We start from the raw sequence: 545,734 nt of genomic DNA on the forward strand, positions 1-545,734 counted from the left end.
CTGTAATTAGGAGAACAAAACTGCACACAATACTCCAAATTTGGCCTCAACAACACCTTACCTCAGCATAACATTCCAACTCTTATATTCAATACTTTGATTTATAAAGGCCAATGTACCAAAAGCTCTCTTTACTACCCTATCTACCTGTGATGCCACTTTTAGGGAATTTTGTATCTGTATCCCAGATTCCTCTGTTCTACTATACTCATCAGTGCCATAGAACCATAGAACACTACAGCACAGTACAGGCCCTTCAGCCCTCCATGTTGTGCTGACCCATATAATCCTTAAAAAAAAGTACTAAACCCACACTACCCCATAACCCTCCATTTTTCTTTCATCCATGTGCCTGTCCAAGAGGCTCTTAAATACCCCTAATGTTTTAGCCTCCACCACCATCCCTGGCAAGTCATTCCAGGCACTCACGACCCTCTGTGTAAAAAACTTACCCCGATGTCTCCCCTAAACTTCCTTCCCTTAATTTTGTACATATGCCCTCTGGTGTTTGCTATTGAAGCCCTGGGAAACAGGTACTGACTATCCACCCTATCTATGCCTCTCATAATCTTGTAGACCTCTATCAAGTCCCCTCTCATTCTTCTATGCCCTACCATTTACCTTGTATGTTCTACCTTGGTTTTTCCTTCCATAGTGCAATACCTCACACTTGTCTGTATTAAACTCTATCTGCCATTTTTCAGCCCATTTTTCCGGCTGGTCCAGATCCCTCTGCAAGCTTTGAAAACCTTCCTCACTGTCCACTACACCTTAAATCTTTGTATCATCAGCAAATTTGCTGATCCAATTTACCATATTATCATCCAGATCATTGATATAGATGACAAATAACAATGGACCCAGCACTGATCCCTGTGGCACACCACTAGTCACAGGCCTCCACTCAGAGAAGCAATCCTCCACTACCACTCTCTGACTTCTCCCATTGAGCCAATGTCTAATCCAATTTACTACCTCACCATGTATACCTAGCGACTGAATCTTCCTAACTAACCTCCCATGCAGGACCTTGTCAAAGACCTTATACAACATCCACTGCCTTCCCTTCATCCGCTTTCCTGGTAACTTCCTCGAAAAACTCTAATAGATTGGTTAAACATGACCTACCACACACAAAGCCATGTTGACTCTCCCTAATAAGTCCCTGTCTATCTAAATACTTGTAGATCCTATGTCTTAGCCTCTTTCCAATAATTTACCTACTACAGACGTCAAACTTACTGGCCTATAAATTCCCAGATTACTTTTAGAGCCTTTTTTAAACAACGGAACAACATGAGCTATCCTTCAATCCTCCGGCACCTCACCCGTAGATACTGACATTTTAAATATATCTGCTAGGGCCCCTGCAATTTCAACACTAGTCTCCTTCAAGGTCCGAGGGAATACCCTGTCAGGTCCTGGGGATTTATCTACTCTGATTTGCCTCAAGATAGCAAGCACCTCCTCCTCTTCAATCTGTATAGGTTCCATGACCTCACTACTTGTTTGCCTTATTTCCATTGACTCCATGCCAGTTTCCTTAGTAAATACAGATGCAAAAAACCCATTTAAGAACTCCCCCATTTCTTTTGGGGGAGTAAATTTATTTTGGGGGGTAAATTTCTTTTTACCGAAACAATTCAGCCCTTCGGTGGCAACAAAAGAATGGGGAGCCAGGATGAGGCACATTATTTAAACGACCTTGGAAATGAAGAAGATAGCATCACTGCACATTGAGTTGCCTGTTCACATGTCATCAGACTGGAGAGGTCATATCAAAGGAGCAAAATGAAGCAAAACATTTCCATAAGAATGCATCTTCACTTATAGCATGGGGTTTAGTGGGTAAGGGAAACTTGTGTGGCAGAAAATCATGATATGCATAATATCATTACAGATTTAACCTTTCCAATCTCTTCCATGTCAGCTGTTGTGATGATATTGCTTTCATTTACTGTAGATATCCACTTGCACAGGGGTTTCTTTTAGGTGCCCTGTGTCATTTTTATCTGTAGATTTTTCATGTCCTATTGACTCCTTCATCATGAGCAGCCCCTGAGGAATAAAGATTACTATTGAAGCCTTTGTGGATCCACAGGCTATGCTACAGGTACAAGAGACATCTGGCAAGTGAGTAATTGGGATAGTGGCATGTTTCTCTTGTAGTTTAAACCGGACCTTGCTGTGCTGTCGATGAATGCACCCACGGAGCTCAATGCAGTCCTGAATACTCCTAAATTTTGAGTTGTCATGGGCTAGGGATTTTGACAAGTTGTTGAAGATGTTCCACATTTTTCAACAGGCTTTAAAAATATCTAAGTATTTCTTCCCATGAAAGTGCTTGGATGGTATTGACACGTGGTCAATGCCATCCAATGAGATGTAATATTGAGGTGGCTACTTTAACATGTATAACATATGTTTTGGTCTTGTATCAAGATAGATAATTTTTGGAAAGATGTCTTTAAAACTTTATCAAAAGTCTTGAATTTGGACTTACAACCGAATTTATTTACAGCAATTTTTGGGATCACTCCACAGGAAAGCAGGATATATTCCTGTTTCCGCTCAACAGATGATAGCTTTTACAACTTCATTGGCTAGGAGAGCCATTTTGCTTAAATGGAAAGACTTTAATCCACCTACTGTTTTTTATTGGCTTACCTCCATTATGTCCTGTCTAAGTTTAGAGAAAATAAGAAGTTGGACATTTGATACATCCTTTAAATTTGAAGAAACATGGCGACCTTTTATTCAATATTTTCATATGGTTTGATATATTGCTCTTCCAGTTACTTTCTCGAAATGCTGGATTTGATCAGAGAGTTTCTCTTTTTTCATGCTTTTACTCTCAGTAGGAGCTGCCCAGTTCCTTTTTTTTCTCTTTTTCTTTTTTTTTCCTTTTGTTTAGTGGTGTTTTTTATGTATATAAAATTATAAAAGTTTCTTTATCTTCTTTCTTCTTTTCAGGGAATGATAAGAGGAGAATCGATTATCTTATTTTTTATTATATATTATTAGATTAATACTATGTATGATCTTGATAATGTTTATTTTACCTTTTAGATGAATTGTTATCGATATAGATATTTGAGATAATTCTCCTCCTGTTTATATTTAATTAATAAAAAGATTGATAAAGAAAGAAAGACATATGGTCTCCATCAAGCTCCCAGCTCAGATTAAGTTTATTTATTTCATCTGGTTTTGGATACAGAGAGGAGTTGGGTTAGGTTATGATTTAGTGACAAGGATGTGGGAGAAGTTAGATGTAAGGCCAGAGTCTAATCCCCCACTCCACATTTGAGGGCCAATGACATAGATGCGGGGCATCTGTGGTCAGATGTTGGGTGATCCCCTTGTCAATGAATTGTCAGTGGGTTCCAGAGCTGGAGTTCCATGTGGGCAGGAGGAATGAGGTCTGATGACACCCAGGGGTCGCTGATCAGTGAGACTGAAGTTGGAGGTCTAGTGTTCAGTAATCGGCAGGTCCTGGGGTCGATGCTGAAGTTCGAGACCTGACGGTCAAATCTGAAGTCTGTAAGTTGAGGAACATTGACCAGTACCCAAGTCTGTGAATCTCTGTGAGCCAGTGAGGAAGTTGCAGATTAAGCTCAAGTTGAATGAAGTTCAAGACATTGAACCATATATAAATACAGCCAAACAAAACAGAAGGTCCAATGACTGCAAGATCAAGTCTGCTGGAGGCTGGAGGCTGAAGACAGCCTGTCCTGGAGTTGGACAACTGTGTATGTGTGTGCGTGAGAGGGAGGAAGGAATGGGGCCTGGTCTGCTGTTGTTCATTTGTTGCTTGTTCTCTTCTGTTTTGTCGTGTTCCGTGTTGTCCGGCTGAGCATTGCAGGTACGCTACGTTGGCGCCAGAATGTATGGTGACATTTGAAGACTGCTCCCTACACACCCCTGGGTATTGTTGGTTGTTAACACAAGTTATGCATTTCACTGTGTGTTTCTACATACACGTGATAAATATGAGGCACCCTATTCAAGGTTGAAAATTCCAGATCTAAAATTCAAAGTTCAAGGTAAATTGATTATCCAAGTATGTATATGTCACCATACACAATCCTGAGATTATTTTTTAATGAATTCATTGAGAATAACTACATACTCAATAAATCCATTTTAAAAAGTATCTCAGGTTTGTATATGGTGTGTTGACATATATATTAATAAATTTGCTTAGAACTTTGAATTTTGAAGTTCTAACCTTGAATAGGGTGTCTGATTCAGCTATATGACATTGTTCATGCAAATAAAGTGGCCTACCTGTTGGATCTAAATTAGGCCTCTATGTTGGGGCTGTTAACTTAGAAAATGATGCTGTCATTGGTGTGCTTATCCTGCTAACTAATTTGGATGATTTGTAGAAAGAAAGTTAGAGATAACTTTCCGTTGCTTTGAGGTACCTCCTGTAAGTTAACCAGGTGCACAGAAGCATAAGAATCACTGTTCTCTCGTAGATCATTACCTTTTTTCCACCTTTAAGATCTAGATCTTTCCTTTAGACCTCCAAACACTGTGCTAATCAATAAAAGAAATAGCGAGTTCATCAGCACTGTGTACCCATTGTTAAAAAGTGGCTCCCATGGAATGGGACGTGGTCCATGTCTCCCAGAATCTTCCAAAACCTTTTTTTGTCAAGATGCATTGTTGTATAATTTGACGTAAAGAACTTTTGTTTAAAAATTTTTTTTAAGTGCTATAAACTTTTGATTGGTAGATTTTAAGTGCAAGGCTTGTCCTCTAGTATGCTTTAGAAATTGCTTAATTGATAATTTGGAGCTGCAAATGTGTGAACATGCAAGATTGCCTGTGTACTGCAAGTCAATGACTGGAGTTGGCATAAACCTGCTTCTCAAGTGAAGGTGACATAGATTAAACACTTTTCCCTTTGTCCTGCAGAGTAGATCCACTTCAGGGGAAAACTTATTGGGCAAAGCGGTGAGGAAGACTGAGAACTGTGCTGGGGGAATAACAGAGTTTTCCTTGATACCTGTCTGTAATGAAAAAAGATCTTCTTTGGTCCAGCTGATTGGTCCAGCAGGGGAGATTTGATAGAGGTCTACAGAATTATGAGGGGTATGGATAGGGCAAATGCAAGCATTTACCTGAAGTTGGGTGGGACTACAACTAGAGGTCAAGGGTTAAAGGTAAAAGGTGAAAAGTTTAAGGGGAACATGAGAGGAAACTTGTTCACTGAGAGGTCATGAGATGGTGGAACGAGTTGCTGGTACAAGTAGCGCATATGAGCTCAATTTCAATCTTTAAGAGAAATTTGGATAGGTACATGGGTTCTATAAAGGAAAATCTTACCTGACAAAATGTTAGAGTTTTTCAAAGAAGTAACGGGCAGGGTGAACAAAGGAGATGCAGCGGATGTTATTTACTTGGATTTTCAGAAAGCATTTGATAAGGTGGCTCACAGGAGGCTGTTTAACGAGATAAAGTCCTATGGCACTACAGGAAAGATACTGGCATGGATAGAGGAATGGCTGACAGGCAGTAGGCAGTGAGTGGGAATAAAGGGGGCCTTTTCTGTTTGGCTGCCAGTGACTAGTGGTGTTCTTCAGGGGTCAGTATCGGGACTGCAACTTTTCACATTGTTTGCCAGTGATTTAGATAATTGAGATGATGGCTTTGTGACAAAGTTTGCAGAGGATATGACAAAAGTGGGAGGTAATGCTGAGGAAACAAGGTGATTGTAGCAGGACTTAGCAAATTGGAAGAATGGACAAAAAAGAGGCAGATGGAATACAGTGTTGGGAAATGTATGGTAATGCATTTTGGTAAAAGGAACAATAGTGCAGACTGTTATCTAAATGGGGAGAAAATTCAAACATAAGAGGTGCAGAGGGATGTAGGAGTCCTCGTGCAAGGCTCCCAGGTTGAGTCTCTGGTAAAGAAGGCAAATGCAATGTTGGCATTTATTTCAAAGGGAATAGAATTTAAAAACACACAGGTAATGCTGAGGCTTTTAAGACACTAGTCAGGCCACACTTGTAGTTTTATCAACCGTTTTTCACCCCATATCTCAGAAAGGCTGTGTTGCCATTGGAGAGAGTCCAGAGAAGGTTCACGAGGATGATTCTGGGAATGAAGGGGTTAACAAATAAGGAGTGTTTGGCAGCTTTGGGCTTGTACTCACTGAAATTTACAAGAATGCAGGGGAGGGATCTCATTGAAACCTACTGAATGTTGAAAGGACTAGATAAAGTGGATGTGAAAAAGATGTTTCCTATGGTTGGGGTATCCAGAATTAGAGGGCGCTGCCTTAGAATTGGGGGGGGGGGGCCTTTTAGAACAGAGGTAAGAAGGAATTCTTTTAGCCAGAGAGTGGTGAAGCTGTGGAATGCTCAGCCACCGACTGAGGTGGAGGCCAAGTCCATGGGTAAAGTAGAAGTTGATCATTTCCTGATTGATCAGGGCATCAAAGGATATGGGGAGAAGGCAGATGTATAGGGTTGAGTGGGATCTGGGATTAGCCAAGATGAATTGGCAGAGCAGACTCGATGGGCTGAATGGCCTGATTCTGCTCTATGTCTTATGGTACATGACTGGTAGGGGTATGGAGTTCTATGGTTCTAGTGCACATTGACAGGAGTAGGCAGTCTAAATGGTTAGACACAGAGTAGATGGGATGAATGGCCTGTTTCTGTGCTGTACTTTTCTATGACTATATGACTCTATAGTTAAGATTACAGCAAATTTCTGTATTCAGTCAATTTTAAGAATGATGTCCCATAGTGTCTAACAATTGACATTGTTCAAGGCTTCTGAATGGTGAAAGAACACTTTACATGGTGGTCAAATGCTCCTTCTGGAATTTCACGCAGCATAATAATGTTATCATGCTGCATAAACAATGTTCGATGTGGGCAGGTTCCTGATTGCTTCCTGAACTTGTCCCCTTGTGCCAAGCTTGTACCTGCAACTGTTGTGACTTGCCAGTTCTAACTGACAAACTCTAATTGGATTTTGATTTTAAGTTAGAAAGGCCATTTGTTCTAAATGAGCTAGATTGGGCGACATAGCAACCTTACAATGCTATCAAAGTTTCTCACCTGTCCCCATCCCTGGCTCCCAAGAATTTTCTGCCAATGTACTTTTTGCACTGATTGGCCTAAAACAAATCATTCATCCCTGAATCCCCACACCCCGAAACTCTATTGCATTCCTTGAGGCATCTCCAGTTCTGTATATACTTTCAAAGTCATATTATGGTGTATTAAGGTACTTTGCTTCAGTATATTATCAATGAATGCATGCAACTTGCAAAGACTGCAGAAAGTTTACAGGTACAAGGCATGCTTTAATTTACTAATATGATCACTGATCTTCGGGGGCAGAGTAGAGATACGTCTCTACCAAGGAAGGTGTAAGATGCTGCTTCCCTGTAGGTCACCCTTGGGCAAGGTGTAGCACCTGCTTACCCCCCCCCCCCCACTGATCAGGGTCACATGGGAGCAGGTGGTGCATCATTGTATGAGTAGCTGGTATATAAGAACATAAGAAATCCTGGTTATGCAACCACTGACGCCAGGCAGACAATCTCTTAAGAATATTAATAACGGCTGGAGTCACCCATGTTGAAATGACACTGGCCAGAAGAAAACAATGACAAACCACTTCTGGAATATCTTCCAGGAACAATCATGGTCAAAGATCGTGATCGCCCACATCATATGACACAGCGCAAGATGAAGATGATGATGATGACAATGGTGATCTGCCTCTTTTGCACTTGGCAAAGATCCAGAAATCCCTGGAGATGTTCGATTAAAGTTACTGCATAAATTCTCAACACCTCTGTTAAAATAGAACACTAACTGTCCTACTCAGTGGCATTAAATTAACTAAAGATGTATAAGACTTCAAAACCCATTTCTCTTTTTTGCACCTTATATGTTGGATTATCATTCCCTCCTTAAGATGTCCCTGGCACAAAAGACAGTGCTCTGAGTCAGTGCTGAATACTTCCTGGACCTTCCTATGCTCATTGATCTTTACAAAGTATCTAGTATGTTGTTGATCAACCATTTTTCACAAGTTCTTTTTGCATCTATTTCCTTTTAAATCAGTTTCCTTGTAAGGTGGCTACTAGATTGTTTTCTTACACAGGTCCCCATCTCATCTGAGCTCACTTTCTATAGACCAGGACTCCCTTGCTCAACCATCCTTGGTGTCTGCTTTGTCCGTTAACTCTTGAGTTATGTTAAAGAATAAATTCACACACAAGGTTCAGGAAATGTGAACAGGTATAATGATTTATTGTAAAGGTTCTACAAAGCAATATTGCAATCCACTGAGTGCTTAACAGGTTGACTCAATTACTTATTATATGCTTTATTACCCAGAATACAATTAGAAATAATAGTAATGTCTAATGTGAGGAGATACAAATACGACTAAACTTCGTGAAATTACGATTGAACACAAAACTCATGCAAGTTCTTGCAAGACATTTAAAGATTTGTAAACTAGTGAAAATTTCAATTTATAATCTTGCATGGAATGGGCTGCCAGCAACGCTGGTGGAGGCAGATACGATAGGGTCTTTTAAGAGGCTTTTGGATAGGTACATGGAGCTTAGTAAAATAAAGAGCTATAGGTAAGCCTAGTAATTTCTAAGGTAGGGACGTGTTTGGCACAACTTTGTGGGCCAAAGGGCCTGTATTGTGCTGTAGGTTTCCTATGTTTCTATAATCCACCTAAGAGCATTATGATGATTTAATTTCTTTTCCTGGCAATCATGTTAATAACAGCAATAGTCAACACCATCACACCTGCAATTGCACCAACCAGGACTCCCAGGAGAGTGCCGTGAACCTGTGCTCTTTCACAGCGATCACCAAAGTGCTGATGAGTTTGGGTTGAGGCACACCTGAAATGAAACAACATTGCAGAGTATTACATAATAAAATCGCACAAACAACAGCCTTTCCATCCAACAGTCTAATGCTGGTGCTTACAGTATGTTCCATACAGATCCCCCCATCTAACAGCATCCAAATTCACTAACACATCTATTTTACAGCCTTCATGTACGTACCTAGGTTTCCCAGTGAGTAATAGCTCTCTGCCATACCAATAGTGCAAACTATGTAGAGCCATAACAAGCAGGTGTGAGAATGTGTTATCAGATAATGGCCAGGATAAGTTGTCAGGAGCAGTTCACCCAGTTGCCCTGCTCTATATGAGCAACCTCTGAAGTTACAATTAATTATTTTTGGTCATACTAATTTCATGTTCTGCTTTTTGTTTGAACTTGATGATGAAATTGGAAAGTGATATAGGACAGCAGGGAGAATGGTAGTTTGGGCTGTGAGGGCTATCCAAACAAAATGGATTGCTTAGTCCTCCCATTTTACTCTTTTCCACAGATGCTACCTGACCTGCTGTATTCTTCCAGCATGTTGTGTGTGTTGTTTGGATTTCCAACCTCTGCAGGCTTTATCATGTTTGAATCTTGCGCATCTTCTATCAAACACAAATATAGGGAAAATTCTATTCTTGCTCTGAGTTGCACCTCTCCCTAAAGATTATACTGAGTTAAAGATTGTTGCATGGGACTAATGGGCCAGATAGGCAATATCTATCAATAAAGTTGAACTAATGCTAGCATGGTGAATACAACATGGGCTTGATGACCATCAATATTCTCTTGCCCAGCAGTGTCATGAACTTGTATAACTTTTTGTTACAATGTTTATAATCATGTCATTATTACAGGTATAATTACAATATTTAAAAAGATATTTGGACAGCTCCATGGAAACAAAATGATAAGCGGGAAAAGACAAATGCAGGCAAATTGCATTAGCTTTGATGGGCAACTTGGATAGCATAGACAAATTGAGCTGTATGGACTATTTTCATACCGAATAACTCTATCAACTTAGTAGGACATGTGTCCTATTGTCATGTGGTGTAGCAAATTCAAATATTATTGAGGTTGGCTTTCAACAAAAGTAATTTGCATTTCAGAAAAGGGTAGATCAGTTCTTACTAACAAATGGACATCTGTGGTTCTGGAATCAGAGAAATCAGATTTCACAGTGCAAACCGAGACGAAAGGTAATCGAAATTTCCTCAGTAAACCCTGCAAAATGACTATTTTGCTCCTTCAAAGTACCGACACATAAGTTGCAGAAGCTTCACCTACCTGCAACTTGCTTTCCCATTCACAATAACACATATTCCACCATTCAGGCAATAGCCAGGACTGCACTCCTGGTGACTTTGTAGCTGACGCTCTGCTGCATATCCAGACTGTTCTGCTGCTCGCCGATCCCTTGATGGAGAACTCTTGGGATGAATCGGCACCTCTGTATAAATCAGTGGAGTCAGATCTTTCAAAAAAAAAAGAATAGTTAAGTTCAGTGATTAATTTTTGCATTTTGATAATTGTTTCTTTCCTGTTTTCTTCTATAATCTCTGCGTTAATTCCCTTGGTCTTCTCTCCAGAGCCTCTCTCCAGTGTCTTCTTCAAGCATCAAATTAGACAAAACTCTGGATATGGAAAGTATGGCATGCACCACATCCAACCACTTCTGTGCCATTATCCATTAAGTTGTTCATGAGTGTGAGAATTGAGTCTAATCCATCCCTCTCCATCCTAGGACAAGTGCAAAAACCACTTGAGGGTGCATGTGCCCCCAGTCCATAGTTTAAGGACTATGCTACATTACATATGGCAATTGTTGCTGCTAATGTCACCCCAGTGGCCCTGATTTAGGAACCACATGGTTGCAATTTTAGCACCCAATGAAATTCTCAGTGTAGTACAAAATATCCTGGAAGTGATTGTTACCATTTAAAATGAAGGGCAACAATATGTGTTAGGTGTGAGGGGAACAGCATGGCCATATAGGATCAGGATGTTCCTTAAAGTGGCAATGCTCCAAAACAGCACATTGCATTGAGCAATATTGAGCAGAGAGTTGCTTTCAGGATCACATTGAGAGTCTGATACTCCCATCAAAGAAACCATTTGCTTTACAAAATTTAGCCAAGTTTCTCATTCATATGTCCCTGCCACGAGCTCTCCTTATAACTGACTGTTAATCACCTTGTTGACCAATCATATTTATTACATGCACAAGTAACTAATTTCTCTGCGAAAATCCCTAAACAACTTCAAATCACATGAAGTTAACAATGAAGCACAGAACTCCGCTTTCTAAACCCGACTTTGAGTCTGCAATGGGAAAGTAACAACAACACCAAGAGAAAACAGGAGAAGAAACTTTACCATTGAACTCAATAAAAATAATGAGGTCATCATTTTTTAAGAAACTTTTGCGGTGGAGCTGCTTGTGTGATATGAATCCTGCCCATCCCGCGGAGGAACTCCGGTAACAGTTACATGCATGATCATATTTTCCAGTTAATGTGGGCTTGTCCCAAAAGAAGATGTTCTTTTTGCCTGTAATTAAATTCACACAGTAAGTCATTTCAATGCTACCCTAAACATTAAAGCAGACTGCAGAATCATATTTGTAGGAAACATGAAGCATATCTAGCAACTTAATAGCGTAATAACCTCAAATTTAACAATTCCAGTTGAGTTTATTGTCAGGTGCAGAAGGACAGTGAGGTACAGAAACAATGAAAAACTCCTTGCAACATCATCATAAGTACAAAGGTTTAAACAAATACAGAATAAAAATTCCACATATATAGCAAATCTAATTATACCATGTTTGCTAAAGCAAGACCATAATATCAAAAAGCAAAGGTGCAATAGAAGTCCATGGCAATGCAAGAAGTAATCTACAGCATTCCATTGCTGAGATAGGGTAAGGATTGTGCAAGTATATTCAAGAGCCTGATGGTTGTAGGAAAGTAGTTGTTCCTGAACCTCTGGTGTCGGACTTCAGGCTTCTTATCATCTACTTTGGTTCGATTGATGTTGACCATGAGGTTGTTATAGTGGTTCCGCTAAACTAGATGCTCTATCTCACTCCTGTATATTCACTCATCACCACAAGTGATCCAGCCAACAGTAGTTGCGCCAATGGCAAATTTTTTAGATGATATTGGATCTGTACTTAGAGACAAAGTTATAGACATAAAGAAAATGGTGCAGGGGGCTAAAAATGTCGCCTTGAGCTGTATCTGTCTTGATGATCAACAAAGAGGAGATACTGTTAGCATACTGATTGGGATCTGCTGATGAGGAAGTCAAGGATCCAGTTGAAAAGGATCTACAGAAGCCCAGATCTAGGAGCTTGGTGATAAGTTTGGAGAGGATGAAGGTGTTGAACACCAAACTGTAGTCAAGCAACAGCATACTAACATGTGCATGACTGTTGTCCAGATGATCTAGCGCTAAGTGATGACCTAATGAAATAGCATCTACTGTTGACCTGTTGTGGCAATAGGCAAACTGAAGGGAATTCAGGTCATTTCTGAGTTTAGAGTCAATTTGCGCCAGAAACAAACTCTTCAATGGATTTCCCCTGGGTTTGGCATTATTAAAAAGTCTTATATAAACTTCCAAATGAAAAATATGCTGAACTATTAGGTTCTTCAATAGTGGTTGTTTGTGATCTACAGGTTCAAGAATATTATTGCATTGATAGCAGTACATTTTAGTCTTCTGTCCGTAAACTGTTATAGAGAAATAGTAAGTGAAATTAATCTTAGAAAAAGAATATTTTAATTCAATTTGTTATTTTATCTTTTATGACATCCATATTTACTTAGTCCAGATATGGGATCCAGTCACAATAGTTCTCCATATCACTTAGCCTACTAGAGTGCTCTCAACTGCAAAAGATTATGTTTTCATTGTAAACACTAAATTAGAAAAAAAAATTAAAATGGTTAAATACATCTAAAATATTCAAGTAGTTTGTAATATTATAAGGAAATTTTAAAACTAAAGGAATTTATCTTTGAATGTCCTTCCACTCCTTTGCCCTGGGATCTCCAATGAAATCAAAGCAATGTCAAATCCAGCAGTGAGTCAGCAACATTGCAGTCCACTGCAGACTCCCCGTAGAGTTCAGGAGCAGAATGAAGGAAATCATGTCAAGTCAAGTCACTTTTATTGTCATTTCGACCATAACTGCTGGTACAGTACATAGTAAAAATGAGACAATGTTTTTTCAGGACCATGGTGTTACATGACACAGTACAAAAACTAGACTGAACTATGTAAAAAAAACAACAGAAAAAAAATACACTAGACCACAGACCTACACACGACTGCATAAAGTCACGAAAACAGTGCAGGCATTACAATAAATAATAAACAGGACAATAGGGCAAGGTGTCAGTCCAGGCTATGGGTATTGAGGAGTCTGATAGCTTGGGGGAAGAAACTGTTACATAGTCTGGTTGTAAGAGCCCAAAGGCTTCAGAGCCTTTTCCCAGATGGCAGGAGGGAGAAGAGATTGTATGAGGGGTGCATGGGGTCCTTCATAATGCTGTTTCCTTTGCGGATGCAGCATATAGTGTAAATGTCTGTGATGGCGGGAAGAGAGACCCCGATTATCTTCTTAGCTGATCTCACTATCCGTTGCAGGGTCTTTCGATCCGAGATGGTGTAATTTCTGAACCAGGCAGTGATGCAGCTGCTCAGGATGCTCTCAATACAACCCCTGTAGAATGAGATGAGGATGGGAGGTGAGAGATGGACTTCCCTCAGCCTTCGCAGAAAGTAGAGATGCTGCTGGGCTGTCTTTGCTATGGAGCTGGTGTTGAGGGACCAGGTGAGATTCTCCACCAGGTGAACACCAAGAAATTTGGTGCTCTTAACGATCTCTACTGAGGAGCCGTCGATGTTCAGCGGGGAGTGGTCGCTCCATGCCCTCCTGAAGTCAACAACCATCTTATTTGGGTGTCTGATTAAAGCCAAGATATACTGAATTTTCAATGATGTACCACCTGCAGTTCTATTCCTTGCACTTCTCTTCAAACCCACCTATTGGTTCACTTCCTGATCACTGAGAACAAATTCCCTAAATACCCTAATAATCTCCACCCCAACAATCGGTATTTCTAGGCATGTCTTGATCTCCACTCTCTGCAATGATATTCTGACTAGCAGGTCCCTCTAATCCCCATCCTTTATTCACTTGCCCCAATATATTAAATGTGCCAAACCACCTGTATAATCTTTAACAATATCTCCTCAAACTCAACTTTGATTCTCTGATGGCGCTGTCCCAAAATCCACACCTTATCCAGCCGCCTGTCCAATGGGCCTCTGTAACTCCAGGCCACCCCTAATTAGGAAGGCTGCACGAGACTTTGCTATATAGTGAAATAATGAAGGCACGTGGCAAAGTTTAGTCTGTGGCTTTAGAGACAGAAGGAAGAGTGAAAGTTCAAAGTAAATTTATTGCAAGTACACATATGCTGTATGTCACCATATACCACCTTGAGGTTCATTGAAAGAAGGAATGCGTGAAGTTAGAATGGTAAATAATATTTAGAAGGGACTTCAATTCCCAGGTTTCAAGAGGAAAACAGTACTGAAAACAAACATTAGTAGTGATTGTGAAGTTATTTGATTGTTAATAAATACTCACCTACTTCATTAAGGCCCATCTGGGAAAGTGAAACCAATTCTTACCCTGGCCTGCATTGTAGGTGACTTCAGTCCCATAGCAATGTGTTTGATTCAGTATGTAAGTACAGATGGGCAATAGATGGCACCCTCACAGAGTTTGTAAACAAATAAATAACAAGGAGAGACCACTAAGTGGTTAATAGTTTGGGAAATAGGTTAAGGAAAATGGAGATAAGACCCATAGAAACTATGAACATGCTGTGTGTATGGCACTGAGAGATTTAAAACTAGAGAATGAAGAAAAATTCAGATTCTCTGTGAAACAAGCACAAAAGATAACTTTGTTTCATATTTCCCGGTGTCTGATTATTTTCTCTCATGGGGCACAACTCTCATGTTTATTCACCTGTGTCCATTCTGCGTACGGTTTATACTAAATGAAAACAAGGGGAAGCAGTCTGACCAAAGTTCAAGCTCTTTCTTATAGAATCCATTTCAAACAGATGCCAAAATTGTAACAGAGAATGTGCATTTATTTTCTCACCTCGTTTAGCAAATCTTCCATCCGTAGTGAAGCTTCGAGTAGACGACATTCTAAGTTTCACATCAGGATGCTGGTCCATTATTGTAATGACAGCTTGTCTGTTCCCAGCCGGCCATTCAAGCCTATCATCATTTTCACCACTGCACAGGTGGAAAAAGATCCCTGTATAATTTTTCAAAAAAGAATGAGGTCTTAAGGTTAAGCCATATCTGTATCCTTCTGGGTTAAAGAAGCATGGACTGAATATTTCCTTGATATAATTGTTCTGAAGCATTTCGGTGAAGTTCCTCAGGTGCCAGACACCACGAGGACATTTGGTCTCTGTAAGGGTGACATCATCCAGGAAAATACCACCTGAAGAATCACTGGAGTTACCAATTACTCCTTGGAAAACATAACGAAACTTGGCTGTCGCATTGAAGGTCACATGGGCAATTTTCCATGAATGGTTGCCATCCGCTGTAGAGAAAGAAATAAATGATAAAAACATGAAATATTTGTCAAAGTTTTAACAATCAGGATGATTTACCACACAAGGCATGGAATTTAATGTTGTTGATGAAATCTCCAGGTGTACCGGGAGTAAAGCACGTTCAGATGAAGTGAAGTGAAACAAAATGTACCAATCTGAAATGAATAGTTTCATGACTCTTAAACAACTAAACATAAAAGTATTATTTTCAACCAGCACATCAACATATGCTCAGAGTATTATTTTGTTGTAATTATTTATTGAAAATAGTGACAAATTTGGTTTCTAGGCTACTTGGATAGTTTCTGTTATTAGATTTTAATGTTTCACCCACTCTCCAGATCAAAGGTGTCGCTATGGAATAGGTAATTGTTATGGATGCTAATTTTGCAGAATGTTCTCTTATCCAATGATACTCAAGTTCCTCACACTGATCACTATAGCTGCTGTTTCCTGTTCACACCCTGAAATGGAAATTTACATCAGTTTTACTGGCAATTTCCACTCTATCCTAATTTACACACTGTTCAAATCAGGTTCTTCCTTTCCCTACATTAGCTTCCCCTTCTCTATTTCAGGGATAGATAGGTATTCAACATTTATGAAAAACCAACAATCCCATAACTTTCTTGGCCACACACCCACTCTCACCAGTTCCTGAAAGGAGAATAGTAGTTTCCAATTTCCTCTATCTTTGTCATATCTACTCCAATAATGTTACTTTCCACACCCGTGCTTCTGATTTCCTTCATCAGTGATTATCCTAAATGAGCAGATCTTCAGCTACATCCATCCCATTCACAGCTCTTCTCCATTTGATACTCTCCTGAATCCATACTTTTTGCAAAACACACAAAATTCTCAGTGAACTCAGCAAGAGCGGCAACATGCCTGAATAGGAATGAAAGGTCAGCATTTTGGGCTAAGACTGTTCATCAGGACTCAAGATCAGGTCTTGTGAAGGGTCTCAGCCTGAAAACTTGTCTGTGCATTTCCCTCCATTTGGTTCGAGTTGCTCAAGATTTCTGGCAACTAGAGAACTCGTTTCCCTGTTTAATCATTGTCTTCACTTTCTATATCATCAACTCCACAATTAACACTAGCACTGCCACCTATAGTGTGGCACCACCTCTAAACATATGAACCCCTTAATACCCCAAAATGCTTCTTCAGGACCTGATGAGTCCTGAGGAGTGGTGTCGGCCTGAAAAAGCAACCGCTTACTCTTTACCATAGATGCTGCCTGACCTGCTGAGTTCATCCAGCATTTTGTGTAATATGTTTAATATATCCAGTTTGGTGATGATACATAGCTAGCTAGCAATGTGAGCCATCAGGAGGATGTAATGAAGCTGTAAAGGGATTCAGGAAAGTTGACAGATTGGATCAGACATGTCAGATGGAACACATTGTGGAAATATATGAGATCAAGTGGTTTGGTAGGGAAAACAGAAAGCTAGAGTGATTTTTTTAAATGGTAAGAGATCGAAAGTTGTTGATCTTAAGGGGGATCTGGGCATCCTTATGCACAAAACATTGAAAATTAGCATACAGGTACAGCAAGCAACTAGAATGGCAAACAATGCATTGAGTTTTATTGCAGGTAGACTAGAGTACAAGCAAGGACTAGAGAGCATTAGCTCTGATTATATGCATCACTGATGAAGCTACATTTAAAATATTGTGAACAGGTCTGTGGCTAAAGTGAGTGCAAGCTTGGCATTTGAAGAGGGATTAAGAAGACTGGACCAAGAATTGAGAGGGACAACATTAAGAAGTAGGGTACTTGACTGGGTAGATGTGGGATAGATATTTCCCCTGGCTGGGATATCTAGACCAAAGGTCATAATTTTTAAATAAATGCTTTGCCAGACTGGTTAGAAATGAGAAGGATATTCTTCACCTAGGGGTACTGAATATTTGGCTCAAGCCCTGAGCATATTCAAGACAGAGATGAATAGATTCTTTGGTATCAATATTAGACTTTTGGACAAATATTATGGATAGGAGAGATTTGAGTTCAAAGTAAATTTTCCCTAGAACCTTGAGGGAAGTTAGTGTAGAAATAGCAAGGGCTCTGACAGAAATATTTCAAATGTCATTAGAAACGGGGATGGTGCCGGAGGATTGGCATCTTACTTATGTGGTTCCATTGTTTAAAAAGGGTTCTAAGAGTAAACCTAGCAATTATAGGCCTGTCAGTTTGATGTCAGTGGTGGGTAAATTAATGGAAAGAATTCTTAGAGATGGTATGTATAATTATCTGGATAGACAGGGTCTGATTAGGTCAACATGGATTTGTGCATGGAAAGTCATGTTTGACAAATCTTATTGAATTTTTTGAAGAGGTTACGAGGAAAGTTGATGAGGGTAAAGCAGTGGATGTTGTCTATATGGACTTCAGTAAGGCCTTTGTCAAGGTTCCACATGGAAGGTTAGTTAGGAAGGTTCAATCGTTAGGTATTAATATTGAAGTAGTAAAATGGATTCAACAGTGGCTGGATGGGAGATGCCAGAGAGTAGTGGTGGATAACTGGTTGTCAGGTTGGAGGCCGGTGACTAGTGGTGTGCCTCAGGGATCTGTACTGGGTCCAATGTTGTTTGTCATATACATTAATGATCTGGATGATGGGGTGGTAAATTGGATTAGTAAGTATGCAGATGATACTAAGGTAGGTGGCATTGTGGATAATGAAGTAGGTTTTCAAAGCTTGCAGAGAGATTTAGGCCAGTTAGAAGAATGGGCTGAACTATGGCAGATGGAGTTTAATGCTGATAAGTGTGAGGTGCTACATTTTGGTAGGACTAATCCAAATAGGACATACATGGTAAATGGTAGGGCTTTGAAGAATGCAGTAGAACGGAGTGATCTAGGAATAATGGTGCATAGTTCCCCGAAGGTGGAATCTCATGTGGATAGGGTGGTGAAGAAAGCTTTTGGTATGTTGGCCTTTATAAATCAGAGCATCGAGTACAGGAGTTGGGATATAATGTTAAAATTGTACAAGGCATTGGTAAGGCCGAATTTGGAGTATTGTGTACAGTTCTGGTCACCGAATTATAGGAAAGATGTCAACAAAATAGAGAGAGTATAGAGAAGATTTACTAGAATGTTACCTGGGTTTCAGCACCTAAGTTACAGGGAAAGATTGAACAAGTTAGGTCTTTATTCTTTGGAGCGTAGAAGGTTGAGGGGGGACTTGATAGAGGTATTTAAAATTATGAGGGGGATAGATAGAGTTGATGTGGATAGGCTTTTTCCATTGAGAGTAAGGGATATTCAAACAAGAGGACATGAGTTGAGAGTTGGGGGCAAAAGTTAAAGGGTAACACGAGGGAGAATTTCTTTACGCAGAGAGTGGTAGCTGTGTGGAACGAGCTTCCAGTAGAAGTGGTAGAGGCAGGTTCGGTATTGTCATTTAAAGTAAAATTGGATAGATATATGGACAGGAAAGGAATGGAAGGTTATGGGCTGAGTGCAGGTTCGTGGGACTAGGTGAGAGTATGCATTCGGCATGGACTAGAAGGGCCAAGATGTCCTGCTTCCGTGCTGTAAGTGTTATATGGTTATATGGTTAAATTGATTATCAAAGTAACACACTCAAAGTGCTGGAGGAACTCAACAGGCCAGGCAGCATCTGTAGAAAGAAGTACAGTCGACATTTCACGCCAAGACCCTTCAGGAATAAATTACTCTTATCTTTACTCCTACAATCTACTCCTCATCTTCTTTTCTCCATCCCTGCTGAAGGGTCTTAGCCCAAAACGTCGACTGTACTTTTTTCTATAGCTGCTACCTGGCCTGCTGAGATTTTCTAGCATTTTGTGTGTGTTGCTCGGATTTCCAGCATCTGCAGTTTTTCCTTTGTTTATTATCAAAGAACTTATTTGTCACTATATACAATCGTGAAATACATCTTCTTGCAGGCATACTCAATAAGTCCAATAAGCATAATCAATGAAAGAGTGCACCAGCAGGTGGTATGTAGCCCGCAGAACGTCCTCATAGTTCACCTGTGCCATCATACAGATTAGAGAGAAATGGACAAAACATAGACAAATGTGACTGTCAATGCTGTATTACTCTATGAATGTATTAAATAAATCAAGGGATATGAGGTTGGTGCTGGGGAATTGTGGTGAAGTAATAGTTTATCAATCTAAAAAGATCATACCTTGAAATGTATGAATTTTGACTAGTCTTTGGACAATTCCAGTTCCATCATCTATTTTCATCCATATAACGAGCTTATCCATTGGACTGCCTGTCATCTTATAGAAAAACTGAAGACACTGCTCATTCCTTCTGGGATACAGAATCCTGGACTCCAGAAAAGCACTTTGACCAGTGGTGCCATTCTCAGTATCAAAGTACATGAAGTATCCAGCATCTAGAATTTCAAAAATTTGTTAGAAACTGAAGAAAGTGGAATTATTTTTGTACGTAGTGAAAAAAAACCTCAGATTCATTCATTGTTTTAAAACAATGCAACAAATTAAGATGTGGAAATTATGGGTGACAAGAGAAAGAATAATTTTAGTTTCACACATCTATGTCAAATGATAGACTTCAGGATGAAGCATGCTTCAAATCAAACTCTTAATCTGAAATTAAAGAAGTAACTGAAGATATGATAACCAGTAATTTCTAATTGGATCGAACAAAACAGGATCTTTGATTAAGTTGATGTTTACATAACTGAGTGAAATATAGTGGTAGATGTCTGTCAGCCATTGCTCAGCAATTTAGGGGCTGCTGATTATACAGTATTCCTGAAATAAGTTTCTGATGTGCCAGTTATATTTTGTTCCAGTCCTGGTTTGTCCATTGATATGTCATTGATAATAAGTTTTTGTTTCTTTCTTCCTCCAACAATGCAATCAATCCCCTTTGGCATCATCCTGTGTACTCCTTTCATTTTTTTCAATAGGTCATTCATGCTATCACATGTCAGAAGTTACTTGTGTAGCTTTTCACATTTGCCAAGTTTCTTTATTAACATAGAAACATAGAAAACCTACAGCACAATACATACCCTTCAGCCCACAATGCTGTGTTGAACATGCACTTACTTTAAAAATTACCTAGGTTTACCCATCGCCCTCTAATTTGCTAAGCTCCATGTACCTATCCAAGAGTCTCTTAAAAGACCCGATCATTTCCACCTCCACCACTGTTGCTGGCAGCCCATTCCACGCACTCACCACTCTCTGCGTAAAAATCTTACCCCTGACATCTCCTCTGTACCTGTTTCCAAGCACCTTAAAACTGTGCCCTTTTGTGTTAGCCATTTCAGCCCTGGGAAAAAGCCTCTGACTATCCACATGATCAATGCCTCACATCATCTTATACATCTCTATCAGATCACCTCCCATCCTCCATTGCTCCAAGGAGAAAAGGCCAAGTTTGCTCAACCTATTCTCATAAGGCTTACTCCCCAATCCAGGCAACGTCCTTGTATATCTCCTCTGTACCCTTTCTATAGTTTCCACATCCTTCTTGTAGTGAGGTGACCAGAACTGAGCACAGTACTCCAAGTGGGGCCTGACCAGGGTCCTTTATTGCTGCAACATTACCTCTTGGTTCTTAAACTCAATCCCATGATTGATGAAGGCCAATGCACCATATGCCTTCTTAACCACAGAATTAACCTGCACAGCAGCTTTGAGTGTCCTATGAACCCCAAGATCCCTCTGATCCTCCATACTGCCAAGGGTCTTACCATTAATACTATACTCTGCCATCATATTTGACCTACCAAAATGAAACACCTCACAATCATCTGGGTTGAACACTATCTGCCACTTCTCAGCCCAGTTTTGCATCCTATCATTGTCCTGCTGTAACCTCTGACAGCCCTCCACACTATCCATAACACCTCCAGCCTTTGTGTCAAGCTTATTGGAATCTACAGCAACAGGTACCAGTCATATTCTTCCTATTTTCCATTCAGGTTCCTGGATTAAACAGCTTGTTATATGAAGAACATGTGATGCTCTGGGCCTGTAGTCACTGGAATTTTGAAGACTGAGGCATAACCTCATTGAAACCTATCAAATGGTGAAAGGTCTTGATAGAGTGGATGTGGGAAGAATGTTTCCTGTGGTGGACGAGTCTAAGACCAGAGGACACAGCCTCAAAATAGAGGAACATCCATTTAGAATGGAGATGAGGAGGAATTTCTTTAGCCAGAGAGTGGTAAATCTGTGGAATTCATTGCCACAGGCAGCTGTGGAGTCCAAGTCTTCATATATATTTCAGGCAGAGGTTAATAGATTTGTGATTGGTCAGGACATGAAGGGATATGGGGGGGTGGGGGGGGAGGCAGGAGTTTGGGGCTGAGGGGGAAAATGGATCAGCCAAGATGAAATGGTGGAGCAGACTCATTCGGCCAGATGGCCAAATTCTGCTCCTATATCTTATGGTCTTGTGGTCTTATTACCGCTTCACATCATTTATTACAAGGTCAAAAACTTTTCTCATCAGCAGGAAAGCCATCCATAGTGAATAGAATTCTAAGTCACAGTGCTGTAGAGTTGTCTGTTCTTTGATTTCAATTCTTATTGGACATACTTAGATAAAAATAGTTAAAAACACAGCGTCTCAGAACTGGTATATTATGAAACAATTCTTCACACTTTCGCAAACCCTTTAGTCATATTTGGGCAAATCAATATACTCGATTTTCTCTGCAATTCATATCTGAAGCCCAGATGTCATTTGATACCAGGCAAGCGAAATTAATGTTACCCTATTATCTTAGTGTATGGGCACTTGATAACATTATGGCTTCACCTAGAATCAAATTCATATTTAATAAGATCCAAACTGTATCATTAAGAATGTTGTTACATGCTAAGTATAAAATGTTAACTAATATGCAACAGCATTTCTTAAATAAAACTCAGTCAAAGATAAGAGCTTTAGGGAATTAAAACATTTGATAGCATATGTCAAGAGATATCAAGGCTTCCAGCAGGAAATCGAGAACTAAGGGGAAAATTGTTAAATGACAGCTTTCTGATATTTGGCTGTAATATCAGAAAGTTTTGCATCACACTAAAGGTATTGTAAATCTGAAACTCTTTTTCAAACTGCTTTTGAGGAGTAGGCCAAGCTGAAATGTCACAACTGAGATTTCTTTAGTCAAGTTTATTTGAAGTTATGCAAACAAGGCAGGTAAACGTTATTAAGATCCAAGTCAGTCATTATCTTCCCCGATGACAGAACTGGCTCAAGGATCGGAATGGTGGATTAGGTGATCGTGGGAAATCGAAAGGACTTGATGGTTCACACTCACCGCTGCATTTTCCACTTGTAGTATGATCCTCATTTCCAGGACTGCTCTTCACATGAACCCAATCAGCAACTTCTCGTTCTCCCTGGATCATGCCACAGATATTATTGACCTCAAAAGCGCATTGGTCCAACAATGTGAGAGTGGAATCTGAGATAAAGGTTTATGTGAAAATCAAAATTAATCAATATCCCTGAAGAGGACCATAGTCATCAAGAAATGAATTGAAAACTGAACTTACTGCAATTGTACATTCGATTTAACCTTAGCAGATCAAGAGCACTGAAGTCTAATCGCTGTCCAATAATGTCATTAAACGCTGGTATCTTTGTAGTGATGGTTGGCACTCTAGCATTTTTGTTGAAGGAGAATGGTGGATAATGCATCACAGATTCATAATCATATGGAGTATTCAGGTCAGTAATGCGGTCATCACCAAGCACTTCAAAATTATTCTTCTTATCTGAATAGAAGTACAACATTGACATTCAGCAGCAGTTAAGGGTAATTTATTTTCAAAATTAGATTTTATGTCAAATTCATTTAATTAGATTTACAGATTTTATACCAACAATCAAGCAATCCAATTATTCTCTTGCAACTTACAAGTATTGAAGGGTCATTTGAAAGGAATTACAAATACCTGATGTATAATTTGATACTGAAGGATGCCATTTGGCCCATTGGTTCCCAGTATAGTAATCCAAATAGTCCCTGCATTTCCCTGCATACTTACTCCCCATACACATGCTCATCAATTGCCCTTTGATTCTTCTTACCTTCACCCTACATTCAGAAGTCATTGGCATGAGCTAGTTACTTTACCAGCAAGTTTTTACTATGTAGGAGGAAGCCCATGTGTTCATGGAGAAATCATGCAAACTCCATACAGACAGCATCAATCCCAGATTCCTTCAAATTTGTGTCAGTATGTTCAACTAAACCAATATACCTATGGAATTGTTAACTAGAAACCTTACCAGGAAGAATTTCATTCCACCGAATGTTAACATAGTCATCACGGTCTGTTCTTGATTGCTCGTGGTAAAATCCTAGGGCATGCAGAATTTCATGCTCAACAATATTTTTTTTGTCACATCTTTGACCAATGGACAAATCTTGGCCTTTTTGGCTATTACCAATATAAGACCAGCACCTGTTCAATGAAGACAGTATTTCGACAATTACATACAAAGAAGAAAAAATATGGTTGTTTAGAAACCAGTAGATATGCTTGAAATATGGTTATTTTAGCAATGTACAGGACATATTTCCATATTTCCATTGAATAGCCGAGGAAGAGTCATGTTGATGCTAAATTGTGACTCCTTTGTGTTTGTCTGTGAAAACTACCTTTGATGTCCCCCCTTTTCCCTTTCAGGGTGGATGGGGTTCTGTTAAAGACTCTGACCTGAAGCTACACTCAGCTCTCGGTTCTTTGCTGTGGCGGGAACTACTGCCAGGAGCTCACAACCGGCCGCTTTTCGAAATCTCAAGGGCACAGCCTAGAAAACGAGCGTGCCTGCAAGGTTTCAAAGTTTGGCAGCCCTGAGGATGGGCTGATTCTAAGCCAGTGCCACAGGCTGAAGCATGGCGGGAAAGAATGGAGCATCAGGAACAGTGGATCAGCTGTCGGAAGCTGTGTACTCAGCGAGTGGAGGGTGCTGATGTTTATTTTTGCAGAGGTGGGTAGGGGTGGGGGAGGATCATTGCCTCGCTACTGCTTGTGCGTGGGAGGGGGAGTGGGGGGAGGCTTTGGGGTTCTAACTTTTTAACTGACACTCATTCTTTGGGGCTCCCTTCTGTCTTTGTGGATGTCTGCAAAGAAAAAGAATTTCAGGATGTATATTTTATTCATCTCTGGTATTAAATGGAATTATTGAACTATAATGCTGATATTAAAATGGGATCAGAGCTTTGGTGTTGTTGTTGTTGTGATGTCAAGTTCATGATTAAATAGTGTGCATGTCAAGTTCATGATTAAAATAAGCTGCAGAAATATGCAAGGATTCTTTCCAGGTGCCATCAGAACAACCAGAAATTCAGCTATACTTCAAATATTTAATTTGACTGTCAACGTATACCGCACAATATTAACAAGACAAGCCTCCAACCATCTCCAAAGGTAGCTTGAAATGGAGTGCAGGGATCTTCTTCCTGATCTTGGTGTGGACAAATCAAGTTATGAACCACATTATTCCTTACATTATGGAAAAAAATGAGTAGGATAGGGAGAATAAAGGGAAGGGCTGGGATATGGTGTAGGCCAGGACAGACCAAGTGAGATTAGTAAGTGGTGGTGTGTCAGATCTGTCCTATTTCTCTTTCAGTCCCTCTTCTCTTTTTTTGTCAACTTAAACATAACTTCTTTCTAAAATTTCCCAGAGGTTTTCCAAGGATTAACTTAGTTTTTGTCTCCACATTTAGAGTAGATTTTATATTGCTGTCTCTTTTGAACAATATCAACAATATTTCTTCTTTGTACATCATGCTCAATGCAGCAAGGCCAATCAATATATGGAAAGGGATAGAAAGAAAGATAACTCACATATCTACTATCAATTAACCATAGAGAATTAAATACAGATATTAGGTTTAAATAGTTATGAAAAGAATTTCAGAGTGATCAGATGAGGACTCTTTCAATGAGAGATAGAGATGAATATGCAGAAGATAAATCTGGGAAAATTAAGAATGCAAACGTGGGAAGTTAAGTTAAAAGAAAAGGTGGAGCAAGGGAAAATCAAAATAGTACAGATGCTAGAAATCTAAAGTATTGGTCAACATTTACAGATGAGCCTGCTATATTGTTTAATACTTGCAGAGAGAAAGGAGATAAATAATAGTTGGCTCCGTTCTTTCACAGTCACAACAGCACACAGTTTGTACTATTTTATGAAACTCAGAATCTTTGGTGCAGTCTATATACAAAATATCATTATCAAACTGTGTAGTTTTATACATTACCCTTCTAATTTTTTAAAAGATAGGAAAGATTTCTCTCCTTCGTATGGTTTAAAATCAATGCACGACTTTAAGCGAAACTGCTCAAACGCATGCAAGATGACACCCTTGGCATTTAAATCTGAAAATCAAAATTGAAGCAATTTGTTTCAAATATTTTTACACAATAAACCAATACTAACAAAATATAACAGATGAAAGAGATTGACCATCAATCTTTTCACTTGTAATGGTCAGAAGCTACTTAAAATGTGATTTAAAATGATACCCAAATACCTCTACTTCATGCTTATGAGATGATGAGAATGAATGTTGCTAGATTCTCCTGGCAGTTTGCAAAAGCTCCTGGAAATTCTCAGTATAAGTGCCACTATGTCTTTCAACTCCTGAGCATATGCTCACTGACATGTTTCTGTTGTGCTCTGTGAATGGGCTCTGCATGGAGCCCAGCCACTGAGTGGAAACTTTCTCAGAGTTCCTAGGAATCAAGTTCCAGGAAACAATTAATTTGAGTTTGTTTTGTGCTTCTGTTAGAGAAAAAGGTAACGATGTCTTAATTTGATTTTTAAAAATTATTATTTATGTTTATTTTATGCTTTCAAATATTTAAAATGGTTTGAAGAATCAACTTTGTTTTCTATTAAAACATCATTCAGAATTCTGGCAATATTGACCCCTCCTCTGTAAAACACTACAGAGAAATTTCAGATGTGCATATTATGCATTTGTCTTTTACCATCCCATGATTTAATTTTGGGAAAGTATATGATCGTCATATGAGCAAAATGATCATCATCTGGGCTACAATATGTGCACTAGTAATTACCTATCATTCTGGGTCAAAAATTATCCTGCTTTGATTTATTTTACAATGAGCAACAACAGTGAATAAATACAATATATTAATCAACACAATAGTGAAAAAGTGCACTCTTCATTTAGCAATATTTCACTTTTGAATTCTGATTGCTTATCTTCAATAAGTCACTAAAGTTGTCAATGTAAACATTTCAAATTGCCCTGTTTTGACAAGTTTGTCCACTCTTCTGCAAAATGCTATCAAGAAATTTGAAATGTGCGCGTTATACATTCGTATAATATTAGATGCTTAAATCAGGACATTAATAATGAGTCTGAAAGCCTCCATATTATTAATAATTTATAAATAAAACTTTACCAAGACTATCTGTTAGAATATATGGAATTGGCAATTTCCATCTCCTTTTTGGGTCTTTAAGAGCATTCCGTCGTCGCTGAAACAAAGTAGGAAATCAATCGTCCATGAATGATGAAAGCATGGTACAACAAATGAATCTATTATGAATCAACATAATGTGTATCATACATACAGCCACTGCAATGTCTCCCTGAACCAAAAAGCTCTGGGATTCTATAAGAAAGGTAAATGGAAAAACATATTATAAGAAATTCTACATGTTGATCAAAGATGCTATGAAAATTTTCAATAATCCAGAGAAATTTAGGATATACTAGTAAATTTAAGAGACTTAAATTTCAAGATAGTAGAGAATGCATTCTTTGACCTAAGTCTTATAAATTACCTGTATTTATTTGTGGGATATCCTCTTCTAAATTCCCAAAATCCACTTCATAATCTAATTAATGAAGAATTAGAAATGAATGCATTAAACATTAAGAAAGACATCGTGTGAAAGGCTTTTAAAACATGTAACAAAGGAAAGCAACACTTACAATCCTCAGAAGGAACCTTTCTGATCTGGAAAAAGAAATATTTGATTTTAAACGGTAAAAGTATAATCGAAATAATTTAAAAATGAACGTAATGTATCTTACCAGCAAAGTTTCACAATATGCCAACAAAACTACTAAAGAAAAGGAATACAATGCAGATGAGTGCATTTTTATTCTACTCAGCAAGTGCGTTAGCTGTCGATATATGGACACACTAACATTCAGGTTTCACCATCTTGACATTTATAGCATGTTTGGGACATAAATCTACATCACGGGGAATACGAGTGCAATAGTCCAACATCCTTTCTTCTAATAACATCTTCATGGTACAAGAATGTTACTGTATTCCTAGCCTTGTGCTTTTTTTGGTAAGTTATTAAGACAATTCAGAAGGATAGTGAATAATTCACTTAAATCTAATTACTATCTCTCCAAAGAAAATTTGCTGATGTACAAGGGGTGATTGATAACCTTGTGGCCTAGGGTAGAAGGAGATGAGTTATTAACTTCAAACTTTCTGCATAATCACTCAAAGAGTTGACCTGCATATGCATGTAATGAGAGCTGTATAACTCATCTCCTTCTACCTTAGGCCACAGACTTATCAATCACCCATCTGTGGACACTTTCTGGAGGTCCAAGATCTGGATGCTCCACGACCGCTGGACTAAGTGTGTAAATGTAGGATGGATTATGTTGAAAAATAAATGTGCTAGGTTTTCTAAAATTGACTCCTTCTACCTTAGGCCACAAACTTATCAATCACCCCTCATGGGTTTAAATATTGTTCATGAAGTAATACAAATAAGATCCATATCTGCTACATGAAGAAAACATAAAATTCAGAGTTGGGGCACGGAGTTGTTATTTCCATTAACTTTAAAGTAAGTACAGAGATAGGAACAAATTTCTTCACCCAGAAGGTATTGATTCTTTAGCATTCTCTACTCCTAAGTGTATGTGGGCTGACAAGATGCAAGACGGGTGATCAGGGGCTTGGGTCAAGTGTGCAGTTAGCTCTGGGTGAATAAGAGCATGAATAAATTTGTCACGGAAGCCAGGAGACAGGAACGCAGTGAATCAGGTGTAAGGGCAGAGTCAGTAGCCTGGAACATGAACAGTCTCGTGGGCAGAGGCAGGGGTCAGGTGCCTTGCTAGAACTTGGGTTCAGATGTTTAACCAGAGTGAGATGGGAATGTAATCAGATGTACTGAGAACCAGGCTAAGGAATGTAGAGAGATGTGTAGCCAAACCCAATTACCTGGAACAACTTGTCACCATTAACGTCTTCACTAATCAAAATTATCAACTAAATACAGTTTCAAATGCACAGTACTGCTCTCAGTAGTCACTTTTTTAGGTACCTCCTCTCCCTAATAAAGTTGCCACTGACCATATATTCATGGTCTTCTGCTGCTGAAGCCCATCCAGTTCTTCTGCAAGTACACCACGGGTCAAATTTGGCTAAGTATGGAGCAGGCTTTCATTTATATTTAAGAAAAGACAAATTCTATACCAAGATCACATTTGTATGAATATTCAAACACGAGGAAATCTGCAGATGCTGGAAATTCAAGCAACACACACAAAATGCTGGTGGAACGCAGCAGGCCAGGCAGCATCGATAGGGAGAAGCGCTGTTGACGGTTCGGGCCAAGACCCTTCGTCAGGACTAACTGAAAGGAAAGATAGTAAGAGATTTGAAAGTAGGAGGGGGAAGGGGAAATCCAAAATGATAGGAGAAGACAGGAGGGGGAGTGGTGAAGCTAAGAGCCGAAAAGGTGATTGGCAAAAGGGATACAGAGCTGGAGAAGGGGGAGTATCATGGGACGGGAGGCCTAGGGAGAAAGAAAGGGGGAGGGGAGCACCAGAGCGAGATGGAGAACAGGCAAAGAGTGATTATGTAAGATGGAAATGTTGTAAATTAAGTCTTTTTTAAATCAATAGTCTTTTATTTAATCAGCTGAAGAATTCAAATATTTCTCCCTTATCCTTCTAACTAAATATTCTGTCAATTGTTTTACTTTGCATTGTTTGCTAATTTTTGTCCTTAGTAATCAAATCTGAACATATTCAATGCAGCACAGAAGTAAAATGTCAGTATAAATAATGTAGATTACTTTTTTTCGAGAACACTGAGTCTCCATTGAGGTCACAGTTCAGATTTAGTTGTTTTGTTAGTTTTTAGGGATGATTTTGGGGGCTGAGTGGGAAGTTAGGGGTCAGATTAGGATTTACAAGGATCTGGGAGGAATTGAAGTTCAGGCCAGAGGTTTATCTCTGCGACACAGACGATGGACAACTACGGTTGGATGTCAGGCCAGCAGACCAGAGTAGACAAGGGTTGGTGACCCCTCACCCCACCCCAACCTGCAGAGTTAGAGAATTGTCGGAGGGATCAGGAGATAGTGAGATGTAGGAGGGATCAGGAGTCAATGAGTTGTCGGAGGGATTCGAGCTAGTGAGTTGTTGGAGGGATCTGGAGTTAGTGAGTTGTCAGAGGGATTCAAGTTAGTGAGTTGTTGGAGGGATCCGGAGTTAGTGAGTCATCAGAGGAATTCAAGTTAGTGAGTTGTTGGAGGGATCCGGAGTTAGTGAGTCGTTGGAGGGATCTGGAGTTAGTGAGTCGTTGGAGGGATCTGGAGTTAGTGAGTTGTTAAAATATTGCTTAAAATATTTAAAAATGTGCCATCTTTAACTTTATGCCTTTTGGAAATCAGTTCATCTTTTACTCGCTTAACTATTCAAAGTAACAGAAATTTTGACCAGGGGTGCCCAAACTTTTGCATGCCACTGTATACTGAGTGAATTGAGAAGTATTTTAAAGCACAAGAAATAGCCAATAAGAAACAAATATCAGTTTTGCTGAGTGCGTTGGGTTTAAAGTGTTATGATACCAGCCCCCTCCTTTGTGAGAATTGCAAGAGCCCTAGTGAAAGGGGGGTCAATGACCCGAGAGAGAGCAAGAGAGAGAGAGAGACATGCCGAATGGACACAGGAAATGGAAAGACAGCGACGTGCTGGATACCGCATTCCACTGGGACAAAAGCTGGTGACTGTGGCATTGTTCTCAGGAGACACCTGGGAACTGCAGACGTGCCAACTCGCAGGGACATTGTAAAGCCCTCGGGCAAAGTGGGCTGGTTGAGAGAGAGATTGCATCACCTGCAACCTGATTGACACCTGAGATCCCGTGAGGCAGTATAAAGAAGGGTCTGAAAGAGGACGACCCTCAGACGCACCAAGGAGACACCGAGAAGCACGATACCGCTTCCCGTGGGAACTGGAAGCCATTTTGAAGGAAGCCACGTGCGTTAAATTCCGAATGCGGAGTTTGTGGCTAGAACCAACGGAAAACCGCTTTTATTTAACACCAGGGAAGCCAAATCCTCTGAGGCTGAGGATTTGATTCATAAAGACAACGGCAAGTGTTCTCTTTTCCTAACAATCTCTCTCTCTCCAACACGTGAAACCAAAAGGGAAAAGCCTGTAGACTTCAGAGTGACTCTTTATATTTCCAATTGGACTCAGTATTATACCCTAGACAACGAAAGAGCTTATTTCTGAGTGATTATTAATGTACCTGCGTTTTAGATTGAGTATTGACGCATGTTATCTGAATGTTTGTATTAACCTTAATTTTTGTGCCCCTTTATTAATAAAACTTTTGAAAATAGTACCATTGGACTTCAACTGACATATCTATCTTTGCTGGTAAGTGAAACCAGTTACTGGTTTCATAACAAGTGGGGGCTCATCCGGGATTTGACACCAAAAAGGGGGAGGTCAGTCAATCGGGATTGTAAGTCAAAAAAAAATAATTTGGATCTGGTACGCAGGTAGCCAGACAGAAAAACCAGCAAAGATGGACGTGTGTGAATTTATGAAAAACGCGACTGTGGCGGCGCTAGAGGTGAGCACCAAATCAGACTTGTTAAATTTGGCGAAGGGGTTAGAGGTGGAAAACGAGCAGGATCAAGCTGAGAGGCAAAGACAGCATGAAATTCGGATCAGAGAGTTAGCAGCAGCCGAGAGAGCGGCAGCGGGGAGAGAAAGAGAGAGGGAGGAGCTAAGGAGAGAGCGGTTTAATGTTAGTCGGGAGCTGAGAGTAGTACCTCCATTCAAAGAGACGGATGTTGATAGTTATTTCTTGTTTTTTGAAACGGTGGCAGCTATGATGCCGACCCGCAGACTGGCGAGTGCGGTGGCCCCGCCCCTAGAGTCCCAAAGCTATCGCGTATGCGCGGTCACACGCAGCCTGTCCAGAAAAGCAGTGAGCAGTTTAAATCAGGCCAGCAGTAATCTGGCCAAGATGTTTTTACCGACCCTGTACCATGAGGGTTCCGAGGGTGGTAAAACAGAAAGCAGTAAAGTAAAAGGGGGTAAGGGAGAGGAAATAGCCCTGCCCTTAGTGAAGAGAAAGGTCCTAGAGGTAGGAACTAAAGTTGAGAAACGGATAAAGTTGTTAAAATGTCCAGAGTTGGACATGGTTAATCTGTCTGGTTTGGCAGAATTGTTTGAAGAAGTTCAGAGTTCTAAAGGTGTTCTCAATGGTCCCGAGAGTGAAATGAGGGCAGTCTTAGAGAGGAAGGGTATCCTTGCTGTGGAGAAGTCAGCTGAAATGGCCGAGGAGGTTGTTTCAGCTCGCAGGGTTGCGCCTTCCCCAACGGGGGGCTGCCTAGAGAGTAACTGGAAGGATCGGGGGACGTTAGAATTTGAAAAAGGTACGGGTGTTGAAAGCCTGGAAGAGGCCAATGTCCCGTTTGAGTGTGTCCAAGATGGGGGCGCACGTGGTGCTGAACCTGGTAACAGAGCTCAGGGGAAGTCTGAGGTGTTTGATTCAGGGGAACGGGGCGGCCGTCTTTGTGGATCAGATAGGGTTGGTTCAGTAGGAAAAGGGTTAACCTTGGTAACCGTGGGAAGTGTGAGTTCCACGGTGTTTGTATTCGAGAGTGGGGCCAAGGTTAATGCCGAATTTAAGGGGGGAATGAGGATTGTTATTGAAGGAAACGGAAAGTCTGTAGTTCCCAAGTCGAAGGAAGAAATTTTAAACCTGGCAGATCGCTCACAGAGTGAGTCGGGAAATAGCGGGGCCCCCCACTCTATTGTTACGCCAGGGTGGGGTGTGAAGAGGTTGCATTCGAAATGCTACCTGAAAGAGGAGTTGGAATTAAAAACAAATAGCCTGAAGGGTCTTGACAGTTTGGGGCATGGTGTTGAAAAATAGCCCCGATGAACGAGGCGGGCGGGAGTTCACCACGCCAAATTACTCAAAGTCCCAACGGGGGGACTCGCCAGAAAAGAGGTGACGGTTAATGGGGATGTCATTTTTTTTAAACAGCAAAGCAGGTTTTACGGGTTGCGCCAAAGCCTGTGAATAATAAAGACAGACCTTTGGAGACCTGCCAGCAAAGTAAACCGACCGAAACGATTAGTATTCGCATAAACCTTTGTAGATGCACCTAAGCTAAGATCACACCTCCGCAGTTTTGTTGCTGAAAACAATAAATAAATAGGTGGTTATTGAATTGAAGTCTGATGTTACAAGACTTTAGTACGGTACGCAATGTTAAGATATTAACTAAAGGGACACTGTAATTGTTAACTGTTTAGATGCTGACTTGAATGTATAACTGTATTACTCTGTAGTGAAAAGAAAAGCTTCTGTATTGTGTTAGATTCAAAATTTCTGTAAGACTCTGTACCACTCTGTGTTTTTAACCGCTGGTAAAAAACCTTTAAGAGGGGAGGTGTTATGATACCAGCCCCCTCCTTTGTGAGAATTGCAAGAGCCCTAGTGAAAGGGGGGTCAATGACCCGAGAGAGAGAGAGAGACATGCCGAATGGACACAGGAAATGGAAAGACAGCGACGTGCTGGATACCGCATTCCACTGGGACAAAAGCTGGCGACTGTGGCATTGTTCTCAGGAGACACCTGGGAACTGCAGACGTGCCAACTCGCAGGGACATTGTAAAGCCCTCGGGCAAAGTGGACTGGTTGAGAGAGAGATTGCATCACCTGCAACCTGATTGACACCTGAGATCCCGTGAGGCAGTATAAAGAAGGGTCTGAAAGAGGACGACCCTCAGACGCACCAAGGAGACACCGAGAAGCACGATACCGCTTCCCGTGGGAACGGGAAGCCATCTTGAAGGAAGCCACGTGCGTTAAATTCCGAATGCGGAGTTTGTGGCTAGAACCAACGGAAAACCGCTTTTATTTAACACCAGGGAAGCCAAATCCTCTGAGGCTGAGGATTTGATTCATAAAGACAACGGCAAGTGTTCTCTTTTCCTAACAATCTCTCTCTCTCCAACACGTGAAACCAAAAGGGAAAAGCCTGCAGACTTCAGAGTGACTCTTTATATTTCCAATTGGACTCAGTATTATACCCTAGACAACGAAAGAGCTTATTTCTGAGTGATTATTAATGTACCTGCGTTTTAGATTGAGTATTGACGCATGTTATCTGAATGTTTGTATTAACCTTAATTTTTGTGCCCCTTTATTAATAAAACTTTTGAAAATAGTACCATTGGACTTCAACTGACATATCTATCTTTGCTGGTAAGTGAAACCAGTTACTGGTTTCATAACAAAAGGCATACAGTTTACTTCGAAATTTAGTTACTCCATGCAAGCCAATCGAAATAAGCTCTACTGATATTGTGAAAATAATATAGGAACATTTAGAACCCAAACCATTGTTAATTGCAGAACTCTTCATACTCTATAAGTGGAATCAAAAGGAAGCCTTTCAGTATATGTTGCTGAATTGAAATGATTGTCTAAGCATTGTCAATTCAATGAAAGGCTTATATAAAAGAGAGATCATACAATTTGTGGAATCTTACAAAAAAGCATTCAAAAACGGCTCAAAACCAAAGCACAATTTACATTTAAAAGAGCTGCTGCTATATCAATGGAAACAGCAGACAGAGATGCAATTGAGTTGCAGTCCGGAATGAAAGTCAGCATGAACAAAATTGCAACATCTAAAAAGAAAGTGGCCTGGACAAAGAAGTATTGTTGCCATTGTGGCAGAGACTCACATACATCTGACCAATGCAGATTTGAAGGTGAAACTTGCAGAAGATGCAACAAGCAGGACACATACCAAGGGCGTGTTGGGCAGACAAAAATAAATGGACTGCACACGGTTGAGGAAAAGCTGGAAAGTCAAGTGGCAGCCTTGAGAAGAACACGAATTTGTCTGCTGTTGCTGAAAAATCTGATAATGATGAGAGTGACACAGGACTGAATAGCCTTAAGATTTACAATGTGAAAACTAACATTAGCCAGTGATATGATGGACAGCAGAAGTGAACGGCGAATTAATTAAAATGGAATCGGACACTGACTCAACTTTTTCCTCATTTCACAAGATGAATTTGAACCACATTTCAAAGGTATTGAACTGAAGCCTGCAGATATCCAGCTAAAAATTTATACTGGAGAAATGATAGCACCTGTAGGAATGATATTCGTAACAGTGAAATACAATAACCAACCAGCCACGTTGGGCTTGTATGTGGTAAACATAGAGGAGAGCCAGCATTGTGAGAGTGAGACTGGCTGATCCAACAATTTGACTGGAGATCCATCCACCATTTCAGAATCAGAATCAGGCATGTGTCTGAATTTGTTAACTTAGCAGTAGCAGCAGCAGTACAATGCAATGCATGATAATATAGAAAGAAAATAAATAAATAAATACATTACATTATCTATTTACTGTAATTAATTTACTTATTACTATATATATTACTATATATGCACATGCGTGTGTGCGTGTGTGTATGTATGTATTTAAGTAGTTAAATTCAAAATAACGCAAAAACATAGATAATAAAAGTGAGGAGGTGTTCACAGGTTCAATATTATGTAGGAATCGAATGGCAGAGGGGAAGGAGCTGTCTGTGAATCGCTGAGTGTGTGTCTTCAAGCTTCTGTATCTCCTTGCTGATGGTAAAAATGAGGAGGGCTTGTCCTCGGTGATGGGGATCCTTAACAACGGATGCAGCTTTTATTAGACACGGTTCCTTGAAGATGTCTTGGACAATATGGAGGATAGTACACAAGAGAGAGCTGACTAATTTTACAGCTTTCTGTAGCTTCTTTTGATCACGAGCAGTAGAGTCCCCACCCCCACCAGGCGGTGGTGCAACCTGTCATAATGCTCTCCAACAACACACACAAAATGCTGGTGGAACACAGCAGGCTAGACAGCATCTATAGGGAGAAGCGATGTCAACGTTTCGGGCCGAGACCCATCATCAGGACTAACCGAAAGGAAAGATAGTAAGAGATTTGAAAGTAGTGGAGGGAGGGGGAAATGCAAAATGATAGGAGAAGACCGGGGGGGGGGGGGGGGGGGGGGGGATGAAGCTAAGAGCTGGAAAGGTGATTGGTGAAAGTGATACAGAGCTGGAGAAGGGAAAGGATCATGGGACGGGAGGCCTCAGGAGAAAGAAAGGAGTGGGGGGGAGCACCAGAGGGAGATGGAGAACAGGCAAACAACTAAATATGTCGGGGATGGGGTAAGAAGGGGAGGAGGGGCATTAACGGAAGTTAGAGAAGTCAATGTTCATGCCATCAGGTTGGAGGCTACCCAGCCGGTATATAAGGTGTTGTTCCTCCAACCTGAGTTTGGATTCATTTTGACAATAGAGAAGGCCATGGATAGACATATCAGAATGGGAATGGGATGTGGAATTAAAATGTGTGGCCACTGGGAGATCCTGCTTTTCTGGTGGACCGAGCGTAGGTGTTCCGCGAAACGGTCTCCCAGTCTGCGTCGGGTCTCACCAATATATAAAAGGCCACACCGGGAGTACCGGACGCAGTATACCACACCAGCCGACTCACAGGTGAAGTGTCGCCTCACCTGGAATGACTGTCTGGGGCCCTGAATGGTGGTGAGGGAGGAAGTGTAAGGGCAGGTGTAGCACTTGTTCCGCTTACAAGGTTAAGTGCCAGGAGGGAGATCGGTGGGAAGGGATGGGGTGGGACGAGTGGACAAGGGAGTCGCGTAGACAAGCGATCCCTGCGAAAAGCAGAAAGGTGGGGGGAGGGAAAAATGTGTTTGGTAGTGGGATCCCGTTGGAGGTGGCGGAAGTTACAGAGAATTATACATTGAACCTGGAGGCTGGTGGGGTGGTAGGTAAGGACAAGGAGAACTCTATCCCGAGTGGGGTGGCAGGTGGATGGGGTGAGGGCAGATGTGCGGGAAATGGGAGAGATGCGTTTGAGAGCAGAGTTGATGGTGGACGAAGGGAAGCCCTTTTGTTTAAAAAAGGAAGACATCTCCTTCGTCCTGGAAAGAAAAGCCTCATCCTGAGAGCAGATGCAGCGGAGACGGAGGAATTTTGAGAAGGGGATAGCCTTTTTGCAAGAGACAGGGTGGGAAGAGGAATAGTCCAGGTAGCTGTGAGAGTCTGTAGGCTTATAGTAGATATCAGTAGATAGGCCATCTCCAGAGATGGAGACAGAAAGATCAAGAAAGGGGAGGGAGGTGTTGGAAATGGACCAGGTAAATTTGAGGGCAGGGTGAAAGTTGGAGGCAAAGTTAATGAAGTCAACGAGCTCAGCATGTGTGCAGGAGGCTGTGCCAATGCAGTTGTCGATATAGCAAAGGAAAAGAGGGGGATGGATACCGGTATAGCCTTGGAACATGGGCTGTTCCACAAAGCCAACAAAAAGGCAGGCATAACTGGGACCCATACGGGTGCCCATGACTACACCCTTGGTTTGGAGGAAGTGGGAGGAGCCAAAGGAGAAATTATTGAGAGTAAGAACTAATTCCGCTAGAGGAGAGTGGTGATAGAGGGGAATTCGTTAGGTCTGGAATCCAAAAAAAAGCAAAGAGCTTCGAGACCATCACGGTGGGGGATGGAGGTATATAGGGACTGGACGTCCATGGTGAAAATAAGATGGTGGTGGCCAGGAAACTTAAAATCATTGAAAAAATTCAAAGCATGAGAAGTGTCACGAACCTAGGTGAGAAGAGATTGAACAAGGGGGGATAAGACAGTGTCAAGACTGAGTTCAGTGGGGCAGGAGCAAGTTGAGACAATAGGTCTACCTGGACAGGCAGGTTTGTGGGTCTTGGGTAGGAGGTAGAAACGGGAAGTGCAGGGTGTGGGAACTATGAGGTTGGTGGCAGTGGATGGGACATCCCCAGAGATAATAAGGTTGGTGATGGTATAGGAGACAATGGCCTGGTGCTCCTTAGTGGGGTCATGATCAAGGGGTAAATAAGAGGAGGTATCAGAGAGTTGTCACTGTGCCTCGGCCAGGTAGATGTCAGAACGCCAGACAACAACATCTCCCCCCTTATCCGCAGGTTTTATAGTGAGATTGGGATTGGTGCAGAGGGAATGGAGAGCAGAGCATTCAGAAGGAGTGAGGTTGGAATTGGAACAGTGTGTGGTGAAGTCAAGACGGTTGATGTCCCGTCAGCAATTAGCGATAAAGAGATCCAGAGCAGGGTGTCCATGAATAGGAGGAGGGTTGAAGACGGGAGAAGGGGTCATCAGTGGGGGTAGGAGAGTCCTTGTCAAAGAAGTAAGCTCGGAGACGGAGCCGGCGGAAGAAGATTCTTACTCTCAATAATTTCTCCTTTGGCTCCTCCCACTTCCTCCAAACCAAGGGTGTAGCCATGGGCACCCGCATGGGTCCCAGTTATGCCTGCCTTTTTATTGGCTTTGTGGAACAGTCCATGTTCCAAGGCTATACCAGTATCCATCCCCCTCTTTTCCTTCGCTACATCAACGACTGCATTGGCGCTGCCTCTTGCACGAGTGCTGAGCTTGTCGACTTCATTTACTTTGCCTCCAACTTTCACCCTACCCTCAAATTTACCTGGTCCATTTCCGACACCTCCCTCCCCTTTCTTGATCTTTCTGTCTCCATCTCTGGAGATGGCCTATCTACTGATATCTACTATAAGCCTACAGACTCTCACAGCTACCTGGACTATTCTTCTTCCCACCCTGTCTCTTGCAAAAAGGCTATCCCCTTCTCGCAGTTCCTCCGTCTCCGCCGCATCTGCTCTCAGGATGAGGCTTTTCATTCCAGGATGAAGGAGATGTCTTCCTTTTTTAAACAAAAGAGCTTCCCTTCGTCCACCATCAACTCTGCTCTCAAACGCATCTCTCCCATTTCCCGCACATCTGCCTTCACCCCATCCACCCACCACCCCACTCGGGATAGGATTCCCCTTGTCCTTACCTACCACCCCACCAGCCTCCAGGTCCAACGTATAATTCTCCGTAACTTCCGCCACCTCCAACGGGATCCCACTACCAAACACATTTTTCCCTCCCCACCCTTTCTGCTTTTCGCAGGGATCGCTCCCTACGCGACTCCCTTGTCCACTCGTCGTCCCCCCCATCCCTTCCCACCGATCTCCCTCCTGGAAGAACTTATCCTTGTAAACGGAACAAGTGCTACACCTGCCCTTACACTTCCTCCCTCACCACCGTTCAGGGCCCCAGACAGTCATTCCAGGTGAGGCGACACTTCACCTGTGAGTCGGCTGGTGTGGTATACTGCGTCCGGTACTCCCGGTGTGGCCTTTTATATATTGGTGAGACCCGACGCAGACTGGGAGACCGTTTCGCGGAACACCTACGCTCGGTCCACCAGAAAAGCAGGATCTCCCAGTGGCCACACATTTTAATTCCACATCCCATTCCCATTCTGATATGTCTATCCATGGCCTTCTCTATTGTCAAAATGAATCCAAACTCAGGTTGGAAGAACAACACCTTATATACCGGCTGGGTAGCCTCCAACCTGATGGCATGAACATTGACTTCTCTAACTTCCGTTAATGCCCCTCCTCCCCTTCTTACCCCATCCCCAACATATTTAGTTGTTGGCCTGTTCTCCATCTCCCTCTGGTGCTCCCCACCCCCACTCCTTTCTTTCTCCTGAGGCCTCCTGTCCCATGATCCTTTCCCTTCTCCAGCTCTGTATCACTTTCGCCAATCACCTTTCCAGCTCTTAGCTTCATCCCACTCCCTCCGGTCTTCTCCTATCATTTTGCATTTCCCCCTCCCCCCCCCCCCCCCCCCACTACTTTCAAATCTCTTACTACCTTTCCTTTCGGTTAGTCCTGACGAAGAGTCTCGGCCCGAAACGTCAACAGCGCTTCTCCCTATAGACGCTGCCTAGCCTGCTGTGTTCTACCAGCATTTTGTGTGTGTTGTTGTTTGAATTTCCAGCATCTGCAGATTTCCTTGAGAATGCTCTTCAGAGTGTTTTGGGTGACAAGCCTAATCCGTTCAAACTCCAAATGAAATATAGCCACTGTCTTGCCTTCATCGATGTGTTGCATGCTACATTTCCTGTAATGGTTCAACTGAAAGCGAACTAAGAAAGGAACTGAAAGATGTCCAAACCATCTCCATGCTGTACATCATGAATATTTGCCCAACAGAAGGCAAACAGGTGTTGGTGCCAAACTCTGGGCCTCTGATTGGAAAGCATATTGGAAGAAATCCTTCACAGTGGTTGGCTTTAGGCCTGATTTGGACAATTTAAAATGTGCTATGCTGTGGATGTCTATATAATAGTTGTATTATATAGTATACCATATACAGTATATTATATATATAAGCTTTTTCTCTTTTTGCACTACTTATTTAACATTGTTAATATTTTTTATTTCTTATTGTAATTTACCATTTCAATTACAATGTATTGCAATGTACTGCTACTGCTGCAAAGACACATGTCACTGATATTAAACCTGAATCTGATTCCCTGGGAGTTGAAATGCATTCTATATTGAGTAATAGCTAAGCAGGGAGGAATGTTGTGTATTTAATATTTCAGTCGTATTGTTTGATTAAGCATGCTTTGCTGATTACATAATGCACTGCAGGTTATATGTGTAATGCCCTGGTTCATATTTTTACTGTTATGCTGTATGTATTTCACTTAGCTGTTCTGTCAGAGCCATCTGTTCTGTTTTCAGCCTGTGCGGGTTACTGCTGAAGATGCCATCCAATTAGGGTGGTTGAATTATAGGGAGGTTTCTCCGGTGAGGGAATAAGGTTGGCCTTGGTCTGGTGTTCGGCGGGAGATGAAGAGAGGAGACGCTGGGGAGAACCGGTGGGAGGATCCGACCCCGTGGAGATGGATTGCAAGCGTCGTTCGGAAGGTAGTGTGAGCTTCCACGCTGACCGAGGGCCCAGCCCGTGAGTGACAGGGAAGCTCTAGATGAGTTATGGCACATTTGACTGTTTAATTAGAATAAGCCCTTTCCCTTTTGTTATTCTTTACTAACCCTTTGGCTAAGATTCATAAATATAATTCCTTTAATCATATGCAGTGTTCTGTCTGTTATTTCGTGGCACTAATTTGTAACAGGGTGGCACATTACGCAGCATCCACACAAACCGGGACGAGCCGTCTCACTCTCACAAGTTTGGCGGGTCTGGAGAATGTCTTCCCTAGACTTACGCAGCCAAGGAAACCAGGGCATTTCATATGTAAAAGAATGTAAATGCCATATGTCATTATGCCACCATGTCATACACATGCACTTCCCTTAAAGTAAAAACAAAGTTAGAGAGGCAATCCCGTCTTTTCCTTTCAATTAGTTTAATGTTTTGGAGTTACAGACAAAACATTAAGGAAAATGGCGGGGCCTTGATAGAATGGATGTGGAGAGGATGTTTCCTGTGGTGCAAGAATCTAAGATCAGAAGGCACAGCCTCAGAATAGAGGGGCATCCTTTTAGAATGGAGGTAAGGAGGAATTTCTTTAACCAGAGGGTGGTGAATCTGTGGAATTCTTTGCCACAGGTAGGCGTGAAAGCCAAGTCTTTTTGTATATTTAAGGAAGAGGTTGATAGATGTTTGTTTCGAGAAGGCATGAAGTGATACAGAAAGGCAGGAGATTGGAGCTGAGCTGGGGAGAAAAGGATCAGCCATGATGGAATGGTGGAGCAGACTTAATGAGCCAAATGGCCTGATTCTAGTCCTACATCTTATGGTCTTATAATTGACTTTTCAGTTTGAGAAGCAAAACATTGGATAGTTTGCACCTAGACTGGAATGAGTCTTCTCCCTTGTGTGGACATTTCCTCATCCTTTTGAGGAGGTTTGAAACTAATTTGGCAGAGGAATGACACTCACGGTGTTTGTACAATGGTGTGGCAGATGGGAAGGTACAGTCCAATACAGAATAAAAGGTAACTCAGTCCTGACTGCAGGGTGTAATTTGGAGAAATGTGTGGTTAAAAGGATCCAGCATAGGAACTAATAAGGATAGTTATACATAATGAATAGTAGGACGTCAGGGAGTTTTGAGGAACAGAGGTACAGTAAGTGCACCTGTCCAAAGTTCCCTGAAGTTGGCAACACAGGTAAATAGGTGGTTAATTCTTGCTTTTATTAGCTGAGGAATTGACTATAAAAAAAAGGAAGTTAGGGTACAACTTTCTATAACAGCAACGAGAGCACAGTTAGAAACTGTGTATTGCACATTACAGGAAGGATTTCATGCCTTTTCACCACACTAGTCTGCGGAGCGGGAGTTCCCAGAGTGAGTTGGAGACAGCACCGTGTGGACTGTACGCACCAGTTTTAAAAAGCAAGTGGAGCCTGCAGAGTGGGAGATCACAGAGTAAGTTGGAGTCAGCTCCTTGTGGACTCCACATGCCAGTTTTAAAAAATGAGCAGGGCTTGATGGGACTATCTGTCGTGTGGGAGATTGCTTGGGTTAATAGTAACTAGGGTTAGTTAGCAAGGGTCAATAAAGAGGAGTGGGTTTAAACGGAGCAGCCATTATTGGAGTGGCCATTCTGTAAGTGGACAGTGTTAGAGTGGTCAGGCTTTGGCTTAATAGGGTTGGGCAAGAAGAAGCACAGGCCCGAACTTCAGCTTGAGAAATTAGAGGTATAACAAGTGTAAGCATGATGATAGTTCAGGCAGTGGAATGCTCCTCCTGTAAGATGGGGGATTTCAGGGTATCTAATGGTCTCCCTGATGACTACCTACCTCCGCAGGAAGTGTACACAACTTCAGGTCCTAAAGGAAAAAGGTCAAGGAACTAGAGCTGTAGCTGGATGAACTCAGGACCATTTGGGGGCTAAAAACTTCACAGGTGTGTCTTTCACTGAGGTGGTCACACAGGGCTCCCTGATGGTCATTCCCCTCAGCAGCAAGTATGCCCCTCTGGATACTGCTGGGGGAGGGGGGAGATGACCTATCAGAGTACAACAGCCACAGCCAGGACAGTGGCACTGTGGCCAGCTCTGAGGCTCAGCCGGGAAGGGTAATTAGAGGGTATTGATAGGAGATTTGATAGTTAGGGAAATGGACAGCAGGTTCTGTGGCCATGAAAGAGAAGCCAGGATGCTGCATTGACTCCAATGCCCTAGGGTCCAGGATGTCTCAGAGTGGCTGGAGAAGATTCTCAAGAGGAGGGTGAGCAGCCAGAGGTCATGGTTCACATTGACACCAATGACATAGATAGAAAGGGGGGAAGGTCCTGTGCAATGAGTAAAGGGAGTTAGCATCAAGGCTTAAGGAAAGAACTTCCAGTGCAGTTATCTCTGGATTACTCCCAGTGCTTCATGTTAGTCAGTGTAGGAGTAGGATGACAGTGGAGATAAATGAGTGGCCGACAAACTGGTGCAGGATGCAGGGTTTCAGATTTATGGATCATTGGGATCTCTTCTGGGGAAGGTATGACCTGTATAAAAAGGACAGGTTACATCTGAACACGCAGTAGATACATATCGAGGCAGGGTCGCTAAAACTTTTGTTGTTGTTCCTTTCAGCACCTTGCGGCGCATTGAATTGAATTGAATTGACTTTATTACTTATATCCTTTATATACATGAGGAGTAAAAATCTTTATGTTACATCTCTGTCTAAATGTGCAATGTGCAATTTATAGTAATTTGTAATAAATAGTATGTACATCAGGGTAGTCAATATAACATAGAAATACAGTTGCATCAGCGTGAATTAATCAGTCTGATGGCCTGGTGGAAGAAGCTGTCCTGGAGCCTGTTGGTCCTGGCTTTTATGCTGCGGTACCATTTCCTAGATGGTAGCAGCTGGAACAGTTTGTGGTTGGGATGACTTGGGTCCCCAGTGATCCTTCGGGCCCTTTTTACACACGTGCCTTTGTAAATGTCCTGAATAGTGGGAAGCTCACATCTACAGTTGCACTGGGCTGTCTGAATCACTCTTTGCAGAGTCCTGCAACTGAGGAAAGTACAGTTCCCACACCAGCCAGTGATGCAGCCAGTCAGGATGCTCTCGGTTGTGCCCCTGTAGAAAGTTCTTAGGATTTAGGGACCCATACCAAACTTCTTCAACCGGCTGAGGAGAAAGAGGCGCTGTTGTGCTTTTTTCACCACACAGCCAGTATGTACAGACCATGTGAGATCCTTGGTGATGTTTATGCCAAGGAACTTAAAGCTGTTCACCCTCTCAACCCCAGATCCACTGATGTCAACAGGGGTTAGCCCGTCACCATTCCTCCTGTAGTCCACAACCAGCTCCTTTGTTTTTGCGACATTGAGGGAGAGGTTGTTTCCTTGACACCATTGTTTCAGGGTGATGACTTCTTCCCTGTAGGCTGCCTCATTTGAGATTAGGCCAATTGGTGTAGTGTCCTCGGCAAATTTAATTAGCAGATTGGAGCAGCATTCCTCGCTTTTCTTTAGCATTTTTGTCTGATTTTTATAAGACCATGTCCCCTGGCTCGATGCTCAACCCAGCACGGATGGAAAGCATGCAAGGAGACAGCCGAATTCTTACCTGGGACCACTCGCCTCGAAGTCCAGTGAGGATGCGTCTACACTGCTGGCTAGAGCTTTTAAGAAGAGCTTAAACTAAGTTGACAGGGGATGGGAACCAGACTGACAGGACTAAGGATGGAGCAGTTGGTATACAAGTTGATGCAGTGTGTTGTGAGACTGTGAGGAAGGACAGGCAGATTTTTGGGCAAAATTGCAGTCAGTGGGATGAGGTGAAGTGTAACATGGGGGCAAAATCGAAAAGGGGGATAAATACAGGACTCGAGGTGTGATATTTGAATGCATGTTGTACACAGAATAAGGTTGATGACCATATAGCACATTAGAGTTTGGCAGGTATGATGTTGTTAACATCACTGAGATATGGCTGAAAGAAGATCATAGTTGGGTGCTTAACATCCAAAGATATTGCAATGAAAGGACAAGCAGGTAAGCAGAAGGGATAGGGTAGCTTTGTTTGTAGAAAATGAAATCAAATCCTTAGAAAGAGGTGACATAGGATCGGAAGATGTAGAATCCTTGTGGTAGAGTTTAAAAATTGCAAGGTTAAAAAGACTTTGACAGGAGTTATATTCAGGTCTTTGTCCAGCAGCCAGGTTCTTGATTGGACACAAAATCAAAGGTTACTGAGAGAAGGCCAGGGAGTGGGGCTGAGGAGGAGAATGAAGGATCAGCCATGATTGCAAGGTGCAGCAGATTTAACAGGCCAAATGGCCTAATTCTGCTTCTATTTCTTATGATCTTATGGTCTTACGGAAAGTAATGGCATGTAAACCCTTCCACAGCTGTCGTGCATCCTCTTGTGACTGTGAGCTAGGTCACCGGAGAGATACTAAAGCCAGTGATATAGAAGTTTTTATTCATCACGACAAATAGGATTCTTCTAGAGACCCTCTCGGTATAGTGCCACATGCTCGAAGTACATCACATTTTTATACCCTTAGATCAAAGGTAATTCAATACAATTTCAATAGTTACAACATTATTCACTTCAATATATTTGATTGACAATGCTTCATATATACAGTGACAAACACCTCTGAATGTTCAAACACCTTTGCTGGGACAAAGTAATTGACACAAATAGTCCAAAACTGGGGACAAGGATCCCAGGCACCCTAAGGTAAAGAATCAGATTCAGAATCAGGTTTATTATCACCGGTATGGGACGTGAAATTTGCTAACTTAGTAGCAGCATTCAATGGAATGCATAATATAGAAGAACAAAATAAAATAAAATAATAATAATAATAATAATAAATAAATAAGTAAATCTTATTCAGTATATTTTATACAGTATACGTAAATTGAATAGATTAAAAATCATGCAAAAAACAGAAATACTATATATTTTTTAAAAAGGGAAGTAGTGTCCAAAGTTTCAATGTCCATTTAGGAATCGGGTGGAAGAGGAGAAGAAGCTGTTCCTGAATCACTGAGTGTGTGCCTTCAGGCTTCTGTACCTCCTACCTGATGGTAACAGTGAGAAAAGGGCATGCCCTGGGTGCTGGATGTCCTTAATAATGGACACTGGCTTTCTGAGACACTGCTCCTTGAAGCTGTCCTGGGCTAGTACCCAAGATGGAGCTGATAAATTTACAACCCTCTGCAGCTTCTTTCAGTCCTGTGCCCTCCCCCCCCCATACCAGACAGTGATACAGCCTGTCAGAATGCTCTCCGTGGTACATCTATAGAAGTTTTTGAGTGTACTTGTTGACATACCAATTCTCTTCAAACTCCTAATAAAGTATAGCTGCTGTCTTGCCTTCTTTATAACTGAATTAATATGTTTGACTACGTTAGATCCTCAGAGATCTTGACACTCAGGAAACTGCTCACGCTCTCTCTACTTCTGATCCCTCTATGAGGATTGGTATGTGCTTCTTTGTCTTACCCTTCTTAAAGTCCACAATCAGCTCTTTCGTCTTACTGATGTTGAGTGCCAGGTTGTTGCTGCGGCACCACTCCACTAGTTGGCATATCTCACTCCTGTACGCCCTCTCGTCACCATCTGAGATTCTACCAACAATGCTTGTATCGTCAGCAAATTTATAGATGGTATTTGAGCTATTCCTAGCCACACAGTCATGAGTGTATAGAGAGCAGAGCAGTGGGCTAAGCACTGAGGTTGATTATCAGCAAGGAGGAGATGTTATCACCAATCCGCACAGATTGTGGTCTTCTGGTTCGGAAGTCAAGGATCCAATTGTAGAGGGAGGTACGGAGGTAGTGTAGTAAAGAAGCTTGGGCTGACTCTCTGAGTGCACAAATCTCCCAACTACTGATAGGTCAGCTCTTTAATGTGCTAAGTGACAATATCAGCCTGATCCTCAAGTTTCCTTGAACTTGTTTACAATGCTGCAAATATCTTAGCCTGTTGTCTGGTTTGATGCAGGCCAATTGACAAAACCCCATTGTCTTACATTGCATCTCTTGAGCACCCATCCCCCTACTGTGCTCCACAGACAGTATTGTTCATTTGCAAAAAGCATGCTTTTAACTTGCTTGCAATTTAAAATTTACATTAAGAACTGAAGACTGGTTCTTGTTTGAATTATTATCTGCCATATTCACATATTTCCAAAACAGTCCCTAATACCGCTGACTGGGTCAGTGACTTCACACTAACTTCAGCCTTCAAGCTCTCGTGATGGCTCTCTGTAGGCCATAGCTCGACTTCCTGTAAAGCTCTGGGTTGCCATGCTTGTATGCCACGGATCTAGCCCTCAGCAGACTGCTACTCTCCTGTCTTCACTTACTTTCCATAAGGCCTCAACCAAGTACTGACTCCTTCATTATTCTTTTTGCACTTAATGATCTTTCTATATATCTGTCATATTGCTAATCTGCCATTTTATACAAGTTCCTTTCCCGTCTATTTTTTTAAAATCCAATTTTCTGTTTTGTGGCTTCGAGATTGACTTCTTGCACAATCCCTCAGCTCAGCTAAACTGTTTTTCTATAGTCCAGGACTCGCCTAGTTAACCATCCTTGGTGTCTGGTTTGTCTGTTAACTTTGCAGTGGGGGCAGGTTGCTGAATAAAAACACACAAAGTACAGGAACTGCAGACAGGCATAATGATTTATTATAAAGCATCTACAAACAACACTGCAAACCACAGTGTGATTAATAAATTAACACAATTACCTTTTATGATCAATACTACAGTTAGAGAATACAGTAGTGTTTAATGTGATTAGATGCAAAATACATTCAAACTTCATGGAATTACCATAAAAAGCAAAGCTTATTGTTTTCCAGCAAGTTCTTGCTAAACTTTAAAACATTTGTAAATAAGTGGAAAAGATCAAGGCCTTATAATGCTTTGTTAGGTTTTAAATTTGTTTTCTGGCAATAATGTTAATAACAGCAATAGTCAACACCAGCACACCTGCAATTGCACCAACGAAGACTCCCAGGAGAGTGCCGTGAACCTGTGTTTTCTCACAGCGATCACCAAAGTGCTGACGTATTTGAGTTGAGGCACACCTGAAATGAAACAACATCGCAGAGTATTACATAACAAAATCGCACAAACAACAGCCTTTCCATCCAAAAGTTTAATGCTGGTGCTTACAGTATGTTCCATACAGATCCCCCCATCTAACAGCATCCAAATTCACTAACACATCTATTTTACAGCCTTCATGTACGTACCTAGGTTTCCCAGTGAGTAATAGCTCTCTGCCATACCAATAGTGCAAACTACGTAGAGCCATAACAAGCAGGTGTGAGAATGTGTCATCAGATAATGGCCAGGATAAGTTGTCAGGAACAGTTCACCCAGTTGCCCTGCTCTATATGAGCAACCTCTGAAGTTACAATTATTTTTTTTGATCATACTAATTTTCATGTTTTGCATCTTATTTGAACTTGATGATGAAATTGGAAAGGGATATAGGGCAACAGGGCAGAGTGGTTATTTGGGAAGGGGAACTATGGAACCAAAATGGATCTTGTCCGTATTCTATCAAACACAAATTAAATGGAAAATTCTTAATTATCTATCCTTATGTTATTAACCAGTTTCCAAAATGTGCAGGGTAATGGTGGGACAGGAAAAAGACATATTTGAATGTTTTGATATTGCCAATAAAGCTGTGAGCTTTCAGCAACCTAATGTGGTATTCATTTATGGCTGTGAGTGATACTTCTCCCTGAAGATTATTCTGTGTTGGAAATGGATGCAATGGACTAATGAGTCAGTTAGCCATTATCTATCAATGAAGTTAAATTAACACTATCGTGATGAATGTAAGGCAGGTGTGATAACTGCCTGTATTCTCTTCTTCAACAGTTTCATACATTTGTATGCTTTTATGTAGATTATAACATTTATGATAAACCTGGCATCATTACAATCTTAAAATCATGTAATTATATCAACAATTAAGCTTAGCATATTTATGACTCCTATGAGAGTATCATGAATTTCCAACATCCAGTTACCTATACTCATCCATCAATCTTCCCACCTTAAACACACACATAAGAATTTTCTTCCTGAATGCATTTCCAGTCTGATTGGCTAAGGAATGTGAGTAATGCTACATTTTCTTTTTCTCTCAAGATATACAAGCAGTAAAGGAGCAATATACTAGTAGTGACTATGGAGCAAGTTAAAGGCCTGCTTTTGGAACAGTTGGGTCACTGACTCTACTAAATGTGTAGTTTTATTTTTCACCGACTTTCCCATAAGAATATGCCTGGACTCCATTCATCATCCATGCATAATCATAACTAGAAGAATATCAGTTTTCATTGTCACATTGTAAGGAGTATGTGACTAAGTTAGAGAGAGTGTCGAAAAGATTCAGAGCAATGTTGCCTGTACTGGAGGTTTTGAGTTATAAGAAAAGATTAGTTCAGCCAGGACTGTTTTTCCTGGAGACAGGATGGTTGAGGGGAGGGGGCATAATTACAGTGTTCAAAAGGACATTTGGATGATGGAATTGATGGTTTTGTAGCTAAATTTCTGAATGAAACAAAGATTGGTGGAGGGAGAGGAAATGTTGAGGAAGCAGGGAATCTGCAGATGGCCTTGGGCAGATTAGAAAAATTAGCAAAGAAATGGCAGATGGAACACCGTGTAGGGAACTGTGTAAGGTCATCACAGGAGAATGAAATTGAGAGGGATAATAAATCAGCCATGGTCAAATGGTGCAGCAGAAATGATGGACTGAATGGCCTAATTCTGCTCCTATGTGTTATGGTCTTATTGTCTTATAGCTGTCTTTTTCCCAATATTCATGCCAGAGTTCCATAATTCAAACCCACTTCTCCCACACCAATCTTTGAGCCTGGCTTTTAACTCTGTGCCAATTTGCATGTGGCTCAGTAACACTCCTGAGATTACTACCTTTTTGGGTCTGTGTTTTAATTTAGTTCCTAGCTGCTCAAATTTCCTCAGCAGAACCTCTTTCCTTGTTCTTCCTAAGTCAATGGTACCCACATGGATCACAACATCCAGATCTTCCTCCCCCCATCCACCCCACCCAACTCCAAATCGCTCTGCTGAGTTGTTCCAAACCCAGACACCAGGCGGACAGCCCTCAGTTCTCTCAATCCTTACAGCAGAAAACTGTGTCCATTCCCCTAACTATACTATCTCCAACTGCAACTACATTTCTCTTCTCTCCCTCCACCCTGTTGAATGGATCCCTAAACCATGGTGCTATGGTTTTCTTGCTTGTCCTTCCTACAGCCCCCACTCTCATCCTCACAGGGAGTAACAATCTCAGAAATGTTGGGCAAGCTCAAAGACTGAAGCTCCTCAGGCACAACCTCTTAGATACCCCTACCTGCCTCACTCACAGTCACACCCTCTTGTCGCCGTCCACAGACCGAATTTGGTCCCAATATTCCCAGTGCTAACGGGTGTACTATTCCTGAAGCACAGTATCCAGGAAACTCTCCCCCTCTCTGGTGCAGCGCAGTGTTTGAAGCTCAGATTCCAGGTCGTCAGCTTTAAGCCTGACTTCGTCAAGCAGCCAACACTTGCTGCTAATATGGTCACCAGGAAACACAACGGGTTCTGCCAGCCCCCACATCATGCAGACACAACATACCATCTGATCCTGCATCCCTATTTTATTTAATTAATTTGGTATCCGGTGCAGTATATTCAAATGTTATTGAGAGAGGCTTTCAACAAGAAATAATTTGTGGTTCAGTAAAGAGCAGATCAGTTCTAAGCAATAATTGTATCCTCAGTGTCAAATACCAAACTGCATACTGAGACAAAAATAGAAACTGAGTTGCCTCAATAAACACTGCAAATTAACCGATGCACTACACTCCAGTGAGATGATAAGTACCCAAACATAAGTTGCAGAATCTTCACCTACCTGCAGCTTGCTTTCCCATTCACAATAACACATATTCCACCATTCAGGCAATAGCCAGGACTGCACGCCTCTCTGAGACCGTGTGGCTGACGTTCTGCTGAGAATCCAGTCTCTTCCACTGCTCGCCGATGCCTTAAGGGAGAGCTTGTAGGATGAATCGGCACTTCTGTATAAATCAGTGGAGTCAGATCTTTCAAAAAACAAGATTAGTTAAGTTCAATGGTTGATTTATTCATTTTGATAATTATTCCCATTTCCTGTTTCCTTCACTGCTCTCTGAGTTAATCTCTTTGGCTTTCTCCCAATCATTCATAGCCTCTCTCCAGTGTCTTCTTCAAACATCAAATTACACCACACTCTGGATATGGGAAGTATGGCATGGATCACTTCCAAGCATTACTCTGCCATTAAACAATACGCAAATCCATCAGGAGACTGAGGATTATGAACTGTGCCTAATCCATCCCTCCCCATCCTAGGACAAGTTCAACAAGCACATAGAGGTGCACATGCTCTCTGTTCCATGACTTGCAGGGCTACATTGCATATGGCAATTTTTGCTGCCTAAGTCACCCCAGTGCCTCTGATGCAGAAACCATACAGTTGCAAGTGTGGCAAACAACACTGGCACCCAGTCAAACGCTCGATGCTGTACAAAGGCCTGGAAATGGTTGTTACTGCTTCATTTTGGAAAAAAAAAATTAATTACTTTATTTTATGCTGAAAATAGCAGTATTATGACATGAGAGTCAACAATCAGGAATGCATGATGAAAACTTCATAGGATTACTTTTTAACTGTAACTAATTTCAGTGTCAGGATTTACAAGATCATATTTTCCTGTATTTTACTGACTATGGCATTGCTCGCCAATAGCAACAAACAAGTTTGTGTATTGTGCCATTACAATATCTTGACAACATTTATGAATTCCCTTCTGAGTGTGCATCTTTATCATTACTTGCTTATACTGGTCTCTTCAAAGACTTTTTTCATTAGCTTATGCCTGTATGCCTCTGTTTTGCTGTTGCTTTCCATGCAACATTTTGGTAATTGTGTTGAACTACGGTCTTCAGATGCAACAAACTCCTCTTTTGGAGGCACTCAGCAAATGGAGCAGCTTCTGTGGGAGGAAAGGAATTGTGAAGGTTTTTGGGTCGAAATCCTGCGTAAGGATATGCCCATTTAATGTTATTAATTAGTACTGGATTAATACTTTTTACAGAATATGCTTCTCACAAGTGATAACATTTGCTTCACAGATTACAAACAATGGTCTACACATTTATCAACGTTAGCTTTAGAGCATTTATATGTTGACTCCCTGATACTGTCTCGAAAAGCTCCTAAAATCTGTGAAGTTCATTAGGAGTTGAAAAATGATGTTGTTGAGCTGTTGTACGCAATGCAACACTGCCCAGGAAGAGTACACATCACTGGTCCAACTTCTCACTCCTGCCAGCACTTAGATTTGCAGTAAGAACTCATCAGCTAGACCTCACTGGCAGACTTAGTCTTCCAGATTAGAAGACCATTGCTCACCTCACCATGACTGCACCATTGACTCCTGAGGGTGGGGCCCTGCTCTAGAATTACTGACAGAGATCTTTAGAGGATCGTGAATCCCATTGCCTGCAGCAGAAATGACTTCTCTTCAGGGAAGTCTCAGAGCCCTGAGCACCCAACACTGCATTCTGGCAAATGGTTTTCAATCTACAATGTTAATCCTGCTTCTCTCTCCACCGACATGATGAGTGTTTCAAGCATGTTCTGTTCCACTTATAGATTTCAGTAAGAGCTGTTTTCTTTATTATTTATGATAACATCAATACTTCTTTGAAGAAGTACAACATTCCTGTTGAGTCCTGAGCCATGACAAAGAGGAGAGGGTGCATTCAGGATTGTAATCAGAGCGTTAAAGTCTTGTATGAGGAGTACTCAAAAATCCTGGTGTAAGAAGAGGAAGAACCACATATTACTACAAACCGAACCACTCCTCATCAGCCTCCTGCTATCTCACATGTCTGTAGTTCCCTATTATCTCATTAGCCACCTCAGAGGTAGTAGAAGTCCTAAAGGGACTGAATATGAAGAAGCAAAGATTTCCCTAAGGGCTGCTGAGATATCTCTTATCATCATGTCATCAGTGAAGAGGATTGGTGACACGAGAGAGACTGCCGATTCTGGAAATTTGGAGCAACACCTGCAAAATGCTGGAGAAACCTAACAGGATTAGCAGCATCTATACAGGGAAATAGGGTTGACATTCACCATCCCCCCCCCCCACACCCTTTTATTCTGGCGTCTTTCTTTTCAGTCCTGATGAAGAGTCTCAGCCTGAAATGTTGACTGATCATTTCCTTTTGTAGATGATGCCTGACGCACTGAATCCTTCGAATATTTTGTGTGTATTGCTGCAAGAAGATTGTGAGTCAAGATAAAATGGGTGATCTTTGGTTGGCATGAATTGTTTAAAAGCAGAGTCCAAGATCATTGTATGCAGCAAACTGATTATAATTACAATTTGGTAAGATTGGAACTATAAAGAATCTTCAGCTTCAAAAAAAGTTAATTCTTCATTGAGTGAACAGCAGTTTCCATTTCAAACAGAAAGTTTCTCTGAACATAAATATTGACAATTACTTTACTGCTGATATCACTTGTGCAAGTTTTGTGACTGATAAAGATTGTGGCATAATAAAAAATATTGCATAAAAACAGGCAAACGTTTTAACAACTGGAGTTAAGGCATCTTATCTTTCAAGGCTACATTAATGAAATTTGTAACTTTGAGAGATTGTTTCTTTAAGGAAACATGCTGCCAGTTTTCTAAGCTCTTGTTCCTATTTGACCCTGCTTTTCTTTTCAATATCTCTACTCCTCAGTCATAGTTGACAGACAGACAGACAGACAGACAGACAGACAGACATACTTTATTGATCCTGAGGGAAACTGGATTTCGTTACAGTCGCACCAACCAAGAACAGTGTAGAAGTATAGCAATATAAAACCATGATTAAATAATAATAGGTAAATGGGTTCACACCTTGCACAGATTGCTGTTCTTCATTTTGAACTTTCATAGCTGAAGATTGCCTGAGTCTTATGAGTCAATTTAGGTCAAAAGCTAACCAAAGGATTGGATTTGCAACACACTAACAATGTTAGTTATTTAGTAATAACTTAGTAAAATATCCACCTATTAATATTTATTAGGCAACATCTTTGAATAAATTACTTCACAGAGAATTTAGGCAGACTCCACGACCAAAGCACAGAGAGCTGCCCACCATTTGTTTCTCTGGAATGCTCTGCATTTCTTTATAATTCAGTCTAATGAAAGTGGCTGGATTTCAAAAAATACTGTAAATCATTTAGAAACTTTCTAATGTAGTGAAAGTGACAACATCTACAGGTACTTGGATACTTGACAATACAACCTCTTTTGTACATTGACTATTCTCATCTGATGAAAAAATAACACTTGCATATCCTTACCCATTTAGAGGTATCAGAATTTACCATAATGTCATTGGTGCCCATTAGAAAACTGGCCATTTTATTGGCATCCAATATTACTGTTATTTATCCAGGAAACCTTGAAAACAATTCTCCAATCTGCAAATACTGTCTGATGGCCAAGGCAATAGATGGGAGAATTGAAGGTCAATGTCAAGTGCTTGTAATTTTGCACTGATTCATTTTAATAGAATAGTTCTTCAATCCATACTTCCATCTGACAATACCATTTGCTTTATAAAATTTACCCAAGTTTCTCATTCATGTGTTCCTGGCATGAGCTCATCTTATTGACCAATAACATTTATTGGTTTCAAATGTACCAAATTTCCCTGCAAGAATATCTAAACAACTTTAAATCAAATGAGTGATTTCTCACTGTTAATAATGAAGCACAGACCCAAGCTTTGACATCAGGAAGGAAATTTAACAACCAAACTAAGAGAAAATAAGTGAGGAAACTTTACCATTGAACTCAATAAAAATAATGAGGTCATCATTTTTTAAGAAACTTCGGCGGTGGAGCTGCTTGTGTGATATGAATCCTGCCCATCCCCAGTAGGGACTCCGGTAACAATCGCACGCATGATCGTAGTATCCAGTTAATGTAGGCTTGTCCCAAAAGAATGTATCATTTCTGTCTGTAATTAAATTCACACAACATTATATGTTGTAAATCAGTTTCATGCTACCTTAAGCATTATAGCAAAGTGTAGAATCCTATGTGCATGAAATTAGAAGCAAATGTAGCAACTGGCTGTGTCACTGTCTGGTATGAGAGGGAGGTGGGGCACTTCACAGGATCAAAGTAAGCTGCAGAGAGTTGTAAGGATAGTCATCGCCCTCAAGAGCACTAGCCTTCCCAGCATCCAGGGCACCTTCAAGGAGTGATGCCTCAAAAGGCGGCATCCATCATTAAGGACCCTCATCACTCAGAACATGCCCTCTTCTCTTTGCCTCCATCAGGGAAGAGGTACAGGAGCCTGCAGACATACACTGAATGATTCACCCCTCTTCTCCTCTGCCATCAGATTTCTGAATGGACATTGAACCCATGAACACTACCTCACTAATTTTCTGCACTACTTATTTAACTATATACATATTTACTGTAATTCACAGTTTTTATTACTATGTATTGCAATGTACTGCTGTCGCGTAACAACAAGTTTCATGACATATGACAGGACTGTCAAACCTGATTCTGATTTAGTGGTGTTTGATTCAGTGTGTAAGTACAGATGGGCAATAGATGATGCCCTCGCGGAGTCTGTAAACAAATAAATAACAAGGAGAGACCACTAAATGGTTAATAGTTTGGGAAATAGGTTAAGGAAGATGGAGATAAGACCCATAGAAACTATGAACATAGTGTATGTATGGCATTGAGGTTTAAAACTGGAGAATGGGGGAAGATTCAGATTCTCTGTGAAACGAGCACAGAAGTTATTTTGTTTCATATTTCCCGGTGTTGTCTGATTATTTTCACTCATGGAGCACCAAATTTATCTTTTGTTTATTCACCTAGTGTCCATTATGCATACATTTTATACTAACTGAAATCAAGGAGAAACAGTTTGACCAAAGATCAAGCCCTTTCTTACAGAATCCATTTCAAACAGATGCTTAAGTTGTAACAGAGAATGTGCATTTATTTATTCACCTTGCATAACTAAACTTCCATTTGTAGTGAAGCTTCGAGTAGACGACATTCTAAGTTTTACATCAGGATGCTGGTCCATTACTGAAATGATAGCTTGTCTGTTCCCAGCCGGCCATTCAAGCATATCATCATTTTCACCACTGCACAGGTGGAAAAAGATCCCTGTATAATTTTCATAACGAGAATGAAGTTTTAAACTTAAACCATATCTATATCCTTCCGGGCTATAGAAACATGGGCTCAATATGTCCATGCTATAATTGTTTTGAAGCATTTCAGTGAAGTTCCTCAGGTGCCAGACACCACGAGGACACTTGGTCTCCGTAAGCGTGATGTCATCCAGGAAAATACCACCTGAAGAATCACTGGAGTTACCAATTACTCCTTGGAAAACGTAACGGAACTTGGCTGTCGCAGGGATGGTCACATGGGCAATGTTCCATGAATGGTTGCCATCCGCTGTAGAGAAAGAAATAAATGATAAAAACATGAAATATTTGTCAAAGTTTTAACAATCAGAATTATTTATCATACAATAGAGCTGAAGGCAAGGAATTTAACGTTGTTGAAACTTCAAAGGAGTAAAACGTGCTCAGATAAAATGAAGTGAAAGTTAATGTACCACTCTGAAAATAAATAGCTTCATGACTCCTAAACAACAAAACTTAAAAATATTATTTCCAACCAGCTCTTAAGCATATGCTTAGAGTATTATTTTAATTGGGATTATTTATTGAGTAAGAAACTTAATTTCTACTCTACTTGGATGGCTTCTGTTATTACATTGTAAAATTTCTCTTGCCTTCCAGATCAAAGGAGCCTCGGAAACTCGTATGAATTCTATTTTTTGCAGAAAATTCTCTTAACCAGTGGTATTATGTTCCTCCCTAATCTCCCTCCCAACACATTGATCATCGCTGCCATTTCCTGATCAGATTCCAAAATGAAAAACTACACCAGGTTAGCCAGCAATTTCTACTCTGCCCTCAATTTCACGGAGCACAGATCAGGTTCCTCCTTTCCCTTCTTCAGTTTCCCCTTCTCCATTTCAGAGATAGACTGGTATTCAACATTCAGGAAAAGCCAACAATCCCATAGTTGCCTTGACTACACTTCCTTTCACCCCAGTTTACTTAAAGGACGATATTCATTTCCTATTCTCTCCATTTTTGTCCTATCAGCTCCAGTTCTGCTACTTTCCACACCTGTGCTTCTGATTTGGCTTCACTTTTCCTTCATTAATGATAATTCTTAATGAACAGATCTTTAGCTGCATTCAATATATTCACTGTACCTCTGCATTTGATACATTCTCCTAATTCTGCGAGAGTTTTTTCTTTGTCCGCACTTTATATACAATCAGCTTCCATGTCAACCTTGTCCCTGCCACCTATAGTGTGGTACCACTTTCACATTTATCAATGTTGCCCTATAATAAAGTTGCTTATTTTTAAAGTTGCTTTAATTGAATTTAATTTTTCCTGAGTTTTCCTGAATTCAAGTGATTATCTTTTCATAATTTCCTACTATCTCCTTACTTTTCCATTTTTTTCCCAGTTTATCTCCTTTAGTTACTCCATCAATTCCTTAGATTTCTTGTCTTAATAATATCCCATAGTCATGTAGTCAGACAGCTTACCCACCAAGTGACAGAAACAAATTTTGGATTCACTGTAAAATTATATGTCTTTTTTTCCCCTTTCCGTATTTAACTTTCCGTAGTTTACAATAGTTTTATATGGTAACTCAGTATAAGTGATATCATCAAGGAAATTAGCACATGAAAAATCAATGGAGTTTCCTGTTACATCATTGAATTTGACTGTGATATGAAAATTATTTTGTGGAGGCTACAAAGGACATTGTATTTCCATTCCCCTTCCCTTTTCTTCTCTTCTAAATACATTCAACTGAATTTTGTCAGCTGATACCTGCAGTCCAAATTAGAACCACTGGCATTCAGCCTTGTTACCATTAAATCAGATTTAAGTGGATAGGGTGGGAGTCTGGGGCTTTCTCGGTGGTATAAGGGGCTGAATCTATCAGCAAACTCTGGGATTCTCCAGTGTTACACTAGGTTTCAAAGGCTACCGAGTTAGTGAACAGCATACATTCACTGTACATGGACATGATAGATATGTCCTATATATGTGAAAGGCTTAGTTTGTGGTGTATAACTCTTTAAATCTAAGACTCCATGACTAGGAATCATCACTCCAGTCCACTGAGAGGTCAGATTTAGCACAGGAAGTTAAATTCCATTTGTTTCAATAGGGATTCTAGCCTTGGGTTTAGCTATGCATTACCTTAACGTTTTAATTATTTCTAAATGTTTTTAAGAAATTCAATATATTTTTCGATTTAAGTAGTTGCTAAAGGTCTCCAAATGTCATGTAAAAGCTCTTAAGTTCAATAATACTTTTCACAAAAGGTTAATTCTTTTAGTAATTAGAATACTTTTAATATCTGTAACTTTTGGTTTTCTAAGTTGTTCTTATTTATTCCTTTAATTTGTGCTTTGGACTCCTAGCCAGAGAATTTGTCAGGCTAATAGTTTCTTGTAGTTCCATTTCAAGCTGTTATCAGTGTAACACATGATTTACAGACCTAGTCACCCTTTTCACCTTCTCCCTGGGGTTTGCCTGGTTCTGTTGCAATCCAGTTTAGCTTCTTCCTGTCCCTGGCTGGATGCAAATATCCTATGAAATTGGTGTTTCTATACCATTTCTTTACTCACGTACTGCCTTTCATGATCTTTTCTTTCCAATGTCAATTCCCACAGATTTGTGTAATAACCTCAAGATTGTACAATCAAAATAAATCCATTTCTTCAATTTAATATGAAGCCCTTGATTTTCTTTCACTTGAACCTCTTCCCCCAATTTTCCTATCCTAGTTTTACCAAAATTTTGAACAACAATTGAATGCCTCTTTCCAATTCCAGATTCCTTTTCTCTAATTTCTGGATACCCTTCTCCTGAATCTGAATGGACATTCAGACCAACCTTCCTCACATCCTTTCCCTTTCAGGGTTTTCAATTCTGACAACTGATAATTGCATCTAAACATATAATAAAGAAATATCCAATAAATAGTAACTTGTTGCTTGGCATTTCCTTCCCATTGGACAGTTCCATCCACAACAGTACCGTGGTTGGCATTCTGCCTCTCATTGATAGTCTTTTTCCTTATTCTCAAAGTTATTGTATCCACTGGGCAAGACAAAACATTGACTACTTATTCATTTTACAATCTGTCTTATATTCCATTTCACCAACTGAGCTATGACTAAGCTATGAAAAAAATAATGAGATCAATCAAAATTAATGTGAAGCCCTCACTGACTGAGACGGGAATAAGGGAATCAAAGAGAAATTAGATAAATACTTTGTATCTATCTTAACAGAAGAAGAGGAAATCTCTCTGAAATTTGTAGCACTGCTGGTCCAGATTAAATGAGAAGCTCAGGGTCATTATTAGCAAATTAGTCATCAGTAAAAATTATTATTGTTGATCTTTGGGGGGGCTCAATGGCTACAGGCTCCCAAGGCATAAAAATCTGCAACTTTGGGTTTAGAAACTGGTGGCTATGGAGGTACAGGCTATCATTTTCAAAAATTCTATAAATTTGGGAATAGTTTCCACAGATAAGAAGATAGCAAATGTAAATTGCTTCCTAGTAGTTACGAAGTGAAAGAGAAAACAAGGAACAATATGTAATTAATCTAATATCAGAAAGCAAAAATAATGCTGGAAAAGCTGGACAAGATAAGGATAAAATAAATATAATCCAAGGTAATGGTCTGTTCAAGGACTTAATGGCAGCAGGGAAGAAAGCTGCTTAGTGTACACAAGGTACTTAGAAAATAGATGTGGCTGGAATCAAGATAAACTTATGACAGCTAAAAAAACATTTGATTAATCTGTTAGAGCTATTTGAGATGGGAGTTAGCAAAATAAGTAAGAACAAGCTAGCTAATGCAGTGCATTTGGCTTTCTAAATCGGCTGCCACATTAAGAGATAATTAAACAAAATGAAAGTGAATGCACATGGGAACAATAGCTTGCACGGACTGAGGATTACTTAATCAACAGTAAACAGATTACTTTCTAGCTTGAAATGCTGTGGAGAGTGGTTGACCACAGGGAATGCTGCTGTGCCTCCAGATGTTCATGATGTATACCAATGAAACAGACGAAGGCAATAAGTGTAATATATCCAGTTTGGTGATGATACAAAGCTAGGTGGCAGTGTGGGCTGTCGGGGGATGTAATGAAGCTGTAGAGGGATATAGAAAAGGTGACAGATTGGATTAGACATGTCAGATGGAAAATATTATGGAAATGTATGAGATCAATTAGTTTGATAGGGAAAACAGAAAGCTAGAGTGTCTTTTTTTTAAGTGGTGAGAGATTGAAAATTGGTGGTGTTAAGGGGGATCTGGGCATTCTTACCCTTAGACATTGAAAATAAACGTACAGGTACAGGTACAGTACAACTAGGAAGGCAGACAGTGCATTGCCTTTAATTGCAAGTGGAGTAGAGTACAAGAATGGAAAGGTTTTGCTCCGATTACATTGACCCTGGTGAGACTACATCTGAAATATTATGTACAGATCTGTGACAAAGCAAGAGGAATATAAGTTAACCAGATATGGCATTTAATGAGAGATTAAGAAGTGGTGTAGTGGCATCAGCGCCGGACTTCAGGGCGAGAGGTCCTGAGTTCGAATCCAGCCGGCTCCCTTGCATGCTTTCCATCCGTGCTGGGTTGAGCGCTGTGCTAGCAACTTGTCCTTGTAAAAAAAGAAATGCTAAAGAAACACCGTATAATGAGCAATCACCAAATGAGCAGTGCAAAAAGCTTGTTATGACGGCACCCCGACGACCCCATCAGGAGGAGTTAAGGGCTCCTCCCCTTTTAAGAAGACTAGACCAATAATTGATAGTGACGACATTAAGAAGCATAGAACTTGACTAGGTAGATGTTGGAAAGATATTTCCCCTGGCTGGAATATCTAGAACCAAAGGTAATAATTTTAAAATAACTATTTGGCCAGACAGGCCAGAAAGGAGGAGAAATTTCTTCACCTGGATGTAGTAAATTTCAGCTCAATCCCTGAGTCTATTCAAGTCAGAGATTAATAGACGGTTAGATATTAAACATTCAGACACTAAGGTAACTACATAGATGGGGGGTCTTTAGAGGGTTACGGGCCAAATGCAGGCAAATAGGACTAGATTGGAAAGCACCATGGGCAGCCCATTTCCTTTTTGTATTTCTCTAGGTCTCTAAATGTGAGGTTGGTGTCGGGTAATAGTGATGAAGTAAAAAATTGCATTCTCATTAACCTCAAAAGTTCATACCTTGTAATGTATGAATTTTAACTACTTTTCGAACATTTCCAGTTCCGTCATCCATTTTCATCCATATAACGAGCTTATCCATTGGACTGCCTGTCATCTTATAGAAAAACTGAAGACACTGCTCATTCCTTCTGGGATACAGAATCCTGGACTCCAGAATAGCACTTTGACCAGTCTTGCCATTCTTAGTATCAAAGTACATGTAGTATCCAGCATCTAAATTGAGAATAATTTGTTAGAAACTGGAGAATGTGGAATTATTTTGAATGTAGTAAAAAAAACACTCAATTTGATGAATCTGCAGCAATTTGACGAATTAGGATGTACAAAGTGCAAATAACGGAAAAAGTATAATTTTTAGTTTGACACATCTAAGTCAAATCAAGTTTGAGGTTGAAGCATGTTTCAGATTAAGTAATTAAATAAACAATTGAAGATTATACTGATTAGTTGTTTCTCACTGGATAGAACTGGATAAAACAGGAGCTCTGCTTAAGTTAATAATATTTATATAACTCAGCTTAAAAATGTGGCAAATGCCTATTAGCAATCGGTTGACCATTTAGGGACTGCTAATGTTAGATCAATACTGAAATAAGTGTTTGTATACCAGTTATATCTTAGTTCCACTCCTGGCTTGTCCATTGATATGTCACTGCAAGCAAGTCTTTCTCTCTCTCTCTCTTTTACTCTTTTTTCTCTTTCTTTCTTTCTCCAGCAATGCAATCAATCCCCTTTAGAGTTACCCTGTTAATTCTTTACTTCTTTTTTTCAAACTAGGCCAACAGGGATAGATGACCTTCTTCCTATATTTTATTCAGCCTCTGAATAATCCTGTGGAGTTCTCTGCTCAACTTCTCACTGCTACGGGCAGAAGTTGCCACTTGTTTCAAAAAGGCAACAATTATACCAGTGTCTAAGAAGAATAATGTGGGCTGCCTTAATGACTATCGCCCAGTAGCACTCACATTGACAGTGATGAAATGCTTTGAGAGGTTGGTCATGACTAGACTGAACTCCTGCCTTAGCAAGGACCTGGACCCATTGCAAATTGTCTATCGCCACAATAGGTCAACAGCAGATGCAATCTCAGTAGCTCTCCACACAGCTTTAGACCACCTGGACAACACAAACACCTACGTCAGGATGCTGCTCATTGACTATAGCTCAGCATTTAATACCATCATTCCCACAATCCTGATTGAGAAGTTGTGGAACCTGGCCCTCTGTACCTTCCTCTACAATTGGATCCTCAACTTTCTAATCAAAAGACCACAGTCTGTGTGGATTGGTGATAATATCTCCTCTTGCTGGCGATCAACACTGGTGCACCTCAGGTGTGTGTTCTTAGCCCACTGCTTTACTCTCTATGTACTTGTGACTGTGTGGCTAGGCACAGGTCAAATACCATCTATAAATTTGCTGACGATACAACCATTGTTGGTAGAATCTCAGATGGTGAAGAGAGGGCGTACAGGAATGAGATATGCCAACTAGTGGAATGGTACCTCAGCAACAACCTGGCACTCAATGTCAGTATGATGAAAGAGCTGATTGTGGACTTCAGGAAGGGTAAGACGAAGGAACACATACCAATCCTCATAGACAGATCAGAGGGGGAGAGAGTGAGCAGCTTCAAATTCCTGGGTGTCAGGATCTCTGACATATTGATGCAGTTATAAAGAAAGCAAGAGAGCGACTGTACTTCATTAGGAGTTTGAAGAGATTTGGCACATCAACAAGTACACTCAAAAGCTTCTATAGATGTACCGTGGACAGCATTCTGACAGGCTGCATCACTGTCTGGTATGGGGGGGAGGGGCTATTGCACAGGACCGAAAGAAGCTGCAGAGGGTTGTAAATCTAGTCAGCTCCATCTTGGGTACTCGTCTACAAAATACCCAGGACATCTTTAGGGAACGGTGTCTCAGAAAGGCAGCGTCCATTATTAAGGACCTTCAGCACCCAGGGCATGCCCTTTTCTCACTGTTACCATCAGGTAGGAGATATAGAAGCCTGAAGGCACACACTCAGCGATTCAGGAACAGCTTCTTCCCCTCTGCCATCCGATTCCTAAATGGACATTGAACCTTTGGACACTACCTCACTTTTTTTTAATATACAGTATTTCTTTTTTTTTTGCATATTTCTTAATCTATTCAATATAAGTATATTGTAATTGATTTATTTATTTTTTATTATTATTTATTTTATTTATCATTTTTTCCTCTTCTATATTATGTATGGCATTGAACCACTGCTGCTAAGTTAACAAATTTCACATCATGTGATGGTGATAATAAACCCAATTCTGATTCTGCTGCATTGTAGAGCTTTCCCTGGACCTCAACATTATTGCATTGCTTTTTCCAGCCATTTGATCTGTGGATGGCCACTGGTGCTGGTAATCCAAACACTAGTAACCTCAATCTGTCCATCTGGCCCTCACTATGCTGCTCTTGGCTTGACCTGGGCTGTTTATGCTCAAACTTCATGCAGCTCTGGGATTTATTCTTCACGTCCTGCCTTCGCACCTCGCCAAATGCTGCATACTCAGTTAAAAGAATACCTCAGACCCTTCAATAAAATTAGAACAAACAGGCTAACTCAGCAGCAGATTCAAGTTTAGCCAATGTCACAAATATTTTTTGATTGTCTCCAAGTAAGAAAGGGTCCAAAGAGGACACATGAATTAAGTGTAATGAAAGGACAGCTATGCAATACATTACAACTTCACTATTTTTCTTTCAAAATAATAAAAAGATCACTTCAGCGTGAAATCAATCAACGGAAAATTCAATTCTAAGTCAGAAAATGACAAGCTTCAGACCCAGGATACAGGGTCAGCTCACTGGCTATTTGGGAGTAAGGCCAGCCACTCAAGGTCAGAAATGACCTGTTTCTCTAATCTGCTGGAGGTGATCTCCGGTTGGAATAAACTATGTGCTCCAAATGTCCTGCAGCTTGTGAACACAGTAATATGTCATCATAATATTTACCCCAGAATTTTCAGTACACTTCCCAATAGTGCTGAGTCTATAGGCTCAAAGATGTGCTCAGCAAAATAGATAAAAGATTTTTTTTCCAATTTATGTTCCATTGAAAAATAAGTCACCAATTAAACAGAGTTAACCCAATACCCTTAGCTCATCATTAAAAATAAAACAGCATCCAGGAAGTCTTTATATTGTTAATAAAGAATATCAATGACTCAGTCTTCCCCATGTGAGGTTCAGAGATCTGATGCTTGGGAGGATGAACCAAGTAAAATGCTGACTCGTGAGGACAATGTTCAAGGATCTTTTAAAAGATTAACATAATTCAACAAAGTTAATGAGTAAACTGTTTTTGTTTTACTTTAATGCTATAAATGATTGAAAATACAACCACATTTCAGAACTTTCATAGTTTTTATTTTAACACAGAACAATTCTTCAGTCTTTTGCTAACCTTTTTATTTATAATTGACAAAATACTTAATTATCAGTATTCTGGGTTTTCTCTATCTTCTATTCATATCTGAAGTCTAGATGTCATTTGTAATCATGCAAGATAATTTGATAAAACCTTATCATTTTGGTGTTGGGGCACAATGATATGATGGCTTCACCTTGAATCAAATCCATATTTTACAAAATTCAGTATTTATCTTGATGATTGCTGCTATGTGTTCAGTATCAAATAATTAAAGTTATAACTCATATGCAACCACAGTTCTCAAAGTAAAACTCAATCATAGATAAGACGTCCAGGCAATTAAAGTATTTTTTATTGGACAGGTAAAGAGATATTAAGGTTTCCATCAAGAAATCCAGAACTAAGAAATGCAAGCTTGCCTATTTGGTCATAATATCAGAAAGCTCTTCATCACACTAAAGGTATTGTAAATCTGAAACTCTTTCTCAAACTGCTTTTGAGGAGTAGGCCAATCTGAAATGATACAACTGAGATTTCTTCAGTCAAGTTTATTTGTGGTTATGCAAACAAGGCAGGTAAACATTATTAAGATCCAGGTCAGTCATTATCTTCCCCGATGACAGAACTGGCTCAAGGATCGGAATGGTGGATTAGGTGATCGTGGGAAATCAAAAGGACTTGATGGTTCACACTCACCTCTGCATTTTCCACTTGTAGTATGATCCTCATTTCCAGGACTGCTCTTCACATGAACCCAATCAGCAACTTCCCGTTCTCCCTGGATCATGCCACAGATATTATTGACCTCAAAAGCGCATTGGTCCAACAATGTGAGAGTGGAAGCTATAAAAATGTTTAAGTAAAAATCAATTTAATAAATCAATACAGAACCTCCAGAAGAGGCCACTGTCATAAATAGAAAAACAGAAACTGAACTTACTGCAATTATACATTCGATTTAACCTTAGCAGATCAAGAGCACTGAAGTCTAATCGCTGTCCAATAATGTCATTAAATGCTGGTATCTTTGCAGTGATGGTTGGCCTACTATCGTTTTTGTTGAAGGAGAATGGTTCATAATGCATCACAGATTCATAATCATATGGAGTATTCTGGTCAGTAACGTAGTCATCACCATACACAACAAAATTATGCTCTTTACCTGAATAAAAGAACAACATTTGACATTCAGCTGCAGTGAAGGACAATTTATTTCAAAATTAGATTAAAAGTCAAATTTATTTCAACATCTTAGTCATTATACCAGCAACTAGGCAATCCAATTCTTCCCTTACAATTTTCAGGTATTAAAGGATCATTTGAAAAGAACTTATCTTATGTGTAAATTGATACTGAAGGATGCCATTTGGCCCATTGGCTCCAGGTATAGTTATCTCAATCGTCCCATCAACTCTCTATTTCCCTGCATACTTACTCCCCATACACATGCTTATCAAATTGCCTTTTGATTCTTCTTACTTTAACCCTACATTCAGAAGTCATTGGCACGTGCTAATTACTTTATCAGCAAGTTTTTACTATGTGGGAGGAAGCCCATGTGTTCATGGAGAAATCATGCAAACTCCACACGGACAGCATCCTAGAACAGCATCAATCCCAGATTCCTTCAAATTTGTGTCAATCTGCTCATCTGGAGCAATATATCTATGAGATAGTTAATTTGAATTCTTACCAGGAATAATTTCATTCCACCAAATATTAACATAGTCATCACGGTCTGTTCTTGATTGCTCGTGGTAAAATCCTAGTGCATGCAGAATTTCATGCTCAACAATAGCTTTTGTGTCACACCCTTCACCAATGGACAATTCTTGGCCATTGTGATTGTCACCAACATAAGACCAGCACCTGTTCAATGAAGACAATATTTTGACAATTACATACAAAGAAAAAAATATAGCTAAGAATCTAAAAATACGAAATGCTGGCAGAACTCAGCAGGCCAGACCGCATCTATGGGAGGAGGTAGTGATGACATTTCGGGCCGAAACCCTTCATCAGGAGTGATCCGATGAAGGGTTTCGGCCTGAAACGTCGTCACTACTTCCTCCCATAGATGCCGTCTGGCCTGCTGAGTTCTGCCAGCATTTTGTGTTTTTATTTATTTCCAGCATCTGCAGATTCACTCGTGTTAGCTAAGAATCTAGTAGCTATTTTTGAAATATGGTCACTGTAGCAATGTACAAAACACATTTCCATATAATTCTAATATTAAAATAGGATCAGATTTTTCTTGTTGTTGTTATGTCATTCATAAATAGTATGCACACCAAATTCATGATTAAAATAACTTGCAGAAATATGCAAGGATTCTTTCCAGGTACCATCAGAACAGCCACAAACTCAGCTATTGCTCGCATACTTAATCTGACTGACAATGTATACTTTACAATGCTAAGAAGAAGAACCTCCAAACATCTTCAAAGGTAGCTTGCCATGTGGAGTACAGAGATCTTCTTCTAGATCCTGATGTAGGGAAATCAAGTTATGAACCACACTATACCTTATGTTATGGAAAAAATGAGGATAAGGAGAATTAAGGGAAGGTCTGAGACTTGCTGTAGGCCAGGAGAGGCTGAGTGATATTAATAGTGGTGGTATGTCAGATCTTTCTATTTCTCACTCAGTGCCTATCTCGTCTCCATAACTTGATACTTATTTTCGTTCAAATATTTCCCAGAGGTTTTCCAAAGATTAAATCAGCCTTTACCTAAATCTTTAGATAAAATGTTTAAAAGTAAGTTGCTGTTTCTTTTGAGCAATTTCAACAGAATTCCTTTGTTATATGCCAACTTTAACATAGAAAGCTCATCAAAGCATAGAGAGCATAGAGAAGAAATGTAACTCATGTATCTTCTAACAACTAATCATTTAAAAAAGTTAGAGAAGGTGACACAAAGAGTTAGATACATAGACTAGATTTAGATGGTTGAGAAGAGAATTTCAGTGTGATCAGCACTATACTAGCTGAAGGGTCTGTTCCTGAGAGATAAACATGTAGTAATTTAGATTTAGGATAATTAAGAATGCAAACTTATGAAGATAACAGGATGATGTTGCAGATAAATGCCTGGCTGAGGAACTGGTGCCTTTGGCAGAGGTTCATATTTCTGGATCATTGGGATTTCTTCTGGGGAAGGAACAACCTGTACAAAAGGGACGGGTTACACCTGAACCCAAGGGGGACCAATATCCATGCGGTCAGGTTTGCTCGAGCTATTCAGGATGGTTTAAACTAATTTGGCAGGAGAATGGCAACCAGAGTGATAGAGCTGAGACTGGGGTAGTTAGCTTACAAATAAATGCAGTGTGTCATGAGACTGCTAGAAAGGACTGGCTGATTTTAAGGCAAAATTGTGGTCAATGGGATGAGTTGAATGCAAATGGGGGCAAATCGAAAAAGGTGATGAATACAGGATTGAAGGTGTTATATTTTAATACACACAGAATTCAGAATAAGGCAGATAAAATTGTAGCACAGTTACAAATTGTCAGGTATGATGCTGTGGGTATCATTGAATCATGGGTGAAAGAAGATTATAGCTGGGAGCTTAATGTCCAAGGATACACATTGTATCAAAAGGCCCACTTCTTCATCCAGGTCATTTATAAAAAATCACAAAGAGTAAGGGTCCCAGAACAGATCCCTGAGGCACGCCACTGGTGACTGACCTCCATGCAGAATATGACCCATCTGCAACCCTCTTTGCCTTCTGTGGGCAAGCCAGTTCTGGATCCACAAAGCAATGTCCCCTTGGATCCCATGCCTCCTTATTTTCTCAATAAGCCTTCCATGGGGTACCTTATCAAATGCCTTGCTGAAATCCATATACACTACATCTACTGCTCTTCCTTCATCAATGTGTTTAGCCACATCCTCAAAAAGTTTGATCAGGCTCGTAAGGCACGACCTGCTCTTGACAAAGCCATGCTGACTACTCCTAATCAAATTATACCTCTCCAAATGTTCTATTCCCCTTGAAAGAAGGTCGTGTCTTCTTTACTCAACCTGTAAATTAACCTTCTGGGAGTCTTGCACAAGTCCCTAAATCCCTCTGCACCTCTGATGTTTGAATTTTCTCCCCATTTTAGATAACAGAAGGCACTATTATTCATTTTACCAAAATGCATTTATCATACATTTCCCAATTGTATGGTATTCCATCTGCCACTTTTTTGCTTATTGTTCCAATTTGTCTAAGTCTTGCTGCAATCGCATTGCTTCCTCAGCACTACCTACCCCTCCACCTATCTTTGTATCATCTTGTGGTGAACTACATATACCTGTCTGGACACGCCCCCCCGCTGACTGCTCCTGTGGCTCCTCCCACAGACCCCGGTATAAAGGCGATTGGAGGCACAGCCCCTTCCTCATTCTCCAGGATGTAGTGTGGTGGTCAATTGCTGTTTGTTCTTTCTTCCAGCCAGTAAAAGCCTATATCTCGCCTCACGTCTCCGAGAGTTATTGATGGTGCATCACATCTACAAACTTTGCCACAAAGCCATCAATTCCATTATTTAAATCATTTACAAACAATGTGAAAAGTAGCAGTTCTAATACTAACCCCTGAGGAACATCACTAGTCACTGGCAGCCAACCAGAAAAGGCCCCCATTATTCCCACTCACTGCTTCCTGACTGTCAACCATTCCTCTACCCATGCTAGTATCTTTCCTGAAATGCCATAGGATTTTATCTTGTTAAGCAGCCTCGTGTGTGGGACCTTATCAAATACCTTCTGAAAATCCAAGTAAATGACATCCACTGCCTCTTTCTTGTCCACCCTGCTTGTTAATTCCTTGAAGAATTCTAACAGAGTTGTCAGGCAAGATTTCCCTTCACAGAAACCATACTGACTTTGACTTATTTTTTCATTAGTCTCCGAAAACTCATCCATAATAATGAACACATTCCCAAACACTGAGGTTAGGCTAACTGGCCTATAATTTCCTTTCTTTTGCCTTCCTCCCTTCTTAAAGAGCAGAGTGACATTTGCAATTTTCCAGTCCTCTGGGCCCAAGCCGGAATCAAGTGATTCTTGAAAGATTATGACTAATGCATCTATTATCTCTTCAGCAATCTCTCTCAGGACTCTGAGATGTAGTCCATCTGGTCCAGGTAACTATTCCACCTTAAGACCTTTGAGTTTGCCTAGTACTTTTTTCTTTGTAATAGCAATGGCACTCCCTCCAGCTCCCTGACACTCATGAACCTCTGGCACACTGCTAGTGTCTTCCACAGTGAAGACAGATGCAAGGTACCCATGAAGAACATCTGCCTTTTCTTTGTCCCCCATTAGTACCTCACCAGCCTCATTTTACAGTGGTCCAACTCGCCACTCACTTTTGCTACCTTATATGCTCATTCCTTGGCTTTTACACAGCCCTTACTTACCCTCGTCAGCCACAGTTGCCTACCCCTGCCATTTGAGAATTTCTTCTGTGGGCCATATCTATCCTGCACCTTGTGAACTGTTCCAAAAAACTTCAGCCATCTCTGCTCTGTGCCATCCCTGCCAGTATCCTCCAATCCACCTGGGCAAGCTTCTCTCTCATGTCTCTGTAATTCCCTTTATTTCACTGTGATACTAAGTCAAAGCAAACATAAAAGATTAGTGGGAAGTTAAAGGATTGGGAAGCTTTTAAAAACCAGTAGATGACAACTAAAAAGTCCATAAAGAAGAAAAAGAGAGAATACGAAGGTAAGCTAGCCGATAATATTAAAGAGGATACCAATTGTTCCTTCAAATATATAAAGTGTAAAAGAAAGGTGAGAGTGGATATCATACTGTTGGAAAATGATGCTAGACATGTAGTAACAGGGGGTGTGGAAGTGGTGGATGAACTGAGTAAGTATTTTGCATCAGCCTTTACTGTGGAAGATATTAGCAGTATGATGCAAGTTTGAGAGTGTCGGGGGAAGAAGGAAGTGAAGTTGCCATTACTAGGGACAAGGTGCTTGGGAAACTGAAAGGTCTGAGGGGGAATAAGTCACCTGTACTAGATGGACTACACACCAGGGTTCTGAAAGAGGTGGCTGAAGAGATTGTGGAAGCATTCATAATGATCTTTAAGTATCAGTAGAGTCCGCCATGGTTCTGGAGACTGAAAATGTCACTCCACTCTTCAAGAAGGGAGAATGACAGCAGAAAGGAATTTTCTTGGCCAGTTAGTCTGATCTCTGTGGTTCAGAAGATATTGGAGTTGTGTGTTAAGGATGTAGTTTCAGACTAGTGGTGTTCCACAGGGGTCTGTGTTGTACCTCTTCTGTTTATGTCATATGTCAATGATTTGGGTGATGGAATTGATGGTTTTGTGGCCAAATTTTCAGATGTTACAAAGACAGATGGAGGGGCAGGTAGTGTTGAGGAAACAGCGAGGCTACAGAAAGATTTGGACAAGGGGCGAAGAAGTGGAAGAAGGAATACAGTTGTGAGAAGTGAATGGTTATGCGCTTTGGTGGAAGAAGCAATAGTATAGACTATTTTCTAAATGGAGAGAAAATTCAGAACTCTGAGGTGCAAACAGACTTAGGATTCACAAAAGTTTAATTTGCAGGTTGAGTCAGTGGTGAGAATGCAAATGCAATGTTAGCAGTAATTTTGAGAGCACTAGAATATAAAAGCAAGGATGTAATGCTGAGGCTTTATAAGGAAGTGACAATGCCTCACTTGGAGTATTGTGAGCAGTTTTGGCCTCCTTGTTTAAGAAAGGATATGTCGACATTGGAGAGGATTAAAAGGAGATGCATGAAAATGATTTCAGGATTTAAAGGCTTGTTATATGAGAAGGGTTTGATGGTTCTGGGCCTGTACTTACTGGAATTTGGAAGAATGAGGGACAAAATTATTGAAGCCTATCGAATGTTGAAAGGCCTCAATTGAGTGGATTTAGTGAGGATACTTCCTATGGTGGGGCAGTCTAAGACCAAAGGACACGGTTTCACAATAGAGGGATGTCCACTTAGAATGGAGATAAGGAGGAATTTCTTCAGCCAGTGAGTGGTGATTCTATGGAATTCGTTACCACAGGTGGTTGTGGAGGCCAAGTCACTGGGTGTATCTTAGAGAGAGGTTGATAGAATCCTGATTGGTCAGGGCATATAGGGATATGGGGAGAAGGCAGAAGATTGGGGCTGAGAGGAAAATAGATCAGCCATGATGAGATGGTGGAGCAGACTTGATGGGCCTAAGGACTCAATTCTGTTCCTGTAGCTTCTGGTCTTATGGTCTAAGTTAAGGTAAAAGACAATGGGGATCAAGGAAATATCAAAATGCTGGAGATGCTAGAAATATTAAATTTACACTCTGGATCTGTCATATTTCCAACATTACTAATGGGAGAAATAATGTTTGCGTCTCTGTTTTCACAAACACCAAGTACTTCGCACAACATTCCCATCTGCAGATTAATAGTGCACAAAATAAATTTGTCTTTGTATATAAAGTACATCTGTTTTTTAAATTTACTTTCATAAAGTAGTACAATTGTTTGATGTTATACGTACCCATCTAACTTTTTGAAAGATAGGAAAGTTGTCTCTCCTTCATATGGTTTAAAATCAACACATGACTTTAAACGATACTGCTCAAATGCATGTAAGATGACACCCTTGGCATTTAGCTCTGAAAATCAAAACTGAAACAATTCATTTGAAATAATTTCACACAATAAAACAACACTAATTACATTTCCCAAATGAAGAACTATGAATCTCTCAGTCTGTAGAGGTTAAAAGCAATGCAAAATGTACCTGAAAATGCATAATGCCCAACACTACTATGGTATGCTTATGAGATCTTGAGCAAAATTTTGCTGGATTTTCCTAACAGTTGCATACTGGAGGAATTTCTCAGTAAGAGGCCGCAGTGTCTTTTGATTCCTGAGCATATGCTGAAATAAACTCAGCGACATTTTTCCACTTCTAACATATACCTGGTTGTGCTCTGTGACTGGGCTCTGCAGACAGCCCAGCAACTGAAAAGAAGCTTACTGAGACTCACCCTCACTCATTGGAACATTCCCTCTTCTCATTGCTAATTATCAATTAAAATTGGACATCGCAGGTATGATGCTGTGGGCATCACTGAGTCATGGCTGAAAGAAGATCATAGTTGGGAGCTTAACATCCAAGAATACACTTTATATCAAAAGGACAGGTAGGTAGGCAGAGGGAGTGGGGTAGCTCTGTAGGTAAAAAATATAATCAAATCCTTAGAAAGAGGTGACGTAGGATCTGAAAGTGTTGAATCCTTGTGAGTAGTTAAGAAACTGCAGGTGTAAAAAAGCCTGATTTACAGGCCTCCAAGTAGTAGCCAGGATGTGGCATACAAATTACATGGAAGATACAAAAGGTATGTAAAGGGGCAATATTATGATAGTAATGAGGGATTTTCAATATGCTGGTAGATTAGTAAAATCAAGTTGGTGCTGGATTCCAAGAGATGGAATTTATAGAATGCCTATGAAATAGCATTTTAGAACAACTTGTGGTTCAGCCCACTAGTGCGAAAGGCAATTCTTGATTGGGTGTTGTGTAATAAACCAAATTTGATTTGGGAGCTTAACGTAAAATAACTATTTGGAAGCAGTGATCATAATATGTTAGAATTCACCCCACAATTTGAGAGGGAAAGATATGGTCAGCTTTATCAGCACAACAATGGACTAAAGGGAATTACAGAGGCGTGAGAGAGAAGCTGAACAAAGTTGATTGGAAGGAGACACTAGCGGGGATGACAGCAGAACAACAGTGGCTGAAGTTTCCGGAAACAATTCAGAAGATGCAGGATAGATACATCCCAAAGATGAAGAAGCATTTTAACAGGAGGATGAGGCAATCATGTCTGACAAGGAAAGTCAAAGACAGCACCAAAGCAAAAGAGGGGGCATAGAATTTAGCAAAAATTAGTGGGAAGTTAGAGGATTGGGAAGCTTTTAAAAACCAAAAAAGCCATAAGGAGAGAAAAGATGAAATACGAAGGGAAGCTAGTTAATAATATAAAACAGGATACCAAAAGCTTTTTCAAATAAGAGTAACAAAGAGAGAAGAGTGGATATTGGACTGCTGCAAAATGATGCTGCAGAGGTAGTAATGGATGATAAAGAAATGGCAGAAGAACTGAGGAACAGTAAGGGCAAAAGGACCCAAATGGGTGTTGTCTACAGGCCACCAAACAGTGGCATGGGTATTGGGTGCAAGTTGAATAGGGAGTTAATAATGTCGCAGTAGTTATGGGGGATTTCAACATGCAGGTGAACTGGGAGAATCAGGTTGGTGCTGGACCCCAGGATAGGGAGTTTGTAGAGTGCCTACGGGATGCATTCTTGGAACAGCTTGTACGAGAGCCGACCAGGGACAAGACTATTCTGGATTTAGTGTTATGTAATGAACAGGATTTGATAAGCGATCTTGCAGTAAAGGAGCCATTAGGAGGTAATGATCATAATATGATAAGTTTTTATCTGCAATTTGAGAAGGATAAGGGCAGCTCGGAGGTGTCAGTGTTGCAGTTGAACAGGGGAAACTATGGAGCCATGAGGGAGGAGCTGGCCAAAGTTGACTGGACAGATAGCCTAGCAGAAAAGACAGTGGAACAGCAATGGCAGGTATTCTTGAGAATAATGCACAAGGTGCAAAATCAGTTCATCCCCCAGAGAAGGAAGGATTCAAAGGGGGGAAAGGGGCCACAGTGGTTGACAAAGGAAGTCAGAGATTGCATAGCATTAAAAAAAAGGAAGTATGACAGAGCTAAGGTGAGTGGGAGGACAGATGATTGGGAAGTTTTTAAGGAACAACAGAACTTAACTAAAAAGACAACACGGGGAGAAAAAAATGAGGTACGAACGCAAGCTAGCCAGGAATATAAAGGAAGATAGCAAAAGCTTTTTTAGGTATGTGAAGAGAAAGAAGATAGTTAAGAACAATGTTGGGCCCTTGAAGAATGAATTGGGTGAAATTGTTATGGGAAACAGAGAAATGGCAGAAGAACTTAATGAGTACTTTAGATCTGTTTTCACTAAGGAAGACACAAGCAATCTCCCAGATGTATGGATGGGCCAAGGACATAGGGTAACAGAGGAAATGAAACAGATTGACATTAGGAAGGAAACGGTGATAAGAAGACTGATGGGACTGAAGGCTGACAAATCCCCAGGTCCAGATGGTCTGCATCCTAGGGTACTAAAGGAGGTGGCCCTGGAAATTGCGGATGCATTGGTAATCATTTTCCAATGTTCCTTAGATTCAGGATCAGTTCCTGAGGATTGGAGAATGGCTAATGTTGTCCCACTTTTTAAGAAAGAGGGAGGGAGAAAACAGAGAACAATCGACCTGTCAGCCTGACATCGGTGGTGGGAAAGATGCTAGAGTCCATTATTAAGGATGAAATAGTGGCATATCTACATAGCAGTGATAGGATTGGGCCGAGCCAGCATGGATTTACAAAGGGTAAATCATGCTTGACTAATCTGTTGGAGTTTTTTGAGGATGTAACCAGGAAGTTAGATGGGGGAGATCCAGTGGATGTAGTGTACCTCGATTTTCAGAAGGCATTTGATAAGGTCCCACATAGGAGATTGGTGGGTAAAATCAAAGCACAGGGCATCGGGGGGGAAGACATTGACATGGATAGAAAACTGGTTGGCAGATAGAAAGCAAAGGGTAGCGGTGAATGGGTGTTTCTCGGAATGGCAGGTGGTGACTAGTGGGGTGCCACAGGGCTCGGTATTGGGACCACAGCTGTTTACAACTTACGTCAATGATTTGGATGAAGGCATTGAAAATGGGTGGCAGTGTGACATGTGATGAGGATGTTAGGAGAATTCAGGGTGACTTGGATAGGCTGGGTGAGTGGGCAGATACTTGGCAGATGACGTTTAATGTGAATAAGTGTGAGGTTATCCACGTTGGGAGTAAGAACAGGAAGGTAGATTATTATCTGAATGGTGTAGAGTTAGGTAAGGGAGAAATACAAAGAGATCTAGGAGTCCTTGTTCATCAGTCACTGAAGGTGAATGAGCAAGTGCAGCAGGCAGTGAAGAAGGCTAATGGAATGTTGGCCTTTATTACAAAGGGAATTGAGTACAAGAGCAAGGAAATCCTCTTGCATTTGTACAGAGCCCTGGTGAGACCACACCTGGAGTATTGTGTACAGTTTTGGTCTCCAGGGTTAAAAAAGGACATCCTGGCTGTAGAGGAAGTGCAGCGTAGATTCACAAGGTTAATTCCTGGGATGTCTGGACTGTCTTACGCAGAGAGGTTAGAGAGACTGGGCTTGTACATGCTGGAATTAAGGAGATTGAGAGGGGATCTGATTGAAACATATAAGATTATTAAGGGATTGGACAAGATAGAGGCAGGAAATATGTTCCAGATGCTGGGAGAGTCCAGTACCAGAGGGCATGGTTTGAGAATAAGGGGTAGGTCATTTAGGACAGAGTTAAGGAAAAACTTCTTCTCCCAGAGAGTTGTGGGGGTCTGGAATGCACTGCCTCGGAAGGTAGTGGAGGCCAATTCTCTGGATGCTTTCAAGAAGGAGCTAGATAGGTATCTTATGGATAGGATTATTGATTACCTGACTGGCAGACCACAGTACGTGCGCTTGCAACACTGTGTGTCAGACAGAGTGGTCAGCAGCACTGGGGCTCCACAGGGAACTGTCCTGTCTCCCTTTCTCTTCACCATCTACACCTTGGACTTCAACTACTGCACAGAGTCTTGCCATCTTCAGAAATTTTCTGATGACTCTGCCATAGTTGGATGCATCAGCAAGGGAGATGAGGCAGAGTACAGGGCTATGGTGGGAAACTTTGTCACATGGTGTGAGCAGAATCATCTGCAGCTTAATGTGAAAAAGACTAAAGAGCTGGTGGTGAACCTGAGGAGGGCTAAGGCACCGGTGACCCCTGTTTCCATCCAAGGGGTCAGTGTGGACATGGTGGAGGATTACAAATACCTGGGGATACAAATTGACAATAAACTGGACTGGTCAAAGAACACTGAGGCTGTCTACAAGAAGGGTCAGAGCCGTCTCTACTTCCTGAGGAGCCTGAGGTCCTTTAACATCAGCCGGATGACGCTGAGGATGTTCTACAAGTCTGTGGTGGCCAGTGCTATCATGTTTGCTGTTGTGTGCTGGGGCAGCAGGCTGAGGGTAGCAGACACCAACAGAATCAGCAAACTCATTCCAAAGGCCAGTGATGTTGTGGGGGTGGAACTGGACTCTCTGACGGTGGTGTCTGAAAAGAGGATGCTGTCCAAGTTGCATGCCATCTTGGACAATGACTCCCATCCACTCCATAATGTACTGGTTAGACACAGGAGTACATTCAGCCAGAGACTCATTCCACCGAGATATAACACTGAGCGTCACAGGAAGTCATTCCTGCCTGTGGCCATCAAACTTTACAACTCCTCCCTCAGAGTGTCAGACACCCTGAGCCAATAGGCTGGTCCTGGACTTATTTCCACTTGGCATGATTAACTTTTTATTATTTAATTATTTATGGTTTTATATTGCTATATTTCTACACTTCGTTGGCACGGCTGTAACGAAACCCAATTTCCCTCGGTATCAATAAAGTATGTCTTTCTGTCTGTCTGTCAGTCTTCACTATGGAAGACACTAGGAGAATGCAAGAAATTTGAGAATGTCAGGGCGCACAAGTAAATATTGTTGTTTTTAATAAGGAGAAGGTACTTGGGAACCTGAAAGGTCTGAAGGAAGGTAAATCACCTAGACCATTTGGACTAAAACCCAGGCTTCTGAAAGAGATAGCTGAAGAGATAGTGGAGGCACTAGTAATGATTTTTCAAGAATTACTAGATTCTGGAATGTTTTAGCAGGACTGAAACATTGCAAATGTCACTCCATTCTTTATGAAGGCAGAAGAAAGGAAATTATAGGCCAGTTAGTCTGACTTCAGTAGTTGGGAAGATTTTGGAGTTCATTATTAAGGATGAGGTTTCGGGGTAATAGGAGGAAGATGATAAAATATGCTGAAGTCAGCGTGGTTTCTTTAAGGGGAAATCTTGCTTGACAAGTATTTTAGAATTCTTTGAGGAAATAACAGGCAGGATGGACAAAGGCAAATAACAGGCAGGATGGACAAAGGCAAATAACAGGCAGGTGCTTACTCATCCACTGACTCTCAGATTTGACTAATTTTCAGAAGGGCTTTGACAAGGTGCTGAATATGAAGCTACTTAACAGGATAAGAGCCGATGGTATTACTGGAAAGATAATTGGATAGGTGATTGGCTGACGGGCAGGAGGCAAAGAGTAGGAGTAAAGGAAGCCTTAGAGGTGCAAAAGGACTTGGGAGTCCTCGAGCAGCATTCCCTAAACGTTGAGTCGGTGGTAAGGAGGGCAAATGCAATGTTAGCATTCATTTTGAGAGGACTAGGATATAACAGCAAGGATGTAATGGTGAGACTTTGTAAGGCATTTGCTAGGCTGCACTTTGTGAACAGTATTGCGAACAGTTTAGGGCACTTTTTCAAAGGAAAGATGTGCTAACATCGGAGAGGTTCATGAGGAGGTTCACAAGAATAATTCTGGGAATGAAAGGGTTAATATATAAAGAGCATTTGATGGCTCTGGGCCTATACTCACTGGAGTTAGAAGAATGAGGGGGGATTTCATCAAAACATATCAAATATTGAATGGTCAAGATAGAGAAGATGTAGGGAGGAAGTTTCTTATAGTGAGTGAGTCTAGGAGCAGACAGCACAGGCTCAGACGAAGAGGCGTCCCATTTAGAACAGAGATGATGAGGAATTTCTTTAGCCAGAGGGTAGTAAATCTGCGGAATTCATTGCTGTGGAGGCCAAGTCACTGAGTATATTTAAAGTGGAGGTTGATAGGTTCTTGATTGATCAGGGCATCAAAAGTTATGGGGAAAAGGTAGGAGAATGGGGTTCAGAAGGATAAGGAAGCAGCTATGATGGAATGTTGGAGGTGACAGATGGGCCAAATGGTGTTATTCTGCTCCACTCATGGTCTATCAGGGAGGAGATACAGGAACTTGAGACCCACACTAATACTGTTAGGAACAGCTTCTTCCTCTCCACCATCAGATTTCTGAAAGGTCCTTGAACTCATGAACGTTACCTAGCTATTCCTCTTCTCCACTATTAATTTATATTTTTATTGTAATTTCTAGTACTTCTGGTTCCTTAAGGCTGTTACAGCCAGGGGTGGTAATGGGGACAAGCTCCCACTACCTATTAAATGCTCCCAATGGCAAGCACTTCAAACAGACCCTGACAACCATGTCCAACTCCTGGCCTTCACGTGTCGCTTAGCTACTAAGCCCAGTGGAAACATTTCTACAGACAGGAGAAGGGGCAAAGGCAGGTTACTGGTGCCTTAAAATCAGTTGCTTCAGGCAGATGGGGCTCATCAGCCTCGGTCGGCAGCTCACCCAGAAGAAGGAAGACTCTGATCTCAAACCTCCACAGCCTTGCGGCTAAACCCATTCATGGGGAAGGCTTCAGGAGTAAACCCCGGGTAAAAAATCTGGAGCTGAGGTCCCTAAGGCAGTCCTACATTGAATTCAATGCTGACTGGCAACTCCTGCGACGCTGCTGGTATCAGACCATATCGGTCTCTGTCATGCCTTCAGATGTGTGGAGAGGGGGAGCTTGCTCTCCGTATCGTACCACCCAGGCTTGTGCATCTAGACAGCTAGGACGCAATATCGATGGTCAACCCTGACCAACGGAGGCCTTCCTCTAGTACCTCTTTACATTTTATGGGATTGAGGTTAGGAACCGAGAGGTAATGTTACAGCTATATAGGACCCTGGTCAGACCCCATTTGGAGTACTGTGCTCAGTTCTGATAGCCTCGCTATAGGAAGAATGTGGAAACTATAGGAAGGGTGCAGAGGAGATTTACAAGGATGTTGCCTGGATTGGGGAGTATGCCTCATAAGAATAGATTGAGTGAACTCGGCCTTTTTTCCTTGGAGCGATGGAAGATGAGAGGTGACCTGATAGAGGTGTATAAGACGTCGAGAGGCATTGATCGTGTAGATAGTCAGAGGTTTTTTCCCAGGTCTGGAATGGGTAGAATGAGAGAGCACAGTTTTAAGGTGCTTGGAAGTAGGTACAGAGGAAATGTCAGGGGTAAGTTTTTTTACACTGAGATTGGTGAGTGCGTGGAATGGGCTACCGGCAATGGTGGTGGAGGCGGATACTATAGGGTCTTTTAAGAGACTCCTGGACAGGTATACGGAGCTCAGAAAAATAGAGGGCTATGGGTGTAACCCTAGGTAATTTCTAAGGAAAGGACATGTTTGGCACAGCTTAGTGGACTGAAGGGCCTGTATTGTGCTGAAGGCTTTCTATGTTTCTATGTACAGGCATCAGTTAGTCTCGAGAGGCCATGGATTTATGCCTTGGGAAGTTTCCAGGGTGCAGGCCTGGGCAGGGTTGTATGGGAGACCAGCAGTTGCCCATGCTGCAAGTTTCACCTCTCCACGCCACCGACGTTGTCCAAGGGAAGGACAAGGGCTGATACAGCTTTCCATCGGTGTCATCGCAGAGCAATGTGTGGTTAAATGCCTTGCTCAAGGACACAATGCACTGACTTAGCTGAGGCTCGAACTAGTGTCCTTCAGATCACTAGGCCAACGCCTTAACCACTTGAGTGGGAAGGTGGACAGGTGGTGGGGGGGAATGAGATAAGAAGCTAAGAGGGGAAAGGTAATAGAGGTAAAGACTGAAGAAGAAGAAATTTAAAGGAGAGTTCCGTGGACCATGGAAGAAAGGGAAGAAGGGGGGGAATCAGAGGGAAGTGATGGGCAGGTGTGGAGAAGTGAAGAGGTGAGAGGGTAAATAGACTGGGGAATGGAAAAAGAGAGAAGGAGGGAGGGGGGAGAATTCAATGCTGGTGCCATCCAGTTGAAGCTTCCCAAGCAGAATATGAGGTTTTGCTCCTCAAACTTGACTTTGGTCTCATCATGACAGTAGAGGAGGCCTTGAACAGCCATGTCAGAACGGGAACGCGAGGTCAAATTAAAATGGGAATCCACTGGGAGATCAAGTTTATTCGTCTCCTTAGGTACCACCTGATTTGCTGAAGTCAGCAAAATGACCAGCATTTTGTGTGTATTGCTCAAGATATCCAGCTTCTGCAGAATATCTTGTGTTTATGATTCTGATTCTGTTAGGGAAAAGCATAAGGATAAGGTACACTGCCCTCTTGTGAATTATTTATGTTTGTTCTAGCGTTTTCAATTATTTTAAAATGTTCTGAGTTTGATCTGATTTTCTTTTGAGACTACATGCAGGATTCTGGCTGAAATTTGAATGTAGAATAAATGGTGGAAATGCTTAGCAGGCCAGGTAGCATCCACACAGTGATACATTGTTCTGAACTGAAACTTTGATGTTGTTTCATTCTTGCTGAGACTTTCTGGATTTTTGATTTTTCAATATGAAGTCATATGCTTTAGATTTCTTGGAATATTTCTAGAATAACTTTTATAGTTTATGTTATATAATTAGCAAATGTTTTCAACACTGGATTTCAAACCAATGGATTATCTGTCCTTTTAGTAAAGAATACCAGCTCTAAAAAATGAAAAGACATGTGCATGATGGAAATCTGATCAGACAAAAAGAAAATCAGCACTTGATGAACTTGGGCTTTGAAAGTAAAGTGTGTGCCTCCTCCTGTTTTGTGGTAGGTGTAAAAAAAATAACTTTCCTGAAAATAGCATGGAGAATTTTCAAATGAGCATATTAAGCTTGGTTGGTTGTAATCCTATAATTCAAAGTAACTAAATGCAGTTAATAAACCCAAATGATTGCCCACTAGTCTAAGGCATGTCCTCTAGTAGTTCCCTTTCACTCTAGGTCAAAAAATTATTCCACTATAAATGCTTATAGTAAACAACATTGAATATATAAATGTTAAATGACCATAAAGTTAAAAGATGCACTGTTCATCTGGTCATTGAACAATATTTGACTTTTGATTTCAAATAGCTTATCCAATATAAGTCATTAAAGTCATCAATGAAAACATTTCAAAGTGTCATGTTTCAAATCATATGCATTATCAAGATAATGATGACACAATAATATGCTTGAATCAAGACATTAACCATAGAGTTTAAATACCTTCAGATTATTCAATAATTTTATAAACAAAATGTTACCAAGGCTATCCGTCAGAATATACGGAATAGGGAATGTCCATCTCATTGTTGTATCTGTAATGGCATTCCGTTTTTGCTGAAATGGATTGAGGAAATCAATAGTCCATGAAAGATGAAAGCATAGAACTAGAAATGAATCTATTTTGAAAGAACTTAATGTTTGTCATACTTACATCCACTGCAATGTCTCCTTGAAACAAAAACCTCTGGGATTCTATCAGAAACATAACATGAAAAACATATTATAAGATAGTCTGCATGCTGAACGACGATGACTCATGAAGAAACAAAGCATACAATTTACAATTATCCAGAGTAATTCAGCAAGATATATTCAGTAAATTTAAAACACTTAACTTGAAAAATGCTCGAAAATGTACTATTTCTTAAAACTTACTTGCATTTATTTGTGGGATGTCCTCTCTCAAATTCTCAGCATCTGCTTCATATTCTGATTAATGGGTTAGAAATGAATACATTAAATTTTAACAAAACAACATGTTCTTGAATAAGTTGTAATGAAATAGGATAAAGTATCATAATACTTACCATTTTTAGAAGGACCCTCTTTGATCTGGAAGAAGAAAGAGATGTTTAAGTGGTGAAAGAACAATAAAAACTATTTGACTATGAAAATAGTGTATTCTTACCAGCAAAGTGTCACAATTTGCAAACAAAACTACTAAACAAAAGGTTAAGAATCCAGTAGTGTTCATTTTGCAGACAGCAAATGTGTTAGTTGTCTAGCGGTTGAGTTATATTTGGACACATTAAAATGCAGTTTTCAATATCATGAACTTCGTATAGTTAATTGAACTTTATGACACTTTGATTCATAAATCACAGTGCCAGCAATATGAGAGCAAACAGCTTCATGGTTCAAGAATGTTATTGTGTTCTCAGCCTTTGGTTAGTAAATTATTAAAACAATTCAGAAGAATAGTGAATAATTCACTCTGAAAAGTAGTTACTATCTCTCCAAAGAAAACTTGCTGACATTCAGTTTATGGCCTATTGACTGTAAGATTTGAATATTGATCATGAAGTAATTCAGATGTGACTAAAAAGTATTTATTTCCATATCTGCTACATGATGAAAACATACAAAATTTTGAGTGTGTGTGTGTGTGTGTGTGTGTGTGTGTGTGTGTGTGTGTGTGTGTGTGAGAGAGAGAGAGAGAGAGATGGAGATGGACTGGGGTGCAACATACAAAATTCTGACAGGGTTTCCCTGCTTGAGTTTGGGGGGAGTGAGAGACTTGGGATACTGAATAAGACATTTAGAACTGTGATAAGGGGAAGTTGCTTCAGAGTGTGGTGAACCTGGGGCATCCTGCTGCATTGGCCAAATCATTGGATTTACTTGCGATAGTTCTCTAGACACAAAAGGTATCAGTAGTTAGAGGGAGAGTACATGAATATGGTATTTTGATAGAAGATCAACATGATTATCTTGAATAGTGATGCAGGCCTGAAGGATGGTGGCTTGCTCCTGCTTCTATTTTAATGTTTCTATGAGTGTTGACAGAAGGAGATTCAATGGGTGTAAGGACTGATGGTGAAGGCCGGTGGTGGAGTGGCATCAGCACTGGACTTGAAGGCAGATGGTCCTGAGTTCAAATCTGGCCGAGTCCCAACCTGGGTAGCAGCAGTATCTACGTAGGAGGCTACTTCCATAACTTGCCACAAAAACACCATGGACAACTACACTATCCATATGGTGACCAAGAGTCAACTACACTCAACAATAAAGATCAAAGGAGAGTAAGTGGCCAGTGAGGAATTAGTGGTTGAGGCACACACCATTTTGTCTTACATGTGAGTTGACGGGCATTTGTGTACACACTCCTGAATGCCCATGTAGCAGCATCTGGTCACTACAGATCTCCTTTCCACTGAACAAAGACTGAAGTTCAAACTTTCAGTAGCATGTGTGCAATTGTCATTGCTTATTACACCGCGGCAACTTGTACTCCTCAGTATGAAGATTGCGACCTAGAACACAAGTGCTTTCATGGTCAAATCTGTTCAGATTCACGAGAATGGACTGAACATTACTCTGCTTTCAAGCCCATGATCTTAAGCTATGATACAGACATTGCCATCCACTGATTGGTAGGAGAGTGTCTACTCATTGAGCACGACAACCTTTTGAAAAGGCACACTGGAAGACAAATGCTATCAGCAAGGGGTGGATTCCACCAGCAAAAATGATCCAGCAACTCTGTCTGCGGAATAAACAATCTTCATGCGACTCGAATACACAATCAAGCTTTAATAGCACTGGGACAAATGACTTCAACTCTCCATTCCAAAACACACAATATCATTGACATATTTGTCTTCAGGAGTAAAAAAAAACCCTTTTCAGTAAATACAGCTGAAGTCCCTGTTTTTCGGTTTATCAAGATGATGTCAAATATTCCATTGTTTCCCACCTTAAAGATCTTGCAGTATTTACATTTTGATTTCAGGTTGCTTTTTTGTTGGTCATGTTTTAAACAATTTTTTTAAATCTATGTCCTCTTATAGTATATAGAATATATTTTCACAATATAAAGATATTGAAATATTTTCCCCACCATAGAAACGTCAATAATTTATCAAGAAACTGTAACAGCCCATTGAGTCCTTGTCTGCTCCTTGGAGAACCAGACATTTTCTAGTCCCCTGTTCTTTGTGCTTTGCCCAGAAAATCTTACCTCTACTAGTTCCCTTTTAACACCCTTGATTGACTCTGTTTTTATGGGCAGTGGATTCCAGTTTTGTCACTTACTTTGAATATGATCCTCTGGTCTCCGAAGCATGGACAGACAGACAGACTTTATTGATCCTGAGGGAAATTGGGTTTTGTTACTGTCGCACCAACCAAGAATAGTGTAGAAATATGGCAATATAAACCCATAAATAATTAAATAATAATAAGTAAACTATGCCAAGTAGAAATAAGTCCAGGACCAGCCTATTGGCTCAGGGTGTCTGACACTCCAAGGGAGGAGTTGTAAAGTTTGATGGCCACAGGCAGGAATGACTTCCTATGACGCTCAGTGTCACATCTCGGTGGAATGAGTCTCTAGCTGAATGTACTCCTGTGCCTAACCAGTACATTATGGAGTGGATGGGAGTCATTGTCCAAGATGGCATGCAACTTGGACAGCATCCTCTTTTCAGACACTACCGTCAGGGAGTCCAGCTCCACCCCCACAACATCACTGGCCTTACGAATGAGTTTGTTGATTCTGTTGGTGTCTGCTACCCTCAGCCTGCTGCCCCAGCACACAACAGCAAACATGATAGCACTGGCCACCACAGACTCGTAAAACATCCTCAGCATTGTCCGGCAGATGTTAAAGGACCTTAGTCTCCTCAGGAAATAGAGACGGCTCTGTCCCTTCTTGTAGACAGCCTCAGTGTTCTTTGACCAGTCCAGTTTATTGTCAATTCATATCCCCAGGTATTTGTAATCCTCCACCATGTCCACACTGACCCCTTGGATGGAAACAGGGGGTCACCAGTGCCTTAGCCCTCCTCAGGTCCACCACCAGCTCCTTAGTCTTTTTCACATTAAGCTGCAGATGATTCTGCTCACACCATGTGACAAAGTTTCCCACCGTAGCCCTGTACTCAGCCTCATCTCCCTTGCTGATGCAACCAACTATGGCAGAGTCATCAGAAAACTTCTGAAGATGGCAAGACTCTGTGCAGTAGTTGAAGTCCAAGGTGTAGGTGGTAAAGAGAAAGGGAGACAGGACAGTCCCCTGTGGAGCCCCAGTGCTGCTGACCACTCTGTCTGACACACAGTGTTGCAAGCGCACATACTGTGGTCTGCCAGTCAAGTAATCAATAACCCATGGCACCAGGGAAGCATCCACCTGCATCACTGTCAGCTTCTCACCCAGCAGAGCAGGGCAGATGGTATTGAACGCATTAGAGAAGTCAAAAAACATGACCCTCACAGTGCTCGCCAGCTTGTCCAGGTGAGCGTAGACACAGTTCAGCGGGTAGATGTTGGCATCCTCAACTCCTAGTCGGGGCTGGTAGGCGAACTGGAGGGGGGCTAAGTGTGGCCTAACCATAGGCCAGAGCTGCTCTAGAACAAGTCCCTCCAGGGTCTTCATGATGTGGGAGGTCAATGCCACCGGTCTGTAGTCATTAGAGCCACTGGGGCTCCTATGGGAACCATTTCCCTGCATGTACTCTAATTAAACTCCTCAGTACACTTTGAACTTTCTCTCAACTTACACTGCTGCAAGTAGAACATTGCCCACCTCTCCAATTCAACCTTAAAGTCAAAACCTCTCATTCTTGAAACAATTCTAGGGAATTGCTCCTGCAACTTGTTTAGAAGCTCCAAGGATGTTTGAATGCATAAACATGTTATATGCAAACCTCGTTTATTTTATTGTTGCAGGATATTAAAAAATCCAATATAGTGTTGCTCAAAATAGATCTCAAAATAATCACATATATTCATATTTTAATAAACAATCACCTTTAGTTTTGGATTTCCCAACCCTTGGAAAAAGCTCTTTGCTTTATCAACACAGCTTGTAATTTGATGTACCTCTATAAAAACACCCCTCATTTTCACGTGCTCCAATGATAAAATCCAACTCTGCTTAACCTTTCTCCATAACTCAGTCCTTCACGTTGTGGTAACATCCTCCAAATGGTCAATAATATCTCGTACAACTGCAATGTAACATCAACGTATCACAAGAAATGTCTTTGATCTGAAAAGAGTTTGTTTTACTGGTGAAAGAATCATAAAATTCACCTGAAAATCAAAGTAGTACATCACTAATGTGTTACAATTTGTGAACAAAAAACTAAGTCAAAGGAAAACAATTCAGAAGTTTTCATTTTATTGTAGACAGAAAGTCCATTAGCAACCTAGCTTTTGAATTAAATGGATGCATTAAAATTTAGTTTTCAGCATTTTGGCCTTTGTATAGTTAATTTATGTTTATGGCATGTTTTGGACAAAGAATCTGCAGTACTAATGATTTGAGAGCTATAGCCCAACAGCCTTTCCTCTAATAGCTTTATGGTTCAATAATGTTACTTTAACCCTAGCCTTTTCTTTTGGTGAGTTATTCAGACAATTCAGAAGGGTAGTAAATAATTCACTCAAAGATATAATAACTATCTTTCCAAACAAAACCTGCTAACATAAGATCTAAATATTGCTCATAAAGTAATTCAGATATGATAAAAATACATTCTATTCCAAATCAGCGAATTGATGAACACATCCATTCAGATGTTACGAATGAGGAGCAACTCTGATGGGCAGAAGGGTGCAAAGTCACCCCCCCCCCTTTTGAGAATCGCAAAATCGCTACTATTTCAGGTCTGATACCAAGGAAATGAGAGAGAGACAACGCAGAGATACACAAAAGTGGAATGTCTCCTCCTAACAAAAGCGGAACGGAACCACTGATTACTGTTATTGTCTCTTGGAGAAGGATTGTGTATTGAGTACTGTTCTATTCTTTGAAACCCCTCAGGGGGCAACCAGAGTGGTCTGGTTGATGGGTTGCATCATCCCAACCTGATTGACACCTGAGACCCTGTGAGTGGGGATAAAAGTAAGGTCTGGGGAACACCCCTCAGATGCACCAGGAGAGATGCTACGAGACTGTTGGGGGCTTGTGTTTGTGTCCACCCTTGCCTGGGTGACGAGTCCGCCACGGAAGAACGGTCTAGCTAAAGGACGGAGGGGTCATACGTGAATGGCCACAACAACAACGCGTCGACGGATCAAGATCATAAAGGAAAGTCGGCAAGTCAATAGCTGTTACTCTCTCTCTCTCTCTCTCCAACAATTGCAACACAGCGACCAACAAATTACCGCAGCCTGCATGAACTGAACTGAACTTTATATTTCCATCGGACAATTCATTATCCCCTAGACAACGATAGAACTTATTTCTTATTGATTATTATTATACCCGCACTTTTAGGTTTAGTATTGATGACGTATATTATCTGTATATTTGCATTGATATTATTTTTGTGTATTTTTACTAATAAATACTGTTAAAAATATTATCACCAGACTCCAACGGATACTCCTATCTTTGCTGGTAAGATACCCAGTTACGGGGTTCGTAACACAGAGTAACCATATAACAATTACAGCATGGAAACAGGCCATCTTGGCCCTTCTAGTCTGTGCCGAATGCTTACTCTCACCTAGTCCCACTGGCCTGCACTCAGCCCATAACCCTCCATTCCTTTCCTGTCCATATACATATCCAAATTTACTTTAAATGACAATAGCGAACCTGCCTCTACTACTTCTACTGGAAGCTCGTTCCACACAGCTACCACTCTCTGATTAAAGAAATTCCCCCTCGTGTTACCCTTAACCTTTTGCCCCCTAACTCTCAACTCATGTCCTCTTGTTTAAATCTCCCCTACTCTCAGTGGAAAAAGCCTATGCACGTCAACTCTATCTATCCCCCTCATAATTTTAAATACCTCTATCAAGTCCCCCCTCAACCTTCTACGCTCCAAAGAATAAAGACCTAACTTGTTCAACCTTTCCCTGTAACTTAGATGCTGAAACCCAGGTAACATTCTAGTAAATCTTCCCTGTACTCTCTTTATTTTGTTGACATTTTTCCTATAATTCGGCGACCAGAACTGTACACAATACTCCAAATTTGTACAATTTTAACATTATATCCCAACTCCTATACTCAATGCTCTTATTTATAAAGGCCAACATACCAAAAGCTTTCTTCACCACTCTATCCACGTGAGATTCCACCTTCAGGGAACTATGCACCATTATTCCTAGATCACTCTGTTCTACTGCATTCTTCAATGCCCTACCATTTACCATGCATGTCCTATTTGGATTATTCCTACTAAAATGTAGCACCTCACACTTATCAGCATTAAACTCCATCTGCCATAGTTCAGCCCATTCTTCTAACTGGTCTAAATCTCTCTGCAAGCTTTGAAAACCTACTTCATTATCCACAATGCTACCTACCTTAGTATCATCTGCATACTTACTAATCCAATTTACTACCCCATCATCCAGATCATAGAGTTCCTAACCAGTAGAGTTCCTGTTTCTCCTGGCTTTTGTACACAGCGCCAAGCATCACAGATTCAGAGTAAGGGCACAGACAGGGACAGTACTAAATCTTCAGCACTCTCCCCTTCTAAGGGCTGTGAAGGCTCAATGGATGAGTATGTTCACGATAGGTTATCAGGAGCTTGGACTATGTGTGTAGTAGGCCCTGGGGTTTAGGTGCATGGTAAAGGTGTCAGAGTAGGCAAGAGTCGGGATCAAAGTGCAAGGCCAGAGTGATGGATCTAGAATATGCATGGTGTTATGGTCAGGGTCAGAGGTTGGAGTGTGGGTCAGACAAACAAGGCTGGAACAAGGAGTTAGAGGTGTAGCCAGGCGCACAGATAAAGCTAGCTACTAGGCGTATTGGCAAAATCAGAATCTGGAGGCTGTAAGCATGGGCTCCTGTGACCATGTTTGTGTATATGGGTGATGGCCACCAAGGTATGAGCATGATTGGCAAAGAAACTGTAAATAAGGATAACTCAAATGCTTGGAGTGTGGTATTGGAATTACTAACACCCTGTTTCTTTCTTTTTAAGTCTTTTTATTAATTTTCAAACATAGGCATAATAACAACAGTAATACAGAGACTGGGAATACATAGTTAATAAACAGTATATACAAGCATAAGCTATAGATAACACAAATGTATTAAGCCTCCCAAACTCTTGATGTAGTTAACATGATGAAAAAAATATGCAAAAAAAATCAAATTAGAAATTTAAAAAAACTAAACTAAGCAAACCTAAACAAAGCTGGGCTATTATATTGCAACAGATATAATCAATAGTGTCAATAACTCTGCTCCTCTATCCAAATATTTAAGGATAATAAAAATGATTCAGAAAAGGTCAAGTTACATCATATAAAAGTAATCAATAAATGGTCTCCAAATTTGTTCGAATTTAACTGAAGAGTCAAAAATGACACTTCCGATTTTTTCTAAATTTAAACAAACACCCTGTTTCATGGAGGAACATTAATATCAAAGCATAGCCACTTGTTAGATTATAGCATTGACTATGTCAGTGACTATAAAGATGTACACACTATGAATGCCGTGACAAGCAGTGATTATCAATGGAGTAATCATCATCTAATCTAATCTACTCCATCAACCTGGCTCTAAAATACTTGCGTCAAATATTGTTGCAAGAAAGTTTATAACAGCTATCAACAAAGGCAGCTGTTCTCGACAGGAGGCTACAGAAAGCCTGTCAATTCCCAGCCAACTGGAGTCACAGATCATCCACAGATTATGGACTGCTCTGAAGGCCTCCATAACTGGCATCAATTAAGACATTTTATGCTATGTTATCATGAACTAGAAATGGTCTGATGAGAATAAACAGAAGTTCAAGGACATACTTAACCAAAAACACAAGAAATATTTCTGCACTGAAAGCTTTACCATTCCTCAGGAAAACGAAACAGTTCCATAGGCGCCTGCAGGCAGGCAACCCGCAGAAAACTGCCAGCCGAAACAATGGATCATCAGTGAAAGAGTCCTGGAAGATGAATCATTCTCTGGCATTCATACATGCACTGGCTCTTCAATGCTATTAGAATGAAAGTCAGCTTTATAATTACTGACATACATCCTGTAATTTGGTATTTTTGTGTACAGTGCAAGACATAAAATTACAAAGAGTTGCAATAAATGAAATAAATAGTGCAAAAGAGTAATAGTTAGGTAGAGTTCATGAATTCATTTTCTGTTCAGAAATTTAATGGCAGTGGGAGAAAAGCTGCTCCTAAAATGTTGTGTGTGCTAAGGGTTGTGTTCCTGTACCTCCTCCCTGATGGTAGTAACAGCAAGAGGGCATGTCCTGGAATGTGAAGATATGTAATAATGGATGATGCCTTCTTGATGCACTTACTGCCTTTTGAAGATGCCCCCAAGGGTGGAGAGGCTTGTGCCGATGAACTCTTTGCAACCTCATTACATTGGAGCCTCCATACCAAATGCTGATGCAAACAGTCAGAAAGTTCTCCAGAAGCCAGACAAGTAGAGATTTGTTCAGAGAGTGATGCATCACAGCCAATTATGCTATTAGGTTTTGCCTTATGGGGAATGATGGCAAGCAAACTCTGCCACAGCTATCATGCATCTAACTTCACATGGAATTGCCTTTTCACTCTTACAATGGCCTTCCTTGGGCTCAAATATCCATGGCTCCACTCCATCAATAGGCAAAGATAAAGGTCAACTTAACCAGGGACTTAGACACAGTCAACGCATGCTGGAAGAAACAATGCCTCTTTGATGTGAACATTCTTGACTTCATCCCACAACAATGAATTAAGTCCACCTTGCTGCCAGGCAAAAAGCCAGATCCCAACTAAAATGCAAAGTCTCTACTGTATTTCTTTTGAAGTTCTAAAACACAGTAGAGTTTCAGTCAGAAATCAGTCTGATTGTCCACATCTGAGATGAGTAATTGCCATATTCTAGCCATGGCAACCTTTTAAAAAAAGAGAGAAAAGAAGCAAATAGTAGGGTACAAGGGAGAAAGAATGGGAGGCAGGCTAAGATAAGGCATGATCAGAGCAAGGCGCAACATATGTACAAAATTCTGACAGGGTGTGACAGGCTGAATGGAGGGAAGGTTTTTTTTCTGACTGGGGTGGGGGTGGTTAAGGCACAATCGTAAGATATAGGGATATAGGATAAGATATTTAAATCTGCAATGTTTTTTTCAGATTGTGTTGAGGCTGTGAAATTCTCCACAGAAATCTGCATCAGCCAAGTCACTGAATACATCTGAGATAAATTTCTAGACACAAAAAACATAAATATAGGGAGAGATGGTATCACAGAAGATCAAACTGATCATATTGAATGGTGATTAAGGCCCATTTTGGCAAGGTGGGGCCAAGTATTCCATTGTTTGCCACTCTTAAAGTCCTTGTAGTGTTAGTACAAAGTTCAAAGTAAATTTATTATTAAAGTACATATGTCACCATAAACAACCTTGAGATTCATTGTCTTGCGGGTATTCCATAATGGAATAATAGCCATAATAGAATCAATAAAAGACTGGGCTAACTTGGACATTCAACCAGTGTGCAAAATACTACAGACTGTGCAAAATACAAAAGAAATAATAATAATAAATAAATAGGCAATAAATATCAAAAACGTGAGATAAAGAGTCCTTCAAAGTAAGTCCATAGGTTATGGGAACATTTCAATGATGGGGAAAGTGAAGTTGGTTCAAGAGCCTGATGGTTGAGGAGTGGTGAAAAAAGCTTTTGGTATGCTGGCCTTTATAAATCAGAGCATTGAGTATAGGAACAACACACACAAAATGCTGGTGGAACACAGCAGGCCAGGCAGCATCTATAAGGAGAAGCACTTCGTCCTGACGAAAGGTCTCGGCCCAAAACGTCAACGGTGCTTCTCCTTATAGATGCTGCCTGGCCTGCTGTGTTCCACCAGCATTTTGTGTGTGTGTGTTGGTTGAATTTCCAGCATCTGCAGATTTCCTCGTGTTTGCTGAGTATAGGAGTTGGGATGTAATGTTAAAATTGTACAAGGCATTGGTAAGGCCAAAAATTTGGAGTATTGTGTAGTTCTGGTCACCGAATTATAAGAAAGATGTCAACAAAATAGAGAGAGTACAGAGAAGATTTACTAGAATGTTACCTGGGTTTCAGCACCTAAGTTACAGGGAAAGGTTGAACAAGTTAGGTCTTTATTCTTTGGAGCATAGGTCGAGGGGGGACTTAATAGATGTATTTAAAATTATGAGGGGGATAGATAGAGTTGACGTGGATAGGCTTTTTCCACTGAGAGTAGGGGAGATTCAAACAAGAGGACATGAGTTGAGAGTTAGGGGGCAAAAGTTTAAGGGTAACACGAGGGGGTATTTCTTTACTCAGAGACTGGTAGCTGTCCAGTTGAAGTGGTAGAGGAAGATTCGGTATTGTCATTTAAAGTAAAATTGGATAGGTATATGGACAGGAAAGGAATGGAGGGTTATGGGCTGAGTGCGGGCCAGTGAAACTAGGTGAGAGTAAGCGTTCGTCACGGACTAGAAGGGCCGAGATGGCCTGTTTCCATGCTATAATTGTTATATGGTTATAACTGTTCCTGAAACTGGTAGAATGAATCCTGGGCCCCTGTACCTTCTGCCTGATGACAGCAGTGAGAAGAGAACATGTCTAAAGTGGTGGGCATCCCTGATGATGGATGTTGCTTTCCTGCAACAATGCTCTATGTATATGTGTTCAATGGGGAGGTTCTTTACCCATAATGGACTTGGCCATATCCACTATATATTTGTAGGGCATTGGTGATTCCAGAACAGGCTGTGATATACTCTCCACTGCACATTTGTAGAAGTCTGTCAAGTTTTGGATATCATACCAAATCTTAGCAAACTCCTAAGGAAGTAGAGGCATTGCCATAAGTTCTTCATAATTGCACTTACATGCTGGTTCAAGACAGGTTCCCCCAGATAATAACGCCGAGGAATTTAAATTGCTGACCCTCATATGAGCACTGGCTCATGGACCTTTGGTTTCCTCCTTCTGAAGTCAATAATCAGCTCCTTGGTCTTGCTGACACTGAATAAGAGGTTGTTGTTGTGGCGCCACTCAGCCAGATTTTCAATTTCCCTCCTATATGCTGATTTATCACTGCCTTCGATTCGCCCTGTGACTGTGGTGTCATCAGCTAACTTAAATATGGCATTGGCGCTGTGCTTAGCCACACAGACATTAGCGTAAAGCAGGTAGTAGAGCAGGGGTCTAAGCACACAGCCTTATGATGCATCAGTGCTGATGGAGATCATGGAGATGATGTTGCCAATCCGAACTGACTGGGGTCTGCAAGTAAGGAAATCAAGGATCTAAAACAAGAGAAAATCTGTAGATGCTGGAAATACAAGCAACACACACAAAATGCTGGATGAACTTAGCTGGCCTGGCAGCATATATGGAAAGAAGTACAGTCGACGTTTTAGGCCGAGACCCTTTGGCAGGACTTTGCCTAAAACATTGACTGTACTTTGTTCCAAAAATGCTGCCTGGCCTGCCAAGTAACTCCAGCATTTTGTGTGTGTTGCTGCAAAATCAAGTATCTAAATGCACAAGGAGGTACTAAGGCCAAGGTCTTGAAGCTTATTAATTAGTTTACATTTCTTTCCAGCATTTAAGGTATTTAGTTTTTGTTAGTCATGTTTCAAACAGATTTTCCTTCATATTCTCTTATAAATTACTTAACCGTGGAAACTTCAACAATTCTATCAAGAATTTGTATCAACACATCAAATGTTTATCAGCTCTGTATAAAACCAACTAGACAATTCCTCGTCTGCTGCCCTTAGTGGGTTGCCCAGCAAATCTTAACTCTACTGCTACCAGTCCTCTTTTAACACCCTGGATTGGCTACTTTTATTGGCAGTGGATTCCAGCTTTGCAGTGAAATTGAGCTTTTGGTCTTTGAAGCTGAAACCTTCCATTCCTGCAACAATCCCAAGCCATTGCCTTGCAGTTCACTTAGGATATTGATTAGTTAGGACATCAAAGCATATGGGGTGAAAGCAGGGCAGTGGGAATGACTGGAAGAATTGGATCAGCCCATGATTGAATGGCGGAGCAGACATGATGGGCCGAATGGTCTACATCTGCTCCTCTATCTTACGGTCTTCTGTTAAAATTTTCAGGATTGCTTTCATATATCAACATGCTACATGAAAACCTTATTTATTTTATCACTACAAGATAACTAAAAATATACTTTTGTCCAAAATAGACCTGGAAATAACAGATATTCATATTTTGTTGAACAATGCAGCAAAGAATTTGAATTTATTGTTAAAATGCATATAAGAAAAACAGAATGCCTGAATCAAAAATCAGAATCACAATTTAAAACTAGCGTCCTTAAATAACCACGTATTTTGTCTTTAATCGTTTAAAAAAATGTTCAATATGTCACCTTTAAAACTATTAACAAGTACTACATAATCCATAACTTCACAAATACATTTTAGTAATTTAATTGAATGTAAAAATCAAAGTCCCACCATCAGAACACAATAAAAAGCAATATTCAATTACACCAACAACAACAAAGGCAACACGAGTGAATCTGCAGATGCTGGAAATAAATAAAAACACAAAATGCTGGCAGAACTCAGCAGGCCAGACAGCATCTATGGGTGGAGTCTGGCCTGCTGAGTTCTGCCAGCATTTTGTGTTTTTATTCAATTACACCACCAGATTAAAATACAAATTGCAGCAGAAAGAGTTTGAAATTTTTGTTGCTAAATATCAAATATAAAGTACAGTATACTTGAGTGTTAATTTTTCAGTTATTAGACTGGGTGAAGAAGTAATAAGATATGAACTGACAATACATTTTGCCAAGTGTATTACAGTTAAAATTATTTATTGCAGTTATAAACAAAGATTAAAGTTTATGTTATGATTGAACACTTCTCTCAAGAGGAGCAAAATGTCACTGTAATATTCAAAGAAACATATTTGATAGTCCTCACCACCAAGTTGTCAGTCTTAATTGCACAAAATACTGTGTATCTACTTGGTAGACGTGGTTCTGTAACTAAAGGAAACATTCATTTTACAGCAACAAGACTGTGGCAGTTCACAGGCTGTAAAAACATATAGATTGAGATTAATTCAAATCCAAGAAAATATCAGCTTTGAAGTCCGCTTTTCCATCAAGGCCTATGAGAGATTTTTTAAAGATATAGTTATGCCTACATGTAGCTGAAAAAAAGATTAACTTGTTAAGGGTAGTAACAAAAGAGAAAATTTATACCCCTTTGGCAATATTTGTGCCTGAAAGTCACCATTGAGATCTTTGCTATTCAAAATTACCAACCAATCTAATACCGTTTCACATGAATAGTACTGGACAACGGTACAACTGGAGTCCATCTATCACTTCTATCTGCAATGGTTACTTCAGAACAATGTGTTTCTGTTGCACTGACCTCCTCCACTTCCAATGTAAAGCAGATTAGGAGTTAGTGCATTGAAAAGCTCAGTCCTCCAGCTCGGTCCTCTCCATGAAGCAAATTTATCAAGGGTCCAGTATGGTTAAGTATAAAGCAAACTTATATTTATAAATAAGAAAGCGGATTGTGGAAGAAAATTATGTAGCAGGCTTCCATATCCAGAAATCACAAATGAGGGACCAATGTTTGCAACAATATGCTATATTCAAAAATGCATTGAAGATACCATTCTTTTGCTATTTAATAAAGTTTCCTAGAAAATTCCAGGCTGATGTCAACCTGCAACAGTAGATGTGCAGTCTTGGCACACCCTATATCAAGTGTGTGTTTCTGCAGGAATATAAAATCACTGATCAGTCTGTGCCTTTGGACATTGGTCTTGAGTCAATCTAAATCAAGTTTTCAGTTTAAGCAATTTCAAGTAATAAGGCTGCATGACTTTTCTGACTTAAAGATAATTTTATTTTACAGGTTGGGTACCCCCTTATCCAAAATGCTTGGGGCTGGAAGTGTCTCAGCTTTTGGAATACTTAAGATAGCTTGTGATTGCCATCATTTCTGACTCTGAATTTACGTGCTACCAGTAAGCAGTCTTTGTTTTACACTTGTTCATCACACATACAGTACTTAACAGTAAATATTTTTACATACCATTAATACAATGAAAATGTAATGCGTGCAGGGTAACAAAAACAGCACAGCAACATAGGGAAAATACCTGAATCAGCTGTTGAACGACGACAAACAATGGCAGGCTTTCAATCTCTATCTACGATGCCGTATCTTGATTAAAAGGTCACAATACACTATGTTTATATTCTACTTTTTTTAGGTTTTATGTAAAGTATAAAACCAATCAGCATTGTCCGGTGTTAGATTTTCATCAATGACTATCTTTGAAAACTCATCCATGAATTTCCCTGTTGCCTCGCGATCAGCAAACACTTACTTTATCATTTAAGTTTTTTAAATCATTAAAAATATAATGCCACGCTTCCTCTTAAATTTCAGTTTGTCATGATGGATCTTTGCTTGCTTCATGATCAGCATACCATTAAATTTCATATGTTCACTTCATTCTTTCAATACATGATCCAAGATCATTTTTTGCTTTATGCAGTGCTTTTCCATTTTTCATCAACTTCTGTTTATTATAAATGTGAGTCACCTCTTAAACTATCTGTGATGCGCAGAAAACTGCATTATCGCCTAGGAACCTTCCTCACGCCTTGTGGAATTCTTCATTTGAAACATCATATCAGTGTTTAGAAATACTTTGGATTTCAGAGGTTTTTGGATTTTGGAATTTCCGATAAGAGGTATTCAACTTGTACTTCTTCTTTGCAAACTTTGTTTATTTTTGGTAATTTTCCTTTTTTAGGCACCTTATTGACCTGTGTTGTGTAAGGATTTTTTTTACTTTGCTGAAGCTTACATGTAATGATACTCTTACTGACAGTTTCCCTTTTTTCAGCTGTTTTGCTTTCCTTCTGACTTTCCCACTCTTCATCTGTGTCATCTAATAAAATACCTTTCAGCTCAGCAGCCCTTCTGTAATTGGAACTCTCTTGCTCTGCTCTGAAAGAAAAGGGAAATTTTAATTAATGTATATTTTTAAATGAATAATTAGTTCTAGTAATTTGGGGACTTTAAAATGAATAATAGAATATCATTATTACCAATAAGATGTGGTACTTAGAGGGCTTGTGGGATGCAATTCCTATTAAGCTCGGGCATACCTTGCATTTGATCTTGCAAGATATTCAAAAACACACGTATCACAGTTCCAAATGTACCACAGCCTTGGTGCTGCAATAATTCAGTAAGCTGTAATGGACTGTGACTTACAATCTAGCACCAACCAAGGGAAGTTATGGCCCTGCCCATGGACTGCCAGACTGCCCGAGTAGCTTTCTCACAGCTTGTACTGTCAGGCCTTTCCACCATTCCAGAACATCTTTGACTAGTTGTAAATTATTTTAAAAATTCAATTTTCTAAAAAACACGAATGCATTCAATTACGCATAAAACACGTAAATTAATTAAAGTTAAAAGAAAGAAACACCTCAATTTTAATGAGGTGACATCGTTCAAATGAATGAACCCAAGAGACAATGAATCCTTCCCCTCAGGTTGGCGCACTGCAGATGCCTTCTGACCTGCGCATTCTGTCCTTATGTACTACAGTGCACAGACACAGAAAGCCGTTAAGTGCAGATGTGTGCATTCCCGGACAGATGTGCCATCTAGCTGTTAATGCCCCACAGTGGATTTAACACTTATTTCCTTGGTAGTACAACCTAATTACTGTATTCATTCAATTTCTTACACTTTTTAAAAATGTTTCCCATCTGCCATTCAATGGCTAATCAAATCATTTTACGATTGGCTGAAGAAGATGTTAAGTTCTATCATCACAAACACTGCAAAACTTATTTATAATACCTTGGGCAACTACTCACACTTCGAGAAATTTAACGCAGTCTCCCTGACCGTATATCTCTGCCATTCTTCTGGGGGTGTCCCCATACAGGTCTGCTTTGTCAACAGGAGCATGTAGTGAATGCAGCATTTTAAGGACAGACAGCTTTCCAGATTCTGCAGCAAAATGTGCTGGAGTCCATCCAGTGGTTGTTCTCAAGCAGGGACGTGACCCACTTGTTATCAGGAGCTTAACCATGTCTGCTTTCCCTGTCAAAAATTCCAAATTAGTATTTTACATAAAGCATAGAAATCTTCATATTATGTTCAAAACTGAAGAACATCTGAATTTAATTCAAGTAGGATAGGCAATCTGTACTATCATTACAGATACCTGATCAGAAGCAAAATCAGAATATAACTAAGAGTCCAACATTTTTATTTCAAAACAAGCTTGGTTATAAAGTATTTGGCTTTTGATTAGTAAATGGAAAAAAGATCGAAAAGCCTTACTTTGGTGCATGCCTAGAAAAGATTTGGAATGAAAATAATTTAGAATAATATTTCAAATACACATGAGGGCATAACTTTAAAGTGACTGGAGAAAAATACAGATGGGATATCAGAAGTAAGTTTTTCACGCAGAGTGGGGGGTGCATGGAACGTACTGCTGGGGTGATGATAGAGGCAGATATATTAGGGACATTTAAGAGACTCTTGGATAGGCACATGGATGAAAGAAAAATAGAGGATTATGTGGGAGAGAAGCATGAAATTGATTTTGGAGTAAGTTAAAAGATTGGCACATAGTGGTCAAAGGGTGTATACCATAAGGTACTGTTCTAATGAAGTATTCATTGCAATTATATATGTACAAATTTCATACATGAGAAAACATGGTAGCATTATGGTTGGTGTGTTACTTTACAGCACCAGCAACTGCGGTCCAATTCTCAGTCACGGCCTGTAACGAGCATCTACATTCTCCCTGTAACCAGATGCTCTGCTTTCTTCCCATATTTCACAGATATATAGGTGAGTTAGTAAGGGTCAGTAAGTTGTGGCATAGTACGTTGGTGCCAGAAGAACGACCACACTTATGGGCTGCCCCCAACACATCCTCGGACTGCATTGATCGCTGATGCAAACAACGCATTTCCCTGTACGTTTCGATGTACACATTACAAATATAAAGCTAATCTTTATCTTTATAAAACTAATCTGTCATCTCATTATCTCACACTGGCTAAAAACTAATGAGCAAAGTAGATTTAAACCTGGTTAAGAAACATCTGAAGGTATGAAGATCCTCAAATCTCTGCCACACAGTACTGGAATAAAAAAAAATTGCATGGCAAGAGAGCACCCTAGTGGTTTACAAAGCAATTACACTGTGTGGATTTCCGCAAAGCCACGTGATAAATTGCTAATTTTACTTGAAAGGCCACTTAAGTATTTTTGTAAGGCCTGCATGACCATGCACGAATCCCACCTCAAGCCCTGAAGTAATCCAAACAGCTAGACTGACATTTTATTTCTGAGTCATATTGAATATGTTTAGATTTGGTTACTAAGGAACAAGGAAAACATCCAAAATTATCAGATAATACCAAAAAAAGCACAGTTGAGAGTGTGTTAAATTAGAAGGAAAAGGGCAGAAAATATGAATTTTTCAAGCAATTAAATATTATATTATGCTGATAAAAATGCATGTTATTATACTTGCATGATATATTGCTGGAAAATAAACAGATGCATAAATTAAACTTGAAAAATATTAGGAACCATTGATGTCAAAGTCTAACACATACCTGGAATGGGGCATCTGGAAAGATTAAACAAACTAAAAAAATGTTAATATGTGATTAGGGGAGGGAGGGAGGGAGGAGAGAGGGGGAGAGGGGGGGAGAGAGGTGGGAGAGGGGAGAGAGGGGAGGGGGAGAGAGGGGGGTAAGCGGAGGGTAGAGGGAAGGGGTAGGGGAGAGGAGAGAGGGAAAGGGAAGGGGAGAGCGAGAGAGAGAAAGAGGGATGAGGGAGAGGAGAGAGGGGAAGAGATGGGGAGGGGGGGAGGGTGAAGGGGAGGCAGAGAGGGGGGAGTGGGGAGAGAGGGAAAAGGAGGAGAGGACGGGGAGAAGAGTCAGGGTGTGGGGGAGGGAGGAGAGTGAGAGGAGGTATTACAACTAAGGAAAAACCAGAGGTTGGAACAGAGTGTTTATCATGTCCTGTGCAGTCGAATAGGTCCGCTTGACTCATAGTCACCTGGAAACAACGCACACATTTACACACACAGGTTTAGCAGGTCAAACATTAATTAATAGATGGACAAGCCGGTGAAATCGATTAATCATGTGATGTCACATGACAGACCAATAAAGAGTCACGCGGTGATTAAGACATCTCTCCACGCTAAAGTTTTTAGGTGAAACCACCTTGATAATATTTCACCGATTTTCTGCTCTGATCTGACAATCCAGAAACCCCAGAATCGAGTGCTGGTCCGGATTCACTGCTTTCAACTGGGGATTCTGCTTCAACAAGTTGTGGTGCTAACCCGTCTTATTCACCAGCTAGTTCCGGAATGAGAGGTTCACTTGGCTGTCTCCTGATGTGGTCTAGATGTTGGCAGCAAACACTACCATCTTCAAGTGCTGAAGTAACTCGATGACCCTCTTTCACTACAACTTTTCCTTTTGTCCATCTTCGGGCTCTCAGGGTTCAGGTGGACATAAACTAGATCTTCCACCTCAATGTTTCCATGTTCTGTATTTGAATCGTACCGTACTTTCATTGTCTTTTGTCTGTCTCTTACTTGGTCTTCCAGCAATGGGCGCAATAAATTCTATTGGGAACGCAACCTACGGCCCATCAATAGCTCAAATGGAGAGAAACACATGCTAGTAACTTCCCTGTAATTCCATGGGCTCTTAGCTTGCTAAACAGACTCATGTGCGGCACCCTGTCAAAGGCCTTCTGAAAATCCAAGTACAGCACATCTGCATCTCCTTTGTCTACCCTGCTCATAACTTCCTCAAAAAATTGCAGTATGTTAGTCAGGTAAGATTTTCTTTTCAGGAAACCATGCTGGCTTTGGCCTATCTTGTCATGTGCCTCCAGGTATTCCGTAATCTTATCCCTAACAATCGATTCCAACAACTTCCCAACCACTGATGTCAGGCTAACAGGTCTATAGTTTCCATTCTGCTGCCTCCCACCCTTCTTAAATAGCGGAATAATATTTGCAATTTTCCAGTCATCCGGTACAATGCCAGAATCTATCGATTCTTGAAATATCATTGTTAATGCCTCTGCAGTCTCTCTAACTACTTCCTTCGGAACCCGAGGGTGCGTTCCATCAGGTCCAGGTGATTTATCCACCCTCAGACCATTAAGCTTCCTGAGCACCTTCTCAGTCGTAATGTTCACTGCACATACTTCACTTCCCTGACACTTTTGAATGTCTAGTATACTGCAGATGTCTTCCACTGTGAAGACAGATGCAAAGTATGAATTCAGTTCCTCTGCCATCTATGCATCTCTCATTACAATATCTCCAGCATTGTTTTCTACTGGTCCTATATTTACCTTTTACCCTTTATATACTTTAAAAAGTTTTTAGTATCTTCTTTGATATTAGTCACCAGCTCCCTCTCATAATTCATCTTTTCCTTCTGAATGACTTTCTTAAGTTTCCTTCTGCAAGTTTTTAAAAGCTTTCTGATCCTCTGTGTTCCCACTAGCTTTGGCTTCCTTGTATGCCCTCTTTTTTGCCTTTACTTTGGCTCTGACTTCAATTGTCAGCCACAGTAGTGTCCTTCTTCCGTTTGAAAATTTCTTCTTACTTGTAATATAAGAATGACATATGTAACAGGATTGGCCTGTTCTTGTTCAGGTACTGAATAACCCCACAAACTCACTCAGTTTCTTCTTGTACCTGAGAAGTGATGATCAGAAATGTCTTGAACCAGTCCATCAGTAGTACCAGTTTGCTTAGGAGTTCTGACTTGCAAGGATATTCACGTAACAGAAGACTAATTAAGGCATCTACAGTGTAATTGTTTCTCTCAGAAACATTAGATATTGTATACCTATGCGCAGAGAGGTATACCAGTGTTTCTTTGGTGGTGCCATCTTCAGCATGGTCTTGATCTCACCAAGCAATCCCACCAATGACCTGTGGTCCATATGAATCTCAAAACACTGGCCGTACAGGTAATGGTGAAAACACACGACCCCAAAAACAATTGCCAATGCTTCCGTGTCCAACTGTACGTAGTTTAATTTGGCTGAGTTAAGGGTGCATGACGCAAGAGCGACAAGCTTTTCATCGCCGTGCATATTCTCCTAGATTAGCATGGCACCAATACCATACGGGGATTCATCACAGTACAAAACTATTGGCACTCTGGGTCTGACGTGCATTAACGCTTGGGATTGAGTCAGCACTTGTTCAGCTCTCTGAAGAGCTGATTCCACTCCCTCCACCACCTCACAGCTTTCTTCAATAAACCATTAAACAGAGCAAAAAGCATGTCTGTAAAAGGCAAAATCTGGCATAATGATTGAACATGCCCAAAGAAGAGCAAAGCTCATGGATATTCCATGGTGCTGGGACTTCAGGAACGGAGCAAAACTTTTCTTTGAGTGGATGTACACCTTTGGAACCCAAACAAAAACCCATGGTCTGCCAGAAGGATGCATTTCTCGTACTTTAGTCATGGACCAAGTTGCATTAGTCAGGAGAAGGTTTTATCAACGTTATTCAGGAGATCTTTTAAGGTCGAGGCGGTAATCAGAATATTATCAAATTAAGCTATTGTGTTGGGCACATTTTTAATGCAGGATTTGATGGTAAGTTGGAACATTGCTGGAGGTGAATTTATGCTGTATACCAGGAGCCTCGTATACTGGGACAAGCCTTTGCAGGTTGCAATAATAGTGAGAGGCTCCAAGGCTGCTCTTCCAGCTCGAGCTGTTGAAATGCACGTGCAAGGTCAAATTTAGTGAAGAACTTTCAGCCTCTTAGTGTTGTGTTCCATCTTTGGAATCAAGTTTGTCTTGGTGGGTAGGCATGAATTCACTGTGACCTTGTAATCTCCACATATTTTTATGCTTCCATCACTCTTGACCACTGGCACACTAGAGGTTGCCCGGTGTGAAAATCTTGCCGTGTCAATTATCCCATTTTCTTATAATTGCATAAGCTCCACCTCAATGTTGGGGAGAAGCATGTACGGCAGGGAACGGGCCTTGAAGAACTTTGGTTTGGTTGTGTCAATTCTGGAAAATGTACTTTGGTATCCTTGAACTTACCTTCATCAGAATTGCTGAAAAAAAGTTTATACTGCTTGAGTAAGCTGTTGACTGACATGTCGGTTTTCATCTGACACACAACTAAGTAAGTAAGTAATCACACGCAAGTAAGGTCACTAAAGCTTCCTCAGTCACTGGCTGTTGGTGATTGACTTTCATGCTCAAGAAGAACCCTGTCACAACCAAGCGTCTGTAACTGATCCCCCGTGTAAGTCTGCAGTCTGTAATATGGTGATATAAGTGTCTTCAAAGAGTCTTTTCACCACAAAGAGTAATAGCACACTCAGTGTCAAGGTGTGTAAGGACGGTGCTCCACACACTGTCCTTACACTCCTGGAGAAGAGGGATGCTTAGGTGAGAATGCTGTTCTTGGACTACAGTTCGGCACTCAACACCATAATTCCCTCCGGGTTTGACAAGAAGCTCCGAGACCTTGGCCTTCACCCTGCCTTGCGCAACTGGATCCTGGATTTCCTGTCAGATCACCAGCAGGTGGCAAGAGTGAGCTCCCTCACCTCTGCCCTCTGACCCTCAACATAGGAGGCCCCCCCCCAGGGCTGTGTCCTAAGCCCCCTCCTTTTCTCTCTGTACACTCATGACTGTGTCGCCACCCACAGCTCCAATCTGCTAATTAAATTTGCTGACGACACTACACTGATTGGCCTAATCTCAAATAATAATGAGGCAGCCTACAGAGAAGTCCTCACTCTGACACAGTGGTGTCAAGAAAACAACCTCTCCCCCAGTGTCGCAAAAACAAAGGAGCTGGTTGTAGACTACAGGAGGAATGGAGACAGACTAACCTCTATTGACATCAGTGGGTCTGGAGTTCAGAGGGTGAACAGCTTTAAGTTCCTCGGCATACACATCACTGAGGATCTCACGTGGTCTGTATATACTGGCCGTATGGTAAAAAAGGCACCATAGCACCTCTTTCACCTCAGACGGTTGAAGAAGTTTGATATGGGTCCCCAAATCCTATGAACTTTCTACAGGGGCACAAATGAGAGCATCCTGACTAGCTGCATCACTGCCCGGTATGGGAACTGTACTCCCCTCAATCGCAGGGCTCTGCAGAAAGTGGCGCGGACAGCCTAACGTATCTGTAGGTGTGAACTTCCCACTATTCAGGACATTTACAGAGACAGGTGCATAAAAGAGGCCTGAATAATCACTGGGGACCCGAGTCACCCCCACCACAAATTGTTCCAGCTGCAACCATCCAGGAAATGGTCCCGCAGCTTTAAAGCCAGGACCAACAGGCTCTGGGACAGCTTCTTCACGCTGATACAATTGTATTTCTTGGCTATATTGACTGTCCTGTTGTACATACTATTTATTAGAAACTACTAGGAATTGCACATTGCACATTCAGACGGAGATGTAACGTAAAGATTTTTACTCCTCATGTACGTGAAGGATGTAAGAAATAAAATCAATTCAATTCAATTCAAAGGGAATGGATGTTGTTAATCTTTAAAGCCATCAACATAGGGGAACTGGCCCTAGACCATCTGAGTGTTTTACAAATCCATCCAGCTCCGTAACCACGTACTGTGCTGCTGTGAAACGTTCTGGTTTGAATAGAGGCCAAGATCGGCAAACTCTTGCCAAGTACGGCAGATGGAGTCTCATTGTCGACAGTCGATAGGCTTCTGGTGAAATTCATCGCAATGGTACATCGGAATCCTAGAGTGTTCCTTTATGCTTACCTCGGGACACCTTGTTAAGGTCAGTATAATCTGTAGGTGGTGGGACGTCACTTCTCCTTGAACTTTGCACTGACACAGCAGAAGTACATTCTTATCTGCTGCTTCCATGCCATTTGCAATTTCAATGGCTGACTTGAGTGTTCTGCCAGTAGGTGACATTGAATGCGAACATCACGCACCCAGAACGGCCAAGCGATCGCGTATCATATCTCCTCGAACAGTACCAAAATCACAGAATTCAGCAACAAACATTGCCACTAATTCATTTCCTAACTGGATACGAATGTAGAATCTAAAGCATTGCACTGTAACTAATCGTTTAAGATTATAATGAGACCCAATTAATCTCACAAGTTTCCCATAAGATTTCAAAGTAGGAAAATCGGGACTCAACAAACTTCGGACGATGTCATAGATGTCATACACAGAGCACGATACTGGCTTTGTTTTGGGATCACTGATGTCGTTTGCCATGAAAAAAACAATTCAAACATTTGACATAAACATTCCATAAAACAATAAGACATAGGAGCAGAATTAGGCCATTTGGCCCATCGAGTCTATCAAGAATCCTTCTATCTCTGCTTTAAATACACCCAATGATCTGGCCTCCACAGCTGCATGTGGCAACAAATTCCACAAATTCACCAACCACTGGCTAAAGACATTTCTCAACATCTCTGTTTTGAAAGGGCACCCCTCTATCCTGAGCCTGTGCCCTCTTGTCCTAGACTCTCCCACCATTGGAAACATCCTTTCCACATCTACTCTGTCCAGGCCTTTCAACATTCAAAAGGTTTCAATGAAAAATCCCCTTCATCGTTCTGAATTCCAGCAAGTACAGACCCAGAGCTATCAAACATTCCTCGTATGATAACCCTTTCATTCCTGGAATCATCCTTGTGAACCTCCTCTGGACCCTCTCCAATGCCAGCACATCTTTTCTAAGATGAGGGGTCCAAAACTGTTGACAATACTCAAGGTGAGGCCTCACCAGTGCTTTATAAAGACTCAGCATCACATCCTTGCTCCTGTATTCCAGGAGTACTGTGGATCACAGTATTTCTCAAATTTCCAATTGTACTCATTGTTCAAATGTGAGCATGCATTCCAAAAAAAGTGAGTGCCACAGACTTAATCCTCATCACCACCGTTACAATTCAGAAAAAAACCTGGCGGTTGGAACAGAACGCTTATCGTGTCCAAATAGGGCTGCTTGACTCATAGCCACCCGGAAACAACGAACACATTTACACACACAGGTTTAGCAGGTCAAACATTAATTAATAGATGGCCAAGCCGGTGAAATCGATCAATCATGTGATGTCACATGACAGACCGATAAACAGCCACATGGTGGACATGACAGGAATTTGAAAAAATGAGGAGAGGGGTTGGGAGGATGCAGAGAGGGGTTGGGAGGTGGGAGAGGAGTGAAGGAGGGCAAAGAAGAGGGGGGTAGCGGGGAGAGGGAGAGGGGTGTGGGAGGGAGGGATGGGAAGGGGAGGGGGGGAAGGAGGGAAGGGAGAGAGGGAGGAGAGATAGATATTCCAAAGTTGCGGATGTGACAGAACGAGCTGGGAAGTGGGAGTGATGCTGGTTACTGGCGTGGAGGGCGTCTATTGTTTTGGAAAAAAAGAGAAGGATTGCAAATGACTCTCTGGGTCGGGGATTGTAAGCGACTCTCTGGGTTGGGGATTGGAAGTGACTCTCTGGGTTGGGGATTGTAATGTATTGTGTGAGTATTCGTAGGTCAGAGTGCGTATGAAGTCAGGACGGGAGTTAAGAAAAATGGAAGTCTGTTGAATAAACATGGTTGTTCAATCTACAGCAGTGTCCAAGTCACATCAATACTACATGGCGTCAGAAGAAATTGTGGAGAAAAAAAGAAAAGAAGACACGTAAAAGATGTCACAGTTACAGCCACCGTCAAGTTTAAGCCCACAAGGTAATCTTGCTGAGAACTGGAAAATACGGATCCAGAAGTTTGAGCTGTTTCGCACCGCTAGCAGCGTAGCTGAAAAGACGGAGAAAGTGCAATGTGCTACGTTTCTGCATGAGGCAGGGGCAGAGGCAATAAAGGTTTGAAACACGTTTGTCTTCCAAGATGATGAGCAAGATAAAATTGAAGTGTCGAAGAAAAAGTTTCAAGATTACTGCGAACCGAGAAAAAACCTACCGTACATCCGACACATATTTTTTACAAGGGCTCAAGAACCGACAGAGACCATAGATGCCTATGTAACAGATTTGAAGAACAAGGCAAAAGACTGTGAGTTCGGACAACTGCATGATTCTTTAGTACGTGACAGGATTGTATGCGGCATACAAGATGATCAAGTGCGAGGCAGGCTATTGAGAGAGGCAGAGCTTACATTAGAAAAGGCAATTGATGTTTGCTGTGCCAGCGAGATCACGTCAAGTCAGCTTAAAGTGCTTAATGAAGAGATTGAAGTGCACAAAATAAAAACTGTGAAAACTGACAAGAGTAGGACAAAGCCAGCTCCACAGGATGATCAAAAGGAAGTTAACTGCAACAGATGTGGTTATAAACATGGATACAGAAAATGTCCAGCCTTTGGTCAGACATGCAAGTTATGCTAGAAAAGAAATCACTTTGCAAAGATGTGCAAATCACAGGAGCATGCAAGGAAAATGCATGCTGTGGAACAGAATGAGGGCAACAGTGATATGTTCATTGGCACAGTTGAAGTGGAACAGGAGGTATGCATCAAGAATATTGACAATGCAGAGATGGAGGATGAAGTTGATTGGACTCAAGATCTGATAATAAACAGGAGGAATGTGACATTTAAGCTTGACACTGGGGCAAAGTGCAATGTAATGTCAGCAGAAACATTCAACTCTCTGGACTTCAGAGGAAGTCTGAGAGAATCCACCTGGAAGCTTGTTGCATATTCCGGCCACAAGACAGCGCCATTGGGGAAAAAAAACACTCACCTGTGTGTACAAAGAACAAAAAACACAAGATAGAGTTTGAGATAGTACAGCAACATGTTCCTGCAATACTGGGCAAAGCAACATGCACAAAGCTAGGCCTGGTGAAGTGAATCTATGGTGTTGAGAAAGAAAATGACATTCTCAAAGACTTTGTTGACTTGTTTTCTGGATTAGGATGTTTACCAGGGAAACACCATATCCAGATTGATCCAACTATTGCACCAGTCGTGCATGCCCCGAGAAAGATTCCAGTAGCTCTCAGGGATCGAGTAGTGGAGGAGCTACACAGAATGGAACAGATGGGAGTCATAACGAGACAAATAGAACCGAGCAACTGGGTGAATAGTATGGTGACAGTGTTCACAGAAAAAAAGATGAGGATTTGCATGGATCCACAAGATCTAAACCGAGCCATCAAAAGAGAGCACTATCCGCTGCTCACGGTTGAAGAGGTTGTCTCCCGCATGCCTAATGCGAAACACTTTTCAATATTAGATGCAAATCAAGGTTTCTGGCAGATCAAGCTGGATGAGGAAAGTTCCAAATTATGCACTTTCAATATGCCCATAGGGAGATATTGTTTCCTGCATCTACCCTTTGGGATTTCTTCTGCATCAGAGGTATTCCAGAGGTCAGTGGCACAAATGATTGAAGGCCTGGACAGGGTGGTCAACATCATTGATGATTTGCTGATATGGGGTGACACAATTGTGGAACATGATCAGAGATTGAGGAAGCTTCTGGAGAGCACACGTGAGTACAACCTAAAACTGAACAAAAGTAAATGTAGGATCAGAACTACAGAGATCAAATACATAGGTCACGTTCTCAGTGCTGATGGGCTAAAACCAGATAATGAAAAGGTCAGGGCTGTGGTACAGCTACCACCACCCAAAGATAAGCAAGGACTTTTGAGGTTCATGGGCATGATACAGTATCTTGCCAAGTTCATTCCCAACTTATCAGAGGTCAGCGCTCCACTTCGAAAGCTTATAGAACCAACACTGAATGGCACTGGGAAGACGAACAAAAGAAAAGTTTTGACACACTGAAGCAGTTGGTTACCAATACACCAGCACTCAAGTTCTATGATGTCAATAAACAGGTGACAATGTCTGTGGATGCCAGTTCGGAGGGAATAGGAGCTGTTATACTGCAGGATGGGAGGCTTGTGACGTATGGATCATGAGCACTTACGGATGCTCAAATCGAGAAGAAATTACTCGCCATAGTTTATGGGTGTGAGAAGTTCCACCAATATGTATAGGGCAAAGAAATCCAGGTTGAGAGTGATCACAAACCACTTGAGAGCATCTTCAAAAAGCCGCTCCACCAAGCTCCTATGAGGCTGTAAAGGATGCTTATCAGGCTACAGAGGTACACTCTCACAGTCACCTATAAGCCAGGAAAAGAACTGCACATCGCTGATGCTTTGAGCTTTTACCTCAAAGAGCAAAAGGAAGAGTTGCTAGGAACAGAGCTGGAGGTCAACTGGGTTACACCTCAGCTACCCATCTCTGAGGAGAAGTTGAACATGTTCAGGAAAGCAACTACAGATGATCCTGAAGTGCAAATGCTGAGAGACATTACAATGAATGGATGGCCAACAGAAAGAAAAGATGTTCCAAAGGAAATGGAGAAATACTGGACATTTAAAGAGGAAATCAGCTATGCGTCAGGACTAATGTTCAAAGTGGCAAAACTCATCGTACCAAACCGAATGAGGCAGGAAATGCTCAACGGAATTCATGAGTCACACCTGGGGATAGCGAAATGTAAAGAAAGAGTAAGGGACATTCTCTATTTGCCAGGCAACTGAGATAGAGGACATTGTGTCTCAGTGTGCTGTCTGTAATGAAAACAAAACCAGCAATCCAAGAGAGCAAACAGAGGAAATCTGCAGATGCTGGAAATTCAAACAACAACACACACAAAATGCTGGTGGAACACAGCAGGCCAGGCAACATCTATAGGGAGAAGCACTGTCGACGTTTCGGGCCGAGACCCTTCGTCAGGACTAGAATCCAGGAGAGCCTCTGCTTCCCCACCCACTACCAGGAAGATCATGGGAGGAGATTGGCACAGATCTCTTTCACTACAATGGTGCAGAATATCTGCTTTATGTGGACTACTATTCAAAATATCCGGAGATCACCAAGTGAAATGTCCAGTCAAGGTGTCATTACCACAATGAAGTCGACATTCACAAAACATGGTATTCCAGATATTGTCGTTAGTGACAATGGTCCACAATATGCCAGTGGTGAGTTTAGAGGGTTTTCAGAAAGCTGGGAATTTCGACATGTTACTTCCAGTCCAGGGCACGCTCAGTCTAATGGACAAGCATAAAGAACTGTACAAACTGTCAAGAACATGCTCAAGAAGGCACAAAGCAGCAACGGTGACCCGTATATTGCTCTGCTTGAATACCGCAACACACCAATTGAAGGTGTGGGGTTCTCTCCTGCACAGCTGTTGATGGGACGTTGTCTGAAGTCAAAACCGCCAACATCCACAACTCTACTGACTCCCGAAAGTAAGGCTCAAGTACATGACAAGCAAAAGTACAAGCAAATAAAGCAAAAGAGCTACTATGACAGACATACAAGACAGTTACCAGATCTGCATACAGGTGAAAATGTCAGAATACAGAGAGGAGACACTTGGCAACCAGCTGTGGTTGTGAACAGACATCAGCAACCAAGATCCTTCATAGTTTGCACGCTGGATGGAAGAGTCTACAGGAGGAACAGGAAGCATCTGCTGAAGACAGGCAAGAGGGAGTTTCCACGTACAGATGCACAGAACATTTCCACAGATACAGACATGGCAACAAACGACACCAAGAGTGAGGGGCACGACGAAACCCCACGGCGCAATGAAGGTGAAGGTTCGGCGCGGGCCGACCGAGGTAGGAATGCAGACCGCAAAGACACAGAGGTCACTCGAGAGACTGACACTGATGAAGGGCGAGCACAGTCACAGTTGTGCTACACACAGTCTGGGAGACAAGTCAAACTTCCAGCAAGATACAGAGTCTCACACAGTTTGAGGCAAAGTCACACATGTTATAAGTTCCAAGGTGTGAAATAAAAGGTTTATTAGTCTATGTTAGTAAAAGAAAATACACTGCTGTTAATATTGTAAGATACAATGTAGAATACAGTATAAGAAGTTAAGATGATTTTTTTAGTTTATGTCATGTCTGTTGCAATGTAAGAAAGGCATACCTAGAAGCATTGTTTTGGTAATTCACAGTGTTGTAAAAAAAATCTTGAGAAGGGGGATGTAATGTATTATGTGAGTATTCGTAGGTCAGAGTGTGTACGACGTCAGGACGGGGAGGGGGGAGGGTTAAGAAAAATGGAAGTCTGTTTAATAAACGTGGTTGTTCAATCTACAGCTGTGTCCGAGTGACATCAATACTACAGGGATTGCAAGCGACTCTCTGGGTCGAGGATTGGAAGCGAGTCTCTGGGTCGAGGATTGGAAGCGAGTCTCTGGGTCAGGGATTGGAAGCGACTCTCTGGGTCGGGGATTGCAAGCGACTCTCTGGGTCGGGGATTGGAAGCGACTCTCTGGGTCGCGGATTGCAAGCGACTCTCTGGGTCAGGGATTGGAAGTGACTCTCAGGGTCGGGGATTGGAAGCGACCCTCTGGGTCGGGGATTGCAAGTGACTCTCTGGGTCGGGGATTGGAAGCGAGTCTCTGGGTCGGGGATTGCAAGCGACTCTCTAGGTCGGGGATTGGAAGTGACTCTCTGGGTCGGGGATTGCAAGTGACTCTCTGGGTTGGGGATTGGAAGCGACCGTCTGGGTCGGGGATTGGAAGTGACTCTCTGGGTTGGGGATTGGAAGTGACTATCAGGGTTGGGGATTGGAAGCGACCGTCTGGGTCGGGGATTGCAAGCGACTGTCTGGGTCGGGGATTGCAAGTGACTCTCTGGGTCGCGGATTGGAAGTGACTCTCCGGGTCGGGGATTGGAAGCGACTGTCCAGGTCGCGGATTGCAAGTGACTCTCTGGGTCGCGGATTGGAAGTGACTCTCTGGGTCGGGGATTGGAAGCGACTGTCTGGGTCGGGGATTGCAAGTGACTCTCTGGGTCGCGGATTGCAAGTGACTCTCTGGGTCAGGGATTGGAAGCGACTGTCTGGGTCGGGGATTGCAAGCGACTGTCTGGGTCGGGGATTGGAAGCGACCGTCTGGGTCGGGGATTGGAAGTGACTCTCTGGGTCGGGGATGGGAAGCGACCGTCTGGGTCGGGGATTGGAAGTGACTCTCTGGGTCGGGGATTGCAAGTGACTCTCTGGGTCGCGGATTGGAAGCGACTATCTAGGTCGGGGATTGCAAGCGACTCTCTGGGTCGCGGATTGGAAGTGACTCTCTGGGTCGGGGATGGGAAGTGACTCTCTGGGTCGGGGATTGCAAGCGACTCTCTGGGTCGCGGATTGCAAGTGACTCTCTGGGTCGGGGATTGGAAGCGATCCTCTGGGTCGCGGATTGCAAGTGACTCTCTGGGTCGGGGATTGGAAGCAACTCTCTGGGTCGGGGATTGCAAGCGACTGTCTGGGTCGGGGATTGGAAGCGACTGTCTGGGTCGCGGATTGCAAGCGACTGTCTGGGTCGGGGATGGGAAGTGACTCTCTGGGTCGCAGATTGGAAGTGACTCTCTGGGTCGCGGATTGCAAGTGACTGTCTGGGTCGGGGATTGCAAGTGACTCTCTGGGTCGGGGACTGGAAGTGACTCTCTGGGTCACGGATTGGAAGTGACTCTCTGGGTTGGGGATTGGAAGCGACCGTCTGGGTCGGGGATTGCAAGCGACTGTCTGGGTCGGGGATTGCAAGTGACTCTCTGGGTCGCGGATTGGAAGTGACTCTCTGGGTCGGGGATTGGAAGCGACGGTCTAGGTCGGGGATTGCAAGTGACTCTCTGGGTCGGGGATTGGAAGCGACTGTCTGGGTCGGGGATTGCAAGTGACTCTCTGGGTCGCGGATTGCAAGTGACTCTCTGGGTCAGGGATTGGAAGCGACTGTCTGGGTCGGGGATTGCAAGCGACTGTCTGGGTCGCGGATTGGAAGCGACTGTCTGGGTCGGGGATTTCAAGTGACTCTCTGGGTCGCGGATTGCAAGTGACTCTCTGGGTCAGGGATTGGAAGTGACTCTCTGGGTCGCGGATTGCAAGCGACTCTCTGGGTCGGGGATTGGAAGCGACCCTCTGGGTCGGGGATTGGAAGCGAGTCTCTGGGTCGGGGATTGCAAGCGACTCTCTGGGTCGGGGATTGGAAGTGACACTCTGGGTCGGGGATTGCAAGCGACTCTCTGGGTCGGGGATTGGAAGTGACTCTCTGGGTCGGGGATTGGAAGTGACTCTCTGGGTCGGGGATTGGAAGCGACCGTCTGGGTCGGGGATTGCAAGCGACTGTCTGGGTCGGGGATTGCAAGTGACACTCTGGGTCGCGGATTGGAAGTGACTCTCTGGGTCGGGGATTGGAAGCGACTGTCCAGGTCGGGGATTGCAAGTGACTCTCTGGGTCGCGGATTGGAAGTGACTCTCTGGGTCGGGGATTGGAAGCGACTGTCTGGGTCGGGGATTGCAAGTGACTCTCTGGGTCGCGGATTGCAAGTGACTCTCTGGGTCAGGGATTGGAAGCGAGTCTCTGGGTCGAGGATTGGAAGCGAGTCTCTGGGTCAGGGATTGGAAGCGACTCTCTGGGTCGGGGATTGCAAGCGACTCTCTGGGTCGGGGATTGGAAGCGACTCTCTGGGTCGCGGATTGCAAGCGACTCTCTGGGTCGGGGATTGGAAGCGACCCTCTGGGTCGGGGATTGCATGTGACTCTCTGGGTCGGGGATTGGAAGCGAGTCTCTGGGTCGGGGATTGCAAGCGACTCTCTAGGTCGGGGATTGGAAGTGACTCTCTGGGTCGGGGATTGCAAGTGACTCTCTGGGTTGGGGATTGGAAGCGACCGTCTGGGTCGGGGATTGGAAGTGACTCTCTGGGTTGGGGATTGGAAGTGACTCTCTGGGTTGGGGATTGGAAGCGACCGTCTGTGTCGGGGATTGCAAGCGACTGTCTGGGTCGGGGATTGGAAGCGAGTCTCTGGGTCGGGGATTGCAAGCGACTCTCTGGGTCGGGGATTGGAAGTGACTCTCTGGGTCGGGGATTGGAAGTGACTCTCTGGGTTGGGGATTGGAAGCGACCGTCTGGGTCGGGGATTGCAAGCGACTGTCTGGGTCGGGGATTGCAAGTGACTCTCTGGGTCGCGGATTGGAAGTGACTCTCTGGGTCGGGGATTGGAAGCGACTGTCCAGGTCGCGGATTGCAAGTGACTCTCTGGGTCGCGGATTGGAAGTGACTCTCTGGGTCACGGATTGGAAGCGACTGTCTGGGTCGGGGATTGCAAGCGACTGTCTGGGTCGGGGATTGGAAGCGACCGTCTGGGTCGGGGATTGGAAGTGACTCTCTGGGTCGGGGATGGGAAGCGACCGTCTGCGTCGGGGATTGGAAGTGACTCTCTGGGTCGGGGATTGCAAGTGACTCTCTGGGTCGCGGATTGGAAGCGACTATCTAGGTCGGGGATTGCAAGCGACTCTCTGGGTCGCGGATTGGAAGTGACTCTCTGGGTCGGGGATGGGAAGTGACTGTCTGGGTCGGGGATTGCAAGCGACTGTCTGGGTCGCGGATTGGAAGCGACTGTCTGGGTCGGGGATTGCAAGTGACTCTCTGGGTCCGGGATTGGAAGTGACTCTCTGGGTCGCGGATTGGAAGTGACTCTCCGGGTCGGGGATTGGAAGCGACTGTCCAGGTCGGGGATTGCAAGTGACTCTCTGGGTCGCGGATTGGAACTGACTCTCTGGGTCGGGGATTGGAAACGACTGTCTGGGTCGGGGTTTGCAAGTGACTCTCTGGGTCGCGGATTGCAAGTGACTCTCTGGGTCAGGGATTGGAAGCGACTGTCTAGGTCGGGGATTGCAAGTGACTCTCTGGGTCGGGGATTGGAAGCGACTGTCTGGGTCGGGGATTGCAAGTGACTCTCTGGGTCGCGGATTGCAAGTGATTCTCTGGGTCAGGGATTGGAAGCGACTGTCTGGGTCGGGGATTGCAAGCGACTGTCTGGGTCGCGGATTGGAAGCGATTGTCTGGGTCGGGGATTGCAAGTGACTCTCTGGGTCCGGGATTGGAAGTGACTCTCTGGGTCGCGGATTGCAAGCGACTCTCTGGGTCGGGGATTGGAAGTGACTCTCTGGGTCGGGGATTGGAAGCGACCCTCTGGGTCGGGGATTGCAAGTGACTCTCTGGGTCGGGGATTGGAAGCGAGTCTCTGGGTCGGGGATTGCAAGCGACTCTCTGGGTCGGGGATTGGAAGCGACCGTCTGGGTCGGGGATTGCAAGCGACTGTCTGGGTCGGGGATTGCAAGTGACTCTCTGGGTCGCGGATTGGAAGTGACTCTCTGGGTCGGGGATTGGAAGCGACTGTCCAGGTCGCGGATTGCAAGTGACTCTCTGGGTCGCGGATTGGAAGTGACTCTCTGGGTCACGGATTGGAAGCGACTGTCTGGGTCGGGGATTGCAAGCGACTGTCTGGGTCGGGGATTGGAAGCGACCGTCTGGGTCGGGGATTGGAAGTGACTCTCTGGGTCGGGGATGGGAAGCGACCGTCTGCGTCGGGGATTGGAAGTGACTCTCTGGGTCGGGGATTGCAAGTGACTCTCTGGGTCGCGGATTGGAAGCGACTATCTAGGTCGGGGATTGCAAGCGACTCTCTGGGTCGCGGATTGGAAGTGACTCTCTGGGTCGGGGATGGGAAGTGACTGTCTGGGTCGGGGATTGCAAGCGACTGTCTGGGTCGCGGATTGGAAGCGACTGTCTGGGTCGGGGATTGCAAGTGACTCTCTGGGTCCGGGATTGGAAGTGACTCTCTGGGTCGCGGATTGGAAGTGACTCTCCGGGTCGGGGATTGGAAGCGACTGTCCAGGTCGGGGATTGCAAGTGACTCTCTGGGTCGCGGATTGGAACTGACTCTCTGGGTCGGGGATTGGAAACGACTGTCTGGGTCGGGGTTTGCAAGTGACTCTCTGGGTCGCGGATTGCAAGTGACTCTCTGGGTCAGGGATTGGAAGCGACTGTCTAGGTCGGGGATTGCAAGTGACTCTCTGGGTCGGGGATTGGAAGCGACTGTCTGGGTCGGGGATTGCAAGTGACTCTCTGGGTCGCGGATTGCAAGTGATTCTCTGGGTCAGGGATTGGAAGCGACTGTCTGGGTCGGGGATTGCAAGCGACTGTCTGGGTCGCGGATTGGAAGCGATTGTCTGGGTCGGGGATTGCAAGTGACTCTCTGGGTCCGGGATTGGAAGTGACTCTCTGGGTCGCGGATTGCAAGCGACTCTCTGGGTCGGGGATTGGAAGTGACTCTCTGGGTCGGGGATTGGAAGCGACCCTCTGGGTCGGGGATTGCAAGTGACTCTCTGGGTCGGGGATTGGAAGCGAGTCTCTGGGTCGGGGATTGCAAGCGACTCTCTGGGTCGGGGATTGGAAGTGACTCTCTGGGTCGGGGATTGCAAGCGACTCTCTGGGTCGGGGATTGGAAGTGACTCTCTGGGTTGGGGATTGGAAGCGACCGTCTGGGTCGGGGATTGCAAGCGACTGTCTGGGTCGGGGATTGCAAGTGACTCTCTGGGTCGCGGATTGCAAGTGACTCTCTGGGTCAGGGATTGGAAGCGACTGTCTGGGTCGGGGATTGCAAGCGACTGTCTGGGTCGCGGATTGGAAGTGACTCTCTGGGTCGCGGATTGGAAGCGACTGTCTGGGTCGGGGATTGGAAGCGACTGTCTGGGTCGCGGATTGGAAGTGACTCTCTGGGTCGCGGATTGGAAGCGACTCTCTGGGTCGGGGATTGGAAGCGACCCTCTGGGTCGGGGATTGGAAGTGACTCTCTGGGTCGGGGATTGGAAGCGACTGTCCAGGTCGGGGATTCCAAGTGACTGTCTGGGTCGCGGATTGGAAGTGACTCTCTGGGTCGGGGATTGGAAGCGACTGTCTGGGTCGGGGATTGCAAGTGACTCTCTGGGTCGAGGATTGCAAGTGACTCTCTGGGTCGGGGATGGGAAGCGACTCTCTGGGTCGGGGATTGGAAGCGACTGTCTGGGTCGGGGATTGCAAGTGACTCTCTGGGTCGAGGATTGCAAGTGACTCTCTGGGTCGGGGATGGGAAGCGACTCTCTGGGTCGGGGATTGGAAGCGACTGTCTGGGTCGGGGATTGCAAGCGACTCTCTGGGTCAGGGATTGCAAGTGACTCTCTGGGTCGCGGATTGCAAGTGACTCTCTGGGTCGGGGATGGGAAGCAACTCTCTGGGTCGGGGATTGGAAGCGACTGTCTGGGTCGGGGATTGGAAGTGACTCTCTGGGTCGGGGATTGGAAGCGACTCTCTGGGTCGGGGATTGCAGGCGAGTGTCTGGGTCGGGGATTGCAAGCGACTCTCTGGGTCAGGGATTGCAAGTGACTCTCTGGGTCGCGGATTGCAAGTGACTCTCTGGGTCGGGGATGGGAAGCGACTCTCTGGGTCGGGGATTAGAAGCGACTGTCTGGGTCGGGGATTGGAAGTGACTCTCTGGGTCGGGGATTGGAAGCGACTCTCTGGGTCGGGGATTGCAGGCGAGTGTCTGGGTCGGGGATTGCAAGCGACTCTCTGGGTCGGGGATTGCAAGTGACTGTCTGGGTCGGGGATGGGAAGTGACTCTCTGGGTCGGGGATTGCAAGCGACTCTCTGGGTCGGGGATTGCAAGCGACTGTCTAGGTCGGGGATTGCAAGTGACTCTCTGGGTCGGGGATTGGAAGCGACTGTCTGGGTCGGGGATTGCAAGTGACTCTCTGGGTCGCGGATTACAAGTGATTCTCTGGGTCAGGGATTGGAAGCGACTGTCTGGGTCGGGGATTGCAAGCGACTGTCTGGGTCGCCGATTGGAAGCGATTGTCTGGGTCGGGGATTGCAAGTGACTCTCTGGGTCCGGGATTGGAAGTGACTCTCTGGGTCGGGGATTGCAAGCGACTCTCTGGGTCGGGGATTGGAAGTGACTCTCTGGGTCAGGGATTGGAAGCGACCCTCTGGGTCGGGGATTGCAAGTGACTCTCTGGGTCGGGGATTGGAAGCGAGTCTCTGGGTCGGGGATTGCAAGCGACTCTCTGGGTCGGGGATTGGAAGCGAGTCTCTGGGTCGGGGATTGCAAGCGACTCTCTGGGTCGGGGATTGGAAGTGACTCTCTGGGTCGGGGATTGCAAGCGACTCTCTGGGTCGGGGATTGGAAGTGACTCTCTGGGTCGCGGATTGGAAGCGACCCTCTGGGTCGGGGATTGCAAGTGACTCTCTGGGTCGGGGATTGGAAGCGAGTCTCTGGGTCGGGGATTGCAAGCGACTCTCTGGGTCGGGAATTGGAAGCGAGTCTCTGGGTCGGGGATTGCAAGCGACTCTCTGGGTCGGGGATTGGAAGTGACTCTCTGGGTCGGGGATTGCAAGCGACTCTCTGGGTCGGGGATTGGAAGTGACTCTCTGGGTCGCGGATTGGAAGTGACTCTCTGGGTTGGGGATTGGAAGCGACCGACTGGGTCGGGGATTGCAAGCGACTGTCTGGGTCGGGGATTGCAAGTGACTCTCTGGGTCGCGGATTGGAAATGACTCTCTGGGTCGGGGATTGGAAGCGACTGTCCAGGTCGGGGATTGCAAGTGACTCTCTGGGTCGCGGATTGGAAGTGACTCTCTGGGTCGGGGATTGGAAGCGACTGTCTGGGTCGGGGATTGCAAGTGACTCTCTGGGTCGCGGATTGCAAGTGACTCTCTGGGTCGGGGATTGCAAGCGACTGTCTGGGTCGGGGATTGCAAGTGACTCTCTGGGTCGCGGATTGGAAGTGACTCTCTGGGTCGGGGATTGGAAGCGACTGTCCAGGTCGGGGATTGCAAGCGACTGTCCAGGTCGGGGATTGCAAGTGACTCTCTGGGTCGCGGATTGGAAGTGACTCTCTGGGTCGGGGATTGGAAGCGACTGTCTGGGTCGCGGATTGCAAGCGACTCTCTGGGTCGGGGATTGGAAGTGACTCTCTGGGTCGGGGATTGGAAGCGACCCTCTGGGTCGGGGATTGCAAGTGACTCTCTGGGTCGGGGATTGGAAGCGACTCTCTGGGTCGGGGATTGGAAGTGACTCTCTGGGTCGGGGATTGCAAGCGACTCTCTGGGTCGGGGATTGGAAGTGACTCTCTGGGTCGCGGATTGGAAGTGACTCTCTGGGTCGGGGATTGGAAGCGACCGTCTGGGTCGGGGATTGCAAGCGACTGTCTGGGTCGGGGATTGCAAGTGACTCTATGGGTCGCGGATTGGAAGTGACTCTCTGGGTCAGGGATTGGAAACAACTGTCCAGGTCGGGGATTGCAAGTGACTCTCTGGGTCGCGGAATGGAAGTGACTCTCTGGGTCGGGGATTGGAAGCGACTGTCTGGGTCGGGGATTGCAAGTGACTCTCTGGGTCACGGATTGCAAGTGACTCTCTGGGTCGGGGATTGGAAGCGACTGTCTAGGTCGGGGATTGCAAGTGACTCTCTGGGTCGTGGATTGCAAGTGACTCTCTGGGTCAGGGATTGGAAGCGACTGTCTGGGTCGGGGATTGCAAGCGACTGTCTGGGTCGAGGATTGGAAGTGACCCTCTGGGTCGGGGATTGCAAGTGACTCTCTGGGTCGGGGATTGGAAGCGAGTCTCTGGGTCGGGGATTGCAAGCGACTCTCTGGGTCAGGGATTGGAAGTGACTCTCTGGGTCGGGGATTGCAAGTGACTCTCTGGGTCCGGGATTGGAAGAGACTCTCTGGGTCGCGGATTGCAAGCGACTCTCTAGGTCGGGGATTGGAAGTGACTCTCTGGGTCGGGGATTGCAAGCGACTCTCTGGGTCGGGGATTGGAAGTGACTCTCTGGGTTGGGGATTGGAAGCGACCGTCTGGGTCGGGGATTGCAAGTGACTCTCTGGGTCGGGGATTGGAAGCGAGTCTCTGGGTCGGGGATTGCAAGCGACTCTCTGGGTCGGGGATTGGAAGCGAGTCTCTGGGTCGGGGATTGCAAGCGACTCTCTGGGTCGGGGATTGGAAGCGAGTCTCTGGGTCGGGGATTGCAAGCGACTCTCTAGGTCGGGGATTGGAAGTGACTCTCTGGGTCGGGGATTGCAAGCGACTCTCTGGGTCGGGGATTGGAAGTGACTCTCTGGGTCGGGGATTGGAAGCGACCGTCTGGGTCGGGGATTGCAAGCGACTGTCTGGGTCGGGGATTGGAAGCGACTCTCTGGGTCGGGGATGGGAAGTGACTCTCTGGGTCGGGGATTGCAAGCGACTGTCCAGGTCGGGGATTGCAAGTGACTCTCTGGGTCGCGGATTGGAAGTGAGTCTCTGGGTCGGGGATTGCAAGTGACTCTCTGGGTCAGGGATTGGAAGCGACTGTCTGGGTCGGGGATTGCAAGCGACTGTCTGGGTCGGGGATTGGAAGCGACCGTCTGGGTCGGGGATTGGAAGTGACTCTCTGGGTCGGGGATGGGAAGCGACCGTCTGGGTCGGGGAGTGGAAGTGACTCTCTGGGTCGGGGATTGCAAGTGACTCTCTGGGTCGCGGATTGGAAGCGACTATCTAGGTCGGGGATTGCAAGCGACTCTCTGGGTCGCGGATTGGAAGTGACTCTCTGGGTCGGGGATGGGAAGTGACTCTCTGGGTCGGGGATTGCAAGCGACTCTCTGGGTCGCGGATTGCAAGTGACTCTCTGGGTCGGGGATTGGAAGCGACTCTCTGGGTCGCGGATTGCAAGTGACTCTCTGGGTCGGGGATTGGAAGCAACTCTCTGGGTCGGGGATTGCAAGCGACTGTCTGGGTCGGGGATTGGAAGCGACTGTCTGGGTCGCGGATTGCAAGCGACTGTCTGGGTCGGGGATGGGAAGTGACTCTCTGGGTCGCGGATTGCAAGTGACTGTCTGGGTCGGGGATTGGAAGCGACTGTCCAGGTCGCGGATTGCAAGTGACTCTCTGGGTCGCGGATTGGAAGTGACTCTCTGGGTCACGGATTGGAAGCGACTGTCTGGGTCGGGGATTGCAAGCGACTGTCTGGGTCGGGGATTGGAAGCGACCGTCTGGGTCGGGGATTGGAAGTGACTCTCTGGGTCGGGGATGGGAAGCGACCGTCTGCGTCGGGGATTGGAAGTGACTCTCTGGGTCGGGGATTGCAAGTGACTCTCTGGGTCGCGGATTGGAAGCGACTATCTAGGTCGGGGATTGCAAGCGACTCTCTGGGTCGCGGATTGGAAGTGACTCTCTGGGTCGGGGATGGGAAGTGACTGTCTGGGTCGGGGATTGCAAGCGACTGTCTGGGTCGCGGATTGGAAGCGACTGTCTGGGTCGGGGATTGCAAGTGACTCTCTGGGTCCGGGATTGGAAGTGACTCTCTGGGTCGCGGATTGGAAGTGACTCTCCGGGTCGGGGATTGGAAGCGACTGTCCAGGTCGGGGATTGCAAGTGACTCTCTGGGTCGCGGATTGGAACTGACTCTCTGGGTCGGGGATTGGAAACGACTGTCTGGGTCGGGGATTGCAAGTGACTCTCTGGGTCGCGGATTGCAAGTGACTCTCTGGGTCAGGGATTGGAAGCGACTGTCTAGGTCGGGGATTGCAAGTGACTCTCTGGGTCGGGGATTGGAAGCGACTGTCTGGGTCGGGGATTGCAAGTGACTCTCTGGGTCGCGGATTGCAAGTGATTCTCTGGGTCAGGGATTGGAAGCGACTGTCTGGGTCGGGGATTGCAAGCGACTGTCTGGGTCGCGGATTGGAAGCGATTGTCTGGGTCGGGGATTGCAAGTGACTCTCTGGGTCCGGGATTGGAAGTGACTCTCTGGGTCGCGGATTGCAAGCGACTCTCTGGGTCGGGGATTGGAAGTGACTCTCTGGGTCGGGGATTGGAAGCGACCCTCTGGGTCGGGGATTGCAAGTGACTCTCTGGGTCGGGGATTGGAAGCGAGTCTCTGGGTCGGGGATTGCAAGCGACTCTCTGGGTCGGGGATTGGAAGTGACTCTCTGGGTCGGGGATTGCAAGCGACTCTCTGGGTCGGGGATTGGAAGTGACTCTCTGGGTTGGGGATTGGAAGCGACCGTCTGGGTCGGGGATTGCAAGCGACTGTCTGGGTCAGGGATTGCAAGTGACTCTCTGGGTCGCGGATTGCAAGTGACTCTCTGGGTCAGGGATTGGAAGCGACTGTCTGGGTTGGGGATTGCAAGCGACTGTCTGGGTCGCGGATTGGAAGTGACTCTCTGGGTCGCGGATTGGAAGCGACTGTCTGGGTCGGGGATTGGAAGCGACTGTCTGGGTCGCGGATTGGAAGTAACTCTCTGGGTCGCGGATTGGAAGCGACTCTCTGGGTCGGGGATTGGAAGCGACCCTCTGGGTCGGGGATTGCAAGTGACTCTCTGGGTCGGGGATTGGAAGCGAGTCTCTGGGTCGGGGATTGCAAGCGACTCTCTGGGTCGGGGATTGGAAGTGACTCTCTGGGTCGGGGATTGCAAGCGACTCTCTGGGTCGGGGATTGGAAGTGACTCTCTGGGTCGGGGATTGGAAGCGACTGTCCAGGTCGGGGATTCCAAGTGACTGTCTGGGTCGCGGATTGGAAGTGACTCTCTGGGTCGGGGATTGGAAGCGACTGTCTGGGTCGGGGATTGCAAGTGACTCTCTGGGTCGAGGATTGCAAGTGACTCTCTGGGTCGGGGATGGGAAGCGACTCTCTGGGTCGGGGATTGGAAGCGACTGTCTGGGTCGGGGATTGCAAGTGACTCTCTGGGTCGAGGATTGCAAGTGACTCTCTGGGTCGGGGATGGGAAGCGACTCTCTGGGTCGGGGATTGGAAGCGACTGTCTGGGTCGGGGATTGCAAGCGACTCTCTGGGTCAGGGATTGCAAGTGACTCTCTGGGTCGCGGATTGCAAGTGACTCTCTGGGTCGGGGATGGGAAGCAACTCTCTGGGTCGGGGATTGGAAGCGACTGTCTGGGTCGGGGATTGGAAGTGACTCTCTGGGTCGGGGATTGGAAGCGACTCTCTGGGTCGGGGATTGCAGGCGAGTGTCTGGGTCGGGGATTGCAAGCGACTCTCTGGGTCAGGGATTGCAAGTGACTCTCTGGGTCGCGGATTGCAAGTGACTCTCTGGGTCGGGGATGGGAAGCGACTCTCTGGGTCGGGGATTAGAAGCGACTGTCTGGGTCGGGGATTGGAAGTGACTCTCTGGGTCGGGGATTGGAAGCGACTCTCTGGGTCGGGGATTGCAGGCGAGTGTCTGGGTCGGGGATTGCAAGCGACTCTCTGGGTCGGGGATTGCAAGTGACTGTCTGGGTCGGGGATGGGAAGTGACTCTCTGGGTCGGGGATTGCAAGCGACTCTCTGGGTCGGGGATTGCAAGCGACTGTCTAGGTCGGGGATTGCAAGTGACTCTCTGGGTCGGGGATTGGAAGCGACTGTCTGGGTCGGGGATTGCAAGTGACTCTCTGGGTCGCGGATTACAAGTGATTCTCTGGGTCAGGGATTGGAAGCGACTGTCTGGGTCGGGGATTGCAAGCGACTGTCTGGGTCGCCGATTGGAAGCGATTGTCTGGGTCGGGGATTGCAAGTGACTCTCTGGGTCCGGGATTGGAAGTGACTCTCTGGGTCGGGGATTGCAAGCGACTCTCTGGGTCGGGGATTGGAAGTGACTCTCTGGGTCAGGGATTGGAAGCGACCCTCTGGGTCGGGGATTGCAAGTGACTCTCTGGGTCGGGGATTGGAAGCGAGTCTCTGGGTCGGGGATTGCAAGCGACTCTCTGGGTCGGGGATTGGAAGCGAGTCTCTGGGTCGGGGATTGCAAGCGACTCTCTGGGTCGGGGATTGGAAGTGACTCTCTGGGTCGGGGATTGCAAGCGACTCTCTGGGTCGGGGATTGGAAGTGACTCTCTGGGTCGCGGATTGGAAGCGACCCTCTGGGTCGGGGATTGCAAGTGACTCTCTGGGTCGGGGATTGGAAGCGAGTCTCTGGGTCGGGGATTGCAAGCGACTCTCTGGGTCGGGGATTGGAAGCGAGTCTCTGGGTCGGGGATTGCAAGCGACTCTCTGGGTCGGGGATTGGAAGTGACTCTCTGGGTCGGGGATTGCAAGCGACTCTCTGGGTCGGGGATTGGAAGTGACTCTCTGGGTCGCGGATTGGAAGTGACTCTCTGGGTTGGGGATTGGAAGCGACCGACTGGGTCGGGGATTGCAAGCGACTGTCTGGGTCGGGGATTGCAAGTGACTCTCTGGGTCGCGGATTGGAAATGACTCTCTGGGTCGGGGATTGGAAGCGACTGTCCAGGTCGGGGATTGCAAGTGACTCTCTGGGTCGCGGATTGGAAGTGACTCTCTGGGTCGGGGATTGGAAGCGACTGTCTGGGTCGGGGATTGCAAGTGACTCTCTGGGTCGCGGATTGCAAGTGACTCTCTGGGTCGGGGATTGCAAGCGACTGTCTGGGTCGGGGATTGCAAGTGACTCTCTGGGTCGCGGATTGGAAGTGACTCTCTGGGTCGGGGATTGGAAGCGACTGTCCAGGTCGGGGATTGCAAGCGACTGTCCAGGTCGGGGATTGCAAGTGACTCTCTGGGTCGCGGATTGGAAGTGACTCTCTGGGTCGGGGATTGGAAGCGACTGTCTGGGTCGCGGATTGCAAGCGACTCTCTGGGTCGGGGATTGGAAGTGACTCTCTGGGTCGGGGATTGGAAGCGACCCTCTGGGTCGGGGATTGCAAGTGACTCTCTGGGTCGGGGATTGGAAGCGACTCTCTGGGTCGGGGATTGGAAGTGACTCTCTGGGTCGGGGATTGCAAGCGACTCTCTGGGTCGGGGATTGGAAGTGACTCTCTGGGTAGGGGATTGCAAGCGACTCTCTGGGTCGGGGATTGGAAGTGACTCTCTGGGTCGGGGATTGGAAGCGACTGTCCAGGTCGGGGATTCCAAGTGACTGTCTGGGTCGCGGATTGGAAGTGACTCTCTGGGTCGGGGATTGGAAGCGACTGTCTGGGTCGGGGATTGCAAGTGACTCTCTGGGTCGAGGATTGCAAGTGACTCTCTGGGTCGGGGATGGGAAGCGACTCTCTGGGTCGGGGATTGGAAGCGACTGTCTGGGTCGGGGATTGCAAGTGACTCTCTGGGTCGAGGATTGCAAGTGACTCTCTGGGTCGGGGATGGGAAGCGACTCTCTGGGTCGGGGATTGGAAGCGACTGTCTGGGTCGGGGATTGCAAGCGACTCTCTGGGTCAGGGATTGCAAGTGACTCTCTGGGTCGCGGATTGCAAGTGACTCTCTGGGTCGGGGATGGGAAGCAACTCTCTGGGTCGGGGATTGGAAGCGACTGTCTGGGTCGGGGATTGGAAGTGACTCTCTGGGTCGGGGATTGGAAGCGACTCTCTGGGTCGGGGATTGCAGGCGAGTGTCTGGGTCGGGGATTGCAAGCGACTCTCTGGGTCAGGGATTGCAAGTGACTCTCTGGGTCGCGGATTGCAAGTGACTCTCTGGGTCGGGGATGGGAAGCGACTCTCTGGGTCGGGGATTAGAAGCGACTGTCTGGGTCGGGGATTGGAAGTGACTCTCTGGGTCGGGGATTGGAAGCGACTCTCTGGGTCGGGGATTGCAGGCGAGTGTCTGGGTCGGGGATTGCAAGCGACTCTCTGGGTCGGGGATTGCAAGTGACTGTCTGGGTCGGGGATGGGAAGTGACTCTCTGGGTCGGGGATTGCAAGCGACTCTCTGGGTCGGGGATTGCAAGCGACTGTCTAGGTCGGGGATTGCAAGTGACTCTCTGGGTCGGGGATTGGAAGCGACTGTCTGGGTCGGGGATTGCAAGTGACTCTCTGGGTCGCGGATTACAAGTGATTCTCTGGGTCAGGGATTGGAAGCGACTGTCTGGGTCGGGGATTGCAAGCGACTGTCTGGGTCGCCGATTGGAAGCGATTGTCTGGGTCGGGGATTGCAAGTGACTCTCTGGGTCCGGGATTGGAAGTGACTCTCTGGGTCGGGGATTGCAAGCGACTCTCTGGGTCGGGGATTGGAAGTGACTCTCTGGGTCAGGGATTGGAAGCGACCCTCTGGGTCGGGGATTGCAAGTGACTCTCTGGGTCGGGGATTGGAAGCGAGTCTCTGGGTCGGGGATTGCAAGCGACTCTCTGGGTCGGGGATTGGAAGCGAGTCTCTGGGTCGGGGATTGCAAGCGACTCTCTGGGTCGGGGATTGGAAGTGACTCTCTGGGTCGGGGATTGCAAGCGACTCTCTGGGTCGGGGATTGGAAGTGACTCTCTGGGTCGCGGATTGGAAGCGACCCTCTGGGTCGGGGATTGCAAGTGACTCTCTGGGTCGGGGATTGGAAGCGAGTCTCTGGGTCGGGGATTGCAAGCGACTCTCTGGGTCGGGGATTGGAAGCGAGTCTCTGGGTCGGGGATTGCAAGCGACTCTCTGGGTCGGGGATTGGAAGTGACTCTCTGGGTCGGGGATTGCAAGCGACTCTCTGGGTCGGGGATTGGAAGTGACTCTCTGGGTCGCGGATTGGAAGTGACTCTCTGGGTTGGGGATTGGAAGCGACCGACTGGGTCGGGGATTGCAAGCGACTGTCTGGGTCGGGGATTGCAAGTGACTCTCTGGGTCGCGGATTGGAAATGACTCTCTGGGTCGGGGATTGGAAGCGACTGTCCAGGTCGGGGATTGCAAGTGACTCTCTGGGTCGCGGATTGGAAGTGACTCTCTGGGTCGGGGATTGGAAGCGACTGTCTGGGTCGGGGATTGCAAGTGACTCTCTGGGTCGCGGATTGCAAGTGACTCTCTGGGTCGGGGATTGCAAGCGACTGTCTGGGTCGGGGATTGCAAGTGACTCTCTGGGTCGCGGATTGGAAGTGACTCTCTGGGTCGGGGATTGGAAGCGACTGTCCAGGTCGGGGATTGCAAGCGACTGTCCAGGTCGGGGATTGCAAGTGACTCTCTGGGTCGCGGATTGGAAGTGACTCTCTGGGTCGGGGATTGGAAGCGACTGTCTGTGTCGCGGATTGCAAGCGACTCTCTGGGTCGGGGATTGGAAGTGACTCTCTGGGTCGGGGATTGGAAGCGACCCTCTGGGTCGGGGATTGCAAGTGACTCTCTGGGTCGGGGATTGGAAGCGACTCTCTGGGTCGGGGATTGGAAGTGACTCTCTGGGTCGGGGATTGCAAGCGACTCTCTGGGTCGGGGATTGGAAGTGACTCTCTGGGTCGCGGATTGGAAGTGACTCTCTGGGTCGGGGATTGGAAGCGACCGTCTGGGTCGGGGATTGCAAGCGACTGTCTGGGTCGGGGATTGCAAGTGACTCTATGGGTCGCGGATTGGAAGTGACTCTCTGGGTCAGGGATTGGAAACAACTGTCCAGGTCGGGGATTGCAAGTGACTCTCTGGGTCGCGGATTGGAAGTGACTCTCTGGGTCGGGGATTGGAAGCGACTGTCTGGGTCGGGGATTGCAAGTGACTCTCTGGGTCACGGATTGCAAGTGACTCTCTGGGTCGGGGATTGGAAGCGACTGTCTAGGTCGGGGATTGCAAGTGACTCTCTGGGTCGTGGATTGCAAGTGACTCTCTGGGTCAGGGATTGGAAGCGACTGTCTGGGTCGGGGATTGCAAGCGACTGTCTGTGTCGAGGATTGGAAGTGACCCTCTGGGTCGGGGATTGCAAGTGACTCTCTGGGTCGGGGATTGGAAGCGAGTCTCTGGGTCGGGGATTGCAAGCGACTCTCTGGGTCAGGGATTGGAAGTGACTCTCTGGGTCGGGGATTGCAAGTGACTCTCTGGGTCCGGGATTGGAAGAGACTCTCTGGGTCGCGGATTGCAAGCGACTCTCTAGGTCGGGGATTGGAAGTGACTCTCTGGGTCGGGGATTGCAAGCGACTCTCTGGGTCGGGGATTGGAAGTGACTCTCTGGGTTGGGGATTGGAAGCGACCGTCTGGGTCGGGGATTGCAAGTGACTCTCTGGGTCGGGGATTGGAAGCGACTCTCTGGGTCGGGGATTGCAAGCGACTCTCTGGGTCGGGGATTGGAAGCGAGTCTCTGGGTCGGGGATTGCAAGCGACTCTCTGGGTCGGGGATTGGAAGCGAGTCTCTGGGTCGGGGATTGCAAGCGACTCTCTAGGTCGGGGATTGGAAGTGACTCTCTGGGTCGGGGATTGCAAGCGACTCTCTGGGTCGGGGATTGGAAGTGACTCTCTGGGTTGGGGATTGGAAGCGACCGTCTGGGTCGGGGATTGCAAGCGACTGTCTGGGTCGGGGATTGGAAGCGACTCTCTGGGTCGGGGATGGGAAGTGACTCTCTGGGTCGGGGATTGCAAGCGACTGTCCAGGTCGGGGATTGCAAGTGACTCTCTGGGTCGCGGATTGGAAGTGAGTCTCTGGGTCGGGGATTGCAAGTGACTCTCTGGGTCAGGGATTGGAAGCGACTGTCTGGGTCGGGGATTGCAAGCGACTGTCTGGGTCGGGGATTGGAAGCGACCGTCTGGGTCGGGGATTGGAAGTGACTCTCTGGGTCGGGGATGGGAAGCGACCGTCTGGGTCGGGGAGTGGAAGTGACTCTCTGGGTCGGGGATTGCAAGTGACTCTCTGGGTCGCGGATTGGAAGCGACTATCTAGGTCGGGGATTGCAAGCGACTCTCTGGGTCGCGGATTGGAAGTGACTCTCTGGGTCGGGGATGGGAAGTGACTCTCTGGGTCGGGGATTGCAAGCGACTCTCTGGGTCGCGGATTGCAAGTGACTCTCTGGGTCGGGGATTGGAAGAGACTCTCTGGGTCGCGGATTGCAAGTGACTCTCTGGGTCGGGGATTGGAAGCAACTCTCTGGGTCGGGGATTGCAAGCGACTGTCTGGGTCGGGGATTGGAAGCGACTGTCTGGGTCGCGGATTGCAAGCGACTGTCTGGGTCGGGGATGGGAAGTGACTCTCTGGGTCGCGGATTGCAAGTGACTGTCTGGGTCGGGGATTGCAAGTGACTCTCTGGGTCCGGGATTGGAAGTGACTCTCTGGGTCGCGGATTGCAAGCGACTTTCTGGGTCGGGGATTGGAAGTGACTCTCTGGGTCGGGGATTGGAAGCGACCCTCTGGGTCGGGGATTGCAAGTGACTCTCTGGGTCGGGGATTGGAAGCGAGTCTCTGGGTCGGGGATTGCAAGCGACTCTCTGGGTCGGGGATTGGAAGCGAGTCTCTGGGTCGGGGATTGCAAGCGACTCTCTGGGTCGGGGATTGGAAGTGACTCTCTGGGTCGGGGATTGCAAGCGACTCTCTGGGTCGGGGATTGGAAGTGACTCTCTGGGTCGCGGATTGGAAGTGACTCTCTGGGTTGGGGATTGGAAGCGACCATCTGGGTCGGGGATTGCAAGCGACTGTCTGGGTCGGGGATTGCAAGTGATTCTCTGGGTCGCGGATTGGAAGTGACTCTCTGGGTCGGGGATTGGAAGCGACTGTCCAGGTCGGGGATTGCAAGTGACTCTCTGGGTCGCGGATTGGAAGTGACTCTCTGGGTCGGGGATTGGAAGCGACTGTCTGGGTCGGGGATTGCAAGTGACTCTCTGGGTCGCGGATTGCAAGTGACTCTCTGGGTCGGGGATTGCAAGCGACTGTCTGGGTCGGGGATTGCAAGTGACTCTCTGGGTCGCGGATTGGAAGTGACTCTCTGGGTCGGGGATTGGAAGCGACTGTCCAGGTCGGGGATTGCAAGCGACTGTCCAGGTCGGGGATTGCAAGTGACTCTCTGGGTCGCGGATTGGAAGTGACTCTCTGGGTCGGGGATTGGAAGCGACTGTCTGGGTCGCGGATTGCAAGCGACTCTCTGGGTCGGGGATTGGAAGTGACTCTCTGGGTCGGGGATTGGAAGCGACCCTCTGGGTCGGGGATTGCAAGTGACTCTCTGGGTCGGGGATTGGAAGCGACTCTCTGGGTCGGGGATTGGAAGTGACTCTCTGGGTCGGGGATTGCAAGCGACTCTCTGGGTCGGGGATTGGAAGTGACTCTCTGGGTCGCGGATTGGAAGTGACTCTCTGGGTCGGGGATTGGAAGCGACCGTCTGGGTCGGGGATTGCAAGCGACTGTCTGGGTCGGGGATTGCAAGTGACTCTCTGGGTCGCGGATTGGAAGCGACTCTCTGGGTCAGGGATTGGAAGCGACTGTCCAGGTCGGGGATTGCAAGTGACTCTCTGGGTCGCGGATTGGAAGTGACACTCTGGGTCGGGGATTGGAAGCGACTGTCTGGGTCGGGGATTGCAAGTGACTCTCTGGGTCGCGGATTGCAAGTGACTTTCTGGGTCGGGGATTGGAAGCGACTGTCTAGGTCGGGGATTGCAAGTGACTCTCTGGGTCGTGGATTGCAAGTGACTCTCTGGGTCAGGGATTGGAAGCGACTGTCTGGGTCGGGGATTGCAAGCGACTGTCTGGGTCGAGGATTGGAAGTGACCCTCTGGGTCGGGGATTGCAAGTGACTCTCTGGGTCGGGGATTGGAAGCGAGTCTCTGGGTCGGGGATTGCAAGCGACTCTCTGGGTCAGGGATTGGAAGTGACTCTCTGGGTCGGGGATTGCAAGTGACTCTCTGGGTCCGGGATTGGAAGTGACTCTCTGGGTCGCGGATTGCAAGCGACTCTCTGGGTCGGGGATTGGAAGTGACTCTCTGGGTCGGGGATTGCAAGCGACCCTCTGGGTCGGGGATTGCAAGTGACTCTCTGGGTCGGGGATTGGAAGCGAGTCTCTGGGTCGGGGATTGCAAGCGACTCTCTGGGTCGGGGATTGGAAGCGAGTCTCTGGGTCGGGGATTGCAAGCGACTCTCTGGGTCGGGGATTGGAAGTGACTCTCTGGGTCGGGGATTGCAAGCGACTCTCTGGGTCGGGGATTGGAAGTGACTCTCTGGGTCGCGGATTGGAAGTGACTCTCTGGGTTGGGGATTGGAAGCGACCGTCTGGGTCGGGGATTGCAAGCGACTGTCTGGGTCGGGGATTGCAAGTGACTCTCTGGGTCGGGGATTGCAAGTGACTCTCTGGGTCGGGGATTGGAAGCGACTGTCTGGGTCGCGGATTGCAAGCGACTCTCTGGGTCGGGGATTGGAAGTGACTCTCTGGGTCGGGGATTGGAAGCGACCCTCTGGGTCGGGGATTGCAAGTGACTCTCTGGGTCGGGGATTGGAAGCGACTCTCTGGGTCGGGGATTGGAAGCGACTGTCTGGGTCGGGGATTGGAAGCGACCGTCTGGGTCGGGGATTGCAAGTGACTCTCTGGGTCGCGGATTGGAAGTGACTCTCTGGGTCGGGGATTGGAAGCGACTGTCTGGGTCGGGGATTGCAAGTGACTCTCTGGGTCGGGGATTGCAAGTGACTCTCTGGGTCGGGGATTGGAAGCGACTGTCTAGGTCGGGGATTGCAAGTGACTCTCTGGGTCGTGGATTGCAAGTGACTCTCTGAGTCAGGGATTGGAAGCGACTGTCTGGGTCGGGGATTGCAAGCGACTGTCTGGGTCGAGGATTGGAAGTGACCCTCTGGGTCGGGGATTGCAAGTGACTCTCTGGGTCGGGGATTGGAAGCGAGTCTCTGGGTCGGGGATTGCAAGCGACTCTCTGGGTCGGGGATTGGAAGTGACTCTCTGGGTCGGGGATTGCAAGTGACTCTCTGGGTCCGGGATTGGAAGTGACTCTCTGGGTCGCGGATTGCAAGCGACTCTCTAGGTCGGGGATTGGAAGTGACTCTCTGGGTCGGGGATTGCAAGCCACTCTCTGGGTCGGGGATTGGAAGTGACTCTCTGGGTCGGGGATTGCAAGCGACTCTCTGGGTCGGGGATTGGAAGTGACTCTCTGGGTCGCGGATTGGAAGTGACTCTCTGGGTTGGGGATTGGAAGCGACCGTCTGGGTCGGGGATTGCAAGCGACTGTCTGGGTCGGGGATTGCAAGTGACTCTCTGGGTCGCGGATTGGAAGTGACTCTCTGGGTCGGGGATTGGAAGCGACTGTCCAGGTCGGGGATTGCAAGTGACTCTCTGGGTCGCGGATTGGAAGTGACTCTCTGGGTCGGGGATTGGAAGCGACTGTCTGGGTCGGGGATTGCAAGTGACTCTCTGGGTCGCGGATTGCAAGTGACTCTCTGGGTCGGGGATTGCAAGCGACTGTCTGGGTCGGGGATTGCAAGTGACTCTCTGGGTCGCGGATTGGAAGTGACTCTCTGGGTCGGGGATTGGAAGCGACTGTCCAGGTCGGGGATTGCAAGCGACTGTCCAGGTCGGGGATTGCAAGTGACTCTCTGGGTCGCGGATTGGAAGTGACTCTCTGGGTCGGGGATTGGAAGCGACTGTCTGGGTCGCGGATTGCAAGCGACTCTCTGGGTCGGGGATTGGAAGTGACTCTCTGGGTCGGGGATTGGAAGCGACCCTCTGGGTCGGGGATTGCAAGTGACTGTCTGGGTCGGGGATTGCAAGTGACTCTCTGGGTCGCGGATTGGAAGTGACTCTCTGGGTCGGGGATTGGAAGCGACTGTCCAGGTCGGGGATTGCAAGCGACTGTCCAGGTCGGGGATTGCAAGTGACTCTCTGGGTCGCGGATTGGAAGCGACTGTCTGGGTCGGGGATTGGAAGCGACTGTCTGGGTCGCGGATTGCAAGCGACTCTCTGGGTCGGGGATTGGAAGTGACTCTCTGGGTCTGGGATTGGAAGCGACCCTCTGGGTCGGGGATTGCAAGTGACTCTCTGGGTCGGGGATTGGAAGCGAGTCTCTGGGTCGGGGATTGCAAGCGACTCTCTGGGTCGGGGATTGGAAGTGACTCTCTGGGTCGGGGATTGCAAGCGACTCTCTGGGTCGGGGATTGGAAGTGACTCTCTGGGTCGCGGATTGGAAGTGACTCTCTGGGTCGGGGATTGGAAGCGACCGTCTGGGTCGGGGATTGCAAGCGACTGTCTGGGTCGGGGATTGTAAGTGACTCTCTGGGTCGCGGATTGGAAGCGACTGTCCAGGTCGGGGATTGGAAGCGACTGTCCAGGTCGGGGATTGCAAGTGACTCTCTGGGTCGCGGATTGCAAGCGACTCTCTGGGTCGGGGATTGGAAGTGACTCTCTGGGTCTGGGATTGGAAGCGACCCTCTGGGTCGGGGATTGCAAGTGACTCTCTGGGTCGGGGATTGGAAGCGAGTCTCTGGGTCGGGGATTGCAAGCGACTCTCTGGGTCGGGGATTGGAAGTGACTCTCTGGGTCGGGGATTGCAAGCGACTCTCTGGGTCGGGGATTGGAAGTGACTCTCTGGGTCGCGGATTGGAAGTGACTCTCTGGGTCGCGGATTGGAAGCGACCGTCTGGGTCGGGGATTGCAAGCGACTGTCTGGGTCGGGGATTGCAAGTGACTCTCTGGGTCGCGGATTGGAAGTGACTCTCTGGGTCGGGGATTGGAAGCGACTGTCTGGGTCGGGGATTGCAAGTGACTCTCTGGGTCGCGGATTGCAAGTGACTCTCTGGGTCGGGGATTGCAAGCGACTGTCTGGGTCGGGGATTGCAAGTGACTCTCTGGGTCGCGGATTGGAAGTGACTCTCTGGGTCGGGGATTGGAAGCGACTGTCCAGGTCGGGGATTGCAAGCGACTGTCCAGGTCGGGGATTGCAAGTGACTCTCTGGGTCGCGGATTGGAAGCGACTGTCTGGGTCGGGGATTGGAAGCGACTGTCTGGGTCGCGGATTGCAAGCGACTCTCTGGGTCGGGGATTGCAAGTGACTCTCTGGGTCGGGGATTGCAAGCGACTGTCTGGGTCGGGGATTGCAAGTGACTCTCTGGGTCGCGGATTGGAAGTGACTCTCTGGGTCGGGGATTGGAAGCGACTGTCCAGGTCGGGGATTGCAAGCGACTGTCCAGGTCGGGGATTGCAAGTGACTCTCTGGGTCGCGGATTGGAAGCGACTGTCTGGGTCGGGGATTGGAAGCGACTGTCTGGGTCGCGGATTGCAAGCGACTCTCTGGGTCGGGGATTGGAAGTGACTCTCTGGGTCTGGGATTGGAAGCGACCCTCTGGGTCGGGGATTGCAAGTGACTCTCTGGGTCGGGGATTGGAAGCGAGTCTCTGGGTCGGGGATTGCAAGCGACTCTCTGGGTCGGGGATTGGAAGTGACTCTCTGGGTCGGGGATTGCAAGCGACTCTCTGGGTCGGGGATTGGAAGTGACTCTCTGGGTCGCGGATTGGAAGTGACTCTCTGGGTCGCGGATTGGAAGCGACCGTCTGGGTCGGGGATTGCAAGCGACTGTCTGGGTCGGGGATTGCAAGTGACTCTCTGGGTCGCGGATTGGAAGTGACTCTCTGGGTCGGGGATTGGAAGCGACTGTCTGGGTCGGGGATTGCAAGTGACTCTCTGGGTCGCGGATTGCAAGTGACTCTCTGGGTCGGGGATTGCAAGCGACTGTCTGGGTCGGGGATTGCAAGTGACTCTCTGGGTCGCGGATTGCAAGTGACTCTCTGGGTCGGGGATTGGAAGCGACTGTCTAGGTCGGGGATTGCAAGTGACTCTCTGGGTCGCGGATTGCAAGTGACTCTCTGGGTCGGGGATTGGAAGCGACTGTCTAGGTCGGGGATTGCAAGTGACTCTCTGGGTCGCGGATTGCAAGTGACTCTCTGGGTCAGGGATTGGAAGCGACTGTCTGGGTCGGGGATTGCAAGCGACTGTCTGGGTCGCGGATTGGAAGTGACTCTCTGGGTCGGGGATTGGAAGTGACTCTCTGGGTCGCGGATTGCAAGCGACTCTCTGGGTCGGGGATTGGAAGCGACCCTCTTGGTCGGGGATTGCAAGTGACTCTCTGGGTCGGGGATTGGAAGCGAGTCTCTGGGTCGGGGATTGCAAGCGACTCTCTGGGTCAGGGATTGGAAGTGACTCTCTGGGTCGGGGATTGGAAGTGACTCTCTGGGTCGCGGATTGGAAGTGACTCTCTGGGTCGGGGATTGGAAGGGACCGTCTGGGTCGGGGATTGCAAGCGACTGTCTGGGTCGCGGATTGCAAGTGACTCTCTGGGTCGGGGATTGGAAGCGACTGTCCGGGTCGGGGATTGCAAGTGACTGTCTGGGTCGCGGATTGGAAGTGACTCTCTGGGTCGCGGATTGGAAGCGACTGTCTGGGTCGGGGATTGCAAGTGACTCTCTGGGTCGGGGATTGCAAGTGACTCTCTGGGTCGCGGATTGCAAGTGACTCTCTGGGTCGGGGATGGGAAGCGACTCTCTGGGTCGGGGATTCGAAACGACTGTCTGGGTCGGGTATTGCAAGTGACTCTCTGGGTCGGGGATTGGAAGCGACTCTCTGGGTCGGGGATTGCAGGCGAGTGTCTGGGTCGGGGATTGCAAGTGACTCTCTGGGTCGCGGATTGGAAGCGACTCTCTGGGTCGGGTATTGCAAGTGACTGTCTGGGTCGGGGATTGCAAGTGACTCTCTGAGTCGGGGATGGGAAGTGACTGTCTGGGTCGCGGATTGGAAGTGACTGTCTGGGTCGGGGATGGGAAGTGACTCTCTGGGTCGGGGATTGCAAGCGACTCTCTGGGTCGGGGATTGGAAGTGACTCTCTGGGTTGGGGATTGGAAGCGAGTCTCTGGGTCGGGGATTGCAAGCGACTCTCTGGGTTGGGGATTGGAAGCGACCGTCTGGGTCGGGGATTGCAAGCGACTGTCTGGGTCGGGGATTGGAAGCGACTCTCTGGGTCGGGGATGGGAAGTGACTCTCTGGGTCGGGGATTGCAAGCGACTGTCCAGGTCGGGGATTGCAAGTGACTCTCTGGGTCGCGGATTGCAAGTGAGTCTCTGGGTCGGGGATTGCAAGTGACTCTCTGGGTCAGGGATTGGAAGCGACTGTCTGGGTCGGGGATTGCAAGCGACTGTCTGGGTCGGGGATTGGAAGCGACCGTCTGGGTCGGGGATTGGAAGTGACTCTCTGGGTCGGGGATGGGAAGCGACCGTCTGGGTCGGGGAGTGGAAGTGACTCTCTGGGTCGGGGATTGCAAGTGACTCTCTGGGTCGCGGATTGGAAGCGACTATCTAGGTCGGGGATTGCAAGCGACTCTCTGGGTCGCGGATTGGAAGTGACTCTCTGGATCGGGGATGGGAAGTGACTCTCTGGGTCGGGGATTGCAAGCGACTCTCTGGGTCGCGGATTGCAAGTGACTCTCTGGGTCGGGGATTGGAAGCGACTCTCTGGGTCGCGGATTGCAAGTGACTCTCTGGGTCGGGGATTGGAAGCAACTCTCTGGGTCGGGGATTGCAAGCGACTGTCTGGGTCGGGGATGGGAAGTGACTCTCTGGGTCGCGGATTGCAAGTGACTGTCTGGGTCGGGGATTGCAAGTGACTCTCTGGGTCCGGGATTGGAAGTGACTCTCTGGGTCGCGGATTGCAAGCGACTCTCTGTGTCGGGGATTGGAAGTGACTCTCTGGGTTGGGGATTGGAAGCGACCCTCTGGGTCGGGGATTGCAAGTGACTCTCTGGGTCGGGGATTGGAAGCGAGTCTCTGGGTCGGGGATTGCAAGCGACTCTCTGGGTCGGGGATTGGAAGCGAGTCTCTGGGTCGGGGATTGCAAGCGACTCTCTGGGTCGGGGATTGGAAGTGACTCTCTGGGTCGGGGATTGCAAGCGACTCTCTGGGTCGGGGATTGCAAGTGACTCTCTGGGTCGCGGATTGGAAGTGACTCTCTGGGTCGCGGATTGGAAGCGACCGTCTGGGTCGGGGATTGCAAGCGACTGTCTGGGTCGGGGATTGCAAGTGACTCTCTGGGTCGCGGATTGGAAGTGACTCTCTGGGTCGGGGATTGGAAGCGACTGTCTGGGTCGGGGATTGCAAGTGACTCTCTGGGTCGCGGATTGCAAGTGACTCTCTGGGTCGGGGATTGCAAGCGACTGTCTGGGTCGGGGATTGCAAGTGACTCTCTGGGTCGCGGATTGGAAGTGACTCTCTGGGTCGGGGATTGGAAGCGACTGTCCAGGTCGGGGATTGCAAGCGACTGTCCAGGTCGGGGATTGCAAGTGACTCTCTGGGTCGCGGATTGGAAGCGACTGTCTGGGTCGCGGATTGCAAGCGACTCTCTGGGTCGGGGATTGCAAGTGACTCTCTGGGTCGGGGATTGCAAGCGACTGTCTGGGTCGGGGATTGCAAGTGACTCTCTGGGTCGCGGATTGGAAGTGACTCTCTGGGTCGGGGATTGGAAGCGACTGTCCAGGTCGGGGATTGCAAGCGACTGTCCAGGTCGGGGATTGCAAGTGACTCTCTGGGTCGCGGATTGGAAGCGACTGTCTGGGTCGGGGATTGGAAGCGACTGTCTGGGTCGCGGATTGCAAGCGACTCTCTGGGTCGGGGATTGGAAGTGACTCTCTGGGTCTGGGATTGGAAGCGACCCTCTGGGTCGGGGATTGCAAGTGACTCTCTGGGTCGGGGATTGGAAGCGAGTCTCTGGGTCGGGGATTGCAAGCGACTCTCTGGGTCGGGGATTGGAAGTGACTCTCTGGGTCGGGGATTGCAAGCGACTCTCTGGGTCGGGGATTGGAAGTGACTCTCTGGGTCGCGGATTGGAAGTGACTCTCTGGGTCGGGGATTGGAAGCGACCGTCTGGGTCGGGGATTGCAAGCGACTGTCTGGGTCGGGGATTGTAAGTGACTCTCTGGGTCGCGGATTGGAAGCGACTGTCCAGGTCGGGGATTGGAAGCGACTGTCCAGGTCGGGGATTGCAAGTGACTCTCTGGGTCGCGGATTGGAAGTGACTCTCTGGGTCGGGGATTGGAAGCGACTGTCTGGGTCGGGGATTGCAAGTGACTCTCTGGGTCGCGGATTGCAAGTGACTCTCTGGGTCGGGGATTGGAAGCGACTGTCTAGGTCGGGGATTGCAAGTGACTCTCTGGGTCGCGGATTGCAAGTGACTCTCTGGGTCAGGGATTGGAAGCGACTGTCTGGGTCGGGGATTGCAAGCGACTGTCTGGGTCGCGGATTGGAAGTGACTCTCTGGGTCGGGGATTGGAAGTGACTCTCTGGGTCGCGGATTGCAAGCGACTCTCTGGGTCGGGGATTGGAAGCGACCCTCTTGGTCGGGGATTGCAAGTGACTCTCTGGGTCGGGGATTGGAAGCGAGTCTCTGGGTCGGGGATTGCAAGCGACTCTCTGGGTCAGGGATTGGAAGTGACTCTCTGGGTCGGGGATTGGAAGTGACTCTCTGGGTCGCGGATTGGAAGTGACTCTCTGGGTCGGGGATTGGAAGGGACCGTCTGGGTCAGGGATTGCAAGCGACTGTCTGGGTCGCGGATTGCAAGTGACTCTCTGGGTCGGGGATTGGAAGCGACTGTCCGGGTCGGGGATTGCAAGTGACTGTCTGGGTCGCGGATTGGAAGTGACTCTCTGGGTCGCGGATTGGAAGCGACTGTCTGGGTCGGGGATTGCAAGTGACTCTCTGGGTCGGGGATTGCAAGTGACTCTCTGGGTCGCGGATTGCAAGTGACTCTCTGGGTCGGGGATGGGAAGCGACTCTCTGGGTCGGGGATTCGAAACGACTGTCTGGGTCGGGTATTGCAAGTGACTCTCTGGGTCGGGGATTGGAAGCGACTCTCTGGGTCGGGGATTGCAGGCGAGTGTCTGGGTCGGGGATTGCAAGTGACTCTCTGGGTCGCGGATTGGAAGCGACTCTCTGGGTCGGGTATTGCAAGTGACTGTCTGGGTCGGGGATTGCAAGTGACTCTCTGAGTCGGGGATGGGAAGTGACTGTCTGGGTCGCGGATTGGAAGTGACTGTCTGGGTCGGGGATGGGAAGTGACTGTCTGGGTCGGGGATTGGAAGCGACTCTCTGGGTCGGGGATGGGAAGTGACTCTCTGGGTCGCGGATTGGAAGTGACTCTCTGGGTCGCGGATTGGAAGTGACTCTCTGGGTCGGGGATGGGAAGCGACCGTCTGGGTCGGGGATTGGAAGCGACTGTCTGGGTCGGGGATTGGAAGTGACTCTCTGGGTCGGGGATTGGAAGCGACTGTCCCGGTCGGGGATTGCAAGTGACTCTCTGGGTCGCGGATTGGAAGTGACTCTCTGGGTCGCGGATTGGAAGTGACTCTCTGGGTCGGGGATTGGAAGCGACTGTCTGGGTCGGGGATTGCAAGTGACTCTCTGGGTCGCGGATTGCAAGTGACTCTCTGGGTCAGGGATTGGAAGCGACTGTCTAGGTCGGGGATTGCAAGTGACTCTCTGGGTCGGGGATTGGAAGCGACTGTCTGGGTCGGGGATTCGAAGCGACTGTCTGGGTCGGGGATTGCAAGCGACTGTCTGGGTCGCGGATTGGAAGCGATTGTCTGGGTCGCGGATTGCAAGTGACTCTCTGGGTCCGTGATTGGAAGTGACTCTCTGGGTCGGGGATTGCAAGCGACTCTCTGGGTCGGGGATTGGAAGTGACTCTCTGGGTCGGGGATTGGAAGCGACCCTCTGGGTCGGGGATTGCAAGTGACTCTCTGGGTCGGGGATTGGAAGCGAGTCTCTGGGTCGGGGATTGGAAGCGAGTCTCTGGGTCGGGGATTGCAAGCGACTCTCTGGGTCGGGGATTGGAAGTGACTCTCTGGGTCGGGGATTGCAAGCGACTCTCTGGGTCGGGGATTGGAAGTGACTCTCTGGGTCGCGGATTGGAAGTGACTCTCTGGGTTGGGGATTGGAAGCGACCGTCTGGGTCTGGGATTGCAAGCGACTGTCTGGGTCGGGGATTGCAAGTGACTCTCTGGGTCGCGGATTGGAAGTGACTCTCTGGGTCGTGGATTGGAAGCGACTGTCCAGGTCGGGGATTGCAAGTGACTCTCTGGGTCGCGGATTGGAAGTGACTCTCTGGGTCGGGGATTGGAAGCGACTGTCTGGGTCGGGGATTGCAAGTGACTCTCTGGGTCGGGGATTGGAAGTGACTCTCTGGGTCGGGGATTGCAAGCGACTCTCTGGGTCGGGGATTGGAAGTGACTCTCTGGGTCGCGGATTGGAAGTGACTCTCTGGGTCGGGGATTGGAAGCGACCGTCTGGGTCGGGGATTGCAAGCGACTGTCTGGGTCGGGGATTGCAAGTGACTCTCTGGGTCGCGGATTGGAAGCGACTGTCCAGGTCGGGGATTGGAAGCGACTGTCCAGGTTGGGGATTGCAAGTGACTCTCTGGGTCGCGGATTGGAAGTGACTCTCTGGGTCGGGGATTGGAATCGACTGTCTGGGTCGGAGATTGCAAGCGACTCTCTGGGTCGGGGATTGGAAGTGACTCTCTGGGTCGCGGATTGGAAGTGACTCTCTGGGTCGGGGATTGGAAGCGACCGTCTGGGTCGGGGATTGCAAGCGACTGTCTGGGTCGGGGATTGTAAGTGACTCTCTGGGTCGCGGATTGGAAGCGACTGTCCAGGTCGGGGATTGGAAGCGACTGTCCAGGTCGGGGATTGCAAGTGACTCTCTGGGTCGCGGATTGGAAGTGACTCTCTGGGTCGGGGATTGGAAGCGACTGTCTGGGTCGGGGATTGCAAGTGACTCTCTGGGTCGCGGATTGCAAGTGACTCTCTGGGTCGGGGATTGGAAGCGACTGTCTAGGTCGGGGATTGCAAGTGACTCTCTGGGTCGCGGATTGCAAGTGACTCTCTGGGTCAGGGATTGGAAGCGACTGTCTGGGTCGGGGATTGCAAGCGACTGTCTGGGTCGCGGATTGGAAGTGACTCTCTGGGTCGGGGATTGGAAGTGACTCTCTGGGTCGCGGATTGCAAGCGACTCTCTGGGTCGGGGATTGGAAGCGACCCTCTTGGTCGGGGATTGCAAGTGACTCTCTGGGTCGGGGATTGGAAGCGAGTCTCTGGGTCGGGGATTGCAAGCGACTCTCTGGGTCAGGGATTGGAAGTGACTCTCTGGGTCGGGGATTGGAAGTGACTCTCTGGGTCGCGGATTGGAAGTGACTCTCTGGGTCGGGGATTGGAAGGGACCGTCTGGGTCGGGGATTGCAAGCGACTGTCTGGGTCGCGGATTGCAAGTGACTCTCTGGGTCGGGGATTGGAAGCGACTGTCCGGGTCGGGGATTGCAAGTGACTGTCTGGGTCGCGGATTGGAAGTGACTCTCTGGGTCGCGGATTGGAAGCGACTGTCTGGGTCGGGGATTGCAAGTGACTCTCTGGGTCGGGGATTGCAAGTGACTCTCTGGGTCGCGGATTGCAAGTGACTCTCTGGGTCGGGGATGGGAAGCGACTCTCTGGGTCGGGGATTCGAAACGACTGTCTGGGTCGGGTATTGCAAGTGACTCTCTGGGTCGGGGATTGGAAGCGACTCTCTGGGTCGGGGATTGCAGGCGAGTGTCTGGGTCGGGGATTGCAAGTGACTCTCTGGGTCGCGGATTGGAAGCGACTCTCTGGGTCGGGTATTGCAAGTGACTGTCTGGGTCGGGGATTGCAAGTGACTCTCTGAGTCGGGGATGGGAAGTGACTGTCTGGGTCGCGGATTGGAAGTGACTGTCTGGGTCGGGGATGGGAAGTGACTGTCTGGGTCGGGGATTGGAAGCGACTCTCTGGGTCGGGGATGGGAAGTGACTCTCTGGGTCGCGGATTGGAAGTGACTCTCTGGGTCGCGGATTGGAAGTGACTCTCTGGGTCGGGGATTGGAAGCGAGTCTCTGGGTCGGGGATTGCAAGCGACTCTCTGGGTCGGGGATTGGAAGTGACTCTCTGGGTCGGGGATTGCAAGCGACTCTCTGGGTCGGGGATTGGAAGTGACTCTCTGGGTCGCGGATTGGAAGTGACTCTCTGGGTCGGGGATTGGAAGCGACCGTCTGGGTCGGGGATTGCAAGCGACTGTCTGGGTCGGGGATTGTAAGTGACTCTCTGGGTCGCGGATTGGAAGCGACTGTCCAGGTCGGGGATTGGAAGCGACTGTCCAGGTCGGGGATTGCAAGTGACTCTCTGGGTCGCGGATTGGAAGTGACTCTCTGGGTCGGGGATTGGAAGCGACTGTCTGGGTCGGGGATTGCAAGTGACTCTCTGGGTCGCGGATTGCAAGTGACTCTCTGGGTCGGGGATTGGAAGCGACTGTCTAGGTCGGGGATTGCAAGTGACTCTCTGGGTCGCGGATTGCAAGTGACTCTCTGGGTCAGGGATTGGAAGCGACTGTCTGGGTCGGGGATTGCAAGCGACTGTCTGGGTCGCGGATTGGAAGTGACTCTCTGGGTCGGGGATTGGAAGTGACTCTCTGGGTCGCGGATTGCAAGCGACTCTCTGGGTCGGGGATTGGAAGCGACCCTCTTGGTCGGGGATTGCAAGTGACTCTCTGGGTCGGGGATTGGAAGCGAGTCTCTGGGTCGGGGATTGCAAGCGACTCTCTGGGTCAGGGATTGGAAGTGACTCTCTGGGTCGGGGATTGGAAGTGACTCTCTGGGTCGCGGATTGGAAGTGACTCTCTGGGTCGGGGATTGGAAGGGACCGTCTGGGTCAGGGATTGCAAGCGACTGTCTGGGTCGCGGATTGCAAGTGACTCTCTGGGTCGGGGATTGGAAGCGACTGTCCGGGTCGGGGATTGCAAGTGACTGTCTGGGTCGCGGATTGGAAGTGACTCTCTGGGTCGCGGATTGGAAGCGACTGTCTGGGTCGGGGATTGCAAGTGACTCTCTGGGTCGGGGATTGCAAGTGACTCTCTGGGTCGCGGATTGCAAGTGACTCTCTGGGTCGGGGATGGGAAGCGACTCTCTGGGTCGGGGATTCGAAACGACTGTCTGGGTCGGGTATTGCAAGTGACTCTCTGGGTCGGGGATTGGAAGCGACTCTCTGGGTCGGGGATTGCAGGCGAGTGTCTGGGTCGGGGATTGCAAGTGACTCTCTGGGTCGCGGATTGGAAGCGACTCTCTGGGTCGGGTATTGCAAGTGACTGTCTGGGTCGGGGATTGCAAGTGACTCTCTGAGTCGGGGATGGGAAGTGACTGTCTGGGTCGCGGATTGGAAGTGACTGTCTGGGTCGGGGATGGGAAGTGACTGTCTGGGTCGGGGATTGGAAGCGACTCTCTGGGTCGGGGATGGGAAGTGACTCTCTGGGTCGCGGATTGGAAGTGACTCTCTGGGTCGCGGATTGGAAGTGACTCTCTGGGTCGGGGATGGGAAGCGACCGTCTGGGTCGGGGATTGGAAGCGACTGTCTGGGTCGGGGATTGGAAGTGACTCTCTGGGTCGGGGATTGGAAGCGACTGTCCCGGTCGGGGATTGCAAGTGACTCTCTGGGTCGCGGATTGGAAGTGACTCTCTGGGTCGCGGATTGGAAGTGACTCTCTGGGTCGGGGATTGGAAGCGACTGTCTGGGTCGGGGATTGCAAGTGACTCTCTGGGTCGCGGATTGCAAGTGACTCTCTGGGTCAGGGATTGGAAGCGACTGTCTAGGTCGGGGATTGCAAGTGACTCTCTGGGTCGGGGATTGGAAGCGACTGTCTGGGTCGGGGATTCGAAGCGACTGTCTGGGTCGGGGATTGCAAGCGACTGTCTGGGTCGCGGATTGGAAGCGATTGTCTGGGTCGCGGATTGCAAGTGACTCTCTGGGTCCGTGATTGGAAGTGACTCTCTGGGTCGGGGATTGCAAGCGACTCTCTGGGTCGGGGATTGGAAGTGACTCTCTGGGTCGGGGATTGGAAGCGACCCTCTGGGTCGGGGATTGCAAGTGACTCTCTGGGTCGGGGATTGGAAGCGAGTCTCTGGGTCGGGGATTGGAAGCGAGTCTCTGGGTCGGGGATTGCAAGCGACTCTCTGGGTCGGGGATTGGAAGTGACTCTCTGGGTCGGGGATTGCAAGCGACTCTCTGGGTCGGGGATTGGAAGTGACTCTCTGGGTCGCGGATTGGAAGTGACTCTCTGGGTTGGGGATTGGAAGCGACCGTCTGGGTCTGGGATTGCAAGCGACTGTCTGGGTCGGGGATTGCAAGTGACTCTCTGGGTCGCGGATTGGAAGTGACTCTCTGGGTCGGGGATTGGAAGCGACTGTCCAGGTCGGGGATTGCAAGTGACTCTCTGGGTCGCGGATTGGAAGTGACTCTCTGGGTCGGGGATTGGAAGCGACTGTCTGGGTCGGGGATTGCAAGTGACTCTCTGGGTCGGGGATTGGAAGTGACTCTCTGGGTCGGGGATTGCAAGCGACTCTCTGGGTCGGGGATTGGAAGTGACTCTCTGGGTCGCGGATTGGAAGTGACTCTCTGGGTCGGGGATTGGAAGCGACCGTCTGGGTCGGGGATTGCAAGCGACTGTCTGGGTCGGGGATTGCAAGTGACTCTCTGGGTCGCGGATTGGAAGCGACTGTCCAGGTCGGGGATTGGAAGCGACTGTCCAGGTTGGGGATTGCAAGTGACTCTCTGGGTCGCGGATTGGAAGTGACTCTCTGGGTCGGGGATTGGAATCGACTGTCTGGGTCGGAGATTGCAAGCGACTCTCTGGGTCGGGGATTGGAAGTGACTCTCTGGGTCGCGGATTGGAAGTGACTCTCTGGGTCGGGGATTGGAAGCGACCGTCTGGGTCGGGGATTGCAAGCGACTGTCTGGGTCGGGGATTGTAAGTGACTCTCTGGGTCGCGGATTGGAAGCGACTGTCCAGGTCGGGGATTGGAAGCGACTGTCCAGGTCGGGGATTGCAAGTGACTCTCTGGGTCGCGGATTGGAAGTGACTCTCTGGGTCGGGGATTGGAAGCGACTGTCTGGGTCGGGGATTGCAAGTGACTCTCTGGGTCGCGGATTGCAAGTGACTCTCTGGGTCGGGGATTGGAAGCGACTGTCTAGGTCGGGGATTGCAAGTGACTCTCTGGGTCGCGGATTGCAAGTGACTCTCTGGGTCAGGGATTGGAAGCGACTGTCTGGGTCGGGGATTGCAAGCGACTGTCTGGGTCGCGGATTGGAAGTGACTCTCTGGGTCGGGGATTGGAAGTGACTCTCTGGGTCGCGGATTGCAAGCGACTCTCTGGGTCGGGGATTGGAAGCGACCCTCTTGGTCGGGGATTGCAAGTGACTCTCTGGGTCGGGGATTGGAAGCGAGTCTCTGGGTCGGGGATTGCAAGCGACTCTCTGGGTCAGGGATTGGAAGTGACTCTCTGGGTCGGGGATTGGAAGTGACTCTCTGGGTCGCGGATTGGAAGTGACTCTCTGGGTCGGGGATTGGAAGGGACCGTCTGGGTCGGGGATTGCAAGCGACTGTCTGGGTCGCGGATTGCAAGTGACTCTCTGGGTCGGGGATTGGAAGCGACTGTCCGGGTCGGGGATTGCAAGTGACTGTCTGGGTCGCGGATTGGAAGTGACTCTCTGGGTCGCGGATTGGAAGCGACTGTCTGGGTCGGGGATTGCAAGTGACTCTCTGGGTCGGGGATTGCAAGTGACTCTCTGGGTCGCGGATTGCAAGTGACTCTCTGGGTCGGGGATGGGAAGCGACTCTCTGGGTCGGGGATTCGAAACGACTGTCTGGGTCGGGTATTGCAAGTGACTCTCTGGGTCGGGGATTGGAAGCGACTCTCTGGGTCGGGGATTGCAGGCGAGTGTCTGGGTCGGGGATTGCAAGTGACTCTCTGGGTCGCGGATTGGAAGCGACTCTCTGGGTCGGGTATTGCAAGTGACTGTCTGGGTCGGGGATTGCAAGTGACTCTCTGAGTCGGGGATGGGAAGTGACTGTCTGGGTCGCGGATTGGAAGTGACTGTCTGGGTCGGGGATGGGAAGTGACTGTCTGGGTCGGGGATTGGAAGCGACTCTCTGGGTCGGGGATGGGAAGTGACTCTCTGGGTCGCGGATTGGAAGTGACTCTCTGGGTCGCGGATTGGAAGTGACTCTCTGGGTCGGGGATGGGAAGCGACCGTCTGGGTCGGGGATTGGAAGCGACTGTCTGGGTCGGGGATTGGAAGTGACTCTCTGGGTCGGGGATTGGAAGCGACTGTCCCGGTCGGGGATTGCAAGTGACTCTCTGGGTCGCGGATTGGAAGTGACTCTCTGGGTCGCGGATTGGAAGTGACTCTCTGGGTCGGGGATTGGAAGCGACTGTCTGGGTCGGGGATTGCAAGTGACTCTCTGGGTCGCGGATTGCAAGTGACTCTCTGGGTCAGGGATTGGAAGCGACTGTCTAGGTCGGGGATTGCAAGTGACTCTCTGGGTCGGGGATTGGAAGCGACTGTCTGGGTCGGGGATTCGAAGCGACTGTCTGGGTCGGGGATTGCAAGCGACTGTCTGGGTCGCGGATTGGAAGCGATTGTCTGGGTCGCGGATTGCAAGTGACTCTCTGGGTCCGTGATTGGAAGTGACTCTCTGGGTCGGGGATTGCAAGCGACTCTCTGGGTCGGGGATTGGAAGTGACTCTCTGGGTCGGGGATTGGAAGCGACCCTCTGGGTCGGGGATTGCAAGTGACTCTCTGGGTCGGGGATTGGAAGCGAGTCTCTGGGTCGGGGATTGGAAGCGAGTCTCTGGGTCGGGGATTGCAAGCGACTCTCTGGGTCGGGGATTGGAAGTGACTCTCTGGGTCGGGGATTGCAAGCGACTCTCTGGGTCGGGGATTGGAAGTGACTCTCTGGGTCGCGGATTGGAAGTGACTCTCTGGGTTGGGGATTGGAAGCGACCGTCTGGGTCTGGGATTGCAAGCGACTGTCTGGGTCGGGGATTGCAAGTGACTCTCTGGGTCGCGGATTGGAAGTGACTCTCTGGGTCGGGGATTGGAAGCGACTGTCCAGGTCGGGGATTGCAAGTGACTCTCTGGGTCGCGGATTGGAAGTGACTCTCTGGGTCGGGGATTGGAAGCGACTGTCTGGGTCGGGGATTGCAAGTGACTCTCTGGGTCGGGGATTGGAAGTGACTCTCTGGGTCGGGGATTGCAAGCGACTCTCTGGGTCGGGGATTGGAAGTGACTCTCTGGGTCGCGGATTGGAAGTGACTCTCTGGGTCGGGGATTGGAAGCGACCGTCTGGGTCGGGGATTGCAAGCGACTGTCTGGGTCGGGGATTGCAAGTGACTCTCTGGGTCGCGGATTGGAAGCGACTGTCCAGGTCGGGGATTGGAAGCGACTGTCCAGGTTGGGGATTGCAAGTGACTCTCTGGGTCGCGGATTGGAAGTGACTCTCTGGGTCGGGGATTGGAATCGACTGTCTGGGTCGGAGATTGCAAGTGACTCTCTGGGTCGAGGATTGGAAGTGACTCTCTGGGTCGGGGATTGGAAGTGACTCTCTGGGTCGCGGATTGCAAGCGACTCTCTGGGTCGGGGATTGGAAGCGACCCTCTGGGTCGGGGATTGCAAGTGACTCTCTGGGTCGGGGATTGGAAGCGAGTCTCTGGGTCGGGGATTGCAAGCGACTCTCTGGGTCAGGGATTGGAAGTGACTCTCTGGGTCGGGGATTGCAAGCGACTCTCTGGGTCGGGGATTGGAAGCGACCGTCTGGGTCGGGGATTGCAAGCGACTGTCTGGGTCGCGGATTGCAAGTGACTCTCTGGGTCGGGGATTGGAAGCGACTGTCCGGGTCGGGGATTGCAAGTGACTCTCTGGGTCGGGGATTGCAAGTGACTCTCTGGGTCGCGGATTGCAACTGACTCTCTGGGTCGGGGATGGGAAGCGACTCTCTGGGTCGGGGATTGGAAACGACTGTCTGGGTCGGGGATTGGAAGTGACTCTCTGGGTCGGGGATTGGAAGCGACTGTCCAGGTCGGGGATTGCAAGTGACTCTATGGGTCGGGGATTGGAAGCGACCGTCTGGGTCGGGGATTGCAAGCGACTGTCTGGGTCGGGGATTGCAAGTGACTCTCTGGGTCGCGGATTGGAAGTGACTCTCTGGGTCGGGGATTGGAAGCGACTGTCCAGGTCGGGGATTGCAAGTGACTCTCTGGGTCGCGGATTGCAAGTGACTCTCTGGGTCGGGGATGGGAAGCGACTCTCTGGGTCGGGGATTGGAAACGACTGTCTGGGTCGGGGATTGGAAGTGACTCTCTGGGTCGGGGATTGGAAGCGACTCTCTGGGTCGGGGATTGCAGGCGAGTGTCTGGGTCGGGGATTGCAAGTGACTCTCTGGGTCGCGGATTGGAAGCGACTCTCTGGGTCGGGTATTGGAAGCGACTGTCCCGGTCGGGGATTGCAAGTGACTCTCTGGGTCGCGGATTGGAAGTGACTCTCTGGGTCGCGGATTGGAAGTGACTCTCTGGGTCGGGGATTGGAAGCGACTGTCTGGGTCGGGGATTGCAAGTGACTCTCTGGGTCGCGGATTGCAAGTGACTCTCTGGGTCAGGGATTGGAAGCGACTGTCTAGGTCGGGGATTGCAAGTGACTCTCTGGGTCGGGGATTGGAAGCGACTGTCTGGGTCGGGGATTCGAAGCGACTGTCTGGGTCGGGGATTGCAAGCGACTGTCTGGGTCGCGGATTGGAAGCGATTGTCTGGGTCGCGGATTGCAAGTGACTCTCTGGGTCCGTGATTGGAAGTGACTCTCTGGGTCGGGGATTGCAAGCGACTCTCTGGGTCGGGGATTGGAAGTGACTCTCTGGGTCGGGGATTGGAAGCGACCCTCTGGGTCGGGGATTGCAAGTGACTCTCTGGGTCGGGGATTGGAAGCGAGTCTCTGGGTCGGGGATTGGAAGCGAGTCTCTGGGTCGGGGATTGCAAGCGACTCTCTGGGTCGGGGATTGGAAGTGACTCTCTGGGTCGGGGATTGCAAGCGACTCTCTGGGTCGGGGATTGGAAGTGACTCTCTGGGTCGCGGATTGGAAGTGACTCTCTGGGTTGGGGATTGGAAGCGACCGTCTGGGTCTGGGATTGCAAGCGACTGTCTGGGTCGGGGATTGCAAGTGACTCTCTGGGTCGCGGATTGGAAGTGACTCTCTGGGTCGGGGATTGGAAGCGACTGTCCAGGTCGGGGATTGCAAGTGACTCTCTGGGTCGCGGATTGGAAGTGACTCTCTGGGTCGGGGATTGGAAGCGACTGTCTGGGTCGGGGATTGCAAGTGACTCTCTGGGTCGGGGATTGGAAGTGACTCTCTGGGTCGGGGATTGCAAGCGACTCTCTGGGTCGGGGATTGGAAGTGACTCTCTGGGTCGCGGATTGGAAGTGACTCTCTGGGTCGGGGATTGGAAGCGACCGTCTGGGTCGGGGATTGCAAGCGACTGTCTGGGTCGGGGATTGCAAGTGACTCTCTGGGTCGCGGATTGGAAGCGACTGTCCAGGTCGGGGATTGGAAGCGACTGTCCAGGTTGGGGATTGCAAGTGACTCTCTGGGTCGCGGATTGGAAGTGACTCTCTGGGTCGGGGATTGGAATCGACTGTCTGGGTCGGAGATTGCAAGTGACTCTCTGGGTCGAGGATTGGAAGTGACTCTCTGGGTCGGGGATTGGAAGTGACTCTCTGGGTCGCGGATTGCAAGCGACTCTCTGGGTCGGGGATTGGAAGCGACCCTCTGGGTCGGGGATTGCAAGTGACTCTCTGGGTCGGGGATTGGAAGCGAGTCTCTGGGTCGGGGATTGCAAGCGACTCTCTGGGTCAGGGATTGGAAGTGACTCTCTGGGTCGGGGATTGCAAGCGACTCTCTGGGTCGGGGATTGGAAGCGACCGTCTGGGTCGGGGATTGCAAGCGACTGTCTGGGTCGCGGATTGCAAGTGACTCTCTGGGTCGGGGATTGGAAGCGACTGTCCGGGTCGGGGATTGCAAGTGACTCTCTGGGTCGGGGATTGCAAGTGACTCTCTGGGTCGCGGATTGCAACTGACTCTCTGGGTCGGGGATGGGAAGCGACTCTCTGGGTCGGGGATTGGAAACGACTGTCTGGGTCGGGGATTGGAAGTGACTCTCTGGGTCGGGGATTGGAAGCGACTGTCCAGGTCGGGGATTGCAAGTGACTCTATGGGTCGGGGATTGGAAGCGACCGTCTGGGTCGGGGATTGCAAGCGACTGTCTGGGTCGGGGATTGCAAGTGACTCTCTGGGTCGCGGATTGGAAGTGACTCTCTGGGTCGGGGATTGGAAGCGACTGTCCAGGTCGGGGATTGCAAGTGACTCTCTGGGTCGCGGATTGCAAGTGACTCTCTGGGTCGGGGATGGGAAGCGACTCTCTGGGTCGGGGATTGGAAACGACTGTCTGGGTCGGGGATTGGAAGTGACTCTCTGGGTCGGGGATTGGAAGCGACTCTCTGGGTCGGGGATTGCAGGCGAGTGTCTGGGTCGGGGATTGCAAGTGACTCTCTGGGTCGCGGATTGGAAGCGACTCTCTGGGTCGGGTATTGCAAGTGACTGTCTGGGTCGGGGATTGCAAGTGACTGTCTGGGTCGGGGATTGGAAGCGACTCTCTGGGTCGGGGATTGCAGGCGAGTGTCTGGGTCGGGGATTGCAAGTGACTCTCTGGGTCGCGGATTGGAAGCGACTCTCTGGGTCGGGTATTGCAAGTGACTGTCTGGGTCGGGGATTGCAAGTGACTCTCTGGGTCGGGGATTGGAAGTGACCGTCTGGGTCGCGGATGGGAAGCGACCGTCTGGGTCGGGGATTGGAAGCGACTGTCTGAGTCGGGGATTGCAAGTGACTGTCTGAGTCGGGGATTGCAAGCGACTCTCTGAGTCGGGGATTGCAAGTGACTGTCTGGGTCGGGGATGGGAAGTGACTGTCTGGGTCGGGGATTGGAAGCGACTCTCTGGGTCGGGGATGGGAAGCGACTCTCTGGGTCGCGGATTGGAAGTGACTCTCTGGGTCGCGGATTGCAAGTGACTGTCTGGGTCGGGGATTGGAAGTGACTCTCTGGGTCGGGGATTGGAAGCGACTGTCCAGGTCGGGGATTGCAAGTGACTCTCTGGGTCGGGGATTGCAAGTGACTCTCTGGGTCGCGGATTGCAAGTGACTCTCTGGGTCAGGGATTGGAAGTGACTCTCTGGGTCGGGGATTGGAAGCGACTGTCTGGGTCGGGGATTGGAAGCGACTGTCTGGGTCGGGGATTGCAAGTGACTCTCTGGGTCGCGGATTGCAAGTGACTCTCTGGGTCAGGGATTGGAAGCGACTGTCTAGGTCGGGGATTGCAAGTGACTCTCTGGGTCGGGGATTGGAAGCGACTGTCTGGGTCGGGGATTGGAAGCGACTGTCTGGGTCGGGGATTGCAAGCGACTGTCTGGGTCGCGGATTGCAAGCGATTGTCTGGGTCGCGGATTGCAAGTGACTCTCTGGGTCCGGGATTGCAAGTGACTCTCTGGGTCGGGGATTGCAAGCGACTCTCTGGGTCGGGGATTGGAAGTGACTCTCTGGGTCGGGGATTGGAAGCGACCCTCTGGGTCGGGGATTGCAAGTGACTCTCTGGGTCGGGGATTGGAAGCCAGTCTCTGGGTCGGGGATTGCAAGCGACTCTCTGGGTCGGGGATTGCAAGCGAGTCTCTGGGTCGGGGATTGCAAACGACTCTCTGGGTCGGGGATTGGAAGTGACTCTCTGGGTCGGGGATTGCAAGCGACTCTCTGGGTCGGGGATTGGAAGTGACTCTCTGGGTCGCGGATTGGAAGTGACTCTCTGGGTTGGGGATTGGAAGCGACCGTCTGGGTCGGGGATTGGAAGCGACTGTCTGGGTCGGGGATTGCAAGTGACTCTCTGGGTCGCGGATTGGAAGTGACTCTCTGGGTCGGGGATTGGAAGCGACTGTCCAGGTCGGGGATTGCAAGTGACTCTCTGGGTCGCGGATTGGAAGTGACTCTCTGGGTCGGGGATTGGAAGCGACTGTCTGGGTCGGGGATTGCAAGTGACTCACTGGGTCGCGGATTGCAAGTGACTCTCTGGGTCGGGGATTGCAAGCGACTGTCTGGGTCGGGGATTGCAAGCGAGTCTCTGGGTCGGGGATTGCAAGCGACTCTCTGGGTCGGGGATTGGAAGTGACTCTCTGGGTCGGGGATTGCAAGTGACTCTCTGGGTCGCGGATTGGAAGTGACTCTCTGGGTCGGGGATTGCAAGTGACTCTCTGAGTCGGGGATGGGAAGTGACTGTCTGGGTCGCGGATTGGAAGTGACTGTCTGGGTCGGGGATGGGAAGTGACTGTCTGGGTCGGGGATTGGAAGCGACTCTCTGGGTCGGGGATGGGAAGTGACTCTCTGGGTCGCGGATTGGAAGTGACTCTCTGGGTCGCGGATTGGAAGTGACTCTCTGGGTCGGGGATGGGAAGCGACCGTCTGGGTCGGGGATTGGAAGCGACTGTCTGGGTCGGGGATTGGAAGTGACTCTCTGGGTCGGGGATTGGAAGCGACTGTCCCGGTCGGGGATTGCAAGTGACTCTCTGGGTCGCGGATTGGAAGTGACTCTCTGGGTCGCGGATTGGAAGTGACTCTCTGGGTCGGGGATTGGAAGCGACTGTCTGGGTCGGGGATTGCAAGTGACTCTCTGGGTCGCGGATTGCAAGTGACTCTCTGGGTCAGGGATTGGAAGCGACTGTCTAGGTCGGGGATTGCAAGTGACTCTCTGGGTCGGGGATTGGAAGCGACTGTCTGGGTCGGGGATTCGAAGCGACTGTCTGGGTCGCGGATTGGAAGCGATTGTCTGGGTCGCGGATTGCAAGTGACTCTCTGGGTCCGGGATTGGAAGTGACTCTCTGGGTCGGGGATTGCAAGCGACTCTCTGGGTCGGGGATTGGAAGTGACTCTCTGGGTCGGGGATTGGAAGCGACCCTCTGGGTCGGGGATTGCAAGTGACTCTCTGGGTCGGGGATTGGAAGCCAGTCTCTGGGTCGGGGATTGCAAGCGACTCTCTGGGTCGGGGATTGCAAGCGAGTCTCTGGGTCGGGGATTGCAAGCGACTCTCTGGGTCGGGGATTGGAAGTGACTCTCTGGGTCGGGGATTGCAAGCGACTCTCTGGGTCGGGGATTGGAAGTGACTCTCTGGGTCGCGGATTGGAAGTGACTCTCTGGGTTGGGGATTGGAAGCGACCGTCTGGGTCGGGGATTGGAAGCGACTGTCTGGGTCGGGGATTGCAAGTGACTCTCTGGGTCGCGGATTGGAAGTGACTCTCTGGGTCGGGGATTGGAAGCGACTGTCCAGGTCGGGGATTGCAAGTGACTCTCTGGGTCGCGGATTGGAAGTGACTCTCTGGGTCGGGGATTGGAAGCGACTGTCTGGGTCGGGGATTGCAAGTGACTCACTGGGTCGCGGATTGCAAGTGACTCTCTGGGTCGGGGATTGCAAGCGACTGTCTGGGTCGGGGATTGCAAGCGAGTCTCTGGGTCGGGGATTGCAAGCGACTCTCTGGGTCGGGGATTGGAAGTGACTCTCTGGGTCGGGGATTGCAAGTGACTCTCTGGGTCGCGGATTGGAAGTGACTCTCTGGGTCGGGGATTGCAAGCGACTCTCTGGGTCGGGGATTGGAAGTGACTCTCTGGGTCGCGGATTGGAAGTGACACTCTGGGTCGGGGATTGGAAGCGACCGTCTGGGTCGGGGATTGCAAGCGACTGTCTGGGTCGGGGATTGCAAGTGACTCTCTGGGTCGCGGATTGGAAGTGACTCTCTGGGTCGGGGATTGGAAGCGACTGTCTGGGTCGGGGATTGCAAGTGACTCTCTGGGTCGCGGATTGCAAGTGACTCTCTGGGTCAGGGATTGGAAGCGACTGTCTGGGTCGGGGATTGCAAGCGACTGTCTGGGTCGAGGATTGGAAGTGACTCTCTGGGTCGGGGATTGGAAGTGACTCTCTGGGTCGGGGATTGCAAGCGACTCTCTGGGTCGGGGATTGGAAGCGACCCTCTGGGTCGGGGATTGCAAGTGACTCTCTGGGTCGGGGATTGGAAGCGAGTCTCTGGGTCGGGGATTGCAAGCGACTCTCTGGGTCAGGGATTGGAAGTGACTCTCTGGGTTGGGGATTGCAAGCGACTCTCTGGGTCGGGGATTGGAAGCGACCGTCTGGGTCGGGGATTGCAAGCGACTGTCTGGGTCGCGGATTGCAAGTGACTCTCTGGGTCGGGGATTGGAAGCGACTGTCCGGGTCGGGGATTGCAAGTGACTGTCTGGGTCGCGGATTGGAAGTGACTCTCTAGGTCGCGGATTGGAAGCGACTGTCTGGGTCGGGGATTGGAAGCGACTGTCCAGGTCGGGGATTGCAAGTGACTCTCTGGGTCGCGGATTGCAAGTGACTCTCTGGGTCGGGGATGGGAAGCGACTCTCTGGGTCGGGGATTGGAAACGACTGTCTGGGTCGGGGATTGGAAGTGACTCTCTGGGTCGGGGATTGGAAGCGACTCTCTGGGTCGGGGATTGCAGGCGAGTGTCTGGGTCGGGGATTGCAAGTGACTCTCTGGGTCGCGGATTGGAAGCGACTCTCTGGGTCGGGTATTGCAAGTGACTGTCTGGGTCGGGGATTGCAAGTGACTGTCTGGGTCGGGGATTGGAAGCGACTCTCTGGGTCGGGGATTGCAGGCGAGTGTCTGGGTCGGGGATTGCAAGTGACTCTCTGGGTCGCGGATTGGAAGCGACTCTCTGGGTCGGGGATTGCAAGTGACTGTCTGGGTCGGGGATTGCAAGTGACTCTCTGGGTCGGGGATTGGAAGTGACCGTCTGGGTCGGGGATGGGAAGCGACCGTCTGGGTCGGGGATTGGAAGCGACTGTCTGAGTCGGGGATTGCAAGTGACTGTCTGAGTCGGGGATTGCAAGCGACTCTCTGAGTCGGGGATTGCAAGTGACTGTCTGGGTCGGGGATGGGAAGTGACTGTCTGGGTCGGGGATTGGAAGCGACTCTCTGGGTCGGGGATGGGAAGTGACTCTCTGGGTCGCGGATTGGAAGTGACTCTCTGGGTCGCGGATTGCAAGTGACTGTCTGGGTCGGGGATTGGAAGTGACTCTCTGGGTCGGGGATTGGAAGCGACTGTCCAGGTCGGGGATTGCAAGTGACTCTCTGGGTCGGGGATTGCAAGTGACTCTCTGGGTCGCGGATTGCAAGTGACTCTCTGGGTCAGGGATTGGAAGTGACTCTCTGGGTCGGGGATTGGAAGCGACTGTCTGGGTCGGGGATTGGAAGCGACTGTCTGGGTCGGGGATTGCAAGTGACTCTCTGGGTCGCGGATTGCAAGTGACTCTCTGGGTCAGGGATTGGAAGCGACTGTCTAGGTCGGGGATTGCAAGTGACTCTCTGGGTCGGGGATTGGAAGCGACTGTCTGGGTCGGGGATTGGAAGCGACTGTCTGGGTCGGGGATTGCAAGCGACTGTCTGGGTCGCGGATTGGAAGCGATTGTCTGGGTCGCGGATTGCAAGTGACTCTCTGGGTCCGGGATTGGAAGTGACTCTCTGGGTCGGGGATTGCAAGCGACTCTCTGGGTCGGGGATTGGAAGTGACTCTCTGGGTCGGGGATTGGAAGCGACCCTCTGGGTCGGGGATTGCAAGTGACTCTCTGGGTCGGGGATTGGAAGCCAGTCTCTGGGTCGGGGATTGCAAGCGACTCTCTGGGTCGGGGATTGCAAGCGAGTCTCTGGGTCGGGGATTGCAAGCGACTCTCTGGGTCGGGGATTGGAAGTGACTCTCTGGGTCGGGGATTGCAAGCGACTCTCTGGGTCGGGGATTGGAAGTGACTCTCTGGGTCGCGGATTGGAAGTGACTCTCTGGGTTGGGGATTGGAAGCGACCGTCTGGGTCGGGGATTGGAAGCGACTGTCTGGGTCGGGGATTGCAAGTGACTCTCTGGGTCGCGGATTGGAAGTGACTCTCTGGGTCGGGGATTGGAAGCGACTGTCCAGGTCGGGGATTGCAAGTGACTCTCTGGGTCGCGGATTGGAAGTGACTCTCTGGGTCGGGGATTGGAAGCGACTGTCTGGGTCGGGGATTGCAAGTGACTCTCTGGGTCGCGGATTGCAAGTGACTCTCTGGGTCGGGGATTGCAAGCGACTGTCTGGGTCGGGGATTGCAAGCGAGTCTCTGGGTCGGGGATTGCAAGCGACTCTCTGGGTCGGGGATTGGAAGTGACTCTCTGGGTCGGGGATTGCAAGTGACTCTCTGGGTCGCGGATTGGAAGTGACTCTCTGGGTCGGGGATTGCAAGCGACTCTCTGGGTCGGGGATTGGAAGTGACTCTCTGGGTCGCGGATTGGAAGTGACACTCTGGGTCGGGGATTGGAAGCGACCGTCTGGGTCGGGGATTGCAAGCGACTGTCTGGGTCGGGGATTGCAAGTGACTCTCTGGGTCGCGGATTGGAAGTGACTCTCTGGGTCGGGGATTGGAAGCGACTGTCTGGGTCGGGGATTGCAAGTGACTCTCTGGGTCGCGGATTGCAAGTGACTCTCTGGGTCAGGGATTGGAAGCGACTGTCTGGGTCGGGGATTGCAAGCGACTGTCTGGGTCGAGGATTGGAAGTGACTCTCTGGGTCGGGGATTGGAAGTGACTCTCTGGGTCGCGGATTGCAAGCGACTCTCTGGGTTGGGGATTGGAAGCGACCCTCTGGGTCGGGGATTGCAAGTGACTCTCTGGGTCGGGGATTGGAAGCGAGTCTCTGGGTCGGGGATTGCAAGCGACTCTCTGGGTCAGGGATTGGAAGTGACTCTCTGGGTCGGGGATTGCAAGCGACTCTCTGGGTCGGGGATTGGAAGTGACTCTCTCGGTTGCGGATTGGAAGTGACTCTCTGGGTTGGGGATTGGAAGCGACCGTCTGGGTCGGGGATTGCAAGTGACTCTCTGGGTCGCGGATTGCAAGTGACTCTCTGGGTCAGGGATTGGAAGCGACTGTCTGGGTCGGGGATTGCAAGCGACTGTCTGGGTCGAGGATTGGAAGTGACTCTCTGGGTCGGGGATTGGAAGTGACTCTCTGGGTCGGGGATTGGAAGCGACTGTCCAGGTCGGGGATTGCAAGTGACTCTCTGGGTCGCGGATTGGAAGTGACTCTCTGGGTCGGGGATTGCAAGTGACTCTCTGGGTCGCGGATTGGAAGTGACTCTCTGGGTCGGGGATTGCAAGCGACTGTCTGGGTCGGGGATTGCAGGCGAGTGTCTGGGTTGGCCCTGACTCCTGGTGGGAGTGGAGATGGCTACAGGACCTGGATCGCAGGGAGAGGGGCGAAGGTTCGCGCTGCAGACACCCCGCCACCCGACCTTTAGCTGCCGCCCAGTGTAGCGGGGTCCGATCGCCCCAGTCCGGATCCTTCATGCTCGGGTCGCACGACCCTTTTTGCAGGATCTGCTCCACCAGATCAGTGTCGCCCGCCGCCGCCGCCTCGTGCAGCTCCGACATCCCCGGCGTCACCCAGGCAACCCGGCCAACAGTTCGGGTCGCGCGCACGCACAGGACGCGCCGGGGAGCGCGCGAACCGGTCGGGGCGGTGATACAACCGCTGGGGAATGAGTTGCTGTAAATTCTGAGAGTCATCCTCTACAGCAGTGGAGAAATAAATGGGTGACCACCAGATAGAGGAAAGGAAACGGGGAATGCTTCCGTTCGCAAACCATTTTTCTTGTTGAAACATTGTGGGGCGATATGTTTGGGCAGCCAAGACACTGCAAGTGATTCAGCAGAACAAATGGGACGGAGTGAGGGCATTGCCTTGAAAAAGTATTCAGTCCCCACAACTATTTTCACATTTCACATCTTACTGCCACACACACACACACACACACACACACGCCCATACAAGCGGTGATTGATAAGTTCGTGGCCTTTGGCCCATTTTCTCAGACAGTGCTTACTTGAAATTTCCAATTATCTGAAACAAATACCACCAAGTTATTACTTCAAACTTTCTGCATAATCACTCAAAAGAGTTGAACTGCACGTGCATGCAATGAAAGCTCCAATCACCCCTGCTAAAATGCTGGAGTGAACTCAGCATGTCAGGCAGCATCTATGGAAATGAAAGTCTCGACGTTTCAGGCTGGAAAAAATAGATGAAAAGTCAGCAGTAAGGTGGGGAGACGGGAGGAAGAAGTGTAAGGTAGTCGGTGAGAGGTGAAGTAAAGAGCTGGGAAGTCAATCGGTGAAAGAGATAAAGGGCTGGAGAAGGGGGGATCTGATAGGAGAAGGTAGAACACTAATATCTCTTTCTAGCCAGCAGTGTCCTCCCAGATCCTGAAGGGATAACTGACATCCAATGTTCCCTCCATTTGTAATAACCAGTGTATGCAAAAATCTTGTGCAACTTTTTGCAACTTCTTGTGTGCACTGAATATGTCTTCAATAAAAACAGTATAAATAAGCCCATTCTGAAATCTGCAGATAAATCATAGCAAACTCCACACTGTCAACACCGTCTGCATCAGAAACCAAAAAAGGAAATGTGATTGTGTACAGTCATGAAATATATTGAACATGCCAGTAAGATAGAGTGCACAGTTTAAATTCCTTTGTGTGCTAGTAGCAAAAGATGTGTGCACGCACACACCTTAGAAGGATCATTGTTGACATCCCTTTCTGGCTACCAGAGTAATCCTAAAGTTCAAAGTACATTTTCTATCAAAGTATGTATACAGAATACAACCTTGAGTTTCATTTTCTTGCCGGCAGCCTCAAAACAAAGAAAAACCCCCAACGTGTGAGAAAAGAACAAACAGTGCAAACAATAAAAACAAATAACACACAGAACATTTACCATATAGTCACCAAAAGTGAGTCCACAGCCACGGGACCAGTTCAGCGCTGAGGCCATCAGCAATGGTTGCTGGCAATGACCGCAGAGTCAGTTCAGCGCTGAAGCGAGTAAACCTCGTGGAGTAGTGGGCTGAGCACCGGTTCATCCTTCGTCATCAGCCTTGATGACTTGATCAAATTGCAGAAGTAGTTAAAAAAAACATGAAAAATGCATTGCAGAGTCCCTGAAAATGAGTCCACAGCTGCGGCTCAGCAGTGTGAGTACAGTACTTGAAACACCACAGCAGAGAAGTGCTGGGAAATGGCATTAGTGCAAGTCGATACTAGGCAGTCAGCATGGACACAGTGGAACAAAGGTCCTGTTCCCATACTGTATGTCTATAACTTTGAGGTTAACTAAAAACTAAAATATTGCAGAGGCTGGGAATCTGAATTAAAAAAGGAAAATGTTTGAAAAGTCAGTAGACAAAGCAGCATCTGTAGAGGGAGAAGCAGATTTAATATTACAAATCAGTGAAATGCTACCTGAACAGCTGATTTCCAAATTTCCAACTTTCTACTTTTTTAATTAGATTTCCAGAAACTGTTGTGGTTACAATTTCAGCATCATTCTCTGCCTAACTGTGCTTTCTCTATTTACACTTCTCCAGACAGTTGGATATGACTAAAAAGCATTCATTTCACTCTCACTAATGGCATGAAATGCAACAGTGTCACCAAGACAACCTTGATCTTCAAATGTACATAGATAATTTATAATTATGTTAAGGGGAAGAAGAAGACAACTAGGGAAAGATTAGGGCCCATTGGAGACTGAAATGGCAATCTGTTTTTGAAGCTGGAGAGTGCATGAGGTTTTAAATGTACATTCCTCATCTATTTTCCAATTGTTCTTTCCATCAGTCCACTTGAGCTCAGTAGTTGGGAAGATGTTGGAGTAGATGATTGTGGAGGCACATGATAAAATAGGCCGTAGTCTGCATGATATTCTCAAGAGAAAATATTCCCTAACAAATCTGTTGGAATCCTTTGAAGAAATAACAAGCTGGATAGATAAAGGAGAATTGGTTAATATTGTGTACTTGGATTTTCAAAAGGCTTTTGACGAGGTGTCACCATTGCTTAACAAGCTATGAGGCCATGGCATTACAGGGAAGATTCTAGCATGGATCAAACAGTGGCAGGAGACAAAAGAGTGGGAATAAAGGGAGCCTTTTCTGACTGGCCACTGGTGACGAGTGGCGTTCCACAGTGTCTATGTAGGGACCGATTCTTTTTATGTTAAATGTCAATGATTTGGTTCTGGTAGACAATCACAAAAAGAGAAAATTTGCAGATGCCAGAAATCCAAGCCAAACGCACAAAATGCAGGAGGAACTCAGTAGGCCAGGCAGCATCTATAGAAAAGAGTACGGTTGATGTTTCAGGCCGAGACCCTTCATACCCAACATACAGTAAATTGTGAGAACCCTTTCTTGAGCATCTCCACTCCATCTGCCAAAAACATAATTTTCCTGATGGCCAATCATTTTAATTCCTATCCCCATTTCCTCTCTGATTTGGCGGTCCATGGCCTCCTATTCTGACACAATGATGTGGTGCTCCTCCACTTGCAGGATGGAGAAACAACACCTCAATTTCTATCTGGAGTAGTCTCCAAGCTGATGGCATGAAAATTGATTTCTTCTTCAATCTTTTTTTTTTCTTTTTTCTCTTCTTTTCCCTTTCCCCTTCGCTCTTATTCTATTCCCCACTCTGGCCTCTTACCCTCCTATCACCTCTCCTCAGTACCCCTTCTTACACCCTTTTATCTTTCCCACCCACACGGCTTCACCTATTGCCTTCTAGCTTGTCCTCCTTCCCCACCCCTCCACTTCTTCTCCCTTCCTTTCCAGTCCTGATGAAGAGTCTCGGCCCAAAACCATTTATTCATTTCCTTAGATGCTGCTTGACTTACTGAGTTCCTCCAACATTTTGTGCATGTTGCTCTAGATTTACAGTATCTGTAGAATCTCTTGTGTTTATGATTTGCTGATAAATGTGACTGATAAGTTCCCAGATATATTCTTTACATAAAATTGGACAGCGTCTGTGAAAAGAGAAATTGTTAGCCTTTCAGATCAATGACTTCTCATTTGAAATAGAAAATCACAAGTACAGGTGCATTTAAATTTCAGACTAGTCTATAGTTTTTTTCTGCTTCCCTCCCTTCTTGAACAGTGGAGTGACATTTGCAATTTTCCAGTCTTCCAGAACCATTCCAGAATCTAGTGATTCTTGAAAGATCATTATTAATGCCTCCACAATCTCTTCAGCCACCTCTGTCAGAACTCGGGTGTACAGGTGACTTATCTACCTTCAGACCTTTCAGTTTCCCAATAACTTGCTCTCTAGTTGTGGTAACTTCACACGCTTCATGAATCCTCTACCACGGGAAAAGTCTGCACATTCGCTCTATCTTAATGAGGGGTGATCTTAAAGAGGTATATAAAATTATGCACCTTATAATTTTATAAAGATCAGCCTTCATTGTAAGTTTCAATGAAAAATGTCCAAACCTGCTTAACCTCTCTCTGTAACTCAGCCCCTTGGGTCCCAGCAGCTCTAGTAAATCTCATCTGCACTTTTTCCAGTTTAATAGCATGTTCCTAAAGCAGAGTTATCAAAACTGGACATAATATTCTCTCTAGTAATAGACATTTCAACCCTGGGAAAAAAATAATACTGCCCATGCCCTATAAACTAGGCAACATCTCATCTGCACCCTCTCCAGTCTTCACACCCCTCATATAGAAGGGCGATCAGAATTGAACGCAATCCTACAAATGCAGCCTGAGTAGAGATTTACATAACTTCCTGAATCTTGAACTCAATGACCTGGCTGTTAAAGGCATGCATACCCATATGGCTTTCAACCCGTGGAGCTATTAACCTGCATCCCAAGCTCCTTCGGTGCATAAACATCAAGCCTCAATGCACACTCCCTGTACGTTCGATCTCGCAAAATGCCACACCTAACATTCTGCCAGATTATATCCAATCTGTCATCTCTCTGCCCATATCTGTAACAGATCTATGTTTCACAATCACGAGGAAATCTGCAGATGCTGGAAATTCAAACAACAACACACACAAAATGCTGGTAGAACACAGCAGGCCAGGCAGCATCTATAGGGAGAAGCGATGTCGACGTTTCGGGCCGAGACCCTTCGTCAGGACTAACCGAAAGGAAAGATAGTAAGAGATTTGAAAGTAGAGGGGGGAGGGGGAAATGTGAAATGATAGGAGTAGACCGGAGGGGGTGGGATGAAGCTAAGAGCTGGAAAGGTGATTGGCGAAAGTGATAGAGCTGGAGAAGGGAAAGGATTATGGGACGGGAGGCCTCAGGAGAAAGAAAGGAGGGGGGGGAAGCACCAGAGGGAGATGGAGAACAGGCAAACAACTAAATATGTCAGGGATGGGGTAAGAAGGGAAGGAGGGGCATTAACGGAAGTTAGAGAAGTCACTGTTCATGCCATCAGGTTGGAGGCTACCCAGCCGGTATATAAGGTGTTCCTCCAACCTGAGTTTGGATTCATTTTGACAAGTGGGAGGAGCCAAAGGAGAAATTATTTAGAGTAAGAACTAATTCTGCTAGACGGATTTCTCCTTTGGCTCCTCCCACTTCCTCCAATCCAAGGGTGTAGCCATGGGCACCCGTATGGGTCCCAGTTATGCCTGCCTTTTTGTTGGCTTTGTGGAACAGTCCATGTTCCAAGGCTATACCGGTATCCATCCCCCTCTTTTCCTTCGCTACATCGACGACTGCATTGGCGCTGCCTCTTGCACACGTGCTGAGCTCGTTGACTTCATTAACTTTGCCTCCAACTTTCACCCTGCCCTCAAATTTACCTGGTCCATTTCCGACACCTCCCTCCCCTTTCTTGATCTTTCTGTCTCCACCTCTGGAGACGGCCTATCTACTGATATCTACTGTAAACCTACAGACTGTCACAGCTACTTGGACTATTCCTCTTCCCACCCTGTCTCTTGCAAAAAGGCTATCCCCTTCTCACAATTCCTCCGTCTCCGCCGCATCTGCTCTCAGGATGAGGCTTTTCTTTCCAGGACGAAGGAGATGTCTTCCTTTTTTAAGCAAAGGGGCTTCCCTTCGTCCACCATCAACTCTGCTCTCAAATGCATCTCTCCCATTTCCCGCACATCTGCCCTCACCCCATCCGCCTGCCACCCCACTCGGGATAGGGTTCCCCTTGTCCTTACCTACCACCCCACCAGCCTCCAGGTCCAACATATAATTCTCCGTAACTTCCGCCACCTCCAACGGGATCCCACTACCAAACACATTTTTCCCTCCCCCCACCCCCTTCTGCTTTTCGCAGGGATCGCTCCCTACGCGACTCCCTTGTCCACTCGTCCCCCCCATCCCTTCCCACCGATCTCCCTCCTGGCACTTATCCTTGTAAACGGAACAAGTGCTACACCTGCCCTTACATTTCCTCCCTCACCACCGTTCAGGGCCCCAGACAGTCCTTCCAGGTGAGGCGACACTTCACCTGTGAATCGGCTGGCGTGGTATACTGTGTCCGGTGCTCCCGGTGTGGCCTTTTATATATTGGCGAGACCCGACGCAGACTGGGAGACCGTTTCGCTGAACACCTACGCTCGGTCCACCAGAGAAAGCAGGATCTCCCAGTGGCCACACATTTTAATTCCACATCCCATTCCCATTCCCATTCTGATATGTCTATCCATGGCCTCCTCTATTGTTAAAATGAATCCAAACTCAGGTTGGAGGAAAACACCTTATATACCAGCTGTGTAGCCTCCAACCTGATGGCATGAACATTGACTTCTCTAACTTCTGTTAATGCCCCTCCTCCCCTTCTTACCCCATCCCTGACATATTTAGTTGTTTGCCTGTTCTCCATCTCCCTCTGGTGCCCCCTCCCCCTTTCTTTCTCCCTAGGCCTCCCGTCCCATGATCCTTTCCCTTCTCCAGCTCTGTATCACTTTCGCCAATCACCTTTCCAGCTCTTAGCTTCATCCCCCCCTCCGGTCTTCTCCTATCATTTCACATTTCCCCCTCCCCCCCACTACTTTCAAATCTCTTACTACCTTTCCTTTCAGTTAGTCCTGATGAAGGGTCTCGGCCCGAAACGTTGACATCGCTTCTCCCTATAGATGCTGCCTAGCCTGCTGTGTTCTACCAGCATTTTGTGTGTGTTGTAGTTTCACAATGTCGTCTACACTATCTACAACACTACCCGTCTTTGAATCATTTTGGCCGATAAGTGAAGACTGCAACTCAGCGAAAGCATTACTAACAGTTGCCCCTCCCCCAGTACATTTAGAAAGCTCCGGATTGGCATCAGATTATATCAGCAAATTGCAATCACCCAATGTATTGCAATGGATGGAGGAACCCAGTGTGGATTTTTGAGATTGGGGTTAGCAGAGTCTCCCTTACCAGCATCCACTTTAACCAAAATGTATCTTTTAAACATCAGAATCAGGTTTAATATCACCGGCATATGTCGTGAAATTTGATAACTTTACGGCAGCAGTACAATGCAATACATAATATAGAAAAAATAAGTAAATAAATTACAGTAAATATACGTATACTAAATGGTTAAATTAAAATAGTGCAAAATCAGAAATAGTATGTGTTTTTAAGTGAGGCAGTGTTCGTGGGTTCAATGTCCATTAGGAATCGTATGGCGGAGGGGAAGAAGGGGTTCCTGAATCGCTGAGTGCGTGCCTTCAAGCTATTGTACGTCCCTCCTGATGGTAACAGTGAGAAGAGGGCATGTCCTGGGTGATGGGCGCCGCTTTAATGAGGCACCGCTCCTTGAAGATGTCTTGGACACGGCGGAGGCTCGTATCCAAGATGCAGCTGACTAAAATTACACCCTTCTGTAGCTTCTTTCGGTCTTGTGCAGTAGCCTCCTCCATACCGGAGAGTGATGCAGCCTGTCAGAATGCTCTCCACGGCAAAAACTGAGGCAAAAAACATTCCACTTAACGGCGCAAACACCCACACGCACATCACTGCGCAGGCTTCTTTGTTTCCAAACCTAGAACTAACAAAGGAACTAGCCCTTTAACAATCACAGTGCTTACAGTGAACATTATCCAATACACAGCTGGCCTGTAAAACCGAAGATCCTATTGTAAATAAGTAGAGGCTACGTGCGCATGTGGAAGATACCACTATAATCCCACGGGGCGGGGAGTAGCTTTTTTAATTGGCGTTGAAGGACACACGTCAAATGTTAGTTACTTATAGGGCATCAAGGAATTTACAAAATTCTCAGCTTGAGCCTAACAGTTGTTTGATGTGTTCTACCTCAGAATAGTCAATGTTACGGCCAGTTCCATACTGTAAACGCTTAGTTCTGATTTGTCACCCGATTCCCTAGCTGAATTTACTAGCTTAACATTTACTGATTTCCACACTTTCCTGATTAATTACCCCACTGTCAGGCCAGTACCCTTCAACAATCATGGGTTTGTGGACTCGGGTAATGACAGTCTTTTTATTTACCAAATTTAATGAGTTAGTTCTTTAACTGTTATGCCCCCTTGATTTTTTTAGATCGTGGACCAAAGGGCAACCCGCGGCCTCGGAGTTCACGAGTGCATTACAGAAGGTAGACGACAGCGAAAGGTCTCGGCCCGAAAAGTCAACTGTACTTTTTTCCCATAGATACTGCCTGGCCTGCGGAGCTCCTCCAGCATTTTGTGTGTGTTGTTTGGATTTCCAGCGTCTGCGGATTTTCTGTTTGCACTTCCTCGACGTTGTTATTGAACGCAAGCACCGAACTCCGTCCCCGAGTGGGGAAGTATTTTTGTGTTTTCCTTCCGTAGTCATTGGGGAGAGCGGCCAAAAAGGGAGAGCCCGAACTGGCGGCAAAGTACTAGGTGTGCCGCTAATTGAGATCTGATTGCATTGGTTAACTGACACTTGACGAAGAACCGAACTAAGATAGAAGGGAGAGGGCTTCTGTGGAGCGTTCCCGGCTCGTTCATTAGGACGCTGTCACCTCAGCTCCGGATCCAGCTACTAAGCGTGAAGCGGTAAGAAGTGTTGAATTTATTAAAGCGTGTACTACTGCCAGGGCGGACGAACGCAATAATACAGTAGAAATGAAAGCAAGACAAAAAGACGGTTTTCACACAGTGACAACTAAGTGGGCCTGAACGAAGGGATTGGGGAAGTGGTGATAAAGGCAACAAACGGGCTCGTGCAAAGTCCCAGTCTGGAAAAGGGGGAAGAGCAGTGTGTGGTGTTGCAAACAATGAGATATACACTTTCAGGAAAAGTGTCATTGCTTACTATGTGATTCCAAGACTTAATCGGTGTGGACATTCAGGCTAGCACCGATTTGGTGCCGGCGAGGCTCCCTGGGAAGGACAGTGCTTGAGATGTCTCAATTCAGAGGGCAATGTATCAACTTAATTTTTAGACGCTTCAATTAACAACAGATTTGAGAAGATCGCGAAACCGATGAGCGAGACGAAGGCGATTAGGAATTTATCAAAACGAGTTGGCTGAAATCTGTGCAGTCATATCAGATTATAATTAAGAAGGTATGTGTGAAGAATGTGTATGCGTGACAAGTACTTTGTGAAAGTTGTCAAAATAGGGGAGCTGAAGATGCAGATAACACGATGCAGGTACAGCAGGCAGTGAAGAAAGCTAATGGCATGCTGGCCTTCATAACAAGGGGAGTTGAGTATAGGAGTAAAGAGGTCCTTCTGCAGTTGTACAGGGCCCTGGTGAGACCCCAGCTGGAGTATTGTGTTTAGTTTTGGTCTCCAAATTTGAGGAAGGACATTCTTGCTATTGAGGGAGTGCAGCGCAGGTTCACGAGGCTGATAACCGGGATGGCGGGACTGTCATATGTTGAAAGATTGGAGCGGCTGGGCTTGTATACACTGGAATTTAGAAGGATGAGAGAGGATCTGATTGAAACATATAAAATTATTAAGGGATTGGACACACTAGAGGCAGGAAACATGTTCCTGATGTTGGGGAAGTCCAGAACCAGAGGCCTCAGTTTAAGAATAAGGGGTAGGCCATTTAGAACGGTTGAGGAAAAGCTTTTTCACCCAGAGAGTTGTGAATCTATGCAATGTTCTGCCTCAGAAGGCAGTGGAGACCAATTCTCTGGATGCTTTCAAGAAAGAGTTAGATGGAGCTCTTAAAGATAGCGGAGTCAAGGGATATGGGGAGAAGGCAGGAACGGGGTGCTGATTGTGGTTGATCAGCCATGATCATACTGAATGGCGGTACTGACTCGGAAGGGCCGAATGGCCTACTCCTGCACCTATTGTCTATTGTCTACTGTCTATTGAAATAACAGAAGTTTAGTTATTTGGGCAATTAGAAGTCCGAGCAAAGCTTTTGCGGTAGTTCTGATGAAAGGTTATCATCCTGAAGTGTCAACTCTCTTTAAAAAAAACACTGCTGCTGCCTGATCTGCTGCATCTTTTTGCCATTTCCAGTTTTCACTTCAATAGACGTTTGAACAAAACCTGCTGTGTGGTAGTGAGCAACATTCTCGGTATTGCATCTTGTTTGGGTGACGAGCCCAGGGTGTATGTAGGGAGGGGCTATTGAAGAGTAGAGAAAACCTTTTAAAACTCCCGATCTAGGATTTTAGGAAGCTAGATACAAGTTTGTGAACAATGAAGGAAAGACTAATTTAAACAACCACTTAAAAACAGGATAGGTGGAGGAGATTTAAACTGAAAGCTATAAATAGATAAACATACTGAATGCAAACCAGAGTAGGAAAGTCTTTGGGGTTATTTGAAAAGCAGTTGAATACCGTGAGAGGAATACTATAACTGCTACTCATATGCCCAGTATAGTTCTTTGTTGGAGACACAAGAGACTGCCTTTTATGCTCATATTGACCGTCAAAACATGGAGGAACTATCATGAACTACTACAACCCACCAATGACCCTATGATTTCAGTCTCTGAGGCCAACGTGCCAACTTGAATCCGTTCCAATTTTCCTACCGGAGCAACAGGTCCACAGCAGATACCATCTCATCGGCTCTTCACTCAACCCTGGAGCATCTGGACAGCAAAGATGCTGTCATCATCATCATCATCAGGATGCTCTTTATCGACTACAGCTCAGCATTCAATATCATCATTTCCTCAAAGCTAATCAATAAGCTTCACAACCTTGGCCGCAATACCTCCTCATGCAATTGGGTCCTCAATTTCCTCACTTGCAGATCCCAATCAATTCAGATTGGCAACATCTCCACAGTCTCCATCAGCACAGGTGCCTTACAAGACTGTGTGCCTAGCCCCCTTCTCTACTCACTTTACACTTACGACTGTGTTGCTAAGCATTGCTCCAGTGCCACATTCAAGTTTGTTGACAACACCACTGTGGTAGGTCGAATCAAAGGTGGTGATGAATCAGCTTATAGGAGGGAGATTGAAAATCTGGCTGAGTGGTGCCTCAACACCACCCCTTGTCAGTAAAACCAAGGAGCTGATTATTAACTTCAGGAGGAAGAAACCTGTGGTCCGTGATCCTGTCTTCGTTGAAGGATCAGAGGTGGAGAGGGTCAGCAGCTTTAAATTCCTCGGTGTTATCATTTCAGAGGATCTGTCCTGGGCCCAGTATGTGTGGAATTATGAAGAAAACACTGCAGTGCCTCTAATTCCTTTGGAGCTTGTGAAAATTCGGCATGACGTCTAAAACTTAGACAAACTTCTATAGATGTAGGAGGAGGAGCTTAGGAAAACAATGGAGCCTAACAGCAATTCCTTTGCTTGAATCCTCAGAAACAACTCTATTTCCATCTTTAATATCTCTATTTTTCCCTTTCAGGGTTCTTTTGAAGACCCTGACCTGGAGTTCCATGCTAACTTTGGTTCTTTGTGGGAGTGGGACACGCTCTCGGGGTCTCACGACTTGCCGCTGTTCGATATACCAAGGTCATGGCCTGGAAAACCAGCGCGCCTTCATGGCTCTGGAGGCGGGCGGACTGGAGGTTGATGCCGCTGCAGGGAACTAGTGTGTCGTGGGAGACAGAAGATGGAAAGCAGCAAGCTGGCTGCTGGCTTTGTGCCCAGAGACCCCAGTTCTTAGGGCACAGAACTCGGAAGAAACAGTGCAACAGATTTTTAACATCATAAATCAGCAAGTTATTTGTTATGTCTTCCCTCTCCCTGTGAAACGGCAACACCTCTTTTTCCCTTATTTGAGAGAGAGAGAGCCTGTGCTGTGTCAAATTACTGGGTGAGCGAGTAGTCTTTGTTGTTCAGCAAAATTTTTACCTTTATTAATGCTTTGCTGCACCAATAGTGCTTGTGTGGGGGGGGGAGTCATTGCTTTGCTGTTGCTTTTGCGTGGGAGGGGTGAGCTTTTAACATTTAACTGTCATTCATTCTTCGGGGCACTCCTCTGTTTTCGTGGATGTTTGTGAAGAAGAAGCATTTCAGGATGTATATTCTATACGTTTCTCTGACATAAAATGTACCTTTGAAATCTTTGGGATGTGTGGTGGATAGTATATTGACTGACTGCTTCACAGCCTGGTATAGAAACACCAATGCCCTTGAATGGAAAATCCTATAAAAGTAGTGGATATGGCCTAGTCCATCACAGGTAAAGTCCTCCCCACCATTGAGCACTCCTACATGAACCATTTTATCACTAGAAAGCAGCATCCATCATCAGGAACCCCTACCACGCAGGTCATGCTCTCTTCTCACTGCTATAATCAGGAAGAAGGTACAGAAACCTCATGACTCACCAGCAGGTTCAGGAACAGTTCTTGCCCCTCAAACATGATGCTCTTGAACTACTGAACTTCATTTGCCCCATCATTGAAAAGTTCCCACAACCTATGGACTGACTTTCAAGGACTCTTCACTTCATATTTATTGTTTATTTCTTTTCTTTTGTATTTGCACAGTTCATTGTTTTTCTGCACACTGTTTGAATGCCCAAGTTGGCACGGCCTTTCATTGATTCTGTTATAGGGACTATTAGGGACCAATTGAGTATACCTGCAAGGAAATGAATCTCAGGGTTTTATATGATATACTGTATATGTAATTTGATAATAAACTTGCTTTGATCTTTGGAACATATTGGAATCTCAACCTATAATAAGTTGCTGGAAGAATTCATTGGGTCAAGCAGCACCTATGGAGGCAAAGGGATGATATAATTGGAAGTTGTCAAACTGGTAGAGAACATGAGGGGTGCAATAGATGTAGGTGAGAAGGGATTGGACAAGAGATGGGTTGGGTATCGAAGTATGAAGAGGTGAGCCTGATGGAACTAGAGCAGGCAAAAACAACAGGTCTACTAGAGCAGTCCTGTTTGTAGAAAATGTGTTAGAGATGAAAGTGGGCAGCGTAGTTTGGGATACTATGATAGCAAGGCTAGATATCCTGATGTACTGAGATTTTTAATTGTCTGAGAGATGGTGGCCTGGTGTTTGTTGATGGGGTCATGGTCTAAGGGGGAGGTATGAGGAAATATCAACTGTCTCCTGGCCTCTGCAAGGTACTGTAGTAGTCTGCGCCAGACAACACCCACCACCTTCTGCGGATTGGTGCAAAGTGAATATTGAAAGGGGCTAAAGTTGGAATGGGTAATTGGATTGGGAAAGTTCATGCCATGTTGGCAATTAGAAATGGAAAAAGGTCAAAAGAGGGTAAGAGGCCAGAAGGAGGTGTACAAATGGAGGGCAAGTGCTGGAAATGTGTCACCAGTGGGGAGATGGATTCCCTGCTGAAGAAGTTGCCTCAGTGGTGAAGAATATAGAAGAAGAGCTCTGTCATGTTGGTTCTGGAATTTTTTGAGGTGTGTGCACGATGGTACAAAAGTGAGGCTGTGCTGAGAACTGACAGCATGGTGTTAGAGGGAGTTTGTGGTGGGGGTGGTACGTGTGGTGCTGGGGTGAGGGGCAAGGCCAAAGGACCATCACTTTACCTTAATGGATGATGCTTGTCTTGTTCTTCCAGCAGCTTAATTTTTCTTACATTTCCTTATTTGTGTCCCATCTTTTAATCTTTAAGACCATAATACATAGGAGCTGAATTAGGCCATTTGGCCCATCAAGTCAGCTCTGCCATTCCATCATGGGTGATTTATCATTCCTCTCAATCCCATTCTCTTGACTTTTCCTTGTAACCTTTGACATCCTGACTAATCAAGAACCTATCAACCTCTGCTTTAAATATATTCAATGACTTGGTCTCCACACCCACCTGTATTAATGAATTCCACAGATTCACTACCCTCTGGCTAAAGAAATTCCTCCTCATCTCTGTTCTAAATGAACATCTCTCTATTCTTAAGCTGTGCCCTTTGGTCCTTGATTCTTATTATTGGAAACCATCCTACCTCTATCCCGACTTTTAGATATAATCAAGGTGACTATACCCTTACAGCTGGTTTGCTCATTCTGTGGTGGACTGCTATGTAAGATTATAGAGTTATAAAATAGTACCACACAGTAAAAGGCCCTTTGGCCCATCTAGTCCATGCTGACTATAAATAGTCCCATTGGCCTGCATCTGGACCATAGCCCTCCATAACTTAATGTTTTCACTTAAGAATGCAAAAAAAACTAATTTTATTAGGTGAAAGTGGAAAGTATCCTGCTCAATTTTCAGTGTGAATGGCATAATCTGTCAGAAGAATCATTGAATGATACAATTGTTTTAGCTTGTAACTTGGGTGTTTATTTGATCTGTGATTAACACTAACTAAAGCAAAGTTATTTTGATCTTGGGACCATTATGGTTGTGTGTAATCTGAACAAGCTCTCACCATAGTGATAGCTTCAAGGTTTTTTTAATTATTAGAACATAGAACATAGAAATCTACAACACCTTACAGGCCCATCAGCCCACAATGTTGTGCTGACCATGTAACCTACTCTAGAAACTCCCTAGAATTTCCCTAGTGCATAGCCCCCTATTTTTTTAAGCTCCATATACCTATCTAAGAGGCTCTAAAAAGACCCAATTGTACCCACTTCCACCACCCCTCTCTGTGTAAAAAAAAACTTACCCCTGACATCCCCTTGGTACCTATTTCCAAGCACCTTAAAACTATGATGCCTCTAGTTAGCCATTTCAGCCCTGGGAAAAAGCCTCTGGCTATCCTCACGATCAATACACCTTATACACATCTTATACACCTCAATCAGGTCACCTCTCATCCTCTGTCGCTCCAAGGAGAAAAGGCAAGATCACTCAACCTGTTCTCATAAGGTACTCTCTCCAATCCAGGCAACATCCTTGTAAATCTCCTCTGAGCACTCTCTCTATAGTATCCACATCCTTCCTGTAGTGAGGTGACCAGAACTGACACAGTACCCCAAGTGGAGTCTGACCAAGGTCTTATATAGCTGTAACATTCCCTCATGGCTCTTGAACTCAATCCTACGACCGATGAATATCAACACATCATACGTCTTCTTAACAACATAGTCAACCTGTGCAGCAGCTTTGAGTGTCCAATAGGCATGTACCCCAAGATCTCTCATATCCTCTGCACTGCCAAGAATCTTACCGTCAATATTATATTCTGTCTTCAAGTTTGACCTACCAGAATGAACTACTTCACACTTATCTGGGTTAAAGTCCATTTGCCACTTCTCAGCCCAGTTCTGCATCCTATCGATGTCCCACTGTAACCTCTGACAACCCTCCACACTATCCACAACACCCCCAACCTCCAGCCTTTGTGTCATCAACAGTAATTTACACAATACTGAATAAATTTGCAGGTCTTTTAAATACTTAAATTGTTACTGTATATACCCACAGGCCATTTTATTGGTAATTCTACTTCTAACTACCATTGAAACCAGACAGACATTTCTTACTCCTCTTTGAATAATGGCGTGGTATCTTTTAATCTATTTAAAATGTGTTCTGAGAGTTCAAGCTCTCAGTATGATAAATTAGTCAGGGTAGTTGGAGAGAGAGGAAAAACAAATAATGGAGATGTTGTGAGATTCTGCTGATGCTGGAAATCTTGAGCAACACATACAAATGATGGAGGAATTCAGCAAGTCAGGTAGCATCTATGGAGGGAACTAAGCAGTCAGTGTTTCAGGCTGAGACCCTTAAGGACTGGAAAAGAAGGGGCCAGGTGCCAGAATAAGAGGGGGAGGGGAGGAAGTTCAAGCTGGCAGATGACAGGTGAAGAGGGAAGTGGATGGGTGAGGGAGGAGTGAATACGGAGAGAGAAGCATATTAAGGGTATGCTTCTGAGTAATGAGTAGCATATTAAGGGTGTCTGTGGACATAGAACAATGCAGATATATCCTTTGTCCTATCTATTTCATCCCCAGTCTCTACAACTAAGATGTTCTTTTCACATCTCAAGTTCTGTTGAACTGGACAATCAACTGCATATTTTTCTCCATAGGTGCTGCCTGACCTGGTGAGCATTTCCAGAATTTTGCTTTTATACCAGCAATTGCTGTTTGAGGAAGAATTTTCCAAGCATTTTCTGCATATAGAAGCCTTCCCTAATTTCACTCCTGAAAAATCAGGTTCTCATTTTTTTAAACTACCCTCATTAATCTTTGACTCCAACTTGATCTTCTAATGTTTTCTAATTTTTTCAGCATTTTCAGTATTTTGTTTCTTGTTGTCGTAGAAATCGTTCTTTCTATCTGCCTTATTTCTCACTTTTGCAAACTTAAATTGACTTTGATGTTACAAATTGCAGCAAATACTTTTCTGGTTTATTATATTCTTGTTATTCTTGGAATTCGGATATCATTTTGGTAAGTCTGCAATGTACCATCTTCCAAGACCAGCCTAGCTTTCCTCAAATGTTGTACCTAGCATTGTTTCTTTTTTTGTTTTGCAATAACATTAAAATAATCTATTCTTTCTATCTTGTCATTTAGAACATACACAACTTAATCCGTTTTTCAAGTCAGAAGTACAGAGGCTTAAATTTGTCAACCTGTGAGTTTCTCTCTCTCTTAAAAATGTGGCCTCTTTTTAAAGAAAGTAGTGAACTACTGATTTGTTAACCTAACATTGGTGGACTAGAAAACAATGGAGTATGTAATAAAAGATGTGATATCAAGATACTTGGAAAATGATTGGAAAAAAGATACTCTGAATCATATTTAACTATTGGGGTCTTGAAGGAGTAATTGGTAGAAAAATGAGGGGGAATCCTATGTGTATTTGGAATGTTGGAAAGCTTATTGTAAGGTTCTGTATGTGGTTGAATTGGGAGACCTGATTAACAGACAGTAATCAAAGAGTAGGAATTAACAGTTCCTTTTTAAATAGACAGCCTATCATTAGTGGGTACTGTAGAAATCAGTGATTGAGTTCCAGCTATTCGCAATCTTGGTTAATATATTGGCTTTGGTGACTAAATTGACTTTGGCTTCCAAATTTTCTGATGGCACAAAATTAACTGAATGCAAAGAGCTTCAAGCAAAATGACGGGGCAGCAACATTGAAGAGGGAGTATTAAATTAGATAAAAATGTGAGATTATGCCCAGGAGGAAAATCAGAAGTACTGAACATTTTTTAAATTGATAATTTTGATAGTCAAATTGACATGGGTGTCTTTGTAAGCAAATATTGGCACAACAGGCAATTATGAAGGCAAATTAAACATCACTCGCATACTTAAATCATGGAATAAAGACTAAAGCTCTTACTACAATTGTGTAAGATCTTTATAGAACCACGAGAGGATTATTGTATGCAATTTTGGTGTTTTTAACATAAAAAAGGATTATTTACATCTTGGGTTGGCGGTCTGTCACCTGCAGTAAGTTTTAAGTAGACCATGCTTCTACTTGCCAGAGCTTAGAACATGACCTCTTAGAAGCATTGAAATAATTTATAGGGCTCCTGATGCTAGATATTGGGAGGAGGTTTTTCATCGTTGACAGATATCGAGAACCAGCGTTTACAATATCCAAGTAAATGATACGCTATTCCAGACTGAAATGAGAAATTTCACTGTGTGGTAATTTTTTTTCATATTCTCTACCCCCAGAAGCTTATAAAAATGAGCTTGTTGTTTGCATGGGAGATTTCTGGATAATAAAAGAATCAAGGCGTGAAAGAATAATGTAGGAAAATGGAGCTGAGGTTGAAGATCAGCCCTTGTCTGATTGGCTGGCAGAGCAAACTCAAGGGATTGAATGGCCTGTTCCTTCTCCTATTATCAGTCCTTTGTGCTAATAACTGGAATTTGCTCTCTAAATGAGTGGGTTTTGTCCCATTAACTGCTTCTGTTAAGCAGTTAATGGGACAAAACCATTTTCTGCTTCCATTTCAGATTCCCAGCATCTTCTGCATAATTTTCAGCTGTTCCTTTATTTTGATAATTAGATCAATTTCAACAATGAGCTGTGCTATTATCAACCCACACTGCATTTTTCCTTTCCCTCCTGTGGGAATGTCACTCTTATATTTTAGTGACCTGGTGGCTTCTGAGATCCTTGTGGCCCTCTAGAGCAGTTGAGTGAACAGCATCTTGTTTATAGGCAGTGCAACCAGAGATCCCCTCTCATGAAGTACCCTGGTAGGCCTTTGACAAGTTTTGCCATCAGAAGGTCTTGGCCAGTATTTCTAAATGCCCCTGACCAGAATTATTTTTTAAAAACGGCTGATATCTACCTAACAAAAAACATCAAAATTAAACATTGTTTGTGATTTCAAATTCACTTTTTTTTAAAAACAATCTTTTTTTTAGTGTTCAATAGCCTTATTCAAATGACAAGGTTAGTGCTTGTTTATTGGCTGTTAGTGGCCCTTCACGTAACAGGTTTATCCATCTCCTCATTTGTAGGGTTAGGAATTCTCTCTGGACTTAGTGCTGGCCTCCCATACAGTCTATAATTTTCTGCTCTAGTGTGTAGGTGAATGACTTGTCTCCTGACACTAGAGCCTTTTCAGCATGACAAAGCATGCCTGAGGAACGTGATGGAGTGCAATCCATTATCTCGATGAGAACAACTCGAGAACCTCAACACTTTTGAAGATCCTACATATTCATTCCCTCTACTACCAGTGCACCATCTACAAAATACCACCAGGAAGAAAAACGGCTTCAGGCATATGGGATCACCAACTGCAGATCACCCCCTAGGTTGCATACTATCAGCACCTGGAAATTTATTGCTGGTCCTTCATTGTCATTGGATCTACAGTAAATTCTGGAACTGCTTTCTCAAGGCCACTATGAAAGTCCCTTCAACAGGTGGACTGCAGCAGTTCAAGGAAGTGACTTAATGCCACCTTCCCAAGGTCAGCAAATGCTGGTCTTGCCAGTAATGTTCAGACTGAAAAATGAAAAGAATTCAGAGCAGTTTTCTATGCAGCTGCTACTAATCATTAGAGCAGTATGATCTATTGATAAACTTAATCAGAAAAATTGGCTGCCTTTTAGCGATGAAGTTAATGAATTTCGGCTATGTAAATGTTGTCAAGGTATTCAGTCAGAAGAACTGTGGTTTTAGAGGGGATCTGAGAGGGAAAATTTTCATGCAGACGATGGTTGAAGAATGGAATGCAATTAGCAGCATAACTAGTGAATCTAATTCAAAAATATTTTTCTTACAGATTTTATAGTTAAGCAGAATATGGGTCATGGTGGCAGCCATTGCCTTGAGATCCCTGCTGGAAAAGGACCACATCTTGTTGGATGTATAGATATTATGGCTGATCACACAATTCAGGTGAGGAGCTACATTACATGTAAAATCCAAATAGATAGATAGATAGATAGATAGATAGATACTTTATTCATCCCCATGGGGAAATTCAACATTTTTTCCAATGTCCCATACACTTGTTTTAGCAAAACTAATTACATAAATTACTCAGTAAAAATATGATATGCATCTAAATCACTCTCTCAAAAAGCATTAATAATAGCTTTTAAAAAGTTCTTAAGTAGTTTACTTAGATGCATTAAATACAATCAACCCCGGCACTTTAACATATCTTACTCCTGGCGGTTGAATTGTAAAGCCTAATGGCATTGGGGAGTATTGACCTCTTCATCCTGTCTGAGGAGCATTGCATCGATAGCAACCTGTAAGCACAAAGCTGTCTCAAAACACAAACCAAAAAAACACTTTTGTCAGTTGCTGAAAAGAATATTATCATGTGTAGGAAATGAATAGTAAGGACATATTTAATGTTATTAAACTTGGAGTCATAGAAAAGAACAGCACAGAAACAGCCCCTTCAGCCCATCTAGTCTATGCCGAAACATTTAAATTGCCATCTATCTGTACTGGGGCCATAGCCCTCTATACCCCTACCATCCATGTACCTATCCATATTTCTCTTAAATATTGAAATCAAGTTTGTATGCACCACTTGCACTGGCAGCTCATTCCACACTCTCACAACCTTCTGAGTGAAGAAGTTTCCCCTCATGTTCCCCTTAAACTTTTCTACCGTCACCCTTAACCCATGGCCTCTGGTTGTAGTCCCACTCAACCACAATGGAAAAAAATATGCTTGTATTTACCCTATCTATACCCTTCATAATATGTATACCTCTATCACATCTCCCCACAATCTTCAACATTCCAAGGAATAAGGTCCTTCATTCATTTAATTTTGTCTTCAATGTTTGATGTAATGAATTCTCAAAAAGCTTCAATTCTAACCGAATGTAATCAATAAAGAAATACCTAATTCACAAGATCACAAGACAAAGGAGCAGAAGCAGGCCATTCGGCCCATCGAGTCTGCTCCGCCACTCCACCATGAGCTGAACTATTCTCCCGTCTAGTTCCAATTTCAGGCTTTTTTTCCCATATCCCTTGATACCCTGACTAATTAGATACCTGTCAATCACCTCCTTAAAAACCCTCAATGATTGGGCCTCCACAGCTGTATGTGGCAACGTATTCCATAAATCCATGACCCTCTGTCTAAAAAAATTTCTCCTCATCTCTGTTTTAAATGGGTACCCTCTAATTTTTTTCTTTGGTCATTTATTTTTTTATTGAAGTTCATCATCAAACAAACATTTCCATAAGATGTATTTCAGACATTGTACATATATATCATATAATCATATATATCACAAATCTCCACAAAGTATTGATCTGAGGTATACACTTATAGAAAAGAGTGGAAAGAAAAAACAAGCAAAAGGAAAGAACTATGTACAAGTAGGGAGTGATCTTTTTTTTTACAACATATTCATTGATTTGTGAGAATAAAATCAGGCCTATGAGGCATTATGTAGTTAAACCATTTTCCCCAGTATGAATCAAATTGTTCCAGCCTATGATCAACAGACGCTGTTATCTTCTCCATTTTGTAAATGTCCATTGTAATTTCCATCCATGTATTTAAAGTTGGGCTCTCCTGTGATAACCATTTGCTAGAAAGAGTCTTTTTACCAGCCACCAACAATATATTCATTAAATATTTATCTCTTTTCAACCATTCTTGAGGTATATATCCAAAATATATGGTCTTACTCTCTAAGGGTATTTCACATTTAAAGATGTCTTGTAGGGCATTGTGTATCCCCCTCCAATAGTTTTTGATAACAGAGCAGTCCCAAAAAATATGATAATGATTTGCAATTTGATTTCCACAATTTCTCCAGCAAACAGGGAGGTTACTATCATATTGGGATTTCTGAGAGGGTGTAATAAAATATCAAGTTTTTCCATCCAAACTCCCTCCATTTCTGTGAACTGGTACACTTCCATTGATATCTCCATATTGTTGTCCATTCTTCCTCAGATATAATTATCCCTCCTTCCTTCTCCCATTTTGTTTTCATGTATGAAGTCGAATGTGTTTTAAGATTTGACAACCCCTTATACATGCTTGAAATGATTCTACTACCATTATCTGAATTATATGCTTTTCTAAAGAGCTCTATCAAGCATGTATTTGCCTTGGTTACATTTTTAAACTTCTTGTTAACATATTGTCGCATCTGTAAATACCAATAAAAATCGTGTTTTTCTAACAAGTGTTTCTCTTTAAGCATTTCAAAACTGAACAGTGTTCCTTCTTTCATTATGTTGCAAAGAACTGTTATTCCTTTAGCTGTCTAGTTCCTTCTTTCATTATGTTGCAAAGAACTGTTATTCCTTTAGCTGTACAGTACCCTCTAATTAGGGTATCCTCTAATTCTAAGACTGTGACCTCTTTTCCTGTACTCACCCACCAAGGGAAACAGCCTTTCCACATCTACTCTGTCCAACCCTTTCAACATTCAAAATGTTTCTTTGAGATCCCCTCTCATTCTTCTATACTCTAATGAATACAATCCAAGAGCCGACAAAAGCTCCTCATATGTTAGTCATAACTAAAGTTAAGAGCTCAGCATAATGGGGCATTGAGGGTTTTAGTTAATGTACAATAACTTAATTTTCAGAAGGCTTTTGACTAAGTGCTACATGAGAAATTATTATGAAAAATAAAAGATGTTGGTGTGGGAATTAACTAATTAGTGTAACTAGGAGATTACCCGGAGAACAAATACCTTGATGGGTATAAATGGTTTCTTCCCAGTTGATGAAGGGTATTAAGTAGAATGCCATGACAATCAGTGCTAAATCTTCAACTTCCAGATAATAAGTTATGAAGAGAACATAAGCTTCAAAGTGATGTAGATTGGTTGAGTGGACAAAGATCTGGTAAATGAAAGATCCATCAACCTAGTATTCTGACACAACAAGTAGTTGGTAAACTTAACACAATATTATTATTTATTGCTAGAAAAATGATATTGTAAAACTCTATAGAGCAAAGAAAGTTAATAAGAGAGTTAAAATGTTAGCTTCTTCAGTCTAATCCTGCTGTTGAAATGTGTTTATCCCTGGAATTTTCTCAGAGTTCATGTCTGCTCTCAAGTGTCATTACGAGAATTTGATGTAGTACTTCATATGGGATCTAACCTACTGCTGTATTCTACTCTCGTATCCTTGCAATAACCAAAGAATTTCTCCACCTGCCCCCGCCACCCCCACTTTGTGTTAAAAGAATCGTACAGCCGTACAGCACAGAAACAAACTCATTGGTTCACTGTATCCGTACCACCCACCTATCAAGTGCCCACTTATTGGAATTTCATCTTGCATTTTGCATCCCTTTCAATTCAGTCCCCCCAATTCCCCACCTACCCAGTGAGACAAGACACAATTTGATATAACAAATTATGTGGCAAATTAATCTACCAATCATCAAGTCATTTGCATGTGAAAGGAAACCAGAATGTACTTGGTGGTGAGAGAAAGGAGGGGAATGGGCAAACTATCACAGACAGGATCAGTATCAGACAGGTCACTGGATCTGTGAAGCAACAGTATTTCCTGTTGTTCAGGTCTTTGACAATTGTTTGAATCTTTTCCAAAATCAAAAGTAATGAAGTGTGCGGATTAGTCCAGGTTAATGATGTAGATAGTCAATCCAACTGAGCTGTTATGTAATAAAGATCGAAAAGGGTAGCCCATAAATGTTTTTTGCTGGGACATTATTGTGATACCATTTGTATATCCGTAATGTCAATTATAAATCGATAATTCATACAACATTAAATTGTCCTCATTACAAATCAATCAATGGTAGTCTTAAAACTTAAGACAGCATTGCTAATGCATTGAAAATGAAAGGATGAGAGATCTCTGGGCAGTTTGGTAGAGGAGGTTATAACCTACACTAAGCTAATAATAATTCTTTGAATATTATGTTACAGAGTAATAGAATTGCACAACAAGTAAACAGGCCCTTTGATCTACCACACCTATGCCAACCAGCATACTTAATAGTATGCTGTATTACTTAATAGTAATCCCACGTGCCTGCATTAATTCTACATACTTCTTACCCTGCCCATTCAAGAACTTGTTAAGATGCCTCCTTTATGGGTGTAATACAATGTCCTTAAGTTGTATTTATTTTCCCTTTTTTCCTATTGTGTTACTGTATTGTCAAACTATTTTTTCCCCAAATAGGGATGCTTATTACGCCTGTACTATCCTTGTAATAAGGGTGAGAAGAATCAACAGCCACTGTGGATTCCCAGGGATGAATATTACAACGGACTTGCTGATTTTCTTAAATACAACAGAAAAGCTGTGGAATATATTTTAAAGTATATGTATGGTAAGAAATATTCTCCTTGCATTCTATTTATATCTATGGTTCTTGAACATTAGTTGTTGGATATAAAGTTTTCAAGATGACTGGCACTTCACACGGATTGCCTTTTACTAAGGGTCTAAATCTGAGCTACATATGGTGAGAGTTCCTAAAATGTCAACTGTTTACTCTTTTCCTTTGATGCTGAGTGGCCTGCTGAGTTTCTCCAGCATTTTATGTAGTGTTGTTTGGTGAGAGTAATCTGGATTGGTTGAAATCCCCTCTTGACTTTTTTTTTACACACCACATTCTTTGGTAAACATTTACAGCATTTTAAATTCAAGTTTATTGTCATTCAATCATGCACACATATACAACTAAATGAAACATTGTTCCTCTGTTGCCAATGTGCAAAACCAAGTACCGTAGATTCCGGACTACAGAGCGCACCTGATTAAAAGCCGCTGGCTCTAATTTTAGAAATAAAATCAATTTTTTACTTGTACAGGCCGCACCGGATTTTAGGCCGCACCTGATTTTCGGCCGCAGGTGTCCCACGTTGTAATATGAGATATTTACACAGAAAGATATTACACGTGAGGATTTTTTAACTTTTAATTAAATCCATATGGTAACAAACAAATATATATTGCAAATGCTTTTTTTCGAACCGTGCCTGTAATACGGCTACTTTTAAATATACATACGTATCGGTAACACAAATTACGTTGCATATACTTTTTTACTGAACAGCACGAACAACATTCCAATATCTCCTAGCAACTGGTAAAAATATATATACTGCAGCCTACCAGGAAAAGTTATTGATCGCCTTTAACTTAAAAGCAGCGTTTTCGCTCGGGTCTGATGTGCTCGGGTCTAATGAGCTCGCGTAACGCGATCGGGTCTAATCGGGTCTGATGAGCTCGCGTAACGCGATCGGGTCTAATCGGGTCTAATGTGCTCGGGTCTGATGAGCTCGCGTAACGCGATCGGGTCTAATCGGGTCTAATGTGCTCGGGTCTGATGTGCTCGGGTCTGATGAGCTCGCGTAACGCGATCGGGTCTAATCGGGTCTAATGTGCTCGGGTCTGATGTGCTCGGGTCTGATGAGCTCGCGTAACGCGATCGGGTCTAATCGGGTCTAATGTGCTCGGGTCTGATGAGCTCGGGTCTGATGAGCTCGCGTAATGCCCCCACCTTCCCGTTTATCGCAAACCGGTATCCCACAAGACGCGGCGAAACCGGGTGTGACATCATAGCATCCCGGGATGTAGTACAGAAAACAAATATAGTTAAAACACTTCTAACTTTAACTAACAAATGAATTACTAAGCGAAAATATTATAAACTAAGTAACTGCCATAAAGGCAGCACAATGCTTTTCTTCGAGTGTTTTCCATGTTGATGAGGGTGAGTACAAATGACTGATTTACAATAATTTAATTGTGAAAGTGCGCTTGATTTATCGTACAATTTCATTGGACCTCTGTGAACTACTCATCAATTTTATTGGTCTACTGTTACGAGGCAAAATGTTTACGAGGCGGCATGAAAAAAAACCATGTATTAGCCGCTCTGGATTAAAGGCCGCAGAGTTCAAAGCTGTTCAAAATGTGGGAAAAAAGTAGCGGCTTATAATCTGGAATCTACGGTACATATGGTATATTCACACACTGCACATGTAGCTACAATCCAACATGTACAGTCACAAAATACAGTTAGCACAAGACTCTGAGAGGCATGGCCTGAAGATGACAGGTTGACATAAAGTGCGTGTTTATACAAGACGGTTTAATATTTCTGACACTATCATTATAAAACAAGCAGTCATATCAATAAATAAAACAAATAGTCATATTAATAGCAATAAAAGATTAAATGTGACCATTACAGGTTGAGAATGTGTCTGTGAGTTGGAGAGAGGGCAGGGTATTCAGGCAGTGTGTACATGTTAGTTTGGATTATTTAATTTCTTATCAAATAGTTCAAAGTAAGTTTATCAAAATGCATATATGTCACTATATACAACCCTAAGATTCATTGATATTTATTAGTTTTGTAAGCAGCCCGCTACGTGCCAGTGTTTCACCAGTACCATTCTGGCCAAAGCAAGGCAATGTTACTTAGAAAAAATGCTAAGTATTCTTACTTAGATGCCAGAATACTAATAGATTGGACACGTGTGTGCTATTCCACTAAGGCTCGATGATATTTACATTGTTAAGTTCGAAGCTTTCATTTGCTGCAGTTGGGTGAAAATTCTCCTACATCTGGTTGTGAAATAGTGTGAGCTTGCTACATAGTGACAACCACCTGACTCCTTCAGTATTGTAATGACAGGATAATTAAGCCAAAGTGCATTGGGTGCTTAGGTTTGCATGAATGTATGGATTTCATGGTGTTTCCATGAAACAAGGGAAGCATTGTTTCCCTTCTCGTCACCAGACTATAGGAAGAGGGCAGAGGAGATTTGCCAAGGTGTTGCTGAGATTGAAGCACTCCAATGGAAAGGAGAGGATGGATAGGCTGGGCTTGTTTTCCCTAGTTACCTACAGAATGATGAAAGATAAAGGCTACTAATAAAAATCTTTATAGAGGGGATCTGAGAGGGCAATTTTTCATGCAGAGGGTGGTTGGATTCTGGAATGCATAGCTTGAGATGTGGTGGAAGCAAATACTCTCTCAACATTTATGACAAGGTTGTTATTCACTTAATGGAGGGCCAAACAAAAAAGATTTAGAGAATAGACGGATCATTGAGCTAAACGAAAATATGTTGGTTCCTCCAGAAATTCCATCATAGAAACATAGAAAACTTATAGCACAATACAGGCCCTTCGGCCCACATGTCCCTACCTTAGAAATTACTAGACTTTCTAAGCTCCATGTACCTATCTAAAAGTTTCTTAAAAGACCCTATCATATCCACCTCCACCACTGTTACCGGCAGCCCATTCCACACACTCACCACTCTCTGAGTAAAAAACTTACCCCTGACATCTCCTCTGTACCTACTCCCCAGCACCTTAAACCTGTGTCCTCTTGTGGCAACCATTTCAGCCCTGGGAAAAAGCCTCTGACTATCCACACAATCAACGCCTCTCAACACCTTATACACCTCTACCAGGTCACCTCTCATCCTCCGTTGCTCCAAGTAGAAAAGGCCAAGTTCACTCAACCTATTCTCATAAGGCATGCTCCCCAATCCAGGCAACATCCTTGTAAATCTCCACTGCACCCTTTCTATGGCTTCCACATCCTTCCTGTAGTGAGGTGACCAGAACTGAGCACAGTACTCCAAGAGGGGTCAAACCAGGGTCCTATTTAGCTGCAACATTACCTCTCAACTCCTAAATTCAATTCCACGATTGATGAAGGCCAATACACCATACACCCTCTTAATCACAGATTCAACCTGCGCAGCTGCTTTGAGTGTCCTATGATCTACACCCCAAGATCCCTCTGATCCTCCACACTGCCAAGTCTTACCATTAATACTATATTCTGCCATCATATTTGACCTATCAAAATGAACCACTTCACACTTATCTGGGTTGAACTCCATCTGCCACTTCTCAGCCCAGTTTTGCATCTAATCAATGTCCTGTTGTAACCTCTGACAGCCCTCCACACTATCCACACCTCCAACCTTTGTGTCATCAGCAAACTTACTAACCCATCCCTCCACTTCCTCATCCAGGTCATTTATAAAAATCACGAAGAGTAGGGGTCCCAGAACAGATCCCTGAGGCACTCCACTGGTGACCGACCTCCATGCAGAATATGACCCGTTTACAACTACTCTTTGCCTTCTGTGGGCAAGCCAGTTCTAGATCCACAAAGTAATGTCCCCTTGGATCCCATGCCTACTCTCTAGTCACCTTCCTGTTTCTCACATACATTTAGAACTCCTTGATGTTTTCCTTAATCCAACTCACCAACACCTTTACATGCCCCCTTCTAGCTTTCTTACGTCCTTTCTTCAGTTCCCTCTTGGCTATTTCGTAACTTACTAAAACTTTGTCTCATCCTTGCTTCCTAAGCCTTAAGTGTTTTTTCTCTTTCTCTTAATGGGATGTTCCACATCTTTTGCCAACTGTGGTTCCTTCACCCTACCACCTTTTCCCTGCCTCAATGGGACAAACCTATCCAGAACCCCTTTAAGTACTCTCTAAACAACCTCCACGTTTTCATTGTGTATTTCCCTGAGTACATCTGTTCCCAATTTGTGCTCCCAAGTTGCTGCCTAATAGCATCATAATTCCCCTTTCTCTCCACCCCCCCCCCCCCCCACCAATTAAATACATTCCCATATCATCTGCTCCTATCTCTGTCTAAGGCTATAATAAAGATCAGGGAGTTAACGTCACTATCTCCAAAACACTCACCCACTGAGAGATCTGATATCTGACCTGGTTCACTGCTTAACAAATTCCACCCTATCTAAACCATTTGCTCTGAGCTGGTAATCAATATTAGGGAAGATGTCGGTTCCAAAACCTCCTGATCTGTTCCTTGGTGCTTCCGTTACAATGGGAAAGTCTATAGAAAACTCTGGGTGCCATGGTAGAGTAGTGGTTAACGTGACACTATTACAGCTCAGGGTGCCGGATTCCATTCCAGCATTATCTGTAAGGGCTCTGCACGTGGGTTTTCTCCGGCACTCCAGTTTCCTCCCACAGTCCGAAGACGTACCTGGTAGGCTAATTGGTCATTGTCATATAGGTTAGGATTAAATTGGAGTTGTTGAGGTGATGTTGCTTGTAGGGCCTATTCTGCACTGTATCTCTAAATAAATAAACTCTCAACAGAGGATGGCTCCCTTTCTGTTTCTGACTTGCACTCACCAACTCGATAGTCAACCCCTCCCTCCCTGTCCCTTTTTGAAACATTTAAACCCCAGAACATCCAGCAGCCATTCCTGTCATGTCTCTGTGATGGTTCACAGTTCCATGTATTGACCCATCAGATTATTTCAATCCATTCTTATTTAAAGTTGAAATTATTTGAAAAATCAACTAAATTACGTTTTGCTGTACATCAAGCCACTGATACTTGCTTTCTAACAATTATTTTAATCGGCTTATGTAGAAAAGGAGAATATACATCTTTCATAATACTGAGTTAAAGCACCGAGTTCTAATTCCAGTCTTATTCTTAGTAATTGAAATTTTTCAAAAATTGTTTTCACTTGTATTCAAGCAAATGAAGTGACTTATTTCTTACACTATGTTCTTATGTTATGACTTGGCAGCACATTTCAGCTCTACCTTTATCTTATTTTGGTCGGCTGGTGGCGTAGTGACATTAGCGCCAGACTCCGGAACAGAGGTTCCCGGGTTCGAATCTATTCGGGCCATTCCCGAGTACTCTTTCCATCCATGCCGGGTTGAGTGTTGAGCTTGCAACTCGACCTCGTAAAATAAAGAAAAGGTACTGCGAAAACGTCTGTGTGAGGAGTGGCGCGCCACACAGTCTTTCGTTCCGCTCCTTGTAAGGCATGAAAATGCCCGACGCTGGCCTCTCAGGCCTGAGTCAACATCATCATCATCATCATTTATCTTAGCAATCCATTTGAAGTATTTTGATTTCTTGCCAGGGTCATACAGAGTTCCTGCTGAGTGGGACGCCCCATTTAAATCAGATGGAAAATATCCCCTAGTCATCTTCTCCCATGGCCTCGGAGCTTTCAGGTAAAACGATGCAGATTTTAAGATAATTAATAATCACTGTTGCTTCTTTGCAGAGTTTCAACCATTCAGTGCCAGGGAAGCAATAATTCTGAGAGTAATTACATCTTCATTTACAATTACATATACCAACGATATAGGTAAAAAAATGGGATGAGGTCCTACAAGGTGAATTTAGGGAGTTAGGAGATAAACTAAAAAATAAGACCACAAAGGTAATAATCTCTGGATTACTACCAGTGCCACGTGCTAGTCAGAGTGGAAATAGGAGGATATTTCAGATGAATACGTGGCTTGAAAAATGGTGCAAGGGGGAGGGATTCAAATTTCTGGGGCATTGGAACCAGTTCTGGGGGAGGTGGGACCGGTATAAACAGGACGGTCTGCACCTGGGCTGGACTGGAACCGATGTCCTAGGGGGAGCGTTTGCTACTGCTGTTCAGGAGGCTTTAAACTAATGTGGCAGGGGGATGGGAACAAGTGCAGAGAGACAGAGGGGTGTAAAATGAGGGTAGAAGCAAAAAGTAGTAAGGTGAAAAGTAAAAGTGGCAGGCAGGCAAATCCAGGGCAAAAAGCAAAAAGAGCCACTTTTCAACATAATTGTATAAGGGCTAAGAGTGTAAAAACAAGCCTGAAGGCTTTGTGTGTCAATGCGAGGAGCATTCGTAACAAGGTGGATGAATTGAATGTGCAGATAGTTATTAATGAATATGATATAGTTGGGATCACAGAGACATGGCTCCAGGGTGACCAAGGATGGGAGCTGAACATTCAGGGATATTCAATATTCAGGAGGGATAGACAGGAAAGAAAAGGAGGTGGAGTAGCATTGCTGGTTAGAGGGGAGATTAACGCAATAGAAAGGAAGGACATTAGCCTGGAGGATGTGGAATTGATATGGGTAGAGCTGCATAACACTAAGGGGCAGAAAATGCTAGTGGGAGTTGTGTACAGGCCACCTAACAGTAGTAGTGAGGTTGGGGATGGCATTAAACAGGAAATTAGAAATGCGTGCAATAAAGGAATAGTAGTAGGAATAGTAGGACGGGTTACACTTGAATCCTGGGGGGACCAATATCCTAGCGGGGAGGTTTGCTAGGGCTACAGGGCAGACTTTAAACTAGTAAGATGGGGGGGGCGGAAATCAATTTGAGGAAACTATGGGAGAGGAGGTTAGTTCACCAGTAGAGCAAGTAAGTAGACAGTGTGTGAAGGAGGAAAGGCAGGTGATGGAGAAGGGATGCGCTCAGCCCAAAGTTGTAGGGGAGAAGAAAGAAAAGGATAATAAATTTGAATGCATTGCTAGGGATGAAAAGAGAGGAGGAGGTGGAGAGTATCTTAAATGTATCCATTTTAATGCTAGGAGCATTGTAAGAAAGGTGGATGAGCTTAAAGTGTGGATTGATACCTGGAATTATGATTTTGTAGCTATTAGTGAAACATGGTTGCAGGAAGGGTGTGATTGGCAACTAAATATTCCTGGATTTTGTTGCTTCAGGTGTGATAGAGTAGGAAGGACCAGAGGAGGAGGTGTTGCATTGCTTGTCCGAGAAAATCTTATGGCGGTGATTTGGAAGGATAGATTACAGAGCTCCTCTAGGGAGGCTATTTGGGTGGAATTGAGGAATGGGAAAGGTGTAGTAACACTGATAGGAGTGTATTATAGGCCACCTAATGGGGAGCGTGAGTTGGAAGAGCAAATGTGTAAGGAGATAGCAGATATTTGTAGTAAACACAAGGTGGTGATTGTGGGAGATTTTAATTTTCCACACATAGATTGGGAAGCTCATTCTGTAAAAGGGCTGGATGGTTTAGAGTTTGTGAAATGTGTGCAGGATAGCTTTTTGCAACAATACATAGAAGTACCGACTAGAGATGGGGCAGTGTTGGATCTCCTGTTAGGGAATGCGATAGGTCAGCTGACAGATGTATGTGTTGGGGAGCACTTCGGGTCCAGTGATCACAATAGCATTAGCTTCAATATAATTATGGAGAAGGACAGGACTGGACCTAGAGTTGAGATTTTTGATTGGAGAAAGGCTAACTTTGAGGAGATGCGCAGGGATTTAGAGAGAGTGGATTGGGTCAAGTTGTTTTATGGGAAGGATGTAATAGAGAAATGGAGGTCATTTAAGGGTGAAATTATGAGGGTACAGAATCTTTATGTTCCTGTTCGGTTGAAAGGAAAGGTTAAAGGTTTGAAAGCGCCATGGTTTTCAAGGGATATTAGAAACTTGGTTCGAAAAAAGAGGGATGTCTACAATAGATATAGGCAGCATGGAGTAAAGGAATTGCTCGAGGAATATAAAGAATGTAAAAGGAAACTTAAGAAAGAGATTAGAAAAGCTAAAAGAAGTTACGAGTTTGGTTTGGCAAATAAGGTGGAAGTAAATCCGAAAGGCTTCTACAGTTATATTAAAAGCAAGAGGATAGTGAGGGATAAAATTGGTCCCTTAGAGAATCAGGGTGGTCAGCTATGTGTGGAGCCGAGGGAGATGGGAGAGATTTTGAACGATTTCTTCTCTTCGGTATTCACTAAGGAGAAGGATATTGAATGGTGTAAGTTGTGGGAAACAAGTAAGGAAGTTATGGAACCTATGACAATTAAAGAGGTGGAAGTACTGGCGCTTTTAAGAAATTTAAAAGTGGATAAATCTTCGGGTCCTGACCAGATATTCCCCAGGACCTTGAGGGAAGTTTGTGTAGAGATAGCAGGAGCTCTGACGGAGATCTTTCAGATATCATTAGAAACGGGGATTGTGCCGGAGGATTGGCGTATTGCTCATGTGGTTCCATTGTTTAAAAAGGGTTCTAGAAGTAAGCCTGGCAATTATAGACCTGTCAGTTTGACATCAGTGGTGGGTAAATTAATGGAAAGTATTCTTAGAGATAGTATTTATAATTATCTGGATAGACAGGATCTGATTAGGAGTAGCCAGCATGGATTTGTGCGTGGAAGGTCATGTTTGACAAACCTTATTGAATTTTTTGTAGTAGTTACGAGGAATGTTGACGAGGGTAAGGTAGTGGATGTAGTCTATATGGACTTCAGCAAGGCCTTTGACAAAGTTCCACATGGAAGGTTAGTTAAGAAGGTTCAGTCGTTAGGTATTAATGCTGGAGTAATAAAATGGATTCAACAGTGGCTAGATGGGAGATGCCAGAGAGTAGTGGTGGATAATTGTTTATCGGGATGGAGGCCGGTGACTAGCGGGGTGCCTCAGGGATCTGTTTTGGGCCCAATGTTGTTTGTAATATACATAAATGATCTGGATGATGGGGTGGTAAATTGGATTAGTAAGTATGCTGATGATACTAAGGTAGGAGGTGTTGTAGATAATGAGGTGGGTTTTCAAAGCTTGCAGGGAGATTTATGCCGGTTAGAAGAATGGGCTGAACGTTGGCAGATGGAGTTTAATGCTGAGAAGTGTGAGGTTCTACATTTTGGCAGGAATAATCCAAATAGAACATACAGGGTAAATGGTAGGGCATTGAGGAATGCAGTGGAACAGAGAGATCTAGGAATAACAGTGCATAGTTCCCTGAAGGTGGAGTCTCATGTAGATAGGGTGGTGAAGAAGGCTTTTGGAACGCTGGCCTTTATAAATCAGAGCATTGAGTACAGAAGTTGGGATGTAATGTTAAAATTGTACAAGGCATTGGTAAGGCCAAATTTGGAATATTGTGTACAGTTCTGGTCACCGAATTATAGGAAAGATATCAATAAATTAGAGAGAGTGCAGAGACGATTTACTAGGATGTTACCTGGGTTTCAGCACTTAAGTTACAGAGAAAGGTTGAACAAGTTAGGTCTCTATTCATTGGAGCGTAGAAGGTTGAGGGGGGATTTGATCGAGGTATTTAAAATGTTGAGAGGGATAGATAAAGTTGACGTGAATAGGCTGTTTCCATTGAGAGTAGGGGAGATTCAAACGAGGACATGATTTGAGAGTTAGGGGGCAAAAGTTTAAGGGAAACATGAGGGGGTATTTCTTTACTCAGAGAGTGATAGCTGTGTGGAATGAGCTTCCTGTAGAAGTAGTAGAGGCCAGTTCAGTTGTGTCATTTAAGGTAAAATTGGATAGGTATATGGACAGGAAAGGAGTGGAGGTTTATGGGCTGAGTGCGGGTAGGTGGGACTAGGTGAGATTAAGAGTTCGGCACGGACTAGGAGGGCCGGAATGGCCTGTTTCCGTGCTGTGATTGTTATATGGTTATATGTTATATGATTATATATAGTTATAATGGGTGACTTCAATCTGCATATAGATTGGGGTAAACCAAATTGGTAAGGGTGCTGAGGAAGAGGATTTCTTGGAATGTATGCAGGATGGTTTTCTGAACCAACATGTCGAGGAACCAACTAGAGAGCAGGCCATTCTAGATTGGGTATTGAGCAATGAGGAAGGGTTAGTTAGCAATCTTGTCGTGCGAGGCCCCTTGGGTAAGAGTGACCATAATATGGTGGAATTCTTCATTAAGATGGAGAGTGACATAGTTAATTCAGAAACAAAGGTTCTGAACTTAAAGAAGGGTAACTTTGAAGGTATGAGACGTGAATTAGCTAAGATAGACTGGCAGATGATACTTAAAGGGTTGACGGTGGATATGCAATGGCAAGCATTTAAAGATCGCATGGATGAACTACAACAATTGTTCATCCCAGTTTGGCAAAAGAATAAACCAGGGAAGGTAGTGCACCCGTGGCTGACAAGGGAAATTAGGGATAGTATCAAGTCCAAAGAAGAAACATATAAATTAGCAAAAAAAAGTGGCACACCTGAGGACCGGGAGAAATTCAGAGGCCAGTAGAGGAGGACAAAGGGCTTAATTAGGAAAGGGAAAAAAGATTATGAGAGAAAGCTGGCAGGGAACATAAAAACAGACTGTAAAAGCTTTTATAGATACGTGAAAAGAAAAAGATTGGTCAAGACAAATGTAGGTCCTTTACAGTCAGAAACAGGTGAATTGATCATAGGGAACAAAGACATGGCAGACCAATTGAATAACTACTTTGGTTCTGTCTTCACTAAGGAGGACATAAATAATCTTCCGGAAATAGTAAGGGACCGAGGGTCTAGTGAGATGGAGGAACTGAGGGAAATACATGTTAGTAGGGAAGTGGTGTTAGGTAAATTGAAGGGATTAAAGGCAGATAAATCCTCAGGGCCAGATGGTCTGCATCCCAGAGTGCTTAAGGAAGTAGCCCAAGAAATAGTGGATGCATTAGTGATAATTTTTCAAAACTCCTTAGATTCTGGATTAGTGCCTGAGGATTGGAGGGTGGCTAATGTAACCCCACTTTTTAAAAAAGGAGGGAGAGAGAAACCGGGGAATTATAGACCAGTTAGTCTGACATTGGTGGTGGGGAAAATGCTAGAGTCGGTTATCAAAGATGTGATAACAGCACATTTGGAAAGAGGTGAAATCATCGGACAAAGTCAGCATGGATTTGTGAAAGGAAAATCATGTCTGACGAATCTTAGAGAATTTTTTGCAGATGTGACTACTAGAGTGGATAGGGGAGAGCCAGTGGATGTGTATATTTAGATTTTCAAAAGGCTTTTGACAAGGTCCCACACAGGAGATTAGTGTGCAAACTTAAAGCACACGGTATTGTGGGTATGGTATTGATGTGGATAGAGAATTGGCTGGCAGACAGGAAGCAAAGAGTGGGAGTAAACAGGACCTTTTCAGAATGGCAGGCAGTGACTAGTGGGGTACTGCAAGGCTCAGTGCTGGGACCCCAGTTGTTTACAATATATATTAATGATTTAGACGAGGGAATTAAATGCAGCATCTCCAAGTTTGCAGATGACATGAAGCTGGGCGGCGGTGTTAGCTGTGAGGAGGATGCTAAGAGGATGCAGGGTGACTTGAATAGGTTAGTGAGTGGGCAGATTCATGGCAGATGCAATTTAATGTGGATAAATGTGAGGTTATCCACTTTGGTTGCAAGAACAGGAAAACAGATTATTATCTGAACGGTGGCCGATTAGGAAAAGGGGAGATGCAACGAGACCTGGGTGTCATTGTACACCAGTCATTGAAGGTGGGCATGCAGGTACAGCAGGCGGTGAAAAAGGCAAATGGTATGTTGGCATTCATAGCAAAAGGATTTGAGTACAGGAGCAGGGAGGTTCTATTGCAGTAGTATAAGGCCTTGGTGAGACCGCACCTAGAATATTGTGTGCAGTTTTGGTCCCCTAATCTGAGGAAAGACATTCTTGCCATAGAGATACAGAGAAGGTTCACCAGATTGATTCCTGGGATGGCAGGACTTTCATATGAAGAAAGACTGGATCGACTAGGCTTATACTCACTGGAATTTAGAAGATTGAGGGGGGGATCTTATTGAAACGTATAAAATTCTAAAGGGATTGGACAGGCTAGATGCAGGAAGATTGTTTCCAATGTTGCCAAGTCCAGAATGAGGGGTCACAGTTTAAGGATAAAGGGGAAGCCTTTTAGGACCGAAATGAGGGAAAACTTCTTCACACAGAGAGTGGTGAATCTGTGGAATTCTCTGCCACAGTAAACAGTTGAGGCCGGTTCATTGGCTATATTTAAGAGGAAGTAAGATATGGCCCTTGTGGCTAAAGGGATCAGGGGTATGGAGAGAAAGCAGGTACAGGGTTCTGAGTTGGATGATCAGCCATGATCATACTGAATGGCGGTGCAGGCTCGAAGGGCCAAATGGCCTACTCCTGCACCTATTTTCTATGTTTCTATGTTTCTAATTCACATAATGATCTGTAGCTAATACCCTGACACAGATATAATCACAGTTTTAAAACGTTAAATTGTGATTCACTTTCATCAATATCCTTAAAATCCTCTTTTATTTGCACTGAAGCTATTTTTGACTTTTATTTTCAATATTCATCATCGTGAGCTGTAATCTTGTTAGCTTTGCTATTGCATGTGTTCATGTACACTTTCCACTTAACTGTAGCTAAAGTTAAGCCTTTCCACTTAACTGTAGCTAAAAGAAAATTATTCTCCTGCTCAGAAGACACAAGACTGCAGATGCTAGAATCCGGAGCAACAAACAACCTTGAGTCAACATCAGTGAAAGGAAATGATCAACTTTTGCGTCAAATCTCTGCATCAGGATTGAGAGTGGGTGTGGGGTGGGAGGTGAGATGGCCAACATAGAATGGAGAGGCAAGATCAAATTCCAATAGACATGAGACTGCCTTCGGACTCCCTCTCTTTACCTGGCTTTATTTTGTTTTTCCCTTTCTTGTTTGCCACCATCTATCATTCACCTACACAGTCTTACAGCAACTTCCCCAACAACCCCCCCCCCCCAACCCTGTCAATACCAGCCTGTTATTTTTCACCCCTTCTCAATCCTCCAGTTGCCTGAGAATCTTTTCTTGCCACCTCCCTTCTCTATGCTGGCCACTTTGCCTCTCTGATCTCAGTCCTGTTGCAGGGATTCGACCTGAAACACGAACAACTTATTTCCTCCCACCAATGCTGCTCGACCCACTGAGTTCCTCCAGAAGTTTGTTGCTCTGCTGCTTAGGAATGTTGTTATCAGTAAACTCCATTTACTGTATATTCCATGCTTTGCTCTGAGCAGCATCAATTTAAATTTACTTGTGTCTCTGTATAATTCATATTTGCCTGATTTCTTGGGGGGGGGGGCGGGGAAGGGGAAACAAAGGGGAAAAATTGTCCTTCCTAATTCATACAATTTCAGGACTACATCCATGAAGCAATCTATTTTAAATGTTTTTTCTGCCATGATGGTGAAGGCAATACAATTTTGGCTTTCACTAGCTATCTTATTCTTACAGCAAGCACCTGCAGAATCATAGGGTAGACCGATTTCCTTCTCAGTGTTGCTATTCTAGGAACCATGGGGGAGGGGAGAGGATGATTCTAACTGTACTTCTCAGCAAAGCTTGTTGCTAGTCCACTGTAAATGCCACATAAATTCTTAACACGAGGGAACAATGAAAGCCTTTGGGTTAAGATCAATTAATGCAACGTCAATTCTGTTCAGCACTTGCATGTTGCAAAAGTGTTGCTCGTATAGATTAGTGTCACACTTCCATGTTGCAGTATCCCAATGACCACCTTAATGTTCTGGAGTTTTTGAGAACTTTGCTAGCTGAGCATTAAGTTTCAAGATCAGTGCATAAAATGTTGTTTACTAGTTAACAAATCTTGTCCTGTTTTTGACTTTCCTTTCAACCCGTCCGGAATCTGTGAATGCTAAATTTCAATCCACTGAATTCAACTTTTTCCCATCGTTGCATCGAAGTTTGGCCATTGTTATTCCCAATTTCATTTTATCCTTGTGTCAAAATTCTGATTTGCTTATAAATATTACTGATAATCAGGATATTGTCCAAGATGCTACTAGAATTCTAAATCAGCCAAGCTAGGCCCTGCTATACAATCAGCCCTCCTCATCCGCGGGTTCTGCATGCACGGATTCAACCAACCGCGGACTGGAAAAACCCGGAAGTTCTCTCTCCAGCACTCGTTGTTTGAACATGTACAGACTATTTTTTCTTGTCATTATTCCTTAAACAATACAGTATAACAACTATTTTACATAGCATTTACATTGTATTAGGTATTATTTTATTAGTTTTTCAAAACATTTTACAAAATTAAAAACCCCAAATCCCAATGAGGAGCATTAATACAGTGCAAGATTAAGCATACAATAACAATATGCTACAAAGGAAGAGAATTTAACAAAAAAACACCTAAATTAAGGACAAGTGAGCTTAGTGTCCTCCCCAAGCCCCACAACACAAGAAAAAAACAACAACTCCAGACCAACCACCACACAGTATAAAGAGTATAAGTCTGGACAGTCAAACTCCCAGTCTGTGAATACACTTAGTAACAGAGGATAATAATGCCTACTACCAGAAAAAAAAAGGGAGCTGAAAGCAAGGGACCGAAAAGAAGAAAAAAAAAGAAAAAAAAACCCTAGTCAAGAGGAAGGTTATGAAAGTACTCAATAAAAGGTCCCCAGACCTTATGGAACTTTAGATCTGAATTAAGAACTGAATAATGAATTTTTTCGAGGTCCAAGCAGGCCATAATGTCGTTAAGCCATTGCGCATGAGTGAGCAGGGCAACATCTCTCCATCTAAGGAGGATCAAGCGTCTCGCCAGGAGAGAGGCAAAGGATAGTATTCGGCATTTGGTCGGACCCAGACATAAATCTGTCTCGCCCCAAAAACCGAACAGAGCAATTAAGGGGTTAGGTTCTAGGTGCTGATTCAGAATACCCGATAATGTAGTGAAGACATCTTTCCAGAATTTCTCCAAGCTAGGACAGAACCAGTACATATGGATGAGAGAGGTCACGCCCCTCTTGCATTTATCACAGAGCGGACTAATGCCAGGGTAGAATCGAGATAGTTTAGATTTAGACATATGGGCTCTATGAACAATCTTAAACTGTAAGAGGCAATGGCGAGCACAAAGGGAGGTTGAGTTAACCGATTTGAGAACTGAGTCCCAGCTCTCCTCAGATAAGGAGATATTTAAATCCTGCTCCCAGGCTATTTTAATTTTATCCACAGGGGTGTATTAGGTATTATAAGCAATCTAGAGATGATTTAAAAGTACAGGCAGTCCCCGGGTTATGAAAAAGTACCGTTCCTGAGTCCGTCTTTAAGTCGGATTTCAAGTCGGTACAGGTACATCCGGTATTATTAACCGTCAGTTAGTCAAATGCTTGTCTAAGTATATAGTATATATTTTACCTTTCTATGCATATAAAACACTTAAGAAATGTATGTACTTCAATAATTAAACCACTGCGTTGCTTAGAAATAATCGTAGCTTTCATCGGGGCAGTGCCTTTCACATGCTCCAGGAAAATTGTTCCGATCGTTGACTGACTGTAGCCTAACGCTTTTCCAATGACCAATGGCGTTTCACCTCTTTCCGATTGCTTTATTACTTTCACTTTATTTTCAATCGTGATCGTGATTACTTTCGTGAACAGAAACACTGCGGATTCAGAGCTGTGCCGGGTCCTAATGTCAACCACACTGAGACTGGTTAAATAAGGGACTTGAGCATCCGCATTTTTTGGTATCCGCAGGGGGTCCCAGAACCAATTCCCCCGTGGATAAGGAGGGCCGACTATACATGTTTAGATCAGCAGCCAACCTCAGATCTAAACTGATACTAGCAAGTAAACTTTTCTGTGGTGTATTTAAGGGGGTAAAATTACAAATGATCCACAAGAATTTAATGAAGTACCTTGTATTAAAATTAGTTGCCACCTCATTGCACTGAATTTAATTTCTTTTCCTAAGCATTTTCTTTCGTGATACAATGTTTCATGGATGTTCAGTGATTTCTCATTTACTTTAGAAATAAGTGGGATAGGTAGTAAAGCAACATTTTGTTTATTATCAGGAACCCTCCTTCCCCCATGCCACCTCAATTCAGAAAGAGAAACAGGTTTAATATCACTAGCATATGTCATGATATTTTTGTTATGCGGCAGCAATACATTGCAAAACAATAGAAACTGTGAATACTGTCACACACACGCATAAGTAAGCAGAGCAGGAAAAAAAGAAGTGAGATAGTGGTCATAGGTTCAATGTTTATACAGAGGGGAAGAAGCTGTTCCTGAATTGAGTGCGTCATTTCTGAGGAAAGTGGGAATGATAACATAAACTCTTAGATTAGAACACCCAAGTTGGCATGATTAAGTGTTATTAAAGAAACATTCTTTTCTTAGGAATATATTACCGTAGTTTATCTGGATATTCTGACGGCTGACAAGCTAAATTTAAATACTGTTGACAGTGTTACATAGCCTGCATTTCACTTCTTGTACCTGAGCACCAAACAACACACCCTTCTGTGGAAAGAATGGTTCCCATGGCAGTTATCATTTTATTCAGTACTTGGGCAATTTAAGCCTGGCTGTAATGAATCTTTTTGTTTATTCTAAATTCCTACTCTTAAGATCTCCTCAAACTTGTTCCCCCAGAGCCAGGATATGTTGTAATTCTTGCCATGCTAAGCCACCAGTTAGAAATACAATTATGGAACAGTTGTATCACTGGTCTAGAGATTCTTGTTAATGGCTGAACTAGGGAAATTCATGTTATTTATTGTAGGTGAAAAGAGGTTTTCATGCAGTAAAAACAAATTTTATCTCTGGCAGTTTGCTTTTTCTGCAGAACCACACTATTCTTGCCAGGAGGGTGGAGCGGGAATGAAGTATTTTTAAACTGCAGCTGTATTATGAATTTCACAAGCCTTACAGAAAAAGGCTCTCATGAAAGAATGCGAGAACAAAATGAGTAAATATTCTCAGTTAGCAAAAATTATGCAGTTTTGATGAATGATAGCCATAGAAAATAGGATTAGAGTTCAGTCCTTTAAACCTACTCCATCTTTCAACACACATTTTGGTATATCATTTCCCTTCTCATTTTTCTCACTTCCCTTGATCCCACTAGTAATAAGGAATAAACCTTTATAAACAGGTCAATGACGTGGCCTCCTCCCTCCTGTAGTATAAATTTTTACAGGTTTTTCAGCTCTGGGTGAAGAAATTTTCTCCTGATTTAAATCCAAATGGTATACCCTCCTACTTGTAAAGAGCATTGAAACTGGCCCTCCAATCTACTAAATCCATGCTAAACCTTAACCACCCACTTTCACTAATCCTACATTAATCCCATTTTTTGATTTGCTCTGTGTGCTCAACTATTCCCCCCCCCCCCCTTTACTGCCCCCAGATTCTACCACTTACCCTTTTGGATGGAGGAGGATACCAGAGCACTGGGACAAAATCCATGCAGTCACAGGGAAAGCTTGCAAACCGCACACAAAGTGTGCATTATGTCAGACTGAACCCAGGTATCTGGCACTGAGGCTGCAGCTCTACTAGCTGTGCCCCTTTGTGCTCTGTAAACTGCAGATGTGACCCTTGCTTCTGGCCACTCCACCCATCGAGAAGATCTTCCCTGTATCTAAAGTGCTCAATCCTATTCGAATTTTAAAGTATTTAATGAAATCACATTCTTCTATACAATAGTGAATTTAGTCCTAACTGACGCAGTCCTGCCATTCCTGTTACACTCCCTGCTATAGCAAAGTCAATCTTCCTTAGACAAAATTCCAGGTCAGGTCTCACCAAGGCCCAGGCAACTTCAGTAACACATCCTTGTTCCTGTACTCAACTTCTGGCATTGAAGATTAATGTACCATTTGTCTTCCGAGAAAGTCACTGGTTTATAAGGATGCCCAGGCTTCTTGCACCTTCCATTGTTCCCAATCCCCAGTCAGATAATATCCTGACTTGGGATTCAAAAAAATGTAGAATCTGGAAATCATATATTAAAACAGAAAATGTTAGAAATACTCACCGGTTCAGCAGCATCTTTTGGAAGAGAAATAGGAGTTTTAGGTCAAAAATTGCTTCGGAAGACCTGTTTGGGTCAGTTATAGACCATAAGATATAACCGGAGTCATTTGGCCCATTTAGTCTGCTCTGCCATTCAAACATGGTTGATGTCTTTTTTAACACGACCCCCTTTACCATTCAGGGATCAGTCAGTCCCTAACTTAAATACATCGATTGACTAGGATTCTACTGCCTTCTGCTATGATTTTCATAGATACACTATACACTGGCTGAAGAAATTCCTCATTTGTTTTAAAGGAATGTGTCTTTATTCTGAGGCTGTGTCTCAGTTCTGATTATGTGTCTTCAGACTAAAATGTTAACTTCTGTTTCTCTTTCCACTGATGAGTAGGTTGCTTGGTCAGCACAACATTGTGGGCTGAAGGGTCAGTATTGTGCTGTAGATTTCCGTGTTCTATAATGCTGCAAGATCTGTTGTTTCAGTATTTTCCGTTTTTATCATCATCATTCTTTCTGTTTTTAGAACCAAAAGAGAGTGGCCTCGCGTCTCAATCATTCACCACGTACTGCATCCTTATCTTTTAGCGCAATAGAGTCACAGAACACTACCTCACAGAAAGGGGCCCTTCAGCCCATCTAGTCCATGCCAAATTATTAATCTGCTTAGCTCCATCAACCTGCACCTGGACCACAGCCCTCCATTTCCCCTCCCATCCATGTACCTTTCTAAATTTCTCTTAAACGTTGAAATCAACCCCACATCCACCACTTCTGCTAACAGCTCGTTCCACGTTCTCCCTGTCACTGAGTGAAGATGTTCCTCCTCATGTTCCCCTTAAACATTTCACCTTTCACCCCGAAACCATGACCACTGGTTATAGTCTCCCCAATCTCAGTGGAAAAAGCCTGCTTGCATTTATCCTATCTATACCCTAGTAATTTTGTTTAGCTCTATCCAACCATATTATTTTAAAAGCACAAGTCTTTTGTCTCTGCTAAGGTATCGCTAATGGGGTTTTATTCTGAGGATAGAAAACATGAGTAGAAGCTTATTTTCCAATGATCCCATGTTGCCAAATATCTGTCTATACTCTGAAAATCCCTGATAAGCCAGTGCGTATTGCATGGAGAATTATCCAATGGCCAGTCTAATTTTTCCTGTCCCAGCCAACTTGTCCAGCATTCCACCAGGGGGTAATATATGTAGCTTGAAAGTAAGAAGTGTTAATTTAGGGAAGAATTAGTAGTATGAAGCAAGCATTTAGAAACATGGAAAAGCTACAGCCCAATAAGGCCCTTCAGCCCACAATGCTGTGCCGAACATGTACTTACTTTAGAAATTACCTAGGGTTACCCATAGCCCTCTATTTTTCTAAGCTCCATGTACCTATCTAGGAGTTTCTTAAAAGACCCTATTGTATCCACCTCCACCACCACCGGCAGCCTATTCCACGCACTCACCACTCTGCGATTTTAAAAAAACTTACCTCTGCTATCTCCTCTGCACCTAATTCCAACCATCTTAAAACTATGCCCTCTCATGTTAGCCATTTAAGCACTGGGGAAAAGCCTCTGACAATCCACACGATCAATACCTCTCATCATCTTGTACATCTCTATCAGGTCACTCTCATCCTCCATCGCTCCAAGGAGAAATGGCTGAGTTCACTCAACCTATTCTCATATAGCATTCTCCTCAATCCAGGCAACATCCTTGTAAATCTCCTCTGCACCCTTTCTATAGTTTCCACATTATTACTGTTGTGAGGTGACCAGAACTGAGCACAGTACTCCAAGTGGGGTCTGACCAGGGTCCTTTATTGCTGCAACATTACCTCTCGGTTCTTAAACTCAATCCCATGATTGATGAAGGCCAATACACCATATGCCTTCTTAACCACAGAATCAACCTGCGTAGCAGCTTTGAGTGTCCTGTGGACTGGGACCCTGAGATCCCTCTCATCCTCCACACAGCCAAGAGTCTTGCCATTAATACTATTTTCTGCCATCATATTTGACCTACCAGAATGAACCACTTCACACTTATCTGGGTTGAACTCCATCTGCCACTTCTCAGCCCAGTTTTGCATCTTATCAATGTTCCGCTGTAACCTCTGACAGCCCTCCACACTATCCACAACACCCCCGACCTTTGTGTCATCAGGAAATTTACTAACCCATCCCTCCACTATCTCAGGTCATATAAAAAAATCACAAAGAGAAGGGGTCCCAGAACAGATCCCTGAGGCACACCACTGGTCACTGACCTCCATACTGACCCATCTACAACCACTCTTTGCCTTCTGTGGGCAAGCCAGTTCTGGATCCACGAAGAAAGGTCCCCTTGTATCCCATGCCTCCTTACTTTCTCAATAAGCCTTGCACAGGGTACCTTATCAAATGCCTTGCTGAAATCCATATACGTTTGTACACTACATCTACTGCTCTACCTTCATCAATGTGTTTAGTCACATCCTCAAAAAATTCAATCAGGATCATAAGGCACCACCTGCCCTTGACAAAGCCTTGCTTGACTATTCCTAATCATATTATACCTCTCCAAATGTTCATAAATCCTGCCTCTCAGGATCTTTTCACTAACTTACCAACCACTGAAATAAGGCTCACTGGTCTGTAATTTCCTAGGCTATCTCTACTCACTTTCTTGAATAAGGGGAAAACATCTGCAACCCTCCAATCCTCCAGAGCCTCCCCCATTCCCATTGATGATGCAAAGATCATAGCCAGAGGCTCAGCACTCTCCTCCCTCACCTCCCACAGTAGCCTGGGGTACATCTCATCCAGTCCCGGAGACGTATCCAAGTTGATGCTTTCTTAATGTCTATATGCTCAAGCTTTTCAATATTCTGTAAGTCATGCTACAATTGCCAAGATCCTTTTCTGTAGTAAATACTGAAGCAAAGTATACTTTAAATACCTCAGCTATCTTCTCCGGTTCCATACACACTTTTCCACTGTCACACTGTCCTATTCTCTCTCTTGCTCTTCACATACTTGTAGAATGCCTTGGGGATTTCTTTAATCCTATTCACCAAGGCCTTCTCATGGCTCCTTCTGGTGCTCCTAATTGCATTCTTAAGCTCCTTCCTGCTAGCCTTATAATCTTCTAAATTTCTATCATTATCTAGTTTTTTTGAACTTTTCATAAGCTTTTCTTTTCTCCTTGACTAGATTTTCAACAGCCTTTGCACACCACAGTTCCTCTACCCTACCATCCTTTCCCTGTCTCATTGGAACATACCTATGCAGAACACTACACAAATATCCCCTGAATATTTGCCACATTTCTGCCACATATTTCCCTGAGAACGTCTGTTCCCAGTTTATGATTCCAAGTTCCTGCCTGATAGCTTCATATTTCCCCTTACTCCAATTAAACATTTCCCTAACTTGTCTGTTCCCATCCTTCTCCAATGCTATGGTAAAGAAGATAGAATTGTGATAACTATCTCCAAAATGATCTCCCACTGAGAGACCTGACACCTGACCAGGTTCATTTCCCAATACTGGATCAAGTACAGCCTCTTCTCTTGTAGGCTTATCTACGTATCGTGTCAGGAAATCTTCCTGAACACATGTAACGAACTCCACCCCATCTAAACCCCTTGCTCTAGGGAGATGCCAATCAATATTCGGAAAATTAAAATCTTCTACCACGCCAACCCTGTTATTACTACACCTTTCCAGAACCTGTCTCCCTCTCTGCTCCTCGATGTCTCTGTTACTATTGGGTGGTTGATTTCTTGATTGAATAGCTAAGGTGTAGAGTAGATGAACTGGTATGTTGAAGGAATGGCATACCAGTTACCAGTCTAGGGACATAATGAGGAGAGTGGGCAGAAGATGAACAGCCCTCTCCTCTTTCCCATTTCCTCCACCCTGCTAAAATAATAACTGAGCATAAATGTATTTGTGTTTGTTTAAGAAAGCCTTCCAAAAAGGTCAAATTTAGATTAGAATCATAGTCTACAGTGAAGAAACAGGCCCTTCGGTCAACTGGTCCATTCTGACCATGTTGCCCCTCCAAACTAGTCCTATTTGCCTGCATTAGGTCCACACATGTATACATTTCTTTTAAAAGTTCTTACTGTATCTGCAGATGTTTCTGTAAGAGCAACCACTTCCTCTGGATCTTATTCACATAATCTATCATGTTCTGTCTCTTTGGTAAAAAAAAAATTCCCTCTCAAGTTCCCACTATATCTTCCCCCACTGTGCTACCTAGTTCTTGATTCCCCCATCCTGGGAAAAAGGTTGAGTGCATTCACCCGAACTGCTACTCATGATTTTGTATACCTACAGAAGATCACCTTTCAGTCTCCTATACTCCAAGGGAAAAGGAGCTAGCCTGGGTAATAATACTTGTAAATCTTCCTTACACTTTTTCTAATTTAATGATATCTTCCTTATAGCATAGTGATCAAAACTGAATATAAAAATCCATATAAGCCTTATAATTCATCTTCAAATTATGGCGGTGCGACGCAGCTTGCAGCGGCCACTCTGGAGATGATTATCTGTTATTTGTTAAGTGGGGTGCCGTGCGCAATCATAATTGATTGAAAATGGATGTGAGAGCACGGAGGAACATCAGGAAATCTCCAGGAAGACCTTCTTCGTTGCTGCTGCTGCTGTGAGGTCCGGGACTCTGCTGGGAAGAACAGACCCCCAGTCCTCGGGGTCGCGTTGCCGATGGCAGTTGACGGGGGCATCTTAATACGCTTGGCAGAGGATGGTGCTCAGAGAAGCTGTGCCGGAGGGGATGGTCGTCGGCTCGGAGGTTCGACGGACTCGGAGTCCGCTGCGGTTAGGTCGCTGTCGATGTGTGCTGCATCTGCGAGGCTGGGTTCGATGGAGCTTTCATTGTGTGCTACGTCTGCGAGGCTGAGTCGGGCGGCGCCGTGGAAGTCCATAGCGGGGTATTCCCTTCTGCCGCCGGCGAGGGATGGCGAGTCTGTCGAGACACTGGGGCTTGTGGAAACTGTGTGGTGATTTCTTTTGAACTTATAGTCCTTTAACATCTTTGGACTATTTTTACTGTGCCCATAGTCTGTTTTTTTTTATCAATTACACTATTGTTTGCACTGTTTTAACTATATGTTGTAACTATGTGGTTTTGTGCAGGTCTTGTAGCTTTAGTTTTTGGTCTTGTTTGTCTGGTGGATTTGGAGCTCCTTTCCGGGGAACGCGCTAAGACGGTAGCGTGATATTAATACGCAGCAGCCTCTCCGGACTCTGGATTGGGGATTGCCAAATGTTACGTGGATTTTCTGGTGTAGTCTGTTTTGTCATATGCTTTTGTGATATCATTCTGGAGGAACGTTGTCTCAATTTTTAACTGCATTGCATTTGTGGTTTCTAAAGGACAAAAAACTGAATCTGAATCTGAATAAACATCTTGTACAACTGAATAAATAATTCAAACTTGTACACATTGCCCTGAATGATGAAAACCAAAAGCCTTTCCACCCCACTGTCAACCTGTGACTCCACTTTCAGGGAACCATGTACCTGAACTCCAAGGTCCCTCTGTTCAACAACATTTCCCAAGGCCCTACCATTCACTCTGAAAATGTTACCTTGATTATTTTTTATTTTGCCTACTTGCAATGCGCTAAATCTCTTCTTTGGTCTGGATACACTATTAGTGGGTTGTATTCTGCTATTGAAGTCAATAGAATGAATCTTAGAGACAAAGTGCAATGTGTTGCACCAACTGAGGGTGACTTTCCAGTTGTGCCAGCGTTGGTGGTCAAAAATTATATCAGCGCTACACATCTTGAAGAATACCTGCTAATCTACTAATTGACCTCAATTATCCATGGAGTTTCCTGTGCTGGGTAGAGATTGCTGGGTTAAAATATCGTAGATCAAGGCACTTTTAATCTGAATGTATTCTCTCTATAGGACTCTTTATTCAGCCATCTGCATTGAAATAGCTTCTCGGGGATTTGTAGTAGCTGCTGTGGAACACAGGTAAGGAATTCATTTGCTAAAATCTAATAAAATGAATGTGAACAATCTTGCAATCAGATTTTTCAAAAGAAGCGTAGCATAACATAGAATAGTTTTGCTTGGTAAATCTTGCACTAATAAAGTTTGATGGCTGTAGTAATTAATGGTCCTTCTTACTTGCCAGCGTGTTTGAAGATTTTGACAAAATTTCATGGTAAGAAATGAATCAAAGAACTGGGAAATAAATTTAAGGAATATTATTTGAATATGATTCTGCTTTACAGTATCCAGCTTCTATTCCTTATCAGTTGCAAGATTTCAGTTTCTGTTTTACTGAGTTGATGAGTAAACTCAGTTTACGGAGTTTCCCCCGCTATTTGAAGGTAGAGCGTTCCTGTGAAACGGTTTGTAAGCCGGAATGTCGTAAAGTGAAGAAGCAATTACCATTTATTTATATGGGAAAAATTTGTGAGCATTCACAGACCCAAAAAATAACCTACTGAATCATGCCAAATAACACATAAAACCTAAAATAACAGGAACATATAGTAAAAGCAGGAATGATCTGATAAATACACAGCCTATATAATGTAGGAATACTTTTCTACAATTTTTGCAGCACTGACCACCGCAGTGAAACGCGCTCTCAGCAGCACTCGCGGCAAAAACACACAGCGCAAGCGCTCCCGGCAGAAACACTCTTTCCAGTAACCTTTAAGCTATGAAACTACCAAATAACACATAAAAATACACAGCCTATATAAAGTAGAAATAATGTACGCTCAGTGTAGTTTCACTTACCGGAATTGGGAAGACAGTGAGGACACTGATGGTGATGTGTTAGGCTGAGTCGTCGGAGGTTGGGGTGGTGGGGCACTGGGGTGTCATCCCATCGTCATCTGTTTCCATCAGGGCAGGCAGGTCAGTTTCTTCTATGTCTGCCTGCCTCAATGTGGAAGGTCGAGTTTCGTCGTCTGCTGTGGAAGGCTTGAAATACGATAGTATACTTGACTGCTTAGCCTCGCGCATTTTTCTACCATACAGTTCTTTGTAAGCACTCAAACCATCCTGCAAATATGCCCTAAACCTACTGTGGTGAACTAGATATACCTGTCTGACTGCTCCTGTGGCTCCTCCCAAGACCCTGCTGACTACCCCTGTGGCTCCTCCCACAGACCCCTGTATAAAGGCGACTGTGGCCTGCTGCTCTCCCTCATTTTCCCCAGGATGTAGTGTTGTTCTTCAGTCAATAAAAGCCGATATCTCACTTCCTAAGTCTCGGCGTGAGTTATTGATGGTGCATCAATTTTATTGACTGAAAGTTACAACATGGAAACCGCTTTACGCCCAGAACGCCTAGACTTGGACCCCCGAGACCCTGGAGCAGCTCTTGCCTTTGAACACTGGCTGGTGTGCTTCCAATCGTACTTAGAGGAGGTTCGTGCCACCGACTCGGCTGTTCGGCACAAACTTCTCTTCTCGAGGGTCGCCCCAAAAGTTTATTCGTTCATCAGGGACATATCCACCTACGAGGAGGCACTTGCCGCCCTCCGAAGACAGTACCTGCGGCCAGTAAATCCAGTTTATGCACGGCACCGCTTGGCAACACGAAAACAGCGGCCTACGGAGTCGACTGCTGAATTCCTCCGCGAGTTACAGACCCTAGCGCGGGTTTGTGACTGCAAAGCGCTCACAGCGGAACAGCATAAGGAACTCTTGGTCCGAGACGCTTTTGTGACTGGGGTTCGGTCAGTGTGTATCCGCCAGCGGCTGCTGGAAAAAGCTGATCTTACCTTACGCTCCGCGATAGAGACGGCCGATTCGATAGAGGCTGCGCAGTTGTACGCCGAAGAAGTCCAGCCGAGCGATTCCCCGGTTCCGAGCGAATTCGCCAACGCCGCTGCCAGTCGCGGTATCTCAAACCCCACGAATTCGCCAGGTATGAAACTCTGTTACTTTTGTGGGCTTCGGAAACATGCCCGGGAAAGCTGCCCGGCGCGCGAAGCGACGTGTTCCAGCTGCGGGAAGAAGGGCCATTTCGCCAAGGTCTGTAAATCTAAACCGCGCCCGGGGTCGAGCAGCGCTGCGTCTGAGACCTGGGGGCCGCCATTTTGCATGACCGGATGTGGACAACCATCTTTGCCGGCGTCACCAGGCCCCGCCCCCGCCTTGCCATCTTGCATGCCCGGATGTGAGCGGCCAACTTTGCCGGCGTCACCAGGCCCCGCCCCCGACACGCCCCGTTCAACGCTGGCTTCCGTGACCCTCGACCAAAGTGCTCCGCACCAGCTCGCAAGGTCGATGATGGACATCCTGGTGGAGGGGCACAGGACTAGCTGCCTGTTTGACACGGGCAGCACTGAGAGTTTTATTGACCCGGCCACAGTGAAACGCTGCGGACTCGTTACACGGCCGGTCCGTCAGAAGATCACCTTGGCTTCAGGGTCGCATTCCACAGACATCCGGGTGGGTTGTGTAGCGACATTGGTGGTGCAGGGCACAGAGTATCGGAACTTTGCGTTCCTGGTCATGCCTCGGCTGTGCGCACCTGTGCTATTGGGGCTCGACTTCCAGAGCCATCTCGAAAGTGTGACTATGGCATATGACGGGCCCCACCCACCACTCACTGTCAGGAATCCTCAGTTTGGTGGGACTTCGCCATATACTCCGTTACCACACGCACATACACCCCGAACCCCACATCCCGCCCAGCACCATGTCGATAGCTGTGCTGCTGACACTATTTGCAACCTCTCCACCCTCAAGATCCCTCCCCCATCGCTGTTCACCAACCTGACCCCTGACTGTAAACCTGTGGCAACTAAAAGTCGGAGGTACAGTGCAGGGGACAGGGCCTTTATTCATTCAGAGGTGCAGCGGCTGCTCAGGGAGGGGATCATTGAGCCAAGCACAAGCCCATGGCGGTCCCAGGTGGTCGTTGTTCGGACTGGGCAGAAAAGTAGGATGGTTGTGGACTACAGCCAGACCATCAATAGATTCACGCAGCTTGACGCGTACCCCCTACCCCGCATCGCGGATATGGTCAACCAGATAGCTCAGTACAAGGTGTACTCGACAATTGATCTGAAATCCGCTTATCACCAGCTCCCCATCCGCCCAGAGGACCGCCCCTACACCGCCTTCGAGGCGGGTGGCAGGCTCTATCACTTTCTGCGCGTCCCGTTTGGTGTCACAAATGGGGTCTCGGTCTTCCAGAGGGAGATGGACCGGATGGTGGACCAGTACAAACTGACGGCCACATTTCCCTATCTAGATAACATCACCATCTGTGGTCGCGACTGGTCGGACCATGACGCCAACCTCCAACGTTTTTTCCAGGTGGCCGATGCTTTGAACCTGACTTATAACAAGGACAAGTGTGTGTTCAGAACCACACGACTCGCTATCCTTGGGTATGTCGTGGAGAACGGGGTCATTGGCCCTGACCCCGACCGTATGCGCCCCCTGTTAGAACTCCCTCTTCCCACTACTCTCAAGGCCCTCCGGCGGTGCCTGGGTTTTTTTTTCCTATTACGCCCAATGGGTTCCCCATTACGCAGACAAGGCCCGCCCCCTGGTCAAGTCTACCACCTTTCCCCTCTCTGCCGAGGCCCGCGCGGCCTTCAGCTGCATTAAAGGGGACATTGCCAAAGCAACGATGCATGCGGTAGACGAGACCATTCCCTTCCAAGTAGAGAGTGACGCCTCTGACGTCGCGCTGGCTGCTACCCTCAATCAGGAAGGCAGGCCAGTGGCGTTTTTTTCTCGTACCCTTCAAGGCTCTGAACTTCGGCACTCCACGGTGGAGAAAGAAGCCCAAGCCATAGTGGAAGCTATTCGGCACTGGAGGCACTATCTCGCTGGCAGAAGGTTCACCTTGCTGACCGACCAGCGCTCGGTTGCGTTCATGTTCAGCAGCCAACAGCGGGGCAAAATCAAAAATGATAAAATTTTGCGATGGAGAATAGAACTCTCCACCTATACTTACGATATCCTGTACCGGCCTGGCAGGCTCAATGAACCGTCTGATGCCCTATCCCGGGGACCGTGTGCTAGTGCCCAGCTCGACCAGCTGTATGCCCTTCATGCCCAACTTTGCCACCCGGGGGTCACCCGGTTTTATCACTTCATTAAAGCCCGGAACCTGCCGTACTCCCTGGAGGACATCAGGACGATGACCAGGGACTGCCAGATCTGCGCTGAGTGCAAACCGCACTTCTACCGTCCTGACACTGCGCAGCTTGTCAAGGCCACCCGCCCTTTTGAGCGACTGAGTATTGACTTTAAGGGCCCCCTTCCCTCCACCGACCGCAATGTCTACTTTCTCAGTATTATTGACGAGTACTCGCGATTCCCCTTTGCCGTTCCCTGCCCCGACACTACTACCACGTCGGTCATAAAAGCCCTGCGCCAGCTCTTCACACTGTTCGGATATCCCTGCTATGTCCACAGTGATAGAGGGTCCTCCTTTATGAGTGACGAGTTGCGCCGGTTCCTGCTTGCTAGGGGCATAGCTACCAGTCGCACCACGAGTTATAATCCCCGGGGGAATGGCCAGGTGGAGAGGGAGAATGCCACAGTGTGGAAGGCCATACTTTTAGCCCTTAAGTCACAAGGGTTGCCGGTCTCCCGATGGCAGGAGGTCCTCCCTGAGGCACTCCACTCTATCCGCTCCCTGTTGTGTACGTCCACTAATGCCACCCCTCACGAACGCTTATTCTCTTTTCCCAGGAAGTCTGTCACTGGGACCACCCTGCCAGTTTGGCTGACGTCCCCGGGGCCAGTGCTGCTGCGTAAACATGCGAGGAGTAATAAGTACTCACCACTGGTCGAGAAGGTTCACCTCCTGCATGCTAATCCCCAGTATGCCTACGTGGTCTTGCCTGATGGGCGGGAGGACACGGTCTCTGTCCGCGACCTGGCGCCCGCCGGAGCAGCAGACCACTACCCCGAGCACTCCACGGTAACTATGCACCCTGTACCCGAGGTGACTCCGCACGCACCGTGCCCCACACAGACTCCATATGCGTCTGTTCCAGGGCCCTCGCTCACACGCGAGGGATCCCTGACACCTCCTGTTGGGACAGAATTAACCCACTCTCCGCCTTCGGAGCACACACCACCTCCGGCACCTGTGCCGTCATCACCTCCGGCTCCTGTGCAATTGCAGCCGGAGCTACGTAGATCGCAGCGAACGATTCGACCACCTGATCGACTTAACCTGTAAATATGCTTGGGAATTTTTTTTAAACAAAGGGGGGGTGAATGTGGTGAACTAGATATACCTGTCTGACTGCTCCTGTGGCTCCTCCCAAGACCCTGCTGACTACCCCTGTGGCTCCTCCCACAGACCCCTGTATAAAGGCGACTGTGGCCTGCTGCTCTCCCTCATTTTCCCCAGGATGTAGTGTTGTTCTTCAGTCAATAAAAGCCGATATCTCACTTCCTAAGTCTCGGCGTGAGTTATTGATGGTGCATCACCTACGTACCCTTTCGAAATTAAAGTCATACTTTTCTGCAATCATTGCAGCATTGTCAATCACAGTGAAAATCTCATGCAATTGCTTCCCGTTCAGTTCCTGGACGACTTCACATTCGGGCCGTTCGCTACTGCGTTCGGTTTCAATTGTTATCCTTTCCTCTTCATCAGCTCTTCATCTGTCAGTTCTTGGTCATGGGATGCCAAAACCTCTTCAACATCATCTTTGTCAACTTCCACAAACCCTTAGCCAAACTCACTATATCCTTTCTTCGTTCACCACGATCAAAACACTTTATTATGTCTAGTTTTATGCTAAGTGTAACACCCTTACGTGCTCTTTTAGGCTTTTTTGATACCTTAGAACTCATCTTGCTAACGGATGCACAAAATAAATTGACATAAAGCACAGATGCTCACAGGCACATGTTTAAGCAATGCCAGCTAGAACGCAGTTCCAGGGGAGGAACTTGGCTGCTCGGCGCGTGCTGCCTTTTTTCGTAACAAAGAAAACACTTTCTGTTTGCAAAAACAGGTAACTAATGTAGGTCTTTTGTAACAGTGAGTTGACGTAAAGCAAACGTTCGAAAAACAGGGGACACCTGTACTGAGTTGCTGTGTACTCAAGTTCCCGATGTGATCTCAGTTTTGACTTGTGGAGCAGAATAGGTTCTTGGATAGGAAAGAAACACAAGTCTGCACTGCTCTTGAGGTGTAAGTAAGGATCATCCTCACTCTCAGACATCTTGCCTCAGAACGCTCGTCTCTGCTGTGGAATCTTGAAGAATAAATAAGTGAGAACATGTGCTAATTTAGTCTATTTGTAAGTTTTGAATGCCTGTAATAAGGTGCCTCAGAAGAGATTGTTAAACAGAATTAGAGCAAGTGAGGATATGGCTGAGACATTGGCATAGTTTGAAGACTGGTTAATGGACAAGAGTTAAGTCAAGTCACTTTTTATTGTCATTTCGATCATAACTGCTGGTACAGTACAGAGTAAAAATGAGACAATGTTTTTCAAGACTATGGTGCTACATGAAACAGTACAAAAACTAGACTGAAATATGTAAAAAAACAACACAGAAAAAAACTACACTAGACTACAGACCTACCCAGGACTGCATAAAGTGCACAAAACAGTGCAGGCATTGCAATAAATAATACACAAGACAATAGGGCAGTGTGGTGTCAGTCCAGGCTCTGGGTATTGAGGAGTCTGATGGCTTGGGGGAAGAAACTGTTACGTCGTCTGGTCGTGAGAGCCCGAATGCTTCGGTGCTTTTTTCCAGACGGCAGGAGGGAGAAGAGATTGTGTGAGGGGTGCGTAGGGTCCTTCATAATGCTGTTTGCTTTGCGAATGCAGCGTGTAGTGTAAATGTCCGTAATGGCATGAAGAGAGACCCCGATGATCTTCTCAGCTGACCTCACTGTCCGCTGCAGGGTCTTGCGATCTGAGATGGTGCAATTTCCGAACCAGGCAGTGATGCAGCTGCTCAGGATGCTCTCAATACAGCCCCTGTAGAATGTGATGAAGATGTGGGGTAGGAAATGGACTTTCCTCAGCCTTCGCAGAAAGTAGAGACGCTGCTGGGCTTTCTTTGCAATGGAGCTGGTGTTGAGGGACCAGGTGAGATTCTCCGCCAGGTGAACACCAAGAAATTTGGTGCTCTTAACGATCTCTACCAAGGAGCCATCAATGTTCAGCGAGTGGTTGCTCCGTGCCCTCCTGAAGTCAACAACCATCTCTTTTGTTCACATTCAGAGACAAGTTGTTGGCTCTGCACCAGTCTGTTAGCCGCTGCACCTCCTCTCTGTAAGCTGACTCGTCGTTCTTGCCGATGAGACCCACCACGGTCGTGTCATCCGTGAACTTGATGATGTGGTTCGAGCTGTGTGTTGCTGCTGGGTGTTGTGGGTCAGCAGAGTGAGCAGCAATGGACTGAGTTCACAGCCCTGGGGGGCCCCCGTGCTCAGTGTGATAGTGTTAGAGATGCTGCTCCCGATCCGGACTGACTGAGATCTCCCAGTCAGGAAGTCTAGGATCCAGTTGCAGAGGGAGGTGTTCAGGCCCAGTAGGTTCAGCTTTCCAATCAGTTTCCAAACAGTAGGAATATACTGCCCACTTCAGGTTGATAGCTATGACTAAGGGATATTACCGGGATTGTTAGAGAAGACACTCTAACACTCCAAATCTGGCAATAAAACCATTGTCCTTTTCTCAATTTTTCCTGACCAGGAAGCTTGGCCTCTGCATGTTGAAGACCTCTACAGAAGATTTCAAAAGTTGCATTAGTTTCAGAGAATGGATTTGTCACAAATTCACCCAAGCTGTCTCTTTTGAGCTGGGAAGGCTGGAAGCAATTGATGTTGAATTTGTGAACTTCAGTATTTTTATTTTCCCATGCATTCCTCTGGGTTAAAATTGACTCCTTAGTAAAATTTCTACCATGATCCACTGAAAAGGTTTGATAGCCTGCAATTGCTCCTGGATCTTTAGTAAGAGTGGATGCTGGAAGGGCAGAGAGTGAGTAGCAAAAGCTGCTATTGCAAACTTGCTATGGCTGCATGGAGATTACACAGCTTGTTGTGAGAATGAATCCTAGAGGAATCTGAATGTCAGGTAGCTAATAAAGATGACCCTGTTTAATTGAGGGGCAATGTCATCTCACCATTACTTGGAGATTGGAGCAATGGACAGCATCCAGTGGTATCCAGAAGGTAAGGATGCAGGCAAAGTAGGAGAAATCAGTTAAAAAAATACATGAAACCTGTGATCCAAGAGGATAGACTCGTCAACATGTCAAAATTAGTGGGCAGTTCAAGATGTAATAAAGACAGTGAACCATAGTTTCACTATTACATTTGTACTAATGGCCACAAATTTGGGTAGTTCTCCAGAATAATTTTTTTTTATCTAATCAATCAGAAAATGCAAAACAACATTGTTGTCATGCATGTAATAAGATTTTGTCTGCTGTAAGAAAAAAAGAGGACCAAAAAATTGTATTCCAAAGTCCTCAAACAGTGCTTAAAATAGTTTTCTTATAGATACAGTTTTCTTTCTAGAATAATAGATAGCAAGTGCATCAAGACAATAAAATCCCAGCATCATCAATTTGAGGCAATGCTGGTGCAGCACACAATAATTAAAACTGTGTGTATACTAACTGGAATATAAAGCACTTTGCAGTTGGGTATTTGTTTAATGCATGCCTTTAAACATTTTCTGAACCTTTGTGCAGAAAACATAACTGTTCTACTCTTGTCCTTTTGTGCAGGCCTTTTGTACAGGGAACTCCCATGTTACAACTGTTTGGGTAAGGGAAATTCACACTGAGAGAATTCACAAATCTCAAATTTTTGAGTAGTGATGTGTGATAAAATGCACTCTCATAGAATTTGTGGGAGAGCAGTAAGGCTGGTTTGGATAAACTTCTATTAGATGGAAATAAGGACTTCAGTCAGGGACATAGTCAGAGTGGAGGGGATCTTCAAAGTATCCCTTCCGGTGGGTGCTGACCAGGTGGCTATCACTGAAAAGTTCACCTCTTCGCAATAGGATGAGTCATTGGGTATTTGAGCCATGGATGGCCTTGACAACAACAAATAATATGCTGATTTTGTGTTGTCATTGAGTTGCTAAACTTCCTCTACCCATGTTACTTAGTTACTGGTTTTCTATTGGGCGTCCTTAAGCTTGTAGCAATGACAGAGCATCCATATAATTAAACTTAAGCCAGAAGGTATTACAGTGGAGTAGAGGGAGTTACAGAGGCATGAGAGAGGAGTTGGCCAGAATTGATTGGAAAAGAACAGTAGCAGGAATTACAACAGAGCAGCAATGGCTGGAATTTCTGGAAGCAATTCGGAAGGCACAGGATATATACATTCCAAAGAGGAAGAAGTACTCTAAAGGCAAGATGACACGACCATAGCTAACAAAAGAAGTCAAGGCCAACAGAAAAGCCAAAGAGAGGGCATATAATAGAGCAAAAATTACTGTGAAGTTAGAAGATTGGGAAGCTTTTAAAAACCAACAGAAGGCAACTAAAAAAAATCATTAAGAAGGTAAAGATAGAATACGAAAGTAAGCTAGCCAATAATATTAACAAGGATAATAAAAGTTTCTTTGGATACATAAAGTGTAATAGAGAGGTGAGAGTGGATATCAGACCACTGGAAAACAATGCTGGAGAAGTAGTAATGAGGGACAAGGAAATGGCAGATGAATAAGTATTTTGCATCAGGCTTCACCGTGAAGTCACTAGCAGTATGGTGGAAGTTCCAGGTGTCAGGGGTCATGAAGTGTGTGAAATTACCATAACTAGAGAGAATGTTCTTGGGAAACTGAAAAGTCTGAAGGTAGATAAGTCACCTGGTCCAGATGGTGCACAGCCCAGGGTTCTGAAAGTGGTGGTTGAAGAGATCGTGGAGGTATTAGTAATGATCTTTCAAGAATCACTAGATTCTGGAATGATTCTTGAAAACTGGAAAATTGCAAATGTCAAGAAAGTTTATGACAAGCCAAGTACATGGCATTGATATTGGTACTACCATCACCTTATGTCTGTGTTGCAACTTCAAATTAGACTTGCCAATGACACAGAAATAACTAAAGTCCATATATCTCTGCAATTTGGACACTTTCCTTTATTTATTTTAGATTTTCATCACTGTATTTTGGAATCAAGAAAGGGAGAGAGACAGAAGAAACTATGGGCTAGTTAGTCTAAGCTCAGTGGTTGGGCAGATATTGGAGTTGATTATTAAGGAGGGTACTTGGAGTCACATGATAGAATAGGCCATAGTTAGCATTGTTCCCTCAAGGGAAAATTGTGCCTGACAAATCTGTTAAAATTCTTTGAAGAAATAACAAGCAGGATAGACAAAGGAGAGTCGGTTAATGTTGTATGTTTGGATTTTCAGAAGGCCTTTGACAAGGCGCCACACATGATGCAGCATAACAAGTTACAAGGTTTACAGAAAGATCGTAGCATGGATAAAGCAGTGGCTGATAGTCAGGAGGCAAAGAGTGGGAATAAAGGGAGCCTTTTCTGACTGGCTGCCGGTGACTAGTGGTGTTCCACAGGGGTTTGTGTTGGGACCGATTCTTTTTATGTTATGTGTCTATTATTTGGATGGTGGAATTGATGGCTTTGTTGCAAAGTTTGCAATTGGTACGAAGATAGGTGGAGAAGCAGGTAGTTTTAAGGAATTAGAGAGGCTACAGGAGGACAGACAGATTAGGAGAATGTACAAAGAAGTGGCAAATGGAACGCAGAGTTGGGAAGTGTATGGTCATGCACTTTGGTAAAAGAAATGAAAGGGTTAACTATTTTCAAAATGGATACAAATCATTAAAAAAACTGAGGTGCAAAGGGACTTGGGAGTCCCTGTGTAGTATTCCCTAAAGGTTAATTTGCAGGTTGAGTCTGTGGTGAGGAAGGCAAATGTGATGTTAGCATTCATTTCAAGAAGACTAGAATATCAAAGCAAGGCTGTAATGTTGAGACTTTATAAAGCACTGCTGAGGCCTTACTTGGAGTATTGTGAGCAGTTTTGGGTCCCTTATCTAAGAAAGGATGTGCTGAAACTGGAGAGGGTTCAAAGGAGGTTCACGATAATGATTCCAGGATTGAATGGCTTGACATATGAAGAGTGTTTGATGGCTCTGGCCCTGTATTCACTGGAATTCAGAATAAGGGGTGTTTCCTATGCTGGGAGCATCTAAGACAAGAGTACACAGCCTCAGAATAGAGGGGCATCCTTTTTGAAAAGAGATGAGGAATTTCTTCAGCCAGAGAGTGGTGAATCTGTGGAATTCTTTGCCACAGGCAGCTATGGAGATCAAGTCTTTATGCATATTTAAATTGAGAGATTCTTGATTGGACAGAGCATGAAGGCATACAGGGAGAAAACAGGAAAATTGGATCAGCCGTATTGAAATAGCAGAACCAACCTGATGGGCCAAATGTCCAAATTCGGCTTCTATATCTCACGGTCTTGTTATTTAAGGTTTATCTATGTAGACAAAGACAGAGGTTCCCAACCATTTCTATGCCATGGACTAATACCATTAAGCAAAAGACCTGCGGATTCCAGGTTGGGAACCCTTGGGCTAAGTCAAAAAATAAGAAAGAATTAATCACGCTATTGTCCTCCTACTATTATTGCTATCACCTAGTTACCCCTCTCACCAACTTTTCTATGAAAACCTTTTAATGCTTTATTTTCATGTTTCAATGTTTAGGACAAACCAAGTACATGGCATTAATATTTTGTGGTACTACCATCACCTTATGTCTGTGTTGCAACTTCTAATTAGACTTGACAATGACACAGAAATAACTAAAATCCACATATCTCTGCAACTTGGATTTTCATCTCACTGTTTTGGAATGTGAGTGCATATTGTTCCAGCAGCACTAATACGAATTGCAGGAAACTCTGGACACTGCATTCAAAGATCAATCTTAACGTCTTTAAAAAAAAGTGCAGTAATTTAAAGTCAAATTAAGCACAGAGAACAAAATAGTGAAGAAAAGGAAGTATATAAAAAGAACCAACAGAAGAACAAAATTTGTATCCAATTGAATGTTGAGATTGTTGTATTTGACTGTAAGTAATCAATAATGAAGAAATGTAATGTGCTTAATGTACAATACTTTAAATTATATCCTGAAAAAAAAATCTAGAACATAGAATAATACAGCACAGGATCAGGCCCTTTGAAGCATGATGTCTGTGCTGATCATGATACCATTTTAAACTAATCCCATCTGCCTGAATATAATCTATACACCTTCATTCCTTGCCTGTTTACGTGTGTTTCAAATGGCTCTTAAACATTGCTATCATTTTTGCCTCCACCCCCTCCCCTGAAGCTCATTCAAGGTACCTCCCACTCTCGGCATGTAAAAACTCACAGCCACCTTAAAATTTTTTCCTTATCTTAAATCTGTGCCCTTTAGTATTTAACACTTACTTGCTGGGAATATGGTTCTTACTCTCTATGCCTCTCTCAGGTTGGCTTCCAGCCCCTAACATCCAGAAAAAAAATGTTCTAAGTTTGTACATCCTCTCATAGCTAATGCTCTCTAATCCAGGCAACCTCCCGGTAACCATATCTGCATCTTTTGAAGATCACATCCTTCCTCTAGTGCAGCAACCAGAATTACATGCAGTACTCCAAATGTGGCCTAACAGCCTCAATAAGGTTTTCCCATCGTTTACACTCAATGTCCTGATCAATAAAAGCATATTGTATGTTTCCATGAGCAACCTGTGTTGCCATTTTCAGGGAACTATGGACATGCATCCCAACATTGCTCTATACATTGATACTCCAGTGATTCCTGACAATTACGATATACTTGCCGCCTGTATTTACCTTCCCAAACTTCGACACTTCACACGTGTCCAGATTAAAAGTCACCTGCTAAATCTCTGCCCACATTTGCAGTTGATCTATAATCTGCTTTATCCTTTGACAACTTTCCTCACTATCCAAAACTCTGCCAATAATAATGTCTGCAAGCTTAATAATTAGCCTACTTAGAATTTCATAAAACACGTCCCATCTCTAATATCTGTAGAATACCACTGGTTACAGGTCTCCAGTCAGAATAACACCCATGACTGTCTTCTGTGCCCAAGTATTTTTTAATTAAATCTACCAAGTCTCTGTAGATTCCATCAACACACACGAAATGCTGGAGGAACTCAGCAGGTTAGGCTGAGGAAGAAGTGTTCTAAAGGCAAGATGACATAATCATGGCTAACAAGAGAAGTCAAAGCCAGCATAAAAGCTAAAGAGGAGACATATAATAGAGCAAAAATTAGAGGGCAGTTAGAAGATTGAAAAGCTTTTAAAAATCTACAGAAGGCAACTAAAAAAGTCATTAAGAAGGTAAAAATGGAATACGAAAGTAAGCTAGCCAACACTATTAACAAGGATACCAAGTTTCCTCAGATACATAAAGTGAAATAGAGAGGTGAGAGTGGATATCGGACCACTGGAAAACAATGCTGGAGAAGTAGTAATGAGGGACAAGGAAATGGCAGATGAATAAGTATTTTGCATCAGGGTTCACTGTGAAGTCACTAGCAGTATGGTGGAAGTTCCAGGTGTCAGGGGTCATGAAGTGTGTGAAATTACCATAACTAGAGAGAATGTTCTTGGGGAACTGAAAAGTCTGAGGTAGATAAGTCACCTGGTCCAGATGGTGTACAGCCCAGGGTTCTGAAAGTGGTGGTTGAAGAGATCGTGGAGGCATTAGTAATTATCTTTCAAGAATGGAAATGAACAAACAGTCAGTATTTTGGGCTGAGACCCTTTATAAGGACTGGAAAGAAAGGGGGAAGATGCCAGACTAAGAAGGTGGAAAAAGGTTACAAGCTTGAAGGTGATAGGTGAAGCCAGGTGGGTAGGGGAGGGAACATGAAGTAAAAAACAAGGAGGTGATAGGTTGAAAAGATAAAAGATTAGATAAGAGACCAGAGTGGCCCATAGGGGAAAGGGAAAGAGGAGGGGCACTGGGGGAGTGATAAGTAGGTGAGGTGAAGAGTTAAGGGGCCAGATTGGGGAACTGAAGTAGACAAAAGCAGGAAGGGGAAAAATTACTAAAAGTTGGAGAAATCAATGTTTATGACATCAGATTGAAGGCTACCTAGACTGAGTATGAGGTGTTGCTCTTCCAGTTTGAGAGTGGCCATATTGTGACAGAAGGGGAAGCCATGGACTGACATGTCAGAACAGGAATAGGGATAGGAATTAAAATGATTGGGCACTGAGAAATTGTGTTTCTTTACAATCGGACAACAATGTCCACTGTTTATATGTTTCCATAGACGCTGCCTAACTTACTGAGTACCTCCAGCATTTTGTGTGTTGCTCTGGATTTGCAGCATCTGCAGAATCTCTTGTGCTTATAATCTGCAAATCCCATTCCCCTTTACCTTCTGAATCAGTCAAAAGTCAGTGCAGAAAACAATTCAATAGCTTTATTAAAAAATCTATTAAAATAGCTTCACATTTCAAAAATATATTCATCAAACTTACAATTATAGATGATTGGCACAAAATTTATTAAAAGCACATTAAAGTTCAAATATTCTTGACAAATTTGCCACACTATTCTCAATGCACTGGAGTATCAAGGTAGAGTTTGTATATCAGGCCAATCAATCACATCATTCATGAAATACTTACAATAACAATGGAATACTTCTTTCAGTTACCACAGTGAAAATATTTGTTTATTTGCCTTGAAATTTACTTCCCTCGATGTACAATATAGTTCATACATAACCTTGTCCAGCTTTGCAAAAGATGTTTGTTTATGTGATGAATGGAAAACTCAAGGAAACAGGCCTCAACTCAGGGGAACTGACCATTTATTTGTGTCTTTTGTTCGGTTCCACTAAAGTTGTTACAGAAGATAAGCCCTGCACAAATTTCAGGCAAATCTGAGCTCCTTTAAACTAATCCAATTTGAAATTGTTTTAGTTAATTATCTGCTTTGAATGGTAATATTATTTGCTGCAACAATACTTTTTTTTGTCTGGATCGCAGAGAGTGGATTGAATGTGCTAAAACATTGACTTCTCTAAGTTCAAAGTACATTATTATCAAAATATGTACACAATATACAAAACAATGAAATCTAATTGAACCTATTTTGAAGAAGTCTGTCAAACACCCAAAGTACAGGAAAAAAGACCATGCAAACAATAAAAATAAGCAAATGACATTCAGAACTGAAGTTCACAGAAGTGGGTCTACAGCCAGGAAGCCAGTCATGGGAATCCAGGAGCTGACCAGCCTCAGGTCGGTGCAGAAATGAGTAAACCTCTCAGAGCAGCGGCCCATCCCTCACCTCTAGCCTTGACACCCTTGCCTTTACAATCTAGTCTGGTGCTTATATCAGCCAAACAGTGGGTCAAACCTTGGTCCTGCTGCGTCGATAATGCTCTCAGGCTCAGGACCTGCCGCCTTGATTCAGCCTACATTCGGCCTTTCCAATTCAACCCAATGCTTAAATTGGTCACGTCGTGGCTTGTTCCTTGCTCTTGAGCCAGATATCCTGCCGCCACAATTCTGCCCTTACCAGATCTTTCCAATTTAGCCCAGTGCTTAAATTGGTCACGTCATGGCTTGTTCCTCACTCTTGGGTCTGGGCTCCAGCACCTCAACTCTGCTGCTTTGAATCATCTCCAAGACTACTCCAGCAGCCAAACATTGCTAGTTCTCCACTCTCTGGCCCATGCCTTACTGCCTTGATTTGGCCTGTACACACCATGCCACAACCATACTACGCCATCAGAACTTTGGTTCACACCACAGATAGCTCTAAAACTCAACTCCGAAAGGGAAGTTACAGACTATTGATTTGCAGTGATTGTTTTTGAGAGAAAGTGTGATTAATAAAGTAGTTAATAGTTGTTTTTGCTGCCAGCAAGTCGTCACTGTGCTTCACCGGTGCCATTTTAAACCATAATTTACCACATTAAGAAGTCCATTCATTTCTTCCAACATAATTTAAAGTTTATTTAGATGACTATTTAAATTAAAAGATAAACTTGGAATAGAAATATCAAGACAGCATAGTCCTTATTTTACTATATAAGCTGACACGGCCTAAATGTCACAGCCTGTAGCACCCTCTGCTGATTGAAACAAAAGGTTCAAAATATAACCTTTCGACAATTCAGAAGAGCAAGTTCAATTCCTGACTTCCACATCCATTTCATTTCATTTATACATTTCAGTAGAGAATTTGGGAGCGAATTGGAAATCAATTTGCCAGTATTCTAGTGCCAGTGTTCTTCACGCCAAGTTCAAGGGCAGAGCTCAGTCACAATCAGCTAATTGGATGAATATACTTGGTATATGTCCGCCTTATTTTATATCAGCCGAGACTGATAATCAAACTAAGGGGCTGTAGCCCCATTTATTTGAAACTGAATGGAAAAAGTAAATAGTTTAATTATTTTAATAATAATTAATAAGAATTTTAATAATAATCTTAACTTATTTAAATTAGTCAATTGTACTTTAAAAATTTAAACATTATTTAAATCAGGTAGATGGGGGCTTCGCGGTTAGTGTAACGCTTCATACGGTTGACACGGATTCGTCAGTTATACTGTGGTGATTCTGATAAGCCAATGGAAGAGAGTTTTCTTGGCATGTATACACTGTACATGTGCCTCTGACAACAATAAACTTAACAGAGTTGGCTGAGCCAATACAAGTTTAACTTTTCCTGACCTCAAGTCACTGGTAATTTCGGTGGTTAAGTATTCAATATCTTTTTGTTAATGGCTTGCAGTGATTTAGAGTTGCTGTCCTCGCAGTGGTGTTAACTCCCCATCAGAGGAAATGTTCTTTAATAAAAGGTGAACAAGTATCAAATATAATGGACCAGATCTTGTTGTTGAGGCCTCACCACTTGGAAACTTCACACTCTTTCCCTCATTTACCCAGAAAAGAACCAATCAGGTTGATTAGGTCCTAGTGAGGATGGGGTAGAATTTTGTTTTCTGTCAAAACTGTCATGGAGTTTTAAGTTTCTCAGACATTTTAAAACTGCTATAAATGAAGTGAATATTTTTCACATTAAGAAAAAAATAAAGGCACTGACATTATAAAAGAAAATTAAGCTAAAGCTAATTAAAGCAGAAGTCACCACCTCATTATATCACAATTTGCAGGCCTAAAATTGCCTTTAATTTCATTGGAGCCTCAGATCCTGTGCTGTGTGTAACTGGCACAGGATCTACAATGTAGTTTCTCAACATAATGTAGGGTAGTCCAGCCCCAGATGAATTTTCTCCTCATGGAGTCCAGCAGCAGAATGTGGTGACAGATGCAGATGGATCAGAATGAACGTAAGAGTAGAATGGCTTCAGTTCAGGTGGCTGTCCACAGAAGCTTCCCTTAACAGCAAGATTTGATTTGGCTTGTATTCATCCGATCTTCGTAAAAGCTTGCAACAGAATGCAAACTGATTTGTTCTGTGTATATTTGATGCACTTAAATTGATACTAAGAAGTTTAAACTTGTGCTGTATCCAATATTAGTAAATTAGTATCTACAGCAAAAAGTATTACAAATGGGATGTTATGTTGAAGTTGTGTAAGATGTGGTGAGGCCTAATTTGGAGTATTGTGTGCAGTTTTGGTCACCTACTTACAGGAAAAGATGCAAACAAGGTTGAAAGAAAATTTACAAGGACGCTGTTAGGCGTGGAAGACCGGAGTTACAAGGAAAGATTGAATAGTTAGGACTGTATTCTTTAGAATGTAGAAGATTGAGAGGAGATTTGATAGAGGTATACAAAATTATGAGGGGTATAGATAGAGTAAATGTAAACAAGCTTTTCCCACTGTTGGAAAAGCCAGAGGTCATGGGTTAAGAGTGAAAGGTGAACAGTTTAAGGGAAAGTTCTCCACTCAGAGGGTTGTGAGAGTGTGGAATGAGCTGCCAACACAAGTGGTACATTCGAGCTCAATTTCAAGTTTTAAGAGAAGCATGGGTAGTAGGAAAATGGAGGGCTATGGTCCTGATGCAGGTCGATGGAAGTAGGCAGTCTAAATGGTTCCAGCATGGAATAGATGGGCCGAAGGGCCTGGTTGCGTGCTGTAAATCTTGATGACTCATATAATTAAGAATATATTTGGTGTTGTTTGTATATCAGTATTTAAAAAAAACAAGGATTCCAGTAAGATTGTGCACATCTGGCCACGTTGTGACTGAGTGCATTACTTTCTTTAGGCAAAGAGCAGTTTGATTAAATAGTATTTCTGCTTTCACTGGAACTATGAAGATGAAAGATCACCCAGAATATGAAAACATAAATTTTGTTTTTTTTTGTGAAATTGCTGAAAGAACTATGATCAGTGTTCATTTTCAGGGATGGATCAGCATCAGCGACTTTCTACTACGAAGAGAAAACAAAAACAGGAAGTGAAGTAGAACAGGACGCCTCCTGCACAAGCTCAGCACCTACTCTGGATCATTTGGAGGAGAAGTGGTGTTACTATCAGCCGCACAAACCAGGAGAACAAGAATTCCCATTTCGAAATGTCCAGGTAAAGAAATATGAAATATGCTTGGAATCAAATGGAGTTTTTTGTTGTTGAGAAGAGATTAAAGAGTTCTAAGGCAAACAATTTAAAACTTCAATAAACAGGTTGACACCTTGTAGGGCGTTTAGTACTGCAGCATGAAATATGGCTTGTGGATTCAGGCTGCTTTGTCAGTATTTCCGTAATCACTTCAGGAAATACTAACAGAATTATTATTTTAATATGTAGAGTAATCAGCAGATTCACTGTATCATTAAGTGAAAGCAAATTCATGGCTTTCAGCAGCAGAGTATTAATAAAATATGAACGCTAATTATTCATGCATGTTTTTAGTTGGAATGTTCAACAGAAATCCAGAAAGGGCTGAAAAAGAATAGATACGTTTTGACATTTTTCTCCCTAAATTTCTTTGAAGAATAAGAAATTTAAAAAATTGATCAGGAAAACTTGACATAATCGTTCTTTTCAAAACTCAGATGATATTTTGTGGTCTTAAAGTCCATTACTTTAACCTTCACTTGGAGAAGAAATGTGTTAAACATAAAACTTTAAATCTTTAAAAGTGTCCCACCTGTAATTTACCATTTCCACACAAGTTTCAATGGTTAAGGAAAGATTAGCTTTATTTGTCAAGTGTGCGTCAAAACAGTGAAATGTTGCCTTGGTGTCAAAGGTCAACACAGTCTAACGACTTAAACATAAAACTTTAAATCTTTAAAAGTGTCCCACCTGTAATTTGCCATTTCCACACAAGTTTCAATGGTTAAGGAAAGATTAGCTTTATTTGTCAAGTGTGCGTCGAAACAGTGAAATGTTGCCTTGGTGTCAAAGGTCAACACAGTCTGACGACTATGCTGGGGGCAGCCCCCAGGTGGCCCCACACTTCTGACACCAACATAGCGTGCCCACAACTTACTAACCCTAACCCAAACATCTTTGCAATGTGGGAGGAACCCACACGGTCATGGAGAGAACATACAAACTCCTTACAGACAATGGTGGGAATTGAACCCCAAATGGTGATTGTTGGCATTGCAAAGCATTGTGCTACCTACTACACTACTCTGCCATCTCTTGTCTTTTGAATGATGCAGCAGCAACCTAAATAAACTAAATGGTGCAGATGATTTGAAGGGTAGTCATTGTGTGTGTGCGTGCTGAGGAGGAATAGCTGTGTGTAGAAAAATCCTGTGAGCTTTGAAGGCTCAACTTGTTTTACTTAAATATAATAATGAGGAACCAAAGAGAGGAGCTCGGAAGCTGGAGGCAAATCTCATTTGCTAATTGGCAACAGTCCTCATAGGTAGATAATGCAGCTTACCTGCTGGAGAACCCACAAGATGTCACCTACTTTAGTATAGATTATATACCAGAATTGGTGCAGTAAGTTGCAAATTCTCATTTTACAACCCATAAATACAGGTCCTGTAATATTTGACACATTTTCTGGCTATAACATCGAGACTCATCCTAACATTTGTCTTGCTGTGCTCAGTGGGAATTGGAGAAATCTTCTGCAACATAATCACTTCTGTATGAGTTTCGATTTTGTTTTGTACAAAGGACATCTGATGATGTTTGAAGATATGTTATGACCATTATCCCTTGCCATATTTTCTCTCCCTTAAACTGAGATAGGAAATTTGCAAACCCCACCAATCTGATAAATGAGGAGAAAAATAAGATTGTTCTCACTGGTGTGGAAGAAGCTGAGAGGAGACCTTTGAAAGGTTTATAAAATTATGACAAACATGGGTAGAGTACATAGTTTTTAGCCAAGATTAGGAAAACTAGAGACCATAGATTTTAGGTGACAGAGGAAACACTTAAAGGAGATCCAAAGGGCAAGTTTTTCAGACTTATTTGGAATAATACTTCACACCTAGATGGTGTTATATAATTACAGCATTTAAAAAAAAACATTTGGACAGATGTGGGTATAGGAAAGGAATAGAGAGATATGGACCAAATGCAGAAAAACAGGATTAGCATAGAAGGGCATCTCAGTCAGCATGGACGTCCGATCTGTTTCAGTAGATTCAAATTTCAAAACAGTAAAATTTATTATCAGAGTACATACATCTCACCACATACAACCTGAGATTCTTTTTTCCAGCAGGCATGCTTAGCAAATCTACAGAACACCAACTGTAAACAGGATCAATGAACAACAAACTCCAAATGCAAATATAACTAAATAGCAATAAATAGCAAGTATGAAATAACATGAAATCAGGATTGTGGTAATGATGATGTTGAATGCTGAGCAAAAGTTGATGAACAGCATCCTGACATAACTGACATAGGACAATCAAGAGGCAGGCGGCCAGTGCTCACCTTACGGCATTCGCCTCATTGCTTTGATCAGTGGAAGCTTTAACTGGCGCCTCATCCCACGGTTTCCTCGCCACATGGCTCACACTCGCTGCCTTTGCTCCCAAAATCCTCCTGGAGACTGCAAAGTGCTGGATCACCCAATATCTTTAAACTGCAAATCACAGTCTCCAACAGTTCCAGACTCACATTCAAGGCAAAAAACAGACACAAGTGACACAAAAGAAGTGAAATAAATAGGTTAATGGTCTGATCCAAAAGCATTGACCATAGGAGCATTGTACACAGGTGCCATCCTGGCCAGAAGGGGATTGTACATCCCCAACTTCTATGAAATTCAACAGTGGCATATTGCACTTAGCACTCACAAATTTACGAGGTGCTTTGGAATATTGTTTTCTGCGACCTGAAATTCATCTGCTACAGTTATAGTGATCTAATTATACCCACCATTTTAAGGTGCTGTGCAAGAAGTATAGATGTTGAGGATTAATTTACTTCCCTCTCTAACTCTCTAATGTTATTGACTATTGTGTGTTTTGTCAAAAACTGACATTTGTTCGGTATCATCAGGTCACTAATGAAAAATAGGATAACTTCTCAAGTCAAAACATATAGCTCTGCCCTTCATTAAGTTTAACCACTTTAACTCGATAGTTCCATTCAGTAAATGATAGCTTGAATTAGGTTAATCATTGACTATTTCATCATCTTGGGTTTTCCTGCTTCACTTGATAACTTTGTTTAATGGTCTACAACAATTTAAAAACAGCTTTTCTCTTTATTTGTTTGTGATTTTCAGGTACAGCAGCGAGCAGAAGAATGTACCAGGGCCTTAAATCTGCTTACTGACATAAATAAGGGAAAATCTGTCCAAAATGTATTTCCACTAGACTTTGATTTCACTAAAATGAAGGTATGGCCAGTTCATAGTATTGATAAATATAACAAATATGTGTTGGAGTTCCACCAAAGCACTTCAAGAATTTGAAGTCAGTTTTTTTTAAAAATTCAAATCACTGTGATGTAAAGTCTCATCTTGGATCATGTCTACACTTTAGAGAAAGGAACTCATTGACCTTACCCAATCTGGTCTGTATGTAGTTCCATCCCTTCCAATGTCACTGTACGTTAAAGTAGCAGAACTGCTCCGTTGCAGAAAGAAGACATTTATTTCTACAGTGTTCAAATAGGCCCACAAACTCATTATATTGACATTATATATCAGCACACAAACGGAACACTCAGCCCTGTAGGGCAGTTGATACTGCACAGATCCTATTACCTCGAAATTCCAGAGCACCCATTCTCATTGCACAAAATCCATCAGACAAACTCTGCAAGTTAAATAATAAATTCCACTTGTCAACTTGCCAATGACTGGAAAATTCTGAAAACATGCAGACTTAAAACTACTTTGCCTGTGTACTTTGAGCTGAAGCTTTTGAAATTTACTATTTAAATTCGTAACATTTCTAAAGAACACTTCAGTGCAACTTTCCCTATCCCAGAAAGCCGTGAGTTCTAAAGAAGAATATCAAAATAAAATATTGATGCCAGAAGGCTAACAACAGAAAATACTTTCAATACTCAGTCGTGGAGGGAGAAACAGTTAATATTTCATTAGATGAAGGGTTACTAAACCTGAATCATTGATTCTGTTTCTCTTTCCACAGATGCAGCCTGATCTCTGAATGTTTCTAGCATTTTCTATTTTTATTTCATAATTCTGAAAATGGTTCATCAATCCCAGAGACTGGCTGAGCTGATGAATATTTCCAGCATTTTTTTTAGTTAAACCACAAGAGCGTAGTATTTGCTCCTTTTGCCATAAGAGATAGCAGCAGAATTTGTCCCATTAAGTCAGCTCTGCCATCTTCTGTCATTTTGCACTTAGCAGTATTTTTACAATATTTATTGTTCATACAAAATAATACTTAAAATACCACACATTCAGACTAATAAAGAAATTACAAGTTGCAGAAAATAATAAACATCAGTTGGTCTTCTACATGTTTGCAAGATGTAATGTGGGAATTAAACTTTAATGATTTGCATGGAAGTACAACGTTGTTGTTGAGCTTGCTAATAACATGAAGATATGTGTTAGGTTATGAAGATAACAAAAAGACAATGGGATATTGATTAGCTGAGTGAGCAAGGGTCTGGCAAATGGAGTATTATGTGAGAAAATTACTATAGTATAGACTCTATAGTCAGGGGGTCAAACAGGCGATTCTGTGGACACAGGAAAGAAACTCGGATGGTAGTTTGCCTCCCAGGTGCTAGGATCTGGAATGTTTCGGATTGCATCCAAGATATCCTGCAGTGTGAGGGAGAACAGTCAGAGGTCATGGTATATATTGGTACCAATGACATAGGTAGGAAAAGGGAAGAGGTCTTGAAAAAAGTCTACAGGAAGTTGAGAAGGAACTCTCAAGGAAGTTGAGAAGCAGGACTGCAAAGGCAGTACTCTTGGGACTACTGCCTGTGCCACGCGACAGTGAGAATAGGAATAGAATGAGGTGGAGGATAACCGCTTGGCTGAGGGATTGGAGCAGGGGGCAGGGATTCAGATTTCTGAATCATTCGGACCTCTTTTGGGACAGGTGTGACCTGTACAAAAAAGACAGCTTTCACTTGAACCCCAAGGGGACCAATATCCTGGCGGGGAGGTTTGCTAAGGCTACAAGGGAGAGTTTAAACTAGAATTATTGGGGAGTGGGAACCAAACTGAAGAGACTGGGGAAGAGACAGTTGGCTCACAAATAGAGAAAGCTTTGGAGACAGTCTGTGAGGGATATAGGCAGGTGATAGAGAAGGGATGCGCTCAGATGGATGGTTTGAGATGTGTCTATTTTTACACGAGTATTGTGAGCAAAACGGATGAGCTTAGAGCGTGGATCAGTACTTGGAGCTATGATGTGGTGGCCATTACAGACACTTGGATGGCTCAGGGACAGGAATGGTTACTTCAAGTGCCGGGTTTTAGATGTTTCAGGAAGGACAGGGAGGGTGGCAAAAGAGGTGGGGGTGTGGCACTGTTGATCAGAGGTAGTGTCACGGCTGAAGAAAAAGAAGGACACCATGGAGGGATTGTCTATGGTCCCTGTGGGTGGAGGTTAGGAACAGGAAGGGGTCAATAACTTCACTGGGTGTTTTTTATAGGCCGCCCAATAGTAACAGGGATATCGAAGATCAGATAGGGAAACAGATCCTCAAAAGGTGTAATAATAACAGAGTTGTCGTGATGGGAGATTTTAATTTCCCAAATATCGATTGGCATCTCCCTAGAGCAAGGGGTTTAGATGGGGTGGAGTTTGTTAGGTGTGTTCAGGAAGGTTTCTTGACATAGCCTACAAGAGGAGAGGCTGTGCTTGATTTGGTATTGGGAAATAAACCTGGTCAGATGTCAGATCTCTAAATGGGAGAGCATTTTGGAGGTAGTGATCACAATTCGATCTCCTTTACAATAGCATTGGAGAGAAATAGGAACAGACAAGTTAGAAAAGCGTTTAGTTGGAGTAAGGGGAATTATGAGGCTATCAGGCAGGAAATTGGAAGCTTAAATTGGAAAGAGATGTTCTCAGGGAAAAGTACAGAAGAAATGTGGCAAATGTTCAGGGGATATTTGTGTGGAGTTCTGCAAAGGTACGTTACAATGAGACAGGGAAGTTATGGTAGGGTACAGGAACCGTGGTGTACAGATGGTGTAATAAATCCAGTCAAGAAGAAAAGAAAAGCTTACAAAAGGTTCAGAGGGCTAGGTAATGTTAGAGATCTAGAAGATAATAAGGGTAACAGGAAGGAGCTTAAAAAGGAAATTAGGAGAGCCAGAAGGAGCCATGAGAAGGCCTTAGCGGGCAAGATTAAGGAAAACCCCAAGGCATTCTACAAGTACGTGAAGAGCAAGAAGATAAGACATGAAAGAACAGGACCTATCAAGTGTGACAGTGGGAAAGTGTGTTTGGAACCAGAGGAAGTAGCAGAGGCACTTAATGAATTCTTTACTTCAGTATTCACTATTGAAGAGGATCTTGGTGATTGTAGTGCTGACTTGTAGCAGACTGAAAAGCATGAGCATGTAGATATTAAGAAAGAGGATGTGCTGGAGCTTTTGGAAAACATCGTTGGATATGTCACCGGGACCAGATGAAATGTACCCCAGGCTACTGTGGGAGGCGAGGGAGGAGATTGCTGAGACACTGGCGATGATCTTTGCATCATCAATGGGGAAGGGAGAGGCTCCAGAGGGTTGGAGGATTGCATTTGATGTTCCTTTATTCAAGAAAGGGAGTAGAAATAGCCTAGGAAATTATAGACCAGTGATTCATACTTCAGTGGTTGGTAAGTTGATGGAGAAGATCCTGAGAGGCAGGATTTATGAACATTTGGAGAGGTATAATATGATTAGGAATAGTCAGCATAGCTTTGTCAAAGTCGTGCCTTACAAGCCTGATTGAATTTTTTGAGGATGTGACTAAACACATTGATGAAGGAAGAGCAGTAGGTGTAGTGTATATGGATTTCAGCAAGGCATTTGATAAGGTACCTCATGGAAGGCTTATTGAGAAAGTAAGGAGGCATGGGATCCAAGGGGACATTGCTTTGTGGATCCAGAACTGGCTTGCCAACAGAAGGCAAAGAGTGTTTATAGATGGGTCATATTTTGCATGGAGGTCAGTGACCAGTGGGGTGCCTCAGGGATCTGTTCTGGGACCCTCACTCTTCATGATTTTTATAAGTGACCTGGATGAGGAAGTGGACGGATGGGTTAGTAAGTTTGCTGATGACACAAAGGTTGGAGGTGTTGTGGATAGTGTGGAGGGCTGTCAGAGGTTACAATGGGACATTGATAGGATGCAAAACTGGGCTGAGAAGTGGCAGATGGAGTTCAACCCAGATAAGTGTGAAGTGGTTCATTTTGGTAGGTCAAATATGATGGCAGAATATAGTATTAATGGCAAGACTCTTGGTTGTGTGGAGGATGAGAGGGATCTTGGGGTCTGATTCCATAGGACACTCAAAGCAGCTGCGCAGGTTGACTTTGTGGTTAAGAAGGCATACGGTGCATTGGCCTTCATCAATCATGGGATTGAGTTTAGGAGCCGAGAGGTAATGTTGCATCTATATAGGACCCTGGTTGGGCCCCACTTGGAGTACCGTGCTCAGTTCTGGTTGCCTCACTACAGGAAGGATGTGGAAGCCATAGAAAGGGTGCAGAGGAGATTTACAAGGATGTTGCCTGGATTGGGGAGCTTGCCTTATGAGAATCGGTTGAGTGAACTCGGCATTTTCTACTTGGAGCGACGGAGTATGAGAGGTGACTTGATAGAGGTGTATAAGATGATGAGAGGCTTTGATCGTGTGGATAGTCTGAGACTTTTTCCCAGGGCTGAAATGGCTAACATGAGAGGATGCAGGTTTAAGGTGCTGGGGTGGAGGTACTGAGGAGATGTCAGGGGTAAATATTTTACTCAGAGAGTGGTGAGTGCATGGAATGGGCTGCCGGCAATGGTGGTGGAGGCGGATATGATGGGGTCTTTTAAGAGACTTTTGGATAGGTACATGGAGCTTAGAAAAATAGAGAGCTATGGGTAAGCCTAGTAATTTCTAAAGTAGGGACATGCTCGACACAACTTTCTGGGCCGAAGGATTCGATTACATAGAGCACTTGTGAGACCACATCTTTGGATAACTTGCATTTCCAGCATCTCCTGTGTTTATGATGTGTTATTTTAATATTTTTAAGGCAGAGTTGGGTAGCAAGATGACAGGTTACCATTAGTAGGCAGAAATGCAATTAGGGTTGGTAAGATCAGCCTTGAAGGTTTGAGAGCAGGTTTATTTTCACCATTCAAAATTGATTGTATGATTTCAGTACACTTGTTCTCTGTACCACATCTACCCAGATATATTTTCCTGGACAGACAAATTTATTTTCTTTCACGCCTCATTGTTCAACAGTCTAATTGCAGAGTGTTGCTGAATATTTGCTTTTTTCCATACAGTTGGGAATTTATTTTGAATCAACTTACTGATTCCTGCCGTCACTCCCCTCTTGGCTGCTGCTAGTCCTTTTGCACTAGAATATCTCATGATTATTCCCTTGCCCAATAACATTGTTCTACTCTCTCCACTTCCCCCTGTGATCTTCAAACAAACTCCACTGTCACATTTTTAGATTTGGTAAATAGGAGAAACATTAAGAACCAGCAGTATGCTAAAAAAAATATTGAATTATACTTTTAGTTAAAAATACACACTTTATTATCTCAGGTTCATATGAAATGACCTTTCAATTCATATTCATGTGGACTAGTAGTAATTTTGAAATATCTGTCAAGAGCTAGTAAAATATGATCTAAGAAAGAGCAAGATAAAGTCTAAGCATGGTACTTTTTGTTCAAACACATTGTTGGGTTGGGAAAAAGATCTCTGAGCTGCAGAGATTAGTAAGGTTCTACAGTTGCCCTCTTCTAGGCTTCTAAGATACCAGAACGATAGATTAATTCAACATTTAAAACAATGTGAACCAGTAATAGGAGTTGGCTCATGTCCTGTAAAAAAAAAGTTCTTTTTTACCCTCACCTATGAAACAGCTGAGAAATTAAACTAAATTGCGTGTTTTTACCATAGATTATAAATATACAGATTCAAAATAAGGTCAATTCAAAAAAATATTGGTTATTTCAAAGTAAAATGTAATAATTATTCTGCTTTAACATTGTCCTACTTTTTTTGTAGGATTGCCTTGATCTGTGTAAGGTAGCTATTATGGGCCATTCATTTGGTGGTGCTACAGTTGTTGAATCACTTAGCAAGGAGCTTCGGTTTGGGTAAGTCTCATTGAATTGGAGACAGTATACAGTGAAAATTATTTGTAGAAGTGTGCAAAAAACTGAGCACAGATTAATTTATGCTATGGCTATGCTTTATAAAATTTATAGAAACTAAAATGCCCAATGCTTAACCTATAATTTTCTTATTCATTTTATAGAACTTTTTTGTTTAGTAAATGAGAATGCATCAGTAACCTGATGTAAATGAGAATGCTCTAATTATGCCTATGATTGATGTATTCATTTAAAAGCAAAACTTCCCTCATTTCATTTTAACATGCTAAGATTACATGTCACCACTTACAACCATGTGATTCTTTTTCTAAGTACGTCCACAGAAAAAGAACCTCAGGGTTGTGCTTAGTGATGTGTGGGTAGTCTGATAATCAATTTTACTTTGAACTTTAATAATACATATTGTCACAGAAAATGGTAGAGGAACTCAGCAGGTCAGGCAGCATCTATGGAGAGGAATAAATAAGTCAACATTTAAAGGCAAGACCATTCTCAGGATCTACAACTTCTAGCTAGAAGAAGTATATTCAGCACTTTTAAACAATGTATATGATAGTGAAATCATCATATCTTGAGTATCTTTTAAAAAAACAACAGGTTCTACTTCTTGTATATGTAGATTTCCTCAAAACACATGTTATAGATGTTAGAAGGCTGGAATGAAGGAAAAATCACCAAGCAGTTCAAGTACTATCTTTAGTGAGAAAGAAATAGGATTAATATTTTCAGGCAATAACTATTGTTATCTCCCCGAAAGTCCCAATGATTTAAGATGGTGTAAATGTGCCTGAGAAATAAATGATAACTTTCAGAAAATAAATGTGTGTAATGTTTAAATGATTTTTATCTTTACTCAGTTGTTAGCTTTAGTCTTCAGGATGTTCACATCTTGTGTAACTCCTGTCTCCTAAAATCATCTTCATCAACCTATGAGACCAAGTTCACCAAGCATCAATCAGTTATTGTGATGAGATCATTGGACCCAGACGAAGGAAGCAAAATGAATAGAAATTTGCAAAGCAAAGAATATGGAGGGGAAAAAGAATTATAGTTATTGACAATTATGTCAATTAACCTTGACCAACCACTGGCTATTACTATTAAGGTGCTTGACGAAAGCCATTTTAAAGGAAAAGGGCAGACTAATTATTTCCATTGCAAACACGAGGAAATCTGCAGATGCTGGAAATTCAAGCAACACACACAAAATGCTGGTGGAATGCAGCAGGCCAGGTAGCATCTATAAGGAGAAGCGCTGTCGACGGTTCGGGCCGAGACCCTTCATTAGGTCTCTGCCTGAAACGTCGACAGTGCTTCTCCCTATAGATGCTGCCTGGCCTGCTGCGTTCCACCAGCATTTTGTGTGTGTTAATTATTTCCATTGCTGTCTCTGGCAGACCCTTCCACACTTAACACTGCAAGTCTCGTGGTGGACATGATACTTCTCTAACACACCATGCGGCCCACCACTCTATTACTTTAGTTGCAATTCCTCTAACGAGGAACTGAAAATAGTCCCTGCTTTGTCACCACAGATGTCTGATAATAGTGTTCCATTTGAATAATAATGTATTACAGAATGTATATATCTTAAATTCATTGCAGTCTCTGGCACGCCTGTCCTGTTGCTTTAAGCTGCAAGTCTAGTGCTGGGCTTGATAATTCTCCAACACACCACGCGGACAACCAGTTTATTACTTTAGGTGCTGTTCCTCTAACAAGGAACTGAAAATAGTTTCTGTTTTGTCACTGCAGGTCTCCAATGTTGCTGTTCCATATGAATAATAATACAGAATGCTCACATCTTAATTCCTCTAGTTTACAAATTGAGTCAATTAGCATTCACTTAGATTCACTTATCAATCTTCTCATTTTTGAAAAATGATAGTGATCAAGAGCTGTTAAATTGCCCCAGACTCCAGTGGTTAGTGCAATGCCAACAACCCAGGTTCAGTTCTGCGGCTGTCTGTGTGTACATCCTTCCCGACTGTGTGAGTTTCCCCTGAGTGCTCTGGTTTCCTCCAACATTCCAAAAGATGTACGGATTAGTAGTTTAATTGATCTCGTGCAGGCTCGTTGGGTCAGAAGTGCTTGTTACTGTGCTGTAGGTTCTGAGGTGGCTACTAAACTCCATGCAGGGTCCACAATTCTGCCTCAGTTGGGGTAGGTCAGTATTGGATGGGGAGATGGGTAAATTGTATGCAATGTCATGCACTCCTTCCACTATATGCTCTTGCCATCCATGTGTTTCCGTTGTAGAGAGTGATGATGTGTCCTTCCTGGAAGTTTCCTCACCATTTGAGTGGTGAAAAACTAAGAATTGAAGGAGTTGTTTATTGTCATTCAACCGTATATAAGAATACTGCCAACTGAAACAGCATTCCTCCAGCCCAAGGTGCACAACACAGTGCATATAACTCACGCACGATGCATAAAGAAATATTACCACAAATACATTTACAAATAATAAGGTGCATTTACAACATAAATTAAAAAGTAAACAGTAAAACGCGACTGGCACTTCATAAGTGATGGGACCTGGGTGATGGCAGGAAGTTTAGTAAACCTGGGGAAGTAACTGTTTCCCATCCTATCCATCCTTGCCCTGATGCTGTAGTACCACCTGCCTGATGGTGGGGGGGTCAAAGAGATTGTTGTACGGATGGGAAGGATCATTGTCAATGTTAAGGGTCCTGTGTACATAGCACACCCAATAAATATCTCAGATTAGGTAGAAGAGAGATTCTGATGATTCTCTAGCAGAGCTCGTAATCCTTTGCAGGGTCTCGTGGTCAAATGCCTTGCAATTTCTGTAACAAGCGGTGATGGAGCTGGTCAGGACACAGTGGTGCTCCTATAAAAATTGGTTAGAATGGTGGGGGGTGCCTCACTTGCCTCAGTCTCCTCAGGAAGTGGAGATGCTGCTGTGCTTTCTTGACTGCAGGTGGTGTTGAGGGACCAGGTGAGATCCTCCATTATTTGCACTCCTAGAAACTTGGTGTTCCTAACTCTCTCAACAGTGGAGTCGTTTATGTGCAGTGAGAAGTGGTCAGCCTGCACCTTCCTAAAGTTCACAATCATCTCTTTAGTCTTGTCCACGTTGAGACTCAAGTTATTGCACTCCCTCATTCTACCAAACCGCTCCACCTCCTTTCTGTATGCCATCTCATCATCATTGATGAGCCAGCCACTCTTGTGTCATCAGCAAACTTGATTAATTTGGTTTGAAATGGATCTAGCAGTTTAGTCGTGCATCAGCACCGTGAACAGCAGCAGACTGAGCACACGGCCCTAGGGTCACCGGTGCTCAGTGTGATGGAGCTAGAGTTGTTGCTGTCATCGCAGACTGACTGTGGTCTTTCTGCCAAAAAGTCCAAGATCCAATTACAAAGAAAGGTGCTGACATCCAACAAGGACAGTTCACCCACCAGCTCCTGAGAAATTATTGTAGTAAATGCCATGTTGAAGTTGATAAACAGCATCTTAGCATATGAGGCATTATTTTCCAGGTGGTACTGGACAGGATGGGAAGCATTCTCTCTGACTCTAGGAAATATCTTGCAGTGGAATGCTTGCATTGGCAGTCTGCAGTCTGGTAGGTGAATAATAGAGTCTGGTCATTACAGCTTGGTATCATACTGGAGGTAGTCATTTGGGAGAGGGTTCTGATTATAGACAAATACATGTTAGTGAACTGGAAACGTTTGCAAATAGAGGCTTGTTATTATTTATTTTAAGTGCTTTGAGGCACGTACCATGGGTAGTGATCACTGATGCTTGGCAGACTGAGCTTAGTCTGCCAAGTTTGAGATCCTAGTCTTTGAACATTCTTTTCCTTGGTCTGTGATGGTGGACAGGAGGCACTGCTGAATTTCATCATTGATATTTGCCTTCACTGAGAAGTAGTTGCTAATATGGAATCTTCACTATGAAGAGTCTTGCGCTGCAGAAGCAGGTTGAGAGAGGACTTTTCTCTCCATATGTTTAATGCATTCTCTCAAGTGCTTTATTAAAGGTATCAGCAATGACATTTAACACTGTCTTGGAGTGTGTACACATACCAGCATTGTCTGCATGGTGGAACTCCATGACATATTAATGGCATATAAATTTACATCAGTAGACAGAAATTTATTTGGATTATAAAATAAGCAAAGAGACCAACAAGAATAATTCCACAGAAAATGGGAAGTGAGTAAACCAAGGGAAACATGTAGTTTAATTAAAGATAGCAAAGGTTGAGGGTGAAGGGTAAGGAGTTTCATTATACATTAATACATGTTTCTATGTTCTAACATAAAAGCAGACCATTCAGAACATCACATTACTCTTGACTTTTTGTTAAGAAATCCAGCCAGTTTCATTCCCCTGAACTAGTTCCATAGCTCTACAAATTATTTTCTCTTGAGTATGTTATACTTTACCCTTTGACTGTTTTCACCAACATTGAAGTAATTGAGTTCCAGCTCATAACTACTGTCAATTTTAAAACAAATATCCAGTATCTTTCTTTATTCATCACTATAAATCTCTGTCCCTGGCCCTTGATCATCTACTAATGGAACAGTTTGTCTAGTCAGTCAAAATATACCTACTAAGATCTTGTATATCTCTCAAATTTTCTCCTGCACCACTTGCTCCCAAAACAGCTTCTCCAGATTAACCTTGTAGCAGGCATCTCCTATTCTTAAAACTAATATATCTTTTCTGCATCATCTCCAGATGCACCACAAGGTTGTGTGCTTTGCCCCCTGCTCTACTCAATTTATACTTGTATCTCTGAGGCTAGGGACAGCTCCAGTGCCATCTTTAAGTTTACTGACAACACTGTCGTAGGCCAAATCAAAGGTGGTGGCCAATCAGCATATAGGAGGGAGATTGAAAATCTGGCTGAATGTTGTTGCAACAATAACCTCTCACTCAGTGGTAGCAAAACCAAAAAGCTGATTATTGAATATAGGAGGTGGAAACCATAAGTCCATGAGCCAGTCCTCATCTAGGGATCAGAGGTGGAGAGGGTCAGCAACTTTAAATTCCTCGGTGTTATCATTTCAGAGGATCTGTCCTGAGTCCAGCACATAAGTGCCATTACAAAGAAAACATGGCAGCACCTCTACTATCTTAAAAATTTGTGAAGATTCAGTATGTCATCTAAAACTTTAACATCTGTGGTGAAGAATATACTGACTACTTGCATCATGGCCAGGAATGAAACACCAGTGCCCTTGAACAGAGAAGCCTACAAAAAGCTGTGGACACAGCCCTGTCCATCACAGGAAAAATCCTTCCCCAGCATTGAGCACATCTACAAAGACAGCTATTGCAGAAAGCAGCATCCATCATCAAGGACCACACACCCCCACCCCCACCCTAGGCCATGCTCTCTTTTCACTATTGACATCAGGAGAGGTGCTGGAGTCTCAGGAACCACACCCCCTAGGCTTAGGAACAGTTATTATCTCTCAACCATCAGGAACTAGAAGGGATAATTTCACTCACCCAATACTAAACTGTTTCCACAACCTCTGGACTCACTTAAAGGACTCTTCATCTCATGTTCTTGATAATTTTGGCTTATTTATTTATTATTATTATTATTATTATTATTATTTTGTTTATTTTCTTATTGTATTTGCAGATTGTTTCCTTTTGCACCTTGGTTGTTTGTCCATCTTGTATGAGTTTTTTCTTGACTATACTGGGTTTTATTGCGTTTACTTTGAATGCATGCCAGAGAATGAATCTCAGGGTAATATGTGCTGACATGTATGTACTTTGTTAATAAATCTACTTTGAACTTTGACATCCTTCCTAAAGCAAAAACTGGAAGAAATACTCCAGTTGTGACCCAATAGCTTTCATTAGATTCAACATAAGCTGCTTTATTTTTGTGCTCTTTACTTCTAGCCTATTTTAATTATGACTAGTTTATCAACCAATATAAGTAGAAGTTAATGATTTCTTTTACATGAAGTAGTCAGAATCTAATAAGAGAAAGTTATCATATACAATGAAAGTGCAGTAAGAGAATTACTAAGTGATGAGTTTTAACCAAGGAATGGCCTATCTCTTCCATCTGAGTTGCTCCATAAAATATTTTAATTTCTTTCAGTTGGTTAGAAGAGATACCTTGATTGATCAGTTGATCAAAAGAGGTATCTAGTGACAAATAGCAATTTAATATTAAACTGTTTTATAAACGACTGTTTTGATGTACATCAAAGAGTATTTATTAATTAAATTGCATTGCACTTTTCTTCTATACACAGTTGTGGAGTGGCATTAGACACTTGGATGTTCCCTCTAGAAGATGAGATTCATGAAAAGGTACAGAAGCCAATATTGTTCATCAACTCTGAAAAATTCCAGTGGCTTGCAAATATTCTGAAAATTAAACAACTTGATTCGAACACCGTACAGCGAAAGATGATAACTATCATGTGAGTAACTGTAAGTATAGGTAAATTAAGCCAATCAGTAAACTATATTAACTATGAGTTGATTATATCTGCTAAATAGTTTCTAATTATTTATAGAATGCATGGATGGTTGAAAATAATTGTCAAAAGCAGTCAAATATTTGAACTAAATAATCTTTACTGGTTTACACAAACAAGCATTGTCATCTATAATTTCAAATTGAGAAGGTCCTAGTTGGAGGAAGTTTGGTAGAACATATTCTTTTTAAATATCTGCTTTTTCTGAAGAACACATTAATCCAACACCACATATAAAACTAATCCTAATCAAATAAAAAGTTTCCCAATTCCTTGATATCCAGGGCCATGTACTTAGCATTCCCTTCACAAATTTTCAGTTTTGTATGCAGAAGTGTAAGTTTCAATCTGGTTTCAAAATAACAGCGATCTAAGTCAAACTCCAGAATTTTAAGCCAGAATTAAGCTCAAGCCCAAAAGCCCAGATTTTGTGATCAGAAATGAAGTGGACACGTGCTATTCATTAGGCTTACAAGCATCTGTAGAATGCTGCTGGAATCTTCAGCAGCATCTTAGTCACGGGAATCGGTAGTGTTCTTCACAGATCCTGCTCAGTGAACATTACCAGTAGTAGTGGAATTCCTCAATTAATCAGATTGGAAGGTCTACAGTGCTGGTAGGGAGGGAATGTTTCCAGATGAGGATGGTGAGTGACTTGGAGGGGGTTTTCAAAGTGGTGGTGTTCCCAGGTATCTGCTGTTCTTGTCCTTCTCGATTAGAGTAGTTGTGGGTCTGGAAGGTGCTGCCTTAGGAACTTTGGTGTGTTGTTGCAGTGCATCTTGTAGATAGTACACACTGCTGCAACTGTTTGATGGTGGGGGGGATTGGATGCTTGTGGAAAGGGTACCAATCAAGTGGATGCCTTGTACTGGATGGTGACAAGCTTCTTCAGTTGCTGATGAAGCTGCTCTCATCCAGGTGAGTGCTGAGTATTCCATTACACTCCTGATCTGAGCCTTGTTGATGGTGAACAAGCTTTAGGGAGTCAGGAGGTGAGTTACACCCTGCAGGATTCCTAGTCTTTGACCTGCTTTGGTAGCCACAGTGTTTATATGGCTAGATCACTTCAGTTTCCTGTCAACGGTAACCCCCAGGATGTTGATAGTAGGAGATTCAGTGATGGTGATGCCACTAAATGTCAAGGGACAATGGTTAGAGCCTCTCTTGTTGGAGATGGTCATTGCCTGGCTTGAATTTTACTTGTCACTTGTCAACTCAAGTCTGGTTATTATCTCGGTCCTGCTGCATTTGGGTATGAACTGCTTCACTATCTGAGGAGTCATGAATAGTGCAGAACATTATGCAATCGTCTGTGAACATCCCCACTTTTGACTTTATGATGGAAGGAAGGTCATTGAAGTAGCAGCTGAAGATGGTTGGTCCTAGGAGACTTCCCTGAGGAACTCCTGCAGTGATGGCCTGAGGATGAAATGATTGACGTCCAACCACCACAACTACCTTCCTTTGAGTCAGGTATGATTCCAACCAGTAGAGGGTTTTCCCCCTAATTCCCATTGACTCCATTTTATTCAGGGCACCTTGATGCCATGCTCAGTCAAATGCTGCCTTGATGTCAAAGGCTATCATTCTCACCTCACACCTCATTAACAGAGGAATAGGTAAACCAAAGAGCAACTTTGTGATTAAATGTGCACAGTCACCAGTTTATAAAATCAGAATCAGGTTTAGTATCATTCTCTTTTCGAAATTTGTTGTTTCGTGTCAACAGTACAGTGCAATGACAAAATTACTATAAATTTCTAAATACATGTTAAAGGGAATACTGTATTGAGATTGTGTCATGGGCTCATCCAGAAATGTGATAGCTAAAAGGAAAACGATGTTTCTATAGCATTGATCTCATTTCAAGATGACAGCGCAACGCAGCTTGCAGCGGGCACTCCGGAGCTGATATGTTATTTGTTAAGCGGGGTGCCATGCACAATCCTAATCTAATGAAAAATAGACGTGGGAGCAAGGAGGAACATCTGGAAATCTCCAGGAAGGCCCTCTTCGTTGCTGCTGCTGCGGCTGTGAGGTCCGGGTCTCTGCTGAGAAGAACAGGAGCCCGGTCCTCGGGATCGCGTTGCCGATGGCTGTTGGCGGGGGCATCTTAATACGCTCGGCAGAGAATGGTGCTCGAAGAAGCTGTGCCGGAGGGGATGGTCGGAGGCTCGGAGGTTCGACGGACTCGGAGTCCACTGCGGTCAGGTCGCCTTCAATGTGTGATGTGTCTGCGAGGCTGGTTTTGACAGAGCTTCCATTGTGTGCTGCACCTGCGAGGCTGAGTCGGGCAGCACCGTGGAAGTCCATAGCGGGGTATTCCCTTCCGTCACCGGCATGGGATGACAAGTCTATCGGGACCCTGAGGACTTGTAGAAACTGTGTGGTGGTTTCTTTTGAACTTATAGTCTTTTAACATCTTTGGTCTATTTTTACCGTGCCCATGGTCTGTTTTTTTATCAAATTATGGTATTGTTTGCACTGTTGTAACTATATGGTTTTGTGCAGGTCTTGTAGCTTTAGTTTTTGGTCTTGTTTTGTCTGGTGGATTTGGAGGTCCTTTCCAGGGAACGCGCTAAGATGGTAGCGCGATATTAATACACAGCAGCCTCTCCGGACTCTGGATTGGGGATTGCCAAACGTTATGTGGATTTTCTGGTGTAGTCTATTTTGTCATGTGCTTTTGTGATATCATTCTGGAGGAACGTTGTCTCATTTTTTAACTGCATTGCATTTGTGGTTTTTAAATGACAATAATCTGAATCTGAATTGAGTGTAGGCCTTCAGACTCCTATATCCTCTCACCAGCGGTGGTAATGAGAAGAGGGTATGCCGCAGAGAGAAGGTTGTTTTTCTTTTAACAGCTCGGGGAAAAGAGGCTAGACTGCGCATGTGCAAACGTAGCATGCCAAGGTTTAAAAGGGAGAGAAAAACTTTCGACAGTCTCTTCAATTGCAGCAAGAGGCTGAGAGTGGAAGACTGAAGGCATTGCAGAGAGGTCGTTTTTCTTTAACAGCTTGGGGTAAAGAGGCTAGACTGCGCAGGCGCATGACGCAGCGCGCCAAGGTTTAAAAGAAAGACCGCCATATACAGCGGCCATCGTTGGAGTGGACTGAGTCAGAGTGGGATGGCCTTGGCTCAATCAGGCTTCGGCGAGAAACAGGCAGAGGTGAGGGTAGGTTCCAGTAAGTTTCTGATTTTCTTCTTTTTTTTTGTTCAGACTAGAGAATATGCCAGGCAGGATGTTGGAATGCTCCTCTTGCAGGATGTGGGAAGTCAGGGAGACCCCCGGTCTCCCTGACAACGATACCTGCAAGAAGTGCATCCAGCTGCAGCTCCTAACAGAACTGGAGCAGGAGCTGGATGACCTCCGGATCATTCGGGAGACTGAACAGTTTATAGATAGTAGCTTCCAGGAGGTAGTTACACCTAAGAAACAGGGCACAGGTAACTGGGTTACCATCAGGAGAGGGAAGGGGAAAGGGTAGGTAGTGCAGGGTTCCCCTGTGACCATTCCTCTCCAAATCAGATATACCGATTTGGATACTGTTGGTGGGGGGGATGGCTTACCTGGGACAAGCTGCGGCAGCCGGATCTCTGGCACTGAGTCTGGTTCTGCAGTGCAGAAGAGAGGGAGGAAGAAGAGGAGAGCGGTAGTGATAGGGGACTCCATAGTCAGGGGTACAGACAGGAGATTCTGTGGTCATGACAGAGAATCCCGGATGGTTTGTTGTCTCCCAGGTACCAGGGTCAGGGATGTCTCTGATCGCATGCACAGCATTCTGAGAAGGGAGGGTGATCAGCCAGATGTCGTGGTACACATCGGTACCAATGACGTAGGAAGAAAGAGTCAGGAGGTCCTGAGGAGTGAGTACAGAGAGCTTGGTAGGAAGTTGAAAAACAGGACCTCAAGGGTAGTAATCTCCGGATTGCTGCCTGTGCCACGTGCCAGTGAGGGTAAGAGTAGGATGCTCTGGAGGATGAACACATGGCTGAGAAACTGGTGTAGGGGGCAGGATTTCAGATTTCTGGATCATTGGGACCTCTTCTGGGGCAGGTGGGACCTGTACAAGAGAGATGGGTTACACCTGAACTACAAGGGGACCAATATACTTGCAGGGAGGTTTGCTAGTGTTATTGGGGAGGGTTTAAACTAGATTTGCAGGGGGATGGGAACCAGAGTGCCAGAGTAGATAGTGGAATGGGGGTAAAAATAAATGATGTTAGTAGTTCATGCAAAGTCACAAATAGTTAGTGTGTGGTGGTAATAATCTTCTGAGGTGTGTATATTTCAATGCGAGGAGTATTGTGGGAAAGGCAGACGAGCTGAGGGCCTGGATTGACACATGGAATTATGACATCATAGCCATTACTGAAACTTAGCTACAGGAGGGGCAGGACTGGCAGCTCAATTTTCCAGGGTTCCGATGTTTCAGACGTGATAGAGGCAGAGGGATGAAGGGTGGAGGGGGGAGGCTTTGCTAGTCAGGGAAAATATTACAACAGTGCTTCGACAGGACAGATTAGAGGGCTTGTCTACTGAGGCCATATGGGTGGAGCTGAGAAACAGGAAAGGTATGACTGTGGCGACCCACTTCCTAGCGCACTCGAACCGGCTCACTAATAGCCAGCGCGCCGGCATAAAGGCCAGTCCCAAAAGGGCGCCAAGTCTGCTTCACCAGCAAGGGGAAAAGCCCGCGCGTGGGACGGGACTGTGAATACGTGCCCCCTACAGCATCCGCGTGCGGGACGGGACTGTGAATACGTGCCCCCTGCAGCATCCGCGCCCGGGGAGGGCAGGATCAGGAAGGCTTTAAAGCGAGGCTGCGAAGTTCGAATAAAATCTTTTTGTAACTGCAGTTCATTGACTCCGTGTCGTTATTTCAGCGCTGCGTGTAGCACACCGCTACAATTGGTGACCCCGACGGCCCAAACGATATTTGGGCCGAAGTTGAACAACGCTGCATCTGTTCATGCAGTTTCATTGAAACTGCCAAGCTTCTGGATGCTGCGACCTCACCTATGGTTCCAGCAAGCAGAAGCCCAATTCCACGTTCGGCAGATAACCTCGGAGGACACACGTTACTACTACGTGGTGAGCTCCCTCGACCAGGAAACAGCGGCCCAGGTTGAGGAGTTCATACAATCTCCCCTAGCGGACGGCAAATACACAGAATTCAAAGCCCTGCTCATAAGGACTTTCGGACTCTCACGGCGTGAGCGAGCTGCCCGCTTACTGCACCTGGATGGTTTGGGGGACAGACCGCCCTCGTCTTTGATGAATGAGATGTTGTCTCTGGCCGGAGGACACAAGCCCTGCCTCATGTTTGAGCAGGCATTCCTGGAGCAGCTGCCCGAGGACATACGCCTGCTGCTGTCCGACATGGATTTCAGCGACCCCCAGAAGGTGGCAGCCCGGGCGGACTTGCTGTGGAAAGCCAAGAAGGAGAGTGGGGCATCCGTCGCACAAATCATCAGGCCACGCTCCCAGCAGCAAACCAGACCAGGCCCGGCCACAGAGCCCACTAGCCCCAGAAGGAGGGGTGAGGAGACCAACGAACAATGGTGCTTCTACCACCAGCGGTGGTGTGCAGAAGCCCGCCGCTGTCGCCCGCCCTGCAAGTTCCCGGGAAACGCCAGGGCCAGCCGCCGCTGATGGCTACGGCGGCTAGCCATCGGGATAGCCTCCTGTATGTTTGGGACAAGTGGTCGGGATGCTGTTTTTTGGTCGACACCGGTGCCGAGATCAGTGTCTTACCTCCGATGAGTTACGACACCTGCAACAGGGCACCGGGTCCCACCCTGAGGGCCGCGAACGGCAGCACAGTAAGGACCTATGGCACCCGTACGGTGCAGCTACAGTTCGGCTCCAACCGGTTCACGTGGGACTTCACACTGGCCGCCGTAGCCCAACCGCTCCTGGGCGCGGATTTTTTGCGGTCTCACAGCCTACTGGTCGACCTGCCGAGGCAGAGGCTGGTCCACGCCAAGACCTTTCAGACGTTCTCCCTGGGCGAGGCCCAGTTGCCAGCCCCACACCTCAACTCCATCACGCTGTCCGACAACGACTTCACCAGAGTCCTGGTGGATTTCCTATCAGTTCTGGCACCGCAGTTCACGGCAGCCATGCCCAGACATGGCGTACAGCACCATATCCCGACACAGGGAGCACCCCTCCACGCCCGTGCTCGAAGGCTTCCCCCGGACAAGCTCCCACTGGCGAAGGAGGAGTTCAAGAGGATGGAGGAATTGGGGATCATACGGCGGTCCGACAGCCCATGGACCTCCCCCCTGCACATGGTGCCCAAAGCAACAGGGGGCTGGAGACCATGCAGCGACTACCGCAGGCTGAACGAGGCTACAACACCGGACCGCTACCCTGTGCCACACATTCAGGACTTTGCAGCAAACCTGCACGGCGCAAGGATCTTCTCCAAGGTAGACCTCGTCCGGGGATACCATCAAATCCCGATGCAACCGGACGACGTCCCCAAAACGGCACTCATCACCCCTTTCGGCCTTTTCGAGTTCCTCCGCATGCCGTTCGGCCTGAAGAATGCCACACAGACGTTTCAGCGGTTAATGGACGCGTTGGGACGCGACCTGGACTTTGCTTTCATCTATTTGGACGACATCCTCATAGCCAGCAGCAGTCGTCAGGAGCATCTGTCCCACCTCCGTCAACTCTACGCCCAACTGAGTGAATACGGCCTGACAATCAACCCAGCCAAATGCCAGTTCGGGCTCGACATCATCGACTTCCTGGGCCACAGGATCACTACCGACGGGGCAACCCCTCTGCCTGCTAAGGTAGACGCAGTCCGCCATTTCCCCTGACCCAACACAATCAAAGGCCTTCAGGAATTTGTGGGTATGGTAAATTTCTACCACCGCTTCCTCCCTTCAGCTGCCCGAATCATGTTCGCCCAGATGTCGGGTCCGGGCAAGGACATTACCTGGGACGAGGAGTCCACCGCCGCTTTCATTAAAACAAAAGAAGTCTTGGCAAACGCCGCAATGCTAGTGCACCCCAGAACGGACGTCCCTACCACCCTCACAGTGGACGCATCTAACAGGGCAGTCAGTGGGGTGCTGGAGCAACTCATCGCGGGTCGCTGGCAACCCCTGGCGTTTTTCAGCAAACACCTGCGACCACCCGAGCTCAAATACAGTGCTTTCGACTGGGAACTGTTGGTGCTATACCTGGCAATCCGGCATTTCAGGTACTTCTTAGAAGGTAGGCCCTTCACCGCGTTCACGGACCACAAACCGCTTACCTTTGCATTCACGAAGGTGTCCGATCCCTGGTCGTCCCACCAGCAACGCCATCTGTCCTACATCTCCGAATACACAACTGATGTCCAGCATGTCTCGGGTAAGGACAATGTCGTGGCGGACGCGCTCTCTCGCCCTAACGTTCATGCCCTTTCCCAAGGGGTAGACTTTGAGGCACTGGCGGAGGCGCAGCAGGCAGACGAGGATATCCCAAGTTACAGAACCGCAGCCTGGTGGAGCGTTTCCACTGTCACCTAAAGTCGGCTCTCATGGCCTGCCTGCGAGGACCTAACTGGGTGGATGAGCTTCCCTGGGTCCTGCTCAGCATCCGCACGGCACCCAAAGACGATCTGCACACCTCGTCGGCCGAGTTGGTGTACGGCGCACCCCTGGTCGTCCCTGAGGAGTTCATACCAGCTCCAAGGGGGCAAGAGGAAGAACCCGCAGCAGTCCTGGGCAGACTACGCGAGAGGCTTGGCAACCTGGCCCCCATACCCACTTCACAGCATGGGCAGAACCTGACCTGCATACCCAAAGACCAGCAGAACTGTAAGTTTGTGTTTGTACGAAGGGGCGGGCATCGGGCACCGCTACAGCGGCCCTACGAGGGGCTGTTTACAGTGCTCAGGAACAATGGGTCCACATTCGTGCTGGACGTTGGGGGGGAGAGAGGAGGTTTTCACGGTGGACCGACTCAAACCGGCCCATGTGGACGTGGCACAACTGGTCGAGTTTCCGGCACCGCGGCACAGAGGCAGACCTCCCAAACAGGGTCCGGCCCAGACTGTGGACATTGGGGGGTGTATCGCCGGTTCTGGGGGGGGGGTTATGTGGCGACCCACTTCCTAGCGCACTCGAACCGGCTCACTAATAGCCAGCGTGCTGGCATAAAGGCCAGTCCCAAAAGTGCGCCAAGTCTGCTTCACCAGCAAGGGGAAAAGCCCGCGCGCGGGACGGGACTGTGAATACGTGCCCCCTGCAGCATCCGCGTCTGGGGAGGGCGGGATCAGGAAGGCTTTAAAGCGAGGCCGCGAAGTTCGAATAAAATCTTTTTGTAATTGCAGTTCATTGACTCCGTGTTGTCATTTCAGCGCTGCGTGTAGCACACCACTACATGACCACATTAATAGGGTTGTATTATAGACCACCCAATAGTCAGCAAGAATTGGAGGAGCAAATCTGCAGAGAGACAACAGACAACTGCAGGAGACAGAAAGTTGTGATTGTAGGGGATTTTAATTTTCCACATATTGATTGGGACTCCCATACTGTTAAAGGTCTAGATGGGTTAGAGTTTGTAAAATGTGTTTAGGAAAGGTTTCTAAATCAATATATAGATGTACCAACTCGGGAGGATGCAATATTAGATCTCCTATTAGGAAATGAGTTAGGGCAGGTGACGGAAGTGTGTGTAGGGGAACACTTTGGTTCCAGTGATCATAACGTTGTTAGTTTCAACTTGATCATGGATAAAGATAGATCTGGTCCTCGGGTTGAAGTTCTAAACTGGAAAAAGGCCAAATTTGAAGAAATGAGAAAGGATCTAAAAAGCGTAGATTGGGACAGGTTGTTCTCTGGCAAGGATGTGATTGGTAAGTGGGAGGCCTTCAAAGGAGAAATTTTGAGAGTGCAGAGTTTGTATGTTCCTGTCAGAATTAAAGGCAAAATTAAAAAGAATAAGGAACCATGGTTCTCAAGGGATATTGGAACTCTGATGAAGAAGAAGAGAGATGTATAACATGTATAGGCAACAGGGAGGAAATAAGATGCTTGAGGAGTATAAAAAGAGTAAGAAAATACTTAAGAAAGAAATCAGGAGGGCTAAAAGAAGACATGAAGTTGCTTTGGCAGTCAGGGTGAAGGATAATCCTAAAAGCTTCTACAAGTATGTTAAGAGCAAAAGGATAGTAAGGGATAAAATTGGTCCTCTTGAAGATCAGAGTGGTCGGCTATGTATGGAACCAAAAGAAATGGGAGAGATATTAAATGGGTTTTTTGCATCTGTATTTACTAAAGAAACTGGAATGGAGTTTATGGAAACAAGGCAAACAAGTAGGGAGGTCATGGAACTTATACAGATTAAAAAGGAGGAGGTGCTTGCTGTCTTGAGGCAAATCAGAGTAGATAAATCCCCAGGACCTGACAGGGTATTCCCTCGGACCTTGAAGGAGACTAGTGTTAAAATTGCAGGGGCCCTGGCAGAAATATTTAAAATGTCAATATCCACGGGTCAGGTGCTGGAGGATTGGAGGATAGCTCATGTAGTTCCGTTGTTTAAAAAAGGCTCAAAAAGTAAGCCGGGAAATTATAGGCCGGTAAGTTTGACATCGGTAGTAGGTAAATTATTGGAAGGAATACTAAGAGATAGGATCTACAAGTATTTGGATAGACAGGGACTTATTAGAAAAAGTCAGCATGGCTTTGTGCATGGCAGGTCATGTTTAACCAATCTATTAGAGTTTTTCGAGGAAGTTACCAGGAAAGCGGATGAAGGGAAGGCAGTGGATGTTGTATACATGGACTTCAGTAAGGCCTTTGACAAGGTCCCGCATGGGAGGTTAGTTAGGAAGATTCAGTCACTAGGTATACATGGAGAGGTAGAGGTAGTAAATTCCATTGGTTCAATGGAAGAAGCCAGAGAGTGGTAGTGGAGGACTGTGACTAGTGGTGTGCCACAGGGATCAGTGCTGGGTCCGTTGTTATTTGTCATCTATATCAATGATCTGAATGATAATGTGGCAAATTGGATCAGCAAATTTGCTGATGATACAAAGATTGGAGGTGTAGTGGACAGTGAGGAAGGTTTTCAAAGCTTGCAGAGGGATTTGGACCAGTTGGAGGAATGGGCTGAAAAATGGCAGATGGAGTTTAATGCGGACAAGTGTGAGGTATTGCACTTCGGATGGTCAAACCAAGGTAGAACATACAAGGTAAATGGTAGGACACTGAGGAGTGCAGTAGAAGAGGGATCTGGGAGTACAGATACATAATTCCCTAAAAGTGGTGTCACAAGTAGATAGGGTCATAGAGAGCTTTTGGTACATTGGCCTTTATAAATCAAAGTATTGAGTATAAGAGTTGGAATGTAATGGTGAGGTTGTATAAGACATTGGTGAGATCAAATTTGGAGTATTGTGTGCAGTTTTGGTCTCCTAATTACAGGAAGGATATTATTAAGGTTGAAAGAGTGCAGAGAAGGTTTACAAGGATGTTGCCAGGACTTGAGAAACTGAGTTACAGAGAAAGGTTGAATAGGTTAGGACTTTATTCCCTGGAGCGTAGGAGAATGAGGGGTGATCTGATAGAGGTGTATAAAATTATGATGGGTATAGATAAGAGTGAATGCAAGCAGACTTTTTCCATGGAGGCTAGGGGAGAAAAATAAAGGTCATGGGTTAAGGGTGAAGGGGAAAAGTTTAAGGGAACATTGGGGGGGCTTCTTCATGCAGAGAGTGGTGGGCGTGTGGAATGAGCTGCCAGATGAAGTGGTGAATGCAGGCTCACTTTTGACATTTAAGAAAAATTTGGGACAGGTATATGGAAAGGTGCAGGTCAGTGGGACTAGACAGAAAATGGTTCGGCACAGCCAAGAAGGGCCAAAAGGCCTGTTTCTGTGCTGTAATGTTCTATGTCCCAGATGATGACATTCCTTAAGGAGAAGGCACCCCTCATTAAGACACTACCTCTTGAAGATGTTCGTGATGATAGGGAGGATTGTGCCCATGATACCACGGTGGCCTCAAGAATGCGTACTTAGCCCACTGCTCTATGATTGTGGTTAGACACAGGTCAATCACCGTCTGTAAATTTGCTGACAACAGAACTTATGACAAAATTTAAGATGGGGATGAGGAGGCATCCAGGATTGAGATAGATCGGCTGGTTGAATGGTGTCTTAACAACAACCTCAACGTTAGTAAAACCAAGGAACTGTGGACTTCAGGCAGGGGATGTCGAGGGATCAGAAGTGGAAAGGGTGAGCAGTTTCAAGTTCCTGGGTGTCAACATCTCAGGATCTCTCCTGAGCCTAACATATTGATGTAATTACAAAGAAGGAATGACAGCCACTATATTTAAATTGGAATTTGAGGAGAATTGGTATATCACCAAAGACACTCAAATTTCTACAATTTAACTGTAGAGAGCATTCCAACTGCTTGCATCACCATCTGGTACAGAGATTTTAAGGGGTAACCAAATGCTTAGTCTGAGGTAAATTTTGAGTTTAACTGGGGAGAGAATTTCAGGAGATGGGACCAAGGCGGATGAAGGTGCTGCCAATGAGACAAAAAAAAGTGTTCAGAGGAGTAAATTTTAAATGAGGTGGAGCAAGATGAACAATGATAGTGACAAATGAATTTTAACTCTGGCACTGAGAATTTAGGCCAGTGAAAATAACAGTAAAAATTAGGACTTCGCTTCTTTGCAGAAGCAAAAAAAAAGCTGGTTATAGCAAGTTTCTGTAAAGTCAAGACATCCTGATTTCTATGGAATTTTGTTTTATTCTGTGGATGGGTGAAACTTGATTTTGCTCAGAAGTGAACAAGTGCCCATAAAACCCAATTAATTTTGTTCTATATTACGATATAAATTACCCCACAACTGAGAGGCAGGTGGCCTACATTTGCTGGACTTTTACCTATTTTAAAATTAGATAAAGTATCAGATTTGAAAATTACCCATGTTCTTGTGCCACATCCATTTTCAAGCCTCTACAGTTGCCACCCTTGCTCCTTTAGTAATCTAAGATGGTAATTCAGTAATCTTTATGGACTGGGTGACGTACTTGCATTGAGTACTGCCAGTCTTTTAAGAATGTTCTTACACTCCTACATTTGTACTCACAATTACATTTCTTTCAAGATCAGTTGTTTGTTTCTTTATGCATGTTATTTACCTTACACCATCAGTCCTGTGGTGTAACCTCAGACTTTTCCCTTTTGTTCTTTCCTCTCCTCCCTTTGCATTTTACAACTTGAACATTCTAATCTCTGGAAAAAAATGCTTCACTTTCCAATGATCCTGTTTAATCTGCTGAAGTTTCAGCTATTATTTTTCTTTGTGTGGCATTTTGCATAAACAACTCAAAACTTACTTTTTGTTTCCTCCTTATTGTCAACCTTAATCTGTTAGTTATTCCCAATCTATATTTTTTAAAAATTCAATGGAGCAATAACTTTGAAAGCCCATTTGGTTTGTACACAACTTTATAATCTTGTTAATTTTTCACCTTCCACTTTTTGAAAATTTAATATTCAATATCCCAGATCACATTTTTGCATAAGCAGATACTCTATCACCTGGGCTACATTGGAATTGGTATATTGTTACATGTACCAAGATGAAGTAAAAATCTTGTATTGCATTCTGTCACAGGGTCATAGAGCACTGCATAACATAAACAGACCCTTCAGCCCATCCCAGCCTGGTCACTTAACCACTTTCAGTTCCTGGGCCCTGGTTGCCTCATTTTGTTCTGTCCCTACATTCTTCTATCCTTTAATCGATAATGCTTCACTTGTTTTTAGACATCAGCTCTAACCAGTTCCTCTCCTCCACCACCCTCCTCCTCTGGTGGAGCTAGTCCTCACTCCCAATAATTTCACTTTTGGCTCCTTTCTTTGAAACCAATGAGAAGCCATGGCACCCACAGGGACTCCAGTTACAAATCCAGTATTACTTCCCAACTTTCTGCACTACACTGACAACTGCATTGGTACTACTTCCTGCACCCATGCTGAGTTTGTTATCAACTTTGCCTTCAAATTTACATGGTCTGCATCTCTCTTCCCTTTCTCAATCTCCAGCCATGGAGACACTGTCCACTGGTATCTTTTATAAATCTACTGACTTTCACAGCTTGAGTAGACCTCTTCCCTCCCTGACACTTGTAAGAATGCTATTCCCTTTTTTTCAATTCCTACATCTCTACTGCATCTATTTTTAGGATGAGGGTTTCCATTCCAAAACATCTTAAATGTCCTTCAAAGAACGGATTTGCCTTCCTCTGTCATCAATTCTACCGCCACCTTCATCTCCTCCATTTTCTGGACATCCACCCTCAATTTGTATTTCCATCGTCACAAGTATAAAGATCCCCTTGTCCTTATCATCCCACGAGCCTCCACATCCAGCATATCATTCTCTGTAACTTCCATCATCTTCAATAGGAGCCCACCACATCTTTCCCTCTTGGGTTGGAAGAGCAACAACTCATATTCCAACTTGATGGCATGAATGTTAAATGAATTTTCTTCTCCTCCCCCCCCCCCCTCCTATTTTGCTATGCTGGCTTCATTACCCTTTTTTTCTTCACATACTTTCATCTTCCTCTTGTTCCACCTCTTTCTCTTTCTTCCATGCTCTACTCTCCTATCAATTTCCTTCTTCAGTCCTTTACCACCTATCATCTACCAGCTTGTACTCCTTCCCCTCATCCCACTTTATTCTGGCTTCTTCCCTCTTCCTTTCCTGGCTGTGGCCTCTACATGGTTGGACGAGGACAGGGTATCTCACTCCTGACAACAAAGTTCTCCAACATCAACATCGCTCGTAGACACAAATATATCCACCAGCATCTTTCCTGAAGTAAATGGTCAGCTCTTCCAAGGTAGTTCAAGGTTAAATAATGTCAATTACTTTTTAAAGTCAATCTGATATAGGGAATAAATAGGATCATATATACAGTGCATTCCAGTTAATTGTGGGACACATGGGACCAGTACTTTTTAGCTCAATTAAGTAGCTGCCTCAATTTCATGGAAATAGTTTTAAGTATAAAAAACTGAGTAATAAATTACACACTGAAATGAAATACAAAACAAATTAGACCACCACCAATATAGTAGTAAAAAAACTATTACTTCTCAAGTTAGAGGAATTCATTAAGTGTATGCCATGTTCTTTTGACTGTAAATGGACAAAATTGGTATTTTGTCCCTGCAGACCCACCACCTTATTTACCTTGTATAGGCATAGATAATAATAGTAGTGTTGACAACTTTCTGAACAAATCATTAGGGGTCAAATAAAGTTACAATAATTCCTTTTGTTTACTATTTTATGAACACAAATTCTGCTTTAGCATTGATAGGTAGCATCATTTAGTTTCCTTTTGCATTTGATATGGTCACAAAATTTTTTTAGAAATTAGTGACTGCATTCACTATGGCTTGTCAGAATGCTGGTATTTATTAAGCCATCTTAAGCAGAAAACCAATCCTCATTTCTTTAAAGCTATTTCAGAAAAAAAACTGTTCCACAGTATGAGTTTCTTCATGCATCCTAAAATTCAAAATCAGCTTTTTATAGAAACCTTTAATAATTTTCTTTCAGTATATTTTGAATTATTTGAGAAGGTTGCTTGCTTGCTGTAGAAAAATGGTAAAGGCCATCCTGAAGATGTAATGTTCACCAGTGGTTCTCATTCAGCTGCAACTATATCAAGTCACTTGCACAATAATACTTAACTTACAGTGAACAGTATTAAGCACTACAGAGGATTACAAATTATTAGCTTTGAGTTTAAATGCATTTGAGAACTACAAATTTACAAGCTTTGCTATTTTCCGTTTCCTACATAGAACACACAAGTAATGCATTATAAGACCTTAATTCGCTTCATTTTCTTTATTTTTCATAGGGGAACAGTTCATCAAAGCTTTCCCGATTTTACATTTCTGACTGGCCACTTCCTTGGAAAGATATTTGGACTGAAAGGAACTATAGATCCCCATATAGCAATCGATATAAGCAATAAGGCTGCTTTAGCATTCATGCAAAGACACTTGAGTAAGTAAATAAGACATTTAATATTGAAATATATAACTAAGGAATCATTTTAGTTTTATTCTAGGTGTTAGCTAGCTAGCTATTTTATAGATAATGGGGAAACAAAATAATAGGATTACTGCAATCAAAAAACTGCAGGGAAAACATTTTTAGTGGTTTGCATATGTGGTCATTGTTGATCGTGCTTGAATGAAATTTATCTTTTAAATACAGGTATCCCCCACTTTACAAATGTTCACTTTATGCTACTTTGCTGTTACTAAAGACCTGTATTAGTAACCTGTTCTTGCATTACAAAGAGGATTTTTGCTTTTACGAAAATTTTTCCCATACAAATTAATGGTTCTTCGCTTTACGCCATTTCGGCTTACAAAGGTTTCATAGGAATGCTCTACCTTTGTGGGGGGGGGGGGGGGGGGGGAAGACACCTGTACCTTCAATTTTTCCTGATTGAAATAACACACATGCAAATCAGTGGCATTAAATTTAATACCATAGTATGCAAAGGAAACATTATCTGGGATCATAACAAGAGCATCTGTGTAAAGGGAATTTCCCAGTTTAAACGATGAAGTCCATTTCATAATTATTTCCCTTTGTAACAAAGATTCAAAATTCTATCTTGAATAATTGATTCTAAATTAATCTGAACACCAGATTTTATTTTCCAGGTCTTCAGCAAGATTTTGATCAATGGAATTCTCTTATTGATGGGAAAGGAGAACATATTATACCTGGCACGAACATTCCTCTGGATCAACTAAATTTGAAATCCAAACAATGACACTGCCATTTTGAAGTGCACAACAGTAATTGTAGATCTACCTAATATTCACAGTTGTGCAATGCATTTGCCAGTTTTAACATATTCAAATGTCATCAGCCATACAAAACATTACCTCCATAATTTTGTTTCATTTTGATGTTTGTAGATCCATGTTTCAGATTATGTGATAATATTCAAATCATCCAATTACTCTTATATTAGGACAGTGGGATACAAGTGAGAGTTACCTAAATACTTGTATTTTGAGTGAACATTTTTATATCCTGAGTTTCCACAGCTTGTCAGATGGTGGAATATTGCACTCAGTATTTGATAATGCACTCAGTTATTTATAATATAATACACATCTTCTATCTGTTAGTAGCACCACAGTTCTGAAGTTTAATTTCATCCTTAACAGGACTTTACCAATCTTTTAAGTGTGTAATTTAGGTTTCTGGAGAGTGAATTTATTTTTACTCTACATTGTTTTCTAAACTTCAGATTTAATTCAATGCATCTCATTACCTTCTAATAGAAATTCTAATTAGATTTGGGTCACTCCTTGCATATCAACAAAACTTTGTTCAGCTGGTTGGTTAAAAAATTAAACTTTCCTTTTCACTAAATGTGTCCAAGGCAACCTCCTCAGATTCCTTGGTTCATTTGGAACAGACTGCAGTGACACGAATAATACTGACAGTCTAGAGTCAAAATATTTACCTTTTGCACAGGACCCACATATAACATGAACATTCCATGTTTATGGGGAGTTGAAATACAAAGCAAAGCACAATTTTATATTCTTGAAGATGCCTTATTATATTAAAAAATAAAAGGACTGGGATTTTCACTTCCACTAACTGAGTCAGTTACACATTTTCAAATTAAATAGAATGCAAATCATTCAGTTCCAATGAAATTGGCCAGTTTACTTTTAATTACTGTGCAGGCTAAGATGAATTAAATCCCCCTCTGAGATTTACCAGAACTTTACAAAGTTTACTGGTTAAAGTAAACTCGCCTTTTCTCTTAGAATTAGTTTGCAACTTTATCCACTCAACTCTACCCAGTACATGAAATATTGGCAGTTTTCAAGTCATGTCAGTAGAGAATTTGCCGTAAAAGCCCAAGTTTCCTACATGTGAACAGGGATTTGCGTTATAGCATCTCTCCAACTGGCAGTAACTGTAATGACAAAGTCAATCAGATCAGTGGCTTTGTTCTACAGTCAGAATTGAGCACTAGTTACATCACCCTTACTCCTTAAATCAAGTGAAAAATTAACAAAAATTCTACACCAGCATATTAAACTGCAATGAGAGCTTATGCATTTGAAATTGGGGAAATATTTTTCATCACATTCTTGTACAGGGAAGTCAGATTCTGAGGATATAGTAAGTTTCTTGAGGGTTCTTCAACTGATGTCTGAAAAGTTCATGTTAGTTTCATTTCAGAATCAGGTTATACCAGCATATGTTGTGAAATTTCTTTTGTGGCAGCAGTACATACTAAAACTATAAATTACAATAATAGATAAAAACAGTGCAAAGAAAGGAAAGACTTTGAGGGTTCATGGGTTCATTGTCCAATCAAAAATCTGATGGCAGGAGGAAAAAGCTGTTCCTGAAATGTTGAGTGTCTTCCCAGGTTCCTGTACCTTCTCTTTGATAGTAGCAATGAGAAGAGGGGATGTCCTGCATGACTGGGATCCTTAATGACAGATGCCACCTTTTTGAGGCAGCACCTTTCGAAGGAGTCCTGGATGCTGGTGAAGCTAGTGGCCACGGAGCTGGTACCATGCAGTGGCACCACCATTGGAGCCAGTAATACAACCAGTTAGAAGGTACATTTGTAGAAATCTATGAGTGCCTTTGCTAGCATACCAACTCTCTTTGAACTAACTGAAATATAGCCACTGTTGTTCCTTCTTTGTAATTTTATATGTTGAGCCTAGGATAGATCCTCAGACATTGAAACCCAGGAACTTGAAACTGCTTGGGTTCATTACCCACTACTGACCATAAGGAGTTTGTCTGTTCACCCAGTGACACATGGGTTCCCTCCCACAATTCAAAGACATCATTGTAAATGGTCCCGTCATTAGGATAAGATTAAATCGGTGGAATTGCCGGGCAGTGCTACTCCAAGGGCCTGTTCTGTGCTGTATCTCAATAATAACACTTCTTGCTTACCTGAATGATTGCCACTGCACCAAGACTGCCTGCTTGACTAGCATACACTTACCATCCTACACATTCATTCCCTCCATCTCCACAGAGCCAGGAAATCAGCAATGGACAACATTGTCAATGACACCCAAATCCCCAAAAATGGAATAAATTTAAAAACACCATTCTGCAGTTAATCTGATTGCAAGATGAAAACAAAAGTTGCCATACTTCTGCTTTAAATAATCATAAAGGAGACCCAAAACAAATTGAAACAATAGCACCAAAAGTTAATTTGAGTAAATGTCTTACCTGCTCCAACTATAGCTGTAACACAACTACTACTCAGCCTTGTATATCCAAAGTGGCCTTGCACGAGAACTATCCAGTTAGCCCCACTCCATTTTCCCCAAAGACTGAACATTCTCCTGGTGAATAATGTGCTTTTTGGAATACTACAAATCAGTTTGCTTCTACCACCACCCTAGAAGTGCATTCTGAATCTTAATCAGTGCTATGTGATCCTGTAACACATTTAGTTCTATGTGAATATCCTGTATTCTACCTCTTTACCACTCCAAAAGGGAGGTTTCATTATATACAGAAAACAAATTACAAAGTGATATACAAGTAACATGCTTGAAATAAAAGATTTGGAACATTGCTCAAAGCCAAAGACATACGAAAATCATTTGTAGAAATATCAGGAGTTCTGACATGAATGAAGGGAAAAGTTAGGAAGTATAAAAGGGGTTGAAATTTCAACTACTACCGTGAAATTAAGGGTGTATTTGTCAAATAAGGAATAATCAAACAGTTTTGTTTGCAAGGAAATTGATCATTTTAGTTCCAGAATAAAAATACCTGAAACAACTTCTTTGGTACAACACTGCAGTTTAACTTTCATTAGTCCTCAAGCATTGATAAATAAGCTTTATTTGTCACTTTAATTGAACACATTTTTAAAAACATGCAGTGTACAGGTATTTTGATGCTGAGTGTTGCAAACATCCTTTTAGATTTTAGTCTGAAGTTGACTTGCATTATAATCCATCATTTAGAATTTCTAAAAAGGATTTTTTCCAGAAACTCTGGGTAATTACTTTTCTTGGCTGTAGTATACATACAGAAACAATTTAAAGGCATTGACATTCTTGAATACTGATCAGGTTTTGGCAAGATATTCTGTATTCAATATCTGCTTTATAAATTATTTTTAATAACTAAGTTTCTGTTCATCACTATAGATGAAATGTGCTATTTTTCCAACAGACTGGTACCAGCAGTAACCAAAAAATTGCACACAACAGGCTATATACCCATCACTAAGTCTCTTGCTCTTTCCCTTACTCACAACTGAAGCATTTTCATGAGAAGTAAAAAAAACTGCTGCATCAACTGAACTGAATGCATGTTTGAATCCCAAACTTAAACATTCCATAGGATGAAATAGATTAATCTCTTTTCTAGTTTTCTGATCAACTGTCAAAAAGTACCAGAGCAGTATTTTGTTTCATTAGACTACAGCATCCTTTAAATTTACTTTTTATAAGTAGAGCCATACCAGGGAGTAAATGAAAAATACTACTTATTTACCAGTATTGTAGCTGTAGTATTTTAACAAAAACTTCAGAAGCAGGAATCACTATTTATGTTTGCATCTTCCTTCAAGACTGATAACCATTAAAGGAGTAAATCCACAGATTTGCCTTCTACTGTGATGCAGACATTAGCTTCTAAATTTGTGTCAGGCGAATTCTCAAACTTATTTTCTGATGCTAAGTGTGTAGCAAAAGGAATCTATCCAAGTCTGGGTTTTTAATCTTCAAAGTGCTCAAGCAATGCAACATCCGATTTAGTAGAAGAAAACACAACATCTGTAACTTCAGTACTGGTGCCATGGATCAATTGTTCCTCATCCAGTTCAATGACAGTGCTAGAAGGCACAGTTTGACCATCACTTTTCTCACAATTAACTTCAGAGACAACCATTTCTTTCTCAGAGACAGAAGTACTGTAATTAGAGGAGCTTGACTTAGTGTCCTGATGTTCATTCTCATATTGATGCAAATGGTGAGAAAATTCGGATTCAGGCCGAAGCATCAATGAAGATGATTCTAAGTTCAAAAAACAAGGCATTAGCAGTAGAACAGAACCTTCTTTCAACAAAATTAATAATCAGCAAATCAGGCAGTATTTGTGGAGTGGATGGTTAATGTCCATCAGAACTGGAAAAGACAAACCAAATTATTGCAAGCTAGAGAAGTTGGAGGGACACGGATAAGACAATCTCTGAAAATTTGAGGCCAGGGATGCTGTGGAGCGGTTACAGAGGTCTGCTGGTCGACAGGGGAGTTACAAAACAGAAAAAAGCAAACACTATGAAATGTAAGCAGAGAGGGGGAGAAAAGCAAGGAATAGAAAAGTTACAAAATTGCAAAATGCACTAACAAGGGACAGAGGAAAGCTGAGATAATACCATACTAAAATGCCCCATTCTAAAACAGACAATAGAAAATTAACTGATGTTGTGCAATTATTACTGAGCCCATTATACTGCAATACAACCATATGGAAGATGGTGTTGCCCCTTAAAACTATAATTCAGCCTTATTGTAAACAAATCCGGAGGCCACAATGAGAGTGAAATGGAAAGTTTAAGTGACAGACAACAGGAAGCTCCAAATCACTCCTACACACCATACAACATACACTGCAAGCTTTTAAAGAGCAGAAACCCATGCAGTGCTCCAGAGTGGAAGTGCAAGTGAATCACTGCTTTGGTAAAGACTCTGGGTCCCTTATGGCAGGAAGTAATAAAGGGAACAAGAGTTCATAATGGAAAGCACCAAAAGGTGAGTGATGCTGTATTTGGTAAGACAAATCAGTGTTGGACTTTCAGTGAATGGTAGGGCCTTGGGGACTGTTCTCTGTTAATTACTACAAAGGCAGAACCATAGCACAATAAAACAAGGAAACAAGACCTTCAGTCCAACTCATTCAGTACTACAGTGTGCTAAAATGATTATGTTGTTACTGGGCCTATAAGGTTGAGGTTATTCAGAAACTCTAAATAAGTGCGAGATGCTGAGGGATGACCTTAGGTTCATAAAATTATGAGGGGCCTAGATAGGGCAATTATCCAAAGCATCTTTCCTTGGGTTGGGGAGCTCAAAACTTTTGCAATAGGTTCAAAGGGAAAGGTGAAAAACTTAAGAGAATCCAAGAGTAAAGTTCTTTTAGAGAAGGGGTTCCCAACCCTTTTTTATGCCATAGACCCCTACCATTAACTGAGGGGCCTGTGGACCTCAGGCTGGGAAACCCTGTAGAGGGTGATGATTATATCAATCAAACTACCAGAGGAAGTGGTAGATCCAGATACAACTACATTTTAAAAACAATTACATGGATAGAAAAGGTTCAGGGACTATCTCAGTTAGGCTACTTGTCAGCTTTATTGCGCTATGATTCTATCTTGTTTTAGTAAGTTTTTAGTAATAATTAACCAAGAATTATAATCAATTTGAAATGCAGCTCAAAGTGAATGTTCGAAGTATCAAATGCTTCAACGTCATTAAATCAAGGTCATGATTCAATAGTACAATTCTAGAAACACATCCAACAAAGCTTCAATTTCTCCAAAATACTTAGCTAAGACTTGCAATTCATTACATCATACATATCCAGTCAATTTCATACCAGTCCTTCCAGAACATTGTAGCTTTTGCTTTGCAGCTACTCAACCAGACCAATAAGACCAATCTTATCTAGCTGTGACTACCAATCAGTCAGTTTCAAAAAGAAGCTAGCATTCAACCATACTTTTTAATCCTAAATTTACATGAGGCAAAACTAAACTTCCAACAAGCTGGCAATAAGTGCTTACTCCTTCACTGGTTTCCATTTGAAATTCAGCAGCATATCTGGATATGTCCGAATTCCCTACATTTTGTTGTTGCAATTCAACAATAGCCAAATCTAGTATATGATAGAAGTTCCTGGAGGAGAAAATCGCAATTTTGTGTTTTATAAATCTATGATGCTAATTAAAACTTTGAAAAAATGTATTTTTAAATTCACTTTTATCCTTAAAGTGTTAGAAAGGACAGCAGAGCAGTTCAACCAATGAAGTTCATGCATCACACCTGCAACTCACATAATCTTAACCTCCAGTGCTATTTATGTGAAGTCTTTCACTTGATGATGTGTAAAATGAGTCAGTGTGACCACTATGAAATAATAGGCCACTGGAGGGATGGGGGGCAGGTGGAGAAACAAGAGTGTGGCATAGAATCAATGGGCAAATATGCCCTTCTACCTCAAGGAAATATAAATAAAACCTCAACTACCGAGAGGCAAAGCTCCACCACAACTTTCGTTTACTTCGGAAATACTTTACAGGTACTCCACTTACGTCCCAGTCAATACCAAAGTCTTATTTCAAGACTGCAATGGACACTACCCAGGTGCAAGCCAAGCTGCTTGGACCTTTTACACTTGAAGGCAAATTTAGATACACAAATCCAATACAGTTCCATTAATTTGGCAGATGTAACCAACAACATAGGTTCAGAAGGAAGCTGAGAAGCAGGACCTCAAAGGTAGTAATCTCAGGATTACTACCTACAGCTATAGGGGAAACTTTAAACTAGAATTGCTGGGGGGTGGGAACCGAACTGAAGAGACTGAGGAAGAGGCAGTAGGCTCACAATTAGAGAAAGCCTGTAGACAGTGCGAGAGGGAGGATAGGCAGGTAATAGAGAAGGGATGCGCTCAGACCGATTTTAATGCAAGGAGTATTATAAACAGAGGGTGAGCTAAGAGTGTGGATCAGTACTTGGAGCTCTGATGTTGTGGCCGTTACAGAGACTTGGATAGCTCAGGGGCAGGAATGGTTACTTAGAGTGCCAAGCTATAGATGTTTCAGAAAGAACAGGGAGGGAGGCAGAAGTGGGAGCATGCCACTGATGATCAGAGATGGTGTCACAGCTGCAGAAAAGGAGGAAGTCATGGAGGGATTGTCTACAGAGTCTCTGTGGGTGGAAGTTAGGAACAGGAAGGGGTCAATAACTCTACTGGGTGTTTTTTTTAAAATAAAATGGACCACCCAATAGTAACAGGAACATTGAGCAGATAGGGAGACAGATTCTGGAAGGGTGTAATAATAACAGGGTTGTCTTGATGGGAGATTTTAACTTCCCAAATATTGATTGGCATCTCCCGAGAGCAAGGGGTTTTAGATGGCGTGGAGCTTGTTAGGTGTGTCCAGTAAAGTTTCTTGACACAATATGTAGATAAGCCTATAAGAAGAGAGGCTGTACTTGATCTGGTATTGGGAGATAACCTGGTCAGGTGTCAGATCTCTCAGTGGGAGAGCATTTTGGAAATAATTATCACAATTCTATCTCCCTTACCATAGCACTGGAGAGAGATAGAAAAAGACAAGTTAGGGAAGTGTTTAAATGGAGTAAGGGGAAATATAAGGCTATCAGGCAGGAACTTGGAAGCATAAATTGGGAAGAGATGTTCTCAGGGAAATGTAAGGCAGAAATGTGGCAAATGTTCAGGGGATATTTGCATGGGGTTCTGCATAGGTATGTTCCAATGAGACAGGAAAAGGATGGTAGGGTACAGGAACCTTGGCGTACAAAGGCTATTGTAAATCTAGTCAAGAAGAAAAGCTAACAAAAGGTTCAAAAAACTAGGTAATAATAGAGATCTAGAAGATTATAAGGCTAGCAGGAAGGAGCTTAAGAAAGAAATTAGAAGAGCCAGAAGGAGCCATGAGAAGGCCTTGGTGGACAAGATTAAGGAAAACCCTAAGGCATTGTACAAGTATGTGAAGAGCAAGAGGACAAGAGAGAATAGGAACAATCAAGTGTGACAGTGGAAAAGTGTGTATGGAACCAGAGGAGATAGCTGAGGTACTTAATGAATACTTTGTTTCAGTACTCACTACAGAAAAGAATCTTGGCAATTGTAGTGTACTAAAAAGCTTGAACACATAGATATTAAGAAAGAGGATGTGCTGGAGCTTTTGGAAAGCTTCAAGTTGGATAAGTCACCAGGTCCGGATGAGATATTCCCCAGGCTACTGTGGGAGCCTCTAGCAATAATTTTTGCATCATCAATGGGGACAGATAGGTTCTAGAGTAGTGGTCGCCAACCCGTCGATCTTTGAGACTTTCCCAGTAGATCCCGAAAAAAATAAAAAAATAAAAACACAAATACTGTTGAGAGATTGTTTCTGGGTTGCTCAGTTTTAGTTCCGTTCTTTCTGCCCAGTGCGCATGTGTCTAGCTCCCCCACCCTACACAGTGTACTTCAGTGGTCCCCAACCACCAGGCCAGGAGGAAACAACATGAGTCAGCTGCACCCTTCCTCACTCCCTGTCATGGCCACTGTTGAACTTGAACCCACGCGAGGTCATCAGTCGCCTAAACGCAGTGATACCCTCATGCCGGGGATCACTGGTTGGCCTCGGGAAGCTGGTTGCTACTGGCCTGGAGCGCTGCCTCTAAACCTGTTCAGCACACTGAATGTTTGTGGGGAACCCAGTGCTAAAAGATTCGCAGACGACCTAATTCAGGCTCACCGTTTCATAAGCATCAGAGCAGTTACCTCGCTGCAATCTATTGAAACAAACTTCTGTTGGCCGATAGATCCTATGGGGGGGGGGGGGGCCCCGCTCCGTTACAGTCCTCGCTCGCTCTCTTCGGATTGTGACCGCCACCCCCCACCCCCGGTATGGGGACCACCTGCCCTGACCTTGTCCTTTCACCCGACCCATGACCAACCGCACCTGGCCAAGGCGTCTGGCAGGCGGGAGGCTGTCCGAGGCAATGAAGCCCTCAAAACGGCTTCAGTACCTCGAGTCCAAGCACCCCACACTTAAAGACAAAAGTGTTGAGTTTTGTGAGCAACACGGGACAGAAGCTAAATGCCAAGTGCCACGAAATTGCGGAATAGACTGGACATAAGGAACCTGCTTCGAGTATCGCTGTATTCCTGTCATGTTTAACACCCCCCCATCCCATTGGCCAGTCTGCAAGAATATTGTCAATATTAAACCAGTCCGCAGTGCGTAAAAGGGTGGGGACCCTGGTGTTCATACATTATTTCTATTTCCGGGTTGCAGGGTTTTACTTCCGGTCTTTTCTGCCCTAGTGCGCATGCGTGTAACTAATTGCTCTGGGGTCGATCTTGCCTTGAACTAAGGCCGAGATAGGGGATCTTGGGCTTAAAAAGGTTGGTGACCACTATTCTAGAGGATTGGAGGGCTGCAGATGTTGTTCCCTTATTCAAGAAAGGGAGCAGAGATAGCCCAGGACATTACAGACCAGTGAGTCTTACTTCAGTGGTTGTTAAGTTAAAGGAAAAGATCCTGAGAAGCAGGATTTATGATCATTCGGACAAGCATAATATCATTAGGAATAGTCAGCACAGCTTTGTCAAAGGCAGGTCGTGCCTTGGGAGCCTGATTGAATTTTTTGAGGATGTGACTAAACATATTGATGAGCAGTAGATTTAGTGTATATGGATTTCAGCAAGACATTTGATAAGATACCCCATCATGCAAGGCTTATTAAGAAAGTAAGGAGGCATGGGATCCAAGGGGACATTGCTTTGTGGATCTAGAATTAGCTTGCTTTGTGGATCCAAAAGGCAAAGAGTGGGTGTAGATGGTCATATTCTGCATGGAGGGCAGTGACCAGTGGTGTGCCTCAGGGATCTATTCTGCAACCCTTACTCTTTGTGATTTTTATAAATGACTGGATGAGGAAGTACAGGGATGGGTTAGTAAATTTGCTGACGACACGAAGGTCGGAGTGTTGTGGCTAGTGTGGAGGTTTGTCAGAGGTTACAGCAGGACATCAATAGGATGCAAAACTGGGCTGAGAAGTGGCAGATGGAGTTCAACCCAGATAAGTGTGAGGTGATTCATTTTGCTGGGATAAATACGAGTAAGAATATAGTATTAATGGCAAGACACTTGGCAGTGTGGAGGATCAGAGGGATCTTGGGGTCTGAGTCCATTGAACACTCAAAGCTACTACGCAGGTTGACTCTATGGTTAAGGCAGCAGTGCATTAGCCTTTATCAATCGTGGGATTGAGTTTAGAAGCCAAGAGTTAATGTTGCAGCTATACAGGACCCTGGTCAGACCCCACTTGGGAGTACTGTACTCAGTTCTGGTCACCTCACTACAGGAAGGACATGGAAACAATAGAAAGGGTGCAGAGGAGATTCACGAGGATGTAGCCTGCATTGGGAAGCATACCTTATGAGAATAGGTTGAGTGGACTTGGTCTTTTCTCCTTGGAGCAACAGAGGATGAGGTGACCAGATAGAGGTGTACAAGATCATGAGAGGCATTCATTGTGTGGATAGTCAGAGGCTCCCCCCCACCCCCTCCAGGGCTGAAGTGGCTAACACGAGAGGGCACATTTTTAAGGTGCCTGGAAGTAAGTACAGAAGAGATGTCAGGGTTAAGTCTTTTAAAAAAAAGAGTTGTGAGTGCGTGGAATGGGCTGTCGGCAGTGGTGGTGGAAGCAGATATGATAGGGTCTTTTAAGAATCTCCTGGACAGGTACACAGAGCTTAGAGAAATAGAGGGCTATGGATAACCCTAGGTAATTTATATAGTAAGGACATATTACGCACAGCTTTGTGGGTCAAAGGGCCTGTATTGTGCTGTAGGTTTTCTATGTTTTTACAACAAAAAGATATGGGAGAATACAGCTTGGTGGGTTTTTAAACCAAATTAATGCCAAAGCCAATGCCAACACAAATGGAATTGAAATATCCTTGTCTCTACCAGAAATACTGAAACAACGTTGAAACAGCTTTTTTTAAATCAGCATTTTTGTAGATAACTGAATTATTAATCTTCTAACACAAGATCAACACTGGTTATGGATACAGCCAAGATCAATTTCTTTGAGAAAATGTGAAGAATGAAATTAACCATACAGACCTTTCCTGAACAGAAGTACTGCCAAATTCAGGCAGAATGGATACAATTATCGCACCAAGTCATTTCCCAATTTCAACAGCTATCTCAAATATCACATCAGAATAAGATCAAGTTTCCTACCTTCTCTGCCAAAGGTCTCTTTTGCGATATTTGGAAAAAATTTATAAGATTAAGATATAATGAAAGCTGGAATGGAAAAATGCTTAAAAATTCCTTAATATTTAAAAACAATTTTCAAATAAGATCACGACTTATAATTTACCAAAATATACATACAGTACAATCACAAGTTACATTTCATTACAATACATACAAGAAATGTTTCATACCTTGTACTGTGTTGCTGTCACCTGTTGCAGATAATGGATCATCTAACAGAATACTTTTGTTCTCATTTTTTTCAAAATCTTTGTGTTTTCCTGCAAAAAAAAAGCACCATGTGAACAAGTACCCATGTACTCTACAACATGAATAGATCCTTGAGAATGTTTAAATAAATTCTACCAACTTTACAATAAATTCTGCACGCCCAAAATACAACTGTGGTGTAAACACAAGCTTAAAAATCAACTGCAGTGCAAAATATCTGCAATGTTGTCGTCAACAGAACAAACTGCCCAGATCCATTACTGTTATAAGTCTAAAATCCTAACAATGATCTCTTAACAATTAATCTGATTCAGTAAATATAAAGCAATTTATTCATGCTTTTACCAGATCTGACTTGTACTTTATTTTAAACTGTCATATCTTAAACTTCCAGTTTTCCACAGGATGTCATGAAGTTATATACCTTCATTCATCACTTCAAGACTTTCACCAGATAGAATTTTGCTTTCTTCTTCCAAGCAGATATTCATCCTAATGTCTGTTAAAATGAAAAATAATTGAACTATTTCTTACATCCTTCACATACAAGTAAAAATCTTCACATTACATCTCCATCTAAATGTGCAATCATAGTATTTACAATAAACACTTAATGTAACATAGAATACCCTCAATTCAGCATGGGTTAATCAGAATGATGGCCTGGTGGAAGAAGCTGTCCCAGAGCCTTTTGGTCCTGGCTTTTATGCTGCAGTACCATTTCCAAGATAGTAGCAGCTGCAATAGATCGTGGTTGGGGTGACGTGGGTCCCCAATGATCCTTCAGGCCCTTTTTACATACCTGTCTTTGTGAATGTCCTGAATCATGGGAAGTTCACAACTACAGATGTGTTGGGCTGTCCACACCACTCTCCGCAGAATCCTGTGATTAAGGGAGGTACAGTTCCCACACCAGGCAGTGATGCAGCCCGTCAGGTATTTTCAATTCAGTAATCCATTTGTGTAAAGTCATACCAAGTTTGACAACTTGAACCTCACTAGCATGGGTTCAGATCTTCAAACTCCACACACTTCAGGTTGATAATTCAATACAGACAACTAGAAATTTCAAGGAAACCAAGTTACAGAAACAAAAAAAAACTGGATAAGGTAAAGATGATGAAGCATTGATCATGTAGATAGTCAGAGGCTTTTTCCCAGGGTGGAAATGGCTATCACAAAAGGGCACAGTTTTAAGGTGCTTGGAGGCAGGTAACACAGGAGATGTCAGTGTTAATTTTTTTTTTTTTTTTTTAAAAAACAGTGTGGTGAGTGCATGGAATGGGCTGCCGGCGATGGCGGTGGAGGCAGATACAATAGAGTCTTTTAAGAGACTTATGGATAGGTACATGGAGCTTAGAAAAATAAAGGGCTACGGGTAACTCAAGGTAGTTTCTGAAGTACAGGTAGTCCCCGAGTTACGAATTTCTGAAGTACAGGTAGTCCCCGAGTTACAAACATCCTACTTACGGACGACTCGTACTTACAAACCAAGGAAGGAGAACATCATCCGCCATTTTAAGTCTGATCGCAACACCATCCGCCATTTTAACTCATTGCCGTTGACACAGTGTTGAGTGTGTAACTTTGTATTTGGCTTAAATTTTTCTTATCAAGATTCACCCTGAACCCCCCCCCCCCCCCCCCCCGTTCCAGTCAGCTGGTGGCGCAGTGAGATCAGAGAACAGAGAACAGGCTCGAGAACAGAGGTTCCTGAGTTCGATCCAGCGACAAACCACTCCCGTGCCGGGTTGATGTTGATCCAGTGACTCCCGTACCATCCGTGCTAGGTTGATGTTGAGCTCGCAACTCGACCTCGTAAAAAACACTGCCACCTCCAGTTTAAGTTCTCATGCGGAATATTGTGGAAGATCAAATACCCAAATCCAGCACAGCCCCCACTTGTCCCATTTAACCTGTCTCACTGTGGTGGACTTTAGTGCGGTGGTCCTTAGGACCCAGCAGACCTCGGGAGCCGGTGAAGGTCGGGACCCGACGCCTGCAGTGTTTCTGTTCCGTTGACAGGAAGCGATCACGATTGAAAATAAAGTGGAAATAATTAAGCGTCTGGAAAGAGGTGAAACATCACCGGTCATTGGAAAAGTGTTAGGCTACAGTCGGTCAACGATCAGAACAATTTTAAAGGATAAAGTGAGAATAATGGAGCATGTGAAAGGCCCTGCCCCGATGAAAGCTACAATTATTACTAAGCAACACAGTAGCTTAATTATTGGAATACATACAAAGTACATTTCTTAAGTGTTTTATATTTATAGAAAGGTAAACTATACTATATACTAAGGCAAACGTTTGACTAACGCTAAATAATACCGGATGTACTTGTTCCGACTTACGTACAAATCTGACTTAAAGACGGACTCAGGAACTCGTTCGTAACCCAGGGACTGCCTGTGCATGTTCAGCACAGCATTGTAGGCCAAAGGGCCTGGCCTGTGCTGTAGTTTTTCTATGTTTCGATGAAAACAGAAGACGGTGCTATTTAAAGACAACAGGGCTTATATGGCAATGAGATAAAAAGCAAAAACTAAGTGTTTTGACATCTGTTAACATCAGATCAAATGATTGACACAAATCAAATATTAATTCAATTGAACAAAAACTGCATGTTTAACTTTAAAGGTAATTGTTACCATTATCACAATCAACACAGCAATTGATAGTGACTTGTACAATTGGGGAGATTTCTACTATGGTAGAACCCAAAATACCATGGCCTCAATGTTTTTCAAAATAGTGGGTGGGATTAAGAAAAGAAATTGAGAAATGTCAGGATTTCTTGATTACATAGAACTTTGAAAATCAGTCTCCCAAGAATTCCTAAATAGATGACTTAACTGATTAGGAAACCAACAATCCTGAACTCTGACTGACCTAATTCCTGATAATATGTCTTTGGCCTAATTTTAAAATGTTAGTATTAGCAATATCACCTACCTTTTCGTGAAAGCTCTGTGTACTGAATATAAAATTCTAAACTATAATCAACATTCGTAGAACAGTGCAGTACAGTCCCTTCAAATCACAATTTTATGTCAACTTTTTATCTACGCCATGATCTATCTAATCCTTCCCTCCCACACATGTCCATCTAAGATTCCCTTCAATGTCCCAATGTGTCTGTTTATAACATCACCTCGGCATATTCCACGCACTAAAATAGTTACACAGTGATATTCCCCCCCACCAACCCTATACATTCCTCCAATTAGGCCCACCCTCATAATAGCCATCTCTACCCAGAGAAGTCTCAGACTGACCACTATACCTTTTATCATCTTGTACACCTTTATTAAACCACCTCTCATTCACCTTCATTTGAACAGAAAATCATAGCTCACTCAACTTTGCTCAAATCACACGCTCTGATGAGGGCAGCATCCTGGTTAATCACCACTGTACTCTTTCTAAAATTTTCAGATCCTTCATGCAATGAGTTGACCAGAATTGAACAATACACCAAGTGAGGTCTAACCAGAGCTAACAGAGCTCTACATCCAGAACTGGCTTGCCCACAGAAGGCAAAGAGTGGTTGTAGACATGTCATATTCTTCATGGAGGTCGGTCACCAGTGGGGTGCCCCAGGGATCTGTTCTGGGACCCTTACTCTTCGTGATTTTCATAAATGACCTGGATGAGGAAGTGCAGGGATAGGTTAGTAAATTTGCTGATGACAAAGGCTGGAGATGTTGTGGATAGTGTGGAGGGCAGTAAGAGGTTACAGCAGGATAGTGATAGGATATGAAACTGGGCCAAGTGGCGGCAGATGGAGTTCAACCCAGATAAGTGTGAGGTGGTTCATTCTGGTAGGTCAAATATGATGGCAGAATAGTAATGGTAAGAATCTTGGCAGTGTGGAGGATCAGAAGGATCTTGGAGTCCAAGTTAGTAGGACACTCAAAGCTACTGTGTAGGTTAACTTTGTGGTTAAGGTAGCATACAGAGCATTGGCCTTTATCGATCATGGGATTGAGTTTAGGAGCTGAGAGGTAATGTTGCAGCTATATAGGACGCTGGTCAGATCCCACTTGGAGTACTGTCCTCAGTTCTGGTCACCTCACTACAGGAAGGATGTAGAAGCCATAGAAAGGGTGCAGATGAGATTTACTAGGATGTTACCTGGATTGGGAAGCATGTCGTATGAGAATAGGTTGAGTGAACTCTGCCTTTTTTCATTGGAGCGACAGGGGATGAGAGGTGTATAAGGTAAGAAGCATTGATCGTGTGTATAGTCAAAGAGGCTTTTTTCCAGGGCTGAAATGGCTAACACGAGACAACACATTTTTAAAGGTGCTTGGAAGTAGGTACAGAGATGTCAGGGGTAAGTTGTTGTTATAGGCAGGGTAGTGAGTGCGTGGAATGGGCTACCAGCGATGATGCTGGAGGCGGATACAATAGGGTCTTTTAAGAGACTCCTGGATAGGTACATGGAGCTAGAAAAATAGAGGGCTATGGGTAACCCTAGGTAATTTCTATAGTAAGGACATGTTCGGCACAGCTTTGTGGGCTGAAGGGCCTGTATTGTGCTGTAGGTTTTCAATGTTTCTAGAGCTGCAACATCATCTCGTGGTCAAACTCAATTCCCTGACTAATGAAGGCTAACACACCATACAACTTCTTAATCAACCTACCAACTTGTGCGACAGCTTTGAGGGATCTATTAAATGTGAGCCCCAAGACTCCTTTGTTCCTACAATTAAAAATCCTGCCCTTAACCCTGTATTGTCTTCAAGTTTGGCCTTCCAAAATGTATCACTTCATTTTTCTAGATTGAACTCCAATAGCTACTTCTCAGCCCAGCTCTGCATCCTAGATTTTATTACCAAGACAATCAGGATTGCCTCACAGATAAGTTTTAGAGATCATCTAATTACAGAATTCAATTTTCCACCAGCTTTCAGTCACATCTTCCAATTCCCTTTCAGCATTTCAAAAGGCACTTTTATTTGTAACTCAATCAACACATACAAAATGCTGGTAGAACACAGCAGGCTAGGCAGCATCTATAGGGAGAAGTGCTGTCGTCGTTTCGGGCTGAGACCCTTCGTCAGGACTAACCGAAAGAAAAGATAGTAAGAGATTTGAAAGTAGAGGGGGGAGGGGGAAATGCAAAATGATAGGAGAAGACCGGAGGGGGTGGGATGAAGCTAAGAGCTGGAAAGGTGATTGGCGAAAGTGATACAGAGCTGGAGAAGGGAAAGGATCATGGGACGGGAGGCCTCAGGAGAAACAGAAAGGGGGGGGGGGGAGCACCAGAGGGAGATGGAGAACAGGCAAACAACTAAATATGTCAGGGATGGGGTAAGAAGGGGAGGAGGGGCATTAACGGAAGTTAGAGAAGTCAATGTTCATGCCATCAGGTTGGAGGCTACACAGCTGGTATATAAGGTGTTGTTCCTCCAACCTGAGTTTGGATTCATTTTGACAATAGAGGCGGCCATGGATAGACATATCAGAATGAGAATGGGACGTGGAATTAAAATGTGTGGCCACTGGGAGATCCTGCTTTTTCTGGCGGACCGAGCGTAGGTGTTCCGCGAAACGGTCTCCCAGTCTGCGTCGGGTCTCACCAATATATAAAAGGCCACACCGGGAGCAGTATACCACACCAGCCAACTCACAGGTGAAGTGTCGCCTCACCTGGAAGGACTGTCTGGGGCCCTGAATGGTGGTGAGGAAGGAAGTGTAAGGTCAGGTGTAGCACTTGTTCCGTTTACAAGGATAAGTGCCAGGAGGGAGATCAGTGGGAAGGGATGGGGGGGACGAGCGGACAAGGGAGTCGCGTAGGGAGCGATCCCTGTGAAAAGCAGAAGGGGGTGGGGGGAGGGAAAAATGTGTTTGGTAGTGGGATCCCGTTGGAGGTGGCGGAAGTTACGAAGAATTATACGTTGGACCTGGAGGCTGGTGGGGTGGTAGGTAAGGACAAGGGGAATCCTATCCCGAGTGGGGTGGCGGGTGGTTGGGGTGAGGGCAGATGTGCTGGAAATGGGAGAGATACATTTGAGAGCAGAGTTGATGGTGGACGAAGGGAAGCCCCTTTGTTTAAAAAAGGAAGACATCTCCTTCGTCCTGGAAAGAAAAGCCTCATCCTGAGAGCAGATGCGGCAGAGACGGAGGAATTGTGAGAAGGTGATAGCCTTTTTGCAAGAGACAGGGTGGGAAGAGGAATAGTCCAGGTAGCTGTGAGGGTCTGTAGGCTTATAGTAGATATCAGTAGATAGGCCGTCTCCAGAGATGGAGACAGAAAGATCAAGAAAGGGGAGGGAGGTGTCAGAAATAGACCAGGTAAATTGACCAGGGTGAAAGTTGGAGGCAAAGTTAATGAAGTCAACGAGCTCAGCACTCGTGCAAGAGGCAGCTCCAATGCAGTCGTCGATGTAGCGAAGGAAAAGAGGGGGATGGATACCGGTATAGCCTTGGAACATGGACAAAAAGGCAGGTATAACTGGGACCCAAACGGGTGCCCATGGCTACACCCTTGGTTTGGAGGAAGTGGGAGGAGCCAAAGGAGAAATTATTGAGAGTAAGAACTAATTCCGCTAGACGGAGGAGAGTGGTGGTAGAGGGGATTTGATTAGGTCTGGAATCCAAAAAAAACCGAAGAGCTTCGAGACCATCTCGGTGGAAGATGGAGGTATATAGGGACTGGACGTCCATGGTGAAAATAAGACGGAGGGGGCCAGGAAACTTAAAATCATTGAAAAAATTCAAAGCATGAGAAGTGTCACGAACATAGGTGAGAAGAGATTGAACAAGGGGGGATAAGACAGTGTCAAGGTATGCAGAAATGAGTTCAGTGGGGCAGGAGCAAGCTGAGACAATAGGTCTACCTGGACAGGCAGGTTTGTGGATCTTGGGTAGGAGGTAGAAACGGGAAGTGCGGGGTGTGGGAACTATGAGGTTTGTGGCAGTGGATGGGAGATCCCCAGAGCTAATAAGGTTGGTGATGGTATAGGAGACAATGGCCTGATGCTCCTTAGTGGGATCATGATCAAGGGGTAAATAAGAGGAGGTATCAGAGAGTTGTTGCTGTGCCTCGGCCAGGTAGAGGTCAGTACGCCAGACAACAACAGCTCCCCCCTTATCAGCAGGTTTTATAGTGAGGTTGGGATTGGTGCGGAGGGAGCAGAGAGCAGAGCGTTCGGAAGGAGTGAGGTTGGAATTGGAACAGGGTGTGGTGAATTCAAGACGATTGATGTCCTGTCGGCAATTAGCAATAAAGAGATCCAGAGCAGATAGAAGACCAGAGCGGGGTGTCCATGAAGAGGAGGGTTGGAGATGGGAGAAGGGGTCATCGGTGGGTGTAGGAGAGTCCTTGTCAAAGAAGTAAGCTCGGAGACTGAGCCAGTGGAAGAATAGTTCAGCGTCATGGCGTACGCAGAACTCACTGAGGTGTGGGCGAAGGGGGACAAAGGTGAGGCCCTTAATGAGGACAGAGCGCTCTGCCTCAGAGAGTTGAAGGTCAGAGGGAATGGTAAAGACCCAGCATGGATGAGAGATGTGAACATTGACTTCTCTAACTTCCGTTAATGCCCCTCCTCCCCTTCTTACCCCATCTCTGACATATTTAGTTGTTTGCCTGTTCTCCATCTCCCTCTGGTGCTTCCCCCCCTTTCTTTCTCCTGAGGCCTCCCGTCCCATGATCCTTTCCCTTCTCCAGCTCTGTATCACTTTAGCTAATCACCTTTCCAGCTCTTAGCTTCATCCCACCCCCTCCGGTCTTCTCCTATCATTTCACATTTCCCCCTCCCCCCACTACTTTCAAATCTCTTACTATCTTTCCTTTCAGTTATTCCTGACAAAGGGTCTCGGCCCGAAACATCGACAGCGCTTCTCCCTATAGATGCTGCTTAGCCTGCTGTGTTCTACCAGCATTTTGTGTGTGTTGTTTGAATTTCCAGCATTTGCAGATTTCCTTGTGTTTATCTGTAACTCCCTTGTCCATGAGCCACAACTACTGTCCTTATGGCACTTACACCATGCAACTGAAAATGTAACACCAATCTTTATACCTCCTCCCTTCCTCCTCAAACTGTTCTTCCAGACGATGCAGCAGTTAGTTAACCTACAGCTCTTCCAACCCAACACACTGCATTTTTGTTTAAATAATAGTCCCAGAAAGGGCAAGAAACTTCTTGAAGGATCCCACCGACCTCACTCATGGGTCATCAGGGAGAAAGCTAAGTAGCATACACACCAGGATTAAACTCAAAAAGTTACTTTCCCAAAGGAGTAAGGCTGATCAACACTTCTACCCATTAACTCCACCACTACTTTATACATCATTAGTCACCTTATGTACAGCCTAGGCCCTTTGGCCTATCTAGTCCACCCCAAACCATTTAACCTACCAGAATGGGAAGATTTAGCCAAAACTGATTTGAAGAAAAAACAGCACATACACACATATGCACACACCTGCCCGCACAAGGCTTCACTGTCATGGTAGTCTTTCTTGGGGTAAACACCAGTTTAAAGTGGGCGCTTTTTTTTGTGAAAGTGAAGATCCTCTTCGGAATTCTTTCGGTTAGCGAAAACAGGTACTAATGTAGGTCTTCCATAAAAGTGAAGTAGCGCAAAACAAACTTTCATAAAACCTGGGTACCTCCAGTTGTGGTCTCACAAACCTCAGTGGAAAAAGCCTGCTTGCATTTACCCTATTTATACCCCTCAATTTTGTATACCTCTATCAAATCTCCCCTCAATCTTCTTCCTTCTAGGGAAGGAAGTTCTAACCTATTGAATCTTTCCTTACAACTTCAGGATAACTCGGGCATAAAGAAAAGTACCACTCTTAATTCTCTATGCCATTCCCACTCTGGCCCATTTTGGCTTTCTGCACCATTATAATTGCCCATACCAAAAAGAAACAGCACTTTATTTTCTGTCTAGGCACATTGTAGCCTTCCTATTGACCTGGCTTCACATTATTCGATATTTTCCCTCAGATACGCGAACCTTCTCCGCAAACTCAATTGCTACCTCTTTCCCAATTTTGAGGCGGCTTCAAAAGCATCTAAAGCAGGGGTTCCCAACTTTTTTTATACCATGGACCTCCACCATTAACAGAGGGGTTCGTGGACCCCAGGTTGGGAACCCTTGATCTAAAGGAGTAAAGATTATCTACACATGCAAATAATTCTCATTCGTACATTTCCAGCTTTGCTCTGTAGAATTACTCCCAATGCCACCTTCAGAATTTTAGTAAAGTCACATATTACTTTTAAGTTTTAAAGTCATACTTCTAAGCTTTATAGTCTACAGTAAACTTTGAAATTGTCCTGCTTTCTTACCCACCTGTCACAAACTGGTCCTCTATTAAATTGCTGTTGACTTGGGCTTCTGGCAAGTTTTGATCTTCATAGTAGTCCTCATCATCATCATGAGATATGAGAATACGGGTCATAGAATCATCACCAATCTCCTCAGTAAGAGGCTGATCACTGTGGCATTTAAAAATCTCTTCATACAGATCAATAGACTGCACTGAACCCTGCAAATCTTCACACACTTTGATTGGTTCTTCTTCTGACAGTGGCTTCTTAAGATCTGCATCTTCAGGTTGCTGGTTTGAAGTGTTTCCATTCACACAATTCAGTACTGAAGACACTTCATTGGTAGAGCTTAAATGGACATTTTTAGTATTGCCCTCAGCCAGAACTGAACACTGCTCAAAAGGTTCACTCATCTTTGATGTATGTAGCACTTCTATTCCATTGGTCATACTATCCACTACTGGAGACAACTCAATACACTGAACATTAATTATGCAATCTCCCTCCTTTATGTGTACAGGTGGAATTTTAGAGTTTACTTTTTCCTCGTTTTCATTTTGTGTAAAAATGATAGAGCTGTCTTTATTTGATCCCTTCAAATGTGTAGGCCGCATGAAGTTATCTTCGTCATTCTGGATCCCAGTAGTTGACTGCACAGGAGTTAACAGCTCAGCACTTAATGAATTGTCACATACCTGATCGCTTCCATGATGAGGAATCCATAAGTCTCTCAAAACATCATTAATTATGCCACCAGCATATTGGACTTGGACATGTGATAAAAATGAAGCATTTCCTTTTCCACGCTCATTTTCTATCACAGAAATATTTAACAAATGATTTGAAAATTCAACAAGTACATCCACTGCACCATCTTTCCAGGAGCCTTTTGACAAATCATACCCAAACAGGGAACATGGAAAACACTGGGTAGGAATCTTCAACAGCTCCTTGGGTATCCTTTTAACTTGCTCTAGTTCAACATCATCTTCATTCCCATAGTCGACATATTGCAATGTTAGCATGTTGCCATTTATATTTTTTACTTCAGCCCTGTACCAGAGGTCATCTTCAGAATATTTACAAGCACAACTGTCACCAATTGAGATGGTGGAAAATAATTCTTTATCTGTAATACCAAACACTCCAACTTCACGCATCTTTTCAGAAAGCATCCGAATTTCAGGCATTGAATATTGGCACCAGAAATAGCTAGGGCTTTCCACTGCTGTGATATATCCTTCAATAGCTTGTCCCATTAAAGGCATTTTTCTGATATAACGTCCAAAGTTGATTGTGTTAGGCAAACTCTCATTCAATTTCTCAACACCTAGCCCTGAAGCAGTTAATTTGTTTCTCATGATATTTTCCAAGTTCTCATATATAGCAACTTCTAATACATTATCCTCTGACACACTGATTACTTTCACAGTTACAGTTTTGTGCAAAACTGAAGTTTTAAAGAGTTCAGTGGCTTGTTCAGACCAGCTATTCCCATCAACTGGAACCAAACCATACAATTTACATTCATAAGTCAATGCAAATTTAGGTGTTATTTCTCTTAGGTCTTCATATTTCACAACTTCCTTAATGCCCTCCTTCAGAAAGAGTACTTCAACAGTTCCAGAAAGAACTTGCACTATTTCACAAGTAGCCCAGTTATGGTGAGTTTTACTTTTTACCATACATAGATTCCCAGCCTTGACAGCCAAGTCATTTTTTGATTGACATTCATGTTCACATTTGTTTCTTTCAAGTGATTCAATAAAAACACCATCCTCTGTTGTCTTAAACTGACACCAAAATTGCTGGGGAGAATTAACTGAAAGAACATATGCCTTGAACTTTGAAGCAGGCCTTACATCAAATACAGGACATTCAGTTAATTGCTGAGAGTATTGCAATTCACTTTTATATAAAGAATCTTTCAAACTATCAGCCAACAATCCCTGGTTGTCATAGAGGTGAATCTCCCACAATTGTCCAAACTGTTGGATAAATTCACATTGTAGCTGTGTTTTATTTGCTCTCTTTGTAAACTCAGATAGAATAACTTTGTTTTCTCTAAAATTTGCATTCTGAAATCCAGTAAGAGAGCAAGGTATGCTAAGTCGCTGAACTTCCAAGCAATCAACTGGAAGAGGGAAGATTTTTGAGGCATCGACAGTTGCTGTGTTACCATAATCTATATATTCCACTGAAAACATATCATTGTGAGCTTCAGTTATTATAGCTCTATATGGAGAGCCATCTTCAGGGAACACTGCACACACATCTCCCATCTTAAAGCTTCCAACGTTTCTACAATTTATAACACATTCATTCAACTTTTTTTCCATTATTTTTATCCTATCTTCATTTTCGGAAAGCTGAACAAAAAAATGAGATGGACTGATAATGTGTGAAACATATACTCCACTTTTAAATCCAGGATTCAGTAATGGAGGAACATGCATCACCTTAGGCCATGTTGTAATTAAGTTAGTGCTTTCAACAGACCCTCCAAATTTATGTTTCCCCATTTCTCCATTGGACCCTATATCTGAAGATTCTTTTGTCTGCATTGCAGCTATTTTGTTGGCAATACATTTTTTAAATCTTGTTTCATCAGTCTGTGATGTGACTTCAGCCCTATTCTTCCATCTGCCCTGCTTGCAAACAAATCCAGTTAACTTTTCAATTTCACAGTCTTCATTTTGATCTTCAACTATGCAGCTTTTGAGAGCCTCATGATCACTCTTTGCCAAATGAGAGCTTGACTTTTCACTCTTATTTTTTTGCCTTCCTGAATTTCCATTTACTTTTGTTTCATTAGTACCCTGTAGGCAAAGCTGTTCTTTAATTTTTGCATTAATTTGCATGTTCCCATCATATAGTTCAACAATCAGTTTTCCATCTGTCTCCTTTGCAACTACTACAGCTTTTAAAGGTTTATCCATCACAGCTTTTTTAAACCACATAACATCAAGGGCCAAGTCAACTGGTATGTCTGATAAACCACACTTAATTGCTTGCATGGGTAAGAATTTAACATCTTTTGCACTGTTGGGTATAGGAAGCAAATCATTCTTATCAACATCTAGTTTGTTCCCATAGTCCACGAATGAAACCCGAATCCGGTTTTGTACAGGCCACGCTAAAGCACGATACCACCGATTATCTGTGTATTTTGCAAGACAGATAGGGTCTATGCCATGTGTAAAATTATAGCCTTGCATCTTAACAGACAGTTTATTAACTTTCTCTGTAAGTTTATCTAGAATACCCAGGTTTCTACCAAGAAGACAGTAGAAATTTGTTGGATTTACAACATGACTCACATACATCTCTTCTTCACTACCAATTTTCACATCATGAGTTGAATAATAGTAAGTGTAAAGACTTACAGAAGGGGCAAGAATACTAGGTGATCCTACAAACTTGGCTAAGCCACGCTCGATTAATAATTGACAAGCACTTTGGAATGGGGTGTTCAAATCCACAATATTACAGAGTCCTTTATCTTCCACAATAGTCAAAGCATACACTGTGCATTTCAGCTCCATGTATAAGCTTAAAGCATTATCAATAAATTCATGGAACGCAGCAATTGAATCTTCATTCCACATGAATGGATCAGGACCCATGGGTTGAATTATGTTATACAGACTGCACCTAAATGCCTGACCCTTGAGAAGGAGAAACTCCGGTCTTATTGCACGTAGATCACTAATGGATACTCTCTCTCTATTTCCATAATCAATATACAACACATCCACTTCCATTAAAACCATTTTTCCCAGTATTAACGCTCTATACCATCTGCCATCCTCGGGATACTTTACTATACAAGCAGATTGATCAGGCTGAAACTGATCATCATGTGTGTTGTAATATTCCTGTATTTTACTCATCAGCATCTTCAATTCATGTGTGTTTTTAGTCATCTGACACCAAAAGTCACCAGGCTCATCAATGAAAGAAACTTGTACATCTACTGTACTTCCCACTTTAAGATATTCTTGTTTATAAGGAGATTCTGTAATTATTTCTGCTCTATCATTACCTTCAAATTCTTCCTGGCCAGATAGCAGTGAGATTAGAGAATCACTTGACTCCAATTCAGCTGTATCACCATAATCTGTGAATGACTCAGCTGCATCAGGAGTCACTGGGCTTTGTTCAAATTTGTCTATTTTGTTTCCGCCAAACATAGGAAACATTTCTCCAGATGAAAACGGAATGTGCCAGTGGCCCAATACATCTAAATTCTTTGAACTTAAGTTCGAGATCCTATGGACTTGGTGATCAGCATAGCCTGCTTTAAAAATTAACTTGTTTATACTAGGTTCCCCTTCATCTTCCACATCCAACAGTTCAATCAAATATTTATCCATCTCCTTCTCCAAGACATGAACTACAAGATGTTTTTCGAACACTGTTTTTTCAAAATAGTCAACAGCTTCTCTACTCCAAGTTCCTTCTTTAGGAAAGAGGTCAGCAAGGCAACATTTAATTGCTAAGGCAGGAAGTTTTCGATATTCTGGAAGTAAGGCCTTAACATCATGCCAACTCACGACTTCCATATTTCCATAATCAATGAAGAAAACCCTGAATTGACCATCAAGAATCTCTGTAATAACAGCTCTGTAAAATAAGTTGTCAGCCTTAAATTTAGCACAACATAATAAACCAGGCTCAGGCTTTTTTATCAACCCTTCATTTCGACCTAATTGTCCATAGTTTTTGGCAATGCTATTCATTAGATTTTCAAACTCACGGGCTGTTTCCATGGTTCGAATCCAAAATTCTGAAGGATCTTTCACAAATTCAACCAGAGCATCATAAAATGCATTTAGTTTCAGATTTGCATTCTTGAGTACAGAGATACGTTCTTTGACTTTTGAGACTCCTATCCTTTTGTCCTCAGCGAGATAGTCACCGCCACATTGCAGAGCATTCAGTTTCTGGCAGCCATTTCCTATTCCCCTATCTTGGGTGCAATACCCAGAAAGAAGTCTTTCTGCTTGGGCACAAAAAGCTGCATTGATGGTGGGGCCATCCTCCTGGTAAAGGGTGACCAGGTATACGTTTTCCACTGCGTTGTAGAACTCCACCTTGGCCTGCAGCACCTGACGCAGGATCAGCGATTTGAGCAGTTCGACGTGATGCACGGTCCAGCCGCGGCCGTAGTCCGAGACGTCGCGCAGAGCGAATGGGTAGGTGACAACGGGCATCTTGAAGTAACCGGGGCTGAGGCGGCGTACGGCTCGGGCCGGCACCACCTCACGGTCACCATAATCAACATAGAAAACTTCCAACACACCGTCGGCCAGCGTGTGCTGGATGATAGCGCGGTACCAGCGGCCATCGGTGCTCTTGGTGGCGCATGGAGTGCCCAGCTTGCGAGGCACTTCGGTTCCGCGCCCGCTCTCATAGTAGCGGTGCATGCTGTCTTGCAGCCGCTCCAGCTCGGGGCAGTGGCACCTCAGCTGGCAGAAGAAGCGGTCGGGGTAACGGACGTGGGTGACCCTCACCGCCACCGTTTCGCCGAGTTGCAGCAGCGGGTAGAAGTAGTTGAGGCCGTAGTCCACCTCGCCGGGAGGCTGCAGGGCCTCGACCCCGCCCGGGGCCTGACCGGGGGCGGCGGTGGAAGGCGGGGGCAGCAGGCTGAGGCACTCCTTGCGGAGCGCGGCGCTGGGCCGCGACGTGGACACCTCTACCAGCAGGCGGAAGGAGGCGGCGTCGATAGTGCGCGCCAGGCCCAGCTCACACAGCTGCCTCGACACCCGCGCCACCTCCACCAGCACCAAGCGGTTGGGCAATACCGCCTCTACCTGCGCGTCCAGCGTACGCCCTTGCAGGCCGCGGAAGAAGGACAACGCGCCAGGCGGCCAGGAGGAGGCCTTGCCCGCCCGGGGCCTGGCGCCCGCGTCGCGCTCCTCCTCCCACTCGCCGCCGATAACCCCTTCGCACGCTCGCAGCCGCGACTCCTCCCCGTCGCCGTCCTGCGGCTGTAGTTGTGGCTGCCTCTGCTCCTCCTGGGTGAAGATTCCCGGGTCTTTGGACGGCACCAAGTTGGCCAAAATGCAGCAGACCGCCTCGGGCGGCAAGTGGAAAAACTCCTTCTTACCTCGGTCCAGGTTGCGGGCCCGGACCGGCAGCGCCCGGCCTTCGTCCAGCATGAAGACGGTATAGTCGTCGTCCACCCGGCTCAGCACCCTGACCCGGTGCCACTCGCCGCAGATCTCAGCTAAGCAGCGCTCGTTGGCTTCCAGAGGAGGGGCGGGCACTCCGCGCTCGGCACCGTCGCCCAGCCGCACCGCCTTGGCCCAACTCTGGACCTCCGTGTGCATCCGCTGGTACTCGGGCTGCCTTTCGCGCTGCTGGAAACGGCCCCACAGCCTGACCAGTACCGAGCTGGGTCGGGGTGGGTCCACTCGAGTGACCCGGAGCGCAAGGCACACGCCCGCAGGCGGCAGCCCGCCCGTCGACCCCATCGCAGGCAGCCGCTGCCCGTGCTGCGCGGCTCTCCTATGCCGGCTCGCTGGCGTTTGTACTCGTAAATAGCCGGCGCTGATTGCCCGCGGGCGGGCGGCCGTTGGCATTTGAATGGCGTTCCACGGTTTGGGCGTCGACAATGAGAAAAGAACGGGCCGTTTAACCGCCCTTTTTAACCGATCTCTGCGCATGCGCCGGTTGGTCGCGCTCACTGAAACCGCCGGGGGGGGGGGGAGAAATCCAAAATAGCAGATACAGAGACACTGTTCATCACGTTCTAGCTTTTAGCCTTTCGCTGCGTTTGTTTATTTTGAAAGTTTTCAGAGTGGAAAGTGGTATTTCACCAGCGATTCAGTGGAAGGCTGTTCAGAATCGAATTAGTTGAATGCCCCGGCTGCCGGTATTTTCCCGGCGTTTGATGTTTGCGCATGCGCGGCTTGGGCCCGCTCCTGTCATGGGACTGATCTTCTCAAGAAGTTGCGTGAGTTGGTTAGTATTAATCTGCGGAAAGAAGGAATGCCTTGTGCTGCCGATTGTTAAACCTGGGAGGCATCCGACAGGCCTATTGCTCTCACTTTACCCTATATAAAATAATAATAATAGCCTGACGTTTGTTTTGGAGAAGAGGCAGTTACTGATTCGCTGCCAATGTTGGGTTTCGTAAAGGTAGACCTACATATGATGTCCATGATACTGGGAAATAATATTCTGAAAGCTTTTACTATAAAAGAATTAGTAGTAGCGTTTTTGGACATTGAAAAAGTTTATGATTTGCTATAGAGGGAGGGGCTTTTGATTAAACTCAGTTAGCTTGTTACTAGTGGTGGCTTTTGCACCTAGCTATTGGACTTTTTTTGTTTAGCTGGTCGTTTAGAGTGAGAATGGGTGAAGAAATCCAATCAGAGTTTGCGGTGGATAACAGGGCCCTTTCCCAGATAGAGTCATTAGTCCAATATATTGTTTAATCTGATAATTAATAATATTGTCTGTCCTGAGTTCCTTCGGCATTTTGTGTGTGTTGTTCAAGATTTAATAATGCTTTATTGATCCCGAGTGGGAAATTATTTTGTTAAGTACAACAGCAACATTTCAAAACACACTTACCAATAATAATATTATAATGTGAACTAATATTAAATATAATATTAGCTAAAAGGTGCACAATAATAATATACACAATAATAATTTACCAACGTGCAGTAATGTATGAAATAAAGCAGAGACTAATGGCGTTTGCACTCTACTTTGCAAGCTTGGGAATGGGTGGTGTGATTTTTGTAATATCCTAGAGATAGAACATGGGATCAAGGTGCACCACAGATATTTGCTAGAATGTAGGAAGCTGTTTAGGCAGTTATTGGGTAGATCTCAGGTGCCTAGTTTGCAGGATGTTCTGGCACCAGAGGCAAGGATGATTAAGTCATTTAGGGCTGTGGTGAACTTTTTAATTAAAACAGGTTTGGGGGGTAGGATCTGATCCCCATCGTGGCTCCTTTCATTCTCTATTACAAAAGGTGGCGGTAATGCACTTTCCTGATAGGTGTGAGCCGCCATTAGCTCAAAAGAAGAAGAAGACCACTTTTGTTTTGCTTATGTGTCAGCCTCACCAGTGGGTTTGAGTTGAGGCTGGAAGTATTGAAGACACAGTGAAGCTGATTGGGATTAGAGCAAAGGGCTGAAACTGCTGTTGGGAAATTTCTCTCAGGAAGAGAACGAGGCAGTAGGAAGTGAGGGAGAAGACGGAGGCTGCGAACAGGAGGTGGCATTGGATGATTGGAGTTGTATGGAGAAAGGCGAATGGCAGGTTTCTGGGAAATGGAATAATAAGTGGCTGACTGAGGGTTGTAGTGGCTTATCATTCAGCCATGAAGGCAGGAGATGGGATTTAAATAAAAGATGGAAGGGAGAGTAAGTTTTTATTGAGTTTTGAATGTGGACCTGTTTCTGGTATCAATCCAATTAGACTAACCAAGGATTTGGGGGGGGAAAGCATTAGGAGATATTGTGGGTACAGAACCCTTGAGGTGGTCACTCTTATCATTTTGTAAAGATAGCAATCTGATAAATCTTGGGGGGGTTAGAAACTAGCAGGAAGGAAAATAATACCAATATAGACAGTTCTTAGAAAAATAGAGGGCTATGGATAACCCTAGGTAATTTCTAAGGTGCGGACATGTTTGGCACAGCTTTGTGGGCTGAAAGGCCTGTGTTGTGCTGTAGGTTTTCTGTGTTTCTATATTATTTTGTACAACAGTGGCTTTGGGGAGTAATCTCAGACTGCCTTTAGATGCATGCATGGACTAAGTTAAAGTAATTTAGCTGGGGAAAAGTTGTGGATGTTAAATATTTAAAAGTAGTTAGAACAAATAGCTTGTCAGTGTTGATTAAATTTGATGGAAAAGAGTTGTTGGATAAGGTTAATTTAGATTATGAGTTATATGGTTCAAGTCTATATGTGTTTGCATATAGATGCTTTCAATGCCAGAAGTTTGGTCATGTAGCAGCTGTGTGTAAGGGTAAAAAGTGATGTGGTAGATGTAGTGGAGAACATGGTTGTGGTAATTGTGGAGAAGGTGTCAAGCTAAATTGCAGCAACTGTGGAGGAGAACATTGCTTATGCAGGCTGTCCTGTATATAAGAAGGCTATGGAAGTGCACCATGTTGGGGTGGAAATGGGTATATCATATGCAGACGCTCTGCAGAAAGTACAGAAAACAGACCTACTAATATCCAGAATACAGATAGTTTAAAGACAGTGTGTAAAGTGCATAATTCTCCACTACTTTCCACAAAATAAGAAAGCCTTGCTATAACCATTTGTTCCATTATCTTGCATACATGTGAAGTTAGTGAAATAGGTCTGTAACTAGTAGGATCTGATTAATCCATACCACGTTTCAATATAGGGATAACCACCGCTGATTTCCAGGAAGAAGGAATTTGCCCACCAACCCATATTGTATTAAAGAATTTAAAAACCAACACAAGTTTTGAGTCCAATAGCTGTATAAACATATTATAACAAACATCATCTTTCCCAGATGATGTCTGACTAGCACCATTTATCAAAGGATTCTCTGTTTATCAACTAAAGTTTGTGACTTCCATGTCAGATGTGCTAAGTTATACAGCACTAACTAAAAGTAGGATATAAAAATTTAAATTATATTTAAAAACTCCAGAAAAGCATCTACAAATAAAAGACTGGACTCTAGAAGTTATTAGTGATGCCTCACAAGGACTTTAAAGGAGGGTTGTTAATGGTTTTCTTAATCTTACAATATAATGCTAGAAGCCTGTTAGCTAATGGTTAAGAGGAGAAATTTATTGAAGATTCGTCAAATTATCCTTTTAATACAAAATAAAAGAGCTCATGCTATAGTTTGAAAAGTAATGACAAGGACAAAGAAAATGTATTGGACAATGTACTGTGATAGCATAGGGAAAGAGATCCAGGTAGGGGAAGTTTGAGGTATGATACAGAAAATGGGGAAGTTAGAAAACTTTATGCATTACTGGTTTTGTATGGAAGGGAGAAGGTTGTAGTTACTGGCTCTGAAAAGGCAGAGTTAATTAGCAAAAACATATGTCGGTGTACATAGTTCAGCCAATTTAAGTAAAGAAGAGAAGTCTTATAGGGAAATAGTTTTGTCAAGCGATCCACAGATTGCAGAGGGAAAAAACAGTATGTTCCAGTACCTGCATAGATGTCGAATTTACGTTTTCTGAAAAAGTGCTATTAATGGTACTGGTCAGACATCATCTGGGAAAGATGATGTTTGTTATATTATGTTTACACAGTTATTGGACTCAAAACTTGTGTTGGTTTTTAAATTCTTATATTCAATATGGATTGATGGGCAGCTTCCTTCTTCCTGGTTGTTATCCCTATATTGAAACGTGGTATGGGTTAATCAGATCCTTTAGTTACAGACCTATTTCACTAACTTCACATGTATGCAAGATAATGGAACAAATGGTTATAGCAAGACTTTCTCATTTTGTGGAAAGTAGTGAAGAATTATCTGTATACCAATCTCGATTTCGTAAAGGGAGATTGACCGTGGACTCTGTTAAGTTTGGAATCTGACGAGTTAATAAAGAGTCAGTAGTAGTCATTTTCTTTGATATAGAGAAAATGTCTAATACGTTACAACCATAAGGTTTGCTGATTAAACTGGAAATGATGGTAGAATGTTCAATTGGATTCAAGATTTTATGCAATAGAAAAATACAAATTGGGGTGGGAACAACATTCATGAAGGAGTATGAGATGGAATGGGGCTCCATGGGAGTATGTGTAGCCACTTCTTTTTAATAATATGATTAATGATTTTTTTTTAATGTTGTCTCAGACATTTCCAAATCATTACATGCTGATGTGGAAGAGAGGGTAGAATATAAATTATATATTTGGGAAAATGCAGGCAGCTATTAATGAAGTATGAGGAATGGGAACATCAGTGGGGGTTTAATTTTTCTGTTGCAAAGACTCCAGTATTTGTTTTTCCAAAAGGAACATTACACCCACAATTGATCTCCAGTTTTATGGTAAATCTCTTAAACAAGAGTCAGTGGTAAAGTTTCTGGGCATGTGGGTGTGCATGTAAATAAAATTCTAGAGAAGTGTGAAAAAAAACCTTAAATGTGTTTAGGTGGCAAACACGAGGAAATCTGCAGATGCTGGAAATTCAAGCAACACGGGTCTCGGCCCGAAATGTCGACAGTGCTTCTCCCTATAGATGCTGCCTGGCCTGCTGCGTTTCACCAGCATTTTGTATAATGTGCTTAGTTGGGTGTGATTGGGGTGTGAGTTGGAGGTGACTTAAACAAATGTATATTGCTTTAATCAGATCTGGTTTTGATTATGCATGCATTGCTTATGGGTCAGCCTTGCCAGTGTAGATAAAGTTCAAGCTCAAGCATTGAGATTATGTTGTGGTGCTATTAAATCATATCCAAATTTGGCATTACTGATTAGAAATGGGTGAAGTACCTTTACATCTACACAGGTTACAGTTAGTGGTGTTTTTTGGGTTAACATAGGGGACATAAAGGTTGGTCATCCAATATTGGTAACATTAGTAGAAGGTTGGGAGCATTGTGTTTGTAAAGTCTTCAGTTTTGGGTGAATTGGCACAAAATCTTATGTTGTTTAATGTGGGTGGTGGCGTAGTGGCATCAGCATTGGACTTCGGAGTGAAGGCTTCGGAGTTCGAATCCAGCCAGCTCCAAAAACCTGCATTGGCTTTTCCCTTTGCTAGTGGTTGATTTGTATCAGTGGTACAGGAAGTTCAGCAATAAATGCAAGGCAGATATCATGGATTCTTGCATATCTATATAGATAGTTCAAAAGATCCAGTGACCAGTCATACAGGTGCTTCTGTTTGTGTTCCAAAGTTTCAGTTAACTATTAAGAAAAGATTATTAGACAAAGTATGTCTGAGATGGTGGAATGGATTGAAGAAGTACACCCTGATTATGTACTTATATGCTCTGATTCATTCTCAGTCTTGACATCTGTAAAAACAGATAATTCGAATTATAAACCAGACATTCTTCTTGAGATTGGACAACATCTGTTGAGGCTGCAGGATCTAGGCCTGTGTATACATTTCATATGAGTTCCTGCCCATGTTAGGGTTGAAGGAAACAAGGTGGCCGACATTCTCCAATAGGATTCCATCACTAAGCTCATCTTCCCACCCCACCCCTTCCACTTTCCACTGGGATTGCTTCCTACACGACTCGCTTGTCCATTCATCCCTCCCCACAAATCTTCCTCCTAGCACTTATCCTTGCAAGTGGAACAAATGCTACACCTGCTCCTACACCTCCTCCCTCATTACTATTCAGAGCCCCAAGCAGTCCTTCCAGGTGAGGTGTTGGGGTCGTATTCTGTGTCCGGTGTGGCCTCCTGCATATTGGTGAGACCCGATGTAGATTGCGAGACTTTCACCAAGCAGCTATGCTCCATCCACCAGGAGAAGTGGGATCTCCCAGTGGCCACCCATTTTAATTCTACTTCCCATTCCCATTCCAATATGTCTATCCATGGCCTCCTCTACTGTCGCGGTAAGGCCACACTCAGATTGGAGGTACAACACCTTGTATTCCGTCTGGGTAGCCTCCAACCTGATGGCATGAACATCGGTTTCTCCAGCTTCTGGTAATGACCCAACCCTCTCTCCTTCACCATTCCCCATCCCCTTTTCCCTCTCTCACCTTATCCCCTTGCCTGCTCAATGCCTCCCTCTGGTGCTCCTCCCCCCATTTCTTTCTTCCACTGCCTTCTGTTCTCTCCTATCAGACTTCCTCTTCTCCAGCCCTTTTTCTCTTTCAGCAATCAACTTCCTGGCTCTTTACTTCATCCCTCCCCCTCATGGTTTCACCTATCACCTTGTGTTTCACGCTTCCCTCCCCCACCTTTTAAGTCTAGCCCTCACATTTTTTTCTCCAGTCCTGCAGAAGGGTCTCAGCCAGAAACGTTGACTGTACTTTTTTCCATAGCTGCCTGGCCTGCTGAGTTCTGCCAGCAATTTGTGTGTGATTCCTTTCCGAATGATCACTTAAAATTAGGGATATAAATGTAGTGGTGCCTTTGCATGAGTGGGAGGTGAAAGCCATTATTAATAGGTCTATTGTGGCAACAAAATTGGGATAAGGAAAAGAAAGGCCAACATTGTTATTAAATTCAGAGGATGGTGGGAATGCAACTGGTAGATGGGTATAAAAGGAGAGAAATTATTCTTGTATTGTTTACATATTGGATATGTGTATACAAGTATACAATGTTAAATAATTCCTTGTTCAGAATGAATATGCATGGTACAGGCATTTGTAGGGAGTGTACTTGTCAAAAACAGTGCGGCATATATTGTTTGAATGGAGTTCCTATGAGATGCAAAGGAAACATCTAATTGCAAAATTGAGATCTTTGGGACAGACGTGGTTTAAAATTGAAAGTTCATTAGGATATCACTGCCATCATAATGTATATAAATTAGTATTTGACTTTCTGAGAGGGGTGATTTAGTCAGTATACTTCATGTCTGTTTGCTCCACATTCCAACTCAGTAGGTGGTGGTAATGAACCTGATGTTGATCTGCCAAATGCCATTAAACTTTGCAACAAATACTGCTGTTTTTTTTAAAAAATGATGGATGTGCCTCTCCTGCGGTCTTAAAGCCACTAGATAAGCGTAAGTATTGAGATTGTGCTTATTGTGTGTATTAAATCATCCCCACTTTCTGCATTACCGGTAGAAATGGGTGAATTGCCTTTGAATCTACACAGGCTGTTAGCATTAGTTTATTGGGTTAATGTAAGAGGGCATAAAGTAGGTTGTCCAAATATTGGGAACATTAGAGTGCTGGGAGCACTTTATTTATAAGGTTTTCAGTTTTGGGTGGATGGGAAATGAATGAGCACAAAATCATGGGTTGTTTAATGTGGACTATGATTCCAATCTACCTCTTTCTGCCACTTCTCCCTTTGCCTGTAGTTGATTTAAGCCTTCAAGGAAAGATTAAGATGAAAATTGATTGTATATCTGTGGTACAAATAGTTCAGCAATATACAGAAGTCAGGTAGTATGGTTTCTTAGATAGCTGTACAGATGGTTCAAAAGATCCAGTGACAGTTCACGTGTTTCTATTTATGTTTCTAAGTTTCAGGTGACTATCAAGAAAAGATGACCAAAGTATCATTGTTCACATCTGAGATGGTTACTATCATTTTAGGTTTGAATTGGGTCAAAGTATGCCCTGATTATGTAATTCTGTGTTCCAGTTTGTTCCCGGTTTTGATATTTATTAAAATTAAAATTACTAGATTGAAATATTTTGGACAGGCTCAGTTTAACATGGATTGGTTAGGATATCACTGCCATTGTTGTAAAGTATTAAGGTGCAAATTTGACTTTCTGAAAGGCATTAGACAATTTGATATTATTTGAGGTATTTTTGGAGGAGGGGGAAATAGAAGTGAGCGTACTTCCTTGCTCTTTGCTCTACACTCCTGCTCAGTAGGTGGCAGTAGTGCACCTTCTGTTGGTCTGCCAGCTGCTTTTAATATTACTAGAAGACTGCTGGTTTGCCCCAAGTATAATGCAAGAAGCTTCTGCTTTGTTGGTTGAAATTAATATTGTTTAACTTCAAATATTGCAAAAAATATGGTAATTGTCTTTCTAATAAAGCGTACTTTGGGTGTGTGTGTTTGCACACTGAAATTGTCAGGCATTTAAAATTACATCTCGGTGTTGAGATGCAAACTATTTAGCAGGCATTTCAATATCACTGGCACAAAATTATACCATTATGTGGACCTTCCAGTTTGCAAAGTAATTTGTGTAAATTGAAGAAAATGGAAGTATGTCTTCCCCATCAAGACTCCTCTGGGAAGTTAGATGGACAGGACTTATCTATTTGATATAAAACTCCCCTATAAACAAGACATTCCTGGATTGAAGTGTATGCTGCACTCATTTTACCTGTAATAATTGGTAAAGGATGTACAATGTATTTGTGATATTGCTACCATTATCAATGACAGGTTTCCAAAAATTGGGGAAATTATCTTCAGGTCTATTCACCTGGAAGTTACAATGTACTAGTGGTGAAATGAGTAATGATTTTTTTCCCACTGAGTTACATTGAAAAACTACCATTTTGGCAGAGAAGCTACAATACTTACTCATTTAAGGTAACTGAATGAATTGCACGAAGGTTAAGGAACCTGTGGATTTATGGCTGAAGATTACATTTTACTCTAATTTTAATAATTAAAATGTGTTTTAAAGCATGCCTCTGACACTTTAGTATGTGATGACAATAAAATGTCTAGGCTTGCATATCCGAGTTCACAACTGGTACAACATATCAAGGGGAAAAGTAAACTGTATCTGTGGCTGGAAATGGAGCAAAATTATAACAATGGGGTTTTGAACTGAAGATTGGAGACTTGTAGATTGATTCTGCTACATCTGGAGTCACATTGAGGAAGTTTTCTGGAATTACAAGATGTGCAGCCACATTAAGAGGATACCACATCAACTGCCTTTTCCAAATGAGAAGGCCTGCTGAGTTCCTCCAGCATTTTGTGTGTTGCCCAATTGCCTTTCCACTTATTTATTACTGAAGCACTGCACTACAGACCATCAATGGAAGCAAATTTGTTTCTATTCTGTTCAGACAGAATGTGATAGATTCCTGGAAGTGATTTTCAATAATACCATTAACACAATTAGAGAAAAAATTATTACTCCTTTCACCTTTATTGCATTGGACCTTCCCATCCCTGTTTTTGGAAACCTGTCAAAGATAACTGCACTAATATCAGAAATATGACATTGCATTCTTTACCAATTGTTACAAGCAAAAAAATGAGAAAAAATCTTTCTACATCAATACCAATATTAAGCAATTTCCCTTGGGTCACTAACTCACAGCCAGTACAGAAGCTGCATGTGATCACCTTGCCCTGATCTTTCCTCCTTCCCTGCATTTCAATTTTACTGATTAGGAACTACTTGATATGCTCTTTTCCTGCTTGTGAAGTGCTTTCCCTGGAATGCTAGATCCACTTTGAGATCTTGGGCAGGTATTAGGATCTATGCAATCTGCATTGAATTGATAATGGTTAAATGCCACTTAACCATGATAAACTAAAGGGATAAAAAGGAAGTAAGATTTGTAAAGACTGGAAAGATTGAGGCAATATGTGTGTTATGTAATTTTACAAATCTCACTGTAACAAAGATAGAAATGCACTATTCAGTAAATACTATCGCCTTTGTTCTTACTTTTTATGTTCAAAGTAAAGTTTTTCTAGTAGTTGCAATATTTACATAAAGTCAACATCTTATAAGGAAAAGGAACAGGATTAATTTAGCTAACCTGATTATCATGAGTATTTCAATATATGTCTCAGTCCTAAGTAGTAGGCTTGCTTATTTTTTCTGAGCCTGTTCCTCTGCCTTCCGAACTCTGATAAATATGGGCCTTATCAATGAAATGACAAAATAGTTTCTTCCATGACAAGGTAATCCTTTTTATTTGGTAACAATACCATAGCTCAATAATTCATGTTCAGTCTCAGACCTTTTCTAATTACGTATAATAAGACATCTTTTCTTCTGTACTTAATTCTGAAAGGCCAAGATAAAATTTGTTTTCGTAATCTGATATTATGCATGTTATATCTGCATGTTAGCTTTCAGTGATTTGTGTCCATTTAAACGTCAACATTTCCATATCTTACATGTTTCCCCATTATGTTCCATTTGCTATGATCTCATCTATTCATTTATTTATCTCTCCTTGAAGCATTTTCACACTCTTTTCTCTCCTCTGTATCATCACAAAAACTTGGAAATATGACATTAGGTCCCATCAGCCAAATCATTGATATAACTAAGGTGAGAACAAGTCAAGCAGGTTTAAGATGATGGGTAGAAGGTGATTTCACTTCTGTCTGTATTCTACCATGGTTGTAGATATGCCAAGTGGGCCAGAATGTACTAATAAAGTGCTAAAAACTAAGTTAATATTATCCATGGACACATTTTAGATACAGCACACCTGGGGAAAAAGTGGGGGAAAGGCATTGAAAGAATCATGGAACAAAGATATGGCTGGTGAAGCAGGTTAGTATAAAGAAATCAAAAGACAGTAACAGAAATAAATGGAATCAGAGCCTCTAGGGATGTGATGGAGTGATCTTGTCTGAAAGAGTTAGGACGGACTCCTCCATATAGGTGCATGGAAGACTTTCCAAAGGAATTGGCAGCTTGGGTGAGTATAGGTGTATAATACCCATAGAATAAGTAAACAAGTATAGATGAAGTTAGCAAACTTTTTTTAAATGAAAACTTTTAGCAATCTCACTTGTGTAGTTTTGCCACCCGTCTGTTAAACCATTGAAGAAATAAGGGAAAAATTACTTTAGGCTTTCCACAAGCTTAGCTATTGTTACCTTTCTGATTGTTTTCTCTCATTAATTGATGCACAGGAACTCACAAGGCTATCAGAATATTTCATTGAATTTTAGTAAATTAAGTGTGAAGTAAAACATTTTAGTAGAAGTTGATAGGTGGCCAAATATCATGAAAATTAAATATATTAATGGCAATGAGGGCAATTGGGTCTGTATGTATAAAATGCACAAGACACCAGAAATAGCTAAAGTATCAAACATTACTGGAGTAATTGTAACAGCCAAGATTAATTAGCCAGCAGCTAAAATGTCTGTAGTTGATTGGTTCATTAATTAGTATTGATGGAAGTCCTTTCTGCTGCTGAATTTACTGTGTTCAAGTACTTGAGACCAGCTATGGCATTAAGCTAAAAAAAATTGTATAAAATCAGTTTGCATTCTGTTTAAAGTCATGCCCTAATTTACAGCAGACTTTGATTGTATGTGTTTCAATATCATCATTACTATGATGTCTGAGACAATTAGCTTCATAAATGTGCTTTTAGGTTTTATTACTGCATCTGTAAGCAAAGGCATGTTAACAATAAGTAGACATGACGTTTGATATATATTCACCACAGGAGGGCAGTGTCTATCAGCCCAGGCAACAATATTCAATCCTATTCTATCTAATATCTTGGGTTATAACAATACAAGAGAGTATTTTCTCAGGGGTCTATGCCTGCTTCCATGGGAACAATCCCATTAATCGTATTTTTTATTTCCCTTGCTGCTTCAGCTTAATTTTTCTTGCACACCAGCTTATCAACTTTCCTGTGAATCCTTTTGCAATTAACCTATATTTTTGGTGATTTACAGCAGCTGGTTAACCTACGACATGCCTTTGGAGGAAACTCACAGAACAATGGAAACAGGCACTAGCCGAGGCCAGGATTGAACCCTGGTTTCTTGAGCTGTGACGCAGCATCACTAATTGCTGTGGCATTTTGCTAACTGGATCTTCTGCTAAACAATAACCAGATTTTGGATCCATATAGTTAAACATTGCAGATGTTTGAGTATTTTGGTTTCCTGTTTAATCGATAGTTTATCTTATTACATTTTTGGTTAATGTGGAAGAGTTGGTTTGAAGAGTCTGTTTCCATGCTCTATTACTCTATGACTGTGATTCTATATATAAAAAATGTCTTTTAATCATCGAATAACTGGTGTAATAGTTAAGAGTAACAAATTCGGATTGGTAGATCTTTAACTATGCGCAGTCAATGTTAGGTCACTGCTTTAGTCAGGAGTGGTTTCTTAGATCTTGTGCAGTGAGATCTAGCTTAGAATTCGGAACTCCTTTGGTTTAGTAGAGATTCCAGAAAAGGAGGCAAAGGGGGTGATAATTTCGGAGATAACTTTGTCTTAGTTTACTATTTTTTAATTGAGAGTTTTCATTTACAGGCAGCTACTGAGTAAAGTAAGGGTTCTGTTTCTGAGAACTGTGTGTAAGCCAATTTCTCTGAAAGTCACGTATGCCCATCTTCAATAGTAATCCATATCAAATCACTCTATATGTGTTTGCTGTAATTTTTTCATTTCACCCTTATGTGATCTGTAAGTAACATAATGGAATATATGCTGTATTCAATCATTAATAAATACAATGAAATGTATTATCACTTGTGAAAAATACTTTACAATGTATGGGAGCATCTGCATAATATTGCATTCTTGTAAGTCAAACTTGGATTTTACTTAACTTTAACTATAATTTTAAAAATATTTTCTTCACTTTTAATCATTTTAAATGCATTTGAACTATAAAAATCTGTTATAGCTCTGTCAAAAATGAGATCTCTTGGCAGCAATCTGACTCAGTAAGCATAGACATGGTGACAGTTCCAGTGGATGTCCACAACAAGATTTGGCCTGTTGTTTTAAGGAAATGAATAAAAGCAGTAAATACAGTGGTTATTATCTTGTAAAACTGGCTGTTAACAATTGAGCCTTCCTTCCTGGTCTTTGGGAATCTGAAATAGAATGTAGAGAAAAAATTCCCTTGCATGATAATATATAAATTTCAACATCAGAGATTGCAGTATTGGAATTATTCAATTATCCATGCTACAAAGGATCCTCACACTGATTGGAGGCAAGCTGTCTACTCTGAATAATAGAGACTTCAGTTCAGAATTCAATCTTCTGCAATAAGAGAATGTGTTTCTGTATTAAATGAAGCTCACTTGTTATTATTCAGTAACTGCCTCCAATTTTAGAGTCATAGAATACTATTGCACAGAAACATGCCCTTTAGCAAATCATTAATTTGCCTAGTACCATTGACTTTCACCAGGACCATAACCTTCCGTACCCCTCCCATTCAAGATCTTGAAGATCTTAAGCCGATAAGGTATAGGAGCAGAAGTAGGCCATTCAGCCCATTGAGTCTGCTCCGCCATTCAATCATGGGCTGATCCATTTCTTCCAGTCATTCCCACTCCCCTGCCTTCTCCCCATACCCTTTGATGCCCTGGCTAATCAAGAACCTATCTGTCTCTGCCTTAAATACACCCAATGACTTGGCCTCCACAGCCGCTCATGGCAACAAATTCCACAGATTTACCACCCTCTGACTAAAGTAATTTCTCCACATCTCTTTTCTAAATGAACATCCTTCAATCCTGAAGTTGTATCCTCTTGTCCTAGACTACCCTACCATGGGAAATAACTTTGCCATATCTAATCTGTTCAGGCCTTTTAACATTCGGAATGTTTCTGTGAGATCCCCCCTCACTTTCCTGAACTCCAGGGAATACAGCCCAAGAACTGCCAGACGTTCCTCATATGGTAACCCTATCATTGCTGGAATCATTCTTGTGAATCTTCTCTGAACCCTCTCCAATGTCAGTATATCCTTTCTAAAATTATGAGCCCAAAACTGCACACTATACTCCAAGTGTGGTCTCACAACTGCCTTATAGAGCCTCAGTATCACATCCCTGCTCTTATATTCTGTACCTCCAGAAATGAATGCCAAAATTGTATTCGCTGCCTTCACCACCAATTCAACCTGAAGGTTAACCTTTAGGGTATCCTGCTTAAGAACTCCCAAGTCCCTTTGCATCTCTGCATTTTGGCTCCTCTCCCCAGCTAAGTAATAGTCTGCCCATTTATTTCATCCACCAAAGTGCATAACCATGCACTTTCCAACATTGTATTTGATTTGCCACTTCTTTGCCCATTCCCCTAAACCATCTAAGTCTCTCTGCAGGCTCTCTGTTTCCTCAACACTACCCACTCTTCCACCTATCTTTGTATCATTGGCAAATTTAACCACAAATCCATTAATCCCATAGTCTAACCTTAAGTGTTGAAATCAAACCCACATCCAACACTTGCGTTAACAGCTCATTACATGTTTGCATCACCCTCTGAGTAAAGAAGTTCCCCCTCATGTTCCCCTTAAACTTTTCACTTTAACCCATTATTTCTAGTTGTAGTGTCACCCAACCTCAGTGGAAAAGGCCTGCTTGTATTTACCCTATGTATAGCCCTCATAGTTTTGCATATCTCTATTGTTATGAACCCCGTAACTGGGTCACTTACCAGCAAAGATAGAGAGGTCCGTTGAAGTCTGATGGTACTATTTTTAACAGTATTTATTGATAAAAATACACAAAAATAATATCAATGCAAACATACAGATAATATACATCGTCAATACTAAATCTAAAAGCGCGGGTATAATAATAATCAATAAGAAATAGCTCTATCGTTGTCTGGGGATGATGTATTGTCCGATGGAAATATAAAAGTCACTCAGTTCATTCAGGCTGCAGCTTTTTGGTTGGAGAGAGAGACAGATTTTTAGAACTTGGCAGCTTTTCCTTTTTATGATGTCGATCCTTCGAAATTTCGTTGGTGGCCTCTTCTTTAGCTAAGCCGTTCTTCTGTGGTAAGGCCCGCCAATTCCTTGGCAAATGGAAAAGGACGCACGTGGGCCCCCACCGGCTGTCGCTATTAAACGCTGTCACGGGATTTCTAGCGTTTCTCCTGGTGCGTCTGAAGGGGTTGTTCCCCAGACCCTCTTTTATCCTTACTCACGGGGTCTCAGATGTCAATCAGGTTGGGATGATGCAATCCCTCAACCAGCCCACTCTGGTCATTCCCTGAGGGCTTCAATGAATAGTACAGTACTCAATACACAATTCTGTCTCCAAGAGACAATAGTCGTTATCAATGGTTCTGCCTTTCTGGGGGCCAGGACACATTCCAAACCCTTGTGGATTCTGCGTGTCTCTCTCTCATTTCCTGGGTCCCAGACCTGAATTAATAGCGATCTTGCGATTCTCAAGAAGGAGGGGGCTACTTTGTACCCTTCGGCCCCTCAGAGTTGTGGCACGTTCATAACACTATCAAATCTCCTCTCAATCTTCTATGTTCTAGGGAGTAAAGTCCTAACTTATTCAACCTTTCCCTATAACTCAGATCCTTAAGACCTGGCAACATCCTTGTAATGTAAATTGTCTCTGCCCTCTTTCAAGCTTATTTACATCTCTCCTATAGGTAGGTGACCAAAACTGCACCCAATACTCCAAATTAGGTCACACTGGTGTCTCATACAACTTCAACATAACATCCCAATTCCTGTTTGCAATGCATTGATTTATGAAGGCTAAAGTGGCAAAAGCTTTCTTTACGCTCCCATCTATGCCACCACTTCCAATGAATTATGGGCCATTATTCCCAGATCCCTTTGTTCTCCCACACTTCTCATTGCTCTGCCTTTCACTGTGGAAGACTGACCTGGTTGGTAATACCAAAGTGCAACACTTCACATTAGTCTGCATTAAATTCCATCTGCTATTTTTAAGCCTATTTTTCCAGATCCTATTGCAAGCTTTGACAGTCTTCCTCCCAATCCATTACACCACAAACTTGGTGTCATCTGCAAATGTACTAACCCAGTTTACCACATTATCATCCAGATCGTTGATAGAGATGACGAACAATGACAGCCCCAAACCATGCAGCACACCACTAGTCAGAGAGGCAAACTTTTACAACCGCTGCGATGCTAATGTCTAATCCAGTTTACTACCTCATCTTGAATGCCAAGCAACTGAACTTTCTTGACCAACCTCCCACGTGGGACCTTGTCAAACGCCTTGTTAAAGTCCATGTAGACAACATCCACTGCCTTGCGTTCATCAATTTTCCTGGAAACTTCCTTGAAAAACTCTTGTAACACTCGCTTCACCTAGTGGCTTAACATAAGGGGTGATAACCCCCCCCGCCTGGCCAAACTTAAGAAATCTAGTTTGGGTGGATACTGAGCTATGTGTCCCCTGTTACAAATCAGTACCTTGAAATAAACAGTACACAATATGCGATTACATGATTAAGCTTTATAACTCTTACTTTGACTATATGGTTAGTAGAGAAACAAAATATTTTTAAAAAGGGCCCAAATCTTATTAAACAGTCTGTGCACAAAGTTGGAGCTCACTCATAAGCCAATCAGTCCCCATCGACCTCCTCCAGTCGTCACTGCCCTTCGGACCCTCGCTCTAAGTCCACTCCTTCTTGCAGTCTACCAAATCTTTCCATTCACATCTTCCATCTACATCTCTCTCTCTCCTTCTCTCTGGCAAAAGCCCATGAAAGCAACTGCTTCCAGATTCACAAGACAGGGCAACAAAATCCTGATTGGCTAACATGCATCCACAGTCCTGTTATCTCCAGCCATAACCCAAACATTGCTGCTACTGAGAAACCGTTACTTCAGCAGTGAACGTTACAAAACAAACCCAATACATTAGCAGTGAAACCTTACAGCGTGTTACACTCTGTAAGATTAGTTAGGTATGACTTGCCATTAACAAAGTCATATTGACTATCCCTAATCAGTCCCTATCTATCCAAATACTGATGCATCAGTTCCCTTAGAATACTTTCCAATATTCACTACCCACTACTGATTGTCAGGCTCACTGGCCGATAATTTCCTGGCTGCTTTGTAGAGCCTTTTTTAAACAACAGTGTCTGAGGGAACACCTTAGCAAGCCCTGAGGATTTATCTACCCTAACTTGCCTCAAGACATCATACACTTACTCCAGTGTAACCTGTATAGGATACATGGCCTTGCTCCTGCATTGCCTCACATCTGTAGGCTCCTGTAGAGTTTTTCAAGGAAGTTATAGCCAGGGTGGTAATAGGGACAAGCTCCCTATTAAATGCTCCCAAAGGTGTGCGCCTTAAATAGCCAGAGAACACTAAGTCCAGCTCCTGGCCTCCAAGTGTGGCAGAACTATTTCTCCTGTGAGGAGAAGGGGCAAAGACGGGAGACTGGTTCCTTAAAACCAGTCACTTCAGGCAGATGGGGCTCGTCAGCCTAGGAGAAGGAAAATTGATCTCAAACCTATTCCCACTCAGGAAAGGCTTTAGGAGTAAGCCCAAGGAAAAATCTGGAGTTGGAGTCCCTAAGGCAGTCCTACGTTGAGCTCAATGTTGGTTGGCAACTCCTGTGATGCTGCTGATACCAAACTGTATCAGTCTCTGCCATTCCTTTGGGTTCATTAGATGCATGGAGAGGGGAAGCTTATTCTCCATGGCGTATTGCCCAAGCTTGCACATCTAGGCAGCTAAGACGCAATATCCATGGTCAACATAGGGACATGTTCGGCACAACTTTGTGGGCCGAAGGGCCTGTATTGTGCTGTAGGTTTTCTATGTTTAACTTTGACTGGCAGAGGCGTGGCTCAGATAGAATCTTATGTCCATCTTCTGAGTAAGTACAGATGCAAAAAATCCATTTAAGACCTCCCTTAAATGGATCACCAACTTGATATGCCAGAGGACTAATTTAGTCCCTTGCTATCCTTTTGCTCTTAATATATCAGTAGAAGCTATTAGTATTCTCTGTCTTCTTCTAGCCCTCCTGATTTCCTTAAGTATTCTCTCACATTTCTTGTACTCCTCAAATACCTCATTTGTTCTTGCATGCATATACCTGCTGTGCCCTTCCTTTTTCTTAACCAGGGCCTCAATATCTCTGGAAAACCAAGATTCCATAAACCTGTTATCCTTGCCTCTTATTCTGACAGGAACATACAAACTCTGTACTCTCAAAATTTTGCTTTTGAAGTCCTCATATTTATCAAGTATACCTTTGCGAGAAAACAAGCTATCCCAATCCATATTTGCCAGATCCTTTCTAATACCATCAAATTTGCCCTGTTCCAATTTAGAATCTCAATCCAAGGACCTGACTTTTTCCATAATTATCTTGAAACTAATGGTATTATGATCACTAGATGCACAAGTTCACTACATAAACTTATGTCACCTGCCCTGTTTCTTTCCCTAATGGAAGAACTAGTGTTGTACTCACTCTAGTTGAGACTTATATGTACTAATTAAGGAAATTTACCTGAACTCATTTGACAAACTCTTTCCCATCCGGCCCTTTTACAGTATGGGAGACTCAGTCAATACAATACAATACAAATACTTTATTGTCATCAAACAATTGATACTAGAGTGTACAATCATCACAGTGATATTTGTTTCTGCGGAAAGTTCAATATGTGGAAAGTTAGAATCACCTACTATCAGAATCTTATGTTTCTCAGTTTGTGATCTCTCTAAAAAGTTTGCTCCTCTAAATCCCACAGACTGTTGTTGAGTAGTCTATAATATAATCCAATTAATGTGTTTATACCTTTCTTATTCCTCAGTTTATCCCTCCCACTAAAACAACAGAACCTTGGAACAGTGAGCTGTCAGTCCTGCCCTTCCTGCAACCAATTCTCCCTATGGCTATGTCATAATTGCACATGCTGATCCATGCCCTAAGCTCATCCACCTTTTCTACAATACTCCTAGTATTGAAATATACACAACTCAGAACATTAGTCCCATCATGCTCAACCTTTTGATTCTTGATCTTGTATGTAGGGTTAACATCTTTTTCCACAACCACTCCACTATCTGTTCTTGTGCTTTGGTTTCCATCCCCCCGCAACTCTGGCTTAAACCCACCAAAGCAGCACTTGCAAACGTACTTGCTAGAATATTAGTTCCCTTCCAGTTCAGATGCAAACTCTCCTTTCTATACAGGTCCCACATTCCCTGGAAGAAACCCCCAATAAACATGAAGCCCTCCCTTCTGCACCAAATCCATAGCCATGTATTAAACTGTGTGATCTTCCTATTTCTGTTCTCACTAGCATGTGGCATGGGTAGCAATCCTGAGATCACAAAACCAATCTTTGAAAGTAAACCTTTTTTGATTACCAAAGTGGTAGCAACTCAAAGATAAACCTTCTCGCTAAAACCTGTATAAAGCTGAAAGCAACTGGCAACAGCAACACTTGAGAGGAATCATACAAACAAAGCCATTAGTGTTTCAAATTTTACTCCTGTTAATTGTCCTCCCTGCTACACCTTATCCCTCTTTTACTAATAGAATCTCTCTTAATATCGTCCTTTTTAATACACCACATTAGGCCCATGAGCTTGATGGATTTCTCACCCTACCAAAGTCCGTCTGTTTCAAATGTACAGAGCTGGAAATCTGAACCTAAAACATTAACAACTATTAAAGGAGCTGCGGCCTCACTCCAATGGCATAGATTTTAATTCCATCTGTTACTCAGTGAAAAATACAAACCTTTGCAATTAAATTGTAAACATCTAAGAATTAATACAATGACTTACAAAGCTGCCCATTTTTGAATATTAGTGAAATGCCCATTTGTTTCATGTATAATTAAATACATGATTCTACAGTATTAAAATACTGCTTAAAAGCACCTAATCAGTTTACAATTCAATCGTGAAGTTCTACAACGTGAGTGTGGCCTCATCGCGACAGTAGAGGAGGCCATGGATTGACACATTGGAATGGGAAAGGGAAATAGATTTAAAATGGTGGCTACTGGGAGATCCCACTTCTTCTGGCTGATGGAGTATAGGTGTTTCTCAGGATGGAGGAACAATACCTTGTATTCTGTCTGGGTAGCCTCCAACCTGACGGCATGAAGATCAATTTCTTGACCTTAATGGTAATGCCCCCCCCCCCCACCATTCCCCATCCCCTTTTCCCTCTCTCACCTCATCTCCTTGTCTGCCTATCACCTCCCCCTGGTGCTCCTCCTCCTCCCATTTCTTCCATGGCCTTCGCTCCTAGTAGATTCCCCTTTCTCCAGCCCTGTATTTCTTTCGCCAATCAGCTTCCTAGCTCTTTACTTCACCCCACCCCTCCTGGTTTCACCTATCACCTTTTGTTTTTCCCTCCACTCCCCCCATCTCTTAAATCTACATCTTTTTTTTCTCCAGTCCTGCTGAAGGGTCCGGCCCAAAACGTCAACTGTACTCTTTTCCATGGATGCTGCCTGGCCTGCTGAGTTCCTCCCGTATTTTGTGAGTGTTGTTTGTGTAGCATCTGTGGCCCAATTCTCCTAGGGTGAACCACCATCACCCTGCCAACAGTGCAATACTTTGGTGTAAATACGGTGTAATGCCCCCCCCCCAGTACACGCTCACAACACAAATGCCAGACAATTCACCAAAGGTGAGTAAATAATTGCACTTCATAGTTATTTCTTAGTGATGGGTTAGTGAAACAGGTAACCTAAAGGTGCCAAATCAGTAAGTTTATCAGTTTGTGCACATAATATTTTAATACGTTGGAGCTCACGCCTCCGGTTCCATCCACAACGACCTTCCGAGCCTTCGGCCACCGTCTGAACCACCAACACCCAGTATCTGCCGCCCTGGAACTGCTGTCCGCTCCTCACATGTCCGTCCTCCTCGCTCACCTCCTGAAAAAGACTGCGAACTCCCACTCAGCTCACACATACAAGATAGCATAACAACTCTCCATTGGTTAGTTCCCCCCTTATCTGCAGTCATAACCCAAACATTCCAGACACAGAAACCCATTACAGCATTAAGTAACATTACAGAGAAGCCATTTCATTATAACAATACAGAGAAGCCAGTTTGTAGCCTGAACAGTTAACATTACAGTACTGGTACTGAGAACCCTACACTTGGATTTCCAGCATCTGCAGATTTTCTCTTTTCCGACACCTCCCTTACCTTTCTCGATCTCACTGTCTCTGCGTCTGGAGACAACTTATCCCCCGATGTCTATTAAAAACCTATGGACTCTCACAGCTACCAAGACTACAGCTTGTCCCACCCTACTACTTGTAAAAGTGCCATCCGCTTTTATCAATTCCTCTGTCTCCATTGCATTCTATTCAAGAATGAAGGAGATGTCCTCCTTTTTCAAAGAAAGGGGCTTCCTTTCCTCCACCATCAACACTGCCCTCAATCGCATCTCTTCCTTTTCATGCACGTCTGCTCTTACTCCATCTTCCCGCCACCCTACCAAGAATAGGATTTCTCTTGTCCTCACCTACCACCCCACCAGTCTCCGCATCCAGCACATAATTTTCCGAAATTTCCACCACCTCCAACAAAATCCCAACGCCAAACACATCTTTCCTTCCCCCCGCCCCCCCCCCCCCAGTTTCTGCTTTCCACAGGGATCGCTCCCTACACAACTTCCTTGTTCATTCATCACACCCCACTGATCCTTCCAGGTGAGGTAACATGACACCTGTGAGTTTGTTGGGGTCATTTACTGTGTTTGGTATCCCAGTGTGACCTCGACATCGGTGAGACCCGATGTAGATTGAAAGACCACTTAGCAGAGCATCTATGCTCCTTCTACCAGAATAAGTAGGATCTCCCAGTGGCCACCCATTTTAATTCCACTTCCCATTCCCATTCTGATATGTCCATCCATAGTCTCCTTCACTGTCGTGATGAGGCCACACTTGGGTTGGAGGAACAACACCTTATATTCTGTTTGGGTAGCCTCCAACCTGATGGCATGAACATTGATTTCTCAAACCTCCAGTAATGCCACCCAACATTCTCTTCCCCCCCCCCCCCCCCCCATCTCCCATTCCCTTTTCCCTCTCTCACTTCCTCTCACCAATCAACTTCCCAGCTCTTTACTTAAACCCTCCCCCTCCAGGTCTCACCTATCACCTGGTGGTTCTCTCTCCCCTCCTCCCACCTTTTAAATCTACTCCTCAGCATTTTTCTCCAGTCCTGCCAAAGGGTTTCGGACTGAAACATCAACTGTACATTTTTCCATAGATGCTGCCTGGCCTGCTGAGTTCCTCTAGCATGTTGCATATGTTGTTCAGATTTCCAGAATTTCCAGATTTTCTCGTGTTTATTCTTCTGATAATATTTGTTTGCTCCATGACAGAAGCGTAGTGCATGGCAAAGTGCCATCCCAGTGCCACTTATTCAGTTATTGACATAATACCTACAAACTGCTGAAATTAACTTCTCACCACAATGAGTTTTCCCGACAAATCTTCCCTAATGTAACCAGAAAGCAGCTGTGAACACAACATTTATTGCTTTTATTGCTGTACTTGTCTGATCTTTAATTGGCTTAATGAATTATCACTCTTCTATCACTTTCAATAGCACGTTTCTGAAAACTACTGCAGGTGCTGTTAGATTTGAATGTGAATTGAAATGTTGCTTTACTGGGAGATTAAGGTATTCACATTGTAGCTTTACTAATCTTGGCAACTGAAAGTGCTTGAATGAAATATAAAATTTGCAATGGATGGTTTGAAACCTTAGCATTCATTTCATTTCTGAGATACACATTCAAATCTAAATTCTGCTCATCACAGGACATTTTGATATACCTTCACATCCACATACTATTATAATCCATGCTTCTAATCATAACTTGAATGTTTATGGTCTGAATTCACAGTTCTGTTTAAATTCGTCAGATATCTTGTGTACCACCCACTTACCCTTTCCTGCTGGCCATGCCTTGTCCACTATGGCCCATGTTTTAATTTGTAATCCTTCCATTTAAATCCCTCAGTGATCTGATTCCTCCCAAACTCTGCAACCTCCCAATACTGTAACCTCTACCTCCCCTGCAAAAGGTTTAATTGTTAATTAAGTGGCATGAATGTGGGTTTTCTCTCTGCCCAGTCATGTAAACTTTTGCTACTATGTTTGCAGTGACCTGATCAGCATTTAGATCACCCCCCCTCCCCCCACAATCAAATCACCAAAGAAAGCAATTAACATCAAATTGCTGCTTGAGGGATCTTGTTGTGGACAAATTTCTTCCTCCCACATTTCTCTACATTAAAGTGTAACCACATTTGAAGCCAAATGAGAGGCCACAAAGAGTGCTTTATAAATAAAACTTCATATTGTATCTAGTGATACCCCTGCAATTTTCTTGTGAAGCCTCAAAGTGCTGAAGATTAGTTTATTATAAACTAATTGTTGACAGTTGTTTGAATATTTTGTCACAATTATCAAAAATTGCAAAACCAGTCATTCGAAGTGGGCAGGAGAGTGTGAATATGAGTGAGGGAAGTACAAGAATCCAAAGATCAGAGATCTGAATGTATGCCTCAAGAATTGGTGGGAACAAAATTGGTTTCGCTTAATGGGGTACTGGGAGCAATACTAGGAGGGGGAATTAGAGGAAGAGGGATAGCTGTTTTGTTGGAATGAACTTTGATTGAATCAGACTGAGACAGTGCTTTAGTGAGACAAATAACTCGGCCTGTTGTAAAAGCTTCAAACAGATTCTAGTGAGTGGAAATTTAGAAAGTTACAGCGAAAAGCCGTTCAGCAATAATAATAATGTCTGTCATTATAAGCGTACATCTTCATGTCGAAGGAGAACAAGTAAAAATGATAATTGAAAGCTAATACAGCTCTAATGGCATTCATAATAATTTAGATTAATCAATGATTGTGATCGGCTTGTCCCATTAGAGATACAGCTGCAGAGTGACTAAGGTTGGGCGTTAAATATTTGGAAATGTATAAATTTTAGGAGCAATAGAAAACACAGAAAATGAAGTAGGATAGCTCTCATATTGAAATCAAGAAGAATCAAGTGGATGGAGCTAAGAAAAAATTACTAGTGTTGTCTGTACGCTCCAAATGTTATACGAGGGGTGATTAGGAAGTTTGTGGCCAAAGGTAGAAGGAGTCAATTTTAGAAAACCTAGCACATTTATTTTTCAGCCTCCCCTAGTGTTGCCACCATGTCCTTGGACCTCCTTGGGTGATAAGCCCTTGAGACTGAGGTAGCAGGTGTCTGATGAAGGCCAATGTTGTCCATTTTCTCAGACATTGCTTCCTTGCAATTTTCAATTATCTGAAACAGAAATACCACAGAAGTTATTAACTTCAAACTTCTTGCGTAATCACTCAAAGAGTTGAATTACATGTGCATGTAACGAGAGCCGTATAACTCATCTCCTTCTACCTTAGGCCAAGACTTATCAATCACCCCAAGACACCAACTTCTATAAAGAAGGGATCCATATGCTCCATGACCTCTGCGCTAAGTGTGTAAATGTAGGAGGGGACTATGCTGAAAAATAAATGTGCTAGGTTTTCTAAAATTGACTCCTTCTACCTTAGGCCACGAACATATCAATCACCCCTCGTAAAAGGTACATGTAAAAAGAGTAATACAATTATTATAGAGGTTCTTAACATACTGTATGAATAGACCAAGAAAACCAAATTAGCAGCAGTAATGTGAAAAATAAATTCATAGAATATACAAGAGTTCTTTTTCCAGATCCATTTCAAAGTAAATTTATTATCAAAATACATATATGTCACCATTGACAACCCTGAGATTTATTTTCTTTGGGCATACTCAATAAATCTCAATAATTATACTCAAACACTCAATAACTGTAACAGGATCAGTGAAAGACTGCCTAACTAGGGTGTTCAACCAGAGTGCAGAAGACAAACTCGGCAAATATAAAAAGGGAAGAAATAATAATAATAAGTACAATAAATAATAGTAAGCAATAATAATTGCTTACTAATAATAGTAAGCAATAAATACAGAGAACGTGAGGTGAAGAGACCTTGAAAGTGAGTCCATTGGTTGTGGAAACATTTCAATGATGGGCAAGGAATGTTGAAGTAAGTTACCCCTTTGGTTTAAGAGCCCAATAGTTGAGGGGTAGTAAATGCTCCTGGAATCTGGTGGTATGAGTCCTGAGGCTCTTGTACCTTCTTCCTTAAGGCAGCGATGAGAAAAGAACATGTCCTGGGTGGATGGGGTCCCTGATGATGGACACTACTTTCCTGTGACAATGTTTCATGCAGATATGCTCAATAGTTGGGAAGGCTTTACCCGTGATGGACTGAGTCATATCCACTAATTTTTGTAGGATTTTTCATTCATGGGCATTGGTGTTTCCATACCAGGCTGTGATGCAGCCAGTCAATATATTCTCCACTACACTGCTATAGAAGTTTGTTAAAGTTTTAAAAGTCATGCCAAATATTCACAAATTCTGGAAAAAAGTAGAGGCACCACTATGCTTTCTTGGTAATGGCACTTATGTGCTGGGTCCAGGAAAGGTTAATTGTTACAGGAGCCTTCAGCAAAGGGAACTCATAACATAGAATTTTATATAAACAGTTTGCTCAAACTGAAATCAGGGTCTTAAATTTTAAAGCAAACAATGTCTTTTTTTTTGTTACCAACTGCAGAAGAAGTCTTCACTTGTTACAAGCTGTAAAACATCATTTATTTAGTAATGGCCATTGATTGTGCAAGAAACTCATAACTTAGTAACAGCTAGTATCAAGAAACAGAACCTTTAGATTATATAAATTTATAGACTGTTTTCTCATTAGTACAACCAAGGGATCAAATGTTCTGCATTTATTTCAGTTCTGTTAAATTGGGGGAGGAAAAACAGGAAACCAAAAAAAACACGGTAGGCATGTTTCCAGTATAGAGCTGATACAAGTTCACCTCTAATTAATTATTTAATGTTGAATCTGCTGACAGTCTGCAAAAAGGTTTTTGTCTTCTCCAGATCATGTTGCAACCCATAACTGCCAAAAATGGTTGGAGTTTATTAACAAAATTCACAAACAGTACAACACAGTACAGGCAATTCAGCTCATGGTATTGTGCCAACTTTTTAATCTACTGTAGGATAAATCTAACTCTTCCCTTCCTCATCAGAACTTTCCATTTTCCTTTCCTCCATGTGGCTACTTAAGAGTCTCTTAAATGTCCCTAATCTACCTGCCTTCACCACCACCCCTTATGGTGCGTTCAGCAACACTCCCTAAAAATCATACCTCTGACATCCCTCTATACTCTCCTCCAACTACCTGAAGTTATGGTCACTACTATTCGCCATTTCAGCCCAGAGAAAAAAGCCTCTGGCTGTCCACGTTATCAATGCTTCTTATCTTCACATCTCTATCAAGTCACTTCTCATCTTTGTTTACTTCAAAGAGAAAAGTAGCTTGCATCCTCATAAGATTTGCTCTCCTATCCAGGCAGTATCCTGATAAAACTCCTCTGCACTTTCTTTAAAGCATCCAGACCAAGCATAAAACTCAAGTATGGCCTAACCAGTGTTTTATAGAGCTGAACATCATCTTGCTGCTCTTGAATTGAATCACCAACAAATGAAGGCCAACATGCTTAACCAGGAAGTCAAGTATGTTGGCCTTCATTCCCTTCCTGTTTCCTCTTTTATCTTCCTCCATGTCTCTTTCTTAACCACTCTATCAACCTATAGTAACTCTGTAGAGCCCTGTCTGATCTTTAGTTCCTAAACCTTAATTATGCTTATTTTTCCTCTTGACTAAATGCTCCACATCTCTTGTCAACCATGGTTCCTTCAGCCTATCATCCTTTTCCTGCCTGAATGGAAAAAAACCTATCCAGAACCCCACCCTCAATAAAACACTTTCCCATAATATCTGCTCCTATCCCTGTCCATGGCTATGGCAACTGTCACTGAAATCCTTACACACTGAGAGATCTGTCAGCTGACCAAGTTCATTGCTGAGTACCAGACACAGTTATATGCTCTCCACTAGTCAGCCTGTCTACATATTGTGTCAAGAACTCTTCCTGGACACACCTAACAAATTCCCCCCACCTAAATCTTTTACACTAAGGAGGTGCAATCAATACTACAGAAGTTAAGATCACCCATGACCATAACCCCGTTTTTTTTAAAATCTTTCCAAAATCTGCCTCCCCTACTGCTCCTTTTGCTATTGGGAGTCTACGGAATACTCCCAGTAGAGTGATTACTCCCTTTCTGTTTCTGACTTCCACACACATGAACATCAATCCCTCCTTGAAGTCCTTCCCTCCCGCAGCTGTGATACTATCCTTGATTAGCAATGCCATTCCCCCATCTCTTTTTACCTCTCTTCCTGTCTCTTTTGAAAAATCTAAACTCCAGAAGATCCAGGAGCCATTCCTGGCCTTGTAACAGCCAAGTCTCTGTAATGGCTACAATGCCATACTTCAATATACTGATCACCCTTAAAACAGATACGTTTCAACCCATGCAACTGACTGCAAAAATGCCCTTTCCACTTTTCATCTTTCTTCACAGTCTCTCTACGTGCTGCATCTGTCACAACCAGGGGTTGCTTCTAAAAGAGAAGTAAGAGTTTTTCTCAGTTTTATACGTGGATTGTATTTTCTCAGTGGCGCTTATGGATATGCAGTGTCCTTGGATTGTTTATCTAATTGTCTTTGGACAAGCTCTGGGTTTTCACTTTGTTTTGCAAGTGTTTCATTTGGTTTCATGGGGATTTTAAGCTCTCTTTGTATTTCTCACTTTTATTCAATTTGGGATAATTTAATTAGAATCAAGTTTTATATCACCAGCATATGTCATGAAATTTGTTAAATTTACAGCAGCAATACAATGAAATACATGATAAATAAATACAGAGATAAAACTGAATTACAGTAAGTGTGTGTGTGTGTGTGTGCATACATCTCTCTCTATATATATATATTAAATAGTTAAAATAAGCAGTGCAAAAGAAAATTAGCATTGTATTTTCAATGTCTTACATTCCTCCAGGGTGTATTTCAGGGAGGCATTCCAACCCCTCGTAGCTCGGTCGTTGTGGTTCCTTGTCTGGTGAAACTCATACTGAATTCTGTGTATTGTGAGTGATTTCAGTTCTTCAAGATTCTGGCATCACACACAAAATGCTGGAGGAACTCAGCACACCAGGCAGCATCTGTGGAAAAGAGTAAGCAGTCGACGTTTCAGGCCAAAACCCTTCATAAGGACTGGATGAACAGCCTCAGCCCGAACCATCAACAGTTTACTCTTTTCCACAGACGCTGCCTAGCCTTCTGAGTTCTGCAGCACTTTCTGTGTGTGTTCCTTGGATTTCCAGCATCTGCAGATTTTTTTGTTTTTGTCTTTGAGATTCTGTATAGTTTGCCTGTTAGTTTTGCTGGTAGTTTCTGTAAAAATCTTTAGTTTTGTTTGAGTTGCCATTGTCTCTGTGATTCCTGCACTTGAGTCCACTAGTGACCCTTACAGAACCGACCTTTACACCAACTGCACCATCCTCCAGCATAACACTCTGGTTCCCATTCCCTGACCAAACTTAGTTAAACCCTCCCCAACAGCTCTAGCATATAAAACCTCCCAGAAATTGTGGAGGACTACATTGTGATGAGTCTCACAAAGTCAACTGAGCCCTATTTGATATTACAAAAGCCCTGTATGGGTTGATTTCAAGGGGAGTATAACACCAAGCAAGAAAAGTCTGAATGCCATGTTGAAGTTTGAGTGCACTTTTGGTAGTATAGGAACTTTATTATAAACTTATAATAATTTGAAAGGACCATACTATTACCAATTTTCTATTTTACGGGAACCATTCCAGAAGATGGCACCTTCTGTAGCCATTATCTTCAAAGTCACTTCTTTCAAAATCTGAGTATGCAGATCCTCATACTGGATTATTTTGTAGATGACATGAATTTCTCCATTTTTTAAAAACTGGATAATCATATACAGCTCATTCTATCTAGACATGTACAGTATGTGATAACATTATGGTACCAAGAGAAATGCATGCTGTAATCACAACAAATTGTATTCATTGCCTTGAATGCAGAAAATCATTCTATTGTGTTTCATATAATTCAAAAATAGGCACTGGGCTAGAAAGGGAACTTTTATGAGAGCTGACCAAAAGGTGTAGTGTATCTGACATCAGAATGAATTGCAGCAGTCAAAAACAAAAATACATTAAATAAGTCTTCTAAGCCATAACATTTCAATTGAGTTGATTTATTTTACTATAACCGTTGAGTATGTAAAGCACACATATCTTAATGGCACTATAAAATTAAGGAACAGCACCATTAGGTAAGATAAATCGATAAGACTGTTTTCCATTAGTGGATGTAAGTCTTTGCAACAAAGAGAATACTGCTCTCATGTCTTCTACATTCATATAAGTTCTATCAAGTTGGAAATGAATGTTTAAAAACTCATCACAAACAAGAGAAAATCAGCAGATGCTGGAAATCCAAACAACACACATAAAATGCTGGAGGAGCTCAGCAGGCCAGGCAGTACCTATGGAAAAGAGTACAGACGACATTTCTGGCTGAGGCCCAGGATTCTTGGCCCAAGACCCCATGATTCTCAGCCCGAAACATTGACTGTACTCTTTCCCATAGATACTGCCTGGCCTGCTGAGTTCCTCCAGCATTTTGTGTGTGTTACTTTAAAAACTCAAATTCAAGTTTCTAGTTTGAACCTAATGCAAATTCATTTACAATTAATAATATGATATCTAATATGCAAGAGAACTGGCAAAAATCAACCCATCTTCTCCGGGTTACTTAGCAACCTGTAATGTTATAAAAAATTTTGAAACTATTATTTTATCAAATACTTTTAGAAATAAGGAAACCAATTAGTATTCATTGTCGGTATCCCAGAGGATTAAAAAATGGGCTCTGAATATTTTATTTCTTTCTGAATTATTTTATTAAACTATGTGAGGTGCACTTTGAACTTAAAGCAAATGCAATTTTTATGAGCAGGATTCATCAAGATCAAAAATCAAAATATTAAATTATATAGATAGGCTGCATAAAGTTTTGACATAATCCCTTGAGTTTAGAAGAAGAAAAGGTAGCAAATTAAAATGTTTAAAATAATCAAAGTGTCGATATATACAAGAACGGAACCAATTCCTCTCTTGAGGAATCCTAGAATCAGGGCAAATAAAATTAGACTTAGAATTAGGCTATTTTGAAGTGAACTATTAGTGAAATATGCATAATTTCCCCTAGCACCTTTCCACATTTGTGAATAATGTGCCATAGAGTAATTGTATCTTAATACACCACCACCTCTGACACCTCATTAGGGACCCTCTCAGGTCTTCTTTAAGATTCTTACTCACTTTAAAACTACACCTTCTAGTTGCTATCCCAGCCACAGGAAAAAAGATTTATTTGGTTATGGTTCTCATAATCTTATATACTTCTGTTAGGCAGCCTCTTTCAATCCTGGATTTAAAGAACAGCCTATCCAATCTCTCTGCATAACTAAAATGTTCTCCAGATCATGCACAAACTTGGTGAATCTCCTCTGCAATTATTTCAACACAATTGCATTCCTCCTATAGTGCAATGACCAGAACTACACAGAATTCACCTAGTATGTTTTAACATCTATTTTGTAACATCCCAACATTATATTCAATGAAAGGCAGTATGCTACATGCCTTCTTCACTAACCTATTTATGTACGTTACACTTTCAGGGAATTTTGGACTTGAAGCAAAGGTGCAAATGGAGCAAAGGTGTCTCTGTGAATCAACATTCCTTAGTGTCCTACATTTACTATATTTACTATCACTCCATTTAACTACCTCACACTTTTTGGGATTAAATTCTATCTGCCAATGCTTAACCCAAATTAGTTGTCAGAAGGTATTTGAGGCACATCATTGGGAGCATTTAATAGGTAGTGAGAGCTTGTCCCCATTACCACCCCCAGCTACAACAACCTTAAGAAATCACTCCTGATATAAGGTTGACATAATTACCTGGCTTATTTCTGCTTCCCTTCCTTAACAAAGAAACAATGTCAACTATCTCTCATTCTTCTGATACCTCACCTTCAGCTAACAAAAATGCAACAATCTTCATCAGGCCCCAGCAATTCCTTCCCTTTATTCCCCATAGCATCCTGGCATATATCTCATCCAGTTCTGGAGGTTTCTGCACTGTTCTGCATTATATGCTATCCTACACACCTCATGGTCAAAACAACAAACTATGCCTCACTGAACTTACTATCCACTGTGTCTTTCTTCTTGCTGAAATATTCATTTATGACCTTGCCCATGTCCCCTTGCTCCACTTGTCTGTTCCCAGTTTGGTCACAAAGGGGGCACATTCTTTCCCTAGCTGTCTTCTTGCTGCTAGCATATTTACAGAATAATTTGGGATTCCCCTACATCAATTACAATTAATAGATTACCATCAAGGCATAGAGTCAAATAGTTGAAGTTAAGGTATGCTGAAATCTTAATATGGTTGAATGGTGAGATAGGTTGGAGGAACTGAATGTCTTCCTCCCATTCCTGTGTAAATGGTGTTTAAATTTAAAGTGCTTGATTGATATTTTGTTTGTTTCCGCTAACAATGTTGCATTGAATGACAAAAAGGTTTATAAACCATGGATAATGGGTTACTATCTGGAAGTATTTGAAATCATTATAAAAGATAAAGATTAGTTTGTCACATGTATATTGAAACATACAGTGAAATGCATCATTTACGCAAATCTGCGAGGATTGTGCTGGGCAGCCTGCAAATGTCACTACGCTTCCAACATAGCATGCCCACAACTCACCAACCCTAACCATACGTTTTTGGAATGTGGAGGAAACTGGAGCACCCAGAGAAAACACACGAAGTCATGGAAAGAATGTTAGTGTAACACTAGCACTGTAATAGTGTCACACTAACTTCTATACTACTGTGTCACCTGTTATCATTTATCTATATATTTTAATTCCTCAATGATTTACTCTAAAGTGTTAAATGTTTATCACAACATTGAGGCGATATCAGATTTCTCTGAAATTAAAGTTAAGGAAAACATGGAAAATCCACACACACTAGCCTAGATAGGAATGAATCCTGATTGCTGCAGTTGTGATGCAGCATCAGTAACTGCTGTGACATTTTGCTGTTTGGAGATAAAAATATTGCAGAAATTTGAGTAGTTTAGCTTCCTACTTAATGTAGAGTTTGTTGTTGTTAAGTGCCATCGAGTTGTCGTCGACTCATGGCCACCCTACGGATAGTTGCCCAAAAAGAGTTTTGATCCTCGCAAAAGTGGCTCATTGTTGATAATGTTGCGTTCATAGCTGTCCTCATTGTGTCCATCCATCTGATTGGCAGCCTTCCTCTCTTCGGTTATTCTTCCACCTTGCCAAGCATGATATCCTTTTTCAGGGAGCTGTTTCTTTGCACACTGTGGCCAAAGTACAATAGGCAAAATCTTGTCATTTGATCCTCCAGAGAGAGACTTTGTTTGATCTCATATGAGGACCCATTTGTTTTCCCTGAGAGACCCACGAGATGCTCCAGTGCCACAATTCAAAGGCATTGATACACTTCCTATCCTTCTTTACCATCCGTCTTTCACATCCATATAATGTCGTTGAGAACACAAGTCAAATCTTTGTATGTAGAGATAGATCCTTGTCCTCAAGGATCTTCTCTAAATCCTTCATGGCTGCTCTTATATTCCATCTGGGTAGCCTCCAACCTGATGGCATGAACACCAATTTCCCAAAATTCTGGTAATGCACCCCACCGTCTCCTTCACCATTCCCATTCCCATTTCCCTCTTTCACCTCATCTCCTTCCCTGCCCATCATCTCCCTCTGGTGCTCCTCTCCCTTCCCTTTCTTCCATGGTCTTCTATCGTCTCCTATCAGATTCCCCCCTTCTCCAGCCTTTTATCTCTTTCACCAATCACCTTCCCAGCTCTTCACTTCACCCTTCCCCCCTCCCAATTTCAGCTATCACCTATTACCTTGTATTTCTTCTGCCTCTCCCCCATCTTCGTACTCTGACTTCTCATTTTTTCTCCCCAGTCCTGATGAAGGGTCTCAGCCCTTCACTATTTACTGTTTTCCATAGATACTGCCTGGCCTGCTGAGTTCCTCCAGCATTGTGTGTGTTGAAACAATTGTTCAGGCCATCCTTGAATTCTGGTGGAATATTTTGAAGATCATATTTTGGTACTCTTGTGAAAGGCTTGTGCTTCCTCAACTTTACTTTGAGTTTGCATATTAGTAGTTGGAAGTCTGAGCCCCAGTCAGCTCCAGGTTTTGTTTTTGTTGACATCATAGAACTTTTCCATCACTCATTACCACAAAAATAATCTATTTAGTTTTTGTGAAATCCATTGGAAGAGGTTCAATTGTACAGTTCGCACTTGTGTTTGAGATTAACAAGTTGTTGATTTTTCAGAAGTCGACTAAATGTTATCCAGCATCATTTCTGGTACCAAGTCCATATTTCCCAACTTCTTGACTGTCCTTTCCACCTCCAACTTTTGCATTCCAATCTCCCATAACTACCTGTACATTTTGTTTGCATGATCCATCTAGTTCAGCCTGCACTTGCTCATAGAACTCATCTACTTCATCTTCCTCTGCATCTGTTGTTGGTGCATATACTGTATGATGGTAACATTGATAGGTCCTCCTCGTAGACAAATTGAGATTAGGTGATCGCAGACTGCATTGTATTTCAATACAGTTCCAGCCAGTTGTTTCTTGACTATGAATGCAATACCATTCCTTCTGTATTTGTCATTCTTGGCATAGTTGATCGGATTGAAATTGTCCCATACCAGTCCACTTCAGCTCACTGATTCCAAGTAGGTCTATTTGCAAGCATTCCATTTCATCTTTCACCGTTTCCAGCTTTCCTTGAATCATATTGCATACTTTTCATGTACCTAAAATCAACATATCTTTGCAGCTTTTGACTCTCATTTCATGCTCAGGAACATCAGCAATTGAAGGTCCCGAAAGCTTTACTCCAACTGCATCATACACTTTGGCCTTACTCTGAAAGGTCATCAGCTCTTCCCCAGTAGTTCATTCAGTGTCTTCTGACCTGGGGGTCCCATCTTCCAGCACTATATCATATTTAGTTTTTGTTTTTGTGGCATGATACAGAAGTAGATTGCTGAGCCTTTCTTCTGTGCAGGTACCGCCACTGCCCAGGTGGGTGGTTTGTCTTAGTCTGATACCTTAGCTGAGACCTAGAACCATAGAACATTACAGCACAGAAACAGGCCTTTTGGCCCTTCTTGGCTGTGCCGAACCATTTTTCTGCCTAGTCCCACTGACCTGCACCTGGACCTATCTATCATGGGAGACCCTGCCAGCAGATGAACTACCGATGGCTTAGCTCTCAGCATCACTGATGCACACAAGCCCTTGCGGCACGATAAGTCAACAAACCATACAAATTTACCTTATTGCATTTTTTAAATGCATGGGTGAGATGGGCCGAAGGGATTTTTCCATGCTGTGTTATTCCATGAACTTAATTATGACCACTGATAATATTTATTGTATATTTACAAGAAAAATATAGTTCGTACAGATTACCAATGTAAATATAATTGATCTAGTCCTTTCCCGATTCCCTCTATGTACTTTATTATTCAATTAGGTTGACAGACAACTACACAGTATTGCTACTTAAATAACATGGTTTAAATTGCTTGCATGCTCAGAAAACTATTTGCTTTCTTCCAATCCCAAATTGAAAATAAAGGCTATAATAAATGAGACCGAGAGCTCGTATTTGCAGGGTCCCAATTCAATCCAGAGAGGTAATTACAACTTGCTGCTTTTAATGTTTCTATCATCTTTAAGGTGTGTGCACTGAAATATACTGTATTTTTAAAATATAGAATACATCCCCTAGAGATTGCATAATCTGAACCTTACAGAAATTGTCACTGTTTACTTTAACAATTAGGTCATAAAAGTCTAGATGTTAACTGAAAAGGAAGAAAATCAATGGAGCCCTACATGGGAAAATTTTAGACTGGTAGATTTCAACCCAGTGACAATAAAGAACTCTGTTCCTGGATCTGAAAAGGACAACTTCTTTAATTTCCCTTGTGGGTTTATGTTAGGTTCCACCCATTTTCCTTGGATGTTTAAACTCTAGGGAAACTGAGGATAAAAAACAAACAGGTATATTTCCATAGAAACTTTAAATGTACAGTGTCCTTTACAAAAGAGTTTCCGAACACAATTTAATCCCAAACCATGTCAGCAAGACTATATATTAACCAAAAGGAGTCAGAGCAGATTTAAAGAGATGGAGGTGAAGATGTCCAAGGAGAAAGTGATTGGGTGGAGGAGTTTTGAAATGCACATAAGACAAGATATACAGATTGCTTAGAAGATAAAAACTCAAAATCTTATGTATTGCTCAACCAAAAACCATTGCAGCAGGTCTTTAACTTCTCCTATTCCTTGTACAACATTTCATTTATGGTTACATTTGAAAATTTACATGTTTTGCCCTTAGCAAAAATCTTTCTTACTTTTCATTTGTATGAATTTCTTTAAGGTTTTCAAGATGATTCACTGTTCCTTGGCCTATATAATCAGTTCCAAACCTTTTTGGGACTGGGAGATGGGGAATGTAGGTACTACAGAGTTGTATAGTATTGTTCCAGATTACAAAATCATCTGTGCCAACTCCAAGATGCTATTTACATCATGACTACAACTAGTCACCTATCCTAGCCATAAACCTGACTCCAACTCCCAGAAAATGCGTGGTCATGCATTTTGGTAGAAGAAATAAATGTGCAGACTATTAAAGGAAAAAATACAGAAATCTGAGATGCAAAGGGACTTGGGAGTTCTTGTGCAGAACACCCTAAAGATTAACTTGCAGGTAGAGTCAGTGGTGAGGAAGGCAAATGCAATGTTAGCATTAATTTCAAGAGGTCTAGAATACAAGAACAAGGGATGTGATGCTGTGACTTTATAAGGCACTAGTGAGGCCTCGCCGTGAGTATTGTGAACAGTTTTGGGCTCCACATCTAAGAAAAGATGTGCTGGCATTGGAGAGGGGTTAAGAGGAGGTTCACACGGATTATTTCGGAAATGAAAAGGTTTTCATATGAGGAACGTTGGATGGCTGTGAGCCTGTACTCGCTGGAATTTAGAAGGATGAGGAGGGGATCTCATCAAAAGCTTTCAAATGGTGAAAGGCCTAGACAGAGTAGATGAGGAAAGGAGGTGTCCCATGGTGGTTGAGTCTAGGTCAAGAGGGCACAGCCTCGGGAGAGAGGGGCATCCATTTAAAACAGAGATGCAGAGAAATTTCCTTAGCCAGAGGGTGGTGAATTTGTGGATTTTTTTTTACCACAGAAGCTGTGGAAGCCAGGTTGTTGGGTGTATTTAAGGCAGAGATTGATAGTTTCTTGATTGGACAGGGCATCAAAGATTACAAGGAGAAGGCCAGGAATGGGGCTGAGGAAGGAAAATAAAAAATCAGCCATGATTGAATGGTGGAGCAGACTCAATGGGCCAAATGGCCTACTTCTGCTCCTATGTCTTATAGTCTTATTTATTATAATGGCGATCAAAGGTTCTGCCATGCCACATTTGCTGGAACTCTTATTTAGAAATGCATCTCAGCAAGAAATAGGAGAGTATTTCATAATATGTCAGAGACTGTATTAATATGATTTACCGTCAGCACTCAGCAGGGATTTTGAAAAATTACCCCAATGTGGATTCCCCAGCTACAACACTTTGTAATTGTGCAATTGCTGGAATGCAATCAGGCTTCCCCATATGTCTGCATATATAAGCCTTTTAAGCAATAAGTTGAACAGTAAGGATTCAAAATGTTTAAATGCCGTAAATTTACTTTAATTCTAGGTGCAAAGATGCATTATGTTCTTGTCTATGCTTTAACAGGATGCGCCCATGATGGAAAGGGTTAAACAGTCAACATCAATAAACCAAGTTATTTCCATTACACACTGAATCACAGTAATGACCTGTAAATTATAAAACTGACACAAAGGAAATGCAATAAATAAAAAAACCCTTGGTATAAAATGTACCACAACTGTTTACCTTGAGGAAATTAGAACAATTTGCAGAGTTGGAGAATGAACAGATGACATTGCAAATTATTACTAGCACATTTTCTCTCACACATTACTTGCACGATGAGGTTATTTTATGACTGATGGTGGAATTCATCATTATCATCATCATTGTCACTCATCCAGTTTTGCTCATAGTGCTTTCGCCACTCTGGCCTCAAATTGCCTTGCATCATTCAGTTTTACCCTGTATTGTCCCAGTTTGGAAAGGCATGCAATATAGTTAAAATACCCTCTATATGTCATGCTTGCCAATGTTTATATTCTACCAACATTCCTTGGATTCTGGAGCAATCCTAGAGGATTAAAAGCTGTAAATATAACTATTTAACAAAGGAAGGAGGCAGAAAGCAGTAAACTGTAGACCAGTTAGCTAACCTACCATCTGTCATTGGGAAAATGGTGGAATTCATTATTAAGGAGGAAATAACAAGTTATTTTAAAAATTGTGAGAAACCAAGCAGAGACAAAACGGAATTGGACACTGGCTCGACTATTTCAGTTTCCACAAAATGAGTTTCATGGCATTTCAAAGATACTGAACTGCATCCTGCAGATATCCACCTGAGAACTTATACTGGAGAAAAGTTAACTCCTATGGGAATGACATTCATAACAGTGAAACACAATAACCAACCAGCCACATTGGACTTGTATGTGGTAAAAAGAGGAAGGCCAGCATTGTGGGGCCATAATTGGCTGATACAGTGGAGGTCCATCCACCATTTGCATACCACATCCTCTGCAATGGAGTCAACTGAAACAAATAAAGCACGATTCTGGATATTGTCAGTATTCAGAGGTGGCATCCGGAAACTCAAACGGGTCAAGTGGTGTTGCAGAGACAACCTTTTCCTCAACATCAGTAAGGCCAAAGAGATGATTGTGGACTTCAGAAAGGGTAAGATGTGGGAACATAAACCAATCCTCATAGAGGGATCGGAAGTAGAGAAAATGACAATTTCAAGTTCCTGGATGTCAATATATCTCTGAGAATCAAACCTGGCCCCAACATATCAATGCAGCTATAAAGAAGGCAAGACAGTGGTTATATTTCATTAGGAATTTGTGGAGATTTTGTTTATCATCTAAAAACACTCGAAAACATCTATGAATTTACTGTTGAGAGCACTCTGACTGGTTGAATCACCATCTGGTATAGACACAGCATCGAAGTAAACTGCAGAGTGGTAAAATTACTCAGCTCCATCATGGCTCTGCAGCTTCCATTGTATCCAAGACATCTTGGAGCGGTGATAAAAGGAAATGGTGACCTCAGACACTGTACTCATACATTTTGATCCACATTGTCCAGTGAAGCTTGCTTGTGATTCCTCACCTTATGGTACAGGTGTTGTCATGTCACATTATGAGTGATGGAAGTGAACACCCCAGTGCCTTTGCATCACATTCCCTTACCACTGCAGAGAAAAATTACACACAGTTTGACAGAAAAATTCATAAATTTTATTAATTTATTATTTCTTTAATAAACAGTTAATTTATGCCACTGTTTACTCTGTATGAACTTATTACATTCTAGTTATCATCTCTTGCTCTACCCCTCTTAACTTTTTTCCCTGATGTACTCATGAAGTCTTCCCAGAGAATATTAATTCTTCATCCACTTTAAGGTTCAAGATTGTTCAATGTTATTTCTAGTACACAAGTGTAAAGGAGAATTAAATAATTGTTATGCCAGATCTGATGCAGCACTAAAAGTACACTAAGACAAAGAACACAGTAATAAAAAGACACAATAAATATAAATACAGACAAATAGACATACTTTATTGATCCCGAGGGAAATTAGGTTTCGTTACAGTCGCACCAACCAAGAATAGTGTAGAAATATAGCAATATAAAACCATAAATAATTAAATAATAATAAGTAAATTTTGCCAAGTGGAAATAAGTCCAGGACCAGCCTATTGGCTCAGGGTGTTTGACACTCCAAGGGAGGAGTTGTAAAGTTTGATGGCCACAGGCAGGAATGACTTCCTATGACGCTCAGTGTTACATAAGATAACTTGTATACCATGTAATATATATCTTATATAGTATATAAGTATATCTTATATTGCTAAGATAGGTGGCGTTGTGAATAATGAAGTAGGTGTTCAAAGCTTGCAGAGAGATTTAGGCCAGTTAGAAGAGTGGGCTGAAAGATGGCAGATGAAGTTTAATGCTGATAAGTGTGAAGTGCGACATTTTGGTAGGACTAATCAAAAAAGGACATACATGGTAAATGGCAGGGCATTGAGGAATGCAGTAGGACAGAGTGATCTAGGAATAATGGTGCATAGTTCCCTGTAGATGGAATCTCATGTGGATAGGGTGGTGAAGAAAGCTTTTGGTATGCTGGCCTTTATAAATCAGAGCATTGAGTATAGGAGTTGGGATGTAATGTTAAAATTGTACAAGGCATTGGTGAGGCCAAATTTGGAGTATTGTGTACAGTTCTGGTCACCAATTTATAGGAAAGATGTCTACAAAATAGAGTGAGTACAGAGGAGATTTACTAGAATGTTACCTGGGTTTCAGCATCTAAGTTACAGAGAAAGGTTGAACAAGTTAGGTCTTTATTCTCTGGAGCGTAGAAGGTTGAGGGGGGACTTGATAGAGGTATTTAAAATTATGAGGGGGATAGATAGAGTTGATGTGGATAAGCTTTTTCCATTGAGAGTAAGGGAGATTCAAGCAAGAGGACATGAGTTGAGAGTTAAGGGGCAAAAGTTTAGGGGTAACACGAGGGGGAACTTCTTTACTCAGAGGGTGGTAGCTGTGTGGAACAAGCTTCCAGTAGGAGTGGTAGAGGCAGGTTCGGTTTTGTCATTTAAAAAAAAATTGGATTCGGCATTCAGTATGGACTAGAAGGGCCAAGATGGCCTGTTTCCATGCTGTAATTGTTATATGGTTATACATAGATTGATTGTTTGTCCATAGAGTGACGCTAGGCATAGGAGTGTCTATATATAAGGTGACTGGCAGGAAATGGTAAAATACTGGTGTTTGGCGTTGTGGAGAGATGAGTTACTGGGTGGGGGTGTTGATCAGAGTTACTGCTTGGGGAAAGTAACTGTTTTTGAGTTTGGTGGTCCTAGCACTGATGCTCTTCAGTTGTGGGAGTGGGCCAGACAGTCCATGAGCAGGGTGGGTGTAATCCTCCATGATGTTGCTGGCCCTTTGCCAGCACCTTACTGTATATATGTCACCAGATTTGGATATGGCCCAAGTGCAGAGCAAGAGACACTGAAACGGGTTGATGGTTCACAGACTTTAATGCAAACAGATAAAAGGGAAAAGAAATCAACAAATGCTAGATCAAACGGGAACGTAAACTAAAACTCTCAAATGGAAAATGAAGCCTACACTGTGGCTGAAAGGAATAACTAAATATAAAGTGAATACTGCTCATCTTCAGAGTCAGTTTACTCGACAGTCTGATTTCTCAGGCAAGGCCGAAAGCAAACAGGCAGCGAAGCATTGCTGTGCTTTATTCAAGTCTCAACAAGCACTATGATGAAATGAGTGGAATTAAATACCATCACAATGAAATAATAATTAGCTGACATGTGCATATTCACAAGTGCAATTGACGTATCTACGCTGCTGAATCCGTGGTTGTGACAATATATGTCCTTGTTGGCAGATAGGCTTGTGCTGGAGATGTGTTGGACAGTTTTGACTAGCTGTTACAGGTATCATAATCATGAAGGTAAAACCCTAGCCAGTTAGCAATACAATCTCCCACAAACAGCAAAAAGTCAGAAAGTTACTCATTGTGATTTAAATATTTCTTGCTCTTCTTGAAAGCAGTGTCACTTGAAAGGAAAGACACGGGCAGTGCCTGGGTTTAATATCTCAATTAAAAGCCGGCAGCTCCAAAATGCTGCAATTTAATGTTAGCCTAATACCTGTATTCTATTTTATTTTTATGCTGAAGGGTTGGATTTCAAACCACTGTCTTCTGACTTGGAAGCTCAGCTTTTGCCAACTAAGGTACAGCAATTTTTACATTCTCATTTTCATATTCTCTATGTAAAAAAATCTAAATCCTTTCTTTATCTTAATCTGTTATTGGCTAACAAGCAATAGTTCAGTCATTCATACGACATTATCTAAAAATAGTTTATCCATACAGTAAAATATCCTAATGTTTTTTATTAGACAAAATTTTAAACTGAGCTACATAGGAGGTATCACAGCAGTTTATTAATTCATATTATTCAGTCATAGAGGTAAATTTTAAGGAGTTACGAGACCTGTAATAAGGCACTGAGATATGAAGACTGATTTCCAGAGTTTTAAGGTTTTGCCAACAATAGTGTAGCAATGGTTTCTGGGGATAAGCAACAGGACAGACTTGGAGATCATCCTCAAGCATTTTTATCATATTAAATATTTGTATCATTATTGCTATTCATTTCCTATCCAGAGTAAACAACCAAGTCTTTTCAATATTTATTGACAAAGTTTTGAAGGGATTTTCTCTGTATTTTGATTGAGTTATTACTACTGGAGAATCTCCCAATGTATCTTGATCTGTAAACAGTGTTTACATTCACATTATTTATTATTATATTGTAATTTGCCCCTTCCTGTGCCTATTGTCTTGTTTATTAATTATTGTACTGTCTTGCACTGTTTTGTGCACTTAATATAGTCCCGTGTAGGTCTGAAGTCTAAAGTAGTTTTGTGTTGTTTCACATAGTCTAGTGTAGTTTTGTGTTGTTTCATGTAGCACCATGGTCCTGGAGGAACATTGTTTCATTTTTACTGTGCACTGTACCAGCAGTTATGGTTGAAAGGACAATAAAAGTGACTTGACTTAAGTGACATAAAATAGATAGGCTAGCTAGTCTTATAGAGTTTTATCTTTATCAGTGGGCACAGGCTGATTCACAGTATTCGCCATATCCTACAATGAAGTACAATATAGAATTAAACATAGCACAAGATCATCTTCCTCATCAAACAAACTGAAATATCTTTCTTTTTCCACAAAACTGCAAAACCTGAGCATCTCTAAACTGTTACGGCTTTATTTTTAATTTCCTATCAGCAATATTTTGTATATTTTAGTATTTCAAAGTAAACACGGTCCTCCAGATGGATCCTGTCAAGGCAACGAAAAGAGAACGTTCTTGTGGAGCCAGAAAAGTAAATGGGTTGCTTGTAGTTGGACAGCACAGATATGTATGTGTTTTGGCACAGTAGCTGCCCTAGAGTGTGTTCTTATCTGTGGCTGACAAAACAGCTAAAGGACTTAATCTCGGAAAAGATTTTGCAGGCTGGTGAAACACAGTTTATCAGATTATTTATATCAGATGAAAAAAATGAAAAGTTATGATGTGAAAGAAATGGATGACTGTGCACTTCCCATTAGGATAGAAACCCAAACTGAGACCTCCCTCAGTCTTCTGAGTGTACCATTTATAGCCATCCATTTGATACACTCGTTACTACAGTGTTGTCATTCTGGAAGATTAATGGCGATATATACTGTTGTGATGAAGGTGAAGTGATCTTTAATACTATGAGCCTTTGGTGTGGCTCTGCACCTATGAATCCAAAGTAATCAGGTATCAGTAAAGTGTTTCACCCTCAATGAGGGCACTGAGGACTATTGTACAATGAGTGCGTCAGAGCTGCCTACTGAAGAATGATGTCATAAGTTTGTGATCAGTTACCAGGTAAGCATCAATTGCCCAAAAATCCTTCCTATTTCTTTAAAACCACTGGGTTAAACAGAAATACTAGCAGCACTAAATTCTATGTGCACAACCAATTAAAAGTGTTAAAGGTTGGGAATGGGAAGTGGAATTGAAAATAGGTGGTCACTGGGAGATCCCGTTTGTTCTGGTGGACCAAGTGTAGGTGCTCGGCGAAACAGTCTCCCAATCTATGTCACATCTCACCGATAAACAGGAGGCCACACTGGGAGCACCAAACACAGTAAATGACCCCAACAAACTCACAGGAGAATTGTTGCCTCACCTGGAAGGACTGTTTGGGGCCCTGAATGGTAGTGAGGGAGGAGGTGTAGGGGCAGATGTAGTACTTTTCCCACTTGCAAAGATAAGTGTCAGGAGGGAGATTAGTGGGGAGGGACGAATGGACAAGGGAGTCACATAGGAAGTGATCCCTGCAGAAAACAGAAAGTGGAGGGGGGGGGAATATTCGTTTGGTGGTGGGATCCAGTTGGAGATGGTGGAATTATGTGCTTGACACGGAGGCTGGTGGGGTGGTAGGTGAGGACAAGAGGAACCCTATCCCTAGTAGGGTGGCAGGAAGATGGGGTAAGTGCAGACATTCGTGAAATGGAAGAGATGTGGTTGAGGGCAGCATTGATGGTGGAGGAAGAGAAGCCCCTTTATTTCAAAAAGGAGAACATCTCCTTCGCTCTGGAATGAAAAGCCTCCTCCTGAGAGCAGATGCGGTAGAGTCAGAGGAATTGAGAGAAGGGCGTGGCATTTTTACAAGTAGCAGAGTGGAACAAGGTATAGTCCAGGTAGCTGTAAGAGTCCATTGGTTTATAATAGACATTGGTGGAAAAGCTGTCTCTGGAGATTAAGGTGAGATCGAAAAAGGGAAGGAACATGTCGGAAATGAACCAGGTGAATTTGAAAGCAAGGTGGAAGTTGGAGGCAAAGTGGATGAAGTTGATGAGTTCAGCACGGTGCAGGAAGCAGCGCCAATGCAAGTATTTTACTTGTCTTTGCAAGCCATTCATTCGCATTTCTTTGTCTCAAAATTTGAGTACGCTAGAATATCAAAACTTATAATCATTTTCACTGTTTTATGAGAATACCAGAAAGAACCAACAGTAAAAAAAGTAATGAAGTAAAAGCTTAGCCAAAAAAACAACTTATACGAAGTAAACTACAACAAAAGCCACACAACAAGTCAAAAACATAAACCAAAATTAACATCCTTTAAAGCAGATCCTATAACAATACAAGACATGGATTTTATAAGATTCAAAGCTAATTCTCTAAAAGTGTGAGTAATGTCTTAGCTGTCAATGACAAATATGGAACAGTATGATACAATTTACATATTAAAATAAGGTCACATTGCTATTAGCATGATCCAAGTATTTATCCCCAAACAACCACTTAGAAATTTAATATATTATGAATCATTTTTAAAAGGTTAAGAACATAATTTGCTAACCTGTAGCTGCTATTAGCCGTGAATTACCAAAACAGTAGCAACCTTTAAGTCAGGGGTGATATGTACTGATTAAAAGTTCTGTGCAATTTTAATTCCTGGACCCTGCAAATGTAATAATAAAGTTTGCAGCTATCAGCAGTGATCTGTTTTACATTCTGATGAAATCACTGCTTTCCACTCTGGTTAATATTATCTGTGGTCTCTTGGATTCTTTCTAACTGGATCAAGCTGGAATTAATTTGGCCACAATTTGCTAACAATCTCATTGTAGGACCATTCTAAGGGACTTTGTGACATAGAAATATGTTTTCCTACATGAATTGTAACATTTATTCATAGATGATTTTGCAATATTTTCTGGCCCAGAATAGTGTTTTTCTGGGTGAAATAAACACAACTGAATGTTAGACAGTTTTTAAAATTGACTGTGTGAGATGCTTTGCTTTTGGTTTATTCATAATGCTGTATTTCAACAACAAAAAATCAATGCTATTATTACCAACTTAAACTACATTTGTAATTACATATCATTTACTTTTACTCAGTCATGTTAACACCACAACAATTAGTGTTCAAATAATACCTAGAAGAATCTGGGAATTGTCATATGGCACTGGAATAATTTTAACTCGCCTGCACCATGGGTAACATGCAAATAGTTTCTGAAACATTTCTGGGAAGGGTGGCCAATGTAGGTAGGAGGATTCTACTTAATATTCAGTAATTATATCAATTATGTTATTGGTATCATTATACCTGGATATATTTGAAAACCCACACAGTGTCAAAGTCAGGTAGGAAACCATACATTAGGCAGAGGATGTTCAAATCAGCACTTTTATTATTACTTTGTTTGATGATTCCCTGTAGAGCAGCAAGAGCAGAAGGGCTCCTCTGGTATCAAAAGTCCCGGAGTGTACCCTGCTCTGGACTTCCCTTTTCTGAACAGCTCTGAAATCTGCTTGGACATTAACAAAACAATAATATTAGCAAAGGTCAAGTCTTAGTACCGTCATTATCCAAACTCCAAAGGCTAAATTAGTGTGGAAAAGATGTTTTATCTTTGGATGTTTATCCAACTGTTATAAAAATTTATCATTTTCTATTTGAAGTAAGCATTAGAATTTTTATCTTCCATGAACAGCAATGCAAGGGTTCAGTGTACTGTTAAAAGCAAGACCCTTAACAGTGTTGCTCAGCAGAGAGATCTTGTGGTCCAAGTTCACAGCTCCATGAAAGTGGCGAAACAGGTCGATAGGGTAGTTAAAAAGGCTGATCGAATGCTTACTTTTATTGGTCGAGGCATTGAGTTCATAAATGAAGAGGATATGATAGAACTTTATAAAACTCTGGTTAGGCCACAGCTGGAGTATTGCAGTTCTGGTCAACCCACTATAGGAAGAACGTCGAGGCTTTGGAGTGGGTGCAGAAGAGGTTTATCAGGATGCTGCCTGGATTAGAGGGCATATGCTATCATGAGAGGCAGAAGAAACTTGGGTTGTTTTCTTTAGAGCGGCTTAGGCTGAGGGGAGATCTGACAGAGGTTTATAAGATTATGAAAGGCATAGATAGAGTAGACAGGGAGTATCTTTTTCCCAGGGTTTAAATGTCTAATACCAAAGGGCATGCGTTGAAGGTGAGAAGGGGTAGGTTCAAAGGGGATGTGAGGGCTAAGCTTTTTTCCTCAGAGAGTGGTAGATGACAGACATGCACTGCCTGGTATGGTGAGTCAAATACATTAGGGGCCTTTAAGAGGCGTTTAGATAGGCACATGAATGTGGTGAAGGTGGCGGGACATGGGCATGATGTAGGTAGGAGGGATTAACTTTTGGGGGTTTTGATTTACTTTTTAGCTGGGTTGACACAACATTGTGGGCCGAAGGGCCTGTTCCTGTGCTGTACTGTTCTATGTTATATTGCAGTCAGGGCTGCTGTCTTTGTATAATTCATAGAATTGCTCACTCAAGGAGAAAAGGCTACATCCTATATAATATTGTAAGTATTTCAGTTGTGATCATGCTACCAGACTCATCCTCACCCACCCAGAATTACTTTTATGAGCTGCAGAGGACTGAACAAGCTGATTGTATCTGCAAAATATGAGAGAGAAAACAGGCTTTAGGTACTGACTAGGCCTCAAGTGATAAACAGGCCCTGAGCAAGGGCACTCTGCCAGAGTTTGAGCAATTTTTAAATCTCTCTGATGTAAATACTCAATTAACAATTGAAGACAAGACCTAAAATTTAAAAATAACAATTTAAGACATTAAAAAACTAACAAGTAACTGAAAACAGAAAAGTAATCTGCACAATATTTCTCAAGATCTGCAAACTCATTCAAATGAAAGAGTTCTCCATTTAAGCATCCTCCCTAGTGTGAAGTAGAGGATACAGAAACAAAGTGCATCCAACCCCTCTTTATATTAGATGGACCTTGCGTGGAGGTAAAAACACTATTGCTTGCTATCCAGTACTTTCAGATTTATGCATTTAAGCATTTAGGTGGAACAGCTGACAACTGATACTTCACAGCATTGAAATGTGAAAGTGTGAAAGTTCTTGCGATCTTTAGGTGAAAGTTCTTTTTCTGATGAAGGGCCTTCCATAGAGGCTGCCTGACTTGCTGAGCTCTTCTGGCATTTCATGAGTGTTGCTTTTCTGCTCCACGACTGGACTCGCAGCATCAGAAGCAGATCATGTAGAGAATATTGCAGGGTAAGCGTTATTTGCCTCCTGGTTTAGCAATGTTTCAAAGATAACAGTTGTCCTTGTAAACAAATGAAGCCAGATTTCCACCCTCCTACTGGTGACTATGAAAATATATGAGAGTGGGACCTGTTCCATTGACTTATAATTCCTGAGAGATGTTGGACATTTAATAAATAACTGCCCCAATTTGCATAGCAATATTACAATTACAACCTCTGCAAGGTTTTCCTTGTTAGCTTCAGTATAAGCTACTTGAAGTTTCTCCTTAATTCATGTTGACTTTTCATCTAACACTTTCTTCTTAATTTTTCTGGCTTTCTTCTAAGGCTGTCCATGTTTCCTGCTGTATATATTCTTTGTTCTTCTTTCCAGCTCTGTATCCTAGACAAGCCTTGCTGCTCTCCTTAAAGACTGAAGCAATGCGTTTCCACATTGTGTTGAGCCTGTCCACTGACACATCCTCATCAAGATCTTGCAAAGCCTGGAATCTGTCTTAGGCTGAATGGTGAAGGCAGATGTCACACCTGTGTCCTTGAGCTTTTCAACATCAAAACACCTTTGTGTATGTGTTCTAGTGCCAGTGCTTCTCAGTTTGAGTTTCATCACTGCTACAACAAGGAGTTAATCACTTCCTGTATCTGCTCCTCTCTTCACCTTTACAACCTGCAAGGATCATCTCCACGTACCATTGATCATCAAATGGTCAGTCTGGTTCTTGTCATGTCCATTGGGTGAGCATCGTGTCAGTTTGAGGATTTCACGGTGTGGAAAGAGGGTCCCTCCTTTGACCAGATTATTCATGACACAGAATTCCACCGGTCTTTCACCATTGTTATTCATCACTCTACATCCACTTGTGCCCATGACCCTAGTGAAGTGTGAGTTGTTATTTCCCACTGTAGGGTTTAGATCTCCCACAAATCTGATTATGTCATGGTGTGGAATTAACTCTACCTCTGATTGTAGCTGTTCATAGAAAACATCCTTTTCTTCAATGTCACTATCATTTCTTGGAGCATAGCACTGGATCACAGTCCATGTTCACTTGCTTCCCTTTCAGCCTGACCCTCATCTGCCTACTGCTGATTGGCTTCCACTCCAGCAAACACTTCTCGATGCCGTTCTTCAAAATGACAGCTACACCATCATGATCTTCTCTTCTTCATCTTCCCTTCCCGAGTATGAAACTGTTTCACCAATTGCTGCCATTAGCCTGCCAGATGTTCAGTATACGTAGGTTATAATGGCATTTCTGCAGTTATTTGTGCTAGCTCACCAGTGTTGTGCGGATATGTACATTTCATAAATCAATATTGGTCTTGACCTTGGTGTTCAAGACTTCCTTCATCATGCTGGTAGCATCCTATTGGTTTTCACTAATGCCCGTCATTCAAATCCCAGACGGAGACTCAGGAATACTGTCACACACAGATATAGAATTCTTTGTTGCAGTTTCTTTTCTTTTCAATTTTCTTTTTTGACCACTCAGGATTGGTAGCCCTGAGCTGAACCCCCACGCATGGAGCACTGGTGGACCACTCTTAGTCTGGCCTCTACCAAGAGGCAAAGCACAAGGCCCTGACTCTAGCCAACATAGCTCTCCATGTCATTGAGGCACACAAGCCTCCAAACCCTATGACAATGGTGTGGTCTACTTGAGGATCAAAGTACATATTTATCACCATATTCTCGACTACCCTGAGATTCGTTTTCTTGCAGTAGCAACATTTCATTTCCATCATAGGGTGGAATGTTCCTGTTACATTTTGTAACATCAAAACATTAAACTAATTCAAAGGAAGACTCAGGAATCAAAATGTGTGTCTAGCTTCTTGTTTACTTTTAGCGAGGTGCACACGTATCACATGATAGTGTCATGACGTATGCAATTCATGTATTTATACATATAATTCATAATGAATTGTTTAGAGGAGGAAGAATAGGTATTCAAACTTATATGTACACACACACAATTACTCAAATATTACTGAAATATTAAATACACAACACTCCTCCCTGCTTAGCTATAAACTCCAACTCAATATAGAATGCATCGCAATTTATACACGAGCGTGTGTATACACACACACACACACACACACACACACACACACACACACACACACACACACACACACACACACACACACACACACACACACACACACACACACACACTGTGTCGTCTCCCCGCCCCCCCCCCCCCCCCACCACCATATACTGTAGGTGTCCACAGCAGAGTAAACTTTAAATTGTCCTATTCAGGCCTAAAGATTTACCGTAGATTCCGGACTACAGAGCGCACCTGATTAAAAGCCGCTGGCTCTAATTTTAGAAATAAAATCAATTTTTTACTTGTAAAAGCCGCACCGGATTTTAGGCCGCACTGGATTTTCGGCTGCAGGTGTCCCACGTTGTAATATGAGATATTTACACAGAAAGATATTACACGTGAGGATTTTTTAACTTTTAATTAAATCCATATGGTAACAAAAACAAATACATATTGCAAATGCTTTTTTTCGAACCGTGCCCGTAACGCGGCTACTTTTAAATATACGTTGCGTATACTTCTTTACTGAACAACATTCCAATATCTCCTAACGACTGGTAAAAAATATATATACTGCAGCCTACCAGGAAAAGTTATTGATCGCCTTTAACTTAAAAGCAGCGTTTTCGCTCCGCCGCTCGACCCCCGTCGTCCCGTTTATCGCAAACGGCATTTAAAAGCAGCGTTCGCTCAGATCCAATGCCGCTCGCGTAATGCGCTCCCCCCCTCCTTCCCGTTTATCGCAAACTGGCATTTTTCCCACAAGACGCGGCGAAACCGGGTGTGACGTCATAGCATCCCGCGATGTAGTACAGAAAACAAATATAGTTAAAACTCTTCTAACTTTAACTAGAAAATGAATTACTAAACGAAAATATTATAAACTAAATAACTGCCATAAAGGCAGCACAATGCTTTTCTTCGAGTGTTTTCCATGTTGATGAGGGTGAGTACAAATGACTGATTTACAATAATTTAATTGTGAAAGTGCGCTTGATTTATCGTACAATTTAATTGGACCTCTGTGAACTACTCATCAATTTTATTGGTCTACTGTTACGAGGCAAAATGTTTACGAGGCGGCATGAAAAAAATAATGTATTAGCCGCTTTGGATTAAAGGCCGCAGAGTTCAAAGCTGTTCAAAATGTGGGAAAAAAGTAGCGGCTTAAAATCCGGAATCTACGGTAATCACTGTGAAGGATTTCTTATTCTTCTGGTATAAAGTCATTCCTGACAAGTGGAATCACGCTGCTTGACAGGTGAGATTTGTGGCTGTGAAGCAATCGCAGGTTCCGAATGATGATGGTTGTCGGAGTTGACTCTGAGATTGCAGGAAATGGTTCCAATAGTGGTAGCCAACTTCCTTCTTGAACAATTGTCTCTGCTCTCCTCAGATGATCAATGTGTCATCTCCAGTTGATATCAGACACAATCTTAACTGTGTAAAAGGAGATCTAGTTCTGTCTTTCTGACTACCAACTTTTGATCACCTCTGTAGTCCCTCACCAGGACTGCTTGTCCAGGAGTGAAATATTGAATAGCCTTGCTTGAAGAGGCTTCAACTTCTCTCAGCTGCTTGTCCTATGTACTCTTTCTGAAATAGGGTTAAGATGGGAAATAACTTTGCCATATCTAACCTGTTCAGTCCTTTTATCATTCGGAATGTTTCTATGAAATCCCCCCTCATTCTCCTGAACTCCAGGGAATACAGCCCAAGAGCTGCCAGACATTCCTCATACGGTAACCCTCTCATTCCTGGAATCATTCTCGTGGATTTGAGGAGATCCAAGCGTGAATGCAAGGGAGGACCCAGGAACAGCATGCCTGGTGAATTGTTGGGTGAGGAGTGTGGTAAATTATGATATGCAAGGAAGAAATTAGCAAGCTTCTGGTTCAGTGTTAGTGTAGCATGTTCAGCTGTCATTGCTCGCTTTGTGTTATTTAGACTCTGGACAAATCTTTCTGCCAAGCCATTTGGAACTGGATGGTACGGTGCAGGTGTAATATGTCTTATTTCCTTTATTTTTAGGAGTAACTGGAACTGCTCCGCCCCCTGTCACTGACTAAGTGTTATGGGTCACTAGTCCTTGAGAAGATGCTTTTCAGCACATCAGTAATCTGCGAGACTGTATTGATGGCTGTAGGGAACACTTCTGGCGACTTTGTAGCTGCATCCACTACCGCCATTATTTTGTGCCCATGAACGGTCTGGCAAAATCCACATGAATCCTCTGCGAGGGCAATGCAGATCATTTTCAAGGATGGAGAGGCACTGCTCTTGGCATCTTCTGGACACGTTGGTATCCCGAACAGTGTATGGCAAGCTGCTCGATCTGCTGATCTATCTCAAGGGTACCAAACAAAGCTTCGAGCCAATGTTTTCATTTTGACCAAGCCTAGATAACTGACATGTAGCTCTTCCAACACTTTAGCTCTCAGCTTGGATGGAACAACAACTCTCAATCCCCACATAAGGCAACCTCCCTCAAGGGCAAGTTCGTCTCAGCACTGGTAAGAATAGTGAAACTGGAGTTTCTGCTGTACATTCAGCCACTTTGGGTGGCCGTGAAGAACTGAGACAGTGTGGGGCCTTATCTGGTTTCCCTTTGGATCACCTCTGCTGTAAAAGGAAGACCTTTGATTTGCATTAGGGAGAATACATCAAGGGTGTGTCTTTTTTTGTAATTTTTTCTGGTATTTCCTTTACCAAGGGTAAACATGACAATCCATCTGCATTTCCATGATTAGTTGGTGTATTGAATTTCATCTTGTAGTAATGTCCTCCAGGAAACAGAGCCCACTTCTGCATTCATGCTGCTGCTGTTAGTGGGATATCCCTCTGTGGATTGAAAATGGACACTAGGGGTTAATGATCAGTAATAAGACTGACCTCTGTCCCAAACAAGTACTGTTTAAAACATTTTCACCCCAAACTAGACTCAAGGCCTCACTGTCATAATTTTTCTGCACAGCAGTAAGGGAATGTAATGCAACGGCTGTCAGTCTTCACTTCCATCCCTCTTAACATGCGACGTGACTACATAAGATGAGGTGTCACAGGATGATGTGGATCTGACGTCACCATTTCCTTTACCTTTTCAAAGCCACCTTATACTGGTTTGGCCATTGCCATTTCTGATTTTTTAATGATTATTATCACCTGGTACTCACTGCTTATGAACCCTGAATTCTTCTATTCTCTGCTTTTTTTATAACGTCAACTGTCCCTGCATGTGCTGGGCTGCATTTTAACTCACTGTTCTTCACTGATTTTTTTAATTGAGCATCTCGCTGTGCTTCAAAAGATCACCGGCTGTCTGGGGTTTGTTTTAAAAATACCTCATCGCTAACGTTATGCTTTGTAAATTCAAAACATTAAACTAATTCAAAGGAAGACATGAGAGTCTGAAATGTGAGTCTAACTTTATGTTTACTTTAAACAAGGCACACACATATCACATGGTAGCGTGACGATACAGTCGGCCCTCCATATCCGCTGGTTCCACATCCGCAGATCAGGATCAAGAAAGAAAACCCAGAAGTTCTCTCTCCAGCACTTGGTGTTTGAGCATTGTTCGCCTTGCGTCTCGTTTGGTCGCTACTTGTGTTGTGTGCACGCTTTGTTTCTGTGAAAAAATGTCTCCTAAAAAGCAATTATGTGATCAAAGCAATTCCTCAAAGGCTAAGAGGGAGCATGAACTAGAGACGATTATAGGTATTACTCATTGTTTGAGCATTGTTCGTTCACTACTTGTGAGTGAGAGGAAGGCGTTTAAGGCTAGTAAGGATGGCTGGCTAGCTATGTAAAGGGCTACAGCCTCAAGAACAATATGCAATTCATGTATTTTTACATATAATAAATTATTTCTCAAATAATTCTAACATACAACAATTCCTATTCTGTTCTTCAACACCAAGCATTGTGAATTTAAAATTAAATTTCATTTTGTGTGCTTAGGCCAAATGGCTAAATTTCAATAGCCCTTAAGTCTGAGCGTACTAAAATGCTTCACAGTCAAATAATCCACAGGATAAAATGGGAGATGTAACTACAAGTTTGCCTTCACCAAGATCTCACAGGCAGCCATGTGATAATGACTCTTAGTGATCCTTAAAAAGAGATGTATGTTTCTTTGGGGATAGCTCTCAACTTCTTCAAATCACACTATGAGATTATTTTATGCTTACCAGACGAGATTTCATTTTAACATTTCATCCAAAATGCAACCCCTCCAACAGCAAAGGTCTCCCAGGTTGCTGCATTGCTCTCCTGTAAAGTGGGACATGAATTTGAAGTCTTCTGATTCGGAGGAGCAAGCACTACCTACTGAACTACACTTAACACAAAATAGCGGGCAGATGCTACAGGAGCAAATGTACAGGCAAATTACAGAAAGGTGCAAAAATGTAGAGGAATGATCATGTAAAAAATTCATTATTCTTTTACTGACTGAAACAATAGTTAGAAGGGCAAGGATGAAAGGAAGATTTCAGCTGTCAAAGGGAATTTGATCAATGAGTAACTAGGAAGCAGCTTGTATTTAGTTCTAGTTCTGTGAATAAAGTGGAACAGTAGCAGAATATCTGAAAAGCAGTGATCCAAATAACAAGTTTAAAACTGTCATGGAAAAGGACAAGGGCAGATATGTATAAAATAAATAAATGTTTAACTAGACAAGGTCTAACTGACTAACTTCTGTAGGTTGAAGTGGAATTGACCCAGTTGACTGAACACCAGGAAATGAATCTTTTGAAGGATGTTGTGATGTTATTTGAGAAACCAAATGGGAACTTGATGTAATATCACAAACAGAAGAAGCACACCTTCGCTATCCAAGTCATTATCTTATGTTGAGTTCTCCAGAGTGAGGACTTCTCTAGTAACCATCTGAAAAGTAATGTACTGCCACTGAAAAAAAGCTGATCTCTAATTTTGTAGTTCAAAAGTCCGATATGAATAATTCATGTTAACTTGTCCATATCAGTTGCATCTACATCTCCTAACAGCTGCCTTGTCACATTTTTATATTGTACGCATTTCCAGTTATTGTGACAGAATGCAATTCCATATTTGTGTGCTCTGACTGATGCTAGTGTATCTGTCAACTGCTTGTTAAATGCTTTTTTAATCAACAATTGACCCTTTTGCCTTCTAAAATAAAGACCAAATGTTGCCTTTATACTAACAATATAAGCAACAATATGTCCAAACATCAACATAACATTTAGGTATAAAATAGGGTTAGAATTAAATATGGCATGAAATGAGTTAAAACAGACTCTATGTATTTAACATATTTATTATTCAGCAGATGCAGATCGAAACTAGAAAGAAAAGAAATTAGTTTACCACAAATTAGACATGCATTCATCTAGTACATCTGTGGGCTGTAGAAACTAATGCACTTCAAGTTGTTGATGTTTTGAGTCAGTTCTATTTTCAAACATATCACCATATTACCTAATAAGCTTATTCAGTTGGAATAAGTGAACAATAAAGGTTGTTACCACATCACGTTAAAACTGAAGTCACAGGATGCAATTTCCATCTATCGTACATCTCTCAGATAAATGTCATTACTTCCATCAAGACTAATTGTCCTAGTAATCAGTTAAGTCTGTCTTAAAATGCCAACAACACAGCTGTGCTTTAAAGCTACCATTAGGAGCTCCAATGCTGCCACATTTTTCAGCACCATCAGTTTTAATGTAAGCCTTTAAATCTTTATATGAAACATAATAATTTACTAACTTCCTGACCAGTCAGGTATGGGCCAAATCGAGGCAGCAGATCCCACGCCCGAGCATGTATCGAAGCAGCGGGGTCATGTTCCGAGAGCAAGGAACGACCCGCTGTTCAGCTGTTTTAAGTGTCAATCCAGATTGAAAAGGTCAGAGTGTTGGGACCAGAGGAGAGGGATGGGCCAGTGTTCAGCTCATTGCTCAATGAGATTTACTTGTCTGTGCACTGAACTGAAGCCTTGGCCTGCAATTAACAGTTCCTGAATCAGCTGTGAGTGGCTTCACGCATGTGGACTGGTCTGTGAACTCTAGTTCTGAATGTTATCTACTTACTTTTATTGTTTGCACAATCTTTTTCCGCAGGTTGAGTGTCTGACAATCTTTTTTTAATAGGTTCTGTTGGGTTTCTATGCCTTGTGGCTGCCTGTAAGGAGACAAGCCTCCAGGTTGTGTATAATATACATCCTTTGATAACAAATGTACTTCAAAGCTTGAACTGTCAGCTGCCTTTCTGGAATGCCTCATCTCACAAAAAAATGCAAAATCCATCATGTCACTGAAACAGGAGAAAAAAACACCAGAAATTGAGAATATGAAATAACTGACCCCTTTTCCGCTTGACATATTAACCTTAACAGTTACAACAGCTTTTCATGCAGATGGGAAGTCAAAGTGAAAGAGGAGCAAAAACTGAGATCTCAGAACAAGTTCTTCACGTAAGAGTTTGCAAAATATCTCAGAAAAGCACAAAGAAATTGCATATAGGACAAAGGTGGTTGTCTGGAAAACCTTATTAATGGGTAATAGTGAAATTGGTGATGAAATAGTGAAAGTGGCTGTATTTAATAATTAAATTGCATAAGTATCTACTGTAGAGGAAACACAAAGTACACTGCAGATGCTGGGATCAAAGTAACACGTTCAACAAGCTGGAGGAACTCAGCAGGTCGGGCAGCATCCATGGAAATGAGCAGTCAATGTTTCGGGCCGAGACCCTTCATCAGGACTGAAGAGGGAGGGGGCAGGGGCCCCATAAAGAAGGTGGGGGGAGGGTGGGAAGGAGAATGATCTAAGAGGCGGAGATCACAGAGGGTGAGCAGTGAGAGAGGGTCTCACTGAACTCCTGTCGAAGGGAAGATTTAAACTTCTTCAGGGTAGGCATACCTTGAAGAGACTTTGCAGCGGAGTAACAGAAGTGCCTGCAAAACAAATGTTGAATAATGGACTGGAATTTGGCAAAATTAATGCAAGTAAATTAACAGTGATAAAGAAAATAATGGCCCCTAAAGAGTGACCAACTGCTTTCCATCCCAGGATTTTCAGGGCAATGGATGTTTGTAGATAACCTAACCAAAATCTCCAAAATATGCTTTTACTTGGGATCTGTTCCTTTATATTAGAAAACTGAGCATATCATTCCACGTTAAGGAATTGGCAAAGTGAAACTGGGGAGCTAAGGGCCAGTTATCCTTACACATGACATCTGGAAATAACCAGAGTCTTAACCAGACATTAAAGATAAATTGATCCAACACGTCATTCAGCTACAAAATTTCACTGAGCGCTAATCTGATTTTGTAAAGATCATGTTCAAGGAACCTAAGTGAATTTTATGAATTTTTATGAACTGTCATTTTCTATTAACTATCAGAAAGTACTGGATGAAACTGTTCAAGAGATTGAAGCTTGTGTAATATAGGGAAAAGTTGTTCCTTATTTCGAATATCAACTGAGCCACAAGGAACAGATAATGGACAGGATATGCCTTATAGATTCATGCAGGAACTGCAAGTACAAATATATTTTTAATATAGAACATTTCAATTTCAAGAATTTATGACATAAACATAAATGGCAATTTACCCCACAAGCCTGCTCCTGCACTCTATAAAGTCACAGCTTTCAAATCTTCCTCAAATCAGTCACAGTAGTATAGCGGTCAGCTCTACACTTCATAGTACAGGCAATCTGGGTTCAATTCCTGCTGCAGCCTGTAAGGAGTTTGTACATTCTCCTCATGACCATGCCGGCTTTCTCTGGGTACTCTGGTTTCCTCCCAGAGTCCAAAGATGTACCACTTGGTAGGTTAATTGGTCATTGGATATTGTGATTTGGCTAGGATTAAAATTGGGGGATCGCTGGGCAGTGTGGTTTGAAGGACCAGAATGGCCTATTCTGTGCTGTATCACAATAAATTTAAAAAAGTCCACCACTTTTCCCATATCACCATACTCTTTGATCCCTTAATGATTAAAAGTCAACCTATGTCAGCTTTAACTATACTCCAGGATTCAGCCTTCATAGCTTTCTGAGTCAATTAATTCAAAAGCTACACAACTCTTTGAGAGAAGTTCTTCTGCTCATTTTAGATGGATTCACCCTTCTTCTGACACTGAAGATGCGCTGTCATCTTCAATCCTCCCAAAAGGAAAACTGGCCTTCCAGCATTTATCCTGCCTAGTCTCTGTGTTTCAGTCTCCTTCTTCTAAACTCTATTCCATAAAGCCTTTCCTTGTAATACAGTCCCTCCATCTTGGGGATCATATTAGTCAAATTTTTCTGAACTATCTCCAATGATAGTGCTCCTGCCCTTAAGTAATGGGACCAAATCTAAACTTTTACAGTGCTCTAGATGTGACCTCCCAGATAAAGTAATACTTCCCTACTTTAACCATTGGAATTACTTGCTGTATGCCAGCTTTCTGTATTTCAATTGCAAACTGAAAAATTTCATTTTTTACCACATTTTATTCCATTTGCCAACTGTAAACATTTTGTAGCCTCTTCACAAGCTGCACTTGTAATCTGCGACTTTGTCTACGATACATTCACTTCTTTCTACTACCTAACGATCAGGTTGACGATTGACGTCTTGCAGACGTTCATGGACGGCTAGCCGGTGAAAGGTAACAGTCAGGTGAGCAAATAAGGTTGACGATGACTGCTTACCATTAAATAGATATATTGCAAATAATTGCGGTTCTGGCACTGATCCATGCAGAAAACCACTGGTTACAGGTTGCGGAAATTGACCTAGTTTTCTTTCCTCTCTGGTTCCTGATACTTAGCCAATCCTCTCCCATTATTATATATTATTTCCTGCAATATGAATTGTTATCTTGAGAAATTACCTTTGTCTGCATCTGTGAAATGTCAATTGAAAATACAAATATATTTGGTGGTTCCTCACTCTCCACAATGGCTTATACCCTCGCATGATTATAATAAATATGTCAGACATGATTTTCCTTCATGATACTGTGCTGATTGTATATGATTAGACTACAATATTCCAAATGTTCTAATAATTGATTAAAGCATATTTCAAATAATAAATATTAATTTACCTGCTCTTTAAATAGGGCATTGGCAGACTGTAAATCTTCTGTACTTCTTCAGAATGTAAGGAATTTTGGAAGAATGCAATCTCAGAGGCTGCTTCATTTAGGTTCTGAGGATATAAACCATCAGGTCTTGCATTCTTATCAGCCTCTGAGGCACTCTGTGGGTTGGGGTCGATCATGGATGTTGTGTCCCAGCTGTCTACATGATAAGCAAGCCAGGGCAATACGATGTGGAGAGCAAGCTGTTGCCCATGTAGTAGGCTCCCCCTCTCTATGCAGCTGGTGAATCAAAAGGAACAGCAGGAACCAATATAATTTGGCTCCAGCGGTGTCACAGGAGTTGCCAGTCAGTGTTGAACTCAATGTAGGACTGCCTTAGATCTCCAGCTCTTAAATTTTCCCTTGGGGTTTACTCCCAAAGCCTTCCCGATGAGTGGGTTTAGCTGCAAAGCTGTGGAGGTTTGAGATCAGAGTTTTCCTTCTCCTAGATGAAGTGCCAACCATGGCTGATGAGCCCCATCTGCCCAAAGCAACTGATTTTAAGGCACCACTAACCTGCCTTTGCCCCTTCTCCTGACTGTAGGAATGGTTCCACTGGGATTAACAGCTAAACCACACATGAAGGCCATGAGCTGGACATAGTTGTCAGAGGCTATTTGAAGCACATGGCCACTGGGAGCATTTAATAAGTAGTGGGAGTTGTCCCCATTACCACCCCTGGCTATAACAATCTTAAGGAGCCTATCAGAGTTTAGCCCTTTTATTTTACCAAGTGTAAGTTCTCCAGTGATAGTAATGGGATTTAATTCCTCCTTCCATATTTTTAGTATTAATGGCATGTTTGGTTTAAAAACTGATGCAAGGTATATGTTGAACTTGTTCTTCACAGTTGTTGTCACATACTATAAGGAGCTGCTGTTCACTCTGACCCTTTTTTACCTCTTTATATCCTCAAAGATATTTCTCATTTGTTGCCCTCATGGCTTACTTTCCCATATAACAATTACAGCACGGAAACAGGCCATCTCGGCCCTTCTAGTCCATGCCGAATGCTTACTCTCACCTAGTCCCATCTACCTGCACTCAGCCCATAACCCTCCATTCCTTTCCTGTCCATATACCTATCCAATTTTACTTTAAATGACAATACCGAACCTGCCTCTACCACTTCTACTGGAAGCTCATTCCACACAGCTACCACTCTCTGAGTAAAGAAGTTCCCCTTCATGTTACCGCTGAACTTTTGCCCCCTTTCTCTCAACTCGTATCCTCTTGTTTGAATCTCCCCTACTCTCAATGGAAAAAGCCTATCCACGTCAACTCTATCTATCCCCCTCATAATTTTAAACACCTCTATCAAGTCCCCCCTCAACCTTCTATGCTCCAAAGAATAAAGACCTAACTTGTTCAATCTTTCTCTGTAACTTAGGTGCTGAAACCCAGGTAACATTCTAGCAGATCTTCTCTGTACTCTCTCTATTTTGTTGACATCTTTCCTATAATTCGGTGAACAGAACTGTACACAATGATTTCCCATGTGACCATTTTTAGTCCTCCTCTGAACTTTCCCATTCTGGTTTTGCCACTATCTTTACCCCCTTATATGATTTCTCTTTCACCTTAATACCCTCTTGACATGGTTGGTTCATTCTGCCTCGTAAAATTGCTCTTCCTTGTGACAACGTATATTTGCTACTTCACAAATTAGTTCTTTAACTATCTATCAGTGCTTTACTTATGTCTTACCTGCTAATTAATATGTTTAGCTTGCCTTAGTCTATTCTTTCTCTGTTCCCTTACAATTGCCTTAATCTAAGTTTAACATAGTTGTTTGAGATCCAGGTTTTTCACTCTAGAGCTGAAAGCTAAATTTTATCTTGCTATAATTACTACTTTCAAGGTGTTCTTTTCACCCTGATAGTGGTCTTTCTTTTCAATATATTTCCTAACTCCCTATAGTCTGCTTGAAAGTTCTTACTTTTTTACCTATTTTGTTTGTACTAATTAAGTATTATAACTACTAGTTGCTCATCCTTCTCCACCAGAAAGTCCTTTAACTGTTCCACAGCATCCCTGACACCATTTCAGAGAGGCAACATACCATTCTAGTGTCACATTTGTAGGTGCAGAAATGATCATCTGTTTGGATTCCAACTGAACTTCCCCATTCCTTTTTCCTTCCCTCCTCCTCAACTGAGTCATTCAAGGTGCCATGGACCATCCTTTTACTGCATTCCCCCGAGAAGTCATCGCCCACAACTTGCACTCCCTGCCTCCTTCCCTACCTAGTGATCACCCATTCATCGCTACTTGTGTGGTCTTAGTCTGGGTATGACCCCCTCCTTAAGAGATGCCAGCTCAGAGAAACACCACAGAGATTCCATCTGCAGCTCCAATTCCAAAAATGAGAGGTGCAGAGGAAGATGTTTCCAATTTATGCAAAATAACTTATGCAATCAAGGACTGTCCTTGACTTCCCACATTGTGCAAAAGTGCATTCCACTTGACCGCAGTCTTGCCATGCATAGTCCCTTCACCCTTGTTAAATGAAAGACTATTACTTACATTTGGGTCTTCTTTCCTTCTGAACAGTACTTAGGTCTACCATGGAGCACTTCTTTATTTTTACCTTAACTATTGAGACAGAGGTAGAAGAGATACTCACTGATCAGCTGCCTTTTCTCCTCCATACAGAAATGGCACAGATGAAAGCATTATGTTAAGAAAGCACATGTGCTAGAACTTTGGATAGTTAGATAGAGCTGTGCAGGCTACATCTCAGGTCGCTATGGGAAGCAACAGAAGAGATTTCTATGCCTTTGATAATAATCTTTGTGTACTCACTAGCCACAGGGGTGGGACCAGAAGATTGGAGGCTGGTAAATGTTCCAGAAAAGGAATAGGGATAATCCTGCAAATTATAGACCAGTGAGGCTTGCATCAGTGGCAAATTATTGGAGAGGATTCTTAGAGATCTGATTTACAAACATTGAGAGAAGCATAGTCTGATTAGGGAAGGCAGGATTCTTAGCAGTGCGGAGGAACTGAGGGAAAAGAACATAAGAAAGAGGAGCAGGAGTAGGCCTTCCAGCCCATCAAGCCTGCTCCAGGATTCAATAAGATTGTGGCTGATCTGACCAAGCACTCATCTCCACCTACCTGCCTTTTCCCCATAACCCTTAATTCCCCTACTATGCAAAAATATATCCAACTTCGTCTTAAATATATTTACTGAGGTAGACTCCACTGCTTTATTGGACAGAGAATTCCACAGACTCACCACACTTTGGGAAAAGCAGCTCCTCCTCATCTCCATCCTAAATTTACTCCCCCGAATTTTGAGGCTATGTCCCCTAGTTCTAGTCTCACCTACCAGTGGAAACAACTTTGCTGCCTTTATCTTATTTATCGCTTTAATAATTTCATATGTTTCTATAACATCTCCTCTTGTCCTTCTGAATTCCAGATGTAGATCTTGTGGTCCACATTCATAGGTGTCTAAAATTGCTGTACAGGTTGCTATGATGTTTATGAAGGAGTTTGGTGTGTTGGTCTTCATTAGTCAGGAAACTGAGTCAGGAGCCATGGAACACTCAACCCTGGAACATTTAGACCGTAAAGATACAAACATCAGAGTGCTCTTTATTGACTACAGCTCTATATTCAATACTATCATCCTCTCAAAACTAATCAATAAGCTCCAAGACCGAGGCCTCATACCTCCTTGTGCAGCTGGATCCTTGAGTTCCTCCTCACTTGCAGACACCAGTCAGTTGGATTGCCGACAATATCTCCTTCACAGTCTCCATTGGCACATGTGCACAATTAGACTGTGTGCTTGCATCCCTCCTCTACTCCCTTTATACCTATGACTGTGAAGCTAAGCACAGTTTCAATCTTGGCAATGCCACTGTCGGCTGAATCAAAGGTGGTGATGAATCAGCATACAGGAGGGAGATTGAGCACCTGGCTGAATGATGCCACAATAACCTCTCAGTCAATGTCAGGAAACTAAGAGGATGATTTTTGACTTAAGGAGGAGGAAACCAGAGGTCCACAAGCCAGTCATCAGAGGATCAGACATGGAGAGGGTCAGCAACTTTAATTTCCTTGGTGTTGTGTTATCATTTCAGAGGATCTATTCTGGGTCCGCTACCCAAATGCCATTAGAAAGAAGGCACAGCAGTGCCTCTACATTCTTTGAAGTTTGTGAAGATTCTGCATGTCATCTAAAACCTTGACAAGCTTCTATAGATGCGGGGTGGAGAGTATACTGACATCACAGCCCCTGTTATGGAAACACCAATGCCTTTCAGTGGAAAAGTCTACATAAAGTAGCAGATATAGCTCAGTTCATCATGGGTAAAGCTCTCCCTACCATTGAGTACATCTACAAGGAGCGATGTCGAAAGAAAGCAGCATCTATCATCAAGGACCCCCACCATCTAGGCCATGCTCTCTTCTTGCTGCTGCCATCAGGAGGGTGGTACAGACACCACCAGGTTCAGGAACAGTTATCACCCTCAACCATCAGGCTCCTGAACCAGAGGGTACAACTTCACTCAACTTCGTACACCACATCACTGAGCTGATCTCACAACCTTTGGACTCACTTTCAAGGACTCTTCATCTCATGTTCTCTATATTTATTATTATTATTTGTTTTGATTTTGTATTTGTACAGTTTGTTGTCTTTTTGCTCAGTGGTTGTGGTTTTGCATTGTTTCTATTGTGTTTCTTTGTACTTACTGTGAATGCCCACAAGAAAATGAATCTACTTTGATAATAAATTTACTTCAAACTTTTGAATGGTTGCAACTCAGTAAAACTCTGGCTAGACCTTACTTGGAATATTGTGTCCAGTTCTAGTTGCCACTTTATAATCTGATGGTGTTGGATTTGCTGACTGCAAAATTCTAACCTCAAACAAAGACCTTAATTTATTTTGGGTATAAATAGCCAGGAGTATTCACACTAAAGGAGATTATACTCTAACTGCCCAGTATTCAAAGCCGAGTTCACTTCCCTTATTCTCCTTGGTGAGTTTAGCCGCCCGTATCCACTATTTGAGCGGTGGGTTCCCTCTCCCTAACAAGAAGATACTTCCAGCTAACAAAGTAGTTTAAAACACAGTTCATTTATTTTCACTGATACATCTTTAAATCCACACAACAATCTTAAAGCATATTTAAAACTCACAGATGATTTTTATCCTAAATATTTCCTAATCACAAACCATTTCCAATACACAAAGCATTCCCTAAACACAAAGCACAAAGCATTTCATAAACTCCAAGGACAAAGGCTTTCTCAAACACAAAGGATTTCCAAAACACATGTAGATTTCCTATAAACTAAAAAGACAGACCAATGAATTGCAGACAAACGAATCATCTGTCTCAGGAACTGAAGCCGGAGGAATGGACTTAGCCCACGTTTCTTCCATTTTTTTTATGCTCCTTGCCACTTACCTAATAAACCTGAACTGCTCTCCACATTTCTAACCTTCTCCATTTGAATGACTTCACACACGTATGATATTTCCTCAGATATCCTTTTACACAAGTACTCTTTTGGAGACACAGTTCTCAACTAAGGCTATAAATGCTGTGAAGCTAACTTCCTTGAGCACATAAACCTTCCAAAATGTAAACACATCTGTTATTGATATGCTAAATAATATCGGCCATCTTATTAGCAAACTTCCTCAAATTAAACAACTTAAGTGTAAGTTTGTCTGTTTGAAACAATCTGAATTAAACAATTTATTTTCTTATACTCTATTCTAGAGCAGTGAGGTACATCTGTTTCTACAGAGTGTCACATCTGCATAGCTGTTTTTTTACCATAAAACTGATTACTGCTTTCCATTTACATTTAAAGAACTGAAGACTGTCTTACATTTATGACCAGAAACTAAACAAACTGCTCGTTAGAAGTTTACTAAAACAAGTTTGTATTTTTTATATCTTACAAGTGGCAACTGCTATTTAGAAAGCAATGCTAGCAAAGAAACCAAGGAGTAAATATCTATCACAGTATGTAGGATGTAGAAGCTTTGGAGAAGGTGCAGAGAAGATTTCCCAGGATGCTGCCCAGATTAAAGTGCATGTCATATGAGGATAGGTTAAGTAAACTAGGGTTTTTCTCTTTGGTACAAAGGAGGATAAGGGTTTTTTTTTGAAAGAGTTGTACAAGATGATAAAAGGCATAGATCAAGCAGAGACATTTTCCCAGAGAAGAAATGACTTTTAACAGGGAACATAATTTAAAGGTAATTGAAGGAAAGTACAGGGTGACTATGTCCGAGCTAAGTTCTTTACACAGGGAATGGTATGTTCATGGAACGCGCATGGTAGAGGCAGATACATTAAGGACATTTAAGACACTCTTAGATAGAGACATGGAGGAAATAAAAATGGAAGTCTATGTGGGACGGAAGAGTGAAATTGATTTCAGTGTAAGTTAAAAAGTCAGCACACAAAGTGCCAAAGTGTTACACTTCAAAGCAATGTTAGTATCTTAAATTAATCAATAACACTGTGGGAAAATAATTTTACTGTATCTAAGCATGAGGTCATTAACTTTGTACCTAAAAAGGATTTGGATCTAAAAGATGAAAAGCTGGAAGTAGTGCAAGTGCAAGAAAAGCTAAGTTTTGTGTATGTACGCAGATTATTAAAATGTCATGGGAAGCACAAAGTACAAGCCTAATGAGATGCTGACCTTTATTTCGAGATGCTTGGAGTACCAAGACAGAGAGACTCTAATTAGATCACATCAAGAGTTTGAGCCCTCACATGTCAGGAAAGATAATTGGCCCAGTAATGAATGCAGTGTTTTTTTTTCAGAATGATATGGACTCATGCATCCAGGCTTAGAGGACAGTTCCTCAAGATTAAAAGTAGACCTACTGGAGTAAAACTGGGAAACACTGTGGAGAGAGGTACCATTTTTAAACTGTTGCCCAAAATCTGTTTTCAATCATCACTAAAAGATTAAAGTATCAGGTTGACATCCCAAATGAAGCTGTTTTTCTGTCCACCTATGCTGAAGGGTTATAGCTTTTTCAGACTGGTGGCCAATTCACAATCATTTTGATGTGAAAAAGAAAATCTTTTTCTGAAGCTACAGAAAAAACCCTGAGTTTCTTGCCCTTCAACATGTCTATCTCACATCATTTTTCTTGTTTTCAGATTTCTGGCCATGAACCCTGATTTGTTTCTGACTTTTTGCAGATAAGGCAGAATAAACCGATTTAGCATAAGTATATAAGATCTTGATTCAAGAGGAGGTTGAACTTTAAATAAACACCTTTGAATTATGATTTACAGGCAAATTTCTTTCTACTAAGATTATTCTTAAGTCCCTTACACTGATTTTCTATAATATTATAATTGTCAAGCAGATAGAATGTACCTTTACAGATATACCACTCATCCACTTTATTAGGTATATCTGTGCACCTGCTCGTTAATACAAGTATCTGATCAGCTAGTCAGGTGACACAAACTCAATGCAAAAAAAAGGATGCAGATGCAGTCAAGAGTTCCGTTGTTGTTCAGACCAAACATTAGAATGGGGAAGAAATATGACCTCAGTGACTTTGACCATGTTGGTGCCAGATTGAGTGATTTGAGTATCTCAGAAACTGCTGATATCCTGGGATTTTCACACACAGTAGTCTCTAGAGTTTACAGTGAATGGTGCAAAACAAAAATCCTGTGAGTAGCAGTTTGGTGGGTGAAAATGCCTTGTTAATGACACAGGTCAGAGGAGAATGGTCAGACTGGTTCAAGCTGAGAGAAAAGTGACAGTATCTCACCCACACAGTACAACTGTACAGCAGAAGAGCATCTCTAAATGTTGAAACTTGAAATGGATGGGCTACAGTGACAGAAAACCCACAATGGGCTCTACTTCTGTACTTAATAAAGTGGTCATTGAGTGTATAATGTCACCAATTGATTGTGTTCTGAAATTCTAATAAGCACAATTGATTTCACACTCCTCGCATGTTACAAGTACACTGGGTACTGCTTTTGACAAATAACTGTAAATATCTTCTCTTTGGCATTTCATCTTTCAATAACAGCAATCTAATGCATTTTCACTGCTGACCTTCAGATGAACTCATGAATAATTATACATAATGGTAATGATCACCTGTGGCAGCAGGCAATTAGTCATGTCTCTTACAGATGGAACTGTGACAGCAATCACACCATATGACTCAGATGATTAGACGCTGTGCATTTATAGCAATATATTACCATCTTATATAACAGAATGTGACAGTTATATAATGGCCATCAACCAAAGAAGTACTTTGTTTTGCGTACTATTTGTCTTGTTAAAAAGGAACTTTAGTTTTGGAATTAGCACATCGTGCACTTCTCCACACCTTATTCCTTGCCAAGTTTTCATTTTTTGGTACAGTTTCACATGAAAGACTGATCAAGGGAGCCAATGAAAGAAGCAGTAATATAAAGATAAGCCAGCAAAGTTACATATTATCTGAATACAGTATTAAAAGACCAGTATTTAGAAGAACATGCATCATGCCTGCACTTTTCTCAACCTTCGATACCAAAAAAATTCAGTCTTAATTCTCTTTGACTTGGATAGTCTGCTGAATTTATCCACGCCGGTCATTCCCCTTACACGTCTTCTAAGACATTGTCTATACAGTACTACTCAGCAGCAGGATACACCTGAATGAAACCCATGGGCTAGAGCAGTGCTTCCTAACCTTTTTCAGCCCAACGCCTCCCTAAAGCAACTTCATACTTGACAATATCCCTCTTAGGCACAATATACTCTATGGAACCCACATAGTGTAAAAACATATGCTAACATGAGAAAAATGATTCTACTTTAGATTTTTATTCATCTTTAAACCTAGCTTACACCGTACCTGTGCACTGTACAGCAGCTTCGATATCAATGTGATCCTCGAGCTTGATGGGTTTTAGCAAGAGTTGAAATATCTGGTTCAAGTTGTGACAGCGAAAGCCTTTAGTCCCCACATGTAGCAATATCTAAGTGGTTTCTGTTATCTGTCGGTATGTGGTTCACTGCACTGAAGCCTCTTTCAATGTGGTAAGAGGATGGAAATGCAATGAAGAGCTCTTCTGGTCTTTGGCTCTTTTCCAATGACCAGGAAACTTCATACTACGGTATAGCCACATACCACAAAAGCTGACATTTTTGAAAAGCATTTTTGCTTCTTCATCATTGTGAATTTCTTGCAAGCTCTCTTCCTATTGACTAAATGACTACCGTCCCATTGCACTCACATCCATCATCATGAAGTGTTTCGAGAGGCTCGTCATGAGGCATACAAAGACCCTGCTGCCCCCCTCACTGGACCCCCTGCAATTTGCATACCATCCCAACCGCTCAACAGACAATGTCATTGCCACCACCCTCCACCTGACCCTAACCCACCTGGACAGAAAAGACACATACATTCGGATGCTGTTCATAGACTTCAGTTCAGCATTCAACACAATCATCCCTCAGAAACTGATTGGAAAGCTATTGGGCTGAACACCTCCCTCTGCAACTGGATCCTAGACTTCCTGACTGGGAGATCTCAGTCAGTCCAGATCGGGGGCAGCATCTCCAACACCGTCACACTGAGCACGGAAGCCCCCCAGGGCTGTGTGCTCAGTCCACTGCTGTTCACTCTGCTGACCCACGACTGTGCTGCAACACACAGCTCAAACCACATCATCAAGTTCGCCGATGACACAACTGTGGTGGGTCTCATCAGTAAGAACTACGAGTCAGCTTACAGAGAGGAGGTGCAATGGCTAACGAACTGATGCAGAGCCAACAACCTGTCTCTGAATGTAAACAAAACAAAAGAGATGGTTGTTGACTTCAGGAGGGCATGGAGCAACCACTCTCTGCTGAACATCGATAGCTCCTCGGTAGAGATCGTTAAGAGCACCAAATTTCTTGGTGTTCACCTGGTGGAGAATCTCACCTGGTCCCTCACCACCTGCTCCATAGCAAAGAAAGCCCAGCAGCATCTCTACTTTCTGCGAAGGCTGAGGAAAGTCTATCTCCCACTCCCCATCCTCATCACATTCTACAGGGGTTGTATTGAGAGCATCCTGAGCAGCTGCATCACTGCCTGGTTCGGAAATTGCACCATCTTGGATCGCAAGACCCTGCAGTGGCTAGTGAGGTCAGCTGAGAAGATCATCGGGGTCTCTCTTCCCGCCATTACGGACATTTACACTACACACTGCATCCACAAAGCAAACAGCATTATGAAGGACCCCACGCACCCCTCATACAAACTCTTCTCCCTCCTGCCGTCTGGGAAAAGGCACCAAAGCATTCGGGCTCTCACGACCAGACTATGTAACAGTTTCTTCCCCCAAGCTATCAGACTCCTCAATACCCAGAGCCTGGACTGACACCTTACTGCCCTATTGTCTTATTTATTATTTATTGTAATGCCTGCACTGTTTTGTACACTTTATGCACTCCTGGGTAGGTCTGTAGTCTAGTGTAGTTTTTTTCTGTGTTGTTTTTTACATAGTTCAGTCTAGTTTTTGTACTGTATCATGTAACACCATGGTCCTGAAAAAATGTTGTCTCATTTTTACTATGTACTGTACCAGCAGTTATAATCGAAATGACAATAAAAGTGACTTGCCTATTCTTCCACCTTGCAGTGAAATGGGTTAATTAGCCAGTCCAGAATTTTACAAATCATTCTACAATTTTACAATTTTACAAACCCTGAATTGATTCTGAAAATCCTTCTTCAATGACTGCAGCTGTAAGCAGTACTCTTGCAAATCACCATCTGTGAAAGAGAGTGCCATACTTTCCATGCAGGGAAACTGTGAGAACATTCTTGTTCCAATGTTTTAACAGGCAGAATTTATGATCACTTGGAGAAACATAATCTGATTAGGGATAGTCAGCATGGCTTTGTCAAGAGCAGGTCATGCCTTATGAGACTGATTGAATTCTTTGAGGATGTAACAAAACACATTGATGAAGGTAGAGCAGTGGATGTAGTGTATATGGATTTCAGTAAGGTATTTGATAAGGTTCCCTATGCAGGTGTTATGGTCCGGTCCTAGGCCCGCATTCCGGGTCTTGATCCGGTCTGCGGACTCCGGACTCCAGGTCTTGTAGCCATCCCTCCTTTTGCCCTTGAGCCCAATTAGTCATACCAGTGGATCATCGTGGCTTGTTGGGGCTCAAGGAGGTGCACCTGATGCCCATCGGCTGGCGGTGTATATAGGGGGCTCTGGGACTGAGTGGAGTTGGGGTGTTGTTCTGCCTATTCTGGTTGTCCTGCTTATCCTGTTCCTCTGGTTGCCCTGGCTTGGAGTTCCCCTTGTTAAAGATGAGTTCTTTGAGTAAGTCTGGCAGTCACCCTGGACCTAGTTCCCTTCCTATCCCTTGCCTCTGTCGGGCAAGCCTGGCTGGACTGCCGTTGCCTGGTGGGGGACTCTGCCCCTTTCCATCCCTCGCTGCTAATGGGTTGTGCCCTGCAACCTACCCAGGTGTCCTGTGACCTGTCCAGGCCCCCATGCTCCTGCCTGGGAGGTCCGGGCCCTGCCTAGGAGTTATGCGGCCTGCCCAGAGAACTCCTAGATCCTGCCTGAACTCCGGGATCCTGCCTTGCCTGAACTCCGGGATCCTCCTTGCCTGAACTCTAAGACTCTCCCGGAACCCCAGAATCACCTTGATCGTCATGTCCCTCACATACACCACAGTCACCTCATCTTGTCTATCATTTAGTTGTTCCCGTCTTGCCCCTAGTACTGCCTGCGTCCTGCACTTGGGTCCAGCCTCCTGTCCCCCTTATGACAGCAGGCTCATTCAGAAAATAAGGAGGTATGGGATCCAGGGAGACCTTGCTTTGTGGGTCCAGAATTGGCTTGCCCACAGAAGTCAAAGGGTGATTGTAGATGGTTCGTATTTGGCATGGAGGTAGATGACCAGTGGTGTTCCGGAGGGATCTGTTCTGGCACCCCTCCTGGTTGTGATTTTCATAAATGACCTAGATGAAGAAGTAGAAGCATGGGTTAGTGAGTTTGCTGATGACACTAAGAATGGGGGTATTGTGGATAGCCTGGAGGGTTGTCAGAGGTTACAGCGGGACATCAACAGGGTGCAGAACTGGGCTGAAAAGGGACAGATGGAGTTCAACCCAGATAAGTGTGAAGTGGTTCATTTTGGAAGACAGAGTATAGTATTAATGGTAAGACTCTTGGCAGTGTGGGGAGTCAGAGAGATCTTGGGATCCATGTCCATAGGACACTCAAAACTGTTGTGCAGGTTGACAGTGTTGTTAAGAAGGTGTATGCTGTGTTGGCATTCATCAACTGTGGGATTGAGTTCAAGAGCCGTGAGGTAATGTTACAGCTATACAAGACCTTGGTCAGACCCCACTTGGAGCATTGTGTTCAGTTCTAGTCACCTCACTGCAGGAAAGATGAGAATACTATAGAAAGAGTGCAGAGGATATTTACGAGGATCTTGCCTGGATTGGAGGGTGTACGTTATGAGAATAGGTTGAGTGAACTTGGCCTTTTCTCCTTGGAGCAATGGAGGATGAGAGGTGCCCTGATAGAGGTGTATAAGATGATGAGAGGTATTGATCGTGTGGATAGTCAGAGGTTTTTTCCCAGGGCAGAAATGGATAACACGTGCATAGTTTTAAGATTCTTGGAAGTAAGTACAGAAGGGATTTCAGGATTAAGTTTTCTGCACATAGAGTGGTGGGTGTGTGGAATACACTGCCAGCAACAATAGTGGAGGCAGATACAATAGGGTATTTTAAGAAACTCTTAGATAGGTACATGGAGCTTAGAAGCATAGAGAGATATGTGGTAGGGTAACTGTAAGCAGGTTCTAGAGTAGGTTACATGGTCGGCACAACATTGTGTGCCGAAGGGCCTGTAATGTGCAGTAAATTTCTATGTTCTATATGCTATATTTTGCTAGTATATTTCCAATTTTCTGATAAAAGTGGACACTGCATTTTTTCCCTGGATTCAATTGAAATTCTCAGCCTGCAGTTTCATATTTAGAGTGTTCATTTTGTCGTACAGATGGGCTAGGTATGCCCCATCTCCATGTACAGGTTCAATCCTGTTTCCCTAATTCTTATTAACTTTGAGCAAAAATTCAACTACAGATTCGAAAAGGTCAAAGAAACATTTTAAGCAGCAGCCTTTTGACAGCTGACACACGTGAGGAAGCAAGCATTCAAACTCTTCATTGTTATCTTGGCATGACTGGTGAGATATTCTGCTATTTAATGGATGTGCTTTAATTTTGTTGAGAGCATATATAACAAGAGTCATGCTTGAAAAAAGTTGCTGGCTGGGATTTTTGGGTATGAGATGTTGACAATGAATTACACAATGGATTGCAAACAGACTTGGAATCTCTTTTTTGGTAAATGCCACTAAACCACCATGGTGACCAGTCATATATGGTGCTTCATCTGTTGCACAAGAAATCAAGTTCCTAATTGGAATACTTTCAGCCTCAATATACATCCTGAGCTCATCATAGATTGAATCTCCGTTGATATTTATTTTTAACTTTTTACAAAAGAGAATCTCTTCATAAACTTTTCCATTTTTGATAAACCATACAGTCATCAATGCCTTGTTACCTTGCACATTTGACTCGTCCAGTTGTATCCCAATGATTTTAAAATACTGATATCCATTTTGAGAACAGTGGTGAGACTTCTGATACAGCAGGCATTATTACACCTTTCACCAATTGTATGAGATTTTCCACACTTTGTTATCATTTTGGAACTGTTGTAAGAAGCAATGAGACCACTATCAAGATCATTTTTAGCATTCTTGCCAAATGACTCGAGTGTGCAAAACTTTTCAAATGTTTCTTTCATCTTCTAGAGCTGAGTAAAACCATAAGTAGCCTTTTCAGGCCATCTTTTACAGAACTGTTCCTGCAATCTTCATGGTTTCATGGCTTCATTAAACAGTACAGTATTACAAATAAGACATGAGGCATCACTGATCTGATGGGAACAGAATAAAACCATACTCCAGGTAAGTAACAAAAACCGGGAAAGCCAGTCGGAAGTTGACGACAGCAGCGAGTTGACATGGATGGAACAATGGTAGCGACACGTAAAGAAATGGCGAGGTGAAGATGAAGATAATCACAACAGCGAAAATTACGTTGACAAAGATTCAGATCGGATAGTACCTTTATACTATTGGATAGTACATTTATACTATACTACTTAGTGTGATTGACCTATCACATAAAGTCTCATAATTCCCAAAGATGGTCCTTGACCGCACATATGAAGCCAGGGTCATTTTGAACACCTCAAGAGGAATCCTCAGGGTCGACGGGTTCACTGACTGGCTCTATTTCACTGTTTGGTTCCAGCCAGCGCTGTATCATTGTGTGACCTGTTTTCCGTAGATCTGCAGAGAAAGTTGAGAGGGTGTACTTGACTTACCAACTGTTAAACTGCATGAACTCGTTCCAATCTGCAAGTTAAGGGGGAGCATTGGGCATCCTGGTTGCTAATTTCTGCATCCTCAATAATGTCTGTTTGGTTGGTAAGGTCGGATGAGATTGCCGAGTTTCAGATGTGTTGTGACGACGAGTGCTCCCCGCCTGCAGAGCTATGGTTCCTCCTGTGTTCCAGTGCCTCATCCTTTTTTTTTCAGAAGTGCCTGCTCTATTAACGGTCTCGTGCGTCAGTGTTAGGTTCTCTCCCCAAGAATCTTGAGCACCCTCCCCCCAATGACTTCTATCTCCCCTAACTCCCCCTTGGGACACATAACCTCCATCATCAGGAATCACTGGGCTAGAATAATAAGTAAGATCATATTTTGTCATATTTTTGTGTGTTCTTTAATGTCTCAGCAAAATCTTAATAAAAACATAATGAGAAGAGGTCTGTACATATTAATAAATCTGCTTTATTATTATTAAGGACAGAAAAGAGTAGCAATTACTCACTTTCAATTTCTATAATGCTACTAACCTTGTACAAAAACAGCAATCATCTTATGGCTTTTTACCCATTTAGGTCAGCCTGGCTTTATTATAATTGCAACATTTGTTCTGTCGACACCCTATAACAAATTTGATAACTGACCATAAATAATGTGCTATCATTTCTTAACAGTAAATTAACAGTTTGACCTCTGACTATTCCTTTGTCCAAAGACTGCCTAGTTGGCATTCTAAATTATTAACCTGCTGGGAGTAGACTTTTACCTGTCAGTTTCAAACTGAGAATAACATAATTCTATTTCTTCACGAATACATGTCTTGCTGCAGATTCTGAAATAATACAGCAGTTCCTTGTTATCAGGTGTTTCTGGTAATAGCTGTTTCATTAAGTCATGGGTAACTGTATCAACATACATATATTATTTCCCATGTGTCACAATTGTATATCTTCTTCCGTCAAAGCAACAGAGTAATGAACAATGGGGATGAATATTTTAAATTTCTGGGCTTTGTGTGTTGCTTCCCACAATGTTTTTCTGGGTATCAGAGAACAGAAGTGCTCTGTCTGTCCTCTCATCCAAGGCAGCTCTTTTTGCAGGCAGCAGTGTGCATGACAGCTCATCAATCAAAAAGAAAAAAAAACAATTAATAGAAAATAATGAGTGCACAATATGGGTTGTGGACCCTTAATGACTGGCCAAACAGATCTTGTACGTTTATATGTTAATTACTAAAGCATTACAAAAAAGATGCTTTAGCCTTATACTGTCTCATTGATTAATATCTATTATAGCAATATAACACACATAAACAAATTCTAAATGATTGTCTGTCAAGGATGGAATTAATACTATAATCATGTTAAGATTGACAATGCAGAATGGTAAGAGGCAGAGATAAAGGATTTTGGAAAGTGACACCAATATCTCTGCTTTTGTAAAGAAAAATATGAAACTGTTTTGTAAAGAATATTGCCTCATGTCCAGTATTATTATTGATCAATAAGCTTAACTATTACCCATCTTTTCATAAATTTAAAGATTTTGGCCTATCATAACCATTGCACAGATTTGTTTGCAGAAAGTGCGGTCAGCATTAAAATTATGCCTCAGATCAGTTAGTATCATATTGGCCAGCAATGTTTTCTGTTCATAGTGATCCTTGTATCTGCTAAAAATAAAACCTTTTGTTGAAAAGATAATTTTAACATTGTGACTTCACTTATTTTCTCCAGAGATGTTGCTCTAGGAGCCCCAATGAGTTATGAGAAAAGTTAAACACTCTTCATTCCTCTCTGGGAACAAAGCTTCTCTCCTCCATCTCCTTTTACAGAACATCAATGCTGATGCGGCACCACTTACTTTTCTTGCCCTGAAGTGGAATATTTAATCAACTTTACTGCCGATTTCAACCCTTCTCTCTTTTTTCCTTCCTCTTTCACATCCTTCACTGTGCTAACTCACTTTCTGTGTTTCAGCTTTCAAATAAAACAATAAGCTGGCTGATTGCCACATGCTAATCCATATTCTAGTAGGGAGTTCATACTGCCTTTCCAGTTTCTCTGTCGCCATTGCACCTAGCAATGCCAATTTTGATATCAATGGTTTTGATGTGTCTTAATTTTTCTTCAACCAAGGATTCTGCATATACACTTCTGTTTGCATCCACTCTTCACCTTCATTATCTATCCCTCTTTTCTTCCATTCATTCATATCCCTACTAAATAAAAAAGCTCTTCTCCTCCCCGTTTAGTATTCTGAAGATCCATCCCTCTGCAACACAGAGGCAGAGACGAGAGACACATTAGGCTCTTATTTACGTTTTTCACTTCTCAAGTTTCAAGATGAAATAAAATTATTTATAATATGCAGTCCTCAGCATCCTACATTATCCTAATTAAGTGTGAGTAGTAAATTTACATTTCAACTGGGCCCAAATTTAATGTAGCTCTTTCAGATATTCTGTGTTCCTCCAATCATTTTGTTATACAATACACAGTGTAGGTATTACTTATCCCATTCCTAATCACTTTTGTCTTGTACTGCCAGCTTTTTAACTTTTTGTGTATTTTTTTTACTAATCGCAAACCTTCCTTCTTTCTGTACCCTCCCCTATTTCAATGTATCTCAAAATTTGTTCCATATTCATTTTGTTTTTTGAAATGGCCGTTAATCTTTTCTGTCTCTGCTGATGCTACTTGATCAACCAGCTGTTCCTCCACAGCGCTAAGGATCCTAACGATAACCCTGTACTTTGCCTTTGAGTAAGTCTGACCTTCTCACTTTTGAAATTGAAATATCTTTATTGTCATTGCATTACACAATTTGTCAAGCACCAATACAGCGAAAATGAGTTTGCAACTCTCGTACTCAATGCTATAAAACAACAAATAAATAACCAATAAGTAAAATCAAGTAGCCAGCCAGTGCAAGCAATGTCCAGCAGTACAAAAGCGCAACTCAGATGCATGACAGCCATAAAACCAGTATTAAAAGTAGCAATATAACAAATGTATGGATGATGCTTGATCGATTGGTTCAGAGCAATTATAGCTCTGGAGGGAAAAAGCTATTTTTCAGTCTGGAAGTGCGGACATAGAAAATCTTATAACGTCTGCCAGGTGGAAGAAGTTCAAATAGATGATTACATGGGTGTGTATTGTCCTTACAGATGCTTGTAGCTTTCCTTAGGCAGCGTGAGCTGTAGGTGTCCTCCAGGGCTGGGAGCTGTGTCCGGATGATCTTCCGTGCGCTAGAGACGACCCGCTGAAGTGCTTTCCTATCAGCTGCTGTACAACTGAGATGCCACACAGAGAGGCAGTATGTTAAGATGCTCTCTATGGTGCAGTGGTAAAAGGCCACCAGCATCTGTTCGGGTAGACCAGCTTTCTTCAGCATCCTGAGGGGAAAAAAGCGTTGCTGTGCTTTCTTAACTATTGTTGTGGTGTTAGTGGACCATGTAAGGTCTTCTGAACTGTGTATTCCCAGAAACCTGAAACTGAACAGTCTCTCCACTATGTCTCTGTTAATGTAGACTGGAGCGTACTCGTCATTCCATGACTTTCCAAAGTTGATAATTAGCTCCTTAGTCTTTGCTGTATTAAGAGACGGGTTGTTCTCTGAGCACCAGCTCACTAAGTTCTGTACCTCCACTCTGTACGCTGATTCATTTTCTGGATTGAACTCCAAATAATTCTACACTATCCAGAACACCACCAACCTTTACATCATCTGCAAACTTTCTAAAGCACCTGTCTACATTCTCAGCCAAATTACTTATATAAATCATAAAGAGTAGGGCTTCCAGAACAGATTACTGCAGAACAGCACCGGTTACCAACCTCCAGGTTGAAAATGCTCTATCTTCTTTCCTCTGCCTTTTGCGGGCAAGCCAATTCTGAATCCACACAGCTGAATTTCCCTGGGTCATATGCCTCCTGACTTTCTGAAAGAACCAACCATTAGGCAACCTTGTCAAATATTTTATTAACATCCATATATGCACATCTGCTGCTCTAACTTCATCAATTTATTTTGTCACTTCAAAGAATTCAGTCAGGCTTATGAGACACAACCTGCCTCTCACAAAACCATGCTAACTATCCCTAATCAAACTGCTCATAAATCCAGTTCTCAGGATCCTCTCTATTAATTGGCCCATCATTGATATAAATCTCATTGGCCTATGATCCCCAGAATTATCTCATTACCTTTCTTGGACAAGGAACTACAGTCTTCCGCCAGTGAGGCCGTAAAACTTATCACCAGAGCAATCTTTTCCCTCATTTCCCATAATCACCTGGTGTTGCAAGGAGCGAAGGAAGCGAACCCAAGTGCAGGACACAGGCACGGAGACTGAATTTGGATGCTTACACGGGCGTAAATGCCAAACAGCAAACCGGAGGGATCTTGACACGGAGCCTTGACTCAGAGACACGGAGTCTCATAGGTAACCTTGAAACTGGAGCTAAACTTAGAACAAACAGTTATTTTTTCTTTCTTTCTTTTTCAATCTTTTTATTAATATCAAAATAGTGGATATACATAGTATTGCTACACAATTGTTGGGATTACATTGTTAATAGATAACATATATAATTATATATTCAGTTAGAACAAAGGTAATAAACCTCCCAAAGATGTTCAAATACAGTTGTAGAGTTCACGAAAAAAAGGATTAACATATCCAAAAAGACTAAAAAAGAAGGAAAAAAACAAAAAAAATATATACCCCCCCAAAAAAAAACTAACCTAACCGATACTAACCTAACAGAAAAAAAAACTAAGAAAAGAAAAGAACATGGGCTGTTTATTGCATCAAAAAGAAACAGGACCATTAGAGTCACCAACTCCGAACCTCTCTACATATATTAACACAAGAATAGGTTTGGGAAGAGGTCAAATCACATCATATGAAAGTGTTGAATAAAAGGCCTCCAAGTCTGATCAAATTTAATAGAAGGGTCATATATAACACTTCTGATTTAACATACCGTAGTTTGAGAGAACCAGTGAAATGTGGTGGGAGGATTAATCTCCTTCCAATTCAGCAAAATCGATCTTTTAGCCACTAATGTGAGAAATGCAATCATCTGACGCACTGAAGAGGTTAAATGGTGTGATTCTATCATTGGTAAACCAAAAATTGCCGTAATAGGATGAGGTTGTAAATCAATATCAAAGATACCTTCCCAATATTTTTTCAGAGCGGAACATGACCAAAACATGTGTTAAAGAAGCGGTCTCAGAATGACATCTGTCACATACTGGACTTATATGAGAATAATAACGAGCTAATTTATCTTTAGATATATGGGCCCTATGAACTACTGTACTTTGAACTGTATCAACGAACGAACGGTTCTAAGCAGTCGGGAAATGTAGTTATCGCAGAGGAAGAGGAACTAGCGACTAGTGATAGCGGGGTTCTTATACTCCTCAGTTCTTGATGGAAGCCAGGTGTGCCGTCATCAAAGCAAATTAGAAGCTATTGGGAAATTAACGGTCGGAACTGTGTCACAATCAAAGGAAATTAGGAGCAAGATAGGGAATTAATGATTGGGACCATGACACCTGGGGTACATTCTCTCTGGTTACTCCGTTCGTCGTCTAGGGGTATGGCCAGGGCTCGCTGCTGTTGCTATGGCAACTCATGTTTCCAGCGTCCCAAAGGGACACTTGAGGCTATAATTGCCTGTTTCCCTTTGCTGGTCACACTGCAAAAAGCAGCGGCGAGTTGCCCTGGTGGACGCTGGGCCGAGGTCCCCTTATTACGTGGGAATCCAGATCAGTACACAGGGGAGCAAGTGTGCATTCAGGGTTGTGGGGGATCGGTTACAGATGCTGCACCAACAAAGGTCCGTCTCACTACTGGCAAGGGATCACCTCTGTCTGACCCTGTGCACATTTCCCAGGTACCTGAAAACATTTTGGGAATTGATTTGTTAAGGGGAGCTTCTATCGCGCCACTCCTCGGTAAATTTGCCTTTGGTATACGGAAGGTTGGAAAGGCAATGTGGGAACCTGTCTTTATACCCTTGCCATCACCAGTAGTAATTGCCAAGCAATTTCGTACCCTGGGAGGGCATAAGGAAATCGATGAGACAGTTGAGTCCCTATTAAGCCTGAGGCTTCTTCGTCCTGCCTCATTCCCTTGTAATAGCGCTGTTTGGCCAGTTTAGAAACCTGCTAGTTCAGGGCACATGACCATTGGTTATCGCCAGTTAAATCCCCTCCTCTGGCCACAACTGTTCCAAATGTTGTAACCCTGATTGAGGATCTTACTAGCGGACTGACAGTTATTAGCTGTTATTGATTTGGCTGAGTGGTCCAAAGATCAGTTTGGTTTAACATGGAGCTGCCTTTACACGGCTTCCACGGGGATATGGCCATTGTCCTACTATTTTCCATAGCGCAGTGGCACGGGATCGGCATGAATGTGTTCCTATCCCCCAGCATTAAAGTAGCACATCATATAGATGAGCCTCTGAAGAGGATGTTTCTGAAGTCCATAATACTTTGATGGATGACATGCGATTGAGGGGATCAGAAATTAACCTCAATGGCGTCCAGGGCCAAGTTACAACTGTTCATTGTCTGGGCAAACAGTGGACCAAGGGCAAGGGCGAAGGGATAACACCCGCAAAAGAAAACCTGCAGGTGCTGCGTTCCAGGCAACACACTCAAAATGCTGGAGGAATTCAGCAGACCTGGCAGCATTTACGGGAAAGAGTACAGTCGGCATTTCGGCCGATACCCTTCCTCAGGATAATGCCCGATAAGGTCAGAAATAAAATCCTAGGCATAGCACCCTCTACTACAAAACAAGAATCCCAATGCTTTGTTGGCCTTTTGGGATACTGAAGCATCGTTGTGCTGACACAGTGTCACCTCCCCCGCAGCCCCAGATACTGTTACTTGTTCCATGGACCAGTGTTCATTTAAGGGTGCATGCTGCTGTAGAGAGGTCTAGGCAGAGGGGATTATTCCTTCCCATTGACACAGCTAGCTCATGGGGAATTGCATACTATGTTTCGAAGTTAGGGAACGACTGCTTTTAAAATGACCCTTGGTTGCTATTTGCCGTGGCCGGACCCTGCTCAGATTTGGCAAATAGATTATGCTGGTCCCCTTCCTTTACAGAAGCGATTCCAGTGCCCCCCCCACTGGTATTTTGATAGCAATCCCTACTGTTGAAGCTAACCAGGATGGCACCCTTCGGGATTAGGACATTTTGTTTCTGCATATGGCAAGCCCCCTTGAAATACAATCTGATAGCAGTTCGCACTTTGCGGGTTCTCGTATCTAAGTAGCGCAGGGCTGAAATGCAACCAGAACCTGAGCAGCAGCCCCTTCAGATACCCAAACAGGGGCTGCAACCTCTCACTCCGTATAAGCATGGTACATTGACATCTCCTGGCCACAGAATGGTCAACTGCACGGGTGGCAGTGAATCTGTTGCATGGTACTGCCCTATGCAACACCTTGCACTCCAGGTCCCCAGTGTACAGGGGAAAGACCTATTTCCACTGGGGACCTCCTCCGCTGCCAGGTGTACCAGAGACCGCCAAGGTGAATCTGGTCGGCAGATGAAGTTAAGGAAGTGAAAGGTGTGCAAGAGCAGCACTTCCTTATCTGGATGGCTACCTGTCCTTCCCCGTGCTTTATATAATTTCAACTGCTGCCTTTTTGTTAAATTACAGGACAATCTGTTCCTTTTGTTCCTGATGGCAAAACTGAATAGACCGAGCCGATTCGGTTCTGTGAGGTTGGGATGTAAAAGAGTTTGTGACATTACCAGTCTTCCCCTTGAGTGCAGGGTGAGATTACATATTGGGTGATGGTACAAGGACAGACTTATCCTGTGTGTGTGGATTTGGGTAAATTGACTAAAAGGAAACAAAAACGTTTTAACTACTCCCTTCTTTTGTCTTTAAAGGTCCCTGCTGAAAATGTTGCTTTGTTCTGTGTTAATGCTTGTCTTGTTGGATGTCAGACCTATTGAGACCTGACAAGCCACTAATAACCTTATGATTTGTGAAAACGATGTTATTATTTTGTGAAAAATTTACATTGTAATATGTACTAATTGGGGGCCTATAGGTGTTGTAAACTCAAAATGGCTGGCCTCATACCACTTCTTCCTGTGAAAATGCCAAATTGGTTGTAATCTGACTCTTACATCCTGGATCACAGTGTCTTTAACCTTGCCCTACTGTCCTGTTTATTATTTATTGTAATGCCTGCACTGTTTTTGTGCACTTTATGCAGTCCAGTGTAGGTCTGTAGTCTAGTGTAGCTTTCTCTGTGTTGTTTTTTTTTTAAATTATGTAGTTCAGTCTAGTTTCTTGTACTGTGTCATTTAACACCATGGTCCTGAAAAATATTCTCTCATTTTTACTATGCAATGTACCAGCAGTTAAGGTCAAAATGACAATAAAAGTTGATTTGACTTAAATCTTAACTCATTCTGTTTCAATTGTCAAGATGTTGTTAACACCCCTTAAGGATGAGGACATAATTTAATGTGAATTTTGTGGTTAATAATTGAATTTGTATAATTTTGTTAGTATTTTTTCAATCATCAGGGGATATTAATATGTATTTTTCATTTCAGCAGAAGGAAGAGTTGTGTGTCTGGTTTGTTCAGACATTCAAAGGAGTAGATATGTTGTGGTGTATTAGATTTTGTGAACATATTAAAGTTTGAACAATTCCAAGTGATACTAACTCTTTGTAAGCTTGCAGCATGTAAGGTGCCTGTCCAAGTTAAACACTAGGTGTGTTGAATGTTTACTAATAGCAGTTGAATTTTTTTTGGCCTCAGCCACTAGTGGTATGAGAACAAGTTAAGACCAGAGAATTCATCTGTCTCTGCGAGTTTCTTAATGCTTGTGGACTGAACCCCTATTCACTCAGTTTTTGGGACTTCACCTACACAGAGGAATCGCAAAAATCGGTGCCTGAAATCCAGACCCAGGGTGATTTCCAAAAAACCGTAAGATACAGGAGCAGAAGTAGGCCATTAGGCCCATCGAGTCTGCTCCACCATTCAATCATGGGCTGATCCATTTCTTCCAGTCATCCCCATTCCCCTGCCTTCTCCCCATACTGTTAGATGCCCTGGCTAATCAAGAGCTTATCTATCTTTGCCTTAAATGCACCCAGACATGGCCTCCACAGCCGCTCATGGCAACAAATTCCAGATTTACCACCCCCTGACTAAAGTAATTTCTCCACCCCTCTGTTCTACATGGATGTCCTTCAATCCAGAATTCATGCCCTCTTGTCCTACACTCCCCTACCATCTAATCTGTTCAGGCCTTTTAACATTTGGAATGTTTCTATGAGATCCCCCGTCATTCTCCTGAACTCCAGGAAATACAACCCAAGAGCTGCCAGATGTTCCTCATACGCTAACCCTTTCGTTCCTGGAATCATTCTTGTGAACCTTCTCTGAACACTCTGCAATGTCAGTATATCCTTTCTAAACTAAGGAGCCCAAAACTGCACACAATACTCCAAGTATTTCAGACTACAGCACCATCTGCACCAAGTCCAACTCCTTCTCCATTAACAGGCAACTCACTGATGGGGTAGACCTGCAGTATTTAAGCTCTCAGTGCCCAGCTGGATCTTGTGATAGTAAAAATGTTTAAAAAGGACAATGATACCTTTGGTTGATCCTGTAGGAGCCTGCAATTGAATATGCTGCCATCTTACCAGAAGTAAAATTATAAAAAGATTAAAAATAATCAGGTATACAGAAGCAAACTTAACAGCTAAAGGTCATCTATAACTCATTGACACTTGTTTTGATAAATTGCTCTGTGTTCTGGGTAACCATAGTGCTGACTACAATATGGTAACACTTGCACTAAGTTTTCATTTACTCTCAGTAAATCACAATGCTGTGTATAACTAAGATGGCGATTAAAAAAAATAATGGAAGGTCATAATATGGAGCTACAGTTTGAATTTAAAGATATCAATAGACTTGACTACAACTGCAGCTTTCATACAAAGAACCATATTTTAATATTTTTGAATTCAAGTGCGCACATTATGAACAAGAAAAGCTTCAGCACTACAGTAAAAACAAGGTAATTTAAATATATTTTTGTATTTAATTGTCATGCTTTAAATCAGGAAAATAATTACAAAGAAAAACTGTTTTGATAATTCACCAGGAAATGGAGCCAAAATAAATGGCACTATTTAAAATAACCATCCACTTGTTCTAAGTAAATGATTTTCTTACACTATCAAATTCTTGAGATTTTCATTTTCTTGTTATTCAAAATCCTTTCAACAATATTTACAATACAAAAATTGAAACAAAGACTCAATGGTTCATTTTGTTTCTGTGTTAATTCCATACTTTTCCTTGAGAATTTTGAGTTGCTCTTCCTTTTTCTTTGTATCCATCTTCTGGAATGCCTATTTAAAATAAAGAAAATTTAAAAACCATTAAAGGACTAGACTTCTGGACTACAGCTTTACAAATGCGTATTATTGTCATTGAAAATTAATTATCACAGCAAAATACTGAAGCTCCAAAGATCATTAACCATAATTAAGTACTAAATACAAGAAATTCTGCAGATGTTGCAAATCCAAAGCAACATAACACAAAATCCCCAAGAAACTCAACAGATCAGGCCAAGGCCCTTCTTCAGGGCTGGGGGGAGGGGCGCGAAGATGCCAGAATAAAAATTTTGGGGAGGGGTAGGAGGATAGCTAGAAGATATGTGAAGACTGGTAGGTGAGAAAGGCAATGGGCTGGAGACGAAGGAACTGCTAGAAGGAGAGTGGACCATAGGAAAAAAGGAAGGAGGAAAGGTATCAGTGGGAGGTGATAGGTGATAGAAGAGGTAAGAGATCAAAGTGGGGAATCAGGATGGAGGAGCAACACCTTATATTCTTTCTGGGTAGCCTCCAACCTGAATACAGATTTCTCCTTCCATTAAAAAAACTTGTCTCATTCTCCCATCTACTTTTATAGCTCACTCTGGCCTCTTACCTCTTCTCACCCCCAAACAGTGCTTCCCCCCCTATGTTCCACTCTCCTCTCCTATCAGATTTTTACATCTCCAGCCCTTTACCTTTCCCACCCACCTGGCTTTGCCTATCACCTTCCAGCTATCCTGCTTCCCCTCCTGCCACCTTATTCTGACAGTGTTGAAGGGTCTCAGCCCGAAGTGTCGACTGTTCATTTCCATGGATGATGCCCGACCTGCAGTTCCTCCAGCATTTTGAGTAATACAGGTTGTTTATTCAGCAAGTCCCAGACTTCCACCTTTATCCACAATCCATGCATAGCTTCATGCACTATGATTGATGCTAGCACAAGATAATTTGTTTCCCTGATTTTGGGTCTCATTCTCTCCTATCCTTTATTGCAGCAGGGTCTCAGGTCACCTCGCATTCCTTGATACCCATTTCTCACACAGAATAAATCTCGGAAACAACCATTTCTCTATTCAATTTCCTGGGGGGGTGGGAGGGATCTACATAACCTCAACCTGCTTATAAATCTATTACCATATTGATAACTAAAATTGCAATTTAAGTACTGAACACTTACCCTATTTGCATTGTAGTATAAAACTACAAGGTATCTGTTACAGACATTAAAACCAGACAAGTGATCACAAGCATTCTTGGCATCAAAAATATCTTCGTACACCACGTAAGCAGTTCCTCTCGTCTCAGGTGTATTCCCACTGCAAGGCAAGTACAATTACAAATGCAAGTTTGAACAATATTAAAATTAGTGTCAATTACAAGTTTCATAAGCTCAACTCTGACCTTTCTTCTTTTGCTGATCTCATAATGAACTAACTGCAACATCACTTTTGAAGGTCATCTCACCGGAGACCCTGCCTGTAAAATGCTACACTGAAACAAAAGACAAGGTCAGCTGCTTGAATAAATGACCTTCTCCACCACTGGAGAGCACCAAGTTCAAAGCATCCTGAACTGTGGGGATGAACATTTTTTTCAAACCCAGTCCATTGAATTTGCATGACAGAGGCTGTTTAGGATTTGTCACTTTAGACTTAATTGTCTGAGGTGACGGTGAGGATCCCAGACTAATGGATACACAGAGCCAAAGCAACTCTGCCCATTTACCGGTAAGTTTAAAGTTATAAAATTCAGCCAGCTCAATAGAAACAATTTAAAACTGAAATTAATCAAGGGTTTAAGATTTATTGAGCCACAATGGATAGACAGCTGAGATGTAACCAAGATCTAACCAAACAGCACACAAAGCCAAATGAATTATGTTTTCATGTGCAGCATTTTATTGTAATTATTGCTTGAAATCTTAAGAGACTAAACTTTAATAAACATACTTTCATTTATAAAATTTACAATTTACTCATTGTAAACTAAAATACTGTTTCCTCTGAACACTTGGTTTCAATTAGAATCTTATCACTTGGGTATAAATTTCTCACAGCATGGAAATACAGAATTCTGTACCAGTTTTGCTTGGTTAGAACAACAAATTTCTGCTTGTGAAAGTTTGGGCACAGAAGTTGGTACAGGATACAAGTGACATTCACTTGCAATAGCAATACACAGTTTTGAATTTGGTTAAGGATTCTTTATTCATTGCCTTAAAAAAGGTATTCAGCCCTCACAACTAATTTCATATTTTAGTGGCTCATTTTCTAAATTTAAAATATTGAAGTAGGATTTTTAAGCTAATCTATAAAACAATGTGTATCATGTCAAATCAAAAGAAAACTTCCAAAGCCTGTCAAGAGTTTATGAAAAATTAGAAACCAAAATTGTGAGGCTGAAGAAGTATTCATCCCCATTGTGATTACAACACTAACTTTTCCCAGGTGCAGCATTGTACATTACTTACCAACTCACTCAATTTGTGATGTAAACAAATAGAGTATCACCTGTTTTCAATGAATTCATAAGAATAAATACCCCCACCCTCTGTGAAGTTCAACAGTATGGTAGATTTTCAACAGACCAAACTAAAATGAAGACAAAAGAGCATTTAAGACTAGTCAGGGAAATGATAAAAAAGAAGCACAAATCTGGGGAAGGGTACAAGGTTATCTCAGACACTGAACATGTCTCAGAGCTCAGTGCAGTCCAGCATGAAAAAGTGGAAAAAAATACAAAACCACAGCCACACTGTCTAGGTCAGGCTGCCCCTCTAAACTTAGTCACCAGAGAAGAATGGCACTTGTAAGAGAGGCTACTCTGATGCCAACCGTCATTCTGAGTGAACTGCTGAAGTCAATGGCTGCAACTGGAGATGAAGTTCATGGCTCCGGAATCTCTAAGGCCTTGCACCAAAACGGTATTTATGGAAGAGTGGCAAGGAAGAAGTCCTGACTAAAAAAGATATCCTTGCCCTTGAAGACTTTACCAAGCACCACTCAGAAGATATTGTAAAGATGTGGAAGAAGGTCTTGTGGTCAAATGAGACTAAAATGGTACTTTTTAGTACGCGTGGTGAAAATCTAATACTGTGCCTCAGCCAGGTAAAACACCATCCGCACTGTCCATCCATACAATGGAGGTACCACCATACTATGGGGATACTTTTAAGCTGCAGGGACCAAAAATCTGGTCAGAAGTGATGGAAAGATGAATGCTGCCAAATACAAAGACATCCTGGATTAAAAACCTGCTAGCCTCTGCTAGAAAGCTTAAACCGGGGAGAAAGTTAGTCTTTCAGCAGGACCATGACCCAAAGCAAATTGATGTCCTCAAGTAGCCCAGTTGGAGTCCTGACCATAACCCGATCCAACATCTATGGCAAGACTCAGTATTGCTGTCCACTGCCTTTCTTCCAATACCCTGGCACAGCTTGAGCAATCTTGCAAAGAGGAATGGGTAAATCTTGCTTCATGTTGTGCAAATAGAGGCTTATCCAAAAAGGGGGATGAATACTTTGAAACTGCTGACACTTCCATTTTTGAACTTTTAGTTTTTCATGCTTTACAATTCTCCCTGTTTTGGCTTCTACTCTGAAAAAAGGAGCATGTGATTCACAAATAAAAATGCTCAGTTAAATTGATCAAAATCCCTGGTTGTAATTATCATTTACAGTACTGTGCAAAAATCTTGGCACATGTAAATAAAATCTGTAAAGCGAATATGCTTTCAAAAATAATGAAAAGTTTTTAAGTATCAAAACATTTACTTTAAAGAGCAAAGTAAAAAAAAGCACTAAATCAAATCAATATTTGGTATGACCACCCTTTGCCTTTAATTTCTCTTTGGTACACTGTCATGCAGTTTTATAAGAAAATCATCTGGTAGGTAGTCCAAGCTTTCCACAGTTCATCTACAGACTTTGGCTGTCTCGCTTGCTTTTTCTCTCCAGATAATTGGAGAAACCTCTATGTCTCTACTTCTTTAAATAAATACCATTCTGCAGACTGGAGAACTTACAAACCTGAAAAAAAATGAAAGTTACTGATGTAACATTAGGGGGGGGGGCTTCTTCACAAGAGTGGTGGGAGTGTGGAATGAGCTGTCAGATGAAGTGGTAAATGTGGGCTCACTTTTAACATTTAAGAAAAACTTGGACAGGTACATGGATGAGAGGTATATGGAGAGATATGGTCCAGGTGCAGGTCAGTTGGACTAGGCAGAAAAATGGTTCAGCACAGCCAAGAAGAGCCAAAAGGCCTGTTTCTGTGCTGTAATGTTCTATGGTTCTATAATCCCAGAAACTCTCAATGATGTTAAGATCAAGGCTCTGTGGAGGCCAAACCATCTGTTGCAGAACTCCTTGTTCTTTTTGTTGAAGATAGTTCTTTATGACCTGCTGCAGAATGAAACTGGAACCAATCAGGTATTGCGTAATGGGTGAGAATCTGCTTGCATTTCTCAGCATTAAGGATTCCAATAATTCTGAACAGGTCACTAATTCCATTTGTAGAAATGCAGCCCCAAACCTCTGCAGTGCTTTACTATTGGCTGCAGACACTCGTTCATGTAGTGCTCTCCAGCTGTTCCACTGACAGACTGCCTCCTGCTTGAGCCAAATTTCAAAATTTGAATTGTCAGTCCAGAACACTTGCTGCCAGTGTTCTGCACCCAGTCCTTGTGCATAGGTGAACCTCTTGGCTTTGTCTCCACTTCAGAGCAATGGCTTTTTGGTAGCAACCCTTCCAGGAAGACCACTTCTGACAAAACTTCTCCAGACTGTAGAGGGGTGGTTTCTGTGAGTTCAGACCTGATAAGAAGGGACACCAGTTCGATCCATCACTCATCTGCTACACTCAGTTTCTGTGGCCCACTGCATTTCTGGTCTTCAACTTTGCCTGTTTCCTCGTGCTTCATCAGAAGAGCTTGGATAACACAGCTTGAAGCTCTTGGGTGCCGCAAAATTTCTGCTTGCTGATGCAGATTGACCACCTAATGTCTTGTTGCTATGCTCACTCTTGCCATGGTACAAGTACTGATAATTTGAAGGTTAAACTCTCACAGGGGCCACACCCTCACCTTCTAGTTTGGTTGTTGGGCAAGTGGCTTCATCGGGTTAGTAGAGGAGGCTATGGATTGACATATTGGAATGGGAATGGGAAACAGAATTAAAATGGGTGGCCACTGAGAGATCCCGCATCTTCTGATGGAGTGTAGGTGGTCAGCGAAATGGTCTCCCAATCTACATCAAGTCTCACCGATATACAAGAGGCCACACTGGGAGCACTGGACACAGTACATGACCCCAACAAACTCATAGGTGAAGTGTCGCCTCACCTGGAAATACTGTTTGGGGCCCTGAATGGTAGTGAGGGAGGTGTAAGGTTAGGTGTAGCACTTGTTCCGCTTGCAAGGATAAGTGCCAGGAGGGAGATCAGGAGGAGGGATAAATGGACAAGGGAGTCACATTTGGAGATGGCGGAAGTTCCAGGGAATTATGTGCTGGATGCAGAGGCTGGTGTTAGTATGTCACTTACTTTAACCAAATAGAAACATTTCTCTGTAACATTCAATTTTACGGAAAATGAATGTTTAGACATGTAAATTTTGCTCTTTTCTACTGACACATTGATGCAGAAGAGAAAAAATAAACTTTTAAAACAAATCTATAGAAAAAATATAGGGTGCCTCAAACTTTTGCACAGTACTGTATGTGAACAAAGAGCTGAGGACTGAATACTTTTACAAGGCACTATACTTGAAGGGATATTGTGTGTGGATTGTATACCTGACTGCTGAGGGTAGAGGAAAGAAACAGTAGTTATTCAATACTGAAACTGAGTGTTGGATCTGTAATATTAACTGCTTCTCTTTTCACATCCACTGGCTGAATAGTTCCAGTATTTTGTTGTTACTTCAGACGTCCAGTACTGAAATTTTCTTTAAATGATTACTTACACTCTTATCTGTCTGATTGGCCCATACTTTCCAAATATGTCATACATTTCTTCTGCTGTTATTTTGTACGGCAAATTTCTTATGTATAAGATGCGGTTTACTTCAGGAGGCAAACGAATCTGAAATCGGAAGAAAGGGTAATTGTTACAGAAGCTCGTCTGTCGTAGGAGAGGGAGGAGGAGGGAGGGGTGTGTGGAATGGGGGAGGTGGAGGAAGCTAAAAAAAGGTTAGGTAGGAGATGTGGGACAGGATGGATTCATGGTGCTGAACGCGAGGATACGGCTTAGTGAGGCCAAACTGATCCGCAGCGCAACAAACTATCTTTTCTCCCACTTCCATTGGAGTCACGCAGGGGTCCGATCCGACGAAACCGGACACACTCCAACACCCGAGCGCTGCCACCCCAAATACCAACTCACGTTTGCCCGTTTCGCCGCTTGCATCGCCATCTTGTCTCCTTCGGGGTCCGCACAACACAACCGGATGGGACGTTCACTCCCGAGCGATCAAACCGGAAGCCCTCTGTCACTTGCGTCGTCTGCGTCATTACGTAACACTCCCCGCTGATTGCCTGCTCCGACGGTCACGTGGGATCATAAATTAACAGGAAAGCCGCTGAGTTTTAACTTGATGATTCACTGCAGAAATGTAACGGTAGCTGCATTACGCAATTGAGTGAGAAAATAAAGATTTTGCTTTATTTCGGAGGTATAGAGAAAGCTTCTTTCCTGAAGCCTGAGAAAGACTGCAGAGAGGGTGTGGGTCTTCGTGTGCACTACCCACAGGAAGCAGGTCCCGGGGAAGGTTAATGAAGCGTGGCCCTGACTTCAGAAGGCTTGGAATATCAAAGCGGAGTCGTCTTCCTGCAGCGATATGAGGCACAAGTGAACCACCTGGAGTAATTTTAACAATTTATTTTCACCTCTTTAATGGAGTTATTACTTTAACCATTTTACTGGAGTGTTGAGTGATAGTAGAGGGTTGCCTCTCTGACTGGAGGCTTGTGACTAGTGGTGTGCTACAGGGATCGAGGTTACATCTTGTCGGGCCCTGGGGATTTATCCATCCCAATTTGCCTCAGAGTAGCAAGTACCTCCTCTGTAATCTGTACAGGGTCCACAAAGTTGATGTTGCTTTGCCACACTTCTATGGACTCTTGCGTCTGCGTCCTGAGTAAATACAGAAACAAAAAAAAAATACCTTAAGATCTCCTCCATCTGTTTTGGCTCCACACATGGATTACCATTCTGATCTTCCAGAGGACCAATTTAGTCTCTTGCAATCCTTTTGCTCTACAGCACAATGCAGGCCCTTCAGCCCACAAAGCTGTGCTGAACATGTTCTTACCTTAGAAATTACTTAGGCTTAGCCATATCCCTCTATTTTTCTGAGCTCCATGTACCTATCCAAAGTCTCTTAAAAGACCCTATCGTTTCTGCCTCCACTGCCGCTAGCAGCCGATTCCACACACTCACCACTCTCTGTGTAAAAAGAAAGTTAACCCTGACAACTCCTCTGTACTGATGAAGGAAACTTTACTGACACATTTGACAAACTCTATCCCATCTGGTTCCCTCACAGTATGGGATTGCCAGTCAATATGTGGAAAATTCAGAACACCTACTATAACTACCTTATGTTTCTTGCAACAGTCTGCGATCTCTGTACAAATCAGTTCCTCTAAATCCCTAGAACTGTTGGGTGGCCTGTAATATAGCCTCTTTAAAGTGGTCATACATTTCTCATTTCCATCCATAAAGTCTCTCCAGTCTGTCCTGGAGCACTCCCATGACATTTTTCCTAACTAGTAATGCCACCCCTCCTCCTTTAATCCCTCCTGTTCTGTCACATCTAAAACAAAGGAACGCCGGAATACCGAGCTGCCTGTACTGCCCCTCCTGCAACAACGTCTTATAATGGCTTCAATATCATAATTCCATGTGTTGGTCCATGCCCTGAGCTCATCCACCTTTCCTTCGATACTTCTCACATTGAAATACAGGCAGCTCAGGACACTAGTGCTCAACCATGCTCAACCTTTTGATTCCTAACTTCACCTCAGGTCTTACCAACATCTGCCTCCACAACCTCTCCACTAACTGTTCTAGCACTCTGGTTCCCGTCCCCCAGCAACTCTAGTTTAAAACTCTCTGTGCAGCATTAACAAACTTTCCCGCTAATTAGTCCTCCTCCAGTTCAGGTGCAAACCATCCCTTCTGTACATGTCCCATCTTCCCTGGAAAAGAGCCCAATGATCCAAAAATCATATGCCATCCCTTCTACACCAACCCCTTAGCCACATGTTAAACCATATAATTTTACCATTTTTGGCCTCATGCAAGGACTATTAAATATTCAATTTAACAGTGATGTGATGGATGATGAAAAATAATAATAAAATTGTGGGCAGAGGCAGAGTGATAGCAAAACTTTGCCCAAGTTCAAAGTAAATTTATTATCAAAGTACATGTATGTCACCATATACAACCCTGAGATTCATTTTCTTGTAGGCATACTCAAAAAATCCATAATGGAATAATAACCATAACAGAATCAATGAAAGACCACACCAACTTGGGTGTTCAACCAGTGTGCAGAAGACAACAAACTAGGAATACCAAAGAGAAAGAAAGAACAATAATAAATAAATATTGAGAACATGAGATAAGGGGTCTTTGAAAGCGAGTCCATGGGTCACCTTATATTCCATCTGAGTAGCCTCAATTAATGCCCCTCCTCCTCTTCTTACCCCATCCCTATTTATTTATTTATTTATTTGTTTGTTTATTTTTTTTCTCACTCTCTCTCTTTCCCTCTCACAATAACTCCTTGCCTGTTCTCCATCTTACTCTGGAGCTCCCCTTCCCCTTTCTTTCTTTCAAGGCCTTCCGTCCTATGATACTCCCCCTTCTCTAACCTTGTATCCCTTTTGCCAATCAACTTCCCAGCTCTTAGCTTCATCCCTCCCCTTCCTGTCTTCTATCATTTTGGGTCTCCCCTCCCCCTCCCACTTTCAAATCTCTTACTATCTCTTTCCATTAGTCTTGATGAAGGGTCTCAACCCGAAACGTCAACTGTACTTCTTACTATAGATGCTGCCTGGCCTGCTGTGTTCCACCAGCATTTTGTGTGTGTTGCTTGAATTTCCAGCATCTACAGATTTCTTAGTGTTTTTGTCAATTATGGGACAAGTGAAATTGAGTGAAGTTATTCCCTTTGGTTCAAGAGCCTGACGTTGAGGGGCAATAACTGTCCCTGAATCTGGAAGTGTGAGTCCCAAGGCTCCTGTATCTTCTTCCTGATGGCAGCAGTGAGTTAACAAAGTTAACAAATTTCACAACACATGTCAGTGATAATAAACCTGATTCTGATTCTGAAGGTCTCTGATGATGGATGCTGCTTTCCTGCGACAGTGTTTTCTGTAGATGTGATCAGTGTTGGGGAGGGCTTTCCCTCTGATGGACTGGACTGTATCCACTACTTTTTGTAGGATTTTCCATTCAAGGGCAATGGTGTTTCCATACCAGGCTGTGATGCAACTAGCACTCTCCACTACACATCTATAGAAGTCTGTCAAAGTTGTAGATGTCATACCAAATCTTCACAAACTCCTAAGGAAGTAGAGATGCTGCTGTGCTTTCTTCATAATTGCATTTTCTTGCTGGACCCAGGACAGGTCCTCTGAAATAATAACACAGAGCAATTTTAAGCTGCTGACCCTGTCCAACTCTGATTTTCAATGAGGACTTCACATTTTTTTCTTGAGTTTTACAGTCTGAGTGTTATGCTTGGTTAACAGGATTTTTGTGAATGGCAAAGGACAAAGCAGTTAATGGTCCTTGTAAAACAAAAAAAAAATCAATGCAGTATCAGTATTGTTGATTTCACTTACTGGGACAAACCACTTCCTGGACGATTACACAGAAGGCTCATTTCAACTTCATTGCATGTTTGAATAAAGAACAAGCATGAGTGACAAAGTTAAGGGCAGTTTTAGCATTGTGTGTAATAAGTTGTGGTGGAGGGGTGGGGCTCAGATTTCCACGTGCTCACTCATTCTTCTAAGGACTGTGCTGAATAGATTTCAGAACCACAGTCCAGTTCCTTCAGGCAGAATCAGAGTCAGATGTATTATCACTGACATATAATATGAAATATATTCTGTGGCAGCAGTAAATACATAAAAACCCATAGGTTACAAAAATAAATAAATAATGTAAAGGAAGGTGTAATGAGGGAGTGTTTATGGATTCACAGACCGTTAAAGTATCTGATGGCAAAGGGGAACACGCTGCTCCTAAATCATCCAATGTGGGTTCCAGGCTCCTGTGCCTCCTTCTTGATGGTAGTAATGAGAAAAGAACACGTCCTGGGTGCCTAGGTCCTTTATGATGGACACTGTTTTCTAGAAGCACTGCCTTTTGAAGATGTCTTTGATAGTAGGGAGAGTCGTGCCTGTGATGGAGCTGGCTGAGTTCACAAGCTCTTGCGATGCATTGGAAGGACAGTAATAGGCTGTGATGCAATGAGTGAGAATGCTGTCTGCCATGAATCTATAGAAATTTGTAAGAGTCTTTAGTAACACACCAAATCTCCTCAAATGTTTAACAAAGTAGAGCTGCTAAGATGAACTCTAATAGAGATGGACTTAAGATAGAGATAAGATGGACTCTTGACCTCACCACCTTGCAATGATCTTTTGCTTTATTGTTTACCTGCATCCTGTGGCTGTCATCCTGTCATTGTTTTACTTTGATCTACCTCAAAGCACTGTGTAATGATTTGATCTGTATGAACAGTAAACAGGACAAGATTGCTCAGTATCTTGGTCACAACAAATAAATTCTGTTCCATTTGCTGGTGTGCTTTCTTTGTGCTTACATTAATGGTAGACGCTGACGCTGGAAACTTGAAGCTACTCACCCTTTCCACCGCTGAACCCTCAGTAAGGACAGGTGCATGTTCTCTAACTTCCCCTTCCTGGAGTCGCAATCAGTTCCTTGTTCTTGCTGAAGCTGAGTGTGAGGTTGTTGTTGCAATGCTGCTCACACAGCTGCCATACCCTTTCTGCAAGTCTCCTCATTGCCATCCGAGATTCTACCAATAATAGAGGTGGTATCAACAAATTTATAGATGGCATTTAGGCTGTGCTTAGCCTCATAGTCACGAGTGTAGAGAGAGTAGAGCAGTGGGCTAAGTGCACGGCTTTGAGGTGTGCCTGTGTTGATAGTCAGTCAGGAGGAGATGTCATTACCAATCCACACTGACAGAGATCTCCCAATAAGGACAATGAGGATCCGGTTGCAGAGCAAGGGACGGTGACCCAGGTTTTGTATTAGTACTGAGGGAGTGGTGGTGTTGAATGCCAAGCTATAATCGATAAACAGTAACCTGATATATGTCTTGCAGTTATCTCGTTTCTTCAGAGCAGAGCGGAGAGCCACTTTGTTTGCATCCACTGTAGGTCTGTTGTAGCAGTAGGACAACTGCAGCAGGACCAGGTCCTTGCTCAGGCAGGAGTTATCTCCAACCTCTTGAAACCTCTTTATTACATTCGATGTGAGTGCTACTGGGAGATAGTCACTGAGGCAGCTCTACCTGCTGCTCTGGTACGTCAAAATGATTCTGCCATTTTCATGCAGGAGGCAACCTAGACAGTAGCAGTAAGAGGCTGAAGATGTTGAGTACCTCAGTCAGCTGGTCAGCACCCAGCTAGTTACACTGTATCCAGTGCACAGACATAACTTCTGTGCACAAGATTTTCTTGTTGCACTGTACAGATGGAATGAGACCAAAATTGGATTACGTTATTGACCAAAGTTTTTTATGCAACCAAGTGATATTACTAAACAGTGATTTAAAAACCTTGATCAAGAAAGGATGTCAAGGTCCACCTAGATCTCTTAGATGGTCTCTCATCATGTTAGACCCTTGGATGAGAACATCAAGGTACTTTTTTGTGTGCTTGTTAAATCCTGCTTCATTGACCACTATAAGACATTGATAGAGTATTTGACATTAACTGTTGCTGTTGAAGTCTATGCATGTAGTCAAAGATATTTCCCACAGGTTGGAAGTCAATCTGAGTCACCATGTCCTAACTGCTAGAATCAGGAAGGAAGTGATTTGTCAGGGTGAAATATTAAATCAAATTAAAGACTCTTGCCAATATGTCAAAGAGGGCAAGAAAATTCACCAAATGTCATCCCATTTGGAAAATTTATTTCTAATTGTTGTTTGTCAGACCTTGCCAGCCAAAAACGGAGATTATATTTTAATTGTAATTCATTGTCTGCAAAGTTCTCAGATTAGAAGGTTTTAAAAATAACACCTTTGGTTTATCACATTTTTTAAAAGAATGCATCACACATTTTTTTGAGTTCTTTATTGGAAAGTGAGTTAAGAAAAGTATTGTGGAAATTGCAGACTTTGCTATTTGCAAAAAGAAATGCTTACCACCAACTCAGAAAAGCTTTAAAATTTGTTGGTTGCTATTATGAGGTCATATGCCTCCCAACCATTCTATTTCTATCAATTGTTAGGAAAAGCAATAAGGTTACTGAGTGGTTCCATCCATTCATATTGTGGTTGTAACAGGTCACAACAGGCTGTTATGCTTCTATGAGTTGTTGAAGGGGAATTTCATGAAACTTGTCCAGGCACAATAAGGAATGAATAAGGAAACAATGTTAAGAAGGCGGCAAGCCAGCAGTTGTTCATCATCAGCAGTTTGTGGAGGATTAGTATGTCACCAAAGTACAGTGGAGAGCATTCTGGCTAGTTGCATCAAGGCCTGCCTTTGGCATCTCCAATATACAGCATCCCAAGGGCTGCAGAAGGTTCTAGACTCAGCAAGTTCTAGCAAGGGAACAGCCCTCCCTACCTTTGCAGATATCTTCAAGAAGCAGTGCCTCAAAAAGGCAGCATTCATCATTAAGGACCTTTGCCAACCTCTTCTTACCACTATTAGGGAGGAAGTAGAGGAGACAGAAGACCCACACTCAACAATTTAGGAAAGCTTATCCTGCTCCCCTATCAGATTTTCTGAACAGTCCATAAACCGTTGAACCCCATCTCATTTTTCCTTCTTTTGCACAATATATTGATTTTTGTAATATGTAAGCTTTTATATCTTTGCACTGTAGTGCTGCTGTAAAACATCAAACATCCTGTCATATGTCAGTGATAGTAAATCTGATTCTTTTTCTAATGTGTTTTGATGGGGAACTTGGTGGGAACGGTGTCTATACCATTTAGTTCTTTCCATATGATCGAGGTCAAGGGAGTGAGAATGCTGAAGTGTATTTTGTGGATTAAACATACTGTTGGCCTTAGACAAAAACAACATTAAATCATTAAAGCTGATATTAAGGTAGCTGACTAATTTTAAGGAGGCAAAGTTATTTGCGGAAGTTCTTAAAGAAGGAGAAGATCTGGAGAGATTTGTGCCAATTTTTGTGCAAGAGAGTATATGATTTGGAAGCTCAGGTCAAACACAAATAGATTGCAAATGATGCAAATAATCGGGTGCAGCCTGATGAAGTGATGAGGATTCAGCTGCAAAGAAAAGGAGTTTGATGTCAGAAAACTGTAGATCAACCAGGACCTTGTGTCAGATCTGCAGCATGACAGTGAAAGGGTCAGGGGAGTTGGGGAAGTAGAGCTGGGAATCGTCAGTGCCCATATGGAATCTGTCTCAAGCTGAAGTATTCTGCTGTAGTGTATAGGTGCTGAAAAGAGTGCACTCATGCATCTCATAGCCGCAATTTATCATATCTTCATTTCCAACAGAGAAAATGCTGACACAATATTGCTGAAGATATTGGAGGAGTCACAGAAGTTAAGTTCGATATTGTGTTATATTTTAAGTGTATTTCACATTTGATTTCTGTTTTAGAATCAGGCAAATCTTCTTTCTTCACGAGAGTGCAAGGAGAGGACCGTTACTTGTGATTTATATTTTAATTTCAATCTTTCAATTCTAACACTAGTACGTAACCTACTCTAGAAACTGCCTAGAATTTCCCTGGCATGTAGCTCTCTATTTTTCTAATCTCCATGTACCTATCTAAGAGGCTCTTAAAAGACCCTATCATTTTTGCCTCCACTACCGTCGCTGGCAGTGCATTCCATGCACCCATCACTCTCTGGGTGAAAAACCTACCCCTGACATCCCCTCGGTACCTATTTCCAAGCACCTGAAAACTATGTCCCCTCATGTTAGCCATTTCAGCCCTGGGAAAAAGCCTCTGGCTATCCTCACGATCAATGCCTCTCATCATCTTGTAGTTGAATAGTTATTGAAGCTTTATAGCATTTTCTTCATGATGGTTTCATTTCCTAATGTAGGACTAACAACAGGAGATAATAATATTGAAAGGATATTAAATGCCACAAAGATTTGCTCTCTTGCAATGAAAATAATGTGACAGGAAAATGAATAATTTAATATCAATTACATTTTAAATTGCAATATAATTTTTTAAAATACTGTACGAATTTGAATAGTATACAAAATAATTTTCTGCACAGAACTTGCTTTCCAGAATCACAATGAAATGCCACTATTAATGAAAATGATACTGCGTTGATATTTATTTTTAACTAGTAAAGTCTGAGATATCTTGATAGTTTATTCAGTTTGCACAGAACACTGAAGCAGTTTGGTTTTCCCAAATTCAACCGCTATCTATCCTTGGTTAACTGATGATATCATTGGTGACATTATAAGGATTAAAATCGTCCTCATTGCCTCTGCGTCAAGGAAGAAAAATCTGTGTTTATTCCCCATTCTTGAATACCATCCATGATGGGATCCTTCGTTTAAATGTGATATTGACATTTTCTTATGGCTATGGCAGGACAGTAAGACACATTATTAACTGCAGCCATATCAAAAAGTGCCAGAAATCTCAATATATAGGTGGTAATAGTGAATAGGTAGGCCAGTGTATCACTAATACATACTGTATAATCTGTAACTTCTTACTTAGCTTTATAGGTTTTGAATTTGACTCCCTTCATGCGTGGTTCCACTGGCACATTCACTCCAGCAGCATGGATTCATCAGAGGTTCACTCTGCATTGTAATTACATATATTTATATTTTTGCTTTTCAGTCCCTTTTATCTAACCCTGCATGATGCTATTGTGCTTTGTAATTATCTAGTTCTGTATCTTGTAAACCAACGTTGCAGGAATTAACTGTTAAGACGGTGGATGGAGAACAAATCAATTGGACTACTTTGTCCTAGATTACCTGAATGTCATGACTCAGGAGCAACAGTGACATGCTGGAGGAACTCAGTGGGTCAGGCAGCATCTCATGAGGAAAATGGACAGTCTTTGTTTCGGATTGAGACCATTCATCTGGACCCACTGAGTTCTCCAAGGATCTCCTGTGTTGCTCCAGATTCCTGCATCTGCAGTCTCATATGTCTCAATAAAGTTTATGACTGTTGTACCTGCATGCAATCAAATGGATGGTATTACCAACTCACTTATGTCCTGTGGCTGTTGAAAATGATCAGGAGAGCCACTTACTGTAGAACTCCCAGGACCTGACGGCTTATGCAGCCCCAGTGTTTATGTGGCTAGTCCAATTAAGTACCTGGACAGTTGTATCCAACCCTTCCCTATTTCCCAGGACATTAAGGATGCTATAGAATATAGATTATATGAGTAATGTATTTAAATATCAGGAATGGGTGTTTAGTTTATCCGTTCAGTTTTAGGTGGTCATTGCTTGGTACCAATGAGGCATGAATATTCCCTGCCGTTTTTCAACCAAGTTTCAATATTGTTCAGATCTTTCTGTATAGGGGCATTGTCTGAGGATTACAAATGGAACTGAACACTGCAATTATGAGCAAATTCCTCATTTCTGACCTTATGTCGGAGGAAAGGTCATTGATGAATAACTAAATTCTACCTTGGAGGCAAAAAGACAAGCTGCTAGTGGAACTCAGCAGGTCAAGAGGCATCTGTGGAGTCAAAGAAATGGCTGACATTTTGGGGTCAAGAATCAGGAATGTCAGTCACCCCTTCACTTCCACAGATACTGTTTGACCCACTGAGTTCCTCCACCTTTTGCTCCAGATTTTAGCATCTGCTTTCTTTCCTGACTATCTCTGAGGCAGGCGAAGCTTAGTTGTTGAGGATCTTCGTAGGTAAGTCATAGGTTTTTGAACAGGAAGGGGATCAGGTTTAAAAGGTGGATGAGACATGGGATCAGCCATGATTATTAAATGGCAGAACAGATGTGGGGGGGAACATATCACCTATTCCTGCTATTCTTTATATATATGGGGAAGTTGAAAATGTTTGGGATGTGGATACAGCACTGAAGGACTCATGCAGCAGTATTCCAGAAATTAGCTTCCAACAACTACCATACAATCATTTCATAACAACACCCTATGGTAAGTTCCCTCCTCAACTTCCATAGATTTCAACTTGTGTATGGTACTTCAATGACACAATCAGATAAGAACAGTCGCCTTCATCTTATTTAGTTCTCTTGTACATTTTTGAACCAAGGTTAAATCAAGAATAGGAACCAGCTAGTCCATCAATAACCCAAAAGGGGAATTAGTACACAGATCTATTGGAGAGCTGTGTAGCTTGTTAGTGCTCTCAAAATAATGCACCAATTGAGTGATAACAAGACTGGACTCCTGGGCAGTAATTAAGTATGGATTTGTCTTACTTTTTACAGGCAGAATGTATCTGTTTTTTTTATGTGTTGTATAACTACCAGTTTAGTATTGTTCTGACACAGATTGACTAGGCTCAGCCAGATCTATAGCACATTCCCAGTCTGGCAGTCAATGTCAGTAAGACCAAGGAATTGATTGTGGACTTCAAGAAGGGAAGGTCAGGGGAACACTGATTTTCAGCTGCAGATATTGTAAAACTGTTATAAAAACTTAAAGCTACATACAGAATGTGGTATTGGGATTTTGGCTATCAGAATTACATCAGAAGTTGGTGGGAAATATATTAAAATTTATGTAAGAAATTTGGTTGAATAGTAAAATTAAAACTGAGTTATCTGGAAGGGATTTAGGCATGCTTAGGTTCATTAATTCATTATTAAAGCTATTGCACATACAATAAAAGCCAAATTTAAAAAGAAATTGTCCCCTCTCCAAGTCAACAAAAGAATTTCACTTTAAAAACTATTGATTAAATGTTCCTTTTAATTCCTTTTCAAAGGGAAATTTCAGCAGCTTCCTTCCTGCAAGATGAAAAGTGATTATTTATATCTATGGCAATCTTCACACTAGAAGTCTAAATACCTCCTAGAGGATGTCAGTGATTTGAATGGCTGATTATTTGTTCCCTGACTAATAAATAAATACTTTGTGCTTTATTTATTTCGGCTGTGAAATGCACAGCTGGGAAGCATTGTGCAGGCATGACGGCTTGACTTTTCAAACCTTCTCAGCCTGCAATTATCACACATTTCTTCCCAAGCATAAAGAAAGGAAGACTAGGGGGAGTTCATTCTGTGCAAATCACTTCCCTTCTCCCTGTAAATTGAACCCCAGTATCTGTGATGAGATATTTTTATTTTTGTTTCACACTGTTAGCCTTTATGTGTATTTTAGTGATAGTTTGGACAAGGAAAGATGAGATTTGGTATCCGCAGGTACTTTGCAAGTCAGAATGCAATTTAGTTCATGAAAGGGTAATGGTTTGAACTTTTAAGTCAACTTGATCCACTATTTTCCCATGAAAGAAAAATCTCATCAAAACACTTCTCTGAATGACTCCCTCTCAATTTAACATATTCAAAGTGGCACCATATTGTTTCTGTGTGTGTGCACTTTTGCCCATTGGCATTGTTGCATCTGGAAAAACTCAAATATTTATCACTCAGAAGGTTTTCCTGATATTCCTGTTCAAAGCTGGGTTTTGGGTTTGCATTATTTTACACTTAAGCCCTTTGGTCAACTTTTTGGTTTAATTTGTAGACACTTGCCTAGAATTTCATTCCCCAGACTGTTGCGTTTAATATCTATACCATGAATATTTTATATGCTTTAGTGAGACATCGCTTCACCATTTTCCTCCCAAACTTGAAGGTTTAAATTTCTAATTTATTTGTCATAATTTATCCCACTGATTGGTATCAGATTCATGCTTTGCTCTGTACCTTCTCAACTAGCTCATTTTGTTAACTTAAATATCTACCTTTTGGACATTAACCACCACAATTTCTCCTTTCCCGTCACCCATTCTAACCTTAGACCATAAGACCTGCTTTCTCGCCATATTCTTTGATGCCCTAACCAATCAGGAAACGATCAACTTTCACATTAAGTATACCCATCGACTTGGCCTCCACCACAGTCTGTGACAGAGCATTCCACAGATTCACTACCTTCCTTACCTCTGTTCTAAAAGGTCACCCTTCAATTTTGAGGCAGTACCCTCTAGTTCTGGATACCCCCACCATAGGAAACATCCTTTCCACATCCACCCTATCTAGTCCTGTCGACATTAGTAGATTTCAATGAGGTCCCCACACATTCTTCTAAATTCCAATGAGTACAGGCCCAAAGCTGCCAAACACTCCTCATATGTTAACCCCTTCATTCCTAGAATCATCCTTGTGAACCTCCTCTAGACTCTCTCCAATGACAACACATTCTTTCTGAGATATGGGGCCCAAAACCATTGACAATACTCCAAGTGTGGCCTGTCTAGTGTCTTATAAAGGCTCAGCATTATCTCCTTGCTTTTATATTCTATTCCACTTGAAATAAATGCCGTCATTGTAGTTTACCTTACCACTTGGGAATGTACAGAACTCCATTCACTTTGCACCAACCCAAACAGGCTGAAATTCACAGTGGTACAGTTGTAGTCTGATGGATTAATCACTACCTTACCAAAGCTAGGCTGTAACTCTTGACTATCCTCGTATACCTTTACCTGAGACCTCACCAATGAACATCAGGGCACTGTCCACATACCATTATAATCTCATTTTATCAGGAGATTTGCCCTCGACAGCCTCCAACCTGATAGTGCTCAAACCCCACACGTCTATGTCTTACCCAAGATCCACAATAAGACTGTCCTGATAGGGCCATTGTTTCTGCTTGCCCTTGCCCCATTGAACTTATCTCCTCATTTCATGACTCTATCCTGCCTTCCCTCTCATTCGGACACATCTCACCTACATACAGAACATCTCACATGGCTGTTCAGTCTTTATACACATCCATCCCCCATCAGGAAATTCTTAAATCCTTTTGGTTCTTTCTGCAAACAGATCCAAACACTCTCATTTGCCCGGCTGAACCTGTTCTTACCCTCTTTTGATTCTTCTCACTTGCTACAGATCAAAGGTGTAACCATGACATTTGCTGATCCAGACCTCCTGTGCTATTTTTACTCAGTACCTTTCCTGCTACATCGATGTTTGCAATGGTGAGTTCCCTGCACCCATGTTGAACTCATCAAGTTTATAACATTTGCTGCTAGCTCCCAACGCACTCTAATTCACTTGGACCACTTTTGACACTTCTCTCCCCTTTCTGGATCCCTCTGTTTCATTTCAGGAGACAAACTATCCATTTATGTTCACTATAAACCAACTGATCCCTACTAGACTACACCTCGTCCCACCTCATCTCTTGTAAGAATGCACGTCCATTACATGTCCTTCTCGGGATAAGGACTTCAATTCCAGGACATCGCATAACATGGCTCCCCTTCTACTGCAGTCAATGAATCTCCCTCTCACATTTCCTCCATTTCTCAGACATCTGCTCACCTCATCTCCCTCCAGGCAAAACAGAGACAGAGTTCCCCTGGTCCCCATCTTTCACCCAATTAGCCTCCAGCACATCATCTTTGGTCACCACCATTAGCTGCAACGAGATCTCCTCCCCTTTCTGTCACTTATAAAGCCCCTCCCTCTGTGACACGCTGATCCACTCATACTTTCCTATCCATGTACTTTGACCTCTGAAGCATTTCACAACAAACACAAAAGGTGCAGCACGTGCTCTCACATTCTTCAAAATGATCCACAGGCCTAAATAGCTCTTCAAGTCATGTCAAGTTTATTTTAATATACCCAAACATGGTGCGGGGTAGTTATATTGAAAAACTTGCTTGCTGCAGCTTCACACTTATGTATGCTTAATCAAACCTCAGAACATAAATTGTGCATGAATTGCACCAGACAAATGAGGAAGACATTCATGTGTTTATCCTCCAACCTTGTCTACTGCATTCAGTGCTCCTGATGCAGCCTCCTCTACATCAGCAAGATCAAGTGCAGACTAGACGGCTGATTCGTCGAATATTTGCACTCTCCGCAGTGGCCACTCTGAGACCTCTGCTGTAACCATTTCAATTCCCCTTCCCATTCCTACACTTAACTCTCCATCTCTGGTCTCCTTCACTGCCAGGGTGAGGTCCAATGAAAACTAGAGGAAGAACACCTCATATTCTGCCCCGCTTGTCTGCAACCTAATAGTGTAATCATCGTATTTTCTAATTTCATGTAACCATCACCTCCATTATGTCCCTCCCAACCTCCCTCCTTCTGATCCTCCACCAGTTCTCATCTTTTGGACTCCCTCCTTGCAGCACCCCTCCTCCATCATTAATTTTTGTCCTCCTCCCCCTCCTGGTTCTACCCATCTACTACCCACACATTTCACTCACTGGCTCTCCCCTCACACATTTGATACTGGTTCAGTTTGCCCTTCACCTCTCCCTAATGGTTATTTGCTTCCTTACTCGTCAGATTCCAACACTGGTAGCTATTGATAAGCATCAGATATTCTACAGAAGCTGGAAATCCAGAACAACACACACAAAATGCTGGAGGAACTCAGCAGGTCAGGCAACATCTGTGGAAATGAATAAACAGTCGACATTTCGAGCCGAGACCCTTCATCTGGACTGGAAAGGAGGATGGAAGATGCCAGAATAAAAAAGTGGGGTTGGGGAAGGACGACTAGCTAGTGGGTGGTAGATAAAATCAGGTGGGTGGGGAAGGTAAAGGGCTGGAGAAGAAGGAATCTGACAGGAGCGGAGAGTGGACCATGGGAGAAAAGGAGGAAGGAGGGGCCCCAAGGGGAGGTGATAGTCAGGTGAGGAGAAGAGATAAGATGCCTGAGTAGGGAATAGAAGAGGGAGGGGGAGAAAAAAAATTAATAGAAGGAGAAATCGAGGTTTTAATTCTGATCCCCATTCTCGTTCAGCCATCTCCTTTCATGGTCTCCCCTTCTGCCACAAAAAGGCCACACTCAGGGTGGAGGAGCAATCCACTCATATTCTGTCTATGTAGCATCCAACCCAATGCCATGAACATTGATTCCTCCTTTTGGTGAATAGCCTGGTGTGCAAGTGACAGAAATGCTCTGCCTGTCTATTCGCCTTCTCCCTCACCTCTATTCAGTCCTTCCAGGTCAGGCAACACTTCACCTGCAAACGTGTTGGGGTCATCTATTGTATCCGCTGCTCCGGATGCAGTATCTGCTGAGACTCAATGTAAATTTTATGGAGCACATCCATTCCATATGAGAAAAGCGGAATTTCCTAAAGGCCAACCATTTTAAATGCTATCCCCATTCCCTTGCCTACACATCAGCCAATGGCCTCCTCTTGTGCCACGATGAGGCCACATTCAGGGAGGAGGAGCAACTATTCATACTCCGTCTAGGTAGCCTCCAACCTGATGGTGTGAACATCAATTTCTCCTTCTGGTAAATTTGTTTTTCTTCCCCCTGCCCTCTTCTTCTATTCCCCACTATGGCCTCTCATCTCTTCTCCTTTTTACATCCCCGGTGCCCCCGCCCCTTCCCTTTCTCCCATGATCCACTTTCCTCTCCCATCAAATTCTTCTTCTCTAGCCCATTTCATTTTCCATCCACCTGGTTACACTTATCACTTTCTAATAGTCCTCCTTTTACACTCCACCCCCCCCCCCACTTTATTCTGGCATCTTCTTTCTTTTCCAGTCCTGAAGAAGGGTCTGAGCCCAAAATGTCAAAGGTTTATTCATTTCCATTGATGCTTCCTGACCTGCTGAGTTCATTGCTCCAAATATTTTCATATTTTGTTTAATGAAAGCAATATCTCCATCATATGGATGTGCTGTTTCCCTTATGAATCTTTTTAAATCCAACCTTATTTTTCCAATTGCTTTATAATCCTTCTTGACAATCTTGAAAATAGACTAAGTATCTTTGTATTCCTCAAGAACATTTACAAAAGTGTTATCTTTTATTTTTGTGTTTTATTTTCAAGTAATTCATTGCTTGTGTAATGCCTTGGTTATAAGTAGGTATTTTATTTTAGCAGTTTTCTGCAAAAGCAGTGTGTCCTGTCAGTAGAATGTTTTGGTTTCAGCTAGAGATAAGATGCCATGTTGTTCAACTTAGGAATGTTGTGTCAGCCAATCAGGATAAAGTTCTAGAAAGAGCGGAGTGGAGAGAGTTTTGTGGCAGACAGTAGTCTGGTTTGGGGTCTTTTGGCAGGAGCTGTGGAACAGGCCAGAAGGGAAGATGCCACAGAATGCTGTTGGAAGGAGAGTTCCCATTGCAAGAAGTGCTTTGTGCAGTTCAATGGCTCCAAGGAGGAAGGGCAATACTCCTGAGAGAGAAAGCCAGTTTGCTTGAGATGGTCTTCGAGGGGAGTTCGAAAATGTGGTGTTTCGACACAGACCATAGGTCCAGTGTGTAAGAGATACACCCCCGAATACGCCAGTATAAACTCCAATGGTTATGTGCACATTTGACTGGTTTAACTGCAATGAGCACTTTCCTTTTCTTTTTCTTTTTCCTATTAACTGTTTGATAAAGCTGAAATGTGGTGTACAATCTGTTATTTCTTGCTAACTTATAATTGTGTATGGGCAGTATTTACACAGCATTCACTCAAATCGAGGTTCTGTTAATTGGAACATCCCAACTTTCCTGTTTAGTTGAACATCAAATCATACCGACTCTAGACATATATCGTTTATAAAGGTGGCCTTCCCACCGCTGTTAGCCGTATTAGCTGTCGAGCCAAGTTTGCATTCAAGCCCAGTAAAAGGGTTACACTTGGAAGATTGCCAGATCAATTTTGCAACATGAACATTACTAGACAGAGATATGAACTTCAGTAGCATATTATTAGGGAACTATCTGTGTAACTGCCCAGTTGTGCATCTCAGTGACTGGGATAGGGGTGCAGAATTAAGCCTACAAGATTTTAAGCAGAACTTTATTTGGGTTAGACTTGCTTGAACCATAGCAAGTCTATTACTGCAGAGAAACAAGCCCTTTAGCCAATGAGGTCTGTGCCAACCATGATGCCAGTCTAAATGATCCCATCTGCCTCCATAAAGTCTCTATCGCTTCATCCTCTGCCTGTTCATTTGCCCTTATAAATGCCTCATAAGTGTGCTATTGTATCTGTTGCCACTACCTCACTTGATAGCAGGTTCCATGCATCACTGAAGAGCAATTTCCACTTATTTGACATAGATTATATGTTAAAATACCACAAAACACTCCACAGAAATGAATCTAGACAATATTTGATGGTGACCCAATGACAATATGAAGGTTATTGAGACAGGAAGTGATGAAATGATGAAAGAACTGGAAATGACGATGAGAATTATGAAGCTAAGGGATTGGTAGAGAAGGAGAGAATATACTGGCAGATGTAATCGTGGTCATGACTGGGATTTAGATGAGTTACTCTGTATCCAAAGGGCTCTGCAGTACATAGCTCTTCTCTAATTTTCCCTTAATTCTTCTTTGTTGTCCAGTCACCTCCTTTGCTCTGGCATGCCTTGGAATGTTTTGCTGTATTAGATGATAATAGACAATAGGTGCAGGAGTAGGCCATTCGGCCCTTCAAGCCAGCACCACCATTCAATATGATCATGGCTGATCATCCACAAACAGCACCCCGTTCCTGCCTTCTCCCCATATCCCTTGACTCCACTATATTTAAGAGCTCTAACTCTTTCTTGAAAGCATCCAGAGAATTGGCCTCCACTGCCTTCTGAGGCAGAGCATTCCATAGATCCACAACTCTCTCGGTGAAAAAGTTTTTCCTCAACTCTGTTTTAAATGGCCTACCCCTTATTCTTAAACTGTGGTCTCTGATTCTGGACTCCCCCAACATCAGGAACATTTTTCCTGCCTCTAGCGTGTCCAATCCCTTAATAATCTTATAAGGTGAACATTCTACAGAACTTTACCTGAAGAATCTATGAAAGGCAGCTAAGTGAATATTTGTTGCTGGCACTTTTCTTCAAAATCAAAATCAGTTATAAAGTGGAATATCAAGTTGCCTCTACTGATGGCGTAAAATGAATCTTATTGGATCAGCGTCTAGACAATCCAATGAGACATGTCTGCAGAAAGTAATGATAGAAACCAAAACTGCCTGTTCTTCAACTTCTTCTGAACCTCTCATGCATCTCTCCAATCTAGTCTATTGCACTTGGTGCCCTCGATGTGCTCTCTTCTACACTGGTGAGACCAAATGTAGAACCCCCTTGGTATAGTGTTGCACTAAGTGTCACTGTGGCACCCCAAAAAATGTTGTGGGCTTCTGAAAGGAAATGTCATCACCTCCTAAGGCTCATGGTCTCAGGTACTTCTAAACTGACCAAATGAACCACATTTAATCTTTCAAGAAAAGAAAAATGCAAGTACGGATACAGAGATAAGGTCCAATAGATTGGTGGGGATAGAGGGGATGGTAGTCAAATACCCCATCAGAGTTTCGAGGGAGATCAGAAAGTGAGACTTGTGTTTGACATATTGGGTGCAGCATTCCTTGTTGGGGCTTGGGAATAGTGGAGGGAGATGGATATTGGAGTTTCAATGTGTTCTATCAGAGAATCAGGAACTTGGTTTTGGATAGTTGAGTCCATTGTGGGATTTGAAGTTTTTGGGAGTGAAACAATCATGGTGTAACTCATGGGTGGTTGTAGAATAAGGGTAGAGTTAGGTAATGGGAATATTTAGCAGGGATCTCTGCTTGCCCTACACTATTAGCACAGGTACAAGCACAATTCACATCAGAAAGTACCCAGCCAAGTTTCTAAGGTGTTGCAAAACAACTGAGAACTGGACAGTATCATGTTTCACTCTGCCCGAAATGTATTTTCAATAAACAATGCTACTTGATGGAATTTTTAGGTCATTACATCTCTAATGAGAAATGACTGTAATCATTTAACATTGGTCAGCTTTCTCAAACAAAAACTTTGTTATGTACATATTCATGACATTTTATTTTTGAAATAAGAAAAAGAACATGCCGGATTGATGAAGCTACATATAGTTTTGTAAGATCCAATCATTTCGGGTCTGTTGAACTGCAACCAGTTCAAATCTTTCATTCAGTATAATTCATATAATTCCTTTCCCAATTATGGATAAAATTGTCATTTTTCCTTACAACTTTGACTAATTTCAAGTAGTATTTTCTCAGTATACTTGTACCTACTTCCAGGTAAGTTGTATTTCACATCACATGTTTATAGTCCAATATCTCTTAGTCCATATTAGAGATCCATGTTATTTTGGAAGTAAAGTCCACAGATTTTTGTCTTCTCCATTTTCTCTGATGGTCATTGACTTGAAATATTGCCTCTGGATTTCTTTCTTCACTGTTGCTACCTGAAATGTTGAGTGTTTACTCATACTGTTCATAATTGGCAAATATATGAGAGGGTGATGCAGCCAGAGCTCAATCTATTATCCAAACTAGAACAAAACCACTGGTCTGATCAGGAAATATAATGGCTCAGAATGATCTACGGTGGTGAAATTTGTGCCTGTTATGGAATGATGTAAGGAATATTTTCATACTTGACTCAATGGGTATTATCTTGAATAGGGAAAGCATTAACTTATGAAGTTAATAACAAATGTGTGCAAGCTGAACTAAGCTAATCTACAGATAAAATGTTATCTCCACTATTGTGTGAATGGGGGTGCATGAGCCAAGTTATTACAGACAACCCTCCAGAACCTAATGCTTGCTGGTAGAAACCCAGGGGTTATCTAGAGTAATCTATTAAAATAAGGAAAGTTAGAAAGCACATGTGTGAGCAGAATTGGGTACAGTGACCCTGCTAGAGTAAAAAAAATGATAGTAAACACAAATAAGGAAAGACTGATAGAAATTTGCTGAAGGATTCCAAAGTTCCCTGGCATTCTGTTAAGCATAATATGAACACTGCTTGGGTGCCATGAAAACTTGCCAAAGATCTTTGATATTGAAAATCTTGGAATGAAAAATTGTGAACACTTATGGTCCACTGACTAGGACAAGGCAAACATTATCTTTGCCTGGTCTCAGAAATGGAAAAGAACCCTTTAGTTCTGCGAAGTGACGTTAAAGGATTTTTATAAGTTGTTATTGTTTTCCTACCAAGCAGGGCAATAGAGCACCAGTGCAGGCCAGCAGGGAACTGCATGAAAGCTTTGTGGTTTAATTCACTGCTATGTATCTTAAATAGTTAAACCCCATTCCTGTTGAGCCTTGGTTACAAGTCGCATGATTGCTCCAGCACTTGAGAATAATGCTGATTATCAACCACATAGTTTCCTTGGAGATTTGGCAAATGTCAGAATATCCATTGCCAATGAGAGTGCCGGATGAGGATGTTTACTCAGCATTGTATTATGCTGTACGGCTTCAGAATTTCCTGTGGCATTAAGGCAAATCAGATGATTCATATTTTTATAAGGAAAGCACGAGAGCTCAAAACAGCAAATATTCTACTGTGGGAATGCAACTCATGAAGCATTTTCAAAAATGGATCTGTGTTAAAATAGATTAGTTATATTTAGCCATTTTTATATAATTTTAAAGTAGCTTCTACTGCTGTACAGTTAATGCCAAATTAATTGCTTATAGGAGACCACTGTATTATGTCGATTTGGATATTGGAAATTCACCCTTATGGAATTCACAAATCACTAGCCAAAAATTTGAGATACTCAAAAGGATTCACTTTTATGGAATTCATGGAAGAATTAGATTAACACAAAATTCAAAAGAAACAATAAATGTTTGTGTTTCATTACTTGATCCTGTTGGGTGATAGTATTTGGGTGTGACATTATCATGTTGATTAGATCATGCCTTTACCATGCTCTCTACAGCCCGAGTCCATGTGAACAGATCATTCAGAGTGCAGGGCAGCTTTGCTTTTCAGCTGAAAGGCATTTTCTCTGACGCATTGCATTGTGGAGAGATGCAGTTGCTGCAACAAGATCCTTAAAGTAAGTCCTCAAACTGCAATCCACTTCTACTAAGTCACCTTGCTAAACCGCTTCTAAACCACCTTTCTCCAATCAGTCCTGGTGCTCACATTCCATTCCTTTCCCTGGAATATTCAAATCACTACCCAAAAATTTGAGATGCTGAATAAAATTCACTCTTACATAATTCCTAAATCATTTCCTGATCTAAATATCACATTGTCTACCTTAATAGAATTTATTTATAAAATACCTTAATAGTAGAGAGTGTCCAAAAATTAATCTGCTGTTTCCTGTAACCTGCTTAAGTTTTATCTACTGTTCTTTGCACATGCACCCTAAGTTATTCCTTTATCAGTAATTTTTTCCTTCTTAAAGTTACTATTCAATATACTTCTACCATTTTTTTAAAAATGGAAAATGCATTCTAGTTAATAATTTACTAAGTTTAAACATTTTCAACATTGAAAAGTGTTGTCCTTTTATAATAATGAACTCCATTAAATCTTCACTTATTGTCAGCAATAGGTCAACCCATACAACCTTCACAGGAGGGTGCTAAATTCAGGTTCTATGAGGCTGGAGTACAAGAATCTGATACTCCAGTAAGTACCCAGAATCTGTTGCACTGGAAAAACAGCTATTTTTAGTTTGAGAGGTTAATCCAAGGTGATATCTGCCCTCCTGTGTGGAGGTAAAAAATATCTTGAATGCATTTCAAAAAATTACGAGTTCCACCCAGGCTCCGAACCAATATTTATCCCTGCACCACCATCACAAAAATAGATTTTGTGATCGTTATCACTTTGTTGTTAGTGGTAGTCTGCTATGCAAAAATTGCAGGTTTCCAACATTAGTTCAGTAGCACATTTGAATAGCCCCAAAATGCTTTCCCCTAGTTGTTAAAGCCAGTTACTAAATTCATTTTTTTTCTTTATTAAACCTATCTGTTCTGAAGACTTTCCTAGTCTCTCTAGGTGACTGAGGTTCCTTACCCCCGGTATGCTTCCCTGCACTTTTTTCAAGATCTTTGACTTTTCCAAATTACGTTGTCCAGAATTGGTCAAGTCAGTGATATGTGCATATTTAATTTACACTTAATTGGGACCCTGTACCTGTTTATAAGCATGTATCTTATATGCGTTTTTAACCATACTTACTAATTTGCTCTGACATCTTCCAAAATTAAATGGGTCTTTTCTTTAAAAACGCCTTCAAAATGGAATAACTTAATTTACAAAATCTCTCATCACTTTTTTTCTAATGCATCATATACCTGCATTACTTGTTCTGCTACATACCTGCCTGCTTCAGTCCACGTCCTTTTGAAATTTACTCATTTTCAAGCTTGGATCATCTTCAAACTTTGAAATATTGTCCTCTATGCATAGTTTACATCATTGAAATAAATCAAAGACTGGTAGTTCAACTCCAAGGGGGTACCAATGGAAATTTCCTTCAGTCTGAAAACTATTCATTGCACATGCAACAAAAAGAGAGTGGCAGTATTATATTAACTCTGACATTGGCCCTTTGATCCCATGGGAATACATATTGTTCAGAACAATTTTCTAGGCAATGTAACATATTATACATCACTCAGGATTAACTTTGCTTCTTAACCTAATAGGGATAGCTTGCTCCACCATCAGTTAATCATTATATAGTCAATCCCAATTATAGCAAAAATTGTAAAGGCATGAATAGCATAGAAAATCACAAACTTTTTTTTTTACAGAATATGAATAGTTTATAATGCAGGATTCCCAGAGTTTGGTTACTTTATTTAATATATAGTTAACCCTAACTTTCCAAAGTGACATCATATTCAGGCTCATTAAATATAATATATAAATATATAACCCTACCACACAACCCATTAACATTAGACCCACAGGGGGAGGGAGCAAGTAGTCCAAAAGCTTGGCAGCTTAGTGTGTATTTCTTTCTCATTACTTGCAAACCTTTTGATAATGTTACTGTAATTTAGCAAAAAATTCAGTGGCCCCTTGGAACTTGTAGCAGTACCATCCGTGAGAGGGTCATACCCCTCAATTTGAGAATCACTGACCTACCCCCCCCCCCCATTATGCAATGAGTTTCAATATAATGTTCCACTTTTCTCAAAGTGCTTCATTTATTTTCGAATTGTTTACCTGCTGTAACATGTTTCTGACTGCTCTGATTAGTATTTATTTTACTTTAATATACCGGCTCATGAGAAATGCATTCATCCCAACCTACAAACATTATCCAATGGCTATAAACAATATTTTGGGGCAGGTCCTATTAAAAGATGTCAGCCATTTGGCCACAGCTCCACTTTTACCCACAGTTCCGATCTCCTCCAATTCTACAACTTTCTCCCTCTCTGTGGTTTTCTTATAGTTTTTCAATTTTTGTTCCACCTAGTCATGACAGGGAGAATCAAGAGATATGTAAATGACAAAGGAGGAATTGGGGCTCGATGGGTGCATGGGCCATGCTGACAGAGGAGTTGAACCCAGTAATTCCTTGGAGATGACAGCTTGGGATCATATGGGCTAATGAGTATTGAGCAGCTGAAGCAGAAAATTGGATAGGCAAATGGCCTAGGAAATGGTTGATGTCAAGAATTGTATAACCTAGCTGTTGGATAGCATTCAATCTCATCTCAATCATTGTTAATCTTCTGCCAGTGTATTGGGACAATGTATTTAGTCAGGTTTTTTGCATTGATAAATTGAGAAAGTACATGCTCGGTTGATGATATTTTAGACAACGGTAGGGCTGGTCTCACCTTGACCTAAAGCCAAATTATCACATTCTCTGTATGAACCAGCCATGAACTGGAGAAAATATCTCCTGAACACAAAGACCTGGGATGTGAAGTAGCACTAATTTTGAGACAGTAAAGACCTGCATTTATTTACAAGTCATTGTCACACCTTTTAGCATCAGTAGATATTCAGTTAAAAGTTAAAATCCAGAAAGTTGCTGATTCCCTGCTCCTCTGCTAATTTGTCATAACCTTCACTGCAGAATCCAATGAAATTACCACCTTCATTCCAGAGCCAACTGAGTTTTTAAACTCTAATAATTTTACCAGCAATACTGACTGCTTACTACTTACCAGCAATACTGGTGTCCTGCTATTGAGATTTGGTGAAATTAATGTATTGGAGAAAACAGAAAAATCCAGGTAAGAGAGATGACAGAGAATTTACATAATCATATGGAATCCATACAGGTTTTCATTTAAACTTAACAAAAAAAAAAATCACAGAGAGACTCCATTCTCAGCTGGTAATTAGCTTTAAAGTTTCCTCTACACACTATATACTACTTCTATAAGCTAACTATTACACACAGATATAATAACAGGCACATTTGCTGGTGGTTATATAATGGCAATAGATCTTAATTCCAGAATACTTTTCTTATCTCATAGCCTGTCTACTGTTCTTTTTCCCTGGATTATTTTGCTTCATGTTTGGCAAATTCATCATTCCCTTTAAGGCAACACAGACATAGTTGACAAATGCACAGCTTGTGCTAAATAAATAGTGTGGACGCGATCCTAACTTCAATGGCTGGACTCATAAGTCAGGCTTGTCCTGGTGTGCAACTGACTTTCAGATGATTTGTTAAATTTACCTGTTTATTTTCATATTTTCTTAAAACATATTCCGGTAAGAATAATTAGTTTCCTGATGAGCAATACAAAAACACTTTAATCTGCTACTTACGGAATCTTGAATGTGGAGCTAGGTTACTCTGTTTGTCTACATCCAAAAGCATATGTCAAAAGCATTTAATAGTTGAAGATGTGATTCTGCATTTGGCCAGTGGAGAGCATTCTGGCTGGTAGCATCACCATCTGGTATGGAGACACCAATGGACCATAAGAGGCATCAGAGGGTGGTAGACTCATCCAGTTCCATCACAGGCACAAGCCTCCTCACCATTTTGGACATCTTGTAAAGGCAGTGCCTCAAGAAAGTGGCCATCCATAATTAAGCACCCTCACCAAGACATGCTCATTATTACCATCAGTAAGGAGGTGCAGGAGCCTGAAGACCATCACTAAACGCTAAGAACAGCTTCCCCCCCCCCCCCGTCATCAGTTTTCAGAATGGTCCATAAACCTATGAGCATGACCTTGCTATTCTACTTTTGCACTACTAATTCATTGTACTTTATAATTTGCCTTGCCTGCTCAGTACTGCTGTCACAAAACAAATTTCATGACTAATGTTAGTGGCAATAAGTCTGATTTTTATGCCCTCAGGTAGTTGATAAATTGGTTTAAAAAAAAGGAAATTCTTAACTGGGATTCCCTTCAAGTTTTGTTTCTTAACATCCAAAAGCAGTAATTGAAACTCCCCCCCCCCACTTTTAAAAGACACATTTGATTACACTGTACAGTCCCAAATGATTATTGCAGAATGATTTAAAAATGAAGTTTTATTACTATATATTTCAAAGTGTGTTGCAAACTGGTTGAAATTAGTACACAAGCAAAATATTGTAGATGCTGCAAATTCAAAATTAAATTTCAGGAAACTCTCAGCAGAAAAGAACAAACTGAAGATCCATGGCACAGTGAAGGGGAAAAGAAACTAAATAACAAAAAGTGTGATGGCATTTTGCATCCCATCATTTTTTGTTCTCCTTCCCACCTTTCACTGCAAGTTCCAAGTTGTTTTATCTCTAGCTTTTGCAGTCCTGAGGAAAGATGTTGATCTGAAATGGTAAATCGCATTCTCTCTTCATGGATGCTGCCTGGCCTGCTGAGTGTTTCTAGTTTTAAAAAAATTAAATTTATAGTTCTTGCAATCTTTTCCTCTTCATTTTGGTGTGGTCTTTGTTTCCATGCTAGTTCCTTAGGTCAGGAAGGTTGAAGCTAGGTATTACTATGGTGTCTGGAAGTATGTTTAAGCAGATTACATCAGAGCATTTGTTGATGCAAGTCATTTTCTGCATTTTCAGATTCTGCATTGCATGAAATGTCATTATCACTTGGCTTTCCATTCAACAGCCTAAATGAGAACAGACAAAACTGATTTCAACAAAAGCACAATTAAGAAAATTTTAAAAAAACACAATTTGCTTGAAATCTGAAATATAAGCAGAAAAAGAAAATGCCTTCCTTGCAGACTGTGTCCAGCATTTCTGTTGTTATTATAAACATTAATGTTCTGCCCTCTCATTTAAAATAGCCAAGTTCTTATAAACACATACGATTACTTAACCTTAGAAATAGACAATAGACAGTAGGTGCAGGAGTAGGCCATTCAGCCCTTCTAGCCAGCACCACCATTCACTGTGATCATGGCTGTTCATACACAATCAGTACCCCGTTCCTGCCCTCTCCCCATATCCCTTGACCCCGCTATGTATAAGAGCTCTATCTAACTCTCTCTTGAATGCATCCAGAGACTTGGCCTCTACTGCCTTCTGGGGCAGAGCATTCCACATATCCACCACTCTCTGGATGAAAAAGTTTTTCCGCATCTCTGTTCTAAATGGCCTACCCCTTATTCTTAAACTGTGGCCTCTAGTTCTGGACTCACCCATCAGTGGGAACATGCTTCCTGCCTCCAGTGTGTCCAATCCCTTAATAATCTTATATGTTTCAATCAGATCCCCTCTCATCCTTCTAAATTCCAGTGTATACAAGCCCAGTCGCTCCAATCTTTCAACATATGACAGTCCCGCCATTCCGGGAATTAACCTTGTGAACCTATGCTGCACTCTCTCAATAGCAAGAATGTCCTTCCTCAAATTTGGAGACCAAAACTGCACACAATACTCCAGGTGGGGTCTCACCAGGGCCCTGTACAGCTGCAGAAGGACCTCTTTACTCCTATACTAAATTCCTCTTGTTATAAAGGCCAGCATGCCATTAGCTTTCTTCACTGCCTGCTGTACCTGCATGCTTGCTTTCATTGACTGATGTACAAGAACACTTAGATCTCGTTGTACTTCCCCTTTTCCTAACTTGACTCCATTTAGATAGTAATCTGCCTTCCTGTTCTTGCCACCAAAGTGGATAACCTCATATTTATCCACATTAAACAGCATCTGCCATACATTTGCCCACTCACCCAACTGTCCAAGTCACCCTGCATTCTCATAACATCCTCCTGACATTTCACACTGCCACCCAGCTTTGTGTCATCAGCAAATTTGCTAATGTTACTTTTAATCCCTTCATCTAAATCATTAATGTATATTGTAAACAGCTGCGGTCCCAGCACCGAACCTTGCGGTACCCCACTGGTCACAGCCTGCCATTCCGAAAGGGACCCGTTAATCACTACTCTGTTTCCTGTCAGCCAGCCAATTTTCAATTCATGTCAGTACACTGCCCCCAATACCATGTGCCCTAATTTTGCCCACTAATCTCCTATGTGGGACTTTATCAAAGGCTTTCTGAAAGTCCAGGTACACTACATCCACTGGCTCTCCCTTGTCCATTTTCATAGTTACATCCTCAAAAAAATTCCAGAAGATTAGTCAAGCATGATTTTCCCTTCATAAATCCATGCTGACTCGGATTGATCCTTCTACTGCTATCCAAATGTGTCGTAATTTCCTCTTTTATAATTGACTCCAGCATCATTCCCACCACTGACGTCAGGCTAACCGGTCTATAATTCCCTGTTTTCTCTCTCCCTCCTTTCTTGAAAAGTGGGACAACATTAGCCACCCTCCAATCGGCAGGAACTGTTCCTGAATCTATAGAACATTGGGAAATGATTACCAATGCGTCCACGATTTCTAGAGCCACCTCTTTAAGTACCCTGGGATGCAGACCATCAGGTCCCGGGGATTTATCAGCCTTCAGATTCAGTCTATCCAACACCGTTTCTTGCCTAATATAAATTTCCTTCAGTTCATCCTTTACCCTAGTTCCTTTGGCCACTATTACATCTGGGAGATTGTTTGTGTCTTCCCTAGTGAAGACAGATCCAAAGTACCTGTACAACTCATCTGCCATTTCTTTGTTCCCCATAATAAATTCACCCGTTTGTCTTCAATGGCCCAATTTTGGTCTTAACTATTTTTTTGCTATTCACATACCTAAAGATGCTTTTACTATCCTGCTTTATATTCTTGGTTAGTTTACCTTCGTACCTCATTTTTTCTTGGCGTATTGCCTTTTTTGTTATCTTCCGTTGCTCTTTAAAAGCTTCCCAGTCCTCCAGCTTCCTGCTCATCTTTGCTACGTTATACTTCTCTTTTATTTTTATACTGCTCTTTACTTCCCTCGTCAGCCATGGCCACCCATTACTCCCCTTAGGATCTTTCTTCCTCTTTGGAATGAACCGATCCTGCACCTTCTGCATTATTCCCAGAAATACCTGCCATTGTTGTTCTACTGTCTTCTCTGCTAGGGTATTGTTCCATTGAACCTTGGCCAGCTCCTCCCTCATAGCTCCATGGTTCCCTTTGTTCAACTGTAATACTGACACATCCAATTTTCCCTTCTCCTTCTCAAATTGTAGGTTAAAACATATCATATTATGGTCACTACCTCCTAATGGTTCATTTACCTCGAGGTCCCTTATCAAATCCGGTTCATTGCACAACACTAAATCTAGAATTGCCATCTCCCTGGTAGGCTCCAGTACAAGCTGTTCTAAGAATCCATCTCGGAGGCACTCCACAAACTCCCTTTCTTGGGGTCCAGTACCATTCTGAATCTCCCAGTCTACCTGCATGTTGAAATCCCCCATGACAACTGTATCATTACCTTTGCGACATGCCAATTTTAACTCTTCATTCAACTTACACCCTACATCCAGACTGCTGTTTGGGGCCTGTAGATAACTCCCATTAGGGGCTTTCTACCCTTAGAACTTCTCAGTTCTATCCATACTGACTCTACATCCCCAGATTCTATGTCTCCCCTCGCAAGGGACTGAATATCATTCCTCACCAACGGAGCCACCCCACCCCCTCTGCCAGTCAGTCTGTCCTTTCGATAAGATGTATATCCTTGAATATTCATTTCCCAGGCCCTGTCCGCTTGAAGCCATGCCTCAGTTATTCCCACAACATTGTACTTGCCAATTTCCAACTGAGCCTCAAGCTCATCTACTTTATTCCTTATACTTCGTGCATTCATATATAATACTTTTAATTCGGTACTCCCCTCTCCTTTCATATCAATTCCTATTTCACTTGGCCATACTGTATGATCTCTTCTTGAGCTTTCTACTCCATTGATTCTGTTGTCCTTTTTAACTTTTCTTATTTTCACTTTCCCTTTAACTCCATCCTTATCTTTCCAGTTCATCCCCTCCCCCCCCCCACTACTTAGTTTAAATACATCCGTGTTGCAGTGGCAAACCTGTCTGCCAGAATGCTGGTCCCCCGCCTATTAAGGTGCAACCCGTCCCTTTTGTACAATTCATCCCTATTCCAAAACAGATCCCAGTGGTCCAAGAATGTAAATCCTTGCTTCCTGCACCAGTTCCTCAGCCACACATTCAGATCCATTATCTCCCTGTTCCTGCCCTCTCCAGCATGAGGAACTGGAAGCAAACCAGAGATAACCACCCTGGAAGTCCTGCTTTTCAGCCTTCTTCCGAGTTCTCTGAAGTCCCGCTGCAGAATGTCCTTCCTCTTCTTCCCGATGTCATTTGTGCCGGCATGAACTACCACTTCCGGCTGTTCACCTTCACCCTTGAGGATTCCCTGCAATCGGTCCATGATGTCCTGGATCCTAGCACCAGGGAGGCAACACACCATCCTTAAATCTCGCCTGTTGCTGCAGAAACCCCTTTCCGTACCTCTTACTATGGAGTCCCCTACTACCATGGCTCTTCCTGATGTTTGACTCCTCGGCTCTGCTTCTGCACCAATTTTCGGCTCGCAGACCTGTCCGCCTCTCAGACTGGCAGTATCTTCTGTCCTGACAGCTTCCAAGAAGGTGAACCTGTTTACGAGAGGTACATCCCCTGGGGTCTCCTGTACTTCAAGCATCCTTTCCTTCCTCATCGTCGCCCCCTTTCTCTCTTCCGGTATCCTCGGTATAACGACCTCACTGTAGGTCCTGTCCAGAAAACCCTCATTTTCGCAGATAAACCTGAGGTCATCCAGTTCTTTCTTCAGTGCTGCAACATGCTCCTTCAGAAGCTGAATCTGGACACACTTTCCACAGCTGTAGCAGCCGGGGGCATCATCAGTGTCCCTGACCTCCCACATCATGCACGTAAGCACACTGAATCAGCTTAGCGGTCATGTCTTCACCCTCTGCAATTGGGCCTGGCGTAGTCTCCTCGCCAGGTAAGATCTTTGATTTTGTAAGATCTCATTGCAATATGATATTTTTGTTTTGTTCTAGATGTGCTGGCATGTTTCATTTCTAAGCTTATAGCTCCAAGGGTTTTGCCAAAATTTATGATCATAAACATAAAAACGATAATGATTCTCCAATAAAAAAAGAAACATACAATTACCTGGACTATATTTTCCAAAGGTGAACATCACTTTTTTTTATTTAAACAAGCAATTAAGTTTTACACAAGTTCTTGCTGCAGAGTAAAACTGGTAGTACAGGTCCTGTAGTTTCTTATGAATGCCCATTTACTTTAGTTCCATAAAATCTTAGCAGGCCCGTTTTTAAGGTCTTTGCTATTCAAAAATTAGGTTAGACCCCAGTCAAGTTTGTCAAGTAATTTGGAATCATTAAAATTTATTAAATATTTCATGCAATGAAACAGACCAAAATCAATAAAAATTCAAAGAAGAATCTCATAAACACAGGATCTACAAATGAACAACACTGGCAGTCAAAACTAACAATTCCAAATATCGAGAGCAAAACAAAGAGGATGTAGGTAGGTTAAACAATATCATAAAATTCTTCTAACTGGCTTCTTGAGCCACCGAAGATCTATTCCACAGTACTGAAACCCAGAATCCCCATGTCATCCCTTCAAAAAGAGAAAAATAAAATTACTATTTAAATTCAAGTCATTCATTTACTGATCTAGTTAAACAACTTCTACATCATCACAACAGCAATGGTTTACTCAAATTCTCTAATTAGAAATCAATTTCATATTTTTAACCGTTTGAAAGGTATTGATCAATCAGGTAGGACGATGGAGTAGGCAATATCTTGTGGCTTGTGCCTGTACAATTGATAATGAATCCATTTTTCAAAACTTGCAATTTTAAAAAGCTTTCCTATATTATGCTTACTGTTCTCTAATAAAGCCCACGCTCACCTGATTGTACAGGAAAGCTGAATAATAATCAGCTTAATCTTGCGATGACGCACAAAAGTACACCAAGGAAAGAATACACTCAAGTGAAATACCAGATGAATTTTAATTTCCCTTTAGTTTTGAGGCCCAAATGTATAAATATGCTCATTATGGTTAAATGGATGAATATATGAGGAAACTAATACAAAAGAATACTATTCATATTGGTCAACCAAAGCAGAAGTACAAATCTGCTTTAATGTACTATTACCAAACTAGTTGACATGTACCATTGCAAATGTACCAAAAATACATTTTTGTAATTAGAGTGGACTGCAGCAGTGCATTTAGAAGAGTAGAGAAGAGTTACAAGGTTGTTGCCAGGGCTAGTAAGTCAAGTTATAGGGAGAGGTTGGCCAGGCGAAGTCTTTATTCCTTGGAGTATAGGACAATGAAGGGCGACCTTTCAAAAGGGGTTAAAATTGTGAGATGCATAGACAGGATGGATGGTAACAGCCTTTTCCTCTGGGTACAAGAGTCCAGAATGAGGGAGCATAAATTTATGGTGAGAGGAAAAGATTCAAAACTGAACTGAGGGCAACTTCTTCATGGAGAGGGTGGTGAGTATATGGTGTACGTTGGCAGAGCAAGTGGTTGAGACAGGTAAAACAGTATCACTTAAGCAGTAGCTAGGCAGAAAAGTAGGGCTAGCTGAATGGGGACAATTCTTTGTCAGGCAAAGGGCCAGGCATGTTTTAAAGTGACTTGGACATGCAATAAGGAAGCTCTTTAAAAATTTTAGATCAAACTCAACACCCAATTTTACATGAAAAAAATCTAATACCATTACATACCTTACAGTTAAATATCAATTAAGGACTTTGTCACTCCAACTTCAGCAGCTCTACATCAAAGATAAGTGTGGCATTGCTTGGGATGACTCCAGGATGTCCTGTTTCACCATATGCCATGTCAGGGGTACAGGTCAGTTTTGCCCTTTGCCCCAAGCTCATCTGTTATTGAAACAATTTTGATTATTAGTGGAATTCCTCAGCTTACACCCTATTCCTATGTGGTAAAATATGCAACTTCCATAGTAGAAAAATGTTGCTGTTTGTTCTTATCTGATGCTCTTATTTTGCCATTGGCAAACTCTCTCTTCCAGTTCATCATGCCTTCAACTAAATCAAGGCTAAATCAGTATTACAGTTGAACAAAGGGAACTATGGAGATATGAGGGAGGAGCTGGCCAAAGTTCAATGGAACAATACCCTAGCAGAGAAGACAGTGGAACAACAATGGCAGGTATTTCTGGGAATAATGCAGAAGGTGCAGGATCGGTTCATTCCAAAGAGGAAGAAAGATCCTAAGGGGAGTAAGGGGTGGCCATGGCTGACGAGGGAAGTAAAGGGCAGTATAAAAATAAAAGAGAAGTATAACATAGCAAAGATGAGCGGGAAACCGGAGGACTGGGAAGCTTTTAAAGAACAATGGAAGATACCAAAAAAGGCAATACGCCAAGAAAAAATGAGGTATGAAGGTAAACTAGCCAAGAATATAAAGGAGGATAGTAAAAGCATCTTTGGGTATGTGAATAGCAAAAAAATAGTTAAGACCAAAATTGGGCCATTGAAGACAGAAACGGGTGAATTTATTATGGGGAACAAAGAAATGGCAGACGAGTTGAACAGGTACTTTGGATCTGTCTTCACTAGGGAAGACACAAACAATCTCCCAGATGTAATAGTGGCCAAAGGAACTAGGGTAAAGGATGAACTGAAGGAAATTTATATTAGGCAGGAAACGGTGTTGGATAGACTGTTGAGTCTGAAGGCTGATAAGTCCCCGGGACCTGATGGTCTGCATCCCAGGGTACCTAAAGAGGTGGCTCTAGAAATCATGGACGCATTGGTAATCATTTCCCAATGTTCTATAGATTCAGGAACAGTTCCTGCCGATTGGAGGGTGGCTAATGTTGTCCCACTTTTCAAAAAAGGAGGGAGAGAGAAAACAGGAAATTATAGACCGGTTAGCCTGACGTTAGTGGTGGGAAAGATGCTGGAGTCAATTATAAAAGAGGAAATTATGACACATTTGGATAGTAGTAGAAGGATCGGTCCGAGTCAGCATGGATTTATGAAGGGAAAATCATGCTTGACTAATTTTCTGGAATTTTTTGGAGGATGTAACTATGAAAATGGACAAGGGAGAGCCAGTGGATGTAGTGTACCTGGACTTTCAGAAAGCCTTTGATAAAGTCCCACATAGGAGATTAGTGGGCAAAATTAGGGCACATGGTATTTGGGGCAGAGTACTGACATGGATTGAAAATTGGCTGGCTGACAGGAAACAAAGTAGTGATTAACGGGTCCCTTTCGGAATGGCAGGCTGTGACCAGTGGGGTACCGCAAGGTTCGGTGCTGGGGCCACAGCTGTTTACAATATACATTAATGATTTAGATGAAGGAATTAAAAGTAACATTAGCAAATTTGCTGAGGACACAAAGCTGGCTGGCAGTGTGAAATGTCAGGAGGATGTTATGAGAATGCAGGGTGACTTGGGACAGGTTGGGTGAGTGGGCAAATGTATGGCAGATGCAGTTTAATGTGGATAAATGTGAGGTTATCCACTTTGGTGGCAAGAACAGGAAGGCAGATTACTATCTAAATGGAGTCAAGTTAGGAAAAGGGGAAGTACAACGAGATCTAAGTCAGGGGTGTCAAACTCATTTTAGGTCACGGGCCGGATTGAGCAAAATGCAGCTTCATGCGGGCCGGATCAGTCGGGCGCGTGCGAACGCAACTTTCATTGGCTCCGTTTTTTCAGCCTGTTCTCATGTGTCTCAGTCTCTGCTATAACTACAAAGTGTTTCACTTCACAAATTCCATTTCTTATGAAGAAGACTGCTGAGCAAGCATTATTTTTATGATTGGTATTAACTTACAATCATAGGCTTCATATCGCCAGGCCATTAATAATTAAAATAATAGATCTATCTAAAATGATCTCGCGGGCCGGATATAATTGTACGCCGGGCCGGATATGGCCCGCGGGCCTTGAGTTTGACACCTATGATCTAAGTGTTCTTGTACATCAGTCAATGAAAGCAAGCACGCAGGTACAGCAGGCAGTGAAGAAAGCTAATGGCATGCTGGCCTTTATAACAAGAGGAATTGAGTATAGAAGTAAAGAGGTCCTTCTGCAGCTGTACAGGCCACCTGGAGTATTGTGTGCAATTTTGGTCTCCAAATTTGAGGAAGGACATTCTTGCTATTGAGGGAGTGCAGCGTAGGTTCACAAGGTTAAGTCCCGGAATGGCGGAACTGTCATATGTTGAAAGATTGGAGCGACTGTGCTTGTATACACTGGAATTTAGAAGGATGAGAGGGGATCTGATTAAAACATATAAGATTATTAAGGGATTGGACACGCTGGAGGCAGGAAGCATATTCGCGCTGATGGGTGAGTCCAGAACTAGAGGCCACAGTTTAAGAATAAGGGGTAGGCCATTTAGAACAGAGATGCGGAAAAACTTTTTCATCCAGAGAGTGGTGGATATGTGGAATGCTCTGCCCCAGAAGGCAGTGGAGGCCAAGTCTCTGGATGCATTCAAGAGAGAGTTAGATAGAGCTCTTATACATAGCGGGGTCAAGGGATTTGGGGAGCGGGCAGGAACGGGGTACTGATTATGTATGATCAGCCATGATCACAGTGAATGGTGGTGCTGGCTAGAAGGGCCGAATGGCCCACTCCTGCACCTACTGTCTATTTGTCTATAAGTTGGATTTCTTTTAAACTGTACTGGCCTCAAAGCTCAGCTCTTTGATTAGTGATTTTTCAGCCCACATAGTTAAACCAAAATACATTTGGTGTTGATGCAACTTTAAAATGAAATATGCATCTTTAAATGCATATTTAAATGAATATTTATTGAATAAGTAAGAGACACGTCGAGTATTTAATACGATCTTTAAGACTCCAAATATCCATAAAATATTTACTGTACAGCCTTTATAGTAAGATAATTTTGAAATTATGATCATCCAAAAATACCTGTGCCATGCCTTCTTCCCAGCCTTTAATCACTTCCTGTTTGCCAATTTTGAACTTGAAAGGCTTGTTTCTGTCTCGAGAAGAGTCAAACTTCTTGCCGTTCTGGAGCATTCCTGTAAATACCACATAACCCTTCTTAAAAAGGTTCTTACAAAAAGGTTAATGCCTAATATCCTGAAAGTAAATGGTAAAAAATTTACTACACAGCATCCAGGACATCTTCAAGGAGCAATGCCTCCAAAAGGCGGCATCTATCATTAAGGGCCCCCATCACCCAGGATATGCCCTCTTCTCATTGCTATCATCAGGAAGCTTGAAGGCACACACTCAATAACTCAGGAATAGCTTCTTCCTCTCTGCCATGAACCCTCAATACTTTTTTTTCCCTCTCTTTTTGCACTACTTAAGTTTTAAATATATATATATATATATACACACACATCTTACTGTAATTGTTATTATGTATTGTAGTCTACTGCTGCTGCATAGCAACAAATGCCAGCAATATTAAATTGTATTCTAAAGAAAAAATCAGAAAATACTGTATCATAGCTATTGACAAAATACTGGAAAAGTGACATTTCTTTATCAGCATGGTTTACACAAAAGGCTAATATACCGAGGTTTATAGTACTGTGTAAGGCTATTTCATTTCATAAACTTGCATAACTCAGGTTCTGCCAGGATTTAAAGACTTCCTTGCACACCCCCCCCCAATAAATGTAGTTTAATATCATCCTATATTCTTCCATGAAGTAGGATGAGAGTTTAATCAAAAGCAAGGATATACATCACATGTACAGGGCGAGTTGAAACCTCATGTCATTCATTGGTACTCAAGGTTGGTCTTTCACTTGTGAAAATGTGTAGGAAAGGCAGGCCCACATGCTATAGTACACTAAGTTAGCTGAATGGGACAAGATGACAAGCTTGTTGAAAAATAGAGGCTGGGAGTCTGCTAGTTTGGATGGGTCTAACTGTGACTTTCATGTTTGAATTGATTTTTCTTTTACAGAAAAGTTTCAGAGTTCTGGTCAAATTTAAACTTTTGTTCACAGTGACCTTGACATCATGGCATGAGTCAAGAATATCTGAAATCTCATTCATGATCAATGCTAATAACTTGAAAATTTGTTGCAGTTTATTTCATTAGATATAATTCCCCCCACCCCCATTTTATCCAAAGTGAAAACACTTATTAATTCTATGTATGCATTAATTACTAGACATTGAAACATCAGGAAGACACTGAACATTGTATAGTCAATGATAATTCCCAATTACTGTAACATTCTAGCAAGTTGCTTTTATTAATCACTGAATTCTCTCTTCTGTGGCTAAACAATTCTTTACTTAAGGTACAGCAAGATCATGTACAATTCATATACTTGCATGATATCAACACATTTCTTCAGAATTATATTTTTTGAAAACATCACGAAAGCTTACTGATTTATGCGGAGCTGGCTACAATATCTAGGTCATAGTTTTGCCTGTGGTTGTCTGACAGTGTGCATTAACTGCCACTGAAAAACTAATATTGTGGTGAGTTAATGAAGACCTGAACTCTTGTACTGGCAGTCATTACGATAAATTATACAGGAAGGAACACAACTAGAGAATTAGAGTAAATACAGGCAAAGTCATCATAATTTTGCTGTACTGATTAGTGTTATACAGGTTTGTGCAAGAACTGAACGGTTAAAGGGATGCAGTTATTCTTGGTGCAGCTTCAGATTTCTGTACTCCTACTGGAAACTAGCTACGATAATATGGTATGGTCCAGATAGTGGTGATCTTCACCTTTGTTGTATAACTTTTGAATAATTGATGTTTAGGTTTTTTTCCCCCCTCTGGATGCTGTGTATTTAATGTGCTGTAAGTTTTTCCGTTTCCACTGTGCTTACACGTCACTGTGCATATGACAACAGACTCAACTTTTGACATTGATTTGATTCCGGGCTAACCAAAGCATTATTCAGGCTCACAATCAGAATCTTCATTCATATGCTGGAAGCCTCAGGCGTGCTGTCTGACACTCATTTGTCTTTAATGCTTGCCTGCTGTCTTGGAATAAGGAGCTTATTTGGATGGCGAGCATCAATTTGTTTAGGCATTTGTGTTGGAAATAGGTGAACGTGGTTGGGTGAGGGCCAGGTTGAATTGATCACTTCCACCTTGCAAATATTGTATATATCTGTTCACTTTTAATTATTTAAATAAAGGATTTTTTTTTTCCCCATCAGGAAGGCACACACTCAGCGATTCAGGAACAGCTTCTTCCCCTCTGCCATCCGATTCCTAAATGGATAATGAATCCATGAACACTACCTCTCTTTTTAAAAATATATATTATTTGTTTTTGCACTATTTTAATCTATTCAATATACATACATATACTTACTATAATTTACATTTTTTCTTTCTATTTTACCATGTATTGCATTAAACCGTTGCTGCTAAGTTAACAAATGTCATGACACATGCCGGTGAAAACAAACCTGATGCTGAGGTTTTCTTTCTGTCTGTTCACTTCTCTATTCCAACTCCCACCACCACCCCTCCCCTACTACCAAGACTTATTCACCCCTCCTCATAACCAACCCATAACCCCACCCCCCATGTGGTTCTCAGCGTCCATCTACCTGGATTTCTTTTCCCTTGATTCAACTTCCCTTTCCCCTACCCCACTCGCACATCTTCACATCATCCACCTCTCATGTCGTTCCACCTACCATCTGAACATTCTTCCCTCCCACCCATCATCCCTCCACCTATTAAACGCTGTCTTACCCTTCCCTCTTTTTATATTCCAGCTGCCTTCCTTAACCCTCTCATTTCTGATGCAAGGTCGTGTCTGCAAACACCGACTGCCCTTTTGCCTTCATAGATGCTGTCCAACTTGCCGAGTTCTCATATTCAAGTGTAGGTAATCTTTTGTTTCCCCTTGGTGTATGCAGCAAATGTGGATGGCAATTGATCTGGAAGAAGAGGTATCCTAAAACACCGGTACTTTTTCTCCTTATATTTAATGATATGACAAAGTGCCATAAACAAATACTTACTGATGATGGTCAAGAAAAGTGAAAAAGTAAAGAAAAAATAACAAATGAATAACAATGCACCATGGGTTTTTGCCTTGTCATTAGGACAAAAATTCCCCTAAAAATCCTTTATCAAGGATTATCAATACCCAGAGATAGCAGGACATACATAAACCAAATTGTTATAGAATTTCTTTCACATAAAATCCCATACTGGAGTTCCTTTATATAATATTAATATAGTAAAAGTATTATTAAGACTGTCAAAATGAAGAAAACGTAGACCCCCTTTGTCATAACTATTCATGTCAGCAGATTTTTTTAATATAATGAACTTTGTTTTTCCATAAAAAGTTAAACAACATGGTGTTTATCAATTTACAGATTTTTTTTAAAAAATCAACATATAAGGGGAGAGCTATATATATAATCCTGGAAAGACCTTCTGCTTTACAAAGCAAAACACGGCCTTTCGAAGGTAAGTCCCTTTGAAGTCACTGGTTTAATCTTTTTTTGGTTTTGTCTATAAGAGGTTGAAAATTGTCCGCACACCTTAAGTATTCATTTTTAACAATAGTTATCCCCAAATATGTGATTTTGTCTTTTACTGGAATATTATCAATTATAGATTGAGTGCAACCTTTAAGAGGAAACAATTCGCATTTGCGAATATTTAGACAGAGATCTGAGGCTTGTCAACGTTTCAGGTTATCTCTGTAAATGTTTCTGTTTTGTGACTCCTTTTAGATAGACTTCCTTCTGTCCAACAGTATTTAGAGTGGATTTTCTTGTTTATTTGTATATTTAAAGTTAATAGTTATATATTTATTGCTGCTTATGTGTGATTCCCTGGCTTTGTTAGCACATGGTTAGTGTTTCTGTTTGTGTTCAATAAAAATAAAAAAAAGTTTAAAAAAAAGGAAAAAATATAGTAAAAATGTTGAGGTCATACATAAGGTAAAGAATTGAGTTTTCATGCATCCATGTGCTATATTCTCATGTTTTCATGTGTTACTTTTTTTTTTAAAAAAGGTGCTGCAAGACACGGCAAATGTAACAAGGACCGACAGTTTTGACATCTTTCAAATTTGGCTTTTGCGATTGCCAGAAGCAAAAAAAAATTGTGAGTACACACAGATAATCCAACTTTCGTATAAACTAAGATACATCAAACTAAATAATTCCTCAGAGGAACCTGACTAAAACTCCATTATATAAACTCCCCAAATTACTACATAAACACACCTTTAAAGTGTACCAAATCAAACACAGAAGCATTTCATTCTCCAGGTTCTGTGTGCAACTGGAGACCAATCTGTGGAGATCTGCTTATTTCTATCCATCCACCCATGAATTTGCCTAGGAGACTTAGCAATGTCCTGTTCCAAATCATTTTCATTTCTATAGGACAGTGAACTCATTTACATGAGCAATTTTGTAATTTGCAAATATGCAACTCACTGTTTAATCAAGTGATGATGCAATAAAATGTAAATTAGAAATAAATTACTTACTTTATTTTAATGCATTTAGTAATGGAGAAAAAACACAGAAACTTCAATTCCTAATCAGGTGCTTACCTGGTTAGAAGACTTCTGAAGCTTCTACGTTTCCAGCCCATTAGGGCAATTAACCAACGAACAAATGAAAATAAATAGGCAACAGAAAACAACCAATCAAAAAAAAGTTGAATCTTGAAAATTCAAATCATGATTGCTTGAAAAGTTTTAGTCTTCACTACAAGGATATCAAAGAAATTTAATAAAAGCAAAGATAACACAAAAAGAACTGAGGGACTTTCAGTGCCTAGAGGGAGGAATTATATCCCATACTGGAGAGTCAAACGGCATCCATCAAGCTAAGCTAATATCTTGAAAGACAATGCATTTATGATTTTCCCTAGTTTAGCTCTTCTCTAGTGTGGCTGATGGGTAAACATGAAATAAAGTATACCTTTACACTTTAACTTGATTGATTTTATATTCTTTTCCTGCACAGAGCCAATGTTATTAAAATAAGCTCATTTCTTTATAAGCACATTCTTATAAGCTCAGGAGTAAACAATATTCACTTGGAGTTGTACATTTCTACCTCAAACTTGTCTGTCAAAATATACTTACAAACCAATACCGCTCTAATTAAATTGCTTTACATTTATACCATCTGCAATACAAATCCATGTGCACTGTGATATCTGGAAAATCTGCTTCTGTGAACTTAGCCAGAATTAAATAGTTGGATAATAATAATTTAAAGCAGCTCTGTGGAATGGTTAGCCTTATGTGGAAGACTTTTCTGATTGAGGGGTGAAGAAATAGAACTTACAAAATTAGTATCAATGTTAACACTTTTGTGCAGCTGGACACTGGTTGGAACACAGATTCAATCCTGAGAGGAGTTCCTGGTATCTTTTAGTTAATATAAATATTATGCAAGTTTTGTTTTGCACTGCATTTGGTCAATGGCACATCAACTTTTATTTAAAATAAACTACTCATTACCTTCGTTATATGAAAAAATTTAATGTGCAAGACTTAATTAACCTTAACTATTTAGGAAAATGGTAGATATTTATTGGTACATTGTTGCAGCTCGCAGAGCTGCCTCCTCACAGCGATGGAACTGGGCTCAATCCCGACCACCAGTGCAGTCTGCAAGTTGTCCTTGCAACCACACTAGCTTCTACCAGGTGCTCTGGTCTTCCCGCATCCCAATAGATGTTCCACTGTAAATTGTCTGTAGAATGTATGTGAATCCCACCGTTTTGAGATTGGGGAAGAGTGTGGTATTATGGGGAAAATAGTCTGGCGTTTGATACATTTCAGAATGGTCGCTATGGTTCAGAGCACCGAAGGGCCCATCTCCCTTCTGTATCTCTCCATAACTATGATACAAAATAAAACATTTTAACTACAACAGGATCTTCTAACATCAAAAAGAACAAGGTTCCAGAAGAGGAAATACTGTTCATGCAACATGTTATTGACCGAGACCAATAGAAAAGCTCATGTTTGAGTTGACACAGACAAATCATTTCACTGCGATGTCATCCTGACTTTATCCCTCAGTATGTGCATACGAGGGGTGATTGATAAGTTCGTGGCCTAAGGTAGAAGGCGTCAATTTTGGAAAACCTAGCACATTTATTTTTCAACATAGTCCCCTCCTACATTTACACACTTAGTCCAGCGGTTGTGGAGCATACAGATCTTGGACCTCCAGAAAGTGTCCACAGCAGGGGTGATTGATAAGTTTGTGGCCTAAGGTAGAAGGAGATGAGTTATACAGCTCTAGTTACATGCACTTGCAGGTCAACTCTGAGTAATTATGCAGAAAGTTTGAAGTTAATAACTCATCAGGGGTGATTGATATGTTCGTGGCCTAAGCTAGAGGGAGATGAGTTATTATTCAGATTCAGATTCAGTTTATTGTCATTTAGAAACCACAAATGCAATGCAGTTAAAAAATGAGACAACATTCCTCCAGAAAGATATCACAAAAGCATATGACAAAACAGACTACACCAGAAAATCCACGTAACGTTTGGCAATCCCCAATCCAGAGTCCAGAGAGGCTGCTGCGCATTAATATCGCGCTACCGTCTAGCGCGTTCCCCGGAAAGGAGCTCCAAATCCACCAGACAAAAACAAGACCAAAAACTAAAGCTACAAGACCTGCACAAAACCACATAGTTACAACATATAGTTACAACAGTGCAAACAATAGCATAATTGATTAAAAAAAGACTATGGGCACAGTAAAAATAGTCCAAAATGTTAAAGGACTGTAAGTTCAAAAGAAATCACCACAGTTTCCACAAGTCCCCAGGGTCCCGACAGACTCGCCATCCCACGCCAGCAGCAGAAGGGAGTACCCCCGCTATGGACTTCCAAGGCGCTGCCCGAATCAGCCTCACAGACGCAGCACACAATGGAAGCTCCGTCGAAACCGGCCTCACAGACACAGCACACACCGAAAGTGACCTGAGTCCGTCAAAAGGACTCCGAGTCCGTCGAACCTCAGAGCCGACCATCCCCTCCAGTACAGCTTCTCCAAGCACCATCCTCTGCCGAGCGTATTAAGACGGCCCCGCCAATGGCCATCGGCAACGCGACCCCGAGGACTGGGGGCCTGTTCTTCCCAGCAGAGTCCCGGACCTCACAGCAGCAGCAGCAACGAAGGTCTTCCTGGAATTTCCCTATGTTTCTCCGTGCTCCCACATCTGTTTTCAATCGATTATGATTGCGCATCGCACCCCACTTCACAAATAACAGATAATCAGATAATATTAACTTCATTTAGAGGGAGATGAGTTATAACTTCAGCCATTTCTCAGTTTTCTCTGTTCACGACAGAAAGAGATCCAGTTTGTTGATGTTTTCCCAATGGTTGTGACATTGTGGTTTATCTAAAAAGAGGAAGCCTACTATTTGCAGTAGTCAGTTATCTGTTCTCCACTTCACTATGATCCTCAATTGATCCTTCCTCTGGAGAATACATGCAGGATGCAGAAATTCTAGATTATGATGTACAAAATCTTCATCCAGTACAGTATTACTCATTAAGCAACAAAATTGAACCATTTGCTCTTCAACTTAATGGTGGCCTGTTTCTCAGATGAGAGAGCAACAATATTTACAGAATACTATGGTAGGAAAGTGTCACAGACATTAAACTTTATTGATTAATGGACTCTTCATGATTTGAGTAAGAAATAACAATTTCACAGCAATTCAACGTTCTTGTTAAGCTAAAAAGCAGAAATGGGGCATAAAGCAGCAGTGTGATTACATGATGTTAACAAAAGTCACGACATATGTAGTGATATTAAACCTGATTCTGAAATACCAGTATATCCTTTACGCATCTTATTACTCAAGAAATAACTTTGTTAAATAATTTTGTCAAATAACAACAATCTAAATAGCATGAATATTTATTTACATGCAAGTGCTACAGAAAAATCAGACTGGGTGAATATGTTCATATGTAGATATTCACTAAAAGTTCTGTCCAGATGTGATGCATGGCAGTTAGCCAATTGTGCTGATCATTGAAGTTTTCAAAGATGGGAAGTTAATATTTATGCACAGTAAATCCAACTAAAATTGCCAAAGAGCACGTCAATGAAAGTGGAATTTTTAAAAAGTCATAGAAAAGCACAGCACATCTAGTCGATGCCAAACAGTTTATACTGCCTACTCCCATCGACCTGCACCCATACATAACTTAGTACTCCATACCCCAACCATCCAAGGACCTATTCAAACTTCTCTTAGTGCTAAAATTGAGCTCGTATGCAACACCTGTGCTGGCAGCTCATTCCACTCTCACAACCCTGAGTGAGAATGTTTCCCCTCCTGTTCCCCTTGAACCTCAACTTTGACCCTGAACCCATGAACCCCATGTGTAATATGGTCCACATTGTAGAACAGGGAAGAATGATTAAAATAATGTCATATTCAACAGATCAGAAAGTAAATACTGTAATTGGACAGTAACTCTGCAGTGTACATCCGTATGCAAGACCAGCTTTTCACTGTATCTTGGTATGTGACAGCATTAAACCAAATCCAATTCTCACCTGAATTACCCTGTCTTCAACTAATCTCAGATTCTTCAAATAAAATTCTTAAAATAAAATGTGCAGCAGCTACTTGAAGCAAAAAGACAAAACACATGATAATTCATTAAAATTTGTTGTTATTTTATTTCTTTTCGAAACCATGCAAGAATAATTCTTGCATTACAAATTTAAAAACCAAAATGACACTGCATTGAATATTACCTTGCATAATTAACAGATCATTAGAAAATTGTAGAATGGGCTAAAGGAACTACAATACAGAAGCTGAATTCATTTTCTTTAGAAACTTTCTAGAGCAATAGCCAGTGAGCTGGAAAAATAAAATGGAAACTCAGGTGGTCCAAAGAAAATAATTTCCCTCCTACTCATAGTCTTGGTATTTATATAACATTTCCCTTCATGCTATCTTTAACTGGCAAGGTATTACTGAATCTGATAATCTTTTTAATCCAAAAGATGCCACTGTTGAATTTAGTTGTTTTGGTGGCCAGCTGCTAAACATATTACCCTTATATTGCTTTGAAAACAATTTCAGTCATTTAGTTCATTTGGATAAATGATAATGTTTTACACACAAGCGACTATTTCAAACCAACCAACAAAGATCAAAGGACGATCTTTATGAAGAAATCTCTATTCTACCTGAACTAAATTTTAACAATTTTTGAATTCTAACAGACCCTCATAATCTTCCCCTAATTTTCTTATAATCTGCCTTTCTCTTCAGTTTCCATTTACTGTGTTTTACTATCCCTCCTGATTTTTCCCTCTGATTCCAAATGGTCAATCCACTCCAGAAATCTTAGTTTCATTTCCTTCCATCACCATCTTCTGAATTCCAAGCCCCACACAATGTTTTGTTCTTCAAAGATTCAGAATACAAAGTACATTTATTTTCAAAGTATGCATAGAGAATACAACCATGATTCATCTTCCCCATGCAGCCATGAAACAAAGAAACACCATGGAACCTGTTCAAAGAAAACATCAAACGCCCAATGTGCGAAGGAAGAACTGATTACGCAAAAGGCAAAAAGCAAACAAAAACAGATAGAATATCAAACATCAAATCGGGAGTCCAGGAGCATTCAATTCAGCGCCACACTGCTAGCCAACTGCTGGCCGCAGATGCAATCATCACCAAAGTGCCCCAATCGAACTAAAAAAAACCCAGCAAAATAAGGGTAACCAGAATCCAGAAACACACACAATGTGAGTCTGAGAGTCCTCCAAAATAAATCCACAGCCATAAGCCTCACCGAATCATCCTAGCAACATTGAACCCAGGCTCCTGCGCTTTCCTCTGTCAGCAGCAAGTGAGAAATCTGATCAAATGCAGGCAGACGGTGCCAAACACCGGTCCATCCTCCGACCTCATCGACTTCAATCTTGCTCAATGCCTCAATCAGAGAGAAGCAATGGAGCCGATCATTTGCTCACACCTTGCTCCAGGCTGCACACACACTGCGCTCCCAACTCCCTCGGAGGCAGCAAAGCGCCAGATCACTCAATTGGCTCAAAACCACAGAATCTAAATGTAAATCGCAGGCTCCAATCGCACACAGCTTAGTATTAGAATCAGTAGCAAAAGAAGTTCTTTCATGAATTGTCTGCAGGATGTTGCCATTGGCTGCGTTACTCGCTGGCACCATCTTGCAATGGGCCAACTTTACCTGCAGGCCCATTTCTTTGGCTAGGTGTCTTCACTCCAGACTCGTGTACACATCTCCACAATTCACTATCCATGTCTTCCCCTTCTTTTCACTTGCTACTCTCTCTGCCTCAATTTATTGCTCTGCTGACAAAAATATTGTTGAGCTCAATTATTCTGACACTCACTCATTCTGCCAACTCTCTTCTGAACTTGCAGCACATTGTTCATTAATAACCGACCCCAAATCTTGTCTTCAAATACCCTTAAAGTGCTATTGGGATCTAATGCAGAGAGGCCCTCAAACATTTCTTCATCTCTCTCTCTGGACCATGACTCCATAACAGAACATCAGACCACTTTGTCCTGTAGGATTACCGAACTTTTTTCTTCAGAAGATCCTTCTACCATAGCTCCCACACAGAAAAATAGACTGCTTCTATCTCTTCATTCAGATCTACAAATAGGAACGTTTGGATAGACCCATTGATTCCACTTCCTTTACCGTCGAATTTTTCTCCCAATCTTTACTCTACTCCCACTTCCTTTGTATCGTCGTTTCCCAATTACATTTCTGGTGCTCTCTGCAGCTGGGTTTCCTAGATCCAACTGGCTTTCCTTCATTGTGGATATCTAATCCCACATCCAGATGGAGTCCAAAGGACTTCTGTTTCTTCATTGAACTGGGTTCCAACAGGACCCCTCTACTACCCCTACTCATTTTCCTGTCATTATATCAAGCAATAATTCCTTCAACTCACTTTCTCAAGTCAAAGTGCCGCTTTGGGAACTTCTGTGTAAAATCTCTCCCTCAACACTTTTTTATGATACATTTGAATATTTTTGCTGCTGCTTCCACAGTCATGAGAACCTCAAAATGGCATTATTTATGCAGTCAATTTCTTCTCACCTCTCACATGCTCCATATGTGGTTCTTCCCTTCCCTCTTCCGATTACTCTAAATCCCAGTTACCACACAGACCAGCAACTAGTATTTATTAGAAGTACAGACTCCCACAACTATCCTGACTATACCCCTTTCCTGCAAGAACTCCATTCCATTCCAAGGCAACACGAGTGAATCTGCAGATGCATTCCATTCCCTCAGTTTCTCCACTTGAATCACATCTGCTCTGATGACAAAACTTCTACAATGTCTTCTTTATTTCCCCTCTCCTATCAGCGTTCTGAAAGAACCGTTCCCTTCAAATCACCCAGTTTGCTCTTCCACCTCCACAAATCATTCCCCCTTTTTACAGAACTTTCCTATGCAATACCTATTCTTTTGTTATTCTTTCAGGGAGCGGAGCAATATTTTCAGATGAAGCAGCTATTCAACCATGGTTCTTCAATGTAGTGTAGTGCAGTTAATGTTTCAGATGTGATCTCCTCTGTACTGAAGAAAGAAAATCTCCATTCAGTCCATATGAATGATCCTAAGCTTCTAGCCACCTGCTATTTCAATTTTCTCTCTCACCCTGGCCTCTGATATTCAGTTTCCCACTTAAATATGACACAAGGTTATCTACCGGTAATCTTAAACTCTATTTCTCTCTCTCTCCCCCCCCCCCCCCCCACCACCACAGATTCTGCCCATTCTTTTCGGATACTGTTTTGAGATTTCCATCAATGGCTGTGTTCTGTATCTCCAATATCCAGCTTGCTTATTTTCCACTCTATCTATCCTTGTTCAACTTAACCGTGCTGCAATCTGTACAACCTCGTATTCACCCTCCCAAAGACTTCCTTGCTCCTCTCCATCCTTCCCCTTCTCTGCAACTTTAAACATCTCATTTTTCCACTTCTAATGCATGGTCATTATCCAGAAATATTAATTAATTTTCTCTTTCCAGAGATGCAGCTTGACCTGCTAAGCATTTCTAGTACTTGTATTTTTATTTCTATTCTATTCACCTTGGTAATGCCCAAAATTTGAAAGAGCAAACAAAGTATATAATTCTATGAAAATCAAAGACAAATCTTTATTGTTTGTTTCTGAAAGGATTGCTTGAAGATTTTTTATAACTATTTCAACAGCAACTAGTTTTAGAAGGTAAAGCAATTAATTATGCTAACTATCTAATGAAGTGTCATTTAGTGTAAGTATTTGTAGAGGTGGAATAACTGTACTTTGTTCTAGACATAACTGTTCATGCATATTTATTTATTTATTTTGAGATAAAGTGTGGAACAGGCCCTTCTGGCCAAAGAAAGTCAATATTCAAGTTTAGTAAAAATTCAACTTCAGATTGAGCTCTAAATGTAAGGTCCAGTACAAATTGAATGATACTTTAATAATAAATATACTTCAAATTGAAGTATGTAAGTATGCAGTATACAACCCTGAGATTTGCCTTCACACAGACAGCCATGAGACGAAGAAAACCATGGACCCATTTAAAGAAAAAAAATCAAACCCCAATGCTTAAAAAAATCATGTAAATGTCAAAAAAACAAGCTAAAAACACAGAACACAAAACTTCATATCACAAAGATCTCACAAGAGTCCAGGCATATCCAGTTCAGTTCAATCTAGCACTACGCCTCTTGCTATCCGCAGGCCACAGCGCTAATCCACCTCAATCAAAATTGCACACAACAGCAACAAAAGGAGGACCAGAAACCAGAGACACATCATAACATGAGCTACAGAGTTCAATCCATAAACTACGCCAATAAACCTTGCCCAAGACCTATGGACTCTGGCAGCATTGAATGAGAGGGGGAGGGGGAAGGACTGTTCATATGTAGGCACCTACCGCTGTGAGGGAGAGGGAGAGAGACTGTTCACACACAGGTGGACGGCACTGATCACCCACTTGCCTTCCGCTCTCATGCTCACTGATTTTGATCTTCCTCGACACTTCAATCGGCAGCATCAGTGAGAAATGGACTCGATCACGGGCTTACACCTCACCTGCAGGCTTCTTGGCTTCCAAGCCGCACGCTTCATGCAAAACCTCACCAAACTCCCTTGGAGGCAGCAAATCGCTAGGTTGCTCCATTGGCCCGAAAACATACCACCAAAATGTAGATCACAAGCTCTAACATTAGCAGAGCCAGATTTAAAAGAAAAAGATGAAGTAAACAAAATGAAAGAAGTTGTTCATGAACTGCCTGAAGGATGTCGCCCCTGGTTGCGCTGTTTGTTGGTGCTACCTTTTTCCTTTGATAAAGTATATTACCAAACACAGCATGGGAAAATGGTTACTCTTCGATTACGCAGGCGCAAACAGCAAATCAAAAAGAGACTATGTTAACAATAGAAACATGTTGAAATACACATCTCCATTCTAATATTAGTCTTTAAAGATCAATTCCAATGTAATATGAAGTAATGCATAGAAAGAAATTATTAAATTTGATTCCGGGTCTAATAAGAGCCCTCTTGACTGTAACAACAGTTAGGGTATCGCAAAAGGTCTACAGGGAGGGAAAATTATTAGATTTCCCATTCCTGCTGAAAGCTGCGTGTTCAAAACCCTGAGGTTCACATATGAACAATAACAATTTTGATGAAGCACTATTGTGCAACCAACATCAGTGGTGCCAAAGTATTGATTTCAAGAAAAAAAAAAGGCAAAATTACAGTAAAACCAGTGATGAGTGAAAAAAATGAAAGTGCTGGAATGTTTGAAAAACATTAGGCTAGATATGTCCCCAGGGCTGGATAGGATACAGCCTAACTAACTATAGGAAGCAAAAGAGGGCCATTGGCTATGATCTTTGTATCCCTACGGTTCACATGGGCAGTGCCACATGATTGGAGCATGGCAAATGCTATTCCTTTGTTCAAGAAAGGGAGTAGGTATAACCCTGAGAATTATAGACCTGAGAGTCTGACTTCAGTGGTTAGCAAATTATTGGAGAAGATTCTTCATGACAGAACTTATGAGTATTTGGAGAAGCATTGGCTGATTAAGGATATTTAGTATGGTTTTGTGACAGGCAGGTCACATGAGAATGTGGCAAAGCATGTTAATGAAGATAGAGCATTGGATAGTGGGGTATATAGATTTTAGAAAGGCATTTGACGAGCTTTCCCATGTTCGGCTCATACAGAAAGTCAGGAGGCATGGGACCCAGGGAAATTTGGTGATGTGGATACAGAATTGATTTGCCCATAGAAAGCAGAGAGTGGTAGTAGATGGAGTGCATTCTGCCTGGAGGTCGGTGACCGGTGGTGTTCTGCAGGAATCTGTTCTGGGACTCCCTGCTCTTTGTGATTTCCATAAATGACTTGGATGAGGAAGTGGAAGGGTGTGTTAGTAAGTTTGCAAATGGCACAAAGGTTGGTGAAGTTTTGAACAGTGTGGAGAATATTTGTAGGTTGCAGTGGACATTGTCAGGATGCAGTGTTGGACTGAGAAGTGGCAGATGGAGTACAACCCAGAAAAGTGTGAAGTGATTCATCTTGGAAGGTCAAATTTGAAGGTAGAAGACAGGGTTAATTGCAGGATTCTTAGAAGTGTAGTGGCAAAGAAGAATTATGGTATCAACATCCGTGAATTGCTCAAATTTGCTGTGCAGCTCAACAGAGTTGTTAAAAAGATGTATGGTATATTGGCATGCGTTAGTCAGCGATTGGTGTATGGTATATTGGCATGCGTTAGTCAGCGATTGGTGTATGGTATATTGGCATGCGTTAGTCAGCGATTGGTGTATGGTATATTGGCATGCGTTAGTCAGCGATTGGTGTATGGTATATTGGCATGCGTTAGTCAGCGATTGGTGTATGGTATATTGGCATGCGTTAGTCAGGGATTGGTGTATGGTATATTGGCATGCGTTAGTCAGGAATTGGTGTATGGTATATTGGCATGCGTTAGTCAGGGATTGAATTCAAGAGCTGCAATGTAATGTTGCCGCTCTATAACACCCTGGTTAGACCACACTTGGAATATTGTGTTCAGTTCTGATCACCTCATTATAAGAATTGAATTGAATTTAATTTAATAAGGGAGTAAAAATGTTAATATTGTGTCTCCATCGCAAGGTATAAGCAATAAAGAGGGGAAATGTGGGAGGATATTACCCGAACACTAAAAGTGTATATGTAATTATTCTGTACACCAGTGGACAGTCAGATATGCAATCAGATCAATGTATATTGATAAATCTGATGGACCAGTAAAAGAAGCTGTCCTGGCCTTAATGCTGTGATACTGCTTGCTAGACAGAAACAGCTGAAACTGTTTGTAGTTGAGGTGGCTGGAGTCCCTGATGATCCTCTGGGCCCTTTTGCTGCTATAAATGTCCTCAATAGAGGAAAGTTCACCTCCACTGATGCGCAGGGCTGATTGAACCACTCTCTGCAGTGCCCTGCGACTGTGGGCAGTACAGTTCCCGTCCCAGACATGGAACGGGTGAGAGGATGCAGAGGAGATCTATCAGGATACTAATGGACCAGGGGGCACCACGTTACTGAGGCAGTAGCATGATGCTATTACAGCTCAGGCATTTTGGGAGTTTGGAATTTAACTCTGGCACTATTCTGTAAGGAGTCTCGCTATGTCCTCCCCGTGAAACGCATGGGATTTTCCCTGGTGCTCCAGTTTCCTCCCACAGTCCAAAGACATACCGGATAGGTTAACTTGTCATTGTAAGTTGTCCCGTGACTAAGTTAGGGTTAATCAGGATTCTGGGGCAGCAATGGCTTAACGGGCCGGGAGGGTCACTAAATAAACAAATAAATAAAGGTGTGATGAGCGAGCTAGGACTTTTCTCTTTGGAGTGAATGAGAATGAGGGATGACTTAGATAAAGACGTCCAAGTTCAGTGGCATGGAGTGGATAGGCAGAGACCCTTTCTCAGAGTGGAAATGGCTAACACAAGGGGGCATAATTTTAAGGTGACTGGAGGACCGGATGTCAGAGGCAAGTTCTTAACAGAGAGTGGTAGGTGCAAGGAATGAGCTGCCAGGGTTGGTGCTAGAGAAAAATACATTAGGGGCATTTAAGAAACTATTAGATGGGCACATGGATGATAGAGGGGTATCTAGGAGGGAAGGATTATCTTGATCTTAAAGTAGGTTAAAAGGTTGGCAGACATTGTGGGCTGAAGGACCTGATCGTACTGTAATGTTCTGTGTTCTACAGAAATCTGTGCATTCCTGCTTTACCTACAGGTTTTATGGAGATTATGTAAGCAACCACAAGGGTACAGAGGGACTCACAGTTATCTTCACTTGAAATACAAGAAAACAAAGGTAGGAGAGTCCCAGCATTGATAGCTCCTTTTCAATGCAAGTTCCACATAGCTATCAATTCCTCACTTATTCTAAAACTGATCATCCTCCTCTCTAAGTGCCTCCAGTGATCCAGTTTTCCTAACCCTCTGAAGCGTAGAATCCACTATTCATCATTCTCTGCTAGAAGCTCCAATGCACCTCAGTTTTAAATGAACTTTTGTAATTACATCCCCTTGTTTGAGACTCTCCCACTGGTGGAAACACCTCAGGAACTATCCTTTCACATCCCCTAATGATGTTGTGCATCATTCTTCAACCTATCTGGAATGGGGGGGGGGGGGTTATTGCAAAGGACCAAAAGAAGCAACAAAAATTTGTAAACTTAGTCAACTCCATCTTCGATACTTGCCAGGGTAGTATCCAAGACATCGTCAAGGAGCAGTGCTTCAGAAAGGCAACATCCATTATTAAGGACCCCCATCACCCAGGGTATGCCCTTTTCTCATTGTAACCGTCTGAAGGCACACACTCAGTGATTCAGGAACAGCTACCTCGCCTCTGCCACCCGATTCCTAAATGGGTATTGAACCCATGAACACTACCTCACTTTTTAAAAGTATATATTATTTCTGTTATTGCACTATTTTAAATCTATTAAAAATACATTTATATACTTACTGTAATTGATTTACTTTATTTCATTTCTATATTATCATGTATTGCCTTGTACAGCCGCTGCTAAGTTCTAGTGATAATAAACCTGATTCTGATTATTCTAAACCCCAAGAACTCAGATTTAATTTCTTAAAGCCACTCTTGATGGAACAAACCTCTCATTCCCAGGAATTAACTGAAGAAATCTCTTCCAAATTGATCCCTCCCCTATTGAACAAGGGTGTCACATTTGAGCTTTTCCAAACTGCTGGTATGTTCCGGACGGACTCAGTACGTTTTGAAAAGCATCTACCAATGGTCCTACATGTGTAATCATTACAATCTTTCTCTATTTGTAAATACCAACCATCTTGCAATAAACCCCAATATGTCATTCTCATTCCTGTCTACTTGCTGCTCAGTTTTTGGATTTCACACACAGGTGGATCTAAATCCCCTAGTATTCCACCCCTATACAATCCTTCTCCAGTTAGATAGGTCTGCCTTCTGAATCCCTTACTAAAGCATATCACCTCATATTTTCCAACATTATACCCCAGTGGCTACGTTTTCTCCATTCAGTCAATCTGCTTATATCTTCTTCCAGAGTCAAAATATCAACATTGCAGAATGCTATCCCATCTACTTTTGTGTCATCAGCAAACCTGAATAACCTTACATGCTGCCCCACCAGGCCTCTAAAAAGATAATTAACCACACAAGAACAAATCCTTGACGTACCCTACTACTCTAACCAAAAAAAATTCTATCAATGACTTCATACTACTTGCATGAGCTTTTATGCGTCTCTACTTTCTGCGAAGGCTGAGGAAAGTCCATCTCCCACCTCCCCCCTCCCATCCTCATCACATTCTACAGGCTGCATCTGCAAAGGAAACAGCATTATGAAGGACCCCATGCACCCCTCATACAATCTCATCTCCCTCCTGCCGTCTGGGAAAAGGCACCGAAGCATTCGGGCTCTCACGACCAGACTATGTAACAGTTTCTTCCCCCGAGCTATCAGACTCCTCAATACTCAGAGCCTGGACTGACACCTTACTGCCCTATTGTCCTGTTTATTATTTATTGTAATGTCTGCACTGTTTTGTGCACTTTATGCAGTCCTGGGTAGGTCTGTAGTCCAGTGTAGTTTTTTTTTCTCTGTGTTTTTTTTTACGTAGTTCAGTCTAGTTTTTGTATTGTGTCATGTAACACCATGGTCCTGAAAAAACGCTCTCATTTTTACTATGTACTGTACCAGCGGTAATGGTCAAAAAGACAATAAAAGAAACTTGACTTGACTTGATCTAGGCTTATAAAATGACTTCAATGAATCCAAATAAACTACCTCTACAGCTTCCTCACTACTGACACTGCCCAATACATCCATGAAAACATAGTTTTCCTTTTATAAAACAGTGACTTGGTTTTGACTGCATTAATTTCTCTAAATGACTAGTTACTTCTTCCTTGATTATGTCTGTAGTAATTTGCTTTCAATAGCTAGTTTCCTTCTTTTGGTTGTCTTTCCTTTCTCAACAATGGTGATACAATTGTGACTTTCCAATCTGCTGGTATCCTTCTGGAACTAAGTACCATCAGCCAATGGTCCCACCAACTCTGCAACATTTATTTTAAAAACCTTCGATGCAGGTTATGGGGTCCTGATGACTAGTTTGTCTTTAGACCCACTAGCTTTTCTCAACAACTTATCCCTCAAAATAGAGACTGTTACAATTTCTCCCTTGCAATTTGAAACTAGCCCATCTACCAACTTGGATCATTTCCAGTGTCCTCCGCTGTGAAGACTGAAGGAAAATATTGGCTCAAATTACATGCCATTTCCTTGTTTCCTATTACTTACTCCACAGTCTAACCCTCCAAGGATCCCACACTTCCCTTTCTACCCTCTTCATTTCCAAAGAAGCTTTTGCTGTTTGTTTTGATATTACCTGTCAGTTATCCTTCATAAACAGTTTTCTCCCAGCCTATAAGCTTTTTAGTCTCTGCTGGTTCCTGAAAATTTCCAAGCCCTCTGGTCTACCACCAGCTTTTGCTCTTTTATAAATGGGTCAAAGTGAGGAATTATTTATACAGCTGACTATCATAATTTTTCACAGCAGAAATATAAAGAAGTTAATGCTTCAGCTGTTTTCTTCACAGCTCTATTTACAGTGCTTTACAGCGTGTGCAACACGAATGTGAAAGTGTGAAGAATTACAAATACGAGGTTGGAGCACTTGTGACACAAAATTGTAACAAAGGCATCCTATCTACTTGAAGTACAATCAATTACTACTAATGACACATAGACTGCTTTGAATTGATTAGAACAATGTAGGAACTGAATGTTGCCACTCCATATTCACCACTTCAACAGACCCAAAGATTAAATGATGGAAATACTCTGATAATGTACAGGTCATTAACACCTCACCTTTTCTGTGAACGGCAAAATAAACACGGAAATGATGTTTTGATATCTGGAAAAGCTGAACATACGATAGAGAATTGACGTAGACTGAAACTTCACAAAGATGGAAGGAAATGTGGCACATGCGTCAAACAAACAATTATTTTGAGTTACAAAACCTAAGAGGCAGTGGAAAATAGATCAAGTAGGTTTTGATGTTTTGTCACAAATTTTATCTCTTTTTCAAATCTCACCTACACCAACCCCACACTCCCCCACACACCAAAAAGCCACATTAATTCTTATCAAATATAGATACCACCCTAATAGATAGTGCTTAGAACTGAATCTATCCAATCTCACATGAATTTAGAGCCTGCAATGTTCTTGCCTTATTTAAGTGTGGCTACAAAGATTAGAGGAGATGTGGAGATAATAATTCAATAAAATGACTCCTTTTTGAATACAAGATTAACTTGGGTGGACATACAGGATCCCATGACATTGTTTCAGGCAGAGCAGTGATTTGAGGATTACTGAGTCAACACACCCGTAATCAAATTAACGATGTTTCTGGGATTTTAAAATCAGATTATTAACAGTCAGAACTGAGACACCCCATAAGTGCACAGATCTACCTCTGCAATTAAATCATCCAAAAAACATGCATTAAATTTGCAGCTTTTCCTCCTTGAATCCCGAGTTTCCGATTCTATATTCAACCACTCCCTTTTTCTGGCACCTTTCCATGCAACTGTAGGAGTTGCCATATTCCCACCACTTCCAACCCCCCCCCCCACCCCCCCCCAGCTATCCAGGGATCCAAACTGTCCTTACAAGTGTAAGAGCAATTCACTTGCACTTCCTCTAATCCTGGTGTTCAATACGTGGTCTCCTCTACCTAGTGGTACCCTTGCAGACAGGTACTTTGCAAATCAGTCATCCATTCTGTTTTTCTTTACAAAATTTCCCATCTTCTGTCACTTTAATTCTCTGACCCTCTCCCACTCTGGCCTTTGTCTTCAGCCTCCTACACTGCACATAATTGGGGCAGTGCAAGGAACAGCACCATCTGAGCAAAATGCAGCCAAATTGCAGGTAACTAGCTTTGTACTTTCTCCATAGTTTAAATTATTTCTACCTTTCAAGTTTCTCCATATCTAACTGCCAGTCTCCACCCCACCACAGATAATCCACCTTCTCCCACACATTTGCACTATCAGTTTTCCAGATCTGATGGCAAATACTTGGTCTAGAACACCGATTGCATCTTTCTCCGTAGCGGCTGCTTAACCTGGTGCTTCTTTTTCATATTTTTAAATTTTGGTTTGCTAGCATTTATAGGTTTTTATTTTGCTCCAAAATACTTTGGACCTGAAAGAGGTTACCACAACAACTTTGAAGACTGACTTGGTTCAAATTATGTATCACCAGATATGCTATCTTGGAGTAATCACTTTGGAGATACTTGCAGCCTTAATTGGATTTCAGGTAATTGAACTTCGTTCATAAAATCATTACTGCATTAATTGAAAAACAAAAGATACTAATAATTCAAATTATTTAGTTATTTATATCTGTGACATCAATAATTTCTTCTGTATCTATTTAAGAGGAGGTCTCATTTCTTGCACCTCTAGTCAACTGCTCCAGGGACTCTTCCAGCCATTCTGAAATGGAGAACAGACTTCTGATGGACGATCACTAGCAAAATAATTTGGACGAGGTAAGACAGCAATTTTCAGTTTCACAGCTTATAAGAAATCAGTAGCTTGCCCAATGAGACAATTGTTCAAAACTAAATGACAAAGTACTTCCAAGATTAATAATTTACCTCTGAAAAAGTGGGATGCTTCAAACATGCTGAAAAGATCTCTTTTGTCAAATATCAAACCTGATGTTTATTCCAAGAGACAATGCACAAGATTGCAATGCACCCTGCAGATGCATTAAACAGTGTACATATATTTAGTAACACTGTAAGCCAAGCTTCTCTTGCAAACCCACTACCATTGCATCAAATCATAAACAAGAATCTTCAGATGCTGGAAATCCAAGTTACACACACCCATTTTAATTCCACTTTCCATTCCCATATGTCAGTCTACAGCCTCCTCTACTGCCGCGATGAGGCCACACTCAGGTTGGAGGAGCAACAGCTTACGTTCTGTCTGTGTAGCCGCCAACCTGATGGCATGAACACTGATTTCTCAAAATTACAGTAATGCCACCTCCCTTCACCATTCCCCATTCCCTATTTCCTTCTCTCACCTTATCTCCTTACCTGCCCATCTCCTGCCTCTGGTGCTCCTCCCTCTTCCTTTTCTTCCATGGCCTTCTGTCCTCTGCTATCATATATCCCTTCTCCAGGCCTTTATCTCTTTCACCAATCCACTTCCTAGCTCTTTACTTCACCCCCCTCTCTTCCCAGTTTCACCTATCACCTGCAATCTTCTACTTCTTTGTCCCCTCCCCCAACCTTCTTACTCGGACTTCTCATCTTTTTTTCTCTAATCCTGATGAAGGGTCTCAGCCCGAAACATTGACTGTTTACTCTTTTCCGTAGATGCTGCCGGCCTGCCAAGTTCCTCCAGCATTTTGTTACCATTGGGTCAAATGATTTACTATATAGTGGATTAATAGGAAATAGTTACTTAAATAATTCATCTGGAGACTGTACTGATTAATTACAGTTTTTCTACATTTATCAGTTTACAGTTGGGGCTCACAGATTCCTTGGTAAATTTTTCTCCTTTTGTTTTGCATCAGCCCAAGACATGCACCATCTCCAGTGAGCAGAGTGAACTGCTCCTGGGACTTTGCCAGTATTCTGCAATCAGTACTCAAAAGCTACACGGGGCAGCTGAGAGCAGTTCTTCCTATAGTCTACTCTTCCTCCCTGGAGAAAAGGACTTGGCTATGTCTCAGCATTTTGCCACGGTGACATGGCCAAAATTTTAAAAAAATACTTCAGTGTGGGAGAGGCTGCAAATTTGGGAGCAGATCCTGCCATTCTACATTAAACTAGGTTGGGGTTCATAAACACCACCATAGATACCATCTTCAGAAAGCTGCAATGCCCATTACTGCCCACTGGTGACATTCTTTTTAATACCAAATTGAAGTGTATCATTCATAGAATACATTACCTATATAGTGAACAACGCATGTCTGTCCTTTTTTTGGAAATGTCCTGCCTAAAAAAAGATTATAATTAGTACATTTTTATGGTTAGTACTTACTATGTATGACATTTACCAATGACTTGAAATAGATTGCACAATTGAATATATTCAAATGTAACATTGCAAATGTAGGATATTCCATTATTTTAATGCTATTAGCTTTAGAACATAGTGCTTAAACGTACTAACTTTCAGAATTAGTTGCCAAAATGTATCTTCGTCTCGTAAGTTTCAGATTCTATGCCTATTTCAGAATGGTTGGCTTTGATCTCTCAAGGATTTGACTACTGCAATAACTAAACTTTACATATATCTTCGAGCACACGCTCTGTTAAATCAGTAAAAACATGCCGGATCGTTTCCTCGTTCCTCGATACTAACTGAACAAATTGTTCAAGTGAAAATCGAAGTAGAGCGAAATCCCGCAGTCCCTCCGTTATCTCTCCCTTACAGTACAGTACTGGCCTTTAAGCAGCTGTCAGCAAATGCCATTTAAATATCCACACACTGCATTGCTACCAAATTTGTCTAGACTGCTAAGACTGCTACAATGCTAACACAACACATAACCCAACTAACACAATAAATATCCTTTGTAAAGAAGAATTACCGTCTCCTGGCGATATTGTCTCGATTTCAACGCCCATTCTTAAACGATGATAATTTAAAAAATAGATATATGTATCTTTCCACAAGGAAATTGTCAAAATCGCCACTAAAAACGACAGCAACGTCTCTTCTCCCTTCCACCCAGCGTGGCTGGAAATACGCACCAGCCGAGCCCAGCCTGTCAATGAGCGCGTGACGTCGTCCCTGCACGTCAATCATCCGGAACCCACCCAGTTCCCACGCGGAATTGGAAGGTTGGTCGGTTCCGTGCGCCAATCAGCAGCGAGGCAGCGGAGACCGGCTCTTTTCACCCCTCCCCCATCTTCCCGCTAAGCAGGTTTCTGTGGTTCCCACAGCCGACGTGGGGTTAGGTTGAATTTGCAGTCTGGCACGACTATCGAATGGAGAATGGACTTATTTTAAACTAATGGAACTTGACTGAGAGCTTTGCAAGTCTACGGAATATTCTTCGTAATAAAGTACAGTAGAATGTAGAGCCAGATAGAGAAAGAGAGATGTAATCATTTAGTTCGCACACAGTACTGCTCCCTCTGGTTCTAACGGAGATATAACTTGGATCCCTGCCACAGGCAAAGCATTCCAATCACATCACTAACAATGTGTGCTATACACAAAATACTTGGGAGCTCTTCTTTGTTGTACTACTTTTTATTTCTGTTTTTAGTTCTGTACAGGGCTAGTTCAGGTGACATCAGTAAATCTTGTCAGACATTCTCTCGGGATTGAGGATAACTTCCTCATCGTTTTGTAGGTGACTTAGTTAAAGAGGCCATTACGTGAAAGTGCAGGTTCTTTCTGTCAAGAGGGGCAGGCGGTAGGAGATGAGAGTGTAAGTGTTCTGGTCCTTCTGTTGAATGTTCAAAGTGATTCCTAGAACCCATGGGGATATTGTACTTCCGCAGGGAAGCTTTGTGTATATCTTCCCCCACCACCTCGACTCTGTCTGCCTGGTGATCTCCTCCCACAGCAGAACTTGGAAAAGTGCCTGTTACACAACAACGGGAAGGATGTGACAGCACCGGGGAGAGTATACAGGAGATTGATAAAGAGATTGCCTGTCTGGAAAATTTTAGTGTCGGGCTGTTTTTTTCTCTCAGAAATAAAGATGAATGAGTAAGTTATAACTACAGTATAAAACAATCAGGCCTAGATAGACTGGATAGGAAGATTTGACTTCTGGCTCAGAATTTAATTTCCCTAACATCAGGTAATGACCCCACCTTCCTTCACCATTCCCCATCCTCTTTTCCATTTCTCACCTTATCTCCTTGCCTGCCCATCGCCTCCCTCCATTTCTTTCTTCCAAGGCCTTCTGTCCTCAGCTATCAGACTGTCCCTTCTCCAGCCCTGTATCTTTTTCACCAATCAACTTCCCAGCTGTTTACTTCATCCCTCTTCCTCATGGTTTCTCCTATCACCTTGTGCTTCTCCTTCCCCTCCCTCTACCTTCTAAATCTACTCTTTTTTTTCAGTCCTGTCAAAGGGTCTTGGCCCAAAACGTCGACTGTACTCTTTTCCATAGAAGCTGCCAGGCCTGTTAAGTTCTTCCAGCATTTTGTGTGTGTTGCTTTAATTTACCTTAAATGACTTAAAGATTAGGAAGGGGAGTTGATTTCCTATTGCTCATCTAAAGTAGGATGGGGGTCTGGAACACTGAAAGAAACAACTCTCATAACATATTAAAAAAACTTTGGGGAGTATCTGATATGCCTTTGGCTATATTGCTGCAGATTACAACAATTTTTAAGCTAAAGTGTGCTTCTATGAATTAATTAGCTAAATCCAATTCTGTGTGTATCTAATTATCCATAAATTGCCCACAGTGAACTGAATGATCTGCTTCTAAGCATTGTGACACCATTTTGAGCAGAGGCTTTATATCACTTAAAACTATGGCTCATAATGTATAAATAAATATTTTAATAAAATTTGCTGGCTGGCAGTAATGATTTGCATTAATTAGTCATGTATGAATTTTTGTCAAAGGCACTTTTTGCATACAGATAAGAGTATATTTAGCAATCAGTAACTAAAACAAAAAGACATTTAATGATAATCAAAGTGCCAGGAATGCCATTTGAATCAGAGTGTCATGGAACTCAATATCCATTCTAGAAAAAGTACCTAAGTGTTTTATTTTAATTAACTTATTTAGCAATACGGCATGGCCACGAGCCATTTCAGCTCAGTTGGTCAGCCCCAACCAATTACATCCATGTGACCAATTAACCAACTATCTGGTACATCTTTGAAATTTAGGAGGAAACCGGAGCACCCCATACGATTATGTGGAGAATGTATAAACTCCTTAAAGACAGTAGCATGATTGAACCTAGGTTTTTTGGTGTTGTACTTTTGTTATGCTAACTGCTAGCTACTGTGCCAAAATTTTCATTGCAGTACTAAAGGAATACTGCTTTGTTGGAGTTACCATTGTTTGAATGAGACATTTAACTTTCTGGCTTATTCCTATTTTGATAGGCTTTTCATAAATGCAAAATGTAATTTTCTTGAGAGACTCTTATTATGAGAATGCTTCATGATTGAAGAAAGGAAGGCGAGAACTGATAAATGAATAAAAGAAGATGATGTCATTGACAGAAGCAAATTCAGATGCTTTATGAACTATCTTCTTAATAAGGTAACGGCTACATTGAATGTATCAAATAAGAGCAAGATGACTTGTCAGGAAGGTAATGGAAATCATTGCAGAAAATGTTCAGGGAAGCACACCTTGCTTAAATGACTAGGAAGCCCACACAATTCCCACTTCATGTCTCTGAGGAGGTGACTTATTCAGTCAGTGCTTCTGACCCATTTTTCATGCAGTAGGCTTAAAGTTCAGAGATGGAGAAGGTACTTTTCATGAAAAATTTAAAACTTTAAATCAATTACAAAAGACTATAAGACATGGGGTCATTCAGGTCTGCTCCTCCATTTCAACAAGACTGATCCATTTCCCTCTCAACCCCATTCTCCTTCCTTCTCCCCGTGACCCTTCATGCCTTGAGTAATCAAGAACTTGCATTTTACTTCTCATTGCACAATCTGTTCTGGTTTTGAGGCTATTGATCATGTCAACAATGACTTTTCATCACAACCCTACACTTATGAGAACTGAGGAACAGCATCGAGGCCAGATTAATGGTGGAAGGACAACAGATAGAAGAGATAATGAAGAATTGTTTCAAAGTGCATCTACAACTTGGATACACTCTACATATAAGTTAAAGGATAACTTCAAAGTGGGATCTGGACATAATGAAGCACTTGTCATGTGTGGGCTGTATTCAGAGTACAGTGCAATGGTAGCTTTGGGTCTAGTTTCCTGGAGACTAAGTTAGCTATTAAACCTAGAGGAAATGCAGTCTCTTGCTCTTTAGAACCAGGGCCACTCTCCTGGGCAGCAGGGTTCCCAATAATCTGTTAGAAGAAAAAATGTTGGACTGGTATCTGAACAATGTCATGATGACAGCAGGGATTACAGGGGGCAAACTGAGTTTGTATGTTCTAACTGTGAGCTTCCACGGTACTATTCAGAAATTGGCTAGTAGCTGGGATGTCACGGTTGAGTCCACGAGTATGATAATATAATTATGCAATATTTTCAGACAAGAAAGAATGAGCTGTAAATCCTTTGAGAATCTAACTACCCAAAGGCCTACCCGGCAGGGGAATCTACCAAGTACAAAGAAGTGGTCAGTGCCCACAGAGAGAATACTCTAAAGTATACCTTGTTCATGATTCCGTCCTTGATGCTTGTGTCCTTCACTCCACAGCACACCTTTAGGACCAGCCTCACCACTGACCTGAGCAAGAAGGTTTCTGAGAAAAGCCATATGCCAGCTGAGAAACAACTCGACCTTGAACACAGACACTTTGTTGTAATTCTAAAACATGACTGAGAACTTCAGTATCAAATTCATAACCTCATCTCACACATCTGAAAAGAGAAGCCCATCCCTGCTAATGTGAGTTGCTCTTAAATGTGACCAACAAAAAAAAAAGAGGAACTCTGACTGGGCAGGAGTGTTTAGCTGGTGTCTTAACACAGGGAAAATATAGTTGAAATCCACAGTCACAGCCATCGGTATCTCAGCAAGCAACATCATTTTAAGACATTTTTAAAAATCTGTTGATCCTCAAAATCAGTGGTGTTGGACTGTAGACTCAGGTCACAAGTACAGTTTCTTTTTAAGAAAAAGGAAATGCAGAAAGTGTGCTGGGTTGCACGTAAGATTGATATAAAGACAATGAGATTCCTGCTCCCTTCTGTCGTGCTGGAAAATGTAAAGTCTCTGGAAAATAAAATTGAAGACATCAGAGCAAGGTTGCAGTATCAGAGGGACATCAGGGACTGCTGTGTACTTTGCTTCACAGAAACATGGCTCACTCATTTTAGATGCAGTGCTACAGCTCGGGCTTCACCATCCACCACAAAGACAGAACTGCTGAGTTTTGTAAAGATAGAGGAGGTGGAGCGTGTTTTATGATAAACTCATTGTGGTGCATAGATGTGGCGGTTCTGTCTCAGTTCTGCACACCCAATTGGGAATATCTGACACTCAAATGTTGTCCATTTTATCCGCTGAGAGAGTTTTCTGCCATGATCCTGGTAACAGTATACATTCTACTGGAGGAGCTGAACACCTTGATCAACAGTCAAGAAACAGCACACCCTGATGCCTTCCTGATCATTGCGGGGAATTTCAACCAGGGCAGCTTGAGGAAATCTCAGACCAGTTGCTACCAATATGTCACATTTGGAAATAGAGCCAAGACACTTGACCACTGTTACACCACCATCAAGAACACTTACTGTGCTATCCCATGCCCACACTTTGGTAAGTCCAGTCAACTAGCTGTACTTCCACTTCCAGCGTAATGGCAGTGACTGAGGGCCCCAGTACCAGTGATGAGGACCCCGAAGGTATGGTCAAGGGAGGCGGAGAAGTGCTTACAGGACTGCTTTGAGCTGGTGGACTGAACAATATTGAACAACAAGCTGTCACTGACTCCATCAAGAACTGTGTGGATGGGTGCGTGCCTTCAAGAACATACTGGAAATACCCAGAGACTTAGATGAACCAGGAAGTTCATAGTCTGCTGAGATCTAGATATGTGGCATTCAAGATTGGTGATCCAGACCTGTATAAGAAGTCTAGGTACAACCAATAGAAGATTATTTTAAGAGTGAAAAAGTAATTCTGATTAAAGTTAGAGACAGAATCGGATGCACATCAGCTCTGGTAGCACTTGCAGACCATTACAAGGCAAAATGTAACATCATGAATGGCTGCAATGCTTCACTCCCAAATAAACTCAATGCCTTTTATGCGCACTTTGAAAGAGAGAATAAAACTACACCTGTGAGAGTCCCTACTGCACTTGAAGACTCTGTGACCTCTGTCTCGGAGACTGACATCTGAACATCTTTCAAGAGGGTGAACCGTTGTAAAGCTTCAGGCTCAGGTGGTATACCTGGTCGGGCACTGAACCCCTGTGCCAACCAACTGGTGGGAGTGTTCAGGGATGCCTCTCTCTGCTACAGTTGGAGGTTCGTGCCAGCTTCAAAAGGGTGACAATCATACCAGTGCCCAAGAAGAGCAGGTTGAGCTGCCTCAACAATATTGTCCAGTTGCACTCACTTCTATTATGATGAAGTGCTTTGAAAAATTAATCAAGGCCTATAGAGGCGAGGTGAAAGATGGCACTAAACAGTGACTATTTTGCTTTCATCTTTGGAAACAGCTCTATTTCTATCTTTGAAATCTTTTTTTTCCTTTTCAGGGTATGGGGGGGGGGGGGTGGTTCCTTTGAAGACTCTGACCTGGAGTTATCTCTGACTTTGGTTCTTTGTGGGAATGGGACCTGCTCTCAGGGTCTCACGACCAGCCACTCTTTGATACCTCAAGGACGTGGCCTGGAAGGTGAGCGCATCTTCAGAGTTCTGGGTTTTCATGGCTCTGGGAACGTGCTGATTCTAGGCCGGTGCCCCTGACTGAAGCGTCGTGGGAGAACACGAAACATCAGGAGCAGCGGGGTAGCTGCTGGGGGTCATGAGCCCGAAGACCTGAGCCTTTCTGGTGCCAACTCTCTGGGCGCAGAGCTCAGAAAAAGCAACACAACAGACTTTTGACATTGTAAATCAGCAAGTTGTTTGTTTTGTCTCCCCTCTCCTTGTGAAATGGGGACACCTCTTTTTCCCGTATTAGGGAGAGTGAGAGCCTGTGGTATGCCAAAATGTGAGGTGAATGAGTATTTTTGGGGTACTGCAAGTCTGTGTCTTTATTGATGCTGTACTGCATGCTTGAGGGCTTGGTGGAGGGTGCTGATGGTTTTTTGCAGGTGGGAATGGGGTCATTATCTTGCTGCTGCTTGTGTGTGGGAGGGGGAGTTGGGAGGGCAGCTTTGGGGTTCTAACATTTTAACTGTCATTCATTCTTTGGACGCTCCTCTGTTTTCATGGAAGTCTGCGAAGAAAAAGAATTTCAGGATGTATATTGCATACATTTCTCTGCCATTATATGTACCTATTGAAATCTATTGAATCAATTCCTGTCTAAGCAAGGACATGGACCTACTACAGTTTAGCTATCACCACAATGGGTCTACAACAGATTCAATCTCACTGGTTCTCTGCTCAGCTTTGGACCACCAGAACAATAGCAATACCTATGCCAGGCTTTTGTTTATTGATTACAGCTCAGCTTATGACACCATAATACCATCAGTACAAACCAACAAGCTACAAAACCTGGGTCTCTGTACCTCCCTCTGCTACTGAATCCTTGACTTCCTCATTGGGAGGCCATAGTCAGTATGGATTGGAAATAATATCTCCTCCTTACAGACAGTCAACACCGGCGCCCTCAAGGATGAGTGCTTAGCCCACTGCGCTATTCTCTGAGCTCATGACTATGTGGCTAGCACAGCTCAAATGCCATCTATAAATTTCCTGATGACAGAACTATTGTTGGCAGAATTTCAGATGGTGATGAGAAAGAATACAGGAGTGAGGTAGATCAGCTGGGTGAGTGGTGTCTCAACAGCCTTGCACTGAAGTCGCTAAAACAAAGGAAATGATTGTGGTCATCACAAAGGGAAGTAGAGTGAACATGTACCAGTCCTCATTAAAGAATCACAGTGGAAAGGGTAAGCAGCTTTAAGTTCCTGTGTGGCAACATCTCTGAAGATCTAGCCCCGGCCCAATACATTGACGCAATTACAAAGAAAGCATGATTGAGGCTAATTTTTTTTTTGAGGAACAAACACGAGGAAATCTGCAGAAGCTGGAAATTCAACCAAAACTTTCCCCCCTCCTTTTTTTTCTCTCTTTCTGCCCATCACTCTGCCTGTTCTCCATCTCCCTCTGGTGCTCCCCTCTCCCTTTCTTTCTCCCTAGGCCTCCCATCCTATGATCCTTTCCCTTCTCCAGCTCTGTATCCCTTTAGCCAATCACCTTTCCGGCTCTTAGCTTCATCCCACCCCCTCCAGTCTTCTATCATTTCGCATTTTCCCCTCCCCCTTCTACTTTCAAATCTCTTACTATCTTTCCTTTCAGTTAGTCCTGACGAAGGGTCTCAGCCCGAAACATCGACAGTGCTTCTCCCTATAGATGCTGCCTGGCCTGCTGTGTTCCACCAGCATTTTGTGTGTGTTGTTTTTTTTTAGGAGATTTGGTTTGTCACCAAAGACTCCAGCAAATTTCTACAGATGTACCGTGGAGTGCATTCAAACTGGTTGCATCACCATCTGGTATGGAGGGACCATGGTATAGGATGGTAAAAAGCTGCAGAAGGTTGCAAACTCAGCCCGGTTCACTAGATTTCCCAACACTGACAGCATCTTTTAAAGACGATGCCTCAAAAAGATGGCATCCACCATTAAGGACCCATTCACTCAGGACATGGCCTCTTCTCATTGCTACCATCAGGGAGGAAATCCAGGAGTGTGGTGACACACATTAAACAATTCAGGAACAGCTTCTTCCTGTCACTAATTTTTTGCGTCACTTTTTTCACTATTTAATGTAATAATTTATATATATCTTACTGTAATTTATGTTTTTAAATTGTGTATTACAATGTACTGTTGCTGCAAAACAACAAATCTCACAGCATATGGCAGTGATATTAAACCAGATACTGATTCTGAGTGTAAGTTACTGCTTATTACCAGACTTCCCCTCGGACATCTGCTCCAGTGGCCAAAGACCTGCTCCTCACTTTGGGACGTGGATTCTGTCCATTCGGAGGCACAGTGTAAATGATCCCCTTCCTTTCAATCCCAAAGGAAATGCAGGGTGCAGTATCAACTGCTGTACATGGATATTTCAGGGGAATTTGATTGCTAACAGTAATTGATCACCATCTTATTTCTGCCTTGTGATCACATCAAAGTAGTGATCTTAATCAAAAGTTCCACCACAACACATGGTGATGGCAAGCAAGGCAACATCATCTCTCCCGCATTTTAAAATCTTTCTTAGCAGAATCCTGTACCATAATAAATACCTGCTAAAAAGGCATTAACACCTGTTCAACTTTCAGCAACTCCATTTCAGAATCAAATTCATTCCAACTTTAGTATTGCTCATGATATTTCCGTATATACACATTCAGGTTAAGCTCTAAGTCATTATTAACCCATTTACTGAAAGATACAAGCAAATGGATCTTAACTTACAACAATGAAAAATCCTCTATCCCAGCTGTGAAAAGTTACCCTGTGAGAATTAAATCCTAAATAAATATATGGTGATGAAACGTATCATCTCCTGCATGAGAAGCGACTTGGATCTGCTCCAATTTGCCTCCCAGCACTGCAGACCCGCAGTAGATGACATTTCGTGGCTCTTCACTCAGCCCTGGAACAACTGGACAGCAAAGGTGCATACACCAGGATGTTCTTTATCAACTACAGTTTGGCATTCTTACTTTCATCTCCTCAAAGCTAATCAATGAACTTTAAGACCTGGGCCTCAATACCTCCTTGTGCAATTGGATCTTCAATTTTCTGACTTGCAGACCCTAGTCATTTCGGATTCAGCACAGGTGCACCACAGGGCAGTGTGTTTAACCTCCTGCTCTACGTACTTTACATTTATGTGTAACTGTGCACAGCTCCAATGGCGTACTTAAGTTTGCTGATGAAACCATTGTCATAGGCTGAAGCAAAGGTGGTGAGGAATCAACATTTAGGAAGGCGATTGAAAATCTGGATGAGTGGTGCCACCATCGCAACCTCTTATTCAATAGCAGCAAGACCAAGGAGTGGATTATTGACTTCAGGAGGAAACCAGAGTTCCATGAGCCAGTCACAAGCAAGAGAAAATCTGCGGATGCTGGAAATCCAAGCAACGCACACAAAATGCTGGAGGAACTCAGCAGGCCAGCCAGCAAGTATGGGAAAGAGTACAGTCGACGTTTCAGGCTGAGACCCTTCAGTAGGACTGGAGAAAAAAAAGATGAGGAGTCAGAGTCAGAAGGTGGAGGGAGAAACAAAAGTGATAGGTGAAACCAGGTGGGAGCCCCGTTATTGGAAGTTTGAGAAATTGATGTTTACGTCACCAGGTTGGAGGCTACCCAGATGGAATATAAGGTGTTGCTGCTCCAACCTGAGTGTGTCCTCATTGTGGCACAAGAGGAGGCTGTGGATTGACATTTCAGAATGTGAATGGGAAGTGGAATTAAAATGTTTGGCTACTGGGAGATCCTGCTTTTTCTGGCAGATGGAGTGTAGATGCTCCGTGAGAAACAACCATGAGCCAATCCTCATTGGGGAATCAGAGATGGAGAGGGTCAGCAACTTTAGTTACCATTTCAAAGAACATGACCTGAGGCCAGCAATTAAGTGCAATTACAAAGAAAGCAAGACAGTGCCTCTACTTCCTTACTTCTGCATGACATGTAAAACTTTGACAAACTTCTATAGGTATGTGGTGGAGAGTATATTGACTGGTTGCATCACAGCCTAGTATGGAAACAACAATGCCTTTGAGTGGAAAATCCTACAAAAAGTAATGGGAAATGGCCCAGTCCATCACTGGTAAAGCCCTCCCCAACTTTGAGCACATCTACATGGAGTGTTGGTGCAGGAAAGCAGCATCCATCATCAGGGACCCTCACCACCCATGACATGCTCTCTTCTCACTGCTGCCATCAGGAAAAAGGTAAGGGAGCCTCAGGACCAACACTGCCAGATTCAGGATCAACAGTCAGGCTCTTGAACGAAAGGGGATAACCTCACTCAAGTTCACTTGTACCATCACTACCCATGGACCACTTTCAAGGACTCTTCATCTCATGTTCTTGATATTTTTCTGCTTATTAATTAATTATTATTATTATTTATTTTTATAACTGCGCAGTTTATTGTCTTTTGCACACTGGTTGTCCACCTTGTAGGAGCAGACTTTCATTGATTCTATTTTGGTAATTGTATGTATTGAGTATGCCTGCAAAAAAATTGATCTCAGGGTTGGATGAGATGATATATGTACTTTGATAATAAATTTACTTTAAACTTTGAACCTCCTTTATTTCACTAGTACAGTCAAGAGCTAATTGAGAATAAGAGTGTCTGGACATCAAGTCCTTAAATCAGGCATGTAGCTGGTGGTGTACAGAACAGCAGTGGTCCCTGTCCTCCTGAAAGCCTCTGAGTCATGCACTACCTGCAGCAAGAACCTTCAAGCTTTGGTGGAGTAGGTAGGTGGGTGGGGATACCAATGCTGTTCTCCACAACGTCCTCCAAATTCACTGAAAGGATAAATAAACCAATGTCAAATTCCACTGCCTTGCCAATATCCTCAGCACTGAAGGCTCAGTTAGTTCTGACAGACAGGACATCAGATTTAAGTGTCCAACATCAAACTGCTGATGCAGGCAGTTCTTACAAACCCTGTTAAGACAAGAAAGTATAAGGTGGACAAAAATGTCCTCAAAGCCCTCTTGAACAAAAAGTAAAAATTTCCTTAATCCTCATCCACTTGCTCAAAGCTGAGAAAGGATATTCCTGTAGACCAGAATAAATGTGCATCACCTCACATACAACCCAATCCAATCAAATATCTCAACAGATCCTCTAAGTGCCAGACCGACTTCATCAGGCACCACTAAGAGCCATAAAAGGCACTTTATAAAAGGTAAATAATTTTTTTGAATCTGGGTCAGTAACACAGATCCTGTAAAATCTCAGGAGACTCACTGCAAACTTCATAGCTAGACATTGACATTAATCATGTAGACTTTTAAAATGTAGGTTGCAAGAGAGTTCACATTGTACAATTTTCAGAGACAGAAAACTACTGTTTTACATCTTACAAAACATTGTATGCATTATCACAATAGTAGCAACTGTTCTACTGCAACTTTTCTGCTTCACCCAGATACATTTCCTTTAGTAAGGACATGTAATGTACAGAAATACAACTAATAATTTGGCCTATGTTGGCTGCACCCCCTTTCTGATACCAGTTCATAAGGGTTTAGCTGCTGAGGCTCAGCTTTCTGTGGAAACACTGTTCAATGAAGTCCAGGGAGGTGCATCCAGTATTTGTTTTTAAATGCATCTCTCCAAATTTAAACATGCTCTATATCTGACCTTCCTCCCATCCACTGTTCCTCTGTTTCTCCAACAATCTACACAATATCCAGGTGTCTCTTTCACATCCACAGAATCTTCTCTCTGCTCCCCTAACTTTTAAATTCCTGATCACCACTATGCTTTTCTTCTCTCCATTTCCCTTCTGACTCAGCACTGGATCTGATCCCTGTGATGCCCTTCCTCAATATTATCCAAATTGAAGGGAATGGCCACTCTGCGCTATCTCTCTGTTCCCTTTTTCCTCTCCTGGTAGTTACACAACTACCTGCCTCTTGCAATATTGGGGTGACTTCCGCTCTGTAGCTCTTACCTGTCACCTCCTCATGTCCTGTATTAATGCAACTGTGAAGTCAGAAATATAGCTTAACCCAAAGCTCCAGTGTATCTCTGATTGATTGTGCATCATGTCACCTTGAATTCAAAAATGCACTGGCATAAGTGTTTTGTGCAAGGTAAGTTTAATTGCATTTCTCAGGGATTTAACAATTGCAATTATTTAGTTGAACGGAGATTTTATACAATTGTAGACAATGGGGACTGGTAGGTCAGGTGGGCCCATTGTCTTTGCTTGTTGTCGCTCCACTGAACTTGTGTCCTCATACCTCGACTCCATTCCATCCCCTGCGGTTCAGTCCCTTCCCACCTATATTTGAAACATTTCTCAGGCTCTTGATCTCCTCACTAACTTTCAACTTCCTGGCCCTTACACCTTGTTTTCACCATGGATATCCAGTTCTGGTACAATTCTACCCCCCATTAAGAAGGCCTTATAGCTCTTTACTTCTTTCTCAATAAAAGATCCAACCAGTTCCATTCTACCACCACTCTCCACTATCTGGCAGCACTGGTCCTCACCTTCAACAATTTTTCTGATGCCTCCTCTCACTTTCTCCAGACTCAAGGGGTAGCCGTGGGCACCTGCATGTGCCCCACTTTTGCCTGTCTTTTCTTTGGCTGTGTAGAACAGCCCATGCTCCAAGCCTTCCCTCATAAAGTTCCCCAACTCTTCATGCACCTATGCTAAGCTCATCAATTTCATAAACTTTGCCTCCAATTTCCACCCTGCCCTTAATTTCACTTGGTCCATTTCTGACACATCCCTCCGCTTTCTCAATCTCTTTATCCCCGTCTTTGGAGACAAACTGTCGATCAACATCTTTTATAAACCTATCCATTCCCATGGCTATTTTGACTATACCTTTTCCCAATTCTTTCCATCCCGCCTCCTGTAAAAATGCTATTCCCTTTTCTCAGTTCCTTTGTCTCTCCTATATTTGTTTCCAGGATGAGGCTCTCCATTCCAGGACATCAGAGATATCCTCCTCCTTTAAAGAACAGTGTTTCCCTCCCTCCACTATTGATGCCACCCTCATCTGCATCTCCATTTCCTGTACATTTGTGCTAACTCCATCTTCGCACCATCTTAACAGGATAGAGTTCCTCTTATCCCTATCTACTATCCATGAGCCTCTGCATCCATCACATCATTCTCCGCAACTTCTGCTACATCTAAAGGGATCCTAATGCCAAACGCATCTTTACCCATCCCCACCCCACTCCACTTTCTACAGGGATGGCTCCCTCCATGAATCTCTTGGCCATTAGTCCTCCTCACGAATCTCCCTCCCAGCACTTACCCCTGCAAGTGGCCAAAGTGCTACACCTGCCCATTCACCTCCTCCCTCACCTCCATTCTGGGGCCCAAACAGTCCTTCCAGATGAGGCAACACTTCACCTGCGAGTATGCTGGGGTTGTCTATTATGTCTGGTGCTCCCAATGTGGCCTCCTCTACAATGGTGAGATCCATTGTAAGTTGGGGGACTGCTGTGTCGAGCACCTCCACTCCATCCGCCAAAAGCGTACCTACCTAATGACCAAACACTTAAATTCCAATTCCCATTCCCATTCTGATGTGTCGGTCCATGGCCTCCTCTTGTGTAAGATGAGGGCACCCTTAGGGTGGAGGAGCAACACCTTGTATTCCTTCTTGGTAACCTCCAAGCTGATGGCATGAGTACTGATTTCTCCTTCTAGTAACAAATATTTTCCCTCCCCTCCTCTCCTCTTCTATTCTCCACTCTGGCCTTTTACCACTTCTCACCTGCCTATCACCCCCCTCCCAGTCCCCTCCTCCTTCCCTTTCTCCAATGGTTCTCTCTTCCCTCCTATCAGATTCCTTCTTTTCCAGCCCTTTACCTTTCCCACCCATCTGTCACCTTCTGTCTAGCCTCCTTCCCCTCCCCACACCTTTTTATTCTGGTGTTTTCCCCCTTCCTTTCTGGTCATGAGGAAGGATCTCAGCCTGAAATGTCCACTGTTTGGTCATTTCCAAAGGTGCTGCCCGACCTGCTGAGTTCCTCCAGCATTTTGTGTGTGGTGCTTTGAATTTCCAGCATCTGCAGAATTTCTCATGTTAATGAAGACTGGTGATGGTTACACTACAACTTCTTGCTTTTTCACTCTTATTTTGCTCACAGGATTACATTAGCCAACAGAAGGATTTCTTGATGATTTTATACTCAGTTATCTGCCAACTCCAGTATGTGCATTATGCAAATTTAATTGCATCCTCCTCTTCCAACTTTCACCCATTCCCTGAAAATATATTCAAAATGTGTGTATACAGAACAGCTGCCACCATTCCAAGTGCTTTCTACAGCTTCCAGCATGTCATATCCTTCTCCTCTTTCTCCAGAATTTAAGGACATTATATTTAGTCATCTGCCAAAAAGTGAAGGAAAAATTGTGCCTATACTTAATCTTCCAGATTCCCAGTGGTACCAATAAGAATAGCTGCCAGCTTTTAGTTTTGTACTTTTACAGCACTCTAAAGGAAGTTGGCTACCATATATGCAGGTGTATAAAATTATATTTAAGGCTGAATATGGGAAAGTGAGATTGTCAATGCTGAAGATCATGTTCTTCATACCTTAGGATTGATGAAATTCCCACTACAATTCTGAGAACAACACTTTGAACATTGGAGGAGGCAATTAAGGAGGTCCTTTGTGAATACTTTGCTTGTTGCAGATAAAAGGGAGACTCTTATGCAGGTATGGCAATTGAATTTCCTTTTTCTTGAAGGTTGTCATGATTACACTGGTGCTTATGTCCCTTGGCATGTGAATTTGTCTGAAGTTGTACTTTACTGCCCAGCTATACAATTGCAGGTAAAGTGTTTTGTGTGTATTTGTTGTTCTTCAGTTTCTTATTGTAATACCAGAAGAAATAGGAGCAGAATTAGGCTCTCTGCCCATCAAGTCTGCTCTACCATTCTATCACAGCTGATTTATTGTTCTTCTCAACCCCCTTCTCCCTGCAACCTTTGAAGCCCTTACTAATCAAGAATCTATCAACCCTGCTTTAACAATACCCAATGACTTGGCCTCCACAGCCATCAGATTTACCATCCTCTGGCTAAAGAAATTCCTCCTCATTTCTGCTCTAAAGGGATGTCTTTGTCTTCTGAGGCTGTGCCCTCTGGTCAAAGACTCCCTCACTATAGAAAACATCCTCTCCACATCCACTCTATCTAGGCCTTTCAATATTTGATAGGGTTCAGTAAAATTCTCCTCATTCTTCCAAACTCCAGCGAGTGCAGCCATCAAACCCTTTCATTCCTTGGATCATTCTCATGAACATCCTCTGGACCATCTCCAATGCCTGCGCATCATTACTTTAGATAAGGGGTCCAAAACTGCTCATAATACACCAAGTGCAACCTGACTAATACCTGAAAAAGCCTCAGGATTACTAATTTTGGGGTGCAAGTAAGACCTGCTGAGTTCTTTGAACATTTTGTGTGTGTTCACATAGTAGGTGAAGGAGAATCCTAAGCACTTCAGATATATTAAGAGCAAAAGGATAGCATGGAACAAAATTCGTCCTCTGGAAGTTCAGACTGTTAACCTCTGCATGGAGCCGAAACAGCTGGGGAAATCATAAACAGATTTTTACATCTATATTTACTCGAGAGATGGACACAGAGTCTATAGAAGTGAGGCAATGCAGCAGTGAGGTCTTGGACCTTATTCATATTACAGAGGAGGAGGTGTGGTGACAAGAGACCTTGGCAAGGATGATTAGGACCCAAGTCCTGGAGTATCCAAGACTAAAATAGAGACATGATATGAGACTGAAACTAGAGGCTAGACAAGAATCTAAAGTTAAACTGATGATTAAGCACCCAACTTCAGTTCAGGTGCTCTTTAAATATTAAAGTCCTGGTGCAAAAAACTAGCCGCCAATTAGTGGAGCGGGCCTGAATTGTTAAAGGAGCTGTGCCAGCTATCCCATATTCTGGAGAGCTTGAGCGTCTAAACCTCAGTCTGCTGCAGTTGGGTGTGTGTTGTAACAAGACCCACCCCCCCCCCCCCACCCAGGTCGATTCCTGACGCCCCTGGATGTTCGGAGAGACGATGATAGTAGCCATGGATGAGTGCTGGATCCAAGATGTCCCTTTCTGGAACCCAGCATAGCTCCTCGGGTCCGAATCCTTCCCATTCCACGAGGAACTGCCGAGCACCCTGAGCAGTTCGTGAATCCAGAATTCTTTTTACGGTGAAGACTTGCTCCCCATCGACAAACCTGGGTGGCAGCAGGACTGATGGTGGTGAGGCCTGGTATTTACAGGTTTTAATTTGGGAAGGTGGGATTGATCTTGAGGGTCTTTGGGGGGTTGCAAGATGTAAGCCACTGGGTTTGCTTTCTTCAGAACCTTGAAGGATCCAGTGAACTTGGGCATCACCTTCCCAGACTCTACCCACAGAGGCAAATCCTGAGTAGACAGCCAGACCTGTTTCCCAGGCTGCCAAGCTGGTTCCCGTCTTCTCTTGTAGTTCGATGTAGAGGCCAGCGAAATCTCCCTTGCTCTTGTCCATTTTTCCCTGCAGCATCAGATGAGATCTTCAGCAGCAGGAACCCCAATCTCGGCCTGCTGCTCAGGGAAGAATGACAGAGAATAATAAATTGGCATTTGAACGGGGAAATCTTGTGCGCAGAATGCTACTTCTGCCCACATCAAATGGTCGCACCACTCCTCTGGTTTTTATGAGGCCAGGCATCTTAATTCCATCTTCTGGTTCACCCACTCCATCTGGTTGTTGGACTGCAGCTGAATTACAGAGGAAAGATTCTCTGTTGCCCCATCAGCCTGCACAACACTCTCCAAAAATGTGACACGATTGAGGACCATGATCTGACACAGTGCCCACCAGAAATCCATAGATCCTGAAGAACTGGTGCAGGACAATTATGGTCATCTCCACCACAGATAGTAGTTTGTTCAAGGCAATGAATTTGCAGGCCTTTGAAAAATCAACTACTATTACCATGATGACGGTCTTCCCGTTGGAAGGCGGAAGACCTGTTACAGAGTCCACGCAGGTGTGTTCTCCTGGTCTGTCAGGAACAGGTAGAGGGTGAAGGAGCCTTTGGGGTTAGTCTCAATTGTACTGTGATGTACTTAGACCTGGGGGAGAATGGTTAGGACTCAAGTGCTGGAGTATCCAAGACTAGAAATGAAACACGATGCAAGACTGAAATGAAGACAGGGTTCTAATCTAGACACCAGACAAGAATCCAAAGTTGAGCTGACAATTGAGCACCAAACCTCAGTTCAAGTGCTCAATAAATATTAAAATCCAGGTGCCAAAACATGGCTGCCAGTTAGCAGGACAGGCCTGAATCTTTACAGGAGCCACACCAGATGTCCATATTCCAGAGAATTAGAGTGTCTAAACCCCAGAGGTTGGTGTGGTTGGGTGTGTGTCGTAACAGGTGTTTGCTATCTTGTGTTATTAAATCCCCGTGTCCTGGCAATGGGTTCCCTCAGACCCTATTGGAGGCTAGTGCAGAAATTGCAGGAGCCCCGGCAGAGAGATATGAAACATCCTTGGCCATGGGTGAATAAAACAGGAAATTATTAGCCAGTAAGCTTGCCATCAGTAATGAGAAAGTTACTGGAAGCCATTTGAATGGACCGCATGCAGAATATAAGTTTTCGAATAGACATGGATTTATTAGGTATAGTAAACGTGGCTTTGTGCGTGGTAATACATGTTCACCCGATCTTACAGGCTTTTTTCGAGGAAATTACTAGGAAGGTTAATGAAGGCAAGGCGGTGGATGTTGTCTGCATGGGCTTTAGCAAAGCCTTTGGAAAGGTCCCGCGGGGGAAGTTTGGCACAAAGGTTTGGTCGCTTGGCATTCAAGATAGTAATTTGGATTGGAGATTGGTTTCACAGAAGAACCCACAGAATGGTTGTCGATGGTTGCCTCTCTGTTTGGAGGCCTGTGACGACTGGTGTGCTGCAGGGATTGGTGCCGAGCCTGTTGTTATTTGTTTAAGTATATCAATTAAATGGATGGTTATGTGGTTAAACTGGGTCAGCAAATATGTGGATGACACCAAAATTGGGGGCTATAGTGGACAGTGAGGAAGAATCTCAAAGCTTGCAATGGGATCTGGACTAGCTGGAAAAATGGTAGATGGAATTTAATGCAGATAAGTGTGAGATGTCACAATTTGGGATAACCATCAAGGGTAGGTCTTATATGATGAGTGGTAAGGCACTGAGGAGTGCGGTAGAGCAGAGAGATCTGGGAATACAGATCCATAATTCCTTGAATGTGGCACCACAGGTAAATAGGATTGTAAAGAAATCTTTTGGCACATTGGCCTTCATAGATCAAAGTATTGAGTACAGGAGATGGGATGTTATGTTGAAATTGTATAAGATGTTGGTGAGGCCTAATTTGAGATATTGTGTCCAGTTTTAGTCTACTGCCTACAGGAAAGATGTAAACAAGATTGAAAGAGTGAAGAGAAAATTTACTAGGATGTTACTTGGACTTGAGGACCTAAATTACAGGGAAAGATTGAATAGGTTAGGACTTCATTCCCTGGAATGTAGAAGATTGAGGGGAGATTTGATAGAGCTATACAAAATTATGAGGGGTAAATGCAAGCAGGTTTTTCCCACTGAGGTTGGGTGGGAGGTCATGGATTGAGGATGAAAGGTGAAATGTTTAAGGAAAATAATGGGGGGACATCTTAACTTAGAGGGTTTTGAGAGTGTGGAACTAACTGCCAGTGCAAGTGGTAGATGTGAGGTCAATTTCAACATTTAAGAGGAATTTGAATAGCTACAGTATGGGAGGGGTGGGGTATGGAGTGTTATGGTCCAGGTGCAGGTCAACGGAACTAGATAGATGAATGGTTTGGCACTGACTTGATTGGTTGAAATGCCTGTTTCTGTGCTGTAGTATTGTATGACCCTAGAAGGTCTACAGCAGCTGCAACTGGCATGAGAGGAAACATCACTGGCATTTGGCTTATGAAGAATGGAAAGACTGGTAGGAACTAAAACTATTAAGCTCTATGTTGGATCAGAAATGTTGTGCAGTGCCTAAAAATGATATATTTCCAACATTTGCAGTATTTTGCTTCTTGATATTCTTGAACTTCTTTTGAACTTCATTTTCAATGCTGGGCAGTTCACAGAGAAGTGGGGTAAAGAATTAAAATGACAACTATCATACCTGCTAAATGAAGCTAGTTGTTAGGAAAGTATTCACCCAATCCATGTTGCATTTTCTCAATGTCAAGGATGTTGGTGTTTCTGTCAAATTTGTATTAAGCAAGGTTGAACAGAAAGATAATGAGTGATAATAAGATGTTAACCAATTTATTCTTTTAGATAATAAAAATGAATTTGTCTAGAATCTAACTCAAATCGACTAAAGTTCCTATATTTAAATTTGACACAGCAAAACTTGTTGCTAGGAGCTAACTGTTTAAAGCTTTTATAATTCTGTCTTGACTCTTCTCAATCTTTTGAAAGAAGAGAATAATCTGTTAGCCAATTATTCATAATGTGCTATTCTCTCAAATTCTGACATTTCTCCAAGAAAAATAGTTAAGTAGGTTTTTTGAAAAAAAAACACAAATGCTTAAGGATATGGATAATGAACAACCTAGTAAAGTTAGACTGGATAACTTCATTGGAAAAAATTCTCACTGTGTCAAAACATTTGGATATGACCCAAGTGCAGAGAGAGACACACACGGAAGCAGTTCAATAGTTCACTGACTTTAATAAGAACAGTTGAAGAATTTAAAGGAAAAGAAAAACAATAAACACTAGGCCAACAGTGCCGTTAACTAAAACTCCAAAGCTGAAAGTCAACACCAACACTGCGGCTGGAAGCAATGACTAATACTAAATGAATACCGCTCCTTGACAGCATCACGCAAAACAGTAATCTTCTTTCCCAGACAAGGATGAGGATAAACAGGGAGTGTAAACATTGCTATGCTTTTGATCAAGTCTCAACAAGACTAGAACAAAAACAGGGGAATTAAATACCACCATAATGGAGCACTAATTAACCTAGACACTGCAGCAGAGTCTGCAATTGCGACACACTGCCCCTTCTTTGTTACAAATGTGTTATCTCAAATTCATTATTCATAATTTCATCTAAAGTTCTTAAAAGATCTAACACATGTAGAATAGTTTCTTGACGTGTTTCCAAGTTTCTTTCAAAAATGAGTCTTGATTTTGTTGAAATCTGGGGTTTGGGAACAACAGGAAAACAACCTTTTAAATGCACTATGAGAATGAAATTATTTTTAGCCCTTACGAGCAATCAAGATAAATCTGGTGGAAAAAGCTGAAAGAAAAGGGATTTGCTGCATAAAGTACTAAACTAAAGTGCTTTCCCTTTACATTGCTAAAATTGAAAGTATGGTTATCCAAATAGAATTTCTTTATTGCAAAATTCATATTTAATTGGGGAATCTTGTTTTATATGGATATCTTGGTACAGAATAGGAAAACTAAAAAAAGTACTCTCATTTAACATCATTTTATTAACCTTATTATTCTGCATTGTCAATTCATGCTTTTTAATAATTTGCAGTATTTCTTTCCAAAATATTTGCCTTCGCAAATTTGGCCTCCAGTATGGAAAGATTTTTCCACTCCCATTTCAGATTTAACACTTGTGAAGTGAGATTTCTGCTGAGACAGGGCAGGATAAATCAAAAGAGTAGGTCTGGAGTTTTTGGAAAGCTGAGGCTTACACAGAATTTGAAATTCGATGGCTTTTGGAAGGGCATTAATAAATATCCCCTGTGCACCAATTCTTCACCTCATTAATGCCAGGTTTCCCAACAACTGCGCAGTGTTGTGTATCTCATAGTTTCAGCACTGGTTTTATTCATGCCCCCCTCTGTCTTTACTTATCTCCTTATGCTTACATTTTCAGACAGATCAGTGGCCCTTAGGAAACCTCAAACACCCTCTCTGAATCTAAAACTCCATCTTTTGTTGTAACCCAATCTCTCCTTGACTCCACTCAATTATAAACATTCCTACTGTTCTCTCCTCCATTCCCCCTTTCCTTGCACCTTAAAACATGTTTGATTTCTAACTTTTCCTAATTTTCCTGAAATGTTAACTCTTTTCTCCTCTATACCACTGTGCACCTGGGTGTTGGACTTCCTAAACAACAGAGCTCAGATATGCAGAATGCACACCTGCTCCCCCCTCCCCATCATCCTCAGCGTGGGTGCCTCCCGGGGCTGTGCTGAGCCCATTGCTGTACACCCTGTTCACACGTGACTGCGAGGCCAATAACCCAAAAAATCACGTTGTCCTCAACCTTTTCATCGATGTCACCAAGACAAAGGAGATGGTTACCGACTTCAGGAGAACTCGCACCACTCATTCCCATCTTTACATCAGCAACACAGCAGAAGAAACTACTAGTGGTTTCAAGCTCAGGGAGTGCACTTCACCCAAAACTGCTGATGGTGTCAAAACTCATTCTAACAATCAAGAAGCTCTGTTTTCTGTGAAGGCTAAAGAAAATTGGATGATGCACATCTGTCTGCAAGTCAATCTACTGAAGACCCACATCCAGCTTGCTAGTATACTCTCTGAATTATTTGCTTTTTACTTTGACCACTTTGTCATGACCGTGATTTGATACATGAATGAACCAGTCTTGCTTTTCACTTCTCCTTTTGTCAGCCACTGCCCTCTTCCCTACCCACTCTACCTCTCTGCTATGCCTGGTCCAACTTTCTTTGCCTTTATTCTTGCTCAAACTTTTTACATCGCAAACAATTTCCATTTCTAACAAGGACCATTGGCATGAAACCTTTAATTGGTTTCTCTCCCTCCAGAGATACTGCATTAGCTGAATATTTCTAGAACTTCTCTTCATATCTCATATTTTACATACTGATCTTAGAGGAACGATGAGATAAATTGAGACTGTTAAAATTCTGGACCTTTTCACAAACAGATTGTGACTGCTGGGTCAACTGAGATTTTCAAAGCTGAGATTAGTTGATTATTGTTTGGTAAAACTGTTAAGGGATTTAAAAAGGTGATAAGAAAGGAAAGAGGTTTCAAAGGGATTTAGATAAGCAAGTAGGCAACAATTTGTTCAATATAGAACAATGTGAAAAATATGAAAATATCCATTTCAGGAGGAAAAAACAGAAATATTGTATTTTTTTAAAAGTGGGAGATTGAGAAATTATGTTCAAAGGGACATAGTTAGCCTTGTATGCATCTTGTTGAAATCTAATCAGGAAATTAGGCAAATGATATGTTAGCCATTACTGCAAAGTGATTTGAGTACACGTGTAAACATATATTACTATAATGATACACTACTTTGGTAATACCATACCTGGAGCACTGTGTGCAATTCTCATTTTCTAACTACAAAAATAAATATCCTTGTTATCTTAGAGAGCGCAGCAAAATTTTACCAGTCTATTTCCTGGGAGTCAGTTTGTGATTTGAGGAGAGATTGAGTAGATGGGACCTCTATATTTTAGAATTTAAAAGATGCGAAGTGACCTCATTGAAACTTATAGAATTCTTAAGAGGGCTTGACAGGGTGGATAGAAAGGTTGTTTTCCCTGGATAAAAAATATAGCTGGAGGTCACAGTCTTAAAATAAGGGGTAGGCTGCTTACGATTGAAATTTCTTTAATAAGGGGGTGAAGAATCTTTGAATTTTCTATCCTGGACAGCTGTGGAGGCTCAGTCAGTGATTTCATTCAAAACAGAATGGTAGATTTCCTTACAATATAGAATCAAGGGAAATAGTGACAGGGCAGGAAATTAGATTACGATTTTAAAAAAATCAGTCACAACTTTGTTCCATGACAGAGAAAGCTCAATGGGCCCACTCGTGAAGATTTTCATATATTTTTATTCTTATTTTTTGAATCAAGAGAGTCATTTTGGAAAAATAATATACAACACATGAGAGGCATGTTAAATTAAAAAATAGCTACCAATCTAATCCCAACTTCCTGTACTTGATCAGCAGCCCTGTAGGTCATATCTTTATGAATACACATACAGGGCTTTCTTTAAAACTTCCTCTATCACCCATAGACAATGTGTTCCAGATCTTAACACCCACTTGGTTAAAAGAAAGAAGTTCCCATTACCCCTCTATTAATTACTCTATAACAAAACCCTTTGGTTTTTGACATCTCAGCTATTAAAAACAGGTCCTTCCTAGTTTGTCTGTATAGAATACTCATAATTATGTACACCTCAAATAAGGTTCTCTTTGGTTTGCTTGGTTTCAAAGAAAATAATCATATTTTAACTGATCTTTTCTCACAGCTAATAATTTTCCATTTCTGACAACAGCCTGGCAAATTTTCTCTGCATCTTCTCTACCTTTCCTGGATGGATTGTTGGTCCATTTCAAAACCCAACCAGATCTGAACCTAGGTACATTGGTTCCAGAGTAGAAAAGGAAGGCCAGATAAGGATGGTGGACTCCATTCTCATAAAAGACTTGTGTCTTATCACAAATGGTAGTTTCACAGTCACTATCCTGGATAGTCGCTTTTATTCCAATTTTTAATTAACTGCATTTATATTTCCCCAGAGTCTTGATAGGATTTTTATTTGTATCTTCAGATTATTATTACATATTGTAGGATTACTTGTACCATAAAATATCACTATAAATTTTGTTTATCATGGCTAAGTTCTATTTGTGTAAGATAATTTTCTAAGGGCAGGTAAAATCTGAGTTCTGAATGAAAAATATTAAACAATTATGTAAAATGTGCAAACTATTTCTCAGCTAAAAGCCACTAACATATTATAGCTGGAAATACCCTTTCACCCAGGTGACCCACCAAAGTCAATACCTCAGCAAGTTTGACAGATTTATATCATAAGATCCTGTTCAATGCAACCGATAAAATACAACGATTTTCTAAAAATTGGTATTCATTGGAATTTAATGTATCCTTGTCAAAAAGAGATGAGCTGAGCTTGGCATAATACGCTTAGAATGAGTCATTTGCAACCTTTATCTGCAACATAAGATGTCAGGCAGTACACACTCACTGAGAAACTCCTACATAAACCATGAATTCATGATTTAGCTGAAGAGATAACAATCACAGAATTATAACTTCATCCCATACATGAATATACCAGAACACGGCCACCAATGCCTAATCACACAACTATTGAACTGAAAGAACAAGGATAATGACCTTTGATTTAAATATTCAAAACCCCATTAAAAGCAAGAACATAATTTTCAATGTGCATCCTCAGCCAGAGGCATGAAATCACTTCTGATGTCCTCCCAGGTCTAAACTTATCCCACTCCTGCTTCTCATCTATATGCTGCCTCTTTGCAATTTCACCTGAAGGCAAAGCATCAGCTTTACATCTTCTGATGCTACCCAACTCAATATTACTTGACAGCTCCATGAACTGTTAATATCAGACACTTTCACTTTATCAAGTATTAGATGAGCAGAGATTTCTGAAACAACATGTTACATAGTTATTTTCATCAGCACCACGCTCTCGTAGCCATCAATGCTATTCCTCTCCTGGTAACTAAAGAAAACTGAGTAGAACTGCAGACCTCATAATTCAAATCTACTTCTAATATTACAACATTACCCAAATCCATCTGTCTTAGTTCTTCTGCTGCTGAAATCCTCATCAAGGCCTTTTTTCCCCATTAGGACATACAGTACAGACTTCTACTTTCAGCTTCATTTATTCATCCTACCCAAACTTGAATTTATCTGAAATTCTGTTGCTAGGGTCCTAATTTTGACTATTTCTCATTCACGCAATGCCAACCCATGTTCTTTGATTTATCATGTTCTGTTTAAACAATATTTCCATTTTAAAATTCTCTTGTTTGTTTTCAGATCCCTCGCTGGCCTTATCCCTTCCAGTATCTGTAAACTTCTCTGCACTGGTAGCCCTCCATGATATGTGCATTCCTCCAATTTTAGTTATACGTGTCAAATTTCCAAATTTAAATGCTCTATTTGTGATTATTGTACCTTCAACCACACAAAAAATATATAGAGCATAGAACAGTACAGGTCCTTTGGCCCATGATGCTGTGACAACCTTTTATCTTATTCCAAGACCAATCTAACCTTTCCTTCCCACTTAGTCCTGCATTTTTCTTTCATTCATCTGCCTATCTAAGAGTTTCTTAAATGTCCCAAATGTATTTGCCTCGACCATTCCCCCAGCAGTAAGTTCCATGCACTTGGCATTCTCTCTGTAAGAAAAAGCTACCTCTGACATTACCCCTATACTGTCCTCCAATCCTCCAAAAAGTATGTGTTCTCAGTTGAGCCACTGCCACCCTGGGAAAAAAGCACTGTCTATCCACTCTATTTATGTCTCTTATCATCTTAATACACCTCTACCAAGTTTCCTCTCATCTGTCCTCATTCCAAAGAGAAAAAAAAACACAGCTCACTCAACCTTTTCTTATGAAAAATGTTCTCTAATCCAGGCAGCATCCTGGTAAATTTCCTCTGCACTCACTAAAACTTCCATATCCTTCCTATAATGAGACAAACAGAATTGAACACATATACCAAGTGTGGTCTAATCAGCATTTTATAGAGCTGCAACATTACCTCTCAGCTCTTGAACTCCACGTCCCGATTAATGAAGGCCAGCACACCATACAACTTCTTAACCACTCTAGCAACTTGAGCGTCAACTTTGAGGGATCTATGACTTGGACCTCGATATACTTCTGTTCCTCCACATTGTTAAGAATCTTGACGTTAACTTTGTTCTCTGCCATCAAGTTCAACCTTCTAAAATGTATCACTTCACATCTTTCTGGATCAAACTCTATTTTCCACTTCTTAGCCCAACTTGGCATCCAATCAATACCTCATTGTAACCCCTAACAACCTTCTGCACTATTGACAGCACCGCCAACCTGATGTCATCTGCAAACTTAATAGCCCACCTTTCTAGTTCCTCATCCAAGTAATTTATAAAAATCACAAAGATCCAACATTGTTCCCATGAATCCTCTGCATCTTTATCTTACTCTTTTTCAGTAATGTCCTTCAAACCTACTACTTCAACCATACTTTTGGTTGACTACCTCAATTTCCCTCATCTCATTTAGTATTGAATTTTGTTTAATAATTCTCCTGTAAATTACCTTAACATCTCTAAATATATCAAGACATCATACAAAATTACCTTGTTATAAAATGTCTTAACAAGCTGCTGTTGATTTAATATATAACTTGTGGGGCAATTCTACAGTTTGCTGCTTCTAACAGTTATGCACAATTATAGAATGTATTGCAAAAATATGTCTTCTGGGTGTATCTCCATCTTGGAAATACTCAATTCCCAAATCTGTTTTCATATTATACAACTCTATAGGTTAGATTCTGGAAGGTACTAACCGTTTTCTAATGTGAAAGCTAATAACTTATCATCATTCATATCTTTTACTTATAATTATAGATTAAATTTATGAAATTCGTCTGCATACATTCCACTTTAAAGTCTGGATAACTTTTCAAATGTTCCCGTTGCAGTAGCTGACACTAGATACTCAAAGACTGTTTCAGTTCCAGTAACGATGCCAAGAACAAATTCAAAACCACAACTGCAACAATAATTAGAGAAAATAATTCTAACATTGCACATCATGCACAGGATCTGAAATTCAGTTTAATCAAAATAAAAACAAACTACACTACAAACACACACCAGGTCAGACATGATCCATATTCAATTCTGCTGAAAGCTCTGTATAATGATGCTGCCTAGACAATTAATCATAACTAGCAATTCTAGTTTGAATTTGAAATTTGTCCATTTTCTGTTTTAACTACAAATTTTCAGCACCCACAATATTTTGCATTTGGTTGCATCAATATTTATCTATCCCAGACATTTTCTCAGACTCGTGAGAGGCAGAAGTGTAATTTTAATGCCTGTAATTATATCCAGAACCAAACCATTTCTAATAGTTACAATTAATTGTCAATATCTCCATATGTACATTGGAATAAGGTCTCTGGACAGACCTTCTCTTTTAACATTTCAACACATCAGTACATTAACAACTGCTTTGGTACTGCTTCCTGAATCAGCTGAATTCATCAATTTCATATCCTTCACCACTAACTTTCACCCTACTTTTAAATTCAAATGATCCCTTTTTAACACTTCTTTTCCTTTTCTAGGTCTCCCTGTATCCATATTCAGAGACAAACTATCCACTGACTTCTACTATAAACCCATTGACTTCCACAGCTATCTAGACTACATCACTTAGATCTCAACTCTTCTATGAATGAATTCCCTTTCTCCTAATTTCTCCATTTTTGGTGCAATTGCCTCAAGGTAAGGGCTTCCATTTCAGGACATCTGAATTGTCCACTTGTTTCAGTCAGCGTGGTCTCACTTCTGCTGTGACTTAAATTTACTCTGTCTCTTATAATTCTGCTGACACTTCATCTTCTTCCAGACAGAACAGAGATATAGTTTCCCCAGTCCTCACTGTTCATCCTATCAACCTCTAAATGCAACACATTATCCTTTGTAATTTTTGAGATCAACTGCACTTTCTCTTCCCCACCCCTTTCTGCAGTCCAGCAGCACCACTCCTGCTTGCCTCATTGGTCTGTTCCTCCCACCCCCTCCAACACCTCCCTGATGCTTGATACTTTCCCCTGCAACTGCAGGTTGTGCAACACTTGCCCCTACACCTTCCTTCTCACTTCCATCCAGGAACCTAAACCACCTTTCCAGGTGAGATAAGGTTCACATGCATGTCCTCCAATATTGTCATCTGGAGTTCCTAATGTTGTCCTCCTCTACATCAACCAGACCAAGTGCAGACTGATACTCTGAAACTGTGTTCTGTCAGGGAGTGGCCATCCCAAGTTCCAAGTCGCATGCCATTTTAATTTCCTTTTCAGTTCTTACAGTGTCCTGTCCATCCTTGGCCTTCAATGCTTCTAGGGTTAGGTCCAATGCAAACTAAAAAATACCTCATATTCTGCCAGGGTAGTCTACAACCCAATGGTATGAACATAGATCTTTGCAGTTTTAGGTAGTTTGCATATCTAGTTTCATCTACCCATCCACTTTCTTTTGCTCCTTCCATTACTCCTGCAATTCCCCCATACTTGTCTTCTTTCCCATATCCATCCCACCAAAGCTCCCTGCAATTATTTCCACTCCTTCCCAGTTCCCTCCATCTACTAACTACATATTTCACCCACTAGTTCATCACTCCCTTCTCCACATCCCCTCAACCCACTCTAGGCTTGGACTGCATCCATCTACCTTTCACCTCTTCTCTAATGGTTTCCATTTTCATCTTAATGACTAATCAGATTCCAGCACTAACTAGTTTCCTCATATGACCTTCAGCAGTGGTCTCAGCTTTCATCCTCCCCACTTCCACCTACCTCCTTTTTTTGTCTGCCTCCTTCCATCAAGTCTGTAAACTCCAACTTCACTTCAACATCTCTTACCTCCCTCTCTCCCTCTACCAAGCACCGTTAGCCTCTGTATTATCACTTCATTTTTCTTTATACTGACTCTCTCCACTCTCAGTCCTGATGCAAGAATTGGACCCAAAGCATCAAAGGTTCCTTTTCCTTTCATTAAAAGTGTAAGATAAGACCGTAAACTACAGAAGCAGAATTAGGTCATACCCACCATTTCATCATGGCTGATCCAATTTTCCTCTCAGCTCCAATTTTCTAACTTCTTCCGTTTCGATTCATGCCTTAACCAATCAAGAATCTGTCATCCTCTGCCTTAAATATACCTAAAGACTTGCCCTCTGCAGCTGCCTGTAGCAAAGATTTCCACGGACTCTCTAGCTAAAGAAATTCCTCCTCATCTCTGTTCTAAAAGGACACCCCTCTATTATGAGACTGTGTCCTCTGGTCTGAGACTCTCCCACCATTGGAAACATCCTCTCCTCATTCACTCTATCAAGGCCTTTCATCATTCAATAGGTTTCAATGAGGTTACCCTTCATTCTTCTGAATTCTAGTGAATCCAGGCCCAGAGATATCAAACACTCTTCATATGAGAAGCCACTCAATCCTGGAATCATTTATGTGAACCTCCTTTGAACCCTCTCCAGTTCCAACACATCCTTTCTAAGATAAGGAACCCAGACCTACTCACAATACTCCAAGTGAGACCTCACCAGTGCTTTATAAAGTTTCAGCATTACATCCTTGCTTTATATTCTAGTGCTCTTGAAGTGAGTGATAACATTGCATTTGCCTTCCTCACCACAGGCTCAACCTGGAAATTAACCTTTAGGGAATCCTGCACAAGGACTCCCAAGTCCCTTTGCACCTCAGTTTTTTATATTTTCTCTCCAACTAGAAAATAGACAACCCTTTTATTTCTTCTATGAAAGTACATCACCATACACAATATTGTATTCTATCTGCCATTTTGTTGCCATTCTCCTAATCTATCTAAGTCCTCCTGTAGCCTCTCTACTTCCTCAAAACTACCTGTCCCTCCAGCAAGCTTCATATCATCTGCAAACTTTGCAACACAGCCATCAATTCCATCATCCAAATCATTGACATATAATGTAAAAAAAATCAGTTCCAATATAGACCCCTGTGGAACACCACTAGTCACTGGCAGCCAGCCAGAAAAGGCTTCCTTCAGTCTCACTCTTTGCTCCTGCTAATCAGCCACTGCTTTATCCATGCTAGAATCTTTCCTGGGCTTGCAGCTTGTTAAGCTGCCTCATGTGTGGCACCTTGTCAAAGGCCTTCTGAAAATCCAAGTACACACCATCAACCATTCTCCTTTGTCTCTCCTGCTTGTTAACTATTAACTTATGCTCAACTGTATAATTATCTGCAAAGATTCTTAATATCACATCTTTTACTATGGATTTTAGCATTTTCTCTACTACCAATATCAGGCCTGCTGGTTAACTATTCCCTCCCTTACTAAAACAGTGGGGTTGTATTTGCTTTTAATTTCCAGACAGCATTTCAAAATACATAGAATTGTGGAGCATCTGCTATCTCTGTAGGGTGCTCACCCCTCCATTGCAACTATGTTCAGCTTCTAACTTCTCCAGGTTTTGATGAAAAGTCATGAACCTGATACATTAATTCCATTTGTATCTCAACAGATGATCATTCACTTGCTGAGTATTTTTAGCATTGTATATTTCGTACATTGGCAATTTTTTTTATTCACAAGCAATTACAGAGGATGGGGGTGACTTGATGGAGAGGTACAGAATGTTAAGAGGCACAGATAGAGAGAACAGCCTGAGACTTTTTCAGAGAATGGAAATGGTTACTGCAAGGGGGCATAAATTTAAGGTGACTGGAGGAAGCTATGGGGGGGGGGATATCAGAGGTAGTTTTTTTTTAACACAGGTAGGTGAGTGGAAAACTCTGCTAGGGGTAGTGGTACAGGCAGATACATTAATAACGTTTAAGAGACACTTAAAGAAGCAGATAGTTGAAAGAAAAATGCAGGACTATATGGGAAGGAAGGGTTAGATTGATCGTAGGATAGGTTGAAAGGCTGGGGGAACATCCTGGGCCCAGGTGTGGCCCATCTAGTTGAAGATCCTTCCTCTCCAAGGGATGAGGTCTTTGGAGCTTCTATTAGCGTTCTGTCGCTCTGGGTTTTTACAGGATAGGGTTGCTTGCCCAATGTGCAACCCTTCTCCTTTTGCAGCCAAGCTTGGGACTGTCCATGGAAAAGAGTATAGTCAACGTTTCAGAGCCAAAACCTTTGGTAGGATTCCTGCCGAAGGGTTTCGGCCCAAAATGTCGACTGTACTCTTTTCCATAGATGCTTCCTGGCCTGCTGAGTTCCCTTAGCATTTTGTGCGTGTTGCTTGGATTTCCAGCATCTGCAGATTTTCTCTTGTTTATAATCGGGACTGCCCATAGTAGAGTTAAGGGGCAATGTGCAATGGCTACATAACCTACCAGCCCACACGTGGGATGCAGGAGGAAAATGGAGGGCAACTGAAGGAAAGCCATGTAGTCAATTTAATTGAGCTTAAGTTGTTCAATGTGAGAATGGGTTTGTCCAAACAAATATGTATGTTAGGAGAGGGCAAATGTTTGAGCTTCTTTTCAAGGAAAAAGCAGAGGGTTTTCAGACCATCCTGCCTTGAATACGAAGGTATTCAAGCAGTACATAGAACATTACAGCTCTCTTCTCATTGCTGCCATCAGAAAGAAGATACATTAGACCCAAACTGTTGTGTATTTGAGTAATACTTGAGTAAAATTGTAAACATTGTTTGATTAAGCATTCTTGTTTATTTCAATAATTCACTACGGGTTATATGTAAAATACGTGAATTATATACATCATGACACTATCATGTGATACACAGTGCCTCGCTTAAAGTAAACAAGAAGTTAGACTCACATTCCGGACTCCCATGTCTTCCTTTGAATTAGTTTAACATTTTGAAGTTACAGCACAGCAGTATTGAAGATTGGCATTGGAAAGTTCAAACATATCAAGGGTAAAATCAGGAGGGCCAGCTTCGTGGGGACGTGAGTGGTTGAGGCAACTGCAACTTGATTAGAGATCCATCCACCATTTGCATGTCACATCCTTGCAATAGCCTCAACTGAAAGTGAATTAAGAATGGTACTGGATGCTGCTGCAACTGTCTCCATGCTGTACATCATGAACCATGAGCCAACAGAGGCCAAACAGGTGCTGACCTCTGTGCCCCTAGTTGTAAAGTATTTTGGACCAGGGATGGACCATGCCCCTCAGAGGAAGTGTGGAAATGACAAAAGCAGTGTTCTGACTACAACAATTTTTCTAGGCAACGTATCTGAGAAAGCTTCTGATATGTTAATCATGCAGTTACTTGCAAAATATGGCTTCATTTTAAGCTAGGAGAGTTCAAGGAACTTCATTAAGTTGCAAGCATTCGGCTTTTGTGAGTTTAAAGAACCAGAATCTACTCTGTGTGCATTAAGGTTATTACATGAACTTCAAGTGGGAGACAGAAAGTTGCTTGTAGAAGTAGATGCAAAGACCAAAGCCCAGTTGGATGCTGAAACCAAGAGGAGAGTTCAGATTGTAAAGGTAGCAATAGGAGGATTAATAATACTCCAGTGAATGCACCTTTCCAAGATCAAGATGCACAAACTAGAAGAAGAAAAAGGAAAGTACTAGAAAGTAGGGTGTCCAGAGCTGTCTCACCTACCAAGCAGCTGTCAGGAAAGACATTATCCGCAAGAGTAAGAAATCTTCCACAGCAATTAAATCCTTGGGCCTGACTGGATCAAATTAACATATACTATCCTGTGGATGTCTGAATATAGTAGTTTTATTATACAGTATACTGTATATACAAACGTAGTTGAGATGCATTCTATTTTGAGATGGAGTTTATAGCTAAGCAGGGAGGAGTGGTGTATATTTAATATTTAAGTAATATTTGAGTGATATTGTAAATAATGTTTGATTAATCATTCTTGTTCATTTAAATAACTCACTATGGGTTATATGTAAAAATACAAGAATTCCATATGTAATGACGCTACCAAGTGATACGTGACACCTTGCTTCAAGCAAACATGACGGTAGACTCACATTTTAGACTCCTGTGTCTTCCTTTGAATTAGTTTAATGTTTTGAAGTTACAAAACATAATACACAACACCAGGTTCAGGGACAGTTATTACCCCTCAACCAGCACGCTCTTGAACCAGAGGGGATAACTTCATCAGCTTTACTGCCCCCACCACTGAAATGTTCCCACAACCTATGAACTCACTTTCAAGGGCTCTTCTTCTCATGTTCTCAATATTTATTGTTATTTTCTTTTGTATTTGCAGAGTTTGTTGTCTTTTGCACATTAGTTGTTTGTCTGATCTGTTGGGTGTAGTCTTTCACTGTTTCTATTGTTTCTTGGATTTAATGTGTATGCCTATAAGAAAATTAATCTCAGGACTGTACATGGTGACATATAGGAACTTTGTTAATAGATCTACTTTGAAATTGCATGGATCCAAACAATGTCTATCTTTTTGTGGGTTACATTGCACATTTGTAGTTTCAGTCCTGTTCATGCCCCCTCAACTTGTAAATAAAAGACAGTTTTGTGCTAGTCCCCAAACTCAAAATTTTTATTATTTTTGCTGCCAAACCTGCTCTCCTCACATGGTTCTTCTTTCTCTTTCCAGATCTTTCTGTTTTACTCTCAGGAGGAAGGTTAGTGACAAACATATATGATAAGTCTACAGATTCCTTTTGTCAGGACTCCATTTAATTCTCCTTGTTTCTCCATCTCTGCAATATCTGTTCTGATGACAAGAATTGCCAAAGGTGCCTCTGTATTGACACTTTTCCTCCATCATGACTTCTATGCCATGAAGTCCTCAATCCTGTTACAAATATCTCCTGTGCCATTGCTCTTACCAAACCCCGCTGGCCAAGAATAAGGATAGATTATCCCTACTCCTCACTTTCTCCTCCACCAGACTCCACATACAACTGTTCATCCTTTTCCTTTTCTACCACTTCAGCAAAATTCCCCTATCAGTTATATCAACCCCTCTTCTTTCCTCTTGGTATTCTGAAGGGACCATTCCCTTTGTGATTCTGTGGTCTTCACTTGCATACAATTTTCTACGCCCCTTCTTGCTGCAATTCCCAATGCAACTGCTGTAAATAACACATCTGTTCTTTTACATCAACTCTTCCCATAGTTCAGGGACCCAACAGTTCCTCCAGCTGTTTGCTTTTACTTCTTCAATATTGTATTGTATTAGATGTTTATGATCCAACCTCCTCTACTTTTGGAAAAAACAAATGTAAATTGGGTGATGAATTACACATGTTGCTATAATTCTCTATCCAATCCATTTCTAATTTGTCTTAAGTCTGCACACTTCTAACAGGACAAATGTAAATTTGAGGAACAGCACTTCATCTTAAAATTCTACTGAAAAGTTATCTACTTTGTATGTTGATTCAGTTTTACCCTCTCCATGTACAAAGCAAGATCTTCTGGCACTTTTTAAATTCTCTTTGCCCTCAGTTTTTTTGAATAACTCTAACCTAGATTTTACTTTTTATATGACCCTTTGTTTTTCTCTCCTCACAGCCTCATTAATCAATGCATATTTCGCTTTGTAAACGGCTTATCACCATGGCTAACATGACTTCAGCCTATCAAAGGTGTTCACTTTGTCCTATCCATCTGACCCTCATCCTCTGCAATTTACAGCTAAATTGTTTTCTCCCCTTTCCAGTTATGATGACGGGTCTTTAAATTTAAATGCTCTTTTAAAAAGATAGTTATACAGGTGCTACTGGCCAATTGAAACTTACGGCAATTTTTGTTTTTTTTAATTTCTGAAAAAAATACTTGGGTACAGACCATTGCTTTATCCAATTCAAAATGATTTGTATACTACGAGCGCATAGTCTTTGTTCTTGCTCAATAAATATATGGCTTTTCATTTTCCGGCATGCTGTTTGATATGCTTTTGGTGGAGGGTCATTCGGGTGTATGATCCCGGGTAGTTTTGGATTGGCTGATTTTTGGGTCATTTTTAAAAAATTTAAAACGCTCAGACCTCCATCAAACAAGGAAATAGAAAATATGACCAAAACAACGCAGGTTGATTTATTGGGAAAGTGGTGGCAATGTGTATGTTCTCCTGCCATTTTAGCAGCAAGGATGTGTTAAGTTGCTCCCGTTGCTATTTCCACAGTTAACCGCATTCATATTTCCTGACGGCCGACGACTCCAGTCCAGGGGAAGGTTCTCAGGAATTCTGTCGCCACCCGCCAGTTCCAGCTCCGCTTGACCGGAAGTGCAGCGGTTGCCATGACGATGTTTCCGTCGAGGCATTAGGCTGCTTTTCTTGAGGGGAATCCGACAAAAAAAGTGAGAGGGCGAAGGGTGAGTCAGGGCTGCCCGGATTCTTTAGTGGTGGACGGGTCAGATTCAAATCCCGGCCATTGCCCGGGAGTAGTGAAGCCGTGTCAAAGGCGAAGGCGCCTTTATTCCCCCATCCCTTTCCCAAACGTTCAGCTTCCGTTCAGTGATTGTGGAAGGGAAGAAATGCTTAAGAAGCTCAAGACTACTCACATCCAACACTGTAACAGTTCCCCAATCCACATTTCTTTCTTCTACTACTGAAAGTCTGGTTCATTCATGGATTCAAGTTAAGAAAATGCTAGGTTGATTATTTTGGGAGGCGGAAGAAGATAGAGAAAATTGCAAACATCTGCAGCGTAAAACAATTTGGGGCGTTTTGTATACAAAATAGTGACAGCTTGGACAAGTGCAGCAAAGGGGGCATTGGGAGATTGGTATTAACTTAAAAGGGTTGCAGTGTAAAAGAAAGGCATCCCTACTGCAATTGTATGAGGCACGAGAGACTGCAGTAAACAGCTTTTCTTGTTTTTAAGGTTCATTTGGATGATTCTAGATATGGGGGAGGGGAGGGATTGACTCAAAGTTAAGATTGTTAGGAAGTTAGATTGGTAAAATACTGACAGGATGTTTCTTTTCACAAGGAAGTCCAAAAACAGGGCATAGTCTCAGAATGAGGGGGTGCCCATTTAGTACTGATGTAAGTAAGGATTTCTTTGGAACTCCTTGCCACAGGGAATTGTGGGAGTAAAATCGTTGTGTACATGTAAATGTAAGATAGATTTGTAATTATAAGAATATTGGGGAAAGGAGGAGAAAGTGGTGAATGAATCAGATTTGCCAAGGTCTTTTTCAATGATCTACTTACACCTTATGGTCCTGTGGGTGCAGCATTGAGGGAGTGGTGTACTATCTGAACTAAACATTAAATAATGATTCTGTAATTCCTCTGGGTCATGTAAGTGATCCCATGTCCTGATCTAAGTTTATCACTTAAATACTGTAATGTAGCAGAGCAGTTAAATTACTAGACCTTTAGAGACATTGGATTTTGAACCCTCACATTAATTAACAATAGGAGAATTAAAATTGAAGTAACTAAATAATTACTGATTTAAATATCTAATGTCCATAATGGTGACTGTTTGAAATGACTGAACTGGATTGTTGTAAAAACCCATCTAGTTCACTAATACCATTCAGGCAAGGAAATCTGGCCATTATGTGACTTAAGGCTTGTAAATGCTGGTTAAAATTGTCCAGCATACGGTTTAGTTCAGCAGACTTTTAGCAATGACCTGTAAATGCTGCTGATTACTGATGACATTCAATCTTGTGAATGAGCACATTAAAATGATCTGGTAACTAATCTCACAACTGTGTGAAGAACTGTGAGTACAAATTCCTAGCTTGTAGTTCCTGAAAGGAAAAGTAATACCTTAATTTTGGAATTATTGAAGCAATTAAAAATCTATAGGCTCTCAGTTTATAAAGTATACTGGGTTAGAGCCACTGATTTTTTTTTAGACCAGGCATCTCAAAGATTGGAACTGTGATTGTCTTAGTGAATTAACTTCACTTAAACTTGTCCAACGGTATTAATTATTGGAATAAACAATGATTGCAACAGCTTTTTATTTAATCTGTTGCTTATTTGACAAACATGTATCTGCATAATATTATCAATGCAGTAAAATATTTCAAGCACTTCAACCAGTATATAAAGTATAAAAGGCGAGAATGGATATTGGACCACTGGAAAATGATGCCGGAGGTAGTAATGGAAGACAGGGAAATGGCAGACAAACCGAATAAGTATTTTGCATATGTCTTCACTGTGGAAGACACTAGCAGTAAGCTGGAAGTTTGAGAGTGTCATGGGAGCAGAAGTGTGTGATGTTGCAGAAGAAAGGAAATTATGGCACAGCTAATCTGACCTCAGTGGCTGGGAAGATGTTGGAGTTGATTATTAACATTGTGGTTTTGGGATACTTGGTAGCACATGATAAAATAGGCCTGAGTCAGATTAGATTCCACAAGGGAAAATCAAGCATGGATAAAGCAGTAGCTGATTCGCAGGAGGCAAAAGTGTGTGAATAAAGGGAGCCTTTTCTGGTTGGCTGCCGGTGACTAGTGGTACTCCACAGGGGTCTGTGTTGGGACCACTCCTTTTTACGTTATATGTCAATGACTTGGATGAGTGAAATTGATGGCTGTGTTGCAAAATTTGCTGATCATACAAAGTTAGATGGGGGGGCAGGTAGTTTTGAGGAAGTAGAGAGGCTACTGAACAACTTAGATTAGGGAAATAGGCAAAGTGGCTGATGGAATACACTGTCAGGAAGTGTATGGTCAGTGGTGAGGAAGGCATTTGTGTGATGTTAGCATTCATTTCAAGAAAACTAGAATATAATGCTGAGAGGCCCTATATAGCACTGGCGAGGCCTCACTTGGAGTATTGTGAGCAGTTTTGGGCCCCTTATAAAGGATGTGCTGACATTGGAGGGGGTTCAAAGGAGGTTCATGAAAATGATTCTGGGATCGAAAGGCTTGTCATATGAAGAGAGTTTGATAGCACTGGGCCTGTACTCAATGGAATTCAGAAGACGGGTGACCTCATTGAAACCTATCGAATGTTGAAAGGCCTCAATAGAGTGGATGTGGAGAGTATGTTTCCTATGGTGGGAAAGTGTAAGACCAGAGGACACAGCCTCAGAATAGGGGGCATCCTTTCAGAACGGAGATGAGGACGAATTTCTTTTGCCAATGAGTGGTGAATCTGTAAAATTTATTGCCACAGCCATTTCCCAGTTGGTGGCAACTGGAAAAGTTTGTGATTTTTATCCACCTGAGTATAATTAGGGTCTTGGCACTAAGGTTGTTGATTTGGGAGAGGCTGCTAGATTGTTTCACTTATTTGGCAGTGGATATGGAGGATTTTACAGAGCCAGCATCAATGTGCTTTAATATCCCTACTACAGTATAGATAGTTACAGATGTGTGCGGGAGAGCAGGATCACTGCTGCCTGGTATGCTGTAAACTTTTACCTTCAAACACTCTTTTCCTTGGACAGCCAAAGGCTGTGGTGATGCACTGAATACACTGCTCCTTCCTCATCTCTATCAGCTTTTGTTACAAAGTGGCTTTAGAGATATGGGAAGTAATCCATTTAGTTCAGGCTCCTGTTTGGACATTAGTTATTGAAGGGTGATGTATACAGTCATGTATACATTCTTTTGTGAATGTTAGCATAAGGATCCTTTTTCTCACATGCTTCAGTGAATCAATGGATGATGTTTTAAAGCTTAGCCTTCGTACAATTGCCTACGTGCATCAGCTGTGCATTGCCGCTCAACAGTTGTTATTGGAGTGAACTTGGTTCTGGATCGGAGACTACAAAAGATGAACAGTTTTGAAAGATACATTTTTAAAATATTCTGGCATTGAGAAAGAAAGGAGAGATCTAATCACAGAGCAATATGTATTAGACTTTAACAATTTGTGTTGCAACTGATGCTTAAAGCATAAAAGAATACTTGAGATTTATAGAAGTTATATAGTGGTATAGCACCTACATATGATTTAAATATAAACCATATCATTTCTGGTAGTACATTAAAACTTTATACTTTGTCATTAGTGAGCATCCTTTACACTGCTCAATTGTAATTATGTTTTCACCATTTTGCCCTCTTTTAGTTTTATTGCTAACATCTATGAGCTAGTTTCAGTATCATTTCATTCTTGGGATAATTTGGTTTTATCTAATTCGAGACCTGCTTTATATCTACATATGACTTCTACCACTGTGAGCAAGAAAAACTATCACCACTGTCAGTTATTGATAAACGTGGGATTAAAAATACATTATCGTAAATTTTCATCCAGGATTTTCATTGTAAGAAGTTGTATCATAGAAGAGCTTATATAAAATTTAACAAAGTTGGCTTTTCTGTTTGTTTCCTTTTGCTCTTCAAAAAGCAGCTGAAAAATACATTTCCTGTTATATTTATTGCAGCAGAAAGACCGAGCCTTTCCATTATTTTGTATTTGATTGATTTACATGGTAATTATTTGTGAGAATTTAAAATATCCATTATTTTTAACTTGGGGAAAAGAATAGTGCCTGAATTTCTATTGAGTTCAAGTCTCATTCTGGATTCACTCATTCTGGATTCAATGTGATCCAGCAGCTTTCCTTTTTAGGATAGCTGTATTGAACAAGTCTTAGGTAAGCAACAGACTGCTGCTTAGTGAAGGTTACACCTTTCTAACTTTCACCACAGTAAGATAAACATTTATCTGCTGTTATGCAGACATTAGCAAATTAATCTCCTTTGATTTTATCATATATATGCTGTGCTAAGACCTTGGAGAGTAAGATTCATTGAAGAAAAACACTGGTTAGTAGTGATTTTCATTTGCTGTCTTATAACCTCCAGAATTCTGAAGGTGGTCAGCATGGAGCTCAGAAAAGCAAAATTGCTGCGAACTGGAATTAATGTATTGCATCAAGCTGTTCATCCAATTCATGGGATTGCCTGGACAGATGGAAAGCAAGTCGCCCTCACTGCTGTTTACCTAGTCAATGGTGAGGTAAAGTTTGGAGACAGCAATGTTATTGGAAGTTTTGAGCATGTGAATGGGCTTCATTGGGGTCTGTTTGTTATACATAAACTGTAGCACAACTGTATAAAAAGCACATTAGAAGCTAGAAATCCAAAGTAGCACATTCAAAATGCTGGTGGAACACAGCAGGTTAGGCAGCATTGATAGAAATGAATAAACAGTTAACATTTTGGGCCTATACCCTTATTCAGGACTGGTAAGTAAGGGGGAAGACGCTAAAATAAAAAGATAGGGAGAGGGGAAGGAGGCTAGTTGTTAGGTGATAGATGAAGTTATGAGGGTGGGAAAGGCAAAGGGCTGGAGAAGAAGGAACCTGATAGGAGAGGAAAGTGGATGCTGGAGAAGGGGAAGGAGGAAGGGACCTAGGGGGAAGTGATAGGCAGGAAAGAAGAGGTAAAAGGCTAGAGTGGGGAATAAAGGAAACATAGAAAACCTACAGCACAATACAGACCCTTTGGTCCACAAAGCTGTGCCAAACATGTCCCTACCTTAGAACTACCTTGGCTTTACCCATAGCCCTCTATTTTTCTAAGCTCCATGTAGCCATCCAGGAGTCTCTGGAAAGACCCTATCGTTTCCACCTCCATCATCGCCACTGGCAGCCCATTCCATGCACTCACCACTCTCTGAGTAAAAAACTTACACCTGACATCTCCTCTGTACCTACACCCAAACACCTTAAACCTGTACCCTCTTGTGGCAGCCATTTCAGCCCTGGGGAAAAACCTCTGACTATCCACATGATCAATGCCTCTCATCATATTATACACCTCTATAAGGTCACCTATCATCTTCCGTTGGTCCAAGGAGAAAAGACCGAATTTACTCAACCTATTCTCATAAGGCATGTTCCCCAATCCAGGCAACATCCTTGTAAATCTCCTCTGCACCCTTTCTATGGTTTCCACGTCCTTCCTATAGTGAGGCGACCAGAGGGGTGGGAGAGGGAACAGAATTTCTGGAAGGAAAAATCAATATTCATACTATCAGGTTTGAGGCTACCCAGAAGGAATATAAAATGTTGCTCCTCCATTTAGAAGGTGGCCTCGTCTTGGCACAAGAGGAGGCCATGGACTGGCATGTTGCAACAGGAATGGGAGTCAGAATCAAAGTGGTTACCCACCAGGAAGTTCTGCTTTTTATGGATGGAGCAGAGGTGCTCTATGAAGCACAGTGAATATGATTAAAGGAATTATGTTTATGAATATTAACTAAAGGGTTAGTAAAGAAAGAGAAAAACAAAGAGGGACCATTATGATTAAACTGTCAAATATGCACAAGTTGGAGCTCAACTCTTCCAAAAGTCATATTCACTGATCCTCAATATACCTCCGCACATTGCTCCATCAAATCACGGTTTCCTACTGGGTCGAATCCTATGATTGGTTCTCTCCAGTGTTTTCTCTCTCTATCTCCCACCAAAGGCCCCAGCTCAAATAAAAAAGCCCTCTCCCCTGATTAGATGGCACAGATTCCAAAGCATCCATTATCTCTAACCATAACCCAAGTACTGCTTCTACAGAAAGACCATAACATTCACTGAAATCTTTCCCAAGGCATTACACTCGGATTTCCAGCATCTGCATATTTTCTCATTTTTTATTTGAATATGATTTGTAAAAGGCAAATTGAATGTTTTGTACATATACAATTTTGTTACATTAATCTCAAGGGGGAGGAAGTGTAATGTATCGATTTATTTCTTTTAGAGCAATGACGCCCCTTAGCTCTACGCACGGACTATTGTCTGTGCATGTGCATTGATCTCTCTCTTGCTGCAATGTGAATACACCAGTTAAAGCCATCTCCCCTGCGTGCTTTTACTTAATTGATATGTAAAGACAACAGGAAGTGGTCATGATTCTTCACATCTGATTCTTGTAACTTTTGAGAGAAAAGTGACAACAACTAGAAAAACAAGCATGCCTGGGATTCTGGTTCCTGATTTATTATGTTTTGACCCTCACCGATGCACAATTGCTGTATCATCCAATACGTGTAACATGATATTGCTCTACTCAGTAACACCTTCAAGTATGCCTAATATTCAGCAAATCCATTTGCAAAAGAATGAACGGCCAAAAGGTTTCTGATTTCTGACTGAAACACTGCTGTTGCTTTTAGTTGGGAAGCAGAAATCGAATAATCTTCCTTTTCTCCCATCTTCTAATGCAGATACTTAATCAGACTTATGACTAAAAGCTCTTGTTACATGACTCTTCAGACAACATGAAGATTGGGCAACTGGGTATTAATATTTCTGGAAAGAACATTACAACATACTTGGTTGATGATATTTTAGAAAACTGCAGGGGTGCCCAAACCTAAACCTAAAGCCAAATTATCACATTCTCTGTATGAACCAACTATGAACTGGAGAAAATATCTGGGATATGAAGTAACACTAACTTTGAGACAGTAAAGACCTGAATTTATTTCCAAGTCATTGTGACACCTTTTAGCATCAGTAGATATTCAGTTAAAATCCAGAAGTTGCTGTCTCTGCTCCTCTGCTATTATGTCATAACCTTCAGCATTCACAGTGCAAAATCCAATGCAATTACCACCTTCATTCCAGTACCAAATGAGTTTTTAAACTGTAATAATTCTACCAACAATACTGACTGCTTACATCTGGTGCCCTGCTATTGAGATTCCGTGAAGTTAATGTATTGGGGAAAACAGAAAAGTCCGGGTAAGAGAGATAACAGAGAATTTACATAATCAAATGGAATCCATACAGGTTTTCATTTTAACTTAACAAAAATCACACAGACTCCATTCTCAGCTTGTAATTAGCTTTAAAGTTTCCTCTACACCGTATATTCTACAAATTCAAGTTTAATTGTCATTTAACCATACATGAATACAGCCAAAGGAGACACCGTTACTATGGCTTGAGGTGAAAAGACATTTTACCTACAGTCACACACAGTAAGCACACACAAGGCCACAATCATGTAATAAGAGTCCCAATGCCCACCTGAACCACCCATCCCACCCCACTATGCTGCAGCTTGATGCATACAAGTCAACAAACCCATATAGGATATCAGTAAAAATACACCGCACACACATATACCGTTGAAGTTATAAGTTTACATACAGCTTAGACAAATACATTTGAACTCAGTTTTTCACAATTCCTGACATTTAATCCTAGAAAACCTTCCCTGTCTTAGGTCAGTTAGGATCACTACTTTAAGAATGTGAAATGTCAGCATAATAGTAGAGTGAATGAATTATTTCAGCTTTTATTTCTTTCATCACTTTTCCGGTGGGTCAGAAGTTTACATACACTTTGTTAGTATTTGGTAGAATTGCCTTTAAATTGTTTAATTTGGGTCAGGAATTGTGAAAAACTGAGTTTAAATGTATTTGGCTAAGGTGTATGTAAACTTCTGACTTCAACTGTATGCACGCATGCACGCACGCTCGCTCACTCACTCAAGACACCCCCAGACCACCGATATCATCTGTTGACTGGCCCCCGACACTCGCTAAGTGACACTGTACCTTGGAGGTCCAGTCTTCACCCAGACACTGGATTAGCACTAGGCAAATCCACGGCTTTGAGGCCCAGTCCCCACTTTTACAAGCATATATAGATTAGTAAAAACACAACCAGACAAATATGTATGTGTATAGTTCAGATCCCTCAGTCCATTATAAATCTTCAGTCAGCACAACAGTGCTTCACTACCTTCAGTAGAGCATGATGGCTCGGGCACCCATCCTCCTGTGGCTGAATAGCAAGTGACTCCGCAGCTTGAGGCCCAAGTCTATTGAGTGCTGCTAAAAAATCTGCAGTCGACTACAACAGAGCGAAAATCTGGAAGGACAGTTGCGACTACATTCTGGACACCCCCCCCCCCCCCCCCCCGCCCGGTGAAGCACAGCAGTTTTGTCCCCTCACTCTGAGTGGCTCCAAGCACTGTGGCTTCAGGCCTAGTCCTTGCTACGACTAAGGACTAGGCCCCCTCCATCTGCCCTTGCTCACATCCAAAAAATCTGCAAATCAAGTTTGCAGCATATGCATACCAGATTAACAATGTCCAAAGGGAACTTGCAATCACAAGAAAAGCGATCATGATGGCCACTTGCTATTTGTCTGTAAGCCTCCATCAACTCAGGCAGCAGCACATCGTGCAGTTCCTTTGTAGCTATCACACACAGACATAATAATTTTCATATAGTATTCAAACATATTCCCATAAGAATAATTAGTTTCCTGATGGGCGATACAAACTTTAATCTGCAACTTACAGAATCTTGAATGTGGAGCTAGGTTACTCTATTTGTCTACATCCAAAAGCATATGTCAAAAGCATTTAATAGTTGAAGGTGTGATTCTGCATTTGGCCAGTGGAGAGCATTCTGGCTGGTAGCATCACCATCTGGTATGGAGACACCAATGGACCATAAGAGGCATCAGAGGGTGGTAGACTCATCCAGTTCCATCACAGGCACAAGCCTCCTCACCATTTTGGACATCTTGTAAAGGCAGTGCCTCAAGAAAGTGGCCATCCATAATTAAGCACCCTCACCAGGACATGCTCATTATTACCATCAGTAAGGAGGTGCAGGAGCCTGAAGACCATCACTAAACACTAAGAACAGCTTCTTCCCCTCCGTCATCAGTTTTCAGAATGGTCCATAAACCTATGAGCATGACCTTGCTATTCTACTTTTGCACTACTAATTTATTGTACTTTATAATTTGCCTTGCCTGCTCAGTACTGCTGCCACAAAACAAATTTCATGACTAATGTTAGTGGCAATAAGTCTGATTTTTATGCCCTCAGGTAGTTGATAAATTGGTTAAAAAAAAAGGAAATTCTTAACTGGGATTCCCTTCAAGTTTTGTTTCTTAACATCCAAAAGCAGTAATTGAAACTCCCGCCCCCCCACTTTTAAAAGACACATTTGATTACACTGTACCATCCCAAATGATTAATGCATAATGATTTAAAAATGAAGTTTTATTATTATATATTTCAAAGTCTGTTGCAAACTGGTTGAAATTAGTACACAAGCAAAATATTGTAGATGCCGTAAATTCAAAATTAAATTTCAGGAAACTCTCAGCAGCAAAGAACAAACTAGATCTATGGCACAGTGAAGGGGAAAAGAAACTAAATAACAAAAAGTGTGATGGCATTTTGCATCCCATCATTTTTTGTTCTCCTTCCCACCTTTCACTGCAAGTTCCAAGTTGTTTTATCTCTAGCTTTTGCAGTCCTGAGGAAAGATGTTGATCTGAAATGGTAAATCGCATTCTCTCTTCATGGATGCTCCCTGGCCTGCTGAGTGTTTGTAGCTTTTTAAAAAAACATTTAAAATTTATAGTTCTTGCAATCTTTTCCGCTTCGTTTTGTTTCCATGCTAGTTCCTTAGGTCAGGAAGGTTGAAGCTAGGTATTACTATGGTGTCTGGAAGTATGTTTAAGCAGATTACATCAGAGCATTTGTTGATGCAAGTCATTTTCTGCATTTTCAGATTCTGCATTGCATGAAATGTCATTATCACTTGGCTTTCCATTCAACAGTCTAATTGAGAACAGAGAAAACTGATTTCAACAGAAGCACGATTATGAAAATTAAATGCTGGAAAATTGTATGTTGGAAATCTGAAATAAGCAGAAAAAGAACATGCCTTTCTTGTTGACTGTGTCCAGCATTTCTGTTGTTATAATAAACAATAATGTCTGTCCCTCTCATTTAAAATGGCCAAGTTCTTATAAACACATACGATTACTTAACCTTACAAATATTTTGTAAGATCTCATTGCAATATGACATTTTTGTTTTGCTCTATATGTGCTGGCATGTTTCATTTCTAAGCTTATAGCTCAAGGGGTTTTATCAAAATTTATGATCACAAACATTAACGATAATGATTTCCCCCCAAAAAAACCACACAATTCATTTACCTGGACTATATTTTTTAAAGGTGAACATCACTTTTTTTTATTTAAACAAGCAATTAAGTTTTACACAAGTTCTTGCTTCAGAGTAAGACTGGTAATACAGGTCCTGTAGTTTCTTATGAATGCCCATTTACTTTAGTTCCATAAAATCTTAGCAGGCCCGTTTTTAAGGTCTTTGCTATTCAAAAATTAGGTTAGACCCCAGTCAAGTTTGTAAAATAATTTGGAATTATTCAAAGTTATCTTATATTTCATGCAATTAAACATTACAGAAATCAATAAAAATTGAAAGAATAATCTCATAAACACAGGATCTACAAATGAACAACACTGGCAGTCAAAACTAACAATTCCAAATATCGAGAGGAAAACAAACGGGATGTAAGTAGGTTGATAGGATGGGATCTTTTTAATCAATATCATAAAATTCTTCTAACTGGCTTCTTGAGCCGCCGAAGATCTATTCCACAGTACTGAAACCCAGAATCCCCATGTCATCCCTTCAAAAAGAGAAAAATAAAGTTACTATTTAAATTCAAGTCAATCTTTACTTATATAGTTATAAGTATATAAATGTAGTTACAAGTAATCTACCATCATAATAGCAATATTTTTTACTCCAATCAGGAAACAATTTTATAACTTTTAACAATGTTATAGGTATTGATCAATCATGCAGGTGGATGGAGGAGGCCATATCTTATGTCTTGTGCCTGTACTGGTGAAAATGTAACCATATACCCATTTTTCAAAACCTGCAACTCTTAAAAAGTTTTCTTGGAATATGCTGACTGTTCTTTAATAAAGCCCACAGTCACTTGATTGTATAAGGAAAGCGGAATAGTAATCAGTTTAATTTTGCAATGATGCACAATGAAAAGCACACCAAGGAAAGAATATACTCAAGTGGAATACCAGATGAACCGCAGATGAATTTTAACATCCCTTTTAGTTTTGAGGTCCACATGTACATTTTTGGGTTCACCAAATATGCTCACTATGGTTAAAAGAATAAATATATGAGGAAACTAATATGAAAGAATACTATTCATATTGGTCAACAAGTACCAATTTGTTTTAATGTACTATTACCATACTAGTTGACATGTACCATTACAAATGTGCCAAAAATAACATTTTTGTAATTAGAATGGAGAGCAGCTGTGCATTTAGTGGTGAACAGTGGTGCTAGAACATTTGTGAACCCTGTAGAATTTTTTATTTCTACATAATGTGAGCTAAAATATGATCAAATCATCATGCAAGTCCTAAACCTAGATAAAGAGAACCCAATAACAAACACAAAATACATTATACTTGTTCATTTATTTAGTGAGAAAAATTATCCAATATTGCACATATTTATTGGAAAATGTATGTGAACCTTTGCTTTCAGTAATTGGTATGAGCCCGTTGTACAGCAGTTACTGCAACCAAATATTTCCGGTAACTGATCAGTCGTGCACATTGGAGGAATTTTAGGCCATTTCTCCATACAAAACTGCTTCAACTATGGGAGCAAACACAAGGAAATCTGCAGATGCTGGAAATTCAAACAACACACACAAAATGCTGGTGGAACACAGCAGGCCAGGCAGCATCTATAGGAAGAAGCATTGTCGACGTTTCGGGCCGAGACCCTTCGTCAGGTCAACTACGGGATATTGGTGGGCTCCCTTAAATGAACTGTTTGCTTTGTCCTTCTACAGTAATTCAATAGGATTAAGGTCTGGATGCTGACTTTACCATTCCAAAACACAAATTTTCTTTTTAAATCATTCTGTGCAAACTTGAGACATGCAGCAATTTTTTTTTTTGGAGAACGGCGGTTTCCTCCGTGGTGTCATTTTGTGTTCAGTGTTTGTTTTTATGTAGTGGACACATAAACAGACTTCACCAAGTTCTAGAGATTTTTGCAGGTCTTTTGCTGTTACCCTTGGGTTCTTTTTCACCTCCTTCAGCATCGCACACGTACTCTTGGTGTGATCTTTGCAGGATGCCCCCTCCTAGGGAGCATCCAACAGTACGGAGATTCCTCCATTTGTAGACAATTTATCTTACTATGGACTGATGAACACTCAGGTCGTTAGAAATGCTTTTGTAGCCTTTTCTAGCTTCAGGCATCTTTACAATTCTACTTCTAAGGTCCTCTGAAAGTTGTTTTGATTGAGGCATGGTGCACATAATCAGATCTTTCTTGAGTAAAACAGGCTCTGTCAGTAATCTGGCAGATTTTTTTTATAGGAAGGGCACTTCCACAACAACACATACCTCCAATCTCATCTCATTGATTGGAACATGAGACTGCGAATAGCTTTTGTAGAAGGCATTACCCCAGAGATTCACATACTTTTTCCAACAAATACAAAAGGCCATAAGACATAGGAGCAGAATTAGGCCATTGAGCCCATTCCACTATTTCATCATGGCTGATCCCAGATCCCAGTCAACCCCATACAATTGCCCTCTTACCATACCCCTTGATGCCCCGAATAATCAAGAATTTATCAACATCGGTTTTGAGTATACCCATGGACTTGGCATCCACTGAAGCCCATGGCAAAGCATTCCACAGATTCACCACTCTTTGGCTAAAAAAAAACCTTGATTACTGCTGTCCTAAAAGGTCACCCCTCAATATTGAGACTGTGTCCTCTAGTTCTGGATACCCCCACCAGAGGAAACATCCTCTCCAGACCCACCTTATTTGGTCCTTTCAACGTTTGATAGGTTTCAATGAGATCCCCAAGCATTCTTCTAAATTCCAGTGAGTACAGGTCTAAACCTGCCAAATGCTCATATGTTAACCCCTTCGTTCCCGGAATCGTCATCGTTAACCTCCTCTGGACTTTCTCCAATGACAATACATCCTTCCTGAGATAAGGGGCCCAAAACTGTTGACAATACTCCAAGTGCAGCCTGACAAGTGTCCTTTAAAGCTTCAGCATTATCTCCTTATTTTTAAATTCTCCTTGAAATAAATTCCAATATTGCATTTGCCTTCTTTAACGCTGACTCAACTTATGAATTAACCTTCTGGGAGTCTTACATGAGGACTCCTAAGTCCCTTTTCACCTCTGACATTTTGAATTTTTGCCCCATTTAGATAATAGCCTGGACTATTATTCCCTTTACCAAAATGCATTATCATACCTTTCCCAACACTGTATTCCATCTGCCACTTTTTTACCCATTCTTACAATCTGTCTTAAGTTCTACAGCAATCGAATTGCTTCCTCAGCACTACCTACCCCTCCACCTATCTTCGTGTCATCTGCAAACTTTGCCACAAAGCCATCAATTCCACTATCTAACTTATTGACAAACAATGTGAAAAGTAGTGGTCCCAATATTGACCTATGAGGAACACCACTAGTCACTGGCAGCCTGCCAGAAAAGGAGCAAGGAGATAATGCTGAGTCTTTACAAGACTATTCAGTATTGACAACAGTTTTGGGCCCTATATCTCAGAAAAGATGTGAGAGAGTCCTGAGGTGATTCATGAGGATGATCCCGGGAATAAAAGGGTTAGCATATGAGGAGCGTTTGACAGCTTTGGGCCTGTACTCACTGGAATTTAGAAGAATGTGTGGGGATCTCATTGAAACCTACCGAACGTTGAAAGGACTAGATAGGATGGATGTGGAGAGGATGTTTCCTATGATGGGGGCATTCAGAACTATAGGGCACTGCCTCAAAATTGTAGGGCGACCTTTTAGAACAGAGGCAAGGAAGCATTTTTTTTAGAAAACAGAACATAGAAAACATAGGAAACCTACAGCACAATACAGGCTCTTTGGCCCACCAAGTTGTGCTGAACATGTCCCTACCTTAGAAATTACTAGGCTTACCTATAGCCCTCTGTTTAACTAAGCTCCATGTACCTATCCAAGAGTCTCTTAAAAGACCCTATCACATCCGCCTCCACCATTGTTGCTGGGAGCCCATTCCATGCACTCACCACTCTCTGAGTAAAAAACTTACCCCTGACATCTCTGTACCTATTCCCCAACACCTTAAATCTGTGTCCTCTTGTGGCAACCATTTCAGCCCTGGGAAAAAGCCTCTGACGATCCACACGATCAATGCCTCTCAACATCTTATACACATCTATCAGGTCACCTCTCATCCTCCGTTGCTCCAAGGAGAAAAGGCCGAGTTCACTCAACCGATTCTCATAAGGCATGTTCCCCAATCCAGGCAACATTCTTGTAAATCTCCTCTACACCCTTTCTATGGCTTCCATATCCTTCCTGTAGTGAGGCAACCAGAAATGAGCACAGTACTCCAAGTGGGGTCTGACCAGGGTCCTATATAGCTGCAACATTACCTCTCAGCACCTAAATTGAATTCCACGATTAATGAAGGCCAATACATCATATGCCTTTTCAATCACAGAGTCAACCCGCGCAGCTGCTTTGAGCGTCCTATTGACTCCGACCCCAAGATCCCTTTGATCCTCCACACTGCCAAGAGTTTTACCATTAATACTATATTCTGCCATCATAATTGACCTACCAAAACGAACCATTTCACACTTATCTGGGTTGAATTCCACCTGCCACTTCTCAGCCTAGTTTTGCATCCTATCAATGTCCCACTGTAGCCTCTGACAGCCCTCCACACTAACCACAACACATCTAACCTTTGTGTCATCAGTAAACTTACTAACTCATCCCTCCACTTCCTCATCCAAGTCATTTATAAAAATCACAAAGAGTAAGGGTCCCAGAACAGATCCCTGAGGTCACCAACCTCCATGCAGAATATGACCCGTCTATAACCACTCTTTGTCTTCTGTGGCAAGCCAGTTCTGGATCCACAAAGCAATGTCCCCTTGGATCTCATGCCTCTTTACTTTCTCAATAAGCCTTGCATGGGGTACCTTATCAAATGCCTTGCTGAAATCCATATACACTACATCTACTGCTCTTCCTCCATCAATGTGTTTAGTCACATCCTCAAAAAATTCAATCAGGCTCGTAAGGCACAACCTGCCCTTGACAAAGCCAAGCTGACTACTCCTAATCATATTATACCTTCCCAAATGTTCATAATTCCTGCCTCTCAGGATCTTCTCCATCAACTTACCAACCACTGAGGTAACACTCACTGGTCTATAACTTCCTGGGCTATATCTACTCCCTTTCTTGAATAAAGGAACAACATCTGCAACTTCCAATCCTCTGGAACCTCTCCCGTCCCACAAAGATCATTGCCAGAGGCTCAGCAATCTCCTCCCTCATCTCCCACAGTAGCCTGGAGTACATCTCATCCAGTCCCAGTGACTTGATGCTTTCCAAAAGCTCCAGCACCTACTCTTTCTTAATATCTACATGCTCAAGCTTTTCAGTCTGTTGAAAGTCATCACTACAATCACCATGATCCTTTTCCATAGTGAATACTGAAGTATTCATTAAGTACCTCTGCTATTTCCTCTGGTTCCATACACACTTTCCCACTGTCACACTTGATAGCTCCTATTCTTTCATGTCTTATCCACTTGCTCTTCACATACTTGTAGAATGCCTTGGGGTTTTCCTTAATCCTGCCCGCCAAGGCCTTCTCATGGCCCCTTCTAGCTCTCCTAATTTCCTTCTTAAGCTCCTTCCTATTAGCTTTATAATCTTCTAGATCTCTAACATTACCTAGCTCTCTTAACATTTTATAAGCTTTTCTTTTTTAAAAAAAAAGAGTAGTGAATCTGTGAAACGCTCTGCCACAGACTGCAGTGGAGGTCAAGTCTATGGGTATATTTAAGGCGGCAGTTGATAGTTTCCTCATCAGTCAGGACATCAAAGGATATGGCTAGAAGCAGGTATATGGGGTTGAGGAGAATCCAGGATCAGCCATGATGGAATGGTGGGCCAGACTCAATGGGCTGAATGGCCTAATTCTGCTCCTATGTCTTATGGTTTAAAAGGCCCCCTGTATTCTCATTCATTGCTTCCTGCCTGCCAGCCATTCCTCATTCCATGCCAGTATATTTCCTGTAACAACATAGGATTTTATCTTGTTAAGCAGTCTCTTGTGAGGCACCTTAACAAATGCCTTCTGGAAATCTAAGTAAATGACACTCCTTTGACTCTCCTTTGTCCATCCTTGAAGAATTCTAACAGATTTGTCAGGCAAAAGTTCCCTTTACAGAAACCACGATGACGTCGACTTATTTTATCATTAGTCACCAAGTACCCCAAAACCTCAATAATGGACTCCAACACTTTCCCAACCTCCGAGGCTAGGTTAACTGGCTTATAATTTCCTCTCTTTGCCTTTTTCCTTTCTTAAAAACTGGAGTACCATTTGCAATTTTCCAGTCCTCCTTGACCATGCCAGAATCAAGTGATTCTTGAAAGATCATGAACAATACATCTGTTATCTCTTCAGCAACCTCTTTCAGGACTTTGGGATGTAGTCCATCTGGTCCAGGTGACTATTTTTCAGTGGTCCATTATGAAGTCTCACCTCCCTTTTATTCTTTATACAACTGAAAAAAATAGTATCCTGCTATTATCAGCCAGTTTGCTGTCACATCTGATCTTTTCCTTTCTTGTAGACTTTTTAGTTGCCTTTGTTGGATTTTAAAAGCTTTCCAATCATTCAACTTCCCACTCACTTTTGCTACCTTATATGTCATTTCCTTGGCTTTTATGCAGTCCTCAACTTCCCTTGTTAGCCACGTTTGCATAGCCCTGCCATTTGAGAACTATTTCTTCCATGGGACATATCTATCCTGCGCCTTGTGAACTATTCCCTGATGCACCATCAATAGCTCTCTCTGAGACGTAAAGGTGAGATATCGGCTTTTATTGACTGGAAGAAGGAACAAGCAGTGGTTGACCTTCATACTACATCCTGGAGACTGAGAGGCCAGGCTCAGGCCTCAATCGCCTTTATACTGGGGTCTGTTGGAGGAGCCACAGGAGCAGTCACCAGGGGGCATGTCCAGACAGGTATATGTAGTTCACCACATTCCCAAAACACAAAAATATAACTGCAGATGCTGTGGATCAAAGAATATGTACACAACGCTGGAAGAACTCAGCAGGTCAGGCAGATTCTGTGAGAAAAGAGTAGCCAATGTTTCAGGCCGAGACCCTTCATCAGGAATGGGGGGGGGGGGGAACTATTCCCAAAAACTTCAGCCATCTATGTTCTATCTCAGTCTATGCCAGTCTATTTCCTGTAACACCATGGGATCTTATCTGGCCATCATTCTCGCCAGTATCCCCCACCAACCCACCTGTGCAAGCTCCTCTCTCATGCCTCTGTAATTCCCTTTATCCCATTGCAATACTGATACATGTGACTTATGCTTCTCCTTCTCAATTTACAGTATGAATTCAATTATATTATGATCACTGCCTCCTAAGGGTCCCTTTACGATAAGCTGACTAATAAAATACATGTAATAGTGGATCATTTCTCTTATTAAAGAATGAACAAGTATAATTTTTTGTGTTATTTATTCAACTGGGTTCTCTTTATCTAGTTTGAGGACATACACGAAGATCTGATCATATTTTAGGTCGTATTTATGCAGAAATAGAGGAAATTCTATAGGGTTCACAAAATTTCTCGTATCACTGTATTATTCACATAAGAGTACATTGTAGGAGAGATGTGGTTAAACTGGAAAGCGTACAGATTTACAAGGTGTTGTCAGGGCTAGTATGTCAAGTTATAGGGAGATTAGGTCTTTATTCTTGGAGTACAGGAGAATGAAGGGCGAACTTAAAGAAGAGTTTAAAATTATGAGAGGCATAGATGGTGTGGATGGTAACAGCCTTTTCCCCTGGGTACAAGAGTCCAAAACGAGGGAGCATAAATTTATGGCGAGAGGAAAAGAATCAAAACTGAACTGAGGGCAGCTTCTTCATGTAAAGGGTGGTGAGTATATGGTGTACGTTGGCAGAGCAAGTGGTTGAGCCAGGTATAATAGTATCATCTAAGCAGTACACGGAGGGGCTGGACTTAGAGGGATATGGCTAAACACAGGAAATTAGGATGACCTGGATTGGGACCATGGTCAGTCAGGACCACGTTTGGCATGGACTGATTGAGCTTTAGGGCTTGTATCCATGCTCTATTGCTCTATGACTCTAGTATACATAAGTATAATCACTAAATTCCATATATGAAATAGAATATCAAGCCACCGAATCTTCATCCTAAATTAATCAATCACACTAATGGTGGTGTTGATCATCATCCTGCTCTCCAAATTATCTTGGTTTGATTGAAATTCAGATTGAGATTCAGATGAAATTGCATTTCCTGGCCCCTTCATCGTTCCAAAGTGTTATGCCCATTATATTACCATTACAAAATCTAGACTCTGCCCAAGCAGTTATCGAGCCTCTGTAAATAATTTATGTACTTTATGTAAAGCTGTACTTTTTAAACACTGATCCTATTGTTTCTCAGACAAATGTTCGGACAAATGTTTAAAGTGACTTGGACATGCAATAAGGAAGCGCTTTAAAAGTTTTAGATCAAACTCAACACTGAATTTTACATGAAAAAATCTAATACCATTACATACCTTGTAATTAAATATCAATTAAGGACTTTGTCACTCCAACTTCAGCAGCTCTACATCAAAGATAAGTGTGGCATTGCCTGGGATGACTCCAGGATGTCCTGTTTCACCATATGCCATGTCAGGGGTACAGGTCAGTTTTGCCCTTTGCCCCAAGCTCATCTGTTATTGAAACAATTTTGATTATTAGTGGAATTCCTCAGCTTACACCCTATTCCTATGTGGTAAAATATGCAACTTCCATAGTAGAAAAATGTTGCTGTTTGTTCTTATTTGATGCTCTTATTTTGCCATTGGCAAACTCTCTCTTCCATTTCATCATGCCTTCAGCATCCTCTTTTGAAAAGACTAAATCAAGTTGGATTTCTTTTAAACTGTACTGGCCTCAAAGCTCAGCTCTTTGATTAGTGATTTTTCAGCCCACATAGTTAAACCAAAATACATTTGGTGTTGATGCAACTTTAAAATGAAATATGCATCTTTAAATGTTTTAATGAATAAGTAAGAGACACGTCAAGTATTTAATATGATCTTAAGACTCCAAATATCCATAAAATATTTACTGTACAGCCTTTATAGTAAGATAATTCTGAAATTATGATCATCCAAAAATACCTGTGCCATGCCTTCTTCCCAGCCTTTAATCACTTCCTGTTTGCCAATTTTGAACTTGAAAGGCTTGTTTCTGTCTCGAGAAGAGTCAAACTTCTTGCCATTCTGGAGCATTCCTGTAAATACCACATAACCCTTCTTAGAAATCATGACAGCCATAAGTGCGTGTAAAAATGATTAAAGCCTAATATCCTTAAATGCATTAAAATGATCAGAAAACGCTGTACCATTGCTGTTGGCAAAATACTGGAAAAGTGGCATTTCTTTATCAGCATGGTTTACACGAAAGGTTAATATATTACGGTTTATTGTACTGTTTAAGGCTATTTCATTTCATACACTTGCATAACTTAGGTTCTGCCAGGATTTCAAGACTTCCTTGCCCCTCCTCCCCCCATAAATCTAGTTTAATATCATCCTATATTCTTACATGAAATAGGATGAGAGTTTAATCAGAAGCAAGGATATACATCATATGTACAGGGTGAGTTGAAACCTCATGTCATTCATTGGTACACAAGGTTGGTCTTTCACTTGTGAAAATGTGTAGGGAAGGCAGGCCCACATGCTATGGTACACTAAGTTAGCTAAATGGGACAAGATGACAAATTTACTGAAAAGTAAACCAATCCACAAAATAAAATATTCAAAATATGTTAAATATTTGTAACTAAAGAGACTGAACATTTTAATTTAGCTAGAATAGAGACTGGGAGTTTTCATGTTTGAATTGATTTTTCTTTCTTTACAGAAAAGTCTCAGAAGTCAGGACAAAAATAAAACTATTGTTCTCAATGATCCTGACATCATGGCATAAGTCAAGAATATTTGAAGTCTCATTCATGAACAATGCTAGTAAGCTGCATCAAATATTCAAATTATTTAATTAAAAATAATTCCTTCCCTCACCCCCCCTTTTTGTCCAAAGGGAAAACAATTATTAGTTCTATCTATGCACTAATTCAAAATTAATTCCAAAATTCACAGAAAATTTATTATCAAAGTACATGTCACCACATACAACCTTGAGATTCATTTTCTTGTGGGCATACTCAATAAATCCATAATAGAATAACCATAATAGAATCAATGAAAGATTGGATCAGCTTGGGAGTTCAATCATGTGAAAAAGACAATAAACTGCAAATACAAAAGGAAAGAAATAATAATAATAATAAATAAACAAACAAACAATATCAAGAATTTGAGATTAAGAGTCCCTGAAAGTGACTCCATAGCTTCTGTGAACATCACAATATGGGTCAAGTGAAGTTATCGAGAGCCTGATGGTTGAGGGGTAATAACTGTTCCTGAACATGATGGACTGAGTCCTGAGGTTCTTGTATCTTCTTCCTGATGGTAGTAGTGAGAAGAGAGCATGACCTGGGTGGAGTGTCACTGGTGGTGGATGTTGCTTTCCTGCTACAGCGCTTTGTGTAGATGTGCTCAATGGTGGGGAGGGCTTTAACCATGATAGATGGGGCCACATCCACTACTTTTTGTAGGATTTTCCATTCAAGAGCATTGGCACGGTATTTCCGTACCAGGCTGTCATACAGCCAGTCAGTATACTCTCCACTACACATCTATAGAAGTTTGTCAAAGTTTTAGATGTCATGCTGAAACTACGCAAACTCCTAAGTAGAGGTGCCTCCACCCTTTCTTTGTAATTGCACTTACGAACCGAGCTGAGGACAGGTCCTCTGAAATGACAACTCTGAGGAATTTAAAAGTGCTGACCCTCTCCAGCTCTGTTCCGCCAGTGATGACTGGCTCAGGGATCTTTGATTTGCTGCTTCTGCAGTTAATAATCAGCTCCTTGGTCTTGCTGACGTTTGTTGTCATGACGCCACTCAGCCAAATTTTCAATGTCCCTGCTATATTCTGATTCATCAGCCTACAACAGTGGTGTTGTCAGCAAACTTAAATATGGCATTGGAGCTGTGCTTAGCCTCACAGTCATAAGTGCAAAGTGATAAATCATAAATCATAAGTGCATAACAGCAAGGGCTAAGCACACAGCCTTGTGGTGAACCTGTGCTGATCGAGATTGTGGGGGAGATGTTGTTACCAATCTGAGCTGACTGGAGTCTGCAAGTGAGGGAATCAAGGACCCAATTGCACAAGGAGATATTGACGCCAAGGTCTTGAAGCTTATTGATTAGTTTTGAGGGGATGATAGTATTGAATACCAAGCTGTAGTTGCTAAAGAGCATCCTGATGTATGCACCTTTGCTGTCCAGTTGTTCCAGGGCTGAGTGAAGGGCCAATGAGATGGTATCAGCTGTGCAACTGCCACCCCGGGAGGCAAATTGGAGCAGTTCCAGGTTGCTTCTCAGGCAGGAGCTGCTATGTTTCATCTTTAACCTCTCAAAATACTATCACTGTGGATGCAAACCCTACTGGATGATAGTCATTGAGGCAGGTTACCACATTCTTCTTCAGCACTGGTATAATTGAAACCTACTTGAAGCAGGTGGGTACCTCAGCCTACCGAAGTTAGGGGTTAAAGGTCTCAGTGAACACTCAAGCCAGTTGATCAGCCCAGGTCTTTTGTATTTAGGCATGTATCCCATCTGGGCCGGATACTTTCCTTGGGTTTACCCTCCTGAAGGCTGCTTGTACATCAGCCTCAAAGACTGAAATCACAGTACTGTTGGAGGTTGTAGGAGTTAGTGATGGTTCCTCCACATTTTGCTGTTCAAAGCAAGCACCGAAGGCATGGAACTCATCTGGAAGCAAAAGCCCTGTTGTCACCTATGTTGCTTGATTTAAAATAATTATAGATGACATCGTGAAGAGGTTGCACAATTTTACCAGTGAAAGTAAATTCATTAGTAATAACTTTGTATAGACTAAATCGTTTGGTAATAATGTTGAAAAGTTTATTTAACACATCACTGAAATGGTAACATCGAAAAGGATGACATACATCTTCCACAATAGAAGTCAAGTCAAGTCAACTTTTATTGTCATTTCGACCATAACTGCTGGTACAGTACATAGTAAAAATGAGACGACGTTTTTCAGGACCATGGTTTACATGACACAGTACAAAAAACTAGACTGAACTACGTAATAAAAAAAAGAGAGAAAGCTATACTAGACTACAGACCTACACTGGACTGCATAAAGTGCACAAAAACAGTGCAGACATTACAATAAATAATAAACAGGACAGTAGGGCAAGGTGTCAGTCCAGGCTTCGGGTATTGAACAGTCTGATAGCTTGGGGGGAAGAAACTGTTATATAGTCTGGTCGTGAGAGCCCGAATGCTTTGGAGCCTTTTCCCAGATGGCAGGAGGGAGAAGAGATTGTATGAGGGGTGCATGGGGTCCTTATATATACACAAAATATATATGGCCCGAAATCAATTAGTTTTACAAATTATTTTAATAGCAGGTAACTGGTTAGTTCAATGTATGTAACCTGAGAAGTGCTGATGAAAACCAGAGAGTACATGCTCCACCCTACTGTCCAGATAGACATAGAGGCACAGAAGGTAATGGTAGGATTAGACCATTCAACCAACCCTTCCAGCTGCTTCACTATTCAACACAATCATAGCAGTATCAGTATAAAAACTGATATTGCCAATGTTCTGAAAAATCCTGGTGAAGCTTTGTTTATTTTTGGGGAAAAGAAGCTTCACTAAAAAAAATACAAGTAATCAAATATACACAAATTTTACTAGGTAAATATCAAACTGGCCCTCACCCAACCACGTTCACCTGTTTCCAACACAAATGCCAAACAAATTGATGCTCGCCATCCAAATAAGCTCCTTATTCCAAGACAGCAGGCAAGCATTAAAGACAAATGAGTGTCAGACAGAACGCCTGAGGCTTCCAGCATATGAATGAAGATTTTGATTGTGAGCCTGAATAATGCTTTGGTTAGCCCGGAATCAAATCAATGTCAACAGTTGAGTCTGTTGTCATATGCACAGGGACGTGTAAGCACAGTGGAAACGGAAAAACGTACTTGCAGCCACAGCACATGTACATAGCATTAAATATACAGCATCCAGAGGGGGAAAAAAACAAATTAAACATCAATTATTCAAAAGTTATACAACAAAGGTGAAGATCACCACTATCTGGACCATACCATATTATCGTAGCTAGTTTCCAGTAGGAGTACAGAAATCTGAAGCTGCACCAAGAATAACTGCATCCCTTTAACCGTTCAGTTCTTGCACAAACCTGCATAATCACTGTTTCAGTACAGCAAAATTATGATGGCTTTGCCTGTATTTGTTCTAATTGTGTTCATTCCTGTATAATTTATCGTAATGACTGCCAGTACAAGATTTGAAGACTTCATTCAGCACCATTAAAAATTTCACATTATATTAGTAGTATTACAGTGACAATGATTTACATTTGTCTTCCACAAGATTTTATCATAAAATACATCCAAAAGTGAGAAAGTAGGTTGTGTTCACTTTTGAAATGACTTCCCTTCCCAGACCACCTTATCTGTCCTCAGCTTTCTCCACTCCATGGTGAGGCAAAACACTAAAAGAATACAACTTATATTCCAACTCAGTAACTTACAGCCCATTGGCATGATCATTTTTTCCAACTTCAAGTTATCCTATCCCAGTATTCCTTTCCCAGTGCTATTATTCCTCACAGATTCTCCCGTTTCCCACTCCCACTGCCACCCCTGCCCCCCACCAAGACTCATTAACCCTGTCATAACCCCCAATGTGGTTCTCAGTGTCCATCACCCACATACCCATCTACCTTGATTTCTTTTCCCAAGGTTCAACTTCCCTTTCCCCTACCCCATATCCCTCCACCTGTCATTCTATCTTACCCCTTCCTCTTTTTATACTCCAGGTGACTTCCTTTACCCTCTCATTTCTGATGCAAGGTCGTGTCTGCGAACATTGGCTACCCTTTTGCCTTCATAGATGCTGCCCAACTTGCTGAGTTAGCAGACAAAAATTAACACATTATGAATAACAATTTACCAACCATAGGTTCTTGTCTTTTCAATAGAATAAATAAACAGGACAAAAATTCCCCCAAAAATCCTTAACCAAGGATTATCAATATCCAACAACAATGGCCAGAGATAGCAGTACATGCATAAACCAAAATGTTATGGAATTTCTTTCACATAAAATCCCATACCAGAGCTCCTTTATATAATATTAATATAGTAAAATTATTGAGGTCATACATAAGCTATAGAATTGACTTTTCATGCACTCTCTAGTGTGTTATATTTTTGAAGAAGGGCGTTGCAAGACACGATAAATGTAACAAGGACCGACAGTTTTGACATCTTTCAAATTTGGCATTTGCGATTGCCAGAAGCAAAAAGTATATTGTGAGTACACACAGATAATCCAGCTTTCGTATAAACAAAAAAATGAAGAATAACAATGGGTCTGGGTCAAAGATACATCAAACTAAATAATTCCTCAGAGGAACCTGACCAAAACTCCATTATATAAACTCTCCAAATTACTACATAAACACACATTTAAGGTGTCCCAAATCAAACACAGAAGCATTTCATTCTCCAGGTTCTGTGTGCAACTGGAGACCAATCTGTGGAGATCTGCTTATTTCTATCCATCCACCCATGAATTTGCCTAGGAGACTTAGCAATGTCCTGTTCCAAATCATTTTCATTTCTATAGGACAGTGAACTCATTTACATGATCAATTTTGTAATTTGCAAATATGCCACTCACTGTTTAATCAAGTGATGATGCAATAAAATATAAATTAGAACCAAATTACTTATTTTATTTTAATGCATTTAGTAATGGAGAAAAAAAACACAGAAACTTCAATTCCTAATCAGGTGCTTACCTGGTTAGAAGACTTCTGAAGCTTCTATGTTTTCAGCCCATTAGGGCAATTAACCAACGAACAAATGAAAATAAATAGGCAACAGAAAACAACCAATCAAAAAAAAGTTGAATCTTGAAAATTCAAATCATGATTGCTTGAAAAGTTTTAGTCTTCACTACAAGGATATCAGAGAAGTTTAATAAAAGCAAAGATAACACAAAAAGAACTGAGGGACTTTCAGTGCCTAGAGGGAGGAATTATATCCCAAACTGGAGAGTCAAACGGCATCCATCAAACTAAGCTAATATCTTGAAAGACAATGCATTTATGATTTTCCCTAGGTTAGCTCTTCTCTAGTGTGGCTGATGGGTAAACATGAAATAAAGTATACCTTTACACTTTAACTTGATTGATTTTATATTCTTTTCCTGCACAGAGCCAATGTTATTAAAATAAGCTCATTTCTTTATAAGCACGTTCTTATAAGCTCAGGAGTAAACAATATTCACTTGGAGTTGTACATTTCTACCTCAAACTTGTCTGTCAAAATATACTTACAAACCAATACCGCTCTAATTAAATTGCTTTACATTTATATCATCTGCAATACAAATCCATGTGCACTGTGATATCTGGAAAATCTGCTTCTGTGAACTTAGCCAGAATTAAATAGTTGGATAATAATAATAATTTAAAGCAGCTCTGTGGAATGGTTAGCCTTATGTGGAAGACTTTTCTGATTGAGGGGTGAAGAAATAGAACTTACAAAATTAGTATCAATGTTAACACTTTTGTGCAGCTGGACATTGGTTGGAACACAGATTCAATCCTGAGAGGAGTTCCTGGTATCTTTTAGTTAATATAAATATTATGCAAGTTTTGTTTTGCACTGCATTTGGTCAATGGCACATCAACTTTTATTTAAAATAAACTACTCATTACCTTCGTTATATGAAAAAAATTAATATGCAAGACTTAATTAACCTTAACTATTTAGGAAAATGGTAGATATTTATTGGTACATTGTTGCAGCTCGCAGAGCTGCCTCCTCACAGCGAGTGAACTGGGCTCAATCCTGACCACCAGTGCAGTCTGCAAGTTGTCCTCATTCCATTGTAGTATGTATATAAATCTCACCATTTTGAGATTGGGGAAAAGCGGGTGTTCGTGAGATTATGGGGAAGAGTTTGATACGTTTCAAAATGGTCGCTACTTTTAAAGCACTGAAGAGCCCATTTCCATTCAGTATTAACTATGATACAAAATAAAATATTTTAACTAAATAAGAACTGCAACAGGGTCTTCTAATATCAAACGGAAAACAGTTCCAGAAGAGGAAATATTGTTCATACAACATGTTACAGTCAACCCTAAAGAATGGAGCAGCAAATCCAAAAATAACTTTCAAATAAATTGGTTAAGTACAGTTATAAGACTCTGAAGAAAAGGAAAAGGCACTGAGACCAATAGACAAGCTTTTATTTGAGTTGACACAGACAAATCATTTCTCTGCGATGTCATCCTACGACTTTATCCTTCAGTATGTGCATATATTAACCATGATTATTTGAGCATATAACATTTTAGGCTGTTGCTTCAAACTTTGGGTTCCATAATTCTTAAATTCTTAATCTCTTTCTCAGCAGGAATTTTATTCCATTGATTATGCTTGTTATCTATTCCAGCAATTTCATGATGCTCTTCAGAAAATAGCTTTTCATCCCCTTAACTTACTACTCACCCTTCAATTCTGACTCAAAGAAATCAATTCAGAACAAAAACAAATTCTGATTCTTTCCAAAATGTAATTCCTTCAAGGTTGCTGAAGGGGAACTTTAATTTGAAACTGACATATATTTGGCTTTAGAATTTACCTCAGAAACACACATAATTGGTCCTTGTAATTACCTTTATAAACAATTAATAAGCTTTTAGCTACTAAATTTAGAACAGACCATTTAAGAAAAAAATAAAGAAAAAAGATTACACATTGCTCATGTAACAGCAAACTGTTCTTCTGTAGCTGGTTGCTCATTCATCTTCTATGCATCTTCTTTTGCATAGAACAAGAAATGGAAGTATCCTCAGTGAATACTCAATTGCCAACCTTCACTTTTCTTTCAAAAAAGACCTCTTCAGTCATTTCTCAGTTTTCTCTGTTCACGACAGAAAGAGATCCAGTTCGTTGATGTTTTCCCAATGGTTGTAACATTGTGGTTTATCTAAAAAGAGGAAGCCTACTATCTGCAGTAGTCAGTCATCTGTTCTCCACTTCATTATGATTCTCAATTGATCCATCCTCTGGAGAATACATGCAGGATGCAGAAATTCTAGATTATGATGTACAAAATCTTCATCCACTCCAGTATTACTCATTAAGCAACAAAAATTTGCTCTCCAACTTAATGGTGGTCTGCTAGCCAGATGTGAGAGCACAATATTTTTTTAAATATGAAGTTAGGAAGATGTCACAGGTATCAGCCTTTATTGATTTACTACCTCCTTCTGGTTTAAGTAACAAATAAATATTTCTCAACAAATCAACATTCCTACTGTCCAGCTAAAAATCTGAAATGGCATACAAAGAAGCAGCAGAGTGTGATTACATGATGTTACTTCTTAAAATACCCAGTATATCCTTTACACATCTTATTGTGCAAGAAATCAATGACGATTTATTTATTGTGTGGCACAAGATATAGTTAAGTAACTTTGTCAAATAATGACAATTTAAATAGCATTAATATTATTTACATGCAATTACTACAGAAAAATCTGATTATATATAGTAGGTAGACACTAAAAATTCTGTCCACGTGATGACTTGCTATTAGCTAATTGTGCCGAACACTAAAGTTTTTAAAGATGGGTAGTTTACATTTATGCACAGTAAATTCAACTAAAATTGAAAAAGACATCAACGTAAGTGGAATTTTAAATAATGATGAATTTTAATGGCCAACAATCAATCTTCAAGTTCTAGAGTAAATATTAAGAATGGAACATTTTAAAATGGCTATATTTGAAAAAATACATAATTCAAAATTAATTTAATTTTGCTCACAGTTTGGGAGAGTACTTTGCATAATTGAACTTCTTAAAATATCTATTGGGTTTGACAATTCCTGAATTTGACAGAAGTGCGAATGATTCCCAAGCAAAAACATACAAAATAAATTACACCAAAGCTTATTTGTTTTGGTTCCCTAATAATTATGTGTATTTACTAAATAGGGCAAAATAACTTACCGAAATAATCATAAGACCATAAGATATAGTTGCAGAATTAGGCCATTTGGCCCATTGAGTCTGCTCCGCCATTTTATCATGGCTGATCCATTTTACCTCTCAGCTCCAATCAGGAGGGCCTTCACCCCTGCATTCCTTCATGCCCTGACCAATTAAGAATCTATCAACCACTTCCTTAAATATACACAAAGACTAGGACTCCACAAGTGCTTGTGGCAAAGAATTCTACAGATTCACCACTCTCTGGCTAAAGAAATTCCTCTTCATCTCTGTTCTAAAAGGATACCCCTCTAAGTCCTCTGGTCTTAGACTCTCCCACCATCCTCTCCACATCCACCCTATCATGGCCTTTCACCAGTCGATAGGTTTCAATGAGGTTACCCCTTGTTCTTCTTAATTCCAGTGAATACATGCCCAGAGCCATCAGACACTCTTCATATGACAGCCTATACATCCTGGAATAATTTTTGTGAACCTCCTTTGAACCCTCTCTAGTTTCAGCACATTAATATAACACTAAGATAAGGAGCCTAAAACTGCTCACAATACTCCAAGTGAGGCCTCACCAGTGCTTTGTAAAATCTCAACATTTCATCCTTGCTTTTATATTTCAATCCTCTTGAAATGAAGGCTAACATATTTGCCTTCCTTACCGTAGACTCAACATGGAAATTAACCTTTAGGTAATCCTGCACAAGTCTCTTTGTGCCTTAGATTTTTGCATTTTCTCTCCATTTAGAAAATAGTCAACCTTTTCATTTCTTCAACCAAAGTGCATGACCATATACTTCCCGACACAGTATTCATCTGCCACTTCTTTGACCATTCTCCTAACTCAAGTCCTTCTGTAGCCTCTCTACTTCCTCAAAATTATCTGCCCCTCCACTTACCTTCATATTGACATAGAGTCATAGAGCAGTATAGAAACAGGCACTTCGGCCCATCTAGTCCATGTTAAAACCATTTAAACTGCCCTATTCCCATCGACCTGAACCTGGACCATAGCCTTCCATATCTCTATTATCCATGTACCTATCCAAACTTCTCTAAAACATTGAAATCGAGCTCACATACACCAAATGTGCTGGCAGCTCATTCCATACTCTCACAACCCTCTGAGTGAAGAAGTTTCTTCTCATGTTCTCCTTAAACTTCTCACCTTTCACTCTTAACCCATGACCTCTGATTGTAGCCCCAACCAATCTCAGTGGGAAAAGCCTACCTGTATTTACCCTGTCTCCACCCCTCAATTTTGTATACCTCTATCAAATCCCCTCTCAGCCTTCAATGTTCTAAACAATACAGTCCTAACCTATTCAATCTTTCCTTATAACTCAGGTCCTCCAGACCCGGCAACAGCCTTGTAAATTTTCTCTGCACTCTTTCAATTTTGTTTATATCTTTCCTGTAGGCAGGTGTTTGTATTTGGTCACAATACTCCAGATTTGGCCTCACCAATGCATCATACAATTTCAACCGTCTTCCTTACTCAACACATTGATTTATGAAGGCCAATGTGCCAAGAGCTTTCTTTACGAACTTATCTGCCTGTGATACCACTTTCAATGAATTATGGACCTGTATTCCCAGATCCCTTTGTTCTACCACACTCCTCAGAGCCCTACTGTTCACTGTGTAAGACCTACCCTGGTTGATTCCACTTAAGTGCAAAACCTCATACTTGACTGTATTAAATTCCATCTGCTATTTTTCAGCCCATTTTTCCAGCCGATGCAGATCCCTCTGCAAGCTATGATTGCCTTTCTCACTGTCCACTACACCCCCAATCTTGGTGTTATCCATAAATTTGCTGATCAGTTAACCACATTATTATCCAGATCATTGATATAGATGACAAACAACAAAGGACCCAGCACCATTCCCTGCAGCACACCACTTGTCACAGGCCTCCAGTCAGACAGGCAACCCTCTACTCCCACACTTTGGCTTCTCTCACAAAGCCAGTTTCTAATCCAGTTTGCTACCTCATCCTGAATGCCGAGCGACTGAACCTTCTTGACAAGCCTCCCATGTAGTAGCTTGTAAAATGGCTTACCAAAGTCTATGTACACAACATCCACTGCCTTGCCTTCATCCACTTTCAAGGTAATTTCATTGTTAGACATGACCTACCACTCATGAAACCATGCTGACTAGCCTTAATCAGTTCATGTCTATCCAAATAGTTGTTTATCCGGTCCCTTAGAATACCTTCCAATAACTTTCCCACAACTGACATCAGACTCACCAGCCTATAATTTCCTGGTTCCTGTTGAGAGCCTTTTTTAAAAACAGTGGAACAACATAGGCTATCCTCCAATGCTCTGGTACATCTGCTGTCGCTATGGGTGTTTTAAATCTCTCCTCAGGCCCCAGCAATTTCATCTGCAAACTTTGCAATAAAGCTATTAATTCCATCATCCAAAATATCGACATGTAACACACAAAGAATCAGTCCCAATACAGACACCTGTGGAACACCACTAGTCACCTGCAGCCAACCAGAAAAGGCTTCCTTTATTCCTTCTTTTTGTCTCTTACCCATCAGCCACTGCTTTATCCATTCTAGAATCTTCCCTGTAATACCATGGGGCTTGTAGCTTGTTGAACAGCCTTATCTGTGGCACTTTGTCAAAGACAGTCTGAAAATCCAACTACACAACATCAACCGAATCTCCTTTGTGTGTCCTGCTTGTTATTTCTTCAAAGAATTCCAACAGATTTCTCAGGCAAGATTTTCCCTTGAGGAAACCATGCTGACTAAGGCCATTTTTTAATCATGTGCCTCCAAGTACTCTGAAACTACATGCTTAACAATTGACTCCAACATCTTCCCAACCACTGAGGTCAGACTAACTGGCCTATAGTTCTCTTTCTTCTGATTCTCTCCCTTCTTGAAAAGTGGAGTGACATTTGTAATTTTCCAGTCTCCCAGAACCATTCTAGTGATTCTTTAAAGATCTTTACCAATGCCTCCACAACCTCTTCAGCCACCTCTTTCAGAACCCTTAGGTGTACACCATCTGACAAAGGTGACTTATCTACCTTCAGACCTTTCAGTTTCCCAAGAACCTTCTCCTTAGTAATGGAAACTTCACGCACTTCATGAGCCCTGACACTTGGAACTTCCATCATAGTGCTAGTGTCTTCCACAGTGAAGACTGATGCAAAATACTTACTAAGTTTGTCCGCTGTTTCCTTGTCCCCCATTACTACCTCTCCAGCATCAATTTCCTGTGATCCGATACCCAGTCATGTCTCTCTTTTACACTTTATGTAGCTATAGAAACATTTGGCATCTTTAATATTATTGGCTAGATTAACTTTGCATTCCATCTTTACCTTCTTAATGTCTTTTTGTAGTTGCCTTCTGTTGGTACAGTATTTAAAAGCATCCCAATCCCCTAAACTTCCCACTAATTTTTCTCTATTATATGGCCCCTCATTAGTTTTCATGTTGACCATGGTTGTATCATCTTGCCTTTAGAATACTTCTGCCTCTTTAGGATGTATATATCCTGTGCCTTTCAAATTGCTTCCAGAAATTCCAGCCATTGCAGCTCTGCCGCATTCCCTGCCAGTGATCTTTTCTAATTAAACACAAAGTACACTTCAGATGCTGTGGTCAAATAAACACGTACAAACAAGCTGGATCAACTCAGCAGGATGGGCAGCATCTGTTGAAATGAGCAGTCAACATTTCGGGCTGAGACCCTTCGTCAGGACTAAAGGAGGAGGGGGGGGCAGGGGCCCGATAAAGAAGCTGGGTGAGGGTGGAATGTTGCAGGTGAAAAACCAATCAGAGGAAAGATCAAGGGGTGGGGAGGGGATAGGCTGGAGAGGTGAAGAAGGAATGTAAGGGGAAAGCACTATGTGCAGTAGAAGAAGGCAGAAACATGAGAGAGGTGATAGGTAGCTAGAAGAGGAGGCAGAGTGAAAGTGGAATGGGGGAAGGGAGAGGGAGGGAATTACCAGAAGTTGGAGAATTCGATGTTCATACCAAGGGGCTGGAGACTACCCAGATGGTATATGAGGTGTTGCTCCTCCAACCTCTTTGTGGGTTACGTGGAACAGTCTATGCTCCAAATCTATACTGGTACTGCTCCCCAACTTTTCCTTCGATACATTGACGACTACATTGGTGCTGCTTCCTGCACCCATGCTCAGTTCGTCAATTTCATTGACTTTGCCTTTAACTTTCACCCAGCCCTCAAATTCACTTGGTCCATCTAGGACACTTCTCTCCCCTTTCTCGATCTCTATCTCTGGATAGACTATCCACTGACATCTTCTATAAACCTACTGACTCCCATAATTACCTTGATTATACCTCTTCCCACCCTGCCAAATGTAAAAATGCTATTCCCAGTTCCTCCGTCTCTGCCGCATCTGCTCCAAGGATGAGGCTTTCTGTTCCAGGACATTCCAAATGTCCTCTTTCTTTAAGAATTGTGGTTTCCCTTCTGCCGTCATCAATGATGCCCTCACCCACATCTCCTCCATTTCCCGCACTTCAGCCCTCACCCCATCCTCCCGTCACCACAACAGGGACCGTGTTCCACTTGTCCTCATCTATCACCCCACCAGCCTCCAAATCCAGCATATTATCCTCCGCAACTTCCGCCATCTTCAACAGGACCCCATCACTAAGGACATCTTTCCCTCTCTACCCCTCTCTGCTTTTCGCAGGGATCATTCCCTCTGCAACTGCCTGGTCCACACGTTCCCCCCCCCCCCCACAGATCTCCCACCTGGGACCTATCCCTGCAAGTGTAAGTGCTACACCTGTCCCTACACCTCCTCTCTTACTACCATTCAGGGCCCCAAACAGACTTTCCAGGTGAGACAGCACTTCACCTGTGAGTCTGTTGAGATAATCTATTGCATCCGGTGCTCCCTCTTCTACATCGATTGGGGGACCGCTTTGTCAAGCACCTCCGCTCCGTCCGCCACAACAGGCAGGATCTCCCGGTTGCCACTCACTTCAACTCTGCTTCACATTCCCATTTGGATATGTCCATACAAGGCCTCCTCTACTGCCATGATGCGGCCAACTCTAGTTGGAGGAGCAACACCTCATATACCATCTGGGTAGTCTCCAGCCCCTTGGTATGAACATCAAATTCTCCAACTTCCGGTAATTCCCTCCCTCTCCCTTCCCCCATCCCACTTTCACTCTGCCTCCTCTTCTAGCTGCCTATCACCTCTCTCATGATTCTGTCTTCTTCTACTACCCATAGTGCTTTCCCCTTACATTCCTTCTTCACCTCTCCTACCTATCCCCTCCCTCCCTGCTTCCCCTCCCCACCCCTTGATCTTTCCTCTGATTGGTTATTCACCTGGCACCTTCCACCCTCCCCCCACCTTCTTTATAGGGCCCCTGCCCCCTCCTTTAGTCCTGACAAAGGGTCTCGGCCTGAAACGCTGACTGCTCCTTTCAACGGACACTGCCTGACCTGCTGAGTTCATCCAGCTTGTTTGTACATGTTTATCTTTTCTAATTCATTCTGGCCAACTCCTCCCTCTTGCCTGTTATTCCCTTTGTTCCAGTGTAATATTGATATATCTGATTTTGGCTTCTCCTCAAATTTCAGGGTGAATTTGATCATATTATGATCATTTTCCCCTAAAGATTCTTTTACCTCAAGCTCTCTAATCAATTGTGGTTCATTGCACAACACCCAATCCAGAATAGCTGATCCCCTAGTGGGCTCAACCACGAGCTGCTCTAAAAAGCCAATTTGTAGGCACTCAAAAAATTCCCCCTCTTGAAATCCAGATCAACATGATTTTCCCAATCTACCTGCATATTAAAATCTATGACTATTGTAACATTACCCTTCGGGCATGCATTTTCTATCTCCCGTTATAATTTGTAGAACTCATCCTTACTACTGTTTAGGAGTCTGTATATAAATTTCAGCAGGATCTTTTTACCCATGCAGTTCCTTAGCTCTGTCCACAATGATTCAACACCTTCCAACCCCATGTCATCTCTTTCTAATGATTTGATTTAAGTTTTTCATCAGAGCAACAACACACTTTCTGTCTTCCTGCCTGATCTTTCAATATAATGTGTATCCTTAGACATTAAACTCCCAGCTATAATCTTTCAGCCATGAATCGGTGATGCCTACTTCATTCATGCCAAATCTGTAAATCTGTTACAAGTTCATTTACCTTATTCCGTATACTATGCACGTACAAGTATAACACCTTCAGTCCTGTAGTCACCCTTTTTGATTTTGTCCACCTTTTACATTTCAACTTATTTTGTTGACTGCAATCTTGCCCCATCATCAGCCTCAACTTGCTAAGAATCTCACTACATATTGCCTCTACTTGTAAATGAACTATCTCATCTTTAGCACTATCACTCCAGTTCCCATCCACCTGCCAAATTAGTTTAAACCTACAATGATATTGGACCCCCTCTGGTTCGGGTAGAACCTGTCCCTTTTGTAGAGGTAAAACCTTCCCTAAAAGAGATCCCAAAGATCCGTAAATCTGAACCCCTACCCCAGTTCCTCAGCCATGCGTTCACATCCACTGGCATGTGGCACAGGCAGTAATCCAGAGATTACTATGCTAAAGTAATCTCAGCATTCCTAGTTTTTCAGCTTTCCTAGTTCCCTGAAATCTCTCTTCAGGACCTCCTCACCTTGTCTATGTACCTGCTCACCCTCAGCCTTGAGAATGCCATGGACCTGATCAGAGATATCCCTGATCCTGGCACCAGAGGGACAACATGCCATCCGTGTGTCTCCACTGCGCCCACAGAACCTCATTACTCTTCCTTTAACTAAGGAATCTCTTATCAACACTGCAGTCCTCTTCACCTCTCTGCTCTTATGAGTCACAGCACCAAACTCAGTGCCAGAGACCCAGTCATTGTGGCTCCCCTCAGCAGGTTGTCCCTGTCAATAGTATCTAAAGTTGTATACTTATTATTGAAGGGAACGGCCACAGGTGTACCCTGCACCTGCTGGTTGTGCATTTCCCTTCCTTCTCCTGACAGTCACCCAGTTACCTGTCTCCCGCAACCTCGCTGTAGTTCCTGTTTATCACCTCCTCATTCTTCCATATGAGTCAAAGGTCATTGGGCTACCAATCCAGTTCCTTAATATGTTCTCTCAGGAGCTGCAGCTCGGTGCACCTGGTGCAGATGTGTTTACCTTGGAGACTGAAGTTCACCCAGACTTCCCACAGAGTACAAAACACTGCTCATGGAGCCACTCTCACTAAACTACAATGCCCTAACAGATGCTTGATCTTGCCTGATGATGAGCCAAAGCCACTTGAAACACTGGCACACCACAAAAGAATGGGCACTGCACTGGCACTCGAGTTATCTTTATCGGCTCCTTCTGATAAATCCCTCTTGCTGACTGGTCGCTCCATAACTCAGAGAAAGTGCCACGAAACTCTGCCTTTAAAATCTCGATTGCACTGCCCTGATTAAAAGTTAGCTCTTTTTACGCACCTCTGATGTGGATTGACCAACTCATCATATAGTAAGGAAATGTATGAAAGCACTCAGCGAGAAAAAATATGGTTGAAATACATGTTGGGTATTTATTATTCGCTGTGCAATAAAACATAACACTGTTATTAAAGAACTAGACAACTTTATCTGGTTGAATTTGCAAACTGCAAGTTTTGTAGGCAACATGGTGCACCTGGCAGAGTAGGGATGGATGATTAAAATATACAACAGTTCAGAAAGTACATAATTGCAAGTAGCCCTACAGTGTACATCCGTATGCGAGACCAGCTTTTCACTGTATCTTGGTATGTGACAGCAATAAACCAAATCCAATTCTCACCTGAAATGCCCTGTCTTCAACTAATCTCAGATTCTTCAAATAAAATTCTTAAAATAAAGTGTGCAGCAGCTACTTGAAGCAAAAAGACAAAACACTTCTGACAATTCATTAAAATTTGTTGTTAGTTTAATTCTTACAAAGCCATGCAAGACTAATTCTTGCATTACAAATTTAAAAACCAAAGTGACACTGCATTGAATATTACTTTGCATAATTAACATATCGTTAGCAAATTGTTGAATGGGCCAAAGGAACTACAATACAGAAGCTGAATTCATTTTCTTCAGAAATTTTCCAGAGCAATAGCCAGTGAGCTGTAAAAATATAATGGAAACTCAGGTGGTCCAAAGAAAATAATTTCTTTCCACCTACTTGGTAATACCATCTTGGTATTTATATAACATTTCTCTTCATGCTATTTTTTAACTGGCAAGGATGACATTCAAAAGTTACTGAATCTGATCATCCTTTTTAATCCAAAAGATGCCACTGTTGAATTTAGTTGTTATGGTGGCCAGCTGCTAAACATATTATCCTCATGCTGAATGGGAGCCGGATGTCCAAGGTTACACATTGTGTCAGAGGGATAGGAAGGTAGGCAAAGGGGTTACGTGGCTCTGCTGGTAAAGAATGGTATGAAATCATTAGAAACATGTAACATAGGATTGGAAGGTATTGAATCCACATAGCTTGAGTTAAGAAAGTGCAAGAGTAAAAAGTATACAGGCCTCTAAACAGTAGCTGGGATGCTACTGTTTCTGTAACAGTAGCTACAGATTACAACAGGAAATAGAAAAGGCATAACAAAAGGGCATTGTTATGATAGTCATGGGAGATTTTAACATGCAGGTAGATTGGGAAAATCAAGTTGGTAAGGGATCTCAGGAGAGTTTATTTGTTGAATGCCTAAGAGCTGGATTTTTAGAGCAATCTGTCATTGAGTATTCTAGATCAGCTATACTGGATTGGGTGTTATGTAATGAACCAGAGGCAATTAGAGAGCTTAAGGTAAAGAAACCCTTAAGAGGCAGTGATCACAATATGATTGAGTTCAACTTGAAATTTGATAGGGAGAAAGTATAGACTGACGTAGGGGTATTTCAGTGGAGTGAAGGAAATTATAGCGATATGAAGGAGGAGTTGACCAAAGTAAATTGGAGGGAGATGCTGGCAGGATGACAGCAGAGCAGCAATGGCTCGAGTCACTGGGAAAAATGAGGAAGGTGCAGGACAGATGTGTTCCAAAAACAAAAAAATACTCAAAAGGCAAAATAGTACAACCATGACTGACAAGGGAAGTTAAAGCTAACGTAAAAGCAGAAGACAGGGCATACATTTAGCAAAATTAGCAGGAAGGCAGAGGATTGGGAAGCTTTTAAAAGCAACTAAAGTAATTATTAAAAGGGAAAAGATCAAATACGAAACCAGGTTAGCAAACAATATCCAGGTAAATAGAAAAAGCTTTTTTCAAGTATGTAACAAATAAAAGAGTTATGAGAGAGGATGCAGAACTGCTAGATTGGCTGACTGGGAGGAGGCGGCAAGTGGAAATAAAAGTATCCTTTTCTGGTTGGTTGCCAGTGACTAGTGGTGTTCCACAGTGGTTGTTGTTTGGACCACTTCTTTTTATGCTGTATATCAATGATTTGGATGATGGAATGGGTGGCTTTTTTGCCAAGTTTGCAGATAATATGAACATTAATGGAAGGGCAGGTAATGTTGAGGAAATAGGTAGGCTGCAGAAGGCCGAAGACAGATTAGGAGAATGGGCAAAAGAGTGGCAAATGAAATACAGTGTTGGAAAATGCATGGTCATGCATTCTGGTAGTAGGAATAAATGTGCAGAGTATTTTTGAAATGGGGAGAAAATTCAAAAATCTGAGATGCAAAGGGATTTTGGAGTCCTTTTGCAGAACATCCTAAAGGTTAACTTACAGGTTGAGTGAGTGGCAAGGAAGGTAAATGCAATGCGGGCATTCAGTTCAAGCGGTCAAGAATATAAGAGCAGGGATGTGATGCTGAGGCTTTCTAAGGCACTGGTGAGGCCTCTCCTTGAGTATAGTGAACACTCTTGGACTTATTATCTTAGAAAAAATGTGCTAGCATTGGAGAGGGTCTAGAGGAGGTTCACAAGGATGACTCTGGGAATGAAAGGGTTATTACATGAGGAATGTTTCATGGCTCTGGGCCTGTACTCGCTGGAATTTAGAAGGACGAGGGAGGATCTCAATGAAACCTTTCTAAAGTTGAAAGGCCGAGACAGAGTAGATATGGAAAGGATGTGTCCCATGGTGGGGGAGTCTATGACAAGAGGGCACAGCTTCAGGATAGAGGTGCATCCATTTAAAACAGGTGCAGAGAAATTTCTTTAGCCAGAGGGAGGTGAATTTGTTACTACAGTGAGCTGTGGAGGCCAGGTTATTGGGTGTATTTAAGGCAGAGATTGTTAAGTTCTTGATTGGCCACGGCATGAAAGGTTATGGGGAGAAGACCGGGGAGTGGAGCTGAGGAGGGGGCAAAAAAAGATCAGCCATGATTGAATGGCAGAACAGACTCAATGGGTCAAATGGTCTAATTCTGTCCCTGTGCCTTGTGTTTTTTTTATATTCTTTTGAAAACTATTGCAGTCATTTAGTTCATTTGGATAAATGATAGTATTTCACACAGAAGGGTCTATTTAAAACTAACCAGCATTTTATCAAGGGATATTTAAAAAGAAATTTTCTACCCAAACTAAATTTCAACAAGTTTTGAATTCTATCAGAGCCTCAATCTTCCCCTCTCCTAATTTTCTTGTGATCTGCCTTTCTCTTCAGTTCCTCTGTTCACTGTGTTTCACTATCCCTCCTGATTTTTCCCTCTGATTCCAAATGGTCAATCCATAGCAGAAATCTTAGTTTCATTTCCTTACATTATCATCTTCTGAATTCCAAGCTCCACATAACGTCACGTTCTTCAAAGAATCAAAGTACAAAGTACATTTATTTTCACTGTATACGGAATACAACTCAGAGATTTGTCCTCTCACAAAACAAAGAAACACTGTAGAACCTGTTCAAAGAACCAATGAGCAAAAAAAGAAAAGATTGCACAAAGAGCGAAAAGCAAGAGAACAACATAGATGATCAAACACCAAACTAGGAGACCAGGAGCATTTAGTTTAGTTCAGTTCAGTGCCACACCAGTAGGCTGCAGAGACAGTCTTCACCAAGGTGCCCCAAACTGCTCACAGACAGCAAAAAGAGTAACCAGAATCCAGAAACACATGCCACATTAACCTCAAAGTCCCCCAAAATGAGTCCTTAGCCACAAACCTCGCTGATCAATCCTTACAACTTGGAACCCAAGACTCCTGCACTTTCCTCTGACAGCAGTTAGTGAGAGGGAGAGGAAGACCGTTCAAATGCAGTCAGATGGCACTGAATAACGACTGACACACCCTCCACTCTCAGCATTGTCAACTTAAAGCTCGCTCAGCGCCTCAATCGGACAGACGGAATGGAGCCGATGACCTGCTTCCAGGCCACACATTTTACTCCCAACCTCATGCAACATGCCAGATTGCTCAATCAGCCCAAAAAACACACCATTAAAATGTAAAGCACAGGCTCCAATCGCACACAGCTTTGTATTAGAATCATATTTTTAAAAAGTAGCAGCACAAGTAGTTTCATAAACTGTCTGCAAGATGTCACTGTTGTTCTCTGAAAAACATTAGGATAGATGTCTCCAGGGTTGGACAGGATATATCTCATGCTAACTACTGGAAGCAGGGAGAAAATTGCTGCACCTTTGGCGACGGTCTTTGTGTCCTTACTGACCACAAGAGTTGTACAAGATGAATAGAGAGTGGCAAGTGCTATTCCTTAGTTCAAGAAAGGGAGTAAGGATAACCCTGAGACTTATAGACCTATCAGTCTTACTCTAGTGGTGAGCAAATTATTGGAGAGGATGCTTAAGAGAAAGGAATTTATGAGCATTTGAAGAAACATTGTCTGATTAGGGATAATCAGCATGGCTTTGTGACAGGCAGGTCACGCATCACAAACCTGAATTAATTCTTTGAGAATGTGACAAAGTATGTTATCAAAGAGAGCTGTGGTTGTGGGGTACATAGATTTTAGTAAGGCATTTGACAAGCTTCCCCATGTTCGGCTCATACAGAAAATCAGGAGGCATGGGAGCCAGGGATATTTGGCGATGTGGATACAGAATTGATATGCCTATAGAAAGCAGAGAGTGGTAGTAGATGGAGTGCATTCTGCCTGGAGGTCAGTGACCAGTGGTGTTCTGCAGGAATCTATTCTGGGATACCCTGCTCTTCGTGATTTTCATAAATGAGTGATGAGAAAGTAGAAGGGTGTGTTAGTAAGATTGCAGATGGCATGAAGGTTGGTAAAGTAAATAGTGTGGAGAATTTTTGTAGGTTGCAGCGGGCATTGACAAAATGCAGAGCTGAGACTGAGAAGTGGCAGATGGAGTACTCTTTCTTCAATGTGATAAGTGTTCTTCTATCCACGTCAACACACTACTTTCATGAGCTTTTATTTTATGCACTAGCTTTTTTTGTGGGACCTTATAAAATGATATCTATGAATCCAAATAAACTGTATCTACAGCTTCCTCACTACTGACACTGCCCAATACATCCATGAAAAGTTTTCCTTTTATAAAACAGTGACTTGGTTTGACTGCATTAATCTTCTCTAAATGACTAGTTACTTCTTCCTTGATTATGTCTCCAGTAATTCGCTTTCAATAGCTAGTTTCCTTCTTTTGGTTGTCTTTGCTTTCTCAACAATGGTGACACATTTGTGGCTTTCCAATCTTCTGGAACTAAGTACATTTTGAAAACTATCAGCCAATGGTCCCACCAACTCTGCAACATTTATTTTAAAAACCCTTGATGCAGATTATGGGGTCCTGATGGCTAGTTTGTCTTTAGACCCACTAGCTTTTCTCAACAACTTATCCCTCAAGATAGAGACTGTTACAATTCTCCCTTGCAATTTGAAACTAGCCCATCTGCCAACTTGGATCATTTCCAGTGTCCTCCGCTGTGAAGACTGAAGGAAAATATTGGCTCAAATTACATGCCATTTCCTTGTTTCCTATTACTTACTCCACAGTCTAACCCTCCAAGGATCCTACACTTCCCTTTCTACCCTCTTCATTTTTATATGTCCAAAGAAGCTTTTGCTGTTTGTTTTGATATTACCTGTCAGTTATCCTTCATAAGCAGTTTTCTCCCAGCCTATAAGCTTTTTAGTCTCTGCTGGTTCCTGAAAATTTCCAAGCCCTCTGGTCTACCACCAGCTTTTACTCTTTTATAAATGGGTCAAAGTGAGGAATTATTTATACAGCTGACTATCATAATTTTTCACAGCAGAAATATAAAGAAGTTAATGCTTCAGCTGTTTTCTTCACAGCTCTATATTTACAGTGCTTTACAGCGTGTGCAACACGAATGTGAAAGTGTGAAGAATTACAAATACGAGGTTGGAGCACTTGTGACACAAAATTGTAACAAAGGCATCCTATCTACTTGAAGTACAATCAATTACTACTAATGACACATAGACTGCTTTGAATTGATTAGAACAATGTAGGAACTGAATGTTGCCACTCCATATTCACCACTTCAGCAGACCCAAAGATTAAATGATGGAAATACGCTGAGAATGTACAGGTCATTAACACCTCACCTTTTCTGTGAACGGCAAAATAAACACGGAAATGATGTTTTGACATCTGGAAAAGCTGAACATATGATAGAGAATTGACGTATACTGAAACTTCACAAAGATGGAAGGAAATGTGGCACATGCGTCAAACAAACAATTATTTTGAGTTACAAAACCTAAGAGGCAGTGGAAAATAGATCAAGTAGGTTTTGATGTTTTGTCACAAATTTAATCTCTTTTTCAAATCTCACCTACACCAACCCCACACTCCCCCACACACCAAAAAGCCACATTAATTCTTATCAAATATAGATACCACCCTAATAGATAGTGCTTAGAACTGAATCTATCCAATCTCACATGAATTTAGAGCCTGCAATGTTCTTGCCTTATTTAAGTGTGGCTACAAAGATTAGAGGAGATGTGGAGATAATAATTCAATAAAATGACTCCTTTTTGAATACAAGATTAACTTGGGTGGACATACAGGATCCCATGACATTGTTTCAGGCAGAGCAGTGATTTGAGGATTACTGAGTCAACACACCCGTAATCAAATTAACGATGTTTCTGGGATTTTAAAATCAGGTTATTAACAGTCAGAACTGAGACACCCCATAAGTGCACAGATCTACCTCTGCAATTAAATCATCCACAAAACATGCATTAAATTTGCAGCTTTTCCTCCTTGAGTTTCCGATTCTATATTCAACCACTCCCTTTTTCTGGCACCTTTCCATGCAACTGTAGGAGTTGCCATATTCCCACCACTTCCACCCCCCCCCCCGCCCCCCGCTATCCAGGGATCCAAACTGTCCTTACAAGTGTAAGAGCAATTCACTTGCACTTCCTCTAATCCTGGTGTTCAATACGTGGTCTCCTCTACCTAGTGGTACCCTTGCAGACAGGTACTTTGCAAATCAGTCATCCATTCTGTTTTTCTTTACAAAATTTCCCACCTTCTGTCACTTTAATTCTCTGACCCTCTCCCACTCTGGCCTTTGTCTTCAGCCTCCTACACTGCACATCATTGGGGCAGTGCAAGGAACAGCACCATCTGAGCAAAATGCAGCCAAATTGCAGGTAACTAGCTTTGTACTTTCTCCATAGTTTAATTTTTTTCTTTCTTTCAGGTTTCCCTATCTCTAACTGCCAGTATTTAAAAACTTTGATCTCAACCCCACCACAGATAATCCACAAACATGAGAATATTGTCAGATGCTGGAAATCCAAGCAACACACACAAATTGCTGGAGGAACTCAGCTGGCCAGGCAGCATCTATGGAAAAGAGTAAAGAGTCAACATTTCAGGCTGAGACCTTTCATCAGGATACATCTTCTAGTCCACGTTCTCGCCCTTCCCGCAAATTTAACACACATTTGCACTATCAGTTTTCCAGATTTGATGGCAAATACTTGGTCTTGAACACTGATTCTATCTCTGCTATAGTGGCTCTGCCAAGTGTTTGTTTTTCATATTTTTGTTTTGGCTTGCCAGGATTTACGGGTTTTATTTTGCTCTAAAATATTTAAGACCTGCAAGAGGTTACCAACAACTGTGATGACTGACTTAGTTCAAATTATGACCAGAACTAATGAGGTATGCTATCTTGGAGTAATCCTTTGGAGATTCTTACAGACTTAATTTCAGGTGATTGAACTTTGTTCCTAAAATCATTACTGCATTAATTGAAAGACAAAAAAACCCACTAATAATTTGAATTAGTTAGTTATTTATATCTGTGACATCAATAATTTCTTCTGTATCTATTTAAGAAGAGCTCTCGTTTCTTGCATCAGCAGTGCACCATCTCTAGCCTGCCAGCTGTTCTGCTTCTTGTAATGTTCAGTGGTGGTTGGCAAACCAACATAGTGCATTACCACCTCCTATTGAGTTGAAGTGTGGAGCAAAGAGACAGGAGGTAAAGCACTAAATTAACCACCCCAATTAAACCTCAAATAATATCAAAAAGTCTAATGCTTTGCAGAAAGTCAAATATGTACTTCTATACGTTACAATGACAGTGATATCCTAATGAACTTTCATTGTTAAGCTATGTCTGTCCCAAAGATCTCTATTTAGCAATTAGATGTTTCTTTTGCAGCTCCCAGGAACTGTATTCAAACACTATATGCGGCACCTTTTTTGGCATTCCCATAAAATTTTAAGGAGTGTACTTCACTTCGATTGCTTGGCAAGAATGTCTGCCACCTTGTTTACTTCAACCCCAACATGGGCAGGAACTCATATGAAATGTATACACAGGCCTAGATCCTGCAGCCTCAACAGATGTTGTCCAATCTCAAGAAGAATGCCTGGCTTACAATTTTAATTATCTATTTTAATAGATGTCAAGACTGAGAATGAATCAGAGCCCCTTAGTACATAATCAGGGTGTACTTCTTCAATCCATTCCAAGGCTAAAATGATAGCAACCATCTCAAGAAATGTATACTGATACTTAGTCTGATAATCTTTTCTTAATAGTTACCTGAAACTTTGGAACATAAATAGAAGCACCGGTATGACTGGTCACTGGATCTTTTGAATTATGTAGTTATGTAAGAATCCATAATATCTTTCTTGCATGTATTGCTGAACTTCCTGTACCACTGATAAATAATCACCAAAGGCCCATATTAACCACAAGCAAAGGGAAAAGCCAATGACAAATGACAGAGAGGGGTACATTGGGATCATAATCCACATTAAACAACCCAAGATTTTGTGCATATCCACCCAAAACTGAAGACTTTACAAATGCAATGCTCTCAACACTCTACTAATGTTGCCAATATTGGATGACCAACTTTATGCCCTATTACATTAACCCAATAAACTAATACTAACTGTAAGCCAGCAGTTCTGAAATGGAGAACCGACTTTTGAGGAAAGTTTACTAGCAAAATTAATTGGACTAGGTAAGCCAGCAAATCTCGGATTTACAGTTTATAAGAAAAGATCTCATTTGTGAAATATCAAACCCAATGTTTTATTCCAAGAGACAATGCACAAAATTCCAATGTACCCTGCAGGTGCATTAAACAGTGTATGTATATTTAGTAACACTGTAAACCAAGTGTTACTTGCAAAACCACTAGCATTGTGTCAAAATGCTTTACCAATGCTTTACTGTATAGTGGATTAATAGGAAATAGTTGTTGATCTGGAGACTGTACTGATTAATTACAGTTTTTCTACATTTATCAGTTTACAGTTGGGGCTCACAGATTCCTTGGTAAATTTTTCTCCTTTTGTTTTGCATCAGCCCAAGACATGCACCATCTCCAGTGAGCAGAGTGAACTGCTCCTGGGACTTTGCCAGTATTCTGCAATCAGTACTCAAAAGCTACATGGGGCAGCTGAGAGCAGTTCTTCCTATAGTCTACTCTTCCTCCCTGGAGAAAAGGACTTGGCTATGTCTCAGCATTTTGCCACGGTGACATGGCCAAAATTTAAAAAAAATACTTCAGTGTGGGAGAGGCTGTAAATTTGGGAGCAGATCCTGCCATTCTACATTAAACTAGGTTGGGGTTCATAAACACCACCACAGATACCATCTTCAGAAAGCTGCAATGCCCATTACTGCCCACTGGTGACATTCTTTTTAATACCAAATTGAAGTGTATCATTCATAGAATACATTACCTATATAGTGAACAACGCATGTCTGTCCTTTTTTTGGAAATGTCCTGCCTAAAAAAAGATTATAATTAGTACATTTTTATGGTTAGTACTTACTATGTATGACATTTACCAATGACTTGAAATAGATTGCACAATTGAATATATTCAAATGTAACATTGCAAATGTAGGATATTCCATTATTTTAATGCTATTAGCTTTAGAACATAGTGCTTAAACGTACTAACTTTCAGAATTAGTTGCCAAAACGTATCTTCGTCTCGTAAGTTTCAGATTCTATGCCTATTTCAGAATGGTTGGCTTTGATCTCTCAAGGATTTGACTACTGCAATAACTAAACTTTACATATATCTTCGAGCACACGCTCTGTTAAATCAGTAAAAACATGCCGGATCGTTTCCTCGTTCCTCGATACTAACTGAACAAATTGTTCAAGTGAAAATCGAAGTAGAGCGAAATCCCGCAGTCCCTCCGTTATCTCTCCCTTACAGTACAGTACTGGCCTTTAAGCAGCTGTCAGCAAATGCCATTTAAATATCCACACACTGCATTGCTACCAAATTTGTCTAGACTGCTAAGACTGCTACAATGCTAACACAACACATAACCCAACTAACACAATAAATATCCTTTGTAAAGAAGAATTACCGTCTCCTGGCGATATTGTCTCGATTTCAACGCCCATTCTTAAACGATGATAATTTAAAAAATAGATATATGTATCTTTCCACAAGGAAATTGTCAAAATCGCCACTAAAAACGACAGCAACGTCTCTTCTCCCTTCCACCCAGCGTGGCTGGAAATACGCACCAGCCGAGCCCAGCCTGTCAATGAACGCGTGACGTCGTCCCTGCACGTCAATCATCCGGAACCCACCCAGTTCCCACGCGGAATTGGAAGGTTGGTCGGTTCCGTGCGCCAATCAGCAGCGAGGCAGCGGAGACCGGCTCTTTTCACCCCTCCCCCATCTTCCCGCTAAGCAGGTTTCTGTGGTTCCCACAGCCGACGTGGGGTTAGGTTGAAGTTGCAGTCTGGCACGACTATCGAATGGAGAATGGACTTATTTTAAACTAATGGAACTTGACTGAGAGCTTTGCAAGTCTACGGAATATTCTTCGTAATAAAGTACAGTAGAATGTAGAGCCAGATAGAGAAAGAGAGATGTAATCATTTAGTTCGCACACAGTACTGCTCCCTCTGGTTCTAACGGAGATATAACTTGGATCCCTGCCACAGGCAAAGCATTCCAATCACATCACTAACAATGTGTGCTATACACAAAATACTTGGGAACTCTTCTTTGTTGCACTACTTTTTATTTCTGTTTTTAGTTCTGTACAGGGCTAGTTCAGGTGACATCAGTACCTCTTGTCAGACATTCTCTCGGGATTGAGGATAACTTCCTCACCGTTGTGTAGGTGAGGTAGTTAAAGAGGCCATTACGTGAAAGTCCAGGTCCCTTCTGTCAGGAGGGGCAGGCGGTTGGGGATATGTGTGTAATTGGTCTAATCCTTCCACTGATCGTGCAAGTAACCTGTGGAGATAATGCATTTCTACAGGGAAGCTTTGTGTATCTGTTTGCACTCTTCCCCCTGCCCCCATCCTCCCATAGCAGAACTTGGAAAAGAGCGCCCGTTGTCATGCAAACAACGAGAAGGATGTAACAGCACTGGAGAGAATATACAGGAGATTGATAAATAAATTGCCTGATCTGGAAAATTTTAGTTAAGAGAACAAATGGGAGTTGATTTTCTCAGAAAATAAAGAAGAGTGTGGAAGGTTTATCTATAGTATAAAACTATGAGGCCCAGGTAGAGTGGATAGGAAGCATCAACTTCTGGCACAGCTGTCAATAAAGAAGAAATTAATTTACCTTAAATGGCTGAAAGATTGGGGGGGGGAGTTGATTTCTTTTCGCCCATCTAAAGAAACCTGGGGTCTGTAACACTGAAAGAAACAACTCTCATTACATATTTAAGAAGAACTTTGGGGAGTATCTGATTATGTCTTTGGCTATGTTGCTGTAGATTAAGACCATTTTTTGGCTAAAGTGGTCTTGATGGATCCAATGCCCTTCTTTTGTGCTGTAACTGTCTATAATTCTAGACTTCCATCAATTAATTAGTTAAATTCAATTCTGTGTATATCTAATTATCCATCAATTGCTCACAGTGAACTGAAAGATTTGTGTCTATAGTACTACTATTTTGGACAGAAACTTTATATCACTTAGTACTATGGCTCACAGTAATATAGAAATATATATATATTATTTATATAAATGTATCTATTTATATATATATATAAATAGACACCAATGCTGACTGGCAATGTATGAATTTTAGTAGAAGGGATTTTTTTGCATATAGGTAAAAGTATATTTTGCAAACTTGTACCATTTATCAGGAACTAAAGCAAAAAAGGCATTTGATGATGATTGAAATCTCATATATTCATCCTTTTTTCTTTGTACCTTATTGACAAATTTGCAATGTTAAATAAGAGACATGTGAGAATATACATGTACATATTGCTACCAATGACATAGGAAGGAAAAGCAATGAGGTCCTGAAAAGAGAATTTAGAGAGTTAGGTAAAAAGCTGAGAGCAGGACCTGCTGGGTAGTAATTTCTGGATCGCTGACTGTGCCATGCGCCAGTGAGGGTAAAAACAGGATGATATGGCAAATTAATGCATGTCTCAGAAGCTGGTCCAAGGGGCAGGGCTTCAGGTTCTTGGATCATTGGGATCACTTCTGGGGGATATATGACCTGTACAAAAAGTGACGGGTTGCACCTGAACCTGAGGGGGACCAATATTCTCAGGTGCTGGTTTGTCAGAGCTGTTGGAGAGGGTTTAAACTAATTTGGCAGGGGGTTGGGAGCTGGAGTGAGGGGACTCAGGATGGAACAGATGGTAAAAAGCAAAGATAGCATACAGTCAGACTGCAAGATTGGGCAGGCTGATGATAGGACATAATTGCAGCCAGCAGGGTGAGTATCAGTGCATTAGGGATGCAGAATCAAAAAGGGTAGCAAATGCAATACTCAAAGTGTTATATCTCAATGCATGGAGTATAAGAAATAAGGTGGATGATCTTGTTGCACTATTACAGATTGTTGGGCCATCACAAGTGATGTGTGGCCATCACTGAATTGTAGCTGAAGGATGGTTGTGATTGAGAGCTGAATGTCCAAGGTTATGTGTTGTATTGGAAGGACAGGAAGGTAGACAGAGGAGGTGGCGTGGCTCTGTTGGTAAAGAATGGCATCAAATCAGTAGAAAGATGTGACATAGGATTGGAAGATGTTGAATACTTGTGGGTTCAGTTAAGAAAATACAAGTGTAAAAGGACCCTGTTTGCAGTTACATACAGGCCTCCCAACAGTAGCTGGGGTGTGTACCACCGATTGCAACAGGAAATAGACAAAGGCATGTTAAAAGGACAATGTTATGATTGTCATGTGAGATTTCAACATATAGGTTAATTAGGAAAATCAGGTTGGAAATGGATCCCAAGAGAGTGAGTTTGATGAATGCCTATGAGATGGCTTTTTAGAGCAGTTTGTCATTGAACCTACTAGGGGATCAGTTATACTGGATTGGGTTTTATGCAAAGAACCGGAAGTGATAAGGGAGCCTAAAGTAAAAGATCCCTTAGAAGGCAGTGATCACAATATGATTAAGTTCAACTTGAAATCTGATAGGGAGAAAGCAAATTCTGATATGGGAGTATTTCAGTGGAGTAAAGGAAATTACAGTGGTATGAAAGAGGAGTTGACCAAAGTAAATTGGAAGGAGATGCTGGCAGGATGACTGCAGAGCAGCAATGGCGTGAGTTTCTGGGAAAAATGAGGAAGGTGCAGGATAGATGTAATCCAAAAATGAAGAAATACTCAAATGACAAAATACTACAACAATGGCTGACAAGGAATGTTAAAACTAATGTAAAAGCAAAAGAGAGGGCATACAAGAAAGCAAAAATTAGTGGGAAGACAAAGGATTGGAAAGCTTTTAAAACCCTACAGAAAGCAACTAAAATAATCATTAGGAGGGAAAAGATGAAATATGAAAGCAAGTTAGCAAACAATATCAAAGTGGATAGTTAAAGCTTTTTCAAATATGTAAAAAATTAAAGATGTGAGTGGATATAGGACCACTAGAAGATGAACCCGGAGAAATAATAACGGGGGTTAAGGAGATGGCTGGTGAACTAAATGAGTATTTTACATCAGTCTTCACTGTGGAAGACACTAACATTGTGCCAGATGTTGAAGGATGCGAGGGAGAAGTAAGTCCAATTACTATCACCGGGGAGAAGGTGCTGAAATCGCTGAAAGACCCAAGGATACATAAGTCACCTGGACCAGATGAACTGCACCCTATGGTTCTGAATGAGATAGCAGTAGAGATTGTGAAGGCCTTAGTAATGATCTTTCAAAGATCATTGGACTCTGGCATGGTGCCAGAGGACTGGAAAATTGCAAATGTCACTCCCCTCATTAAGAAAGCCAGAAGGCAGCAGAAAGGAAATTATAAACCAGTTGGGAAGGACAAGGTTATGGAGTGCTTGATGACACTAGTCAAGATAGGGCAAAGTCAGCATAGTTTCTTTAAGGGAAAATCTTGCCCAAGGAAACTGTTGGAATTCTTTGAGGAGATTACACGTAAGATAGATAAAGGGGATTCAGTGGATGTTGTATATTTTTACTTTCAGAAAGCCTTTGACAAGGTGCCACACATGAAGCAGCTTACCAAGTTCAGAGCCCACAGGATTACAGGAAAGTTACTGGCATGGTTAGAGCATTGGCTGATTGGTAGGAGGCAGTGAGTGGGAATAAAAGAATCCTTTTCTGATCGGCTGCCAGTGACTGGTGGTGTTCCACAGGGGTCTGTGTTGGGACTGCTTCTTTTTATGCTTTGGATGATGGAATAGATGGCTTTGTTGCCAGGTTTGCAGATGATAAGAAGATTGGTGGAGGGGCAGGTAGTGTTGAGGAAACAGGTAGGCTGCAGAAGGATTTAAGATTAGGAGAATGGGCAAGAGCGTGGCAAATGAAATAAAATGTTGGAAAATGCATGGTCATACACTTTGGTAGTAGAAATAAATGTGCAGACTATTTTCTAAACGTGGAGAAAATCCGAAAATCTGAGATGCACAGGGACTTGGGAGTCATTGTGCAGAGCACCCTGAAGGTTAACTTGCAGGTTGAGTCAGTGGTGGGGAAGGCAAATGCAATGTTAACATTCATTTCAACAGGTCTAGAATATAAGAACAAGGATGTGCTGCTGAGGCTTTATAAGTCACTGGTGAGGCCTCACCTTGAGTATTGTGAACAGTCTTGGGCCACTCATCTAAGAAAAGATGTGCTAGCATTAAAGAGGGTTCAGAGGAGGTTCACAAGGATGATTTCAGGAATGAAAGGGTCATCGTACGAGGAATGTTTGATGGCTCTCAGTGTGTACTCGATGGAATTTAGAAGGGTGAGAGGGGATCTCATTGAAACCTTTCGAATGTTGAAAGGCATGAAATGCGTAGATGTGGAAAGGATGTTTCCCATGGTGGTGCAGTAAAGGACAAGAGGGCCCAGCTTCAGGATAGAGGAGCATCCATTTAAAACAGAGACGCAGAGACATTTTTTAGTCAGTGGGTGGTGAATTTGTAGAATTTATTACCTCAGGCAGCTGTGGAGGCCAGGTCTTCGGGGTATTTAAGGCAGAGCATGATAGGTTCTTGATGGACACAACATCAAAGATTATGGGAAGAAGGCTGGGAAGTTCAGCTGAGGAGGGGAAAAAGGACCAGCAATGATTAAATAGTGGAGTAGACTCGATGGGCCAAATGGCCTAATACAGCTCCTATATCTTATGGTCTTATGTTTTTCAGTCATGCTTTATTTTTGAATCAAAAATGAAATTAGTCATATCTGGATTCTTAATTCTGGATGTCTAATATTTAGGCCAGCTACATCGTCTGAATCAGGGTGTTATTGAATTCATTCGCCGTTCTGGAAAAAGTACATAATTTAATTATTTAGTGACATAGCACGTTAACAGGCCCTTTCAACCCATTTGGTCAGTCCCAATCAATTATGTCCATGTAACCAATTAGTCAATTATCCAGTACATCTTTGAAATTTAGGAGGAAACTGGAGCACCCCATACGATTGTGTGGAGAATGTATAAACTCCTTACAGATAGTAGCAGGAATGAACCTAGGTTTGTGCCGTTGTACTTGTGTTATGCTAACTGCTAGCTACTGTGCCAAAATTTTCATTGCAGTACTAAAGGAATAGGAAGCCCACACAATTCCCACTTCATGTCTCTGAGGAGGTGGCCTATTCAGTCAGTGCTTCTGACCTATTTTTCATGCAGTAGGCTTAAAGTTCAGGGATGGCAAGGTCCTTTGCATGAATATTTTAAACCAATTACAAAAGGCATTAACAAAGATACTCTACCTTGTAACTGTGTTGTGAAGCAACACAATTCTAAAAGAAATGCAAAAGTAAAATTGTGAGAATGCCATTAACCTCACTTTTAAAGTTAGATAAAGCCTCAGAAACTTTTCAAAGTTCCAGATTTACAGGAATAGGTAGTTTCTGACAACACTATAAAATGCCTTATTCTAAGACAAGTTATACATATGTTATGGTCCCAAGCTTTAGGCTCTGCTATCAAAGGATTTAAATTTGCTTACTTCCTGAAAATTGATGTATGGATTGGAATGTGGTATTGCAAAATTGGATGCTAAACTACAGGCAGAAATCAAATGTGAACTGTCAGAAATTAGTAAGATCTCAGAGGGTGAGCAGTGCTAACTAAGTCTTGAGTTACAATGAAATGCAGAAATAGAGCAATGCTATGAGTTCCTAAGGACAGGTGGCAGCAACATAAAATGAAACTTTCTATTATGAAGTTCATTCTGATGTGAAAAACAAAACAAAAATGAATAACTGGATAAAAACAGCCCAAAATGCTTAACTGTGGCACTGAACATTGCAAACAAAATTTAACTTAATAGTTTCCGTCCTGCCTGTATTTAGCGGAGGAAATGTTATTTAGTACCGGATGCCAGACATACAATCATCTTAGAGATAGTGGAAGAGCAAGGAGAAATGTTGTTGAGTTATAAGTTGCTATTATCAGCATTATAGAGTCAAAGAGTTATAGAAAAGTACAGCACAGAAACAGGCCATTCAGCCCATCTAGTCCATGTCAAACCATTTAAACTGTCTATACCCATTGACCTGCACCTGGACTCTAGCCCTAAATACCCTTACAATCCATGTACCTATCCAAACCTCTCTTAAAGGTAGAAATTAAGCTTGATTGTAACACTTGTGCTGGCAGCTCAAGTGACAATCTCATGACACGCTGAGTGAAGAAGGTTCCCCTCATGTTCCCCTTAAACTTTTCAACTTCCACCCTTAACCCATCACCTCTGGTTTTAGTCCCAGCCAATCTCAGTGGAAAAAGCCTGTTTGCATTTACCTCATATATACCCCTCTTAATCTCCTCTTAATCTTTTACGTTCCAAGAAATAAAGTCCCACACTTTTAAATCTTTCCTTATAGCTCTGGTCTTCCAGACCTGGCAACATCCTTATAAATTTTCCCTGTACTCTTACATTATTTATATACTTCCAGTAGGTAGGTGACCAAAACTGCACGTAATACTCCAAATTAGGCCTCACTTCAACATAATGTCCTATCTTCTGTACTCAAGATTTTGATTTATGAAGACAATGTGCCAAAGGCACTTTTATGACCCTATCTACCTGTGACATCACTTTCAATGAATTATGAACCTTTATTCCCAGATCCCTTTGTTCTACCATATGCCTCATTGCCCTGCTGCCCACTGTGTAAGACCTACCCTGGTTGGTCCTACCGAAATTTAACACCTCATACTTGTTGACATTAAATTCCATCTGCCATTTGTTAACCCATTTTACCAGCTAGTCCAGATCCCACTGCAAGCCATGATAGTATTTCTCTTTGTCCACTACACCTCCAATCTTAGTGTTATCTGCAAGTTTGCTGATCCAGTTAACCACATTATCATCCAAATCATTGATGTAGATGACAAACAACAACAACCCCAGCCCTGATCTCTGCGGTACTCCACTAGTCACAGACCTCCAGTCAGAGAGGCAGCCATCTAGTACCAGTCTCTGGCTTCTCCCTCAACGCCAATATCTAATCCAATTTACTACCTCAACTGGAATGCTGAGCAGCTGAACTTTCTTGACTAACCTCCCATGCCGGACCTTGCCAAATGAGTTGCTAAAGTCCATGCAGACAACATCCATTGTCTTGCCTTCACAAACTTTAATGGTAAATTACTTGAAAACGCTATAAGATTGGTTAGTCATAATCTGCTACGCATAAAGCCATGCTGAGTATTCTTAATCAGTGCATATCTATCCAAATACTTAAATATCCGATCCCTCAGAATACCTTCCAATAACTTTTCCACTCCTGATGTCAGGTTCGCCAGCCTATAATTTCCTGGTTTATTTTTAGAGCCTTCTTTGAACAGCAAAACAATGTTGGCTATCCTCCATTCCTCTAGTACCTCATGTGTCGCTAAGGACGATTTAGATATCTCTGCTAGGTCTCTGGCAATTTCTGTACTTACTTTCTGCAGGGTCTGAGGGAACACCTTGTCAGACTGGGGTACTTATCCACCCTAATTTGCCTCAAGATGGCAAACACCTTCTCCTCTGTAATCTGTTGAGGGTCCATGACCTCACTTCCATGGACTCTGAGTCTGTCTCCAGAGTAATTACAGATGCAAAAAATCCATTTAAGATCTCCACCATCTCTTTTGGTTCCACACATAGATTACCATTCTGATCTTCCAGAGAAACAATTTTGTCCCTTACAATATTTCTGCTCTTAATGCATCTGTAGAATCCATTAGGATTCTCCTTCACCTTGTCTGCCAGGGCAACCTTCAGTCTTCTTCTAGCCCTCCTGATTCCTTTCTTAAGTGTTCTCTTACATTTTTTATACTCCACAAGAACCTCCTTTGTTCTGACCTACCTAAACCTGTTATCTTTACCTTTTATTCTGACAGGTTTTGTACTCTCAACATTTCATTTTTGAAGGCCTCCCAACTACCAAGTACACCTTGGCCAGAAAATATCTTGTCACAATCCACACTTGCCAGATCCTTTCTGATACCATCAAAATTAGCCTTTCTCCAATTTAGAATCTCAACTCACAGACCAGATCTATCTTTTTCCATATTTATTTTGAAACTAATGGCATTATGATCACTAGATGCAAAGTGTTCCCATAAACAAACTTCTGTCACCTGCCCTATCTCATTCACTAGTTGCAGATCCAGTATTGCACACTCTCTTGTTGGGACTTTGACTGAGGTAACTTTCCTGAAAACATCTGACAAACTCTATCGTATCTGGTCTTTTTACAGTATGGGAGTCCCAGGCAATATGTGGAAAGTTAAAATCACCTACTATAACAACCTAATGTTTTTTGCAACAGAATGTGATGTCTGCATAAACTTTTCCCCCTAAAACCTTGGACTGTTGGATGGTTTGTAATATAGCCCCATTAACATAGTCATACCTTTCTTACTTCTCATTTCCATTCATAACGTCTCACTAGACAAGGTCTCCAGTCTGTCCTGACTGAGGACTGCCAAGACATTTTCCCATATTAATAATGCCATCCTGCTCTGCTACATCGATAACAAAAGAACCCCAGAATACTGAGCTACCAGTCCTGTCCCTGTTGCAACTAAGTCTCACTTTATGCAGCTCAGGACATCAGTCGCATCATGCTCAACCTTTTGGTTCCTGACTTTGTCTGAGGTTTTAGCTACATCTGTCCACTAAATGACTCTCCACTAACTGTTCTGACACTCTGGTTCCCATCCCTCCCTGCAACTTTAGTTTAAAACCCACCCTACAGTACTAGCAAACTTTCCCGCTAGGATATTAGTCCCTCTCCAGTTCAGGTGCAAACCGTCTCTTCTGTACAGGTTGCACCTTCCCTGGAATAGAGCCCAATGATCCAAAAATCTTATGCCCTTCCTCCTAAACCAATTCCTTAGCTATATGTTAAACTGTATAATTACCCAATTTCTGGCTTCACTGGCATGTGGCACAGGTAGCAATCCTGAGATCACAACCTTGGAGGTCCTGCCCTTTAACTTAGCACCTAACTCTCTGAATTCCCTGTGCAGAACCTTGTTACTCATCCTGCCCATGTCATTGAAACCTACATAGACCACAATTTCTGGCTGTTCACCCTCCTACTTAAGAACGCTGAGGGCTTAATCTGAGATATCCCAGCCCCTGGCACCCGTGAGGCAGCATACCATCCTGGAATCTCATTCTCACCCATAGAACTCCTGTACATTCCTTTAACTAACGGATCCCCCATCACCACAGCATACTTCTTCTCCCACCTTTCCTTCTGAATCACAGAGGCAAACACAATGCCAGAGACCCAACCACTGTGACTTTCCTCTGTTAGGTCATTCCCTCCCTCACCCCTGATAGTATCCAAAGTGATATACCTGTTGTTGAGGGGGATGGCCTCAGGGGTACTCTGCACTGGCTCCTTAACCTCTTTCCCCTTCCTGACTGTCACCCGGTTTCCTGTGTCCTGCATCTTGTGTGGACCTTCTCTCTATATGTCCAATCTATCATTCCCCTCAGTCTCCCAAATGATCCATAGTTCATCCAGTTCCAGCTCTAACTCCTTAACATGGAGTTAGAAGCTGCAGCTAGATGCACTTCTGACAGATGTAGTTGTGGGGACACTGGAGGTCTCCCTGCCTTCCCACATCCCACAAGAGGGGCATTCCACAATCCTGCCTGGCATCTCTACTGTTAAACTGTGAGTGGGGGGGGGGGGGGGAGATTCTATTTGTAGCTGTTTTTGCCTTCTCTCACTGTAACCACAAAGAGCTAAAGCCTCAAAATTCGCACTCTAATTCTGTCCACTACAATAATGGCTGTGCCACTTTCCCCTGCCTTACTTTAAGTTGTTCTTGCCAATTAACCCTGAATGCTGATTGGTTGCTGATCAAAGCTCCACACTGCTGCAATTAGCTGCCTTTTCTTACTCAGTCAATGAACCTGAGTTTCATATAGATGTGCACAATGGTTGGGAGGGCTTTAACCATTATGTATTGAGCTGAATCCACTACCATTTGTAGCATTTTCCATTGAAAGCATTGGTGTTTCCATGCCATGCCAGTGATGCAGCCAGTCAATACACTCTCCATGAGACATCGAGAGAAGTTTGTCAAAGTTGTCAAAGACTATTGATTCAGTCCCATGAGTTTGAATCCATTTATGTCAGCTGGGGAATTTAAATACAACTAATTCAATAGCTCTGAAATTGAAGACTCAATAATGGTAATCATGAGACAAACATATTATTGTCAAAACATCTGCTGTACTCGTATCCTCAAATTTACCCGGTTGGCATAAAGCCAAGGAGCCAGATGCATAGTGCACCCTCCCATGGAGTCAGTGCCAAGTCCATTGGTAGAGTCCATGGTGTCTCTGACCTCTGTTACAGAAATCAGGATCAATTTGACACATACTTTAAATATCACTGTGCCAGTGGTGCTCAATGGTAAATTAGTAGGATGAAACTAAAACAAACATGGAAGATAGTGTGTAAACAGTAGAGAAATAATTGCAGTTTATTTTCTGGCTGTGACTGGATAGATAGAGAAGGATTAGGCAAGCCCTTCAATTTAGGAGGGTGTAGTATTCTCAAGGATATTGGAGTGGAAAGGCAAGTTGGAATTGCAATGGTAGTGCAAGGTCAGAGGAGACAGGTGTTATTATGAGGAAAGGAGCAGAGAACTATTAACAAATTCAACTAACATAGTAACATGGCAACCAGAGAGCAAGGCTGGATGTCTATTATAAAGTAGGGTGACTGGGAGGTGGGGGAACATTGCAAGAGGAATAGTGGGGGTGATGATGGTTTAGCAGGAGCAATAGCTCATGGTCTGGATGAGCTCCGATAGAACGTGCAAGAAAATTAAATTTAAAGAAGCAAATTCAGAAGGGAGTTCCTTAGATATCTGGAAGTGAAATGGTACAATAACTGACTGCATACCGTCAGTGTGAATGACCTGTAACAACAGAAGTTCATCATGCATGATACTGGAGCTGAGAACCAGGGATATGGGGAGAGAGTTTAGGGAGACTGGAGTAAAGAAAAAAAATGTGGCTTAGCTTTTTAATTCAAGATCCTTCTAGAAGGAGTTCATATTAACACAAAAATGGGAGGTGAGCAAGCTCTGATGTTTTTATGCCTTGCAGTAGAGGTAGAGGAAGCTGATAAAATGAGAGATTTCAATCTTTTCTGATAGTTCTTCAGTTACATGTTCAGAAGGCAATAAGGTCTGAAAGACATGGTATGGTTATAGAGTGGCTGGTGAAAAACATTACATGAATTTACATGAACTGTTGATAAAAGTAAATTTCTTATTAACTGTCTGTATTTCTTGCTGCCTCAGCATAACAAATGATGTCCCATGAAACCTGCATGTTGTCTTTTCTTCCTTTAACATTGGACAATAGATAAAAAAGCCTGAAAGTGCATTCTTGCACGTTCAAGAGAGCTTCTATCTTGCTGTTATAAAATTATTAAATCATTCCCTAGTATGATAACTTGGACACTTAACCTCATTATGCTCTTGGTTACCTGCAGTGTACTTAATCTCTAGATGTTAGACTTTATTTTACACTATTATTGTTTTACCCTGTTCTACCTCAATGCATTGCTCACTGATCTGCATTAACAGTTTGGAAGAAAAACTTTTCACTGCATCTCATACATGTGACAATAAAAAAAACAATTCCAATTAACTGCACTAACAATCCCATTTATTTATCTATCTATTTATCTATCTATCTATCTATCTATCTATTTATTTATTTATATTTTACTTTTGCATGTAGATCCTTGTTACTCACATACAATTAATTTCTATCAATTGGGTTATATCTGTAATGTTGATGGGTTCACCTCATTCTCTCTTGGTTAGCACTGCTGTTGTAAGTTTCATGATCACATCTCAGATTATATTGTACATCCATTCTGAAGCTTCAGCAATGACTATGCACTCACACCACTAAAGCACAAAGCTTATGCTTTGAGAGGTTGGTCATGACGAGACTGAACTCCTGCCTCAGCAAGGATTTGGAACCACTGCAATTTGCCTATCACCACAACAGGTCAACAACAGATAAAATCTCAATGGCTCTGCACATGGCATTAGTCCATCTGGACAATACATACCCCTATGTCAGGATGCTGTTCATCGACTGTAGCTCAGCATTTAACACCATCATTCTCAAAAGTTGATTGAGAAGTTACAGAACCCGGGCCTCTGTACCTCCATCTGCAAATGTATCTTCAACTTCTTAATTGGAGGACCACAATCTGTTCGGATTGATGATAACATCTCCTCCTCACTGATGATCAACACTGGTGCACCTCGGGGGTGTGTGCTTAGCTCACTGCTCTACTCCCTCTATACCATTGACTGTATGGCTAGGCACAGCTCAAATACCATCTATAAATTTGCTGATGATACAACCATTGTTGATAGAATCTCAGATGGTGATGAGAGGGTGTACAGGAGTGAGATATGCCAACCAGTGGAGTGGTATCTCAGCAACTATCTGGCACTCAACGTCATTAAGGTGAAAGAGCTGATTGTGGACTTCAGGAAGGGTATGACGAAGGAACACATACCAATCCTCATAGAGGGATCAGAAATGGAGAGTTTCAAGTTCCTGGGTGTCAGGATATCTGAGGACTAACCTGGTCCCAACATATCAATACAGCTACAAATAAGGCAAGACAGTGTCTATACTTCATTAGGAGTTTGAAGAGATTTGGTACGTCATCAAAAACACTCAAAATCATTTATAGATGTACTATGGAGAGCATTCTGACAGGCTGCATCACTGCCTGGCATGGGGCTGGGAGGTGGCTACTGCAAAGCACCGAAAGAAACTGCAGGGGGGTCATAAGTTTAGTTGGCTTCATCTTGGGTACTAGCCTACAAAGTACCCAGGACATCTTCCAGGAGCGGTGTGTCAGAAAGGCAGCGTCCATTATTAAGGACCCCCAGCACCCAGGGCATGCCCTTTTCTCACTGTTACCATCAGGTAGGAGATACAGAAGCTTGAAGGCGCACACTCAGCGATTCCTTCTGCCATCTGATTCCTAAATGGACATTGATCCTGTGAACACTACCTCACATTTAAAATATATATTATTTCTGTTTTTGCATGATTTTTTATCTATTCATTATATGTAATTGACTTATTTATTTATTATTATTCTTTCTTCTTCTATATTATGTATTGCATTGAACTGCTGCTGCTAAGTTAACAGATTTCAGGACACATGAAATAAACCCGATTCTAATTCTGAAGATCTCATGTTGCATTTCTTCCTCTTTTATGGGAAAAGATGGGGAAATGGGCATGTCAGCCAGCCTTAAGCCCCATGAAGAATGTAAAGACACAAATAGAGCAGTAAACATTCCCAAGGCCAGCAGTGGGGCTGAAATCTTGGAAATTATTTATATCCTCACAGCTCATTTTTGTTTTAGCATTTTACTTCTTCTCATTGCACAATCTGTACTGATTCTGAGTCTAATTGATCATTTCACCCAGATACATTTCTTTGGTACACACTGTTTTTAGTAAGGGCATGTAATATTCAAAAATACAACTAATAATCTGCAACCCTTTTATGACAACAGTCCGTAAGAGTTTAGCTGCTGAGGCTCAGCTTTCTGTGGAAACACTGTTCAATGAAGTCCAGGGAGGTGCATCCAGGATTTGTTTTTAAATGTATGTCTCCAAATTTAAACTTGCTCTATATCTGACCCTCTCTTTCCCCAACACCCTACACAATATCCAGGTGTCTCATTCACATCCACAGAATCAGCTGTCAGCTCCCCTAACTTTTAAATCCTCAGTCACCACTTTGCTTTGCTTCTCTCCACTTCCCTTCTGAGCTACAGAGCTAGAGTTAGTGCCAAGAGACCTAGTCGCTACAAGTTTCGCTTGTGAGGTTCACCCCCCCCATCCCCACCCCCACTCAATAGTAACCAAAACAAGACTATCTCCCTGTAGCTCTCTTCTGTAGTCATCATGTCCTGTAATATGACCATAAGACCCTAAGACATCGGAACAGTTGGCCATTCGGCCCATCATGTCTGCTCCACCATTCCATCACGGTTGATCCTGGATCCCACTCAAATCCATAAACCTGCCTTTTTGCCATATCCTTTACTGCCCCGATCGATCAGAAAACTATCAACTTTCGCCTTAGATATACTCATGGACTTGGCCTCCACTGCAGTCTGTGGTAGAGCATTCCATAGATTCACTGCTCTCTGGCTGAAAAAAATTTCTGCTTACCTCTGTTCTAAAAGGTCATGCCTCAATTTTGAGGTTGTTCACTCTAGTTCGGGATACCCCCACCTTAGGAAACATCCACTTCACATCCATCCTATCTAGTCCTTTCAACATTCTTCTAAATTCCAGTGAGTACAGGCCCAAAGCTGCCAAACATTCCTCATATGTGAGTACAGGCCCAAAGCTGCCAAACATTCCTCATATGTTAACCTCTTCATTCCAGGAATCATCTCGTGAAACTCCTCTGGACTCTCTCCAATGACAACACATCCTTTCTGAGATATGGAGGCCCAAAGCCGTTGACTATACTCTGACTATTGTCTTATAAAGCCTCAGCATTATCTCCCTGCTTTTGTATTCTATTCTCTTTGAAATAAATGCCAACATTGCATTTGCCTTCTTTACCACAGACTCAACCTGCAAATTAACCTTCTGGGAGTCTTGCATGAGGACTCCTAAGTCTCTCTGCACCTCTGATGTTTGAACTTTGTCTCCATTTAGATAATAGTCCACATGATTGTTCCTTTCACCAAAAATCATTATCATACTTTTCCCAAAACTGTCCCATCTGCCTCTTTTTTGCCCATTCTTCCAATTTGTCCAAGTCCTGCTTCAATTGCATTGCTTCCTCAGCACTAGCTACCCACCACCTATCTTTGTATCATCTGCAAACTTTTCCACAAAGCCATCAATTCCATTATCCAAGTTACTGACAATGTGAAAAGTGGTGGTCCCAATATTGACCTCTGAGGAACATCACTGACCACTGGCAACCAACCAAAAAAGGCCCCATTTATTCCTATTCACTGCCTCCTGCATGTCAGTCATTCCTCACCAGAGGAATTCATCTTGTTAAGCAGTCTCATATGTGGCAGCTTATCAAATGCTTCTGAAAATCCAAGTAAATGACACCCACTGCCTCTCCTTTGTCCACCCTGCTTGTTACTTCCTCAAAGAACTCTATCAGATTTGTCAGGCAAGATATCCCTTTACAGAAACCATGCTGACTTTGACTTATTTTATCATTAGTCTCCAAGTACCCCGAAACCTCATCCTTAGTAATAGACTCCAACACTTTCCCAACCACAGAGGTTAAGCTAACTGGCCTATAAATTCCTTTCTTTTGCCTTCCTCCCTTCTTAAAGAGTGGAGTAACATTTACAATTTTCCAGCCCTCCAGGACCATGCCAGAATCAAGTGATTTTTGAAAGATGATGACCACTGCATCTGCTATCTTTTCAGCAACCACTTCTAGGACTCTGGGATGTCCATTTGGTCCAGGTGACTTATCCACCTTAAGACCTTTAAGTTTGCCTCACACATTTCCTTTGTAATAGCAAAGGCACTCACTCCTGCTCACTGACACTCACGGACATCTAGCATACAGCTCGTGTCTTCCACAGTAAAGAATGAAGCAAAGTACTTATTAAGTTCATTTGCCATTTCTTTGTCCCCCATTACTACCTCACCAGCATCATTTTCCAGTGGTCCCATATATCAACTCTCACCTCCCTTTTACTATTTATGTAAATGAAAAAACTTTTAGTATCCTGCTTTATATTATTGGCTAATAATTAATATTAATACAAGTGCAAAGTCAGAAATATAGCTTAACACAAAGATCCAGTGCATTTCTGATTGCTTACATATCTTAAGTCACCTTGGATTCAAAAATGGACTGGGAATATAACCAAATATATATAAGGCAACATGAAGTCACATGAGTTTTGAGCAAAGTAGGTTTCATTGTATTTCTCAGGGATTTAATAATTGGAATTATTCCATTGAACAGAGATACTGTACAATTGTAAACTATGAGGACTGGCAATGGTCACAGTACAATATCTTCCTTTTTCAGTCTTAGTTTGCTCATGGTATAATATTAGCCAACAGAAGAATCTCTTGATGATTTTATATGAAGTTATCTGCCAACTCGAGTATGCACGTTATGCAAATTTAATTGCATCCTCCTCTTCCAACCTTCACCCAGTCCCCGAAAATATATTCAAAATATGTGTTTGCAGAGTAGCTGTCACAATCCAAAAGCTTTCAACAACTTCCAGCATGTCATATCCTCCTCCTCTTTCTCCTGAAATGAAAAACATTATATTTAATCATCTGCCAAAAAGTGTAGAAAAAAATTACCCATACTTAATCTACCAGCACTCTGATCAGATTCCCAGTAGTACCAATTAGGATAGTTGCTAACTCTTAGTTTTATATTTCTACGGCACTCTAAAGGAAGTTGGCTACCACGTATGCTGGTGAATAAAATGATATTTCAGGCTGAATATAGGAAAGTGTGATTGTCACATGCTGAAGATCATGTCCTTTATGCCTTAGGATTGATGAAATTCACACTATAGTTCTGTGAAAAACACTTTGAACACTGCAGGAGGCATTTAAGGAGGACCTTTTTGAATACTTTGCTTGTTGCAGATAAAAGGGAGACTCTTAAACAGGTATGGCAATTGAATGTCGCTTTTTCTTGAAGGTGATCACGATTACACTGGTGCTTATGCCCCTTGGCATGTGAATTTGTCTGAAGTTGTTCTTTACTGCCCAGCTATACAATTGCAGCAGGTTAAGTATTCTGTATGTTTTTGTTGTTCTTCAGTTTCTTATCATAATACCATAAGAAATAGGAGCAGAATTAGGCTCTCTGCCCATCAAGTCTGCTCTACCATTCTATCATGGCTGACATTGTCCTTCTCAACCCCTTTCTCCCTGCAACCTTTGAAGCCCACTAATCAAGAATCTATCAACCCTGCTTTAACAATACCCAATGACTTGGCCTCCACAGCCACCTGTGGCAATGAATTCCACAGATTTACCACCCTCCAGCTAAAGAAATTCCTCGTTATCTCTGGACTAAAGGGACAACATTGTCTTCTGAGGCTGTGGCCTCTGGTCCAATACTCCTCCACTAAAGGAAACATCCTCCACATCCACTCTATCTAGGCCTTTCAATATTTGATGGGATTCAGTAAGATTCCCCTTATTTTTCTAAACTCCAACAAGTACAGGCCCAAAGCCATCAAACAACCTTCATATGTTAACCCTTTAATTCCTGGGATCATTCTCATGAATCTCCTCTACAATACCTGCACATCATTTCTTCGATGAGGGGCACAAAACTGCTCACAATACTCCAAGTGCAGTCTGACCATTACCTGATAAAGCCTCAGAATTACTCAGTTTGGGGTGCAAGCAAGATCTGCTGAGTTCTTTGAACATTTGGTGTGTGCTCACATAGTAGGTGAAGGATTAACAAGGTGAAGATCACTAAGGGCTTCTACAGATATATCAAGAGCAAAAGGATAGCAAGGGATAAAATTGTCCTTTGGAAGATCAGAGTGGTAATTTCTGCCTAGAGCTGAACAAGATGGGGGAGATCGCAAGTAGATTTTTTGCATCTGTATTTACTTGGAGTTGGACAATGTCTATAGATGTCAGGCAATGCAGCAGTGAGGTCATGGACCATATACAGATTACAGAAGAGGCAAATTAGTGTGGATAAATCCCAGGACCTGGCAATGTGTTCCCTTAGATCCTGTGGAAGGCTTGTGCAGGAATTCCAGGAGCCCTAGCAGAGATATTTAAAACATCCTTAGCCACGATGAAGAACCAGAACATTAGAGGATAGCTAATATTGTTCTATTGTTTTAGAAAGGCTCTAAGAATAATCCAGGAAATTAGAGGTCAGTGAGCTTGACATCAGTAGTGAAAAAGTTATTGTAAGGTATTCTAAGGTACTGTCTTTATAAGTATTGGGAGAGACAGGCACTGATCAGGGGTAGTCAATATGGATTTACATGTAGTAAGTCATGTCCAACCAATCTAACAGAGTTGTTTGAGGAAGTTACTAGGAAAGATGATGAAGGCAAGGCAATGGAAGTTGTCTACATGGACTTTAGAAAGATTCGCATGGAAGGTTGGTCAGGTATTCAAGATGAGACAGTAAATTGGATTAGACATTGGCTCTGCAGAAGAACCCAGAGAGTGGTTGTGGATGGTTGCCTTTCTAACTGAAGATCTGTAACCAGTGGAGTGCTGCAGAGATTGGTGTTGGGTCCGTTGTTGTTTGTCATTTACTGTATATCAGTGATCTGGGTGATAATATAGTAAAATGGATCAGCAAATTAGTGGATGACACCCAGTTTGGGGTGTAGTGGACACTGAGGAAGACTCTCAAAGTTCACAGCACGATCTGGACCAGCTAGAAAAATGGGTTGGAAAATGGCAGATGGAACTTAATGCAATAATTGTGAGATGTTGCACTTTGGGAGGACCAACAAGGTCTTATGTGGTCTTACCATGAAGGTCTTATATGGTGAGTGATAGGGCACAGAGGAATCAGGGAATACAGATCCATAATACCTTGTAAGTTTCATCATGGATAGACTGGGACTTAAAGAAAGGTTTTGGCACATTGGTCTTTATAAATCAATGTATTGAGTATTGGATTTGAGACGTTATGTTGAAATTGTCTAAGATGTTGCTGAGGCCTAATTTGGAGAATTGTATCCAGCTTTAGTCACCTACCAAAAGGAAAGATGTAAATAAGGTTGACCTGGAATGTTGCTGGGACTTAAGGACCCGAGTTATAGGGCAAGTTGAATAGGCTGATACTAGAAGATTGAGGGAAGATTTAATAGAGGTATACAAAATTTTGAGGAGTATAGATAGGGTAAATGCAAGCAGGTCATAGGTTAAGGGTGAAAGGTGAAATGCTTAAGGGGAACATGAGGGGAACTTCTTCACTCAGAGGGTGGTGAGAATGTGGAATGAGCTAGCAGCACAAGTGGTGAATGTGGGGTTGATTTCAACATCGAAGAGAAATTTGGATAGGTACAGTATCTGGATGAGAGGGGTTAGGGTGCTCTGGTCTGGATAGAGACTGATGGAACTAGGTAGAGTTTTTTAGTTCAACATAGACTAGATTGGTCAAAGGGCCTGATTCTGTGCTGTGCAGTAGTTCTAAATGACTCTATGATTGTTGGCCAATCATTCCTAACATGTTAATCTCTCCCCTCAAATCCTGAAAATTTTCCTATAAAAATAGTTAAGGAGATGTTTGAAAAAAATCAAATGCATAAATATATGGTTAATGAGTAACCTGTTAGAGTGGATAAATTCATTGGAAAACCATTCTCACTGCCCCATCCTTTTTACAAATGAGTTATCTCAAATTTATTATTCATAATTCCATAGTTAAATCCCTAAATTATTAAAAAACACATCTTTCCAAGTTTTTTTTCCTAAAAATGAATCTTCATTTGGTTGAAATCTAAAGTTGGTAACATCAGGAGATAAGTATGACAATGAAATTACTTTTGGCCTTTACAATCAAGATAAATCTGGTGGAGATAGCCAATAGAAAAGGGATTTGATGCACAAAATACTAACAGTACCAATTGCCTACCTTCTATGGTTGTCCATAGAATTTCCTTATTGGCAAAATACATATTTAATTTGGGTATCTTGTTTTATATGGATCTCTTTGTACAGAATAAGAAAACTAAAAAAAAGCTCTGATTTACTATCCTTTTATTAATCTTATTATTCTGCATTATCAGTTCATGCTTTTCAATAACTTGCAATATTTTTCTCCAAAATATTTGCCATCGCAAATTTGGCCTCTTGTATGGTAAGCAGCATCTATGGAACAGAGTACAGTCGATGTTGCAGGCCAAGACCCTCAGCAGGACTAGAGAAAAAAGAAGAGATAAGGAGTCATTCTTTCATGGCCTTCTGTCCTTTCCTGTTAGATTTCCCCTTCTCGAGCCCTGCATCTCTTTCACCAATCAATGTCCTAGCTCTTTACTTCACCCTTCCCCTCCAGTTTAACCTATCACCTTGTGTTTCACCCACCTCCCTTCCCCCCACCCACTAACTCTGACTCCTCATCTCTTTTTCTCCCTCCAGTCCTGCTGAAGGGTCTCGGCCCGAAATGTTGACTGTACTCTTTCTGGCCTGCTGAGTTCCTCCAGCATTTCATGTGTGTGTTAACTTTTAAGCTTGTGTTTACACCATTATTGTGCTCTGGGCATGCTGCATTTGTTTATTGTCCAGTTGGTAAAATTTATTTAAAACACTTTTACCTAAGGGTTTCTTTACCTTAAGCTCCCAAATCAAAGCTCCAGTTCCTTAACACGTTCTGAGGAGCTGCCGCTTGGTGCACCTCATGCAGTTGTGGTTATCTGGGAGTCTGGTGTTCTCCCAGATTCCCACATCTCACACAGAGAACACAAATAGCCCTTGGAGCTTTCCTCACTGCTCTAACTATGTATTATCAGAGGAAAATGAAGAGAAATTTACCAGATACTTACCTCACCCAAGCCTTTTCTCACCAAAGCCTGATGAACCAAAGCATCCTCACTCCAACTCTGGTCCGCTCACCCAATGGCCCTGCCTTATTTTTATTTGTCCTTGTTAATGAATTGCAATTTGGTTGGGCCACCGGAAAATGCTGAAAGCCTGTGAACGTTCTTTTTTTTAAATCTCACTCACAGACCTGTGAGTAGCCTTCTCTTTCGTTCTCAATTTGACTGGGCTACCAGAAAAGCTCTTTTTATTTCAGATTTCAAGATTTGCAGTTTTGCTTTTAAGATTTCACACAATCTTAATCAGTTTAATGATTATTGGGAGCAGAGGTAAGCCAGACCAACACCAATAATCCCCATTTTCCTCCTAACTTCACAATCCTCAATCTTTACACTTTCCATGATACGTTCCATACATTAATAAATAGAGAATCAGAATCCAGTAGATTAATTATTACTGATTTACATGACATGAAATTTGTTTTTGCAGCAGCAATACAATGCAAAGGCATAAAAATTGCTATAAATTACAAAAATAAATATTGCATAAAACATAGCACTGTTCATGAACCATTCAGAAATCTGAGGGCGGAGGGGAAGATGCTGCTTATAAATCACTGAGTGTGGGTCTTCAGGCTCCTGTACCTTCTCTCTAATAATGAGTAGGCATGTCACTGATGGTGAAGACCCAGAATGATGGATGCCCATCTTCTTGAGCCATGCTTCTTGAAGATGTCCACAATGGTCAGGAGGGTTGTGTCCATGATGGAGCTGCCTGGGCCTATATCTCACTGCAGTTTCTTGCAATCTCGTACATTGGAGCCTCCATACTATGCTGTAATGCAACAAGCCAAAAGGCTCTCCACCATACATCTCTAAAAATTTGTAAGAGTCTTTGGTGGCATACCAAATCTCCTGAAGCTCCTAACAAAGTATAGCCACTGGCATGCTTTCTTCATGTTTTCATCAATATGTTCAGCCCAGGATAGGTCTGCCAACATGTTGACACCCCGGAACTTAAAGCTGCTCATTCTGCAGCCAATATGTTATGCAGGCACAAAACCTTTGCTTGCACCTCATATACTTCTTTTTTAAAAATATATATTTTGGAGTGAATCAATTGACTGAAGCTCAACCTCAATTTTGGATTTCCTCAGAAGAAAACCAAGATGATCCATGCACTCTGCACTTTTGGTAGAAGATGTTTGTAATTACCTCAAGCTTAATGGTTGTGCTTTTGTTCTGCCATTTGACATCATTGAGGCCAGTAATATTTAAGAAGTCATGCTTACCACCATTCATAACTGGATGTGACGGTATTGCAAAGCATGTAGTAGCTACAGTGGTGATTGCAATGCACAATACATATTGACTCCCTTGATGACAAATCAGCACTTTACAGTGGTAAGCACCACTCTGAGTGGGGATATTTGCACACAATATACTCCAGGTGGAAATTGTCAAAGCCTATCACCCAACAATGGGTTGCTTGCACAACTCTCCAATCTGCCTAAGTCCTGATGGACATGACCGCACAGGTAATGAGGAAAAGGAATGCTAGGATAAACTTACTTGATCTTGTCCTCAATAGTTTTAGGCCCTACTCTTAATTGCAGTATGCCCCACAGAGACTGGAGAACAGTCTTAGTGAAGGCAAAGTCCCTTCTTCAAACTGAGAACATATTCCATCATGTTGTGCAGCAATACCAATATTTAGAATAGACCTGGACATTCAAAGCCATTATTACTGTTTGTTCAGCAGGAAGTGCCATTGTCAGTTAGCTGCTGCCGCTTCCAGTTCTACTGGACTCATCCCTTGCTTTTTACTTCAGCCACTTTGTCATGCACCATCATTTGGTATATCAATAAATATCATAATAATTATTATAAATCACTATAATTGCACTTTGCACATTTAGACAGAGATGTAACGTAAAGATTTTTACTCATGTATATGAAAAATGTATGTAATAAAGTCAATTCAATTCAATATACCAGTCCTGCCTTTCATTTCTTCTTTAGTCAGCTCACTGCCCTCTCCCCTACTCACTCCACTTCCCTGCTACGCCCGGCTCCACTTTCTTTGCCTTTGTTCTCGCTTAAAACTTTTACATTGGAAATAATTTCACTTTCTAACAAGGGCCATTGGCATGAAACTTTTAATTGATTTCTCTCTCTCCAGAGTTGCTGCATTAGTTGAATATTTCTAGCAGTTCTCCTCATACCTCATATTTTACATACTGATCTTGGAAGAATGATGAGTAAATTGACTCCCACGATACTGGTGAATAAAGAGTTACGTAATAGTGGTAAAATTCTGAATCTTTTCCTAAGTAGCCTGTGGATCCTGTGACAACTGAGATTTTCAGAGATGAGGTTAACCGATTAATGTTTGATAAAATTTTGAGGAATATAGAAAAGCGATAAGAAAGGAAAGAGATTTCAAAGAGATTTCGATAAGCAGGCAACAATTTGTTAGACAGAGTACAATGTGGAAGGTGTGAAGATCTGCACTTCAGTAGGAAAAAACAGAAATGTTGTATTATTCAATGTTTTGGTAATCTAAATAGTTGGTGATTGGGAAATGTTGTTCAAAGGGATGTAGTTGCTCTTCTACACAACTTGTTGGAAGCCAAGCAGAAAATTAGGAGGCAAATTATATGTTAGCCATTATTGTAAGGTGGTTTGAGTACAAGTGTAAAGGTATATTACTATGATGATATAATGACCTTGGTGATATCATGCCTGGAGCACTGTCTACAGTTATAGTCTTCTAACTTACAAAAATCAATGTCTTTGTTGTTGAGAAAGCGCAGCAAAATTTCACTAGTCTCATTCCTGGAAATTAGACTTGTGATATGAGGAGAGATTGAGTAGGCTGGTCCTCTATTTTTTAGAATTTAGAAGATGCAAGGTGACCTCATTGAAACGTATAGTGTTCTTAAGAGGGCTTGACAGGGTGGATAAAAAGGGTGTTTTCCCTGGATAAAAGGTCTATAGCTGGAGGTCACAGTCTTAAAATAAGGGGTTGAAATAAGGATTGAAACTTCTTTAATAAGGGGGTGAAGAATCTTTGAATTTTCTATTCTGGACAGCAGTGGAGGCTTAGTTATTGATTTCATTCAAAACAGAATGGTAAGTTTCCTGACAATATAGAATCAAGGGAAATAGAGACAGGACAGGAAACTAGCATTGTGATTTTTTTTAAAAATCAGTTACAACTTTGTTCCGCGACAGACAAAGCCCAATGGGCCTACTCTTGAAGAATTTTTATATTCTTTTATTCTTATTTTTTGGATTAAGAGACTGATTTTGGAAAATGTGTATTTACAACACAGAAGAGGTATGTTAAATTATGAAATAGCTACCAAGCTAATCTCACCTTCCTGTACTTGATCAGCAGCCCTTCAGGTTATATCTGTACTAAGTAGATATCCAGCTTTTTAAAAATTTCATCTACCACCCACAGGCCAAGTGTTCCATTGCTTAACACCCTTTTGTTTAAAAAAAATCCTAATTTCCCCTCTATCACAGCATGGAATGGAAACACCAATGCCTTTGAATGGAAAATCCTACAGAATTAGTGGATATGGCCCACTCTATCACGGGTTAAGCCCTCCACAACATTTAGCACACCTGCACAGAGATTTGTCCCCTCAATCGTCAGGTTCTTGATCCAAAGGGGATAACTTCACTCAGCTTCACTTGCTGATTCACTGCAATGTTCTCTACCATTTCCTGAGTGGATTGTTGATCCATTTCAAAACTCAACCGGATCTGAACCTGGGTACTTTGGTTCCAGAGTTCCTTTCTAAAAAATGACTCATGTCTTATCACAAATGGTATTTCCACAGTCATTATCCTGGATAGTTGCTTTTATTCCAATTTTTAATTAACTGCCTTTACACTTCCCCAAAGTCTTGATGGTATTTTAGCTTGTATCTCTAGATTATCAGTGCATATTTTTGTATTCTTTGTCCTGTAAAATATTCCTATAGTATTTTAAAAATGTTTGTTTCTCGTGGTTGTGTTCTATGTGCATAGGATAATTTCCTAGCAGCAGATATAACCTGTTGAAAGGCCTCGAAAGAGTAGATTTGGAGAGGATGTTTCCTATGATGGGGGACACAGCCTCAGATTAGTGGCACGTCCATTTATAATGGAGACGAGGTGGAGTCTTTTTAGCTAGAGAGTTGTGAATCTGTGGAATTTGTTGCCACAGTCAGCTGTGGAGGTAAAGTCATTAAGGCAGAGGTTGATAGAGTCTTGATTGGTCAAGGCATGAAGGGATATGGGCAGAGGGTGGGAGAATGGAGATGAGGAGGAAATGGATCAGCCATGATTAAGTGGCAGGGCAGACACTGTGGGCCAAATGGCCTAATTCTGCCAAATGGAAAACATTAATCAATTATGAAGAATGTCTGAACTATTTCTCTGTTAAACGCTACAGACATATTATAGCTGGAAATACCTTTTCACCCAGGTGTCCCTCCAAAGTTTATACCTCAGCAATTTTCACAGATTTATATCATAAAATCATGTTGAATGAACTGATAAAATACATAAATTTATGTAAAAATTGGCATTGGTTGAAAATTATAAGTATCCTTGTTAAAAAGCAAGAAGCCGAGTATGGCATAACACACTTAGAATGAGTCATTTGCAACCTTTATCTGCAACATAAGATGTCAGGCAGTACACACTCACTGAGAAACTCCTACATAAACCATGAATTCATGATTCAGCTGAAGAGATAACAATCACAGAATTATAACATCATCCCATACATGAATATACCAGAACATGGCCACCAATGCCTAATCACACAACTATTGAACTGAAAGAACAAGGATAATAACCAAAATGTCTTTGATTTAAATAGTCAAAACCCCATTAAAAGCAAGGACATAATTTTCAATGTGCATCCTCAGCATGTCGGCATGAAGTCACTTCTGATGTCCTCCCAGGTCTAAACTTATCCCACTCCTGCTTCTCATCTATATGCTGCCTCTTTGCAATTTCACCTGAAGGCAAAGCATCAGCTTTACATCTTCTGATGCTACCCAACTCAATGTTACTTGACAGCTCCATGAACTGTTAATTATCAGACACTTTCACTTTATCAAGTATTAGATGAGCAGAGATTTCTGAAACAACATGTTACATAGTTATTTTCATCAGCACCACGCTCTCGTAGCCATCAATGCTATTCCTCTCCTGGTAACTAAAGAAAACTGAGTAGAACTGCAGACCTCATAATTCAAATCTACTTCTAATATTACAACATTACCCAAATCCATCTGTCTTAGTTCTTCTGCTGCTGAAATCCTCATCAAGGCCTTTTTTCCCCATTAGGACATACAGTACAGACTTCTACTTTCAGCTTCATTTATTCATCCTACCCAAACTTGGGTCTGTCTGAAATTCTGTTGCTTGGGTCCTGATTTTGACTATTTCTCATTCATCCAACACCAACCCATGCTCTTTAATTTATCACCTTCTGCTTTAACAATATATCCATTTTAAAATTTTCTTGTTTGTTTTCAGATCCCTCTCTGGCCTTATCCCTTCCAGTATCTGTAAACTTACCTGCACTGGTAGCCCTCCATGATACCTGCATTCCTCCAATTTTAGTTATGTGTGTCAAATTTCCAAATCTAAATGCTCTATTTGTGATTATTGTGCCTTCAACCACACAATAAATATATAGAGCATAGAACAGTACAGGTCCTTTGGCCCATGATGCTGTGACAACCTTTTATCTTATTCCAAGACCAATCTAACCTAATCCTGCATTTTTCTTTCATTCATCTGCCTATCTAAGAGGTTCTTAAATGTCCATAATATATTTGCCTCTACCACCCTCCCCATGCACCCATGCACTTACCGTTCTCTGTGTATGAAAAAGCTAACTCTGACATTACCCCTATACTGTCCTCCAATCAGCTTAAAGGCTAATGACTGGAAATAGGCTAACGTTGTCCCAGTATACAAGAAGGGTGACTGCACTGATGCTGGTTACTATAAACCAGTAAGCTTAACGTGTATCACAGGCAAGACAATGGAAACAATAATTAAAAAATGAGATGGAAAAGCATTTGATAAGAACAGGCATGCTGGCAGAAAGCTAGCATGGGTTCAGAAAGGGGAAATCAGTTTTATAGTAATGTGCTGGAGTTCTAAGAAGAAACTAAAATTTATGAAAACAGTGGAGTGATTGATATAATTTACTTGGACTTTCAGAAGGGTTTTGGCAAGATACCCCACAAGAGGCTAATAATAAAATTACAGGAGGTAGGTATTCACAGTAAGATGTGCAAATGGGTGCAGACTTGGCTCAAAAACAGAAAACAATGGTGAGAGGATGATTTTCACACCCAGAAGGTGTTAAAAGTGGGGATCCACAGGGATCCATTTTGGGGCTGCTGCTGTTTTAAAATTACATTAATGATTTGGATAAGCACATAACAAATAAACTAGTAAAGTTTGCCGATGACACAAAATTAGGGGGACGGACTGAAAACATTCAGGCAGCAGAATCAATACAGTTAGATCTAAACAAAATCCAGATGTAGGCAGATAAATGACAGGTGAAATTTAATGTGAGTAAATGTAAAACATTACATATAGGAAGTAGAAATATTAGATATAAATATACAGTGGGGGGGTTTTGAGTTAGAAAGTGTACTGTATGAAAAGGATTTGGGCGTCCTGGTAGACTCATTGCTATCAACATATAGACAATGCACAGAAGTGATTAGGAAGGTTAATAGAACGTTAGGCTAAATAATGTGCTTAGAGAATTCAAGTAAGAGACATTTTCCTTAAGTTGTATAATGTGCTTGTGAGGCTATTCTTAAATAATGTGTACATCTTATGTCTCTGTATTGTGTGAGGGATGTGAAGTCACTAGAGAGAGTTCAGAGAAGGGCAACTAGATTCTTTCCAGGTCTGCAGGGTATGAGCTATGAAGAAAGGTTGAAAGTATTTTTTTTAGCCTAAGTAGATGTAGTATGAGAGGAGATTTCAGACTAACATCAAGAAGCATTCCTTTGCACAGTGAGTTGTGGACACATGGAACAAACTACTTAGTTGTGTGGTTGAGAGTAGTACCTTAGAGACTTGCTAATCTAAACTCAATAGTTATTTCAACACACTATGTGAACAGGAATTTGGCAAGCTTTGTTGTGCCGAATAGCCTGTGCTTGTCAAAAATTTTCTAATGTTTTAATGTTCTAAGATCACTGACTCCGACTGAAAAGTGTTATGCCCAAATTGAAGAGGAGACACTGGCTCCCATGTGGGCTTGTGAACACTTCAACTGCTACTTGATAGGCACTATATTCCTACTTGAAACAGACCACAAGCCACTCGTCAGCCTACTCAGCTTGAAACACTTGGATGACATGCCTCCATATCTGCAATGATTCAGAATGTGATGCTGTTTTGCATTAAACATTTCCTCGGCAAATCTTTTGCAACATAGACACTGTTTCGAGATCGCCATGCAAAAGTGAATGGAAGGAAGCTGACTTCACCCTCATGGAAGATATCAACATTTACTTTGCTCAGGTACCTGAAAGGTTTCCTGCATTACAGAGTAAACTAGACAAAATTCATGCTGAATTGGGAAAAGGACCAAATCTGCAGCAAGTTCATGCAATACAGTACTGTGAACACAATGGCCAGATATTGCAAAAGGAGCTCACGATCCCAGACCTTACTGGATTGAAAGAGACACACTCACCATTCTTAATGGTTTGCTGCTAAAAGGCTTCAGACACAACATTCCTTCTATGCATGCCAAAATCATCAGTCAAATCCACCAAAGACATCAAGGCATCAAAAATGCTTTACATAATCTTCCAGCTGTGTGCTCAGAACAAGCCTGAGCACACAGCTGGAAGATTATGTAAAGCAATGTGAAGCATACAGAAAATCTCTCAAAAATTATACTGAACCTCTTTGTCCCACAGAATTCCCTGACTTTCAATGGCAAATTACAGGCACAGACATTTGAGTTGAAACGAGACAAATAGCTTCTCACTGTGGATTACTACTCAAGAACTATTGAGGTGTCCAAGCTGTCCTCTAAATCCTCAGCAGCAGTTTACAGCATCTGAAAGATGTATTCACTCACCATGGAACACCAGAGACACTTGTGTCAGGCAACGGTCCACAACTCAGCTGTTCAGACTTCAAAGCTGTTGCCAGGGCTATGAGTTCAAACACCAGTCAAGCATTCCACAGTACCCACAGGCAAATGAAGAAGTGGAAAGAGCAGTGCCAACTGTTAAGAGACTCCTACTGATGGCAAAAGATTCCTACAAAGGACTGCTAGCTTATCGCTCCACACCTCTTGCGAATGTCTACAGTCCATCAGAACTGTCAATGGGCCAGAGGCTGAGAGAAAGCCCATCCATTCTTCCTTCCCTTCTCCAACATCGCTTACCAGTCTCAGACAAAGTGAAAAATATTGAGACAGCACAGCATGAGAAAACAAAGAGCATGCATGGTCTCAGACACAGAGCAAAATCTTTATCACCACTCAGGAGTGATAAAGCTGTTTGGGTTTCAGACCAATGGAACAACAGTCAGGCAACATGCACCATGGTAATTTATAATCAGAACTTCACAAGGTGAAATCAAGTGGAAAAGGTGTACACTCATGTGCCTTTGAAGTCCATGAAAGGTAGAGAAAGAAATAGAATGACCTAATCCTTATGATGAGGGCCACTTAACTGAGGTGGACACATCTGTTCAAGGATCTGCATCTGCTCCAACACTTCTAGGAACCTATACCAGATCAGGTTGTTCATCTGTCTCACCACAGAGATATACGCCATAGTCTAATAGCTTCAGGCAGGAATAATCCTCTCACGTTGCTTGAGTGCTCAGGGTGTACAGGGTATCTCCATCTTGGAAATACTCAATGACTAAATCTGTTCTTACATTATCCAACTCTATAGGTTAGATTCTGGGAGATACTAACACTGTTTTCTAATGTGAAAACTTGTCATTATCCATATCTATTTATAATTGTAGATTAAACTTATGAAGTTTGCCTGCATACATTACAGGTTAAAATTTGGATAACTTTTTGAATGTTCCCATTGCAGTAGCTGACTGTGGATGCTCAAAGATTGTTTCAGTTCCAGTAATGATGCCAAGAACATGATGAGTGCCAAGAACAAATTCAAAACCACAAATTGCAACAATAATTAGAGAAAATAATTCTAATGAGGAAACATTGCACATCATGCACAAGATCTGAAATTCATTTTAATCGAAATAAAAACAAACTATGCTACAACCACTCACCAGTCAGACATGATCCATATTCAATTCTGCTGAAAGCTCTGTATAATAATGCTGCCTAGACAATTAATCATTTCCAGCAATTCTTGCTTGAATTTGAAATGTGTCCATTTTACTGCTTTAATTACAAATTTTCAGCAGCCCAATAATTTGCATTTTGGTTGCATCACGATTTAGCCCCGACCATATTTATAATTACCCATCAAGAATGAGCTTCTATCCCAGACATCTTTTGCAGACTCCTGAGAAGTAGAAGTGTAATTTTAATGCCTGTAATTATATCCATTTCTAATAGTTACAATTAATTATCAATATCACCATATGTACATTGGAATAAAATCTCTGGGCTTAAAAATAAACCTTCTCTTTTACCATTCCAACTTCTCTGTACATTAATGACTGCATTGGTACTGCTTCCTGTATCTGCTGAATTCTCAATTTTTCACCTTCACCACTAACTTTTACCCTACTCTTTAATTCAATTGCACCATTTGTAAGCAATACACACAAAATACTGGAGAAACTCAGCAGGCCAAGCAGCATCTATGGGAAAAGTAAACAGTCAATGTTTCAGGCTGACACGTTGTCTGTTTACTCTTTTCCATAGATGCTGTCTGGCCCGCTGAGCTCCTTCAGCATTTTGTGTGTGTTGCTTGGATGTCCAACATCTGCAGATTTTCTCTTATTTGTGCTACTACTACACTGTGAAGTCTCTTACAAGGATGCCTACACTGAAGAAGTTCAAATCTTCCCTTCAATGGGAGTTGAGTGAAACTATCTCTCACTGCTCCCCCTCTGTGATCTCTGCTGCCCTGTGACTCTTCGACCATGTGCTCACCCAGACTTGCTTCCACAGCCACGTATCCTTCCTGGGAACATGCCGTCAGTGCCATCTTATGCCACATGGCTTCCAAATCAAGCTTCTCAATTTGCACCCTCTGAGGATCCCAGGTACTCACATTCAATACTTCTCCCACTGATTGTCCCATCGCGTTCTACGCATCATGGTTTCTGCCATGAGGAGGTTCTTGGGGACCTTATCCCAGTCGCTTCCACAACTCTGTGATTCTCTCTCCACTGCCTTCAATGGACCTGCCTGATACTCTATCCTCCACCGGATCCACACTTTTAATTGCAAAAAGAGTCTCGGCCTGCAACATTGACTATTTACTCTTTTCCATCGATGCTGTCTGGCCTGCAGAGTTCCTCCAGAATTTTGAGTGTGTTGCTTGAATTTCCAGCATCTTCAGCTTTTCTTTTGTTTGAACCATTTTTAACACTCCTTTTCCTTTTCTAGGTCTCCCTGTGTTGATATCAGGAGACAAACCGTCCACTAACATTTACTATAAACCTACTGACTTCCATAGCTATCTAGACAACATCTCTTCCACTCCATCTCTTGTAAGAACGCATTCCCTTTTCTCTAATGTCTTCAGTTATGCTGCATTTGTCTCAAGATAAGGTTTTCCATTTCAGGACATCTGAAATGCCCACATGTTTCAAAGCGGCCTCACTTCCACTGTGACCAAAGGAGATCTCTCATAATTGCCTTTATCTCTTGGAATTCTGCTGATGTCCCATCTTCCAAAGATAGGCGGAGGGGCAGGTAGTTTTGAGGAAGTAGGAACAGAAGGAACTAGACAGATAAGGAAAATGGGCAAAGAGGTGGTAGATTGAATACAATGTTGGGAATGCATGATCATGTACTTTAGTAGAAGAAATAAAAGGGTAGATTATTTCCTAACTGGAGAGAAAATTCAATAATCTAAGCCACAAAGGGCCTTGGGAGTCCTTGTTCAGGATTCCCTAAAGGTTAATTTACAGGTTGAGTCAGTGGTGAGGAAAGCAAATGCGATGTTAGCATGCATTTGAAGAGGGCTAGCATATAAAAGTAAGGACGTAATGTTGAGGATTTATAAAGTACTGGTGAGGCCTGTCTTGGAATATTGTGAGTAGTTTTGGGCCCCTGAGAAAGGATGCGCTGACACTGGAGAAGGTTCCGAGGAGGTTCATGAAAATTATTCTAGGATTAAACGGCTTTCCATATGAAGAGCATTTGATTGCTCTGGGCCTGTATTCACTAGAGTTCAGAAAAATGAGGGGTGACCTCATTGAAAACCTATTGAATGGAGAAAGGTCGTGATAGAGTGGATGTGGAAAGCGCATTTCCTATGGTGGGAGAGTCTTGGGCCAGAGGACATAGCCTCAGAATAGAAGGGTGTCCTTTTATAATGGAGATGAAGTGGAATCTCTTTAGCTAGAGAGTGGTGAATCTGTGGAATTTGTTGCCATAGGTAGAAATGGAGGCCGCCTTTACAAATATTTAAAGCAGAGGTCGATAGATTCTTAATTGGTCAGGGCATGAAGGGATACAGGGAGAAGGCAGGCTTTGGGGCTGAGAGAAATAATGTATCGGCTATGATGAAATGGTGGATAAGACTTGATGGGCCAAATGGCCTAATTCTGATTCTGTATCTTCTGGCTTTCCTCCAGACAGAACAGAGATAGAGTTCCCCTAGTCCTCACCTTTCACCCCATCAACTTCTAAATGCAACACATTATCCTTTGTCAGTCTTGTGATCAACTGCACCTTCTTCTCCCCACCCCTTTCTCCATTCTGGCAGCAACACTCTTTCCATGTCGCATCGGTCCATTCTCCAACCCCTCCTTGAAGCCTGATACTTTCCCCTGCAACTGCAGGAAGTGCAAAATCTTGTCCCTGCACCTTTCTTCTCACCACCATCCAAGGACCTAAACAGCATATTCCTGTGAGACAAGGTTCACTTGCATCTCCTCTAATATTGTTTACTGCACTTGAAGTTCCTGATATTATCCTCCCCTACAATCGACAAGACCAAGTGCAGACCAGATAACCAATTCTCCAAGCCTGTGTGGCCATCCCAAGTTCCCAGTTGCATGCCATTTTAATTCCCTTTTCCGTTCCTTCAGTAACCTGTCCATCCTTCAGATGAAGGGTCTCGGCCCAAAATGTCTACTGTTTACTCTTTTCCATAGATGCTGCCTGGTCTGCTGAGTTCCTCCAACATTTTGTGTATATCCCCTGTACTCGACTCCTTTCCTAAACCCATCTCACCAAGACTCCCTTCAACCATTTCCACACCCTCCCAGTTCCATCCACCTACATTTTTCACCCACTGGCTCTTCACTCCCCTTTTCACATCCCCACACCCCACCCCGAGCCTGATCCTGCATCCATTTGCCTTTCATCTCTCTTCTATTGGTTTCCATTTTCATCTTCCTGACTAATCAGATTATTCCAATGGCAGCCTTGTGCTTTCATTTGACCCTCAGCAACCATCTCAACCTTCATCCTCTCCACTTCCACCTACCCCTCAGCAACCATCTCCACCTTCATCCTCTCCACTTCCACCTACCCCCTTGCCCTTAACAGTGTACTGTCTCCTTGCATTTTCCCTATCAAGATGCAACACCTTACATTTATCTGGGTTAAACTCCATCTGCCATTTCTCTGCCCATATCTGCAACTGTTCCAGCTGCTACCATCCGGGAAACAGTACTGCAGCATAAAAGCCGGGACCAACAGGCTTGAAGACAGTGATTTCCACCAAGCCATCAGACTGCTTAGCTCATGCTGA

The 545,734-nt window shown here is 42.4% G+C and overlaps 8 protein-coding genes and 2 long non-coding RNA genes across 20 annotated transcripts; 3 read left to right on the plus strand and 7 right to left on the minus strand.

Annotated features, from left to right (window-relative positions):
* Positions 1-8,282: 8,282 nt before the first annotated feature.
* LOC140733520 (meprin A subunit alpha-like) lies at positions 8,283-27,736 on the minus strand. Its single transcript, XM_073056952.1, has 14 exons — positions 27,639-27,736; positions 27,537-27,561; positions 27,386-27,439; positions 27,173-27,213; positions 27,001-27,076; positions 25,827-25,944; positions 23,840-24,015; positions 23,101-23,322; positions 22,863-23,009; positions 19,737-19,952; positions 15,090-15,548; positions 11,276-11,449; positions 10,187-10,373; positions 8,283-8,905 (listed from the first exon to the last, which is right to left on the minus strand). Exons 1-14 carry the CDS (start codon positions 27,702-27,704, stop codon positions 8,752-8,754), a joined length of 2,115 nt encoding a protein of 704 aa, XP_072913053.1. The 5' UTR covers positions 27,705-27,736; the 3' UTR covers positions 8,283-8,751.
* A 19,658-nt stretch (positions 27,737-47,394) lies between these two features.
* On the minus strand, positions 47,395-82,705 carry LOC140733519 (meprin A subunit alpha-like). Its single transcript, XM_073056951.1, has 14 exons — positions 82,487-82,705; positions 82,386-82,410; positions 82,234-82,287; positions 82,010-82,050; positions 81,837-81,912; positions 72,173-72,290; positions 66,339-66,514; positions 65,586-65,807; positions 65,342-65,488; positions 61,229-61,444; positions 55,861-56,319; positions 54,665-54,838; positions 50,679-50,868; positions 47,395-47,820 (listed from the first exon to the last, which is right to left on the minus strand). The coding sequence occupies exons 1-14, from the start codon at positions 82,550-82,552 to the stop codon at positions 47,667-47,669; spliced, it is 2,118 nt and encodes a 705-aa protein (XP_072913052.1). The 5' UTR covers positions 82,553-82,705; the 3' UTR covers positions 47,395-47,666.
* A 12,452-nt stretch (positions 82,706-95,157) lies between these two features.
* LOC140732820 (ankyrin repeat domain-containing protein 66) lies at positions 95,158-157,502 on the minus strand. The gene is made up of 3 exons (XM_073055452.1): positions 157,349-157,502; positions 98,384-98,612; positions 95,158-97,499 (listed from the first exon to the last, which is right to left on the minus strand). The coding sequence occupies exons 1-3, from the start codon at positions 157,485-157,487 to the stop codon at positions 97,205-97,207; spliced, it is 663 nt and encodes a 220-aa protein (XP_072911553.1). The 5' UTR covers positions 157,488-157,502; the 3' UTR covers positions 95,158-97,204.
* Positions 157,503-165,096: 7,594 nt separating this feature from the next.
* Positions 165,097-257,948, plus strand: pla2g7 (phospholipase A2, group VII (platelet-activating factor acetylhydrolase, plasma)). Of its 10 annotated transcripts, none has more exons than XM_073056966.1 (13): positions 165,097-165,111; positions 165,436-165,917; positions 173,766-173,826; positions 176,459-176,574; positions 180,838-180,988; positions 186,567-186,660; positions 204,968-205,036; positions 223,412-223,589; positions 226,723-226,836; positions 232,668-232,759; positions 239,047-239,217; positions 254,195-254,343; positions 255,015-257,948. In XM_073056966.1, exons 4-13 carry the CDS (start codon positions 176,479-176,481, stop codon positions 255,125-255,127), a joined length of 1,227 nt encoding a protein of 408 aa, XP_072913067.1. In that variant the 5' UTR covers positions 165,097-165,111; positions 165,436-165,917; positions 173,766-173,826; positions 176,459-176,478; the 3' UTR covers positions 255,128-257,948. The 10 variants fall into 10 exon arrangements, with proteins under 10 accessions (XP_072913067.1, XP_072913069.1, XP_072913065.1 ...); XM_073056968.1 differs by lacking the exon at positions 165,097-165,111 and adding an exon at positions 165,118-165,361 and having other exon boundaries at positions 165,547-165,917; XM_073056964.1 differs by lacking the exon at positions 165,097-165,111 and adding an exon at positions 165,118-165,347.
* Positions 257,949-258,195: 247 nt separating this feature from the next.
* LOC140732681 (tudor domain-containing protein 6-like) lies at positions 258,196-282,526 on the minus strand. Its single transcript, XM_073055366.1, has 5 exons — positions 275,942-282,526; positions 267,051-267,125; positions 266,587-266,676; positions 266,378-266,395; positions 258,196-259,397 (listed from the first exon to the last, which is right to left on the minus strand). The coding sequence occupies exons 1-5, from the start codon at positions 282,504-282,506 to the stop codon at positions 259,099-259,101; spliced, it is 7,047 nt and encodes a 2,348-aa protein (XP_072911467.1). The 5' UTR covers positions 282,507-282,526; the 3' UTR covers positions 258,196-259,098.
* A 304-nt stretch (positions 282,527-282,830) lies between these two features.
* Positions 282,831-333,537, plus strand: LOC140733528 (uncharacterized). The gene is made up of 3 exons (XR_012100304.1): positions 282,831-282,888; positions 323,397-323,452; positions 333,423-333,537. It is a non-coding gene; the product is annotated as an uncharacterized lncRNA (long non-coding RNA).
* Positions 333,538-364,994: 31,457 nt separating this feature from the next.
* Positions 364,995-371,904, minus strand: LOC140733525 (splicing factor 3B subunit 6). Its single transcript, XM_073056972.1, has 4 exons — positions 371,771-371,904; positions 371,352-371,470; positions 366,568-366,706; positions 364,995-365,420 (listed from the first exon to the last, which is right to left on the minus strand). The coding sequence occupies exons 1-4, from the start codon at positions 371,798-371,800 to the stop codon at positions 365,334-365,336; spliced, it is 375 nt and encodes a 124-aa protein (XP_072913073.1). The 5' UTR covers positions 371,801-371,904; the 3' UTR covers positions 364,995-365,333.
* Positions 371,905-397,036: 25,132 nt separating this feature from the next.
* On the minus strand, positions 397,037-430,389 carry fkbp1b (FKBP prolyl isomerase 1B). 2 transcript variants are annotated; one of them, XM_073056974.1, is made up of 5 exons: positions 430,205-430,389; positions 429,559-429,606; positions 406,868-406,980; positions 403,668-403,826; positions 397,037-397,629 (listed from the first exon to the last, which is right to left on the minus strand). In XM_073056974.1, the coding sequence occupies exons 1-4, from the start codon at positions 430,239-430,241 to the stop codon at positions 403,698-403,700; spliced, it is 327 nt and encodes a 108-aa protein (XP_072913075.1). In that variant the 5' UTR covers positions 430,242-430,389; the 3' UTR covers positions 397,037-397,629; positions 403,668-403,697. The 2 variants fall into 2 exon arrangements, with proteins under 2 accessions (XP_072913075.1, XP_072913076.1); XM_073056975.1 differs by lacking the exon at positions 397,037-397,629 and adding an exon at positions 402,067-402,537.
* A 34,652-nt stretch (positions 430,390-465,041) lies between these two features.
* On the plus strand, positions 465,042-475,542 carry LOC140733531 (uncharacterized). Its single transcript, XR_012100306.1, has 3 exons — positions 465,042-465,115; positions 469,535-469,683; positions 475,221-475,542. It is a non-coding gene; the product is annotated as an uncharacterized lncRNA (long non-coding RNA).
* Positions 475,543-475,663: 121 nt separating this feature from the next.
* Positions 475,664-511,855, minus strand: LOC140733526 (peptidyl-prolyl cis-trans isomerase FKBP1B-like). The gene is made up of 5 exons (XM_073056973.1): positions 511,676-511,855; positions 511,030-511,077; positions 484,808-484,920; positions 484,196-484,354; positions 475,664-476,150 (listed from the first exon to the last, which is right to left on the minus strand). The coding sequence occupies exons 1-4, from the start codon at positions 511,710-511,712 to the stop codon at positions 484,226-484,228; spliced, it is 327 nt and encodes a 108-aa protein (XP_072913074.1). The 5' UTR covers positions 511,713-511,855; the 3' UTR covers positions 475,664-476,150; positions 484,196-484,225.
* Positions 511,856-545,734: the final 33,879 nt, after the last annotated feature.

This window comes from Hemitrygon akajei, chromosome 9 (genome assembly GCF_048418815.1).
Source record: "Hemitrygon akajei chromosome 9, sHemAka1.3, whole genome shotgun sequence".
Lineage (NCBI taxonomy): Eukaryota > Metazoa > Chordata > Chondrichthyes > Myliobatiformes > Dasyatidae > Hemitrygon > Hemitrygon akajei.

What these genes read in the sequence shown, in the direction of transcription:
- fkbp1b (XM_073056974.1), bottom strand. Translation starts at nt 430,241, where the DNA reads ATGGGCGTTGAAATCGAGACAATATCGCCAGGAGACG. An exon ending in ATGCGTTGTTCACTATATAG is followed by an intron (nt 406,981 to 429,558) that starts GTAATGTATTCT and finishes TGGTATTTACAG; the next exon opens with GAATGCTCCAGAACGGCAAG. An exon ending in GGGAAGAAGGCATGGCACAG is followed by an intron (nt 403,827 to 406,867) that starts GTATTTTTGGAT and finishes TTTCAATAACAG; the next exon opens with ATGAGCTTGGGGCAAAGGGC.
- LOC140733526 (XM_073056973.1), bottom strand. Translation starts at nt 511,712, where the DNA reads ATGGGCGTTGAAATCGAGACAATATCGCCAGGAGACG. An exon ending in GACAATATCGCCAGGAGACG is followed by an intron (nt 511,078 to 511,675) that starts GTAATTCTTCTT and finishes ATCTTTTTTTAG; the next exon opens with GCAGGACATTTCCAAAAAAA. An exon ending in GGGAAGAAGGCATGGCACAG is followed by an intron (nt 484,355 to 484,807) that starts GTATTTTTGGAT and finishes TTTCAATAACAG; the next exon opens with ATGAGCTTGGGGCAAAGGGC.
- LOC140733520 (XM_073056952.1), bottom strand. Translation starts at nt 27,704, where the DNA reads ATGCACTCATCTGCATTGTATTCCTTTTCTTTAGTAGTTTTGTTGGCA. An exon ending in TATCCCACAAATAAATACAG is followed by an intron (nt 27,214 to 27,385) that starts GTAATTTATAAG and finishes CCTTTCTTATAG; the next exon opens with AATCCCAGAGCTTTTTGGTT. An exon ending in AATGGGAAAGCAAGTTGCAG is followed by an intron (nt 8,906 to 10,186) that starts GTAGGTGAAGCT and finishes GTTTCATTTCAG; the next exon opens with GTGTGCCTCAACCCAAACTC.
- LOC140733519 (XM_073056951.1), bottom strand. Translation starts at nt 82,552, where the DNA reads ATGAACACTACTGGATTCTTAACCTTTTGTTTAGTAGTTTTGTTTGCA. An exon ending in GTGGAATGAAATTATTCCTG is followed by an intron (nt 65,808 to 66,338) that starts GTAAGAATTCAA and finishes TCTTTTATTCAG; the next exon opens with GTAAAGAGCATAATTTTGTT. An exon ending in TAAAATTCATACATTACAAG is followed by an intron (nt 56,320 to 61,228) that starts GTATGAACTTTT and finishes CTTTCTCTACAG; the next exon opens with CGGATGGCAACCATTCATGG.
- pla2g7 (XM_073056961.1), top strand. An exon ending in TATTTTAAAGTATATGTATG is followed by an intron (nt 180,989 to 186,566) that starts GTAAGAAATATT and finishes ATTTCTTGCCAG; the next exon opens with GGTCATACAGAGTTCCTGCT. An exon ending in CATGGCCTCGGAGCTTTCAG is followed by an intron (nt 186,661 to 204,967) that starts GTAAAACGATGC and finishes TTCTCTCTATAG; the next exon opens with GACTCTTTATTCAGCCATCT.
- LOC140732820 (XM_073055452.1), bottom strand. Translation starts at nt 157,487, where the DNA reads ATGTCGGAGCTGCACGAGGCGGCGGCGGCGGGCGACACTGATCTGGTG. An exon ending in ACACTGGGCGGCAGCTAAAG is followed by an intron (nt 98,613 to 157,348) that starts GTCGGGTGGCGG and finishes AATTTTTGACAG; the next exon opens with GGAAAGCAGACATGGTTAAG. An exon ending in TGCGTTAAATTTCTCGAAGT is followed by an intron (nt 97,500 to 98,383) that starts GTGAGTAGTTGC and finishes CTTTTCTTTCAG; the next exon opens with AGCAGAGCAAGAGAGTTCCA.
- LOC140733525 (XM_073056972.1), bottom strand. Translation starts at nt 371,800, where the DNA reads ATGGCGATGCAAGCGGCGAAACGGGCAAAC. An exon ending in CCAATCAGACAGATAAGAGT is followed by an intron (nt 366,707 to 371,351) that starts GTAAGTAATCAT and finishes CTTGCCTTGCAG; the next exon opens with TGGGAATACACCTGAGACGA. An exon ending in TATACTACAATGCAAATAGG is followed by an intron (nt 365,421 to 366,567) that starts GTAAGTGTTCAG and finishes TATTTTAAATAG; the next exon opens with GCATTCCAGAAGATGGATAC.
- LOC140732681 (XM_073055366.1), bottom strand. Translation starts at nt 282,506, where the DNA reads ATGCCAACGGCCGCCCGCCCGCGGGCAATCAGCGCCGGCTATTTACGA. An exon ending in AGAGGACCAGTTTGTGACAG is followed by an intron (nt 267,126 to 275,941) that starts GTGGGTAAGAAA and finishes TCATTTTAACAG; the next exon opens with ACATTAGGATGAATATCTGC. An exon ending in TCTTGAAGTGATGAATGAAG is followed by an intron (nt 266,677 to 267,050) that starts GTATATAACTTC and finishes TTTTTTTTGCAG; the next exon opens with GAAAACACAAAGATTTTGAA.